Below are 576,716 nucleotides of genomic sequence, written 5' to 3' on the forward strand. Positions count from 1 at the left end.
TCACGTACCATATACAACAGACAGTCTGGCCCACGGAGAGTTAAGCGGAAGTCCTGATGTGGTCCCCAACCTGTACCATTTCCTTTAAAATGCTGTGGAGAGATGAAACCCTGATGTGTTGAGCTTAGTCTAGGCTCTATTTTTCCTGGCAGAGAATTCCATCGGCTTCATGCTCATGTGGAGGGCTCTGGGCTCACAGCAGGAAGGCTCACCAGGACACAGAGATGATTTAGTGGACCGTGCAAATCTCCAAACTGGAGCCCATTCCCAGAATAGAAAGAAGCACCTGGGATTCTTGGAGTACATTGTCATGGGGCCAGAAGGAGGGATGATCCTCTCCGTGGTTTAGTGAATTTTGAGATGGTATGTGTCGGGCCACGCTGACTTCTAAAAGAAAGAATTCAAAAAGCCATCGGCCAGCCAAAATGGAAAGTGGAATTGTCTAATGTTTGGGAGAAAGAATCACACTTGCAAATCTATACAATAGGAGATACAATGACACACTTGGCTTTGATCCTCGGCCGTCTTTACAGATAAATGTTTCTGGAGCCAGAGACCAGAATAAATACCACGGTGGAGAGAACTGTCTTCTGCTCTGTCTCTTCTACACAGTATAGTGTTTGAATTTGTCTGGACATGGTTAGGAATGTGCAAAGCCAATTATTCTGACTCTGAGAGGATCGTGGGCATCCTTCTTTTAGATTTCCCCAAGGAAAACAGAGGCAGAATCCAGCTACAGGGAGACTCCTGGAGATGGCCCGAGTCACAGGCATCCTTGTAGAGAGCTGACGGGGAACACAGGCCTCCTTTGGGACTCTGTAAGTGCTGGTTCCTGTGCATAAATGAGTTTAGACAAGGAAGAACCCAGCAGAGACAGAGCAGGTCTGGATGCTAACATGGAAAGAAGAAGAAAAGTGGAGAGAAGACACCTCTAAAATCCATAGTCTAGACGTGTAAACCAGCACAAGTTCAGAAGTCCCTCTTTTTTTTTTTTTTTTTTTTTGCGGTACACGGGCCTCTCACTGTTGTGGCCTTTCCCGTTGCGGAGCACAGGCTCCGGACGCGCAGGCTCAGTGGCCACGGCTCACGGGCCCAGCCGCTCCGCGGCATGTGGGATCTTCCCGGACCGCGGCACGAACCTGCGTCCCCTGCATCGGCAGGCAAACTCTCAACCACTGCGCCACCAGGGAAGCCCCAGAAGCCCCTCTTTATCCACCTTGGCAAGGTGCTGGAGGCATTTCACAGCCTGTCCTTAACCTTCCTGTCCAGCATCGATGTGTCCTGTGTTCTTCCCCAGTACAAGTCTTCCCCCTGCAATTTCCTCTCTGATACTTCCTCTCCCCAGCACAGGGAACTAAAGGTCATCTTTCAAGACTCAGCTCTCATAATTCCTAAAAGATGTCTTCCTACTCCTGCCATGGCCAGAAAGGCAGATTATGACACCCATCCATTGGATTCCTATAGCACTTGTTACATAATTCTTTTGTAGAACTTATTGCATTGTTTTTTAATTTCTTATTCATAACACAGACACACCAATGTGTTGCTTCGAAGGGGACAGCGTGTCTTTCCTGTCCATTTCATATGTTTTATTCTTGGCAATAACGCATGGCACAAAACAGGCAATCAATATTTGCCAAATTTGAACAAAATTATTTCATATGTGAAAATCCTTTAATCTCTTTTAAACAATTTTTTTCTTTTTTTTTTTTTTTTTTTTGTAAAATGAGGGTGATCTATCTACTGTAGAATTATTTGAAAAATTCATTTGGAAAAGCATGAAATGGATTAATGGCCAAAGTCCATCTCAAGTCCTTCATCTTCTGTAAGTTTTTTGCTTCCGGCTCTGATCCCTAGTGCTATCTCCTTTATCCACAGGGCAGTCGATATGATACAGAGAAACTGAGGTGTGTTGTCCTTTATTGCTCTTTAATTGTTTCGTATCCATAAATCTTATCTCCCCAGATACACTGTAGTTCAATTCAAACAACTTCAAATCAGCAAATGGTTATTGGATGACCAACGTGTGCGAGGATCTGTGCTGCTTAATACTGGCACCAGTTCTGGCTTTAACTTTACTCGTTTTAATTCTTTCAACACATATTTGTTGAGCAACCACTTACACATATGATCACTGCTCTGAGAGAGATTATATTTCCTTCTAGACCTCTGTGTGTCCAAGAAAATTACCAATATTGCATAAGGTCGAGGGCAAACTGACCAGGCTGCAGTGAGCGATCCTGGATGGAGCAGCTAAGAGGTCCCAAGCTCAGAGCAGATCCACGTGCTTGTTCACATGAGATTCAGGAAACCCTTGGCATCAGGAGTTCTCACACAGGGGATGAAACATGGTAGAAAGGGATTCTGAACAGCAGTCCAGGTCAGGAATCACAAGGTCCGTAGGTTATAGGACCCCTGCCCTAGGGTGAGGGAATAGTGTGGCCCAAATCCTACAGAACACCTAGAAGGTACTGAGGAGAGTAACTTGGTCAACACTTGGGACTTTTAGCTGAACCCTCATAGGCGCTATGAACTTCTGATGAAAATGCTGGCAACAAGCCAGCTCACACCTAAAACACCAGAACCCCAGAACTCCAGAACTTATACGTTCCAGGCTGTAAAAGAGGCCTGAGGGAGCATAGCAGCCCAGGAGTAATGACTGAGCCACTGAGCTCCAGATCTGGAGAACAGAACTCAATTCTAAATTCCTGCAGATGGTGGCCTGAGACTGTCAACCTCCCATCCTTCCATCTGCCTTCATTAAGGGTGGGATTGAGCCTGCCGGTAAAGGGCTCAGAGACCCAGTGTCAGCTGAGTAGGGGAGAGACAAAGGGGGCCAGCTGGGACTAGTAAGAGGGAAGATTGGAAGGACTCTGGACCATGAATTGAACCACCAGGTATTATAAACAGCTCCCTGTGTCACTGCACTGATCGCCCTGCGTTGAAATTGCCTTTTCACTTGTTCGTCTCCCACACTGGGCACGAAGCTGGTCTGCCCGTGAGGACAGAGCCTGGTTCTTACCTCGTTCATTATTTTATTCTTAGCACAAAACACAATGCCTGCCACAAAGTGAGTTGTCTAATAAAGGAAAGAGTGAACTCATGTCAGGCAGAGGGTCAAGTAAAGTCAGTCAAGTGAAGAAAAGTCAAAGTGCTGAAGGTGGAGATGAACTGTGGGCTAGGCGAGCAAGGGGGTCAAGCTGAGAAGCCAAGTGAGGCAATACTGAAGAGCAGTTACGTGTCTGGGCTTCGGGGTCAATCCTGGGTTTGAATTCTGGCTCTGCCTCTGCTAGTTTCTACCTTGTGAACTTGGGCATGTTGTTAAATTACTCTGAACCTCGGTTTCTACTCTGTGGAGTAGCAATTTATACTACCGGTCTCAAGTGAGGATTTAATAAAGGAGTATATTAAAAAGGTCCATTCAATGCTAGATCCTGTACTCAACAGGTGGTTGCCATTAAGACAGGAAGAAGCAAATCCTGTCGTTCCAGTAGCTAACAAACCTCACCCAGAGTTGGAGATTGGAGCCCAGAGGTGATGAATCTAGGCTCCGAGACTAAAAAATAAACAACCAGGGACTCAAATGGAGACTAAACACACAGGCCAGAGATTGAGGGATCAAGGAGCAAGATCCAGGCAAGGGATCTTGTCTCTCAGGCGTGGAGGGAGAAGAGAATGGGTGTGGCTTGGCCAAGTCCCAGCAGCTTTCCAAGGCCAGGGATCCTTCTGTGCTTTAGAGCAGAGCTGGTCACAGTGAGTGGGCAGGTAAGAGCTCATTGGAGAAGCTCAGAAGTATACTTGGCAAGAGCAGGGATGACCGAGGGTGTGAAGTCAGGCAGTTCACGACACCCAGGCATGCAGAAGGTGGTCACTAAATAGCGCTGATCATTTACTTTCATCTTTAGCACAACTGTTCCCAAGTGGGGAAATGCATAAGCCCTTGTTTTGGTTGTGAAACTCTTTCAAACTAGGCCAAGTGGGGCATCTTATTTGCAAAAGTTCTGGAGAAAATGGTGTTGTCTAAAGGATCCGCACTGTTTCATTTGTGGAATCACTGCTGTATTTTACAGCAGTGGTCCCCAACCTTTTTGGCACCAGGGACCAGTTTCATGAAAGACAATTTTTCTACAGACCGGTGGCGGGAAGGGGGGTGTTGGGGGAGGGTGGTTCAGGCAGTCATGCGAGCAACGGGGAGCAGCAGGTGAAGCTTTGCTCGTTCGCGGCTCAGCTCCTACTGTGTGGCCCGGTTCCTAACAGGCCATGTACCCATGCGGGTCTGCGGCCCAGGGGTTGGGGACCTCTGTTTTACAGAAGTTTGGCCATTTGTCATTAATCTCCATCTGACAATAGAGGAAGCACCACCTTTGCCAGCATGGAAATAAGATTTCTTGGCTGAAATGAGAGTGAAACAAATTGAGGGTTGTTAGAAGGAATCTGGCGTGTTTACCACTCTCTCTCCAGCCACCCCCTCTTACTAAAGTTAGATCATGGTTTTGCTCGCAGAGACAGTGCTCACAAAGAATTCTGAAATTCTTCAGCTTCTTCAAACTATTCCTCAAGCATGTGGCCTTTGGGGGTTGGTTGGGGTCATTTATTTTCTGCATAATGAATCTAGTTCTGAGCATAAGAGCAACAGGCATCACACAGAATGCAAAGTTTTCTTGTAAAAAAACATCAGTTGCAATAAAAGGAATCTGGAGCCAGCCTGGCAGGCTGGAAGCTGTTACAAAATGAAGTCAGAGCTTCAGCTTGTGTCTACATGACACCAGACTTTCAATGAAAAAGTGAGAAACTCAAGCAGTCATCTAGATGTTTGGTCTGCGTGATGCCAAACATCCTGGTGCTTTTGACTATCCAGATGTTTGGAATCAGGCAGACCAACCTCCACAATCTGGACACATCTAGGTGTTCGCTTTCTTGTAGACACGGCCTTGGACTACTGGGAAAATAAAGCCCCAAACTTGGGCATCATTTATTCTGCCTGTTAGTAAGAATTGTGAATGTCATAAGACCTCCGTGAGAATAAGGCAATTCAGTTTAAAAAGGGAAAAGGGCTTGAGTCAAACACATCGTTTTAATAGGGCTTTGCCAGAGAAATCGATGCAACGAAAAGGAAAACACAACAAGGCCCACTGCAGTTCAAGTGACTCTGCAGGCTATTTCCAGTCAGTGGACCTCGTTACATGACCATACCTCCAATCCTTGGGAAGCGGCCGCAGGGAGCTAAGCTCTGAAGCAAGTCAATGTTTGAGTTTAGTCTTGTATTGATATCAGGCATTACTTATCAAACCGGACCCTCTGCTTCCCAAAAGTGAACCTGAACTTCTAGACTGACTTCAGAACTTCTTCTTTGTTCGCACGACCAGCCTGGTCATGCTGAAGTTATTTAACTTTCAAGTTGACCTATGTCAAGGAGACAGAACTGGCTCCTAAGGAGACAGAGAGAGTCAACTGGGCTTTGCCAGGACACGCTCCATTCTTTTTTCTAGCAGCCACTCTACTTCATCCTACTCCTCTTGACTCTGGCTTATTGGTCTATGCCTAACTCTCCTCTCCCTCTTTTCCCAATAATCCTGAGAATTGAGAAATGCAGAAAAAAATGATGAAGGGGGCGGGGGTGCGGATTTAGGGCAGGGAGAGGAAGGAAGGAAGGGAAGAGAGAAAGAGAGAGAGAGAGAGGGAGAGAAAGAGAGAAAGAGAGATCCAGAGGTCCCGAGGACAGCATGTACAGGGGAGTTTAAAAACAACAACATAAAAGGAACAGTAAGAGCAACCTAATAAAAGGATGAAACATAGTCATGCGACAGAGAAGAGGATCTGAGTATCTGCACTTTTTCTTATTTATAACCGTGTCAGAAAAGCAGTGTGCAGAACCTCAAGCGGGGTTTCCTCTCACTCCCGATTTTGCTAGTGTATTCCACTAGGAAGAAAGTGACCGTTTTGATTGTCTTCTATAGGCTTGAAATATACAATTCATCATTGTCTCATGCATCCTATGATTGTGAGTTAGTCGCTATTACTCATTGTTATGTGGGGGAATTCCTCTCCTACCCACATCTGGACTTTTGCTGTAACAGCCAAGGCTGGAAGCAGAGCCTGTCTGACCCTTTATCTTTTCTACATGCGATGCATCCTGTTCTCTTTTAGGATGGCTCCTTGGCTATTGTTCTACTGTCGCTGTCGCTTGTTACTAGTTGGTGGAATCGGTTTTTAAATTTTATTGTGACTATGGAAATGGCAATGGTTGTACTCAACCCAAATTAGTTCATCAATACCATCATTGTTAAGTCAATCAGGAGATTAGCAATTGCTAATATACACACAATTGGGCCTCCGTAAAAGAGACAGACATCTGTTTTCCTTGGCAGCAGCCCTGTTTCCAGGCCCTTACTTGATACCATGTGCATGCCTAACTCCTGTTCACAACAATAGCTTTTATCCTTGGGGTTTGGTAGTATACTTAACTGATGCCTTTATCTTTTCATGAGAGATGCCAGCTCACATCAAAAAAAAAATAAAATAAAAGAAAGAAAATGAAAACACACTACAAAGGCTTGGCTTTATATCTGGTGGAAATAGAGAACCTCAAAGCTGGACTCAGTATTAGAGAAAAATAAAGATTGCTTTCATCCACATTGCTGAAAAATTTGCCTGTATCCTCTAATTTGTCCTGCCGTCATTGAGAATTCAATGAGTATTCTGATCTGAATATTAGAATTTGACTTTTGCCTTTGAGAAACACAAGTGTCAATCAAAGTAGAACCGAGGAGGGGCAAGTTGTTTGTTTCCTGGATGGGAGCCAGTGATACCAGACAGTGTGGTGGGACCGTTTCACCTTGCGCTAGCAGGGTGACTAGGAGGCAGCTGGAAATATGCATTTTTATAAACTCTTGAATAAATGATCAGGTTGATCGGTTGTTCTGTTGTAGTGTTCTGCAAACTGGGACACCTGTATATTGGGGAAAGAATACTGTCATGTCCTACTCCCTAGAGAAAAATCCAATTCTTTAGTAGCTAAATAATTCTGCTGTGCTCCGAGGAGTGCCTAGGTTTCTTATACAAGAGAAATTGATACATTAAAGCTATGATTATGTATTCATCACCTCAAGGAGCAGTTATTGTGTAGGAAAGCAGCATGCTGTTGACAGGAAAAACTCCAGACTGAAAATTGGATGATCAGGGTTCTGGTTTAGTTCTGTTAGGAAGATAGGCATGCAAAACATTTAAATGAAATTAAAAAACAATATACAATTAAGTACCTTAATGGATATTTGGTAAGATAAAATCTATATAAAGGGAAATAATACTTTACATTTCCAGGACGTAAGAGTTAAGAAACGCTTTTTTTTTTTTTTTTTTTTTGCGGTACGTGGGCCTCTCACTGTTGTGGCCTCTCCCGTTGCGGAGCACAGGCTCCGGACGCGCAGGCCCAGCGGCCATGGCTCACGGGCCCAGGCGCTCCGTGGCATGTGGGATCTTCCCGGACTGGGGCACGAATCCGTGTCCCCTGCATCGGCAGGCGGACTCTCAACCACTGCGCCACCAGGGAAGCCCAAGAAACGCTTTTTGAAGGCTGTCATCTTAATTATTTTCATTATTATTCATTATAAGTATGGATACTTAATCTCAAAACCCTAACCCAGGTATTTTTCTTATATGAACACAAAGACAAGCATCAAGACTTAGGTTTTGGGACAAAACTCTAATTCGAAAAGATATATGCACCCGTTTGTTCATAGCAGCACTACTTACAATAGCCAAGACATGGAAGCAAGCTAAGTGTCCATCAACAGATGAATGGATAAATAAGAGATGGTACATATATACAATGGAATACTACTCAGCTATAAAGACAATGGTATAATGCCATTTGCAGCAACATGGATGGACCCAAAGATTATCATACTGGGCTTCCCTGGTGGCACAGTGGTTGAGAGTCTGCCTGCTGATGCAGGGGACACGGGTTCGTGCCCTGGTTTGGGAGGATCCCACATGCCACGGAGCGGCTGGGCCTGTGAGTCATGGCCACGGAGCCTGCGTGTCTGGAGCCTGTGCTCCACAACGGGAGAGGCCACAACAGTGAGAGGCCCGCATACAGCCAAAAAAAAAAAATTAAAAAATAAAAAGATTATCATACTAAGTGAAGCCAGAAAGAGAAAGACAAATACCATATATCACTTTTATGTGGAATCTAAAATATGATACAAATGAACTTATTTACAAAACAGAAACAGACTCACAGACATAGAAAACAAACTTAAGGTTACCAGAGGGGAAAGGGGTAAATTAGGAGTTCTGGATAATAATATCTTAAGATAATTTGCTTTTTCACTGCATATTATGTTTTTAAGATTTGTCCATGTTGATACTTGTATATATGTAGCTCACTAATCTTAATGGATGTATATGAATGTACTACGATTTATTTATCCGTTCTGTTCATACACACTTGGGTTACTTCAAATTTTGTTATGAGAAGCAATGCTCCCATGAATATTCTTGAGCAAACCTCTGTGCATATGTGCATAGAGTTCCCTTAGGTTCAGAATTTCTGGATTATACAATATGTGCGTTTTTACTTTCCTAGATTTTTTCTAATCATTCTCCAAAGATGCTGTACTGATGTATGTACCTACCAGAAGTATAGGAGAACTTCGGTGTAGCCACATCCTTGACAATGCTTGGTATGGCTGGTGCACATTTGAAGGAAGTATTATCACTCCTTCTACACTCAAAACAACTTAAATATTATCACGAATAAATGCACAGTTGCTGCATTGTTGAAAATAATGTACCACCAATGCCACAGAAGGATGTCCAATGCCTACAAGCCTTCCCACTGGGGTTACCAACAGCCGGAGACCCTGTCTCTTCCTGAGATTTTTCAGCGTATTCATCCGAGTCGTAATCAAGTTTTAAAACTAGAAAACATTTTAGAAATCATTCTTTCCAGCAGCATCATTTAAACATAAAGCGTGATGCCCAAAGTCACACAACTCTGATAATGATCATAGTATTACAATTTATTTAGAACCGACTTTGTGCCAGGTACCATTCTGGGTGTTTCACAAATATTCTTAATCCTCATGACAATACCCAGATGGTATCACAAAGAGTTTACTCTCCAAAACACAATTATTCTCACGTGGCAAATGAGAGCAGGACACCATGCTATTTAATCTGAGTGGAACAAAATTGTACCAGACGTAGTCTGGGATGAAATCCGGGAGGGAAGGTAATACCACAGTATAAACTAGCATGTGAGAAGACCTGGGTGAAGGTTCAGACTAAGGTAGACCACTGGGAAAGGACCTTTATCCAACCAGGATCATTTAGTAAAGCATCCTGAAGGCACTGGTATGGGAATGGGGCTTTGGAGGACAGGTAGACCTTGGATGGGCACCATCTCACCTTCGATGTGCTGACTGCGTATTGCCCACTTAATGACCATGGGCAGTGAGTGGAATCAGAGAGTCCATGACCATACCCTGCCATCGAAGTGGGGCTCGTCTGGGGGTCAGGAGGAGGACAAATCAGACTGAAGGGGCCAAGGGGAAGGTCAGTCTGACAGTGCAGAAGATCTGGAGGGCTACGCAGCTAACAACCGGGAAAAATCCAGCAAAACTACTTCTTGAGAAAACGGCAACAAAGCCTCCGTGGTCCGGCCCCTGCTGAGCACCTTTTTTACCACTTTCCTTTCCTTTGTTCTGCTCTGTTGGCCTCTGTTCTGTTTCTGGAGCACACTAGTCTGGTGTCCCCTGTAGGATCTTTCATCTGCAGTCTTCTCTGCTTGGAACATGTTCCCCAGGTTCACGCACAGCTGACTCCTCATCATTCAAGTCTCGCCTGAACTGCTTTCCCTGCACATCCCATCTAGGCCGGCCTCCAGCCTCCCCTTCCTCCAACTCAGCCCATGTTTTCTTAAATTAATTAATTAACTTATTTATTTATTTATCTATCGTCTTTCTTGCTCTCTGAAATTACCTTGCTTCTTTATTTAACCGCTTGCCCCAATGAGAGAGCAAGCACCATGAGGACAGCAAATTGTCATTCTTGTTATGTGTTGTGTGGTCAGCACGTAGAAGAGCTTCAGTAAATATTTAATGATTTGGACAAATAAACCACAGTATTCTAGTTTCCAAAGAGGCAGGTAGGCTATTAGGAAGTGTAAAGTCTTTGGGGAAGTTGGGTCTCACAGGGGTGGGATTTAGGGGCAGGATTATATTAAGGCGACAGTGAGTTAGATGTGATGTAGGAGGTTAACAAGAGGAGCTTGGAAAACAATAATGTGGCATAAATTCAGGTGCCAAGACTGAGGACTAAGGTGGGTATTGGAATCAAAGCAGAAACTGAGGAGAGTGAACAGATTAAATGACCACAAAGAGACTTTCTACCACAGTCCAAGTGTCAAGCTAGAGCTCTTTATTTTTTTTTTAATTTATTTATGGCTGTGTTGGGTCTTTGTTGCTGCGCGCCGGCTTTGGCTACTCTTCATTGCGGTGCGCGGGCTTCCGCAGTTGTGGCACACAGGCTCAGTAGTTGTGGTTCGGAGGCTCTGGAGCGCAGGCTCAGTAGTTGTGGCACACGGGCTCAGTTGCTCCGCGGCATGTGGGATCTTCCCGGACCAGGGCTCAAACCCATATCCCCTGCATTGGCAGGCGGATTCTTAACCGCTGCACCATCAGGGAAGTCCCAAGCTAGAGCTCCTTAAATCCAGCCTACGTCAGGTCAGGGGTTAAGGGATGTGTATCCTGTGATCTCACTCACTGGCAGAGGCAGAGAACTGAGTGCCTGCTGAAAGCAGAAATATTGGCGAGGGGCAGAATGAAGATGGATATTTCAAGCAGAAGGGACCACAAGAGCAAGGCGGAGAGGTGGTGCGTCTCTAGTTTAGAGCAGTGCCTGGCACAGCACAGAGTACAAAAAACTCTTGTCGAAGGAATTGATTCCCAACTTTCATCTAGTGGCTATATTGAAGGCAGGGAGCCTGAACATGGGAAAACTGGTTGGAAATTTGTTCCAAAATCTGGTTTTAGAAGTCTGATTCATTGCAGTAGGGATGGGTAAGGACAGATATGGCAAAGAGAATCAACAGGACTTGATGACGAATTGATCGTGTACTTTGTTGTGGGCCGGGGGGCGAGGGGGGGTGTCGAGGCAGCAGACCGTGTAGGAAAGAGGGAAATAAAACTTGCCCTGAGCTTCAGAGTCTGAGCCACAAGGTTACACCATTACAGAGAGAGAAAAGTCCAACTGAAGAGTTCATTTAGGGCGGGGCTGGAAAGTTCAGCGTAGATATTTGAGGTGCCTGAAGGCCTGCATTTAACAGTGATGTTTAGAAGGTGGTTGAAATAAGGTTGGAGCTCTGTAGAGCCTGGAATAAAGATATACATGTGCATGTAAGCTACTTCAATCATTTTCAGAAAGAGTTAGATTGGGAATAAAACTAAATAGAATTGGGAATGTGAGCTGTGTAGCAAGAACATAGCAGGACCCAACTCATCTGGCCTCATTATTCAGCAGCAGAATATTATCAGGATTCATCTCAAACTAAACATGCTGGGCTTCTTTGGACCCAATATCAATTCCTATTCACCCTCAATCCCTAACATCCTTTAATCTAGGCAATTTACTTTTCTTAGGAGGCAATACTGCTAGGTAGTTAAGGGTATGGCCATGACGCAAGACTGCCCAGTTTCAAATTCTGACTTGGCCACTCACTACCATGTGGCTTGAGGCAGGTTACTTAACCTCTCTGTTTCTTTATCTGTAAGGTAGGAATAAAAGTAGTGCCTATGCCCATAATATTGTTGTGAATATCAAATGAACTAACTCACGCATGTAATGCATGTTGCCTAGAACCTGGTACACAGTAAATGCTCAGTAAGGATACCTGAAGTTTTGTATTGAGGACTGGAACATGGGCTCTTATTTTCATTTATGATCAGAGCTTGCTTAGCCTGGGTATCTCTTAATCCCTGGAAAATTGTAGAGTATTTTTCACGAAATAGAAAAAAAAACAAACAGAAAAACCCTATCAATGTTCATTCTACCAGAGGAGGCTACCTCTTTAGACTGAGATTCAAAAATACAACATTTAGGCACGTTGCCACCCTCTCAAGTCCTCTGTCTCACCACGACTTAGCAATTCAGGTGCACTAAATTCTCACAATTGAAACAGCCCTGGGAGATTTCAGTGCTATTGTTTTGGAGACTTCCTTTCATCCTGCTTTGAATTTGTCCCAGTTCCAGTTTTAGACAATAAATCATAAGGCTTTTAAAAGGGAATTCCATTCAATATTGAGAAAAGGGAAAATGAATCCCTGAACTGTGTGTCAATTACCAGTCCCTGACTCGGGCGAAGTCTGAACTCTTCAGCTTGGTAAATTCAACTGTGGAGTGTTGTTGCTGTTTGTTGTTGTTGTTGGCTTATTTGTCTGTTTAGTTTGTTATTTAAAACAAGAAGGTTTGTTTGAAATGAGGCCGTCTTTCTCTTTTGTCCTTATTTGTTGGACCGTCACAAGCGATGAGGCTGTGGAATTTATGTGAATTGCTATTCTTCACTACCTTTACAGAACGAACCCCGACAATAGTAACTTTTACAAGGATAATCTACCAGCAAACATCAGTAGGCCAGACATACTGGCAGTCCCTAGTCAATCTGTAACTGAAAATTAAAAGTGTAGCAGGAAGCCCTAATAATGAAACTCTCAGGGTTATAGAGCTGATGAAGCAGAAAACAAAAAGTACGTGATAACTGCTAAGAAGTGCAACCTTGGCAGTTGTCGCGTCTTTGAGGATTTTCTTCAAGTGTGGGCAGATCTTCATCTATTTTTGAATTCCCTTTAGCCATCCAAAACAACTCTTGGCTCTGGGTTATTTTCCATCTTCTTCCAAGATAACACCTCCTAGCTATCATCAACGGAGCTATTCCAACCAGCATTTTTGCTCAGTAGTCTTTCCCAAGGTAATAGAGTTCAGGTTATCATATCTCAGTGTCACGTGGAAACTAAATCACACTCCAAGGAGAGATAACAAGGCTGCCCAAGGGGGGGTGGGCGTGGTGGGTGTGGACTCTGTCCCAGCCAAGGTCCCTTTCTCTCCAGGGGGTGCTAAATGTGTTAAGCTTAAGTGCTGAGAAGAGGTAGCAGAGCTGCATGGGGTGAGGTTGGGCAAAGGAAGTATGGAAGGGAGTTCTGCCATTGACTCAAAGCATGCCTGAGTCTATCTGGGACCCACAACCAGAAACTGGGTGATTTCATCTTGTTCTGTCAGTGGATCATAAAGTGGCCTTGAGTGGTCACACCTTCCCTAAGTGTCCCAGCTTTCTCTCCTCTGAAATAGAGACCTTCACGTGATCTGCCATGTGTGGAGTGGGGGGATTGCCAGGAAGGCCGAATCTCCATGTTGGACACAACCAAGACTGTTTGTCACTTTTGGGCCGTGGGTCTAAGGACCCCGCTGCCCACCTCCCATGGTCACAGACCCCAAGACTCGGCATTTGGCCCCAAGCAGGCTCTGGCTTCAGAGTCCAAAAGCCACATGCAGACTGAGCCAGGACCTATGGGGCATATGCTCCCTAGATCTGCTAACTTCCTCTGTGTTGCCCTCACCTCACCTCACACTGACTGCTGCCCATGTTCCCAGAGACCCTGCTGGTCTCTTAGTCACCAAAACTACCCAGAGACCACCGCTTCAAGCAACCATTCCCTCTAAGCCCCCTTTGGGAGTCTAGAAAGCAGCAGACTTGTCTACAGCACCTCCCTAAAGGCCAAGGAGAACCCAGCTGATGATTCAGGGAAGACTCTCAATTTACTAGAGACGTTCCAGGGACCAAGCACAAAATGACTCGTAAAAGCACAGGAAGCCATTTACGTACAAGAATCCGCTCTCACCCACTCGTCCACCATGTACACATTTGAAGTCACGCAAGCATGGCAATTATTTTTTAAAAATTTGTTTCTAGGGCTTCCCTGGTGGCGCAGTGGTTGAGAGTCCGCCTGCCAATGCAGGGGACACGGGTTCGTGCCCCGGTCCAGGAAGATCCCACATGCCGCGGAGTGGCTGGGCCCGTGAGCCATGGCCGCTGAGCCTGCGCGTCCGGAGCCTGTGCTCCGCAACGGGAGAGGCCACAACAGCAAGAGGCCCGCGTACCGCAAAAAAAAAAAATTTGTTTCTAGGATTGGAAACTGCTATATTTTTATTCAATGTACAGAGCTTTGTAGTTATTGAATTAAGAATATGGTATGTAAGAAGACAGAAATCAAGGCCTAGAAAATGCCTTTGCAGCCTCTCCATTGCCAGCTCCCAGAGAAAGGCAAGCACACCTTTTGCCTGAGAGAAAAACTCATTTAGTAACAGGCTAGAACGGTGATGCAGTCTCCCAGGACTCGGACTGCTCTCAACTGCTCAGGCCTCTGACAGTCATAAGGCAAACCAGTATGTGAACTTGCTACATGGAAATCCATCCCACCTTCAGCACCCCCAGTGCCTGGGACACTGGGGCTGTCACGGAGCTCACTCGTGTTTCCTCTCTACGGGAGTCTAGGTTCGCCCTGGAGACAAGCCCAAAAGAACCACTGGGTCAGCCTCCAAGCACTGCCAGCTGGACCCCTAAGGGTCCCTTCAGATGAGCCAATTGACCTTGTTTGCTACAACTAGAGAAATCTGAAAGTCTTCCAGAATATTTACTGTATTCATACATGTAGGGAAAACCCTCTCAAGGAAGCTGCCTACCTCTGGTCTTCTCTTGACATAAAGACCTGGAATTAAGAACATTGTATGAAACGTATTTTAGAAAATACTGATATCTGCAGTACCTACATACGCAATACACAATGTATCATCTTCTCCTTCACACTCAGGGAGTTGAAGACATTAACTATGTATAGCTTTTTCTGTGTCAGTTGAACCCCAATCAAGTGGTTTAAAAAGTAATACAATAAAATAAAATGTAACGTATTCTACCATCTAATTTACATTTTTGTTCATGTGATTTAAATGATTTTTAGGTTTTCTATTAATGTTCTAAATCTGTTCTTTTTCCTTCCCATCACACGTGTTTGTGTATGGGGTTTCCCCCCTTAGAAGCTATATTTCACATTGGACATCACGTCATTACTCATTTTATATCTTTCTCTATACTCTAGTGAGGCTATCATGTGATTCTAGAACATGTGCTTCACTTAACTTGTCAGCTGATCGTTGCACAAGTACCTGTTGTAGAAGATAATCCAAAGCAGGATTTGGTCCTTCAGATCATCAAAAGGTTAAACCTCAGTTTCTTTTGTGACGGTTATGCCTACAGTACTCTCTCTGAAACCAATAGGGGAAAAAAGAAAAATTTTATTCTTTTGATGTCCCTCATGTGCTAGTGTTCATTGAAACTCTTTTTGCGCATCAGTCAACTGAGTGCACCTTGATGCCTGTTTAGATTATAGTGAGAATGTGGCCATTTGTCCACCCTTACTTGGCAGGAGGTCATAGAAGAGTCTATTTTGGCCTTTTAAGAGGTAGGCACTCCCACAGTGACTTGAGTGAGTAAATGATTGTTATAAAGGACATTTCAGAATAACTAAATATTGTCTTGTTTCACAACTCGGCTATATTAATATATGGTTGAGAAAAGGCTCGTGATCATTCATCTGTCTGCCCTCAGCAGCAGCAACAGCAGGATTTTTGTAATAAACTGTTTCTCTGCGTGTGACTTCTACACATATATACATAGGGATACAAACAACATGTGCCTGACTTGACCCATATTTTAAACATAATCTACCCTCAGTATGACATGATTTCAGGAGCACTTCAGGATGATATTTTGCTTCAAGGACCTCCACTGATATCATAAATTCCACCATTAGGGACTCATTCCTTTACCTTAGATTTCTTCTTCTGTTATGATACAAATGATCCTGGGTTGGTGGATGTATTTAAAGCCATACCCCAAGTGCAAGTAAAGTTATCTGATTCTCGACCAAGAGTTGGGTTTGATTTCTAGGAAAGCAGAAAGGACAGATGACACTGGTTGCCCCAGGGAACCCAAGGTGAAGAGAAAGGTGTCCCAGCAGAGAGGGTAGGGTTGCTCCAAGATAGTTTTCACAATTATTCCTGGGGTCAGAATGGCGGACATGTTTCAAAACAGAGTTGACTTAACTAATAAAACTTAAAGGGGCCTTTAGCCTCAGAAACAAGAGAGAAGGAAAAAACAAATAGAAGTGTCAATAAACCAGAGAGTTACGCCTCTCTTTTAAGGAACCTGCCCCCATCCCCTCAAACAGCTTCTGTGTTTCTCTGGTTTATTCTTGTTGGTGGGTCCCCAAAAAGATCTGGTAGCCTTTTAACCTTGCAGATTGGCCAGTGACCAATGCCTACATTTCCCTTGTTAAGAAAAGGAACTAATCCCCGATTGTCAAACATTTATAAACAAAAAACTTAGAGTAACTTTTCAAAACAAACCATTGTGACAATTACAGATGATCAAGATGTTGAAAGTGAAACCAAACAGGCCAGGGAAGATAACAGGGTAGAACAGAGGCCCTTAGCCACGGGTCCTAGAAGCCTAGCCACCAAACAGAAAACATTTGTGTCCCATGCTTAGATCTGGCTGAAGTTTTGCCATCAGAATGACAAGTCTTGTCACCAGCAGGGTTGATGTGAATGAAGGTGATTTCAGTGTCTCCTTTTATAGCTTTAGGAATTGGGTAAAGTCACTTAATGTATAACACCCTGGCCTCTCAGAATCCTTTCTAAGCCTCAGTGAGAGACAGACCAGCAAGTTTTAAATGTAAAGGTTGGACAGACTCTGCTCCGTCCGGGAAAAGCCAGCTACTGTGGGCTTATTGTTGTCATGAGGACCATTCTTCTTCCGCCCTGTTTTCCTGAGACAAAGAACCCAGCTGAGAATTCAACAAAGGAGAATGCAGGGAAAGGGGAGAGAATTACCTTGAGCAAGAATAGCTTGGAAGCAGCCAAAAGTGGAAAAGGAAGTCTAATTCTGTCCTGGTCAGGGGGAAAAAAGTTTGTTGAGAAATGTAAACAAATCAGGAAATCCTGGCACTTACTCCAATTCCGATCTGGGGAAAAGCACCGGTCCTTTCCCTGAGACTGGTCTGCTGTTTGTGAATGAAATCCAGATTAAATTATTCATTGAGCCCCGCCAGGTCCGCAGTTTCCAGCTTTCTTTTTGCCTACGGGGCGGCTTAAACCTTAAAATAATAATAATAAAAAAAACATATGCATGATATTAACTACCCATATTCAAATGGAAATTCAATGCTATCATAAATCTCTCTTTTCTAATGTAAATTCCTTTCCCTAGCATGAAGCTGCAGGAAAGCCATTGTATCTGAGCAATCTAAACTTGAAAGAGAATTTTTGTTAAACCAGTTATGATAGGGGAAACATGTTTTTCACTGAGTCGAAAGATTAAAGTTGGTTGTAAAAAGGGGTGGGGGACTGAGGGAGAATTATTGGTTGCTCAGCTAATGATTAGATACAGAACTTCAAGGACAAATTAAGAGGCACAAAAGAAAGAGTCACGCAGATAAGTGAAAACAGTTCCAGTGATATTAAAGAAAAGATGCATTGTTTATCTTTATCTAATCTCCATTTCCATATTCATCTCCGTCTAAGCAGCGCCCTCCAGCCCCATTAGCTGCCCCCCAGTGAATTCCAAACTCCAAGAGGCACATCTGCAGATCAGAGTAACTCTAGGGTCTGGGGTTCCCTTTCTTGCTTACAGATCCACCCTCTCTCTTTCCTTAGTTGTGTTATGTCTGGGTGCCGCTTCTAATGAGGCTTTGACAGAGAAGAATGTGGCCGTGAGATGAAGAGAAGTAGTCTCTTTTTTTGGAAACATGTTGTGAACCCTTTGGGTGATTTCAAAAAGTTCTCACTAAATATCACACATCCCTCCTTTCAAATCGACTCCACTAGTTTGTTTTGATTTGTCACTCTTCTACCCTTCCAGCCCTCTGTCCCCTCTCATGCCCACAAACTTGATTTTTCATTTCAGGAATTATTCTTTCCCATGTAGACTTGGTCTGGGCATGCAGCAACAAAAATACATCTGTTTATTACAGAGCTATCGAGAACAAATGTAAAGGGCTTCCTTAAGCTGTGATATCAGTAGGAGCTCACAGACAAGAGACAAATTTCTCTTGGATGGAGGAGCTAGTGGTGTTGAGAAGGACACAGGCCCAGTGCGTGCCTCTTCTCCAGGCCGAGGCCCTGGCCCCCTCACTGTGTGCATTTACGTGGAAACCTCCAGAGTGGAGTGGGTTCAGGGCTTCATTCTTCAGCCCAAAAGCTTTCTCAGTTGACTCTTAGGAACACAGCACAAGGATATACAGATAAAATAGACCCCTCTGTATAAATGAAAAGTATGAACCTTGTCCTAGAAGGGCATTCATTCATGACGAAAAGCAGCACTGAAATTGGAAATAAAAATATTAACAATTTAAAGAACTTAACTCATACAGGTTTCGCACTAAGGATTTGCAGTCAATTTATAACTAATATTTAGAGCTGAAATAATACAACTTAGAATCAGCTTAATAAAAATACCAGAGCTGGCCTCTCTGGCAGCCAGTGCTTAGAGCAAAGTCACCTCCCCATAGGGACCAATTTCTCCCCTGATCTCTTATTTGATGATCAACATTCAAGGTAGACGTTTTAATGTTCTTTCCGGACTGTTCAGAAATTGACGGCACCTATAGAAATGTTCATAAAATCTGAGGCTGTGCAAGGCTTTTGGCATCCGTCTCCTGTTATCAGAACCATAAAAATTATCACCCTCTTGTCTGTGGCCAGCCTTGTCTTTCTAGATAATATTATCCAGAGAAAAACTAAGTTGCCACTGAGTGTCTGTTTCTAGTCGTGGATGTTGTCAAGTGTGTGCGTTGAGAGGATGGTGGTGTCAGATTAAGGAAGGGAAGGAGAACACACATCAAACTGTATGTGTTTGAGGACTTACAGGGGAACTTCGTTAAACTATTTCTCGGGCAACTCATTTGATCTGTCAGGAGGATGCTGTGGTATGTACATGCTTCTCTTCAGCCTGGTTCTCTGGCCTCTGTTACCCAGGAGCGGTGGTCTCCAGAGTGTAGACAGAGAAGGGAAGCAGGTGCTTCAACTCCCAGCATCTGGTTTAGAGGAACACAATGCCGAGCACACCTGCAGCCTGCATTTCAGCCAAGTCTGGCCTCCCATTGTATTCGATTGGACTTTCTGCCTTGAGCACGAAAAAAGCATTGTTTATCAGATTTGCCAAAGGATCTCCGGGGAGGTGGAGAGAGACAGGATAAACAAAGCTAAAACAAAACAAAAGTGTAAGCAAAGTGCTGGGAGACCTTGATTATATGTGACTACCCAAGGTAATCTTTCAACCTGACACAAAGTAATTAAAACAGAGAGAGAGAGAGACAGAGAGACAGAGAGACAGAGAGACAGAGAGAGAGCGAGCAAATGTGAAGTTAGCACAGACCAAGACAGTTTCCCAAAGATCTTCCCAAAGAACTGATACTGGATAATGTTGTGCAAACTCTGGTCCTTAGGCAGAGGCAGAAATCACACCACATTTATTAAGGGTCTAATTTGTGCAGGACTTTGTGCCATGGGGGTTAAAAGATGAGTGGCTACTTCCCTGTCCTAGAAAAAAAGTGACAAAGAAGATGATCTTGCTACTTATGGACCAGATGTTCCATTAATGCACTTTATAAGTTCACATTTTATAATAATTTTGCATTGGGTGAACTGGATTCCTGCAAATCATACCAAAAGCAGTAAGGTGAGTTTAGACTTCTCTAACCCAGGTAAACAAAGCAAATACAACTGATCCAACAATATACCACCTCATGATTGGTATATGGGGACAATAATAAAATTAGTGAGTGTTTTTCCAGAGACTCAGAAAATAGTTTAGAGATAACCATATAAAATGTTTTGTTAGTAAATAATTCCAAAGGAGGCCCTTAGTTTTCTTTCCTTTGTACAGAGCCCCAACTAGTGGAAAATTGGAAAATTGCACTTAAAGAGAAATTAAATGGGAGACAAGAACTGGTTTTCCTGCAGGTAAGACTCCGTAGGATCTTACAAATGCTGCTCTTTTGGGAGTGTGGAGATAAGGATAAGGTGCAAAGAGGAGAGAGAGGTGTGAAACTAGCTTAGACTTAGTTTTTTAAGAGGTAAAGGGCAAACTGGTACTGATGAAAACATGTATAATCTCAATGTTTGAAATGAGTCAATGCGCTGTATCTACAGCTAATTTGAGAAAGGAAAATATTTCTTGGGTTCAGAACTTATTCTTCTTGAAGATGTCTTTTCAAAAGGGGAAGACACTCTGTGACACAAAATTGCATACACTGGAGGAAAAAGACCTTGTTTCACAAATAAAATGAGTTACAATTGTGTCACACTAGTTCAGAACAGAACAGATAAGAATGTGTCCACGTTGGGGTGGGTGAGTGGGAAGGGAAAAGAGAGAATGGAGGCACAAAGGGAAGGAAAGGACCAGAACCTCACTACCATAAAAAAATAAAATAGCAACACCTGGAAAAGTGATGACACAGATTTTCCTAAAGGAGTTGAATCTTTGGGGTTGTTGGGTCTTTAGTTTTGTTTGTTACCTCCCCATTTCAAGGAATCTTATTTTTGTGTCGACACTTAAAGGAGTCTTGGCTCCCCTTACCAAAACGTACTAATAAAATGCTGGCAGTCCGGAAAGGTTATAAAAATGCAAGATGAATTCATCAATCAGACAAAATATAGTTTGTGTGCAACAGGGGTTCATGGACAAGATTTAAGGACTTCATGGAACTCCCTAACAAGATATGCAACTTCTGTGTGTGTGAGTGTGTGTGTGTGTGTGTGTGTTTTCTCTGGATTTTATAGCCCTTACTGATTCTCAAAGGAGTCCATAACCCAAAAGAAGAATAAGGAACATCACTGTACAGGAATCTGCACATCGACAAAAAACAGTCACATTTTAATGGATACCCCTCAGAGTGATCTCAGACTTCATAAAATCTGTTCTTAAGAGAGGCCAAGCAGAGAGATTAAAATACTCCAGTATATCACAGAACAGATGTCAGCCTTCGTGTTTTTCATGCAGTGACTCTTTGACAGAAAGTTACAAGAAGTTTCCTACTGCATTTTGCACTGGTGTGATGGCAGAGGGTAACTCCTCAAACCTCAACATGACGTGTATGCTGTCCTTGAGCAGTTTCCGAGATGCTTGACGTCTGCTAACCAGCTTCTTCAGTTTGCATTAAACAAAAAGGTTTATGCCTGAAAATCCAAAAGCAGTAGCAATCATTTTTTTCAGTAGATTAAGTAGTGGAAAGTAAGGGGGAAAAGCGTTTCACTTTAGGACTTGGAGGCTTACTCAGCACATTTGATTGTTAAAGTCAAGAAAGCAGAATTTTTACACCACTTAATGTTTGTGGTGGTTATTAAATAAACTCTCCAGTCCTTGATTTCATTTGAAAAGGGATTTGTTGAAATATGACTTATTTGAAGATCATTAAGTCTCTAGAGGTCAAGGATAACAAGAGTGATAACACCAGGGTGATGCTATCTAACTTCTTTTACGGCATCAGCTTTCCCATAGATTTTATTTAACAAATGATTTAGTTGTGAAGAAAAGTGGTTCTATTAATCTGTCTGTCCTAGCCTTCACCTCCCAACCAGACAGTTAATCACACCAGGGGAGTCTCAGGGATAACTAGAGAACACACATCATCTACAAGTAATCCTCCTGTCAGTTGGCACGTGGTTCTATTTCACTCAGATTTTCCTACTGAGCTGTTAAGTCACACCCCCTGTTTTTTCCACCTCAGGTAGACATGGCTGTGTTTCTAAAATTTATGAAAAGCAAGATGAATAGCTGACCTAAGAAATAATGCAAACCTTCCCTGAATTTATTTATTTTGGCTTTCTGTTTCTTCTGAGACTCTAAGAAACTTGCATAATTGATTTAAATTTTTGTGTCCTTATTGGAACAATTAGGCAGAGGTCTTCAGGAAAAAAGTTTCAAAAATTGAGGTTTGGTGGTTTGTTGTTTTTTTTTTTAACTCCTTTACCCCCCTTACCAGGATCACTTTAAAAGGTTATTTTAAATATTATAACCACAAACTGTTCAACCAGATGAAAATGAAAGTAGGCCACTTAGAGGTTTTTGTCTAAACTAAAGCAAAATGTCTGAAGCTAATAATTTAACCATTGGGAGTTCACTGGCTACTACAAGCAGTTACTTTGAAATTAAAAAGGAAGTATTCTCAATATTACATCTGAATTTGTAATTTTTTTCTCACAGGATATACAGAGTATAGTATTTTTCTTTTCCTTCCTCTCAGGACTAAACTGACCTTCCTGCCAGAACAGTGAAACCCCAGACTTGGACTTGAGCCAGCTGCCTTTCAGCACCAAGTCATTAAGAACTCTTGGAGGTGCTGTTTAAATGTAAATTTTCCAGCACTGCTTCATGGGACAGATAGGCAATGCTAAGGCAGTCGGGGCATGTCTGACACATCCAATTTTAAAATGGAAGAGAAGGGGGGAAGCTTGCAAAAATAGGTATATCAAAGTGAAAGTTAGTGACAATGAGGCCATTCATCTGATCTAGTGGTGTCAAAGAGTCAGATACCCATACACCTTCGTGGCTTCCTTGATAAAAGCAAATCTGCGAGTGAGTTTCAAGAAGGATGAGCAAGCCTGCAAATAAAGAAGTTTTCCATGCTTTCTCCAGAAGGCAAGCAGCCCAGAAATAAAAGGAGGGCACTTGTATTCCCTGTGTTCTAAGCATTTAGGATTTCCTCAGGTATTGTCAAGGTCCAGTGTGGAGCTTAGATAATCCAAAGAGAATTATATGCACACAGAAAACAAAAGAAAAGAAGTGGTGGGGGGCGGGGAGAGAAAGGGAAAAAGAAAAATCTATATTTCCTTTCAGTTGAGAGTCACTTTTTTTAAAAAAAATAAATTCATTTATTTATTTTTGGCTGCGTTGGGTCTTCGTTGCTGGGCGCGGGCTTTCTCTAGTCGCGGCGAGCAGAGGCTACTCTTCGTTGTGGTGCGCGGACTTCTCATTGCGGTGGCTTCTCTTGTTGCGGAGCACGGGCTCTAGGCTCGCGGGCTTTAGTAGTTGTGGCACGCGGGCTTCAGTAGTTGTGGCTCATGGGCTGTAGAGCGCAGGCTCAGTAGTTGTGATGCACGGACTTAGTTGCTCTGCGGCATGTGGGATCTTCCTGGAACAGGGCTCGAATCCGTGTCCCCTGCATTGGTAGGCGGATTCTTAACCACTGTGCCACCAGGGAAGTCCCATAGTCACCTTTTAAGCCCGACAGAGGTTGAGACATGCAGGCAAAAATAACAAGGTCCGCTCATGAGACAGGTTTTGGACATGAGCCATTGCGCTAGCGTGAAGGCCAAGGTGCACTGATACCAGCAGGCCTAGACTTCGTCAAATAACATCATCTCCCATCTATCATAACTTGTGTCAATTGAATATCCAACAGAAAATAAAGCAGAAGCAGCCAGATAATTTGCGGAGTTTACCTTCATCTCACAGAATTGCATCAACATGTACAAAAGTGTCTGAGCACATGTATGTACACAGTCAGTTCTCAGCTGACTGTAATTATGTTCCCACCGCCACTTATAACCCACATTAATTTCTAATTGATTCTGGAATGCATTTCAAATTGGTATACCTTCTGGCATGCATTAATCTCATAGTACTATTTTAGCACACTCTGTTAGAATCTGAGGGCTAAATGATAATGCCTGAAGAAATGGTCTGAGACGTTTAAGGTAGTCATGCATATTTACCAAATATATGATCAATACGAAGATGTTGAGACCATGCAAACATTTTATTGTCTTCTTTACTCTTACTTAATTCCTTTCCTAATGACGGGTTAAACTTATAGGCATTTTCAAATAGCTTTCCACTGTTATTTTTCTCATTGATTTCCACAATGATTGAATGTGCTAAGAAAAATATTCTTAATTTCTTTGTGGCGGAAGTATATACTTGGGAGTATTCCTATATCCTTTTAAAATAATTGATCACTTTTCCTACTTACAAATCAGGGTTGAGTTGGTGACAGTTTTTAAAGAAATTGCCTTTTCATGTAGTACAGTTTGTCTTAATTCATCTTTTCAATATACTTGGCCCTTGAGACTTCTTTAAAATGTATATCCGTACTTCATTAGAATTAATAAGGTAATTTGTAGCTCCTCTCTTGCAACTTGTACAAAATCTTGAAAGAATATAAAAGTTGGCTCTGAACAAGTCCCATGACCTGAGAATTCTGAGTTTTAGCTGGGCTTTTTTGTTAGTAGATATCTTTTAACAAATCAATTCCAACATACAAAGAAAATACAGAATTGGTTTAAACAGGTTATCAACAAAAGTACAAGTATAGAAGGGCAAGTTACATCTCCAAAAATGCATTCATCTTGGGCTTTGTAAGTCTCTGTGTCAAGCCCACAGCAGGCGGAAATATCAGTTATGTTTTGTTAAGGTCAAGCTTCTAGCTCCAGAATGTTGGCCACCTGTCCTGTACTCCTTATACCTAGTTTTAAAGGAATATGCCATTATTTTCTGGCCCACAGACTACATTTATTTTTTCAAATTTAAATTTTTATGATGTATTTTTTTTACAGTATCCTTGGGAAGAATACCAAAATGTTAACACAAGTATCAATAAAAAATAATATGAATCCTTTAAAGGAAAGAATGAGAGGAAAGGAAGAGAAATGATTTCACGTCTCTTGCCACATTATTGTCATCATTAAAGCAAAGTTACACTAAACGAAAAAAGAAAATAATGGTTTACATGTGTCTCTAGTCATATTTATCTCCAAAAATATGTCAAATCTCCATTTTAAATTTCATGGTATTATTTTGAAGCCATCAAAAATTGCTTCTTACTTGAGGTTTTTGGACTTGATACACTACATAGTGTAACTTGAGTAGTTATGGACATATATTTGTCTAACATAAAAATTTCAGCCATTAGTATAGTTATAATATCTCTTAATTTTCACTAAAACCTATAAAATTTGATACTTTTCTGCAACTATAGAACTAGGCTCTATGTCTATTGTGATGTGAGGGTGTGAGGGCCTCTTTTTTTTTTTTTTTTAAGATCTTATTGGCTCTATTCAATGATTCATACACCAGGCAGCATCTCTCTCTCTTTTTTTTTCTGGCCACACCACGTGGCTTACGGGATTTTGTTTCCCCCACCAGGCACTGAACCTGGGCCCTCGGCAATGAGAGCGGAGTCCTAACTGCTGGGCCACCAGGGAATTCCCAGGGATTCTTTAAAATAATTTTTTTTATTACTAAAGTCTTTCTTATACACTGAGAGTCATTTAAATATGTATTAGGCTAAAATTGGTCTGATGAAACCAGTCTCATAGTTTTTACAGGCCACATATTATGCCAGTGAATAGAGTTTCCAAAAAAGAACAGTCATTAGAAGTCTACTCCGTATTCCTTCAAATACTATTGAAAAGAAATATCTGTGGGGACTGAGCAACAGGGACTTTTCTATTCATCTATTTCTCCTCCAATTTCTGGAGACAGAAAAAAAGTTGTTATCAATACTTAATAATATCAGTCTTTCATCTGAGAGCTAGTAAACCACTGTCAAGCCCATGTACCAATATATATATTTTTTAATTCATTTCCTAGGGCTGCTATAACAAAGTACCAAAAACTAGGTGGCCTAAAACAACAGAAATGTCTACTCTTAACAGTTCTGGAAGCTGAAATAGAGGTGTCATTTGTGCCATGCTCTCTCTGACCGCTCTAAGGCAGAATCTTTCCTTGCCTCTTCTAGCTTCTGGTGTTTGCCAACAATCCTTGGCATTCCTTGTCTTGTAGATGCGTCACTCCAGTCACATGGCCATCTTCTCTCTATGTGTTTTCACATAGTCTTCCCTCCGTGCTGTCTCACATCCAAATCTCCCCTTTTCATAAGGACACAAGTCATATTGGATTAGGACCCACGCTAATGACCACATTTTAATTTGATGATCTCTGTGAAGACTCTTTCCAAATTCACATTCTGAGGTACTAGAGGTTAGGACGTTAACATCTCTCTTGTTTTGGCAGGGGTGGGGAGCACAGTTCAGCCCCTAACAACTGACATATCTTAGTTCTGACAACTAACTAGTTGGGTTTTTGGGTTTTGTCCTAGAAAGGGAGAGTTTCATCACGATACAGATAAAAATAGAATCCATTTATAAAGATTATGGTGGGAAGAAGAATCCGGAAGTTGACATTTAAAAACTATAAAATTTCCTTTAAAACGTACATTGTATTATGTTGAACTATATGAAATTACTGGAAAAACAACCACTTTTACCTATAAAAATGTCAAATTCATATGTTCCAAATTAATAAATTAGTGGAATGAAAAGAGAATAAAGAAGTATCAAAAAAGCTGGAGAACAAATAAAAGATAGGGAAGGAAGCTGTATAGGAGCTAGACATAAAGAGGAAATAAAATTTTAAGTAAAACATTTTCCTTGTTAACATTATTATTCTAATTTTTAGAATTTGTTAACATAATATATCGATCAACATCTAAAGTCATTTTTATCACAACAGAATGATGCTATCATTTGTTCTTACTCATTTGATTTTTAAGTCATGCTATATCTACTAAACTGTTTTAAATATATGAAACCGTATTTGTTTTTTAAAAAAACAGTATTGCAACAGTACTGCAGATTTGTTTGAAAGAGTCCTTGTTAGCCGCCATTGGGAGGGAGGCAAAATAAACCTTTCAATTAAGGATAAATTCAAAAGTTCAGAATTTCAGATTCTTACAAGGAAAATAAAAAATTTTTCAGGTCATATCTCTGTTGCTAAAAGCTAATCTAATATTCAGTAACAAACAATAATTACGAAAATAGATTAAAATTTTGTAGAACTTTATTCTAACATCTCACCATTTGTGTAAATATTATATGTTAATCCTCACAGGAGTGCCCATGATAGATACCGATATATTCTTACTTTTTCTCAACTTGAATTTTCCAGCAGGAATGTCTCCAGTACTTTTGTATCCAATATACCTGATAAAGAAATGGGACCTGCCTAAACAAACGTTATAATCATTTTCCCACGGAGGCTAACTATGTGTTTACATATGAATAAAGAAAAGGTTTGCAGGAACAAATAAATGGCTTTTATATTTTTAGGTATGCTAACAGTAGCAAAAGTTCCACCTCCCTGATTTCTGAGAGAGTACTAGAAAGTGTTTAAATTCAAGGACTTGGTACTCAATCAATACAAGTACCACACTTTCACAGCCATCATTAAATCACTGGCTTTGAACAATATCTAAACTTTCAGTATCATTATAATGCAATGATCGTAACAATTATTATTCCTTTAGTTGCAAGAGACAAAAACCCAACTCAAAAACACTAAAGCAAAAAAGGAAATTTAGTGCCTTATGTAACTAAACCATCCAGGAGAGACTCAAATCAGGACTCAAACTATGTCCGCAGGAACCAGTTTTTCATTTCCCACTGTCAGGTTCCTTGTCTCAGTTCTGGCTCCATTCTTTAAGTCACAAATGGCTGCAAATGACCGACAGCAGTTTCCAGGACTACATTCTTCTGGGTGTAAATCTATCTAAAGGAGCAAACATCTTTGTCCCAGCATTCCTAGCAAAACTCCAAAATTTTCTCTGATTGGTCCATCTTAGAGCATATATTCGCCCCTGAACCAATAGTCATTGGTGACTAAAGGAATAAAATTTAAATCTGGCTAATGTGCTCTACCCTTAGGACCCTACCACAGAACTGATGGAGCAGTGGATTCTACACCAAACAAACGATGTATTGCCAGAACAAATGTAGTGTGGTGAGGTAAGTTGAGACTATTGATTTCTTTGAAATAATAATCAAATGGGTTGAGATTATAGGAATCCCCATCAGAAAGAAGTCGTGTTCAAATTAGTTTGATTCTTTTGACCTAGATAATACTTTGATTTTGCTTTTGATTGTGAAGATGGTAAAAATCAGTCAAAACTGAAGTGGGCTATTTAGGGAATCCGAAAGATTATACTCGCTAACTATTTTGGAGCTGTTGTATAAACACAGTTATGTCATATCCCAGACATCATTTGAATGCGTAATCTGCACGGCCCTCCAGCACCTTTGGACTACATGGGAAGAGGATTCTAACATAGCCAGGGGCTGAGGAGGACCCATAAATGAGGCTATTGATGCAAAGCTGCATGGATTAAGTTCAACACCTTGAATTACATGGGAAATGAAGGGGAGCGGGGCGGTGCAGGAGGGCGGCTGCAGCTAAGGGAACACAGGTGTGGCACGTCCAGAGGAGCCCACATTCTTAGTCGACAGGCAGCCATGTTCTATTCAAGCAGCGTTCCCCGGGTGGTCCAACTAAGAAAGCTTCCTGTCATTAAGCTATCGCTCAGCACAAGGCAAGTGTATTGTGAATGCCAGGTTCAAAACAGTTCATTGAAAACTTCTTGGTTAAGTAATTAAAGCAGGCTGAGCTTTGGGAAATCCTCCAGGAGGGAGCTCATTTTGAGAACAGCTTTCCAATGCACATGTTTCATAAGCCAAGGGTAAGTTTAGTTCACATGAATAACACACACACACACACACACACACACACACACACACACACGCCACAAATTGTGGGATTAAAATGTAGAATTGAGGTCAGGGCTAGACCACAGCAGAATTGCGTTGGCTTAAAGAAAACTAGATATTTTGTGTCCAAAACCATCTGTTTATTGGATTGTTTTGCTTGATTCCTACTACTTGTATCTTCAGATTCAAATCTATATTAGAAAGTTTGGAGGTAAAGTTGCCTGCCTACCAGCCACACAGCTCACCTTTTTTCTTCTTTGGGTAAAAACCAAATAATAAGTTATACGTGTTTCACATGAATGAAAGGCAAGCAGAATTTTTTCGGAGGTAAAGTTGCCTGCCTACCAGCCACACAGCTCACCTTTTTTCTTCTTTGGGTAAAAACCAAATAATAAGTTATATGTGTTTCACATGAATGAAAGGCAAGCAGAATTTTTTCTGCCAGTCTGAAAAAACAAAACAAAATAAAATGAAATATAGTCATTGTTCGCAGAGATCTTAAAAAACGCAACGGACAAACATACACCATCTATCCTGCAGACTGTCTTTTGCCTCAGGCCAGGTGACCAGAAGGGATAATTTTTCAAAATCTCTTCCAATTTTATCGTTCAGTGTGTATGTCAGGTGTGCCGTTGCATGTTCTACTTTCTGCAGTTTGTAGAAACTGCCTTCGTGGTACTTGCATCAGTCTCCTGTGATTGTGCCGTAACAAAGTACCACAGATTTATCCTCTCAGAGTTCTGGAGGCCAGAAGTTCAAAATCATTTTACTAGGTTAAACTCAAGGTGTTGGAGATGTTGATACCTTCTGGAGGCTCTGAAGGATAAATCAGTTTCCTTGTCTTTTTCGGCTTCTTGGGGCCACCTCCCTCCATCTGTAAAGCACATCGCTCTTCTCCCAGCTTCCGTCCTCACATCCCCTTCTCTTCTGGCTCTGACTTGTCCTGCCTCTGATCCCTCTTAGAAGGACTGTTATGATTACAGTGGTCCCACCTGCATGACTCAGGGTTATCTCCCAAATCAAGATCCTTAACTTAATCACATCTATAAAGTTCCTTTTGGGCATATTTGTGGTCCCATTCCTCAGCCTACCATAGTACTTCTTCCGAAAATTGGGTCGATGTAATTCTGTGACATTCTTCTGTGCTTGCAAGTTTTTAAAAAGCCAACATGTGCTAAATACTGCTAGGAACTATACTATCTTCAAAATAAAGGGCATAGTTTATGCCCTTGAGGAGCTTTAATCAAGTTGGGAGACATACTCGTCAGCCAGTTAGACAAGTATTAAATAGTAAATGGAGTGATACCCAACGTTATCAAACCCCCAATATCTGTCAGGGACTATATCAGACGCTGGGATGAAAAGATGAATGAGTTATGGTCCCTACCCTGCTGGAACAGGAGACCGGAGTAGAGAGGTAACATATAGGAGAAAAGTCTGTATTTATAAAGACTATAGTTTTACACACACAAATTATCTTACAGCCTGGCATGGTCCAGAAATCTGGGCTTTTCCAATATCTTGGCAAAAATTAGTTGTGTATCCTTGGGAAGATCAGGTCACTTCTCTGATTGCTCTGAGTTTTAGCAATGTGCTGGTTTTATGAGTCTGTGAGTTTTCTGAATACCTTTCAGAATCTTAATGAAAAACTGTCATCAATCCTGGAACTGATGGAAAATACCACCCTAGAAATGAAGAAAATTTAATAAAAGGATTGAAGATTATCCCAAAAACATAATTAAAAAATAAGGGAAGGCAATGGGAATTGTTACAGATACTGGGGTAGTAAAGAAGGGGGGATTCATGAAGATTGAGCTGCTATGGAAAGCGCTGCCCGTCCGCCCAGGATAGGGCTTCCATTTTTTGGAATGACCAGCATACATCCAGTCTGGCTTTGCTTGGCTACTGCCATAACCCACAGTGTGAGACTTAATCTTTATTCATTCAGCACCCCTGATTGTTGAGATAGCGAAAGAACATAAGAACATTCAGCCTCCCAGGGCAGTCTTCCCACTCCACCAGGGCTGTTCAGTTCTATCCTGAGGAACCTCCTCTGTGGCCACCTAAAAGAAGCATTGCAGGGGAGCAAAACAGGGGTGCCACACCCCATTCTGAATTCCCTCTGAAAAAACAAAAGCCTTGCTTTTATCTGTTTTACATGTTGAGAAACTGGATACATTTTTATTTGAACAAGAAGATCAATGGTCTTCCTATGCTGTCTTCCTAATGGTTAGGAATATATCCAAGCCCCCCATGTATTAGTCATTCATTAGTTCCTTCAATGCTTATTTATTAGTCAAGCACCAGCTATGACCTAGTATTATACCTAGCATCAAGGCGAGAAAGTTAAAAAAGAAATAAGAACAAAAAAGTAAGGTCTTTGACCTCGAGAAGTTTGTGGTTCAGTTAAAGAAACATAAATTATGGGGTGGATTGATGTCACAAAAATTTTTGGCATAAATATGAATCAATACCACATAAGGGAGCGACCAGGGTGGGATACGGTGTGTCAGGGAAATTTCTTAGGGGGAAGTAGAATCTGAGCCAAGGTCTGATGAAATAGATTGCCAGAGAGACTCTTTTAAAATGAAATGTCCTTCCTTATCTGTCAGAACTTTAGGTTCTTGGTCCTTTTAAATGAAGATGTTGTCATGGCGATCTTGAGTTGTGTTTGACAAGAGTCCCCATGGAATTAGTTATGTGACCATGCAAGGCAAATTGAATTCATACCCAAGCACTTATGTGGTTTTTATTTTCTGTTCTAAATTTCTCTCCAGTTCCTTACTTTCTAAAAATACCTTGCATAGATTAAATAAAAACACTTGTCACATGGAAGCAACCTAAGTGTCCATCGACAGATGAATGGATAAAGAAGATGTGACACATATATACAATGGAATATTACTCAGCCATTAAAAGAAACGAAATTGAGTTATTTGTAGTGAGGTGGATGGATCTAGAGTCTGTCATACAGCGTGAAGTAAGTCAGAAAGAGAAAATAAAATACCGTATGCTAACACATATATATGGAATCTAAAAAAAAAAAAAATACGGTTCTGAAGAACCTAGGGGCAGGACAGGAATAAAGATGCAAACGTAGAGAATGGACTTGAGGACACGGGGAGGAGGAAGGGTAAGCTGGGACAAAGTGAGAGAGTGGCATGGACATATATACACTACCCAATGTAAAATAGATAGCTAGTGGGAAGCAGCCACATAGCACAGGGAGATCAGCTCGGTGCTTTGTGACCACCTAGAGGGGTGGGATAGGGAGGGAGGGAGGGAGACGCAAGAGGGAGGAGATATGGGGATATATGTATATGTATAACTGATTCACTTTGTTATACAGCAGAAACTAACACACCATTGTAAAGCAATTATACGCCTATAAAGATGTTAAAAAAATGATTTTCTTCTGTGTATTTGGCTGTACTGTTGATTGGTATGGAAAGGTCTATGGCTACTGTACACTGCATGTATTAGTTCTTTTATCATAAAATGTTTCTCTTGTTTAAAAATAAAAAAGAACACTTGTCATAGGGAAATACAAGCAAGAGTGTTGTTTAGAAGACTACAAGGAGAAGTTGTATTTTTATTTTATCTCTGTAATAATAGTAATTTTTTGAAAAGGTAGATATGTACTAAGTACAAAATATTTTTTTCAGATTTCCTATAACAGCACTTGGGCACAAGTTTTTTTCTTTTCCTACTGGCTCCATCGGGGTTATTTATTATTGTTGATACAGTGAAGTCTTTTTTATATATATATATATAAGTTTCAGGTATATAATATTATAATTTGACATCTGTATACACTACAAAATGATCACCCCCAAAAGTCTAGTTACCATCCATCATCATGCAATTGACCCCCTTCACCCCTCTCACCCAGCCCCTAGCCCCCTTCCCTCTGGTAACCAACAATCTTTTGTCTGTATCTATGAGTTTGTTGTTTTGATTTGTTTGTTTGTTTTGTTTTTGTTTTTCTGAATTCCACATATGGATAAAATCCTATGGTGTTTGTCTATTTCCTTCTGACTTATTTCACTTAGCATAATACCCTCAAGGTCCATCCGTTTTGTCTCATATGACAAAATTTCATTCTTTTTTATGGCTAAGTAGTATTTCATTGTGTATATGTACCACATTTCTTTATACTTTCATCCACCAATGGACACTTAGGTTGTTTCCGTAACTTGGCTATTGTAAATAATTCTGCAATGAACATACAGGTGCATATATCTTTTCAAATTAGTGTTTTTGTTTTCTTCAGATAATACCCAGAAGTGGAATAGCTAGATCATAAGGTAGTTCTATTCTTAATTTTTTGAGGAATCTCCATACTATTTTCCATTGTAGCTGCACCAATTTACAATCCCACAAGCCATGTTTGAGGGTACCCTTTTCTCCACATCCTTGCCAAAATGTATTTCTTGTACTTTTGATAATAGTCATTCTAACAGGTGTGAGGTGATAGCTCAGTGTGTTTTTGATTGCATATCCCTAATAATTAGTGATGTTGAACATCTTTTCATGTGCCTGTTGGTCATCTATAGGTCTTCTTTGGAAAAATGTCTATTCAGATGCTCTGTCCATTTTTTTAAATTTTATTTTATTTTATTTTTGCGGTAAGCTGGCCTCTCACTGTTGTGGCCTCTCCCGTTGTGGAGCACAGGCTCCGGACACGCAGGCTCAGCGGCCATGGCTCACGGGCCCAGCCACTCCGCGGCATGTGGGATCTTCCTGGACCGGGGCACGAACCCGTGTCCCCTGCATCGGCAGGCGGACTCTCAACCACTGCGCCACCAGGGAAGCCCTGTCCATTTTTTAATCAGGTTGTTTTGTTGTTGTTGAGCTGTATGAGTTCTTTATTTATTTTGGATATTAACCCCTTACCAGCCATAAGATTTGCAAATATATTCTCGCATTCAGCAAGTTGCCCTTTTTATTTTGATGATGGTTTCCTTTGCTATGCAGAAGTTTTTTGGTTTAATCTAGTCCCATTTGTTTATTTTTGCTTTTGTTTTTCTTGCCTTCATAGTCAAACCCACAAAAACATTGCTAAGACCAATGTCAGTGAGGTTATGACCTATGTTTTCTTCTGGGGATTTTATGGTTTCAGGTCTTACATTCCAGTCTTTAATCCATTTTGAGTTAATTTTTGTGTGTATGATAATGGTTTCATTCTTTTGCATGTGGCTGTACAGTTTTCCCAACACCATTTATTGAAAAGACTGTCCTTTCTCCATTGTATGTTCTTTGCACTTTTGTCATAAATTAATTGTCCATATATGTGTGTTTTTATTTCTGGGCTCTTGATTCTCTTCTATTGACCTGTTTGTTTTTCTGCCAGTATCATACCATTTTGATTACTATAACTTTGTAGTATTGTTTGAAATCAAGAAGCATGATACTTCCAGCTTTGTTCTTCTTTCTCAAGATTGTTTTGGCTGTTCAGGATCTTTTGTAGGTCTATATAGATTTTAGAATTATTTGTTCTAGTTCTGTGAAATATGCCATTGGAATTTTGATAGGAATTGCATTGAATCTGTAGATTGCTTTGGGTAGTATGAACATTTTAACAATAATTCTTCCAGTCTGTGAGCATGGTATATCTTTCCATTTATTTATGTCTTCTTCAATTTCTTTCATTAGTGTCTCATAGTTTTCAGTGTACAGGTCTTTCACCTACCTGGTTAAATTTATTCCTAATTATTTTATTCTTTTTGATGGAATTGTAAAACAGGATTGTTTTCTTAATTTCTCTTTCTGATAGTTCATTATTAGTGTACAGAAGTGCTACAGATTTCTGTATTTTGGCTTTGTATCCTGCAACTTTGCTAAATTCACTTATTAGCTCTAACAGTGTTTTTTGATGGAGTCTTTACGGTTTTCTATGTATAGTATTGGGCACAACTTTTATGTGTGTGTATGGAGTGTGGGGGTATTTTGTGTGAATACTCCTAGAATCCCTTTGAATCCCTAATTGGATTAAAACTCCATGAGGTTTGAACTAATGAAAAAGTGATGTCAGCTGCTCATTAAGCAAATTTTGTCTAAAGAAATAATATATGATCAATATGTATAAACACTTGCTTAAGAAGCAGAAATTAAACAAATTTCTAAACTTTTTTAGTACATTTTATTCTACACAAAACCCACACATTTTTTGGAAAAAGAAATTAGAAGATTAAAATTATGGTTTTGGTGTCAGGTGGAGCCGGGTAAACTTTCTGAGCCTCAGTTTCCTCATCTGTGAAAAAGAGGTAATAGTAGGTATCTCGTAAACTTCAGTGAGTATGAAGTGAAGGAATGTAAGTAAAGATTTAGGATAATTCTTGGTACATATTGTGGTAGGCACTCCTTTTTGTTGTTATTCTTTTTTTTTTTTTATTAAAGTATAGTTGATTTGCAATGTTGTGTTTAATTTCTGCTGTACAGTGAAGTGACTCAGTTATACATATATATTCTTTTTCATATTCTTTTCCATTATGGTTTATAACAGGATATTGAATATAGTTCCCTGTGCTTTATGGTAGGACCTTGTTGTTTATCCATCCTATGTATAATAGTTTGCATATGTTAATCCCAAACTCCCAGTCTTTCCTTCCCCAACCCCTCGCCCCCTTGGCAACCACAAGTCTGTTGTCTATATCTGTGAGTCTGTTTTTGTTTCATAGATATGTTCATTTGTATTTTAGATTCCACATATGAGTGATATCATATGGTATTTATCTTTCTCTTTCTGACCTGCTTCGCTTAGTATAATAACATCTAGGTCCATCCATGTTGCTGATTGGCATTATTTCATTCTTTTTAATGGCTGAGTAATATTCCATTGTATATATGTGTGTGTGTGTGTGTGTGTGTGTGTGTTCGTCTGTCAGTGGCCATCCAACACAGATTATAGTCAGCTGGAGTTTTTGTGTTGTGCCTTGTGAGCCATCAACCCCTGCTAATTTGTTCCTTGTCCTTGACAAAAACTCTTACTTTGTTCCCTTTGCCCAACCTTAAAACTTTTAAAGATATAAAACATGTTCATTACAGACAACCCAGAACATATAATTACAGAAGAAAAGAAATTAAAATGCTTAGAATCACATTCATCCAAATCGAGGCTTGCACATTGCTGAATACTGTTTCTCTTCTATTTGCAGATTTTTTCTTTTTTTAAAGTATGAATTTTGGGAAACACCTTAGTTTCCTCTTTGGTAAAGTGTAGATAGTCATACCTCTCTTACAAGTTTGTTGGAAGGAGAAAATGAGAATATATGCAAACATACCTGGCACATAGTAATTACTCAATGAATGGGAGCTATGAGCTGCTATTACATTTAACTCTTGATTCTGGAAGTAGTTTTGATGTCAAGAAACAAATAGAGGAGTAACTTAATTTTTCCCAAATGGTTAAATAATTGATTCAGTCTTTCAAAATTAAACTTTTAATTTTGAGATAACTGTAGATGCATATGCAGTTGTAATAAATAACACAGAGAGATCCCCTGTACCCCTCATCCAGTTTCCCCCAGGGGTAACATCTTGTACAAGTATAGTACAATCTCAACCAGGATACTGACATTGATACAGTGAAGATACAGAACATTTCTACGACCACAAGGATCCCTCCTGTTACCTTTTTTTGGCCACACCCACTTCCCTCTTGCTCCCATCTGCCTCCTTTTAACTCCTTGCAACCACTAGTCTGTTCTCCATTTCTATAATTCTGTCACTTCAAGAATGTTATATAAATGCAACCATATAGTATGTAAGCTTTCTGGATTGGCTTTTTTCACTTAGCCTAATTCTCTGGAGATTCAGTCAGGCCATTGCTATAACACTGTTGTAATAATTCTTTCCTTTATAGATTAATTTAGGGAGAATAGGCCCATTTAGACATCATAGTATATCCATCAATTAGTCTCTTTTTAAGTTCCATGGAAATACTTTTATTTAGTTACTGTGTATTTTTTGTTAAATTTATTTTTATGTCATGTATACAAATATATGTAGTCTGGACCTACCTAACTTAAAATTTATTGGAAATACTCTAGATGAAAAAATGCCATCTCCTCAAGTACTCCAAAGCAGTTATGTTTCCTATGCTTATAGTTTGGGGCTTGCACTGTTTTCCTGTATTAAGTTTCCATTTTGAATTTCCTGATAGGACCTGGAGTGATATAGGGGGCACTGTATCCCCGTTGGCCCACCTCCTCCTATTTTGGCTTAATTTTAATAGAAATTTAATTAAACATTCTATTTGGTAAGAAAGAGAAATGAATGAATCCTGCCGGGAAAAAAAAATTTGAAGAGCTAAACCGGAGGCATGACATATTTTGTTAACATTTCCTAAAGACACAACTCGTTTCTTACATAGGCAATGAGGGAAGGATAATTTACGTTCCGTTCTCTAAACACTGGGCTTATTATAGGTAACAATTTGTGAGATTTATCCTTTTTGTTTTTTCATTCAAATTCACCTTGAATCTTATGATGCCGAAGACATAAATTAACTCTTTGTTTCTGGCATTCTCTCACTTAACCTGGTGAAATGAGGTATCATTTATCATTTGCAATAAAATGTGTCCATTTTTAAATGTAATATTCAAAGAGTTTTGACAAAAGTATGTACCTGTGCAACTACCAGCACAACCAACATAAAGAACATTTTCATCACCCCCCAAAAGTTTCTTTGTGTCCCTTCCCAGTCAGTTTTCTCACCCAACTCACAGACTTGGGCATCTGCTAATTTGCTTTCTGTCATTATAGATCAGCTTTGTCTTTTCTAGAGCTTTATATAAATGGATTCGTACAGTATATACGTTTTTGTGTGTGGTTTCTTTAGCTGAGCATAATGTTTTTGATGTTATCCATGTTGTCAAGTATTATCAGCTCTAGAGTACCTCTCTTCATGCAAGAAATATCTGCTGAGTATCTACTGTGTGCTAGGCACTCTTCTTGACAATGGAACAACTATGAATAAAAAAAGAGACAAATCCCTACTCTCATGGAGCTTGCGTTTAGTAGAGGTGGGAAGTGAGAACTTACTACAGTACTCTACACACAGATGGTATACTTGCTATAGAGGAAGATAAAGCAGGAAATGGGTATTAGGGGATGTATGGACAACTTTAGAAAAACTTAGGAAAGCTTCACTGAACGTATGTTTCTGAGTATAGAAGGAGATGGGAGAGCAGACATCAAAATATTTAGGAGAAAAGCATTCAAGCAGAAGCAAGTACAAAAGTCCTGACACCTGCTTGGAGATTCTGAGAAACCCACAGTGTCTGAAGTGGAGTGAGAAAGGGAAGTGAGTGAGAGATGAGGTCAAAGAGGCGGGGCTGGAGGATGGGGTGCAGATTGTTAGGTCCCTGTGAGCCGTGTAAGAGCTCTGACTTGGGGTGAGGTGGAAGACGTTGGAGGCTTTGAGTGATGGAGTGACATGGTCTGACTCGGATTTTAACAGGGTCACTGTGGTAGCTGTATTAAGAAAAGATGGTAGGAAAGTAAGGAGACCAGTTAGGAAGCTGTTGCAACAATTCATCAAGAGATGATGGCCTGAGATGCAAAATATAAAATAGATAAACAACAGGTCCTACCTTATAGCACAGGGAAGTATATTCAATATCCTGTGATAAACCATAATGGAAAAGAATATGAAAAAAATACATATGTATAACTGAGTCACTTTACTGTATAGAAGAAATTATCACATTATAAATCAACTATATGTCAATAAAATTTTTTATAAAAGAGATGACTTGGACAAAGTGAGAGTGGTGGAGGAGTGACAAGTGGTCATGTTCTGAACTTTTTTTTTTTTCTGCATCTGGTCTTAGTTGCAGCCTGCAGGATCTTCATCGTGGCATGTGAGCTCTTTGTTGCGGCACGTGGGCTCTCTAGTTGTGGCATGCGGGCTTCAGAGCGCGTGGGCTCTGTAGTTTGCAGCACACAGACTCTCTAGTTGAGGCATGCAGGCTCAGTAGTTGCGGGGCACAGACTTAGTTACCCCGTGGCATGTGGGATCTTAGTTCCCTGACCAGGGATTGAACCCACATCCCCTGCATTAGAAGTTGGATTCTTAACCACTGAACCACCAGGGAAGTCCCTGAACATGCTTTAAAGGTAAAGTCAACAACGTTTGCTGATTGACTGAATGTGTTATGTGAGAGAAAGAAAAGAGTTAAGGATGACTCTAAGGTTTCTGGTCTGAGTTATTGGAAGTACCTAGTTGAGTCTAGGAAAAAAGAGAGAAATTGGTTGTGGTATGTGGGAGAAGGACAGGAGCTCACTTTAGACATGTTAGGTTTGAGATGCTTGTTGTTGAGTAAGCAGATATGAGTTTGGACTTTAGAGGAGAGATTAAAGCTTTAAAAAAAAAATCTGTATGCTGCTGTTGACCTCAAATGTATATTTCAAAACAATAGTGCGGTATCACCTCACACCAGTCAGAATGGCCATCATTAAAAAGTCTACAAATAATAAATGCTGGAGAGGGTGTGAAGAAAAGGCAACCCTCTTACACTGCTGGTGGAAATGTAAATTGGGGCAGCCACTATGGAAAACAGTATGGAGTTTCCTCAGAAAACTAAAAATAGAGTTGCCATTTGATCCTGCAATCCCACTCCTGGGCATATAAGCAGAGAAAACAATAATTTGAAAAGACACATGCACCCCAGTGTTCACGGCAGCACTATTTACAATAGCTAAGACATGGAAGCAACCTAAATGTCCATTGACAGATGGATAAAGAAGATGTGGTATAGGGAATTCCCTGGTGGTCCAGTAGTTCAGTCTACTGGACCAGGTTCAATCCCTGGTCAGGGAATTAAGATCCTAAGATGCCACAAGTTGCATGGCATGGCCAAGAAAAAAAAAAAAAGGAAGATATGGTATATAAACATACACATATATATATACACGTATACATATATACATACATATGCACATATACATACAATGAAATACTACTCAGCCATAAAAAAGAATGAAATAATGTCATTTGCAGCAACATGGATGGAACTAGAGATTATCATACTAAGTGAAGTAAGTCAGAAAGAGAAAGATAAATACCATATGATATCACTTATATGTGGAATCTAAAATATCTCACAAATGAACTTATTTACGAAACAGAAACAGACCACAAACGTAGAAAACAAACTTATGGTTACCAAAGGGGAAAGGAGGGGAATAAATGAGGGGTTTGGGATTAGCAGATACAAACTACTATATATAAAACAGATAAACAACAAGGTCCTACTGTATATATATCAATCACTTTGCTGTACACCAGAAACTAATACAATGTTGTAAATCAACTATACTTCAATTTTGAAAAATTAATAATTGCATCTAATTACAAGGGGAAATTGAGCATTAATAATGTTTAAAGATGTTTAAAAATAACAATTAGCAATCACAAAGGAGAAATTTGGCAACATTTAGAAAATGACTGAATGGAATAGACACAACATTTTTTGAAAGGTCAATTGTATAATTACTAATTAATTCTGTTCTCATTTCTACCCAGTTGAAGGAAGAGAGGCAGGCAGTCCTGAGGCCGGTCAGAGTTAACCACACTCTTCTAGGCAAAGGGTAGCCAGTGCCTGGATTTGGGTGACGGCAGTGGGGACAGGAATGAAGGGACAGAGATCGTAAAAGCTAGGAAGGAAGTGGTAAGACCTGGTGATTCATCAGCAGTAAAGAACAAGGGCAGAGAAAAGCCAAGGTGTGATGTAATAGAGAAAAACAACATTGGTTATACTCTTGGTTTTGCCACCATCCAGATATGGATCCTCAAGACAGTCATTTAACGTTCTCATGGCTTTGTTTTTCTCATCCCTACAATGAATGGGTTGCTGTAACTTCTAAGATCCCTCCCAGATCTGATATTTTGAGGCTGGGTGACCAGAATAATAACAGTGATATGAACAGAGATCCCAGGGAGGAATTTCATCCAGAAGGCTAGGATTTAGATTCTGAGGCTACCACTGTTGTGTGACCTTGAACAAATTACTTAACCCCTCTGTGCATCAGTTTCCGTTGTAAAAATGGGAATAATAATAGTGCCTAAATCACAGAGCCATCCCACATAAACCTGAGGGGAAGTGCCTGGCATATAATGTCTCAACAGAGCTGTGAAATTAATAACTGTGCCATCCATACTTAGAATTGATCACAGCTATTGCTCTTGGTCCCAGCACTGAGTGTCTCTGGACACCAAGACTTTTGTCAACAAATTTGACTTTTATTATGTCTCTAACCTAGTAATATGTTATGGAGGGAAGTATCGGGTGTTTATAGGAATATGACACGTAAGTACCTGGGACTTAGGCGGCTGAGTCATCAGACTTGAAGAGTTATAACCTTCAGATGCTACTTCCTAAAGTGAATGCTAGTTGTCACGTCCACTCTTTCTAGTCCTGCACAGTCATGTCCTAATATTTGTCATAGGTATTACCCTAAAGCAAGAGAACATAAAGATCTGAGTCACTGAGAAAAAAATAAGTGTTGATCTGACAGCTGTAACCGTCAGAAACAAACCACCCTGAGAACACCGGGTACCCATGCAGCAGACGGAGAGAGTGTGCCTGACCTTCCAGGTCTCAGGAGCGTATGAAGTAAGAACAGGGGGAGATGGCGAATTTATACATACCCGCTGATTGCCTCCCTGCCCAAGCTTACCCTCACCTGAATCTTACTATAAGGATGGCAGTTCAAATAATGTCTGTCAACTGAAAAAGAAAAAAAAAAAAGTTACAATTTGCCTAGGACTGCAGGAGGAAAATCGAGTACAAGAGGGTCAAGTTTTGGAGGAGAAGGTACCAGTGAGAAAACAGTATTGGTACATATGCCTTGATATTAAAATCATAGAAGACACCTAAATTTTTAAAATGCAGAGAAAATTTTGTTATTTTCATTTAAGATTCAATCTTCTGCATTTTGTAAAATTTGTTATTTCAGAGCCAACTTTCAATTTCAACTTACTCGAAGCTGCACACATCAGGCACTCTAAGCTGCTATCCAGAACAGGACTTAAGGGTACTTTCCAGTCTCAGGTGCGGGTAATTATCTTGAAGTTCCCTCAGCTTCACTCTAAAGACCACCAAAATTGCTAGTTTGGAAATTTATAATGTAAGGGAGAAATGGTAGTTAAATAATTCTTTCTTTGTTTCTCTTCCTAGCGGCAAAGATTATTTTTGTTTTATCTCTGTTTCTAAAATTGGTTTTATTGTTCTTAAAATTATGCACTGAATAGGCAGAGTGGTTGTATCACACTTGAGTGTCTCTCATTAAAAAGGTTCATAAATGGGGCTTCCCTGGTGGTGCGGTGGTTGAGAGTCCGCCTGCCGATGCAGGGGACACGGGTTCGTGCCCCGGTCCGGGAGGATTCCGCATGCCGCAGAGTGGCTGGGCCCGTGAGCCATGGCCACTGAGCCTGCGCGCCCGAGCCTGTGCTCTGCAACGGGAGAGGCCACAACAGTGAGAGGCCCGCGTACCGAAAAAAAAAAAAAAAAAAAAAAGGTTCATAAATGAAAAAAGTGACTCTGTGTCTTCCCGACCACCCAGAACACTAAATCCCACTGTCAGGCTCGGGAATGAAAACCCAACCGTCACAAGCATGGCCCCTGTGGACCCTGAACACTTGCTCTTAGTAACTAACACATTGAAATGTCTTATTGGCTATCTTTTTCTCTACAAATGTTAGTAGAGATGATCTGTAGCTGTGATTGTTTTCTTTCCTGCTGACAAGCAAAGCTGTCGAGAGGAGGTGAGGTGTTAGAGAGGCTGCTGATGTAGGAGCAGTTTGTTCTCGAGCTCAGCCATGTCAGTGGTGACCTCCAGCCCTTCAAGCAGTTTTTGAAGTGCTATTTCTTTTCAACATCTTTATTGGAGTATAATTGCTTTACAATGGTGTGTTAGTTTCTGCTGTATAACAAAGTGAATCAGCTCTACGTATACATATATCCCCATATCTCCTCCCTCTTGTGTCTTCTCCCTCCCACCCTCCCTATCCCACCCCTCTAGGTGGTCACATAGCACCGAGCTGATCTCCCTGTGCTATGCGGCTGCTTCCCACTAGCTATCTATTTTACATTTGGTAGTGTATATACGTCCGTGCCACTCTCTCACTTTGTCCCAGCTTCCCCTTCCCCTTCCCCATAACCTCAGGTCCATTCTCTAGGAGATCTGCATCTTTATTCCTGTCTTGCCCCTAGGTTCTTCTGACCATTTTCTTTCTTTTTTTTTTTTTAGATTCCATATATTTGTGTTAGCATGCGGTATTTGTTTTCCTTGAAGTGCTATTTCTCTGTATTAAATCTCTTTCTTCATAAAATACCTGGAGGTATTTCTATTTCCAACTCTGAACTTGGACTGATAATTAATACAATTTGTCTAGGACAGATGACCTCTAGGGATGGTCCCAATATAGCATTACAAAATGAATTTTTTTTCTGATGTATAAAAATACACAATAGAATGGGTTTTTCTGGCCGCATTACTTTTTCTAAGTTGAGTTAATTTTATTGGTGCTTCCATTATTCCTGTTTTCCTAATTATTGAAAAATCAGTGGAATAAACACAAACAGCACAGCCAGGAAGTCTTGGCTCAAGAAAATGGAATTTTTCTTTATGCTTATTTTCTTGTCTACTCAGTACTTGAAAGGAGAGGATATTATATCATCTAGACGTTACAGAATGCAACATGTTGTCACTTCTCTCTTATTATGTCAGTTTTAAGTATGAGAAAACTGGGACTCAGAAAATTTTAGTTAAAGTAAACAGCAAGTGGCCAAGCCAGGACTCAAACCTGGGATATTCTAGTTCCAGACGCCATGCTTTATCCTAGAGCCGTTTTCTATCCCATACTGCTCCCCTGTACATTACAGATCAGGCCTAAAAATTTTAAGCTGTATTATGTGTGTGTGTGTGTGTGTGTGTGTGTATAGCAAGTGACACAAAACTCATCCCTAATCATGCAGGGTCCTTAGTTTTTCAGCCATATTTCTTACTATAATTTTTTTTACAGTATCAGGATATATTTTAATCTTGATCCTTTATAATGTTTTATATATGTTTATTTATAATGCTATTATTAAGTGTAACATTATAAGTATATAATGTTTTATATATAAAACATTATTTATGCATCTGCAAGTGTGTGTGTGTGTGTGTGTGTGTGTGTGTGTATGTATATATAGCAAGTGACACAAAATTCATCCCTAATCATAAGGGTCCTTAGTTTTTCAGCCATATTTCTTACTCTAATTTTTTTTTACAGTATCAGGACATATTTTAATCTTGATCCTTTATAATGTTTTATATATGTTTATTTATAATATTATTATTAAGTGTAACATTATAAGTATATAATGTTTTATTTATGTATAAAACATTATTTATGTATCTGCAAGTGTGTGTGTGTGTGTGTGTGTGTGTGTGTTTTATTAACCTCTGTGGTTTTGTTAGATACTCACCTTCACCTTTAGAAATTGCAAGGAGGGAGGGGCATATTGGAGCTTCATATGCCAATCCTATTTTCTCTTTTTGGATGATCTATATGTAAATCTAACCCCTTTAAGCCTGCTGTTTGTAGAGGTTCGTAGTTCTCTTTATAGCTTTCTCTCCTCTTTGAGAAACTGGTTTCTTCTCTTTTATTTCTTGTCTGTCCTGCACTTGGGCATTGTTCTTTGGTATCACATGGTATCAGAAGCCTTCCTGAAATAATACAGGTAAACTTTCTCTTCCTTCAGGATATCTCAAATCTCTCAAATGGCTTCATTTTCTGTATAGTATCGTCATCCTTACTCATTTGGAGGATCTCCTGGCAGCCTTTGGTGAATTTTTTGTACTTTCCTGTTTTATTGTATTTGCAGGCTTAGTACAGGCATGACTACAACCAAAGCTGCTGGCAGCTGAGCCAAAGGTGGAGCATGAGGGGGCAGATTCTTAAATTCAGTGCACCTTAAACTTGAGACAACGTGGATGAACAACAACAAAATATTAAATCTCTTGTTCCTTTATTTCTCTTCTGCTACTTGAGAATCTTTACTCTGTAACAGGAGACCAGCCTTGGGGATTGCCCTCTATTGTTTCAACTTGCTACATGTGTTTCACAGGGCGGGAAAGGGGAGGGTGGGATGAGTTGGGAGATTGGGATTGACATATATACACTACCACGTGTGAAAGAGATAGCTAGTTGGAACCTGCCGTATAGCACAGGAAGCTCAGCTCAGTGCTCTGTGATGACCTAGATGGGCGGGAGGGGGGGTGGGGGGGAGGAGGGGGTGGGGAGGAGGACGGGGGTGGGGGGAGGAGGGGGTGGGGGGGAGGAGGGGGGGGTGGAGGGGGAGGGGGGGTGGAGGGGGAGGATGGGAGGGAGGTCCAAGAGGGAGGGGATCTACGTATGCATATACCTGATTCACTTTGTCGTACAGCAGAAACTAACACAACATTGTAAAGCAATTATATTTCCATAAATAAATTAATTAAATGGAGCATAATAAATAAATAAATAAAATTGTAAGAAAAAAATGATTAAAGAAGACAATTTAGTGTTACAAACGAAGTAGACAACCTCCTTTTCCAGAACAGCAAAATGGAGCAGAAGTCAGGAAGCACCAAGAACAAGGAAGAGAAAAATAGAAAATATCGGATTTGCTAGGGCCACATAGTTACATTTGTTTGGGGTGAGAAGGCCCAGAGGTGGGCCTTGGGGATTGGCGTTTGGGGATTGGCTGACTGGATAGGCTGTGTTTATAGTCAAGTGGAGCATTTACAGGGGCGGGAAAGCCATCTAAGTTTCGGTTTGCTGACCTGACACCCCGGTCAGGAGTAGCTCCCTCTGGGGCCTAGAAAGTTATTTCAACATATGTAATTTTTAGAAAATCATTAAATAACGTTTTAGATTATTTTTAACCAGGTGGCACTCTGTTATACAGAGCCAACTGTCTCCCACCCAGTTGGAACACGTAAAAAGGAAAATGCTGTCCAAAAATCAGTCGACAAATCAGAAGCATGCAAACCTGGGAACACCAGCAAATACGCTGGGCAACGGGACCCTGGACTAGAAACATCATGACAGGCTTGATGAGGTGATGAGGTGAGAATAATAACGATTCAGGTAAAGGCCTGCACCTGTGCAGGATAGAGCAGCTGCTGAGGTCGGAAGAGGCTAATATTTACTGAGTATCTTCTTGGTACTGCATCCTCTTCAGTGTGCTTTTCGCTTGAGTCATCTTGTAAATGATAGTTAAATCACACACTTGGAGTATGATTTTACCTACTGGGGTAAGATAATGCAAGGTAAATGACAATGGGGCTGGGTGGGAGCTGACTGTTCTATTTGCATTCACACTATGGGTGGGTGCATCATCCTTGAGTTTTATTGTACACGTTTGGAGATGCAGGATTTTGGGTTTCAGTAAGCCCTGTGCTGCTAAGGTGCTGCATATGTAGAACTATAGCATCTAGAACTGATAAGATGATAACTTCTTCTGCTGCTGAGACCACATGGGGAGTCCCGCTTCCAACTCTAAAGTGAAAGGAGGGCAAAGAGGACCACCTTCAGGAAAGAATAGAGTGAAGTCACATTCTAGGTGGGGAATAAGTTCTAAAGTCACCACACTATAAATCATGTAGATTTAAAATCAACTTTATCTTTGGAAATTCCTTAAGTAGATTTCATATTGCCAGCACCTGGGTCACAGAAAGGTCAAAAGCCATGAATGATTTCCTTTTGTTTCCCTATGTATGTTTTCTAAGGCTCCCCTTCCCGGGTTCACTGTGAATCCTGTGGGAATGGTGAGTGAAATAGGAAGAGTAGCATAAAGGGATTTCCCGCCAAAGCCTTTGTTGTTGTGGTTTGGTATAACACAGATATCACTGAATCTCTGGACGTTAAATGAGCTTTTGATGCAACTCTGCTGTTACCAGGAGAGTAAGGGAGGCTCAAAGCCATGTCATATAACTCAAGAAATTAATGGTTCTCAGTCTTAGAGCAACACACTCACAGAAGACTCCATAGCTACCTTAAAATGTTTGGAGGACTGTACAGTGAAAGAGGAATTAGAACAGAGATGAGCATTTTCAAACAACTGGTAATGGCTGTCTGGAGTTCTGTATTAAAAAGAATGTCAGGTAACATCCTAGGTCAGTGGGAAGGAATTCTGCTTGACAGTGATGTCAGTCCAACACATGAAAGAAAGCCTGTGCCCAGGTGTTACACGTGTTGGGAACAGAATGGCTCTAGTGGCATATACTGAGCATTCAAAGTGGACTTCATGTGGGGTTGGAGATGCAGTTTTCTGTCATACACTCTGAAAAGTAAAAAAAAAGTCAGTCTGTAACATAGTGTTGTAGGTCAATTCTACTTCAATAAAATTTTTTAAAAAAATTTAAGTCAGTCTGGCAAAGAGAGAAAGAGAATGAGACAGAGAAAAAGAGAGAAAAATAAGAGAGAGAGAATAGACCAATTTTTCAGAAATGAGGTAACTCACCACCCTAAAGAGCATTCTCCTTCATCCCTGATGAGTTTCCACTTCTCGTGCATTCTCTCATAAAGAAATCCATGTATCCTTCCAATAAATTTCCCTTTTTGGCTTTAGCTGGTCATCTGGGTTTCTGGCTTTTTCAACCAAACAATCCCTAAGAGACCTGTACCTCGGTGGGGGCATTTTTCAATCTCATTTACTTCAATTCAACCGATATTTATTAAATGCCTTTTATGCTTCTTATGTCCACTAATTTGGGTCCATTTATGAGCCTGGCCTGTGACTGGAATCTATGGAAGATTCAAAGGGAATAGTTGGCATAGATTATGGTGAGACATAAATAAATGAAACAAGACAGAACATAATGAGACCCCTTAGTTCTTCCCACCCAGGTCACGTGTTCTGAGTTGTCTTTGACATTCCGTCCAATCAGTGCTAGTGGGAAAGAGGTGTGGGTGGCAGTGGCTGAGACACAGCCCTTCTAATTGTCATAAGTGCAAACCTGAGGGATGAGAGGAAGTTTGACACAGGAAATCACAGCCAGCAGCGGGGCTCTCTGATGGTGACAAACACAATCCAGTGACGCTCTCTAATTAACAAGATTTTTTTTTTAATTTCTTCAGAAACTACTGCCTTAATCTCTGAAGAGAATAAGCCTCACTTAAAGTCTTGAGTTGACTCACTATCCATAATGACTGAGATACAAGTAGAGCTTTTATCCCACAGAAACCATTACCAGGACACAACTGATTAAAAAGCTAACCAAAATCTCTATCCCAAGTTAGAACCCTTACCTCTAGGAAGAGCCTCAGAGGAATAATAAACACACAAACAGTTTCTATGTGTGTTCCAACTGCAAGGTCCAAAGCAAAGGAAACCCAAACCAAGTCCAGAATTGGGAAGGAAACTCTTTTCATTGGCCAGAGCAGCCATATTTCCTCTTCTGAGTGATCTGTGCTTAAATAACAGACACCAGAACCAGTGCTACTGCTGTCCCCAAATCAAATGTCTCTGTTGCTACCCACCACTAGAGAATGGATTCTGAATGTCTCCTCATGCTTCTTGCCTCTGAACTGAAGTCTCATACAGTGTATCTGGTCAGCAGAGCCTGAGGCACATGCTTGGGCCCTACCTGCCAGAGATGGTGGAAGAATAAGCTATTGCCTTTGCTCATGGGGAGACATCAGGAAATTCCCCAAACTCAGGAAAGTTGTTCAAAGGTTCTAGTCAGGCAGAATATGCCAGTGTTCATTATATCACCCAGAGAGTTTATTCCTCAGGCCTAAAATTCAACCAGTTAATAACCTAGTTTGGTAAAAGACTGTCAACCATCCCCCAGGACCATTCACTCCCCTTCTTCTTAGTAATATAACTCTCTCCAAGTCTACCTGGGCACATGGCCACCCAGCTAAAGACTACATTTCCCAGCCTCCTTTGCAAGTATGACCATGTGACTAAATTCTCACCAATGGGATGTAAGGAAGAGATGGCATTTGCAACTCCTCCATCTTTTCCTTAAAGATGAAAGTGCTCAGTCTACACTTCCTCTTTTCTTCTTCCTTCTGGCTTAGAAATGGCAACAACCGGACAAGCTACTTTGAATCTAGATATAGAGGCATATGTTGATGTTGTCAGAACCAACCCACATGTGTGGTTCCTAGGTGAACTTGCAGGGCAGTGCTGCCTTTTCAGCCCTATTAGAACACCTTTGGACTGTTATATGGAAAAGAAATAACTTTTCTCTTATTAAGGTGATGTATTTTATGGGCTTTCTGTTACAGCAGCTTAGGCTCCACACTATCTAATATGCTTAGTCATTCAAGAGACATCACATATGCTTCTGGAACTCTTAAGATACCTGAAGTACTAGAGGTAGGCTCGTAAGCTACTGGTGTTCTGATTGCCTTAGCAAGTAATGCATAACAAACAGGAACCCTGCCATGGGCCTAAGCAAAGTTGTAAAACTCCAGGTCAGTACATGGAATATAGTAAGCACTTAATAAATGCTAGGTAGTTCTCTGACCCTTCTTTCTCAGGAATCATGGTAGCTGAGTGTCCTGAAAGAATATTATTGGCCTTACGTGGGCCTTGGGAATGTTTTAAAAAACACTCACAGAGAAAATTTACCAAATTGTTGTCACAGCTAGGTTCCAGCTTAAATTTACTCAGATAAGAATTTAAGTAGAAGCAGAGAACTAAGCTTGCATCTCTCTCTCTCTCCCTTTCTCTCCTGCCCCATATGAGTGTGTGTGTATATATATATATACATATATATATATACATATCTATGTAATGTTCAATTATATACTGTACATATTCCCCAAATATATAACTTCTTTAGGTGGAATGCTTGCAAAGATGGGGTCCTGGTTTACATTTGAATCCTTTTTGGAAAGAAATCTTTATGCGATCTTTCAATGGACCCTAGCCAAGAAAACTGCTGAGTTTTCCATCCATAGGGGAGAAAAAAACCCACCTTGCTTAGATAAAGCTAGTGGCAAAAGGAGGTTTCACAACATTACAGGGAGCACATAATGTTGCACGAATGGGGGAGTGGGGAGTTTGGAGGTTAAGGAGAGTGGGAATAGAAGGAACTAGCAAAGGACAGAAGATGTGGCTTCAAGCAATGACTGTACTGTAATTATCTGTGAATCTGTCCAGTCCCCTCATTAGGTTGAACATCCATCCATTCATTCATTAGATTAGTGATGTTTACTGAGCACCAACCATTTACCAGATACTGTAGGAAGCAATGAAGACATATCTGTGAATGAAACAAAAGAAGGTGTATAAAGAAAATTAAAGTGGGAGATTAGTTCAAGATGGCAGAGCAGAAGAACATGCGTTCACTCCCTCTTGCGAGAGCACTGGAATCACAACTAACTGCTGAACGATCATCGACAGGAAGACACTGGAACTCACCAAAAAAAGATACCCCACATCCAAAGACAGAGGAGAAGCCACGATGAGATGGTACAAGGGGCGCAATCACAGTAAAATCAAATCCCATAGCTGCTGAGTGGGTGACTCACAAACTGGAGAACAATTATACCACAGAAATCCACCCACTGGAGTAAAGGTTCTGAGCCCCACGTCAGGCTTCCCAACATGGGGGTCCGGCAACAGAGGAGGAATTCCTAGAGAATCAGACTTTGAAGGCTAGTGGGATATGATTGCAGGACTGTGACAGGACTGAGGGAAACAGAGACTCCACTCTTGGAGGGCACAAAATAGTGTGCGCACCAGGACCCAGGGGGAAGGAGCAGTGACCCCAGGGGAGACTGAACCAGACTTACCTGCTAGTGTTGGAGGGTCTCCTGCAGAGGCGGGGGGTGGCTGTGGCTCAATGTGGGGACGAGGACACTGGCAGCAGAAGTTCTGAGAAATACTCCTTGGCATGAGCCCTCTCGGAGTCTGCCATTAGCCCACCAAAGAGCCTGTAGCCTCCAGTGCTGGGTCACCTTAGGCCAAACAACCAACAGGGAGGGAACTCAGCCACACCCATCAGCAGACAAGCGAATTAAAGTTTTACTGAGCTCTGCCCACCAGGACAACACCTAGCTCTACACACCACCAGCTGCTCCCATAAGGAAACTTGCACAAGCCTCTTAGATAGCCTCATCTACCAGAGGGCAGACAGCAGAAGCAAGAAGAACTACAATCCTGCAGCCTGTGGAACGAAAAACACATTCACAGAAAGATAGACAAGATGAAAAGGCAGAGGAGTATGTAATAGGCGAAGGAACAAGATAAAATCCCAGAAAAACAATTAAATGAAGTGGAGATAGGCAACATTCCAGAAAAAGAATTCAGAATAATGATAGTGAAGATGATGCAGGACCTCGGAAAAAGAAGAGAGGCAAAGATCGAGAAGATGCAAGAAACGTTTAACAAATACCTAGAAGAATTAAAGAACAAACACCTGGAAGAATTAAAGAACAAACAAACAGAGATGAACAATACAATAACTGAAATGAAAAATACACTAGAAGGAATCAATAGCAGAATAACTGAGGCAGAAGAACGGATAAGTGACCTGTAAGACAGAATGGTGGAATTCACTACTGTGTAACAAATAAAGAAAAAAGAATGAAAAGAAATGAAGACAGCCTAAGAGACCTCTGAGACAACAATTAAACACTTAAATTGTTTAAACACTTAATTGTTTAAAACAATTAAACAATATTTGCATTATAGGGGTCCCAGAAGGAGAAGAGAGAGAGAAAGGATCCGAGGAAGTATTTGAAGAGATTATAGTTAAAAATTTCCCTAACATGGGAAAGAAAATAGCCACCCAAGTCCAGGAAGTGCAGAGAGTACCAGGCAGGATAAACCCAAGGAGAAACACACAGAGACACATAGTAATCAAACTGACAAAAATTAAAAACAAAGAAAAATTATTAAAAGCAGCAAGGGAAAAATGATAAATAACATACAAGGGAACTCCCATAAGGTTAACAGGTGATTTCTCAGCAGAAACTCTACAAGCCAGAAGGGAGTGGCATGATATACTTAAAGTGATGAAAGGGAAGAACCTACAACCAAGATTACTCTACCCTGCAAGGATCTCATTCAGATTCGACTGAGAAATCAAAAGCTTTACAGACAAGCAAAAGCTAAGAGAATTCAGCCCCACCAAACCAGCTTTACAACAAATGCTAAAGGAACTTCTCTCAGTGGGAAACACAAGAGAAGAAAATGACCTACAAAAACAAACCCAAAACATTAAAGAAGATGGTAATCGGAACATACATATCAATAATTACCTTAAATGTGAATGGATTAAATGCTCCAACCAAAAGGTACAGGCTTGCTGAATGGATACAAAAACAAGACCCATATATATGTTGTCTACCAGAGACCCACTTCAGACCTAGGGACACATACAGACTGAAAGTGAGGGAATGGAAAAAGATATTCCATGCAAATCGAAAGCAAAAGAAAGGCTGGAGTAGCAATACTCATATCAGATAAAATAGACTTTAAAATAAAGAATGTTACAAGAGACAAGGAAGGACAGTACATAAAGATCACGGGATCAATCCAAGGAAATATAGAGCAATTGTAAATATATATGCACCCAACATAGGAGCACCTCAATACATAAGGCAGATGCTAACAGCTCTAAAAGAGGAAATCCACAGTAATACAGTAATAGTTGCGGGCTTTAACACCTCACTTACACCAATAGACAGATCATCCAGACAGAAAATTAGTAAGGGAACACAAGCTTTAAATGATACATTAAACATAATGGACTTAATTGATATTTATAGAACATTCTGTTCGAAAACAGATTACACTTTCTTCTCAAGTGCACACAGAACATTCTCCAGAATAGATCATATCTTGGGTCACAAATCAAACCTCGGTAAGTTTAAGAAAATTTAAATCGTATCAAGCATCTTTCTGACCAGGATGTTATAAGATTAGAAATCAATTACAGGGAAAAAACATAAAAAACACAAACACATGGAGGCTAAACAATACGTTACTAAATAACCAAGAGATCACTGAAGAAATCAAGAGGAAATCAAAAAATACCTAGAGACAAATGACAATGAAAATACAATGATCCAAAACCTATGGGATGCAGCAAAAGCACTTCTAAGAGGGAAGTTTATAGCAGTAAAATCCTACCTCAAGAAAAAAAAATCTCAAATAAACAATCTAAAGGAACTAGAGAAAGAAGAACAAAGAAAACCCAAAGTTAGTAGAAGGAAAGAAATCATAAAGATCAGAGCAGAAATATATGAAATAGAAACAAAGAAAACAATAGCAAAGATCAATAAAACTAAAAGCTGGTTCTTTGAGAAGATAAACATAATTGATAAACCTTTAGCCAGACTCATCAAGAAAAAGAGGGAGAGGACTCAAATCAATAAAATTAGAAATGAAAAAGAAGTGACAACGGACACCGCAGAAATAGAAAGCATCATAAAAGACTACTACAAACAACTCTATGCCAATAAAATGGACAACCTAGAAGAAATGGACAAATTCTTAGAAAGGTATAAGCTTCCAAGACTGAACCAGAAAGAAATAGAAAACATGAACAGACCAATCACAAGTAATGAAATTGAAACTGTGGTTAAAAATCTTCCAACAAACAAAAGTCCAGGACCAGATGTCTTCACAGGTGAATTCTATCTAACATTTAGAGAAGAGCTAACACCCATCCTTCTCAAACTCTTCCAAAATTTGCAGAGGAAGGGACACTCCCAAACTCATTCTATGAGGCCATCATCACCCTGATACCAAAACCACACAAAGATACTACAAAAAAAGAAAATTACAGACCAATATCACTGATGAATATAGATGCAAAAATCCTCAACAAAATACTAGCAAACAGAATCCAACAACACATTAAAAGGATCATACACCATGATCAAGTGGGATTTATCCCAAGGATGCAGTGATTCTTCAATATATGCAAATCAATCAATGTGATACACCATATTAACAAATTGAAGAATAAAAACCATATGATCATCTCAATAGATGCAGAAAAAGCTTTTGACAAAATTCAATACCGTTTATGATAAAAACTCTCCAGAAAGGGAGCATAGAAGGAGCCTACCTCAACATAATAAAGGCTATATAAGACAAACCCACAGCAAACATCGTTCTCAATGGTGAAAAACTGAAAGCATTTCCTCTAAGATCCTGAACAAGACAAGGATGTCCACTCTCACCACTGTTATTCAACATAGTTTTGGAAGTCCTAGCCACGGCAATCAGAAAAGAAAAAGAAATAAAAGGAATACAAATTGGAAAAGAAGAAGTAAAGCTGTCACTGTTTGCAAATGACATGCTACTATACATAGATAATCCTGAAGATGCCACCAGAAAACTACTAGAGCTATTCAATGAATTTGGTACAGTTTCAGGATACAAAACTAATGCACAGAAATCTCTTGCATTCCTATACAACAAAAGATCAGAAAGAGAAATTAGGGAATAATTCCGTTCACCATTGCAATAAAAAGAATAAAATACCTAGGAATAAACTTACCTAAGGAGGTCAAAGACCTGTACTCAGAAAACTATAAGACACTGATGAAAGAAATCAAAGATGACACAGACAGATGGAGAGATATACCATGTTCTTGGATTAGAAGAATCAATATTGTGAAAATGACTATACTACCCAAGACAATCTACGGATTCAATGCAATCCCTATCAAACTACAAATGGCATTTTTTTACAGAACTAGAACAAAAAATCTTAAAATTTGTTTGGAGACACAAAAGACCCTGAATAGCAAAAGCAATCTTAAGGGATAAAAAACAGAGCTGGAGGAATCAGACTCCCTGACTTCAGACTATACTGCAAAGCTACAGTAATCAAGACAATATGGTACTGGCACAAAAACAGAAATATAGATCAATGGAACAGGATAGAAAGCCCAGAGATAAACCCACGTACCCATGGTCAACTAATCTATGACAAAGGAGGCAAGGATATACAATGGAGAAAAGACAGTCTCCTCAATAAGTGGTGCTGGGAAAACTGGACAGCTACAAGTAAAAGAATGAAATTAGAACACTCCCTAACACCATACACAAAAATAAACTGAAAATGGATTAAAGACCTAAATGTAAGACCAGACACTGTAAAACTCTTAGAGGAAAACATAGGAAGAATACTCTTTGACATAAATCACAGCAAAATCTATTTTGACCCACCTCCTAGAGTAATGGAAATAAAAACAAAAATAAACAAATGGGACCTAATTAAACTTAAAAGCTTTTGCACAGCAAAGGAAACTATAAGCAAGACGAAAAGACAACCCTCAGAATGGGAGAAAATATTTGCAAACGAAACAATGGACAAAGGATTAATCTCCAAAATATATAAGCAGCTCATGCAGCTCAATATTAAGAAAACAAACAACTCAATCAAAAAATGGGCAGAAGACCTAAATAGACATTTCTCCAAAGAAGACATACAGATGGCCAAGAGGCACATGAAAAGCTGCTCAACATCACTAATTACTAGAGAAATGCAAATCAAAACAACAGTGAGGTATCACCTCACACCGTTTCGAAGGGGCATCATCAGAAAATCTGCAAACAACAAATGCTGGAGAGGGTGTGGAGAAAAGGGAACCCTCTTGCACTGTCAGTGGGAATGTACATTGATACAGCCACTATGGAGAACAGTATGGAGTTTCCCTAAAAAACTAAAAGTAGAATTACCATATGACCCAGCAATCCCACTACTGGGCATATACCCAGAGAAAACCATAATTCAAAAAGACACATGGACCCCAGTGTTCACTGCAGCACTATTTACAATAGCCAGGTCATGGAAGCAACCTAAATGCCCACCGACAGACAAATGGATAAAAAGATATGGTACATATATACAATGGAATATTACTCAGCCATAAAAAGGAACGAAATTGGGTCATTGTAGAGACGTGGATAGACCTAGAGACTGTCATATAGAGTGAAGTAAGTCAGAAAGAGAAAAACAAATATTGTATATTAACGCATATATGTGGAATCTAGAAAAATGGTACAGATGAACCAGTTTGCAAGGCGGAAAGAGAGACACAGATGTAGAGAACAAATGTATTGGCACCAAGGGGGGAAAGCGGGGTGCTGGTGGTGGTGGGATGAATTGGGAGATTGGGATTGACATGTATACACTAATATGTATAAAATAAATGACTAATAAGAACCTGCTGTATAAAAAACTACAATAAAATTTTCTTTAAATGGTTGAATTCATTAAAAAGAAAAAAGAAAATTAAAACAAGGATAGGAGATGATGAGTGACAGGTGTGTTCTCAGATAGGATGATAAGGGAGGCTCTCTGAGGAGGGGATATCTGAACAGGAAACCTGAGTGAAGTGAGGAGGGAACCCTGTGGATATATATCTGGGAGTGCCAGGCAGGCGGAGCATCTAGGACTGAGGCTCCACCTGTCTGGCACTAAGCAGGGGCTTACTTGGAAAGTTTCAGGAACAGAAAGGAAGCTGGTGTGGCGGGAGTGTAGCAAGGCAGGAGGAAAGTCAGTGGAGATGTGGGCAGAGACGGGGTCGGGGACTGGATGACAATGGCCTCGTACTTTATAGTGAAGGACCCAGATTCAGTGCTCTCAGAATAGTTCCCGATCACTGAGCCCAGGGCTTGGGTCTCACTCACCCCAAGGCCCCTGTGGCACTTTCACACTGTAGACATTATGCAAAGAAACTGGTTCATAACTGCGAATAAACTACCCTGGAATAAACTCTAGACAGGCACATTAGGTATCCCCAGCCATGCAACACACCTGTGTCAGGTTTACTTAGAGATTTTGGCAATTCTCTGCACAAGTGAGCTTATCTTTCTCAATCAGCTAGTTACATTTGCTACAATAAAAGACTGATCATTCTTATTTCCACATAATTGCTGATCTTGGAACTTGGCAGGCAACCGCTCAAGATACTAAGTGCCCGAAATGTCCTGAGACCTGGAGCAGCGATGGCACATGTCTATTTTAGTAATCACTTTGGCAGACTCCTTCGAAGCATTTGTTAAATAATCTACTTCTGTGTTTTAGGAAAATTGAGTCTTGAGTCAATGACCCAGGAAATGCAAAGGAATGCTGCCGGCATGACAGATTCCACGTGTTGATAGAAACACTTTTCACTCTCAGATTCTCTAAGAAAATTATGAAATGGCATTGCTTCGCGTAGAAGTTTTCTTCAGTATATATTCATTTAGTGTTTATTTTAAAACTACATCCCCTTCTTTTTTAAGGAAGACATTTAAATTATGGGATTTTCTTTTTTCCTTTTTTTTTTCCTGAGGCAAGAATGGCCTTTGACTCCAGGTTAGATGAAGATACCCCGTACAGGACATTGAGGGCTTTGTGATGGCAACAGGAAAAGCCCAAGAAAAGAGAGAACCTTGCTGAAGGATACATGCCTGAAAGGGAAGGGTGGGCACTGCTGGGGGAGGAGGGAGGAAGGCAAAGAGCAAAGAAGATGAAGGAGACCGGGAAGTGACTATTATTTCAAGAGATGTCCTGATAAGCTTATTGCAGAGCGTGGAGCACGGTCAGTGACCTTTAACTGGACTCAGGTTACATTGGCTGTCAGTGTTCAGTCGTCACAGAAATGGTCTCATCCTTTTGAAAGAAACATACGAAGTAGAACTAGATAGGAACCACGTCTTTAGTGGCATTAGGTTTTCACCTGTTTTGTGTAACATCCGTATAGGTATTGAAAGCCACTCTACCTTCTCAACACTGACCGCTTACCAAGCCAAGTAGGGTGCTGTGGTCCCCAATCTGAGCATAACAGTGGTGGGTGCTCAAGTAGAAAGAGTGATTGTGGCAGGAGGTGGGGGAGACAGTCTGAGGGGGGAAAGAGACGGGATCTATGTGGGATGGTTTTAATTTCATTGAGACCATTTCTTGGAGGCTCTATTATCTTTAAGTAAGTTTTTATGGTAGTCTGCGTTATGTATTCTTGAATAATTCTATTTTTAAGAGTTTCTTCATTTTGTTTTCCCTTCTTCTCCAGAAGAGATGACATCTCTTATATTTTAAATCTCTTTTAAAGGATTTAATTTTATAGTGCCATTAAGACCAAAAATATGTCAATTTAGTGAGGGAAGAGATTTAATTGCTTCAGAACATGCACATTTTGAAAAATGAACATGTTTCTTTTTCTCCTTGGTCAATTTGGCAGCATGAAGTCACTTATTTGTGGCTGTTATTTGTCTCCACAATTTCCCTTAATAGTAGGTTTCACAGTCTCTATATTCATGAAGCATTTCCTTATGTCTGGACCAAATCCCTTTTTGCTCTAATTTGAGGCCAGAGAGTCTGTGGAGATGCTCACAATTGTCTATTGAATAGACAAACACTTGGAGTTTGTTTTGAAAACTTGCGTCTCTTTCGCAGGGTAAATAATCCTGATCTCACAGCCTTCCTCAATGGCAGTAGAATGCATTCGTGACAACGTGCTCATGTTTAAAATTGGTCACAGTTCTGCAATCTCAGGACTAGTGCAAGAAATGCAACACAAAATTTATTTGACAATCCTACTTGATAATCCTAGTATCCCTCTTACTGGAATGGTCCTTTAATTTACAAAATACTTTTATGAACAAGAGCTCATTTTATCTGGATCACAAATCTGTGAGATAAATACGACTTATTTTTCTCTTCTTTCCTTTTTTTCTTTACAGATGAGGTCACAGTCTCCAGCCACACTACCAATAAGTGGGAAAGCAGATTCAAGTCCGGCTCTTCTGAGACAAAGACCAGGGGCACTTCCACTCCCCAGCAGCTGCCTGCTACATGCAAAGCCCTGTGCCGAGTGTTGCAAAGGATATTAGCATGGGTACTCCACTCCCAAAGACCTGCTTATGAGGTAAGGAGAAAGGTCTTGGGGAGGAAATGGAAAGATTTGGGCTCTGATTGTTAAGTAGGGTTGGGGCAGGTGGAGACGAAAGTTAGAAACATTCCTGGTGTGAGGGGACCTGCCTATGTGAATGTACGTTGTGCAAAATCATCACATGTTAAGCCTGTATCTTCTCGTGGTAGAGGGCATCCGTCCTTGGAGGCATGATAAAGTTCCATGGTTAAGAACTAGGGCTATGAAGTTCCTGAAGTCTAGATTTAAATCCTGGATTCACCACGTACTAACTGTATCCTCCTGGGCAATTTCCTTCATCTCTTTTTGCTTCATTTTCTCATCTGTAACATGAGAGGATTAAATGTAACTATTCATGTAAACACACCATAAACGTTAGTTATTATAGCACCAAAAATGCCTTTAGTTAGAATAAAGAGTGGATGGGGGTATTCCTAACTCATATCTCAGTTTTCTATTTCCCAAGAACATGATTCAAAAGCATTCTTAGGGCTTCCCTGGTGGCGCAGTGGTTGGGAGTCCGCCTGCTGATGCAGGGGACACAGGTTCATGCCCCAGTCCGGGAAGATCCCACATGCCGCGGAGCAGCTGGGCCCGTGAGCCATGGCCACTGAGCCTGTGCGTCCGGAGCCTGTGCTCCGCAACGGGAGAGGCCACAACAGTGAGAGGCCCACGTACCGCAAAAAAAAAAAAAAAAAAAAAAGCATTCTTAGCCTTGCCACCAGTTCCTTGTGCTAAAGCACAAGATGATTCTAATTTCACTCTCGTTTTACAGGAAAGGAAACTGAGGAAACATCTGGTGGATAAACCCCTTATCCCTTCCACAAAGATAATTTTAATTTTCACTGTTGAATATTAGTGGGTTCAAGGAACCTAAACTGCCCACACACAAAAAAAAAAACAGTAGGAGAGGAAAATATATCAACTTCTTAACTGGCCTCAACTGCCATTGACTTTCCATCTTAAACTGCAAGTTTGGGGTATTTGTTGTGCATGATTTGCATTTTGTTTAAATTAGAGCGGCTGTTTCTATCAAACTCAGCTCTCACTGTGTCCCCATTCCTGAATGAGGCGTAAGGGGTATGACTGGAGTCACCACATACTCACAAGGACTTGATCTTAACCTTGAGCAGCCCCAGCAAAATGTGTTGTGTGTGAAAGCTTTCTATCAAGTGTGCTCTGGACAAAAAGAAAAATGAAATCATGATTTAGGGGCCAGTGAGGAGGGCTTTTGTTTGAGAGATGGGAGAAGTGAGTGTATCTTGCTCTGAGGTTGATCAGTGTCTCTATTTTGGGGTGGGAGAATGGAGCATCACAAATCGTCTTCATTGCGCTGAGTGAGTGGTACCTGCGTACAGGTCACTAAATAATCATGGTTCTGCTTTTCTTCCTCGAAGGACTGCTTAGTGTGGTGGGGGAAGGTCATTGGGAATTTCAGCATAGGTGTATTAGTTTTCTCTGGCTCCAGTAACAAATTACCACTAACTTAGTGGTTTGAAACGATGCAGATTTAATTATTTTGCTGTTGTATAGAGCAGAAGTCCAACATGGGTCTCATTGGGCTAAAATCAAGATGTTGACAGGGCTGCATCCCTTTCTGAAAGCTCAAGGGCAAAACGCGATTCCTTGCCTTTTCAGTGTCTAAAGGCTGCCCAAACTCCTTGGCTTTGGTCCTCTGTCTCTCTGCCCAAAACCAGCAAAAGTAGGTTTAGTTGGTCTCATACCACATCACTCTGACCTATTCTACTGCCTCTCTCTTCCATTTATAAGGACCCTTGTGATTACATTGGGCCCACCTGGATAATCTCTATTTTTAAGGTCAGTAGATTAGCAACCTTAATTTCATCTGCAAGCTTCATTTCATTTTTCCATGTAAGGTAACATATTCATAGGTTTTAGTGATTAGGACATGGACATCTTTGGGGAACCATAAACCACCTGCCTACCAGAGTAGACACTGGTGCCAAAAGACATCCTCAAAACCATTTGTTCAACAGATCCACTGAGTAGTTATGTTATAAGCCTCTCTTTTGTCCAAAAATATCTACTAAAATTGTTAAGCCTACTAGACGTGGACACCTTGGTGTCGGCACTTATCTGGAACAGCCGCTCTGCCTGCTAACTTGGAGAGAGACAAGGAAGGAAGACAAAGAGAGTCAAGGCGCTATGTCCTAAGCTCAGTTCCTGTCACCCAACCTTTTGCTCATCTTTATTACATGCACTGAGAGCCTCCCTTGCTCAAAAGGACCATCATCTCACACTCCAAGGATCACACACCAGGAGCTTCTATACAAAGTTCTGTTGAAGCTCTACCGTGCCCACCTACATCTCCTAACTTCAGCTAAAAGTGAGTCATAATAATCCCAGGTTCATCTCTTGTTGGCCTTCCATCTTTCCTAGGTATTGAACTTCATTTCCAAAATGCCCCAGGACAACAGAACTCCAACTCTGATCTGATTAAAAGTCATACATTCAGTTATATTTTTAAAGTTCAAGTCATGACTCAGTCTATCCAACTGAGTTGCGATCATCAGAAAGGAGTAGCCAAAAGAAGGTATTAGAGATATTTCAGGACAATTAAATTTAATTTTTAAATTGTACCTTAAAATATTTTTAAAGTTCTGAGAGACCGTGAATGCTTTTTCTTCATTCATTCCTCTTCTGTACCAGAGTAAGGATCGAACCCCTTACATCAAAGGAAATTATCTTGTTTTGTTTTTAAGATCTTCATTCCACTAGAGGAGGACACAGCTCCACAAATTTTCTTGTCAATATATTCTGAAGTTTAACAGTTCTCCTATCCAGAATGTATTCCTGGTCCAGACTAATTTAAATCCACTTATTCTTTTATATTCTTAGTTGAAGTGTAAAAAAATCTGGTTTTCAACTTTATACAGAAAATATTTAGATACTTAAAGACTCTTATCAATGTTCATCCTTGCTAGATTTGCCAGATCTAAAGTTGGAGAATATGGTACATATTTTGACAAGAATTATGCTAATCCTGTGCTGTCTAATCTGGACTCAGACATTGTGTGTGTAAGTGCATGTGAGTGACTCTGTGTGTGTGGGCACGTGTGTGTGTGGGCATGTGTGTGTGTGTGTGTGCACGTGTGTTCCAGCCATATGGGACATCTGGAAACCCTACCAAATTCCCTTTTTTTTCCAGATCAAATAATCTCAGTTCCATTTAATTTTTCTTCAGAAATTCAAATGTATAAACACTGAAAAGAGCCATTAAAGGAAGTAAGAACCACACTGTAGCTAAACAGCTAGGATGACATAAAGCCAAGCTTTCCTAGAAGCAGAGAATAAATAAGTGAGTTTTTTATTTATTTCTTATTAGCAGTAGAAATCTATGAAACAGAACCACATATACCAACAGATATTTGAGTGTCCAATAGATTTTCAGACCTGACATAGGCTTTGTCAACCAGACAAGTAATGTGAGTCTTGGGACCTGCACACACAGGTCTCGGGGGAGCCAAGGGAGCCCTTGATATGCAATTGACTCAGACTTTTTATTCACCCAGGGCTTCAAATGTGGCCTTTGGGTTCTTTTTCCCTAAAGGAGGTCTTTGATTTACAGAAGATGTTCATCATTCAAATTTAAGCTTCTGTCCCATTACAGGTATCCCACCTATAGTACACTTAAAATTAAGTATTTTTTATAAATCCTGTAATTATCTTATGAAAAACCAAATTATATTGTACTGCTTTTGTATGAAAAGCATTAATTTATTAACCATAAACATTTAAAGTGTACCACAATTATTTATAATCCTGTTATAAATTCAGACGTGGCCCAGGGCCTCTCTCAACCTCTGGGAGGCCCCGTACGTATAAAATCCTGTCTTGGTGTCTGGGCCTTCCAGTATGAACCCACAGGCTTCCATGTGGCACTATGCCAGTATCCTCAAAAAGCAGGGTCTGCCTTTATTGACCTGATGCTCTGATAGCCTTTGATCAGGCCATTGTACCAGAGCAGCCAAGATACAGGGCAAGATGTGGCCTTTCGGTAACCTTCCTTCTTTGTGTGAGAGTAAGACAAGTTAATTGGGCTTGACAGTACAGATGACCCTTTCAAGTCAGGTAAAATGAGACTGTTGTGCTTATCACAGGTAGATAACCATTAATATTGCTTGTACTGTCTATGGCAAGAGAAAGGGGCTTGTTTGTTTTAAATGTTTTTCAAGGAAGGCAACAAAGATTCCCCGGTGATGGGGTGGGGGGGTTGCCTGGCTCACTTCATCCAAGGAAACAATGGTGCCATTTGAAGGTTTCAAGACACATTGAAAGGTAGAGAACACACTCCCATTGATAAATCATTATTATCGATAACCCTTTCTTTGTTCTTTATTTCACATAATTGTCAAAGTTCAGACTGTGGGACCTAGTGCTCGCTTCGGAGCTCTCTTCAGAAAGCTACATCTGAAAAGGAAGCCTTCTTGGATTTGAGTAGCAATGGAATGTCCCAGGCTATCTGAGCTGATATTGCTGATACTTTATTAAGCAATTTGTTTTGCTCACCATATATCCTGGAACTCTTTTTCCCTTTGTATTAGTTTGATTCTCTTTATGAGAGACACCAATGACCGTACAAGATTTCCCCCAGAAAAGGATCATTCACTCTTCTCGTTAGCCAAGGTTTCCAGGGTTGGAAGATGGTACCATCCTCTCCGCTTCCCTGTAGAAAACCAAAAACTACAGGCTAGTCTCAGGGACTCAGAGGCCCTTTGAGGTCATGTGACTTTGGTGCTCACTATTCTATTTCACTTGTGTTGGTCCTGTTCTCCTGTCAGCAGTTCAGAATCTAATTTAGGAAGAAAGCAAGAGAGGCGGGGGGGAGGGCGGGAAGGAGATACTAGGGCTAGTCTCAGTGGAGGTTCCCAGGTGGCCTGCGGTGGGTCCTGCTCCCTGTGGACAGCCCTATAGGTAGGAGCATGATCTATGCATTGATGTCACGTGTCTTACATTAGCAAAGAGCGATTTCCAAATAACTCCAAGATTTACCGGTAAAATAAGAAAGAAATCTGAGTTTTGTTGCATAGCACTAATGGAATTTCATCGTTATAGTATTGCCAGGGCTACAGAAAAATAATTTTGTCCGTTTATTGCTCTAGACTTTGTGAATAGGTAACATTTCTTTTGGAGAACAACTTGACAAATGCATATCAAATACCAGACAATATAATATCCTATTTCTGGAAATATATCTTAAGAAAACAATCTAAGAGGAGAAAAGCATATTATTGGAAAGTATCTCTAAATAAAGAGATATGCTTAGAGCAGCATTACCTATACTACCCAAAACTGGAAAGACTTTAAATTTCTGACAAAAGAGAGAGGCTAATCAAATAATAAAATATCAATACTGTGAATATTAGGCAACTATGAAAATAATAAGTATGATGGGCAGACAGGGAACAATACTTATGAAACATAAAGTAAAAAATAATGTAAAATTCTGTATGTATGAAAGACTACAATCATGAAATAATTTTTATGTACATTGAAAGGGTCTGTAAATAAATGGAAATTACTTCTATGGGATTCTTTTTTTATCTTTCAGAATTTCTTGATAAAATAGTTCAAAGCTGATTTAATCAGCAAAATATTTTTTATCACAATAAACTTTAATATAATATTTTAATAAAATAAGATTAATTCATGTTTAGTGAGTTTCACTATTGCCAAGGGTACATTTTCTTATATCATTATAGACAAAGGGCTGTTAGGAGATTAGTTACCCTAGAATGCCATAGAAATACTTTCATCATCAAAGGTTTTTACGTGTGGTATACTCGATATACTTGAAAAGATTAAAATGTTAGATTCACCATCCTCCCTTCATGGCATGATCAGCGGAAAATATCTTTTTTCATCATCTTGAAAAAAAAAACCCAACACAGAATTACTCCATGCAGTTTCAGAAAAATAGTGAAAGTGCCTTATAGAGTTGAACAGAATCAGTTCTCACTTATTTTTTAAATCAGCTCAAGAGCCTTTAATAGTGTTCCATATTCACCAAACTAAATAAACTAATAAATATATTGTGAATAGAGCCTGATCTTATTAACAAAGCAAAACTTAGTTTCTTAAAGTTCTCTGGGTGACAGATGTGCTTGCATGAAGATGTTTATTGGCTTCCTTGTCGGTTACGGAAGTCTGCCTCTCACTCTTGGTTGGAAGCTCCTTTAAGGACAGATAATTTCCTTTCGCATCATTTATACCCCCTCCCCAGATGTGCCAGCACATCTAGCACATGATTGCTGTTCAAAAAATACTTGCTTAGGGGCTTCCCTGGTGGCGCAGTGGTTGAGTCCGCCTGCCGATGCAGGGGACACGGGTTTGTGCCCCGGTCCAGGAGGATCCCACATGCGGTGGAGCGGCTGGGCCCGTGAGCCATGGCCGCTGAGCCTGCGCGTCCGGAGCCTGTGCTCCGCAACGGGAGAGGCCACAACAGTGAGAGGCCCGCGTACCACAAAAAAAACAAAAACAAAAACAAAAACAACTTGCTTAAATAAGTAACGAATGAACAGGCCAAGCCAAATTTTAGATCTTTTTCCTCTTTTAATTGTCTGTATACTGTTTAATAAAACACCACCAGCATCTTTGATTAAAAGCCAAAAAGAATTCATCGTTTATTAATAGAGTAAATTCTACCATATGCAGAGCCAGAGACTTCTACTTTTATATTTTGTATACTTCTGGATTGTTTTAATTTTTTATTATTAAAAACATATATTACTTCTGTAACATAAAAAAATAGGATAAAATGGTAGGCTGAAAATGTTTGGTTTGAGCAAGAACATTCACACTTCAGGAATTTGTTGTTCCTGCAGGGGTGGAAACAAAAGGAAGTGTCAAGGGTGCTGAAGCACAGAAACTGTTTCACGTAAATGTTAAGATTCACATAGCTAGACCTTAGAAAAATGCTGCTGACCCAGATCTCCCCAATCCTTTGCTAAAGCAATGAAAAAGAAGCACATTTTCCTCCACCTTTAAAGTAATAGTTTAGGGACTTCCCTGGTGGCGCAGTGGTTAAGAATCCACCTGCCAATGCAGGGACACGGGTTCGAGCCCTGGTCCGGGAAGATCCCACATGCCGCGGGGCAACTAAGCCCGTGCGCCACAACTACTGAGCCTGCGCTCTAGAGCCCATGAGCCACAACCACTGAGCCCACGTGTCACAACTACTGAAGCCCACATGCCACAACTACTGGAGGTTGTGTGCCCTAGAGCCCACACATCTCAACTACTGAGCCCATGCACCACAACTACCAAAGCCCGCGTGCTCTAGGGCCCGCATGCCGCAAATACTGGGCCCGCGTGCCACAATTACTGAGCCCGCGTGCTGCAGCTACTGAAGGCTGTGCACCAAGAGCCTGTGCTCTGCAATAAGAGAGGCCACCGCAAAGAGAAGCCTGCACACTGCAACGAAGAGTAGACCCGTCTCGCTGCAACTAGAGAAAGCCCGCGCGCAGCAACGAAGACCCAACGCAGCCAAAAATAAATTAAATAAATAAAATAGTAGTTTATTATCACTAGACCTTGGGTGGGGACAGGGGCAGGGAACCATGTTGTTCTGCACTTCTTGAGAGTGAGTACAACTCCCCTCTGGAGAAGGGAGGAAAAAAATATCAAAGGACAAGTCATAGCCCTTCTCTTCCCCCCAGCAATTTTGTCCAGGGTTAGTAAGAACTTACAAGACTGTTGGCTGCCAAAATTACCTAATGGTCTCAGAACTGTGGCTCAGCACTGAGGAGATTTTACTCTAATAGTCAATTTATGGCAACTTGAGTTAAATCCCCTTACGAGTGGGCTGGGCAAAGTGATTTTCTTCCAGAGACGGGGAGAAAGAGTAACTTGATAGAGGAGACGTCTGGCGAACATTACCTCACGCAGGTGACCAAGATCAACAGCAACTATGATGAGTCTTGCTGATAGCATGTACCCTTGAGATAGTGTGATGGGACGGGCACTTTACTTCTGTGGTCCCTCTTCCCCCAAACCCTAATTCCAATATAATCATGAGGAAAACATCAGACACATCCCAACTGAGGAACATTCTATCAATATAAAATACTTCACCAGTATTCCACAAATTTGTCAAGGTCATTAAAAGCAAGGAAACTCTAAGAAACAACCAGGAGTTGCCTAGGGAGACATGGCAACTAACTGTAACGTATTACCCTGGATGGGATCTTTCCTGTAATAGAAAAAGATATTAAGTAAAGACTAAGGAAATCTGAATATAGTAAGAGTTTTAGTGAGGGTCTGTGTATTAAATAACAGTAACAAATGTACCATAGTAATATAATATGGTAACGATAGGGGAACCTGGGAGCAAAGTACATGGGCTCTCTCTGTATCATCTTTACAACTTTTCTGTAAATCTAAAACTATTCTAAAATAAAAGCTTTAATTTTAAAAAATAAATAAAGTAGGGAAAAGGGAGAAGCAATTTAATATACCAATGTTAGAAATGAAAGACTTCTTCAAGCATGAACGTTCTGATTGTCTGAGAAATGTAAGCCAGTCTTTGTGGGTTAATGTTAATCTAAAAATGTTCTTTTATGACTCACCCTTTCAATGCATTTGAATAAAACAAAAAAGAGTCATATCGGAAGGTTGGAAGAGACGTTGGAAATATTCTCACCCAAACCCTTTTATGAGTGAGCGAGTACAGGACTGAGAGGCAGAGCCAGAGGGCAAGTCCGCGAACTCCAAGCCCCCAAACTATGGAGAACCCCAACCCAACAAAATGCCAACTGAGCACAAGTAGTCTCTCTCTCAGGTGTCTAGCAGTCAGCTCGCAATCTGCCCCTGCTGTTGATCAGTTAGTTCCTAAGAAGAGACTAGGAATTGCAGTCTCGCAGGCTGAAATTTGGTATACTTGCCCAATGTTTCCCAGTAACTTAGAATTTAAAGTGATCCAGATAGTGGCATAGCTGAATATAGCACTTTAAAAATCACTGATATTTCTTGATTTGCTTTAAAGCTGCTCTGTAGCCCTGGAGTATCACAGCCGGTGTATTCAGACTTCTACTGCTCAAGGTTTGAGCAAGTTTTCAACTTATATCCAGGAACATCCCCAAGCGAGAAAGGGCTTACAGTACCTTTCAGCCATGTGTGTCCCACCTCGGTGACCCCGAAGGGATGTGAGACATGAGCTTCAGGGAAAGAACCTTCTTCTTTCTTTTCCCATTACCTCTTGGAGTGGCCGAGGATCTCTGAGGATGTAACTAAAATGCATTCATCGAGGCCATCTGTTACGATTGTGTAGACTGTCGCTTGTACAATGAGCACAGCCACACACAACTGCCCTGCTTAGGATTGACACCAAGCCAGCCGTGAATCTGAGTTGATGTTTAAAATGAGAAGAGGCCCAGGTGTTTATATTTCCTTTAGCTCTTATGATCGCTAAAGCTCTTTGCTATCTACCTTTTCCAACATGCAGGTAACACTCTGTTAGATAGTGATTGCTCTGATAAGTTTAATATTTTTTTAAAAAAATACATGCAGGAGGTTGCCTCTGATATTCCTTCATAATTTTGTATGTCCAGAAAGCTTTTTAAACCCCTCCTACTCTCCCAGACAAAGAGGCATAGACATCCCAGTGCTTAGGCAAGGTTACTAGATTTTATAGCACCTCAGCTCAAGAGTCCAGTGAGTCCATGCTAGAGACAAGTCTGATTTTCTGTGAATATGCTCACCATGCACTACATCTGAAATAGTAGAACTATTCTGCCATCCAGCAAAGATGTATTCCTCCTTACTAAGAGCCTCTCTTGGAGTTATTTTCACCTGGAAAACGGGGACAATAGTGTTGTGAAGTATTACTCTAAAATATCATGCCAACCCAAAATAATGTGGTAGACATTTCCAGTGGAGAAAACACTTCAATTTGACTGTTTCTAAACTCCAGGTCCCAAAGGAGAATAAGTAGCTGTTTGAGTTGGCTGATTCAACACAACTATTCTTTTTTTTACATTTATTTTACTGAGGTATAGATGATTTACAATGTTGTGCTAATTTCTGCTGTACGGCAAAGTGATTCAGTTGTACATATGTATACATTCTTTTTCATATTCTTTTCCATTATGGTTTATCGCAGGATATTGACTATAGTTCCCTGTGCTATACAGTAGGACCTTATTGTTTACCCATCCTACATATACTAGTTTGCATCTGCTAGTCCCAAACTCCCAATCCATCCCTCCCCCACCCCCTTCCCCTTGGCAACCACAAGTCTATTCTCTATAACACAACTATTCTAAAGTAGAATTAGTAGTCACATTGATAAGATTCACTCATAGATCGAGAAGGAGATATCACAGCATCTGCTATAATTAAATGTCCTGGGCCTGCACTTCTGAAATGCAGACAGTCAAGACATCCCAGATGAACTGGGTCAAAGGGCGACCTATTCAACTACTGTCTAACTTTTCTATTTGGTGGCACAACTGTCCAGTAACAGCTAGATAGATACAGTTTATCAGGTCCGAAAGAGAAGACCTTCTAGATAGAAGAAAAACATTCTCCTATATTGATAATATAAAGTTACCTTAGAAGAGGATTTCATTGAGACATTAACTTTTAAAGATGTTATGATATTTCTTGTGACACACTCCAGCCAAGCAGTAATTAACGTCAACTTCACCAAACAGAGAGAAATCATTTTTTGAGGAGAGTAATTTCAAAGCAAGTGTGTGATTTCCTTCCAAGGTGTATTTCGTATTTTGCCAGTTGTAAAAGGTGGGCATTATATGCAGGAAAAATGACACCTGCACATGTAAAGGGCCACAGCGTTCCCCATCCTAGAGCAGTGCGATCCAGCAGAACTTTCTGTAATGATGGAAATATTCTCTATTTGTGCTATATTGTCCAATAGCCAGATGTGGATACTGAGTACTTGAAATGTGGCTGGTGTGACTGAGGAACTAAATTTTAATTGTATTTAATTTACATTAAGTAGCCACATGTACCTAGTGCATACCTCATTGGGCAGTGCAGCTACAGACACTACGTTATATCCTCTCTGGAAGAAGTAAAAGTATTATGGAAGATGGATCAGGGTAAACAGTAGTGTTTGGAGAACACGGGGCTTTGTGCCCATCGTTTCATCATTAAATCTCTTCAGCTGTAAAATTGGAACTTATGGCTCAACAGAGAAGGATGAACTTCCATAGAAGTCTGAGTATTTTTCAGAATTTTATATGAATCATGTATTCCTAATCCTATGAATGTATGTATTTATGCCACTTGATTCCATTTCATTTAATATTGTTAAGAAAACAATGATATATGGAACTGGGTAAAATGCTATGGAAAAAACTCTTGAAAATAGGAGCTATTTCGTAGGCAGTCTCTCAAAGGAATTTATAATTTTAATAATGTGACTATTTAGATAGTATGTTACTCTGAAAATTGAAGAGAGGGTATACAAACTATAGTCTTGAGCTCTTCCTGAATTGTAGACTTGAACATTCAACTGCCCACTTGACATCTCTACTTAGGCTGAGGATGGACAAAAGAGAATTTAATGTGAACATGTAACTTCAAGTGACTTAGATAATCAGGTACCTTGATTGGGAGATTTGATTACATTATGTATGAGCAGTGTTTGAATCTTTATAAAATTCTTCGTATTAAAAAAACATATTAGTTTTAATCAGCCCTCATCATGTTGACCATCAAGATTACAGAGCACCCAATAGACAGAGGAAGACTGAAAAAAAATTGCAAGGTATAATCCTTGTTAGGATTAGGAATACCGGATTCATATAAAATTCTGAAAAATGCTCAAACTTCTGTTGAAGTACATCCTTCTCTGATGAGCCATAAGCTCCTAGTTTACAGCTGAAGAGTTTAATGGTGATACGATGGTGCAAAGCCCCATACTCTTCAAACTTCACATTTATTTTGTTATACTTAGACTAGTGTTTACCCTGATCCATCCACTTCAAGCTGTTAAAATCGGCAAAATTTTAATAAATGAAAAAGGCTTTACATTTTTAATAATTATTTGGGATTCATTTTGATGAGATCTGAGCTATGGTAAAATGTAATGACATTGTATGTTGTCATATATATTAACATTTCCAACACACCTAATACAAAAATGCCAAACTTATACAACATGCAAAAAGAAACTCTTACAGATGTTGGTCCATCCTTCTATATCTATGTTAAAAATAAAGATATAAAAGACCCATCTGAATGTTACTTTATATGGCAGTTTTAGTATCCTAAAACCTTTAGCCACGGCCACATTCAAAGTGACTGGAAGAAATTACTAAATTCAGTTGTTTACAAGACATATTCATTTCTAAAGCCCTACTTTTCCATTCATTTTACGACAAATATTGTCCATATTTTCTTTCTATCCCAGAGTCGTAAAATGTGGAGCTTTAATTTTCTCGTCATGTTGAAAATGAAAAAAAATCAAGTAAATGTTCTCTGAAATTCTGAGGCTAAGTCAAAGGCAGCTAGCTTTCTTTTCAAGTCACTAAAGATTGAATTTTTGCTGCCACCTGTTGACGATAATTGCAAATAATAAATCTCGTCTCCACAAATCACGAACTTCCGTAGTTGAAAAAGTCCTTAGAAATCCATCTCCACTACTTCATTTTATGAACAATGAAAGGGCTCAGAAGGGTTAAGTGATTTTCCCAAGGTCACTTGAACGGGGCAGACCTGAGAGTAGACTGTAGGTTTGGGCCTTGGAGGTCCGTGTTGATTTTCCTGTACCATTTTTTCTCACTTGTTGAGGTAACAGAGCACCTGAAATGCATGATCCTCTGCACGCTTCCTGAAATACTGATGTGCTTCAATCCGTTACATTAACTAGTAACATTTTTTGCCATATGGAGGAACAAGTCTATGTCTCTTTAAAATATTGTAGTAAGGGCTTCCCTGGTGGCGCAGTGGTTAAGAATCTGCCTGCCAATGCAGGGGACACGGGTTCGAGCCCTGGTCCGGGAAGATCCCACATGACGCGGTACAACTAAGCCCGTGAGCCACAACTACTGAGCCCGCGAGTGACAACTACTGAAGCCCGTGCACCTAGAGCCCGTGCTCTGCAACGAGAGAAGCCACCGCAATGAGAAGCCCGTGCGCTGCACCGAAGAGTAGCCCCTGCTCGCCGCAACTAGAGAAAGCCTGTGCACAACAACAAAGAACCAAAGCAACCAAAAGTAAATAAATAAAATAAATTAATTTAAAAATATATATATTGTAGCAAGTAGGTCCATTGGATCTGACATTCAACCCAGGATGGGCATGTCTGGATGGGGTGGTAAGGTGGACTCACCAGCTGTCTGCAGGAGTGACCGAAGGGCCTTCTGGGAAAGAGTCCTTCTTTCTGAGAGAAGAGAGCTGAGAGTCTGACCCAAGAGGACATGAGATCCTGGGTGTGTCCCAAAGTGGCTAAAGGCTCGTGTGTGAGTCTGAAAGAGAAAGAGCTGAAACAAAAGAGTCAGTAAAACCTGGAAGAGTTCTTCACACTGTGGGCGCTGGCTTCCTCGTGGAAGGAGACAGCTCCTCTGGGTCTTCAGCCCATTTCACAGGCACCATCATCTCTAGGGGAGGGGCGTGCATTCTTCAACACAGGCATCCCGTGCTCGCAGGAGCTGTCACCCTGGAGAGTCAGGGCAAGGGCAGAGGACCACATGGCCCCTGTCTGACCAGATTTATGAGCACAGAGTAAATATCCCCTGCAACTCCTATAATGAGTTGAGAGGGGAGACTTTCAAGGACTTGGAGTTCTCTTGATGACTATCGGCAGCATAGCTAGAGAGATGCTGTTTGATTTATTTTACTCTGAGCACCAGGCTAGTGCCACAGCATTGACACTTGTTCATTCAAACGTTATAAATATGAAATTGTGGGGAGTTAATTAAAAAAAACACAAAAAAACCCTAGCAGTCACAGTAACCTAATCTAAAGGAAAGGCGTTTGACCTTAAAATAAATTATTTAATCTCTCTAAGCCTTGGTTTCCTCATATGTAAAATGAGAAAGTTATTAACCAACCCTCTCTACTTGCCTGAGATGTCTGAGAAAGTGCTTTAAAGTTGTAAGACTTATTCAAATGCAAGGCAGTGTTTGTTCATTTAACCTATCCTTGCTTCTTACTGATTTGCAGTTAATTGTGACCATGTGACTTCCGTTGGCCAATAAAATATAAACTGAAGTGGCCCACCACTTCCAGACAGAAGCTTTAAAAGCCGGTGTGTATTTCACGACATTCTTGTCACCCTAACATGATGATTATGGAACAGCCATTAGGATGGAGCCTCTATCAGTCTGGATGGGGTCCATGAGTACTACGCATGAACAAAGCCCCCTACTGGTCCATACTGGACATGGCGTGTGAGCAAGAAACACACTTTTGTTGATTTAAGTCACTGAGATTTGGGGATTACTACCTCAACACTACCTGGTCTATCCTGACTGATTCCTGGGCCTATCCCGTATCTGGGATACAAATGTAAAATATAAAGAAACAGTATGAGTCAAGTGGAGGTGACTGAAGGAGGGCTTCTTGGAAGAGATGTTTTAGGGAAAGGTTTTTAAAAAAAGTCTAACAGGGCTTCCCTGGTGGCACAGTGGTTGAGAGTCCACCTGCTGATGCAGGGGACACGGGTTCGTGCCCCGGTCCGGGAAGATCCCACATGCCGCAGAGCGGCTGGGCGCATGAGCCATGGCCACTGAGCCTGCGCGTCCGGAGCCTGTGCTCCACAACGGGAGAGGCCACAACAGTGAGAGGCTGGCGTACCGCAAAAAAAAAAAAAAAAAAAAAAAAAGTCTAACAGAATAAGAGAGAAGCATTACTAATGAAAGAATTATCATGTGCATATGGCTAGCTTAATTTGAAATATGGCTAAGAATCAGATGGTCAATAATAACTATGTGATGTTTTTAGACAGTATCCAATACTAATCGCTCATACACTATAATACCTGAACTGGCTTTAAGGAAAATGAATTCTTTGCCTGCATTTCTGTGAGGCTTGTCTATTAAATGAAGAGAAAAATAAAAAGCCTGACACACAGACATCTTTTTTCTAGGTAGCACCTTTTTTACCTATCATGCCAGTGGCGGTCTCTATGAATAGGAGCACAGATACATGATCTTTAAATATCTGAATCTGGACAAAAAGGAGACACATCCAAGAGACATAAACAGATAACAACAAATTCTTCATGAACAAAATTTCCATCCCTGCTTATCTCTGCTGAATGTCAATTTTAAACTCTCAGTGGGGAAAGGTATCTCCAAATCTCTATTATACCACTTCTCTCCACACCTTCACAGTGTTATGAAAAATGACCCAGAAGACATTGCTGAGTGAAAGGATACCTTACCAGGGTGACACAAGTGAAAGAAAGAAATAACCCAACAATGAGGCCTTTGATGCGGAGCCTGAGGATTTCCTAATAGCAAATAGGACGAATCAGTGGTTATGAAAGCAGCAGCTGCAGCTCCCATTAAAACAACACACACGCCTCTTTCACTGCCTTCCTAAGAAGCCTCGAGGAGAGCAGCTCACAGCGCTCTCCAACCCAGACAGGTCGAACTTCTCTGCCCTTCCTGAGCGCAAGAGGAAGAAAGCATCCACACAAAAGAAATATTTTTGTTGGCTGTCAGTCCAGAGCATGTTGACATCCCTGTTTGTAACAATCCACTGGTCAGTCTGGGTGTGGTCGCTCCTTTTGAAAGTTGAGTCTTGAGGAAGTAGGTCAAGTGAGCCACTGTTGTCGTGCTCCCCTGAGCGTGGCTACATCCTTGCCCTCATTATGTGTGTGTTGCCTTGGAATTTGTGTCTTGCTGACCCATAGTGCCACCTACTGATTCACCAACCAGCATTTCTGGTTACTCCAAGTGACCAGCAGGGCTGGACTCTTTCCTTCAAACAGGGTGAGCTGGGCAAGCAAACGACCTGTCATGCTGAGAGTCGGAGGGGATTGATCAAAGTATGGGATGTAGTTGAGGAAAGATTGGTGGTTAGAGTTGAGATAAATAATCCAAGGGGACCAAGGTACATCTGCAGGAGGGAATTAGGAAATGAAAGAAGACAAGGACTGTGAGATGGTCAGAGGCAAGCAGACAAAGGGCTTTGAGGGAAAATGTGAGCCATAGTTCTGATTCACCGTCCACCAGCTCTTCCCCCCATCACTGTGGCAGAGACCGCCAGCTGTTCCCCACAAATCCTCTTCTTCCCAGCATGTAGCTGAGCTCCATCTTCCTGGTTCCTTGCAGTTGGTGTAGCCATGTGACTGGGCTCTGACTAATGGAATGTGAGAGGAAGTGCCGTGTACTACTGTCAGGCCTGGCCCGCCTACTCACAGTCCCCTTCTCCCTTTCTAGCTGCCTGTGGTGGTGACATTGGAAGCCATGCGTTCATAACAGCATCTCTGCAATCAGCCTGGATCTCTGCCAGGAGTAGAGCCCACCTTCTCCCTTTCCTACCTCTACCCGCTAACTTGAAACTACTCAGTCCTGTAAAGTGAGAAAGAAAGAAACTCTAAGTCGTTCGCTAAGCCACTGATTTTTTAGGACTTCTTCGTTGCTGCAGCAAAGCCTACCCTGGCTCTTATCATTTTTATTACATCCATAATATGACCTGACTCACACACTGTTATTTACTATCAATTCAGTGCAGGATTCTCCTAGTTCCCTATCAGCCATGAATATAGGAGACCTGCCTGGTTTGACCAGTTTTCTTCTCCAGCTTCATCTCTCCTTATGCCCCACATTGTCATATGTGCTCCAACCATACTGAACTCCCATGCTCCCTCACATGCATCTCTATTCCTCAGCTCTCAGCATTTCCATAGGATGCTCCCTGAAACACTCTTCCCCTACCCCTCCCACCCCACCTCCTCCCTCCTGATCTGTACCTGGTTAATTCCTACTCAATCTTCTGATTGCAACTTGGCCATTACTACCTTGGGGAACCCTTCTTGTTCCCTCCAAGACTGAGTTAGGTGCCCTCTGCATTCTCACAGCCCCCTATCCCATAGGTCCTACTGCACTCATCTCCCTTCCAGAATCTAGGCTCCATGAGAACATGAACTGTGTCATATTCATAACTGAACCTTCGGATCTTAGCATGGCGCCTGGAATGTGGTACGCACTCAATAAATATTTATTAAATGAAAAACTTACTCCTGAAGTGGCCATCAAAATCCTAATATAATAATCTGAGATAATGTTTGAGAATGAGACAATATATATGACATCTTTTTATAATTCCATTGCTTAATTCAATCCCTTGTACATGGATGTTGCCTGTACATACCTAAGTGATTATCTTCTCGGAGAGAGACTTGTATTTTTTTATTTAAGGGAAAACTGGGCAAAGTGTTGGTGCCTGACCGAATATTTGCATTTTATCCTATAAATGACTTTTATCCATTTTCCTAGTTGTACTTCCGTATGCATAAGAAGTCAAATGTTTCCTAAATGATAACTGGAAAAATTCCGGAAGGATCAGTATAACAATTGAAACAATGAAGTATATGTGAGGAATGGATGTCCCTAATAACTGACACAAATGCAAAAGAAATACTTTAGGTAAATAGAGCAACACATCAGGTCAAGTTTAGAATTGAGGCTAAGGTGTTAATCTGAAGGATAGAAGATTTTAGTCGCTTGTCAAATCCTCTAGGCCAACAAATAAAAATCTAATCAGGAACTCTTAGACTTGTGAAAGTCTGTTGAAGAGAAGCTGATTTCAATGATGGAATGCACCCACACATTCAAGTATTCTAAGAGAATGGATAGGATTTTTTTTTTTTTTTGCTTCCTATCCTTGTTAAAGTTTTGAATTATTATGGCAAATTTTGATTTTCCAGGTAAATTCTCAATAACACACTTTGTGTTTGTTCTGATCATGATGAGAGATTGCCTTATAGTAGATAATATATTTTTAATTTTTGTACACTATAGTAGATAATATATTTTTAATATTTGTATATTCTTTCTAGAGCAGATTAAAGGCAGGCCGTCCTGGGCTGTACACACAGGCTGAGTGTTCTTGGGAGTTGTAGGTGACATGCACATGTGTTTTCATGGGAATGGTCTTAACCAGAATAGATGGAAGCAATTGGTATCACTGCAAACCTCCTGGGTTTAGTACCTCAGGGAAGGGATATCTAACTCTAAGGAGCTAGGTGAAGTATTGGACAATGTACTTGAGAACTAAGAGAGGATCAGTAGCTTAGAAAGTAGTCTCAGAAGTTGGCCTTGGAAGAAAGCGTTCCCCAGAAGGATTAAGCCATTAGCCGGTGAGAAGACTTAAGGGAAGTCTCCCGAGAGCCTCATGCAACATTCGCAGAAACTGTACCATAGCATAAGCATTTCCAAGTTCTCTGTAAATTGGAAACTTCCCCAGATAAGAAGTCTAATACTTAACTGCAAGAGCTGCCCCTGCTTGAATTAAAAGCAGAGCTGCCAACTCTGAGTCAGGCCAGCAGAGGGCAGAGCAGTGAACCTTCAAACCCGGTGACCTGGGCTTAGAGTTAGGCAGATGCGAGCGTGAACTGGAGCCTGAGAGTGAATAAGGGGTAGAGGATTGCCTGTGAAATTGGGGCTGCCTTGACAACATAAAGAAACCATCAGGACTGAGCCCAGGCTTCTGAGGAGTAGACTTTAGAAGTGTACAATTACGAATTAGTCTCTACTTCACTTCAAAGAATATGGACCAGTAGGCAGTTGGCTCCTGTTTCTAACGCCAGAGACAGGAGAAAAGGACCACAGCAAACTGTGCCCCAGACACTCTTCCAGGAATCTGCAACTGGCACCCCAGGTCCTTCTGCCCCGGGGGAGATCCTGCCACTCTGCTCTCTCTTGCACACTCCCTCTTGACATAGGATAGGCAGGAGGCCTGCACGGTGGCACCTTGGACCTCAAAAAACCCCTTACTCCCCATCTACTGCCAGCCACCTGGATGTGAGGATATCCTACCTTGCCCCAAGGTGCGAAGAGTATGAAGATACTGCTTCCTTCTTTACCTACTGGATTCCAAATCATTAGGCTTCTACCTTAAAAAGAAGTTCATGTGTTATCAGAGATGAGTTTGGTTTGAGCCCCCATAGGTGGGTTGGAAAGAGAGGACAAGTGAGCTATATTTACTGTGAAAGTTTATTTTTGAGCCCAGTACCCAGTCTAAAATGTGAAAAGAGGTCCTAGGAGCAGCCAGAGTTGCTGTCCTTGGACTCGGTGGATAGAAAGTGTTGAGAGGGGACACAGGTACTCCAGTATAAACCCAGAAGCCTCCCTGGACAGAGACAAGCTCTTAAGAAGAGATGCATGCAGAAAGACGTCCTGCGGCTCTGAGCCACTGCTCCATAGCTTTCCTACTGGCAGCTTACTGAATACTGTTTATAAAAATGGAGACTTCCTGACATTACACTGGCATCAGTGTGCTTACTAGTGTTTCACCCCTGGGCTTTTACATCTTGTGGAAACACCCAGGCCCTGCTTTCTTGCTGGCCCTTAAATAAACCACATAGTGAATTCCCTGGCTACTGTGAGCAGTAATCAATCAGGCAAGACCTTCTCCAAGGCCCTCCCGCCCCTCTCTGTATCCTAACAGCTCAGACTCACACAAGCTCTGATTTCCCTGGCCCCAAACTCTGGGTCTCATGCCTTCACTTTGATGTCTGCCTTTGGATGGCTCAGATTCAGCAGACTTCAAACTCTTAACCCCATTCTTGGATCTTGATCCCATAGAGTGGCTTTGCGGTTTGTCCACCACTTGATCCTACCTGAGCGGCACCCATCGGCCCAGAGGAGGGCTCCACTCCTTCCCTGTGCTTATGTGACAATCTGGTCAGTCTCTGGTCCCCAAAGCTCACAAAGGAAACTGTGAGTTGACACCAGCTTCGTGGGCTATCTGGTGAAGAGATTCCCTCCATAATCTGACAAGTAAGTTGACAAAACAAGCCCAAAGAGTAGTCTTAGGCCACTAGTGTCTTTGATACCAGGGTTATGCCGGGAAATTCAAGATCAGTTAAACATGAATTTAAAACCATCAGTTTCCACAATGACTTCAACTGAATGGATGGAGAATAAGAAATCAATAAATACTGTCTGAGATTTACTCTTGTAGTTAAGAACACACACATACACACACACACACACACACACACACACACACAAGCACACTCCATAAAGACTATGACATCTTGATTGTTCAAACTGTAATGAATTATTTATTCAACTGCTGCCTCTGCAAAAAGTGGGTTGGGGGGAGGAGATGCAGGTCTGTTCATTTTTTCATATTACCCCCTTAACTTCAAAGGGCTCTTTTGAGAACTATCTCCAGTTTTAAAGAAATGTCTACCTGCGTTTCATCAATACCATCAGTTTTACTTCAATTTCTCTTGCTTCTGTTAAAGTCAAGCCAATATTAAGTTTTAAAATTTACTTTAAAGCAATATGTATTGTATAATCTATTGTGTGCATACACCAAAGTTTATTTATTCAATCTACTGTTAATGTTTTGTTTCTAATAGTTTGGCGCTATTAGGCTCAAATACAGCTATAAACATGATTGTACATGTATCCTGGTGCGCATGTAAACATTTCTCTAAGGAATGGAGAACGTTACTGGAATTTTAATGGAATTGCCAGTTGTAGTGTATGTGCAAGTTCAACCTTACCAGGTGAAGCCAAATTGTTTTCCAAAATGGTTTTACAAATCTGTGCTTCACCCCAGCCACCAGCCCCCTCTGACCCCCTCAAGTACATGAGCAGAGTTCCCCTTGCTCTACATCCTCTCTCACTTGATATTTTCAGAATTAATTTTTCTAATCTGTTGGATTTGTCATGGTACCTCACTGTGGTTTTAATTTGCATTTCCCCGATTACTAGTGAAGTTAAGCACCATTCTGTGTGTTAATTGGTGATTTGGATGTCTTCCTTTATGAAGAGCCTATTTAAACATTTTGTCCATTTTCTACTGACGTGATAAATGCTTTCTTGTTGATTTCTCAGAATATTTAAAATATATTCTGCATACTAGATTTTGATAGCTATGCGTGCTATAGATATGATTGTCTTTAATGTAGACTTTTCCTTTCACTCTCTTTATGGTGTATTTTGATGAATGAGGTTCTTAATTTTAACGTAATTAGAATTATCATTCTTTTCCTTTACGGTTAGCGCTTCTGTTTAAGAAATCCTTCCCCATCCTAAAACTAAGGGGATTTATTTCCCTGTTCTGTCTTAAAAAGTTTATTGCTCTTTCTTTCGTGGTAGGTCTTTAATCTACCTGAAATTTATTTTTATGTATAATATGAGCTATAAGTCCAAATTTAAAATTTCTATATTAAGACGATTGTTTTAGCATCGTTTATTATATTTCATGTTTTAGCATCATTTATTATATAAAAACCAATTGTATTCTAAGAATACAATTGGTTTTTATATATCCATTTTGTAACCTGCAGTTCCCTAAATTCTATTAATTCTAATAATTTATGCATAGATTTTAAAAAAATTATATATATATATGTAGTCATACTATATTTATAACTCATGAATGGATGTTGAATTTCAATAAATATGTTTCTATAGACTTAAAATAATCACATGACTTTTCTTATTTGTTATTCTAATGTGGCAAATTTTATTAACTGACTTTTTTGAATTTTTTGGGGGGGTGTACAGTTTAGTGGTTTTAATTTTAATTATTTATTTTTTTAATTGAAGTATAATTGACCAAAAAAATTCTATTAGTTCCAGGTGCACAATAGTGATTCTACATTTTTATGCATTGCAAAAAGATCGCCATGATAAATCTAGTTACCAACTGTCATCATACAAAGTTATTACAATATTATTAGCTATATTCCCCACACCATATATCTCATCTCCATGACTTATTTATTTTGTAACTGGAAGTTTGTACTTCTTAATCTCCCTCATCCATTTCACTATCACCAAATTCCCCTGTCCTCTGGCAACCACCTGTTTGTTCTCTGTATCTATGACTCTGTTTCTGTTTTGTTATGCTTGTTCATTGGTTTTGTTTTTTAGATTCCACATATAAGTGAAATCATATGGTATTTGTCTTATTTATTTCACTTAGCATAATAACCTCTAGGTTCATCCATGTTGTCGCAAATGGCAAGATTTTATTCTTTTTTATGAGTGAAGAATATTACATTGTATATATATGTACCACTTTTTATGTATCCATTCATCTATCAATGGACACTTAAGTTGCTTCCATCTCATGGCTATTATAAATAATGCTGCAGTGAACATAGGGGAGCATATATCTTTTCAAATTAGTGTTTTTGTTTTCTTTGGAAAAATACCCAGAAGTGAAATTGCTGGATTGTATGGTACTGATATTTTTAATTTTTTTAGGAACCTCCATACTTTTTTCTGTGGTGGCTGCACCAACTTACATTCCCGCCAACAGTGCACAAGGTTCCCCTTCTCCACAGCCTCGACGACACTTGTTATTTGTTGCCTTTGTGATACTAGTCATTCTTACAGGTGTGAGGTGGTATCTGACTGTGGTTTTGATTTGCATTTCCCTGATGATTAATAATGTTGAGCATCTTTTCATATGTCTGTTGCCAGCTGTATATCTTCTTTGGAGAAATGTCTATTCAGATCCTCTGCCCATCTTTTGAATTGGGTTGCTGCTAGTTTTGATGTTATTTTGTTTTGATGTTTTGATGTTTTTGTTTACGTTATTTGTTTCGATGTTATTTTGATGTTGAGTTATATGAATTCTTTGTATATTAACCCCTTATCAGATATATTGCTTGCAAATATCTTCTATTCAGTAGGTTGCCTCTTCATTTTGTTAGTTGTTTCCTTCACTGTGCAAAAGCTTTGTAGTTTGATGTAGTCCCATTTGTTCATTTTTGCTTTTATTTCCCTTGCCTGAGGAGACATATCCAAAAAAATATTGCTAAAACCAATGTCAAAGAACATTCTGCATCTGTTTTCTTCCAGGAGTTTTATGGTTTCTGGTTTTACATTTGAGTCTTTAATCCATTTTGAGTTGATTTTTGTGTATGGCGTTAGCAAATAGCCCAGTTCTCTTCCATTAATGTATGTGTCTGTTTTGGGGCCAGTACTATACTATTTTGATTACTGTAGCTTTGTAGTATAGTTTGAAATCTGTTCACCTATCTTTTCCTTTATATCATATAGTCTACTGTTGATTCCTTCTGGTATATTTTTAATTTCAGGTATCATATTCTTCAGCTCTTTTTGGTTCTTTTTTGTATTTTCTAGCTCTTTGTTAAACTTCTCATTGTATTCATCCATTCTTCTCCCAAGTTCATTGAGTAGCTTTATGATCACTACCTTGAACTCTTTATTGACTAGATTGCTAATCTCCACTTCACTTAGTTATTCATCTGGTTTTATCTTGTTCCTTAATTTGGAACATATTCCTCTGTCTCCTCATTTTGCCTAACTCTGAGTTTTTATTTCTGTGTATTTGGTAGGTTGGTTATGTTTCCTGATCTTGGAGAAGTGGCCTTACATAGGAGATAGGTTTCCATAGGAGCAGCACACTCTGCTCTGGCCACCAGAGCTACATGCTATAGGGGTTTCCTCTACATGGGCTGCATGGGCTCTTCTGTTGTGCTCGGGCTGACTACTGTGGGTATGCTGGAAGGTGGGACTGGCCCCTGGCCACTTGGCTGCCACGCTCTGCCTCATGCAAAGTCTGCTAGCATGCTGGTGGGCAGGGCTGAGTCCTTGGGCATTGCTTGGGGATGGGGTGGGGGGGAGCCCAGTGCTGGTGCTGACCCACTGGTGGGTGGGGCTGTGTCCCCACACAGCTGGCTGCTCAACCTGGGGCATCCCAGGACTGGTGCTGACTGGCTGGTTGGGCAGGTAATTCCCCAGTGCTAATAGGCTCTCAAAGGAGAGAAAATTCAGCATTGCTGATTAATTTTCACTGAGTATAAAATTTACATTTCTGGGGAAAAGAAAGAAAACAGTACATCAAATTTGTCAATCATTGTGTTCAATTCTTCTGTATTTTTACTGACTCTGCTTGCTCTTTAATTACTAAGAAATATTTTAAAACTCCTGTTCTGATTGTGAATTTGTTCCTGTTTATTGTTCTGTTAATATTTGCTTTATATTTTAGGGGTAGTATGAGGTTTTTATTGTATGTTCAGACCACCAGCATTGTTTAAGAATCTACATCCTCTTCTACATTTAGTACTGTCACATTTGTTATATTTTGATAATTGAATGGGTATAAAATGAGACTTCATTGTGATCATGATTTCTGTTTCTCTGATTATTAATACTGTTGTTCAGCTCTGAGTGTTTATTGACCATATGTGTTACCATTCTGTCCCTAACCTTCTGATTTGTATCAGAATTTGTATCTGATTTGTATCTTTTATCCATTTTTCTATTGTTTGTTCATTTTTCAATCCAAGAGGAAGTTATTTTTATGTGCAGCAAATATCTTTTCTCTGTTTGTGTCTTGCCTTTTCACTCTCTTCAAAGCGTCCTTTGACGTCTAGAAGTTCTTTATTTTAATGCAGTCAAATCAATCAATATGTCATTTATGGTGATCTTTTTGTATGCCATATTTAAGAAAATTTTTTCTGGCCCCAGTTAAGAAGGAAATTTCTCTGTGTTTTTGTTTAAAAGTCTTAACATTTTGCTTTTGAAATTTAGGCTTTAATCCTTTTGGAGTTTATTTTGGGGTATTTTTATTGTTTGATTTATTTTTGGAGTTTATTTCAGTATGATATGAGGTAGAAAAATAATTTTATTTTTTCCTCATAGATAAACATTTATTCTGACTCTGTTTATTAAATACAGTTGACCCTTGAACAACATAGGGGCTAGGGACACTGACCCCCATGCCATAAAAAAATCCGTGTATAACTTTTGACTCCCCCAAAAGTTTACTAATAGCCTACTGTTGACTGGAAGCCTTACCAATAACATAAACAGTCAATTAACACATATTTCGTATGTTTTATGTATTATATATACTGTATTCTTACAATAAAGTTAGCTAGAGAAAAAGAAAATGTTATTAAGAAAATCATAAGGAAGAGAAAATACCTTTACAGTACTGTAGTGTATTTATCGATACCATAAGTTTACATCATTTGTTTGCAAGATGAATAATCTGTTTGTCAGTACCTACATCAATATTGTCTTATATGACACAAAATACTGTAGATGTTATACATATTACAAACACTAGGCATCAAAAATGAAGAGATAATATGAAAAAGAAATTCATATTTATTTACAGGTTCACAATTCATGCACTGATAATGAAAAAGCTTCAATGTGATAGCCTAGTGTAAGCAGTGTGATTGCTTCACAGCAGGCTACACATTAATGATGAGTCATTATAAAATTTTTATGACATACAGTATTGCAGTCATATGAATATGAGTTAGAAACATTGTTACCTTTTTTTAAAACCACTTACCTGTGATAATAGACTGATATGCACTTTGTCCAACTATGAGAGAGGTGTACTCTACAGTAATGTGATTCTTTGAAAGCAAAGTTATAAAACGGTAAGAAAGCTAACACATGATTAATGTTTTATTAAATATTACTTACCTTATGCCTATGTAAGGATAGCCCACTATCTACATATATTTTATGCATTCATGACATACTTTTTCTTAATTTTTTTGATATTTTTAGGCTACTTGGTTCATCTGTTTTTTTTAAATTAGCACAAATCTCCAAAAACTTTTCCAATATATTTATTGAAAAATATTCACATATAAGTGGACTAGTGTAGTTCACACCCATGTTGTTCAAGGATCATCTGTGGTTCCTCCATTCTCCACTAATATACAATAGCACCAGGGTCACATATCAAAGTTCCCTGTATTTGTGCGATTGTTTGTGGCTATTCTAGCCTATTCCATTTTTCTATCCCTGTTCATATAGCATCCTATCTCAATTAATGTAGCTTTATATTAATTCTTGATAGGAAAAGCTTCCATTCCTTCCTCAAAAGTGTTTTGACAGTTCTTACACTTTTACTCTTCTGTATAAATTATAGAATCAGCTTGTCAAGTTCCACCAGAAAAAAAAGTAGAAGTATTGAGATTTTAACTACAGTTGCGTTGTATCTACAAATCAACTTGTGGACAATTGACATCTTTTCAATATTAAATATAGCAAGCCATGAACGTGGGCTATTTCTCCATTTATTTAGGTTTTCTTTCATGTCTTTTAAGAAGGTATTCTGTTTCTCTGTGGTCCGATCTTGCACATCTTTTTTCAGATTTATTTGCGGCTCCTTTATACTTTCTGTTGCTAAGTGGGTCTTTTTAAAATTAATTTTTCTATTTGTTTGTTAATGTACCTAGAAACACAGTTGACTTTAGCACATTGATCATATATCCAGCCACAGCGAGCCACTCTCTTATCTTGAATAATTTTTTGGCAGTACTTTTGTTCTCTAAGTAAACAATTATACCGTATAAAGATAATGACAGTTTTATTTTCTCTTTTCTAATCCTTCAGTGCAACGTAGAGTAGAAGTGGGTATTGCAGCATGCTTATTCTTCTTTTGAGATTATACATGGAATACTTCTAATGTTTCCATATTTTAAATGATTGTGGTTTTAGGTTTTTTGGTCTTTATTTTTGTTTTTTATAGTTACCTAAATCAGGTTAAGGCCATTCTCTTCTATTCCTACTTTTCCTTGAGATTTTATTCATGAATGAGTATGGAATTTTGTTCTCTTAACATATAGAGATGATCAAATGGTTTTTCTACTTTCTATCATATTTAATACTTGTCCTTTTCTTTCATATTTTCCATCTCTTTGTCTCTCTGTATTGCATTTAGTGTCATTTCCTCAGAGCTACCTTTCAGCTCACTAATTAACTTTCTAATTTGATATTTAATCTATCCATGACTTTATTTCACCAACTTATTTTTCATTTCTAAAATATATATTTTGTTTTTTCCAAATCCAGTTGGTCATTTTAATACTTTCTTACAACTTACTATTCAGGGGATGACATTTTTTTCTTGAAACATTTCATATCTTGGCATTCTACATTATGTATTTGATCTTTCCAATACCTAAAACCCTCAGAGAGTCTAAACATGTTGCTTGTTACTTGTTCTTACTCTTATTTATGGTTTAAAAAATGTCTAGATAGAAAAAAAATAATCACGGTAGATAATTCCAATGGAGAATTTAATACAAGTAATTTGTTATACAAGTAGGATAGGCCTGGAGGATTGAAAAAGGAAAGGTGATGTTACCTGGAGATTAATAACTGTCACAGCCACTCTTTCTCCTAAGATTGGGGGAGCAAAGGGTGAAGTGGTGTCACGCAGACCCCGTGGTGCTACACCAACCACACCGTCACTGGTTACTGCCACTTCTCCATAGGAAGCCACAGCCTGCACTCCCACGGATGCTGCAAGAGCCTGGGAGTCCACAGTGCCTTTGATATTAATGAATTTGCTGCTGACCCCTTAGGCGCTGAAGGTTCCCTACGACAGATCCAACTATGCTGCAGCTCCAGCAACCTGCAGTGACCTGCAGGTGCCTGCCATTACCAGCACCTAAGAGAAAAGAGAAAAGTAGTGTCTCTCCTCCTACCCCTTCTCATCTCTGTTTTCTTCCATTGATAGAACCTAGCCAGGAACCACCTGACGAGGGCATGTAGGAAATGCAGTTTTCAGGTTCACAGCCTCTGGCAATGCAAAGGATTTTAAAGGAATGTGAAAATGTTGCTGAATGCTAACAGACTAAAGCCAATACCGTTTCCTTGCATGATCTGTGATTGTGAGTTAAATCGTGGTTGAGTTAGTGAGTAGAAAACCTCTGGGCCTAAGTTAGCATGCTTTCCTTCAAAGATGACCCCTTTTAACAGACAATTCAGATAGTCATTTGTTCTGAGGGCAGTCTTTCTGGAGTCTGTACATGGAAACTAAATTGCACAATTCCAGAGAGTAACGTATACATAGAATGTAGTGCAAATGATGCCCCTTGCAATTCTTTATCCTGGTGACTCTATTGCTTCACACTCTCCTGTTTCTGCTCATATTTTTTTAATGGCCTGTCTGTTTGGAGGGAGTGAGCAAAGTGTCCCTGGGAGCCTGGAGGTGCATTAACAATCCTGTCTTTAGCAGAAACTATCTAGTGTACCCTATCGCCCAAACTAGAAGTCTCCATGTAGTACTTTTATAAAGACAATAAAGAGATTTTCTTTCCCCGTTCCCCCACAAATAAGGAGGGAAATGGTAAGGCTAGTACACAGTCGGGAAATCTGTCAGCTACCTTTTCATGGAACGTGAGCTATCAGCAAGACAGGGCTTCGAGAACTTAGATTGCCCTAGGGAATGAGGCAATCTCTAAACCACTTGGGTGCCAAACTCTTCCGGTTTTATAGGACCCTGAATCTCCAGAGATGCAGAGAGTAATGGGCTGAAGACCAATGTTTCCCAGTGCTAATTATATATTAGAGGCCATAATACAATGCTGCGGCATACAGTGAAATGGTTAAACTGTAAATGTCAAGGAAGACCAGCACAGTGAACTTGAATGTAGATTTAATTCTTCAGAATTAGCTAATTCAAGATGATACCTGTAAGAACTGCATGAGAGAAGCAGTAGTATATGGGAAAACAGTCTGGTTGCTACTCAGTAAGCCCAGAGAGACTCAGAGGTACTGAACTGCACTAGGAGAACCTCTAGTGCACAGGTTAGATACACTGCTTAGTGTCGATTAATGAGGAAAAACACCAGCAGGTCCATCATTGCTACCCAGAGTTGTAAAACTTCCAACAGAACTTAAAATTTTTAACGTTAATATTCTAAATGTCATATACTGAGGTGTTGTTCTGTGAACGGCTCTCTGTGTGTCCAGCTCTGGTGTTCTGCATGTGTTGTCCTGTGTTTATTGTGTCTCCATATTATCTTTTTGTGCTTACTTTTACCTTCATATCATATCTGGGATGCTGTCTCTCCGTCTTGCTTTGTCTATCTCATTTTCTTTTCCTCTCTGTTCTTTCCTAATCCCCTATCTCTACTTTTATAGCCAAGAATTTTGAACAGGCACATTTTTGTATTGCATGTTGTATTTGCTGAAAGGTATTAAGTTCTAAATTTAAAACAGATGAATAGATCATCTTTCTTTGCTTAAATGAAACAAGTTCATTTTACATGTAGGGGCCACACCTGATTTTTCTCCTAATAACAGAATAGGAAAAAAGATTTCTCTCTCCTGATTTGGAAACACACCTAACTTGGGAACCTCATTAGAAATGGTATAAATAAGTTCCATAAGCTGAAGTGGAAAAATACTCCAGATTCATTCTTGATCCACATTCTCCATCCAATTTTATCTGGATTTAATTCAGCCCTCTCCTCTCATTCTGGTATTTAATTCAGTTAGGCATTAAAGTTGAGAAGGGGAGGAGGGAGTGGAGACTTCACAGCTGTAATTCCAGACACCTCACATAACCTTTTAACCACATGGCTATATTGAGAGAAGAGTATTAGAAGGGAACAGCTACAGTTCCTAAAAAGATCAGATCTATGAATTTAGTAAGAACCACAGGCCCAGCAATGGCCTCTGAGCCAAATCTGCAGTTGTGGATGGTTTGAAAACGGGAGAAAACTACAGAGAAAGCCCTTTCAGTAGATAGACAATTACCTTCATCTGTCCACAAGGTATGGCCAGCACTCCCCCAGGGCAACTTCATTCTTAATTCCTGAGTTACTTGTGAGGCTCCTACATCTTCATTTGAGTTCTTAATTAGAACTAAAGAATCTTAGAATTCTTTGAGGGCTTCCCTGGTGGCAGCAGTGGTTGAGAGTCCGCCTGCCGATACAGGGGACACGAGTTCGTGCCCCGGTTCGGGAGGATCCCACATGCCATGGAGCAGCTGGGCCCGTGAGCCATGGCCGCTGAGCCTGCGCGTCCGGAGTCTGTGCTCCGTGATGGGAGAGGCCACAGCAGTGAGAGACCCGCGTACCGCAAAAAAAAAAAAAGAATTCTTTGAAACCACCTGATCCAGTTCTCTCCTGTTGTAGATTAAAAACAGTGATGATGTAAGGACTCATTCAAAGCCAGTGAAACAGCGGCAGGGCCAAGAAGAGAACCTCACTCTTATTCCAGGTGCTATTTCACGCTGCATGAGGCTTTGCATCTAGGAATATACACGAACTTCCATTGAGTCACACTGGAAAACGTAATATAAATCTTTGGGGGAAAGCCGTCGTAAATGACTGCACTACACCAATCAGTCAGGGTAAATAGCTACTTACCTGGAAACCAGAAGTCAAATTAAAGGATGGCTCATCGGGGCAAGCACACGAGGTATCAGGCTTTAAGTGGTGCTAGCTAACAAGACGGCACTCTTGGTGTGTATCAGAGAAATAGGCTTCCCCCGGGGCAGACGCAGCCCCTTGCTGGCGGACCTTTATGAGATGATAAAGACAGCCCTTCCTCCAGGTGAATGCAGCCCGTGTACGCAGAGTGGCAAGTGGAGGGTGAGGTGGATTTCAGTCTACACTTACCCCATTGACTAAGCATCCTTGTGCATTTACCAGAAATCAACTCTGGTTGGTGGGGAGGAATACTTTGACAAGAACTTGGAGTGGGGTTGAAATAGCCAAGCAGCAGTAAATGATCGCTAGCCTGCCTCCCTAGGAGGGTGACTCTGGTTAACTGAGTGGGTTGCAAAGTTTGAGGTCAGGCACTAGAAAAGGGGCTGCCAGCTTCCCTGGAGGTCTTTCTGTATCTCTGCTAGTGCCCATCCCCAAAAGGCCTTGTGCTGCGGGAATGAGTTCTAGGTTAGAGCATGAGTTGTCACAGTGTGAATTCTGTAATTCCCCTGCAAATGGTGTGCAGTGACGGGTGTCAAACGGCACTCTGAGGTTTATTCTGGAGGTAGCACTTCCATTTCTGAGATGGCCCAAATACTTCCCTTCTCTCCGTTTTCTATGGTCACGGTAGAGCAGGGACTTTGCAGTCAAGTGACGGATTTGAATTTGAATCTTGGCTCTGTCTTAGCTGTGTGATGACATCGGACAATTTCCTTTAAAGCTACTGAGATTTCTTTTCCTCATCTGCAAAATGTCTTTGTTAGGAGGATGAAAGCAGACAACACGTATCAAGTACATGGCAAATGTAGGTAGTGTACGATCAGCCAGGCCAGCAGGGGGCGGGATAGGGCTATCCAGTCTTCCTCTCCTTGCCACCTCACTGCAGGTGCAGACTATCTATTGCAGGCAACTCACTGCACTGCCTGGGCCACGTACAAACCTTTGGCTTTCAGGGACCAGAGGAGCTGGGCACCAGGATAACTGCCTGGAGGGAAACAGAGGATGTTACTTGAGTTGTGATTTGTCCTTTGGGTACCACAATTCCTATAATTTCTACCTCAGGTCCTGATAAAATGAAGTCCTAGGGAAGTTCCACCTATTAACAGGTGTGCGTTAGACCACAGAATGCTACTTATTTGTGAAGAGGGAGACCATCAGAGTGGTTAAGAATGAGTGTTGGCATCAGAGCAATCTGGGAATCCTGAATCTTTTTTTTTTTTCCCATTATTTGTGAAGTCCCGGGCTAAAGACAGCCCGTTTTCCTCAATTGCAAAATTGGGATATTATTAGTTCTTATCTCATAAAGTTTAAATAAGGTAATTTCCTGGCATATCAGAAGCAGTTAATAAGCATTAACTATTGTTGTTGTTGTTGTTAGGGAATCTGCTGGGACAGGTGTTCCTAGGTTGCCCTCAAAAAACAACCACAAGCGGCAGAAGCATAAGGTAATGCCTGGTGGCCCCTGGGCCAGGTGACAGGCAGGCAAGGCAGGAGGTGATGACTGGGCTGCAGAGTGCTAAGCCTCTGTGTTTGTTTGCACAAAGTTGGCATCAGTAGTGTGAGCTCTACCAGAACTGAGGACTCTCAGGTTGCCCAAGGAGGATGGGTCTGGAAACAGATGCAAAACATGATTATCAAACATCCCACCACTAACAGAAACGCTGAACTGTGGGTGAGGCGCGGAATTGGGATGGTAATAAAAATGAAACAGAAGACACAAGTTTACAATAGTTACCGTGCCCTCCTGGAATTCAGGACGTGAAGGACTTTCTGGTCACACCCATGCCCTCCTCCCAGGACTTTTAAGAAGCCAGGAGTACAAAACACATTGGGCACACACCATAGCTCTGATAACTGGGGCTATAAAGCTTCTCCCTGATGGTCCGGAAAGCAAGGCCAGAACACGTTATCACTAGCCCGAGGACGAATAAATATAACTTAAAATTTCATGGGTTTGAGGTCAAGCATCTAATACCCCCCCGCACCCCCCCCCCATAAAAGATGCTCAATAAACAAACACACTGGCAGAAGAGAGATGCCGATAAAGGAACCGGCAGGATGAAGAAAAGACCCTAGATGATTTCCAGTCCTCCCACCTTGGTCCCCTCTCAACTGGTAAATCTCAAGGGCTCATCCATTGTTTTACACCTCATCGCACCTAAATAATCCAGCTGCCCAACCACACAGCGTCCACCAGGGGGGGTTGAGAAAAGAGGTGTGTTTCCTTTATGGTCCTCACGATCCATTATTCCTTCCTTCCCAAGTCCAGGGTCACAGGCAGTGTAAATTAGGTCACCTCAAGCCCTTCGCTCTCAAGGCTGGGGAGAGGCCCGGTCTCTCCTCGCCGCCCCTACCCAGTCCGGGAACAGGAAGATGGGGGAATCAATACGCAAACCCTGCGGTTCATTCGGCTCGAGGGAGGCCCTGCGAGCGCGGCAATGGCGAAGCGGCCAGCGGGGGGACTTCGGGGAGGGCGGGAGGGGGCAGGAGGCGTGGTGGCCCCGCCGGCGTGACCGCACGTGTGCCCGGCGCGGTGGCCGGGGCCAGCGTGGTGGCCGGGGCCAGCGTGTGGGGCGTGTGGCCGGCTCCGTGGCATTGTGGGTGTGGCGGGGATGCCTGGGGCGGTGGTCCCGGCGTGGGTGCGCCACGCGCCGGGAACAGCAGTCCTTGGGCCCGGGCGGCGCGGGCGCGGCCGGCGCTCCAGCAGAGGGAGCTGTGCGCCCGGCCTGGCTCACGCACGGCGCCGCCCCCTTCCTCTTGTCGCCGCCGCTGCCGCTGGGCCCGCCCGCCGGGGAGGGGCTGCCGGCCTCGCCGACAGCTCCTTCCTGCTTCCCGCAAGTCCTCGCCGCCGCGCCGCAGGTCCGGTCGTGAGTCCCGGCTAAGAGCTGCACGCCGCCGCCGCCGCCGCCGCCGCCACCGTCGCCGCCCGGCCCGCGCCCCCGCCTCTCCCCGCGGCCCGCCCGGCCACCTCGCGATCGCTCCGGAGCCCGCGCCGCCCCCGCGCCCCCGGCCATGCTGTCCTTCCAGTACCCCGACGTGTACCGCGATGAGACCGCCGTGAGTACCCCCGCCGCCCCCTGCCCTCCCCTCCTGCCCTCCCCTCCCCCTCGGCCTTTGTTTGCAAGGCCGGGCGGGGGGCGCCGGGCTCCTCCCTAGCCGAGGGGGCCCTGGTGGCGGCCACCCTCCGCCTGCTGGCGGCGGAGTCGGTGGTCAGCCGCCGCTGGGCCGCTTCCTAAGGAGATCAGCGGGGTCAAGGGCAGACGCCCAGGTGGGAATGGGCATCTTAAGGGAGTGGGAAGACAGAACGTGTCACTGCTTTTTGACCGGAGGAGGCTCTGGCTTAAATATGGTGGTAGGAAAAAGTGTGTATGCGTGTAGGTGATGTCCAATTATAAAACAAAAGCAAACTTTTTCAACTCACAAATTAAAAATACTTAGAGTTGAAGTTCATTCATTCGATTTTAAAACGTGTATCGAGCGCTTCCCCTGCCCTTGGCCGAGCGCTGGGCGACGGGCGCTGGGGATGCAGGGCCGGGCCGAGGTAGAGTCCTGGGGAAGGTGGAGCAGGGCCCCGAGCTGTGGCAGTGTTGATCCGAGTGTTCCTAAACTAGAATAGGAGTTGGTGGGGTCGAGACGAGGTCTTCGAAGGGGAGAGGATGGCCTTTTAAAGAATGAAGTTTTGCCTAGTGCAGGGGTTAGCCACCGTTTCCTTCAGCTGTAGATGACCTCAGGGTCACTGTTGAGGTCCCCAGGGTGGAATTCTGGGCAAACACTTTGTGTGTGTGTAAAAATTAGTTTGGCATTTTAAGAACTGGAGTAAATCCAAATGTTGTGGGCATGATTCTGGTAGGAATAGCCAAATTCTTCAGATTACTTAAAATGGAATCCAAATAAAAAAGATTTTTGGAGGATGTTCTAGGTTTTTTTCTGTTTGCTTTGACCTGATTTATGCCAGAAAGTCTGTACTTTAAAGCAGTCTCATTTGGGGATAAAGGGTACTGGGGCTTTAGAGTAAAGGACGTATTGTTTTAAATTAAGATTCCCAAGTGGCACTGATGCATCCATGGTTTCTTTGACCTGTGGTCATCTGGTAACCATGTTTTCTCAGCCGGTCCAGCTGCTTGCTTATTAAATTTACTCTGACGCCCAAGAAGCTCTATCCCTGTGGTTCAGAGAGTTGTTTCCTTTGTGTCTGGGAGTAAAGTGATCCAGCCGGAATGGAAAAGAGGAGAGACCAAGTAAGAAGAACTGAGCGCTAGTTCTGGTTCTGTCACTCACTCGCTGGATGCTCTTTGGCAGATAACTTACCTGTTACAGGCCTTCTCTCCCATACATGAACTATTCGGGCCGGCTTGGCTAATCACAGAGCTTACTTGCTGCTGTAGTAAGAATATCATCATTCATTCATTCACATGATGGTCCAGCCATGCAGTGTAACGGACTTTAGTAACGGGAAGACATGAATATCTCAGTTTGGTTCTTGAGAATCTTTGAGTTTTCAGGAGAGGTTAAAATTATAAAGAACTATTATGTGGGTTTGATAAGTGCTGTTTTAGATTTGTTTTGTTTTATTTTTAAAGGCGGGGTTGCTTCTTGCTTAGTTTTTCCCTTTAAGGGTTACCAAAATCCTACAGTTCACTTATCTGTGTTTTACAGTTCTTGAAAGGGTTAAGTGAAGATTTTTTGAAGACGTCAGAAAGCTTAGGAACAATTAACTTGAAAGAGTATACCGTGGATTTTAATACTCTCCAGTTCCTTTTCATCAAAGAACTCACGGTCAACCTCAAGGCCAAGGAAATGTGGTTCTGGTCCAGCCTGGACCCTGCTCTGTGGGTCCCAGTGTATTTATCCCAGCCCTGATAGCCTGCGTGGAGTATCTTTTTCCTGTGACAGAGTCCTGATTACTAACCCTAGGCTTGACTTCTGCATTTGCTCAAATTGGGGTCCTGATTTCTAGGATGGGTTCGTTTCTCTCCAGCAGGTGCTAGAGATTGCTGTAGCTCTCTGTCTCTCTCCCTTGAGCATCTTCCAGCTACGTACGGCACAGTCTCCTGCTGAACTGTGGGGTTGGAGCATGCAACCCTTTGTGGTGGATTTCTGCTTTAGTGAGCAGAGTTTTCGAAACCTTGCCATTCCACTGTAATGCCGTTGCCCATCCCCCCCGAGAGTGTTGCCCTCAGGGAGTTCGGGCCTGCTACAGCAGTTAGAAGAATGTATAGGGTGAGTGGAGAACACAGGGGAGGATGAGATTAATTTTCATCAGTAGGAAGAGACAGTATGTGAATTGAGCCTGGAAGTTGGCCAGTTGGTTAAGGTAGAAAGGACATTTCTGGCGTGTGACTTAAAGTCATCGTTATGTAGGGCTGTACAGTCATGGAATTGCATTTGTTTTAGGATGGCAGGAAGGCCAGAATATCCGTGGGTGGATGAGCTTGGAAAGGGAAAAAAAAGAAAATGGGGCCAGGTTTGATGGGCTCTGCGTGCTGTGTGTACAAGTCTGCACTTCATCCTGAAGGCAGCAGGTGAGCTGTTGAACAATACAAGTGAAATATTGAACAGTAACAGTGTCTTATCAGGACTCTATTTTTAAAGGCTCTCGGGAAAATAAGGCATGGTTTGCAAACTTAAATCAGATGGGAGAATCAGATACTGCACAACTTGAGTTCAGGGGATGTAGCTATGAGATCACCCCATTTGTAGGGTATCATCTTGTAAAAGAAAAATGTAGGGAGTGGGCGGGATGGGGGGAGGGCACTTGGCTCCTGGGATTCTCCTGGAGAGAATCAGTTTCTTGTCCTGGTTAAAAATGTCTGCTTGATAACTAACTTCAGTCTGCTTTAGATGGCGATGGGGCTGTTTGCTCAGAGGTAAACACCGTTCAGGAGGCAGTCCAGTGTAGGATACACTGGGTTCTGAGTCAAGGTCCAGCTGTGCACCTGCCAGTTCAAAACTGGCCTGCTTCATTAGCCAAAGGTTGAGTCCACAGGCTTTGAGGTCGGCTCAAGGTGGGTCACGGTCCTCCCTCCCACTTACTAACAGTCTGACCCTTGTCAATTGCTTTAATTCTCTCCAGCTTCAGTTTCCTCATCTGGAAAAATGAGTTGGTTAATAACCTCCCAGTGAGGACCAAATCAGATAACGTGGCTATGGCGCAGTGTTTAGCTCACAGTCGATCTGTGGCCCTCCAGTCTCTGTGAATTGCATTCTGTAGTCTGGAAAGTAGGACTATCATCTCAGGGCTGCTTTAAAGCATCAGGCACGACAACATGGATATTCAGCGAATGTGCATTGCTTTGGGTCTAGCACTTGGCCACACCTTCACTTAGCCATAATACCAAGATGACTTGCAGTTCATCTTTTCCCCTTCTTTATGAAAAGTGAAGTCTTTGGATATGTCTGAGTTCTAACAGCATCATAATCGAGGAACGTTTTTTAAGCGTCCGGTCTGTCCCCTCCAAGGAGTATTTGGGGAAGAGCTGTCGGCAGCTCGTTTGGAGTCACAGCGCTGATTCTGAACTCGGTATGGCCCTGGGCGTGTTGCCATCTTGTGCCTGACATCGCTCCTAAAAATACTGGATTGGAAGATCTTTCACAACTTTAAATGTTTTTGATTCCTTATTGACAGAGAAAAGATGGTTGTTACTGTAAGCATATTTTGTAACCATTCCAAGGTGTGTAAAATGTAAGACACTTGCAGATGAGAAGAAAAGACAGAAAGCTTTTCTTCAGTGATGATAATCAGCTAAAATTTAGAGAGGCTTTTGGTAAGGATTGAAAATTGGTAATTTTAGGAAGACTCATCAGGAAGGCTTTCGTCTGATTTTGTCAGTTGCACTTGTCAGTCATTGTTTGCTGAGAACAGTTCCTGTGTTCCACCTGAACTGCCCGTTCTTCCAGGTGTGCATTTCCCCAGGTGCTCTCCTCTGGCACCAGATGAGGACAGATGCTGACCCCTTGCAGAAAGCCTGAGGTTTGAGGCTTGGGGGAGATTCTTCTCAGTTGGCCAGCAGCCACGCTGAAACTTTGACCAGCAGCAGAAACAGCAGGTTTTCCTTTTCCAGGAGAGTGTTCTCTTTCCTTCGGAAATAGCCCTTACATTTTGGTATTATAGAACAAAACAAGGAGACAGATGCAAAACTCATTGGAGGCACTGGTAGTCTTCTGGACAACCTCATATAAGAAGCCTTAGCTGGAATGTTAATGAGTTGTTGAGAGAGACTTGACTGGAAAGACGTTGTCCATGTGGTTTCATTTGATTAGATTAATCACGTGAGTATGAAATGGAGAGGTTCTGCAGTGACATTTACCTGTGGATAGTTTCTTTAGGCATCATCACCCGGGGAGTGGCGACTCCCTGTCATTCTTCTGGTCTCGGTTCGTCTCTGAGGGCAGGCCCAGGAATTTGGTTTTTCAGAAGCTCCCACGTGGTTCTGAAGATCAGCTCCTGTGAGCGCTCCTGGAAGTGTCCCCTCAGTCAGGCCCTTCTTGTGCTCGGCAATTTTATTCATTAAATATCAGGGTAGTCCCAATGCGTGAGGCCTTTGTGCCTCCTTTTCTACACAGTGAAAGAAAGCATTTCATAACAGTGCACTAAACGGAAGAAAAGCTTCAGTTTTAGAAACGTTCTTTTATGGCATGTAAGTCAGCTTTCTCAGCTGACGTCACTTAGTATCATTGCACATTAGTTAACTTGCTTTCTGGCAGTTCAGACTTAAAGGCACAGCGGATCATATTGTACATTGTAGGGAGATTTTCTAATCATCAGTCAGCTTAGCGAGAACAGGGCAGTGCACTCGTGTGCGGTGGCTCCCTCCCAAGCGTGCCCTTCCGGCATCCCCACTGCACTGTGTAATTCTGTGCTTTGCTACGACAACACGTTTTCAAGTTTCTTTAGCACAGCGGCAGGCCTTTGTTTTGTGTTGTACAGATGGAGCGGTTCCTATTCTGACCTTTCATCTTTCTTCCCTCTCTAGCTAAAACATTCTTTTCATGAAGGGTGGCTTGACACCTTTGAGAACCTGCCAGCTTTGGTTCATGTGGTAATTTGGGCAGACACGTTGCCAGTGAGCCAATTGGGCTGTTTCTGACTGCCCCTTTCCTATCTCTGTACCACATTCGGAAAGTAGTAACTTAATTGGGATTAGACACTAGTTATCTAATACCATATTTTGTCTTTTGCAGGTACAGGATTATCATGGGCATAAAATCTGTGACCCTTACGCTTGGCTTGAAGACCCAGACAGCGAGCAGACAAAGGTAAATTAGGGTTTATGATTAAAGATAAGGCGGGGAAGGGTAAGCTGTGACAAAGTGAGAGAGAGGCATGGACATATATACACTACGAAACGTAAGGTAGATAGCTAGTGGGAAGCAGCTGCATAGCACAGGGAGATCAGCTGGGTGCTTTGTGGGGTGGGATAGGGAGGGTGGGAGGGAGGGAGACGCAAGAGGGAAGAGATATGGGAACATATGTATATGTATAACTGATTCACTTTGTTATAAAGCGGAAACTAACACACCATTGTAAAGCAATTATACTCTAATAAAGATGTAAAAAATAATAATAATAAACATAAGGCGGGCTTCGTAGCTCAGACCAAACCCTAGACATCAATAACCGTGGCGTTTCCCTTCTGGTATCATCCTGTGTTGTCTGCAGTGAGAGGGTGAATAGACATGTTGGTACTGCCACTTTTCTGTGAAATGATTCATGGGAAAGAGGTGAAAGCATTTTTAGTCCCATAGAAGGTCACGTAACTGTTTTGAATAATGTTCATGGTTTATAGGGACACTAATGAACCAACTATTTGAAATGAAAATATTTGAAAGAAGGAAAACAGAATTTTACCAAAGGAAAATGAAACCCTACAGAAAAATTATGTGAAGGAAAAAATTGCCTAATACATTTTCTCCAAAGGAAAGAAAATCGTATATATTTAAGAAGTACCAGGTCCTGAAAACTGAATGCTGGTCATATAGATTACTTATTGATTTTAATGCAACAACAATAAAATTATAAGAGAACTAAATTCTAAGCATCCTCTTATATTTTATAAGGGGGTAGGGGGAGAATTTTCCACTCTGTGTAAAAATATGAGGCTTTCCTATTCTTTTGGAGAAACGTAGTATTTTGAGCTGAAGTCTCATTTCGTTAACGAAGCTTACCTTTAAGTGCCATGTCCCATGGGTATTTTCTCCTCCTTGGAGTGCCCAAGACTTGTCATTTGAGATTCATTATTTACATATACTCTATGTGGTTAAGTTTGCTTGGTTGAGGGAATAGTGTTTCTCCAGTCCACTCTGAGTTCCTTGACTCTTTTATTTATAGCCATGCTAACTTAGTATGTAAAAATATGTATACAATTTCTAATGTGCTCAGCATTCCAGAAGTTTATTTGAGCTTCTTTAGAATCCCAGAGTACATTTCCCATTAAAAAAAAAAAAAGTTAATGCATGCTGAGTAGTTCTCTAGGCCAGCTTCTAAAAGCCTATGTCTCAGCTGCTCTTATATCTTGTGGTCCCTTGCCACCGTATATACCAGTGTTCTCTGGAGAACTGAACTCAGATTTCCAAGGCAATTCAGATTTTCCAGGAAGGCATTCCCTTCTGATGTGGACCTGGCTAGTGGAATCGGAATTCTCTCCTTGCCCATCCCCCATCCCCAACCCTTTCACACTCCCTGGCCAGTGGGGTTGCAGACTCCACCACCTTCATGTCCTTAGGGAAAAGCTTCACCAGGAACGGAGTGGAGGGAAGGGCTTAGCCAGGCACGATGATACATGGAAGAGGAGAAAGCAGAGGCAGGAATCAAGTCTTCCTTCATTTCCGAAGCACTGGCCTGCCTGCTTCCCTTTCTGCCGCTCTCAGCTGTTCTTCGTGACTAGCATTTTTCTCCTCCTCTGCCCACTGCAGAAACTCTTAAAACTTCTTCCCTGTCCTTTCCCTTGAAGTAAGCACACCACCATTTTGAGATCTTCTGATGGTTTTTACTTCTATCTATACTGCCTCATTCTCACCCTTTCCTGATTCCCTTCAAGAAAGACAGAGGTCTCATGGGTGAGAATGATTGGTATCTGGGTTTTCATTTTCCTTTGGTGAAGCAGTGGGTTATAGAGGTTGATGGGTAGCCATCCCCAAGTGAGAAACAGATGGGTCACTTGAGGGGCAGGCAAAGGCTCTAGCTCCGCAGGTAGGCTAAGCGGAGCAGGGAGCAGGTGTGGGCCGCCTCCTAGCCTCCACTCTGCCACAGATGACCTTGTCCATCCAGCTTTGGGCTGAGCTGTGACAGGATTGAGCCTGGGAATGGAGAGTCACAGGCAGCTTCATAGCCTGTAATGGAGGGAAGGAGATGAACTTCCTGTGCATCGCTGGAAAACTGTCCCCAAGGACTATCTCTATGATGATTACTTTGTCTGAGGTATTGGGTACAACCTGGATTCCTTCAGCCTTTGATGGTGATTGAGTGATGCAGCTGTGTTGGAACGACCCAGCTTTTGTTTACGTGTTAATGGATGCATACTTTGCTGTTCCTTAATTGATGATGGCTGGTCCTGTGGTTGACGAGCCACTTACTAGTAGATGAAACTTTGCCAATTGGTGATCTTGCAGTCAACACTGGATAGACGCTAATGACACTGACGTATACACTGTTATTTTCGTGGTCTACACTGACTGGTTGTTTACCATGTGCAGGGCACTTCACTGGTAGCTTTGCATACCCTATCCCATTCAGTTCTCAAACTCTGACATAGGCCTTTTTATTTTTCCCATTTCACAGATGAAGAAATTGAGTTAGAGTGATTAAGTAACATGTCCAAGTTCACGTAGCTAGTAAGAGTGGAACCCAGGCAGTCCACATTAAAGAAATGATAAAAGATCAAAGACTCTGGGTGTAATAGCTTTGGAAATGCAAGCTATAGGAATATATTCATGTCTGTGCTTGCCGTGGGACTCTGTATGTCCTCCTGCAGGTACCCTCGGCTTCCCCCCACCCCCCTCCCACGCTGACCTGTTCAGACGGTGTACCTCAGGTGTCAGAGGGCTTTGCAGCTCGTGCCTTCCCCCTGCATCCTCCATACACACCTTGCCCAGTTCCCCCTAAACAACCTCGTTATTGACGCGAGCTAGTTGTCACCTGAAATCTGATGAGTGAAATTTCGGTCTCAGACTGAAAAGACAGAGTGTGTTTTTCTAACACTCAGAAGAGCAGCAGGAACATTTTCTACTCACAGTGAGAGGCACGTACACCCAGGTGTATTAGCCATACCTTGGTGTAAAGGAAAATCTTCACGTAACCTCTAAATCAAAGAAAAACTGCTTGTTACGTTTTCAATGAAAAACCAGCCCGGAAGTGAGGAACATTGATAGCTCATTTATACTAAGATCTGAAATGCTGTCGGTAAGTCTTTGATTTAATCTAGTATTTAATATAGGTTATCCAACTCTGAGAGTTCCTGGCATTTGAGGCTCTATCCTTTATAAAAGAATCTCAGAGCAGACTTGTAACTTAGAAAATTCTCAAAGACAGTGGTGGTGGGGACTTGAATCTGGGTGAATTCTTTCAAGCTCTGAAGGCCCACGTAACCCTATTTTATAGCAAATGTTCCAGTTTGTAGAAGATCCTACACAACTCAGTTGTTTCTTTGAGGTCAATTCAACCTTTGTAAAGAGGAAACAGTGTTTTCAGCACTGCCCAATGGATGATATAATGTAAGCCACGTAGATAATTCAAAGTTTTCTAGTAGCCACAGTAAGTAACAAGAAACAGATGAAATTAATTGTAATAATTTAATCTAGTATACTCAAAATATTAGCATCTCAGCATGTAATGAATATAAAATACTGTTAAGATATTTTACATTCTTTTTTTTAAAAGTAAGTTTTCAAAATCCAGTATATATTTTATACTTATAGCACATATCAATTCAGACCAGCCACGTGATCAGTTGCTTATTTGCTACATGGGGCTAGGGGCTACCATTTTGGACAGTGAAGATAGGGACCAACCTTTCTTGTGAATATAGATGTAAAGACTAAATAATGTTAGCAGGTTAAAAAAAAAAAAAGCAGAATTTGTCACAGGAATTCAAGAACAATTTAATATTATTACATTCATAGATTAAACCTATATTCTATAATTAACCTAGTTAATATTTTAAGAATTAAAATCCAAAGCTAAAAATAGAAATAACTTTAATAAGATAAATATTCAAAACAACCTAAGCGCTAGGCTGGAATATCTCTGTCACTACTATTTTTGTATGTTTGCAAAGCTTTGACCAGTGCGATAAAACATGAACTGAAATTTGTACAGGCGAAAATAAAATTATCATTAATTATAGATTCTATGATTATGTGTCTAGAAAACCTCAGGGAAACAACTGAAAACTTTTTAGAATTAATGCGTTCAAGTGACGTGAGTATGTACCAAATAAATGTAAAATCAATAGCAATGATGAGAAATCAACCCATCTGATAGCAAAAAGCAAATACCTAAGGAAGAAGAGTTTTCAGGCCTACTGGGAGAGTAATAGTGTCACTTCAGAAATAGGGAGATCTAGAAAAGGGCCAGTTTGGGGGATTATTTTTTTTATTTTATTTTTTGCAGTACGCGGGCCTCTCACTGTTGTGGCCTCTCCTGTTGCAGAGCACAGGCTCCGGACGCGCAGGCTCAGTGGCCACGGCTCACAGGCCCAGCCGCTCCGCGCCATGCGGGATCTTCCCGGACCAGGGCACGAACCCGCGTCCCCTGCATCGGCAGGCGGACTCTCAACCACTGCGCCACCGGGGAAGCTCCTGGGGCATTATTTTTAATAGTGAAAAATTGGAAATCACCATTTCCAACAATAGTTTAGTGTTTAAGTCAAATCTGGTGGATCTGCTTAACGAAATAGTACATGCCTCTGTTAAAATGTTGGGCTGTAAAGATTGCTTTCTAAGTGAAAAAGTGCTTAAGGTAGAATATGAAGTGGGAGAAGGATGCAAGATTGTAGTGCTCCCAGTGATTACAACTTTATAAAGTATGTGTGTAATTCTAGGAGCATCTGTATGGAAATACAACCTTAAACAGTAATAAGATAAAGCGAAGGCTCTGGGTTAAAAGCCCTTTAGACATCTCGTAAGTGTGATATACTCTTGAGGTGTCTGAACCATAGTGAAATCTCACTGGGGTAAATGGGACACCAGGGTAACCTTGGAAGTTTTCAGTGTGAGATGACAGAGAGGGAGGTTTGCAGTCATTAAAAAGGATTTGAAGACAGATAGGCAGGTCCCAACAGATGGTCAGTCCATACTTCCCATTCAGCAGGCTCTTCCCTGGTGGAGCAGTGGTTAAGAATCTGCCTGCCAGTGCAGGGGACACAGGTTTGAGCCCTGGTCCGGGAAGATGCCACATGCTGTGGAGCAACTAAGACCATGTGCCACAACTACTGAGCCTGCGCTCTAGAGCCCACGAGCCACAACTACTGAAGCCCACACACCTAGACCCCGTGGTCAGCAACAAAGAGAAGCCACCACAATGAGAAGCCCGCGCACCGTAACAAAGAGTAGCCCCCGCTCACTGCAACTAGAGAAAGCCCGCGCATAGCAAGGAAGAGCCACCGCAGCCAAAAATAAAAATAAATAAATCTATTTAAAAAAAAAAAAAAAGCTTGTCCTTTGCAGGTCATGGAAGGAAGTATGTAGCAGCCTTGATGCACCCCGATATTTTGACACCGAGGTAACTTGAGCCTCCAGACTACTAATAGCAAGACACCCATCCCCCACCCACTGACAGTAATGTGCATGTGATTCACTTCCTAATCTTTAACTTCCTAAGTTTCCTGTGGGACACAAACAAGTGAACCCCAAACCCCACACTCGGCCTTAGCTCTTTGCAGCCTCTTTCTTCCTCTCAGTTGGTGTCCTGGCCCCTTTGGGTGTGCCCTGTTCAGATCTCATTTCAGATACTGTCACGGGCCATCTCCTCTTTTCCTGTCAATAAGTCACTCTGCATGCCCCTCCATGCAGCTGATAGCCCTTCCTCCTTTGTCCTGTCTCCCATCAATATAAACCATTCTCTTCGTGACCAGCAGCAGCCCCATTGCCAAATCCAGTGACCTTACCATGGTCCTGCGTTCTTCACTGTGCAGATGGACCACACGTCCTGGGGAATAGTAGAGACTTGTATGTCGCCAGCAAGGGGACTGCTGTGCCCCCTCAGCTTTGCATTGCCTCTCAATCCCTTGCAGTTTACGGAAGCAGCCGTCTCGCTGCCAGGTCCCTGTGAGAGTACCGAATGCGTATTTCTTTCCCCTGGCCTCCCCGTCCGTCGTGGTGCAGTCAGTGCACGTGGCACCATCTGCGCCCCTTCCTGATAGTGAGAAAGTCTCTGCATCCCAGGGCTTGGTTTTGCAGCCCTAAAGTCCAGATAGAAGCAATGTCCTTGTAGCCTTTTGAAGAGTCTCCCCATTTTACTCCATCGTATTGTGGCTTCAGCCTCTTGGTTGAATATTCCAGAACTTGTTACTGAGTTAGTGAAGGGGAGATACAGAAAGGAAAAATTTACACCTTTCATGGGATAGCCGCTGTCATTGTAACTAGTTGTCAAGTCCGGCTTCCACAGAAGCTCTGTCCTGGGGCTTTGGTACGGGAGGTAAGCAAATGTAGAATACCAGCTGCAGATACCAAATGGCTAATTTATTTTTCCCTCTCTGAGAGCTGCCTCAGGCAAAAGGACAGTAACAACAGCTCCATCCCTTGTGGATCATGAGAGAAGAACTCTTAATAGGAACCAGCAAAAAAAAAAATTGTTTTTATGTTCAGTCCTTCTAAAAAATGACATCACCATTTGTTTCAGAGAGGATCAAAGGAATACAGAATGTAGGTCTTTTCCCCCACACCCCATTTGTCTGAGTAGTTGGGGGTCGCCCATTACACCTGCTGAGAAGGGGCTGTGAAGGTAATGAACAGAACAGTCCCTCAGTCTTACAGGTGAAGAAGCTGGAAACGTCCCCTTTCTGCCCGCACTGTTCCCTTCCTTGGCAGGAAAGATTTAAATCTCAAAGGACTTCTGATCATCTCTAGGGTATTTAAATAGCCTAGGATTTCTGTGTAGGTATTTTAATGTCACATATCCTAATATGCGGTTTTTTTCTTTGCTTGCTTGCTTTTGTTTTTGTTCTTTGAGGTTAACCCTAAAAGCAGGTAGCGTGAGGAGTTGCTGCTCTGTGCTGGTATCAGTCTGGCCTAGATCTCCCTGGGCGGTGTGCTTTCCTAAAGTGGGGCAGAGCCAGCGTGGGCAAGAACTGGTGGGGAGCTGGGTGAGCCACGATCCTTCTGTCCACTTGCATTTCCCCCTCAGGCTGTCAGGCCGCAGAGGCAACCGTGGAAGCTTGCTCCCAGGACTTCCACTAACATGAAGGGCCAGTTCAGTGTCTCTAAGCCAACAGACAGCAGATGAAGCTGACTGGGAACTGAGGAATACTGGATATAATGAACAGCATAGGAGACTTCAGGTTTTGGGTTTGGTTTATGGTGTTCTTTCGAAGACATCAGGACAAACTGTGAATATCCTCTTTTTAAGTAGTTCCTTCATCCTGTGAGTTTCCAGGCGTTTCCCATGTCACCTCTGTTGGGAGGCAGGGTGGAGAAACAGAATATTTGCCAGATGGGAATAGAAGTCATAGCCCTTGGTCTTTCATTTTCTTGGCCTTTGAGCACAGCCAGCTACCTTACCTGGGATTCCTTTTCTTCATCTATAAAATGAATATAGTCACACTCAATTCATCTTAGCTCCAAGGTTTTAATGACACCCAACTGAGAAAATGCATGTAAAAATTCATTTTCCCCACACAGCAGAGCTGTGTACAAAGATGATACATCCTGGGCACTTCTGCTTCAATGTTTTGAGATGTAGACCTTCAGCCTCTAGTCCTCTTATTGGCTTACTCAGAATGTTGAACTTTAAAGACGCCTCTGTCTTTTTATTTTCATCCACAAAATGAAGCAGGATTTTCCTTTTGAATTCTAGTTATTTAGAAAAAGATACTTAAATTCTAAGCATTGAATTCCCCACACCTCCGCCAACGGAACCGTGGCATCTAAGTGTGGCTTAGTTGTTCTAAAGGACGACGACTGAACTAGGCCAAACATTACCTTAAAGCTATTTGGTAGTGCCTCTTTTAATTGGTGTTTTCTGAACCCACTGGCAAAGCTGGCCTGTGAAACGCCCTGCCATCCATTCATTAATGTTTCATGTAAGGACCTGGATTGAGAATTACTACTGTGTTGTTCCTCCTCTAGTGGAAACAGGAAATGCTCTAGGTAAATCTGTTACCACATATCATCTCAATCTGCAAGGCGTCTCAGGTCTTAAAGGTCTCACCACCTCCTACAGAAAGGTTTAGCCTTATGTATGTTCGCAAACACACTTCTGATAAATCCGCAGTTGAAATCTGTATTTAGAGAACGACATCCTTTTGATCTGTGCATGGGGTAATTGTCAAAAGTATGATAGAATTTGCTGGTCCTGGGCCATCCTCTTTTCTAAGCAGTGCTCTCTCTTGTCTTTTTCTGTCTTCTTTCTCTTGCTTTCTGTAATGAGCTTTTTGAGGCAAGCAGTATAAATGAATTCTGGCCATGTTAGGCAAATAAGGAATTCATAGCAAGTATATGAGGCCAGCTCCTGGGATGCACTGAGGGCCAGGCTTAGAGCAGGCAGGAACCAGACAGTTGTGGGACTCCGTGGTGGGAATTTCCACTTTTCATCCAGCACTGCTGATGGCATCAGTGATTACAGTGATTTGGCCCTCTGTCGCTTGTTCAAGTGACTGCATCCCAGGAGAGGGAGTTTTGATTGGCCAAGCTCCAGATGTGTGCTCACTTCTTGGCTGTACTGTGACAATGAAAAAAGATTTGGTAAAAGCCTTAGGGACCCTCTTTGGCTTCTGTAGTGGCAGGACAGCTATGTGAGGTTAGTATCTCACTACGCAGGGTAGAGCCCTGGGGAGGAGAATGGATGCTGGCTGGCCCTAATGCCATAGGTCCACTGGTTTCATTCCCCTTCCTTCTCCATATGTGCTCATGCCCTCCCCTTCTCCCCCTGTCCTGGGTTTACCGGTGTGCCCACTGCACCAAGCATTGGGTTAAATGGGGGTGAGGAAAGGGATGTGTTGTCATGAGCAAGACAGATGTGGCCCATGCTGGCCTGGACTCACACATCAGCCTAGGAGACCAGAGATTGGAGTTGGGCAAACCACGTAACCTTTGAGCTGCTAGAGGTCAGTGCCGAAAGGAGGCTGAGCCGCATCTTGAGTAGAGGCTGGGAGTCTTGCCCCGTTTGTTCACCACCAGGGAAAGCTCCGTTTTAGAAAAGCAGACCCCAAACCATTGATGAAATTCTTAAGGTGCTTGTGTGCATTTAACATTAATATGTTCCCCGTAGGCAGCTACTCGGCCTTGGTTCCAATAATCTGCATGTCCTCTATGAGAAATGCTGATATCAGACATGGTATCTTTAGGAAAACAGTTATGAAAGAACTAACAACTAAAGAACGAAGATAACTGACTTTTCTGAGCCTCTTTCTTTTCTCTTAGGTATCTGGAATCCATTCACCAGCCCATGCTGCCATGTCCAGGGGGAAAGCATTCAGTCATAAAAATCACCTGGGCATTTGTTAAAAATAGACATGCCCAAGCTCTACTTCTGTAGCATCTGATTTGGGTAGAAATCTATTTCCCAATCACCTCACCAGGTAATTCTTAAGATCCAGAAAGCTTGGGAAAACTGCCCTAGAGAATGCTTAGACATGATTAGAGAACAATAACAACACCTTTGATTTATATAGGGCGCTTTCAAGGAGTTAAGGTTCTCATAGATGCCTCACTTGTTCGTAGCGTCTTTGTAAATTAGAGGGACAGTGTTTGCGATTCTAATTTTCTCATTGGGGGAAATCAAGGCATGTGTCACAATAAAGACCTCTGGGTCTCTCCTGTGTAACACTGGATGGCGCTCTGACAATTTGGGTCAGCTCTCTATTCAATCATGCACACCGTTCTCTGGAGCTCCAGTTCTGCCTGTGTAGAACCTCATACCCTTCTTGTTTTTATCCAGGCTGTCACTGCCTGGTTCAGGCGTGCGTTGCCACTGAGCTAGGCATTCAGTAGCTTCCTAACTTGTCTCCCTTCTTCCAGAATTTTTTTTCTACCCTGTTCTCCCCAGAAGCTGATGAGAACCCTTCGAGATCTTGGAACCTGTTTATTCATGGGAAAGCAGTAGTGTATATTCATTTAATGAATAGCTTTAGAGGTAGAAAGACAGGTTTGAATCTTAACTCCACAGTTTTATCAGAGTTGTGACATTGGTCATGCTTATTAACCTCTCTGAGCTTCAATTTTTTTAAAATTTTTTTTAAAATTTATTTTTGGCTGCATTGGGTCTTCATTGCTGTGCATGGGCTTTCCCTAGTTGCGTCGAGTGGGGGCTACTCTTCGTTGCGGTGTGTGGGCTTCTCATTGCGGTGGCCTCTCCCGTTGTGGAGCGTGGGCTCTAGGCACGCGGGCTTCAGTAGTTTTGATTCTCGGGCTCTAGAGCACAAGCTCAGTAGTTGTGGCGCACAGGCTTAGTTGCTCCGCGGCATGTGGGATCTTCCCAGACCAGGGCTATAACCCACGTCTCCTGCATTGGCAGGCGGACTCCTAACCACTGTGCCACCAGGGAAGCCCCTAAGCTTCAGTTTTCTGATTTATAATCTGGAGAAAACTACTGTGTATGGTTGTGGGTAAAATTGAGTGATAATGTTTTTGAACCATGGAGCGGAGTGGTTGACACAAGTAAGTGCTTAATAAATGCTTGCCATTGCACTTATTATTAAATAGTTTAAATAGCACAGGAACTATCTGCTTGATAATTTAATAGGCCTCATCTTTAGAGCTATTTGGGACAAATTCTTTTACTGCAATTATTTCTTGGGCTCTGTTTAGATCTCCTTTCTTTTTGGATCAATTTTAGGCATCTGTATTTCCTAGAAAATTGTCCGTGTCATTGAGATTTTAAAATTTACTAACAGGGGATTATGTGAAATAGTTCTTGTAATGACTTTACTCTCCTTGTTTGTGTCTCTATTTGTTTTTTGGGGTTTTTTTGGCTGTGCTGGGTCTTTATTGATGCGTGCAGGCTTTCTCTAGTTCCGGCGAGCAGGGCTACTCTTCGTAGCGGTGCACAGGGTTCTCATTGCGGTGGCTTCTCTTGTTGCAGAGCACGGGCTCTAGGCGCGTGGGCTTCAGTAGTTGTGGCCCGCAGGCTTGGTAGTTGTGGCTCGTGGGCTCTAGAGCGCAGGCTCAGTAGTTGTGGCGCACGGGCTTAGTTGCTCCGCGGCATGTGGGATCTTCCCGGACCAGGGATCAAACCCGTGTCCCCTGCATTGGTAGGCGGATTCTTAACCACTGCGCCACCAGGGAAGTCCCTATCTCTCTTTCTTTATTATTTCAAACTTCCAGCATCTGTAACTCCTCTCCCCTTTTTGACTGGTTTAGCCAGCGCTTCGGTTGAATGCATGGGAGTTTTTTGGTTGCTGTTTGTCTTTTTAGACAGAAATGGTTCTAGGCCTTATAAGTTGTACTCTTTAATTTTCTAGCTCATTAATTTCTTTTTATTTCGCTTTGTTACTTTAAAACTTTTTGGTTTGAACGTTTAGTTAAATTTCACTCTTTCTCATTGGTGGATCACCTTTTCCAGGCTTCCCTATCCAGCCCTTGGGCAAGCTTCTGGTGGATTCCTCCTCTCCTACCCTGCCCACGCTTGGCCAGCTGAGCGGCTCCTGGAAGAGCTGTATCAGGCAGGACTCTTGACGAGCAGCACCTGAAAGGCAGCTCGCTCTAGCTCATATAAAAAAAAAGGAGCTGAGTGGCTCACATAATTGAAGATCAGTACATGCCTTTAGGCACAGCCTGAGCCGGGACTGCACATGATATTTCTGGAAACCTGTCTCTCTTTGTCTCTTAGGTCATCTGCTTTTCTCTGATTGTTTTGTTTTCTAGCAGCCTCTCCCACGTGGTAGGGAAAGATGGGCCTTGCCCCTTCAGGCTTTACACAGTCCTGACAACCCCACATCTCATAAGATTACTTCTCCTTCCAGTGTTCACCTCAGTCCCTGAAAAAGGATTCTGGTTGCTTAGCCTGGGTTCATAGCTACTTTATTGACTGTTACATGTAGAGAAGAATGGACGAAAGACTCTGCCTATGAAAGTGAACAGGGTTTACTTATGTGAAGAATGTAGAAAGGAGTTAGCATAGTTCGAACATAGAGGTATCACTAACCTTATCTATGACATTCAGCGTAAGCTGCCGGCACCCAGAAACGATAAAATCTGATCGAGAGAGAGGGTAACCCCCAGACTTCCCGAAGTCGTAACTCATTTTCCAGGCCCAGCCTTTCTATTTGGGTACAGAGCACCTCCCCTGGGCCAGATGTACCTCATCAGTCACAGTGTGGGCGCTGTCCTGCAGCATATGGCACACCCAGGCACCAACGCCATCCCCCGAGCCTGTTCCAGGTCCACTCCTGAATCCGTCCTGTGGACTAGATCAGGTCAGCTGCCCCGATGTGTGTGGGATTCATGAAACAAAGCCCTTAGATCAGCCTCGAGCCTCATCCTGCATGGACGTCCTGCCCGGCTCTGGATCAATCCCTGGATCTCGGGGAGGGGTACTCTGATGGCTAACAGAGGTCACACCTCAGCCACTCCACCCCCAGTCTATCAGTGGGGCTTCCTAAAGATACCGAAAAGAAACAGATCTCAACTCGAAGTGTTTTTACCACATTCTAAGAACTTTAATTCTTTTTTTTTTTTAACATCTTTATTGGAGTATAGTTGCTTTACAGTGGTGTGTTAGTTTCTGCAGTATAACAAAGTGAATCAGCTATATGTATACATATATCCCCATATCTCCTCCCTCTTGCGTCTCCCTCCCACCCTCCATATCCCACCCCTCTAGGGGGTCACAAAGCACCGAGCTGATCTCCCTGTGCTATGTGGCTGCTTCCCACTAGCTATCTGTTTTACACTTGGTGGTGTATATATGCCCATGCCACTCTCTCACTTCATCCCAGCTTACCCTTCCTCCTAACCGTGTCCTCAAGTCCATTCTCTACGTCTGTGTCTTTATTCCTGTCCTGCCCCTAAATTCTTCAGAACCATTTTTTTTTTTTAGATTCTATATATATGTGTTAGCATACAGTATTTGTTTTTCTCTTTCTGACTTACTTCACTCTGTAAGACAGACTCTAGGTCCATCCACCTCACTGCAAATTACTCAATTTCATTTCATTTCATGGCTGAGTAATATTCCATTGTATACATGCGCCACATCTTCTTTATCTATTCATCTGTGGATGGACACTTAGGTTGCTTCCATGTCCTGGCTATTGTAAACAGAGCTGCAATGAACATTATGGTACATGACTCTTTGAATTATGGTTTTCTCAGGGTATATGCCCAGTAGTGGGATTGCTGGGTCATATGGTAACTCTATTTTTAGCTTTTTTAAGGAACCTCCATACTGTTCTCCATAGTGGCTGTATCAATTTACATTCCCACCAACAGTGCAAGAGGGTTCCCTTTTCTCCACACCCTCTCCAGCATTTATTTATTTATTTATTTTAGAAGATGTTGGGGGTAGGAGTTTATTAATTAATTAATTTATTTTTGGCTGTGTCGGGTCTTCGTTTCTGTGCGAGGGCTTTCTCTAGTTGTGGCAAGCGGGGGCCACTCTTCATCGTGGTGCGCGGGCCTCTCACTATCCCGGCCTTTCTTGTTGTGGAGCACAGTCTCCAGACGCTCAGGCTCCGTAGTTGTGTCTCACGGGCCTAGTTGCTTCGCGGCATGTGGGATCCTCCCAGACCAGGGCTTGAATGCGTTGCCCCTGCATTAGCAGGCAGATTCTCAACCACTGCGCCACCAGGGAAGCCCTCCAGCATTTATTGTTTGTAGATTTTTTGATGATGGCCATTCTGACTGGTGTGAGGTGATACCTCATTGTAGTTGTGATTTGCATTAAGAACTTTAATTCTTAATGTTTTAGTTTTTCTTATTTTTCAAATACTCTTGTTATAGTTTGGATTCCCTCACTGATACAAGAATTATTCAAGAGAGGATTTGTACGTGTTTGACTTCGTCCTGGTTGGATTTTTAGTTAGGTTTGGATTTGATGTGCAGATCACCTCTGTCCTTGCCAGGCTTCTGGTCAGTAGTGTGTACACCCAAGAACGGAGCCAAAAAGGGTTAGTGTTGCGACCTTGAAGGGGCGCCCTGGTGATGGTGAGATCTGAGAACAAGGCTTGAATCTAAGGTCGGAATGAGACTTTCTGTTTCCTTCCCCCTTGATTGACAGTAACTAGTCCAGTGAGGGAACAAGTTGATTTGCCTTCAGCAGGACAGGCAGAGAAGGTGGAAAGAGTCCTGGCAGGGCTTCTGGAAGGCCCCACCTGGTCTGTTACCCACATGCAGCGGGAAGCTTAGTGGGAGCCTTCCTGACCTGAGAGCAGATGGTCCCAGAGAGAAGAGAGGGACCCACTCTGGGCTTTTAATGTTCAAGGACAAGCCCCATGGGTTTTGGGCTCTCGCCTGTTGGATTTGACGTGGCTCGTCCTTGGGGTTTGTAGGGGTTTGTGGGACCAGGAAGAGAAAGGCCCCTCTCTGGGTTGAGGTAATGGCATTGTAGTTACCACCGTGACCCGAGCAAGCTTTTCTTTGTCGTCTGATGGACTGCTAATGTTTGAAAGTTCGGAGCGCACTGGAAAATAAGGGGCACTCTTCTCTCTTTTGGGTGTAGGTTCCTAAGTCTGTCCGGTACATTACCCCATTCCTCCATAGTCTCCATTTCTAAAGCTGTCTCCTGCAGCAGCTGCCTCTCATCCTCTGTTTGGCATGCCTCTGGTTTTCCATGTGACCGTCCAGCCCTCCTGGCCCTGGGTCCTCCTGCAGCCTCCGGGATGAGCTTTGCCACCTCTTGCCTTCTCATTTATGGGCATATCCCTGCACTTGGAGAGTCATCTCCGAATTCTGCTACGCTCCCAGCAGGGAGAGGGGGTCCAGGTGTGCTTCCTCCTCTGGCCTCCAGGATGCTCTCAGCCCTTCACACATGACTACGATCGGGGTTTTCTGCCAGGCCGTGCTGTGGCACCAACCACTTGCTTTAACCAGCTCATTCATATGTGCGTGTCTTTGTGTGTGTGTGTGTGTGTCTGTATATTTAAATAAATAATATATTTACACACACCTACATATAATTTGCAACAGAAACTCCTCTAAGTTTGTGGGTTGTAGATAGCACCATCCCTGGTTTCACCTGGGTGGTACCCATGATGGAGTGGGTCTCCCACCTGGAAGTCCCTCCTGGGCATTGGACTGCCTGCCTGCCCCACTCCCCAAGGCCTACACCACCCTATCCCAGCAGTAGTTTCCCCTTCATTTGTTCTCCTGTAGCTCTTATCTTATCCATGTGATTCATGTGTTCAATCCTGTGTTGCCTGTTGTGATGTTCTGTATACATATCTATTTAATGAGGAGCTGTACGCATCCTTTTTATTCCTATATGTAAAAATTGTGCTTGTAGAAGGACTTGAGATATTTTGTGGATTAAAGCATAGTACATATGAGGACAACTTGAAAAAAATTCTTTCTGAAGACAGTGAAGGTAAAGGCATCTCCAGCTCCCACACTGAGCCACCCTTTGCCAGGTAGCTTTGTTTTGTTGTTTGTTCAGATCTGCCCTCTGAACAGCGTTTAATGCGTTAATGTGTACGGTATAACATCGTTAACTTACAGGCACAGTGTTACACAGCAGAGCTCTCAGATTTAATCGTCTTGCATAACTGGGACTTTGCTTTGAAGATTTCTGATAGTCAAGGCAAAATGCAATGTGAATTGGATTTCTTAGCTTTGAGCAGCTGTTCTTAGAACAATATTTTCAGACTCATCCGTAGCTATGAACTCTAAACTATGAACTCCAAACTCCCCTTTAAAGGCTCAGCTGCTGGTGTCATTTCATGGGCTTTCAGGTTTCAGTGATTTTAATAATATCCTGGAGTGTGACCTTCGATGCTGAGACTCGTGAGGGACAAGGAGAATTTCATTCCCCTCACCCTGCTTCTTTACCATTCTGCAATTCCTCCAGTTTTTCTTTTCTTTATCCTTATACCTCTTTTCCCTTTCCCCCAAATTTGCTCTAATTTTCAGACCCAGAAGCCAGACTATCAAATCCATAAATGACCAAGAAGGCATTACTGGCGTTCTTTGGAACCCCGCATTTCACAAAGCCCCTTTACAGAAAATTTGTACCCGCCTTCATGAAAAGGACTTGCCCAAATGAGAAATATGTACACTATGACGGAACTTAGACTTTTAAGAACTTGAACACTGTTTGCATCTAGATACTGGACTGGGAAGGGTGCAGTCTTTGAATATTGCTCTAGTTAAAGTAATTGACTCACATTTGTGGGTGAGAGGTAGCAAGATTGTATATAATGTGCCTAGTTATTTAGTAGCATTCCGACGGCTGACTTAATGGTTTTCTGAACATTTTAAGTGAGAAAAGCCAGTGTGCCTGCTTTGGTGTGAGATGGGTTCTGTTGCAGCAGTTGTAACTGTAGCTGAGAAGCAAAGCAAGATAGAGAAACCGTGGGAGGGTGCAGTTCCACCTTTCCAGGGAAAATGAACTGAGGATCTATGACTCATGCACCCGCCGTGGTCCTCCAAGATCCAGGGTATGAGGCCTAGATGCAGCCTCGTACAAACACAAATCAGACGGATTAGGGAAACGAAGTCTGCAGGGCTCCCTCCTCAGAGGACCCCCAGTGGAAGGGGAAGGGGCCAGCCAAGACCCTCAGTCTGCTGGGGCCTCAGGGTGGGAGCCCTAAGCAGCTAGAATGTTCTGGCGAGGCCCTCTGGGAAACAGCCATCAAATCTAGATGTGAGCATGCGCTGTGCCCATCTTCTCTGTCCCTACTCCCATTACAGTGGTCATTCCTGCTCCTTTAGAGCCCAGCCATTCCACTTGGCCTTGTCTCCCACTGGACCGCTGCCCCGGCTTCCTAACCGGCTTCCCTATTTCTGCTTTTGCTCCCCTATAGTCTGTTTTCCACCCAGAGCAAGAGTAGTCCTTTGAAAAGTTAAAGCAGACTATGTAACTGTCTCCTCACCCAGGCATAGCTTGTTTGCATTTGGAATGAAGATTCAAACTTCACATCTGCCCACCAGGGCCCACGGGATCTAGCTCCTGCCTGGGTCTCAGTCTCTCTCACTCATCCCCAGCCTCCCTGACCTCCGTACTCTTCTCACCTGCCAAGCTCCTCCGCCCAGGGCCCGGCACCTGCAGTTTCCTTGGCCTGGAACGCTCTTCCCGTCTTTACAGAGCTGCTCCCTCTTGCCTATCAGATCTCAATTCAGAGCCTCAGAAGAGCCTCCCTGGCCATCCTGCTAGAAGTAAGGACGCCCCCATCCCAGTGTTGCCCAGGATTGGTGGTGAAAGATGGCTTTCAAATTTCCGTGGGGGCTTTATATTTTTGTGAAATGTAACGGAGATGTCACGGCAGCGTCCCGTTGCTGTGGCGCCCCCTCCCGGTCGCTGCGCTCGCCGTGGGCTGGCAGTAGCGGTTCAGGAGCTGCGCGTCTCGTGGATGCTACTTCCAGTAGGAGCTTCGCCCCACGGCTACCCTGCGTGCGTCCTTAGGACTGACTGTTCCCTGCAGCCCTCTGGCTTGTGTCTTGTCTCCCCCGGTAGAACGTTCGCTCCACAATGGCAGGGATCTTGTCTTGGACTTCTCACCCCTCCACCTACCATGCCAGGATCGGTACTGACGCACACTAGGTTCACATTAAATCCTTGTCGACACTCCAGCACCCTGATGAGGCTGCCTGCCTTCTCCCCAGTGGGTCTGCTTTGTCTCCACATCCAGTATCAGGCAAGGAGTCGGCCTCGGTCACTGTTACAGTGACTGGAAGAACATGATTCCGCTTCAGCAGTATCGCTCCCTCGCTGTGTGGTGCTGGCCAAGTGCCTTCAGTACCACCTGCCTCCCTTTCCACGTCTGTAAAGGAGGCCTGGCATTTCCTTTGCCCATGAAATCAGGTGATGCTCTTGCACACGCTTAGCGATCTCCAGAACGCTGCCCCCGCGTGGCTTCGCAGCTGTGCATTGACTTTGTAACTAAAAAACAAGAGTTAATCTCCTTGTTGACACTTTTTAATGAGATAGAGTGGGGTCAGCAAACTTTTCCTGTGAAGGGCCACACAGGAAATATTGTAGATGTGAGCCACCTAGGTCACTGCTGGGTTTGCAGCCCGCCCCTCCCCCCCACCCACCTGCCCAACAGTTAAAAATATAAAAACTATTCTAAGCTTGAGTGCCGTAGGAAAGCAGGCCAGGGCGAGGTTTGCCAATCCCTCGTGATAAGCAGTTGGCGTTGTATTTCTGTGGGACTCAGTCAATGTTACTTTCTGTTTGAATGAAATAAGAAATGTGACCCATAACAGTTTCATTTCTCTTGAACCGATCCTCTTGCAAAGCTGTTATTCATCATTGTACTCATACCTCACACTCTTTCTCACTTGTTTTCAAGTGCATTGTAAACTTCGAGTTTTAGAACAGCTTTCTCTCGGCACACAATCGTGGTTCTCCAGGGCGGGGTCAGTGGTTTGTGTAGGAGAGCCCGTTTAGAGACCGTTTGGAGCTGGGGTCGGCCCTTAGATCTGGATGAACTCTGATATTAACGCACTTTTGCCTGCCGTTCCAAGTATAGCAAGTTGTTAATTTCCTGAAGTTTTCTCCTATCAAAAGGGTTTTACCTTTGTATAGACATCTGATTAAACCTTCGATTGAATTTAGAGCTGATACATTTATTCTTGTTTTATTTCTAATAGCCAGATGTGAATTATTATGAAACCAAGTTTTTATAGTATTATAACATTATAAATTTTCTAACTGCTTAGTTATAGATAGGTTACGCTTGGATACAACTGATCTGTTGTAAAAACTGCTCCTTCCCCTGCTTTTGCTGCCAGGGTCTCCTGATGGCCTGCAGGCCATCTCTTGCTCATCTTATAAACCATTATTGTTGACATACTTATTCAATGCACTTTCCAATTTTGTTTTAAATATTCTTTAGTTTCAGCATTTAGCAAAGTTCTCTGGAGTTGACAAGGGTAGAAGGTCTTAGAAAGATTGTCAAAAACAAAATTGATATGGGATTTCCCCGGCAGTGCAGTGGTTAGGAATCCGCCTACCAATGCAGGGGACACGGGTTCGAGCCCTAGTCTAGGAAGATCCCACATGCCGCGGAGCAACTGGGCCCGTGTGCCACAACTACTGAGCCTGCGCTCTAGAGCCCGTGAGCCACGACCACTGAGCCCGGGTGCCACAACTACTGAAGCCCACGCGCCTAGGGCCCGTGCTCCGCAACAAGAGAAGCCACCGCAATGAGAAGCCCGTGCACCGCAACGAAGAGTAGCCCCTGCTCGCCGCAACTAGAGAAAGCCCGTGCACAGCAACAAAGACCCAACGCGGCCAAAAACAAAAGTTGATAAAGTAGTACCTAGGTATCTCTAACTTGGTTTCTTTAACTCTGATGTTTGGGGCTCACCAGCTGCTGAGGGGCGTGGAGCCTTGCACAGGGTGAGTGTAGTGTCTTGACAGTGCGTGATCTGAGTAGCTGATACTGTGTTTGGTTAGAGCGTAGATTTGGGAACCAGCTCTGCCTCTCGCAGCCGCGTGATGTTCGGCACCTTTCTGACCTCTAAGACTCAGTCTCCCCATCCAGAAAGCTGGGCTAAAACAGAAGCTTCTGTATAGAATTATGAGTCCTAAATGAGTTAATACCTGCTGGGTGCATACTTAGTGCCGTGGAAGTATTAGTTGTTGTTATTTATTGAGGGAAAATATGCTTTCACTGATACATTTTTTAAATCCTTTTTTTCCAGGTTTCATTGAGATATGATTGATGTACAACACTGTATAAGTTTAAGGTGTTGAATATAATGATCTGACTTACGTGTATCATGAAATGATTACCAGGACAAGTTTAGTTGACATCCGTCATCTCGTACAGATATCAAAAGAAAGAAAAAAAATATTTTTTTCTTTGTGATTAGAACTCTTAGGATTTACTCTCTTTTAACAACTTTCATATATATCCTATCGCAGTGTTAATTATAGTCATGTTGTGCATTACATCCCTAGTACTTATTTATCTTATAACTGGAAGTTTGTGTCTTTTGACCACCTTCATCCAGTTCTACTCCCTTTATCCCCTGCCTCTGATAACCACAGATAGGATTTTTCTGTGAGTTTGGGGCTTTTGTTTTGTTTTATATTTTAAGAATCCACATATGAGTGAGATCATACAGTATTCGTCTTTCTCCGTTCAACTTAATGTAATGTCCTCAAGGTCCATCCATATTGTCCCAAATGGCAGAATTTCCTACTTTTTTATGACTGACTAATATTTGATTGTCTATATATATTCCACACCTTTTCTTTACTCATTCATCCATCAGTGGACACTTCGGTTGTTTCCATGTCATGACTATTGTAAATAATGCTGCTGTGAGCATGGGGGTGCAGATATCTCTTCGACGTAGTGTTTTTGTTTCCTTAGGATATATTCCCAGGAGTAAAATTGCTGAATCTTGCTGATACATATTAATGGATAACACTCCCCATGGAAAATTTTATATCTGACTTGCTTGTTCATTTAAATTTTCTCTCCAGGCTTTTGTGGAGGCCCAGAACAAGATTACTGTGCCATTTCTTGAGCAGTGTCCTATCAGAGGTTTATACAAAGAGAGAATGACTGAATTGTATGACTATCCCAAGTATAGTTGCCATTTCAAGAAAGGGAAAAGGTATGTGAAGTTGCTTTCATTTAATTTTCTTTTTACTTTTCTGATCTAATACGTTCTTAAATTTTACAGTACAAATTCGGAACAACTTATCAGTTTATAAACTTAATTCATTATAAAATCAATTCATTTCTATGCTGGAATATGAGAATAATATTTTTTGGTCTGTTGACCACTTTCTTAAAAGAAGGACCAAGAAATTTAGCAGAGATGTGCCCTAGGACGAAATCTAGATTGTAGGAAATGATTGTTGTCTCGTGGCTAGTAATTGGTGAGATAGCAGGATTCATAGACAGCAATGGAATTTGTTTGCCTCTGAAATTAATTCTCTTTAGCTTATACTACTTGAAAAGACCTTATTATATGCATTTCTTCCATCCAGGAATGGAAATGGGCCAAGATGCAGCACCCATTAATTCACCTCTCTTGTTCCTTGCCCTCTGACACCCACTTAAAACATAAGTCTCTTGTTTGCTTTTTAACTCTCTTTGGAACCACTACCACAAATTTACTTTAGAGTTTGTTAGACTTCACATACATAGGGATCAGCAAAGTATGATCTGCATGCCAAGCCCTGTCTACCCCCCGTTTTGTAAATAAAGTTTAAATGGCACACAGCCATGCGCATTGTTGGTGTGTTATTCACGGCTGCTTTTGTACAACAACTGCAGAATTGAGTAGTAGCATCAGAGTCTGTATGGTGCACAAAGCTTAATTAATTTGCAGTCTTGCCCGTTACAGAAAAGGTTTGCCCACCCCCTACCCTAGCACCCTGGCTAGGGATGGGAACCAGCACTTCATCTTAGCAAATCTGCTGTCTTCTCCATTGAAAAGAAAAAGTTACTGCTTTATTTGAATATCAGTTTTCACTTTAGGAAATAAAGCAGGCTTTATTTAGCTAATGTGTAGAATTACAATATATTATTTGAATTCTTAAAGCAATCCAGGGAACAAACTCTAGCTACAGGGAGATGGTGGGACCTTCCACTCTAGTCCCCATGTCCCTGGCACGGCCTGTTTGCAGTCGTACCTTTGTATGTTGTTTTCCTTTTTCTATTTGTTTGTATGTATTTGGTTTTTCTGCACAAATAGAACTCCATAGCTGAATAAAGACCATCTCTGTCCCCCAGGTATTTCTATTTTTACAATACAGGTTTGCAGAACCAACGAGTATTATATGTACAGGATTCCTTAGAGGGTGAAGCCAGAGTGTTCCTTGACCCCAACATACTCTCCGATGACGGCACGGTGGCGCTCCGAGGTGAGGGCTACACAGCCAGGCCCACGGGAGTCCCGGGGCCCTCGCTCGCAGCTCTGAAAGACCAGACAGAGTGTGGACCGTATTGTAGAACAGACGCACACGCAGTGTCAGGAAAGCTGATTTATGCACGGTAAATTCAGAACACATGGGTAGTCACATCTCCTTCTGATGGCATGAAGCAGGACCAGAGAGTAATTCACACTGGACCTAAATTAGCTTCTAGGGCTTCCGGGATCTTGAAGTATCATCTTCACTTTCTGTAGCTTCTCTGAGACCTGTCTGTGTTTGGAAAAAAATTAATTCTCTTCTGTAAGAAATTTAAGTTGTACAAAGAATGTTTTAACTATAAATATAAAACAGGAAAGAATATTTATGAAATCTGCTTCCTTGAGGGGAAAAAGTGATGTTTTCATATTTAGTTAATTGTTAGTGTGTTAGAATTAAAAGTATAAAACACAGTCTTGTAGAAATTAGACAACTTGGTACCTTGTCCCCAGAGGATGCAAGTTTAAAAGCTGAATAAGTATGTTTTGCTGTATGCAAAAATATGTATGCACTTGCCGTATGTCTCCTAAATAACTTCCCCCGAGATAACCTCCTCTACGGGCCATGAGATTACCCAGGTTTGTGCCATAAGCACCACTTCTAGGGTAAGGAAGTTGTCTACACTCTGGTTCTGTGGTTTAAAAATTGTACACTCTGAGAATCATCTCTGGCTAGTATTCTAGATGTTTTGAGTTAAGTTGGCTCAGCATTTCCTCCGTAGCATCTTGTCTTTTGTAGAAAAAGCACAGGTTCAGCCCTACAGAATTGAGCAGTTGGAACGCTGAAGTCCTGTAACTGATTAGGTGGGAATTAAAGAGGCCTGTGCCAGCAGATCTGTGTGAGAAGACCCTTTTATAAAGGCATTCAGTCATTTAGCACTTCCCTCCTCCTCTCCCCCAATAGGCTGTGTATGTACACGATGATCTTTAATCTCATTAGTATTGAGAGTAATCGGTATTGGAAATAAGATGCCAGCCAGCTTATTGTCAGTATTCTTCCGTGAATTTGGTCTTGGAAATGAAGATCAGTTGTGAGTGAATTTAATACACTGATTCTGTGCAGTAATACACCCTAAATAGAAGTTTATTTCATTTTAACCAGGGTCTATCTTGCAACTCATCCAGAGGACTTCATTATAACAGGGTCTCACCTCTCACTCTGATAATTCATTCCAGTAACATTTTTATGTAATGCTTGTCATGTACGGACCCTGATGGATGGCAAGGTAAATTAGACATGGGACTTGGTCTCAGTCTTTGAGTTTTCTGAAAATGATATTATAGGGAAGTCACAGTATAGGTAGACATTCAGATTCTTTTGATAGTATGTGATTTTTTTAAACATATATTTCAAGTCCAAGTGTTTTATTTACATTTTTCCTGAAAATTTTAAAATTATATATAATTTATGTAGCATAAAAAGTGAATATTTACTCCTCATCACATTCTTGACTCTTTCCTGCGTTTATATACGTTTGAGCCTGGATACTTTATAGGAATTATAAGTGATTAATAAGGAGGTTTTATGAAATTTTAACCTTATTTTTCCCTAGTAGAAGTTCCATGTAAAATAGTAGGAAACCCGTGAAAATAGTTGTGTTTCTTAGGATAATTTTTAACCCCCAGTGAAGTTTAACAGGCATCGTAAGAGGAAATCCCTAGTGTCAGTGTCTGGTACCAAACACTACACATTCCTTAGAATCATAAAGCTAATAGAAACACATAAATATGTGTCAAGAAGCATTCCACAGTGGTTAGAACATTCTGTCTGTGGTGGCCCCAAAGAATGGGGGACAGTGCATTAGTCCATCAGTGGTGTTGCTTTCCTTATCTTTTCACGGTCACTTTCGGAATGTGCACTGCATGAGTCTTCATTGCAAACCCTCAGGCTTCATTTACCTGGGCTTTTAGTGGTCAGATGGTGTGGACATTAATCCTGGAGCGCCAGCAATGCTCAGAAAACGAGGTTGTAGAGAGGGATTTCAAGTAGTTTGGAGTCCATTCCAAAAATTACGTAACGGCTCCAGTTTAGTTCTGTTACATTCAGTCATTACTCTAAAAGCAGTGTCCTTACTCCTTTCCCCCCTCCTTCCAAGTATAAACCCAGATGAACTCTGCTTTTAAGTGAACTGCTTATTGAATTATAGAAAATTTTTAAATGGAAGCATCTTAGTGGTCATATAATCTATTACTTCATTTTACAGATGAAGAAACTAAGGCCTGGAAAGGTTAAGAAACTTGTCCAAGGTCATAAGGCAAATTCCTGGGAGACCTGGGTGAGCCCTCAGAATTCCTCACAACCAGTTGCCTGCTCCTCCTGTTGCCACATTCTGCTTCCATGTGTGACAGAGAGCTTTGTCAGACAGCACAGTGGGCAGCGGGCAAGGCTGGGAGTGGTGTCCCCATGTTCACCATTTGACAATTTCTCATGTGTCCCTTAGGCTATGCATTCAGTGAAGATGGTGAATATTTTGCCTATGGTCTGAGTGCCAGTGGCTCAGATTGGGTGACGATCAAGTTCATGAAAGTCGATGGTGCCAAAGAGCTTCCAGATGTGCTCGAAAGAGTCAAGTTCAGCTGTATGGCCTGGACCCACGATGGGAAGGGAATGTTCTACAACGCATACCCACAACAGGATGGGAAAAGTGATGGTAGGTTGAGACTTCGGATGCAGCACCTTTTTCATGAAATGAAGTGTGACTTCACATGACTTAAAGAAAGAAGCTAAACCCCACATAGAGGTTGCTTGGTCTAGAATCATGTTTCCTGGAAGGACGTTTTATCTGTTAGCATAGTTGTGTAACAGTTCCTGCCAAAACTTTGTGGTTCAGAATAACGACCATTCATTTGCACTGTGAGTCTTCAGGTTGGCCAGGCAGTTCTTCTGGGCTTAGCTGAATTCTATCATGTATGTGAGATGAGCTGCTGGTCAGTTGACTGATCTTAGCGTGACGTTTTCACATGTCTGGGGCGTCACTTCTGCTCCATGTGGTCTCTCATTCTCTAGCCGGCCAGTCCAGGCCTGTTCACATGGCAGCTCAGCAGAATTCCAAGGGGGAGAGCTGAAAGGCACGACCTCTTTGATGCCTGGGCTTGCTATTGGAACATCACTTCACTGCATTCTTTGGGCCAAAGCAAGTCACAGGACCAACTGCTATTCAAGGGGTTGGGAGAGAGATACAGGGAACTGTGAAAAATTGGGGCCATTTTTATTGCTGTCCGTTCTTCACATATGCATTCTTTCTCCCAAGGGGATCATGGAGAAGATGGATTTTTTTTTTTTTAACAAAACCAACTTATTTAATGATGTTGAGTGATGATAAAATTTTGCAGGAATCACATCTCTTTCTCTGCTCAGAAGTTACAGGTCACCTGTCGGTCACACTTGTCTTGACGCTTTTGTCCTCATTAACTACCAGGACACAACTTTGTTCTCTGCTTCAATTGCACAAAGATCCTATTGTGTGCAAGTGGTCCCTCTTTCTTCCTTCACCTCTCACCTTCCCAGGCAGGAAGGGCCCTGTAGCTTGTACCTTGCTGGTACAAGCTGTCGACATCATCTTCTTTACGCTACTCCATATTTCCATGTGGTGTACAGCATTTTCATGTTGTCTTCGTTGATCTTTACAGGTGGGCTGCCATCCCTTTGCTGGAGTTTTGGAGCTGGGGTGCAGAGTCTCAGTTACTTGTTGCAGGGCCTAGAGCTGGCAGGAAGCACGGCTAGTCCAGTGCTTTCTCCTGCACATGCTGTCCCCTTATCATGAATTGCTGTATCTTTGTCATCTTTAGATAGTCTTTTTTTCTCTTTTCCCCCCAGTTGAATTGGGAATAAGGCTCTAATACTTTTCATCTCTTTCAGCTGCATTTATCAATAGCTTTTGCTGCCTTGGATTAGATTACTGTAGTACCTTTTTCTTAGTTCACCAATGAGCTACAAGAGGAGCTAAGAGTAGGCTTTTTATTCAAGGATGTTGGCTAAAGAAAGACCTCTGTGCTCTGTACACTGAATTAGCTGCCTGTATGAAGAGTGCTGCTGAGTTAGAAAGTGTTGGCTGTTTCCAAGTTCTAGGAGACCAAAAAAGTATATAACTGGCCATTTCTTGTTAGAGAACAGTGTTATTAAGTTAACTTGTGAAAAACATGGAAATTATTATTTAGCCTTAATTTCCATTGGCAGAAATAGTAATAATTAGTAATGGTGGTTGATTTAAGAGAGCCAGCATCTTCTCCCAGCTGTAATTTTGCTGTCCTTTTGTTCGGAAGACCTCAGCAGCCTTTCAGGTTGTGTGGTGGAAGACTTACGAATGAGGCTAAGCAATTCTGGCTATGTGCTGTTAGCAGTGTTCCTGGAAAACCCATGGAAAATCACCAAGTTAAGCTTTTTTTTTTTTAATGTTATGGTATTATCTTCCTTTTTTTCTTCATTGTCCTGAAGAAAATCAGCCTCCAAAATCAGCAAATATATGTGGTTATTTCCAGGGTGATACCCAACTGATACTTAACTCTCTTTTTTTTTTTTAATAGATTTAATCTTTTAGAGCAGTTTCAGGTTCACAGCAAAACTGAGCATAAGGTACCAAGATTTCCCATATACCCTCTGCCCCTCACACATGCATGGCCTGCCCCATTATCAGCAACCCCATCAGAGGGTACAGTAGATGAGCCTGCACGGACACATCATAATCACCCCAAATCCACAGTTTACATTAGAGTTCACTCGTGGTGGCGTACATTCCATGGGTTTGGGCAAACACATAATGATATATATCTACCATTGTAGTATCATAGAGTGTTTTCACTGCCTTAATAATCCTGTGCTCCACCTATACATCCTTCCCTCTCCTGCCAGCCCCTGGCAACCACTGACCTTTTTTACTGTCTCTATAGCTTTGCCTTTTCCAGAATGTCATGTAGTTGGAATCATACAGTGTATAGCCTTTCAGATTGGCTTCTTTCACTTAGTGATGTGCATTTAAGCTTTTTCCATGTGTTTTTATGGCTTGATAAAAACACTAAAAAGCATTATTTCAGCATTAAATAATATTCCGTTGCCTAGATGTACTATCGTTTGTTTATCCATTCACCTCTGAAGGACATCTTGGTTGCTTCCAAGTTTTGGCAATTATGAATCAAGCTGCTGTTAACATCCGTTGTACAGGTTTTTGTGTGGATGTCAGTTTTCAACTCATTTGGGTAAATACTACCAAGGAGCACAGTTCCTATATCATAACGGTATGTTTAGTTTTGTAAGAACCTGCCAAACTGTCTTCCAAAGTGGCTGTACCATTTGCATTCCCGCCAGCAATGAGTGAGAGTTCCTGTTGTTCCACATCTTGGCCAGCATTTGGTGTTTTGAGTGTTCTGGGTTTCGGCCATTCTAATAAGTGTGTAGTGGTATCTCATTGTTTTAATTTGCAGTTCCTTGATGACATATGCTGAGGGACATCTTTTCACATGCTTATTTTCCATTCGTATTTCTTCTTCGGTGAGGTTAAGATCTGTTAAGGTCTCTGGCCCATGTTTTTAATTGGGTTCTTCATTTTCTTATTGTTGAGTTTTAAAAGTTCTTTGTATATTTTGGGTAACAGTCCTTTATCAGATATTTGCTTGTCTTTTCATTCTCTTGACAGTGTCTTTTCGTGGAGCCGAAGGGTTTAATTGTAATGAAGTTTGGCTTATCCGTTATTTCTTTCATGGGTTATGCTTTCGGTGTTGTATCTAAAAAGTCATCACCAAATCCAAGGTCATCTAGATTTTCTCCTGTGTTATCTTCTAGGAGTTTTATAATTGCATTTACATTTTTAGGTCTGTGATCCATTTTGGGTTAATTTTTGTGAAGTGTATAAGGTCTGTGTCTTGATTCATTTTTTGCATGGGGTTGCCCAGTTGTTCCAGAACCATTTGTTGAAAAGACTGTCTTTTCTACATCGTATTGCCTTTGTTCCTTTATCAAAGATCAGTTGACTGTATTTATGTGGGTCTGTTTCTGGGCTCTCTACTCTGTTCCCTTGATCCATTTGTCTATTTTGCTAATACCACACTGTCTTGATTATTTATAATAAATCTTGAAGTCAGGTAGTATCAGTTGTCCACTTTTGTTTTCTTCCTTCAGTATTGTGTTGGCTCTTCTGGGTTTTTTGCTTCTCCACATAAACTTTAGGATCAGTTTGTCCATATCCACAAAATAACTTGCTGGGATTTTGATTGGGATTGCATTGCATCTGTAGACTAAGTTGAAAAGAACTGTCATCCTGACAATATTGAGTATTTCTGTCCGTAATATATTGAGTATATCTTTCCATTTATTTAGTTATTCTTTGATTTCTTTCATCAGTTTTGTAGTTCTCCTATAGACCTTATACATATTTTATTAGATTTATACCTAAGTATTTCATTTTGGGGGCTGCTAACGTAAATGGTACTGTGTTTTTAACTTCAAATTCCACTTGTTCATTGTTAGTATGTAGGAAAGTGATTAACTTTTGTATATTAACCTTGTATCCTACAGTCCCGCAACCAGATACTTAGATTTTTAAATATTTCTAGCATTGTACAGTATGGGAGGGATAGATTTTCTTAAAATTGTCAGCTGCATTTCAGTGTACGTTTTTAATTCCTTTAGGCACAGAAACATCCACCAATCTCCACCAAAAGCTCTGCTACCATGTACTGGGGACTGATCAGTCAGAAGATATTTTGTGTGCTGAGTTTCCTGATGAGCCTAAGTGGATGGGTGGAGCTGAGGTACCGTTCTACCGTGAGATTTTACCCACAAACACCATCTCTCTTGGATTGTGTACATAAATATTCTTATGTGGTGATCTTTACAGATGGTGGAAGTCCTTTGAGTGAACATTCTTTTGTTAGAAATATTAGTACTCAAATGGACTCTTAATAATGAAGGTGAAAAATCTTTTAACTGTCATCTCAACATAAAAATCTTAATACTAAAAGTAATACATGCTTATGGTAAAATGGTAAAAGTACAAAATAACGTAAAGTAAAACATGAACATTTCAAAACTTGGAATCCTGATTCTCAGAGGTGAGGAGAGTTTCCTTCCAAAACTTTTCTTTGTATACACAGGTGAGAATGTAGGGGGAGAGAGAGTGTGTGTTTTTCTTTTTTACACAACTGTGCTCTTCATGCCTCTTGTTCTCTTGTTTTTACATTAAAATATGTACCCTTTGGATATTTATGCATCTCATAGGTGGTTCATACATTCCTTAGGGGTCTTGATAATAACCGACCTCTGTTGAAGTGATGTCTTTGTAGTTACTGTCCCAGATTTTATTCTGTATCTTGCGAATCGCCTGTGAAATAACTTAGAGGTGCTTAGAGAAAGAATTGGACTCTTGTTAGCTCATTTCTGGGTACTAAGATGTATATATATATATATATATATATATATTTTTTTTTTTTTAAGAAAGAAAAGCATTCTGAATGTTTTCATGTAGGTGGGGTATCATCCCATTTTAGTGGGAATGAGGAATCCACTAGAAACTTTGAAGCCCATTGAGCCTCTTACCCCTTCTCGGGGATACAATTAGAACTTTGGTAAGAAAGGGGTATTTTAGATTTGAACTTCTGTGCATGGGTCTGATTCAGTGGGGGATAGAATATGAATCCACGGTTTTTTAGTCCACGTGCGTTACTATACCTTATTCCACATTGTCCCCGTATTTATTTTGATTCTCTAGAACCACAGTTGGCAGCCTACTGCCCTCAGCCAAAGTCTGGCCAGCTGCCTGCTTTTGTAGATTGGGTTTTGCTGGAGCACAGCCACGCCCATTTGTTTACTTGTCTGTGGCCGCTTTCAAGTTGCCAGAGCAGACTTGACTAGTTGCCACAGAAGGAGGCCCTGAAAGCTGAAAATATTTACTTTCTGGCCCTTAATAGAAGAGGTTTGCCAGACTTTAATGCAGTATGTTAAAAGTGAATTTATAAGACTTGCATATTATTGCCTGTTTGAAACTGTGCCCTTTTTGCATACTTCTTCCCCACCCTACAAGCGTTTCTTGTGTAGTTACTGTTGTCAGTTTTCTCACATTTGTTTTTAATGGCTTTTCTGACTTTATTTGTAGATTGTTTCTACTAAGTTTTCTTCTTAGTCCAACTTCTCATACCCAAGGCTTCTGCATTCTGCAGAGAGGAGGTATTTATTTATAAAATAATACACATTTTTACCTTCATCTGAGTGGAGCAATTAGGGAGGTAAATATGCTACCAAAAACATCTTGTAATGTTGGGTCATGTGTTTCTTTTCACCTTTTTGCGGGGAGAGATGTTGATGGGGAAACATTACCGCAGACCTGTTTTAATCAAGGTAAAATTATATGGTCGATAAAATGAAATACAACTGAAAGTGAGTGCCGGAATAACTGATGTACTTTAGCACATTAGTCCAGAAGAAAACAAGCTTCGCAGTAGAGTACACATGCAGCTAGTTGCTCACATCTCTTTATTAGCGTTTGCTTGAAACAGCTAGTTTTTTTTTTTCTTTTTACTTCTTAAAATCATGGTAAAATATAGCTAACATAAAACTTATCCCTTTAATCGTCAACATAAAGTTTATGAGTTTAATCATTTGTAGAGTTCAGTGGCATTAAGTACGTTCACATTATTGTACGAGCATCACCCCCATCTGTCTCCAGAACTTTTTTCATCTTGAGAAACTGAAGCTCTGAACCCATTAAGTGATAACTCTGCATCCCCTCTTCCACCCAGTCCCTGGTAACCACATTCTACTTTCTGTCTCTATGTATTTGACTGTTCTAGGTACCTCATGTAAATGTCATTATATAGTATTTGTCCTTTTGTGACTATTTCACTTAGCATAACATCTTCAAGGTTTATTTCCATGTTGTACCATGTGTCAGAATTCCCTTCCTTTTAAAAATTGAATAATATTCCATTGTGTGCATATACATTTAGTTTATCCAGTCATCCGTCAATGGACACTTGGGGTGTTTCCACAGCATTATTGTGAATAATGCTGCTATAAGCCGCCAGTTTTTTTAAATACAGTGGAAACATACCTTATATGCATTTAAAATATATGTATATTCTGGGCTTCCCTGGTGGCGCAGTGGTTGAGAGTCCGCCTGCCGATGCAGGGGACACCGGTTCGTGCCCCGGTCCGGGAAGATTCCACGTGCCGCGGAGCGGCTGGGCCTGTGAGCCATGGCCGCTGAGCCTGCGTGTCTGGAGCCTGTGCTCCGCAACGGAAGAGGCCCCAACAGTGAGAGGCCTGCGTACCGCAAAAAAAAAAAAAAAAAAAAAAATATATATATATATATATATATATATATGTATGTATGTATATTCAATTCTGCTACTAGGCAACTGAAAAGAAAAGCAAATTTAAATAGTTTGGATGATCCTTTTACCATTCACTCAGTAGATATTCACTCTGTGTGACTTGTCTAATATCTTTACCATAACCGTGGTAGGGCGGTGATCATTCTATTGCATGGACAAAGTAAAGTACCTGTGAGGGTGACTAACTTGCAGGTCCATGGCTGGAACTGCCTGCTGGGTATGTTAGACCCACAGCCTGTATCTTGTTAACCTCCAGCATTCTGCCTCCCTTGTCAAAAGGTAAGAAGTTGTGCGAAAACAGCAGGAATGACCGTTTAAAGAATGGCAGTAAATGAAGAGATGGCATCTGTATTGCACAGAAGCAATAAATGAAGTTGTTAAAAAAAAAAAAGCTAATGGGATGTGTACAGTGAGTCCTAAGGAACTTTATACTAGATCAGGGCCCTGATGAGCAAATTATGCAGAGGAAGTCTGTAAGCAAACCAGTAGGCTTAGTAGACACAAACTGGGTATAGGTTTCATTAAGCTGTATTCCAGCTGCTTAGGGGGTCTTGTTAGACATCACCCTTCCAGTGGCCAGGGTTAGTTGGGCAGGTTCTGTTGAGAGGACCTTCTTGCTATGTGGAAGAGCAACTTTGTCACTTAAACACGGGTGCTATATTTCTGAGCCTTCAGAAGCCTCAGGTATGCCCTGAAATTGATTCGGTTCCAAGTCAGAAAAATCAAGGTCATGCCAAAAGTCGTGATGTACGAGTTTCTTGTACCTGTCAAGGAAGTGTGATAAAGCCCATGGGGTCCAAGAAGCTGGTGGGCTGTCAGCTGGCTGGAGCAGAAGCACCCATGCCTGGTGTACGAATGAGCGCTCAGAGCATTCACTGGAAGTGAAGCAGACGGTTTCCTAACAGGCTTTATTTAGTGACCCACACCTTAGAGAAAAGCAGTAGTCCTGATCATAACCGCACAGCAAGTGCACGTGCTGCAGTTGTTGCTTTTATTTTTCAAGTGGTGGCTTTTAGGATCGTCATTTTGAATCTGGTATTTCGTGAATACACTCACTCAGCAGTGTCTCTGAATGGAGGGCCAGCACCATCGTGATGGGGGCGTACTGGAGCACGAATCAGGAGATTTTAATTCTAGTCCTGTCTGTGTGACCTTGGGCAAGTCACATCTCTCCAAGTCTGTTTACCTAAGTTTCCTTCAGCGCCTTTTTCAGTCTGTGGATGGAGGATTTATCACAGCATCTCATAGGCCCTGGAGGGTTGGGCTTTGTGGGTGTGGCTGAGTGAGTGGATGTCTCTGAATTTCTTTGGTGCGCTGCCCTCCTCCTCTCTTTTGGCTGCTGCAGTCCAGGTTCACCGAGGACTTCTCTTTATATCCTAGATGCTGTCTCCTCGTGACTCCTCTCCTTCCTTCACAGATACCTCCCCTGCCTTCCTTCATGGACAGGTCCTTCTTGCCTTGAGCCGCCCGTCAAGTTACTATCACGAAGCAGCTTTAGTTTCCCCACTGTGGCCTAGGACAGCATCCACCCAGCAGAACCCATAGCTTTCTGGACACTTTAGAGTGTTTGAACTGTTACTAAAGGTCCATTGCAGCTCAAAACAAAATATCAACTCTCCAATTTACTTCTTCCCTCTCCCCAGCTCAGGTTTCGTGAGCACGTGGGGGACTAGCAGGTGGGGTAGGTAATGTTTGTTCCCTAGACTTGGACATGAGTAGTCATAGTGGCTTTGTTCATGATAGCCCCAAACTGGACACACCCCAAGTATCCATTAACAAGTGCATGAGTGAATAAACTGTGGTACATCCCTATGATGGAATACTAGTCAGCAATAAAAAGGAATGAACTATTTTTTTTAAGTTTATTTTATTGAAGTATAGTTGATTTACAATGTTGTGTTAGTTTTCTGGTGTACAGCAAAAATGATTCAGTTATATGTACATATATAACAGTTTGCATATGCTAATCCCAAACTCCCAATCCATTCCTCCCCTACCCTCCCTTCCCCTTGGCAGCCACAAGTCTGTTCTCTAGGTCTATAATCTGGTTTTGTTTTGTAGAAAATTTCATTTGTGTCATGTTTTAGATTCCACATATAAGTGATATCATATGGTATTTGTCTTTCTCTTTTTGACTTCACTTAGTAGGATAATCACTAGGTCCATCCGTGTAGCTGCAAATGGCATTATTTCATTCTTTGTTATGGTTGAATAATATTACATTGTGTATATACACCACATCTTTATCCATTCATCTGTCAGACATTTAGGTTGCTTCCATGTCTTGGCTATTGTAAATAGTGCTGCTACGAACATTGGAGTGCATGTATCTTTTCAAATTCTAGTTTTGTCTGACTATATGGCCAGGAGTGTGATTGCTGGATCATAAGGCAATTCTGTTTTTAGTTTTTCTGGGGAACTTTGATGCTGTTTTCCATAGTGGCTGCACCACTATGGGAATGAACTCTTGATACACTGAACAAGAGGGATGAATCTCAGAGTAATTATGCTCTGTGAAAGAAGCTAGAAAAGAAAGAGTACACAGTATTTGATTCCATTTATGTAACACTCTAGAAAATGCAAAGTAGTCTATAATGGCACGGAGCAGATCAGTGGTTGCTTGAGAATTGGGGGATGGGAACAGGAAGGAGGGAATATAAAGGGGCAGGAGGCAACCGACGGATGGTCAGACTGAAACGTCAGAATTTAAGTTTTACGGGGCGGGGGCAGGGGAGTGGCCATTCTGAGCAGTGACAAGATTGCCTGTTCCCTCCCCTCAGCCATTCATCGTGTTTTAGTTTCTACAGTGGCCGTGCAGGGGGAGGAGTTGGAGAAGGGGAACAGGGTTTTTGCTCATCCGGAGCTGTTTGTCCACATGTCTCCTGGCAGCTTGCGGTCATGAGGGGTTTCTAGGTACCAGCTCTTTGTGATCCTTTTGCAGTGAGATCCCCTCGATTCTGGGAACCTGTGTACTTTGTCGTTCCCTCGTGTGGACAGTAAACTCTCTGGCTGACCTTTTGCATCGTCCTCCCTTCCGCTCACAGCTTCTGCTCCCAGCAGGATTCCCCTGAGGTTCATGCCTCTCTGGCACCCCCTTTTCCATCCTTTTTCAGCAGGCTCCTTTCCAGATGACTGGAGTCCAGCTACCTTCCTGGTGCCTCTTGTTCCAGGGGAAGCCACGTCCATGGGTCGCTCCATCCTGGACGTGCAGGCAGTGTTCACCACTGCCCTCCTCACCTGCCAGCCCAGGGCCTCCTGCCCTTGGTCCCTCCTGCACCTCCAGCTGCTGTGCCCCTGGGGGTAACATGAAACACATACCTGGCATCTGGCTTGGAGGCACAGTGATGTCACTTATTATGTAAGATAGACTGTGACGTTTCAGATGGAGGGCAGGATTGTGGGAGGATAGAAATAATCATGTTTTAGAAGGTTCTTTTGGACAAAAAAAGTCTATTTTAAAGTGACTTGTAGGGCTTCCCTGGTTGGCGCAGTGGTTGAGAGTCCGCCTGCCGATGCAGGGGACACGGGTGACTTGTAGAGCATTTGGAGGGAAAAAAAACCCCACAAAGCAAGCATGTTGAGGCACTTTTCCCAGCAGAGGGTGCTCTAGAGTGTAGATTCTGAAAATGTATCAAGTCCCTTGAGAAAGGATTAAGAAGAAAATGCCCAGCCTCTTTGTGATTATCTAGCTGAATCCTGCATTGAGAACCTAATTTTATTGTACAAAGGTAATCTTGATCTTAATAGGTATCACATATCCCCATAAGCCATCTTTACATGTTCACTGTGTTCCCTAGTAATTAAAATATGTATGTACAGCTGACCCTTGAACAATGCAGGGGTTAGGGGTGCCTATAACTTACATCCCTTTATATATGCGGTTCCTCCGTATCCACTATTCCACATCCACAGGTTCAAGCAACTCTGGACCTGTAGCATTTCCTACTGAAAAAAATCTGTGTGTAAGTGGACCCAAGTTGTTCTAGGGTCAACTGTGTTTGTGTACACATTTATGTATATTACATATATATATATATGAACTTGTACACATGTATGTATATTTCATATGTATTAACGTTACCTAATGCTTGACTCGTGGTGGGCACTCAGAATGTAAATATCTGTACTCCCCCTTCCCCTGCTGAGGTTCACACACACAAAGACCCTGTAGACAGATGCTGGTGCGCCCAGCGTTGCCTTACAGAGCATACGTAGTAAAGTCAGATGTTCCTCAGGAAACTCTGCCTCACCTGCCCCTTTCTTGTTGGATGGTTTCTGCTTGAGCAGTACTGTTCAGCAGCCCTCTTCCTGGTCAGCACAGTTCATGCGTTTACTCCCCAAATACCTGGAAGCCCTTATTACCTTGGGTCCACCACTGTGCTGGGGCCAGGTGGTACTCAGGAGAAGAGATGGGCAGGCTCTGGCCCTGATGGAAGATGTTTTGGCTGTAGTAAACTATTTTATATGAAATTTTTTTTTTTTTTTTTTGCAGTACGCGGGCCTCTCACTGTTGTGGCCTCTCCCGTTGCGGAGCACAGGCTCAGGGCACGAACCCGGGTCCCCTGCATCAGCAGGCGGACTCTCAAGCACTGCGCCACCAGGGAAGCCCTATATAAACGTTTTAAAGTCATACATAGAGGCTTGGGGGCCCATGACAGAATTCCCACCACGTTCAGTTTGTGTTTCATTCTAAAGACACCGTTGTCCTCTTGACCTTAACTTCGGTACTTGAACCTGAGGCTGCCAGCATGTGTTCTGATTGGTGACCCTTCACTGTGCTGTCCCAGGGGGTCCTGCACTTTCACTGGCTCCTGGAGGCTGATTCCTTCTGTTCATCACAGGAGTGGCAGTCCTTATATCAGTCCCAGGGGGACTCCTCCCTGGACTGTGTGTGTCCAAGACTCACGGCCCACGTCCTCTCTTTCACCAGCACTGCATGAAGTGAGGATCTCCGTCAGGCTGATGGGCACGCAGGGACATCTCAGAGACTGGTGGGGAAGGCAGAGAGTCAGGAAGCCGAACTAAAGACCTGGATGTGAGCAAGGCTGCGGGTAGCGCTGCTCTGAATTCATAAAACAGCTCCTGATAGGAGAGGGTTGGTTTTGTGGTAGAAGTTGGATTTGCTGGTCAGTCACTTTTCTCAGCTACCCCTCTTAACTGCTCAGTGGGGGAAAAAAGAAAACAAACAGTCGATTCTGAAATAACCGAGCTTATGTGCCAGAGAAACAATGAGGTACATGAGAAACAAGAGTGGCTATAGCATGTCGAGACCTCCGTTACTACTTTTACTTTGAATGGGTTTTCTTTTCCTAGAATTTTCTGGTATATCTGTTTCTGGCATACCAAGCAACACATCATAGAGTACTGGGGTTGATGTCCTTTCTCTCGCACTGCTGTAGTAGCGCGCAGTGTTGGGAAAGCTGATTTAAGGACTACCTATTAGAAACGTTTATGTCAGCGCACGTCGTATTGCTTAGACTATCCCGTGCTTCTGCTGCTGACACTGTCTCCTGTTTTTATTACAAATCCATAATGAGCCCCATAAGTGAAAAGCCATCACTGTAGGTGATTAGTTTGACATTTAAAAGTTTTCCTAGATTATGTTTTGGAAACATACTTAGTAAAGAGATGTTGTCATGATTCACAACTATTATGAAAGGAATCCACAAGAGTCTGTGAGATAAAACTGATAAGAGTTTCCTGCTCTGAGAGGAAAATGATTAACTCTCAAAGCTATTAAAATCCATTTTCACACCTTTTGTTAATTTCCCAGGCAACTTTAAGTCTCACTGCTTTTTAGTATACTATTTTATACACACAATGAATTATTTTGTCATAATATATAAAAGAAAGTAGTTTCCTCGATTTGAAGAAGTGCATGTACTTTCAAATTACGAAGAGACTTTATCCACCCTCTTCTTGTTGGATTCTAAGTGGAAAAAAATATATATATTAAAGAATTTCATGTTCGTGAAGCTTTGGTTGTTAACACAAGACCATGTAACCATGGAGTCTAGTAGCTCTAGCATAAAACAGCTTAGGAGCTTTTCTTTTGAAAAGGATAAGTTTGATGAAAGTCCACGTAGTCTATGTGTATGTAAATATTAGTTATGGGTCGCAGCGTTTTGAAAGACAACTTTTTAGATAGTTAAATGGTTGAGAATTTAAAACTTTAATAAAGTGATCTTCTGTTAATTTTCTCAATATGAGATGCATGAAGAAAAGCTAGCTTATTCAGGTCAGCTGGAAAGCCCAGCTGTTTTTACTACATAGTGTTGAGACTAAAAATAGCCAGATTCATCTACTTTAAAATTTTTATGCTAGTAATAATAAATACATTTATTGTTTAAAATAACATACAAGGGACTTCCCTGGTGGCGCAGTGGTTAAGAATCCACCTGCCAATGCAGGGGACATGGGTTCAAGCCCTGGTCCGGGAAGATCCCACATGCCGTAGGGCAACTAAGCCCGTGCGCCACAACTACTGAGCCTGCGCTCTAGAGCCCGTGAGCCACAACTACTGAGCCCATGTGCCACAACTACTGAAGCCCGTGAGCCTAGAGCCTGTGCTCCACAAGAGAAGCCACCGCAATGAGAAGCCTGCACGCTGCAATGAAGAGTAGCCCCTGCTCACCGCAACTAGAGAAAGCCCGAGTGCAGCAACAAAGACCCAACACAGCCAAAAAATAATAATCATAGTAATAAATAAATAAATTAAATTAAAAAAATAGAATAACATACAAAGATCCCATTCTCTAGAGAAATTACTGTTATCAACATATTTATTATTTATGTTCTGTCAACATAGAACATATGTTCTATTTCACACTTATTTGTCAATTCATATTTTTTTAAAAAGCCTCCAATGAGCTGATGGTGGAGCCAGTGACCTCTTGTGAACACGGTGCAGCTGGACCCAGACTCTGGTCTGAATGGATCACGGTCACACCTACATGAGGCATTAACAGAAGAAATTTCATAAAAACATTATTTGGGAGTAGATTCCCCAGAGGTTTGCTCTGGTTGCTTCTTATCTCTAAATTTCGTGTTTGATGGTTTCTGGGTTTGTGAGGGTTATATTCCTGAACGTGCTGAGTCATGTGTGTGTTGGAGCAGCACATGTGAATCTTAACAGAATAAAGTATAAAATATATACACTGTCGAAGTCGAATAGTTTGCATGATGTCTGTCAAAGGTTTCCCTGGTAAATATTACTGTCCCAGGGAGGCTTAATACCACAATACGCACAGGTAAAATTTCTCAGTCAACGAATGTGGCTTCTTTAATGAAAGTATGAAGTCTGATAACCCCATACCTTATGCCCTACCTTTTGATAACTGTAAATGCACATGGCAGCAGTTTTTGGGTGCCCCTCTTCAAAACTAGAAACCACCACTTAAAAAGGTTTCCTTCAGTTAGCGTAAAATATGCTAAGATGAGAAACCAGGTGACATGATGCCTTGCATGCCGTCACAGGTCAGGTTCCCTGGGGAGCAGCCTCCAGAAGTTCAACGGGGGCGCTTTCAAAACCTTCGCCTGTGCTGGGGAGAGAAGGCAGAAGGGGGACAAGTTGAATGAAATCATGACAAGGGCCTCAGCCGGTCCTCCAGGGAGCTCTTGAGCTGGGTTAGCCCTTCAACCTTTTCCTAACTAGGGGTGAGGGGCCTGGGCCTTTATACCTTTATGCATTAATCAGTCATTGCACGTGGGATGAACCAAAAAGAATGTGTGACCTTGGGAGGGGTGGCTCTCTTTACCGGGTAGGACAAGGCCCCAAGGTGCTCAGCTGAGAGCTGCCTGCTCCCGGTGCCCGGCAGCTGGGGGAGCGCGCGCTTCAGCAGACCCCAGCGTCCGCTACTCGCGCTGTCTTGTCAGTGAGATGTATACTTGAGAATGAGTAGCTTGAGTGTGTGTTAGACATAGCCCTCTGAACCAGATACCTAAGCCAGCATAGCAGCTATAAGAATGGAAAGAGTCAAGCAATCACTTTTAGAGGAATTCTGCTTCCCTTTTAAAAATCAGTTAGGGACCATCCATTCCCAAGAGCCTTCTCAAATGAATTTTTTAAATTTAGTTATTTATTTTGGCTGTGCAGGACAGCACGCAGGATCCTAGTCCCCCAACCAGGGATCCAACCCACGCCCCCTGCAGTGGAAGCGCGGAGTGTGAACCTCTGAACCGCCAGGGAAGAGCCTTTTCAGATCTCACTCTTCCTCCCAACTCGCTTCCCTGTTAGATGCTCCTCTCTGGCACTCGCGTCAATTCTTTGTATTTCTCACTATGAGTGTTTACAGTATAACTTCGTGTGTGTGTCTGAGTGTCTAACTCTCCCACCTCAGCATAAGGTCTTGAATGCTCTGTCCTGTTGATCTGTGTGTTCCAGAACCTGGTTCAGCTGCAGCAGATTCTCAGTAAATGTTGGTCGAATAAACAGCCTCAGCTCTGACTCCCCCAGATAGTGGATGGCTGTGTTTGGTGGCACATGTTAAATTGTGTCTCTGGTAAAGGAGATGGAAAGCTGGCTGGCGGCAGATTCTCCTGTTTAACACCAGCCACCTTTTGTGACAGTTTTATCTCCAACTTCATCTACCCCAGGAGCAAGGGAGGATGACTTTTGGCTTTGTTTTTTTATCTGGTTATGGATAATGAATAGCTAAGTACCAGCAGATTTCCAAATGTTATGTAGCCTGTCTGTGAATACCACATTCTTTGTACATTGGAATTTTTTCTCTTTCCAGATACTTTTATCAATGCAGATGTTATTCCTGTCTCCCTTAATTAACATTTTCTAAAGATATTTAAGCAGTATTCTAAATGTAATTCAGCAAATGGCTTCACACAATTAGATTGTCAAAGTAATTTGTGTCTAAAGGGAAATACTTTTTAAAAAAATTGTCAGTAGGAAGAATGGTAAAGAGTTTTAACTTTCATCCTGTTGGTATTGTTTGAAATGCAATCAATGGACTTAAATCAGCAAATGTCAATATTTTATTTACAGTAGTTCTTAGAATTTTGTTTTTGTTAATTAACATTTATTTACATAAAAGGGAGATTCCATGAAATAAAATCATTTTGACTTAAGGAAGATTTGTTTAATATAGACATAAAGTAAAAGGAAGCTGTGATTTAAGAATTACAAATTTCATAATTGGTCAGTCTAGCATTATTGCAACCCTGTTGTGAAAAGTCAGTGCTTTTGAATGAGATTAATTGCTTCTAGAGAACACGGTTTTTCTAGCCTATGTCTTATTGTTTAAAGAAAAACAGTGTTTTGTGAACTGGAATTTATACTGTTCATGAGGCCTGAAGGGACCCTTGGCTCTCCTGCTTTTCTGTCTTCCTTTTATCTGGATTTCAGGAAAGTCACTTTCTTCTGTTGAGATTTAAGTCTCCTCATCATCAACATTATTTTTGTCTTCCCCTCCCAGTGATTCCCAAAATTCATTTCTTAAATTGTCTTGAAATAGTCTGAATGTGAGGCCGTGGTTGAATATACATTGTTACTGATTAAATTTTAGTGGACAAAGGTGTATTTCTCAACTATATATTTTAGGGCAACGGTGACTTATAAATGATTTTGGAATTTGAGACCTTGAGCATTTGAAGTTCAGAGTTGTTTGCCGTTCAGCAGATTTGTCCAGTGGCTATGGAATATCTCTGGGTTGTGATGAAGAGCGTTACAGAGAAGAAGACTGACTTAATTGGCATCCCAACAGCAAGTCCCTTGGGACTTCCTGCCTTAGATTAAATATAAACTGCTGCAACCATTTGGTGCAGGCAGAAATACTGAGAAAAACTCATTAGATGTGCTTGAGACAGCTGTCATCGAAGGTTTGGTGTGGTTCTTGCAGTGTTTTACTGCCCTATCATTCTGTTGGCTGAATCACTGCAACTGAATTAGCCATCATTTATGATTGATGTAGCATGACTCTAAGCACTAAGCTATAAAGAGTCTGTCTTTATTTAAAGGACAAAAGAACAAAAGTATGAAGTATTATTAATGAGGCTGCTTTCCATTACATTTAATAAAGTTATAATTGTGAGTTTGCTAATGATATTCTTAGAATAGGATGGTTTAAAAATGAGGTGGAACTGAATTTCTAGACACTGGTTTATTAGCTATGTATATGAACAGCTTAAGGAAAATGTATAAAAGACTAGAAATAGAGTATATAACTCCCAGTGCAGTCAATGAAGGGAAAAAGTTTATAAAGAAATTTATATTAATACAGTGTAAAGAGAAAAGGAGAAGGGAAAAGCAAGGTGACTAGAATGTTCAAAATTAAGATGTGGAAGCAGTAACGATTAATAAAGACGAAATATGGATTCTTAGACTGAATTTTTAAACTCCGTCAAGCCAGATGTTCATTTTTAAGAAACCCACTTAAAATGTAATGATAGGTAATTTTCGGAAATACATTGAGAATGAGAATGGAGAAAATAATACATGGAAATCATAAATGTATATGCAGTTTCTCCAAAACCATTTGACACTCTTTGAAAAGACTAGAAGAAGCCTGGAAAGAGATGAAGAGAATGCACCTGAGTAGTTCAGTGTCATGTGTAGTTTGTGACCAGAACTCATACAGCAAAATATTCATTTTTTGGAAAGGAGACAACTTCAGAACTCAGAAAAAATGTCACCAAGAAAGAACAGCCAGGGCTTCCCTGGTGGCGCAGTGGTTGAGAGTCCGCCTGCCGATGCAGGGGACACGGGTTCGTGCCCCGGTCCGGGAAGATCCCACATGCCGCGGAGCGGCTGGGCCCGTGAGCCATGGCCGCTGAGCCTGCGCGTCCGGAGCCTGTGCTCCGCAGCGGGAGAGGCCACAACAGTGAGAGGCCCGCGTACTGCCAAAAAAAAAAAAAAGAACAGCCAAATTAAACGGGACTTTTCTAGAATCTTTTATAAAACTGTACTTAGTTGGAATCCCACTTCTATTTCACAAATACAAATTACCTCTGTGCTTTAAAATAATTGTTCTGAGAAAGAGATGTTTCACATCCAGTGTGCTGCCAAGTTCTTAAACATATTGGATGTTGTAGACACACACAGCTATTGTGACGAATTTACCAATGCAGAGAGCCCGATTGACAGCTGGTTTACCAAAACAAATCTGCTGATAGAAAGTGGATGGGCATTTCTGAAGAGCTGAAATCTAATTCCTCCAAGCCTAAAAGCTTGATGCTGCTAGTAAGTAAAACCCTAAAAATAGCCTACTATGTAATATGACAAAAGAAACTATATCGTTGTTATGTTTTTTATTAATCATAAATATTATATTTTAATTAGTTTTATATTACATTCTTAATTCTTACATCTCTGTATTTTAAACACACATAATACTATACCCTAAAATTGTAATTATCCAATAAAGAATTAAAAATGAGTTAAACAAATAAAAGTATAACGACAAGTTTTTGCTTCTGGCCATGATGTGTAACTGATACTGGACTAACCCTCCTGCCGTAAACAGCTAGAAAACTATCCAAAGGAGACAGAGCGTCCGTTTGCAGATATTGGTCTGCAGATGTCATACGACTGTGATGCGTGAAAGCGATGTCATATGATTGCCCCAGCTTTCTGCCTGGAGGAATTTTCTGAACTCTGGCACAAGGAGGAGCCCCCAGAATATTACAGTCTCACTGAACTAAGGCTCCAGAGATTGGAATTCAGGAAGACTGAAGCCACTGGAATTTGCAGGCACAGTGCCCGAAGGGGGAACCACCCCCTAAGGGTCCCAGAAATCTTCTTGGCATTCCCCTGCATCTTAGGCTGACTATTGAGCGGTGCATGCATAGGATGAGGCTCCATGATTCAAGCTGAGAACAACCAGCAGCGACTGGCAAGCTGTTAACTACCAGAGGTTTAACAAGTCTGGGAGACCTTCACATTCTAACCGTTAAAGTAGAAAGGCCTTGTGAACACCCAGGGTATTCAGCAGAGACCCCAGAAGGGCCACCCATGCCTTTGCAGGAGCGCCGTAGACCTTCCCCAGCAAAGTTTGAAAATAAATCTTAGATGGACCATGCTGATCCACCAAATTAACTGCCTCAAAACAGTTTAAAGAAAGACCAAAAAAAAAAAAAAAAAAGCAAACCCAAAAGTCCTCAATATGTAAAGAAGCAGGAAAATGTGACTTATAACCAGGAGAAAAACTAGTCAATAAAACAGATCTAGAAATTACAGGTAGTACAATTAGCAGACATAGACTTTTTGAAAGCAATTATAAAAATAATTTTTAAAGGATTTTAGGAAATGTTAACGAATTATAAATGAACAAAGAAATAGGAAACATAAAAATAACCAAATATTCTTCTGGAGGTGAAAAATAAACTATCTGAATCGAAAAATTCTCTGCATGTGTTTAATAGCAGTTTAGGTACTATAAAAGAAAAGACCTGAATTTGAAGACAGCAAGTTGAAACTAAGCCACAGAAAAAAACTGAAACAAAAACGAACACAGTCTCACCGAACTGTAGAACAATACTAAGTGATCTAACTTTATGTATTTGAAGTCCTAGGGTAGGCCTGAGGGGACACACAAATCATACGAGGAGAAAAACAGCCAAAAATGTTATGAATTCGGTAAAACAGACAAACCTACAGATTCAAGAAGCTCAACAAATCTGAAAGAGGCTACTACAGCAAAGCCCATTGTAATCAATTCATAGAAGACCAAAGATAATAAGAAAAATTTAAAAGCAGCCAGGTAGGAAAACACATTACATTGTACATAGGGAGAAAAACATGAATGACTTCTCATCTGAAACAATGCAAGTCAGAAGACAGTGGAAAGACACCTTTTTTTTTTTTTAAGTTTTTATTGGAGTGTGGTTGCTTTACAGTGTTGTATTGGCCTCCACTGCGCAACAAAATGTATCAGCCATACACATACAGATATCCCCTCCCTTTTGGACTCCCTCCCATTTAGGTAGAGTTCCCTGTGCTATACAGCATGTTCCCATCAGTTGGCAAGACACCTTCTTATGAAGCCTTCCTTGACTGCCATATTTAAAACTGCAGTCCCTCCCCACACATCCTGCCTCCCTTACCCAGACCTGTTCATGTTCTGTACGGCATTTAGCATTTTATAATAGACTACGTTACTCCACATTTATGGACATGTCTCCTCCACTAGGGTGTAACTTTTCCCCCTTGATTTATTCACTGATTTATCTTTAGCATCTAGGAAAATGTCTTGCACATATTAGCTGCTTAGCAGCTATTTATCGAATGAATAAATGAAGGAATAGCAGTTGTTGGTAAGTGCATTCGTCAGGGTTCTCCAGAGAAACAGAACCAATGGAATATATGTATATATAATATATATATAGAGAGAGAGAAACTTGTTTAAAGGAATTGGCTAACATGATTGTAGGGGCTTGACACTTCCAAAATCTACAGGGTAGGCTGTCAGGCTGGAAACCCAGGGAGGAGTTTCAGCTTGAGTCCAAGGGCCATCTGCTGGCAGAATTTCTTCTGGCCAGAGGAGGTCCGTCATTTTCTATGAAGGCCTTCAACTGATTGGTTGAGATTGACGCAAATTATGAAGAGTAGTCAGCTTTACTCAAAGTCCACCAATTTAAACGTTAACCTCGTCCAAAAAAAACACCTTTGCAGAAACATCTAGAATAAACCAAATATATAGGTCCTGTGGCCTAGCCAAGATGACACATAAAATTCACCTTCAGAGTAGGATGTGGAAAACAGGACAGATACGTGAGTGTAAGTCAATACAACCAGTTAGGAAACTAATTTGGCAACATCTAATAAAGTTGAGTATGTGCATATCATACCGCTGAGCAGTTTTACTTGTAGTTATGTACCCCAGGAAACATGTATATGAGGCCACGATAAACATGTTCAGAAATTTTTTAAAGTATTGCTTATAATAAGGACAAAAACCACAAAGGAAGAAAATGGAAATAATCTAATTATGTGGTAGGAAAATGGATCAATTAGTTGTGATGTATTCCTAGACTGGAATATTTTACAGCAGTTAAAATAAGTGACGCAAATATACATGTATCAACGTGGATTAATTTTTTAAATTATATTGAATGAAAAAAGTTGCAAAAGGATGTATATAGTCTGATACTACTTCTATCAATTTTGACAACTCAAAACCGTAATGTATTATTTGTTGCATTCGTTTTTTCTCAAGATTCTTTTTGCTACCTAAGGTTCTCCTGTTTAATATTTTAAAAGAAATCCACTGAAGCACAGGTCTTTTATCTCTGCCGCCTTGTGATATATAGGGGACTAAAGATACGCATCAAAAGTTGTTTAGTTGTTCAGTAGAAACTTGCTCATGTGACCAGTATGAACCACAAATGAACGTTTGTGCATCTGCGCCATTTTGCTAATTCTTGCTCATTTAGAACAGCTTTTAAAATGGGTAACCTGTGACAAAATTTCAAATTCAGGGACATTTATATTCAAAATGACAGATTGCGTGTATTTTTCAGTTAAAGAATAGACTTTATTTTTTTAACTTTAAAAAAATTTAAGTGTAACTGACATAGAATATTGTGTTAGTTTCAGGTGTACAACATAGCGATCCAACAGATACGTTACAAACGATCACCGTGACAAGTCCAGTAGCCGTCTGTCACCATACAGAATTATTACAGTATTATTGACTATAAAGAATAGACTTTAAATAAAAGTCACACTGAGTCATGACATTCAGTTATATATAAATATTTTCAACTTAACTATTTCACTGTGTTTTGTTAAAATAAACTGTGATTCACAGTGAAATAAGTTAAAAAATTGATGTTCACCTTTTCTTCTGATAACTTTCTTATCCAGTCCAACTGTTTGGGGTAAAGATACTGCATTTGCAGTGAACCTTTATTTTTTACTCAATATTTACCAGTGTTCTCACAAAAAAATATATTCTAATCAGCCCCGTGTGCTGTTTTTGTTTCCTTCATAGTTATCTGACGACGGTCGCTACGTCTTGTTGTCGATAAGGGAGGGGTGTGATCCCGTAAACCGACTCTGGTATTGTGACCTCCAGCGGGAACCCAGTGGCATCACCGGTAAGCTGTCTTTCAAACACGGATGATTACTCCAGGAAGCTCCATTAAAAAGCCATTATGTTGGTCTTCTAATTGATTTCCCAAGAAACCTTCTTCCATTTAACCACGTCATCTCAGTTCATATGGTTTTTTCTTTCGATATTATTCCTTAAAATGAAAAGAAATTGAACGAAGCTCTTCATTGGCTTTAGCATTTTCTCTGTAGATTGAGGCTAACCATATATTTTGCATGCTTATGAGTGTGAAAGTTTCCTGTCCACATTGCACATAAAGAGCGTTTGGGGGAAACTGACCCTTTGGTCTGTAAAGCATTATCACTGTCTAGATGTAATGGTGCAAACTGTCACAGGAAAGAGGACACCAGTGACAATTTATTGGGTTAAAAGATGATCACAGGACAACTGCTCAGTACTGAACACACGTACAATGTCAGCCTGATTTTGCTTCCTGAAACCCTATGTATCAAGATAGTAAGCATAGGACCAGCCAGTTACAAGTTCTAGACGTGGCTCATCTTAAATGTTGTTTTCTTCCAACATTTATTATCATACTAGCACCATCATCAAGCATTAAAGCTTTTCAGCTGCACTATTTACTATGCTGAAAATTCTCAGACCCCAAAACTCTCTCAGGGATACACTAACACTCAGACAAGGATACAATTACCCCATGGTCTGCTTAATGTAAAATAAATATATTTTAGAGCTAGTTGACACAAATTTTCAAAATATACAATATTGAGCACATTTCTAATTGTTGATTAGATTACCTCATTATTAGTATCTAATGTATATTACATTATGATCAAAAAATATATACCTTTTTTTTTTTTTTTTTTGTGGTACGCGGGCCTCTCACTGTTGTGGCCTCTCCCGTTGCGGAGCACGGACTCCGGACGTGCAGGCTCAGCAGCCATGGCTCACAGGCCCAGCCGCTCCGCGGCATGTGGGATCCTCCCGGACCGGGGCACGAACCCGTGTCCCCTGCGTTGGTAGGCGGACTCTCAACCACTGTGCCACCAGGGAAGCCCTACCTTTTTTTTATTATTGATTGGACACTGCATCATTTTTAAACTTCTCTGAGCAAGGTCTGTATCCTAACATTCTTAGCTGTTACAGAGCACGATTCACACATACAGCAGGATGAAGGCATCTCTCTTCTAATATTAAATATATATCCATTGAATAAAGCTATATATTTTTTTTCTGTTTGGAAAAAAAGAAAAAGATACACCCATTCTGATCTCAAGAAAATTGGATCCACCGCATCAGTTTTCACATTCTCTGAGAGGAACACACCACCGCCTGAGAATCGCTTACTTGAGTTGCAAGTCTAGGTCTGCATAGAGCTGAGCATGGAAGGTCAAATCTGAAAAAGCGAACAGCAGTTACTGTGCTGCTGTCCTGCCCAGTGTTCCTCTGTGGATCTGGGATGGTGGAAGGGACTTGGCCTTTCTCCAGTTTATTAAAAATTTCAGTTACAGTGTTCTTCCTCCAGAGAGTGCCGCTTTCATTTTGTCTTTATTACTTCATTATATCTTTAAATTATTAGGTAAGCTAGTTTTTAAAAGGTGCACAAATTGTCTTCTCTGCAGCTGGAGGAAATTAAACAGTTTCATCCACGTATTCATATACTGAACTGCTATTGCTCCGTCCACTTTAATAATAGATGGTATTACTTTGAATGAGACTTAGCAAGTGCTGGCGCCTCTGTTTTCTCCCTCACCTCTTGGTCCTTACCTTTTTTTTTTTCACTACCTCTCCCCCCCACCACTTTTTCAGCACTCGTGAGGAATTAGAGAAGAGGGTGTGATACCCAGAGATTGGGATTCCAGAAGGAAGGCAGTACAGAGGTGCACCGGTGCACTAGAGGTGCATGAGAGAAAAACAGGGAAGCATCTAAGAAGTGCTAGTGGCCGGGGAGGAGTCCAGATGGTGGGATAAGAGGACGCAGAATCCGCCGCTCCTCACAAGTACATCAAGAAACCCACTGGCTGTGATGCATTCAGATTGGAAGGCATTATTTACCACATAAGCCAAGTCCTGGCCTCCCTTCCCGACTTGGTCTTTCCTTAGCTTATGTGACCATTGTCTTCTCTGTTTCTTAGATGGTTTTGTGTAGCTTAGATGAAGAGCCCAGCACAGAGTAAGCACTCAGTAAACATTAGCAGTTATTCTTGTCCAAATTGTTCTCCTTTTCTCTCTTTCTTTAAAAATTCTTACAGAGGAACTTTAAGATTATTTTGCCATGATCTGAACAAAATCCAGCTATGTTTGACTAGAGCTATGTGTAAATCTATGAATTTATTTGGGACTGTATCTCTGAGTTGCATAGGAACTACATCTTTCTCACTAAAGGTATTTCTGGGTGTTTTACGTTTGTGAAATATTGATGGTTTGTGAAAGTATCTTCAAGGTTTAACCAGAGAAGCAGAACCTGTAGGATATATATATTAAGAGATTTATTGCAAGGAATTGGCTTACATGATTATGGGGCTGGCTAAGTAAGTCTGAAACCAGTAGGTCAGGCCATCAGGAAGGGCAGGCTGCCGTCCACAAGTGGAATTTCTTCTTATTCATGGAAGCCTCAACTCTGCTGGAAGGCTCAGGCCTACCTAGATTATCTAGGATACTCTCCTTTAGTTAAAGTCAACTGATTATGGTCTTTAATCATACCCATAAAATACCTTCACGGTAACACCTAGATTAAAGTTTGATCGATTAACTCAGGACATCAGCCTAGACAAGTTGAAGTAACAAAAAGACCATCCCAGTGAGCTCGTGGAAAACCACATGGAAGACAATAGAGCAAATAAGTCTTATGATACTAACCTGATGTCATTTTATAAGAAGGTTACTAAACTGACCAGTATGTGGAGTTCATTGTGTCATTCAGAAAAATACATAATATACTGTTGACAAGAAAGCAGAATTTAAGTGAGTAAGCTAGGTGAATTTAAGCTGTCGAGTTGCACACAAATGGGTTAGGATCAGTTTGGAGAGTGTTCCCAGTGATAGCTGCTAAATTCTGGGTGTAATGCTGGGCCTGTAATCTTTTTTAAATTATTGCTTTATTAGTATTAAACTCGTGGGTAACATAAACCTCAGAGGAGCTCTTCTTTTGAATGGTGGTCATGGGATTCTGAAAGCTCTCAACAGTTGCAATGACTGACCAGTACTAGAAAGATGAACTGGAAATCAGTTTCCATCCATGGGTTCAAAAGTCAATTGTGTAGGGCAAGATTAGAGAGATCTTGGGTCTTTTTGTTTTTTTAATTGATTGCTGCTTCATTATGAGTTAATAATATGATTATAACCGATTAAAAAAACAAGTACTGTGTGTGAGTTTAACTGTTGAAGACACTAAGTATATTTGGTTTATAACGGGAGACATAGCAGATGGATATCATAATCATTAAATTTTTTTAAATAGCTCTTATTAATTACAGTTGAGTACCTTGAGACAGTAACCTTAAGGCTTTCAAATCAGATGTGAACTTTAATCTCAGCTCTACCTCTAAATAATTGGTGACCTTGGGAAAGTTATCCTTTTCTCTTAATATTTCCACAACTACAAATGAGGCAGTGATACCTACTTCATGAGGAATTGTGAGGAATAATGAAAATGCATAGAAAAGGGCCTAGCAGGGTTCCTGGCATACGGTGGGCTCTCAAGCATGCCTTCTTTATCCTTTTGTTTTTTGACTGAAAGGGGAATATTTGGAATCACTACACAGTGGTTTTAGGTAGTGGATTAAAATAGATTGAAGATGCCCTAAAAATAATTTATCTTCAGTATCGAAGCTGCTCCAAACACAGATCTTGATTTTGACTTGTTTTCTGTAAAACCGGATTCATAATCAGAAAAGAGGCCTTACATCAAAGAACACAGGAAGAGGTGTGCCTCTCGTGGGAGATGTGTTTAATTTTGCAGGTTGATAACTGAGAATTCCAGGGAGCATATGCCCAGTTGGTGACTGTGACTGCCACCTAGGATCTTTTTCTTGCTGTTTCCTTACTGCTCCCCCATTTTTGTTTCCCTGTTTAAACTAAGGAGAAGAATAATTAACATTTAAGTTAAATGCTAAATACGCTAGTTAACTGAAATAGTAGGTGAGTTAAACCTGAATAGCTGGTGACTGAAAACTAAATCCAGTGTTACAAAATCGTTAATGTTATATTGCTGAAATTGATATCCCTTTTGATAACCTCAGGTCTTTCTGTTATAATTTTAATCATTTTTACCTTAAAGTCAGGGAGATTTATCAGTATTTTACTGTACATTAATTTTTTATTTGTTAGGGGACCACTAAATTGCCTGTCTGGAGAACTAAATAATTTCACTTAAGCTCTTTTATAACATTTCCATCATCTTTGTCTCCCAGGAAACCTTTCTGCCTGTGTGCAGTTTAAAATAAGAAGCGCAAAAAAGTGGCCAATGGCTACTTAATATCATAGAAAAAGATAAAAGGAAAACAAAACTACATAAATACAGAATGGAAAAAAATCTTAGAATGTTGAGAATTAAAAGTGTTCTCTCTGATTATGATTTACATTCATCATGTCAATTTGATTTTCTGTTCAAGGACTGACCTTCTTACTACGTGCTGCTCTGTGAGCTTAATCTCTCTCCTGTTACCCTTTGCCTCTCTTCGGAGAACCTCATTTCTGCCATTTACATTTGCAGTATTTTTACTTAGTAGTAATACGAACACATTTCTTGCAAACAATGGGCCGTAGCCTTTCCACAGGAACTGCAGTTCCTGTAGCTGCTCCTGTCCTTACCTGTCTGAACAGGTAACTCCCCTGACTCACTTCACTCGCCACTGTATGGAAATGGCACTAGGCCCATCATCTGGGCATTAGAAATCTGCATAATTTTCCACGTGTTCAAAACGGCTAAGCAGGCCCCCTCCAAAGAATATGACACCCTCTTTTGCGCTGGCTGCCAGAGACGTGTTCCAAGTCACTATCGGCTTTCTCTGGGAGAAGAGGGACTTCTGCCCTAGAAGTTACCATGCTTCCTCATGCTTTTGGTTGATACTTTTCCCTCTGTAGTTGGCCCTTCTTCCCCTTTCCCCTATTCTGATTTCTTTTTCTCTCCATATAAAAACACCGTGTGAGTATTTTTGAGCTGCATGAGATCAGGGATCTTGTCTGTCTTGCTCTTCTCGGAGTCCCCAGCACCTAGAACAGTGCCTGATGACAGCAAAGATTCTCTCCTTGACCAGACTTTAGTCAGGCTCCTCTGAGCCTCTTCTCAATTAGGTCTCAGCCTTAGTTCCTTGCCCCCCACCCTCCTTGCTTGGCCTACATAGCCCAGTTGTTGTGAGAATCCTGCTAAGTCAGTTTAAAGACAGTCCCTTACCCCTGATATCTGATCAAATTCCTCATTCCCCTGTCCATTCCCCACATGCTTGACCTGCCTTCAACAAGAATCCCCCTACCCTGATATCTTCTCTTAGTAAATTTTGATCACCAATCCCCTCATTCTGCCCATTGGCTATAAATCTCCAGCCGTCTTTTCTGTATTTGAGTTCAGCCTGACGTCTGTCCCTAATTGCAGTAGTCTTGACACCTATCACAATAGTCCTGAATAAAGTCTTCTTTACCTTTTTACAAGTGTCAGAGTAACTTTTCTTTAACACAGACTCATAGTAAGTGGGCACCAGCTCGTCTCCAGCCACTTCCCTCACCCCTTGAGGATCCCGTGCTCAGGTGTCCCTGCTTGAGAAGCCGTCCTCCATCTGTAACTGTTCATTTACTTGTATTTTGGATCTTTACCCTTCTGGCCTCCATGCTGTTTTAAATTAAACTTTTGTCCTTTATTTAACCCTGAGAACAATCAAAAAGTACAGACCACGTTTCTCCAGTCCTGTGTATTACATGAGCAGAAGATTTCTGCTTCTCTTATTTAAAATTGAAAGTAAAAAGGTATCAAGGTATCACTTAGGACACCGGGGAGGCATGACATTTTATTAGTTCTGCAATGGAAAAGACAGCTGTGTCTTGACTCCTGTGATTCTTAATGGGATTCATGCATGCAGATTAGTTGAAATTAATCATCCTGAACCTTGCAAGAAAATGATTTTGTCTGGATTTTCTTAGTTATATTTTCTGTACCTTTCTAAATCAAGACTATTTCTTTTGAGAGAGATATATATATATATATACACACATATATACACACACACACACACACACACATACATACACACTTTGTTTCCTAAATTTCTTATAAATATTTTGAATACATAGAGTTATTTCATGTAGACTAAATTTAGAATAAATTTTCACGTATTTTTTACGTTACAGTTAAAGACAACTCAGAGTTGTCTGTTTTCACTCCAATATGTGGGCTTCTAAAATTTTTAATGGAAACTTAATTTAGGGACTTCCTGGCGGTCCAGTGGTTAACACTCCATACTTCTAATGCAGGGGGCGTGGGTCAAGGAACTGAGATCCCACATGCTACACAGCGCAGCCCAAAAATATATATATATTAAATAAATAAATACTTTGAGGAAGAGCTACAATTTAAAAGTTTCTGAATTCCAAATCAATGCACCTAATAAAGTTTCATTTTAAAAAAATGAAAAGAAATAAAAGTTAATTTTATACCCTAAAAATATAAAAGATGGTTTTCAGCGCTTACACATATTTAACTTAGTGTATTAATTTCTAACTATTCTTATTGGAAAAGTGGAAGACACTACTAACTTCTTTTAAATTTGGTTACTTCTGTTGTCTTTACATTATCAAGAAGTGTATGTAAGGTTCAGTCTGAAATGTAGGATTGTGTGAACGTTATATTTAGTCATGAAGCAGACATTAATTGGTGCCCACTTTGTGCCAGGCGCTGTGTTGGGTGATGGCAGTGATGACAGCCCATCCCCGCCGGGTGTGTGCTCCCCGTCGGCTGGACAGAGGCCATGAGACGGCCAGTGCACAGCATCAGGTCTTATCAGTTGTGCTGTCGTCAAGCATACATGCCCAGGCTCAGAGTTAGGACCTCTCTGGAGTTTGGAAACTCTAGACTCACTTCTCTCTGTTGTCTGTCTTTTTTTTAAATTATTTATTTATTTATTTATTTGGCTGCATCAGGTCTTAGTTGAGGCACATGGGATTTTCATTGCGGCATGCGGGATCTTTTGTTTCAGCACACGGGCTTCTCTCTAGTTGTGGCACACAGGCTCAGTAGTTGCGGCGCGCAGGTTCAGTTGCCCCGCAGCATGTGGGATCTTAGTTCCCTGACCAGGGATTGAACCTGCCTCCCCTGCACTGGTAGGCGGATTCTTAACCACTGGACCACCGTGAAAGTCCCTCTGTTGTCTCTTTTGTTCGTTCTCTTTTCTTTTGGGTTCTTTCATTTTTCTGTAGAAGGTCAGATACTTTATTCTCTATTTTATAGGATAGTCAGCAGTAAGAGACACTGACCATTTGGCCCTATTCTGAATTAACGTACAACTATATCAGGGGTTTTTAAATAGAATCCGTAGGAAGTAATTGTTAGGTGCAAAGAACTATAAATGTCTAAAATCCTTGTTGTTGGTAATTTAACACCCTTCTTTTTCAGTGTAGCTATCCTTAAAATGGACCTGAAATGGTCTTTGCTCACGTCACAGCATTTATGAAGGGTTTAGGGGGAAAAGATGGGTGATGCTGACATACTGATTTTTGTAAGGAAATAGCAGTATATCCTATACCTCACCCAGACTTTCACTAACCTGTCTCTCAGCTTTTTCCTTTTTTGCTGAAAGTTTGATCATTTTCAGCACTCACCATGTGTTCATTTTAATGCTTTCATGTCTTTAAAGAAAACTGGCTTTCTCCTGCATGAGAAATCAATCTACCCTACGTGCTAACATAGAACTACAAAAGGAAGCTCAGTGTTTATCAGACACTTAAATTGTTCACTCAGCCATCTCTGGCATTACGAGGCAGATGACCTCTTGTTTCTAGGTAGCTGGGACAATTTTGACTCCCATGTTCATGCCTGGTGGGGCTGGACATCTTTTGGAGATGGAGAGGAAAGGAGGAGATAAACATTCCAGAAGCTTGAAACAGATGAGTTGTCTAAAGTTTAGCAAAGTCATCAGGGTGTTAAAAGTCAGACCAACAGGGGAGGAGGGCTTCTGTGAAAGGCAGGGAATTATTAGAAAATAAGTCTGTGTTTCAGAGAGGGAATGCCAACAACCCAAAAGAATTGGAACGTCGAAAGACAGTATAAAAATAAGCAAAAAACATGAATTTTGAAGTAAAATATGAAGTACTAGTGATAAAAGTAATAATTTTACTAATTTTTAAGTTAGTGATTATAAAGGCCTTTTCTAGGAAAATGGCTATGTGCCCTGAGAGATGGAAACTAGATTTTATTAGTTCGCCGTTAGCAAACAGTGCTGTTCAGAAGCCACGTTCAGCTTATTTTTGTCACTTGAAGAATGCTGGGGTTATTTGGGATGGTAGTAAGTATTGTTTATTTAGCATTTCCTGTGTGCCAGGTCCTGAGCTATGCGTGTCGATATTTCACTGTCTTCTTAACAACCTCTGAGGAGCACATGTTGTTATCCCAAGGAAACTGAGGCTGGTGAGGCCAATTAGCTTTCCTGATGCCATTGTAAGATTCAGACCCAGGTCGGTTGAATTCCACGCCCATGCTCTAACCGTCACCATGTGGCAGTTGTGACAGAATGGAGGCATCAGGCCAGAGAGGGCAGCAGACTTCTGCTCTCCTCAGCCCTAGAGCATGAGCTGTGCATGTCTGCATCAGTTACTGTTGTTAGAGGCCAGACCCGCTGTTTTGTCAAATGTAAGCGCACTTTTTAGCTCCTATCACAAGAGAGCTTACAAAACGTTTTCTAGGCGATGTAGTTAATACCATTGATTTTCAAAGAAAGCAATCCAAGTCATGACTTCGCTCTATGGAAAGTTTTAGATTACTTATTTTAAGCTCACCTTCACTCAGTAAACAAATCATTCCCCCACCAAGAAGCAGGTTTATAAAAAGTAATTTTAGGGCTTCCCTGGTGGCGCAGTGGTTGAGAGTCCTGCCAATGCAGGGGACATGAGTTCGTGCCCCGGTCTGGGAAGATCCCACATGCCGTGGAGCGGCTGGGTCCGTGAGCCATGGCCACTGAGCCTGCGCGTCTGGAGCCTGTGCTCCTCAACAGGAGAGGCCACAACAGTGAGAGGCCCGCGTACCGCAAAAAAAAAAAAGTAAGTTTAACTTGAATGTGGAGAAGTTTGGGAATCGAATTCTGTTGGCTTCAGAGGGAAGAATACCACTTCCAGACAAAAAGACCTCAGAAAAAGTGGGCAAAAAGTGAGATGGTTGGAGAGTCTAGCCACATCTCTTTTTTTTAAGTACCTTTCCTATTTCCCATTAAATCAACAGTGTTTTAACGTGTGAATAGCAAAACTGAATGAGCCCCATTGTTCAACTGGAATACCTTTTCTCTTAAATTATCTTGTGGCCAAAGCCTGAGGAGCAAAGGTTTCCGGAGAGCCAAAGGATTTCATGAGTCCTCATTTTAAATATGCTGCCCTGTGAGCCTGTACTTCGAACAGCTTTTCAGATTTTAATGGATTTGTAAAAATCCAGCCACATTCCTAAGTCTGCATGAATATATGACTTGTGTGTATTTATGACTAATGTTAATGCTTCAGAAATTGGTGGCAGTTAATGGCCACAAACTTTTTTATTGTTTTGGTGCTCTTTGGAGCTGGGTTATTTAAAACAAGTGCACCACATCTTGAGGTTCACCTGACTATACAGAGGTACTGAAGGAAATTTCTGCTGTGTTTTGCCTTTGGTGGATGTTTCCGTGACTTTTTTGCAGGCAGGGGGAGGTAGGGTCATAATAAATACCACTGCAATGGCTGAAAGACCTTTTCGGCAGAAACCGTAAGATGGTTACTTTGAGAAATAAAGGTTTCACATCAGAAGATGTTTTATTGTCAGGGGAACACTTAAAGAATCTGACATTTCCCTGAACCAAGACTCTGTGTCTACAAATGTCACAGTCCAGAAAATTGTGTTTCATCATTCTTATTATAAACAAATGTAGCTTTCTGACTATCTGCACATTTTGCATTACCAACTAATTTTTTAGCTTATTCTTATAAGGAATAGTCTTTGGGTTTCTTTTCCTTTTAAAGTATTGTTTTATGTAAACTAAGATGCCGTTTTCTTTGCATGGATCACCTGCTTTTGAGGTTAGCAGTTTGTCACTGGACAAGAAAATGTTTGGCTCAGATGCAGAACTTAATTGTTTATGGAAATTAATTGTAAGGATTTCTGTTGTAGGAGTGTAGCAGACGATACACTCTGAATAATCTCCCAGTTGAAACAACTGAAATGTTGTAAAGAGTTAATAAAGCATCTTACTAAGTATATTGCTAATTGGCACAAAGGACGAGAAATCATAAAGACAAAATGAAAGCAGGAGTCCTGGGATATAAGCTGGATTGTCCCAGAATGTTTCTGCTGGGCCTTGAGGCTGAGCTTCCCTTTGGTGGTGGTGTGAGGATTATTGAGAAATAAACCCGCCAGTGTTGGAGCCAGGGAGGAGGGGAGAGGCAGGGTATAGTAAGAAAACCTGCCTTGGAGGTTTGTCTCTACCTTGGAGGCAGGATGTGAATTCTCCTAAAACATGAGAAGGGCTGACCTTCACGTGGGTGCAAGTTGAATTGATTGTCTCGATGAGGTCCAAAAATCCTCATGCCAAGAATTTAAAGTGCTCCCAGGTTGGTTGCCTCCCAAGAGGCAAACAGAAGCCATATACACATCTTGTCTGAAATAGTGTCCCTTCAACGCAGGCCTTCAAGAATTCTCACAGTGTTCCAAGGGAAGTCAGTTCACAATCAGAAATCACAGAGCAGATGAAGAAATTCACCAGCATGAGAAGTAGAGCCAGCAGAGTCACACCAGAGTGGAATTATCAGATTTCTACTGTAAAATAAGTGTGTAAATACACTTTTTAAAATAGTGATGCTGCTTTTTAAAAAAAATAAATGAGAAGCTTGGAAACATAAGCAAGAAACAAGATATTGTCAATAATGACCAAACCTATTTGGAAGAGGATGAAGTAGAACTTCTAAAAATAGAAAAATGATTAACATTAAAAATTAAGTTATTAGATTAAAGAAGAGATTAGACATAGCTGAAGAGAGAACTAGTGAAATGAATATTAAAATAAATTACATAGAATGCAGCCCACCAAGAGGTGGAAAGCATATGAGTGGTTAAGAGACACAGAGAAGAGCAAATTGGGGCCCTCCAGTCTGCAGAAGACAACTGGCCAAAGATGTCAAAACGAAAATGATGTAGCTGTCTTAATATCCAAGTAGACTTCAAAGCAAAATGCATTACTAGAGATAAAACTCTATAATCATAAAAGGTTCAATTCAGTTTTATTTAGATATAATAATTCTAACTGTATATATCTAAGAGCATGATTTCAAAATACAGAGAGTAAAAGTTAACAGAAATACAAATAATAATGGACAAATCTACAATCATAGAGAAACATTTTAACAGACCTTTTCTTTGACTGATAGAAAAAATGGCCCTCTAAATCAGTAAATATATAGATTTGAACAAAAGATTAACAAATTACTTAGTAGACATTCTTAGCATATCACAGGGAAGGTCTGCAAAATACACGTTCTTTTTGGTCACATACAGGAACATTTTAAAATCATTTAAGAAAAAAAAAGATAGGCCACAAAGCTTTTCTCAACAGATTTAAAAAGATTGAAATCATACAGAGTATGTTCTTTGTATACAGTAAGATTTAACCAGAAGTCAGTAACGATAACCAGAGGATGAATAATCTCACAAACATAATGTGAGGTCAGATATCAAGAACAGAAAGAAATCAGACACAAAAGAATAATGTGGTATGGTTTCATTCTATTAGAAGTTCAAAAATGAGGCAAAATTAGACTGTAGTGTTTGTGGCTGCATGTTAAGGCAGAAAACGAACAAAGAAAAATAAGAAAATGATTATCATAAAAGGGTGATAATTTCCTTCAGGAGGGAGGGGGCTTGTTCAGAGCATCACAGCACAAGAAGTTCCTTCTTGTTCTGTCATCAAAAATGTATCAACTGTCCTTAAGTGCTTATTCTTTAGATGAACTTCAGAATGATGTTGTCAGATTCCCTAAAAAGCTCATTTGGATTTTGGAATTGGAATTGTGTTAAATTTGTAGATTTCTTCTGGAATTATTTGCACCTTTGAAATACTGAGTCTTCCTATCTAGGGATATGGTATGTGTTTCCAGTTATCCAGGTTTTGTTTGTTGTTGTTGTTTAAGATTCCTTAGAAAAATTTTAGAGCTTTTCTCATAGAGTCCACATTTCTTGTTAAGCACATTCTTAAGTATTCATTAATTTTACTGCTAATATAAATGAGGTCCCCTGTCCCCACCATGTTTTCCAACTGCTATTGCTAACGTGGAAAAGCTGTAGATTTTTTTTAACTGCCTATCTTATTATTAGTTTTAATTCCAGCCGTTTATTTTAAAATAATATTTGTTGAGGTTTTTGTTGTAGGGTAGGTATTAGTCACTTTATAATTGTCACATTTACTTGCTGTTTCTCGTCTACAGTTGAGAAAATGAGGCTCAGCAAGGTATAAAGAGATTGTTCAAGGTCACACAGCTAAATTGTCATTGGAGCTGGGGTTTCCATTCAGTTATATCTAACTGAAAAACTCTCTACCATGGGATTATATTTTCCCTGATTAATTTAATTCAACAACAAATTATATAAAGATATTATGTTATAGAAATGAATGAGACAATGAACGTAAACTCGCCAGGAATATAAATGAACGATCTAAATTAATGTAGCAATTTCATTGTGAAATCGAAGGTAGGAGATTAATTGGAGAATAGCTGAGATCCGGCATTGCCTTTGAGCAGTTTAGAAGTCATAGAGCTTTTTCGTTTATAAGATTTTTGAGATGTCCTCTAAACATTTATGTCTGATACATTATGAACCAGATGTCTTCCCAGTGGATTTTTTTTTTTTTAATATTAACAGTGACATTTAGTGAGCCGTTTAAATGATGATGATGGGGGACACATTTAAGATCTCTCTGTAGTGTTGACCTTCTCCAGACTAGTTCTTAGAACAGAAGGACTGGAAAGTGTTCGTCCTTGCATTCAACACCAATTTTATTTTGCACCTTTGAAGGTGCCACTCTGTCTGGGTGCTGAGTATTAAATAGTGAATAAAAAAGTCAAATTATAGACAAGCAAATTAGGTACAGTTGACCCTTGAACCACGTGGAGGTTACAGTTGGCCCCCTGGATACATGGTCCCTCTGCGTCCATGGATTCAACCAACTGCAGATCAGGTAGTACTGCAGTATTTACTATTGAAAATAACCCCCTATAAGGGAACCCACGCAATTCAAACCCATGTTGTTCAAGGCTCAGGTGTACATATCTTGAGAGAAGTGCTGTGAAGAAATGATCTGGGTGCAGGTGAGAGGTACCTAGCCATTTGAGAGTGGGGTAGGCAAGGGAAACAGCTTGTGACAAGGCCCTGAAGTGAAGCATGTCTTAAGGAACCTAACAAAGGCCACTGTTGCCAGAGGACAGGGAGTGAGGCAACAGTTGGAACATCTGAGGTTAGCCAAGTGGGCAAGGACTGTAACATGCAGGACCATGGAGACCGAAAGAAGGAATTTGGATTTGATTCAAAGAGCAGTGGGGAAATTTCTAGGAAGGGTACCAACAGGGACCAGCTTAGGATATTAAGACATGGTGGTGGCTGCTACCGAGAAGAACAAGAGTGGCAGTGGGCAGAGCATGTGGGAAGCTGATGCCGCACACCAGGGTTTCCCAGCCACGTACTGACATCTGGGGCTAGCTGGCTCTTTGTCCAAGGGGTATCCTGTGCCTTGAAACAGCATCTCCGGCCTCTTCCCACTAGATGCTCGTAGCAGCCCTCCTCTCACTTGCCAAGTTGTAACAATCAAAAGGTCTGCAGACATTTCCAGAAGTCCGCGGGTGGGGGTGAGATCATCCCCAATTGTGAGCCACTGCTCATAACCAGAGGGAAATAAAGACTTGGGGTGGAGTGATGGCAGTAGAGGTAGAAAGACGTGCTTGGATTTGAGACCCTCTCAGGTAGAAGGGGATGTGCCGGATTATGTGGGGTAATGGGCTGAGAGAATTCTCCACTCTCCTTCATTGCCAGGTTTGCGTTATTTGGAAACCTTAAAATTTACCCACATCCGCCCTTGCTCTTTCTCATGCCTTAGGTCTTCCAAATATTGTGTCTGCTTTGTGTTCTATAGACAGAAAAGATCCATCCCCCGCCCCCCACATACAAACCACACCATTTCAAACCCTGGAGAGGTGACAGAGGTGCTTGGTCTCTCACCAGGAATCCTGAAGTGGGTGAAGCTGATCGACAACTTCGAAGGGGAATATGACTATGTAACCAACGAGGGCACGGTGTTCACGTTCAAGACAAATCGTCATTCTCCCAACTACCGCCTGATCAACATTGACTTCACAGATCCCGAGGAGTCCAGGTGGAAGGTGCTTGTTCCCGAGCACGAGAAAGACGTCTTGGGTAAGAGTACGTGCCGATTGGAAGTTGTGCTTTTGTTTCTGGTTAGAACGTCAGGAAGTTGGTGCATCTCTCATTCTCCGGTGACCGGTTACAAGGTGAAGAACCTTCAACCTCTAATTGTGAAATGTCTCAGTAGCGCAACTAGGTGTTTACCGTGTGACATCTTTGTAGTTAGTACAATACTGTGTGGGGTCTTCAAAAAGAATCCAGACCTTCAAAGGTAGTGCTTTTCTTTTATTAGAAAAAAAAGTATCGGCTGTCTTTGTGTAGTTATTGTCTGATAATCACTAATGTTTAGTTTTTTTTAAATCAGTTGGATTCAGAATCCTTAGCTTTTAGCTTCTGAATAAGCTTTGGCTGTTCATAGGACACCTATTGTAGATCTTAGGGTGGATTTACAGTCCTCTTACTGGAAAAGAGAAGAGACTCTTGTCAGAGTTAATTGAAATACATTGCACTTGATGCTGTGCGCACTGCGCTACAGTAACCTCTTGAGAGCCTCAGTTCTTTATCTGTCATGTTTCAGAGTTCCTTTAAGTTCCCATTACTGATTTTCTCAGTGATTTTTCCAAAAATAATATACTGCTTTATAAGTTACTTCTTGCCTGAAAGCTGGATTTAAAATGAGACTCTCTAATTTTGTTACACTTTTTGACACAAAAGGAGAGTCGAGTACGTTCAAGCCAGTGAAGAGTTTGCTTGTGGAGGTGAACTTCTGCTGATGGGTTGAATGGGGATAAAATCTAGGGCCATCCCCAAATGGGAAGGTATAAGGTGTATATAATCAGGAAAATAATTCCTTTTGAGAGCTGCAGAGTGGCCCGTTGTCACATAAAGCAGTCCTGGCATGGGTTTTTCAGTGAATTAAGGCACAAGTATTGGAGTCAGATCCAGGTGCACATCCTGGAAAAGTAAGGACGTCTTCCGCACTGGCTCAAGGCAGTGTGCTCTACGCCTGCAGATATTTCAGCCTGGCCTTGCTTAGCGGGTAGAGCGGAAGGTGGTCAGCTGATTACAGCTGAGTCTCTGAGCGCTTCCCAAGGGCGCTCCCGCCGGGCCCTTGCTTGGGCAGTTCCCTTGGCCCTGGAGGAAGCGCTGCTCTGGGTGTTTGCCTGGGATCCCCTTCACCCCTGGGCTTCTGGCTCATCCCTCCGCCTGCTTCTGTAAAGAGGTCTGCAACACCTCAGGCAGTTCTGTCAGACAGGACCCAAGGCAGCCCCACCCATGCTCTTTCCTACACAACCCCCATTTGCAGCCCCAGGGCAGCAGCCCATCCCGGGCTCCTCCACAGTCCACAGTCCATACGTGCTTCTCAGCTTTGGATTAGGCACCGGTGCTCTGTCTCTCTCAGGCTGGGGTTTTCCCCAGCGGGGCGGGGGACTTACAGCATGACAGGGGCTCTTTCCAAGGAAATCGCTTCACCCTGTGTCCTCAAAACCTTCCATTCCGTCTCTGACCCTCGTATATTTGGTTGAGGGACCCACGAATCCTAGAACAGGTTTTCTGCCTTTTCCATGAACACCTTCATGCGACTTTGGTAACCTGATGACTTCTGTCCAAACTGAGACAGAATGTCCCCCCCAAGGGAGCCAGCATTTAGTGAGTGCTTCCTAAGTGCCACAGGAGGGGCCCTCAGGCCTTGGGGGGTCCAAGGGAGACTTGGTGGGCATGTCTTCCTGAAGAGTGAGTGCCCTCGGTGTTTTTCAGGTTCGAGTCAGGTTGGAACAGCGATTCTCACGTAGGGAAGCATCAGAGATACAAATATTTCCCAAGGCGTGTGAATTTTCTGCCTTTTAAAGCCCCCCTAAGGCAGTTTTAACTGTACCTTAAGGTGACATCCCATCTCACTTGCAGATCTAATGAAATGCAAATCAAGGTTATATTTTTATAACCTTTCCTCTAAAAGGTTATAAGTTCTTTAGACTGGAAAGGGGAAACCTTCCATATTCACAGAACTCATCAATTCAAAGAGAAGCACAGTTGAATTTGCAGTGTGTCATTAGCACAGAACGCCCTATTGAGAATAAAAACTAGAGATGAGTCATAAAGTACAGCTGTAAAGTCAGAGCTTTTATTAACGACAGTCTACAAATCACCTTGTCCTTTTCTTATTCACTTCGTCTGTTTTAGAATTCTGATGTACTCGTAGTTAACACAGATTGATTATTTTTGGACAGAAATAATTTACTTCAGTTTTTTTCCCCTTACTTTCCTTAAAACATTAAAGCCACATGACATATATTGCTTGATTGAAGCACTTAAAAAGTCGTATTGGATGAGCAAATTACTTTCAGGTGTAAGAGTTCTTCCTTCTATCCTGACTTGAGGAAAAGTTTGTGGTAGTAATCTAAACCACCCGCCGAGACTGAGGCCCCTGGGGATCCTCAGAGCTCCCTCTGGCCTGTGTCTTGTTGATCATTCATAACGTTATATGCGTGAACTACTAGTTTCTTGGGTTTAAAAATAAGCAGTGTCAAGAGCCCCTTGCCCTGCATCCCACCATGAGACCCAAGAAAGGCTTTTCTTTTCCACGCACTAGAGCTGTTCCCTGCAGCCCTGTCCTTGCTTCCATTTACTAAAGCATCTCTCCCTCTGGATGGCCTGTCCTTAGCGCTGGCCCATCTCATCCGGAGCACGCCGGATTGTGCTTGGTGCCTGCCCCACCCCTGCTTTCTCCTTTCCTCCTCTGCTCACTCACCTCCGCTCTCCCAGCTCCATCTCGGACGGTACCATCACTGAAGCTGCAGCCCTGGACACCGAGGGGCCTCCTGTCTCTGCCTCACTTTCCTGTCCCCACACTTGCCACGTCCTGGTGAGTCTTCCTGGGAGATGCCTTCTGTTTCTTTGCCCCCTCCTCCAGACTTTATCCCCAGCTTGATAAGGTGTTCTGCCCGGCTTCTTACAGTTGTGTGTTCGGGTCTCCCCTCCACCCTCTGTGCACCTCTGTTGTTCTCTGGTCAGTCGTCGGATGCATACATCTGATGCCATCTTTATGTGTGTCACCCTTCTCTCCAACAGTAGCTCCTCAGTAACGGCTGAGTCAGAAAGGCCTAAACTCGCCCCTACCTGGCTCACCCAGTCCCCCATCAAACCACCACTACTGCCCCCGCCCGCCCCCGAATGGAGCAGTGGTTTTCTTCTTCTTTTTTTTTTTTTTGCGGTGTGTGGGCCTCTCACTGCTGTGGCCTCTCCCGTTGCGGAGCACAGGCTCGGCGGCCATGGCTCACAGGCCCAGCCACAGAGTGGAATCTTCCCCTATCGGGGCACGAACCCGTGTCCCCTGCATCAGCAGGCGGACTCCCAACCACTGCGCCACCAGGGAAGCCCGGTTTTCTTCTTGAAAATGGATCTCTACCTCGTTCTTTCTCCCAGTCTCCTTCCCTCGCTCCCTTCCTTCCTGCTGTTGGTTCATTCATGTTCCTTTTCTCTCTCCTCATCCCCAGCTCTGGCCTTCATTCCTTGAGTCATGTTTTCCCACCTTCTCGGCCCCCAGAGAGTTGTCCTGTTCCCGACACCACCAGGCCCCCCGCCTTCACACCCCTGCCCTCCAGACATAATTCAGCATTTGCTCAAGGGCTCTCTCTTATTTGGGGTCCCAACCAACCACTCACTCACCCTTGTTTACAAGTTACTACTTGTATTTTTACGCGATTGTGTCTCAAGGACAGAAATGACCTCATCTTCTTGCTGGTCCGTCCAGCACCCTGTAGGGTATCTGGCACATACATTTACATTTAATACAGTTTGTTGAATAAAGGATCCTGACAGATGTGGATCGTGATTCGGGCTTTGTTGTTTTCCTTCTTATACCTCCTGTAGCGTGATATTGGACACAAAATAGGTAAGCAGGGTTATTTGTATTACACACGTTATCTAGATCATCAAAAACTCCTGGCCCCAGGTGGAGAATATCTTGTTACCTCTGGAGATGACAGTGGCAGTGATTTATTAAAGGGATACGCTGAAAACATGATGCATGATTAACACCAATTATAAAATCACTTGCAAGTCTCACTGCCGCAGAGCACAGTGTTGATTGAACTCAAGAACTATTGTTCGGTGACATGAGTATGTTTTGGGCTAATTTTCAAAACCACATTATGCTTTATCTGTTGTTATCTTTTCAGAGTGGGTAGCTTGCGTCAGGTCCAACTTTTTGGTGTTATGCTACCTCCATAACGTGAAGAACACTCTGCAGCTTCACGACCTAGCCACCGGTGCTCTCCTCAAGACCTTCCCGCTTGAGGTCGGCAGCGTCGTGGGGTACAGCGGTCAGAAGAAGGACACCGAAATCTTCTATCAGTTTACTTCCTTTTTATCTCCAGGTGAGAGTCTTTCCACCAATGTTGTCCAATTTAAAAATCAGACTCACGTTTGGGTTTCTTTTGAGAAATCGAAATACAATGCTGTGTTATTGAAAATCACATACGCTGTATTACAGCCAGAAGTACTTAGTGGGAATATAACAGTAAAACAGACGCTCAGAACAAAGGGAAACACGAACACCTAAAACTGCACTCTCATTCATCTTATATCCTGAGTCTCTCTTCCAGGGACAGGACCATCTGTTGTTCTAGGTTGATGTGAAAAATCAGCATGAACAAGTATAACCTTAGAGTCAGCCTTTGGTCTACAAAACACACACAGTGCAAATAACTAAAAGTGTTATATAAAAATCTGTAGTCACATCTGACATTAATAAATTGTTTTAAAACTGAGAATAAATTCTGCTCTTGTTAAACTGGATTAAAATATAATTGTGAAAGTTTAGTCTTACATCATATGGGGGGGCGGAATTTGTTACTTGGTTCTAGTAGAAAAGGAAACACTTGTAAATTGCAATTTTACGGTATCAGTTAATTTTCCCCAAACTAAACATAGCTTTCTGTATAACTTGTTTTTTTTTTAAGTTGGTCACACTCATTTTGCTTGTTTCGGTTTTTTCCCGTTTCTCCACTTGGCTGCAATGTTTCTGTTACAGCCGAAGCCATAACACATACCCTGATTTATCCCAGGAGCCTGGCTCAGTTGGCAGTGTACCGTTGACTGGGTAGACCCTATCCTGAAAGCAGTCTGGCTGAAAAGATGTCTGCACTTTCCTTGTTTGTTTTTTGAGCTCCTTCATCGTCCTTTTTGTCCTGCCCAGTTTTGTTGCAATAGTTTGGTCCTCAGCAGACGTAGGGGAGAGCGCAGCAGGTGCAGAAGTGGCCTTGTCCTCCTCCTGGGGTTTGGCAGGTGACAGTGATGCCTGATACACTTTTTTTTTTTCGTGCCTCTGAGTCACAGAGCAGGCAGTCTTTAAGGAATCTTATCGTCATGACAGGTTGCCGTCAGGGTTATTAAAACCAAAAGAATGGTGCTCTGTACGTAGGGCTGATGGTACCTCTGGAACACCTAGCAAGCTTTACTTGCCCATGTGCCTTTCAGAGGATCTCAAAGAGATGTGGAAACCACGCCCAGAGCCAGGAGTCTGGAACTGACAGGTCAAGAACCTCACATCAGGGTGTCTCGAGCCTCACCCCTCCTCCCCTGGGGCTTGGGGGACAGTGGCAGCAAGTGGACAGGAACCAAGAGAAGTAGCTTTCCTCCAGAGAGCCATTCTCAACCACTGCCGTGCGATCCACACTTTATTTCCTCAACTTACACTGGTTCCAGAAATTTGACTTTGGAAAACCTCATAGCCTTGAAACAGTGACAATGGATAAAGGGCAATGAGGAGAACAGAGCAGCGCTGACTCACCTGCTCGTCATAAAAGCCAGAGTCCCCAGAGGCCTGTAAACCACCTTCAGTGACCCCATGTGGCCATTTATTTCAGGAACAAGTTCATCATTACCCAGGGCTGAAAGGGCTCACTGTCCCAGCATAAAATGATGAGTTCTGTACCAAGCAGTGAAATCCTATCCGTGACCGTGGCCGTGCGGTTTGGAAAGAGGAGTGTGTTGTCAGTGCTGTATGGACAGGACGCTCCTGAGCAAGCTTTAATTTGGTGCTGCCGTTCTTTGTTCTTCTCCTTTGTCTTTTCTTACTCGTTTTGCCTCCTGCTTTTTCTTTTCTCTCCTTCATGTAATTTGATATCTAAAACCGGAGAACGGGGCTTCCAGACTCAGGCCTTCTTATCCAAATGTAAAGATGGCCATCAGACAATTAAACTAGATTCCTCGAAAGCAGGAATGGCAGTGTGTACATATACACTCCCACATACATGCATGTCCGCTCAAAGGCTGTCTGGCGCTGGTCTCTGAAGATTGGCTGTCCACTACTGCAGTAAACAGCAGAGACACTAAATTATAAATAAAGCCCTGGGGCCAAAAACACCTGCAGTGCCAGCTGCTGTGGACACGTGGTACGTCTGGCAGGTGAACACCAGCTGACCGTTTCCCATGGAGGTACATAGTGGAGACACGTCTTGAGCCAAGCCATTTGTACCTTGAGTCGCACTTGGAAGAACAGAGGCAGCCAGGGCGGTTTGGAGCACGATACACTTATTCCCTGTGGCTCAAACCACTTAGTGGTCGAGCCGACTGATTCTGTACTCATGGAACCTTGAGCGTTGTCTAAGGCTCACTCCAGACTTGCGTGTGTTGTAATAATCCAGTATAGGCGTCCCAGTTGCATGGCTCTGAGAGACAGGGAGAAGAAATCAAAGAACCTTTCCCAGGCTCTTTGGGAAAGGCATAAAAATGTTTCAAGACTTTATTTTTTTAGAGCAGTTTTAGGTCCACAGCAAACCTGAAGGGCTGGTACAGAGATTTCCTATGCACTCTCTGCCCCACACACGCACTACCTTTGCCGTCATCAGCATCCCTGCTACAGGGTACATCCCCTGTGACAACTGATGAACCTGCATGGACACACATCCTAGTTGCCTGAAATCCGTGACTTACCTTAGGAGTCACTCTTGGTGCTGTACATTCTAAGTTTGGAGAAATGTATGACGACGTGTATCCATCATTATGATACCATGCAGAGTGTTTTCAGTGCCCTTAAAAGCCTCTGTGCTCAGCCCTTTTCATCCCTTCCCCCCGCCAAGCCCCTAACAACCACTGACCTTTTCACTATCTCCATAGCTTTGCCTTTTCCAGAATGTCATGTAGTGGACTCATAGATTACGTAGCCTTTTCAGGTTGGCTCCTTCACTTAGTAATATGAGTTTAAGGTTGTTCCGTGGCTTGATGGCTTATTTCTTTCTAGCACTGAGTAATATTCCATTGCTTGGATGTCCCACAGTTTATTTACACATTCACCTACTGAAGGACATCTTGGTTGCTCCCAGCTTTTGGCAATCATTAATAGAGCTGCTGTAAACATCTGTGTACAGGTTCTTGTGTGGACATGTTTTCGACTCCATTGGGTAAATGACCAAGGAGTGCAAACAATTTTTGAGAGACTTGTTTTAGTTTGTGGGGGTTTTTTCTTTTAATAACCTTAAAACCCAACCTATAATCGGATGAAACAGTATCTACATGGGTCATCTTCACAAATTCCTTTTGCCTTCTTTTTGCACATCCGATTTTCCAGATTCCTCTGATGATTCTTTAGCAACCTCTAGGGTTGCCCCTTCCTCCTAACTCCCATTTCTTTCACCTCCTTACATTTATTCAGATTATATATAGCAGGAATATTCGAGCTGATCGTCCCTGCCTCTTTCCTATTGCTAGAATAGCCTTGTTAAAACACTGTTTCATCAGGAGACCCATGTCAAGTGCAGACACCTCGTGTGGTCTTAAGGGAATTCCATAATTCAGTTCTCTTTTGCCCTTAAACTTTGAAATTATTCCCCAGAGATCACCTGACCAGTCCTCTCTGATTCATGACTCTAGGATGGTTTCTCCAGTCCCTTCCCCGCTCCTTGTACTTAAGCAAACCAATTCAGACAGGACACAAAGCATCATTAGACTACAGGAATTCATGTTACAGAGTGAATATGCAGTGGGCTAACCTGGACTGACCCCGATGGATCTATAAACAGAAAGTATCCATCAAATATATTAAGTACCAGTACCTTTAGGTTTAACCCAGCCTCCCCCAAGGTGCCGCTTCTGCCCCAAACAGAAGAATTAAAGTCAGGCACTCGGCACCCTTTCTCCCAACAGTAGCCAGCCCGTGTCCTATACTTATTTCATTCTGCTATTGGAGGGTTTGATGTCTCAATTATTCTAGATAAACAGGCATTTAGAGTGTGTTTCCTACTCACTGTCTTTCACTGGGGTCACTGCCCCAGTAACTGGCCAGAGCTGGGAATCCTGGCCCCAGGGTCCTTCGTCGTTCACCGTAGTACAGGTAACAGTGATGCCGGGGTGAGTCCGATGCTCAAATGGCACATGCTTGTTCTGCAGTCTCTTGTCGTCGTCGTTGTTTGGTCTAGAGTTTTTTCCAAGGATTCAGATGCTTTTTGTGTTTGGATGAAGTGGGGCAGGTACTAATGAAGAAGCTCTTCAAAAATTAACATACATGTGAAGATAGCAATTTGCCCTCGAGATTACATTTATCTGGGCAAGTACAGTATTCAGTGTATCTGGTAATTTAGAATGTATGCCCAGAGTGTAGTCTGGAAGTATTTTATATATAAAGTCATATTCCAACAAACATCCAACTATAACTTAAACTAAGAAAGCCAGGACTTCGGTCATGTTACACATCTCCCCACTGTCAGTGTTAATCATATTCCCTATTATAAACCTTAAAATAATTTGTAAGCATGAGAAGTGAGATAACATTCATAGGGATTAGCAGTCCTGCTGTTAAGGAATCTGAATGTATTACTCTTTGCCAGTGGGGGGGCAGAGTGCTGTTTCTCAGCTGTTAGTGAAGTTCATACGTACACAGAGGAGTTGAAAAGAAAGCAAGCTGCCATTTTAACACATGATCAATCAATTTGAATGTGCCCTGTGGGAGTACCGCTTAGTTTCTGGTTTTCCAGCAAGTATTAGGATCTCTAAATTGATTTTTCATATACTTGACAGCATATGTTTAAAGTATTCTGTGGGAGGGCTGTTTCCACACCAGCCACTCCAGATGACTAATTCTGTTTCATAAACTATAGCAATGTTGTTGTTTTCAAACAGTAACGATTCGTCTTAGTTATTGTTTCTTTGGTTTAGTTCTTGAATGTTAGAGTGTAGTAGCGTTAAATTAAGGAAATGGAATTTTCATTAGTGGTTAAAATAAGCTAAAATGTTGTGGTGTGTGTTCATCAATCTGTGTTGTGCACAATTACTGGGATAATCAAAATTTTAAAGGCAACTCCAAAAGGCTACCCTAAAAGGCTATCTTTGGTCCTTGACTGCTCTCCACATGTGTGTCCACAGATGGGTGGGTAGCAGGTAACAGGCGCCCCAGAGTTCCCATCAAGAGACCCCTGAATGGCTGTTGACTTTAGGCAAGTCATTTGAGTTTTCCATCTTAATCACTTCTCAGGTAAAACGGCCCTACATGAAGTTTCCCATCTTCTTTGACCTGTTCTCCTAAGTGACCTGGCGTGGGGAAGACCTATTAAGTTTCTGCAGTTAGGTTTAACTATTCTCATGGTCACAGAATGCATTAGAATCTTCTAAAATGAATACCCAGGTAACTGTTGTAAAATGGAAGGCCGAACACGATGGTGATGATGAAGTGTGAACTGGTGATGATGAAGTCAGGCACTCCACACGCCTGACCATTGTGGGCTCTCTTGCTACAGTGACCTTACACGGCACTGCTGACTGTGCTTTGTGATCTTTGCCCCCCTTGTATCTAGTGAGTTTGTGGACTGAACTTAAGACTTCCACTTCCTTCTAGGTATCATTTATCACTGTGATCTGACCAAAGAGGAACTGGAGCCCAGAATCTTCCGAGAGGTGACTGTGAAAGGAATCGATGCTTCCGATTACCAGACAGTTCAGGTATGGAGCATTTGATCCTGACAATGTGAGTCAGAAAAATCTGACTTTCGGGCCCTGCACACCCCACTTTGTCAGGAGCTGTGGAGGTAATCCACAACAATACGGGCAACAGATATTGGGGGAACTCCTGCTGTTTCTGGGCATTGAGCCAGGCGTGGTCCCTGTCCTCCTAGAGTTTAAAGGTTCTGCTCCCGGCACTGCTACTCTTGACATGAAGCCAGAGCCCCTTGTCTGGGTGCTCAAGGCAACACAGTTTGTCTGCTTGCTTGAAAGTGGGTTGTTTTCTGGCTCAGGTCTCGTGGTGTCATAAATAACAACATAGATCTGCTCTACATAAAATACTCAAGCGCTAGGAGCCAGCCTTTTCAGTCTGAAATTCGTCTGTATGTCTGGCTGGCACAGGGTGAGCGCGCCATAAAATATTAGAACGGATGAATTAACTGCTTAATTGTCATGGTACCACCAGTTCAGTCTCTGGTCACCATCTTTTCAGGTTAAGAATCTCCATTTTTGTTTTCTTAGCGCCCCGACTGTACTGAGTTTCTCAGAAACGGAATCACTTACTAATGGATGATGCAGGATGACTCTGTTCCTTTGCAGTGAGAGGTCACCTGTCAGGCACCAGGTGTTTATCAGGGCTCTCCCACCAGGGGGCTGGACCACAGAGACCACAGATTAAGAATCAGACTGTTGTTTGTGAAGGAAAGTTAGAAAACAGAGCACTGATGCCCCCGAGGATGTTTCTGTGAAACTAGGGCATCATTTTACCTCAGTGAATTGCCCTTCACCTGTCTAGGAGTAGTCTAGATAATGGGCTAGATGTAGTTCAAAAATAAATAAAACCTTTTTTTTATGAATTATGCTTTTTATTTATTTATTTTTGTTTATTTTTTTTAACATCCATATTGGAGTATAATGGCTTTTCAATGGTGTGTTAGTTTCTGCTTTATAACATAGTGAATCAGCTATACATATACATATATCCCCATACCTCCTCCCTCTTGCATCTCCCTCCCACCCTGCCTATCCCACCCCTCTAGGTGGTCACAAAGCACCAAGCTGATCTCCCTGTGTTGTGCGGCTGCTTCCCACTAGCTATCTATTTTACATTTGGTAGTATATATAAGTCCGTGCCACTCTCTTACTTCATCCCAGCTTACCCTTCCCCCTCCCCTTGTCCTCAAGTTCATTCTCTACGTCTGCGTCTTTATTCCTGTCCTGCCCCGAGGTTCTTCGTAACCTTTTTTTTTTTCTTAGATTCCGTATATATGCATTAGCACACGGTGTTTGTTTTTCTCTTTCTGACTTACTTCACTCTGTATGACATCCACCTCACTACAAATAACTCAGTTTTGTTTCTTTTTACGGCTGAGTAATATTCCATTGTATATCTGTGCCACATCTTCTTTATCCATTCATCTGTCGATGGACACCTAGGTTGCTTCCATGTCCTGGCTATTGTAAATAGAGCTGCAGTGAACATTGTGGTACATGACTCTTTTTGAATTATGGTTTTCTCAGGGTATATGCCCAGTAGTGGGATTGCTGGGTTGTATGGTAGTTCTATTTTCAGTTTATTAATGAGCCTCCATAGTGGCTGTATCAATTTACGTTCCCACCAACAGTGCAAGAGGGTTCCCTTTTCTCCACACCCTCTCCAGCATTTATTGTTTGTAGATTTTTTGATGATGGCCATTCTGACTGGTGTCAGGTGATACCTCACTGTAGTTTTGATTTGCATTTCTGTAATGATAAGTGATGTTGAGCATTCTTTCATGTGTTTGTTCTCAATCTGTATATCTTCTTTGGAGAAATGTCTATTTAGGTCTTCTGCCCATTTTTGGATTGGGCTGTTTGTTTTTTTGATGAGCTGCATGAGCTGCTTGTAAATTTTGGAGATTAATCCTTTGTCAGTTGCTTCATTTGCAAATATTTTCTCCCATTCTGAGGGTTGTCTTTTTGTCTTGTTTATGGTTTCCTTTGCTGTACAAAAGCTTTGAAGTTTCATTAGGTCCCATTTGTTTCTTTTTGTTTTTATTTCCATTTCTCTAGGAGGTGGGTCAAAAAGGATCTTGCTGTGATTGATGTCATAGAGTGTTCTGCCTATGTTTTCCTCTAAGAGTTTGATAGTGTCTGGCTTTACATTTAGATCTTTAATCCATTTTGAGTTTATTTTTTTGTATGGTGTTAGGGAGTGTTCTAATTTCATTCTTTTACAAGTAGCTGTCCAGTTTTCCCAGCACCACTTATTGAAGAGGCTGTCCTTTCTCCACTGTACATTCCTGCCTCCTTTGTCAAAGATAAGGTGACCATATGTGCGTGGGTTTATCTCTGGGCTTTCTATCCTGTTCCGTTGATCTATATTTCTGTTTTTGTGCCAGTACCATACTCTCTTGATTACTGTAGCTTTCTAGTATAGTCTGAAGTCAGGGAGCCTGATTCCTCCAGCTCCGTTTTTCTTTTTAAGATTGCTTTGGCTATTCGGGGTCTTTTGTATTTCCATACAAATTGTGAAATTTTTTGTTCTAGTTCTGTGAAAAATGCCAGTGGTAGTTTGATAGGGATTGCATTGAATCTGTAGACTGCTTTGGGTACTATAGTCATTTTCACAATGTTGATTCTTCCAATCCAAGAACATGGTAATCCAGTCCAATCCATCTGTTTGTATCATCTTTATTTTCTTTCATCAGTGTCTTATAGTTTTCTGCATACACATCTTTTGTCTCCTTAGGTAGGTTTATTCCTAGGTATTTTATTCTTTTTCTCGCACTGGTAAATGGGAGGGTTTCCTTAGTTTCTCTTTCAGATTTTTCATCATTATTATATAGGAATGCAAGAGATTTCTGTGCATTAATTTTGTATCCTGGTACTTTACCAAATTCATTGATTAGCTCTAGTAGTTTTCTGGTAGCATCTTTAGGACTCTCTATGTGTAGTATCATGTCATCTGCAAACAGTGACAGCTTTACTTCTTCTTTTCTGATTTGGATTCTTTTTATTTCTTTTTCTTCTCTGATTGCTGTGGCTAAAACTTCCAAAACTTTGTTGAATAATGATGCCGAGAGTGGGTAACCGTGTCTTGTTCCTGATCTTAGTGGAAATGGTTTCAGAGTTTCACCATTGAGAACGATGTTGTCTGTGGGTTTGTCTTCTATGGCCTTTATTATGTTGAGGAAAGTTCCCTCTATGCCTACTTTCTGGAGGGTTTTTATCATAAATGGGTGTTGAATTTTGTCGAAAGCTTTTTCTACATCTATTGAGATGATCATATGGATTTTCTCCTTGAATTTGTTAATATGGTGTATCACATTGATTGATTTGCGTATATTGAAGAATCCTTGCATTCCTGGGATAAATCCTACTTGGTCATGGTGCATGGTCCTTTTAATGTGTTGTTGGATTCTGTTTCCTAGTATTTTGTTGATGATTTTTGCATCTATGTTCATCAGTGATAATGGCCTGTAGTTTTCTTTCTTTGTGACATCTTTGTCTGGTTTTGGTATCAGGGTGGTGGTGGCCTCGTACAATTAGTTTAGGAGTGTTCCTCCCTCTGCTATATTTTGGAAGAGTTTGAGAAGGGTAGGTGTTAGCTCTTCTCTAAATGTTTGATAGAATTCACCTGAGAATCCATCTGGTCCTGGGCTTTTGTTTGTTGGAAGATTTTTAATCACAGTCTCAATATCACTGCTTGTGATTGGTTTGTTTATATTTTCTATTTCTTCCTGGTTCAGTGTCAGAAGACTGTGCTTTTCTAAGAATTTGTCCATTTCTATCAGGTTGTCTGTTTTATTGGCATAGAGTTGCTTGTAGTAATCTCTCATGATCCTTTGTATTTCTGTAGTATCAGTTGTTACTTCTCCTTTTTCATTTCTAATTCTATTGATTTGCATCTTCTCCCTTTTTTTCTTTATGAGTCTGGCTAATGGTTTATCAATTTTGATTATTTTCTCAAAGAACCAGCTTTTAGTTTTATTGAACTTTGCTATTGTTTCCTTCATTTCTTTTTCATTTATTTCTGATCTGATCTTTATGATTTCTTTCCTTCTGCTAACTTTGGGGTGTTTTTTTTTTCTTCTTTCTCTAATTGCTTTAGGTGTAAGTTCTGGTTGTTTATTTGAGATATTTCTTGTTTCTTGCGGTAGGATTGTATTGCTATAAACTTCCCTCTTAGAACTGCTCTTGCTGCATCCCATAGGTTTTGGGTCATCGTGTTTTCATTGTCATTTATTTCTAGGTATTTTTTGATTTCCTCTTTGATTTCTTCAGTGATCTCTTGGTTATTAAGTAGTGTATTGTTTAGCCTCCATGTGTTTGTATTTCTTACAGATTTTTTACTGTAATTGATATCTAGTCTCATCGTGTTGTGGTCAGAAAAGATACTTGATGTGATTTCAGTTTTCTTAAATTTACCAAGGCTTGATTTGTGACCCAAGATATGATCTATCCTGGAGAATGTTCCATGAGCACTTGAGAAAAAAGTGTATTCTGTTGTTTTTGGATGGAATGTCCTATAAATATCAATTAAGTCCATCTTTTTTAATGTGTCATTTAAAGCTTGTGTTTCCTTATTTATTTTCATTTTGGATGATCTGTCCATTGGTGAAAGTGGGGTGTTAAAGTCCCCTACTATGAATGTGTTACTGTCAGTTTCCCTTTTTATGGCTGTTAGCATTTGCCTTATGTATTGAGGTGCTCCTATGCTGGGTGCATAAATATTTACAGTTGTTATATCTTCTTCTTGGATTGATCCTTTGATCATTATGTAGTGTCCTTCTTTGTCTCTTGTAATAGTCTTTATTTTAAAGTCTATTTTGTGTGATATGAGAATTGCTACTTCAGCTTTCTTTTGATTTCCATTTGCATGGAATATATTTTTCCATCCCCTCACTTTCAGTCTGTTGGTGTCCCTAGGTCTGAAGTGCGTCTCTTGTAGGTAGCATACATACGGGTCTTGTTTTTGTATCCATTTAGCTAGTCTATGTCTTTTGGTTGGAGCATTTAGTCCATTTACATTTAAGGTAATTTTCGATATGTATGTTCCTATTACCATTTTCTTAATTGTTTTGGGTTTGTTATTGTAGGTCTTTTCCTTCTCTTGTGTTTTCTGCCTAGAGAAGTTCCTTTAGCATTTGTTGTAAAGCTGGTTGGTGGTGCTGAATCCTCTTAGCTTTTGCTTGTCTGTAAAGCTTTTAACTTCTCCGTCAAATCTGAATGAGATCCTTGCCACGTAGAGTAATCTTGGTTGTAGGTTCTGCCCTTTCATCACTTTAAATATGTCCTGCCACAATGTGTCCTGCCACTCCCTTCTGGCTTGCACAGTTTCTGCTGAAAGATCAGCTGTTAACCTTATGGGGATTCCCTTGTATGTTATTTGTTATTTTTCCCTTGTTGCTTTTAATATTTTTTCTTTGTATTTAAATTTTGATAGTTTGATTAGTATGTGTCTTGGCGTGTTTCTCCTTGGATTTATCCTGTATGGGACTCTGAGCTTCCTGGACTTGATTGATTATTTCCTTTCCCATGTTAGGGAAGTTTTCAACTAGAATCTCTTCAAATATGTTCTCAGTCCTTTTCTTTTTCTTTTCTTCTTCTGGGACCCCTATAATTCGAATGTTGGTGCATTTAATGTTGTCCCGGAAGTCTCTGCAACTGTCCTCAATTCTTTTCATTCTTTTTTCTGTATTCTGCTCTGCAGTAGTTATTTCCACTATTTTATCTTCTAGGTCACTTATCCGTTCTTCTGCCTCAGTTATTGTGCTCTTGGTTACTTCTAGAGAATTTTTAATTTCATTTATTGTGTTGTTCCTCATTGTTTGTTTGTTTTTTAGTTCTTCTAGGTCCTTGTTAAACGTTTCTTATATTTTCTCCATTCTATTTCCAAGATTTTGGATCATCTTTACTATCATTACTCTGAATTCTTTTTCAGGTAGACTGCCTATTTCCTCTTCATTTGTTTGGTCTGCTGGGTTTTTACCTTGCTCCTTCATCTGCTGTGTGTTTCTCTGTCTTCTCCTTTTGCTTAACTTACTGTGTTTGGGGTCTCCTTTTTGCAGGCTGCAGGTTCGTAGTTCCCGTTGTTTTTGGTGTCTGCCCCCAGTGGCTAAGGTTGGTTCAGTGGGTTGTGTAGGCTTCCTGATGGAGGGGACTGGTGCCTGTGTTCTGGTGGATGAGGCTGGATTTCGTCTTTCTGGTGGGCAGGACCGTGTCCCATGGTATGTTTTGGGGTGTCTGTGACCTTATTATGATTTTAGGCAGCCTCTCTGCTAATGGGTGGCGTTGTGTTCCTGTCTTGGTAGTTGTTGGGCATAGGGTGTCCAGCACTATAGCTTGCTGGTCATTGAGTGGAGCTGGGTCTTAGGGTTGAAATGGTGACCCCTAGGAGAGCTTTCGCTGTTTGATATTACGTGGAGCCAGGAGGTCTCTGGTGGACCAATGTCCTGAACTCGGCTCTCCCACCTCAGAGGCTCAGGCCTGAGACTCAGCCAGAGCACCAAGACCCTGGCAGCCACACAGCTCAGAAGAAAAGGGAGAAAAAAGGAAGGAAGGAAGATAGAAAAAAATAAAATAAAATAATGTTATTAAAATAAACAATAAAAAGTAATTATTAAAAATAAAAAAGTTTTAAAGTAATAAAAAAAGAAAGAAAGAAGAGAGGAACCAAACCAAAAAACAAATCCACCAATGATAACAAGCGCTGAAAACTGTACTAAAAAAAAAAAAAGAACAGAACCCTAGGACAAATGGTAAAAGCCAAGCTCTACAGACAAAATCACACACAGAAGCATATACATATGCACTCACAAAACGAGAAAAGGGAAAAATATATATATATCATTGCTCCCAATATCCACCTTCTCAGTTTGGGATGACTCGTTGTCTATTCAGGTATTCCACACATGCAGGTACATCAAGTTGATTATGGAGATTTAGTCCGCTGCTCCTGAGGCTGCTGGGAGAAAGTTCCCTTTCTCTTCTTTGTTCTCACAGCTCCTGGGGTTCAGCTTTGGATTGACCCCGCCTCTGCATGTAGGTCGCCTGAGGGCGTCTGTTCTTCGCTCAGACAGGACAGGGTTAAAGGAGCAGCTGAGTCGGGGGCTCTGGCTCACTCAGGCCGGGGGGAGGGAGGGGCACAGAGTGCGGGGCGAGCGTGCGGCGGCAGAGGCCAGCATGACATTGCAACAGCCTAAGGCGCGCCCTGCGTTCTCCGGGGGAAGTTGTCCCTGGATCACGGGACCCTGGCAGTGGTGGGCTGCACAGGCTCCCGGGAGGGGAGGTGTGGATAGTGACCTGCGCTTGCACACAGGCTTCTTGGTGGCTGCAGTAGCAGCCTTAGCATCTCATGCCCGTCTCTGGGTCCACACTGATAGCTGCAGCTCACGCCGGTCTCTGGAGTTTGTTTAGGCGGTGCTCTGAATCCCCTCTCCTCGCGCACCCCAAAACAATGATCTCTTGCCTCTTAGGCAGATCCAGGCTTTTTCCAGGTAAATAAAACTTTGTTTACAAAACCAATGGCGGACTGGATCTGGCCGCGGGCTGCAGTTTGCCAGCCCCTCTTCTATATCAGAGGTGAACATACTGGCCTCCGGTTTTATTGGAGAGCAGCCACACCTGGTTGTTCACACAGTGTCTGTGGCTGCCTTAGTGCTTTAACTGTGCAGCAGAGACTGCCTGGCCCACAAAGGCTAAAGCTCTTAGTATTGGGCCCTCTAAGACAAAGTCTTCTGATCCTTAGTCTGTAGAAATAGTATTTATAAAATCAGAGTGTTCTCAGTAGACATACAGGGCCTTTGTCTTGAAGCTCTGTCAGGCCTGAAATCTACATGTGCTTCTTGGGTGACATTGGGTGAATCATTTAACTTTCCTGCCACAGTTTTTTCAGCTGTAAAACAGAGTTAGTGCGTATTTTGCAGCATTCCTGCAGGATTCTGTGAGATGATATATACAGGCATACCTTGTTTTATTGTGCTTCGCTTTATTGCACTTTGCAGGTACTGTATTTTTTTTACAGATTGAAGGTTTGTGGCAACCGTGTGCCGAGCAAATCTGTGTTGGTGCCATTTTTCCGACAGCGTTTGTCCACTTCATGTCTCTGTTGTATTTTGGTAATTCTTGCAAAATTTCAAACTTTTTCATTTTTATTATTATATTTGTTGTGATCTGTGATCAGTGATCTTTGATGTTACTATTGCAAAAAAGATTATGACTCACTGAAGGCTCAGGTGATGGTAGGCATTTTCCAGCAATAAAGTGTTCTTTAAGATATGTACATTGTTGGGCTTCCCTGGTGGTGCAGTGGTTGAGAGTCTGCCTGCCGATGCAGGGGACACGGGTTCGTGCCCCTGTCCGGGAAGATCCCACATGCTGCGGAGCGGCTATGCCCATGAGCCATGGCCGCTGAGCCTGCGCATCCGGAGCCTGTGCTCCACAACGGGAGAGGCCACAACAGTGAGAGGCCCGCCTACCGCAAAAAAAAAAAAAGATACGTACATTGTTTTTTAGACTTCATGCTATTGCACACTGAATAGACTACAGTATAGCGCAAATGTAACTTTTCTTTGCACTGGGAAACCAGAAAATTCATGTGACTGGCTTTTTTCTGATACTTGGTTTATTGTGGTGGTCTGGAACTGAACCTGCAGTACCTCCAAGGTATGCCCATATTAAGTGTCTGGCACATAGCATATAATCAGTGTTAGAAATAAATTCAGCAGACTTTTAGTTTTCCACAGCTATTTTGGCTTCTTTCATTTTCAGGGTGAGCCATTGCCTGTAGAGGTATCTTTTAGGGGCAGTAGCCCGTCTGGTGCTTATATGGTTCGTTAATTCACCATAGTCCTGCATTAGACTTTTAAAATCACTTGTAGGCTGTCATTCTTTGCTGTTTTCCGTTTTCTCCATGTATAAAAAATATGTCCCTATCAACTGTAACATTTGACCTTCTCGGGAACTACTTCTAGTCCCTGCCTGGGCATCCTCAGGCGCACGCGCGCGTGTGTGTGTGATGCCACTGCCTCTCCCATCAGTAATGCAAAGGACGCCCAGGCAGCAACCAGTGACTGTCCCTGCCTCCTGCCCTCAAAGGTACAGCCTTGGCTGCCCTAGGATTGGGCAGAGTTGCCCATGAGAGACACCCCCCATCCCACCCCCCGTCTTCTTCTCATCTCTACTGTGCAGCCCCTCTGTTGTATATTTTCAAAAAACATTATTCTCATTTTTTTCTGCTTCCCACAATTCCTGCCAAAGTGAGTAATTACCTTTGGAGTTTGGGGCAGGGAGGGGGACCTGTAATCATGACAGCTTCCAGCGAGGCAGCCTCTTCTAGGGAAGTGACCTTTATTTCTCAGTGAGGATGGTGGAGTTGTTTTTCCTATCAGGTAGCTGTTTTTTTTCTGTTCTTCACAGAGGATACACCAAGAAACTACTTACAACCTAATATGTATTGTTTTCATTTATAAATGAAAAGATAAAACTTTACAGTTGAGCACGTGCTTGTATGGAGTAGAAATCCCTCAGCCGTGCGCATAGCAGCCTGAAATTTCCAGATTAAACTGGGGAGGAAGCGTGCTTGGGTGACGCCAATTGCTATGCCGTTGGAAAACTCACTGAACTCCTGTGTCTGGCTCTCCACTTCTCTGACGTTGAGCTACTGAAATGCTTGCAACCTTTTATTTGTACTGCTGCAATAGGAGGAAAAAAAGATTAAAAGATTCATGGTAAATATTTAAGGAGGTAGTAACTGAGTAACTGGACAGAACGCATTGGTTTTACAGATCTTAAGGAGGTATGCCTGGGGCAGAGCATAGCCTCTCTATTATAATGGCAATAGAAGATTTTAATCGGTTGATTATATACATCACACACATTGCACTGAGTTATTTAAATAGAATTCTTTCTTTGTGTAAAGGTGCCTTTGGAATGTACCGTGATGTCACAACACCATCGACTTAAAATCCACTTTGCAGTGTTTAGCTCAGGTGTGCACAGCAGAGTTTTGACAGGAAATGTGAGCGTGACAGATGTGCGCACAATTCGATCAGGCTGTCAGTGGTGTTGCCAACAATGACCAAACGGTAAAAGCAGACCCTAGAGAGGAATCTGTGCGTGAATGGAAAAAATTCCTTATAGTATGTAATAGAAACCACAGCATTTTGGGGGGAAGAAAAAGATACTCTTTGTTTTCAGTTCCTTCAGGGTAATGATGCTTTTGATTTCGCTTGACTCTGGTGTTTATATTTATTCTGTAAGTGATTTTAAAATAAAATCCCCTGGGCTAGTCGTCATTCCTTCTTACATTCTGTGAGGCACATTATCGTTTTGAAGCAAATACTGTAGCACAGCTTACCCTGCATGGTTAGACAGTACAGTTAATGGTGGTCACAGCCATGCACATCTACCTGGTGGTATAGCTGGTCAGGTGGACCAAGCTAAGGAGAGAAAAAGAGGAGGCTCAAAGAAACACATGGCTGAATAAGCCACAGAGGGCTGTTCTTTCATTTAGGACCCAGAGCATCTTGAATGGTGGTGGGATAGGGGGTGGGAGTGTTCTAGATTGCTGAGGGACACAGAACAGAGCTACTGTCTATGTAATCTTTATCCAATCCTGACTACAGCTGTGGGTAGAAAATTGATCTGTATCGGAAATACAGTTCTGAAAATCTGATCCTGGAAAAACTGTTTCTCTTCCGATCTGGGGTACACATAAGAATTTAGTTTTGGATAGGTTTATCAAATCTGCAATTGACTGATCGTTTTTCTCCTTTTATTGTGAATGACATGACCACGTAATATTGGTTAGAACATCTGTGCCCGTGTCTTTAAAAAGAAGTTGAAATACTGAGCATTAGAAATTACATTAATAACACAGGTTTGGCGATGAGTGATTTACCTGAAAAATCTGTCTACATTTATAATCAGTAATACGTTTCATTTTAAACAGAAGCAAAGGAATAGAGAAATGTAGTCTGTCAACAAATATTTATGATGTGACATGCAATGCCAGGTGGTACTGTTTGAAGACAGAGGAGTTCCAGACAGAGGCACTGTCCCTGGGAAATTTATAGTCGGTCTGGAAAGTTGAGACACAGAGATCTGAAAGGTCAGACACCCCCAAGGATGTTATCCCAGTGATCAAGGGAAAGGTGAAAGCTTCCATCAGCAAGGCCGTGTCCTGGTCAGGGTCGTGGAGGGAGTCTTCCCAGGAGAGGTGGAAACTGGGCAGGGCTTTGAGGGATGGCTGCTTCCGTAATTCCCAGGTCCTTACTGGGACTCCTGAAGAATTTTACCACAACCCTTCATTCAGAGACTGCCTCTGCCTTTTTGTAGCAGGATTTTCATAATTTCACAGGAAGTTCGAGAAGAAAGGAATCATGCCCTCAACATCCTATGCAGGTAGGGTTGCCTTGGGCAGCTGTCTTTTGCGGACGGAATAGTGTTTGCACTGTGGTTGAACGTGGCATGACAAAGGATATAGTGTAGCAGAAATGCAGTTTTTGGTTTCTCATTGTCTCATTTTTGTTCAGCCAGCTGAGAGATTGGATTTTCTCCTCCCAAAGTGAAAGACAAAATTTATAGACCTGAAAAAGAACAGTGTACTCTGAATCAACTCCCTTAACAACAGTTTCCACATTTTATAAACGAATACATTAGAAGGAAGATTCAGTTTTATGGGGCGATAGCAAACCTAAGGCAATAGAGTATAGAAATAGTAAGAATTATAAGCATTTAACACAGATTTTAGTATCTTGATTCCTGTCCTCTTGAACTGAGGAATGTTACCTTCTGAGGTTTACCTGCAGTAACGCATGTGAGACATCAAGAACATCCCAAAGGCAGTTTGCATTGTAGCCGACCAGAAATGCTAAAATTAGATGATTGTTTGGGTTTACCAAGATGCCTTGGCATAGACAGAGTGGCATTTTCTTTCTTTAGATTTTTTTCTCACCTTGGCGATATCTAATTTGTAGTTGCTAGCATACGGGTTTTGCCATTCAGAGAACATGTTCTCAGAACATTAATTAGTGTTTTAATACTCATTAACTTCTGTGCTGAGTGCATGGCATATGCAATTTTTGACTCATCCACATCCTTTGTGAGCTGACTGTTGAACTAACGATACTGTTTTCCTGTAGCGCTGTATTCTCACAGTTAGGAATAGGTCAGAAATCTTCAGAAAATGTTAGTGAAGAGTGAATGGGGGAATGTTTTCAAAAAGAACGTTTTGAGAGGATACAGTGCTTACATATGATTGGGAAATGGCCTTAAACTGAATCAGTTGTTCTTGACGATTTGTTCTTGACGATTTGTGCCTAAGCTTTCATGGTATTTTTTATAGTACGCTTCGCAGTGACATATTCTTGCATAAGCAGATTCCTGCCTTTCTTTAGGATTCTCTTTGTCGCCCAGCCATTCTAGATTGACAGCACAATACTCATATTCAGAGGGCATATGTTTGTACCTGTTTCCTCTTTAGATAGCAACTGTGTTAAAATAATTTGACTGTAAAAGATGATAAGAGGGCTTCCCTGGTGGCGCAGTGGTTGAGAGTCCGCCTGCCGATGCAGGGGACATGGGTTCGTGCCCCAGTCCGGGAAGATCCCACATGCCGTGGAGCGGCTGGGCCCGTGAGCCATGGCCGCTGAGCCTGCGCGTCCGGAGCCTGTGCTCTGCAACGGGAGAGGCCACAACAGTGAGAGGCCGACGTACTGCAAAAAAAAAAAAAAGATGATAAGAAAGAGTCTTGGTTTTCTTGCTATCTTATAACATAGAAATAGGTTATGGGGCCCAAGTGCGTGGTTGGTGCAGTTTCCATACCATAAAGAAATCCTCTTCCATGTTTTGAAAAAGGACATTGCTTTGCAGCAACCTGAGCATATGTAACCCACTTAGAGTAAAAATCACAAGGTTGCCTTGAGAATTGAGCAACCAAGTCCCCGGAACGATAGGCCTGGGGAGATTCCTTGAGTCTCCTGCGGGCTTCCTTGTTGCAAGGTGGAAAACAGCTTGAGGCATTTAAATAGTGCTCACTTAAGTATATTCAGTTTTTGTTTAAATTTTTCCAAGAGTCATGGCTGTTGAAATCCATAAAAGCTGCGGGTTGCTGAGCTTTGCTGATACTGAGGTCAGTAGATTTCAGATTACTCACAGCTAACAAGTAGCTCCAGCTCCTTGATAGAAAACTATCCTGGGAAAAAGAAAGTTCTGTTTCATTATCCTATAAAAACAAAGTAGAAAGTCACTTCCCTCTTATTAGTACTGAATCAGTAGTGTAGTTGCATCTATGAATAGTATGTGCTAATGGTGCTTATCTTTTGCCATTTTAATAATTATTTCTGGTTTTAGAAATGAGTCTGAATCTCAAGGTGTGTTATTCAGATTAGATTAGATTTCTCCTGTGAGCAACAGAAGAAAAAGTCAAAAATAACCATGGCTTAAAGGAAAGAGATGTTTCTTTTTCCCTGTCACATAAAAGAAGTGCAAGGGACATCAGTCCAGGAACAACTTGGTGTCTAAGGGGTAAGGAATCCAAGCTCCTTCTCTCTTGCTGCTTTATCCGTACATGGCTTCCATTCCCACCATCACTTCATGGTCCTAGAAGGCTGCAGGGGTTCCAGGCATTTTATATCCACTTTGCAGCCAGCATGAAGGCAGCAATAGGGAAGAAGAGGGAAGGGCAGGTGTTTGCCCTGTTTGCCAGAGGTGACATGTATTATGTCTGCTTTCACCTTACTGGCAAAAACGTACTCATGTGGCCACGCTTGGCAGAAGGAGGTTTAGAGATGTAGTGCTGATGCCATGCGCTCAGCACAGAAGTTAATGGGTATCAAAACACGAATTAATGTTCTGAGAACATGTTCTCTGAATGTCAAAACCTGTATACTAGCAACTACAAATTAGATGTAGTTTTATTCCCAGAAAAAATGTACCAGCTAAAAATTAGAGCCTTATTATCAAGGAAATGGGAATGGATGTTGGCGGACAGCTAGCAATCGGCCACAGAAAGCAAAACAGGCCTTCAGCAAAAACTTGGTGGGGACCCTGAAACCAAGGAATCCAGACGCCACCTGGTGGCCAGGTTTCTAAATCTCGGTTTCCCACTGGAAAAACTAAGACTCCAGAAGAGTTGAATTTTCAAATATTATCATTGTGAACAGTAGAAGCCACACACTACAAAGACGGAGCACCCTTTAAAGAGGCTCTCCTGTCCCAAGAAGAAAGGCATTTAGTATTTCCTCTAGGACATGAGTATTCGCTCTTCCCGAACGCTTGTCCTGACTTTAGCAGAAGTGATGCAAGAGTATATGAGACTATTTGAGCATTAAAATCAAGGTGAACTGAGGGGCTACCTCTGGCATGATGAGGAGGCCAGGTAAGCAGTGTCCAGATGGCTGTCCAGGTGTTTTGTTCTGTGCTAGCGTCATCTTCCTGCCTGGGGTAGCAACTCCCAGCCACACCCCCTGCCCTGTCCCTGCAGAGGATGTGGACACAGGCCATCCTCAAGAGCCTGCTCCTTGGAATGGAAGCATGGCACGAATCAGCCTTTGGGCAGGTGTCAGGTCCCGAATTTCATAGCCGCCTCTTGCTTTGTTCCAGATGGTATGTTTTTCCACTATTGGTTTGGGGCTCTGGACAAATTGCACATACATTAGGGTTCATCTGTTTGAACCCTCTCATTTTAAAGATGAGGAAACTAAGACTCAGTCTGCTCAGTGTTTTAACAAAGGTCACACCACCAATAATTGTCAGAGCCAAGACTAGAATACAGAGCTCCAGAGCTGTGCTAATCCTGTGCGTTTTGTTATGAGGACAAGTTATTTGCTCTCTCTGTACTCGGTTGGGATTTGGTTTTCGTTTTTGTTTTTTCCACCTTTAAAATAAACAAATTAGCCTAAAAGCCTCTAAATCCCTACGCTTCCTTACCTCTAAAAGTATGTTTCTACATCATGTAAAGATCTAGTGAGTACTTTGTAGAATTTTATGGGACCTATTAAATAATAAAAAATACTCTCTGTGTGAAAGGAGAGGCAAGAAGGGCCCATAAGTTCATTTTTTAATGACTTATAAATACTGTTATGATTTATTTAAATATTCACTTCCAGTCTCCTTGTTGCATTTTAATGGAGGTCCTCATTGCATTATCCATTTATTTATGTCATATATATTATACACATAAACATTTATACATTTATGTTTTAATGTATTAAAATATACAGAGGGGCTTTAAGTCTTAAATGTCAGTCACCACGTGGCAACTTGAAACTCCATTTAAAGTATGTTCAGAAGTAAAAAACTTAAGTATTTATGTTTTTGCTTTTGTCATCTTTGCTGGACTTCCCCCAAGGTATTATTGGGGGAAGGTTGGCAGTAATGCTAATTCTGGCACTCGGTTGCCTCTGATTCAAAATCAGAAGAATATTCACAGATTTATTTTGGAAACTCTAGCCTGAGATGTTTGCTTCTTATGCAGTGAGCCTGGAAAGCAACTTCAATGGCCGGAGCAGGAGACCTTCTCTATGGCTTTTCCTTAGAGAGGGGCATCTGTTCCAGTGTCTGTCTGCAGATTTCTGCCTTCTCCATTGGTGAAGTTAGACAAAGAATTAATAGAATTGGGAGGGTGTCTAGAAATCTGATAATTGTTCAGATTTCCTCTGCCTTGAGAAAGCTCAGCAGGAGAGAGTTGGGGCTTATCTTTTCTGTAACAATATCATTCCTAGCCCCAGGGTACATTTTATGTAGGTTGCCAGCTAGACAAGTGTTCTCTGGCTTCCTGCTCTGCTCGACCTTTAGGGCAAAAGGAGAGAAGAGACCATAGTGTGGGCTCTTTACTTGCCACACAGTTTCCTCCCTGCCTTCTGCCTTTGCCTGGAGCTGCACGGATGGTCAGTGGATGATGGCAGGAATACCAAGCCCTGTGGGTAGTCCGTTACCTCCCTGGAGGAAAAGCCATTTCTGGCCTATCACTGGTCTGTGAAGAAGGGAGGAAATTCTTTCCCTAAGTATAATCCTTTGATGTGGATTAGGTGTGCCCTGACATGGGTTTAGCAAAGCCGACTTGATCCTCCTCTGTGCACTCCCAGTGCTGACTCAATGTACGGAGTAGATTAGAAATGTAACAATGATAAACGTGATGGTACAGTATCGCGAAGTGGAAGGCATCGCGAGGGTATTAAGCAGGGACACACGCAGGCTCCTGATCACTGTCAGTGTCAAGTGTGAGCTCCTCTACCAACTCTTGGTGCCATGCTTCATCCACCCCACAGAGGTACTGCCCCACCGCCCTGAGTCCCCACCCCAAACACTGCACACCACCCAGGCTCAGCTCCTAAACGGCCCTTGACCACCATGCCCAGACTCGCCTCTGCCTGGCTGTCCTTCCTCTGTGCTCCGTGCTGGCACTGCTCGTCTTCTTTACTTTGTTCTCTGAAACGCCGCACGTCTTTCAGAGATGCGCCGCACGTCTGCCGAGATGCCTCTTCTTGTTCCTGCCCTTGGGAACGCAGTCAAAAGCAAAACACAGGGAGAGGGGATATTCAGCTGGTGCTTGAAAACATAGCAAGGGTGTGTACACATAATATGCCAGCCTCCATGCCAGGGTTCTCTGCATTATCTCATTGCTTTAGAGAAGAGCCATCCCTGGAGAGCTATACTCTTGTGATCTCAGCTTTCTGGATGGGGAGCCTGTGGTGTAGGGAAGTTAGATGAGTCGCCCCAAGTCACACCGTGGCATAAGCGGTGCGTAAGCCACATCTCTGATTGTGCAGTGCGCTTGAGCATCTGAGCAGCTGTGCCCACCTCCCTGATCAGGCTGCCACAACTCAGCAGTCAAGTGCCCTGAGGTCGGTAGTTCTAGGTCTCCGTGTAGAAATCAACATAAGACATTGTGGTTTTATTAAGACTGTAGAGAAAGCTTCACCATTGACCTTGGTTAATGTCCCAAAAGAAAGAACTGTAAGTCATCTCCTCAGGCTGTATTGATAAATGCAGCCCAGATTCTTGTGCATTTAAAGTCATCTGCTAGTCAAGTCTGCTAAGTAATGGATGACGCCTTGTGTCCTCCTTGCCTCCAGCTGCCTTCGTTTGTATACATATGTATATAAACATAAATATTAATATGCATACAGACATGTTTTTAACAGAATATACTCTTTGATCCCAGTTAAGGTAGTGGGTAATTCTGAAACTGAATCTCAAACAGAAAACCGTCGAGGGTGCAAGTAAAAATCATTATATAAAAATCATTTTATGCTGCCTACATCTGGACCCTCCTCTTCTCTGTGTTTTGCAAAGGATATGTCTAGTTCAACTCTAAAATTTAATGTGAATATAGCTAATGTAAATATTTGGAAGAGATTAGAGAAAAGTATAAATGCTCTAAACTGTGGCTGGTGTGTTTGAGAATGTGCAGGTCTGGCTGTGTCGGAAGCACTGACTTCGATACGTTGCTCAGAATCTTCAGAGATAGGAAGGACAGGCGAGTGTTACGGGGCGTTGCCAGAGCTGCCTCCACTCACCCATCTAGACTTTGACACCTTGTTCAAGTTCATTTACGACTGCCAGCTGGTCCCCTTCTCCTCCTCACCTTGCATCAGAAATTCCTGGTCTGCATTGATTGGTGGAGGTGGGATGGGGAAGAACCACTGCATTTATGCAGTCCCTGTACGTATTAAAAATGTACTTTGTGCCAAGCGTTGGGCTAAACACTGGGAACGTAGCAGTGACCTAGAGAGACGTGGTCTTTGCTCTTATGAGGAATATGGGCAAAAGCAAGTGAACAGAAAATAAATGTGAACATTGCAAGTTGGAACAAGGGCTGTGAAGAAAACAATGACTGTTGCTGGGAATGACAGAGGGGCCCAGTGTGAATTGGCCCAGTCGTCAACAAAAGTTCCCTTGAGATTTCATTTAAGTGGAAACTTAAAAGCTAAGAGGGAACGAACCACGTGAAAATGAGGGAAGAAGAGCCCAGCATGTTAGAGCAAAGGCCCCGAGTATAAAGTGCTTGGCTTCAGAGAGGATCGGAGAGAAGACTGGGAAATGGTGAGTGGAGGAGAATGGAGGCTGGGTGGGGGGGATGGCAGGGTTTTGTGGCCATGTTAGGAGTTTGTTTGGGATCCCAAGTGTGGTGGGAGTCCCTACAGGGTCTTTACTGGAAAGTGACATGTTCTGATTTAAGAAAACCATCGTCTGTTTTGTGGAGAATAGATTTAAAGGGCAGGTATGGACGTGGAGAGAGCTGATATACATCTGTAACAACAGACCAGGTAAGAGATAGGGTGGCCTGGACTAAAGTGTAGCCTTTGGACGTGGGGAAAAGTGTGTTTGGAATACACCTGGGAGGTAGAGTAAGCAGGATAGGGTAAGGGATTGAACGTGCAGGGGACAGGGGAAGGGACACATCAAGGATGACTCTGAGATTTTGAATCTGAGTAGCTGGTATCGTGTATCAAGTTGTCAGCACGTATCAAGTTGTCAGCAGTGGGTTGGGGAGGATGGGTTTGAGAGGAAAAATGTTTTGGACCTGTCAAGTTTGTGGTGCCTGTTACATTTTCATCCAGGCAATGATGTCAAGTATGGAGTTAGACATTTGGGTCTTACGGTCTAAGGGTTGGAGTGATAAATGTGGGCATCTTCAGCATTAGTGTGCTGTTTAAATCCAGGGGCAGGAACAGAGTCACGTGGAGGAACACGTAAGAGTGGAGAAGGCTCGAGGCTGAGCTCTGAGGAACCCCACATCTAGGGGTTAGTTGGAAGAGGAAGAGCCAGCAAAGAGCTGGGGAAGAAGCAGCCAGAGAGATGCAAGGAAAACCAGCAAACCGCAGGCCGGGTAGACCAGGAAGCCAAGAACAGTGTATGAAAAGGAGGGAGTGGCAGATGACACTCAGTGTGTTTGGTTGGTCAATAAGAAAGAAAGAGGAGTTCTTGGATTTGACAAGGTGGGGTCATTGATGATCTTGACAAGGACACTTGCAGTGAGCAGTGGGGGCAGAGTGGTTGCTGAACAGGGTATACTGAGAAAGAGGAGGGAGGGTGTAGATGGGGTTCATATATAGACGGTTCCCGGCTTACGAAGGTTTGACTTGTGATGGTTCAACTATATGATGATGTGAAAGAGATACAGATTCTGTAAAAACTGTACTTCGAATTTTGAATTTTGAGCTTTTCTTGGGGCTAGCAACATGCAGTAAGATACTTTCTCGTGATGCTGGGCAGCGGCATTGAGCCTCAGCTCCCAGGCAGCCGTGTGATCAAGGGGGTAAACGACTGATACACTTAACAACCATTCTCTTCCCAGACAACCATTCTGTTTTCCACTTTCAGTACAGTAGTCAATAAATTACATGAGTTATTCAATACTTAATTATAAAATAGGCTTTGTGTTGGACGATTTTGCCCAAGCGTAGGCTGATGTAAGTGCTCTGAGCACATTTAAGGTAGGTCAGGCTAAGCTACGATGTTCGGTGGGTTAGGTGTATTAAATGCATTTCGACTTAGATATTTTCAACTTATGATGGGTTTATCAGGATGTAGCCCCCTTGTAAGTTGAAAAAGACTTAAGTATTGTTTCCTTATGGGTGGGTGTTATTGAGGGATTGGGGGATTAGCTTTGCTCTCATATTATTTTGTATTGCCTTATTTTCCTAATTGCAACAATCTTCTATTAATGCTGTAATCTGAAAGGCTTACATTTTCATTGTTTAAAAAGTTTTTTTAGAAATTTTTTTAGAAAAAATAATCCCCCCTAGGTTAACTGAACATCTCTGACTTTTAACAGCTGTGGTTTATACTTCACCCTCTCCTCCTCCTTCTCCAGACTACTTTTCAAATTTGTCATTTTCTTCCTGTAGAATAACTTGTATAGCTGTGCTAAAAAAGCAAATCAATCCAAAAAAATAGGTTTTAATTTTATAAGACATTTACAAATGGAGCCTTCCATAGCTTTCATGGCCGTGAGTTCAGGGAGAAGGTCTGAGAGAAGAGGAAATGGAGAACCATGTGTATACAGGCTTTTGAGAAGTCCAGTGGCATGTTACTAAGGTGGGAGAAACCAGATTGTTTTGGTGTGTCGATGGGTTGGTTCCAGAAGGAAAGGAACCACATAGGAGCCGAGTTCTCGAGAAGGTGAGGGGATCTCAAGCCCTAGTGGAGGGACTGGCCTTCAGATAAGGAGGGACGTCTCCTCCACTCCACCTGGAGGGAAGGAAGAGAATGTGTGTGTGAGAGCGCCTGGGGGCCTCAGAGTGGCATCTCCAAGTACTGGCTCCCCACTTTCCTTCTGTGAAACTCCCTAGGCCCTGAATTCTCTGTCTTCTCACCTTTTTTTTTTTTTCCCCAAACAATTTTTGAGTTTCAACTCAAAATCAAAAAGTAGTTTGGAAAAAAAAAAAAAAAAGGTCATGAAGAACCTAGGGGCAAGACGGGAATAAAGACACAGACCTACTAGAGAATGGACTTAAGGATATGGGGAGGGGGAAGGGTAACCTGGGATGAAGTGAGAGAGTGGCATGGACATATATACACCACCAAATGTAAAATAGATAGCTAGTGGGAAGCAGCCGCGTAGCACAGGGAGATCAGCTCTGTGCTTTGTGACCACCTAGAAGGGAGGGATATGGAGGGTGGGAGGGAGGGAGACGCAAGAGGGAAGAGATATGGGAACATATGTATATGTATAGCTGATTCACTTTGTTATAAAGCAGAAACTAACACACCATTGTAAAGCAGTTATACTCCAATAAAAACGTTAAAAAAAAACGTAGTTTTGAAATTTTGAAATACATACATTTTGTTATGTACTCAGTTTAGGAGTGGGAAGACTCAAGTATCGAGTGTTAGGATTTTCTACTCACTATGAATGGGTTCCTTCCTAATTGCTCTTTTCTATCAGTCAGGATAGGCTAGGCCATTGCAGTTAACAGGCACCTCTAAAATCTCAGGAAAGCTTGTATTTCATGCTGTCTGTGGGCCGTCATCCTGGGCTCCCTCCAGGCCCTGCCCAAGGAGCCTCTCCACCCAAGCATGGCCTGTCCCTGTGCTGCAGAGGGAAAGTGTATCACACACTTGCTGTGATGAATTCCTTTTCTGTACAAGTGTCACCTCCCAACCCAGCCACACATCGTTGGCCAACACCATGTCCTGGGGACAGACCAGCCTTGGAGTGGGCAGCCCTCCGTGTGCCGGGAGGAGAGAGAACAGCGCTGGGGGGCTCGCCCTGCAGACGACCGCACATCCCTCCCCAGAGAGGGCCTCCGTGGAGTGTAGGGTTGCCTCTGCACCCAGCCTCATCCTTTGACCACAGCATCTAAAATTCTGTCACTACAAATCCATTCTGTTAGTTTTAAGCTTTCATTTTTCCAAGTATTTTCTTCAGAAATACAAACCGCTCTGGAAAACCTAGTGAATAGTCAACGTTTCTTTTTTCTCCAAGGACCTTTATTATTTTCTCTGGCGGACTCGAAGCTGTAGGAGAGTTTGTATCCTGAACGCAGTGTTTTTAAAGTAATGTTTATTTTCCTACTTTACTTAATAAATAACGCATAGAACTGCCGATCAGCTGCACAGCCCGAGTTGCTGATAACTGCAGTCTGATCTGTGCAGCCTCGTCTTACAGGTCTGCTTCCCATTGGGCTTCTCCAAATTCTGCCCATAGCTCTCGGACCTCCATTACTCCTCTGTGGACCCATCTGGATCCAGGAGCTGGGATTGGGTCCACGGTTCTCGGATGCCACGGGTCTGCGAGAGGAGGGCAGGATGATGCTAGAGGCAGGGAAGCAGACCGAGGGCTTGCAGCCACTCGTGACCCCCTCAGCTGCATCGCAGCCTAGCCGGCCGCTGGCCTGTCCGCATTCTCCTTAATTTTTCCATCCGTCCGCTCCAGCCCCTCCTTGCCCCCTGCTTTTTGTCTTACCCCTCAGGCCTCCTCCCTCTCTCCCCAACCCCTCTGAGAGCTGGATCCCCTCCATGGCTGCTCTGTCCTCCACGGCCACAGGGCTGAGTGAGTGAGTCTGAGAGGGTGAGTCTCTGGGAGATGAAACTGGCACGCTCTGCTCGACTGCCCCTAATGTGGCACTCTTTCATCAATGGGAGAATACACGTGTGATCTAGCCAGAGTCTTGCCTCGGGGTGATGTTGGTGAGTTACAGTCCTCTGTACCCCACAGTATTGAGGGTTTGGGGTGATGTCAGCTTGGGTGAACGATTGATGTTGTTATTGATACAGTGGCGGGCAGGCTCCTGGCTGGGGTCAGTGTGGGCAGGCAGGGCAGCCAGTTCTGAGATGGGTGGTCAAAAGGCAGTGACTATTTGCCGTTGTTTCATAGGCTAGTGTGGCTTCTTATTAAATAGCACATCCCTTATTTGACCAGCCTTGAGAAATGCCCACGGACCCGCACGGTCTGGCCCCTGCCCTCTGCCGCTCGTCCACTCAGCTGCAGAGTGGCCGCCCCACTTTGTTTGCATGTACGCACTCACACTCCCCGCCCCCCAGCACCCCCTCCTCTCCCCACTCTGCCTGGAATGTCTGCCGCCCCCCTGGCCCACCCCTTCACTCACTCTCACTGCACGGATGAGAGACCCTGTCCCTCTCCGTCCTGTGTGAGAGAGCAGCCCTCTGCATCCCAGTCCCACATCCAGCTTTATTGCTTGCCCACTGCACTTATCCCTAGCTGACATCATCTTCTCATCTGTTTATGTGTTCATTCCTCTTCCCTTTAGAGAGTGGTCTTGCCCACCGCTATGTCCCCAGAGCCCAGAGTAGATGCATATAAATACTTAGCAAATGAATGAGAGAGGCCACAATAGATGAAGCATGTTACATTGTCTAGTTATCATGGCCAGAAACCTATACAAATGGAACATTTCCTTTCTGTAAAATTTCTGTGTCAGACCATCTCCCTCTGCTCTGATAATTGGTTCTGTCCATTCAAAACCAACAAATAATGTCAGAAAATGAATGTTTACCACCATTTGAACTGCTGTGAAATTTTCTGCGTGATCTAATCTTTAAGACTATTTTGGGTCGTAGTCTGACAAAAGGAGGAAATAGCACTACTTCTCCCTTTCAGAGCATCAAAGTAACTTTTTCTTTATATTTTCCTTGCACACATTTATTGTTGTTGTTACCTGCTTACAAATGTTTGCAAATCTTTTAGACAAGTTGAGCAATAAAAAAAGGAGTTCCACTAACATGTAAATTCAATTGACCCATTCATTCCTTGTTGTGTGTTAGGAGAGTCTGTGACATAACTTTGGATTGTTTTTATTACTTTTCCCAGATTTTGGAAATCTCACTTGTTTTCTAAAGCAGCCTCTTATTTCATGCATTCAGTTTCCCTTTCCTTCTTCACTTTTCAACATCTTTATTGATTTGTGTATATGGTTTTTATAAGGTCTTTCCACACTGTGTTAGTCTATGTGAGGCCCCAGAAGACCCTGTGCCTAAGAGAGAAGCCAAAGGATGCCTAAGACAGTTTTACTAATTAATAGTGATTTAAATAAAATGGAATTTTCAAGTGAGGAATTCCAGTGAATATCTAGGAATGACTGGGTGAAAAGACTGCTTAAGTAAATAAAAATAATTGTTTCACAAACATTTATTAAGCAACTACCTTGTATCTGGCAGTGCTGGGAATATAAGGGAGGATAGAGTTTACTAGGGAAATGGGGATATAATCAAAGATTTTTAGCAGTTTGCTTTCAGTTGATCACAGGTCTTATGGGACCCCAGAGGAAGAGGAGCATCTAAGACTGTTGCTGGGAAGAAGGGCTTCCTGGAAAGGAGCTCTGGGCAGACGGGGAAGGGCGCTGGAGGGAGGAGAGCTCCTATACAGCAGGGGTGTCCTCAGCACCACAGCTGGAGCCTAGTGGCAAGAGATGGGCCTGGAAAGGGAGACGGGTCCAAACCCTAAGGGTCTGGTGTGCACCCAGACGGGGTGAGGTTTTTATCCTGTGTACAGTGGGGGGCCCTTGAAAGCACCTGTGCCAGATATACATGGGGCATCTGCCCGGTGCTCAGAGAATTAGGGTCAGGGGTCAGGCAGAGTCCTGAGGAGTGGCAGGGGTGGTGGTGAACGAACCCATGGGCACAGCTTGAGCACCTCAGTGGTGTGCATAGAAGGGGCAAGAGGAACAAAGCCTCAAGGGAGCTTCAAGGTTTAAGGGACAGGAGGGTTGAAGAGGTGGGGAAGAGGAACCAGGAAAGCTTGCAGCAGCGGGGGAGTAGTTCCAAGGACTTGGAACCTCTTGTTCCAAGAAATTCCATGGTCTTGCAGGGAAGTCACAGTGGCTGTGGGTTGGGCAGTGTTGGGATTGCCCGTGAGCATTTGGTGGTGAGAGCAGCCAGCCAAAGCCTGGCAGCAGTGGACTGAAAAGGCTGTGAGTGGAGCCTGTGAGCCTGGCCGCTTTAATGGAGTGAGGTGGGGGGTCTCCTTACAGTCCTGGGCTTTGTGTGTTAATTCCTAGGCAGTAGAGGTATCACACAAAACTCGCTAAATAAAACCTTTGGAACTCAGCATGCTGGCTTTGTAGCCAGCTTTTCTGCACACACAGCCCTGATGCTTCATAAGCGTCAGATGTTCTCCGTCCACCATCCTGAATGCCATCTATCATCACTACAGCACAATGTTCTTTTCTAGATCTTCCAGGAACATGATTCGATTATTCATCTTAAGCTTTCATTTTTCTTAGACTTTGATCTTCACTGCCTTAACGCTGCCTTGATTACAGGTGATAATAAAAAGGTGTGTGTGTGTGTAATCCAAAGTATATTATTTCCACATTTTAAAACATTTTTAAATGAATAGACAAGATCGTCCGTCCATGATAGTGCTGGGGTAGACAAGGTAGTGGGAGGCATTTCGTAGCCATCAAAAAAATATATATATGGTTTCATTGATGAGATTTTTGCTGTTATTCTACTGCACAAATATAAAACATTCACACAGCCAAGCTTAGAACAGAAAGCAAAGAAGAATCACGGTAGGATTTCTGAACTTTGTGATTTGTCTTCATTCCCCCCCCACCACCGCCGTTCTCTTTTCCGCCCCCCGGTGAGTTGCCTCCCAATGGCTGTTTGTGATGCTCCTCTAAGCCTCTGTTCTGTCCCTTCTAACGGACCGTCTCTTTGCAGCTTGCCCTCGCCAGCACGAGTCTACTTCTGGCCCCACGCGTCCCAGTGGGGGAGTGAAATGCACTGTGTGCTCATGAGCTTCCCAATGATTGTTTTTTAAGCAACATGAAATCATCTATGGTGGGTTTCTTGTTTTGCCTCTTACTCACCTGAGGGGTCTATTTTGATGGTTTGCATTTGTATTGTCTGAGAGACTCTAGGTAGAAGTAGATCAGAGGGTAATAGCAGCATTGGATGTGTCCAGCAGAAACCCACATGAATGTCTTTGTGCCTGTGAATTTTACTTGCAAATTCACCTTTTCGGTATTCCAGTCATTCATTTTTCTACAACAAAATTATTTTGTGTGCATTTGCTTCTCGCAGTGTTTTGCTGCATCTCAGTTTCCCCTTGGAGGTACAAATGAAAAGTGGTACTTGGACAGTTGTGCCAGCTTCCTGGTTCGGGGGCTTTTGCCAATGCTGTCCTTGATTCGGGGCCCCCCTTGACTTTGTGCAGGTTATTCCATCCCCCACCCCACGGGTGCAAACTGCTTGATTGCAGGAACACCGCTCCCCTTTCTCCTCTTTTAACATCTGTCTCTCTTTAATAGTTCACACTCTTAAGAATGCATAACGGCCAGCCACAAATGGTTAAGCTGCAAAGTTCTCTTCTGTTCTGTTACTGAACAGTCTGGCTAGAGTTTGTCTTTTCAACATTGGTTATTTTATTTTTCTAGTGCAATAAAATAAATAAGTGGTCTGATGTAGGTGTGAGTTAATGAGGGTTTGAAATGGATTTCAAGCATTCTTTTTTTTTTTTTTTTTTGCGGTACGCGGGCCTCTCACTGCTGTGGCCTCTCGCGCTGCGGAGCACAGGCTCCGGACGCACAGGCCCAGCGACCATGGCTCAGGGGCCTAGCCGCTCCGCGGCACGTGGGATCCTCCTGGCCTAGGGCACGAACCCATGTCCCCTGCATCAGCAGGCGGACTCTCAACCACTGCGCCACCAGGGAAGCCCTTCAAGCATTCTTATTGGGTGTTTATGATGCAGTTGCAATCTCATGAGTCAATTACCAGAACCAAACAGTGCAAGAGCCATAAAGCTCATCCACCGTGGCACTGCTAAATTAATAGATTAACAGCTACACACAGGAAAATGGCAGATGTTAAATATCTTTCATTAGTAATAAGTTGGAAGTTTGGGATCCCTTATCCATGCTTATACAGCCTCTTAAGTACCTCAACCAGAGTTAATTTATATTTTTTTACTTTTCAGCTTACAAGCACTGTGATGCCAGACTCTAGATTGCTGTGTTTGTATGGATTTTTTAAAAATTTTTATTCAATTTATTTAAACTAAAAACAAAAAACAGTTCACCCATTTCTCCTACCCCCCACCTCTGGCAACCACCACTCTGTCCTCTGAATCTATGAGCTTAGTTTTTGTTTTTGTTTCGTTTTCTTAGATTCCGCATATAAGAGAGAGCATATGGTATGTGCCTTTCTCTGTCTGACTTAATTTCACTCGGCATAATGCCCTCCAGGTCCATCCACGTTGTGGCAAATGGCAGGATCCATTCCTTTTTATGGCTGAGTAATATGCCTGTGTGTGTGTGTGTGTGTGTGTGTGTGTGTGTGTGTGTGTATCTCACAATTTTTTTGATCCATTTATCTATTGATGGACACTTAGTTGTTTCCATATCTTGGCTATTTTAAATAATGCTGCAATAAACATAGGGGTACATATATCTTTTTAAATTAGTGTTTTCACTTTCTTCAGATAAATACCCAGAAGTGGAATTGCTAGATCATGTGGTAGTTCTATTTTTGATATCTTTTGAGGAACCTCCATCACCATTTTCCATAGTGGCTGCACCAATTTACACTCCCCCCAACAGTGCACAAGAGTTCCCTTTTCTCCACATTCTTGCCAACACTTGTTACTTCACGTCTTTTTGATAATAGCCATTTTAACAGGTAAAGTGATATCTCATTGTTTTTTGTTTTATAAATTTATTTATTTATTTTTGGGTGTGTTGGGTCTTCGTTTCTGTGCGAGGGCTTTCTCTAGTTGCGGCGAGCGGGGGCTACTCTTCATCGCAGTGCGCGGGCCTCTCACTGCTGCGGCCTCTCTTGTTGCGGAGCACAGGCTCCAGACGCGCAGGCTCAGTAGTTGTGGCTCACGGGCCTAGTTGCTCTGCGGCATGTGGGATCTTCCCAGACCAGGGCTCGAACCCGTGTCCCCTGCATTGGCAGGCAGATTCTCAACCACTGTGCCACCAGGGAAGCCCTGTCTCATTGTTTTGATTTTCATTTCCCTGGTGATTAACGGTGTTGAGCATCTTTTCATGTGCCTGTTGGCCATCTGTATGTCTTCTCTGAAAAAATATCTATCCAGATCTTTTGCCCATTTTTTAATTGGATTATTTGGTCTTTGCTATTGAGTTGTATGAGTTCTTTATATATTTTGGAGAGTAGCCCCTTACCAGATGCATGATTTGCGATTATTTTCCCCCATTCAGTAGGTTGCCTTTTCACTTTATTGAAGGTTTCCTTTGCTCTGCAGAAGTTTTTTGGTTTGATGTAGTCCCACTTATTTATTTTTGCTTTTGTTCCTTTTGCTCTTGGTGTCAGATTCAAAAAATCATCAAGACCCATGTCAAGAAACTTACCATCTATGTTTTCTTCTAGGAGTCTTATGGTTTCAGGTGTTATGGTCAAGTCTTTAATCTATTTTGAGTTAATTCTGGTGTATAGTGTAAGACAGTGGTCCATTTTCATTTTTCTGCATGTGGCTGTCCAGTTTTCCCAACACCATTTATTGAAGAGACTGTCCTTTCCCTATTGTATATTCTTGGTTCCTTTGTTGTAAATTAGTTGACCATATGAGCATGAGTTTATTTCCGGGTTCCCTATCCTCTTACACTGATCTGTGTGTCTGTTTTCGTGCCAGTACCATAGTGTTTTGATTACTCTTGGTTTCTAATATAGTTTGAAATCTGGACACATGATTGCCTCCAGCTTTGTTCTTTCACAAGGTTGCTTTGGCTGTTCCGGGTCTTTTGTGGATCCATACAAATTTTAGGATTTTTTTTTTCTATTTCTGTGAAAAATACCATTGCAATTTTGATAAGGATTGCATTGAATCTCTATATTGCTTTGGGAAATATGGATATTTTAACAATATTAATTTTTCCAATCCATGAGCATGGGATGTCTTTCCATTTACTTGTGTCTTCTTCAGTTTCTTTCATTAATGTCCTGTAGTTTTCAATATATAGGTCTTTCATCTCCTTGGTTAAATTTATTCCTATGTCTTGTATTCTTTTTGATGCAATTATAAATGGGACTATTCTAATTTCTCTTTCTCATAGTTCATTATTAGCATAAAGAAATGCAACAGATTTTTGCATACTGATTTTGTATCCTGCCACTTTACTGAACTTGTGGATTAGTTCTAACAATGTTTTGGTGGAGTCTTTAGGGTTTATATATATATGATATCGTGTCTTCTGCAAATAGTGACAGTTTTACTTCTTCCTTTCCAGTATGGATACTTACTCCTTTTTCTTGTCTAATTGCTCAGGCTAGGACTTGCAATACTGTGGTGAGTAATTAGTGGCAAGAGAGGATATCCTTGTCTTGTTCCTGACCTTAGAGAAGGGCTTTCAGCTTTTCCCCATTGAGTATGTTGTTAGCTCTAGGCTTATCGTATATAGCCTTTATTATGTTGAGGTATGTTCCCTCTATACCTGCTTTGTTGAGAGTTTTTATCATAAATACGTGTTGAATTTTGTCAAGTGCTTTTTCTGCATAAGATTTTTAACCCTTCATTTTGTTAATGTGGTATATCGCATTGACTGATTTGTGGGTGTTGAACCATCCTTGCACCCCTAGAATAAATTCCAATTCAATATATTGTTGGATTTGGTTTGGTAATATTTTGTTGAGGATTTCTTTTAATTAACTACCACTTAAAACACTTTTTCTTATGTTTGATTGAAGCATGGGGTCCAGTTTGAGCATTCACTTCCGCATTTGTCCAGCATTCATTTTCTAAGTGCCTACTGTCCTCTGGGCACTGTATTAGGTATAGATGTAAATTGATGCACGGCCCCAAGAGGGAGATGCATGATGGTGCAATAGTTGTGCCATTGAGGGTTCAAGAGGAGCCCCTGGGGGAAGGGCCAGAGGATTTGCTGATCCCTTGTTTACAGGGGCTAACAGCATGGAGTCTGGAGTCAGACAGCCCAGGTTCAAATCCTGACTCTATCACTTATGAGATATATGTTTTGGACTAGTTACTTTTCTGTGTCAAAGTGACTTCCCTAAAAAATGGCAGTATTCATGGTATAAAGTGTGAATTAAAATGAGGGAATATTTATAACGCTCTTAGAGTAGTGTTTGGTACATGGGAAAAACTATGTAAGTGTTTTAAACAAATCAAGTAAAAGAAATACTGTACATTGTGACCAAAGTAAGGACTAAGGAAAACTCTATTGTGAAAAATATAGAAACTAAGTGGCAGGCATTTTAATATTTGTTTTTAAATGTATGGAAACTTTAGTCGATAGTTAACTTATATAGGAATTTACTATTACTAGGTTCTGTCTCCAGAGCCTTGGATAACTTTTGTTCCCTGTATTTTCAGTTATTTTGACTTTTTCAGGTAGAGAAGAACTTTGTAACAATTAGGGAAGTTCCCAAATGAAATGACCTGCCATTTGTCTTGTTGTAAATTTCTTTCTCATTACTAGAAATATCCAAGCAAAGGTTGAACCTGCCTGAGATGTAGCTCTGGGGATGCCTGCATTGGGTAGGAGTAGATGGGGGTCAAACAAGTGAATTCCTAAGAGCCGATGATTTGTTTCTTTTCAGTCATACTTTAGTCTGTTCAGGCATGTGACATTGGGAGCCAGGGTCTGGAGATGTGAAATGGCAGTTTCACTGGAGAAGATGGTTGGGAAGGATTCACAGATGTTGAAGGCGGAGAGTAGAGTCTCAATTGCTGGTCTCAAACGTGGACTTCATTTTGTGGAAAATGGGGAGGCATTGCAGTTTTCAGTAGGGGAATGACCTAGATTAAAAGGAAGATGTTTTTTTGATTGCAGGGAGATTAATCTGGTAACAAGTATCCAAAGATTGGAAGCAAGAGTCCTGTTAGGAGACAAGGCCACCATGTGGATAGGCAGGGCTAGATAAGATGACATGTGAGAGGCATCCAAGATGACTTTGAGCCTCAGGAACTGAGGCTGGCTGGTGTATAGGAATTTGTGGGATTGGAAAGAGAGTGTTTAATATGTAATTGTAACTCATTTATTCAGTCAACAAATAAATTCATAAACAAATGTTACTGAATGCACACAGTGCAGGGCTCATAGTGACCTGAGGTTGGACTCATCATGCTGTTTTCCTGAAGAACAAAACAGACACACGTGCATTCCACATGCAGCCTAAAAGCCCACTGTGGTGAGCCTCATCAGGGGGCAATGTATGCATTCTTAGAGAGCACCTCAGAAACAATGCCTGTTAAGAAACAGAAACTGCTTTCTCTGAACCTCTGCATATAGTAAGTAGGTCCTTCACTTTTATGAAAATGTCTGATTGTGTGTTTGCCTTGACCACAAGGAAATCGGGGCAGTGGAACTGACGGTGGCTTTTATGTTTCACAATCAAGTCATATTTATTCATCATAGCCCCTTATGTCTTTCTACCTTAAAATACGTGAATACCTCTAAACTCTAAAAACTCATCAAGTGCCATGTTCCACTTGTGTCTGTACCACTGGCTTTCTTTCCTCACGTTCAGAACCTTCCACTTTCTATTTCACTTCTTGCTGCACAGTTTGAGACCGGGAATAGGTTTATTATTCCAAAGAACAGATGGCTGAGCCTTTGAGAGCCGGTGCATTTCTGCAGAGACTATGCATATAGCACTTAGCACATCGTTGGTGCTCAAGAAATGTCCCAAAAATTAAAACAGATTTTTTAAATAGACCGACTTCGCTGTCGTTGAGGTGCCCCACAGGAGTTTTTTAAATCTCCAGTGTTACAAAAATGTCCAGCCATCCTGCGGAAAGCAGACTAAAACAATCTGAAATAAACACTTCCCTTTATATTTTCTGCCCAAAGGTGACCCTTAAACTCTCCCCCACTCCTCCAAAGTTAAAAGTCTAGAAGAGAGATAGGGTCACAACCTTCCTTGTATCTGAAACAGGCTAGTATTTTTAACGTAAGCACAGCTCAGAAACGTGCAGCGCCTCCCGAAGTTCTTCGTATACTTGTTTTACGAGCTAATGGGGGCACGGAGGTTGCCTTCTGCCCAGTTCTCTGGGTGATGGAATGTCCCGTTCCCTGTTTGCATTGAGCACGGAATTTCTGAGCAGCTCTGCTCCTCGTCACATGTGTCTGCCATCCTTAGCACAGGCCACACAAGGGGCTCTGTCAAGTCTGATGGGAAGGGAAGCTCAGCGCCCTTTATGAACATTCTCCTTTCAACCCGTCAGGCTCTAAAATTAGGCAGGAGTCGCCCTCACCAGACATTCCTCTCTGCAAAGGGCTTGCCCTTTACCATTTTCCTTCACCTTGCGTGGACGAGCACATCCCATTACCCGTGATAACGAGAGTCCTGGCGTTTGCCTCAGAGAGCACCAAGTCTGAATCAGATTAACTGTGGGGCTGAAGATTGTTTGGGGAACTTAAATGGTCTCACATGTTCAAATGTGTTAGCAAAATTGATTTTATTACTAAATGTATTATTATCTCCAGAAAAGTAATCATTTCAGCAGAGAGAGCTGATCTTTTCATAACTGATGTCATTCTCTTGAAGAACAGTAACGTTCCCTTGGTTTATGTTCACTTGCTCCTCTTTTTCCTTTAAAGGAAGATGTTTTTATTTCATCTGTATGAAGCCAGATTCACATGACAGCTGGACATGCATACAGATATACATGCATATCCGGAGAAAGATCACTTGACATTTGGTGATGCCTCGGCACAGTCATGCGGACAGTAGGGATGGTCATTTCTGACATTTTGGACTTATATAAAGTATAAACCTTTTCTCTCTTTTCCTCAAGAGTTTTTTAATTTAAAGGATGCAGGTCAGGGATCGGTGAGCTCTTATCTGTCAGTCATTTCATTAGAATACTGGTTTTAAATGTGCAAAATTAGAAGCTGCTTTAAACTGATTACTTATCAAGTTGGGGTTAGTTTTTCTTATGATACTCTCAAGCATTTTGTGTTTCATTTCTGAAGTGAATTGTGCCTTTTAAGAATACTATTGAAACTGAATTTTTTTAGTAGAATGGCATGGCAGGATATAGTGGGATTTTTATTATTCTTTTAATAATCTGTCCTCAAGGTGGTAACACTGATGACTGTTTAGAGAAGGATCATCTTTCTAAGCAGACCCATTCTGCTTTAAGAAACAATGATAAGTAATAACTCCTGTATCTGGAATGTGGCTTTTGACATGCTTGAATGAGTCTCCTTTTCAAGAGGGTAATGAAAACAAAAAAGCAAAGAAAGGGTACTTGTCCCCTGGATTCCCTAGAGGCCAGTGATCATTGTCTTGGGGGTGGGGGTGGGGAGAATATATTAAATTTATGTCAAAGTTTCTAACGTTTGCAAAATTTTGCATAATTACACCCAGGAAAGATGCTTACAAGGAAGTAATAGCTTGAAGTGAATTACTTTCTAATAGGGTAGAAAAAACGCTGGACCAGGGGCTTGGTGTTAATTTTACGTAAGCTAGCAGTGTTACCTGGCAGTTATCTTTATGGATCTTGGGTTTCTCGTTTCTAAAATGAGAGGGTGACCAGCTAGGTGAGGTCCCAGAGTGACATTCTCTCCTTGTATCTGAAACATTTATTGATTGATTGATTTTTATTTTTTGTGCATTGGGTCTTCGTTGCTGCGCGCGGGCTTTCTCTAGTTGCGGTGAGCGGGGGCTACTCTTTTGCGGTTCGCGGGCTTCTCATTGCGGTGGCTTGTCTTCTTGCAGAGCACTGTCTCTAGGTGCGTGGGCTTCAGTATTTGTGGCATGTGGGCTCTGTAGTCGTGGCTCGCGGGCTCTAGAGCACAGGCTCAGTAGTTGCGGCGCACAGGCTTAGTTGCTCCACGGCGTGTAGGTTCTTCCCAGACCAGGACTCGAACCCATGTCCCCTGCATTGGCAGGCAGATTCTTAACCACTGGGCCACCAGGGAAATCCCTGAAACATTTTAAATACCCAGAATTTGGGATGATCATCTTGATTCCCCAGGGCTGAGAAAGAGCTGACACCAGCTTTCTTTCCCAGGTGGAACAGCCTCACAACTACTTGAAAATACCCATCTCTGTCCTCTATCGAGGTACAGCGTGGGCTTCCCAGAGGGTGTGCTTCCTTATCGCCTTGTTGTGCTGAATGTTCTTGGTTTTAAATGTGGACTAACTTTGTTATGCTGCTGTGAGTCTACAAAATGAAGTACGTAAGTTTTAAAGGGGAGGAACACGGAATTAAGGCAGGAAACATTCTAAAGTCAGTGTGTGATCAGTCTCTGGTTGGCTTACTAATGTCTAGAACTAACTGTGGCTTTGAATCGCCGTCATGATGTTTATTTTTCATCTGTGGTGTCCCTGATGAAGGTTGCATATCAAAACGCGATAAAATAGTCCCTCTCATGTGGTCTCACGGGTGCTTCCAAAGACACTGTCTTAAATTCTTCGGTGGTGCTTGTGTCGGTGAAGGTGGACAGGCGTGCCAGGGGAAAGACCCGGTGCTGACCCTGGTGTCACAGGCTCCTGGTTGGACTGGACCTATCGCACGGACCGTTTGCTCTGCTGCTGACAGGAATGGGGTAGACGGGGCCCGTCAGCCTCACATGATGAGCTGTTGGACCTAGATGACGGACAGACTTTTTCTGTTACTCAAGTGGGTGCCTGTTGGATCCCATGGGAGCACTTTGTTGTCCTGTCCGTTAAGGGTCCCATAAAGGCTTTGGCATCCCATCAAAGGTCTGTGCCCACAGTGGACACTCAAAATGAACGGATGTGTATTGTCAGCTCGCTCTCAATTGGTTACAATTATGAGGGCGAAAAGTCTTTTTGCTTTTTAGCTTGAACCTGGGTGGTGGTGTAGCAATAAACTATTGAAAACAGCCCATGGGTTCAAGCTTCAGCAGTCGCCTCCTCATCAAGCAGTAACGGCTTGTGTATCATATAAATAGATAAAATATATTATGGTTGTTGTGTGTTACTAATGATAGTTCGAGGCGCCACTGCTCCTACCACCGCTTCACTTTAGCCAGTGAGAGGAGTCAGGGAGACCAGGTGGGTTTGAGGCTAGTGTGGCAGGGAGTCCTGAGCAGGGTCACCAGCACACATGCGCGAGGAGAGGCCTGAGAATTGAAGTGGCCGAGTGATGCCTGGGCGTGGGGTCCTTGGCATAAGATGTGATTCTGAGAGTTGGCAGTTGGGTGGCTGAGGAGAGAGTGAAGTAAGGGACCACTGCTACTACCCAAAATGAGAGAGCCCCAAAGAGGAGCCTGTACAGGTACACCTAGAGCACGTTGGCTTGCAGATGTAGACGGGCCACCCACCGTGTGACATCACAGCCCTCACAGTGGAGCAACCTGAGGGGCTTTCTAACCAGCCCCTCAACAGGGACCTGCAAATGTGGGCGTGAAGGTCCTTAGCACGGAGTAGTTTATTGGAACTCTCTGAGATGGCAGATGGGGTATTTGCAGAGAGAAAAGAGAAGACCAAGTATAGAAAACTGCAAAACAGTAGCATTTGGCAGCAGGAAGAAGAGCTAGTAATGGATCAATTAGGAAGGTTGAAAGAGAATTAGAGAAATACTGCACCCAGGAAGCCAAAGAAGCAGCTGCAAGATAGGGATCGAAACAGATGAGGCCTGGGAAGAAACCAATTCAAAAACGGCATTTCTGAAAAATGGGAAAAAGAATTATTCTTTAGTAAATGGTGTATAATAGGTGGCTATTTGGGGAAAAGTAGTTAGATACCAGATCATATGTAAAAAGAAACTTCATTTGGATAACCATAAATGTAAAAATTCAAAATGAAAATATAGACAAATATTTTTACACCTTGGGGTGAGGGAGTCCTATCTGTATATGTGCTATGTAAATATATTCAAGATACCACAAAGAAAGTTTAAAAACAGGCTACAGACTGGGAGGAAATACAAACAAAATATGTGACAGAAAGAAAGGTAAATGTCCTTAATGTAAGAAGAGTTTCTGTTAACTAATCAGAAAGGTAAAACACACTGAAAGCGTGGGCACACTTTGTTTTCTGAGGAAGAGATATAAAATGACCAATTAACAGATGAAAATCTTTGCTAATCTAAAAACTGAGCCTTAAAACTGATGAGATGGTAATGTTTGCCTTTTACACTAGCAAAAATTAAAATCCATCTTAACACCCACTGCTAATAAGAAATTGACACTTAGGTAATATTGTCATTAGGAGCTTAAGTTGATACACCATTTTTAGAGTATTAGAATCTATTGAATTTTTTTTTATTAGAGTATAGTTGATTTACAATGTTACATTACTTTCTGCTGTATAGCACAGTGAATCAGTTATACATATATCCACTCTTTTTTAGATTTTCCCATATGTCATTACATAGTATTGAGTAGTTCCCTGTGCTATACAGTAGGTCCTTATTCGTTATCTATTCTGTATATAGTAGTGTGCATATGTCATTCCCATTCTCCCAATTTATCCCTCCTCCCTGTTTCCCCCCATAACCATAAGATTGTTTTCTACATCTGTAACTCTATTTTTATTTATAAATAAGTTCATTTGTACCATTTTTTTAGATTTCACATATAAGCAATATCATATATTTGTCCTTCTCTGTCTGCTTTCACTCAGTGTGACAATCTCTTGGTCCATCCGTGTTGCTGCAGATGGCATTATTTCATTCGTTTTTATGGCTGAGTAATATTTCATTGTATATATGTGGCACATCTTCTTTATCCATTCCTCTGTCGATGGGCACTTAAGTTGCTTCCACGTCCTAGCTATTGTAAATAGTGTTGCAGTGAACTTTGGGGTGCATGTATCTTTTCGAATTATGGTTTTCTCCAGATATATGCCCAGGAGTGGGATTACTGGGTCATATGGTAGCTCTGTTTTTAGTTTTTTAAGGAACCTCCGTACTGTTCTCCATGATGGTTGTACCAATTTACATTCCTACCAATGAGGTGGATAACCTCATTGTAGTTCTGATTTGCATTTCTCTAATAATTAGTGATGTTGAGCATCTTTTCATGTGCTTTTTGGCCATCTGTACAGTATGGACCATCCATGTGGGTCTTACTCTGTCTTGCCTGCCACAGACCGCTTCCTGCACTCTCCTCCGAATCCCAGAAGCTCCCTCTCTGTCCCAGCTGATCCCCCTGCCACCGGTGAGGGGGCTTCCCTGAGTGCAGGAACCTTTCCTCTCCTATAGCTCCCCCCCGCCAGGGGTGCAGGTCACGTCTCGTTTCCTTTTTTTTTCTTTCTTTCATCCTACCCAGTTGTGTGGGGATTTTTCTTGTCCTTTTAGGTGTCTGAGGTCCTCTGCTAGTGTTCAGCAGGTGCTCTGTGAGAATCGTTTCATTTGTAGATGTGTTCTTGATGTACTTGTGGGGAGAGGTCAACTCCACATCCTCCTATTCTGACATCTTGGCTCTAACTCCTGTGTTGAATTTTTAAATGCACATACACTTTGATTTAGCAATCATGTCTAAGAACACATCCTATAGAAATTATAGCATGAGTATATAAGATTTGTGTAAAAGGGATTTATTCTATCAATCAGTGTTGATAACAGAAAAAGAGTAGTCTGAATAGCCTTTGGTGAGCAAATGGTTAAATAAGTTTGTGTACTTTCATACGATGAAGTACGAGGCAGCCACTTTGTTAAATGAGGTAAATCTGGGTATCTTTACCTGGAAGGAATTCCACATTAGGTAGCTGAGTGGGGAGAAGCCGACTAAGTTTTATCCCAATATTGGCCTGATTCTGTATATTGCCTTTTAATAATAACCTGTGTATGTGAATACGTGTAAACAGATGTGTCTCTATAAGCATGCAGAAAAGTTCGGAAGGATCTACACCACCAGGGTAGAGGTAGGGGTGGAGGGGCAAAGACAAGAAAATTCATCACTGCCCTTCGAAAGGGCAGTGGTGAGGATAGGACTGAACGAGGCAGGCGAGTGTGAGCTGTGGGTGTAGGTTACTGTGGATATGTTTGATCGGGAAGGAAGCAGGAGGGACAGGCATGGCGGTACAAAAGATTTGGGGCGTTGTTGTTGTTATGTAGGATAGGAGAAATTTGAGTCTGTTTGTACGCCAAGGAAAGGGAGACAATACAAAAAGAAAAAGTTGTGGTAATCAGAAGAGTGTGGTAGTAGTGGACTTAGTAAGAAATGAATGATCCTCCTTTCTATGGGGTTCAGAGGGTGAGTGAAGTTGGCAGAAGGTTTTTCCAGAACTCCAAGCAGATGGCCCCCATGAAGATAGGAAAGGCCAGATACAAAAGAGTAGGGGATGCACATGGGTGGTGTTGGGAATGGAAGAAAATGGGAAACAATGGGAACAGCTGGGAGATGTGCTAAATCTGCAGGTTTGGTCATCCACATCCTACTTGTGGGACCAGAATTTCTGGGAATGAAGCCTAGGAAACTGCACTGTTAACATGTTTATCACAGATGCTTAGGCCCAACCCATAAGGTTCAAGAACCACTAGTGTAGATTATGAAGTGGAGCTTTTCGGTTGGGCCAGGTTTGGGAAGCAAGTGGAAACAAGGAGTGTGCTGCCTTTTCTTCCTTACCAGGCAAATCTAGAAAGAAACTTACCCACAAAGCCTCTCTGAAGAAGAGGCTTCAAGAGGAAATCAGTGTCAGTAAAGTCAAAGGAATGGAAAGAGCATAATGGGAACTAGCTGGGCTATTTTTAATGTCTGTTTCCAAACTGTCCACATGGATTCCTTCCATAGTTATCAAAAGACCCAGGAGTCAGTCTGCCTGTCTGTTGCGGGCAGGTTAAGGTTTATTGCCATCAATTGCCACTCGATCAATGGAAATGGCGTAAACACTGCTCTGTGCGTATGTATGGAGATTTGATAAAGATTTATACACGTATATATGTTAAGTGTGTATGTTTATTTCAAGTCTGAAATGGCCTTCTTTTAAGGAGTTGTCCTGAAGGTGATTCTATTGTAGTCATGCTCACAGTGCCCTTTCACTTCTGGACAGCGTTCACGGTGTTGTTATTTTAACATCTCAACTACACCAGCTTAAAACTTGGGTATATTTTTGCAGCTATGGGCATAAGGGGGCCTTTGTGCTTTTGACTGTATTCCACAAGGATGCCTCTCTGTCCTGGAGCCAGATGGGAGCATTGCAGACGGAGGTGCAGGCACTGGAAATCCCACAGGTGGTAGCAAGCAAAGCAGTGCCAGAGGAGGAAGCCACGTTGCCCCGAAGCAAGAAGACAGAGCACTTTGCAAACAGGAGGCTCTGAGGGTCAGCTTAGTAGGGACAGAAGTGCACCAGTCCAGCTGACCGGGTGAAGAGTAGGACGCAGAAGGGGAGATGCCTGAGGAGGGCTCAGCCGGGCTGGGGAGGGATTAGGTGCCGGGGCTGGGATTTGAGGATAGGTGGGAAGTCGGGAGGTAGCCGGGGGGGAACGCTATTTTTTAAGCAGATGATTCAGTTAGGGTAGAATCATGTGAGACAGTTTGCTCCCCTGCCCACCCGCCCCCACGCTGTCTCCTCTGTGGTTAGAACGCGCCTACCTGAGGGCCTGGGTTTTAGCTCATTAGCCCCAGCCGTCGCCTGTACCTCTTACTCTGCATTTGCTTGTACTGCCCGCACAGTTACTCTCTATTAGTGGCTCCTAACCGCCGCTAAATAACTTTAACTAAAACCCTGTCTCCTCTGATAACTTTGAACTCTGCCATGTATTCTCCATAATTCCTAAACAGTCAACTTTACATATATCTCAGTATTTCTCTCCAAAGTCAGAAGCAAATGCTTGTTATATTGTTCCTTGGCAGGTTTCAAAAAACGACCAGACTCGCAGGCATTAATGGTGGCCACGTAGTGCCTTTCTCCAAATCTGCCTCCCGTCCCTCCCTCTCCCCTGCCCGCCCCCCACTGTTTATTCCCAAGGACTTTGTGGACACTTTCCACGATAGAACTGCTACCTTAGAAAGCTTTGGATAGAATATGGCTCCGAGTCACACTGCCTGTAGAGGTTTATGTACCTGACTGTGACGTGTGAGGTCAGCAAGACGTTTCTAAGCTGGGGCACTTTCCAGGTGTCATTGGGATAAAGATACCATGTTTGACCAGAGAAAGCTATTTACAGATGGTCTGTCTGGAAGAAGCCATTCTCAGCTTTGGATGACTTGGTGCTTATTCTGTGGCTTACCGTTTGAATAACATTTCATGTTCTCTTTCTAATCCTTTTTCTCTTATTCCTTTTATCCAAAAAGTCATGAATCTAGAAATGTTAACTGAACTTACCAGATTCAGGAAGGTTTGATGAGCCTTAATTATCAATCCTGGAGAAAGTGTCTTTGTTTAATCAGAAACAATAGGATTTCTATGTTGCTTCTTATCTACTCTCTAAAGCTAACATACGTTTTGTTGTTGCTAATATTTAATTAATAGTTGAACCTAGGAAAATGAAGAGGGGTTGAGTGTCTTAACATTTAGAGAGGAAGTTGAATATGAAATGTCTTTCCTAGAAAAACAGTCTTCCTAGATTGGCTTGTTTGGCAGAAGAGCCAAATCTGAGTTTCCGCTGCCGGGAGGGGTGCTCGGGAGCAGAGAACTGAATGCCTGTTCTCTTATATGGGCCTCGTGGAGACCCTAAGAGGTGGGCACGGTGGCCACATTTTAGGGATAAAGAACTAAAGCTGAGGGGCTTCCTTGGTGGCGCAGTGGTTGAGAGTCCGCCTGCCGATGCAGGGGACGCGGGTTCGTGCCCCGGTCCGGGAAGATACCACATGCCGTGGAGCAGCTGGGCCCATGAGCCATGGCCGCTGGGCCTGCGCGTCCAGAGCCTGTGCTCCCCAACGGGACAGGCCACAACAGTGAGAGGCCCGTGTACCGCAAAAAAAAAAACTAAAGCTGAGTGAGGACAGACTTGGCAGGGGTCACCTAGCTTTTGAGAGTGGAAGAAGAATTCAAAGTCAAGTCTCCCTGTATTCACTACTCCACACTGTCTCCATAAAAACGGAAATATGCTTCACCATCAACTAGCCCCTTCATGGTACTGGATTTTCACTGTGCTACTCAACAGCTTGAAGAATTTACTACCTGTCTGTTTTTCCCATGTAAAAGCATGCAAGTGTTTACTCAGGAATGCTAAATCTAGCTGTTCTGCTTTCTTTTGTTCTAGATTTTCTACCCTAGCAAGGATGGTACAAAGATTCCAATGTTCATCGTGCATAAAAAGGGCATAAAATTGGATGCCTCTCATCCCGCTTTCCTATACGGCTACGGCGGCTTCAACATATCTATCACACCTAACTACAGGTAAGCGTGGCACCTCGGAACTTCAGCATGCATCTGACCTTCTCCAGACAGTGAGGAGAAACCAGAGACTGCCTCTGCACCAGAGCCCCATCCCCTTGGTCCCCAGAGGGGAACCTGGATGAAAACAACACTGATTCCTGAGCAGCTCTTACTTTTGTTCATTTGTGCAACGAGTATTCGTTAAACCTGCTCTGTGTTGGGAAGTGAGACGAGTAAGGAAGTGTCCTTACACCATTTTCTTCCCTGAACCAGTGGATATGCTGGTAGTTTCAGTAGAGACCCTCCGAGGTATAGGAAAAATGTTGAAGAGAGGACCACATGGGTGTATGGTCTGTACCTGCCTCAAACTCTCCTTTCCTCTGATCTTCAACATCCAGGAAATTAGCAGCCAGACCATCTTGAGCCTCAGGTTGCAGAAGCCCACAGTTTCCCCAGTTACTAAAAGGAAGAGTGGATAAATTTCAGAAATAGTTCTCAAAGCAAAATTAATTTTAGTTAACAGCAAACAGAAAAATAACCTCACTCAGTACTGTTAGGGTCAGAGTGGAACGAGAAGGAAGAAACATAAAATCCAAACTTTCTAAAGAAGCTCTGTGCTATAGTTTCTTCTGTTTATTTCTAGAAAACATTCTCTGGCCCTGGGCACGCGTTCTTATTTTCTGGTCAGTGTGCCTGATCTCCTCTACCTCTCTCACACCTAGTTTCAACGTCTAAATTTCTGTAAAACTGGAAAATCTGTTTAAAATTCATATTTCAGAAGGAGCCTTCTTTTTTCCAACTTGAACAATTTGGAGAGAGATACTGGGAGGGATGGTAGCAGGGGCTTTTACCGGGTGTGTAACAAGCACAGCACCATTCATACCAGGGCTGTGTCACGTGGGTGGCAGTATTTTGGTTGCCAAGACAGTTGTTTAAAATGAGGTATACTGCATGCTCCTGAAAAATGTATGAGCTTTGCAGTTAATCACTAGTCAGAAGTTATAACATTCCATTTAAACCGAGCAATGTAAAAAGTACTGGGCTTCCACGTAGATGACAGCACGTGCGGAGCATCTTCAGGGCTGTGTGTGCGGGTGCGGGTGCAGGTGTGGTGGAGGAGGACAGCGGCCCTCACTGGGCACAGGTAGTGGCAGGTTAACTGTTTTTACCATTTCTCAGTGTGTCCAGGCTCATCTTTGTGAGACACATGGGTGGTGTCCTTGCAGTGGCCAACATCAGAGGAGGTGGGGAGTACGGAGAGACGTGGCATAAAGGTGAGGTATTTTCTCTGCAGAAACGCAAATATGGCATAGCCCAAGCCGAGGGGATTAGGGGCAGAAAAGGATGCTTCCAAACACATTGCAGACACCATTCCCCCTTTCAATTGAAACAGCTCAGTCTTTTCAGTTTATTTTCCTTTGCAGTCTATTTTAACGAAGGACACCTTTTTCAGACGCATCTCCTACATACCATAATCAGTTTTTTTTGTTTTGTTTTTTTTAGCAATGTATAGGGTACATTTTTATCTATCACTGTCAGAAGTGAGTCTGGGGAATACTTTTGGTATTTATTGTGTCTCCTTCTCCTGTTAGCCTGGCTTTTTACTGTTTAGCATTATTGGCTATCTCAAAACAGACTGCAAAAACAGGCCATTTTCTCTTAAAAGAAAAGAGCACTCTACGATAGAGCTTTCCTATTCCCAGTTCGGGCATCTTTTGCTTGTTTTCTCTGATCTTCCCAACGTTGCTAAGAAATAGCATCCTCCTAGTGTTGCTGCTGGGACTCTGATAAAACCTGCACGTGCTAGATAAACACAAGAACACAGTCAGTTTTCTTTTCTGGTTTTAACGGTTCAGTCCCTGTTCTCTGGCCTCCTGAAGCATGTATTCTAGTTGATTGAGGAAACTGCTCCTATATTCAACTTTATTCCCCAGATTATCATTCTTTAAAAAAAAAATTATGGCAATCTTTACTTTTAAAGCCCCATCTCTTCCTTTTCTCTCTATACGGAGCACACCCCGTCTCCCAGGCTTTTGTGTATCTGGAATGCATAGACTAACCAATAACTTGAAGAAGATGTTCTTCCCTTACCTTATTCCTGTGTTTGTGGGAGGAGGGTGTGGGAAGCCCCTTCACTCCCGCTGGCTCCCTGCTTCTCCCCTCTCAACATCAGGCGTCCTGTGTAAGACAGTCTGCAGGCACAAGGGCGGCCCCCAGGGCTCAGGCTTGGCCAGGAGCACGTGGCAAGGAGGCTCTTCTGCAGCAGGAGCATCTGAGACCACCCTTTGGATCCGTACACCCACTTGTTCTTCTCTACCTCCTAAGGCCAAGGCTCTGGTTTTCTGCATCGATCAGATCAGCAAAGATGAGGGTAGATCTGCTTTTTTCATAAGCACCTGTTAGATGTCAGGAGGCAGGAAAGGCCCAAGCCTAAATCCTCGGTCTTCAGCATGCACCCCAAGGACTGATGTCAGAGCAAGAGTGAGTGTCCCTAATGAACACATGGGCCCCCAGCCTGCCAGCCGTCGTCGGGCCAGCTGCTGCCAGGTGTCATCCTTGAAGGCTTTATTGATTGTCACTGTATTTGAAACAGCATAGAATTCATTGTATAGTTTTGACTTGGACCTGATATTAGAGTTTAATTACACTAAAATCATAGCGATATCTTACTGTGATAGTAAGAGATAACTAAGAAAGGAGGAATAAAAGTAAAATCTCTACACACCTTATGTTGGATGTGCATCCCAAATCCACATGCTAAGTGTGAACCCCTCGACTCACTCAATTTCCTGGTTAAAAATGTTTAATGAACACACTTAAACACCCACCTGCACGGACTCCTGACCCAGTGGCCGTCTCCTCAAAGAACCCAAGTTCTTTGCCATAGAATTCCTCTGGTCCTCAGGTGTCCACCATGCTCTGGTAGGGAAGAGTGCCCTTGGTCTTGGTCAACTCTTTCATCTCTGTATTAATTATAACCAAGTTATTATCCAGAAGTCTTGGGGGGTGGGGGAGTTTGCAGCTTGACTGAAGCTAAAAGTTGATTACCTCTGTTTAGACTGATCATAAACTTTCTCCTAATTTAGGCAGTGAAAGGGCCTGAAATGGAACTTTTCTAGTTAGACCCTAGCATACTGAACCTCGATAAATCTAGATTTCATTTTGTTAATTGAGTTTAAAATTTAATGCTCTTCAAAATATTATTATTCCTGGAAACTAAGTAATCCTAGCCATCTTAATTCACCAATACTTTCTTATTAAAATCTTAATAACATTTGTTTTGATATGAAAAAATTTCTTCTGAAAAAATTTCTTCAGTAGCGCTGCTTCATCTTTAATTGAATTTCTGCAAAAATGGTTAATCTCAAATAGCTAATTAGATCTATGTCTGCTTTTTGTTCATTTCATTGGCAGTTATTTCAGACATCCGTTCCTTTGCGGGGCATGACTTTGACTTTTGGCCTTTACTTTTGGATATTACAAGGCCTTACAAATGTTCCTCTCTTTAAGTGGTTTCTTTGTTTGGCTCTACACTGGAATGGCTTCTAGATGAGAAAGCCCAGATTCTCTGAGGAGATGCTTGAGATCCTCTTCATTCAAGCATAGAGAAACTAATGGGCTGCTCTGTGCAGCACCACGTCCCCACCTAATTCCTACCTAAGTTCCTTAAGTACCCGTGGGCAAAGTCAGAGAGCTTCCTTCTCGTAATCACGTCCCCACCTCAGACTCCGGCAGAGAGGAGGGGTGAGAAGTGCACCTCTCTGCACAGAGCACTTTCTTTATTTTTAAATTTATTTATTTTATATTTTATTTTTGGCTGCGTTGAGTCTTCGTTGCTGTGCACAGGCTTTTCTCTAGTTCTGGCGAGCAGGGGCTACTCTTCGTTGTGGTGCGCGGGCTGCTCATTGCAGTGGCTTCTCTCGTTGCGGAGCGCAGGCTTCAGTAGTTGTGGCGCACGGGCTTAGTTGCTCCGTGGCATGTGGGATCTTCCTGGGCCAGGGATTGAACCCGTGTCCCCTGAACTGGCAGGCAGATTCTTAACCACTGCACCACCAGGGAAGTCCGCGCAGAGCACTTTCATCTTCCCAGGGAGGGGGCAGCGCACTCGTCCCCATTGTCGCATGCTGTGTGGAACTCGAGGACTGGACTCTGCTCTGGGTCTTGTGTCAGTTTTGAGTCCAGCTCCTCCCAAGACACAGGTTCTTTTCGTTGACATGCTTTCACATTTTCATTCTCATGGTTGTCTGACGTCATAACAGATCATCTCTTCCCTTTGGGGCATTTGCCTTTTAAGTTCTAAGAGGTTTTAGAAAAATACAAAGGCACCATATGGATTAGCAGTTGTGGTACTGATGATGGATTTCCACAATGCATAACAAACTTTAAATGGAGGCATTTTTCTAAATGTAGTGGTAGTCCATTGTTTAAGTTGATCAGTAGTTGAAACTATGCCCTATCATCATTTGAATTCCCCTTAGGTTAAAATGTGATTTTTTTTTTCTGTTTTGTTAATTAACTATCTTTCACTTTGGCACATTGTAGGTGGTATCTTGGCCAACAAACAAAACTGCTTTGACGACTTCCAGTGTGCTGCTGAATATCTTATCAAGGAAGGTTACACGTCTCCCAAGAGGCTGACTATTAATGGAGGTTCAAATGGGGGCCTCTTAGTAGGTGAGAACTGGGTTTCTTATTCATTGTACTTTACTAGTTAACTCTTGGAGTTTTCAGGTACTCTGATTTACTTTGGCTCATGGATGGGAGCAGTGGTACAGAAAAAGCAAAACCCATTTGTATTTGGGCATCTAATTAATGACATTTGAAGACACAACTACTGACTCAACTCATCATAGCCTGAAAAGCCCTTCCTCCTCCCTGTTCTGAGCTCTATCGGACTGGACCGCAATTCTTACCCTTCCCTCTCCCGCTCCCCACAGACTGGACCCACAGGTCTCTAGGGTTCAGTCAGCACATGCCTGAGCCTAATAACACACCTCTGACTGTGTTACCCAGAACTTGTAAGCTGTGATCACCACTAAACATTTGTTGAATACCTATGCCATGGGATGCTAGATGCTGTGGGTTCAGAGAAATAAGTCATGAAGGACAATGAGGTACACGCAAAGATGGATCCACAGCTTCATAGTCATGAAATAGTTCACAGCAATGTTCACCCTTGCTGAGCACCTTGCCAGGCTCAGTGCTGAGCCCTTGACATGCACATGGCCTGGGAGATGGGGACAGGTATTATCCCCATTTTACAGAGGAGGACGCTGGGGCACTGAAGAGGTTGAGTAGCTAGTGTGATGGTGGTGCTGGGGTTGACGCTTAGCACCGTGGCTTTAGATTCTGCTCTTTTAATCTCTATGTGGCACTGCCTCTAAGTGGATTTTCCTAATTTTTGGTAGTTAATGAATTTTTACTTTTCTTTTCATCTCTCAACAGTACTTAACATTGTAATGAACATTTATAGTGGTCCTGAACTTTGCTTGCTGGGTCCTACATCCAGTGTCATTAGGATACGAGGGGCCGTTGTACAAATGGAGAAGAGCACAGATAGACTCACCCTAAAAAGCACATGTGACCATTTTTAGCTTTCCGTCCACTGTTGTCTGTCAGGGGATCTTGTCACATTCACTCCGTTTCCTTGTCTTTGAAATTTACTGACTTGTGTCAAAACCTGAATTCCTGTCCTTATTACTTCTTTACCCCAATGGAATACAGTCTTGGAAAAAACATTTTCCCAGGGAGGTAAAATATATATATGTCCAAATAATTTGTTTAAATTTGGAAAGGGTAGAGATGTGGCCGAGATGGCAAAGTAGGAAAACCCCTGAGCTCACCTCCTTCCACGGGCACACCCAAATTACAACTATTTACAGAACAACTATGTATGAGAACAACCTGAAGACTAATAGAAAAGATTTTCCACAACCAAAGATATAAAGAAGGAACCACAATGAGATGGGTAAGGAGGGGCAGATGCACAGTATAGTCAAGACCCACAACCTCGGGCAGGCAAACCACAAATGGGAGGATAATCACAATTGCTGAGTTCCTTCCCAAGGAGAGAGGGGTTTGAGACCCACATCAGGCTCCCCAGTCCAGAGGTCCTACACCAGGAAAATGAGCCCCTAGAACATCTGGCTCTGAAGGCCAGTGGGGCTTACTTTGATGAGAGCCAGAGGGCTGTGGGAAATAGAGACTCCACTCTCAAAGGGTGCACACAAAATCTCACATGCTCTGAGTCCTGGCACAGAGGCAGTCATTTGAAAGGAGCCTGGTCAGATTCCTTTGCTAACCTTGAAGAGCCTCTCAGAGGGGCAGGAGGCAACTGGGACTCCTACTGGGGACACAGGTGCTGGTGGCAGACATTTTGGGGAACTCGTTCTACCACAGGGACACTGGTGCTGACAAGCACCATTCTGGATCCTCTCTCTGGCTATTAGCGCTGCACCACCAGCAGACTGGCACCAGCTCTGGTCATGCAGAGATCAGACCTTGCCTATCAGCATGCCCAGAATAGTTGGCCCTGCCCCAACAGAAGGGCCCGTGCAGCCTACATAGGAGGCACCCCTAGAGCATGTAACTGGTCACCAGAGGGAGGTCTGCTGCTGGGCCCTACAGGATATCACCTATATTAAGGATACTTATCCAAGCTCAGAAAACATAACCAACCTACCTAATACACAGAAATAAACACAGAGAATTAGGCAAAATTAGAAGACAGAACTATGTTCTTAAACGAAGGAGCAAGCTAAAACCCCAGGAAAAGAACTAAGCAAAGTGGAGATAAGTAATCTTATCCAATAAAGAGTTCAGGTAATGATTACAAAGATGCTCAACAAACTCAGGAGAAGAATGGATGAAGACAATGAGACATTTAACAGAAAGTTGTTAGAAAATATAAAGAAGAGCCGAAAAGAGGTGAAGAATACAGTAACTGAAATAAGAAATATACTAGTAGGAATCAACAATAGATTAGATGATACAGAGGAATGGATCAGAGACCTGGAAAACAGAATAATGAAAATCATCCAAGCTGAACAGAAAAAACCATTCTAAAAAATGAGAATAGCTTAAGAGACCTCTGAGACAACATCAGGCAAACTAACATTCACATTTTAGGGGACCAAGAAGAACAGAGAGAGGGGCAGAGAACTTATCTGAATAAATAGCTGAAAACTTCCCGAACCTGGGAAAGGAAACAAACATCTAGGTTGAGGAAACACAGAGAGTCCCAAATAAGATGAACCCAAAGAGGTCCACACCCAGACACAGAGACTCTTAAAAGGAGCAAGAGAAAAGCAACTAGTTACTTATAAGGGAACTTCCCTGGCTCTAGAAGAAATGTTAAAAGGCCTTCTCTAAGTGGAAAAAAAAAGACCACAACTAGAAATATGAAAATTATGAAAGGAAAAAAAACTCATTAGTAAAGGTAAACATCAAGATAGTAGATCAGCTACTTACAAAGTCAGTAAGAAGTTTAAAAGACAAAGTAGTAAAATCATCTATATTCACAATAGTAGTTAAGTTGGTACACAAAACAAAAAGTTTTAAAATATGACATCAAAACATTAAATATGGCAGGGGGGATATAAATGCAATATTATTAGAAAGTATTCAAAGTTAAGAGATCATCAACTTAATCACAGAGATATAGAGGTGGTTACGTATGAGCCTCCTGATAACCAAAACCAAAAATCAATAGTAGATACACAAGCAAAAAAGAGAAAGTAATCCAAACATAACACTAAATATAGTCATTACATCACAAGGGAAGAGAGCAAAAAAGAAGGAACAAAAAAGAACTACAAAAACTACCAGAAAAGTTTTTTAAATGGCAGTAAGTACATACCTATCAACAATTAATTTAAACGTAAATGGACCAAACGGTCCAATCAAAAGATAGAATGGCTGAATGGATAATAAAATAAGACCCAACTATATGCTGCCTGCAAGAGACTCACTTCAGATCCAAAGACAGACACAGACTGAACGTAAGGGGATGGAAAAAGGTATTCTATGCAAATGGAAACAAAAAGGAAGCTGGGGTAGCAATACTCAGACAAAATAGATTTAGACAAAGTTTGTAACAAAACACAAGAGCATTACATGTGATAAAGGGGTCAATACAAGAAGAGGATATAACATTCATAAATATTTATGCACCCAGGAGAAAAGGGAACCCTCCTACACTGTTGGTAGGAATATAAATTGTACAACCACCATGGAGATCAGTATGGAGGTTCCTTAAAAAACTAAAATAGAACTATGATATGATCCAGCAATTACACTCCTGGGCATATGTCTGGAGAGAACCATAATTCGAAGAGATACATGCACCCCAGTGTTCACTGTGGCACTACTTACAATAGCCAAAACACAGAAGCAACCTAGTTGTCCATCGACAGAGGAATGGATAAAGACAACATGGTACATATATACAATGGAATATTACTCATCCATAAAAAATGAAATAATGCCATTTGCAGCAACATGGATGGACCTACAGATTGTCAAACAGTGCAGTAAGTCAGACAAATATCAATATGATATCGCTCATATGTGGAACCCCCAAAAAACGATACAAATGAACTTGTTTACAAAACAGAAGCAGATTCACAGATCTCAGAATCAAACTTATGGTTACCAGAGGGGAAAGGTGTGTGGTGGGGGGGATAAATTAGAAGTTTGGGATTAACAAATACACACTACTATATATAAAATAGATAATCAACAAGGACCTAATGTATAGCATAGGAAACTCTACTCATATTCTGTAATAACCTATATGGGAAAAGAATCTGAAAAAGAATGGATATATGTATATGTATAAATGAATCACTTTGCTGTACACCTGAGACACTGTAAATCAACTATAATAAAATTAAAATTTGAAAGATATTTATGCACCCAACATAGGAGCACCTAAATGTACACGGCAAATATTGACAAACATAAGGGAGAAGTCGAGAGTAAAACAGTAACAGGGAACTTTAATACTCTACTTACATCAGTGGATAGATATTCCAGACAGAAAATCATTAAGTAAATATTGGCTTTAAATGACACATTAGATCAGATGGACTTTAAGAACATTCCACCCAAAAGCAGCAGAATACACATCCTTTTCAAGTGCACATGGAACATTCTCCAGGATAGATCATGCTAAGCCACAAAACACGACTGACTAAATTTAAGAAGATTAAAGTCACATCAAGCATCTTTTCTAACCACAACAGTATAAGATGATTTAGACACTAACTACAAGAAGAAAACTGCAAAAAACAAACACATGGAGGCTAAACAATATGCTACTAAACAACGGGGGAGGGGGGTCACTGTTAAATCAAAGAGGAAACTTAAAAATACCTGGAGACAAATGAAAATGGAAACAGTGATCCAAAATCAATGGGATGCAGCCAAAGGAGTTCTAAGATGGAATTTTATAGCATTATAAGCCTGCCTCAGGAAACAAGAAAAGTCTCAATCTAACCTAACACCTAAAGTAATTAAAATAATAAAGATCAGAGCAATAATAGAGTCTAAAAAACAGAAAAGATCGATAAAACTAAGAGCTGGTTGTTTGAGAAGATAAAAAGCTAAACCTTTTACCAGACTCATCAAGAAAAACAGAGAGGGCTTCCCTGGTGGCGCAGTGGTTGAGAGTCCGCCTGCTGATGCAGGGGACACGGGTTCATGCCCTGGTCTGGGAAGATCCCACATGCCGTGGAGCGGCTGGGCCCGTGAGCCATGGCCGCTGAGCCTGCGTGTCCGGACCCTGTGCTCCGCAACGGGAGAGGCCACAACAGTGAGAGGCCCACGTACCGCAAAAAAAAAAAAAAGAAAGAAAAGAAAAACAGAGAGAGGGCCCAAAGAAAATCACAAATGAAAAAGAAGTTACATCAAACACCACAAAAATGCAAAGGATCATACGAGATTACTATGACTAATTATACACAATAAAGTGGACAATCTACAGGAAATGGATAAATTCCTAGAAACTTACAATCTCCCAAGACTGAATCAGGCAGAAATAGAAAGTATGAACAGACCAATTACCAGTAATGAAGTTGAATCAGTAATATAAAAAAAAAAAAAAAAAAAAACTCCCAGCAAATGAAAAGTCCATGACCAGATGGCTTCACAGGTGAATTCTACAGAACATTTAGAGAAGAGCTAACACATATCTTCTCAAACTCTTCTGAAAAACTGAAGAGAAAAGAGCACATCTGAACTCACTTTACAAGGCCAGCAGCATCACCCTGATACAAAAACCAGACAAAGACATCACAAAAAGAGGAAATTATAGGCCATTATCCCTGGTGAACACAGATGTGAAAATCTTCAAAGTATTAGCAAACCAAATTCAACAACACATTAAAAGGATCATACACTACGATCAAGTAGGATTTATCCCAGGGATATAAGGATGGTTCAATATCTGTAAATCAATCAGTGTGATAAGCCACATTAACAAATTGAAGAATAAAAACCATATGGTCATCTCAATAGATGTGGAAAAAGCTTTTGACAAAATTCAACATCCATTTGTGATTAAAAACTCCTAGCAAAGTGGGTATAGAGGGACATACCTCAACATAATAAAGGCCACGTATGACAAGCCCACCACTAACATCATACTCAACAGTGAAAAGCCAAAAGCATTTCCTCTAAGGTGAGGAACAAGACAAGGATGCTCACTCTCACCACTTCTATTAACATTGTATTGGGAGTCTTAGCCCCAGCAATCGGACAAGAAAAAGAAATAAAAGGAATTCAAACTGGAAACGAAGTAAAACTGCCACTGTTTGCAGATGACATACTATGTATAGAAAATCCTAAAGATGCCACCAAAGAACTAATAAATGAATTCAGTAAAGTTGCAGGATACAAAATTAATATACAGAAATCTGGATTTCTGTACCTTAAACTATCAGAAGGAGAAATTAAGAAAACAATCCCATTTAAAATTGCATCAAAAAGAATAAAATACCTAGGAATAAATCTCACCAAGGAGGTGGAAGACCTGTACACTGGAAACTGTAAGACACTGATGAAATTGAAGATGACACAAATTAAAAGATGTGCCATGCTCATGGATTTGAAGAATTAATATTGTTAAAATCACCCTACTACCCAAGGCAATGCACAAGATTCAGTGCAGTCCCTATCAAAATACCAATAGCATTTTTCACAGAACTAGAACAAATAATTCTAAAATTTATTTGGAAACACAAAAGACCCCAAATAGCCAAAACGGTCTTGAGAAAGAAGAACAAAGCTGGAGGTATCATGCTCATTGATTTCAAACTATACTACAAACTCTAGTAAGCAAAATAGTATGGTACTGGCACAAAAACAGACATATAGATCAATGCAACAGAATAGACAACCCAAAAATAAACCACACATATATGGTCAGTCTAAAACAGAGGAAGGAAGAATATACAATGGGGAAAAGACAGCCTCTTCAGTAAATGGTGTTGGGAAACCTGGACAACTCCATGCAAGAGAGTCAAACTGTACTGCTTTCTCACATCATATGTGAAAATAAACTCAAAAAAATATTTAAATGTAAGAACTGAAACCATAAAACTCTAAGAAAACACAGTACACTCTTTGACATTGGTCTTCACAAACTTCTTTTGGGTATGTCTCCTCAGGCAAGGGAAACAAAAGCAAAAAACAAATGGGACTATAACAACCTAAAAAGCTTTTGCACAGTGAAGAAAACTCAACAAAATGAAAAGACAACCTACTGAATGTGAGAAGGTATTTGCAAACAATCTATCTGATAAGAGGTTAATGTCCAAAATATCCAAAGAACCCATACAACTCAACATCAAAAACAAACTCAATTAAAAAATGAGGGCTTCCCTGGTGGCGCAGTGGTTGAGAGTCCGCCTGCCGATGCAGGGGACGTGGGTTCGTGCCCCGGTCCGGGAAGATCCCACATGCCGTGGAGTGGCTGGCCCGTGAGCCATGGCCGCTGAGCCTGCATGTCCGGAGCCTGTGCTCCGCAACAGGAGAGGCCACAGCAGTGAGAGGCCCGCGTACCGCAAAAAAAAAAAAATCAGAGCTATAATGTACAGATAACATAGGGAATATAGTCAATAATATTTAATAATTTTGTGTGATGACAGATTGTAAATAGACTTACCATGGTGATCACTTTGTGATGTATAAAAATACCGAATCACCGATTTACACCTGAGACTAATATGTTTTAAGTCAGGTATACTTCAATTTAAAAAAAGAAGAAAGAAAGAAATGGAGGGACTAACCTGGCGGTCCAGTGGTTAGGAATCTGCACTTCCACTGCCAGGGGCCTGGGTTCCATCCCTGCTCTGGTCAGGGAACTAAGATCCCACAAGTCGTGTGGCTTGTGGAAAGAAATCGAGAAAGGAGATGGAGAATATTCTTACGTACCGAATAACTACAAATTTGATTCGTTCACTCGCCAAATATTTATAGAGCACAAAGAAGTGCTTGGGCATTTTTCCAGATACTGGGCATATGTCAGCAAACGAAAGAGACAACAGCTCTGCCTTCGTGGAGCTTTTGTTCCAGTCAGAGGAGGCAGACGATATGCCCAAGGCCAGCAATGGGCCCCAGAGGCCCATGTCTGTGGCTGGGCACAGAGAGCAGGGGAAAGAGATGGGAGAGGTTAGGGGTGGGGGGAGGCCAGAGCAGGCAGGACCTCGTGGCCCATGCAGAGAGCGTGGTTTACTCTGTGAAATGAGAAGCTTTTGGGGGAGTTTTGAGCAGAGGAGTGTCATGATTTGACATGTTTTTTTTAAATCGGGATCATGCATTGATCCCGTTACTGTGTTAGGGTAGACAGAAGGGGAGGCAAGGGCAGAAAAGCAGGAGCCCAGGTAGGTGGCTTCTGTCCCAGGGAGAGAATATGGTGGCTTGGACCTGGGTGTGGCGATGGAAGTAGTGAGAAGTGGTCTGATTCTGGGCATATTTTGAATTTGAGCCAACTGAATTTGCATATGAATTAAATATGAAGTGTTAAAAAAAGAACTAAGGGTGAATCTAAAATTTTTAATGGGAAAGGACATTGAAAATACCATCTGATTTTAGTAGTGGGAGAATTGTGTTGTAACTTACTGGTTCATCCAATAAAACTCCATTTTATTTTTGGAGTTTTATATTCAGGAATTCATTTATGCCTTTTAACAAACTAGGTCCTTTAAGGGACCTTCAGAGATGGAGTTCCTCCATCAGGATGCTGAGATGCTTATTAAAAAGAACAGTTTCCAGATTCCTGCGCCTCCCACCTCTGAGTGGGAGAAAAGGATCTGCAGGGGTAGGACTCAGGTTTCAGTATCATGAATCAGCACTGAAATCAGAACTGGGGTGGGAACAGTTTTTTGTCAGAGGCAGCAAAAGTTCACATCCCTTGACTAACTCCTAGTTGTGCCAGCTTTGATCTTACTTCCTCCCAAAGCCTCCCCAACCTCCGTACTCTGGCCTACGCCCTACTTCCATAGCACCCGTATTTTCTCAACAGTAGTGATTGCCACACTATAATTGCCTGTTCACTTCTTTATCTTTCCCACTAAATTATTCACTGACATATCCCCAGGCGTAGTGCCAGGCACATGGCAGGTGTTCAATAAACATTTATTGAATTTTCCAAAAAATAAGTTTTTAAGTGTACAGAGAAGAGTATTCTTACAACAGGACAAGGAGGTGTGTCAGCATCGGTTAGAGCTCTGAGCAGGGTTTTAGGCGCTATTCTGCTTTGGGCTGTATGAGCCGTTACTGCTCACAACATTTCTGATGCCAAATGTGGGAAGGGGGGCATACCACGCCAGCCAATTCTCCAACTCTCCATACACCACCTGGGTGTCTTACACGTCAGTTCAGTTCTGACACTACCCAGAGTTAGCACAGACCCAGAAGGGTGAGGGCTCAGTCCCATAGGACTGCCGCCACTGCAGACACCAATCACAAGTTCTGGACCTCCCATACTTCTGACTCACAGCTATAAATCGGGGGTTCCCATGTCCCCCTCCCCTTTCCTTACGTTTACCAGTTTGTTATAAGGGATAGAACTCGGCAACAGTCAGATGGAAGAGATGTATAGGATAAGGTATGGGCGGCGCACGCAGAGCCTCCACACTCCCTGTTAGCGCACCACCATCCCAGCACCTCCCTGTGTTCACCACCCTAGGAGCTCCAGATTTCATTGTTTGGTGGATTTTATGGAAGTTCTATTATGCAGGCAAGATTGATTAAATCAGTAGCCGTTCATCACTAACTTGATCTCCACCCCCTCTCCTCTGCCCAGAGGTCAGGGGTGGGACCAGAAGATCCAATCCTGTAATCACATGGTTGGTTCCTTGGGCAGCCACCCCCCATCCTGAAGCTATCTGGGGACCCACCAAGACCCGTCTCATTAGCATGGACTCAGAGACGGTTGAAAGGGGTCAGTTATGAATCATGAGAGACACTCCTCTCACCCTGTCACACAGGAAATTCCAAGAGTTTTAGGAGCTCTGTTCTAGGAACTGGGGACAAAGAGTAAACAGGTATTTCTTATTGTGTCACGATATCACAGGCTAGTTTTCAGATCCTGAACAAGTTCGTTAACCTCCTGCATCACCTGTGAAAGCAGCTGGGGATGGGAGGAGGGGACACAGGTTTTACAGAAAGCCCTAGAGGTTTTCATATAATGTTCCTCCATTGAGATTCACTTTGAGGAGTAAATCTCTACTACTGATGACAATACGCACCCCTCCGATATATTGGAAGGAGGGGGAAAAGCTTGTGGGCTGTTGGGCAAGTGATTTCTGATGGTTTCTTTCTGTGCTCTTGGAAAAAAGACAACCAGGGTTCTGAAAGCATTTAAGTGTTGTTTTGTTCTGTTTTGATTTTGCTTATTACATAGATGTTTAATGATGGACCACCTCCCTTTTCTATCTTGATTTTTAGCTGCATGTGCAAATCAGCGTCCTGACCTCTTTGGTTGTGTTATTGCCCAAGTTGGAGTAATGGACATGCTGAAGTTCCATAAATACACTATTGGTCACGCCTGGACCACTGATTATGGGTGCTCAGACAACAAACAACACTTTGAATGGCTCATCAAGTAAGGTTTTAATTCATATGACATATTTGTGTTGCTAACAATTTGATACCAGAATACTGAACATAGTCAAAAGGATAAACGTTTGACTCCATGCCCTTCAATATCTCATATTTGCATGTAATTTACTGCAAAAGTAGGGCAAGTGGTGGGAATACCTGTCTTCCTGGTTTTGATCTGGTCTTTAACAAAAACAACAAACTACAAAGATGTGATGGGCAAAATTTTAAAGGTGGTCCTCCAGGATTCCTGTCCCCTGGTTCTTCAGTCAACCACTAATCTAGGTACTTCCGTGAAGGGACTTTGCGGATTAAATTAAGGTTACTAATCAGCTGACCAGGATAAGGAGATTATCCTGGATTATCGAGTGGGCCCAATCTAATGACAAACCTTAAAGGCAGAGCATTTTCTCTGGTGGGAGTTGGGGATGCAGCAGAAAGGGAGATGAGAGAGATTGGACGCATGAGGAGGACTAGAGCCACCATTGCTGGCTTTGAAACTGAAGGAAGGGGGGCTGTTCGACCTGAGATCAACCCCAACCAACAGCCATCAAAGAAACAAGGACCTCAGTCCTACAGCCACAGGGAACTGAATGCATTCTGCCAACAGCTGGAATGAGTCTGGAAGTAGATATTTTTCTAGAACTTCTTGCTAAGTGCCCAGCTAGCCAACACTTTGATTTCAGCCTTGAGAGAGCCAGAGAACCCAGTTGAGCCAAGCTAGACTTCTGACTTATAGAACTGTGAGATAAGAAATCCATGTTGTTTTTAAAAGCTGCTAAATTTGTGGTAATTTGTTAATGCAGCAATTAAAAAATAATTTTTTTAAAAAAGGTCATTATAACGTACATATATATGGGATTTCTTTTTCTAAATTAAGAAATAAAGGGCTTCCCTGGTGGCACAGTGGTTGAGAGTCCGCCTGCCGATGCAGGGGACACAGGTTCGTGCCCCGGTCCGGGAAGATCCCACGTGCCACGGAGCGGCTGGGCCCGTGGGCCGTGGCCGCTGAGCCTGCGCGTTCGGAGCCTGTGCTCCGCCAAAAAAAAAAAAAAGAAATAAGGAAATGAAGAGGAATATATGCAAGAACAGTTAAACTTTTTTTGTGCTCTCAGTATAACCACATACATTTGAAACTACAAGTTGCATTACTGAAATATTCGTATCCCTCAACACTTTGGCGATAACAGTGAGAAAATGGCAAACATTTAGATTCTCCAGACTGCAAGCTACGTTCTTTTTTGGCTCCTCACTCTCTTTACTTCCCACATGTAGGGGTTTTTGGATTTTTACCAGCAGTATTTAGGAATTACTCTTGGAATAGCACCAGCAGCCTCTGTCCCCTCTCCCCAGTCTCCTCAGTCAGTTATAAATTTTGATACAGTAATTTCTCGAGTCAGGTTTTTTTCCTTCATTTGATGTGCTTTGTATGGTTAGCTCCACTTAGAAATTCCGCTAAAATGACTTGAATTTTTTTAATTGAATACTTTTAAACTACTCAATTCTGTTCTGTAGGAGGGGGAAAGTTTAGCTTTTAAAATACACAGGTAGCCTCACTGACACATCCTGGTGAAAGCTGAATATTTGAAGAAGCCATAGTTCCAATTAACTTTAAGAAAATATGCACTTAGCGGGGGATAAGTCCCATTTAAACTCAGTTGAAAATACTGAGTTAATTGTATAATGAAGGCAACAAAATATTTGCTGGAACCTGATACTTCTGAAATTAATTTGAAAGCAAAAAAAGTTCTAAATATTTTTTCTCTCAAGATGTCTGTGATATTCCTATTTCAGACTTTATAATTTTTTAACCTAGCACCCACAGAGCTGTATTTTCCTCTTACTTGCTACTCCCAATGAACAGAGAGCTCAATCCAATATATTGAAGGGGGTCCCCCATGCCCCCCAAAATTTAAATTTCCAAGTTTGTGAATGGCTGGGAAAAATAAAGCCTAACAGACTTTTTTTCTACAGAACTTCTCAGTCTTGAATGTATAAATGTGGCACGTGAATCTTGAGGTGGGGAGAGGCATTATTAGTAGGCAGAGTTTCCAGACATGTTTTCCCATAGAACTAACCCTTATCTGGAGGACTGGGGTTGATCCAGAAATACTCTGCAATGAGAGCAGAAAACAGACCCATTGGTACCCCCATCTTATCTATTAGGAAACTAAACCCCAGAAGGTTTTAGTCTTAGCTTGGTTATCTGAGTAGAAATTTTACTATTTTTGCCTATTTACCCTCCAAAATAAAACTCTACTAAAACAGTTTAATTCATTAATACTGAACACTTTGGAAAACATGACACCCATATGGACTAAAATGTAAAGAAAAAGTATCCAGAGATGTCTTTCACTTAACTATTATCAATCGCTGTTTAATTTGATTGTACTTATGTTCTTAAAAAACCTTTTTGTTAACTGGAAACTGATCTTGTGCTTCAGAAGGTGTCTCCTCCACTAACTTTCTCACCATTGGCCAAAGGCAGTTTCTTTCTGCTGGACTGTGAGCCAGCAGGGGGTCAGCGGCTTAGGTTCCCTGGTTTCAGACAGGAAGCTAGGCCCAGAGGGGACCCGTGGTCTTCCTAAGACTGCCAAGCTGAGCTCAGAATAAAGGTTTTATAGATACTAAACAGGTAAAAAGCTGCTGTACACTGGATTTCAAGTTCTTCAACAAAAGAAAGGCTTGCACCCATTCTATTCACAATCAGTGATTTAAAAGAACAATCAGGGCTTCCCTGGTGGTGCAGTGGTTGAGAGTCCGCCTGCCGATTCAGGGGACACGGGTTCGTGCCCCGGTCCGGGAAGATCCCACATGCCGCAGAGCAGCTGGGCCCGTGAGCCATGGCCGCTGAGCCTGCGCGTCCGGAGCCTGTGCGCCGCAGTGGGAGAGGCCACAGCAGTGAGAGGCCCGCGTACCGCAAAAAAAAAAAAAAAAAAAAAAAAAGAAGCTACAAGGATATATTGTACAGCACAGGGAATATAGCCAATATTTTATAATAACTTTAAATGGAGTATAATCTATAAAAATATTGAATCACCTGAAACTAATATTGTAAATCAACTATACCTCAATTAAAATCTTTTCATGTAAAATATAAACAAAGGGACAGTCAGTCCACTTTGTAGCTGCGAAAAAGTTAGTCTGAAGAATATGAAAATATTCACCTCAAGACAGTCAGTATGTACATACTTTGGTTTGTTTCAACAGCCCTGTTTCTTTCTTACACAGGCTTCCAAAGTGGGAGCGAAGTAAACGACACAGCTCCCCAGCTTCCAATAGCCCTGGCCAGTCGCAGCCTAAACGGTGAGGTGATGTAACTTAGTCTGCAGTGGTCACCCATGGACCACTTGGCTGCAGTCCTCACTGCTGGTGACGGTAGGCAGGTAGACGACGCAAGTCACTATGCCCACTGGTCCCCGTGATTATCCTAGTGGACACACAACTCTCATTTTGATATCCGGCCTCATGAAAGTGCCTTTGCCTTTCAGATATTCTCCACTGCACAACGTGAGGCTACCAGAGGCAGACGACATTCAGTACCCATCCATGCTTCTCCTCACTGCGGACCATGACGACCGCGTGGTCCCGCTTCATTCCCTGAAATTCATTGCCACCCTTCAGTACCTGGTGGGCCGCAGTCGGAAGCAGAACAATCCCCTGCTTATCCACGTGGACACCAAGGCGGGCCACGGGGCTGGGAAGCCCACGGCCAAAGTAATAGAAGAAGTGTCAGACATGTTTGCATTCATAGCGCGCTGCCTGAACATCGACTGGATTCAGTAAATGGCATTTCCCACTGCCTCTGACCGCTGCGGAAAACCTCAAGGGCTCTCACACCATTAAAACCGAGAAACCACTGGGCGTAATGCCTCCCCACACGAACACTGTTCCTGCACTCGCGGACTGCAGCTGAACAGAACTGCCGTGGGAATTTTATCTTTTCTAGGCTTCTCCTTTTTAGCAGGCCCTTGGCGTTTCTTTTTCCACCCTGTGCAGGCACATATTTTAAAAGGAACAAAAGGCATGTTCGGATAAATAGCTAATGGCAGCCAACACATTGTGAATTTTAGATTGCTGAATTCAGAGTCATGGTCAGGCATACTTCATATAGAGCACCTCAGTGAAATTTGCTTCTATAACTATAACCAATACACCTTTACATAAATGTGAGACTTGTTCTCCTGAAAAAGACTTCTTTGCCACAATAATAAATGTTATTTAAGAATGAGAGGCTTTATTTCCGGTTCCTTTGTGTTGAGGAGCAACCCCAGAAGCGCAGTCATTCTGCACTGCGTCCTGTCATTTGTCTGCGGGAATAAGCAATGAAGTCATAGACTGTAAGCGCTGCACGGAGGCGGAGCGCGTCCATCTAGCTCCCTTGTTTATGGTGAGGAAGCTATTGGGGTGGCTTACTGTCTTACGTATTAACCACGCAGCCAGCTGATCGTATCGTCAGGGGCTCTTTTGGTTTGGATGCCTCCTAAAAATCAGTGGACCCGAAGCTTCAGATTACTCACCTATTTGTCTGTCTGTCAATTTGGTTACAAAGTAATTGTGGAAAATAGAGTACCTGGGATTCTAAAACTAAGAGACCACATGAGTGAACTCTCCAAATTTATCTTACAATTAGAAATTTCAGCATTTGCCAAGCAGTTCTTCCCCCCATAGACCACTTCCTGGAAATAAAAATAGTCATACTTTAAAAAGTGTGTCTCCCCAGCCTGAAATCTTTAAGAGGAAAATATATCATTCCTCAAACTTGTCCATAAGAAAAAAAAAAATTAAGGCATTTGGTTTAACATTGCATGAAATACTATTCCTTTGGGTATCAGTTTGGGAGGTGGTGATCTAATTTATGAGAAAAAAGCAGCTGCTTCTTTGTCTTGCTTCAGGAGATATCACAAAAATTACTATTTTGTATAAAGTATTTTAACCTTAAAAAATTAGTTTAAGGGCTTCCCTGGTGGCACAGCGGTCAGGGAAGATCCCACATGCCGCAGAGTGGCTGGGCCCGTGAGCCATGGCCGCTGAGCCTGCGCGTCTGGAGCCTGTGCTCTGCGACGGGAGAGGCCACAACGGTGACAGGCCCACATACCAAAGGAAAAAAAAAAAAAATTAAAAGATTACTTCATTAATCTAATAGCTTGTTCTTTCCCAGGTAAGTGCTATTTTCCAAATCATACATGTTTGTGCTTCTCTTGAGATCTCTACCTCTCAAATTGTGGTCTAAAGTTAGACACACTATTTTCTGTCCAGCTTATCACTACATACAAGCTCAGTTGAAAGGTAGATACATGGTTTGGCTCTTCTCTTCTACAGTTATGTTTTCTCTCACTGTTTAAATAAGCACTGTATATAATGCAGCTGTCATGGAACATAGGATTCATTATGAGCCCCTCCACCCAATCCCTGGAGAAAAAGTATGCCACTAGCTAGCAGTGCATGCGGGGGTTGACATCATCACCATCTACCTGGAGAGATGCTAACACTAGCTAACTGCCATGTAACTGCTGACCAGCATGACAGGAAGGAAAAAAATGTATTTGTATAGATAAGGCAAAGGCAGCCTTTATCCTAGACCAGCTGGGTCATTTGAGGTGCAGACAGCCGAGTTGTACCCATTCAGTCCAGAGCATTTGCAAGTTTGCACAGAATCCGGCTACACTTTCCCACTGAGGTTTTCTGCTTAGCAGCAGAAAGTGGAAGTATAGTGTGTAGAGTCTCAGCTTCAAGAGAAATCAGGACCAGGTTCAAATCCCAACTGTCAATTAGTAACTGGTGATTATGGGGAATAAACAAGCTAATATACTTACACGCGCCTAGCATATAATTGGACTCCAATTGGGAGTTTTCTTTCCCAAGCTAATTTTCATATCGAGATTTTAGCTGGACAACTGAGCGCACAGACTGAAGGTAGCTTTTTTACACCTTAAACATTGGATGACTTAGAGGTTGGGCTCCTCCCCAGATCTCAGAGTGTCTTTCTTACTAGATGCCACCCTCCTCTGTATCCTGTGCTCTGCCCCTGTGCTCTGTCTTACGTTGCTCTCTGGTGTTCTGAGGAAAAAAGCTGCATGTGGTGGCCAGGTGGTCTAACTGCCTTGTCACAGGGCCTTGCAAACACGCCACAGAGCATTTGCTACCTTAGTAAGATAAAGTCACATTTATGATGTTTAATATGTACACACCTGGAATATTGTAAAACTTTGCAGTTAGTCATGTTTCCTAATACTCCCACTAAAGCTTAGGCAGTTACACCCAAATGGTGCTGCCAGTATGGAAGGTTACATTTCAGCTAAGAAAGTCTGTCACTAAATTCTCCATATTTATCAGATAATTTTACCAGCCTCAGGGATTTCCCTGGGCAGACTGCCTAGCCAGTACCCAGAAGGCTTACAGAGTCTCAAAGATGAGTTAAGGCCAGACTGGAAAGCTGTAAGGGGGGCTGTAAAAAAGGCGAAGGTCAGACTATAAGGGGGTAGTCAGGAAGGCCAGTGGGATGAGGGCTGAGGCCAATGAATAAGGACCATTTAGCTGTATTTTGCATCCATTCATATTCTAGGGGCTTGGGAGTGCAAAGAGAAAAAGTCCTGCCCTGATGAAGCTGAGACTCCAGGGGGAGGAAACAGGCGATAAACTATGTCCTCGGTCCCCTGTGCTCTAAGCTTTCTGTGTGTGTGGATATGTTTGTCCTCAAGCAACCTTATAAACCATGTGCTACCCTTATCCCCATTTGGCAAAGGCCCAAGTTCACCAGCCAGGAAGGAAGCAGGTAGGGCAGTTAACCCTGGCAGGACCCTGGAGACGGCACTCTTAACCCACTAGTCTAGTAAGACAAAAGAGCAAGAGGCTTCCCATTCAAGATGGCGACTAGGAAGGTCCTGAACTTACCTCCTCTCATGGACACAGCTAATTGACAGCTGCATACAGAACAATGCGCTTTGAAAGAAACCCAAAAACTAGATGAGCAACTCCTACACATGAGGTGAAAGAGAAGAAACCCACATGGAACCGGGTCGAAGAGGCTGAGACACAATCTCACGATACACCCCACCCCTGACACAGCCACCCACAGTCAGGAGGGAACCCACAACTCCGAGCTTCTCCATGAGGAGCAAAGGGTTTGGACTTCACATCTGACACCCCAGCTTTTAAGACTTGCATCTAAGAGACGAGCCTCCAAAATATTTAGCTTTGAAAGCCAACAGGGCTTGCATCCCACCAAGATATAGCAAACAAACGATTTTTTAAATTTGTTTTGTTTTTTTCTCTAGTCACACTTTTAAAGAAAAGTTTAATATATTAAAAAAATACCTCACACCAGTCAGAATGGCCATCAACAAAAAGTCTACAAATAATAAATGCTGGAGAAGGTGTGAAGAAAAGGGAACCCTCCTACACTGTTGGTGGGAATGTAAATTGGTGCAGCTACTATGGAAAACAGTATGGAGGTTCCTTAAACCAAAAATAGAGCTACCATGTGATCCTACAATCCCACTCCTGGGCATCTATCCAGAAAAGACAAAAACTCTAATTTGAAAAGAAACATGCACCCCAATGTTCATAGTAGCACTATTTACAATAGCCAAGACATGGAAGCAACCTAAATGTCTGACAGATGAATGGATAAAGATGTGTTGTGTATACACACACACCACACACACACACACACACAGGAATGTTACTAAACCATAAAGAAGAATGCCATTTGCAGCAACATGGATTGACCTAGAGATTACCATAAGCCAGACAGTGAAGTAAGCCAGACAGAGAGAAATACCACATAATATCACTTATACATGGAAACTTCGAAAGAAAAAAAGAGACAGATGAACTTATTTACAAAACAGAAAGAGATTCCCAGACATAGAAAACAAACTTACTGTTATCAAAGGGGAAGGAGGGGAGGGGAGAGAGGGATAAATTAGAAGGTTGAGATTAACATATGCACACTACTATATATAAAATAGATAAACAACAAGGACCTACTGTATAGCACAGGGAACTATACTCAATATTTTTCAATAAGCTATAAGGGCAAAGAATCTGAAAAGGAACATGTATATGTATGTATGTATAACTGAATCACTGTTCTGTACACCTGAAACTAACATGACATTGTAAATCAACTATACTTCAATTAAATAATTAAAAATTTTTTTAAAGATCTACATAGGGACTTCCCTGGTGGTCTAATGGTAAAGAATCCGCCTTCCAATTCAGGGGACACAGGTTCAATCCCTGGTCGGGGAACTAAGATCCCACATGCTGCGGGGCAACTAAGCCCTGGGGTCACAGCTACTGAGCTCTTGCGCCTCAATGAGAGAGCCCATGTGCCACAAACTACAGAGCCCACGCTCCCTGGAGCCCACACGCCACAACTAGAGAGAAAACCCGCATGCCACAGCTAGAGAGAAGCCTGCGTGCCTCAACAAAGACCCAACGCAGCCAAAAAAATAAAATTAAAAAAATAAAAAAGATCTACTTAGTAAGTTTCAAATATACAATACAGTATTATTAACTATAGTCACCATACTGTACACTACACCCCCAGAACTTATTTATAACTGGAAGTCTGTACCTTTGACCACCTTCAATTTAACCACCCAAAAAACAGTTCTTAAAAGGGCTCAAGCAGACTCATCTGGCTACCCCCCAGGGTCCAGCAGAGAGTCCTCTGCCTGAAAAGTGCCCAGTCTTTCTGTGAAAGACACCTACCTGCTCATCTTAAAGCTTTGGTCCGAGGGGCAAGATTCTAACTGAACACACATCTAGAAGCCTACGGAAACACCCTCCAAAGTCCACAGAGGCTGGTGGGGCCATATTCGCAGTCTCCCTCCACTAATATCTCCCAGAAAGACCTTGGTCACTAATATCTCCCAGAAAGACCTTGTGCACACACCTAGTGCCCTGGTTTCTGTGACACCCACTGATCACGTGGCTCTAGTGGCCAGTGGGTCCTGTAGGGCTGTAGCAAATGGACAAACAGTTCTTAACTGGCTAACCACCCCAGGGCATAGCACAGAGACAGCAGACTGAAATGCACCCCCAGACTTCCTGTGAAAGAGACCTATTAGCTTATCTTCATAGCTGTGGCCTGAGAAGCAGACTCTTAACTAAACACATCTAAGGGCTGATTATAATCCTCTCCAGAGATCACGGAGGCCAGTGGGTGTCATCCTCACACTCTCCCTCTGTCCTGCCCGACATCACCAGCATCTCCAGGAAAAGAGCTTGTGTATACGTGTGGTGCCCCAACTTTTGTGGCTGTGCTACGTCACTTGATAGCCTGAGTCTGGTGGCCAGCGAGGCCTGTTTTCTTGTGTTTATGGGACAGCTGCAAACAAAGAAACTTCTTAACTAGCTATTACCTCAGGGCTCAGTGCAAAGAGAGCAGACAGAAATGCCCATCTGCCCCTGAAAGAGCTATATTTGCACATTTGAAAAGCTGCTGCCTGAGGGCCTAGCTTCCAATTAGCCTGCACCTAGGTGCTGACTGAGATCCACCCTCTTTGGGACACCAACAGGTCTTTGCACACCCTCAACTACCAGAAGCCACTAAGAATAAAGCAGGCTGCTTGAACAATCACAAAGATTTGAGACAACCAAGAGCTAGAGCAGGGTGGAACAATAAGGTTCACCTCCTACACAAGGCTGCTTCTTTAAGACTGGGAGAGGTGACTGTTTCAGCTAATGCATAGAAAAATAACACAGACTGTCAAGGAAAATGAATAAACAAAAGGAATATGTTCCAAACAAAAGAACAAGATAAAACCTCAGAAAAACCCTTAATGAAACAGAGATAAGTGAAAATTTACCTAGTAAAGAGTTCAAAGATACAATCATAAAGATGCTCACCAAATATATACGCACCCAACATAGTATTTGCCTTATGTATTGAGGTGCTCCTAACAGCCATAAAAGGGGAAACTGAGAGTAACACAATGATAGTGGGGCACTTTAACAACCTGCTTTCACCAATGGACACATCAGACAGAAAAATCAATAAGGAAACACAGGCCTTAAATGACATATTAAGCCAGATGGACTTAATTGATATTTATAGAGCATACATTCCCAAAGCAGCAGAATACATATTCTTCTTAAGCGGACACAGAACATTCTCCAGGACAGATCAAATATTGGGTCACAAATCAAGCCTCAGTAAATTTAAGAAAACTGAAATCATATCAAGGATCTTTTCGGACCAAAACACTATGAGATTAGAAATAAATTACAGGAAAAAGAATGTAAAAAACACAAACACGTGGAGACTAAAACAATATATTACTAAACAACCAATGGATCACCAAAGAAATCAAAGAGAAAATCAAAAAATACCTAGAGACAAATGAAAATGAAACATAATGATCCAAAATCTATGGGACACAGCAAAAGCAGTTCTAGTAAGGAAGTTTATAGCAATACAATATTATCTCAGGAAACAAGAAAAATCTCAAAGAAACAAGCTAACCTTATACCTAAAGAAACTAGAGAAAGAAGAACAAACAAAACCCAAAGTTAGTGGAAGGAAAGAAATCATAACGATCAGAGTGGAAATAAATGAAATAGAGATGCAGAAAACAATAGAAAAGATAAGTGAAACGAAAAGCTGGTTCTTTGAAAAGATAAACAAAATTCACAAACCTTTATCCAGGCTCATCAAGAAAAAAAAGGGAGAGGGCTCAAATCAATAAAGTCAGAAATGAAAAAGGAGAAGTTACAACTGACACCACAGGAATAAAAAGGATCATAAGAGACTACTACAAGCAACCCTGCACAAATTCTTAGAAACGTACAACGTTCCAAGACTAAACCAGGAAGAAATAGAAAGCAAGAAGAGACCAATCACAAGTACTGAAATTGAAACTGTGATTTAAAAACTTCCAACAGGGACTTCCCTGGTGGTGCAATGGTTAACAATCCACCGGCCAATTCAGGGTACACGGGTTCAAGCCCTGGTCCAGGAAGATCCCACACGCTGCGAAGCAACTAAGCCCGTGTGCCACAGATATCTGAGCCTGCACTCTAGAGCCCATGAGCCACAACTACCGAGCCTACATGCCACGATTACTGAAGCCTGCACACCTAGAGCCCATGCTCTGCAACAAGAGAAGCCACCACAATGAGAAGCCCATGCACCTCAACAAAGAGTAGCCCCCACTCAACACAATTAGAGAAAGCCTGCGGGCAGCAATGAAGACCCAACGCAGCCAAAAATGAACAAATAAATAAAATTGATTCTTTAAAAAAAAATTGGAAAAATTTTTTAAAAATAAAAACTTCCAACAAACAAGAGTCCAGGACCAGATGGCTTCACAGGTGATATTTATCAAACATTTAGAGAAGAGCTAACACACGTCCTTCTGAAACTCTTCTAAAACACTGCAGAGGGGGGCTTCCCTGGTGGCACAGTGGTTAAGAATCCACCTGCCAATGCAGGAGACCCGTGTTTGAGCCCTGATCCGGGAAGATCCCACATGCCGCGGAGCAACTAAGCCTGTGCACCACAACTACTGAGCCTGCTCTCTAGAGCCCATGCTCTGCAACAAGAGAAGCCACCACAGTGAGAAGCCTGTGCACTGCAACAAAGAGTGGCCCGTGCTCGCCGCAACTAGAGAAAGCCTGCACGCAGCAACGAAGACCCAATGCAGCCAAAAATAAGTAAATAAATAAATTTATTTTAAAAAAAAAAACAACTGCAGAGGAAGGAACACTCCCAAACTCATTCTATGAGGCCACTATCACCCTGATACCAAAAGCAGACAAAGATACCACAAAAAAAAGAAAATTACAGGCCAATATCACTGAGGAACATAGATGCAAAAATCCTCAAAAACTACTAGCAAACCAAATCCAACAATACATTAAAAGGACCATACACCATGATCAAGTGAGATTTACCCCAGGGATGCAAGGATTTTTCAATATCCGTAAACCAATCAGTGTGATACACCACATTAGCAAATTGAAGAATAAAAACCATATGATCATCTCAATAGATGCAGGAAAAGCTTTTGGCAAAGTTCAACACCAATTTATGATAAAAACTCTCCAGAAAGTGGGAATAGAGGGAACATACCCCAACATAATAAAGGCCATATACGACAAACCCACAGCCAACATCATTCTCAATGGTGAAAAGCTGAAAGTATTTCCTCTAAAGATCAGGAACAAGACAAGGGTGTCCACTCTCACCATCTTTTTTTTTTTTTTTTTTGGCTGAGTTGGGTCTTTGTTGCTGCACGCAGACTTTCTCCAGTTGTGGCAAGCAGGGACTACTCTTTGTTGTGGTGCGCAGGCTCATTGTAGCGGTTTCTCTTGTTGCACAGCACAGGCTCTAGACATGCACGCTTCAGTAGTTGTGGTGCGGGCTCAGTAGTTGTGGCTCACGGGCGCTAGAGCACAGGTTCAGTAGTTGTGATTCATGGGCTTAGCTGCTCCATGGCATGTGGAATCTTCCTGGACCAGGGCGCAAACCCGTGTTCCCTGTATTGGCAGGTGGGTTCTTAACCACTGAGCCACCAGGGAAGTCCCATCACCACTTTCATTCAACATAGTTTTGGAAGTCCTAGCCACAGTAATCAGAGAAGAAAAAGAAATAAAAGGAATCCAAATTGGAAAGGAAGAAGTAAAACTATCACCTTTTACAGATGATATGATAGTATACATACAAAATCCTCAAGATGCTACCAGAAAACTACTAGAGCTCATCAATGAATTCAGTAAAGTTGTGATATACAAAATTAATACACAGAAAATCTTTTGCATTCCTATACCCTAAAAATGAAAGATCAGAAAGAGAAATTAAGGAAACAATCCCATTTACCATTGCATCAAAGAGAATAAAATACCTAGGAATAAACATACCTAAGGAAGCAAAAGACCTGGACTCAGAAAACTATAAGACACTGATGAAAGAAATTGAAGATGACACAAACAGATGGATAGATATACCATGTTCTTGGATCAGAATACTCAATATTGTGAAAATGACTATATTACCCAAAGCAATACATAGGTTCAATGCAATCCCTATCAAACTACCAATGGCATTTTTCACAAACTAGAACAAAAAAATTTTACCATTTATATGGGAACACAAAAGACCCCGAATAGCCAACCAATCTTGAGAAAGAAAAATGCAGCTGGAGTAATCGGGCTCCCTGACTTCACACTATATTACAAATCTACAGTAATCAAAACAGTATGGTAGTGGCACAAAAACAGAAATATAGATCAATGGAACAGGAGAGAAACTCCAGAACTAAACTCAAAAAAGGTTAAAGATCTAAATGTAAGACTGAATATTATAAAACTGTTAGAGGAAAACATAGGCGGAACACTCTCTGACATAAATAGCAGCAATATCTCTTTGGAGCCACCTCCTAATGAAAATAAAAACAAAAATAAATAAATGGGACCTAATGAAACTTAAAAGCTTTTGCACATCAAAGGAAACCATAAACAAAACGAAAAGTCAACCTACAGAATGGGAGACAATATTTGCAAATGATGCAACTGACAACGGCTTGATTTCCAAAATATACAAACAACTCATGCAATTCAATATCAAAAAACCATACAACTCAATCAAAAAATGGGCAGAAGATCTAAATAGACACTTCTCCAAAGAAGACATACAGATGGCCAAAAAGCATACGAAAATTGCTCAACATCACTAATTATCAGAAATGTAAATCAAAACTACAATGAGGTTATCACCTCACACTGGTCAGAATGGCCATCATCAAAAAGTGTACAAACAGGGAGACCTTCAAGATGGCGGAGGAGTAAGACGTGGAGATCACCTTCCTCCCCACAAATACATCAGAAATACATCTACATGTGTAACAACTCCTACAGAACACCTACTGAATGCTGACGGAAGACCTCAGACACCCCCAAAGGCAGGAAACTCCCCCACGTACCTGGGTACGGCAAAAGAAAAAAGACAAGACAGAGACAAAAAAATAGGGACAGGACCTGCACCTCTGGGAGGGAGCTGTGAAGGAGGAAAAGTTTCCACACACTAGGAAGTCCCTTCACTGGAGGAGACGGGTGGGGGGGGGGGCGGTGGCGGGGGAGAAGCTTCAGAGCCACAGAGGAGAGCACAGCAATAGGGGTGCAGAGGGCAAAGCAGACAGATTCCTGCACAGAGGATCGGTGCCGACCAGCACTCACCAGCCCGGGAGGCCTGTCTGCTCACCCACTGGGGTGGGTGGGGGTTGGGAGCTGAGGCTCAGGCTTGGGAGGTCAGAGCCCAGGGAGAGGACTGGGGTTGGCTGCGTGAACACAGCCTGAAGGGGGCTAGTGCACCACAGCTAGCCGGGAGGGAGTCGGGGAAAAAATCTGGACCTGCCTAAGAGGCAAGACAACATTGTTTCGGGGTGCATAAGAGGATTCAGAGGACTGCCTAAACAAGTTCCAGAGACAGGCGTGAGCCGCAGCTATGAGCTCAGGCCCCAGAGATGGGCATGAAACACTAAGGCTGCTGCTGCAGACCCCAAGAAGCCTGTGTGCAAGCACAGGTCACTATCCACACATCCCCTCCCGGGAGCCTGTGCAGCCCGCCACTGCCAGGGTCCCGTGATCCAGGGAAAGCTTCCCCTGGAGAACACACGGCGCGCCTCAGGCTGGTGCAACGTCACGCCGGCCTCTGCCACTGCAGGCTCACCCCGCATTCCGTACCCCTCCCGCCCCTCGGCCTGAGTGAGCCAGAGCCCCCCTAATCAGCTGCTCCTTTAACCCCATCCTGTCTGAGCGAAGAACAGACGCCCTCAGGCAACCTACACGTAGAGGTGGGGCCAATCCAAAGCTGAACCCCAGGAGCTGTGAGAACAAAGAAGAGAAAGGGAAAACCCACCCAGCAGCCTCAGGAGCAGCGGATTAAATCTCCACAATCACCTTGATGTACCCTGCATCTCTGGAATACATGAATAGACAACAAATCATCCCAAAATTGAGGCAGTGGACTTTGGGAACAACTGTAGACCTGGGGTCTGCTCTCTCCATCTAATTTGTTTCTGATCTTATGTTTATCTTAGTTTAGTATTTAGAATTTAGTATCATTGGTAGATTTCTTTATTAATTTGGTTGCTCTCTTCCTTTTTCATTTTTTTAATGTACAGATATATATTTTTTTCCTTTTTCTCATTTTTTGAGTGTGTATGTGTACGCTTCTTGTATGATTTTTGTCTGTATAGCACTGCTTTACCATTTCTCCTAGGGTTCTGTCTGTCCATTTTATGTTTGTTTTCTGTATAGTTTTTAGTGCTTTCTATTGTTGGTGGATTTGTTTTTTGATTTGGTTGCTCTCTTATTTCTTTTTCTTTTTATTACGTTTTAATCTTTTTATTTTTAATAATTTTTTTTATTTTAATAACTTTTTCTTTTTTTTTTTTTTCTCCCTTTTCTTCTGAGCCGTGTGGCTGACAGGGTCTTGGTGCTCCGGCCAGGTGTCAGGCCTGTGCCTCTGAGGTGGGAGAGCTGAGTTCAAGAAATTGGTCCACCAGAGACCTCCCGGCTCCACGTAGTATCAAACAGTGAAAGCTCTCCAAGAGATCTCCATCTCAATGCTAAGAACAAGCTCCACTCAACGACCAGCAAGTTACATGCTGGACACCCTATGCCAAACAACTAGCAAGTCAGGAACACAACCCCACCCATTAGCAGAGAGACTGCCTAAAATCATAATAAGTCCACAGACACCCCAAAACACACCACCGGACATGGTCCTGCCCACCAGAAAGACAAGATCCAGCCTCATCCTCCAGAACACAGGCACCAGTCTCCTCCACCAGGAAGCCTACACAACCCACTGAACCAACTTTAGCCACTGGGGGCAGACACCAAAAACAACAGGAATTATGAACCTGCAACCTGCGCAAAGGAGACCCCAAACACAGTAAGATAAGCAAAATGAGAAGACAGAGAAACACACAGCAGATGAAGGAGCAAGGTAAAAACCCAGCAGACCAAACAAATGAAGAGGAAATAGGCAGTCTACCTGAAAAAGAATTCAGAGTAATGACAGTAAAGATGATCCAAAATCTTGGAAATAGAACAGAGAAACTACAAGAAACGTTTAACAAGGACCTAGAAGAACTGAAGAGCAAACAAACAATGATGAACAACACAATAGATGAAATTAAAAATTCTCTAGAAGTAATCAAGAGCAGAATAACTGAGGCAGAAGAACAGACAAGTGACCTGGAAGATAAAACAGTGGAAATAATTACTAAGGAGCAGAATAAAGAAAAAAGAATGAAAAGAATTAAGGATAGTCTCAGAGACCTCTGGGACAACATTAAATGCACCAATATTCGAATTATAGGGGTCCCAGAAGAAGAAGAGAAAAAGAAAGGGACTGAGAAAATATTTGAAGAGAATATAGTTGAAAACTTCCCTAACATGGGAGAGGAAATAGTCAATCAAGTCCAGGAAGCTCAGAGTCCCATACAGGAGAAATCCAAGGAGAAACACGCCAAGACACATATTAATCAAACTATCAAAAATTAAACACAAAGAAAAAAATATTAAAAGCAGCAAGGGAAAAGCAACAAATAACATACAAGGGAATCCCCATAAGGTAAGAGCTGATCTTTCAGCAGAAACTCTGCAAGCCAGAAGGGTGTAGCAGGACATATTTAAAGGGATGAAAGGGCAGAACGTACAACCAAGATTACTCTACCCAGCAAGGATCTCATTCAGATTTGACGGAGAAATTAAAAGCTTTACAGACAAGCAAAAGCTAAGAGAAATCAGCACCACCAAAACAGCTTTACAACAAATGCTAAAGGAAATCTCTAGGCAGGATACACAAGAGAAGGAAAAGACCTATGATAACAAACCCAAAAGAATTAAGAAAATGGTAATAGGAACATACATATCAATAATTACCTTAAATGTAAATGGATTAATTGCTCCAACCAAAAGACACAGACTGGCTGAATGGATATAAAAACAAGACCCATATATATGCTGTCTACAAGAGACCCACTTCAGACCTAGGGACACATATAGACTGAAAGTGAGGGGATGGAAAAAGATATTCCATGCAAATGGAAATCAAAGAAAGCTGGAGTACCAATTCTCATATCACACAAAATAGACTTTAAAATAAAGACTATTACGAGACAAAGGACACTACCTAATGATCAAAGATGAATCCAAGAAGATACAACAATTGTAAATATTTATGCACCCAACATAGCAGCACCTCAATACATAAGGCAAATGATAACAGCCATAAAAGGGGAAATCGACAGTAACACAATCATAGTAGAGGACTTTAACACCCCACTTTCACCAATGGACAGATCATCCAAAATGAAAAAAATAAGGAAACACAAGCTTGAATGACACATTAAACAAGATGAACTTAATTGATATTTATAGGACATTCCATCCAAAAACAACAGAATACACTTTTTTCTCAAGTGCTCATGGAACATCCTCCAGGATAGATCATATCTTGAGTTACCAATCAAGCCTTGGTAAACTTAAGAAAACTGAAATTGTATCAAGTATCTTTTCCAACCACTACAATATTAGCCTAGGTATCAATTACGGAAAAAAATCTGTAAAAAATACAAACACATGGAGGCTAAACAATACACTACTAAATAACCAAGAGATCACTGAAGAAATCAAAGAGGAAATCAAAAAATACCTAGAAGCAAATGACAATGAAAACACGATGACCCAAAACCTTTGGGATGCAGCAAGAGCAGTTCTAAGAGGGAAGTTTATAGCAATACAATCCTACCTCAAGAAACAAGAAACATCTCAAATGAGCAACCTAACCTTACACCTAAAGCAATTAGAGAAAAAAGAACAAAAAACCCCAAAGTTAGCAGAAGGAAAGAAATCATCAAGACCAGATCAGAAGTAAATGAAAAAGAAATGAAGGAAACAATAGCAAAGATCAATAAAACTAAAAGCTGGTTCTTTGAAAAGATAAACAAAATTAATAAACCATTAGCCAGACTCATCAAGAAAAAAAGGGAGAAGACTCAAATCAATAGAATTAGAAATGAAAAAGGAGAAGTAACAACTGACACTGCAGAAGTACAAAGGATCATGAGAGATTACTACAAGCAATGCTATTCCAATAAAATAGACAACCTGGAGGAAATGGACACACTCTTAAAAAAGCAGTCTTCTGACACTGAACCAGGAAGAAATAGAAAATATAAACAGACCAATCACAAGCACTGAAATTGAAACTGTGATTAAAAATCTTCCAACAAACAAAAGCCCAGGACCAGATGGCTTCACAGGCGAATTCTATCAAACATTTAGAGAAGAGCTAACACCTACCCTTCTCAAACTCTTCCAAAATACAGCAGAGGGAGGAACACTCCCAAACTCATTCTACGAGGCCACCATCACCCTGATAGCAAAACCAGACAAGGATGTCACAAAGAAAGAAAACTATAGGCCAATATCACTGATGAACATAGATGCAAAAATCCTCAACAGAATACTAGCAGACAGAATCCAACAGCACATTAAAAGGATCATACACCATGACCAAGTGGGGTTTATCTCAGGAATGCAAGGATTCTTCAACATATGCAAATCAATCAATGTGATACACCATATTAAATAATTAAAGAAGAAAAACCATATAATCATCTCAAAAGATGCAGAAAAAGCTTTTGACAAAATTCAACACCTATTTACAATAAAAACCCTCCAGAAAGCAGGCATAGAGGGAAATTACCTCAACATAACAAAGGCCATATATGAGAAACCCACAGACAACATCGTTCTCAATGGTGAAACTCTGAAACCATTTCCACTCAGATCAGGAACAAGACAACGGTGTCCACTCTCACCACTATTATTCAACATCGTTTTGGAAGTTTTAGTCACAGCGATCAGAGAAGAAAAAGAAATCCAAACTGGAAAAGAAGAAGTACAGCTGTCACTGTTTGCAGATGACATAATACTATATCTAGAGAACCCAAAGATGCTACCAGAAAACTACTAGAGCTAATCAATGAATTTGGTAAAGTACCAGGATACAAAATTAATGCACAGAAATCTCTTGCATTCCTATACACTAATGATGAAAAATCTGAAAGAGAAATTAAGGAAACACTCCCATTTACCATTGCGACAAAAAGAATAAAATACCTAGGAATAAACCTACCTAAGGAGACAAAAGACCTGTATGCAGAAAACTATAAGACGCTGATGAAAGAAATTAAACATGATACAAACACATGGAGAGATATACCATGTTCTTGGATTGGAAGAATCAACACTGTGAAAATGACTATACTACCCAAAGCAATCTACACATTCAATGCCATCCCTATCAAACCACCAATGGCATTTTTCCCAGAACTAGAAAAACATTTTCACAATTTGTATGGAAACACAAAAGACCCTGAATAGCCAAAGCAATCTTGAGAAAGAAAAACGGAGCTGGACTAAGCAGGCTCCTGGTTACTACAAAGCTACAGTAATCAAGACAGTATGGTACTGGCACAAAAACAGAAATATAGATCAATGGAACAGGATAGAAAGCCCAGAGATAAACCCACACATATATGGTCACCTTATTTTTTATAAAGGAGGCAAGAATATACAATGGAGAAAAGACAGCCTCTTCAATAAATGCTGCTGGGAAAACTGGACAGCTACATGTAAAAGAATGAAATTAGAACACTCCCTAACACCATACACAAAAATAAACTCAAAATGGGTTAAAGACCTAAATGTAAGGCCAGACACTATAAAACTCTTAGTGGAAAACATAGACAGAACACCCTATGATATAAATTACAGCAAGATCCTTTTTGACCCACCTCCTAGAGAAATGGAAATAAAAACAAATAAATGGGACCTAATGAAACTTAAAAGCTTTTGCACAGCAAAGGAAACCATAAACAAGATGAAAAGACAACCCTCAGAATGGGAGAAAATATTTGCAAATGAAGCAACTGACTGGATTAATATCCAAAAGTTACAAGCAGCTCATGCAGCTCAATATCAAAAAAACAAACAACCCAATTCAAAAATGGGCAGAAGACCTAAACAGACATTTCTCCAAAGAAGATATGCAGACTGCCAACAAACACATGCAAGGATGCTCAACATCACTAATCATTAGAGAAATGCAAATCAAAACTACAATGATATATCATCTCACACCAGTCAGAATGGCCATCTTCAAAAAATCTAGAAATAATAAATGCTGGAGAGGGCATGGAGAAAAGGGAACCCTCTTGCACTGTTGGTGGGAATGTAAATTGATACAGCCACTATGGAGAACAGTATGGAGGTTCATTAATAAACTAAAAATAGAACTACCATATGACCCAGCAATCCCACTACTGGGCATATACCCTGAGAAAACCATAATTCAAAAAGAGTCATGTACCACAGTGTTCACTGCAGCTCTATTTACAATAGCCAGGACATGGAAGCAACCAGAGTGTCCATCGATAGATGAATGAATAAAGAAGGTGTGGCACATATATACAATGGAATATTATTCAGCCATAAAAAGAAATGAAATTGAGTTATTTGTAGTGAGGTGGATGGACACAGTCTGTCATGAGAGTGTAGTCAGAAAGAGAAAAACAAATACCATATGCTAACACATATATATGGAATCTAAAAAAAAAATTGTTCTGAAGAACCTGGGGGCAGGACAGGAATAAAGACGCAGACGTAGAGAATGGACTTGAGAATACTGGGAGGGGGAAGGATAAGCTGGGACGAAGTGAGGGAGTGGCATGCATATACATACACTACCAAATGTGAAATAGACAGCTAGTGGGATGCAGGTACATAGCACAGGGAGAGGAACTCGGTGCTTTGTAACCACCTAGTGAGGTGGGATAGGGAGGGTGCGAGTGAGATGCAAGAGGAAGGAGATATGGGGATATATGTATATGTATAGCTGATTCACTTTGTTATAAAGCAGAAACTCACACACCATTGTAAAGCAATTATACTCCAATAAAGATGTTAGAAAAAAAAGTCTACAAATAAACGCTGGAGAGGGTGTGGAGAAAGGGATCCCTCCTGTACTGTTGGTGGGAATGTGAACTGGTACAACCATTATGCAGAACAGTACGGAGGCTCCTTAGAAAACTAAAACTAGAACTACTGTATGGACCAGCAATCGCACTCCTGTGCATATACCCAGAAAAAAACCATAATTCAAAAAGATACATGCACCCCAATATTCATTGCAGCACTGTTTACAATAGCCAAGACATAGAAGCAACCTAAGTGTCCATCGACAGATGAATGGATAAAGAAGTGGTACATATATACAATGGAATATTACTCAGCCATAAAAAAGAATGAAATAATGCCATTTCCAACAACATGGAGATTATCATATTAAGTGCAGTAAGTCAGAGAAAGACAAACATCATATGATATCCCATCTATGTGGAATCTAAAAGAATGATACAAACAAACTTATTTACAAAACAGAAACTGATTCGCAGACTTACAAAACAAACTTATGGTTACCAAAACGGAAATGTGCAGGGTGGATAAATTAGGAGTTGGAATTAACATATACACACTGCTATATATAAAATAGATAATCAACAAGGACCTACTCAATACTCTGTAATAACTTATGTGGAAAAAGAATCTGAAAAAGAATGGATATATATATAACTGAATCACTTTGCTGTACACCTGAAACTAACACAACACTGTAAATCAAGTATACTCCAACATAAAATAATGTTTTAATTAAAATAAAGATACTAAGCAGAAAATGTATTTCAAGAATAAACTGAAGAAACAGCGGGGCAAATGAACAGGCCATGACAAAGGATGCCATTTTAGTCAAGGAGTTCAGCAAGGACTTAAGGGAATTAGCATTTGAACAAAGGCCTGAACCTGGCAGGACAGACTGGAGTAGACTAGATGGTTCAGCGCAGGTGAGGCCACCCGAGGTGCTGAGCAGGGAAAGAACAGGGTCAGATCCAACAACCACGTGGAATGCTGACTGCAGGGGGCATGAACAGAAGCAGGAGGACCATAGAAGGACAGGTGGTCTTAGCATCTTTAAGGAATTTGGGGGTTGGGGCAGCGGGAACCCACCATCACAAAAATAACTCTGACCTGCGACCTCATGGATGAACCTCAGAAACATTATGCTAAGTGAAAGAAGCCAGACATAGAAAACCACGTCCTGCATGGTTCCATTTATATGACGTGTCCAGACTAGGCAAAACTATAAAGACAGGAGAACATAGGTAAGAGGTTGCCTCTAGTTGGGAGTGGAAATGGGGCATAACTAATTGGGCATGAAGGATCTTATTGGGGTGATGAAAATGTTCTAAAACTGTATTACAGTAATGGTTGCACAACCCAGTAAACTTACAAAGATGTCATTGAATTGCACACTTGAAATGGATGAATTTCATGGTATGTGCATAATACTTGAATGAAGTTGTCAAAATAGACTGTGATAATGAAATAAAAAGGAACAAATGAGGGCTTCCCTGGTGGCTCAGTGGTTGAGAATCCGCCTGCCGATGCAGGGGACACAGGTTCGTGCCCCGGTCCGGGAAGATCCCACATGCCGCGGAGCGGCTGGGCCCGTGAGCCATGGCCGCTGAGCATGCGCGTCCGGAGCCTGTGCTCCGCAACGGGAGAGGCCGCAACAGTGAGAGGCCCGCGTAACGCAAAAAAAAAAAAAAAGGAACAAATGAACCTCTGGATGAGCACTATCAGGGATAGCCACCTGGAGGACTGCAAGGTCACGTAGGAAAGGCAGGTAATGGGAGCAATTGAAATTAAAGCTTGTTCATCAGGTTTGGCCGAGGAGGATGGAGACTGTTTTGAGCAGGGTCCTTATGGCAGAGTTCACCCCCCCAAGGCAGAGCTGTCCCTCTCCCCTCTACTGAGTCTGGTTCTGTAGATCAGACTGCTGACACCATGCCTTGCGAATCATGCCCTGAATCCACTTCCCTCAGGAACTCAGGGCCTCCTGCAGACTCACTTCTGCAGCAGCTGAAGGCAGACAGACACAAAGGCACGCAGGCTCTGTTGAATGCTGGGTGAACGCCTGAGGAAGCTATTGTTTTCTCTACGGTTCAAGAGAAAGTGTCTTGGTGGCCATTTATGGGAGTTATTAACGCCAAGCAACCCTACGAATTGTAAAACAAACCACCTACGTGGTCATATGTGATTTAGAAAGTGATTTGCATTTAGTGGGCAATGAAAAGATATTACTGTTCTCTGGTTCCGAAGTATTAAAGGGTTTGATAAGTATCAACGGCAAGAGCTTACAGTCACTTTGAAGAGGGAGTCAAACTGAGGTTAACCTGAAAGCAAGATCAGCGTCAAAACATAACCCAAAATTCTGGGGGAAATGATGGAAGTTTACACAAGTAACAGCATGTTACCTCTCCCGGGACATTCAGGTGCTAGGCCCGCAAATGGTGTTTTCCAGAGCGCTGGGTTTACCCTCCACCTCAATCCCCAGAAGTTGCACATACCTGATAACTCCAGGGACACCGGGAACTCCCCAGCTCTGCCACCGCTCTGGTTTTGCCTCAGCGTAAAATTCCGTCTAACTCCTCCGAGAGAACTGTTAAATGGGAATGTCTTGGGGCGGGAAGGTGAGTGGGAGGGGCTTCGTCAGTTGTTAACACCTGAACTTCTGAGTTGATTTTTGCTATTTCCTAGTGAACAGCAAGGCTGTGCCTGCATGTGGGTGGAAGTGGGTTTCAGGTTTACTTGGCAAGGGAGAGAATGGTCAGAATCGGTGGTAGGTTCTGGGAAGGGACGATTCCAGAAGGGAAATTAGGGAACAGATATTGCAGAGTTTGCCTACCTCTCACTCTTGCTTCTGGGTCTCAGCCCAGGAGTGCTGCTACTCAGCCTCACCTGTCATGGAGTTTATCCCCGCCCCAATCCCACGAGGCGTAGAGGCCCAGCTGAGAGCAATGATCAAGGAGGTAAAAATACAATTGATCCTTGAACAAAATAGGTTTGAAGTGCATGGGTCCACTTGTACCCAGATATTTTTTCAATAAATACTACAGTACTACAACAATCTGTTGAATCCACAGGTGTGGCACCTTGGAAACCAAGGAACAATGTATCCGGCAGGGCAACTATAAGTTATACATGGGTTTTCAACTGGGCGGATTGTCGATGCCCTTCACCCCAACGTTGGTCAAGGGTCAACTGTACAGAGGTTTTGCAGCCTGAACCGGTCCAAACTGGTGAAGGAAAATTATTAGACACACAGGAACCAGAATTAATTCACATAGATACTGGCCACCTTATATACAGTCTCAAGCACCAGTGCCTTTTATCCCAGAAGCTGTATAACTTTGAGAAAAAGTATATTTTACTAATATTTTAAAATTATTGCAAAAATAAATGTTGCCTGTAATTTTTTTCTATTTGTAATTTAGATGCACAGAAAAATTGCTAAAATGGTACAGGGAGAACCCATATGCCCTTCCTCCAGATTTTCCTAATGTTATCATCTTCCATAATCAGTACAATTATCAAAACCTGGAAACAATCACTGATTATAGTACAATTAACCAACCTACACACCCTATTTAAATTTTGTCAGTGTTTCCACTAAATGTCTTTTTTTCCGCCCCAGTCTCACATTGTATTTAGTTGTCATGTCCCCTTAGTCTCCTTCGGCCTGAGAGTGCCTCAGTTTTTCCTTGCCTTTCAATCACCTTGACACCTTGGAAAAGGACTGGCCAGTTATTTGTAGAATGTCCCTCATTTTTAGTTTGTCTGATCTTTTCTCATAGAGTGAAGTTATGCATTTTTGGCAAGAATGCCCCAGATATGATTCTGTAACTTCTCAGTGCATGATATCGGGGGTACATGGGGTGGATATGTCTTATTCCTGGTGACATTCATTTGGATGGCTTGGTTAAGGTGGTGTCTACCTGGTTTCTCCATTGTAAAGTTAACCACTTCTCCACCTTGAAGATTACCTTATAATTTAATGACAGTTATATTTTACCTAAATTAAAATACATATTTAAATGCCACCTTTCAGAAAAGTATTTGAGACAAATTATAATAAAAGATATATACAAATAAGATTCTTGCATGTCCTATCTCAAAGAATAGCTCTTTTCTGTTTCCTAAACCTGCAAGAAGTCTTGATATTACCTTCATAAATCCAGTCATCTCCAGGTTCTACCAATTCTATCTTCTAAATACGGCCTCAGCTGTGTCCGCTTCTCTCCATTCTCACCATGTTTCCTAATTTGTCTCCCTGATTCCAAGTCTTGATCCTCTCAAATTCTATCTACTCACTAACTCCAGAGTGAGCTTTCAAAAGCAAATAAGATCAGGTCACCTCCTGCTTTGGGCCTTTAGTGGCTTCCCACTGCCCTAAAGCAGAGATGATCTGAGTAGCAAAGCCTGGAATGGGTCCTCTGGATGAACTGCAGATAAAATGATCCCCTGGGTAGCTGAACAAGTTAATCTCCTAGCTGCAGATCAGAATCCAGTGGGGAGCTTGTTAAAAATACAAATCCACAGGCTCCTACCCACAGAGATTCTGACTCAGAGGAGGAACCTGGGATCTGCACTGCAACAAGCTTCCCAGGTGATCCAGATAGGGGGTCAGCTGAGGACCAAAATGATATTCGTTCTTAGGGGGAGCTACAAGAAAATTTTTCTCTAATTTCTGTAATGCTGTTGCAATCCTGCTGTAATTATTAAATGCACCTAAATTTATTTTAAATAACTCTAAATTAAAAAGTCTGCCAAATAAGAAGTTCTGGCATAGTCCAACTTCTGTCAAATTTGCACATATTACAAGGATGTTGTAATTCTTACTTGAAAAGGTGATCATTTTATTTCCTAAGACTCATTAAATTGAACTCCCTAGCGGTATAGATATAACCCTTTTGAGGTCATGATATGAAGTCTTATTGTCCTATTTTAAAGATCCCAACCACTGCTAGTGTCCAGCAAAGGCATGTCCCAAGCTTTGGTCCCCATATTTTAAAACTCTGGCTGGGCAGAGTGCCTGGCTGTGGCACCCTAGGTGCCAACAATGTGTCATGTTGGCCCCTGAGGTTTGAAAGACAAAGACGGTCAGTTCCAGTACTAAATAATGTCTTTTTAGTCATTCCAAAGATTTTCTAATTTAAATAAAAATTGAGCAATTTCAAAAACCCAAGCAAGTAATTATTTATATCAAGTTTACTCTACTTTTAAACGGATTGAGACATTCCAAAACCCTATATCAGACTTATGTAAGCCCCAGCATCATTCCCAACAGTAATCCCTAACCTCATTTTTAAGCAAAATACATATTATACCAATGGGACAAAGTCAGATTAAATATATAATGTGAGCACATATTTTATCTCATAACAAAATAAGAGGAGTGGCATTTAGTTGGACTGTTTTTATAGTCTACATGTACCTCCCTCCACTTCTGGAAGGGTTTTGCAGTTGAACTTGGTGGGGGGGAAATGCTGGCAGAGAGAGAGGAGACAGGAAGCCAAGAGATGGTCTGTATCGGCCTGTGATGGGCTGTAACCACCCAGTTCCCTAAGTTGAGTCAGAACCACACAGAATGTGCTTCCTTCCAGGCAGAGTGCTAATTCCTTCACCAACTCTTCCTTTGTTAGTTTTTTCTTGTGACAAAAGTATACATCTTTTAACGTGCAAGAAAAACTTGACGTAAACTATGACAAAAACCTTGATTAAGGAATGGAATATCTTTGGGTAATAGTTTCTCTTTTGGTTAATGAGGAAAATATAGGTACTGAGATACAGCTTCATCAGACTCTGGCCGTACGCGAAACACAGAAAAATGGAAAATGCGTGAAGTGTGATGCCTTGAAAATTCAGTACTCTGCTATGTTTAACTATCTCCTTTTGAGTTTGCAGTCTAAAATGTAAACCCAATAAGCTTCAAATGGGCAAGTCATAAAATCAACTGGGAGAATTAATCAGAAGTTTCTCCAATAGCCACTTTTATCCTGTGTGGAATTTTTCACTTGGGATGATGACAGCATTTTTATGAAAAGGTAATGGACTGAGTCATTACCACAGCACCAAACCACACTGCATTTTATTTGTTTGGAGTGTGGATCTTGGAAGAACTCTGGGTATCATTCAAAATTAAATAAGAGGAGAAACCAGAAGACATAAAACGCTTCCAAGGAGCAGAGAAAGCGATGTTGAGCACCTGCATGAACTGCGGGAGCTGAGCCCTGAGTTTAGTCCTGAGTCTGCCGGGCCCTGGATGAACTGGAGGAAATGACCCTAAACTTCAGGAGCTATGGCTTCTTCAGCCACAAAATAAAAATACTGTTTAGCTCAATATACACATGGATTCAACAGGCGAATGCCTTCCCTGACTAATGACGGTCTTCCTCTAGCTGGTCTCTCTCCAGCCTCCTCCTGGGGTCTGGGCCTCTGCGACACAGTAATGTCCCGCTCGTGCCCTCCACTGGTGACAGCTGAGGCTCAGCAGGACAACTGGGGACAGCATTCTGTCACCCACCCCCTGGCTTCAGCATGCTGGCCACTTCCCCTTACTCTGCAGCTTCTTCATCCTGACCCTAGGTTCTGTCCTCCCAGAATCTCTGAATTTCTTCAGTGGGCCACTTAGGACCTCAGGCTCCCTGCACACCTCCTGCAGGCCACGGAGAGCTGGGAGCTGCCCTGGGCCCATCCATGAAGCCAACTTCTCCTTCAGGGCTGCCCTGTGGAGGAAGTGCCAACCAGGGGATCTTGCCAGCCTCCTGGGGACCCAGATGGGTGCAGAGCACAAAGCCCTTTGTTTTGTCTTTGCTTTTGTGTCCACCTATTTACCGTGGCTCCTGGACATCAGCTCGAAGAGGGGTGGTTGGGACACATGTGTCTCACTGCCTGCTTCCTCTCCCTCTATCTTCCCCTTCCTCTTTTTTTTTTTTTTTTTTTTGCAGTACGCGGGCCTCTCACTATTGTGGCCTCTCCCGCTGCGGAGCACAGGCTCCGGACGCGCAGGCTCAGCGGCCATGGCTCACAGGCCCAGCCGCTCCGCGGCACGTGGGACCATCCCAGACCAGGGCACGAACCCATGTCCCCTGCATCGGCAGGCGGACTCCCAACCACTGCGCCACCAGGGAAGCCCTCTCCTTCCTCTTTTACTCGTGCCTCCTGCCCTATGTCACACATTGACTTCTCTCCACCCCTGCCTTTTCTTATGATCTAGTCCACAAGACGGCTCTTGGTAGGTGCTAAAGAAATTCACCACAAAGATTGCCTTTCAAAACAAATGTTATTCTGCAGACCCAGAAGTCCTGCTCCAGATGTCAAAGGCTGGATATTGAATCTTCCTCTTTGTATCCCTGCTGTGCACTCCTAATCCTCCCTCAAGGCAAACCAGATATTTCTGGTCAGAAAATGCAAATCTGCACTTTAATTTTTTTCAGAGAACATACACTTTCCTCAGAAAGCCACACCTCTCCCTGTGACAGTTTCTCTCTCCATTTCACATTTCCTTTCTCCTGATTAAACAGGGCTGAAACGCCTCCCTAAGAAGACTAGCTTAAACTGGGAACTTGGGGGAAAACACAGAGGGAAATGGGTGAGTCGAGGGTAAAGAAAGCCATGTGGCTTTTTGTTTTACACATCAACCCTTGCTCTTTGGTCATGTGTACACCCCAAGACAACTGGATCAAAGCACATAGGCTCCTTTCCTTTAAATACTATTTCAAATGATGATGCATCCCTTGCTGTAAGAACTTCAGAACAGATTTTCAAACCTCTGACAGCTGCAGGAAGGTCTTTTGCTACCCTAACAATTCATCACCACCCCTAAAAGATTCTGCACATTCTCAATCACAGTTCTAGGAAATATTTTGTGAAACGCCCTATACAGATACTTTATTCAACTCCTTCTAGGCACAAGGCTGTAGGCAATGTAGAGATGAGTAATTCAAGGGCGCATGCCAGGAATTTACAGTCTAGTGAGGGAGCAGAGAGGAGAGCTGAGCAACTACATAACTAGCTGTGAAACAATGGAAAACAAAATGCCATGGAAGTGCTAATAGTGGATCCTAAAGGATACTCCTCACATGGGACCTCATCTAGGTGACATTGAGTCATGTGCTGGAAAAAGCCCTTAAAGTCTTACAGCCAAGGCAGAAGTGGCCTCCATGAAACTGAGTTCTCCTTATGACCACTAATAAAACCACCTCGAACCAAACCATCATGGTTCAAGCCCATTGGCTTCTGATCAAGTGGAGGAGGCTAAAGGGCTAGCAAGGCCCTCAGACTCAATAGCCCTTCTCTACGCCAAGCTCTGTTAGAAGCTGGACGGTGGACAGGGGCCAGGAAGAGACGACAATGGCTAGCACTGGAATCTGCTGACGTTCTCTGTGTTATTCTATGTTGCTGACTGAGAGAGGACATGTGCTTTGGAAACGAGATAAGCGGCAGGTAAGGTTACTGTTGTGCCGTGAAACTTGAGACCACACTCCTTCTCCCCAGAATTCATCCAGATGGAAGGCAGAGAGGGGTCCCCAGAAAGCAGTGACCAAAAGACGAGCACAATGGAACCAGGAGAGCTGGCAAGAGTTAGCTGTAAAAGTAAATAAGGAGAATATTAAGCACCAAAGACCACTGACATTCGTAAATATTAGATCCAGAAATCGTTGTTGTATTTGATAAGCTTGGGGTAAATTCTTTAAAGAAGGAGATGAGGGAGTCAAGAACTAGAAAAGGCCCCTTCAGAGGGAAGCTAATAAATAAAATAGGACAAATCAAGCAAAAGATAGAATAAGCAACCCTAATATCATTGGGAAATTTTTTCTGAGTCCTTGGAAATTAAAATAGATCCACTTAAACAAATACCTAAGGGTCTCTTGTTTCACATCATGTGCCGGGAGCTGGCAATGCCCTATCACAGTGACCAGGGCACAATTCTGGGCCTGGAATGTGGCCAATGTACTTTACTCCACTGAACCATAATCTGACAGTGAGGAGTACCGTGCTTAGGAAACTGTTGTTCGGCCCAAAGTCTAGAAAAGGCACGCCAAGAGGGTTAGCCAGCCCTGTCCAGGGAAGAGGATGCTGATTCTGGGTGTTTTATGTCTCCATGCAAAAGAATACTTTGGTGTTCTGGTTTGCCATTCGGATCCTATAACCCAGAGAATGTAAAGCAAGAGTCAACAAAGCAGAATAAAAGACCATGAAAGAAAGTGGAGAAATGGAACTTCATTGAAGATGTATGCATGGGAGCTGGGCCAGTGAAAATTCTTGCCACAGACTTTAAATAGAAAGAACATGAAAAATAAAATCTGTGGCATAAAACTGAAGTAGAAAGGATAGCATCTAAATGGTGACTTTGGACATTAACTGAAGGAGGCAGAACAAAACAAACTAGGCAATTTCTTAGCGTCAAATTTCTGTGTGTTAGTTACATGTGGCTCACCGGAACACGGTATGGAGATTTGATGGATGGAAAATCGTCGCCAGCTCAGTGAAATAAGGACAGAAACTCAGAAAACATTTCTTTACCATCAGAGGAAGTGGGGAATTGTTTATACATGATTTCTTCTCGGTTTAATAAATTTGTTTAAGGCAGATGACAAGATCTGGTTGTCAAGGGTCAAACTTCCATCCCCCACCGGCCCGCACCAGACACAAAGGGATGGAGCTGGAGAGATACCATGGAAGGGGAGAAAGATATGTACAACCCAGAAAGGCATGCCCTTGAAAAGGTCACGGTAAATGGAGTAAAGTGGAGCTTCATAAAGGCCAGGGAGCTGAGGACAAATAAGAAACTCTTATCCCATGGGACAGAGAATAGATTGAGAAAATTAAGAAGTACTTGAAACAATCCTCAGGCAGTGCATGTCGCCTACTTAGACCTCAGATTCACATCTGTAAAATAGGGAAGTTAGATTAGAAAATCTTTGAGATCAGGTTCAGCCTGAAAATGTCATTACTAAATGATATTTAAGAATCAGCAGAGGGCTTCCCTGGTGGCGCAGTGGTTGAGAGTCCGCCTGCCGATGCAGGGGACACGGGCTCGTGCCCCGGTCTGGGAAGATCCCACATGCCGCGGAGCGGCTGGGCCTGTGAGCCATGGCCGCTGAGCCTGCGCGTCCGGAGCCTGTGCTCCGCAACGGGAGAGGCCACAACAGTGAGAGGCCCGCCTACTGCAAAAAAAAAAAAAAAAAAAGAATCAGCAGAAAGCAGAAAAATTAGGCCAAAGCGGAGTTATCCCATGAAATGCCTTCTATAACAAAAACCAATAAAGAAACCCCCTCTCCAAGGTAGAGTTTGAGCAAACAATGAAGCTCAAACTCCTTTTGAGTTTGATCTACGCACAAAGCCTTTTTGAAGCTGGCTCTATGGGATCGTGAGGAAGAGGCTATAGTGCAAGAAAAACTTGATGGAAGGGAAAGAAAGTGAAAAAGAAACAAAATAATTTGAGACCTTACATTTAACATGAGTTCCTTCATACTTGACATCTTTTAAATTTTCATTGGTTTTAGGGGTGGAAGAAGAAATGCAAAGTTGTCTCATAAATCAAAAAAAAGAGTTGTAAGCACAATTTTAAAGCAATTCACAAATATACAGCAGTTACTCTTTTCATTATTATATAACTAGTTCAGAGGGAATACAGGCTCTTTGAAATCCCAGCGCACCTAGCATTTCTTTGGGGACGTTGAATACATGCTACAAAAGCAGCAGTTTACAACTAAAATCACAGATGGGCTCTTAAAATAATTATACGACAAAATAATAATCTTCGAAGAATGATGGTAAAATTTAGGAGGGCCAAACAGCTCCAAATGCAAAGGAGCAAGTTGAAGGTACCAGAAGAGCTGAAATTTTTAGTGTCTTTTAGGTCATCATTATGAGTATTAGCGTAAGCATATGAATGGTTTTATCGAAGCTCTTAGAAATCCCTCATGCTTTCATCAAGATTACAGAGAGAGAAGATGCCTTTCAAAAGTGAAATAAATGGTAATAATGCGATTATCAAATGACCTACATATTAAATAGCTTTAACACTTGTTTCTTGAGAACACGTGCCAACTTTCTGGGATTTAGAGGACTTTTTTTTTTTTTCTTGCGGTACGCGGGCCTCTCACTGCTGTGGCCTCTCCCGTTGCGGAGCACAGGCTCTGGACGCACAGGCTCAGCGGCCATGGCTCACGGGCCCAGCAGCTCCGCGGCATGTGGGATCTTCCCGGACCGGGGCACAAACACATGTCCCCTGCATCGGCAGGCGGACTCTCAACCACTGCACCACCAGGGAAGCCCTAGAGGACTTATTTATCTTCCTGATGTTTCCATCCTCCTTCCTGTCATCTTTGCCAAAAATCATCAATAAGAATACGACAGGAGTTTTCCTGCATTAAGAAGGAGTCTACACGGCTGTACTCTATCTGCTGTCATGATTACAGGCAGATGCACCAAGCCAAGGAAGAGCCTAAATGTTTAATGAGCAGGAAAGTCATTCGTCAGTTGTAATGCAGACCCACTAGACGGTTTGAAAAGATCACCTCTTTTTGTTTTAAATAGATTGCTGAATATTTAATGAGAGCCACGGTAGTCAGCTCTGAGAGGGGACAAGCAAGGGTCAGGCTATGACTGCCTGCTGCTCCCTGCAATTTCAGCTCCCCTAGGGTTTATTAAAGGTGGGAAATAGAGTCAAACCAAGACCTTTTTCAGCAGCACACTTTGTAGCACTGTATACGTGGAAAGAAAAATGGGAGGTCACAGTCCTGTCCTGGTGAAGCAAGGTTAAGAATTAGGAACAGGGCTTCCCTGGTGGCGCAGTGGTTGAGAGTCCGCCTGCCGATGCAGGGGACACGGGTTCGTGTCCCGGTCCGGGAAGATCCCACATGCTGCAGAGCAACTAAGCCCGTGAGCCACAGCCGCTGAGCCTGTGGGTCTGGAGCCTGTGCTCCGCAACGGGAGAGACCACAACAGTGAGAGGCCCGCGTAATGCAAAAAAACAAAACAAAAAAAAAGAATTAGGAACAATCCTTCAGGAAAAATGAGGGGTATGCCTAGCATTTCTTTCCCTTATTTCACAAAGGTGAGAAAGAAGAATAGAGTTAGGAAAGAGAAGCAATCAAAAATCCTTGTTGGGGAATTCCCTGGCGGTCCAGCGGTTAGGACTCCACGCTTTCACTGCCTTGGCCTGGGTTCAATCCCTGGTTGGGGAAGTAAAGGACCCACAAGCCTCACAGCGCGGCCCCCCCGCAAAAAAAAATCCTTGTTGTCTAACACAACACTGTAAGTCAACTGCACTTCAATAACAAAATAAAAGAAAACTTTCCTAGTGACAGGCTTAAAAAAAATCCTTATTGTGATTATGCTGGGAAAGAGATCTTACATCCAGCTGATTCGGCATTAAGTACCCTTTACTGTCTGAACAATCCTAGTCCAAGAAAAGAGTACTTTTGTGAACAATTTGCCATAGTCAGATTCAATCTTAACTGATTTAGAATCTGTTGCAATAATATGGGTGAGAATTGATAGTAGATTGGACAAAGATGGTAGCAGAAGAAGCGGAACCAAGAGGCATTTGCTGATTGATTGGATATTGCTTTTTTAAAAAAAAGCATCAAGGGCTTCCCTGGTGGCGCAGTGGTTGAGAGTCCGCCTGCCGATGCAGGAGACACGGGTTCGTGCCCCAGTCCGGGAAGATCCCACATGCCGCGGAGCCACTGGGCCTGTGAGCCATGGCCGCTGAGCCTGCCCGTCCGGAGCCTGTGCTCCGCAACGGGAGAGGCCACAACAGTGAGAGGCCCGCGTACTGCAAAAAAAATTAAAAATTAAAAATAAAAAAAGCGTCAAGGATGACTCTAAGATTTTGGTCAGACCACTTACTGAAATGAAAAAGGAATGGAAAAAAGCATTTTTAAGAGGAAAATAAAGAGTATAGTATTAAACAACGTTAAATTTGAAATGACCTTTAGACAACCAAACCTACATGTCTACTAGACAGTTGGGTATACTGAGCTGTCTTTCTGAGTTGAGATGTGTATTTGTAGTATATGTGTAATTAAATAAAATCACTTGGGGGATATAGATAGAAGCAGAAGAGTTTTGAAGACTGAGCCCTGAGCCCTCCAACATTTAGTGGCCATGAAGTTGAAAAGAACCCTCAAAGGAGATTGAGGAGGAGACCCAGGACGTAGGAAGACAAACAAAAGAGAAGAGAACCGTGAAAGCCAAAAGTGAATAAAATCTTTCAAAGAGAGACAATTGTATCAAATGCTCCTGCTGGGTGAAAAAACATGTGAACTGAGAATTAGCCATTGGATTTGGTAACACAGAGGTCTTTGGTGACTTTGGTAAGTCCCTCTGAAGAGTGGCAGAGACAAAAGCCTGAATGGAGTGGTCTCAAGAGAGGAGCGTAAGGGGAGAATGTGAAGTATAGAGAAATATTTCAAAGAATGTTGGCGTAATGGTAAGTAAGGAAATGGAGTAGTGACTGTCCTGGGAGACAGAGTCAAGCAGATTGTTGTTGTGTTTCGTTTCGTTTTTGTTCTGTTTTGTTTAAATGGGAGATATTTGTATGTCGACAGGAATAACCCAGAAGAGAGGAAAAAATTGACAATGAGGAAAGAGACTGATGTCCTTGAGTAAGCAGAAGAGGATGGGATCCATACACAGATGAAGGGGTAGTCTTTCTACAGGAGCAAGGACAGCTCATCCACTGTAACAGATGGGAAGCAGGGGGTGGGTACACAGAGGAGCAGATTGGTAGACTTAATGGGGGTGTATTGAAGTCGTTATTTGAACTGCTTCCATTTTATAAGGTTCTTATATTTTTCAGGAAGTAGACTGTATCATGTAGAATACTTTCTGGAAAAAGCATAACATCCAACCAAAGGTGGCTTAAATAAAGGGGATCATTACAAGAAGTTCCAAGGAAGACAGTCCCAGGTTATTTTCAGTAGCTCAAGGGTGACTCCAAGGATCCAGACTCTTTCCAAATTTCCATTTGCAGTCCTCAGGGTATTGACTTGCTTCAACTTGTCTCTTCAGGATTGTAGGATGGCTGCTGAAGAGGTAACAGTATCTGACTGAAGAAGAGTGGCATGGATGAGGGATAGCAACATTGCTCCTCTCATGTCTCTTGTTTCCAGGTAGGAAACCTTTCCCATACAGCAGGATTCCCTTCAGTCCCATGGCAAGAATTCGGTCACGTGCTCATGTTCTTGATGGAAGATAGGCTGGCAGAGTAAGCATCTAGTATTTTCAACAGCTTAGTAGGAGCCAAACTCTATGACAAGTAAGATATGAAAATAAGCCTTTGGGTTGGCTATCAACAGTGCCAACCCCAAAGGTGGAGATTCTGATTAGTTTTAGACAGAATTAACAGTATAAATGAAAAATTTTAACAATAACTACTAAAAAATATAAATAAAGTGAATAACTTCCTTATTTTGGATGGAAATGAAGGACAATTTAGGAAACTGAGATTCAGAGAGGGCAAGTGACTTGTCCAAGGTCAAGCAGTTAAGACAGAGAGAGAAACTAGCACTCACTGATCTGGATGGCTGATCTAGAGCTCTTTCCAAAAAAACAGCCAGTCCTTTGATTTATTGTTCTTCGAGTGATACCCCGTGGTTTTATAACTACCATAAATGGTAGTATTTCTATGTTAGACACACGCACACACACACACACACACACACACACACACAGACCAATCTCCTGATTCACTGTCATAAGGCATTTATTTTTCAGTAGCTCTGATAAAGTTACATTGTTCTATCAGTACTCCCTCCCATCTTCATTGGACTCAAACCACTCATTCACACAGTACTCATTCACACAGGCGTAATGGGGCATTCAGTGCCCAGGCACTAGAGAAAGCTGATAGATCCATACGGATACACAGTCTATGACCTGGGTGTCAGCTCTACCAACCATCAAATTCCCAAGTCTCTCAGAGTTACCACGACCCATTTTGTTCCCTGTGCTTCTCATCTCAAGAGTCACTCTTCAAATGCCATTCATTCAATTGTGCTTCTTTTTTTTCCTTTTCTTTTTTTTATATGGTAAAATATACATAACCTAAAATTTACCATTTTAAGCATTTTTAAGTGTACAATTCAGTGTCATTAAGTATATTCACATGTTGTATAACCATTACCACTATCTCTCTCCAGAACTTTTTAATCATCCCAACAGAAACTCTGTATCCATTAAAAATAACTCCCCTTTCCCTCTGCTCCACCAGCCCCATGGTAACCACTATTCTGCTGTCTCTGAATTTGCCTATTCTAGTTACCTCATGTAAGTGGTATCATACACCATTTGTCCTTTGTGTGTCTGGTTTACTTCTTAGCATGATGTCTTCAAGTTTTATTCATGTTGTAGTATTTATCAGACTTTCATTCTTTTTATGGCTGAATAATATTCCACTGTGTGTATATACCACATTTTGTTTATTCATTCATCTGCTGATGGACACTTGGGTTGTTTCCATCTTTTTGTCATCCATCCTTTACATTGCCAAGACCGGAGGATCTGTCTTCCTTTTCTTTATTCTTAACACCCAGCCCCTATTTGTTCCTGGCTTGTTTCCCTATAAGCCTCGTTACTGACCTTCCCACCTACAAGCTACCCCTAGGCTTCTTTAATCATTCTCAATACCTCACCTTCAGACTCCTCTTTCTCACACACGATTTTGAACACTTCATCTTCCAACTCAAAAGGTAATTTCCAGTTGCTTCTCAATTCACACATCTAAGAACAACCAGTGACAACCCCCTCCCCACCGGCCCCAACTCATCTGGATTTATCTCAATCTATACTCTGGTTCATGCACACCAAACAGTTAACCAGTATTCACATATGACTTTCCCATTCTCATAAAATAGATCTTCTACCCAGTTAGAATGCCTCTGTTTCTCTCTTGCCAACAATCTTCTCAAATGTTCCTAAAACATTTCCTTGAATGTTCATAAATCATTTTCCTTAAGAGTCTGTGACAAGTCCCAGTTGTCACAAACTGTACCAACAATGCTTTTGGTCTTTGTAAGCGGGTCTGCCTATTTGTGGAAACTTGATCAATAGAGATAGATGGGGCTAACTGTAAATGATCTCATGGTTGTTGTGTGAGTAAGAACTTGGAATAAGGGTGTAGTTAATCATGTTTTTTTTTTTAATTTTATGATGTTTTGACACCTTAGGGGGCTTGCTGGCTGGGGAGAGAATGTTCCCTCCTAGGGAACATCAGCTAATTCTTAGAGATAATGAATAACTCACCTGCAAACATGCCTTTCATATACAAACCAACCAATCCCAAGTCCATATCCCCAACAACCACCTTTATCTAACTGATACACCAAGCCAAGGTTTCCCCTTCTCTAAATCAATCCAGGACCAGGTACCAGAAAACCAGAGACCAACCCAGAGCCCAGAGCCCACTGACATTATCCAAACTAGCTAATCCTAAGCTGTTTTGCCCACCCTGCCATGCCTTTCCTGTAGGAAACACAAAAAAAGCTCTGGGCCATGCTTTCTCTTCACTCTTCCTGCCTCCTGACCAGACCTGGTACTTCTCCATGTGGCCCTGCATGGCATGGCATGCCCCTCTGCCCCCTTCTCTTGGGAACTGTAAAAATTCTTCCTTCTTTCTTTTTTAAAATTTATTTATTTATTTAGGCTGCACCACGTGGCTTGTAGGATCTTAGTTCCCCAACCAGGGATAGACCCCGGGCCCAAGGCAGTGAAAGCACTGAGTCCTAACTGCTGGACCACCAGAGAATTCCCTAAAAATTCTTTTTTCAAAGGCATTACCCTCTCTGTGTTGTCACTCAGTGACCTCCATAAATTAAAAATCCTGTGGGTACAAGTGAGACAAAGGGCCAGTCAAAACCACCAATGGTATCCATACATTTTGAAGGAAGGGTCTTCTATCAACTTGTCCTACCTAAACAGAATCTAAAATCCTGCTGTGCAGAAAAGGGTTCATGGAGCAGACCTGATGATATCTTTTGAAAGGTCTGCTTACAAAGCTGGCCGTTGGCTGCTGTTGGGGAAGTTAGATTTCAGGAGGGTTCCCACCATTAACTTTATCAGTTAATAACAGTGAGTGTCTCACTGTGTCTAAACTATTTGTACAAACAATGTGGTCTATGAGGAACACATACTTTCCTTCTGGGAGTCTGGATTTGAGTATCTGCCAGGCAGAGAGTGTCCCCATTAAAAACCCTGGACACTGAGTCTCTAGTGAGCTTCCCTGGTTTGCAACATTTCCCATGTGCTGTCTCAACTCACTGCTGGGAGAATTAAGCACAGCTATTTGGCGCCACTGGAGAGGACGCTTGGAAGCTCGCACCTGGTCTCCCAGGATTTGCCTCATGCGCTTTTTCACTCTGCGGATTGTGCTTGATATCCTTTTGCTGTAGTAAATCCCAGTCGTGAGTACAACTATGGGCTGAACGCTGTGAGTCATGACAGCCATTCTTACAGTTCAGATGACATAATTTTTCCTTACTTTTCTTATCAAAGCAATTCTGGTCCACATCCATCATTCACCAAGGCTGATATATGTTGTCATTTTTGAGGTTCCTTGCTCTCCCTAGAATTATGAAAGAGCCCTGAAAGAAGCTCTCATTCTGTGGCTGCTGTGATTTCACTACTGCTTCTTGTCCTGTGGCCCAGGCACTTTTCAGTGGTGTCACTCTCAGAGGTGCTTCCTGGCGTCCACAAGATGAGATATGGACATTCCACTCCCTCCCTCCCACTCCCTGTGCCAAAGTTCAGACAACTCCAGAAAAATACAGTTTCTAGAGATTCCATCCCAGCCTCTTCTTTCTTGAAAGGAATACCCTCCCTCCCCATTTCAGACAATTAGATGAAACCCTTGCTCCTCAGAGTTTGGTCCTGAGTCCCTAATAACTGTTCATCCCTTCCAGGGGCTACGAATGCCAGAGCACAAGAGCAAAGATCTAATATCTAATAAATGGGGGTGAGAATGTGTGTGTGTGTGTGTGTGTGTGTGTGTGTGTGTGTGTGTGTGTATGTGTATACATGTGCATGTGTATGTGTTAAATAAGTAGAGAGAAGAACGGGGGATTAAAGAAAAACTGTTTCTTTACTCACAACACTCTGATACCAAATGTGTGAGTTTTCTTTTTGTTTTGTCTTACCCACACCAACCAATTCTCCAACTCTCTGGACACCAATTGGATGTCCTACAATGTAACTAAATTCTGACACCAACCGTCTGGAGTTAGCATCAGACCCTACATGTCGCGGGCTCAGTCCCACAAGAGTGCCCCTAGTTCAGATGCCACTCACCAGTCTTAGTCCTCTGGTACTTCTGACCACCTTGGCTACAAGTCAGGGGTTCCCACAGCCTCCTCCTCAGGCTCAATAATTTAATATAATGGCTCACAGAACTCAAGGGAACACTCTGCTTACTATTACTAGTTTATTATAAAGGATAGATGGATGAACAGCCAAAATAAGAGGTACACAAGGTGAGCTCCAGAGGGGCCCTGAGCCCAGGAGCCTGCATCCTTGTGAAGGTGCGTTGCGTCAACCTCTCCGCACACGGAGGTGTTCACTGAGCCGCACGCTCTCCAAACCCCATCCTTTAGGTTTTCAGTGGGAGTCTCATCACATAGGCATGATTGATTAAATCCTTGGCCGTTGGTGATTCAGTCAGTCTCTGGCTCCTCTCCCCTCCTGAGAGGTCGGGGGATGGGACTGAAAGTTCTATCTCTCTAACAGCCTGCTTGGCATCTCTGACGACCAGCTGTCACCCTCCAGGAGTCACCTCATTAGCATAAACCCTGGTGTGGTTGAAAGGGGCTTATTATAAATAACAAAAGCCACTCTTCTCACCGTATCACTCAGGAAATTCCAAGGGTTTTAGGAGCTCTGTGCCTGGGACTGAGCACAAAGACCTAATGTATATTTCTTATCATATCACAATATCAGGGGAGGGTGAGTGGGAATTAGTCTTTTATTCTTTGAATCTTCTACAACAGTATGAATAAAGCATAAAAATAGTATATCAGTAGGTTATCCTGCTACAAAAGTGGTAAGTTTGGCTTTTTTTAAGGAATATTCTGACCAAAGTCTTTTACTTATTAATACCAGTCAGCAATTTTTGTTCAGTATCATCTCTCTGCTACTAAAAGACAATTCACTATTACTCAACTTTTCTCTAATACACAATCTGCAAAGGACATCTCCAGTCTATTTTTTGTTTATAACATCCATAGACAACAACTTCCAACAACTATTTACGACTGAGCAAAGAGATTTCTAAGTGAAGCAACTGTTGGCAATAGAGGCATTAAGATGAATTCTGGAAGACTAACAATCATAGATCACAACGACAAAGGCATATAGATATATATGCCTGTTGAGAGACTGGGCAAAAGGATTCAATTCTCTCTGCATTAAATCTGAAATGCCAAGAACAGGTATCCCTGTCACCTCACCCATGATATCCAATCTTCTGGATCCATGTTCAGAAGTCCTTTGTAGGGCCACTTGATAGTACTGTACTTTATTTTTTCTTTATTTTAAAGATTTATTTATTATTTAGTTTTCTTTATTTTTTGGCTGCATCGGGCCCTAGTTGCGGCACACGGGATCTTCGTTGAGGCATGCAGGATCTTTCTTTGCTGCACGCAGGCTTCTCTCTAGTTGTGGCTTGCGGGTTTTCTCTCTCTCGTTGAGGCATGCGAGCTCAGTAGTTGGAGCACGCGGGCTTAGTTGCACCACAGCATGTGGGATCTTAGTTCCCCGACCAGGGATCGAACCTGCGTCCCCTGCATTGGAAGGTGGATTCTTAACCACTGGACCACCAGGGAAGTCCCGATAGTACTGTACTTTAATTTTCAGTCTGGGCCCAAGGTCGATCCACTTTGTGCCAAAGTTTTCTGCACAGAGAACACTGCTAAAACTTCCAGACTAGTATTAAATGCAAGATATGATCCTCCAGTAAAAGACAGCAGAGCTTCTTGAATAAATGGCTGGTTGTAGGGCATGTGAAAATACAAGATAAGCTGGGATGATTCTTTTAGTGCCAGAAAAGATGGAGTTGCTCAAAAAAAATAAATAAATAAAAGTAAAAAAGACAGGGAATGTCAAAGGGATTCAAGAGTAAACCTGACAGCTCCCAATGGACAAAGCTGGAACAATTTGAGCAATGAAAGAAATAATACAGCATTGGTTTATAATAATGTGGATTATAATCCACAAGTCCCTACTGGTATAAATAAATGATTGAAGAAATCAATGTGGGAGAAGAGACAAATCCCCCTTACAAATAATTTATGTAGATATTCCATCCTCAAGCAGGTGTTCTTTCCTCCCTGATTTAGCAGCCTGCTTCCAAAGGATAGACTAGGGCAAGGTGGGGAGAGTTACTTTACAGTGGAGCAAACACTACTTTGGCCAGATTGATCTCGGAGAGGCAGCAGTGAGTGGTGGCGTGAAGCAAGATCTTAATTCTCTGCCCAGGCATTGAACCTGGGTAGCCTGGATGAAAACCAGGAATCCTAACCACCACACCCCCTGGCTCTGGCCCCCAATGAAAAATGCATTTCTCAGGGAGGCAAGAACTGTAAAAAGAGGTACAAAGTTTATTATTAGAGACATAGCACAACAACAAGTGGGAGAGCACACAGAGAAACAGTTTGTTTAGTTACGACAGAAGCAAGGCAGAGATGCATATGGAGAGAAAGGGTGTGGGCATCCCCCCTAATGAGGAGGAGTGCAGTAAAGAAGCAGTGAAGTCCTTTATATAGGGCAGTTCTTCGGGGTCTTTGTTTACCTTTGGCCTATTATCTGGTTTCCTTTTCCACACCTGACCTGCCCTAGGGCCCTCCCCAGCATACATGCACAACTTTTTTTCCAAGATGCATTACAGCCCAGAGGCCTGTGGTATGGCCTTAGCATCCCATATTATGGGGGGGTGCCCCCCTCCTTTTTGACCCCCAAGGAACCTTTCTGCACATGTGCAGTGTTTCCCTTGCCCCAAGGATGGGAAATGTATGACCTCTTGACCTTTTAACAGGGTTTAGCCCCTCTCTGTCCCTGCCATAAATGTGTCCAGTGTCTGGTTATCTACCCTATTCCTGTTGTTGTTTCTTATATCGAAGGACAGATCTCAAAATATAGACAGGAGTCCAGTCATAAATACGTAGTCCAGAGCCTGTTTGTCTCTTGCCTCAGGAAATGTAAACAGGGGGCTGGTAATGACTGTCCAGCCTGGAGTCCATCTTCTTCTTACCCCAGGAAGTGTGAACAGGAGGCCAGTTGTAAATGTCTAGCCTGGAGCCCATCTATCTCCTGCCTCAAGGTGATCAAGGTTAACATCACCAGATATAAGTCAAGTTCATCATACACACTCCTTGATGTGATGTGATGAGAATGGCACTTTGCAGACATTACAACTACAGGCAGTGTGATATCTTGGATGGGACCCTGGACCAGAAAAAGGATAATAGTGGGAAAGCTAATGAAATCTGAATAAAGCCTTTAGTTAATAGTATTCCAGTGTTACTTTCTTAGTTTGACAAATATATTGTGGCTATATAAGACGTTAATATTAGGAGAAGCTGCTGAAGAGTATAGGAACTCTCTGTTCTACATTTGCAATTTTCCATAAATCTAAAATTGTTTTATACATATATACACACACACATATATATAGTATATATAATGTATTGGGTACTGACTCAAGCAAATAAAAATGTCTTCTACATCCTGCTGTTTTTATTTCATTTATTCTGAATTTGCTTTGCCTGGAAGCTGAAACCTGATTCCTTGAAATCGACCAGGGTGACTGGATCTGGAAGAAAGCCTTCTCCTCAACAACTAAAATAAATATTATAGAAATACTTCATCTCCGTGGGCAGAGCTTGTGATGCCCTGGGACAGCATCTGCCAAAGGTGAGCAAATAAAAGTTACAGGTCAGCGCTGAGAAGGCTATATCTCAGCCTTTTGAAATCAACAGTTTGCTTCAGTGCCATAATTCAGCATAAAAGAAACCGCAAAGGAACCAGCGGTCTTTGCCATTAAGAATTGCTAATGAATGTATTATTTGCAGCTATTAACACTTCTCAATTGTGATCTTTGGTAATTACTTCCATTCTCCAATACCACCTTCATTTTTCACTCTAATTTTTTCTAAAACTCTCTTACAACACATAGCATATTGTGAATAATTTTACCTGCAAAATCAAATTCTAAAAACTAGAGGTGGAGATCAAGATGGTGGAGTAAGAGGACACGGAGCTCTACTTCCCCCACAAACATATCAAAAACACATCTACATGTGGAACAATTCTCACTGAATACTAACTGGAAACTAGCAGAAGGACTCCTGTACAACCAAGGCTGTAAAAAAGATATACACATTATCAGGTAGGAAGGGAAGAAAAATGATGAGGTTGGGACCTGTGCCCCTGGGAGGGGACTCAGAGGAAAAGGGAGATTGCACTGGTGGACACCCATCCTCAGGTGTGAGCAGGTCAAGCCACAGACTGGGCATACCAGTCCTAGAGTCCTATGCAGAGGAGACAACCCCCCTTGGCTGCTAAGAGGACCACTGTGACAGATAGAAAGGTTGGAGAAGCCTGGACTCCTGTAACTTGCCCCCACTGCAGGATGGAGAGAGGTCCACCCCAGCAGCTGCCAGGTTTTCTGCAACCACCTCAATGTGCACCCTAGCCCAAGCTGAGCAAACACTCAAGCCCAGCTCATTCTACACCACTGCATGGCACTGGATCTGGGGCTGCAAGGACCAGGGAAAAGACTTGACCTTGGGATGCAGAAGCTGAAGGTATAACTCTCCCAGACTTCACACTATACTACAAAGCTACAGTAAATAAAACAGCATGGTACTGGCACAAAAATAGACACATACATCAATGGAACAGAATAGAGAGCTCAGAAATAAACCCATGCACTTATGGTTAATTAATCTATGACAAAGAAGGCAAGAATATACAATGGAGAAAAGACGGTCTCTTCAAGAAGTGGTACTAGGAAAACTGGACAGCTATACATAAAATAATGAGATTAGAACATTTTCTCACACCATATAAAAAACAAATCAAAATGGTTTAAAGATCTAAATGTAGACCCAAAACCATAAAACTCCTAGAAGAAAACACAGGAAGAACACTCTTTGATATAAATCATAGCAGTATTTTTTTGGATCTGTCTCCTAAGGCAAAAGAAATAAAAGGAAAAATAAACAAATGGGACCTCATTAAACTTAAAAGCTTTTGCACAGCAAAGGAAACCATTGACACAATGAGAAGACAACCTACTGAATGGGAGAAAATATTTGCAAATGACATGACCAACAAGGGGTTAATATCCAAAATATACAAACAGTTCATACTACTCAATATCAAAAAAACCCAAACAACCCAATCAAAAAAAGGCAGAAGGGCTTCCCTGGTGGCGCAGTGGTAAAGAATCCGCCTGCCAATGTAGGGGACACGGGTTTGAGCCCTGGTCCGGGAAGATCCCACATGCTGCGGAGCAACTAAGCCCATGCACCACAACTACTGAAGCCCATGTGTCTAGAGCCTGTGCTCCACAACAAGAGAAGCCACCACAATGAGAAGCCCTTGCACCGCAAGAAAGAGTAGCCCCCACTCACCACAACTAGAGAAAGTCTGTGTGCAGCAACAAAGACCCAATGCAGCCAAAAATAAATGAATAAATAAATTTATTTAAAAAAAAGACAGAAGACCTGAATAGACATTCTTCCAAAGAAGACATACAGATGGCTAACAGGCATATGAAAAGACGCTCAACATGGCCAATTATTAGAGAAATGCAAATCAAAACCACAATGAGGTATCACCTCACACTGGCTAGAATGGCTACCATCAAACAGTCTACAGGGCTTCCCTGGTGGCGCAGTGGTTGGGAGTCCGCCTGCCGATGCAGGGGATGCGGGATCGTGCCCCGGTCCAGGAGAATCCCACATGCCGCGGAGCAGCTGGGCCCGTGAGCCATGGCCGCTGAGCCTGCGCGTCCGGAGCCTGTGCTCCGCAACGGGAGAGGCCACAACAGTGAGAGGCCCGCGTATCGCAAAAAAACCCCCAAAAAACCAAAAAAAAAACCCAACAGTGTACAAATAACAAATGTTGAAGAGGATATGGAGAAAAGAGAACCCTTGTACACTGTTGGTGGGAATGTAAATTGGTGCAGCCACTATGGAAAACAGTATGGAGGTTCCTTAAAAAAACTAAAAATAGAACTATGATCCAGCAATCCCACTCCTTGGGTATATATTTGGAAAAAAAAAAAAACCCATGAATTCAAAAAGATACATGCACCCCAGTGTTCACAGCAGGACTAGTTTCAATAGCCAAGACATGGAAGCAACTCAAATGCCTATCAACAGATGAATGGATAGGGAATCCCCTGGCGGTCCAGTGATTCAGACTCTGCACTCTCATTGCTGAGGGCCTGGGGTTCAATCCCTAGTCAGGGAATTAAGATTCCACAAGCCGTGCAGCATGGCCAACAAAAACAAAAACCAAAAACAGATGAATGGATAAAGAAGACGTGGTCTACATATACAATGGAATACTAGTCATAAAAAGAATGAAATCCTGCCATTTGCGGCAACATGGATGGACCTAGAGAATATTATGCTTAGTGAAGTAAGTCAGAGAAAGACAAATACTGTATGATATTACTTATATGTGGAATCTAAAAAATAATACAAATGAATGTATATGCAAAACAGAAAGAGACTTACAGATATAGAAAACAAACTAGTGGTTACTGAAGGGGAGAGGGAAGGGGTGGGGGGCAAATTAGGGGCATGAGATTAAGAGATACAAACTACTATGTATAAAATAGATAAATAACAAGGGTATATTGTATAGCACAGGGAATTATAGCTATTGTCTTGTAATAACTTTTTTTGTTTGTTTTGTTTTGTTTGTTTTGTTTTGTTTTTGTTTTTGTTTTTGTTTTTTGCGGTATGCGGGCCTCTCACTGTTGTGGCCTCTCCCATTGTGGAGCACAGGCTCCGGACGCACAGGCTCAGTGGCCATGGCTCACAGGCCCAGCCGCTCCGCGGCATGTGGGATATTCCCGGACCGGGGCACGAACCCGTGTCCCCTGCATCGGCAGGCGGACTCTCAACCACTGCACCACCAGGGAAGCCCTGTAATAACTTTTAATGGAGTATAATCTGTAAATATACTGAATCACTATGCTATATACCTGAAACTAATGTAATATTGTAAATCAACTATACTTCAATAAAAACATTTTTAACTATTGTTTAAAAAATATTTAAGCCATTTCTTCAACTAATATCTAGTTGAACAAAATAAAATTGCTTCTTTCACTTGATAATTAAAGATTTAAACATGTTAATAATAATACCTAATTTTATACCACACATTTCAAACGCAATTTTATACACTTAAATTCATCCTTACAATAACTCTGTCAGGTAAGGCAGGGCATATACTATCAGGGTGAAAAGTTAGGCAAGTTGGTTTATGTCACAGTGGGATCTCAGTGGCAGACAGGTGGGAAACAGAAACAGGCTACAGTAAGAGGGACTGGAATTCGGAGAACTGGAATTGTTAAAAGTCAAACCCCCTAGAGGGAGAGCCACAGCACACACTGCAGAGAAGAGATGGACTGGGTCTGCTCTGGACCAGAAGACATCTCATCTGGAGATGGTGCACAACAGAAAGAGCCTCGTGGAGCCTATAGAAGCCCAGCTGATGACTAAGGTCCCCAGAAAGAGTATCCTGGCCCTAGCTATGACAAGGCTTAATCCCGGGTAGACTATTAACCAAAAGCAAGCTGAACACCTTGCCCAGGGTACTGCTGACTCTGTCCCAGATTTCCTCAGGAGCTGCACAGAACTCAGTCTTCTACTGGAGACTGCAGGACACTAGCTCAGAAGCTAAGAGAGACAGGTGGCAACAAGCATTCCCATTTTTCAAATTAAGAAGTTAAGTGATTTAACCAAGGGCGATGATGCAGCCAGCCTGCCTGGATTCAAATCCAGATTCCACCACTTTTTGGGGTGTTAACTGGGGCTGGCTATATTGTAGTAACAAGTAGACGCTCAAAGGTGTAATGATTCAGACAGAGTAAAAGCTTGTTTTTCGTCTCTGCGATACTCCAAGGAGGGTGTTCCCGATGGGTGGGAGTGATTCGGTCCCCTTCTACTTGTGGCTCTGCCAACCCCCAGTGCCTCAGCAGAGTCGTCATCCAGCAGGCAAATGGTAAAAGAGCATGGAGGGGGCACTCCTGCTTCTAAAAAGCTTTAGTCTAGAAATGGCACGCATCACTCATACTCCATCAGCCGGTACTTAGTCCAGTGGCCAATCTTCCTGCAAAGAGGCTGGGAAATGTCAGCTGGCTATGTGCCCAGAAAGAAGAAACAGATCTTGGGTGAACGGTGTCTGCTACAGTAGCTGTGTGACCGCGGGAAATTATTTAGCATCTCTGTGCCTCATTTTTCTCAACTATAAAGTGGGGATTATAATACGACCTGCTTCAAAGAGTTTTTATGAGGATTAAGTGAGTTAATACATGGAAAGCGTTGGAACAGTGCCATGTTTGCAGTCAGTACTCCACAGATGCTGGCTATCATCATCATCATCTTCGTCATCACTATTTTCATCATTATCACGATTATTTGAAAACTAGATGGCTAGGGTTTAAATATATTTTGACTCAGAATCCAGGGAGAATTCTTCCTTCTCTTCTGGACTGCTGCTACAGTCTTGAGCATGTATATAACATGATTCAATGCTCAGCTCTCCTCCTGAAATTCAAATATTGTTTCTCTAAAAAGCACAAATGAGAAAATCTGCTTACAATAATTGGAAGCAACTGTTGGGGCTAATGGAAGGACATGGTAGCCTTACTTGATTTCGAGAATAATATTTCGGGTTTTTTTTTCTCACTTTGGAATTTTTCATTTCAATGAACGGTAACAGAGAAATGTCACGCTGAGGAGAAAATTCAACTAAGGGCTCATTGTTCTCTAGGCCTGTATTTTGAGGGGAGAATATACACATTTAATTTTGTTTTTTTTCAGAGAGCAGCTCAGTATCTCTTCCCACACATTTATTAAGGCCGTTTATTAAGGACACATTAAAGCAGCCATGGAGTGCTTGCTCAATCATTTTTTGCCCTTCTAGCCTTTCGGCTAAAACAGTCAATTCTATTTCACTTGCTTGAATATTGAGATGAGTATCAGGAAGCAAAAATTTCTTTCAGTGAATAAGCCAGATACTTTTCAATCAGGTAACTAAAAATAGAAGGGCAAATATTATCACTCATGAACAGTAAGTTTTTCATTCAGTATCCTTGAGCTATTTGACCGTCTAATGTCTGCCTGCATATGAACGGGGGCTTTATTATAAATGTACTGTGGTGATGATTCACTCTGAGGCCGCCTATGCATCTTGCCAGTGGCCTCCACTCATTGATTATCGTATCTCACTCATCAGATGGGAAAGCCTGCAGCGCAGTTGATCCAGCTCAGGCAAGATTGTCTTTGCTGGTATAATGTGTGATACTGGGTTTGAAGCATCAATGTATCCTCACAAAAACAGGAAGCCTTAAACACGTAGATCTTGAAGAGGTATAATTTGGTCATCTTGTTCACTTCCAAAGTCATGAAGGTAGAAAGAGAACCTCTGTACCCAGGAAATTCCGAGAGCAGGATATCTCAAGAATGTGCCGGAGGAAAGAATGCTGTGAAGTGCTGTCTGGAAAGCGTCACGGACGCTTCCCTGAGTACACCTCACGTTACCGGGCGACCACCAGAAGCCTCTGAGAGGTGCACGAGGGGACTTTAGATAGAGGAATGTGGAGGGACTGGGAGTTGTCTGCCAACATCTGCTTCCCGCTCTCCAAAAGTAAGAACTGTGGCTGGGTACATGGCTGCCCAGCAAGGTTACGTTTCCAAGACATCCTTGCCATTAGGTGTGGCCATGTGACTAAGATTTTATCCAGGAAACATGAGCAGAAGTGCTGTGTGCCACCTCCAGGTCATCAAGGGAGCCTCCACCGTCCCCCCGCATCTCCTTTTCAGGGTAGGTTAGACCCTGACTGTGGCAGTGACTCAGCGTGGACCATGCAGACAATGATAACGCCCTAGGGTCTGGCTACTCCAGTATGGTCAGGGAACAGCAGCATTGCATCATCTAGGAACTGTTAGAAATGCAGAATCTCAGGTCCCACCCCAGACCTACTGAAATGGAATCTTCATTTTAACAAGATCCCCAGGGAATTCACATGCACATTAAAGTTTGAGGCACACTGGCCAAGAGATGGCAGAGCCATGACTTGGAAGGAACCTGGGTCCTCACTTGAGCAGAGTGATCCCACTGACCTACGACACTCACTTTGAAACTACTAGTGAGAGAGAGAAAGAAATTTTATTATTGTTATTATTATCATTACTATCGCTATTAAAGTCATGGTATTGTCGAGTGTCTTTATTACAGAAGTTTAGATTTATCCTAATACAAGTAGTGTGACACTATCCACAGGGTCTCATTTGTCAGACCCTATTTCAAACTCCCGTGGAAGTTCCTATCCCCAAATAGATCAATGTATAAACCCTGTCAGGACCCTGTGCTCTTATTAACTTAGAGATCTACCAGGTGAGAGTGCAGGACCCAAAGATAGTTCCCACTACTAACTAGAGATCCCTGTCCTTAGAGGATTCAACCACTCGAAAATCATCAGCAAAGTCAGGAACTAAGACAGAAAGAGTTCCTAATGAAAAGTCACTACGGGGTCAAGACTGGAAGTCGAGAGGAATTGCAGTCATGAAATTAGAGCTTCAGTAAGGCGCTCTGGGACCCTCCTGGCTGTCTGAGCAGCCGCCTCCCACCTACATTCCCCATACCCTCAACCTGAGCCCCTGTCCTCCCAATGCCCACTGGCCTGCTCAGAACACTGTGGTCTTTGCTCCCTCCAGCTAAGCTTGAAACTTGTTTTAAGGTCAACATCTTATCTATGAAGGAAATGACAAAACTGTATTCTGAAATGATACATCTCACACAAACTCAATCTTGTTTAATTAACTGAACAGTTCAAATGCTTAGCGTGATGTATAACCCCATTCTCAATGTGACTATTTGTATTCAACTCCAGACTCAACTCCCTCTGCTCTCTTCATTGCAGGCTTACTCCACATTCTCTTCTGTTTTTGACACACAGAACATCTTGCCATTCCATTGGGACCATTCCCTTACCCATCTCTTTGGCTTTGCATATGCTTTTTTCTATAGCCTGAATGTTCTTTTTTCCACAACCTTTCTCTATCTGGCGAAGTCATTCTTCAAGCTCAAGTTTAATGCTTCTTGCTCCTAGAAGCCTTCCCCCAACTCTGTCTTGGCTGTAGGTCTCTCCCTCTCAGTCTATGGAAGTTAGCAGCTCAGTTACTAGTTAAAACATGGTATTTTAATTAGTTATTTTCTTCTTTTAGTTTCAAATTATCTGGAAATACCTAAAGGGTTAAATCTTATATTTAAATTCACCTTTGAATTCTCAATGGCAGAGCTTAGCACATAGAAGGTAAATGGATGTTTGCTAAATAAATTAATTCTCTCTGCTCCCCCCACCCCATTCTCCCTGGTCCCATTAATACTTAACCATTATATTTAAGAGAGCTTCCTTTGTAAAATGTACATACACAGGTCCCTGGCTAGTTTCAAGCTTCCATTCTCAGGACAAGGTGCACTTTTTAAAAACCTATGAGCATTCAAAAATTTGCAACAGAAAGTACCCAAATAATGTTTGTTTGATTAACTGAATGAAAGGTTTTCCTTAACGAGTCTTTAAATAGGAGTCTGCCAAGTCACTGAAGTAAAATTTTGAATTTTCCTCTAGATTTGAAATATATATACATTTCCATTACTTGCATTTGTCAAAAATTTAGTTTTCCTGTTGAGAATCTAATTTTTCTATTTTTTGACGCTTTTTATTTAATAAAATTTTCCTAACACTTATATTTACCTTCCATATTCTGCTACTTTATCCTTAGTGTCCAGAGTGTGGCTCTGAATACTATTCCCACAAATATGAACCAGGGCTCCTTGCAGACATGGCCGATTCCAGGTCTGAGGCAGGAAATGTACAAGATACGTGGTCACACCGGAAAGCAAAGGAACTCTCAAAGACTTCCAGAAATATGTCAGTAAAAGTCAGGAAGCAACCTGAAAGGGCTTCCACTGGCCAAAGAAGGGACAGTTTGGACGTTTATAAGATATGCATTTATGTGAAATACAAATTTCAATGGATTGAAGTAAGTCAACTCAGTTTTTTAAAAATCCGTGGATTTGTAATAATATGCCCACTCTCCTAAAAAACAAAATGTACAATCCTCACTGATCACCCTTGGAGGATCTATGGAACCAAGTCACTACTCTGAAAAATGATTTGAAAAAGGCAAACTTCAAGCATTTATCCTGCCTTGTTTGTATGAAGTAGGCCTCAGAGCATACAAAATTGAAATCCTAAATATATCATCATCTAAAGCTGAGTTTTTGTTTTCATACAAAACTGAGTTCATGCACCTCCCGTATTTGCACAGCCCACCTGCCCCTGAGATTTGGCCACTTCTTCGGTGGACGTCCCTACTACTACCACTGTTGCATGCTCTCCTAACACCGCTAACTGTCTCAGCCTCCCCTGAGATAAGAGCTGGGCTCTGAGCACGGCAGCTGTCACGCCTGCTGCTGTGGAGGCAGCAGCAGCTCTGATGCCCAGGTCCAACTTGAGGGGATGGGCATAAAGAGGCTGGCTCCTCCCACTGCTTATGGACCCAGATACTGTGTTAAACATTAGTGTATGGCAACTGGCTTCCCCAAACACTGCCTGGGGCAGTCTGATAGGTCAACCTGGAAGGTTAGAGGAGTTAACGCCCCTTGAAGTGAACTTTGAACTCTGACCAGCGAGAGACAGGATTTGGGAAACCATCAGCAGATAGGTTTGCCTCCCTTTCTCTCTTATGGACTGTTCCAAGATGTAGTGCTTCACACTGCTCTCTGGCAGACGTCCTATGTGGATCAAACAACCAGTCGTGTATTTTTGTGAGGCTATGCCAGCTCTAGAACATGCCACTTTGCAGTTCTTTTTCCTGCCTCACTTCCCTTTCTCCTTCAGTTGTGCTGTCCTGGAATTGCATCTCCCAATAAAACTCCAGCATGCAAACTTTGCCTTAAGCTTTGGCTTCCAGGGAGCAAAGTTAATTCATAGGGTAACCAAATGGATGAAGAAGCAAAAAAACTGGCATTATGTAAATTAAAACATGATGAGGAAATTATAGAACTAGAATATCACCATTTCACAATCTCTTATAAAATAATGGACCCATTATTTTATACCTATCAATTGCTGACAATATCACAAGAGAGATAAGTAGATATTGTATTCTCGTTATGAAAGCAAGCGGAAAGAAGGTCTGCACTGATTTCTGTGGTGGGAGAAAGGGTCTTTCTTCTCACAAAGACTCGTGTGATAGGAGAGTTTCTATCATCTGTGCCCTTGACATCTGAGAGTCACCCCTCCTTTAACCTGACATCATAAACCTGACATAATTCAGCCCAAACAGTCTCCGATTCTACAAATACAACTTGCTCTTTTTCAACAACTCACCCTTCTTCATATCCATCCCTTGACCTTCTTTGAAAACTCAAACTGCCATCTTGAAACGTATGCAGAAGGATTGGGAAGGGAGAAGCATTACACAGATCAAACATATGTGTGCGTGGCTGGCTCAAGTCTATGCCATTGATGCCACGATGGAAAATAACTCCTCCATCGGACTTCCCTGGTGGCGTAATGGTTGAGAATCTGTCTGCCAATGTAGGGGACAGGTTCGATCCCTGGTCTAGGAAGATCCCACATGCCGCGGAGCAACTAAGCCCGTGAGCCACAACTACTGAGCCTGCGCTCTAGTGCCCGTGAGCCACAACTACTGAGCCCGCACGCTCTAGGGCCTGAGTGCCATAGCTACCGCGCCTGTGTGCTGCAACTACTGAAGTCCGCGCGCCTAGAGCCGGTGCCCTGCAACAAGAGAAGCCACCACAATGAGAAGACCGCGCACTGCAATGACGAGTAGCTCCCGCTCATTGCAACTAGAGAAAGCCTGCACGCAACAACAAAGACCCAACGCAGCCAAAAAAAAAAGAAAACTTTTCCATCAAGTTTGCCTTGAATATTCTCCAAACAGAAATTATTTTTTCCTCCCATGAGTTTCTAAAGCACTTGCTTTGTACTTTTTGCAAGTCAACGATCACTTCCATGTTCTTCAAACTTAAGTATTTATACTCACATTGACAATGGATGAGGATTTAGGCAAAACCACAGAGTAAACATAGGGCCTTTCCTAAGCTGTCAATTTTACTTAATATTTGAGAGAGTAAACACATTTTTAAAGAGTATTTTAATGGTAAATGAGAATATATATGCGCTCGAGTGCATAGCTTACTTAATTTCTTTTTCAGGTAAAATATGTAGCAGGCAGCTTTAAATTTTGATCCTCTACTTCCCTGAGTTATACTCCCTGTTTGAGCGAGGTGGAGGGGATCTAGATGAGCAGATTTAACATGTCTCTGGTTTGGTAAGGGTCTGGTGAGTATGCAGGTATCTTCATGTAATAGACCCCTCCACTGCTATTATTACATGGGGCTTGACGTTTTTTGTTTTTTTTTCATTGAAGTGTAGTTGATTTACAATGCTGTGTTAATTTCTGCTGTACAGCAAAGTTATACACACATATACTCGAGTTATCACATATATACATTCTTTTTTATATTCTTTTCCGTGGGCCTGAAGTTTTTTTTAAAGAGGTGGTTATTTTCATAGGAGATAAGAAGTCTTCTGGAAGGAAAAGATTGAGACCTCAGTCCTATTTTTTCAAGGTTCAAGATTCTGGAAACATGTACAGATGGCCTGGGATATTCCTGATGAGGACTAGGAGGCAGAGAAGGGTTACAAGTCTCCTGTAAGATGGCCCTATGAAGACAGACGGTGAGTACCAAGTGCCAGAGGGCCCTCCTTGGGATATCAGCTTGGTCCTCAGACCCCGACTGGTAACAGGTCTTGGCAAAAACAAACAAGTACACTAAAAGATATCCTGAATTCTTTTGCTTATGTCAACTTCAGACTATGGTTCTTCTAAAATTAAAAGTTTGGTGGGGAATACTGAAAATCCAAGTGAGCCCTTTGGGACTCACATATAACAAGTTCTTTCTATATTCTTGTTGCAGGAGGAGTTACCTGTGCCTATTCAATGTCTAACACATGATCAAATTAAGCCCCTTATTTAAAAAGGAAGAAGTAGACAACTATGGCAGTACTAGCAGAGATTTTTTTTTTTTTAATTTTTGTTTATTTTATTTTGGCTGCGTTGGGTTTTCGTTGCTGAGCACAGGCCTTCTCTAGTTGCGACAAGCGGGGGCTACTCTTCGTTGTGGTGCGCGGGCTTCTCATTGCGGTGGCTTCTCTTGTTGCAGAGCACCGGCTCTAGGCACGCAGGCTCGGTAGCTGCAGCACGGAGGCCCTAGAGCGTGCGGGCTCAGTAGTTGTGGCTCGCAGGCTCTAGAGCGCAGGCTCAGCAGTTGTGGCGCACGGGCTTAGTTGCTCCGCGGCATGTGGGATCTTCCCAGACCAGGGATCGAAACCGTGTTCCCTGCACTGGCAGGCGGATTCTTAACCACTGCACCACCAGGGAAGCCTGAGATTTTTTTTTTAAATTGTGTTAATTGCACTTTCTAATCCACTTACTTCCCCGTTGCCCCAAACACAACCACCACCCCTAGTTAATCTCTGTATTTAGCTGCAGAAGATAGATGATGATGAAGATAGATAGATAATGTAGATATGTGTGTATACACACACATTGTGTTCTTTTATGTTTCTCATTTAATACTAATTAAAATTTACATAACTTGAGGGCAAAACACCTCCTCCAGTGTTTCCTCTCCTAGTGCTCCAGAGTATATAAAACGGGCTTTGCAATACCATGGGTGGACACTCAAGGAAATTTATGAACTAACTGATGAAGTTACTATAGGAATGTCATCATTAGCTTTGGTCTTCCAAGAAATAAGGATTTGGTTTTATGAATGCCAATAAAAAGCTGCTTCTCTGGGTTTTATAACATTATTTCCTTCACTGACATATTCACATTCCCCAAACATAATTCTCCTGAATGAATGCTAAGAAACCCTCGGTAAAATATTTAAGAGATTACATCTTATTGCATACAATTCTCTTATGCAGGGATTCAATTTTGCTATGAGAGCTGGAAAGGATCTCAATTTATGTCAACACAGATATGTATAAAATTTAGTGTTTTTTGTGTTGACTCAGGCATCATCACAATTCAAGACATGCCTTAATTTCCTTGGAGTACAAAGGATGACGAGTAGGGAGCTAGATGTGCCCTGCTGGAGAACAAACATTCATGCCCGTATTTAACACTGTGCTTTTCAAGGAAAATTGTTGGTTTAAGTAGCGTGGTCTCTCATTGCATAGCAAGCTCTTTTCAGTCTAGTGTACTCAGAATCACATGTTTGTGCCAAAACATTTTGATTCATGAAGCACTTTGGACTTCTGCCATAATAAGGATCTGTGAATCTTACAAGGTCAGTAAAGGTTATCAGTAAAGACCCAGAGTCTACAAATCCATCCTAGCCAGCTGAGTTACAGGACTGCTATAACAAGAGCACCAGCGTTAGCAGAATTACAGCCCACAAAGAAAAATAATGACTTTCTCAATCTGAGTGCAGAAGGTGACTGGCTTGTTAACAGGAGCGAGAGAATCAGCGAGCATGGACTGTGATTCCCAAGACGTCTCAGAAATGCCAAGTTTGTTTCATACTTTATTTCTTACTATGAGATTCATAATAGAAATACTTTAATTTGGGCTTTTTCTATCCATTTTTTTCCCTTATTAGTCCTATTTTGTTAATGTAATTCTAATCCTAGCTGTAATAAGAAAAAGAACTTACATTCAATAAGTTACCATTTGTAATAATAACCAACCAATGCTGAATGGAAATCAGCATTCACCAATCTGCCCAACTCCTTTAACGCACATTTAAATATACATTTGTATACTTCATAGTGTATTAAAATTATGAAACTTATCACATCTCTCTATTGTTTCTTAGCAAGAAGAGTAAACCAATGAGAAAGTTTTGTTGGAAGGCTTTCAGGAGCATATGTTTAGGTGTGGATGCTCATATCAGGCAGATCCTAAAGAAGACATTTACTAAATAACGTGAGGAACAGTTTAATAAAATAAGGCTAATAATATTATTATCATTATTGGGCGTACTACCACACATAGTAAATGAGAGCACATTTTTAACAAATATTGCAATAATCATCGTTATATTAAATGAGTCTTGGAATTTAGATGAGAAAAGTACACAGAATAAAAGTTTTAGGGGAGATGGACTTACTATCTTTTCCAAATCAACTTTGTTAAGGTATAATTTACATAAAATAAAATGCATCCATTTTAAGTGTAAAATCTGATGCGTTTGACAAGCACATACACTCATGTGACAATCACCACAATCAAGATATAAAACATTTCCATCACCCCAAAATATTCCTCATGCCCTTTTGCATTTAGTCCCCCCTTCCCCCTGGCGCCAGGTGACCAGTAATCTGTTTTCTGCCACTATAGATTATTTTTGCATTTAGTCCCCCCTGCCCCCTGGCGCCAGGTGACCAGTAATCTGATTTCTGCCACTATAGGTTATTTTTGCATTTAGTCCCCCCTTCCCCCTGGCGCCAGGTGACCAGTAATCTGATTTCTGCCACTACAGGTTATTTTTGCATTTAGTCCCCCCTTCCCCCTGGCGCCAGGTGACCAGTAATCTGATTTCTGCCACTATAGGTTATTTTTGCATTATCTAGAATGTCATATAAGTGGCACCATACGTAGGTACAGTACCTGACTGCCTTCTCTTGCTCAGCTTAATCTTTCTGAGAGTCATCCATGTTTTTGCATGAAAAAGTAGTTCTTTTTCATTGTCAAGTTACCATCCATTGGACAAAATTTATTTGTGTGACCAGTTCCTGTTTTGACTTGTAATACAATGTAGTAATCTTAGTAGTTCCTACTCTATTAACAGTTGCTGAATTCTGATTAGATGCACCCAAGTATCATCAGTATAAAAATGTCCAGATGGTTGGATTGACCATGATTTTGGTTTGTTTTGTGTCTTGCAGGGCATTGTGTTAAAAAAAAATAGTTACAGAACTACTTTGGACCTACAGTGATGTTTTGTTCCTCCAGAAAGCACTTCTGCCAGCCCCCGAGGCTGCTAGTAGTCTATGGACTGCCATGTATAGCTGCACTTCCATGGTGTAGCCCTTTGCAGTCCCAACCCGGGGCCTGGGGGAGGGGGTCAGCAGCTTCTAATGCTGGTAGGTACTAGACTCAAATTTTTGATACTCCTTCCCACCATCTCGCTGCTGTCATAAGATCATTTTTAGTGGTTTCTTCTAGACTGAGGACAGAAGACTGAGAGTTGAAGAGGCTCCACTTTCCTCTCCAAAAATCTGGCCTAGTAAATCCTTACAATCATTTATCTCTATGATGCTTTAACATTTTTAAAAAGTTTCATCCAGATTTTATAGTTTTCTTCAGTGGAAAAATCGTTCCAATGACTTCATCTGCTCTTTCCAGCTGGAAGTGACCCTTTGCTCTTTTCGTGATAATCCTCTGCTTCCTGGATCCACAGCAGCAAACTATCCTTTACTGAAAAAGTTAAAACTAAGCTCAGAGAAAGTTGAAGCCTGATGACTACAAGGAAAAGTGAGAGCTAACGGAACGCCTGGCAGCCTGCCAGCCGTCCTGCAGTGTTCACTTTTCATTTTCACCTGGATTCCCAGGTGACTCTCACTTATATTAGAGTTTGAGAACCACTTAGCTAATTCATGTTACTTGATGGCATCTTGACAGAAGAGTGTGCCTGCATGCACGTGTGTGTGCGTGCGCGTGCGTGTGGGCACGTGCAGCTATAGTCTGATTATATGTTATGTTCAATTATTTGGAGAATCCATAATCCAAACCTGACTGGACCATAGTTGCTAAGAATCACATATGCTGCATTCAGAAATAAACTGCCTCTGCCCTCTCTTCCCTCTGCTTGGTATTTTCTCTCCCAGATCTTCATAGAGGTCTCACCTCACTTCCTCAGAGAGCCCTTTCCTGATCACCCTACCTAGAATGGCCCCTGTCACTCTATCCTCTGACCCTGCTTTACATTTCTTCATGGGAGACAATGTACATGAATTAGAGTGTGATGATTTGTTTCATACATAATACAAAAAGCATAATTGGAAGAATTAAGTTGTTAAAATGTCCATACTACCCAAAGCAATCTACAGATTCAATGCAATTCCTGTCAAAATTCCAATGGCATTTTTCACAGATATATAAACAATCCTAAAATTTGTAATGAACCACAAAAAGCTCTGAATAGTCAAAGCAATCTTGAGAAAGAAAAACAAAGCTGGAGGCATCATACTCCCTGATTTCAAACTATATTACAATGCTATAGTAATCAAAACATTACAGTATTAGCATAAAAAACAGACACATAGATGAGAAGAACAGAATAAAAAGCCCAGAAATAAACTCATGCATACATGGTCAATTAATTTATGACAAAGGAGCCAAGAATATACAATGGTGTTGGAAAACTGGACAGGCACACACAAAAGAATGAAACTGGACCACTATCTTACACTGTACACAAAAATTAAGACCTGAAACCAGAAAACATAGGCAGTAAGCTACTTGACATCAGTCTTGGCAATGATTTTTTTTGGATTTGAAACCAAAAGCAAAGATAACAAAAGCAAAAATAAACCAGTAGGACTAAATCAAGCTAAAAATTCAAAACAGAACTACTATATGATTCAGAAATTCCACTTTCGCATATTTATGTGAAGAAAATGAAAATACTAACTGGAAAAGATATACATGCCCCCATATTCACTGCAGCAGTATTTAAAATAGCCAAAACATGGAAACACCCTAAGTGTCAACTGATGGATGAATGGATAAAGAAAATATAATACATACACGCAATGGAATATTATTCAGCCATTAAAAAAGAAGGAAATCCTACCATTTGTGACAATATGGATGGACCTTGAGGGCATTATGCTAAGTGAAATAGACAAACACCAAATGATCTCCCTCATGGAGTCTGGAAAAAACAAGTTCAGAGATACAGAGAATAGATTGGTGGTTGCAAGGGGCAGCAGGGGGGAATGGTGAAATGGGTGAAGGGGGTCTAAAGGCACAACCATCTGGTTATAAAATAATAAGTCATGGGGATGTAGTGTACAGTGTTGTGACTATAGTGAATAATACTGTACTGTATATTTGACAGCTGCTAAAACGTAGATCTTAAAACGTTCTCGCCACAAGAAAAAAATGTATGGTGATGGATGTTAACTCAACTTATTGTGATTGTTTTGCAGTATATCAAATATCAAATCATTATGTTGTATGCCTGAAACTAATATAATCGTATACATCAATTATATTTTTTAAAAAGCTAAGGAAATCTGAATAAACTATATGGACTTTAGTTAATAATAATATATCAGTATTGGCTCACTAACTGTGACAAATGTACCATACTAATATAAGATGTTAACAACAGGGGAAACCAGGGGTGGGGCAAATAGGAACTCTCTGTACTGTCTTTCCAATTTTTCTGTAAATTTAAAACTACTCTAAAATTAAAAGTTTATTTAAAAAAAAAAAAGAGACAAAAAAAGTGTACCATTCTGATGAGTTAAGAAACTGGGGATTGTGACAGCCCGCCTCTGACTGGGAAGGATTCCCCTCCTTCCTTCCTGCACTGGAAAAGCCTTGGGTTTTTATTTGATCATTTGTTTTCATATTTGACTTTTAATTCTGAGTCTGTGGTCTGCTTTTCCTAGTCAGTTTCTCCATCTATAAACCCGGAATGATGATAGATGACAGTATGGAGAGACACCTTAAGCAGCAATGAAAAAGCAATCCTATGTTTGGGTATGCTAACGTGTAAAATGAGTTCTTACCAACATCCCTAAACATCTCCAACAGTGACAGGCAAATTGGCTGCCCCTAGTCTTTATGTGAAAGTCAAAATGGACCTGCCTCTGGATCCTTCTTTTAGAATGTCTCATTAAATTTACTTTAAAAAATTGCCCTACTGCACTGGCAATCTCTGAGTCTTCCAGACAATACTGGTATTTTATGCGCCAGGCTAACCAGAAACTTTTGCAGAGCCCTGTCAGGGGATCATCAGCTCATCTATGAGGCACAGAACTTTTCATCTTGGATGTTGTCAGAAAAGGTGAACGAAAAGATTCATCAAGTGACAATAAGAAAAAAAAAAAAAGTCACACTAGAACTAAGAACTCTTAAAAAAGAGACTTTGTTTTTCTGCCTTGATACAGCTTTACATGTGGATTTATCTTGCATAAAAGAGGAGACGAGCACACAATTAATCAAAGACAGAAATGAAAAGTCACGCTGTCTAGCTTTACTTCATTAGGAAATTGTTTCCAGCATTGTTTATTCTGGAACTGCTAACACATGATGAAATGAATTTGAATAACAAAGGTAAGATCTTCAGAGGACATATACCTATTTTTATACTGAGAAAGTAATTATAATAATCAGGCTATCATACCAAGGTATGAGTGTGTGTGTGTGTAATCAAGTAAACAGCAGTTATGGCAGGGTCAGAAACCTACAAATTAACCTGAGGTAATGCACTGGAAAAATACAGAGAGCTATACACATCCAAGTGCTTTGCTGTTGGAGATGTTTATGATAAAATGGCCTGAAATAGATGCAAATGTCAGGAGGAATTAACACCTTTTTCACCTAAAAGTCGGAATTTTGCTCTCCAGCATCTACACACTTTCTCTGTCTGGGAAATTGCCCTCCTGGTGAATTTTGACCACAGGTAAAGGCCACCTCCCACCATCCAAGCTGAAACTGCCAGATACCCACTGTCACAGCATCGTTTGCAGTTAACATCTCAGGCCTCAAAGGTTCGATATACCGGCTCCAGACCTTGAAACAGGGGACAGAGAGGAGCAGGACAAGCAAGGAGATTTTCTTGAACACCAGCAGCAGTGGCAGCAGCACCCAGTGCTAAGGGGCTGCAGCGACTCAGCACCAGGGATGGAGCATCCTGTCCAAGACGCAAGGTGTACAGGTCAATGTTCAGGGTGCCCGTTGCAGGGTCCTCACCGGACCAACTCTGTGGTATAATTTTGGATGGCAAACCTGTCCCCAGTTGAGAACCACTGCCATAAAAGAACATGAAGAAGCTGATGAACTAAAGGACTTTGGGGGCTGGATAGCTTAATAAAGGAAGGAGACAACCCATAATTCTTAAATTCCTAATTCAAGGGTTGGAGAGAAAACCAGGGGCTCCATCGACTTTGTCAAAAGACTCCTTTACCTGTTACAGCTGCCAGGCTATAAGAGCCAAAGGCCAATCTTAAACGTGAGCCTCGCTCTGCCACTTGCCTCCCCACCCAGCAGAGCCAGTGGTGCTCAGAGAGCTGCAAATACGGAGGCCATAGGGAACTTGTGGCAAGCTTCTCTTGAAGGACTTGCTGCCCCAGCTGCCGGGGAGGTGCCTACAGACAGCCTTCAGCTGTCAGCCCTCTTTTGGAACTGCCTCAGCTGAAGAGTGTTTGCCCAAGGTCATGTCCCCTTCCAGAGAAAGTCCACATCCAGTGACTGATAACAGAGGGGTATAGATGCCCAGCTCCCTCACCTCAAGTTTAGGACAACCCTGAAGGCCCTTCCCAGCTTTCAAACACTTTGTGGGTTCAGCCGAGGCCTTTTGCAATTGCACTGCAACCAGAGGTGAGCTGGTAAGCGGGTTCTCTGGGGGGAGGAGGGAAAGCCCTGATTTACAGTATCTGCCGATTTCCATGCAAGCTGGCTCCAGCATATCACTTTTCACAGCCTGACTTGTCTCTCAGCCCCTTTCTGCTTTTTTCCCTTCTTATCTTGGTAATCCCAAGACCATGGCCTGATCAAACTCCTGCACTCCAATTCTATGTGTCTCAGAGTCTGCTTCCAGGGGAATCCAACATGGATCAAACGGTGACACAGAGAGTGGTGGACCTCTAGATAGGAGAATAAGCTCCCACTACGGAGAGGAAAGAGTTCACTGTTCAAATCATGAAGGGCCTTGTTCATCATACAAAGTGGTTTGGAATTTACCTTATGGGCCATGGGGAGACAGTGAAGGGTTTTAAATAGGGCACTAATAGGATCTGATATATATTTTAGGAAGGTTGTTCTGGGAGCAGAACACAGAACAAACTGGAATGGCAAGAAACCATTGCAATAGTCCAGTCGGACAGTGACTGTGGGGATGAAGAGGAAATCTCTTGATAAATTGGGAGACTTTGGTGACTAATTGGAGGTGATGATGGGAAAGAGAGAAAGAGTCAAAGATTAAGTTGGGGGCTTCCATGGTGGTGCAGTGGTTGAGAGTCCGCCGGCCGATGCAGGGGACATGGGTTCGTGCCCCAGTCTGGGAAGATCCCACATGCCACGGAGCGGCTGGGCCCGTGAGCCATGGCCGCTGAGCTTGCGTGTCCGGAGCCTGTGCTCCGCAACGGGAGAGGCCCGTGTACCACAAAAAAAAAAAAAAAAGATTAAGTTGGGATTACTGCTAGTTTGGGAAACTAGTTGGATTAGTTCATGACAGAGAATGTTAGGAGGAGGATATATTTCTAACATGTTGACATTGTTATACCCACAAGGACCATCAAGGTGGAGATATTCAGAAAGGATATATTTATAGATATAATCACATCATATTACTTTACCTTGACTATTCCAAACCAAGGCTATATAAATACATACATTATAGCAGGATAAAAACAACTAGGTGAAAAATTGAGGTGAAGAGAATTAAGACAGAGGTGAGGTTAATACACAAAAAGTAAAAGGCAGACCCTAAACAACAACTACGGATAGGCCACCAGATCTGCCCTGAGCTTCCTAGTGGCAAAACAGAGAGAAACACAATTGAGCACACGTCTCATTGAGACCCTAAGTTAAAAGCAAGTCGGTGGCTTCCGAGAACCACCCATTCCTGGATACTGAGATCCAAGGGGAAACATCTTCCAGGGTTAGCCAGCAGTTGGAGATAGAGAAAGGGAGGCTTAGAAGTGAGATGGAGATGGAAACGTGGGAGTTGAGGAGTGTGGGTGGTGGTGATGATTGTAGGCACGGCAGAGTGTATAACATGAGAAGAAAAAGGACCAAAGATGGAACCCTGGGAACACTGACATTTAAGAGGAAAGTTGGAGAACCAGGGAAAGAGAAAGAGCAGAGAAAATTAAGAATCCCAGCCATGTGAAACACAGATATACTGTTTGGGAGCACTTGAAAGTTAGTTTTCTAATTTCATCATCTACTTCAATGACAACATATATACCAATATGTGCTGAAATATACCAGTAATCGCCTTCAAATGCTTGTGGGGGAAAAAGCAGCAATTTTTTATCTATCTTTTCAAAAATGCAGATAAAGGTCACTGTCAAAACATAATCCCAAATGCAAAGGAATACTAGATTATACCGATGATGTCATGGTTACTATCATACGACTAAAGTAATGTAATTGGCAGTAGTAGAATGTATATACAAGACTTTAGTAATGTTTTTTTTTTATCTTCACTCTACTTTTAAAGTAAAAATTATAATTTATGTTCACTTCAGGAATAGCTGAGTCTTCAGAAAAGATATATATTTTTGAAGAATAAGTTTCTTCCAACGTCTGGTCTTCAGAGTATAAAAGTTCAGTATTTTCTTATTTGCCTTGCAAATAAATTCCTCTCTATATCCTACCATAGCAAAAGAATCACTAGGTTTACCTATGGATTAGATGATAAATAAAACAGGTAATCTCTGCCCTGAAGAAATGTGAGACCTGCCTAAGCTCTAAGAAGGAACACTTTAGAAAATCAGTTTGAGAGGTCATTGCTGGCGCCACTGTCCTTTAGGGGTTTGGGAGGTGAAAATACCATGAAATGCAAAGAAATAATGTAAATAGAACTTATGGAGTCAAATAATTTCTGATAAATCTTCAACCAATGGAAATGTACTGGGGAGAAATACACTATTTTACATCAGATTTTATAAAGAAATAGAAATAAAAGTAGGCTGTGCAACTTGTATGAGAAAGGAATGAACATAATCAATGAATTTGGTAAAGTAGCAGGATACAAAATTAATGCACAGAAATCTCTTGCATTCCTATACACGAATGATGAAAAATCTGAAAGTCAAATTAAGAAAACACTCCCATTTACCATTGCAACAAAAAGAATAAACTACCTAGGAACAAACCTACCTAAGGAGACAAAAGACCTGATGAAAGAAATTAAAGATGATACAAATAGATGGAGAGATATACCATGTTCTTGGATTGGAAGAATCAACATTTTGAAAATGACTATACTACCCAAAGCAATCTTAGATTCAATGCCATCCCTATCAAACCACCAATGGCATTTTTCACAGAACTAGAAGAAAAAATTTCACAATTTGTATGGAAACACAAAAGACCCCGAATAGCCAAAGCAATCTTGAGAAAGAAAAACAGAGCTGGAGGAATCAGGCTCTCTGACTTCAGACTATACTAGAAAGCTACAGTAATCATGACAGTATGGCACTGGCACAAAAACAGAAATATAGACCAATGGAACAGGATAGAAAGCCCAGAGATAAACCCACGCACATACGGTCACCTTATCTTTGATAAAGGAGGCAAGAACATAGAGTGGAGAAAAGACAGCTTCTTCAATAAGTGGTGCTGGGAAAACTGGACAGGTATATGTAAACAAATGAAATTAGAACACTCCCTAACACCATACACAAAAATAAGCTCAAAATGGATTAAAGACCTAAATGTAAGGCCAGACACTATCAAACTCTTAGAGAAAAACATAGGCAGAACACTCTATGACAAAAATCACAGTAAGATCTTTTTGACTCACCCCCTAGAGAAATGGAAATAAAAGCAAAAAGAAACAAATGGGACCTAATGAAACTTCAAAGCTTTTGCACAGCAAAGGAAACCATAAACAAGATGAAAAGACAACCCTCAGAATGGGAGAAAATATTTGCAAATGAAGCAACTGACAAAGGATTAATCTCCAAAATTTACAAGCAGCTCATGCAGCTCAATATCAAAAAGAAACAAACAACCCAATCCAAAAATAGGCAGAAGACCTAAATAGACATTTCTCCAAAGAAGACATGCAGATGACCAAGAAGCACATGAAAGATTGCTCAACATCATTAATCATTAGAGAAATGCAAATCAAAACTACAATGAGATATCATCTCACACTGGTCAGAATGGCCATCATCAAAAAATCTAGAAACAATAAATGCTGGAGAGGGTGTGGAGAAAAGGGAACCCTCTTGCACTGTTGGTAGGAATGTAAATTGATACAGCCACTATGGAGAACAGTATGGAGGTTCCTTAAAAAACTAAAAATAAAACTACCATATGACCCAGCAATCCCACTACTGGGCATATACCCTGAGAAAACCATAATTCAAAAAGAGTCATGTACCATAATGTTCATTGCAGCTCTATTTACAATAGCCAGGACATGGAAGCTACGTAAGTGTCCATCAACAGATGAATGGATAAAGAAGATGTGGCACATATATACAATGGAATATTACTCAGCCATAAAAAGAAATGAAATTGAGTTATTTGTAGTGAGGTGGATTGACCTAGAGTCTGACATATAGAGTGAAGTAAGTTAGAAAGAGAAAGACAAATACCGTATGCTAACACATATATATGGAATCTAAAAAACAAACAAAATGGTCATGAAGAACCTCGGGGACGGGAATAAAGACACAGACCTACTAGAGAATGGACTTGAGGATATGGGGAGGGGGAAGGGTAAGATGGGACAAAGTGAGAGAGTGGCATGGACATATATACACTACCAAACGTAAAATAGATAGCTAGTGGGAAGCAGCCGCATAGCACAGGGAGATCATCTCAGTGCTCTGTGATGACCTAGAAGGGAGGGATAGGGAGGGTGGGAGGAAGGGAGATGCAAGAGGGAAGAGATATGGGGATATATGTATATATATAACTGATTCACTTTGTTATAAAGCAGAAACTAAACCATTGTAAAGCAATTATACTCCAATAAAGATGTTAAAAAAATTAAAACTAAAAAAAAGAAAGGAATGAACAGATGTAAAATGGGCAACCATGTGAAAAGCCCATGGAAGAGAAATGGATGATTAATACACTACAAACAGGCTGGGACAATATGATTTATCTCCATCTCAGAATGGAAAACTACAATGCAGAAAATGAGGTTAACATGAAAAATGTAGGAATCATGACAAACAACAGAATAAGGGATAATCTATGTTTAAATTTAGGGCACAAATTAAAGTGAGGAACCAAGATTCTGCTCGTAAAGAATCCACGAATCTACTGACAAGTTTTGGCAAGTAAGCTGAGCTGGAATTCTTCCTTAGAGAACTGGGAATATTTCTCTAGCTCAAGGCAAACCATAGATCTAGAATGAAATGACCCACTGCATTTCTTAGTAAGATAATGATGCTTTGCTGTTGGCAAAGAAGATTTTACAGAGAGGGCTAGGGCAGAAAATGGAAGCCACTTAGATTTTTCTTTGTGGAGGACACAGAGGAATAATTTAGGGTTCCCACAGAAATAACTGCACTCAGATGATAAGTCACTGCAGAAATTAAGAAAGACAACTAGAACCAAACTTGCTATTTGACAATATTCTAATAATATTATTAATAACCAAAAGATTACTTACCAGGTGTCAGAGTGGTAGGCATGTATTCTCTTTCTACAGTTGAAGAAACAGGCTTAGAGTAGAATGAGGACAACTGTCAAAGAAGAAGATTAATACATGGCTCAGATCTCTGATGTACTAAGAAGAGCCCTAACCATCTAAACACCTAAGAGATCTAACCATCTGTTGGGCATGGTCATAAATATTTTATCCTTTCAATAACCTAATATGTTCTCACTATATTTGAGATGAGAAAACTAAAGCTCCACAAGTAAAGTAATTTCTTTAAGGTCACGCAAAGCTGCTCAGGGGTAGAAAAGGGATTTCTGTGCTGGAGCATTTTTGTACTAGCTCACAAGAACAGATTTTTAAATTTCCAAGAATTTTGCAGGTGATCAGTAAACATAACCACTCTAAAACTGTATAGCACAGGGAACTATAGTCAATATCTTGTAATAACCTATAATGGAAAAGAATCTGAAAAAGAACATGGATATGTGTGTGTATTTATATATATGTATATATATATATGTATAAATAACTGAATCACTTTGCCGTACACCTGAAACTCACACAACATTGAAGATTAACTATACTTCAATAAAAAAAAATTTTAACGGAAAAAAAAAAGGAAAAGCTCTTCACAATTCTACAGTATAACTCAGTCTGGGAAAAGCAGTGTTTTCCTACACTTAGAAGAAAAATATCTCCATTTTTCCTATTCTCATTTCTCAAGATCAAGGTCCCCAGCTTTCCGGAAGTCATTAAACAGCTACAATGTCATTATGTTAACACTTTATTAGCACAATCTTTTTGTAAAAAATCAAGAGCAGCATCAGGTGGATATTTCATTTCTTAAATAAATTCATGGCTTTTATCTCTCATTTTGGATTTTTTGTAATGTAAAATTTTATTGATGTATATATACAGAAAATGCATACATTAAAAGTGTACATTTCAACTAATTTTCACAAAATGAGCACACCTATGTAACAAGCTTTCAAATTAAGAAATTGAACACGACTAGATCTTCAGAAGTCCTCGTGTGCCCATCCCTTTCACTAATTTTCTGTCAAAGGTAACAACCACCTTGAATTATAACTCAATAAATGCGTTTGGTCTGTTTTTGAACTTTATATAAATAGAATCATACAAATTTATATATTATTGTATTGAGCTTCTCTCATTCAACACTATATTTATGAAATTCGTATATATAGTTGCATGGGGCTGTAGTTTGTTCATTCTCATTGCTATAAAGCATTCCACAACTTATTTATCTATCCTACCACTGATAGGTATTTGCTGGTTTTTCTTCAATTTTTGACAGGAGAGATGCTGCTATGAACACTCCTATGTATCTTTTTAGCAAACATATGAGGGTCATTTCAGAATTATTCAGATTTATTGGCTGTAGTTTTGAGGACTCTGAATGGAACTTAAAAGCATATCATTTTTCTCTTTTCAGTGTGTATTTTTTTATTCGATGGTTGGTTAATACTTGTGAACATTCGCTCTACATATCCTGTTAAATTTTCCCCTAACAGTATTTCTAGTGATTGCGTCAAGAAATGTCCAAGCCTTGACCTCTTTGAACATGTTACTTACTACGTGTTACAGGAATTCAACAGTAGTCAAATAAGATGTCAGTATAGGCATCTGCTGATGGATGTATGCAGACATCATAGGTTCACATAGGTGAACCTAGGTTCACATCATAGGTTCACAACCAATGAAAAGTGATGGATAATATTTATTTTTTTAAAATCTTCTTAAATGCATTGACAAACTGGTTAGAATAGACTGTAAGGAATACTCAGGTCAAAAGCTAAAAGGGAATAGAATAGACGGACAACAAGATCCTACTGTGTAGTACAGTGAACTATATTCAATGTCCTGGGATATACCATAATGGAAAAGAATATAAAGAAGAATGTATATATACGTATAACTGACTCACTTTGCTGTATAGCAGAAATTAACACAACATTGTAAATCAACCATGCTTCAATAATTAAAAAAAAACAACAAAAGCAGAGCATGCAGGGAGGAGAGAACACTGATGCTGCTTCCATCTTGAGGGCAGGCACTGAATTGGATGAACAGGAGCTTTGATATGCACAGCCTTCTGGGGCTGCGGTAGAGGGGATAAAACCCAGGGCCTGAACAGACAGTAGAGCTAGGACCCAAAGTGTACACCCTCAATGGAAGGATGAACTAGAATAACCCCTATCTCCCAGGGGATGGCAAAGACAATTGCCAATGCATGAAAGAAGAAAAAAAAGTGTAATAAAAAATAACCCTATACTAGTCCATAAATCTCAAGTTTCAAAGGAATGGTATTAGGCAGACCACATAGCTTAGAAACCAACAACAAAATAATAACCAGAAATATCCCATGGTTGAAAATAAAGAACTATACTTCTAAATAATCAATTATTCAAAGAAGAAATTATAACAGAAGTTAAGAAATTAGAAATTTAGAACTAAACAATAATGAAAATTCTACCTATCAAAGCTTTTGGCATGCAGCTAAAACAATAATTAGAGAGATATACAGCTTTTTTTGCACAGATTAGGAGTGAAAAAAGGCTACACATTATTGAACAAAGAATTCCAATTTAAGAAATTAGGAAAAGAACAGCAAAATAAATCCAAAGAAAGATGGAGATAAGAAATAATAAAGATAAAAGCAGAAATTAAAAATCAGGAAACAAACTTACAATAGTGAAAATTAACAAAATTTGGTCCTTTGAGATGATTAATAAAATTGACAGACCTCTAATGAGACTAATAAAGGAAAAAAGAGAAGAGGTACAAATAAACAATATTAGAAATGAAAAAGTAAACATAACTACAGATACTATAGACATTATAAAAAGATATGAACAATTTTATGAGTTAATTTTAAAACTTAGATGAAATAGACAAATTCCTAGAAAATTAAAACTTACCAAAACTAACTCAAGAAGAAATGAAATATCTGAACCCTCCCAAAGAAATTGACTTAATGACTAAAAACCTTCCTACATGAGAGAGAATAATGGGTTCTCCTTTAAAGCCTCTAGGTTTTGGGGTAGTTTGTTGCACAGCAATAGATAACCACAGCAGCAACTATATTTGTTATAAAGGGCTCTAGGTAAATACTTAATGATACTAAAGAAATATTATTAATTTTAGATATGACCTTGGTATTAAGTTTAAAACAAGTCCTTATCTTTTAGAAGTACATTTTTAAGTATTTATGGATGAAATGATATGAACTCTAACTTCCTTTGAAATAATGGTGTACATAAGGATTACATGAAACAAGACTGACCATGTGTTGATAATTGATGGAGTTGGGTGGCAGGTATAGGAGTTCATCATATCTTTCTCTTAATTTTTGTGTATATTTCATAACAGAATTTTTTAAGTTCTCAGGGATGACAAATATTTTATAAATATTTTTGATGTATTCCATAGTTAATTAAAAAATTAAAAAGTGAATTCAGCATTGCCAACATAAATTTAATACAACTTCTTAGATAATTTAGATACTTCTCATATCTATCTTTTATCTTTGAAGACACTTCAAGTACTTTTTATTTTTATTTATTTTTTTATTGAAGTATAAATGACTTACAATATTATGTTAGTTTCAGGTGTATAGCATAGTGATTCAATATTTTCATGCATTACAAAATGATCACCATGATAAGTCTAGTTACCATCTGTCACCATACAAAGTTAGTACAGTATTATTGACTGTATTTCCTATGCTGTATATTATATCCCCAGGTCTTACTTATTTTATAGCTGGAAGTCTGTACCTCTCATCCTCTTCATCTATTTGCCTAACCCTCTACCCCTTTCAATCTGGAAACCACCAGCCTGTTACCTGTATCTATGAGTCTATTTATGTTTTCTGTTTGTTTGTTTTGTTTTCTTCCCCCATATATTAGTGAAATCATATGGTATTTGTTTTTCTCTTTCTGACTTATTTCACTTAGCATAATATCCTCCAGGTCTATCCATGTTGTTGCAATGGCAGGATTTCATTCTTTTTATAGCTGAGTATTATTCCATTGTATATATATACACATACATATATATATCACATCTTTATTTATTCATCTATCTATGGACACTTAGGTTTCTTTCACATCGTGGCTACTGTATATAATAAATAATGCTGCAGTGAACATTGGGGGTGCATATAACTTTTCAAATCACTGTTTTCGTTTTCTTCAGATAAATACCCAGAACTGAAACTTCAGGATCATATGGTAGTTCTATTTTTAATTTTTTGAGAAACCTCCACACTGCCTTTCATAGTGGCTGTACCAACTTATATCCCTCCAACAATGCATGAGGGTGCCCTTTTCTCCACAATCTTGCCAACATTTGTGATTTCTTTTGATAACAGCTATTCTATTAGGTGTGAGGTGATATCTCATTGTGGTTTTGATTTGCATTTTTCTGACGATTAGTGATGTTGAGCATCTTTTTCATGTGCCTGTTGGCCATCTGTATGTCTTCTTTAGAAAAATGTCTATTCAGCTCTTCTGCTCTTTTTTTTTTTTTGCGGTACGCGGGCCTCTCACTCTTGTGGCCTCTCCCATTGCGGAGCACAGGCTCTGGACGTGCAGGTTCAGCGACCATGGCTCACGGGCCCAGCCGCTCCGCGGCATGTGGGATCCTCCCGGACCGGGGCACGAACCCGTGTCCCCTGCATCGGCAGGCGGACTCTCAACCACTGCGCCACCAGGGAAGTCCTCTTCTGCCCATTTTTAAATTGGATTATTTGGGTTTTTATATTGAACTGTATGACTTCTTTATATATCTTGAATACGAAATCCTTACAGGGCATATTGTTTGCAAATATCTTCTCCCATTCAGTAGGTTGCCTTTTTGTTTTGTTGATGGTTTCCTTTGCTGTGCAAAAGCTTTTCAGTTTGATGCAGTGCCATTTGTTTATTTTTGCTTCTGTTGCTCTTGCCTAAGGAGACAGATTTTTTAAAACATTGCTAAGACCTATGTCAAAGAGCATACTGCCTATGTTTTCTTCTAGGATTTTTATGATTTCAGGTCTTACACTTAAGTCTATAATCCATTTTTAGCTTATTTTTTTATATGGTGTAGGAAAGTGGTCTAGTTTGATTCTTTTGCATGTAGTTGCCCAGTTTTCCCAACACCGTTAATTGAAGAGGCTGTCTTATCCTCCATTGTTTATTCTTACCTCCTTTGTTGTGGATTAATTGACCATATAAGCATGGGTCTATTTCTGGGCTCTCTATTCTGTTCCATTGATCTATGTGCTGTTTGTGTGGCAAGTACCATGCTGCGCTGATTACTATAGCTTTGTAGTTTAGATTGAAATAAAGGAGTATGATGCCTTCAGCTTTCCTTCTTTCTCAAGATTGCTTTGGCATCTTTTATGGTTCCACACAGATTTTAGTATTATTTACTCTAGTTCTCTGACAAATGCCACGGGTATTTTGAAAGGGATTATATTGAATCTGTAGATTGCTTTGGGTAGTATGGACATTTTAACAATATTATTTCTTCCAGTTCATGAGCATGGTATATCTTTCCATCTATTTGTGTTGTCTTCAATTTCTTTCATCAATGTCTTACAGTTTTCAGAGTACAGATCTTTCATCTCTTTGGTTAAGTTTATTACTAGGCATTTTATTCTTTTTGATGCAATTGTAAATAGGATTATTTTATTAATTTCTCTTTGTGATTGTTCATTATTAACTGCAACAAATTTCTGTATATTAATTTTGTATCCTGCAACTTTACTAAATTCATTTATTCTAATAGTTTTGTGGTTGCTGCTTTAGGGTTTTCTATATATAGCATAATGTCATCTGCAAAAGTTACAGTTTTACTTCTTTCCTTCCAATTTGGATGCATTTCATTTCTTTTTCTTGTGTAATTGTTGTGCCTAGGACTACCAATACTATGTTGAATAGAAGTGGTGAGAGTGGGCATCCTTGTCTTGTTCCTGATCCTAGAGGAAAAGATTTCAACTTTGAACCATTGAGTATGATGTTAGCTGTGAGCTTGTCATACATAGGCATACCTCAAAGATATTGTAGGTTCAGTTCCAAACCACTGCAGTAAAGCAAATATCACAATAAAGTGACTCATACAATTTTTTTGTTTCCCAGTGCTTATAAAATTTCTGTTTATACTATACTGTACTCTATTAAGTATGTAATAGCACTATGTCTGAAAAAGTGTACATACCTTAATTTTAAAATACTTTATTGCTAAAGAAGGCTAACCATCATCTGAGCCTTCAGCAAGTTACAATCTTTTTGTAAAAGTAACATCAAAGATCACTGATCACAGATTACCATAATGAATATAATAATGAAAAAGTTTGAAATATTGTGAGAATTACCAAAATGTGAAACAGAGACATGAAGTGAGCAAATGCTATTGGAAAATGGCACAGATAAACTTACTTGACACCAGGTTGCCACAAACCTTCAATTTGTGAAAAACACAATATCTCTGAAGCACAATAAAACAAGGTATGCCTGTATGGCATTTAATATGTTGAGGTATGTTTTTTCTGTATCTACTTTGTCGAGAGTTTTTACTTTAAATGGATACTGAATTTTGTCAAATGCTTTTCTGTATCTATTAAGATGACTATATGATTTTTATTTTTGGTTTATTAATGTGATGTATCCCATTTACGGACTTGAAAATGTTGAAACTTCCTTGAATTCCTGGGATAAATCCCACTTGATCATAGTGTATGATCCTTTTAATGTATTGTTGAACTGGTTTGCTAATGTTTGAGGATCTTCACATCTATGTTCATCAGTGATACTGGCTGATAATTTTCTTTTTCTTTTTTTTTTTTTTTTTGTGGTGTCCTGTCTGGTTTTGATACCAGGGTAATGTTAGCCTTGTAGAATGAGTATTCTTTCCTCTACAATTTTTGGAATAGTTTGAGAAGGATAGGTATTAACACTTCTTTAAATGTTTGGTAGAATTCACCTGTGAAGCTATCTGGTCCTGGACTTGTGCTTGTTGGGAGTTTTTTGATTATTGATTCACCATCATTATTGGTAATCGGTCTGTTCATATTTTCTATTTCTTCTTGACTCACTGTTAAGTGATTGTACATGTCTAGGAATTTATTCATTTCTTCTAGGTTGTCTTTTGGCGTATAATTGTTCATAGTAATCTCTTATGATCCTTTGTATTTACATGGTGTCAGTTGTAACTTCTCTTTCTTTTCTGATTTTATTTATTTGGGCCTTCTTTGTTTTTTTTTCCTTGATGAGTCTGGCTAAATGTTTAACAATTTTGTTTATCTTTTCAAAGAACCAGTTCTTAGTTTCGTTGATCTTTTCTATTGTTTTTCAGTCTCTATTTCTTTTATTTCTATTCTGATCTTTGTGATTTCTCTCCTTCTATTAACTTTGGGTTTCGTTTGTTCTTGTTTTTCTAGTTCCTTTAGGTGTAAGGTTAGGTTGTTTATTTGAGACTTTTCTTGTTTCCTGAGGTAGGCTTGTATCACTATAAACTTCCCTCTTTCAGCTGCTTTTGCTGCATCTCATAGATTTTGGATTGTTGTGTTTCCATTTTCACCTGTCTCCAGGTATCTTTTTATTTCCTCTTTGATTTCTTCAGTGACCCACTGGTTGTTTAGTAACATGTTGTTTAGCTTCCATGTGTTTGTGGTTTTTGCACTTTTTTCCTGGGGCAGGTGTGGGTGGGGTGCCCAGCGTGCGCTAAGCTGGAGCCACCTTGAAGGGATGGCTGGAGGTGTAGACCAAGGACCTGGGGTGCACCAGGGAAGCCTTGGTATGCCGGCTAGATGAGTGGACCACGTTCCCTTGTACACTATCAAGGTGGAGGGGGATTGCCAAAAATGGCAATCTCTGGTACCTCCTACCCTGGAGAGAGTCCCAGAAGTTCCCTGCCCATTCGGCAGATGCTCTAGGGTTTGTAAGTGGATTTCTCTCATGTATGGTCTAGATGCCCTTTAAACTGCTGGGTTTTTGGTTTTTTTTTTTTGCTCTTCCCCAGGGCACATGGGCACCTCAGTGACGTCCCTACTCCAGGTCCCATTGATATCGTGTCTCCATCTCTCCTACCTGTCTCTGTGTGGTACCTCTATTGTCAGTTGTGCAGAAGCTGTTCAATCAGCCCTCAGTTTTTCTTCAGGAGAAATTGCTCTGTATGTAGGTGTAAAATCAGTGTGTCCATGGGAGGTGAGTTCAGGGCCTTCTTATGCTGTCATCTCGGAGGAACTCTTCAAATACTTTTTTTTTTTTTGCCATACGCGGGCCTCTCACTGTTGTGGCCTCTCCCGTTGCGGAGCACAGGCTCCGGATGCGCAGGCTCAGCGGCCATGGCTCACGGGCCCAGCCGCTCTGCGGCATGTGGGATCTTCCCGGACCGGGGCACGAACCCGTGTCCCCTGCATCGGCAGGCGGACTCTCAACCACTGCACCACCAGGGAAGCCCTCAAATACTTTTTAGAATGAAATGGATAGGAAGAAAAAAATTATGTATACTGATTACTAAAACATACAGCAAATCATTTTACTGGTATGAAATATCCCAAACACCCCTCCACCCACCCCTGCAATCTTCTTGCCAAGACTGAATCCTTGAGTTCAAAACAGCCTCTTCCTAGGATACCAATACTGACAACAATTTCATGTACAATTTGCAGTCTCAATTTCCCACTAGAATGCATGTCACTCCCTTCAGAACAGGGACCTCATTATATTTACTTTGTGTGCATGATCCCAGAAGAGTACCTAGTCCATGGTTCAGACTCAACAAATTTCAGGGTTATGTATTGCATTTCACCCACTCCTACCTCTCTCACTAGCTTATGGTGAGGCTTAAAAGTGATGAAAGTAAAAGCCTTATAAATTGAATGTTTAATTGCACCAATCCTCTGTCCCAGGTAGAAAGCAGGTAGTTCTCATCTTTTGAAAGAGCCTTCTTTGAGTGGAGGAGGAGGCTCCTTCCCTGGCTCACTCCACTTCCACAAGCAAACGGAGTGTTTCTTTGTTTCTTCACTCACTAGTTGGGCCTCCCCAGCCTGGGGTGGAGAGGCTAGAGCCAAAGGAGGACAAAACCCTGGCTTGCTGCCAGTCACAGCACAGCCGTCTCTGTGGGGACATGTTACTCAGAGCATATTTTGGCATAAACTCAGTCACTTCAGTTAATTCAGAAGGGGCATGGTGTGAGCTCCTGGGAGGGAGCCACAGCATGTCCAAAGGGCACAAAATAATGAGGATTTTTCTGTGTGGTCTCACCCAATTTATCTTCTCAAGTAGCTCAAACACTAAATGGAAATACTCAATCTCCATCCTCCCTATGCCTTTGACAAGGTAAAAGGAGTTTACGAGCTTTTTTATTTTTTAATTTAAAGTTCTGCTTCTTTTGCCCTTCCATAGTCAAGACAAAACAAAATAATGGATTATTATGCTTCATGGCGGCATGAAATAATTTCAGTTAAATTTGAGATTCGTGTTTAACATTTAACATGTCAGTTTGTCATTGCAAATTGACTTCTCTGTGCAGATCAAGAAACAAAAGATGTTTTTGGAATGAATGGCAAAGGAACTGAATAACCAGCCATCATGGGTGGATTAAAAAAAGCCACAGTTGAGAGGGAGTCTACACATTCTGTTTTTTAGCTGTTTAGATGAATTTTCATGACTTTTCCTTTGTCTGGTAGATGTTTGTTTTTCTACATCGTTTAAGTAGGATTAATTCAAGGATTTTACACCTAGGACCCTCTGAAAGACAATTTTACATTTGAGTATATTTAAGTCCCTAGGTCCACCTCTTTCCTTCCTACAACTGTAATAGCTCAGCTTCTCATACCCTCCTGTTGTGACTCTGGCCAAGTTCTCCCATCCCTCCTAGAACACAAGTGTACAATTTAGTCAACCCTAGTCCATAGGAACCAATCCTTATAGCTCAGAAATGTTATTACAGCTTCCAGAAAGGACCTCTCCACCGTGGTCCCAAAGATCAATTTACTCTTTAAACTAATAAGCCCAATTCATCGGGAAATCATGTACCATATATATTTTATTACCTAGCTGTAGGAGATATTCCTAAAAGGAAATGTGTCATAGAGCTATATACATGGTGACAAGTTCTGGTGGCGGGGGGGGGGGGTTGGTTTATCTTGTTGTTGTTTTGCTCAAGAGGGAATTGGTGTTTCTTGAAAAACTGGAGGGAGGGACAGCACTCTTACCACTCCTTACCAACCACCTTTGCTCTCTGGGTCTCCTTTGTCAGCTCAGTACTGGTAGAGAATTGCTGTTCACTGTCTACACACACGGCAACCAGATCTGACCCATGTGTGTATGTGCCTTTGAGACGGAGGGGAAACAGGAGCCTCCCAAGTTCAGATCAGTTGCTTTGATTCCCATTTCCACTGTGGATTGGCTCATTTGTGCTTACTTCTCTCAATCATCCATTTTGGTTAGTGAACAGGTCACACAATGAAGAAATTCATATGGCCTGAAATGGTATGTGAATGTGTATGTGTCTAAGTTAATTAGGTAACTTAGAAATAGCATATTTGAAAAACAAACCAGCAAGAACCTGGCACTAATGTTCTGTAACTAGGTTTCCTATTGCCTTGAACAGCTATTATGATCACTGGTGGCCAAATGAATTCAAAAGCAAAACATGTACAACACTGACTAATACAATCCTTTCCCAGGTTCCGGAGAACAGCTTGTGGTGGCTCTGTTTCATCAAAGGAAGCTCTGGTCTGTTGCAAGAATGGCTTGCTCATTCTGCTGATGAATTAGTTGTATTAATGTGCCAGAAAGAAGCAGCGATATGGGGATAATTTCTATAAAACTTGATGTTTCATCCGAATGTGATTAACAGAGCCAAGAATTTTTGTCCTTGCTACTGTGAAATAACTCAGAGCCAGTGGTTGAGTTAATCACAGCTAATATTTTGTCCACATTTGAACAAAGCATCAGTTGATTTTCCTTCCTTTCTGCATAATAGTTTTTGAGAGAGACATTTTGTTTTTTCAGTTTGAAGATTTTTTAGTGAGGATAAGAGTATGGAATTACCAGATTAGAGATAAATTTTGAGATGCAGGGGATCAACAACTATGCACATTTTGTAAAAAACTGGTTATTAAATACATATTCCAGGCCAACCACTGAGGCAGAGCTGTGGAGCCCCAATCCCAAGTCAGCCACTATCCAAGAGCCAAAAACCTGATTCCTTTCTGACTTGCCCATCCTCCAGCCGTGTGGCTGACAGGGCCTTAGTGCTCCGGCCGGGTGTCAGGCCTGAGCCTCTGAGGTGGGAGAGCCAAGCTCAGGACATTGGACCATCAGAGACGTCCCAGCCACACGTAGTATCAATCGGCGAGAGCTCTCCCAGAGATCTCCATCTCAATGCTAAGACCCAGCTCCACTCAACAACCAGCAGCTCCAGTGCTGGACACCCCATGCCAAACAACTAGCAAGACAAGAACACACCACCACGCATTAGCAGAGGGGCTGCCTAAAATCATAATAAGTTCACTGACACCCCCAAAACACACCACCGGACACGGTCCTGCCCACCAGAAAGACAAGATCCAGCCTCATCCACCAGAACACAGGCACCAGTCCCCTCCACCAGGAAGCACACACAACCTACTGAACCAACTGTACCCACTGCGGGCAGACACCAAAAACAACGGGAACTGCAAACCTGCAGCTGGTGAAAAGGAGATCCCAAACACAGTAAGTTAAGCCAAATGAGAAGACAGAGAAATACGAAGCAGATGAAGGAGTAAAGTAAAAACCCACCAGACCAAACAAATGAACAGAAAATAGGCAGTCTACCTGAAAAAGAATTCAGAGTAAAGATAGTAAAGATGATCCAAAATCTTGGAAATAGAATAGAGAAAATATAAGAAATGTTTAACAAGGACCTAGAAGAACTAAAGAGCAAACAAACAATGATGAACAAGATAATAAATGAAATTAAAAACTCTCTAGAAGGAATCAATAGCAGAATAACTGAGGCAGAAGAACGGATAAGTTACCTGGAAGATAAAATAGTGGAAGTAACTACCACAGAGTAGAATAAAGAAAAAAGAATGAAAAGAATTGAGGACAATCTCAGAGGCCTCTTGGACAACATTAAAAAGACCAACATACGAATTATAGGGGTCCCAGAAGAAGAAGAAAAAAGAAAGGGACTGAGAAAATATTTGAAGAGATTATAGTTGAAAACTTCCCTAATATGGGAAAGGAAATAGTCAATCCAATCCAGGAAGCACAGAGAGTCCCATACAGGATAAATCCAAGGAGAAACACGCCAAGACACATATTAATCAAACTATCAAAGATTAAATACAAAGAAAACATATTAAAAGGAGCAAGGGAAAAACAACAAATAACACACAAGGGAATCCCCATAAGGTTAACAGCTGATCTTTCAGCAAAAACTCTGCAAGCCACAAGGGAGTGGCAGGACATACTTAAGTTGATGAAAGGGAAAAACCTGCAACCAAGATTACTCTACCCAGCAAGGATCTCATTCAGATATGATGGAGAAATTACAAACTTTACAGACAAGCAAAAGCTAAGAGAATTCAGCACCACCAAGCCAGCTTTACAACAAATGCTAAAGGAACTTCTCTAGGAAGGAAACACAAGAGAAGGAAAAGACCTGCAATAACAAACCCAAAACAATTAAGAAAATGGTAATAGGAACATACATATCAATAATTACCTTAAATGTAAATGGATTAAATGCTCCAACCAAAAGGCATAGACTGGCTGAATGGATACAAAAACAAGACCAGTATATATGTTGTCTACAAGAGACCCCCTTCAGACCTAGGGACACATAGAGACTGAAAGTGAGGGGGTGGAAAAACATATTCCATGCAAATGGAAATCAAAAGGAAGCTGAAGTAGCAATTCTCATACTAGACAAAATAGACTTTAAAATAAAGGCTATTACAAGAGACAAAGAAGGACACTACAAAATGATCAAGGGATCAATCCAAGAAGAAGATATAACAATTGTAAATATTAATGCACCCAACATAGGAGCACCTCAATACATAAGGCAAATGCTAACAGCCATAAAAGGGGAAATCGACAGTAACACAATCAGAGTAGGGGACTTTAACACCCCACTTTCACCAATGGACAGATCATCCAAAATGAAAATAAATAAGGAAACACAAGCTTTAAATGACACATGACCTAACTGATATTTATAGGACATTCCATCCAAAAACAACAGAATACACTTTCTTCACATTTGCTCATGGAACATTCTCCAGGATAGATTATATCTTAGGTCAGAATCAAGCCTTGGTAAACTGCAGAAATTGAGATCATATCAAGTATCTTTTCTGACCACAACATTATGAAACTAGATATCAATTACAGGAAAAAAACTGTAAAAAATACAAACACGTGGAGGCTAAACAATACACTATTAAATAACCAAGAGATCACTGAAGAAATCAAAGAGGGAATCAAAAAATACTTACAAAAAATTACAATGAAAACATGACGACCCAAAACCTATCGGATGCATCAAAAGCAGTTCTAAGTGGGAAGTTTATAGCAACACAATCCTACCTCAAGAAACAAGAAAAATCTCAAATAAAGAACCTAAACTTACACCTTAAGCAATTAGAAAAAGAAGAACAAAAAACCCAAAGTTAGCAGAAGGAAAGAAATCATAAAGACCAGCTCAGAAGTAAATGAAAAAGAAATGAAGGAAACAATAGTAAAGACCAATAAAACTAAAAGCTGGTTCTTTAGGAAGATAAACAATATTGATAAAACATTAGTCAGACTCATCAATAAAAAAAGGGAGAAGACTGAAATCAAAGAATTAGAAGTGAAAAAGGAGAAGTTACAACTGACACTGCAGAAATACAATGGACCATGAGAGATTACTACAATCAACTGTATGCCAATAAAACGGACTACCTGGAAGAAATGGACAAATTCTTAGAAATGCACAACCTGTCAAGACTGAATCAGGAAGAAATAGAACATATGAACAGACCAATCACAAGCACTGAAATTGAAACTGTGATTAAAATCTTCCAACAACCAAAAGCCCAGGACCAGATGGATTCACAGGTGAATTCTATCAAACATTTAGAGAAGAGCTAACACCTATCCTTCTCAAACTCTTCCAAAATATAGCAGAGGGAGGAACACTCCCAAACTCATTCTACGAGGCCACCATCACCCAGATACCAAAACCAGACAAGGATGTCACAAAGAAAGAAAACTACAGGCCAATATCACTGATGAACATAGATGCAAAAATCCTCAACAAAATACTAGCAAACAGAATCCAACAGCACATGAAACGGATCATATACCATGATCAAGTGGGGTTTATTCCAGGAATGCAAGGATTCTTCAATATACGCAAATCAATCAATGTGATACATCATGTTAACAAATTGAAGGAGAAGAACCATATGATCATCTCAATAGATGAAGAGAAAGCTTTTGACAAAATTCAACACCAATTTATGATAAAAACCCTGCAGAAAGTAGGCACAGAGGGAACTTTCCTCAACATAATAAAGGCCATATATGACAAACCCACAGCCAACATCGTCCTCAATGGTGAAAAGCTGAAAGCATTTCCACTAAGATCAGGAACAAGACAAGGTTTCCCACTCTCACCACTCTTATTCAACATAGTTTTGGAAGCTTTAGCCACAGCAATCAGAGAAGAAAAGGAAATAAAAGGAATCCAATTTGGAAAAGAAGACGTAAAGCTGTCACTGTTTGCAGATGACATGATACTATACATAGAGAATCCTAAAGATGCTACCAGAAAACTACAAGAGCTAATCAATGAATTTGGTAAAGCAGCAGGATACAAAATTAATGCACAGAAATCTCTTGCATTCCTATACACTAATGATGAAAAATCTGAAAGTGAAATCAAGAAAACACTCCCATTTACCATTGCAACAAAAAGAATAAAATATCTAGGAATAAACCTACCTAAGGAGACAAAAGACCTGTATGCAGAAAATTATAAGACACTGATGAAAGAAATTAAAGATGACACAGATAGATAGAGAGATATACATGTTCTTGGATTGGAAGAATCAACATTGTGAAAATGACTATACTACCCAAAGCAATCTACAGATTAAGTGCAATCCCTATCAAACTACCACTGGCATTTTTCACAGAACTAGAACAAAAAATTGCACAATTTGTATGGAAACACAAAAGACCCTGAATAGCCAAAGCAATCTTGAGAAAGAAAAACGGAGCTGGAGGAATCAGGCTCCCTGACTTCAGACTATACTACAAAGCTACAGTAATCACGACAATATGGTACTGGCACAAACACAGAAAGATAGATCAATGGAACAGGATAGAAAGCCCAGAGATAAACCCACGCACATCTGGTCACCTTATCTTTGATAAAGGAGGCAGGAATGTACAGTGGAGAAAGGACAGCCTCTTCAGTAAGTGGTGCTGGGAAAACTGGACAGCTACATGTAAAAGTATGAGATTAGATCACTCCCTAACACCATACACAAAAATAAGCTCAAAATGGAGTAGAGACCTAAATGTAAGGCCAGACACCATCTAACTCTTAGAGGAAAACATAGCAGAACACTCTATGACATAAATCACAGCAAGGTCCTTTTTAACCCACCTCCTAGAGAAATGGAAATAAAAACAAAAAGAAACAAATGGGACCTAATGAAACTTAAAAGCTTTTGCACAGCAAAGGAAACCATAAACAAGACCAAAAGACAACCCTCAGAATGAGAGAAAACATTTGCAAATGAAGCAACTGACAAAGGATTAATCTCCAAAATTTATAAGCAGCTCATGCAGCTTAATAACAAAAAAACAAACAACGTAATCCAAAAATGGGCAGAAGACCTAAATAGACATTTCTCCAAAGAAGATATGCAGACTGCCAACAAACACATGAAAGAATGCTCAACATCACTAATCATTAGAGAAAAGCAAATCAAAACTACAATGATATATCATCTCACACCAGTCAGAACGGCCATCATCAAAAAATCTAGAAACAATAAATGCTGGAGAGGGTGTGGCGAAAAGGGAACCCTCTTGCACTGTTGGTGGGAATGTAAATTGATACAGCCACTGTGGAGAACAGTATGGAGGTTCCTTAAAAAACTAAAAATAGAACTACCATATGACCCAGCAGTCCCACTACTGGGCATATACCCTGAGAAAACCATAATTCAAACAGAGTCCCGTACCACAATGTTCATTGCAGCTCTATTTACAATAGCCAGGAGATGGAAACAACCTACGTGTCCATCATCGGATGAATGGATAAAGAAGATGTGGCATATATATACAATGGAATATTACTTAGCCATAAAAAGAAACTAAATTGAGTTATTCGTAGTGAGGTGGATGGACCTAGAGTCTGTCATACAGAGTGAAGTAAGTCAGAAAGAGAAAGACAAATACCGTATGCTAACACGTATATATGGAATCTAAGAGAAAAAAAAATGTCATGAAGAACCTAGGGGTAAGACAGGAAGAAAGACACAGACCTACTAAAGAATGAACTTGAGGATATGGGGAGGGGGAAGGGTAAGCTGTGACAAAGTGAGAAAGTGGCATGGACATATATACAGTACCAAACGTGAAATAGATAGCTAGTGGGAAGCAGCCGCATAGCACAGGGAGAGGAACTCGGTACTTTGTGACCACCTAGAGGGGTGGGATAGGGAGGGTGGAAGGGAGGGAGATGCAGGACGGAAGAGATATGGGAACATATGTATGTGTAAAACTGATTCACTTTGTTATAAAGCAGAAACTAACACACCATTGTAAAGCAATTATATTCCAATAAAGATGTAAAAAAAAAAAAAAGGATTATACACCATGGTCAAGTGGGGTTTATCCCAGGAATGCAAGGATTCTTCAATATACGCAAATCAATCAATGTGATACACCATGTTAACAAACTGAAGGAGAAAAACCACATGATCATCTCAAAAGATGCAGAAAAAGCCTTCAAGAAAATTCAATACATATTTATGATAAAAACCCTCCAGAAAGTAGGCATAGAGGGAACTTTCCTCAACATAATAAAGGCCATATATGACAAACTCCCAGCCAACATCATTCTCAATGGTGAAACTCTGAAACAATTTCCACTAAGATCAGGAACTAGACACCACTATTATTCAACATAGTTTTGGAAGCTTTAGCGACAGCAATCAGAGAAGAAAAAGAAATAAAAGGAATCCAAATCGGAAAAGAAGAAGTACAGCTGTCACTGTTTGCAGATGACATGATACTATACATAGAGAATCCTAAAGATGCTACCAGAAAACTACTAGAGCTAATCAATGAATTTGGTAAAGCAGCAGGATACAAAATTAATGCACAGAAATCTCTTGCATTCCTATACACTAATGATGAAAAATCAGAAAGAGAAATTAAGAAAACACTCCCATTTACCACTGCAACAACAAGAATAAAATACCTAGGAATAAACCTACCTAAGGAAACAAAAGACCTGTATGTAGAAAACTATAACACACTGATGAAAGAAATTAAAGATGATACAAACAGATGGAGAGATATACCATGTTCTTGGATTGGAAGAATCAACATTGTGAAAATGACTATACTACCCAAAGCAATCTACAGATTCAATGCAATCCCTATCAAACTACCACTGGCATTTTTCACAGAACTAGAACAAAAAATTGCACAATTTGTATGGAAACACAAAAGACCCCGAATAGCCAAAGCAATCTTGAGAACGAAAAACGGAGTGGGAGGAATCAGGCTCCTGGACTTCAGACAATACTACAAAGGTACAGTAATCAAGACAGTATGGTACTGGCACAAGAACAGAAATATAGATCAATGGTATAGGATAGAAAGCCCAGAGATAAACCCACACACATATATTATCTTTGATCACCTTATTTTTGATAATGGAGGCAAGAATATACAATGGAGAAAAGACAGCCTCTTCAATAAGTGGTGCTGGGTAAAGTGGGCAGCTACATGTAAAGGAATGAAATTAGAACATTCCGTAACACCATACACAAAAATAAACTCTAAATGGATAAAAGACCTAAATATAAGGCCAGACACTATAAAACTCTTAGAGGAAAACATAGGCAGAACAACCTATGACATAAATCACAGCAAGATCCTTTTTGACCCACCTCCTAGAGAAATGGAAATAAAAACAAAAAGAAACAAATGGGACCTAATGAAACTTAAAAGCTTTTGCACAGCCTAGGAAACCATAAAAAAGACGAAAAGAAGGCCCTCAGAATGGAAGAAAATATTTGCAAATGAAACTACTCACAAAGGTTTAATCTCCAAAATATACAAGCAGCTCATGGAGCTCAAATCAAAAAAAACAAACAACCCAATTCAAAAATGGGCAGAAAAAAAAAAAATGGCCAGAAGACCAAAATAGACATTTCTCCAAAGAAGATATACAGATTGCCAACAAACACATGAAAGGATGCTCAACATCACTAATCATTAGAGAAATGCAAATGAAAACTACAATGAGGTACCACCTCACACTGGTCAGAATGGCCATCATCAAAAAATCTACTAACAATAAATGCTGGAGAGGGTGTGGTGAAAAGGGAACCCTCTTGCTCTGCAGGGGGGAATGTAAATTGATACAGCCGCTATGGAGAACAGTATGGAGGTTCCTTAAAAAACTAAAACTAGAACTATGACCGAGCAATCCCAGTATTGGGCATATACCCTGAGAAAACCATAATTCAAAAAGAGTCATGTACCATAATGTTCATTGCAGCGCTATTTACAATAGCCAGGACATGGAAGCCACCTAAGTGTCCATCGACAGATGAATGGATAAAGAAGATGTGGCACATATATACAATGGAATATTAGCCATAAAAAGAAACGAAATTGAGTTATTTGTAGTGAGGTGGATGGACCTAGAGTCTGTCATACAGAGTGAAGTAAGTTTGAAAGAGAAAAACAAATACCGTATGCTAACACATATATATGGAATCAAAAAAAAAAACTGGTTCTTAAGAACCTAGGGGCAGGACAGGAATAAAGACACAGATGTAGAGAATGGACTTGAGGACATAGAGAGAGGGAAGGGTAAGCTGGGACGAAGTGAGAGAGTGGCATGGACATATATACATTACCAAATGTAAAATAGATAGCTAGTGGGAAGCAGCGGCATAGCACAGGGAGATTAGCTCAGTGCTTTGTGACCACCTAGAGGGGTGGGATAGGGAGGGTGGGAGGGAGACGCAAGAGGGAGGAGATATTGGGATATATGTATATGTATAGCTGATTCACTTTGTTATACAGCAGAAACTAACAAAACATTGTAAAGCAATTATACTCCAATAAAGATATTAAAAAAGAATACACATTCCACAGATACTGACCTTTAAAGCTGTAGTGTAGCAAGTCAGAAGCTATAAACATAGCCTTGCCTTTATTCTTTGGGAAGCAGCAGAAAATTGTGGTAAATATGCACACGAGGGCATCAGAATGATTCAGTTTTAACACTGCCTCCATCACTCTAGGTTATAATGGGAACTGAAGCTAATTGCTGGAGACTGCTTTATACCTCAATGTCCCATCAACAATGAGGGGTAAAGATACTTACCAACCTCACTGAGAAATTGAATGACATAATTTAAGTAAAGCTCCCAGCGCAAATTAAGTATTCAACAAGTGGTAACCATACCTACTAACTGCTTAACTATTAAATCAATGTAATACTTACACTTCAAGTGATAATGAAGGTTAGGCACCAAATCAGAGAAAAATAGTAACAATTTATCTTATTTGAATTACTGTTAACTCAAAGTGTTAATACACTAACTTTCTCCGTAATTCACACTGCCTTATCCATGTATACTTAGTAGATTATAAAAAACAACAACAACAAGACAACCAGACACCACTTAGTGCATCTGAGACAGCTGACGTATAGGAAGCTTTCTGAATGTATGATGATTTGACTACGGCAAGCTGACTCAGAGGTGGCAAAACAACTCAGTGTTTGGGTATAGAACCTGATTTCTATTTTAAATATCGAAATCCTTTAGATCTCAGTTTCTTTACCAGCCAGGGTTTGAGATGGAGGGAGCAGGGAAGGCAATCACTTCCCTTCCTGCTTCTCCACTAAGTGGTGGAGCAAGCATTAAAAGAGGAATCTTTTAGACACCAAAATATGTGCATTTAAGTCCTGTACTACAACTGCTTCCCCATTAGGGATAAAGACTGGGCTGTGCCAGCAGTTCCCAGCCAGCGACACTCAAGAGAAGCAGGTGGTACAGGGGCAGAAGGTGTGGCCTCTTGGAACCCCCTGCCTGCATCTGAATCCAGCTCTGCCACGTGTGCCGTAAAACCCGCAAAAATTACTTAATCTCTCCATGCCTGAGCTTCCTTACCTAGAAAGTGAGGACGGAAACAATACTTGTCCATAAATTCATAGGAGGGTTAAATATCTAATACATGCAATTTGCTTAGAACAGTGTCTCATCTATTATATTAAAAGCAGTTGTTATCTGTTATTTATCTTGATGGACATATGGGAAACATGCTAAGGTTTGGGGTTTTTTTCTTCATTTATTTGTTATTGAATCTGTGGGATTTTGTCTCATTTGCAACAGAGTTTTTACTCTGTCCTACAAAGCTGGAGATATACCTTTTATTTCTTATGCACTGACTACTTCAAACACTGCTCATGTACGTTTTTTTCTCTTATTTCACAGGGATTTCTGGGAATTAAAGGAGATATTTCAAAATTAAGCTATCCCTTCGTGAGGACTATGAGTGTTAGGTTATCTATCTTTGGGCCAATGATTCCAAAATCACTAAGCTTTAAAAAGTGACTTGTCGGAACTGCAGTGTAAACTGCTGAGAACTATAAAATTGTAAGGTAAACGCTTACTCAAGGAAGTTGGATCTTATCATAGAGCTTGGCTTTAAAATCAGCATTTAAGGCAAACATAGTTAAAATTACTCTTGAACATCTCTTAGAGCACAGGATAGTTCTGTTTGTCAGTAAATCCACTATAGTTACTTTTTTTTTTCTCTTTTTTTTTTTTTTTTTTTTTTTTTTTTTTGCGGTACGCGGGCCTCTCCCGTTGCGGCACAGGCTCCGGACGCGCAGGCTCAGCGGCCATGGCTCATGGGCCCAGCCGCTCCATGTCATGTGGGATCCTCCCAGACCGGGGCACGAACCCGTGTCCCCTACATCGGCAGGCGGACTCTCAACCACTGCGCCACCAGGGAAGTCCCCAGTATGGTACTTTTAAAGAGTCAGATATTTTCTTTTCCCTTTCTTTAAAAAAAAAAAAAAAAAGGCTAAAAAATCTAATGATTCAGGAACATCAAAATCAGCTAGATCATCTTTTCTTTTTTAAATATTTATTTATTTAGTTAGTTGTGCCGGGTCTTAGTTGTGGCATGCGGGATCTTCGTTGCAACATGAGGGGTCTTTAGTTGCGGCATGTGGGCTCTTAGTTACAGCATGCAGGATCTAGTTCCCTGTCCAGGGAACAAACCCGGCCCCCCTGCATTGGGAGCGTGGAGTCTTAACAACTGGACCACCAGGGAAGTCCCTCAGCTAGATCATCTTATCATCTTGATTACAGCCCCAGAGGTATGGTTAATATTAAAACCTAAGAAGAACTTACAAAAATTAACATGAACGATAAGCCTCCAGATCTATAAGGCCCCTGTGGGCTCTGTTAATCTGAAAATTCAACAATGGCCTACCACACCTCATCACCAGGCTAATGGTAAAATTATCTGTCTACTTTTAGAACTGTTTAGAGTTCGTGCTTAAGCCACACTTCATTTTGATGACCTTCTGTAAAGGTCTACTAACCGTTTTAGTTCTGTAATTTTCAGTCTTCTAACTTATTAAAGATGATACTGATATAAACATTCTACTAAGCTTTATGAAAGACATAATTTTAAAAGACCAACACATCTAAACAATAAAGTTTTCACCTACAATTTCTTAACAGAATTGTGTTTAGAATGTAGTATACTATTAAAAAATAGTCAATACAAAATGCAAAGTCCTTACAGAGGAATGCACACTTCTATCCTCTTGTTTTCTCTTCACTTTAGTTGGTTTGTGTTTCTACTTTTCAGCAACATTTCCATTTTTCTCCTAACTCTGAACACTAATTCTCCCTTCTGGAACCCAGAGATAATTTGTGATTTAAAAATCCTCTAAGGAACAGAGTAATGGTTGCCAGAGGGGAAGAGGTAGGGGGAGGGTGAAATGGGTAAAGGGGGTCAGCTGTATGGTGATGAGCAAGCTGTAGAGTATGCAGAAGTAGAAATATAATGTCGTACACATGAAACTTAAATAATGTTATCTCAATAATAAATACACACTTACATACATAAATATTAAGAAAATAAATAAATAAAAATCCTTTAAGGCTACTGAATTTTAAAATGTGTTTTCTTAATTAAAATCTTAGCAAAAACAAGCCCTAACATAGGGCTTACTATTGTGAGATACTTTTACATAATATATTTTTCTCTTTGCATTGTGCCTCAATTCCAACTATTACCTATTAGGCAGAAAATGAGACATGTCCTACTCACTAATCCCATACACTAAAGCAACTATATCAAGTCACTTGAATCCCGTATTTTAAAATATGAGATGTAGGCAGAATACATTTAAAGGCTAATCTACTTTTTTCCTGAGTATATTTTCCCGGTACATATGGCTATGTACCATAGAGCCATAATAAAGGCTTTGCACCATTTGTGCCCGGAACTAACTGTGCCTGGCACATGGTGGCACTTCATAATTATCTGTTGAATGAATGGATCTGCAACCAATGAAGTGATCTGAGGAGCAGAGAGAGAAAAGGGTAACTCTGGTCTCTGCCCCCTACCATGAACCAAGCCAAGAAAACCTCAGCCCCTCCCAGGTCCCATAAATGGCAGGGTCACCCCACTCATTTGGTTCTTGGCCTCAAAGGTTGGCTGTGGCTGAGTTTTTCTGATGGAGTAGAGTGAGGCCTCTTCACAAATGCTGACTTGGATCTCAAATGCTGACCTTCATATTTTTTCTAAGAACCTCTTTTACACAAAGTAGAGAAGTAGCTGTTAGATAACAGTTAGCTCTCCATCCCATTTCCTAAGAGAGAACAACTGCTTACATGGACCAGACATTAAGATTTGTGTGCCAGTTACAACTACTCATGTGGCAACACCCTCTTTATAGGATGCACAGAAGAATATTCTCTTTGAATGGTCTTGATATTATAAAAAGAGTTTAATTGTACACTTGCATATTTGAATTGCACCTTTGATGAGTGAATATTTAAATAAATTTCTTTATTATTGGTTATTCTTCATTTGTAATCTTCCCCATTTTTATTTACTTTACAATTAATTTTTATTGAGATATAATTGACTATAAATACTTTTTTATTTGATCAGGTGGAATGGGAATATTTCATAGTCAGTTATTGCTCATTTGTTTATACATCAGTGTTTACCTTTCTTTAATCAGCTCCATAACGATATTGCCTAGATCTAACTGTAATTTTTATATCAATCAGCTTTATTTACCTTTTGAAAAATAACTGTTGTTTAGCTACATACTGAATTTCTTGAATTTAGGTCTTGTTCAGAACAAAATTTGTTTAAGAACAATGATGCTATACTTTGATGATGTAAAAATTTAGGTATTATTGTTTCCAAAACATTCAGTTCTCTATCCTAACCTAAATCTTCTGCCTTCTGCCCTATGTAATATAAGGATATATCCTGGGATGAGGACTGAAACTTTGAAAACTGTCTGGGCCTCACACAGAAGTTCATGGTCCATCTTTCGGGAAATATCTCAAGGTGGATGTTCAGAAGCAGTGAAATTCTAAACTAACCAGAGGCTCTCCTAATATCAGTGTTCGCTAAACTCATAAGAATTTTGAATGCCTCAGAGATCCCCCAATCTACTCCAAGCAGCTATTCCTGCTGTTAAACAAAGACTAAGGTCTTCTGGGTGGATAAAGGTGCAAACTTCTTCCCCAAGATGTGACCTTCACCTAAAACCTGGGAGCTCTCCAATCTCTCAAGGGACTGACTCTAAGAGCATGTTCAAATGGAGACAACCCACAAAGCTTTGGGAAAGCAGAGGAAAAAAGCCAAAAACAAACTAAAGAACAACATAGACACACCACATAGCACTTATTGCAGACAGCAACAGAGATGACAGGTTTTTCTTGGGTGCTGATGAAGATCTAGCCAAGACAGGTACTCTGCTGGACTGCACCTCAAGAGGTTTCCTAATTCCCCTGCCAAATCACCAGCCCAGGTTCTGCTGCCCTAAGGCTTGCTGGGATCCTATCCACCAAAAAACACTGGCACTTTCAGTTCTGGAAGCAGTTCTGACAGCTTTGATTCTTCCATGTGCACAGAAAAGAGAAGCTCAAAGATTTTCTATGAGAAGACTGCAGGAAGAGTAAGGAGGTAGAGTCTAGACAACTCTAAGAAGTGCTTTGACCTAAAACTGTGTAATGCGCTTTTTCTTTTTTTAACTTATTTTTACTTTTTTATTGTGATATAGTTCACATACCATAACATTTACCCTCCTAAAACGTACAGGTCAGTGGTTTTTTACCATATTCACAATGTTGAATCACCATTATCTAATTCCAGATCATTTCATTGCTCCAAAAAGGAAAGGCAAATATGTGGCCATTTGTGTTTGGCTTCTTAGCATAATGGTTTCAAGTTTCATCCATGTTATTTCATGTATCAGCACTTCATTCCTTTTTATGGCTGAACAATATTCCATTGTATGGATATACCAAATTTTGTTTACCCATTCATCAGTTGATGGACATTTGGGTTGTTTCCACTTCTTGGCTATTAGGAATGATGCTCCTGACCATTCGTTGGACTTGGTATTTAAATGGGAGAAATGTTCAGCTTCTGAGACAAAACAACAACAACAAAAACTGAAAAAGAAAAAGGACAGATGGAGAGTGAAAGCAAAAGAGTTAGGAATAAATTTAACCAAGAAAGTACAAGATTTGTACACTGAAAACTATAAAACGTTGCTGAAAGAAATTAATGAAGACCTAAATAAATGAAAAATATCCCATGTTCATATATTGGAAGACTTAACATTGTTAAGATGGCAATACTACAAAGTGATGTACAGATTCATTATAATCCCAATCAAAACCTCAATGACCTTTCTGCAGAGATGGAAACGATGCTCATAAAATTCAAATGGAATTTCAATGGAGCCCAAATAGCCAAAAATAACTTGAAAAAGGACAAAATTGGAAGACCTACACCTCCTGATTTTAACACTTACCAGAAAAGAAATTTATTAGTAATCAAAACAGTATGTGGTATTGCCATAAAGATCAACGGAATAGACTTGAGAATCCAAAAATTTACCCGTACGTCTATGGTCAACTGATTTTAACAAAGGTGCCAAGACCACTCAATGGGAAAAAATGAACTCTTCAACAAATAATGCTGGACAACTGAATGTCTATGTGCAAAAGAATGAAGTTGGGCCTCTATCTCACACTATATGCAAAAATTTACTCAAAATACATCAACAATGTAGGAGTTAAAACCATAATACTCTGGAAATAAAACATAGGGGTAAATCTTTGTAACCTTGCATTTCGCAATAGACTCTAGCAATGGCCCCAAAAGCACAAGCAGCAAAGGAAAAAATAAATTTCATCAAAATTAAAAACTTGTGCATCAAAGGACACTATCAAGAAAGTGAAAAGACAACACACAGAATGGGTGAAAATATTGGAAAATCATACATCTGATAGGAGTCATCCAGTATCCAGAATATATGAAGAGCCCTTACAACTCAACAACAAAAAGACAAACAACCCAATTTAAAAATAAGCAAAGGATGGAGCTTTCTTGGTGGTGCAGTGGTTACAAATCCGCCTGCCAATGCAGGGGATATGGGTTCGAGCCCTGGTCCAGGAAGATCCCACATGCCACGGAGCAACTAAGCCTGTGCTCCACAACTACTAAGCCTGCACTGTAGAGCCCATGAGCCACAACTACTGAAGCCCGTGAGCCTAGAGCCCGTGCTCTGCAACAAGAGAAGCCACCACAATGAGAAGCCCGTGCACCGCAACTAAAGAAAGCCCATCCTCAGCAACGAAGACCCAATGCAGCCAAAAATAAATAAATAAATAAATAAATTTTAAAAAGTATTATAATAATAAAAAACAATAAGCAAAGCACTTGTACACATTTCTCCAAAGAAGATATACAAATGTCCAACAAACACATGAAAAGGTGCTCAACATATTAGTCATTGGGAAATGCAAATCAAAACAACAAGATACCACTTTATACCTGCTAGGATAGCTACAATCAAAACCAAAAAAAAAAGACAAGAAATAGCTAGTGTCATCAGGAAGGTAGAGAAACAGGAACACTCATCCTCTGCTGGTAGGAATGTAAAATGGTACAGGTGCTATGGAAAGCAGATTGGCAGTTTCTCAAGAAGTTAAACATAGAATTACCATATGACCCAGTAATTCCTCTCCTAAGTAGAGACCCAAAAGAACTGAAAACAGATATTCAAACAAAAATTTATACACAAATATTCATCACAGCACTATTTATTCACACTAGTCAAGAGATGGAAATTACCTAAATGTTCATCAACTGGTTAATGGATAAACAAAGTGTGGCATATCCATTCAATAGAGCATTATTCAGCCATTAAAAAAGAATGAAGTACTGGTACATGCTACACCATGGATTAACCTCAAAAACATTCAAAGTAAAAGAAACCAGATATACAAGGTCACATGTTGTATGAATCATTTATATGAAATATTCAGATAGGTAAATCCATAGAGAAAAAATCAGATTAGTGGTTGTCAGGGGCTAGGAGAAGGGAGAACTGGGGAGTAACTGCTTTATGAATATGGGGTACCCATACCCATTTCTTTTGGGATTATGAAAATATTTTAGAATTTGATAGAGATGGTGGTTGCATAACACTGTCAACGTACTAAATGCCACTGAATTGTACACTTAACAATGGTTAATTTTATGTTATGGGTATTTTACCTCAATTTTTAAAAGTATGGTGGAACAATGATGTAGAAAACACTGCAACCTTTGATAATAATTTTGTAAATGTACATTTGCTGGAGGATATTTTCATGATCTTCATTAAGTAATAAATCAGATTATAAATTAAATTTTCAAAATTAAAAAATTATGAATAAAGAAACCAAAAGAGGATGAGGAAACAAAAGAGCAAAGGAAACCAAGAGAAAGAGAACAAGAGCCAGGGAAAATAAGAGAGGGAGAGAAGAGAAAAGGAGGAGAATGAAGAGGATGAGAAAAAGGAGAAAAGAAATATGAGAGCTAGAGCAAAAATGTTAAAGTGGGTGATATCAAGTGTCAGTGGGGCCTGTACAGAAAGGAGCTCTCTCCTGCACAGCTGGTAGGAGTGTGGGCTGCACAGACACTTTGGAGAACAATTAGTCAGTAGTTAATAAAATTAAAATGGGGGCCTTCCCTGGTGGCGCAGTGGTTGAGAGTCCGCCTGTCGATTCAGGGGACATGGGTTTGTGCCCCGGTCTGGGAAGATCCCACATGCCGCGGAGCGGCTAGGCCCATGAGCCATGGCTGCTGAGCGTGTGCGTCCGGAGCCTGTGCTCTGCAACGGGAGAGGCCACAACAGTGAGAGGCCCGTGTATCAAAAAAAAAAAAAAAAAAAAAAAAGGATATACGCCGTAATGTTCAGCATGTCAACTACAGGTAATAATACTGTACTGCATACTTGAAAGTTGTTAAGAGAGTAGATTTTAAAAGTTCTCATCACAAGAAAACAAAATTCTGTGACTCTGTATGGTGACAGATGTTAACTAGCCTTACTGGGGTAATCATTTCACAACACATACAAATATTAAATCATTACGTTGTACACCTGAAATTAATATAATGTATGTAAATTACACCTCAATACAAAAAATAAAAAATAAAAATAAAATGGACATACCCAGAGTTTCACTTCTGGTATTTAATCTACATTAGGGAGATCATCGTACATGTGCCAAAGGAATCATGCACTCAGCATTTGCTTATATCAGAACATCAGAAATAATCTAAATAGTTCTTTTTTTTTAAATTTATTTATTTATTTTTGGCTGCATTGGGTCTTCGTTGCTGCGCACGGGCTTTCTCTAGTTGCGGAGAGTGGGGGCTACTCTTCGTTGCAGTGCGTGGGCTTCTCATTGCGGTGGTTTCTCTTGTTATGGAGCACAGGCTCTAGAGCGCAGGCTCAGTAGTTGTGGCACATGGGCTCAGTAGTTGTGGCACACGAGCTTAGTTGCTCCGTGGCATGTGGGATCTTCCTGGACCAGGGCTCGAACCTGTGTCCCCTGTATTGGCAAGTGGATTCTTAACCACTGCGCCACCAGGGAAGCCCCAGAAATAATCTAAATAGTTAAGGGGATGAATACATTGTGATACACTAATAATATCATAATAGCATGAAGTAGTTTAAAAGAATAATTATATACATATGTATTTCATACAGATATATATATAATCATATATATCATATATATTTTATATATATATGAAAAAAGTAATGAGTTCCAAGTTAGTTTTTGGTCTAAAAAAGATAGCTGACAAATGAAGTTTGATGTCACACAATATACACTAATATATGATATTACATTAATATGTTACTGGTATAATAAAAATTTGTTAATAAAAAGAAAATGAAGGCATCTTTTCATGTACCTGTTGGCCATCTGCACTTCCTCTTTGGAAATATGTCTAGTTAGTTTTTCTGCCCCATTTTTTCATCGTGTTGTTTGATTTTTTATGTTGAGTTGAATGAGCTGTTTATATATGTTGGATATTAACCCCTTATCAGTCATATCATTTGCATATATTTTCTCCCATTCAGTACATTGTCTTTTCATTTCCTTGTTGGTTCGCTTTGCTGTGCAAAAGCTTTCAAGTAATCATCAGGGAAATGCAAATCAAAACCTCAAAGAGATATCACCTCCCACCTATCATTAAAAAGAATATAAATAACAAATGTTGGCAAGGATGTGGAGAAAAGGGAACCCTCCTACACTGTTGGTGGGAATGTAAACTGGTGCAGCCACTATGGAAAATACTATGGAGGTTTCTCAAAAAACTAGAAATAGAACTACCGTATGACCCGGCATTCCGCTCCTGGGTACGCATCCAAAAAAAACCAAAAACACTAATTCAAAAAGATACATGCACCACAATGTTCATAGCAGCATTATTTACAATTGCCAAGATATGGAAGCAACCTAAGTGTCCATCAACAGATGAATGGATAAAGAAGAAGAAATGGCATATATATACAATAGAATACTACTCACCATTAAAAAAAATGAAGTGTTGCCATTTACAGCAATGTGGATGGACTTAGAGGGCATTATGCTAAGTGAAATAAGTCAGACAGAGAAAGAAAAATACTGTATGATATCACTAAATGTGGAATCTAAAAAAATAAAACAAACTAGTGAATATAACAAAAAATAAGCAGATTCACAGATATAGAGAACAAACCAGTGGTTACCAATGGGGAGAGGGAAGGGGTGAGGGGCAATATAAGAGTAGGGTATTATGAGGTACAAACTATTAGGTACAAAATAAGCTACAAGGATATATTGTATAACACAGGGAATATAGCCAATATTTTACAATAACTATAAATGGAGTATAACCTTTAAAATTGTGAATCACTATATTGTACACCTATAACTCATGCAATATTGTACAGCAACTATACTTTTAAATAAATAATAAATAAATAAATGAAAATGAGTGATATAGAGAAATAGAACTATGGAGAATTATATAGGGGTTAAAAAATGAAAGAAACACAGAAGAAAGAAAGAAGGTAAAAAAGAAGAAAGGAAGGAAGGAAGGGGTTAGTGAGCAAGCCTGGCTGAATTCATACCTGGAAGTAGAGGCAATTAACAAGCAAGTACACTAGATTAAATGAGACCTGGTTTAGTACTTAATTGCTCCTAGATCTTTACCATAAGTATTCTTCACATTGCAGTTGCAACTTGAGTTGTACAACCTGAGTTGACTGTGTTTCTGTCCTGCCACAGAGGTTTAGTGAAGAGACTATCCCAAAGGACCTGCAGGGATGAAGGCTATGGATCTCAGATACACAATCTTTGAAGCAGAAATGCAGTTTGGGGCTTCCCTGGTGGTGCAGTGGTTGGGAGTCCGTCTGCTGATGCAGGGGACGCGGGTTCGTGCCCCAGTCTGGGAAGATCCCACATGCCGCGGAGCGGCTAAGCCCGTGAGCCATGGCTGCTGAGTCTGCGTGTCCGGAGCCTGTGCTCCGCAACGGGAGAGGCCACAACAGTGAGAGGCCCACGTACCACAAAAAAAAAAAAAAAAAAAAGAAATGCAGTTGGAAGTCCCAGAGAGCCCTCGACTTGTGGCGATCCATAGGGCACCACTTCATTAGTTTTTGTCTCATGAAGACTTTGCAGTGAAGATTAGGCAGGGACATGTATGTGAAGGAGTAAAAGAGAAAAAACAGAAGGCATCAGGACAGCAATATTTAACACAAAGTTTATCAAAGAAGGAACTACACTGTGTGTACTAATATGTTGAATACCTGAACCACACATACAAGTTGTATTAGTTACTACAAACTTAATGGCTTAAAATAACACACAATTACTACCTCACAAGGGTCAGGAGTCCAGGCATGGCTTCACTGGGTCCTCTGCTTAGGGTTTCACGAAGCCAAAATTAAGGTGTCCTCTGTTCTGCATTCTCATCTGGAGGCTTGACTGGGGAAGACCATTTCTAAGGTCACTTAGATGGTCGACAGAATTCATTTCCCTGTGCTTGTAGAACCCGAGGACCCTGGCTTCTTGCTGGCTGTTGGTGAGAGGCTGGTCCTAGAGGCCACCTACAGCCCCATGCCCCGTGGACTTCCCCAGCATGGACGCTTACTTCATCAAGCCAAAACGGACAGTCTCTAGAGAGAGTGTGCTACCAAGACCAAGCCTTTTGTAGAGTAACGTAGTTACAGGAGTGGCATCCATCACCTGTGCTGTATTTATTGTTTACAAGCAAGTCACAGGTCCCAAATGTACTCAAGGGGAGGGGATCCAACCAAGGCATGAAACCCAGGAAGCAGTGGGAATAATGAAGCCACCTTACAATCTATCACACAAGCATATCTTTGCTGCTTCTGAGTTTTTAAATTAAAAATGACCATGAATATAATCCTTAAAAACATTGTAATGTACAACACTAAATAAGAAGTAAAATCTAAACCCAGAATACATCTGATGTCAAAGCTCATGACCTTCTCACTTCCCCAGCCATATCCAGTTTAAACTGGATTTCCAACATCTCTGAGTCAATCCCTAGAATGAAGAGTAAGAGCAAAAGCCTGGAAGACAAGCGGTTTCTAGCTGCGTACGGGCTGTAGGAATATGGTTAATTTTTGGCCCTCAGTCCCAGTAACAATTAAAGGAGGTTAATTTTACCATTTATATTACTTTAACTGTTATTCTGGGGACCAAAAGAGACACTGATTACTCAGTAAATATTTTGTTCCTGGAATCACTGTCACCAACACAGTTATATAACACGAATGAGGGTGCGGAGAGAGGAGAGGAGATGGAAACCCTCGAGTAAGTTGTATTCACTGTTCCCTCACCAACCACCATAGGGTTTGACCACCAAAACCAAAGAAAACTTCACTAACTTCATAGGAGGAAAATACGCATTTGATTTTTGCCTTAAGTTGCATGCACTGGCTCATCACTGATTTGAACTTTTTTATCATCTGTATTTAATTTTTTTTCCTTCTGTGATCGTCCATGCTCTTTATACATTTGCTTTATTCAGACGTTCATTGATTTGAATCAAGATATTAAACGTTCTCTGTCCTATATACCCAAATACTCCCATCCCCTCTCAGGTAATTTCACCTCTTTTTGTTTACAGTGCGGGGCGGTGGGGTTGGGTGTGAGGTAGCGAGAGGGCAGACGTACAGCTGCTTTCCATCCCAGGAGTCAACCCCATGTCTCACTGCCTAGGATAACAGCGAATAATACAAGGTTCATTTTATAACTGTGATTGGTGTTCACTTCGGGAAACCCATCTTCGCAAACTTTGGTCCGCCGCGATCGCTAAGTTGATCAGCAGTCCGGCGACTCCCAGGAGGCTGGGGCTGCCCGGGCCCCGCGCGCCCGCGGCCGCCGCCACCCCCGCCGCCCCTGGGGCGCGCGCCTGTGCCCAGCCCCCGCCTGCACCGCCGCGCCGCTCCGGAGCCGGGCTGCGGTCACCGAGCGCCCGGGCACGGATGCGGGCGCCTGCCCGGGGTCGGCCAGGAGAGCGCGAGCCGGGCGCCGGGGGCTTCGCGCCGGCTGCCGGGGCCCGGCGCGCTCGGCTGGGAAACTTCTCCGGGCGCGAGGCCGGAGCTCAGCGCGGGGCCGGGGAAGGCCAGGTAAGGAGGGAACCGGGGCGCCTCGGCCGCCTCTCTCCCGCCGCCGTCCGCACCCTCACACCTGCCAACGCCGGGTCCGCTCGCCGGGCGAGGCCTCTGTGCTGGCCCCGCCCCCGCGTGGGGGCCGCTCGCCGCAGACCCCCGGCAGCGCCGGTGCTTCGCCGCCGGTGCTACTGTGCGCGCCGCTCCGCCGCCGGGCTCCAGCCACGCTCGAGCCAGCGGCTAGCCCCGGGTCCGCGGGGCGCCGCTCGAGCTTGGCGGTCGTGGGGGGATCGCTGCTGCGGGTCGGCGCGCGGGCCCTGGGCGCTCGGGTCGTCCTCGCATAGAGGTGAATCTTCCTCCCACCTCTGCTGTTGGTCCCACTCTTGCCCCGGGCACCTTGGAGTCCCCCCAAAAGGCCAGATTTTCGAGGGAGAAAAGCTGCTTCTGGGGGCCCTGATATCTTTAGGTTGGCCTTGGGGAAGTCGGGCAGCGGCGGGAAGTTTCCGTCTGCAAAGGGTCTGACTAGGGGCAGGGTTTCACGCTGAGTTGGGGACCGAGAAAGCTACCTCATCCAAGGTCACGCTGACCTGTTTACTCTATTTGGGGAATGCCCCTGAAAAAAAAAAGGGAAGGAAGGAAAGAAAAAGACGTTTGAAAACCACTAAATTACCTCCTCACCAAGGTCGGTTACAGAGGTATGATACATTTTGAGGGTCTGTATTTTAAGAAAAGATTAAAGGCACAGAATCAAATACAGTAATAGGACTATGGCCAAAAAAAAAAAATTGTTTTAGTCAGGAGATATTTTGCAAAAAGTTCTATATGTAAATAAATGGAAAGGTAGAATTAGAAACCCACTTTTCTACATAACCGAATTTGATTTTCTAAACTTCTAGAATGTGACAGCCTTCCTTCCTGACGTTTCACTCCAACTTTTGTGGTTCGGTATTTTCAGTTTGCAAGCTTGCACACTGCAATTGAGTTTTATGGCAGCCTTAAAAAAATTATTGCTCTCTGTTCATACTAAAGTTTGGTGGCTATTTTCTTTTCTGTTATTTTTAATACCAAGGACTGTTGCATGAACATATCCCTGGTGTGACAGTACAGGAACTTGGCATTGTTCTTTATGGCAAGAGAAAACCAAACAAGAACTACCTGAAACAAAATATAAACAAAACAAAAATTGGATCTCCTTCCACATTTGCAAAATGAAGAGGTCTGGCTGATCCCAGATGATCTTTAAGCCTCTTTCCTTCTCTGGGAGACTGGGATTGTCTTTTGAAGAGTCTGGGATACAAATATTAAGTGAAATTTAGAGTAAGATGTTATCTGTCCTAAAATTTTATACATATAAACTGGGAGACATTTGATAATTGAGTTTCTTTAATCTCATCAGTCTCTCAAAATAGCTGAATCATTGTGCATCCTGGGTTTCTAAATGGTGATATTCTATGTTATTAAATAAAAATGTGTCATGGGAAGCCCAAATCCCATGCTTCTTATCACAAGACTGACTAATAGGGTTGACACACTGGAGCATTCACGTCTGCTTATTTTGAAACAGTCCCCAGGAAAGATCAAGAATGGTTATGAAGCACTTGCTGTAGTGTGTGAGCATAACAACACATAGCGACATGACAGGCAAGAAGTTTTGAAACAGCTTTGGAAAATATCCAGGATAGATTTGCAAGCCTGCAAATTGCGATTGAAATCTTTTTTTCTAATTATGGGTGTTGGTCAGCTGGGATTATGAGCTATAGAGAATAAGTAAGAATTTACAAGAGTATATTGAGTCATTAATGTGATTTTGTTTTTTAAAGAAAAGGGGAAAATATTTCCCTCTTTTATCTAAGTAGACAAAAATGTCTTAGAGTGAAATTTACAACTGGTTATTTTATAAATTAAATAAATAACCAAAAGTTGCTGACTTAAAGTTCCTGTAACAATGCTGGATCCTCCTCCAGCCCAGAGAATTCAGGGATCAATTCATACAGACCCAAAGTGAGATCTTCTCATTTTGTGCTTTTCAGCAGAATAACCTCTAGTGACTGTCACACACACACTCTGAAATTGGCGGGGGAGGAGGGATTTATGGTCTAGAAAATGGTCTATAGCAGCTGAGTCTATAGGAGAACTTTCATCTCTCTGAGCCTCATTTTCCATTCTGAACAATGCTGATAATACTATTTGGGTTGCAGAGTTGTTGTGACTCCTAAGTGGGTCAGCATAGGCAAGAGCCAGTGTCTGGCACATAATAAGAGCACAGCTCATCTTAGTTCTCCCTGTCTTTCTGAGTGTTTGTTTATTGACTGAACAAACTGTAGGTTGAACAGTAGGTCACAATTTTTTGCTTTTGATTTCAGAAACTCCATGTGGCAAAATCTTGACAATTGTTGAATCTTGGTAATGGGTATATAGGGATTCATTATATATTATTTTCTCTGTTTTGGAATATGTTTAAAATTATTCATCAGAACAAAAATTTAAGAGTGAATCTGAACAAAACCCCACCTTATAAGATATATTTCTAATCTAGCATTTCATTTTTAATTGGAATTTTTAAAATTATTCTATATGGACAGGAAAAAAAATACAATTATACAGAGTGAATGGATGGGTGGGGAATGATACTGGAGAGCAATCCGTGGTGATCTTCAATTTTTTGTGAAAATTTTTTTTATTTTAAAAGGATCCAAAAATATCACATGATATTTGTTAATTCTGGTTGTTGGATTCATGGATTTTTATTCTCTGAAATTTTTGTATTTAAAAATTTTCAAATTAATATAAAACCACCTTTTGGTTTTGTAAGAGTATTATAAAGGAAGCAGGTACTTCTCTGGTGGGTGGTGCAGTGGTTAAGAATCCACTTGCCGGCACAGGGGACATGGGTTCAATCCCTGGTCCAGGAAGATCCCACATGCTGCAGAGCAACTAAGCCCATGCACCACAACTACTGAGCCTGCATTCTAGAGCCCGCAAGCCACAACTACTGAGCCCACGTGCTACAACTACTGAAGCCCTGTGCCCTAGAGCCTGCGTGCCAAACTACTGAAGCCCGCGCACTCTAGGGACCACGTGCCACAACTACTGAAGCCTGCACACCTACAGCCCGTGCTCTGCAACGAGAGAAGCCACCGCAATGAGAAGCCCATGCACTGCAAGGAAGAATAGGCCCTGCTGCTCGCCACAACTAGAGAAAGCCCTTGCGCAGCAATGAAGACCCAACACAGCCAAAAAAATAAATAAATAAAAAATAAAGTAAGCAAACAATTCAGATATGTGCAAAGAAAAAAGTAGTGTCCCACCATACAAGAATAACCACCCTTAAGATTAAGTGAAGATCATTCCATATGTCTTTTTTGCATTTATACAACCAGAAGGATACAGACACATTACTGTGTAATGTGGTACTCCAATGACGCATATAATGTTTGGGGGTTTATTTGTCTGTTTGCTTTTGGTGTTTGATGGAAGTTCTAAAAAACAAGTTTGTTTGCATTTTGGTTTTCAAGACTTTAGACTGTCTTTTAAAATGTAGCATTTATTTTAAAATTCAATATGCAACAACTGACTTTAAATGAGTTTTAAGTAGCTTAAGTTTTTTGCATATAAGACATACTTTTAGATTATTTTAGATCTCATAATTTGAAGCTGGGTTTTAATTATGTCAACATTTGAAATTCACTAAAATGCAAGCCCCATGAGGGCAGGAATTTATTGAATTACTGCGTATGTTAATTAGTAATATTTTCCTGGCCATTTGAAAGTTGATGATGCAGTCAATTATGCTATAATGCTTGTTTTGAAAACCAGCATCATTCCAATGCAATTGAAATATTAGGGAACAATTTGAGCATAACACAAATTTTGCACTTGCTTATACATGATTTACTCAGCCAGAAACACCAGGTGAACACAGTAAGCTGCAACCAGCTAACTGAGCCCTGTAGGAATACACAAAATGCCAACACACAGAGACCTCAACGTCTACCAGCTACCTTGGTTCACCATGTGGTATCCTGCAAGATTGTGTTTTGCTATTCTTTTGCACTTAGGAATTTTTCTACATAAAAACACACTCATTCAACATCCCAAGAATGTTTAAGCATCTTGATTCAAAAAAGAAAAATAGTGCATGCAAAAGGAAAGCTTCAATATTGAAGAGAAGCTTGAGATAATCAAATATTTTGAAAGAATCAAGAGAATATGTAGTATTTCCTGAGCAGCAGGAATAAGGGAATAATCCACATTGCAGATCATGACAGGAAATGCACAAAAAAGAAACATCTATGGCTGGAATAAGTTCAAGTACTACAAAGTCAATAACAACGAGGCTGAAAGAAATCAAAGAAATGGAAAGATCGTTCAGCACGTGGATGGAGGACCAGTGAACAATCTTTCTCACAGCCAAAGAGAAAGCTCCTGTCTATATACGAACACTTGAAATGGTCATTCCCTGCAGAAGTGCTCCTGTTAGCACCAGTAGTGGCTGGTTTGGTGGTTTCAAACATCGTTGACCCTGGTGTGTGATCCACGTGCTCATTAAGCCCGAAAAAATGACAAAGGAAAGATTATAGCCAATTAGCTAGCACACATGAACTTAATAGGTGTGTTTGCCAGGAAGGAAAATGAGAACCTGAAGTAAATAAACATAGAAAAAGTGAGTTCATTTGTTGCATGTAGGACACTTGGAGGAGAGGTAAGTGAAGGTGTCTACCTTGGATTCATATCAAGAAAAAACTGTTAATGCATTCGTGATTCCAGGTTCTCTTGCATCTTTCATCAGGAATCTTAGGTGAACTTACTGCTTGACATGATAACAGGTGATCAAAGGTGAATGGCTTCCTGCTTATGCCTTTAACCATTTCCAGGACATGGAAAGTCAGAAGAACTTGAAGCAGAGTATGGGGGTTGTTTGTTTAAAGCAATCAAATGATGAGCTTGAGAAGGAGAGGTTTACTGCTGTGTTTTCAAATTAAGAATTATAGGGCACTGCATGATTCAACATAGGACCCAACCTATCCTTCTGTTGCTCCAAAAATTGTAATTTCTTTTTTTCTCTTTTTTTGGCTGCGTTGGGTCTTCGTTGCTGCCCTCTTGTTTTCCAGATATGACTGAAGACCTGTTACCACCTGATTTTCCTAATTTAAATCTAGCAAGGATTGAGTGTCTTCTGCTCCACAGACCTATATTCCAAGTCGTCATAGAATGTAGATTATTAGATTAATGGAAAGCCTCATGTATAGTTAGTATTGGTGTATACCGTGTGTGTATTCATTTTCTATTGCTTTGTAACAAATTACCACAAACTCAGTGGCTTAAAACAACATAAATTTATTATCTCACAGTTTTTATGAGTCAGAAGTCCAGGCACAGCTAAACTGGATCCTCAGCTCAGGGCCTCACAAGCTTGCAATCCAGGTGTCAGCCACACTGCACCCCTCATTTGGAGTCCAGGGTCCTTTTCCAAGCTTTTTAGGGTGCTGGCAGAATTCAGCTCCTTGTGGTTGTAGGACTGATTATCCTGGTATCTGTTGGTTGGGTACTTCTTTCAGCTCACAGATACTGCCTGCAGTTCCTTGCCTTGTGGCCCCCATAGGCATGTCATAGCATGGTGTCTGCTTTATTCTAGGCCAGTAAGAATATGTTTGTCTAATTTCCAATCCCTCTCAAGTCCTACAGTGGAGTGTTATATAACTTAACATAATCACAGTGGTGACTACTCCAGCACCATTGGCCATATAATGTTAACTAATCAAGGGAGCATCTGTCCCATGCCATTCACAGGTTCTGCCCAGACTCAAGGGAAGGGGATTATAGGGCATGCACACAAGCAGGGCAGGAATCTTAGAATTCTCCCTACCACCGTACATGATAAAGTGAGAAAGCAAACATGGCTGAAGATAATCAAGTGTGACTTTAGCTGAGACAAGAGAATCAGAGAAGCCCTTTGTAGCCTGTGGGCATGGTATGAAAAGTCAAAGGCATACTCCAGCCTAGAAGCCTAGTGGTACATGAAGAGACTTAGGCATGATGTGCAAATAAAGGCTGGTGTGGACCTTCTGGAATCCAGAAGGCCACAATCCAATCTCCAGCAAAAAATTTATAAGATTGTCTGTCTGAGATTTACAGTGTATACCATGAGGTATCATCAGAAGATGAAATGATAAAACAAGACCATGTAATATAATTGCTTAGAAAAGTAGAATTCTCCTAAGGGAAAAGGAAAAAGTAGTGCCTTCCTTGGTAGGATAAAGAGGCCAAGAGCTGTAGTGGAGCTGGCCATCTTTTTAGGCAGAAACCAGATGGTGACACATCTATGCCTTGGATAACATCTGACTGTAGCATATGAATATTGTAGCCAATATCATTTACATTGATATCAACTCTTTGCTCTTAATCTTAGATAATTCTTCCATATTTATACATTTATATGCTATACATATGCACTGTTTGCACAGCATCATGTCAAGTCTTTTCATTTCCTCTCTCTTATTGCTTGAGAGGCTCTAGACCAACACTGTCCAAGAGAAATATAATGCAAGCCACATATGTAATTTAAAATTTTCTAGTAGCAACATTAAAAAATAAGAAGAAATGGGTGAAATTAGCTTTAATAACATGTTTTATTTAATCCAGTATTTCTAAAACATTATCATTTCAACATGTAACCAATATAAAAATTATTCACGACTTATTCCTTATCTTCGTACTAAGTCTTCGCAATCCCTTGTGCACAGCACATCTTACTTCAGACCAGCCATATTTCAGGGGCTCAACAGCCACATGTGGCTCCTGGCTCCTGCAATAGCCAGCACACCCCTAGAATTCTAAGGCCTCTGATCATGGGCATTTCATTTCAACTCTCATTTCTCTTTGTACTCAACTTTCTAGATAGTCTTGCCAGCTCCAGTCCTTACTCAGGATTGTCCTGTGTTATTACAAGACAACTGTTACATACCCCTCCATCCTGCCCCTTATCTTCTGTTGTGAACTCTGTTGCTAGACCAAGTGCATCAGGTTAACCATGACTCAAAATGAGTCCCCCTTTCCTCTGATTTCTTTCCGAGCTTCGGGAAAGAAAGGGATGAAAGGAAGATGAAAGCATCTTCATCCCTTTTCTGTTCCTCTGTCTCAGTAGAGACACATCTTCCTTTCATTTCTTCCTCATGGTCTAATATATGCTTTCCTTTCTTCTTAGTCCAACACCTAAGCCATTGATTCAGGTATTGATCACATCTCACTTGGATTTCCTGGCTTATTAACCTGCTTGTTCCAAAACTATATTCTACACACTGCTTTTCTCCCTGAGCATTGTTATCATTGCTATATAAAAAATACTTAAAATATATACCCCAACTGAGAGAATAAGCAAATTATGACACTTTAAAAAGGAAAATATATATAATGGGCAATATAATATATAGTGGAAGCCATGTAGACCGATAATAAAGGCCATAAAAACTCAGAACCTAGAAGGTGCACTTCAGCCACCATGTTAAGGAAAGGAAACCTTGAGCCCCCTTGGAGATGACTGGTGAGGAAGAAAAATGCCTCCTGACCTGAGCAAAGCATGGAAATGAAGACACACAAGAGAAAATGGGCCTTTCCAGCCCTTTAAACATAAGCATAAGGGCTTCCCTGGTGGCTCAGTGGTTAAGAATCTGCCTCCCAATGCAGGGGACACGGGTTCAAGCCCTAGTCTGGGAAGATCCCACATGCCACAGAGCAACTAAGCCCATGTGCCATGACTACTAAGCCTGCGCTCTGGAGCCCGTGCTCCGCAACAAAAGAAGCCACTGCAATGAGAAGCCTGTGCACCGCAACGAAGAGTGGCCCTTGCTCACCGCAACTAGAGAAAGCCTGTGCGCAGCAACAAAGACCCAACGCAGCCATAAATAAAATAAATTTTTAAAAAATAATAATAAGGATTAAAATTCAGACCCTTTACTCTACAGAATGTTCTGGTGTCTCTCAACCCTATCCCCCTAAAAGTTTGTAACCCTGATTGCATAACAAAATCCCTGGGAATTTTGTGAAAAAATTCCAGTGTCTGGGCCCTACCACAGTTCTTAAATAATTAAACAATCTCTAGAGTTGGGCCCCAGTCATAAACCTGGTGTTAAGATCTGCAGTCGTAATTCAGTTCTGCCCCTCAGCTCTACATGTTGACCTATGCTAGGAATAATGTTCTATTTCCTATCATGGAGAGTTGTGTTATTTTAGAGCTAAAAGGAACCGTACATTATTTGTCCAACTCTTTCATTTTATCAATGAGGAAGCAGGTCTGGGAAGCTTAAAATCACACGCTGTTTAGGGGCACAGCTAAGACTAGGACTCTTCTCTTAAGTTGTAATGCCAACTGGACAGACTAGATAGCAGAACGGTGCACGGACACCAGCACTACAGCCATGGACAGACAACTAGGGATCAGGGAACGTTATATAGAGTAACCAGCATGGGAGGACAGCCAGTGGTCAGCCAGGAATGGACACAGCTGAGGCTCTGCAAGCAAGGATAATTCAAAGATCCTTCAGGAACAAGATAAAATAATGGCTCTCAAACTGTAGTGTGCGTAAGAATCAACTGGGAGCCTGTCAGAAATGCATCTTTCTAGGGCTTCCCAGGTGGCGCAGTGGTTGAGAGTCCGCCTGCCGATGCAGGGGACGCAGGTTCGTGCCCCGGTCTGGGAAGATCCCACATGCCGCAGAGCGGCTGGGCCCGTGACCCATGGCCGCTGAGCCTGTGCGTCCGGAGCCTGTGCTCCGCGGCGGGAGAGGCCACAGCAGTGAGAGGCCCGCGTACCGCAAAAAAAAAAAAAAAAAAAAAGAAATGCATCTTTCTGGGTCCCTTCCTGGCTCAGTAGTTCTGGGGTGGGGCCAGGGAAGGAGCATTTTAACAAGCCACCGAGGTGATTCTTTTTTTTTTTTAAGATTATAAAGTTTTTTAAAATTTTTTTAACGTTTTTATTGGAGTATAATTGCTTTACAATGGTGTGAGTTTCTGCTGTATAACAAAGTGAATCAGCTATACATATACATATATCCCCATATCTCTTCCCTCTTGCGTCTCCCTCCCACCCTCCCTATCCCACCCCTCTAGGTGGACACAAAGCACCGAGCTGATCTCCCTGTGCTATGCGGCTGATTCCCACTAGCTATCTATTTTACATTTGGTAGTGTATATACGTCATGCCACTCTCTCACGTCGTCCCAGATTACCCTTCCCCTTCCCCATGTCCTCAAGTCCATTCTCTACTGGGTCTGCGTCTTTATTCCTGTCCTGCCCCTAGGTTATTCATGACCTTTTTTTTTTTTTTTTTTTAGATTCCATATATATGTGTTAGCATACAGTATTTGTTTTTCTCTTTCTGACTTACTTCACTCTGTATGTCAGACTGTAGGTCCATCCACCTCACTACAAATAACTCAATTTCTTTTCTTTTTATGGCTGAGTAATATTCCATTGTATATATATGCCACATCTTCTTTATCCATTCATCTGTCGATGGACACTTAGGTAGCTTCCATGTCCTGGCTATTGTCTCTTTTTGAATTATGGTTTTCTCAGGGTATATGCCCAGTAGTGGGATTGCTGGGTCATATGGTAATTCTATTTTTAGTTTTTTAAGGAACCTCCATAATGTTCTCCATAGTGGCTGTATCAATTTACATTCCCATCAACAGTGTATGAGAGTTCCCTTTTCTCCACACCCTCTCCAGCATTTATTTTTTGTAGATTTTTTGATGATGGCCATTCTGACCAGTGTGAGATGATATCACATTGTAGTTTTGATTTGCATTTCTCTAATGATTAGTGATGTTGAGCATCCTTTCATGTGTTTGTTGGCAATCTGTATATCTTCTGTGGAGAAATGTCTATTTAGGTCTTCTGCCCATTTTTGAATTGGGTTGTTTGTTTTTTAGATATTGAGCTGCATGAGCTGCTTGTAAATTTTGGAGATTAATCCTTTGTCAGTTGCTTCATTTGCAAATATTTTCTCCCATTCTGAGGGTTGTCTTTTCGTCTTGTTTATGGCTTCCTTTGATGTGCAAAAGCTTTTAAGTTTCATTAGCTCCCATTTATTTATTTTTGTTTTTATTTCCATTTCTCTAGGAGGTGGGTCAAAAAGGATCTTGCTGTGATTTATGTCATAGAGTGTTCTGCCTATGTTTTCCTCTAAGAGTTTGATATTGTCTGGCCTTACATTTAGGTCTTTAATCCATTTTGAATTTATTTTTGTGTATGTTGTTAGGGAGTGTTCTAATTTCATTCTTTTACATGTACCTGTCCAGTTTTCCCAGCACCACTTATTGAAGAGGCTGTATTTTCTCCATTGTATATTCTTGCCTCCTTTATCAAAGATAAGGTGACCATATGTGTGTGGGTTTATCTCTGGGTTTTCTATCCTGTTCCATTGATCTATATTTCTGTTTTTGTGCCAGTACCATACTGTCTTGATTACTGTAGCTTTGTAGTATAGTCTGAAGTCAGGGAGCCTGATTCCTCCAGCTCCGTTTGTCTTTCTCAAAATTGCTTTGGCTATTCGGGGTCTTTTGTGTTTCCATACAAATTGTGAAATTTTTTGTTCTAGTTCTGTTAAAAATGCCAATGGTAGTTTGATAGGGATTGTGTTGAATCTGTAGATTGCTTTGGGTAGTATAGTCATTTTCACAATGTTGATTCTTCCAATCCAAGAACATGGTATATCTCTCCATCTACTTGTATCATCTTTAATTTCTTTCATCAGTGTCTTATAATTTTCTGCATACAGGTCTTTTGTCTCCTTAGGTAGGTTTATTCCTAGGTATTTTATTCTTTTTGTTGTAGTGGTAAATGGGAGTGTTTTCTTAATTTCACTTTCAGATTTTTCATCATTAGTGCATAGGAATGCAAGAGATTTCTGTGCATTAATTTTGTATCCTGCTACTTTACCAAATTCATTGATTAGCTCTAGTAGTTTTCTGGTAGCATCTTTAGGATTCTCTATGTATAGTATCATGTCATCTGCAAACAGTGACAGCTGTACTTCTTCTTTTCCGATTTGGATTCCTTTTATTTCTTTTTCTTCTCTGATTGCTGTGGCTAAAACTTCCAAAACTATGTTGAATAATAGTGGTAAGAGTAGGCAACCTTGTCTTGTTCCTGATCTTAGTGGAAATGGTTTCAGTTTTTCACCATTGAAGATGATGTTGGCTGTGGCCAGGTGATTCTGATGGAAGTGATCTGGGCACACCTGCTGGGAAGCACTAAACACTAATCTAAGGAACAAGATTGTTGTTGGCTTCCAGAGACTGGCTTCTTGGCCACTGGAAAGTGAAGACTTAAGGATGGGTTAGTTCTGGGTCTATACCTGCCAGCAGTAGGTGGCCAGGACACAAGATAGGGAAGAATGATAGAGATCACTCCTACAGAAATGAGTAAATTTAGAATTTACAGTATAAGGATGGTTCGTCTTCAACTGTAATCCTCTGCGGGAAAGAAAACTTTTGAAAACTGTATTCTCCAAATGGCTCAGCTCTATAACATACAAGCAACAAATACAGCAATGGCATTTCTATGTTATTTAAAAATTTGCTAAGAATTTTTAATAAAGATTTTCTCATCTGAATCTTCCAGCACCCTTTAAAGTGGACAGAATAGGTGATATTACCTCTGCTTTACTGATGAATAAATATGTCTGAGTTCATCTACATAGCAGGGAGGAAACTGAGGCCTACATTTTCTAAATCCTGGTACTGTGGAAGCAGAATGATGCAGTTTAAACTGTGAGTTTCAGAGTCAGGCAGACCTGGATGGAATCTTAGTTCCAATATGAGTAGTGTGGTAACCTTGAACAGCTTACTTGCCTTCTCTGAGTCGTCTCATCTGTGAGATGGAGATAATAGTACTTTCCTCATGCGGTTGTGCAGGTTAAATGAGATAATTTTTCAAATATGTCTGGCACATAGTTGCTGAATAAGTGCAGCTCCTTAAAGATAAGCAGAGAGGGCTTCCCTGGTGGCGCAGTGGTTGAAAGTCTGCCTGCCGATGCAGGGGACATGGGTTCGTGCCCCGGCCCAGGAGGATCCCACGTGCCGCGGAGCGGCTGGGCCTGTGAGCCATGGCCGCTGAGCCTGCGCGTCCGGAGCCTGTGCTCCACAACGAGAAAGGCCACAGCAGTGGGAGGCCTGCATACTGCAAAAAAAAAAAAAGCAGAGAAAACTAGCTTTTTTTTTTTTTTTCAAAACAACATAAACTTATTCTCTCGTAGTTCTGGAGGCCAGAAGTCTGAAATCATGGTATTGGTAGGTGTACTCCTTCCAGAAGCTCTAAGGGAGATTCTGTTCCTTGCCTCTTCCAGTGTCTGGTGGCTGTCGGCATTCCTGGATTTATGGCTGCATCACTCCAGTCTCTGCCTCTGTGGTCACATTGCTTCCTCCTCTTCTATCCTCCTCTTCTATCTGCATCCTCTGTGTGTCTCTTATAAGAACAAGTGCCATTGGATTTGGCCCATCCAAGTAATCTAAGATGGTCTTCTCATCCGGAGATCCTTAACTTAGTTATATCTACAAAGACCTTTTTTCCAAATAAGATTACATTCACAGCTTCCAGCGATTAGGGCATGATCATATATATTTGGGGGCAAAAACTAGCTTTAAGTTCATGATTATTTCCTATATGGAACACATACCAAAGTTGGGATATGATTCCAATTAATGAGTAGAATATTCATGGAATTTTGATCTTCTTCGTTGCCTAGCAACCCAAACTAACACAATACCACATGCTACCAGAGTTGTTTTAATCAGATCAGGAATTCAACTGCTCTTAAGGAACTGAACGTTCTAAAAAGACAGAAGGATTCTCCTATGAATTTGGAGTTGTGCCAGACATCTTAAATAAGTGATGTCCCAATCCCTCAGTCAAGGTCTCCTCCACTTCTGTTCCCTTAGGTGACAGAAGATGTTAGAACATCTGTTGAATTGGATAGAGAGTGGGGATGGAAAAGGCGGAGTGGGCTTGTACCTCTATACCAGTGTGTTCAATCCACATTCACTGAGTGCCAAGGGTCAGAAGTACAAAAACATTTGTCTTTGCCCCTTAAGAATTCTGGAATCTAGAAAAGGAAGTGAGTCAATGTTGAATAATAATACAGCAGATTACTTCATGAGTGCCTTTCTATGTCTGTGTCCCTGGCAGTATTCTAAGCATTATGGATTGAGCAGTACAAGCAGATATAGCAGGTCTCAAATATCCACTGTTAGGATTATTATTTTACTGCCAAGCTGTCCTGGCAGAATATCCCACTGGTCTCCCAACACATTAAATCAGACTCACAACCTTGAAAGACACATTGCCTGCTAGAGAGGGCATGAAGCTGAGTGGAGGACTGGAACTTCCACCCTGTGACTTACTGCCTCCTTTCCCTGAAGCAAGTTACCTAACCTGTCCGATGCCCCCCCTTGCTCATCTGTAGGCTGAGTGTGGTGCCTGAGATCCTGCCTCCCTCACAGCAGTAAGTGTGATGCCGCGAGGTAACAAATGTCCACGTTCTGAACCGATAACTGCCATTTCTGAGCTGATCTTCATCAGTTTGCCACCCAGTTTAGATCACATTTCACTGAGCATCTTTGTGCCTGCCTTTACGTTTCCTTATTCCCTAGGACTCAGGGTCTTACAATGTAAAGAGCAAACCTGGAAATATTTTGTTTATTTGCCCTTTAATTTGTCTCCGTCACTTGTATCCCCATGTGTTAACTTCTTTTGCAGGGAAGACCCACTTTATTGCTTAAGAAATCCATTGTGCTCCTTTGGCATTTCAGCATTTATTTACCCAAAAACATGACTTAAGGCCTACAGGCTTTTCAAGCAGCCAGCTGGTTGATGAATCATGTGCGGCATTCGTATAGTGCTGCTGGCACATGTCAGAGGAACACTCAGGCTCATCACCTGCCCCTGTCAGTTCTTCCTCTTCTAATAAAGTACATCTGTTTTGGTGACTGAATAAAAACACACCAAGCAGAGAAAGGCTGGGTGTGGAGTAATTTAATCAGGGCAAGTCAGCACTCCCTGTTGAGTGAGACGGTGTCAAGGATAGGAAGATGGCTTGGTAGCAGCTTATTGAAACAGAAGCCGACTGGGAAGGGCCGGAAACACAGTTCCTCATATAATCATAATGGGTCACACTCCAGGAATGTAGGTGGCCCAGTATATCCCCCAAGTCAAGAGTTGAAGGGGACAAGATTCCCATAAGCTCCCTTCTGAATTGCCACAAACATTTTACGTGGCCTCTCCCTGTTAGCATCATTTTAACAATTTGTTGAGGATTATAAATTTTTCAGGAAGTTCAAACCCAAGTTCAGAGCTCTACTGGCGGTGCTTTTTAATATTGGCTTCATGGCTGTGCTTGGCATCCTAAGGAACTGATGAATTTCAAATACCCAAGTTTTAAAAGTTAAACAGCAGGGGGACTGACATTTGCAGTCTGCATTTCACAGTTGTCACTACTCATTGTATTTTTTAAAAACGTTTCTTTGTTTTGAATGTGCAGTAATATATAATTTTGTGTTTTGTTTAAAGAGGAGAAATGAAACATATTCAGCATGCCAGTCTGCCTTGAATCTCATCTCTCACAGAGAGATGTGTGGAGTGATAATTAGAGGGATGCAGACTGTGTAAAATGTATTTGAAAGCAGCATGAGTAGAAATAACAATATGGTTGTAAGTTATAGGTCTGTGTTGTTGTTTCTTTTTTTCATGATTCACCTGGTGATGTTCTTTTTTTTTTTTTTTTTTTTTTTTTTGCGGTACGCGGGCCTCTCACACTTGTGGCTTCTCCCGTTGCGGAGCACAGGCTCCGGACGCACAGGCTCAGTGGCCATGGCTCACGGGCCCAGCCACTCCGCGGCCTGTGGGATCTTCCTGGACTGGGGCACGAACCCGTGTCCCCTGCATCGGCAGGCGGACTCTCAACCACTGCGCCACCAGGGAAGCCCTGGTGATGTTCTTAATGTCATTACTTGCTGAGAAGAGAATCACTGTCCAAGATGAAAAACCAGGAACTTCAGCAGCAGCAGCTTCTTTCTTTTCATTTCTAGTTCTGTTGGTAGCAACACTATTCCTTTTTTCACTTCAGCTAAGTCATTTTCACCTCTGTTTGTGTACTTTTTTCCTACGAGACAAGATCTATGATATCTGATATTTTATTAACAGGTGTTCTGGAAAAATCCATCTCAAGATAAAAACACTAAATATAGCACACAAGTTCAAGGTTCTTGAATGTTATTTTGGTTTCAAAAAAGTCAATCTAACGAATGCCTCACACTGAAACCATTTATTGTTAAGAAACCTGGTGATAAATGATACAGCTCTGTCATCATGGTTAAATCTCTCCTGAGTCAGATCACATATTAGCATTTATACCATATGGCTGAAAGGGTAGAGAATATATGTGCAGAGGAACAAGTCGCTAACATTTTTGACCATCTGGTAAATAAATGTGTAAGTAGCAAGAATTTTACTATTATTTATTTAGTTATATGGATGCAACCTTTAACCTGAAATAGCCTCTAATACAGTGAAGGAGAACTGAATTTTTATTTCTCGAATAATTTAGATCTAATTAATTAAACATTTTCACAGTCTACTATGTGCCCTTAAAATCTGACTCCTAATTGTGTGTTTCTTATGTTTATTGATTTATTAGGGCTCCTTCCAGTGCCTGATTTAAAATATCTCTCATGGGAGACCACACGATTGGATTTAGCATACAGGCTCAAGTCCTGAAGTTCTGCTCAGCCACCAACCACTGTGTGGCCTTGGATAAATTACTTGGCCTCTCTGAGCTTCGAATTCTTCACCTATAAAGAGTGAATAACGTATTGTCAAACAGTATCTCTAAAAGGGTGGGCCATGGAAGACCATGGATCGATGCATCAAAATCATGTGGGGAGCTTGTTCAAAATACCAACACTTAGGCTCCACCGTCAGAGATTCTGACTCAGTATATCCAGAAACAGTCTATGAATCTGCTTATTTAGTCACTGTCCCAAGAGATTCTGAGGTATACCGAATTACTCTTCCAGGGAGCAGCTGATTATAGCGCTTATTAGCTTTCTTGAAAAATAGGTAGTTAGTTAATTGTAACAAATACTAAAATTTCTGTAAATAATTTATTATTATTAATAAGCCTAACTCTGAAATATGCATTTTTATATCCTAGAAATTTAACACTTTCAGTATTTGTGCTGAAAACATTTTAACTTCATAGAAAATAGGATGTCAACTTGAATAAGGAATGCTGATGACTCACTGAATACACTTCTCAATTCTCCTTGTTTAATTAGAATCCTTTCTGTTTTCTTCTCACACAGGAAACCACAAAATATTTCTGGGCTAGTTCTAAATCAGGAGCCCAGATGAACTTAAGGATGCTAGCATGGGATTCTTAGTTTTTCAAGATCCGTACACACCAAACCCTTAATCACCCCAACTCCAGTGTCCGGGCTTTCTCTGGTTTTGTGAAGACTGAGCAAAACTCTGATGATGGAAAAGCAAAGGACTTAATTACTTGCTTCGATATCATTCAACATCAACTGAGAAGTGAACCAGACGGTAGTACAGCCATGGAAAGAAATTCAAGTTTATGGAAGAACCTAATAGATGAACACCCCGTCTGCACCATCTGGAAGCAAGAGGCCGAAGGAGCCATCTATCATCTTGCCAGTATCTTATTTGTAGTAGGTTTCATGGGTGGCAGTGGATTCTTCGGGCTCCTTTACGTCTTCAGTTTGCTGGGGTTGGGTTTCCTCTGTTCTGCTATCTGGGCTTGGGTAGATGTCTGTGCAGCTGACATATTTTCCTGGAATTTTATATTGTTTGTCATCTGCTTCATGCGGTTCGTTCACATCGCCTATCAAGTTCACAGCATAACCTTTGCGCGAGAATTTCAGCTGTTGTACAGCTCCCTCTTCCAGCCTCTGGGGACCTCTTTGCCTGACTTCAGAACTATTGCTATGAGCTCAGAAGTGGTTACTTTGGAAAAGGAGCACTGTTATGCCATGCAGGGGAAAACCTCCATTGACAAACTCTCCCTGCTTGTTTCAGGAAGGTTTGTACTCTTGACGCTTGCATGTCTTTCCTCTTTATTCCTTACTAGCTTGTGTTTCTTTCTGCTGCATTTTCCATCTCAACACAGCCTAGTCCTGGGCAGCATTTAGCATGCTGAGGCATGAGAAAGCCCTTGACACATAAGTCATGGACAGAGGCATTTAGAGTACAGGGTATTATTTACTTGAAGCAGGTTATAATTTAGAGTCTTAATATTTCTTCACAGAAATCAAATGTATGAATCGGTTTGTCTGGATATGCTACTTGTTTCCAAGCTAATCATGAGAGTCAAGAGGATGATGCCAGCTTAAATTCATAGAATACTTATGTTAGCACGCAAAGTATTTTGAACAGATTCTGCTAGGGCATTCTTCTAAATAATAAAGAACACTTAAATTTTATAATGATCATTTTTTTCAGTAAATTCTAGCAATTGCCCACTTGCTAGAAGGGGACGTGCACTATATATAAAATTTGAAAACAGAAAGTTGGGAGGAAGAAATACTAATGTGATTATTCATGTTTTTTAAAAGGTTAAATATTTAGTTTACAGAGGTATTTCCAGTGGTACTTCTTTATGTTCTTCAGTGTTCTCCTGCTTAATTTAAAATCTGACTGAGTGCATTGAAACTTTTAATTGAAAGATATTATATACACAGAAATGGGCACATATCATCAATGTACAGTTTGATGAATTTTCTGATGAATCTTACCCACTGTTCCGGAATCCTAACCATGGGAGGAACAGCGGTACATAAATCTTAAAGGGGATTTTTGTCACTTATTGTAATGTATGAATTTAATATTTTGCCCTTAAAGATTTTAAAAGTCATAAAAAACATCAGAGATCGGAAATACTGTTCCGTATCCTCGTCCCCAACTTAGTGCTCTCTTTCTCCTTCCCTCATAACTGATGTCCTTTGTAGGATCAGAGTGACAGTTGATGGCGAATTTCTGCATTACATCTTCCCCTTCCAGTTCCTGGATTCTCCTGAATGGGACTCACTGAAACCCACAGAGGAAGGCATTTTTCAGGTAAAGAATAACTAGGCCACGCTGTGAACACTGCCTCTTCCTGTTTAAAAACAGGCAAACAAGGAAACAGAGCAGCAGATGACATAGGAATGATTTATATTTAGCTTTGGAATGTACTTAGTATCACGCATGTCTTCCCAGTTCCGCTTGGGTCTTGCTGATTAATGTCACTTTATAGGTCCGGCAACAAGGAGAAGATTGGGTATTACATATGACAGAAAGGAGTCTGTGATAAATATTCTTAAATTTTTCTTTGCTTAACTGAGTATATGGGAATTCAAATATAATTAATTGATATTTGACTCTAAACACTGCCACCTGTCACAGTTTAGAAAAACACCAAGAACAAAAAATCTGCCCTTATTACAAAATAAGTGACTTTTAAAATTCAAAATACTGATGAATTTCAGTTGTTTTCTAGCAACAAAATGCTAAACTTACTGTCACTACTCTGCTGCCATATCTGGTAGTTTTGAAAGATAATCCTTTCAGTAGGTTCTGTCTATTATGGTATACTTCCTCTGGTTAATACATGTAACATACATGTGTGTGTATCCATGTGTGTGTCTTTGTAATACAAATTCATATACATATGCAGAATAGGTTAATTCTATTCGGTACTGCAGAAACTGCATTAGGGTTAAATGTTTACAGTCTTCAGGATTGACTTGGAAATATTTCTCTAACACTAGCCAACTTTATTATGTTTTAATATCAAGTAACTCTCACTTCACTGAAATGCAAAATCTAGATACCCACACTTAGAAAACAGATAAACTGGAGATGGGCAAAACATTGCGATTATTCATGTTATAAATTACATAGATAGTAATAAGTTTTGTATTTTCTATTTTAACAATATATTGTGGGTTGGTAGGCTTTTTTAAAGTTAAAATCAGCACAAGAAATTCATTTAAAATTTGGGGCCAAAACCAAACCACATGGCAGGATGTTTCTTGCTTCCTCATCTCTGATTATGTGTGGTCTTATGTTCGTTTAGGTAACGCTCACAGCAGAAACTGACTGTCGATATGTGTCCTGGAGGAGAAAGAAATTGTACTTGCTCTTGGCTCAGCATCGTTACATCTCCCGCCTGTTTTCAGTTTTAATTGGCAGTGACATTGCAGATAAACTCTATGCCTTGAATGACAGGGTATACATAGGAAAAAGATACCATTACGATATCCGGTTACCCAACTTCTATCAAATGTCAAGTCCTGAAATGTCCAGATCAACCCTGACAGAACATTTTCAGAATTCCAGACGACATTGTGATAAATGACACCGAAGCCTGCAGTTTAATAATGATAAAAGACTCTCTTCATCACTCCCCGAATGAAATAGCAAAATACAGAAAATTGAGCTCACTAATATTTTTATAAATCCAACTCAGAGGCGAGATGCCACTGCCAGCTGTTTCATTCATCTCAATGTGTGCATTGTGAAGAAATTTTACAAGTTTTTTTTCTGTATTTCTCATTGGAATATATGGGGGGGGCGGTGAGTAACTGTGGGCAGTTTGTCCTTTTCTGCATCAGCACTGGGAGAATGAAATTTTGCGTTCTCAAACATGTCCTCAGACTTATTCAAATCTGCTGCCTTGCCCTACTGAGTTAGTTAGGTGTTGCTTCTCAAGAAGCAGCCAGTAAGTACTCTCAGCAGGAGAGTGGGTAGCTACTGTCCACACCAGTGTTTCCAGAATTCACTTTTTGCTACAACCTCTGATGAAAGCAACATGTGTTATTGTGGTGAGCAGCAATTACTTATTTTAAATGTGAAGTTATTTAATATGACTAGAAAGCAGAATAAATGCAAGAGGTAACAGTATGCCAATCTTGAAGACTATTTTATTGCTACAAATAATTCATCCGCTTAATCATTACAGTAATGATTACAGTACCTTACAGTAATAGTCCTAATCATTACAATAACATATTTTAAAAGAGGCATTTCATGAAAAATAAAGCTGCATACTAATTACTGAGTAAAAAGAATACTTGTGAATAAATAGTAAAAATGTAGCACAGCATCTCAATTTTCCATGTTCGGCTGAAAGGGCAAGAGGGGGTGGTTTGGCTAGACAGTGAGGGACTCCTACTGAAAGCTCCACCCACCGCAAGCACGCCGCCGCAAGCATGGGTGTCTGCCTTCCAGCCATTCCTTCAGCTTTGTAAAGAGACAGATCTGATCCCTATCTGGAAAACACTGGTTTTCTGAAGCTCACGTGCAGGCCATGTTCTTTAGTAGAAAGATAATAGTATCCTACATTTAACAAGTGTATACTGAGCACCTACTGTGGCTCCAGGTGCTGATCTGGGCACTGGGAATATTTCAGGTAACAGAAATCCTATCCCTCATAGAGCTCACATTCTGGAGGTGAGGGAGACAGATAATAAAATAAATCAGAAACACCTAGAGGTAGAAAGAGAGAGTACCATGGCGAAAGCTAAATCAGGGAAGGTGGCTAGGAAAGGGCATTGCAATTTTAATAGTGGTCAAGGAAGGCCCGAGAGAGAAAGGTAATGTTTGAGCAAAGGCCTGAAAGAAGCAAAGGAACGATCCATGCAGCTATTTGGGGAAAGAGCCATCTGGGCCAAAGGAGAGCAAATGAGGTCTTTAGGCAAAAGCAGGGGCGGCTGGGAGGCTGGCATGATTAGAGCCGAATGAGCACACGGGAGAGAGGGCAAAGAGGTAATATGGGGGCCTAGTAAGCATGACAAGAACTTTGACTTTTATTCTGAGAATGACCAGAAGCCATTGGAGAGTTTTAAATAGAAGAGTGATGTGATCTGCCCTACGTTTTAATAGAATCACGTTGGCTAGTCTGCTGAGAATAGACTGGGGGAGATGGGGACAGGCGTGGACCTGGAAGGGGAGATCAGGGTTCAGTGTGAGATGCTTATTCAACTCTGAAGTAGAGGAAATAGTTGGAGGAGTCTAGAGTTCAAGAGAAAGGTCTGGGCTGGAGATAAAGATTTGGGGGTATTTCACCTATAGGTGATATTTAAGGCGATGAGACTAGTTGAAATGGCCAAGGGAGTGAATGTAGATTCAAAAGAAAAAATGGCCCGAGGACCTTTCCTTGGGACAGTCCCTTGTTAAGAGGACAGGGAGGTGGGAAAGAGTCAGCAGAGGGTGCAAGAAAGAGCAGCTAGTGAGGTAGGAAAAAAACCACGAGTGTGCAGTCCTGGAAGCCAAGGGAAGAAAGCGTTTCAAGAAGCGAGTGATGAGCTGCTTCAAAGGTAGCCGAGAGTCAGGTGATGGGAAGTCTGAGAATAAACCATTGGGTTGAGCAGCATGGAGGTCACTGGTGAACTTGACAGGAGAGGTTTTAGTGGAGTGACTGGGGACAAAAACTCGACTGAAGGAGGTTGAGGGGAAATGTGAGGCAAGATGCTGGAAGAGCAAGTGTAAGTGTGTTTATCAAGTTTTGATGTGAAGGGAAACAGATATGGTTGGTAGCCTGAGCAGGAAGTGGGATCAAGAGAGAGGATGTTTTTGCTGGGTTTTTTTTTTTTAAGATAAGAGAAATACCAGCATATTTGTATACTGATGGGAATGATCCAGAAGGGAAGAGTGAATTGCTGGAGTGATGACCTTGAGCAGATGAGTCAAGGTCAATAGACAATCATTAATTAAGGAGAGAAGGCAGAGTATATGGGAGTGTAGTTGCTGGCAAATGAGAGATGTGACGGGAGCTTGTGAAAGTTCTCTCATAATTACTTCTATTTTCTCAGTGGCCTAGGAAGCAGAGTCAGCAAGGAGGATGGGGAAGAAGGGGTGGGGTTATGTAAAGTCCATTACTTTGTATGTTAGCATCTGCCGTAAGAGGGACAGTGTGACAAGGTCTGAATCATTAGTCTGGATGAGCTACTGAGCTATTCAAACTCAGCATGAACTAAACGAATAGTCAGGAGGTTCTTCTGTCTCGCAGCCACACATGGCCCTCATGGGCAGCACTTACGAGCAGACACAATGGCGGCTGTCTGCCTGGTGCCACTGGAGGCCTTCAGAAAGCACCCACGGGCTTCAGGCAAAAGCAGGAGCGGCTGGGAGGCTGGCAGGATTAGAGCCGAATGAGCACACGGGAGAGAGGGCAAAGAGGTAATATGGGGGCCTAATGGCTTCAGTGGCTTCACAGTGACTCTGGGAGAAATTCATTTCTTTGCATCTGTAAGACTTTGTGTGGTATGAGATATCAGAACACAGAGTACCCCAAGTAGCAGTCATACCTTAAGTTACTACCGGCTAACAACACAACAGGGTTTAATTATCAGATAGCTTTCTAACCATGAAAGTCAACTGAGAACAAAGCCAGAGAGAAATGGGATATAGACTTTCGGCTCAAATCATGTGGCAGAGGGAGGAGAAGAATATAAATACAAGTTTTCCAGAAATCGAACCATTTTTAGGATGAGGAGGAAGGAGTACAAACGTAACAGAATAAAGAGAAGCTAAGAGATGCTGTGAAACCTCTCCATCTTCGCACTTTCGTGTAGGCCTGGCACCGTCCCTCGGTATTAACAGCTCGGTTACTATCCAACACCTTGGCTGCACCCAGCTTTTCTCACTTAGCAAAATAAAAATAAAAAACCCTATAGTGACCTCTATGTCTCTACTCTGTATGTTTGCTTTGAAATGTCTACCAAACCACATTTTACTATCTCAAAATACTCTAATCAACCCAGATGGAAAGAAGAAAGCACTGATAATCCTGAAAGAGTACCCCCGAAGTGCAATATCACAGTGCATTTAAATTTAATCTCTATTAAAAATTGGGCTCAATTTAATCTTACCCTAATTGTTTCCAGCCCTAAATTCCTTTGATTCATCTATCGCTGGTAAGACAGCAATAAGATGAGGAACCAGTTGTTTCCTTGTGTTAAAAATGCTTTGCGGCTTCATATACAAAATCTGTATATGCAAAAATAAATGGAGCGCCTTGTCCACAGAGTATGAAGAATTTCAAGACCGAGACAGTAGAGCATTTACGCCAAGCGTGGGGCTCTTGTAAGCCTGGGGCTCTCTGTGACTGTATAAGTCGCAGGCCCACGCAGCTGGTGCTGGCCAAGAATGATCCCTATGACTTGAAGGAATTGGGGTGATTGCTTTGTGAAGAGCTGAGAAGTAGCCTGAGGAGGAAAGGGAGGGGCTTTGTCTTAAAATGAACCCATAAACACTCCCACCCCAGTCACCAAGGCCAGTTCCCAGAAGCTGCAGGCTCCTCTTACACACCTTTATTTCACCTGGATGTTTGGAAGCTTCCTATCCCCTCGGGGCAGGACGTGGAGGGGAGCTAGTCCTTTGAACCTGATCTGACCTTTGTGCAAATATAAAAAGGGACCAGTGTGATTCGCCCTGGACTCTGCACCCTTAGGAACTCACGGTGCTGAGATTCCTCTACTGTAAAGGATAGTACGACGCTCTCAGCATTTACAGGTCGAAGAAATTTCTCTTCCCTTCAACAGAGGAGCAGAAGCAAGTTCATTTGCTCTCTGCTCATCTGAATAAGCTCTGGATGTCATACTGTTACACTGCACAGAACCAGGACACAATTGATTTGACAGAGCAGTTACAAAGCGAAATCCCTCAACTAAGCTGGCAAGAGCCATAAGAAAAACAGACAGTACTAGGCAGAGAGTATGTACTACTATAAGAGCAATATATTATACAACATTATGTACTTGAGTCCCCTGGTTTGACCAAGGGCGTAAATATATATGTGGCATTGGACTGCACTTTCAAACTAGGTTCCACGTTCCATTATGTTGCATACGGTTATAGAGGAAATTAATCTTCAGAAATGGTATTCCCAAATTAATATTATTTTTTAGTAAAAGACTAAAAGTTTTTATACAAATTTGAGAAATCAATGGGCCTAATTCCATTATTTTTCTTCATTCTACTAAAAGTTCACACATACATAATCAATAACGAATATCAGTATCATATGCATCTATTATAATACAGGTTTAATTTGATAAAACTATGTATTATTTCAAGATCAAAAATCTTACAGTAATGAAAAGATGTGGCAAGAATGAAAATTAGTTCCTTTAGCTCTTAGTCATCTCACTATGAGTATTTCCGTCATTTTCATGCTGGATTGTACATTTGCATACAATATTAGCACAGTTTCAACATAATGAAGTTTTATTATTATGCTAAATTTGACTAGTTTTAAAACCTGCTAGCTATTCAAGATTGACAGGGAACATTTTTTCCCCCTTAGAACAGATCATTTGTGTCTTGAACTATAATTCTTCCCTTTACTCCCTTTCAATTCAAGCTTTGCTGATCTCAATAAATGTAATTAAATTTTATTTATAGGATTCCAAAAATATTTGTTTCTATGTAATTTTACAGTAGGATTTTTAGCTTCACTTGATTTAACACCAGATGTTTTATGAGTCATCTAACTTGAGATTACCACTCTTACTCAATCTAAACTTATCTCCCAAGTTATATAATTACAAAACAATATCTTACGTATATTTAATACTTTATAGTTTACAAAGCATGTGTCTACACGTGATTTCATCTTTTTGTTCCTTGGAAGAATTTCATTTTATGGATAAAGATTAGAGAGGTTGTAATCAAACTTATAAGCTTTTGCAGAGCAAAGGAAATCATAAACAAAACAAAAAGACAACCTACAGAATGGGGAAAAGTATTTTCAAATGATGTGACCGACAAGGGCGGAATTTCCAAAATATACAAACAGCTCATACAACTCAGTAACAAAAAAACAAACAACACAATCAAAAAAACAGACATTTCTCTGAAGAAGATATACAGATGGCCAATAAAAGATACATGAAAAGATACTCAACATTGCTAATTATTAGATAAATGCAAATCAAAACCACAATGAGGTATCACCTCACACTGATCAGAATGGCCATCATCAAAAAGTCTACAAATAATAAATGCTGGAGAGGGTGTGGAGAGAAGGGAACCCTCCTACACTGTTGGTGGGAATGTAAATTGGTACAGCCACTACTAAGAACAGTAGGGAGGTTCCTTAAAAAACTAAAGAGTTGCCATATGATCCAGTAATCCCACTCCTGGGTATATATCTGGAGAAAACTAATTTGAAAAGATACATGCATCCCAATGTTCATAGCAGAGCACTATTCACAATAGTCAAGACATGGAAGCAACCTAAATGTCCATCAACAGAAGAATGGATAAAGAAAATGTGGTATATACATTTATACAATGGAATATTACTCAGCCATATAAGGAATGACATAATGCCATTTGCAGCAACATAGACGGACCTAGAGATTATCATACTAAGTGAAGTAAGTCAGAAAGAAAAATACCACATTGGTATCACTTATATGTGTAATCTAAAATATGATACCAATGAACTTATTTATGAAACAGAAACAGACTCACAGACATAGAAAACAACTTATGGTTACCAGAGGGGAAGGGGGGTAAGGGAGAGATAAATTAGGAGTTTGAGATTAGCAGATACAAACTATTATATATAAATAAATAAACAACAAGATCCTACTGTATAGCACAGGTAGCTATATTCAATATCCTGTAATAAACCATAATGGAAAAGAATTTTAAAAGTAGGCTCAAAAAGATTAGAGAGGTTGGATCACAGTGAATGGTGACACTCAACTCAAGCCAGTTCCTCCAAATCAGTGTCCTTGTGTTTTTCATGCTATATTGACCATGGTGCTACCAAGTGACTCTAAGAGAAGTAAAATGCCCCCAGTCTGAACTGAAAGAAAACTCAAAGTCAAAATGCTAGTTGTACATTTGCTGGGTTTGTCAGTGGGGGAACATCTTCCAAACACGAACATTTCTTCTTCCAAATCATCAGCAACTACCTTGAGCTCAAATGTGCTTTACAAGTGAAACGTGCAATTAAATGTAAGTCTATTAAAATGGCTATAAGTTTATATAATAAGAAAGCATGGCCAAGCTTCTTTGATGCAGTTTAAATAAATTCTTTAAATTCTGGATCTGTCCAATTTCATTTGAGATATTTTCATATCTCCAGAAATCTTATCTCAGGCCACCTCCCCCACTTACATTCTAGGTGAACTAATTCAGTGCTCCTTGTAGTGCTATTTCTCTCTTTTCTTTTTTTTTTTTAACGTCTTTATTGGAGTATAATTGCTTTACAACAAAGTGAATCAGCTATATGTATACATATATCCCCATATCGCCTCCATCTTACGTCTCCCTCCCACCCTCCCTATCCCACCCCTCTAGGTGGTCACAAAGCACTGAGCTGATCTCCCTGTGCTATGCAGCTGCTTCCCACTAGCTATCTATTTTACGTTTGGTTGTGTATATATGTCCACGCCACTCTCTCACTTTGTCCCAGCTTACCCTTACCCCTCCCCGTATCTTCAAGTCCATTCTATACGTCTGTGTCTTTATTCCTGTCCTGGCCTGAGGTTCTTCAGAACATTTTTTTTTTTTATTTTAGACTCCATATATATGTGTTAGCATACGGTATTTGTTTTTCTCTTCCTAACTTACTTCACTCTGTATGACAGACTCTAGGTCCATCAACCTCACTACAAATAACTCAATTTCATTTCTTTTTATGGCTGAGTAATATTCCATTGTATATAGGTACCACATCTTCTTTATCCATTCATCTGTCGATGGACACTTAGGTTGCTTCCATGTCCTGGCTATTGTAAATAGAGCTGCAATGAACATTGTGGTACAAGACTCTTTTTGAATTATGGTTTTCTCAGGGTATATATCCAGTAGTGGGATTGCTGGGTCATATGGTAGTCCCATTTTTAGTTTTTTAAGGAACCTCCATACTGTTCTCCATAGTGGAGAACACTATGGAGAACACAGTGTATCAATTTACATTCCCACCAACAGTGCAAGAGGGTTCCCTTTTCTCCACACCCTCTCCAGCATTTATTGTTTGTAGATTTTTTGATGATGGCCATTCTGACTGGTGTGAAGTGATACATCATTGTAGTTTTGATTTGCATTTCTCTAATGATAAGTGATGTTGAGCATCCTTTCATGTGTTTGTTGGCAATCTGTATATCTTCTTTGGAGAAATATCTATTTAGCTTTTCTGCCCATTTTGGATTGGGTTGTTTTTTTGATATTCAACTGCATGAGCTGCTTGTAAGTTTTGGAGATTAATCCTTTGTCAGTTGCTTCATTTGCAAATATTTTCTCCCATTCTGAGGGTTGTCATTTCATTTTGTTTATGTTTTCCTTTGCTGTGCAAAAGTTTTAAGTTTCATTAGGTCCCATTTGTTTATTTTTGTTGTTATTTCCATTTCTCTAGGAGGTGGGTCAAAAAGGATCATGCTGTGATTTATGTCATAGAGTGTTCTGTCTATGTTTTCTTATAAGAGTTTTATAGTGTCTGCCTTACATTTAGGTCTTTAAACCATTTTGAGTTTATTTTTGTGTATGTTGTTAGGGAGTGTTCTAATTTCATTCTTTTACATGTAGCTGTTCAGTTTTCCCAGCACCAACTATTGAAGAGACTGTCTTTTCTCCATTGTATATTCTTGCCTCCTTTATCAAAAATAAGGTGACCATATGTGCGTGGGTTTATCTCTGGGCTTTCTATCCTGTTCCATTGATCTATATTTCTGTTTTTGTGCCAGTACCATACTGTCTTGATTACTGTAGCTTTGTAGTATAGTCTGAAGTCCAGGAGCCTGATTCCTCTAGCTCCATTTTTCTTTCTCAAAATTGCTTTGGCTCTTCGGGGTCTTTTGTGTTTCCATACAAATTGTGAAATTTTTTCTTCTAGTTCTGTGAAAAATGCCATTGGTGGTTTGATAGGGATGGCATTGAATCTATAGATTGCTTTGGGTAGTATAGTCATTTTCAAAATGTTGATTCTTCCAATCCAAGAACATGGTATATCTCTCCATCTATTTGTATCATCTTTAATTTCTTTCATCAGTGTCTTATAGTTTTCTGCATACAGGTCTTTTGTCTCCTTAGGTAGGTTTATTCCTAGGTATTTTATTCTTTTTGTTGCAGTGGTAAATGGGAGTGTTTCCTTAATTTCACTTTCAGATTTTTCATCATTAGTGTATAGGAGTGCAAGAGATTTCTGTGCATTAATTTTGTATCCTGCTACTTTACCAAATTCGTTTCTGCTAGCATCTTTAGGACTCTCTATGTATAGTATCATGTCATCTGCAAAAAGTGACAGCTTTACTTCTTCTTTTCTGATTTGGATTCCTTTTATTTCTTTTTCTTCTCTGACTGCTGTGGCTAAAACTTCTTAAACTATGTTGAATAATAGTGGTAAGACTGGACAACCTTGTGTTGCTCCTGATCTTAGAGAAAATGGTTTCAGTTTTTCACCATGGAGAATGATGTTGGCTGTGGGTTTGTCATATATGGCCTTTATTATGTTGAGGTAAGTTCCCTCTGTGCCTACTTTCTGCAGGGTTTTTATCATAAATTGGTGTTGAATTTTGTCAAAAGCTTTTTCTGCATCTATTGAGATGATCATATGGTTTCTCCTTCAATTTGTTTATATGGTGTATCACATTGATTGATTTGCATATATTGAAAAATCCTTACATTGCTGGGATAAACCCCACTTGATCATGGTGTATGATCCTTTTAATGTGCTGTTGGATTCTGTTTGCTAGTATTTTCTTAAGGATTTTTGCATCTATGTTCATCAGAGATATTGGCCTGCAGTTTTTTTTCTTTGTGACATCTTTGTCTGGTTTTGGTATCAAGGTGATGGTGGCCTTGCAGAATGAGTTTGGGAGTGTTCCTCCCTCTGCTGTATTTTGGAAGAGTTTGAGAAGGATAGGTGTTATCTCTTCTCTAAATGTTTGACAGAATTTGCCTGTGAAGCCATCTGGTCCTGGGCTTCTGTTTGTTGAAAGATTTTTAATCACAGTCTCAATTTCAGTGCTTGTGATTGGTCTGTTTATATTTTCTATTTATTCCTGGTTCAGTTTTGGAAGGTTGTGCTTTTCTAAGAATTTGGCCATTTCTTCTAGGTTGTCCATTTTATTGGCATAGAGTTGCTTGTAGTAATCTCTCATGATCCCTTGTATTTCTCCAGTGTCAGTTGTTACTTCTCTTTCATTTCTAATTCTATTGATTTGAGTCTTCTCCCTTTTTTTCTTGATGAGTCTGGCTAATGATTTATCAATTTTGTTTATCTTCTCAAAGAACCAGCTTTTAGTTTTATTGATCTTTGCTGTTGTTTCCTTCATTTCTTTTTCATTTATTTCTGATCTGGTCTTTATGATTTCTTTCCTTCTGCTAACTTTGGGAGTTTTTTGTTCTTTTTCTCTAATTGCTTTAGCTGTAAGTTTAGGTTGTTTATTTGAGATTCTTCTTGTTTCTTGAGGTAGGATTGTATTGCTATAAACTTCCCTCTTAGAACTGCTCTTGCTGCCTCCCATAGGTTTTGGGTCGTCGTATTTTCATTGTCATTTGTTTCTAGGTATTTTTTGATTTCCTCTTTGATTTCTTCAGTGATCTCTTGGTTATTTAGTAGTGTATTGTTTAACCTCCATGTGTTTGTATTTTTTACAGTTTTTTTCCTGTAATTGATATCTAGTCTCATAGTGTTGTGGCTGGAAAAGATACTTGGTACGATTTGTCTTTCTGGTGGGTGGGACAGCATCCGATGGTGTGTTTTGGGGTGTCTGTGACCTTATTATGATTTTAGGCAGTCTCTCCGCTAATGAGTGGGGTTTTGTTCCTGTCTTGCTAGTTGTTTGGCATAGTGTGTCCAGCACTGTAGCTTGCTGGTTGTTAAGTGGAGCTGGGTCTTAGCATTGAGATGGAGATCTCTGGGAGAGCTTTCGCCTTTTGATATTACGTGGAGCCAGGAGGTCTCTGGTGGACGAATGTCTTGAACTCGGCTCTCCCACCTCAGAGGCACAGGCCTGACACCCGGCGAGAACACCAAGACCCTGTCAGCCACATGCCTCAGAAGAAAAGGGAGGAAGGAACAGAGGAAGGAAGGAAGGAAGGAAAGTTATTAAAATAAAAAAATTATTAAAAATAAAAAAGTAAAAAAGAAAGAAAGAAGAGAGCAACCAAACCAAGAAACAAATCCACCAATGATAGCAAGCACTAAAAACTATACAAAAAACAAACAAACAAACAAATAAAGGAGAGACAGAACCCTAGGACAAATGGTAAAAGCAAAGCTATACAGACTAAATCACATAAAGAATCATACACATACACACTCACAAAAAGAGAAAAAGGAAATATATATATATCTGTATACAAAAAAAAAAGGAAGAGAGCAACCAAATCAGTAAATAAATCTACCAATGATAATAAACTCTAAATAGTAATCTAAGATAAACATAAAACCAGAAACAAATTAGATGCAGAAAGCAGACCCCAAGTCTACAGTTGCTCCCAAAGTCCACTGCCTTGATTTTGGGATGATTCATTGTCTATTCATGTATTCCACAGATGCAGAGTACATCAGGTTGATTATGGAGATTTACTCCGCTGCTCCTGAGGCTGCTGGGAGAGATTTTCCTTTCTCCTCTTTGTTCGCACAGCTCCTGGGGTTCGGCTTTGGACTTGGCCCCGCCTCTGCGTCTAGGTCACCTGAGGGCGTCTGTTCTTCGCTCAGACAGGACGGGGTTAAAGGAGCAGTTGATTAGAGGGCTCTGGCTCACTCAGGCTGGGGGGAGGGAAGGGTACGGAATGCAGGGCAAGCCTGCGGCAGCAGAGACCAGTGTGAGATTGCAACAGCCTAAGGCGTGTTTTCTCCCGGGTAAGTTGTCCCTGGATCACAGGACCCTGGCAGTGGCGGGCTGCACAGGCTCCCGGGAGGGCAGGTGTGGATAGTGACCTGTGCTTGCACACAGGTTTCTTGCTGGCTGCAGCAGCAGCCTTAGCGTCTCATGCCCGTCTCTGGGCTCTGCGCTGATAGCCGCGGCTCGCACCCATCTCTGGAGCTCATTAAGGCGGTGCTCTGAATCCCCTCTCCTCGCGCACCCCGAAACAATGGTCTCTTGACTCTTAGGCAGGTCCAGACTTTTTCTGGGCTCCCTCTGGCTAGCTGTGGCGCACTAGCCTCCTTCAGGCTGTGTTCACGCAGTCACCCCCAGTCCTCTCCCTGGGATCCGCCCTCCGAAGCCTGAGCCTCAGCTCCCAGCCCCCACCTGTCCTGGCGGGTGAGCAGACAAGCCTCTTGGCCTGGTGAGTGCTGGTCGGCACTGATCCTCTGTGGAGGAATCTCTCCGCTTTGCCCTCTACACTGCTGTTGCTGCGCTATTCTCAGTGGCTCTGAAGCTTCCCCCCTGCCTCCCCCCGTCTCCGCTAGTGAAGGGGCTTCCTAGTGTGTGGAAACTTTTCCTCCTTCACATCTCCCTCCTACTGGTACAGGTCCCATCCCTATTCTTTTGTCTCTGTTTTTTCTTTTCTCTTTTGCCCTACCCAGGTACGTGGGGAGTTTCTTGTCTTTTGGGAGGTCTGAGGTCCTCTGCCAGCATTCAGTAGGTGTTTTGTAGGAGCTCTTCCACGTGTAGATGTATTTCTGGTGTATTTGTGGGGAGGAAGGTGATCTCCATGTCTTACTCCTCCGCCATCTTGAAGGTCTCTCCCTCTCTCTTTTCTAAGATGGGATAAAATGTTATGTACAATGAAACTTTGTAAACTGAAGCTTTTTCACATAGTAACTGGTAAGGTTTCCAAGATAGAGAAGGTATTTTTTGATGTGAGGTAACTGGCGGTTTCTGAAGAACAGGGAATATATCTGAAGTGGGATATAACTTGGTTCATCTGAGATAAAAGTTTAGCCAATGCACAAGCACAATGTCTATTTTTCTGAGAAAAAGAATTCTGTTTTTAAACTCCCCTACTAGTCTACATCTTGCTTACCATTTGGGAACCAGTGCCTGGCATATGACAGCTGCTTTGTAAATATTTGTTGAGTAGAAGGAAAGTAATTGCACCTGTTCTTGAATCCATATCTGAGTTTCAACACTGAATCCCCCTCCCAATTTGACTTCAGTGATGCAATGCCATTGGCAGTTTTATCATGAAATAAAATGTAAGACATGTAAATAAAATGTAAGACATGTAATAATGTCATTTTTTCTTTACGTCATTTTATTTTCTGCATGATACAGAGCTGTTATTATTTTAAATGACTTTCAAAGCCGTTTTTCTTCCCGATATTGTTGAAGCGAGTTAAACAGCACTTGTTCAGAATGCACAGTGATTAGTTTTCAGGTTCCAAGATCATTCTTTGGGTTGAAAACCTGCAAGCTGACTTAGCTTAGAGAATTTTGTGCTGGTAACATGCAACAGATTACTGTGTTCCCTCTAAGTAATTCCATTTAAAATGATAAATTAGGGACTTCCCTGGTGGTCCAGTGGGTAGGACTCCGCATTCCCAATGCAGGGGGCCCGGGTTAGATCCCTCGTTGGGGAACTGGATCCCGCATGCATGTCACAACTAAGAGTTCACATGCTCGCACGCCACACCTAAGAAATCTGCATGCCGCAACTAAAAAGATCCCACAAAATACGAGGTCCTGCATGCCGCAACTAAGACCCGGCGCAGCCAAACTAAATTAAAACAAACAAACAAAAACCCTTAAAAAATAAAATAAAGTGATAAATTAACCAATATAACTGGTCCTTGTATTTCACCTTTCTCAAAACTTTATAGTTTGGGAGCTCCAGTGACCTCACCTAATGCCAGTCTCCATACTTTTATTATAATTATATTTTTCTGTGAAAAAATCACTCCTGGTCTAGTGATTTGTATATAGCTAGTGCTCGTTATTTTTTTTGAAAAAGAAATGAATAAAATGTATAGCAGGTGCAAATTGAGGAGACACTGATCAGACACATGCGAAACACACCTTTCCTTTAACCTGTCAGTTGCTCTCACCCCCTCTTCCCAGGGATGGCAGAATAATACACTTGATCCTACCACTTAAAAGTAATTTCTTCCCGTTTTAAACAGTCATGTAAAATGAACCCATTAGTCTTTCTGTGTTTCTCTCCTTGCTCTGGGAGGTGCAGGACAAATTTACAAGGCCTCACGGCAGAGCAGGAGAGGTGTTTCAGCCTCTCTCTGTCCTGTGAGTCCTCCTTGGAGTGACTGAATGTTGTTTGGCCACTTGGTCTCTGGGCATCTGGGACAGTGGCCCCCCGTGTCCTGCAGTTGCCTGTGGCATTGAGGTCTCTGCACTCTTCCCCCACTGCTGCTTCCTGACCCCAGGCATTTGCCACCATTCAGACCACTCAGTATTTCTAAATGAATGAATGAGCATCTCAGGGTTAACATCACCTCTTCTCTCTCCTTCCAAACCTATCTTTTCCACCTTGTTCCTGTTCCATCATAAATCACCTAGATGGTAAGTGGGGGGAGAGGAAGGTGGTGGTGGGGAGTATGAGGGTGGGGAGGGGAGAGGAAGGTCACTATTATAGTGGAGAGGTCACCATAATTCTAATAAAGTGACTTTTAGTCTAGTAGAATATTATCATTTTGTTATTATTTATTCCTTCTATTAGAAAGATAATATGACCATATCATAAACAAGTTGGAACAGAAAAAAGAAGACAGTAATTTCACTATGCTAACCCAATTTCTATTAATATGTTGGTGGTATATATTTCTTCTTTTATATCCACCATTCATAATAATTTAAGTTGTAAAACACCATTTTTAAAATATTTAATATTTCTTCTATCAGAGGACAATACTTAAAAGCAAATGCAAGTATTCCATCAACTAATATTTACTGAGTCCCAAATATATGTGCATCACGTGTTAGGTACCATGGAGACACGAAAGTTAAATCAGACACACTTCCTACCCACCATAAACTTACAACCTAGAAGGAGAAGTAAGGCTTTTACATAACTATTTGAAAGGTAGCAAGTAATAAAGCTGTAATAGAGATAGAGACAAACTGCTTTGGGGAATCCACTTCTGTAATATCCCTTTAAAACACGTGGGAATCACATGCCAACATGTTAACCCATTAATTATGTAAGTAATAAATGCCAAGGCATTTTAATGATTTCATCATATGGCATCTTATAATGGCCATTAATAGTAATATTTTCTACTAGATTTTTTCCTACTCAACATCAATTTTCTAGGTATTAGAAATTTTATTTATTCATTAAATAGTCATATGACATCATCTGCAAGATTTCCTGACTCACGCTGGAATGCTCTGTTGCTTTTAGATGCCATTTTCTGAGTTTATATTCATTACACTTTTCTTTGGATAATTTAACGTGTAGTTGATGTAAAAAATATTAAGAAATCCCTAAGTTGTAGTACACAGTAAAACTGCATACGAATAGTTTTGTATATGGCATATAAACCAAAATGGTGTTCTGTGGGAAAATGCGCTAACCAAGGTAGTTCTATTCCTCCCAAATGCTAAAGCGACTCAATGACTGTAAAATCTATATCTTTTCAAATCATGACCTTTTTTTCTCCTATGAAAGTGTGTGAGGGTCTCTGCAGTTTCCAAACCAAACATCATTGTCATCATTTTATGTGGTCCTAAATTTTACCAAATATGTTTGATCTTGGACTAAAGAAATATGTCATCTTGTTTATCACTTTTTATGCCAAATGATAAAGCTGCTGGTATGGAGCCCATAAATATTTTATTAGGTTTTATATATGCATTAAGCTAGCAAGGTGTCTTATTTTCATGAATTTATTACAATAATTTAAGTAGTCGTAATAATGAAAATTTGCATGTAAATAATTCTTTTCTCCTGGGAACTCTGAGTGCTTTTGCACATCAATTAATGCCAGATGGCAGCACCATTATTCCCAACTTTATTTTATTTTTCCATCTTTATAATGCATTGCTTCGGGTTTTTGTTTCTAGCCAATGTCAATTACTGGGCTGGCTATTGTTGGCCTCCAAAACCAGCCTTTTTTGAGGATTAATTACATAACAGAATGATACTTCCCAGTAGAAACTCTATGATGGAAAGTTTTGCTTTCATCAGATACAGATTAAAAGTCATTCCCCTGGCTTCACTTTCAATAAAAATCTTGTCTATACATTCAGACCACATGTTATTAAGAATTGCCAAAAGTTATTTTTCTATCATTAACAACTTCTCCTTTCTAATCACTAAATTAATTATTCATATAAAGGAGTTACTTATACACTAAAAAAACCCAGTACCTTTAAAAGCGTCATCCTCAGGCTTGTAGCATTTCTCTTCTCTAGAAGTAGAGGTGCTTAACGTGGGATTCATAAGACAGGCTTCAAGGGTCTGTGAATTTCTAGAAATTCCCAAAAGGGAAAGAACAAAACACAAGAGAAGTCTTTACAGTGGTTGGTGCCAAACTTTTGAACCTGCTCTTCCTGGGGGATCTGCCTGGGCCTGGGATCCATTTTTGTTTTAAGAATCCAACCGGGGCCCAGCCTTGACACTTCTTTGGGAAATGATTGTGAATTGGAGCTACTTCTCTGATCCTCTTTTCACACTTTTTTAAAAAAATCATGATTCTGTTATACTTAGTTACTTATAATAAATTCCTTCTTTTGGAAATTACTTTCTGAAAGATTAGGAAATCCTATTAAATGCTTCATATATGGCCTTTGTTACTTTAATATTTAAAACAAATAATTCACAAATGCAACTCTTCTGTTTTAGAAGCAAAGTTACGTAAGGAAGAATAAACAGAGGGAGTATCAGGGTTCTAGTTTCTGACTATAGTGACTGTGTGCACATTTCTGTCAATTCCCAGACAGTGAATTACTGTAACTTAGTTCTGTCAAGTGCCCAGTTTCTAGAATCTATACTATTACATATTTTATGAATTTGTTTTTGAAGCCAATATCTCATTTCTGGCTACTCCAGGGAAATCCCAAACCACTGGATATTTCAGCATGAGCCAAAGTCTTGCAATCTACAAATTTTGTTTGAAATCTCTGTCTTATGTATGCTATGTTCTAGCTATTTAAAACAGGCAAATACATAGAAGATGAAACTACATCTTTACTTCATGTGTTCATAGAATACTTCAACTATTTCATCAGATTAGGGAATTTTGATGATGGGAATTCTAATAATTTTTACTGATTGTGTACCATGTGCAGAGCACTATAAGGAGGGTAAAAAGATGTACAATTAAGCTACCGAAAGCCGGATGCCAGACATTTTTTTTTTTTTTTTTTTGCAGTACACGGGCCTCTCACTGTTGTGGCCTTTCCCGTTGTGGAGCATAGGCTCCGGACGCGCAGGCTCAGCGGCCATGGCTCACGGGCCCAGCCGCTCCGCGGCATGTGGGATCTTCCCGGACTGGGGCACGAACCCGTGTCCCCTGCATCGGCAGGCGGACTCTCAACTACTGCGCCACCAGGGAAGCCCGATGCCAGACATTTTTTAAAACATAGTTTCTAAAGGTCAAAATAATCCGTTCAACTAAGAATTATTTTCACAGTTTTACAGACAAGCACTCGAGGCTCTGAAAAGTTTAATCAATGATTTGAATTCACCCAGTTTATTAAAGGTAAAACCACGGTTCAAATCCAGCTGATGATTCCAAATCCCCGACTCTTTCGACTACCTTTATAATTCACTGTCTTCTTAAAGTACTGGGTCACTTTTTTTGTTAGGTTTTGTTAGTTAGGTTTTGTTTCTTTTAAGGGATGAACCTTTTGGGTAAAAGCTCATTGTTCAGTGAATCAAATATAATCCAACTTTTTAGGGAGCTCCTCCCTGAATTTAGTATTAGAAATATTTAGACATTGTTTTAACCATTTTTTAGACTGTGGGCCTTTGGGATGCAACAACAATAATATGAAAGATTATACCCCTTTGCTTTATTTCCTGTTTTTAATTTAGCCAAGATATAAAACACCTGTTCAATGCATAACCCGTTCTTTTGAACAAATTAACCAAGTCAGTCTAAAAAACAAATAATACAGCTATTAGAAAGGTTAAGATAAAAAAAAAAAAAACCTGATTATACCAAATGCTAGCAAGAATGCAGAGGAGCAGGGATTCTCACTCATTGCTGGTGGGAACGGAAAATGGTCCAGCCACTTCGGAAGACAGTTCGGCAGTCTCTTACAAAGATAACACAGCTTTACCATACAATCTAGCAATTGCACTCCCGGGTATTTATTTACCCAAATGAGTTGAAAACATGTCCACACAAAAACCTGCCCACAAAGGTTTATAGCAGCTTTATTAATAATTGTCAAAACTAGAAGAAACCAAGATGTTCGGGAAATGGTGAATGGATAAACACACTGTGGTACAATACATTCATACTATGGAACACTATTCAGTGATTAAAAAATGAGCTATCAAGACACAAAAAGACACAGAGAAACCTTAAATGCAAATCGCTTAGTGAAAGAAGCCAGTCTGAAAGGTCAGTATTCTATATGATGCTAACTATATGACATTCTGGAAAAGGCAAAACTATGGAGACAGTAAGAAAAAAAATTCAGTGGTTACCAGAGGTTAGGGAAGTGAGGGAGGAGAGGGATGAATCAGAGCACAGGGGATTTGGGGGCAGTGAAACTATTAGCTATGATACTGTAATGGTGGGTACATGCCATTACTTAAAACAAAAACAAAACTGTTTCCTCTACTCTTCATACACCAAATGTGTGTGGGGTTTTCCCACACCAACCAATTCTCCAACTCCCCAGACACCAAATGGGTGTCCCACAACTCAATTCTGATACTAACTACCCAGAGTTAGTGTAGACCTCGCAGGTTAAGGTCTCAGTGACAGAAGACCGCCCCCCCCACTTCTAATGCCAATCATAAGTAATGGGCTCCCAAGTTCACCCTTCAGTCCACCTTGCCTATAAATCAGGGTTCCCACAACTCTGTCCTCCGCTTTGATAACCTGCTATAACAACTTACAGAACTCAGGGAAACACGTTTACCAGTGTATTATAAAGGTTATAATAAAGGATACATATGAACAGCCAGATGAAGAGGTACCTAGGGCAAGGTCCAGAAGCTTCCTAGGTGCAGAAGCTTCCGTCCCTGTGGAGTTGGGATGTGCCACCCTCCGAGCACGTGGATATATTCGCCAACCTGGAGGCTTTCCAAACCCCTTAGCTTACGGATTTTTTGAGAGGCCTCATCTCATCGGCATGGTTGATTATTAACTCAAACTCCAGCCTCTTTCCCCTCCCCAGAGAATGGAGGGTTGGGGATGAAAGCTCCAAGCTTCTAGTCGTGGCTTGGTCTTTCTGGTGACCAGACCCCATCCTGAAGCTATCCAGGAGCCCACACAGGGTTATCTTCTTAGAACAAAACACACTCCTATCACCCAGGAATTTCTAAGGGATTTAGGAAGCTCGGTGTAAGACTCCGTTATCGCCCCCATCACTCAGGAAATTATGAAGATTTTAAGAGCCCTGTGTCAGGAATTGGGGATCAAAGACTAAATATTAGAACAAAAGATGCTCCTCGCACCCCAGTCACTCAAGAAATTGCTACAAGGGTTTTAGGAACTCTGGGTCAGGAACGGAAGAAGAGACCAAGAATTATATTTATTATGTCACAAGTGGACACATGACAAATATATTTGGCAAAACCCATAGGACTGTACAACACAAAGATGAACCCTCATGTAGACCCTTGTTAATAATAACGTAACAATATGGGTTCTTCAATTGTATCACACTAATGCAAGACGTTGATAATTGGGGAAACTGTAAGCAGGGGAGAAAGAGGCTCTATAGGAGCTTTCTCTACTATCTGCTCAGTCATCTGTGAACGTAAAACTGCTCTAACAAAACCAAAACCAAGCCTATTAATTCTTTTAAAAAAGGAAAAGAAATTTAAAAACAGTCAATGAGGCTCGTTGTCAAACTGGTCAATGAAAAAGTTAATGTAACATTTAACGAGATAAGCTTAGGTACAGAAAGAATCTAATCAAATCATTGTATAAGAGTTGATCACAACTGCCTGCCATGAGACCATACCAGAAGCACCTATGGCCTCTGTGCAGTTCGGAGTAACATTTGAAAGAAAGTCTACACTGATGTAAACCATGGGCAGACAGAGATAAGGAAGGTAATGCGACATACTTATTATTATTATTTTTTTTGGCGGTACGCGGGCCTCTCACTGTTGTGGCCTCTCCCGTTGCGGAGCACAGGCTCCGGACATGGCTCAGCGGCCATGGCTCACGTGCCCAGCCGCTCTGTGGCATGTGGGATCTTCCCGGACCAGGGCACAAACCCGTGTCCCCTGCATTGGCAGGCGGACTCTCAACTACTGCGCCACCAGGGAAGCCCCAGTAATGCGACATACTTTTAAAAACAGTGACTCCCTCAGGTCATGTTTTATTTTCACAAGCTTGTTCTATATGAACTTTGAAATCTTATCAAGGTTTTGTCCAAATGATAAAAGCAGACTACGACGCCCATAGCGAAATAAAGGTAGAAATAATTGTTTATGTCAATCTAAGCTGTACTAGCTAGAGTTTTTGCAGAGGGGACAGGCTGCCCTGTGTTCTGTTATTTATGCCTCATACCCTTTTCATTCTACACTTCTATGCAAGTTACCTCCTTGCATCACATTCATTTTCAAATAGTGCTGAGTCTTTCAATCTGATCTTTCCGTGCCCAGCAGGAGGAGACCAGGGAGCCTAGGGCACTCCCAAACCCAAGTTTCTGTGTCTAGAATTCTTATTTTGAATTTTATAGAGCTGATATTCATATATCAATGATAAGAAATTCAAACATAAAATTATGCTTTTAATCCTTAGACGGGTTATAGTGAGGGGGCACGGATTTAGTTCAGTCTCCTCTTTCTGTGGAACACAAACTCCGAGCAAACAGACTATCCAAGGCCAGCACTCAAGTCTTATGATATCGAATCTAGTATTCTTTTCATAAAAGTATGCAATCTTGATATGATCTAAACGCCTTACAGGCATATCTGATCCTGTTAGGTAAGGAGTATGTCCAGTAACAGCTGACTCCGTAACTGGAGTCTGGTATCCCAATCTGCAAAAGCCAGAACCTGGGCTCTATTATTTTAGTAAACATGTGTTTAAATTTTTATAAAAGTAACATATAATCATCATAGAAAATTTCACAGAAAAAGATGCAGGAGGAGGCGTAGAAGTTGGAAGATGAAGAGGGAGAGAGGAGAAATGGGAGAGAAGAAAGGAGGGAGAGAGAGAGGGAGGGGAAGAAAGAGGAAAAAAAGAAAAATCGGGCTTCCCTGGTGGTGCCGTGGTTGAGAGTCCGCCTGCCGATGCAGGGGACACGGGTTCGAGCCCCGGTCCGGGAAGATCCCACATGCCGCGGAGCGGCTGGGCCTGTGAGCCATGGCCACTGAGCCTGCGCGTCCGGAGCGGCCACAACAGTGAGAGGCCCGCATACCACGCAAAAAAAAAAAAAGAAAGAAAAATCACTTACAACTTCAGCACTCTGAAGTAAGGAATGTAAGCATTATACTGCTTAACATCACCGATGGTTTGTAATGTTCTCCACATTCTTGTAACCTGCCTTTTTCTACTTAACATCTTTTAACCGGAGGCAGTGTAGGCAGTGACAGAAGGTGGCAGAAACTGTACAGGTAGTGGACGGGAGCGTAAGCTGTAGAGCTAGACTGTCTGGTTCACATCCTGGCTCAGATTCTCGCTAGCTGTGTGACCCTGAGCAGGCTACTCGACCTTGCTGTTACCTCAGTTTCCCATCTACAAAATGGAGATAATAATAGTAACTACTTCTATCATGAGGATTCAATGGCTTAATATATTTAACCACTTATAACAGTGCCTGGCACAAAGTACACTCTATATCAAAGGGCAGTAAATTTTTTCAGTAAAGAACCAGATAGTAAATATTTTAGCCTCTGCAGGATCATATAGTTTCTATCACAACTCCGCAATGCTGCCTTCATGGAGACTGAATTTGAATTTCACATAATTTTCACGTCATGAAACATAATCTTCTTTTGATGATTTCAACCATTTAAAAAATGTAAAAACCGCTTTAGCTCATGAGCTGTGCAAAAATCAGTAGTAGGCTGGGCCTCTGGGCCAGAGTTTGCTGACCTCTGTTCTGTATAATTAGCAGACATTATTATGTCTCTAATACCTTTCTATAAATTATTTTTAATGGCTGCTTAGAACAAGATTATTTGGATGTCCTATAATTTACTTAGTCCCCTATGATTACAAATTATTTCCAGTGTTCATTACTACAAGCCATTCTCCAAAAAATATCCATGCAAAATCTTTGTGCACATTTACTATTAAACCTACGCCTTAAAATGTATGTAGTGGCAGCTAGCAAAATGTCTGGCAGAGCATCTAAAAAGAAACAGACTCTGAAAAAGTGGCCTTGAAAATAAATCTTGGATAGATATAGCAAATTTCAAACATGTTAGAGAAGGAGCTCTACAAGTAGAATATATATTCATACACACATAGAACTTACTTGGTACCACTCTAAGCCTTCTAGGTATATTAAACCATTTAGTCCGCAAAACAATCCTATGAGAAACAGGTGCAATCATCATCACCATCATCACCCCCAAGGTACAAAAGAGGAAACTGAGGCACAGAAAAGCTAAGTAACTTCCCCAAGGTCACACAGCTGGCTGGTGGCAGAGGCAGGATTCAAACCTGGTCTGTGCAGCACTATGGCCCATATTCCTGAAGAAGATGCTGCACTGCTTCTGCAACAGGAGAGGCCTGGCGAGTGTGCACACTTTATAAAGTCCTCACTTTATAAAGTACCTGTGGTCTTTGGCTCATGTTTGACACGCATGAACGACCTCACACTCTAATAACTGGCACAAATTTTATCCGTCAATGGGACACTTCGGTGGAAACGGTGAATGCCCACCTAACCTTCCTCTTTTGTCCTCCAACTCCTTCCCCATACCAACTCTTCATTAAATTGCCCTACATTTCTCACCCAAAAGAGTTGTGCTCTATAAACAGTAAAGACTGACTGGGGCGTACTTTCATATCTCGTTTTTCAAGTCAGGGTCCCAAATCTGCCAAATTCACGTGGCAACCTCCGGGTGGGGCTTCGCCTAGAGTGGAGGGCCAGGGACGGCCACGGGAATGCAAATTTCGGATAAGTACCTTCTTCCATGGAAACAAAACCGCGGCTCGTGTCGAAGGTCTCTCCCGCATGGCCCCCGCAGCAGCAGGGCGGGCTTGCTCTGGCCCCTCGCCGGGTCCCCGAGAGCGCAGTCTCGCGTCGGTGTGGACCAAACCGCCAGCCTCCGCCGCCAGGCTCAGACGCCGAGTTGCGCTCTCTCCCGGTCCTTCCGGCTTGTGCTGAGATGCGGGCGACTGTCCCAGAAAGGAGTTATGCGAGTGGGTCGTTCGACTTTGTGGGGAAATGATTCTAGTTTTCATTTCTCCTTCTGATTTCTCTCCCTCCTGGGACCCGACTGCTCGAGTTATCCCCATAAGGCTGAGCAGCCAACGCCGCTGGCCCCAAGTTGTTGCCCGTCTCCCACTCGTGCCCAAACTAGGACAGAACCGAGAAGTAGAGAGGAAACCCAGGAAAGAAAGAAGCGGGTGCTTCAAACGGGACCACGCTTGTGCAGACGCGGCGGCGGACTTGGAGCAGCGGGGCGGGGAGTCCTGGCCGAGGCCCGGGACTCCGCCCGCCGGGGGGCGCCGGGACGCTGGGCGCGTGCGCTGTGCGGCCCCAGCCCCGGCCGCAGCTGCCGTGATGCCTATTTTAGTCAAAGCCGCTGCGGACGCGGGGACCCGGCACCGGCCGAGCAGCCTCCCGACTCGCCGATCGGCCGAGGCTTTCGCGTCGGGCTCCCGTCGAGCCTTCGCGTCCGTGTCCCCTGCGCCCCGCCGCTGCCACCCCAAACTTTGGCCAGCACCGCCCGGGCTCCGCGCCAGGGACGAGCCAGGTAAGGAGCGGGAGGCGCAGCGGCCGCGGGCTCCCACAACGCGCCCGGCTATTTGCAGCCTCGAGCTCCCGCGGCTAAATCGGGAAGCGAAAGTTAGATCCCTTCTCAACTGGGAGCAACTTTGCCCTCCCGGGCGGCGGCTGCCTGTTCTCGGTTCCCCGGCCGCCGGGAACCCCGCCCTCTCCTCGCTGGCTGCGCCCTCGCGGGGTTCCCTGTCCTTGGAAGCCGCCCTTCACCCTGGGTCTGGGCGTCGCGGTCACACAGACCCTCGGATGTCAACTGCCGCCACTCGGGTCTGGCAGCGCCAGCGTCCTTGGGCGCTTGGGCCCCATCGGGTGCTGGTTCCCGCGCTCTGCTGCCCGCAAGCTCTAGGTGAGCTCGGCTTCTCCCCTCCCCGAGAGGTTCACAGGGCTCCGGGCCCGCGAACCCACTACGGCTCCTCCTCGCCCCCTGTAGGGCCTCCGGGTCCCACGCGGAGGCAACGCGCAGCCGGGCTCACCGGGTCGCGCGCTCTGGCCTGGCGCTGCGAATGCGAGGTGGGTCAGGGCGCTCACTGCACACCCGTCGTGGCCCGAGAGCCTCGGATCAAGACCAGTTGACACAGACCTTCCCTCTTTAAGGAGCGAGGTGAGCTGGGCGCCTGGGGAGAGCAGATGGCTGGGGAAACCGAGATCTACCCGCGTCCTCGTTTCCGAGGCTTTGGGAAACGTGTTGTTGGCCAGATAAGTCTCAGAAACTGCTGGCTTTGGAGCAAGAATAAGTACGAAAAGACTCTTAGCAACATAGTGCCCTTGTCATTCCGAAGATAAACGAAGGTTCAGTTAGAATCACGGAATGAATTGCGCTAGTCTATGAGCACGACTTTTGCTCACTGCTGTTATCTTCTTCGTTTGCGTAGTTTGGTGACGGATTAATGTTAGTTTCACCATTTAGCTATTTAGCCCTGCACACACCTACCTGAAAAGCAATAGATAAACAGGCCTTAACTAGAACAGGTAATTTAAGAAATCAGGCTCCGAGGAAAAAGAAAATTTCTCTTGATTTAGTCAAAATTAACCTGAACGTTTACCAATTTACCAGTCTAACCTTCCTCGTTAGACTCATTCATTCTCTGTATAAGGATAGTTCAGTGCAAGCCACATAAATCTATTAAGTAGTGGTCAAAGGAAGCTGAAACCTTTGGCAAGCAAGAGGTTTCCGTATTTATTGGCAAGATCCGATCCATATTTATTGGCAGTAGGTTACTGGCATTTCAAAATAGACATATAAATAAGTATACCTAGATAAATAATAGACATATAAACATACAAATAAAATAAATTATGTATAATATATAATGTTAATTACTCTACAATATATATTGAATATAGAAAATTAAATAAATATATGGACTATACATATATTTTTAACAAGGTGTGGTGCATCAAAATATGTTGTAGGATTATCTCACCTTTTAAAAATTCTTTTCACCGTGTCCTTGGTTCTTGGGTTAGTAGATCATAGTTTTCCTATCATTTCTCTTGACCAGAAATTGGTACTTTTAGTGCCAGTTGGAGAAATTTTAAAAGCCTGAAATTGAATTACAGTGAATTAGTTGGCAGTACAGGTGTCATCAGGTGGATGTGAGGGGGAATATGTATTACTTAACTGACTATATAAATATCTATTAGAGCCACAGACTATTAAAACTTGAAGGGGTTTCAAAGACCATCTAGTCCAGTTGTCTCAATTCCCAGGAAGAAGCCAACCCAAGGAGCAGAAGTGACTTTCCCTGGCTTATGTGGCTCCCTGGGGCTTGTAGTATAGAACATGACCCTCCCAGCCTCAGGCAGGCTTGGCACTCCCCTATCTTTCCTACTGAGGTTTGGGGAGACAGAAAAGTAATTTCTAAAAATGTCTGTCATTTTTGTGTACCTTCCATATGGCTTTCACCTCTGGCATTCTCTACAGAGAAAAGGCCTTGGATATACTTAGGTGAATATGACTTTGTCCCTGTCTCGTAGAGAACACAGGTTAGTTAGGGGAACAAATGGGACAATGGGAATGAAAACACATTCTGAAGTGCAGTAGAAATGGCAGTTATTTTTAGCTTATGTAATACTAATGCATAAGCTGATACTGACATCATGAGTGATAGAGGACATTTAATATCATTTTCCCTCTGAAAAACTTATGAGATTAATTCTGATTTGGTTCTTGAAAGCAAACTTTGTATAAATTGAGTTATTAAAATAATGATTCCTCCCCCCATCCTAATAGGTTTGTATTTTTATTGAGCCAAACATTTGGAAGGTAGAGGACTAAGAGGTACAACCTATTATGTATGAAATAAGCTACAAGTATATATTGTACAACACAGGGAATACAGCCAATATTTTATAATAACTATAAATGGAGTGTAACCTTTAAAAATTGTGAATCACCATATCATACACCTGTAACTTGTATAATATTGTACATCACCTGTACTTCAATAAAATAAAATTTGGAAAGTAGCTGAAGTTCCATGATTTCTTTCCTTTTTGCAGCAAATCAATATCTAAGTCAACTATTTCTCATATGTATGAACTGTTCTAGAATTATGGGAAGGGATCTTTAATTGACTTGATCATTTCATTCACAGTTTGTAAATTTAGGCATGTTTAGGTTTCTATCATCTTAAGAGATGTGGAATTCTTTCACATTTATTTATTAACATCCTTTCAAAATGCCCAACCTGATACCAATTGATTCTACCACCTAAAACCTTCATTTTAGTGTGATGGATGAAAAGAAAAAAAATGGAAAAATATGGCTTATTGTGTGACCTTATTTGGAAAGAAAATCATATTTCTAAATTAAATTTAAACATATTTTGGGTCCCCATTGGGAATTCTTTGCCCGAAACAGAACAATTCACATATTCTGTAAATCTACATAGTTTTTGCCAGGGACCAATTTGTATAATTAACAATAGAAAGAGTTTTTTAAGTACCAGAGAGGACAGGTCATATAGTAAGGAAATAGTGCCCTTTTGTGTTAAGGTTTATGTAAGCATGTGTAAAATGTATATTCTTTGAAATGTATTTGCTACAGATTCTAATATTAAATAGTCAAATGTATACTCATGACCCATCTTCCATATAAGGAACCTGGAAGTTTACTATTTTTCAACTTGTGAGATGCAACCAACTAGAATTTTTATGGGAAAGTAAATCTTTAGACAGTTAAAGGAGTAAATGTTAACACTCTCTCTGTACATATAAATGATTATAGTAATATATTTATTATGTCATATATGATACTTTAGAATGTATATATGTATGCTCTAGTGATTTAACAAGAGTATGAAATTAAAGCCTTCCAAATATCCTAAGCCTTCAAATAGTGAATAGTAAGGTGTTAATTTTTTGAAGGTATTAAAAAAATCGTTTTTTCTCGTTATTTTTCCTGTGTTTGGATTCAGTGTCACTAGTGCGAGTATGATAGAAAGCTATACTAAATAACTGTAGTAGCTATGGTTTATGAACATTGGTGATTGTCTTTTAGACTAGTTAATTCCCTCATTTCTCTCTCCCCCTCCAAGTATGTTTAGATAAAAACATATAGATATATGGAGTGATATATATATATATATGTATATATAAGAGAATAGTTGTGCACTATGCTAAGTATTTTATATATTTCATTTCCTCATAAAGTCAATGAAGTATTATCATCATTTAACAGATAAGGAAATAGATACATTTAATATGTGACAGAGCTGGGATTTGAACCTAGGTCTGTCTAATTCATAACCACCAGAGAAGTCTATTTACCAACATTTAGTTCTCAGAAATAATTTTAGTATAACACCCATAGGGGTGATAAGATACAGCTGTCATTTTTTGATTGTCCTTTTTGTTTATTTGTTTTTATAGGAATTTTCAAGATGAATTATACCAAGTCCAGCCCATTGGCAGAATCAACTGCAATAGGTTTTACACCTGAGTTAGAAACTATCCTACCTGTGCCTTCCAATGAGACCACTTGTGAAAACTGGAAAGAGATACATCATCTAGTTTTTCATGTAGCAAATATTTTTTTTGCAATCGGGTTGGTTATTCCAACTACTCTTCACCTTCATATGATACTTCTTAGGGGGATGTTAACTATAGGTAAGAAACCTAACTGAGATTTTATGTAACTTTTCTATAACTTGCATCAGATGGACTTTGTATTGGGGGTTTCAGAGGATTTACATACTTGTTAACTGCGTAACTGGGTCAATAAACTTTCTATACCTCAGTTTCCCCACGTGTCAAATAAGGGTAAAAATACCACCTCCTGGGGTTGTAAGAATTCGGTGAGTGTGATATCTGACTTACAGTAGTGCCTGGCACATCGTAAGTACTCTATAGTTTTAACTATCATTATTTGAATAGGCATTTACTTGCTGCAGCAAGTAAAGCAACACAGGGAACAAAAACAGTTACCCAGACAAAATAGTTCAAGTAAAATTTGGGGGGTGGTGTGCTCTGTTAACCCTGATGAAGCACGTTAAATTAATCCACATCAAAATACTAAAATAATCGAATTTACTATTTTAGCCAGTGATCCTTGACAGATTACTCTCTGTGTGATTATGTCCCTGGTGATTCATTTATTCAGGTGCATTTTTGAGCACCTGTAATATGTCAGACAGAAATTGACAAATGCAGTCCCCATCCTTGAGAAAGACACTCTTTTGGGGGCTGGAGAGAAACAGATGGGCGGTCACATAGGACAGATCAGATGCTGTGATGCAGGTGTGCACCCAGTGCCAGGGAGAAATGGACAGCATGATGGGCTCAGCAGAAAGGCAGACCAGGGTCCACTGAAGAGACAACTTTGGAGCTGGTTTTGGGAGGATGAGAAGGATTTCTCTGAGTGTGAGTGTGTATGGTATCCAGGGAAAAGGCACAGAGGAGAGGGAGATTCAGCATGTTGAGGGAGAATGAAGAGTAGCTCATTGTGCCTGAAATATATGACAAATGACAAGGAAGGGTCAAAGAAGGTGGTAGAAGGGTAGCTAGAAGGTAGCTTGTAGGACTTCTGTGGCTGTTACCTCTGAGTCAGGTAGGGATTACAGCAGGAGGAGCAGAGTACTGAGTGAAAAAATAAAACCACACCCTGTAAAAAGCAAAAGCTAATTATGACTTTTAAGACAGAGTTTTGGAGGTGGAACAGACCAAGGGAGATCACCTAGTCCAACACTTGATAAACAAAGAAACTGAGGCCTTGGAGAAGTTAAATGACTCATCCAAAATTAAGACTAGGAAAAAGTGGTCAAACCAGGACTATAATTCAGGTCCTCCAGCTTCCCAGTCAGTCCTTCCATTATGTTACCCTGTCTCCTTTAAGTAATAAGATTTTACATGTCTTCAATACTTGCTACGCAATATTACCTAAAGAACCTTAAAATTTTTATATTTTGGGCTATTATTCAGGTGCCCCAAATCATTCTGATGAAATTTTAAAATTGCAAAAGAATAACTTTTTTAAATGGGAGATTTAGTTTTTATGTGCATATGTGCTGTTGATATATTTGTGTTGATAATTGATATTGATAATTTTATTTTCAATTTAAACTATATATTGATTTTCCCATCATAAAACTGATCAAAAGAAACTGCAAATTTGCACAAACCTCTTAGAAAACAGTTCTTTAGTGTCGTCAAAACCTATAAAGTTATTCCCTTGGCTCACTGTCAGGTGATCCACCGTAACTAAGCAAGCAGTCACAAGAACAGATACATTTTTATGTATAAAGCTGTTTTTGCTACTTGTCAAAAATTACAGCCAAAACATTTCACCTGTCTACCAGGAGGGAGATAGTTAAATAAATTATGGTTTAATTAATTACAGTCATTAAAAACTATGTATACGAAGAGTTTTAATGAAATGGGAAAATCACTGCAATAAGTAAAAGAATAGGTTTTAAATTGTGAATTCCTTAGGTTTGCCATCAGGTAAAAATACAAAAAGACTGTGAGGAAGTATTAAATAGCAATAGTGGTTGTCTTTAAGTAGCAGAATTATGAAGTTGTTTTTCCTCCTTTAAAAAATGGTTTTTATACTTTACAAGTTCTCTGCAACAAAGTGTGTTTTGGTTTTGTTTGTTTTGGTAATCAAACAAAAACCAAAATGTAACTTAATGTGATATTTGTCTTAGGTATTTCTAAGATGTGTTTGGTTTATTTTATACATGGAGGATGACAAATGTATTAAGCTACATGCTGAAGCTACTCTAGACACCTAACATGCCCACTTCATTATTCAACAGGATGTACCCTTTACATCGTCTGGGCCACTCTCTACCGATGTGCCTTGGATATCATGATCTGGAACTCGGTGTTCCTGGGGATCAACATTTTGCATCTTTCATATCTTTTGTACAAGAAAAGACCGGTAATTACTAACAATTAATTAATAAAGAAGAGACTTTAAAGCTGTTGCTTTTCAAGTACTTTGTTCAGACCTTAGAATGAGCATCTAACATCTTTAGGCCCTTTAATATCATTTTTCTGAAGATGAGACTTTCTATGAAAGTCTTTCTAAGACTTTCACTTTCTTTCTGAAAGTGAAATATTTGAGCACCACGAAATTTGTTCTACCAACGAGTTTTTAAAACGTCTTTAATCATTAGGGCAATTTAGACATGAGAGAACATGACAGTATTCTCTCTTTTTAGTCATCTAACTTCATTATTTATTTTGCCTATTGATATTCAAATGTCACTCTGGAAAATCTTTGCCTTGTTATAAAATTAAGTGCTCAGAGACAACTTCCATGAACTTGCTAATGATTTACAAATAGCTTATGCTATTTTTTCATGCTATTTTTTAAAATGTAATAGCTGTTTTTTTTCTTATATCCAAAATACTCATTTAAGGAAATCACCATTTTTGGTGAGTTGTTATGAAAACACTAGTCTTTAACTTTTTCTTTTCCACTCCTTGTTGTATTTCCTTGGTCATACCAAGAACAAACAGATGTAAACAGAATAGGAAAATAGCATGGCTCCTAGAAATCACTCCACAGCTGTTTGTTGACTGTCCAAAGCACATACATATATTCAGTAAAGTAGAAGATAACATGCTTGCTCTAGTCTTATGTTCAAGGCCAGACATGCACATAGAAAACTATTAGAAAACAAGATAATTCATAGGAAATTATAATTTTGATGATACAGGTGATATATGTAATAGGCATTCCACTAGACTGTCATCTCCTCAAACATTGTAACCCAGTCTGTTTTGCGTACTGTATTAGTCAGTTTTCACTACATTATGCTGTGTAACAAACAATCTGATAGTCTCAGTGCCTTATAACAGCAACAGGTTTTTTTCCTTACCAACCTAATATATGGACTTTGGCAGCTGTGATTCTATTCCATGTGTCTTCTTCATTTCAGGGTCTCTGCTGAAGCAGCAGGTTCTATTTGGACATGCATTCTCATGGCAGAGAGAAAAATATAAGGGAACAAAAGAAACACCCAATGTTTCTTTAAACTTCTGCTCCCATTTCACTGGCCAAAGCAAATGACATGACCAAGCCTGATGATGTGGGGGTAGGATAGGATAAGAGGATATATGATCCTCTGACGGGGGTGGAAGCAGCAAATAGTTGGAAACAATAATATCATCTACCACAATTACTGTTGTATTCCCGGTTCCTGCCAAGCATGGTTAGCACTTAATTGATGCTCAAGAAAACACTTGATAAGTGGATGCTTTCAAAGAGAAGAATTAAGAGGGCTTCATGAAGGAATTGGGACTTGAGCTAAGACTTGCAGGATGAGCAGATTATGAATATGAGTCAGTTTTTCAGTTCGCATGTTCATTGCTGTGCCACATTGGCTAGTGTGCATGCCAGAAGTGAGACAGATTTGTGAATTATTTTAAACACTCATTATGAGAGCTGTGGAGTGGAGAAGGTAGATGATAATAATGATAAGGATTTCAGCTTCTGAATATCAGAACTTACTAGAACCCCAAGTTCTGAGCATAAGATTCAGAAGTTGCTGATGTGATGGTAGCACCAGGTAAGTAAATCACTTAGCATCTGTGCTTTTGTTTCTTCTCTGACAATAAGCCCACCTTTTTGAAAAATATAAATGCTAGTACTTCGTTCAAATGAAACAGCAGGACAAGTGAGAGCACTGCAAAGGCTGCAGTGACATCTGAGCAGCCCTGGTCATTTGCATCTGTAAGCTTCATGGTGTGGCCACCGTAGATTTCATTGAGACGGACGATCATTTGAACCCCAGAGTTCATTCACATGCTGTACAGATTTCCCAGACTAATGCTGGGTGCAAAGATGGGGCTTGACCCGGGGCTTGAATAGTCTGACAGCAGAGGTGATTGAGCCATTTTGCTTTCCCTCCCTCTAGCATCCAGCCTTACTGGCCAGTGGGTTCTCTATTCTACCGAGATTATGGTAGCTCAGGATGAGACTACTACCTGGAAACTTTTTTACTCTTCACTTTGCTACAGAATAAATGAGAAGCAGCAGTTGCAGCTGTGGATGTTTGCTTTCCTATATTAACTCATTAGATAATAATTATATATAGAAAAAGTGTTTAATGTATGTATCCTCATAAATTTGTTTCCAAGTTGATTCCTAATTTACGTACTTATTTTCTTGCTGTAATATTTCAAAGTTAGTGTAATTTCCTTCTGTGAAACAAAAGTATTCTAAAAATGAAAAGGTTTTATGTTGTTTATAGGAAATGCTAAGATTGGCAAGGTGAATGTTGTGACAGCATTCGAAACCTCCACGGTTGCTTGGTAGCACATAGAAAGAGATGTACTCAATGGTGCAGATCTTCACCATATGCTCACAGGGTTCCGTTTAACTGCAAAAGTGCCCTTTCGGCGTCTAAATTTACATCACCACTTACTCTTCTGTGTCAGATTCCATTGACCAACACTCAGAAGGGTGATGGCATCCATTGCAGATTTGTTTATTCTCAAAATCCCTATTTAGACCACAGAAGCCAATGTTTTGGTGTTGCTGTGTTAGTGTGGCATCTGCTCACTGCTGCCTTTCAGGTAAAAATCGAAAAGGAACTCAAAAGCATCTACCATCGATTGTTTGAACCACTCCGTGTGTCTCCAGATTTGTTCAAAAGATTAACTGGACAGTTTTGCATGATCCAAACATTGAAAAAGGGCGAGACCTATGCTGCAGAGGATATAACCTCAGTTGACGACCGTCTGAGTATTCTCCTGAAGGGAAGGTAAGTGCTCTGTGGAAATCGAAATGCTTCGTTTGCCTGGAATCCTCTTCTGGCTTCTGGGTAGGAAAAATGAATGAAAGGAAATGTTGCTGACCAATGAAGGAAGTGATCACAGAGCTGGTTGGTGGTGAATTTTCATCAGACAACTGCATTTTAGAATATTACAGAGCAACATGGTAAAATTATGTAGAATTTATTGCTGTGAATCTTGTTGATGTCAGGGTTTTCATTTGTGAAGTTTTCAACTTTTTTGGAAGCTTTATTTAAATTTAATGAGGCAGAATTGTAATAGGTTTAAATTGGGCGTTAAAATTTAAGGAGCTTATGCGTGTCTCAGAGGTGACTTGCTTAATTTTTTGAACATCACAGAAATACAACTTCTAGGAATATCAGTCTCCTTGGGAGACAGCCAGTGTCTGTTCCCTCTCAAAAGTGTCCCAGTTTGAGTAATTAATTATATGGTCACTCCAGCTATAACAGCAATGATAACCATTGGAAGGCACATGCCTTCTTCAATACGGACACTTTTTTTCCCTTGTTGTTGGTGAAATTTACTTTGAAATTAATGCCTCAGGAAGGGCTTTTTAATTATGTCAGTCACCTGGGGGGGAGTCTTTAAAATTTTACAAAATACAAACCCATAAGATTATGGAGATTTTAAGGCTTGTCACATTATGTGTGGATTATTATGCATTTATTAACACTAATTTCTGTTATCAGAATGAAGGTCTCCTATCGAGGACACTTTCTGCATAATATTTACCCCTGTGCCTTTATAGATTCTCCTGAATTTAGATCAACCCAGATGCACAAAGGTGAAAAATTCCAGGTATGTTTTGGCATGATTTTTAAGAAGATTGAAACTAGTTCATGTCTCATTCAAAATCCAAAGGATATGGATGGGAAAGTGGCCGTGATTTACTGAAAGAAGAGATTACCATACGGAACATACAGTGTGACCCCATTTTTGTAAACCTTAAAGTAGTGTGTATGTGTACACAGGAAGAGGTCTAGAAAGATCTATCCTGATTTAGCCATTGTGTTAACACTGTTATTTCTGGGTTGTGAGTTTGATTGCTTTTTTGTGTTCTTCCTTTTTGCTTATTTGAATTTTTATGATTTCTCCATAGAGAACATCTAATGCTCTTGTTATGAGAAAAAAGGAAAATGTCAATTATAGATAATCAGTGTTCTTAAAACATGTAATTGGTTACTTTTATTGGGGAAAAACAGAAAACTGACTTTGCCCTAGAGAACCTACTTTGTTAATCCTTATGAAAAAAAACTGTAACCACTTTACTCTTTTAAATTTAATGAATATGTTTAAGGGCAAAGAATGAAGTTCTTCACAATTACAATAATTTGAACATGACTACTTAGCCTGATTCTTTGTTGTATCTTAAAAAAAGTGCTCCATTATGTGACACTTCGTTCTGATTCTTTCTGCGAGTGTCCAGCTCTCCTTTTTTATTCCCCTCATTATTGTTAGGAGAGTAACCAAGAAAATGGGTGAGAGTTTCCTTTAGTCTCAGTCACTAGATAAACAGAAGTAAGGAAATATCCTGAGAACAGGTTTTCTTATGAGCCGGAGGGTAAATGTATTTAGGTAGGAAATGGAATAGAAGGGGATGCTATCACCTGAGGGAGGAGAAAATCAGTGTTTCTTGATGACAGAATCTTATCTTTGAGTCTTATTCTGAAATGCCACACAATTTGGGATGCCACATGGAGATAAAAGGGCACATTCACAGACACTACTTAAGTTTATTTACAATGGTGTCAGGCCTGCCCTGCTCCTACCCTGCCTGAGTAACTGGCCTGAGTAACCACATACCTGGTTAAAGTTATGTGCATTTACTAGAAGGTCTCATATAAATTTGCCACCTGGGTGCAGTGCTGGCTGCAAGCTCACTGAGCTTAAGACAGAGGAGTAAGCAGCTGCTGTGCCCTGTCTCCCCTCATTTACACTTTCCCTTGCGTTTTCAAGGGTCAGCTCTGCACTGAGGTTTATTCTTATAGTATCTTTAATCACCACCATCTACAGACTGGCACAGGGCCACTTCTTTTCTCTCTCCCTCTTTCCTCTGACCACCTTACAATTTCTTCTTCCAAAGCCCAACATTTATCTGCTGCACCCATTTCTCTCTTTATAGTAGCAAGTGGTTTTACACAATAGCTCAGTTTCATATAATCCTGAAGAGACTGGCATTTGGGGAAAAGGTGGGAACTGAACCTCCTCTGTTTCCAGAAGCACATAGCCCCTGGGATATAACATGTACTGTCTTTTCCACCGGACTTCAAATTATGTTATAGTTATAATTAAATTAACAACAAGAAAGGCATTTCTGCCACTGGTCACAGTTCTTTTTCTTCTTGGGGACTAGGGATTGGGATTCGGTAGTTGAGAAATGTTCCTCATGTTTCTAAAAACATGACCAAACTCGAGGTACCTTAGCTGAGTGAAGGCTATTTATTCAGTCTTTCCGAAGACTAGGCAGCTTTTCTCGGCATAGAGTCTGGTGTGGCATTTCCTGATGGGTCAATGGGTAAATCCTACCCTGGCAGCATCGAGACTGTCTCCTGTACAGCTGGAGCAGATTCCCATCAGAGTAAGCCCTCGGGAAAGATTCTGTTTTGATTATTTACCAAATGTTCCTACTGGCAGATACTCAACAGTAAAAATAGCTGTTGCACATCTGTGTAGGAATATATTGCCTCTTCCTGAAGCGAGTTCGCAGTGAAAACTGGCAGGTGCTCCCAGGACCAACTTTTCGCTATCTGTGCCAGTGGCATTTACACCTGAGAGTCAGTGGCCAGACGTCTCCGTCCACATGCCTTTTTACCTGCTAATCTCATTTTTCTCTAACTCTGAACAGTTACAAGTGTTCTGACAAGGAGCCGCTTCCTTTGCATTTTTCTTTCTTTAAATTCATTCTTTGGTAGGGGTGCTACTGAATTCTACCGTAGGGTGAAAGGAGGAAAGGAAGCAAGTGGACTCGATGACTGTCCCTTGAGATTACACAGTGAATGTTGTTCAGGAATGTGCGGTAATTATGATGACCGGCAGAGTGACAGAGCTGAGACGACGACTCTAAACTTCCAGCTGCCCCCTAGGTGCTGTGTTAGTACTTACAGACCCAAGCTGCTGCTTAGAACTGTTGGAGAATCTTGAGTATCATTATCACAAAAGGTAGTTTTTTGTGTTTGGTTTCTTCTTTGTACAGTTTCATATCCAGCGAGCTTTGCCACTTCCATTTTTCTTTTGGATTTTACCTCCCGCTGTTGCCTTCCCATAGTCAATAGCACATCCTGTGCTGTGAAGCTTGAAAATCAAACCTTTATTGACTTTAAAGGAAGAAGAATGTCTTGGAGGCAGATGTCCAAGCTCTGGTGAAATAAATGAACACTGAGTTATAACTGGCTTTTAAATAAAACCTTATCTTAGTGTTAAGTAAATCTTTGGGTTAAGTTGCAAAGCAATTTAATCTGCCAGTCTTGACTCTGCTGTGTTTTAGTGCAGATGAAAACTCAGTAAGAATTAGCTGAATAGACCACCTCCAGGACATTTTTATGTTCCTGGTGTGTGAAACTTTGTGCAGTACACAAATAAAATAATAAATTCTCCCCTGAGGACAGTCAGTCAGTCACAGTGTCAGACTGCCATTCCCATTCCAGGACATTCAGCAATTCCCTCCGACGCTCTTTTTCTTGATAAGGTCTTTTCATTATGTAAGGGCGTAGAATTGGTTTGGGACTAATCCAGCGCCTTGAGGTAATCACAGCAAACCCGGTTACAAACGCTTAGTCTAATTCCCTACCTGAGAGAAATTCTTTTGTGTCTTCCATTACCGTGTTTGCTTTTATTTCTTCTGTGAAATTCTTCACAAGAACTCAAGCATGGCACTGCTGAGGTACCCTAATAACCTGAAGCAAATGTATTTCATGGAAGCTTTAAAAATTCCTAGATTGCATCATAAAAATTCTTCATTAAATATATGTTTCACTTGACTGTTGTAACAGGAAGTCATTAAGTAAGTCTATTTGACAGTAATGAAGCATTAGCTATCCACTGAAATGACCTCAGTCGATATGCTAACTACCTGCTTCCAGCTAAATGCCTGCTCTTAGGGACTTGTAAGACTCATACATACTGTAGGTATAGCTTACTATTTGAATATTGTTACTACATTTAAATTGAATACTAATTTTAACAGGTTTAAAATCGTTTTCCACCATCAATAAGAAATGGTTGCCTAGTCGCATGTAAATCAATGAAGTCAGAACACACCCTCTGACCATACACAAAAATAAACTCAAAATGGCTTATAGACTTAAACATGAGACATGCCACCATAAGACTCTTAGAAGAAATCATAGGCAAAACATTCTCTGACATAAATTGTATCAATGTTTTCTTAGGTCAGTCTCCCAAGGCAATAGAAATAAAAATAAAAACCAACAAATGGCACCTAATCAAACTTACAAGCTTTGGCACAGCAAAGGAAACCATAAACAGACTGAAAAGACAACCTACGGAATGGGAGAAAATATTTGCAAACGATGCGACCGACAAGGGCTTAATTTCCAAAATATACAAACAGCTCATACAACTCAACAACAACAAAAAACCCAATCGAAAAATGGGCAGAAAAAATGGGCAGAAGACTGTGGGAAACAGTATGGAGGTTCCTTAGAAAACTAAAAATAGAATTACCATATGATCCAGCAGTCCCACTCCTGGGCATATATCCAGACAAAACTATAATTCAAAAAGATACATGCACCCCAATGTTCATTGCAGCACTATTCACAATAGCCAAGACATGGAAACAACCTAAATGTCCATCAACAGATGAATGGATAAAGAAGATGTGGTACATATATACAATGGAATACTACTCAGTCATAAAAAATAATGAAATAACGCCATTTCCAGCAACATGAATGAAACTAGAGATTATCACACTAAGTGAAGGAAGTCAGAAAGAGAAAGACAAATACCATATATCACTTATATGCAGAATCTAAAATATGACACAAATGAACCTATCTATGAAACAGAAACAGACTCACAGACATAGAGAACAGACTTGTGGTTGCCAAGCAGGAGGGGGTTGGGGGAGGGATGGAGTGGGAGGCTGGGGTGAGTAGATGTAAGCTATTATATATAGAATGGATAAGCAGCAAGGTTCTACTGTAGAGCACAGAGAACTATATTCAGTATCCTATGATAAACAATAAAGGAAAAGAATATTAAAAAAGAATATATATGTATAACTGAATCACTTTGCTGTACAGCAGAAGTTAACATTGTAAATCAACTATACTTCAATAAAATAAGTGGCTTCCTACTGTATATAAAGTAGATAAACAACAAGGACCTACTATATAGCACAAGGAACTGTATTCAGTATGTTGTAATAACCCATTATGGAAAAGAATCTGAAAAAGGATATATATATATATATATATATATATATATATATACGTATAAATGAATCCCTTTGCTGTATACCTGAAACACTGTAAATCAACTATATTTCAATTTTTTTTTTTTCTTTTTTTGCGGTACGCGGGCCTCTCACTGTTGTGGCCTCTCCCGTTGTGGAGCACAGGCTCCGGACGCGGCTCAGTGGCCATGGCTCACGCGCCCAGCCGCTCCGCGGCATGTAGGATCTTCCCGGACTGGGGCACGAACCCGTGTCCCCTGCATTGGCAGGCGGACTCTCAACCACTGCGCCACCAGGGAAGCCCTACTATACTTCAATTTTTAAAAGACATTTTAAAAAATATAGGAAATGGTGGCTAAGCAAATTATAGCATCATTTTGAAAGTATTATTGCCTCAGGGCAACTTGAGGTTATTAAAATGGTTGAAGAAAAGTTAAATGCATATACATCACCTAAGTGCAACGACGACTTCTTTTCTTGGATGATTTCCAACTCCTCTTTTAACTTCTTCCCCCACTGTTCATGAACTGTATCTTCCAAAGGCATGGATGACATCTGCGCAAAATGAAGGGACCTCAACATTCCTAACCCTTTCTTCAACGCTTGGGTGCCGGACTGGGCCACTGTGTGTGCCCGGTGCTCACTTTCTCTAATTACTCCTCTAGAATGTTACTTGGTTGCCTTCTGTTTGCGTGCCCATCTCCTACTATCTCTGGGAACTCCTCGGGACTGGTTATATGGCTCTCGACCTTATACTTGACTTTATACTTCTTTAAATCTTTTTTTTCCCCTTGGTCACATGTCTTTACTTATTATCAGCTTCCTCCACTAGAATGTAGGCTTCAGGACATCGTGTTCAGCTGTTCTTTGTATGCAGGATTCTTGATGGTGAGTCAGCCTTGTGGTCACTTCACCAAATGCCTTTCTCTGTGACTGTCTTGATGAATCTAGGACACGTTGGGTAGGGTTTGGCCTGGTGGAAAAACATGCCTGGGCTGGAAGTCAGCAGTGCTCACTCCACCATTCATTAACATGTGTACCTGCCTAAGTTTTGTGGTGCTTCTCATTTGTTTTTTTATAACTTTATAAATTTATTTATTTACTTATTTATGGCCGCGTTGGGTCTTCGTTGCTACACGCGGGCTTTCTCTGGTTGCGGCGAGCATGGGCTACTCTTTGTTGCAGTGCGCGGGCTTCTCATTGCGGTGGCTTCTTTCTCTTGTTGCGGAGCACAGGCTCTAGGCGCCCGGACTTCAGTAGTTGTGGCCCGCAGGCTTGGTAGTTGCGGCTTGTGGGCTCTAGAGCGCAGGCTCAGTAGTTGTGGCGCACGGGCTTAGCTGCTCCGCGGCATGTGAGATCTTCCCGGACCAGAGATCGAACCCGTGTCCCCTGCATCAGCAGGCAGATCCTTAGCCTCTGCGCCAGCAAAGAAGCCCCCTGGTGCTTCTCATTTGGCATCTGGAAAATGAGGAAGAATCTTATCCGTCTTACCTCAAAGGCAATTTTAAGGACCTGCTTACATGATAGATGTAAAAGCACTTTAAATGTTAAAGTACAATACATACTTAAAGTGAGTGGCATTATGTGTACCTGTCACTTCCTACTCATTCTCTACCATTTTCCCCTGTTCTGTATTTGTCAAAACACTTACTGCCACCTGAGATTGTCACATTTCTTTATTCATCATCGGCTTCCTCCACTGGAATGTAAGCATCACAGGGCAAGGATCTTGGCTTTTTTGTTCACAATGGTAACCTCGGTGCCTTGAACCGTGTCTGGCATAAAGTACGAGCCTAACAATGTACGTTGAAAGAATAAATGAAATTTAGTGTTTTACGGAGCCATAGAGCTGCTGATGCATTTCTTAAATCCCAATGTGTTTGGTTTGGGGGATTTATTGTTTAATGTATTTAATATTATTTAATAGAATAAATAAGTGCAGCTTTATTTTTCTAGGAACACTGACCCACGTTTTGTAGCCAAACCCTCTCATTTACTAAAGGTCAGATTTCAACCACTGACATAAGGAGAGAAGCTGGGTTTTCTGTTTTCTCTCCTAGTAGACATAAATACCTCCTTGTCATCTGAAATATGTTTAATTTTTTTACTAACAAAGGGTAAAGAGCTCCTCTGGAAATCTTTGCTCTGAGCCCAGATATGACTTCATGTCAATTTAGAAACCTTTATTAACCTCCCACTTGGACAAGCATTGGGTTTAATGTTGAAGATGTAAAAATGGTTTTTGCCTTCAACAGTATTTGTGTTCATATGTTAATTTCTTCATCAGTAAACCTGCACTGAGCACCACTCAGTGTTGGAAGCCAGGCATTCAGTATGAAGATGCACAGTCCCTGCCCTCAGGGTGCTCAGGAGAGAGAGTGGACCACGGATGAGCTTGAGTTCAGTGATAGGAGTGCCACGTGAAGCTGACAGAAGGACCTGCATGGGAGGAAGGGTGTCCTGACCCTGAACTTGGAGTGAGGGCGTGGCCCCTTGCTCTGGAGAGAGGATGTATTTAAGGAATACTTAAATTCTGTGTAGTGCAATTACAATGCTTTCCCATTTTCCTATATAATAACACTTAAGGAAAAGGTATGGTTTCCCAGTTCTGAGCTAACTGGGGGATCTCTGTGTGTGTCCCCAGTGGGCTACCCTTGGTAGGTCACACTCAAGAAATACCTATGACAGAAGGACCCAGAGAAGGACCCTTACTAGCCATATTTATCAGTAACCATCTGGGCCCTAAAACCAATTCACGTGAGTCTGCTTTCTCATTCTCTAGTATAATTATCTGGATATAAAGAAATATTTCGCCATAAATTGTACATCCAACTGAGACATCAGTCTAGCACACTCCGTAGCAGTGCTATTGACACGGTGGCCATTCTTCTATCACCAGACCTCACAAAACAGAACAACAAAACTTGAAGACTTTGCTTTCATTTAGTCTACAGATTGCTTGGTTTTAAATGTAATGTTATACTTAGTTATAGAAGCGAGTGTGTATGGATCTTATTTTAACTAATATGACACAGCATTGCTATGATAATATCCACTAAATTATTCTACTCTTCCCTCCCCCCAGGTTACTAACATCATAATTCATACACATTTTTCTCTCTGTTTCTTTGGCAGGTCACCATTATTGCAGATGATAACTGTAGATTTTTATGCTGGTCAAGAGAAAGATTAACTTACTTTCTGGAATCAGAGCCTTTCCTATATGAAATATTTAGGTATCTTATAGGAAAAGACATTACAAATAAGCTCTACTCATTGAATGATCCCACCTTAAATGATAAAGTAAGTGTTTTTCTGAGTCTGTTTTGTTAAATACATATGCATAGTTAGGTATGTCTCCTTTTATGCAATATATATTTTCCTGAATCTTCATTAATTAGTCATATGTTAAGTGAAGTGGGGATGCTTGTAATTTAGAGACCCTTCAGGGAATCATTTCTCAAGCGTGAGGAGATATTATGCAATTATTATATTTTCCACGACCTGGTGAGGTGTCTGTGAATGTCAGGGACCTCCATTTGTGGTGATGAGGTGCTAACCTCTTCATAAAGAGTCTTTCAAGCAATCTAAGGAAGATGATAAATGAATGGAAGAACTAGGCAGTGGTATAGGCCATGGAAGGCGGGGCAGGGGGAAGTTGCAGACTGATAAATGCTGATCAGCCCCAGCAAGCAGGAGGTTGGCTTTTTAACCCTGTGTTTTCCAGTCTTGCACATTCTACTGGTCAGGTACCCTCCCAGAACGCCCATAAGTGACGAGAGGTATGGGATGGAAGCCTGCGTCCATTCGGTTAGGAATTTCAGAGCTGTCTAGATCTCCAACGATTTGCAGTTTGATCTCCACTTCCCCACATTTGCTTAGAAGGAAATTAAAATGATTACAGAAGAGAACTTGCAAACCTTGTTTCCGTGATAAGTACTGTTCTCCAGGGACTATGAGTATGGGTGTGTGCGCTCTTCGAGTCATCTTGGTGAAGGCGGTTATCAAATTAGGTTGGTGCTTATTATTTTTCAGATTCATAAATAGGCTATTGAGTATATTACATTTTTCCTAATGTATTTGTAGTAATAGCTTATAATAAAAATTAGAGCTACCATTTATTGGGCACTGACTGTGTACCAGATAGTCTTCTATTTCAAGGAAAAGTAAATGTTACTTACAGGGAATAGATGATCTAAGTCTCATGGCACTCAGAAATCTTACAACTTTGCTTTATAGACGGTCCAGAAGTTGGACCACCAGCTCAGCCTTTGCACACAGCTGTCCATGCTGGAAATGAGGAACAGTATAGTCAGCTCCAGTGAAGATGAAGACGGCTTACACCAGTTTCTTCGGGGCACCTCCAGTGTTTCCTCTCTTCGTAAGTTATCCCCACACTGGGATTCTGATGGATATTGCTAGAAAAGAACAAATGGCAACTTTGATCAGAAAAGTAACTTTTCAAGTAGCAAGTGTTTGGCAACCTATAGGTAACAATAAAAGTAATCAAAACTTTTCTAGCTTTTTTTTTTTTGGATTGCACATCAGTTAAAATCCAACTCTAGAATGCTTATTTCCATTTCAGAACCTGTCCACTTGTTTTGCCATATGCTTTTCTCAAACACTGGTTCAGTAGAATAGTATGAACGAGTCCATATGGTTTGCTGGGTATCCAAGCCTTGTTGTTTTCATGATTTTAGTGGAAGCGTGGGCCCAGCATCGTGTTTAAAATGGTAGGAAGCAACAGCTGGAGGTTGTACTGCCAGCTGTTATCTCAGTGTCACCACCAGAAGTTAACAGGTGAGTGGGTAATGGAATTTTCCTGAAGATGAAGAAAGCCACTCAACACCCCTGTGAGTCTCCTCATTCATACCAAGAGGCAAGTTTTCCAAGATTCCACTATAGTTTAGATCGTTTTAAAACATTTTAAATAATACGAATGGCACAGATGTTGAAGATTCAATGCTTAACATTAATGCTTAAAATTATTTTAAGAATTATTCCAAGAAAGGTAGTCTAAGACTGTGGAACAAATTCACGGGAAAGAGCAGACAGGCAGACAGATGCTCTCACTGCATAAGCTAAAAATTATTCATCTTTACAATTGTGTGTTAATCCAAGGTAACTTTTAAGAAATTCCAGATACGCATTCCACAACCCTAAGCGTTTATGTCAATGATCTCGTAACTTTGGACGCTTTAGCTAAATCGGATTAAGGATTTTAAGTATCGCATAGTCAGGAGAGGCTGGAATCGACAAGGCCATGTCAACGTAAGCTTCCAAGCAAAGTCTAGGCATAGAAACGCATTGTGGGCCTAAAAGAGATTTCAGGAACAACGCAAATGAGAACGTGGAAATGGCTATATTTTATTACAAAGTAGCTTTTAGAAAGTACAGCTGAGGTTGACCAAACTCTGAATCTACTAGCATGTCAGATGTGTTATTTGCCTTGTTGAAACAGTTTGATGGTCGGTAAGCATTTTCAAATGGACCCATCCTAATTACATGTACAGTGATTTCTAAGAAAGGCCAGCAGAAAGGGAATTACAGTGAGATATTGTATGTGAATTATTTTTCCTGTAGAATATCTTTTTTTGTAGTTTTTTTTTTTTTTTTTTAGTCCCACAGTCTTGCTTAGGAAGCCCTGAGAATGGGCAGTTTATACTATGGCCATTCGTTTTCTTAAAATCAGTTTTGTTTTTCTGTAATATTTTCTTGTATAATCTAAATCTTTTGGACATTTTAACATTTTAGAAAAAGAAAAAAAGCTTCTCTAGAGTATGTTGTTTAAACAGAATTGGAACATGTTTTCAAGATTAATGTTTGCACTGTACTTGCCTTCAGAAACCTTTATTTCCAGGTGTTCTGTGGATGGATCACACACGTGCATACAGACCTGGGTTCTTGCTCTAATAATTCTTAGCTGTGTCCCTTGGAGTAAGCCGTATGACCTTTCTAATCTGACATGAGCTGTCATATCTCAGCACAGGCCTGGATCTGGTCACAACTCCTGGTCTGTTTCCTTCCCTCTCCCCTATAGTGAATCGTGAGTTTAATCCAAAAGTCCATTCCCCACATGGGTAATTGAAGCTTCCGTGTCTGTGAAGAAGTGGGCAGCCCTTGGGGGCAGGGGGGGCAACTTTACTTCTCAGTTCCCTTGTCCAGTTGTACTTACTTTGCTGTACTGAAAATGTGTACAACTTGCTTATGTTGTTTATTTAATTATTTTAGCCTCAGGTTTATTATACAAGATCTTACATATTGATGCAAATGCATAGAGCCACATATGTGTGCATACTTTTGAGTGTGTGTGTGTGTGTGTGTGTGTGTGTGTGTGTGAGAACCGCACAGCAAATTCATGTTCATACCTGCTTCCTTTTTTTTTTTTTTTTTTTGCGGTACGCAGGCCTCTCACTGTTGTGGCCTCTCCCGTTGCAGAGCACAGGCTCCGGACGGGCAGGCTCAGTGGCCATGGCTCACGGGCCCAGCCGCTCCGCGGCATGTGGGATCTTCCCGGACCGGGGCACGAACCCGCGTCCCCTGCATCGGCAGGCAGACCCCCAACCACTGCGCCACCAGGGAAGCCCCGTACGTGCTTCCTTTTGACCAGTCTTCATTCTGGGCATCACTCCTGCAGTTTAATGAAAGACATTATTATTTGAGCACAGCACTGATATTAATTATGAATTATCTAATTCACCCTATCGCGTGACTCATTAAAAACTGGTTAGTTCTTGTTTCTCTTAGATTTTATCCTGGAAATACTGAAGGCTGTTTTCGTTTTTCTCTTGCCAGATCCATCAATATGCCGTCGACTTTTCCAAATTACAAATTACCTTCCTTGTAAAACAGAGAATACAAAACCAATCTCTCAGGACTGTTAGGCTGACATAACGAAATTTAGCACACTTTGAGCATGCAGTAGGCCTCAGTCAATGTTAGGTCCCTACAACAAGTGCCTAAGCTCTTACTAGTCTGGAATTTTGATGGGCACATGGGGGCAGCTGGGGCAGCTGCTCTCAGCAACAGTATCAGCTTCATGAATGCTAGTGGAGAGAAGGAACAAACATTTATTGACAATAGCAGGTGTTATTTTTTTCGGGTATTCTCTATACATGATCACATTTAATCTTCACTGCAGTCTACACAGAGGAGAGGTATCTTAGCTTTCACTAGATGCTGCAGTGCCAACAGACGGTTCCCCGCATCTCTGGCTGCAATGCTTTCTTCCTCCTTCACCTGCACACTGGATGCTGCTCCAGCGTGTATCCTCCACACTCTGGAACACCAAAGGAGCAGCCGCTGTTTGGGTGAGCTGCCACTCGTGGCCTAGGGAGGACAGTGGTGGCAGAATCACCCCACGGCTCTTAAAACTCCCGTTTTGAGGTAGCACTTGCCACTTTCACTCATGTCCCCTGGACCAGAGAAGTCACTTGGCCGGAACCACCATGAATGGGTGGCTCTTTAATCCTCCTTCAGGGGCTACACAGGAAGGGAGGGAAAGCAGGCATGTTGACAATAACACAATCTACCGTGATGAGTATCATTTCACTTAACCGAGAGGAAATTGGGAATATGAGATGTGTACTCACTGTTCCAGATCCTCAGGGGGAAGTGCTGGCAGACAGACACATCCTGTGTGATTCCTCAGTCCATGATTTTAGACCATATCGCCTCTGTGGTTTAAAAAGAAAAGGAAAAAAAATGCATGAAATGTTTGACCGGTGCTTTATCATTTACAGGTCACTTTCACACCCATTCTTGCATTTGAACCTGATGACTCTGCCAGCTGGGCACAGCGGCCGCTATTACTCACCTCTTTGCAGACGAGTCCACTACACTTAGGGAGAAGGTAGTGTTTGCAAAAGGTCATTTCTTTCCCCTCCATCCCACTTCCTTCAAGAAACCTACCATCCCCCGAATCCTTCATTAGGACCAAGCAGTGAAACAGATAGGTTTTCTTAGGCCAGTTAATTTCCATTTCAAAGAAAATTTTGGCCTTAATCGTTGTATGGAGGTTCTATGCAGGGACATTTAAAATTATCCAATAATATTCTCCAGTCAGTTAGCTTTGGGTTAGCTTTCACATTGCCTCATATATATACTTACAGAACGATGAGCAATGCTGCTCTGTAAAAATTAAATTTATTTTATATATTTTCCTAACCAAAAAACTTTGACATTATTCATTCTAGTCATTAACTCAAACATAGAAGTAGATTTAAATATTAAAATCCATTTCAATATTTCTCATAATTATTTTTTAAATCAATATCAGGATGTACCCATTCATGGTGTTTCCGGCCAAGTGACTTCTCTGGTCCAGGGGACATGAGTGAAAGTGGCAAGTGCTACCTCAAAACAGGAGCTTTAAGAGCCGTGGGCTGAAAAGTCTCGGAATCTCTAGGCTCCCCTTTCCATCTCTTTCTGTCTGTGTTTCAGCTTTTTGTTTTCTTTTGTTTGTCCTATAGAGCAGAGATGCTTAAACGTATCTATGCATATGCGTAACTTGGAGATCTCATGAAAGGCTTTGGTGCAGCAGATGGGGGTGGGGCCTGGAAGTCCATGTGCTTATTAACAGGCGCCCACGTGATGCTGATGTGGCTGGTCCCTGAACTATGCCTTGAGTAGTGAGGCTGTAGAATTCCCTGCCTTCTGGAATTGGGCTGATTGCATTCCCCTGGTTGTGATTAAGATGTTTCTTGTATTTCTTGAGGCTCACATAGATTCTGGTGAAGACTCTACTTTTTTTTTTTTTTTTTTTTTAACGATATGCGGGCCTCTCACTGTTGTGGCCTCTCCCACCGCGGAGCACAGGCTCCGGACGCGCAGGCTCAGCGGCCATGGCTCACGGGCCCAGCCGCTCCGCGGCATGTGGAATCCTCCCAGACCGGGCCACGAACCCGCGTCCCCTGCATCGGCAGGCGGACTCTCAACCACTGCACCACCAGGGAAGCCCCAGGATCTCTACTCTTTACCAGGGTCTGGATTCCACTTCAAACGATCATTTAAAGGCAAGAAAGTAAAATAATGAAATAGTCTGAGAAAAACTTTCCTGTTTATTCACTAGCACATAATCCAATTAATTGAACTCTTTTTCGCTTTCCTATTGCTTCATTTACTTGAGTTCCATGTTTAGAAGTGTGATTGTGAGATAGGATGTCCAGGACGTGTGAGAAGGATTTAATGCCCTCAGATGGATATAAGCTTTCTTCTTTCTGCTCCTGGACCAACGTGCTCATCAGGGTGCCTTGTCATCTCCTTGTCTTTCCTTCCTTACAAGGTTTGGCTCCCTACGTGTGATGTATAAAACACACACACACAGAGATGGACTGTACTTGGCAGTTCCATCATGATAAGTGGTGCTGAGCACAGGCATTGTCATGGCAACAGGTGGACACACTGTGTTTCCTTGAAAGTTGAGAACTTTATTTTAGTTAATTGGGGTTAAATGAACCTATTGTTTGGTTTGTTTGTTTTTTGAAAATCCTGAGTCAGTGTAGGTGATCCTGTCAGAACTCATCTTTGAAAGATTTTGCTAGTTTAAACTGTGTATTTTTTCAGAAATTATAATTAAAATTTATGATTTCTTAAATAGACTATGGAATAGAGATATTTATTACCGACAAAAAACCTTTACAAGTATTTTTTGTTATTAATGTCAAGATGGTGCTGTGGACAGTCTACTAATTTCATATGACCTAGATGCACAGGTCTGCTCTAAGCTGAGTGAGTTTGCATCTGGTTCGTATTCTTGGCTGCAAAGACTAGGCAGCATATCTGACGTAATGGGTTCCCTCACCTCTCTTATCTATTTTTTTTTTAACCTGGAAAGATACAAAAAGCCAATACAACCTTCTTGTTTCATGAAATAGTCTGTTCAACCCAATTTGTATTTTGTTCCCCCTGTGAACAACTGTAGGCTTATAAACAACAAGCTTTACATAAAATTATAGGGAAAGAGAGAGACAGGGATGTGATTAGGCAGCAGGTACCCAGAGGAAGAGCCCCTGAACCGTTCTCAGACCCACCAAGAGGGCTAGTGAAAAGCAGTGCTCCTACTGTGTAGTTGAGTAGAGTGCAGCTTGGGGAGGTTAAATAACCTGGTTAGGGCCACTGTGCCAACCCTGAAACAAAGAAGTGGTGAATTGGTTACAACAGCGGTCCCCAACCTTTTTGGCACCAGGGACCGGTTTCCTGGAACACAATTTTTCTGGGGGTGGGCATGCAGGCGGGGTGCGGGGATGATTCAGGTGGTAATGCGAATGATGGGGAGCGATGGGGAGCGGCAGATAAAGCTTTGCTCGCTCACCTGCCACTCACCTCCCGATGTGCGGCCCGGTTCCTAACAGGCTGCGAACTGATATTGGTCTGGGGCCCAGGGTTTGCGGACCCCTGGGTTACAAGGTCTTGCCTTGCTTTGGCCCTTACGAATAACCATACGTGAGTGTAAACTTGTTTGGGGATATTCAACCCCTACTGCAGCCACTGACACGTGCTGACCACTGTCATACATGTTCTCATTTAATCGTCACAACCCCCCAGTGAGGCAAGTGTTACGTTTCCCCCGTTTCAGGTTGAGGAGTATGACGTTCATCTCCTCTGGGTCCTTGGAGCACAGCCCCTCCTGGCTGGGGGACCGTCTCCAAGGCCCACACTCTCACCAACCCTTTAAATGGCCTCTATCCTCATCCAGCATTTTCTCATCTGTAAAATGACTGTAAAAGGAGTTTACTGGTTATCTATTTTTAGTCTTTTAAACAAAAATTTTTCTTAATTATCAAGTTAATATACACACATAGATATCAGGTAGTAAAAAAAATATCTCAGTGAAAAGAACTGACCCCCTCCAACCTAACTGCTCCCTAAGAGCAATCACATTGGAACAATTTCTGTCCAAAATGATGAATAATGTGCTGTTATTTGATTTATCCTCTTAACCTTTATCTTCTAACCTAACTTAGCTCGCTTTTAACTTCCCTTCCCCCTTCTGCTCAGTATGATATTACTAGTTTTTATTCCTTTATTGTTTACCTTTGTAACATTAAATCATACACTTAAACCTCCATTTCTTTTTTCTCTTTGAAACATTGTTTAAAGGTGAGGACATTAGCACCTCTACCCTTAGCATCCCTACCCTTACTTACTCTTTCCCCCTGCTACCTTCAAACTGTTGTCTCTTCTTTAACTTTCAAACAATCAAGGTTGATAACATATACATTTCTGTTCCCTCTTCTGTTTTCAAATTGTTTTTAATGTGGTAAAATACACACACTATGCAAATTACCCTCTTATCCATTTTTAAATTATGGTTCAGAGGTATTAAATACGTCTGTTCTCTTTGCAGTTAGGTCTTCCTTGCTTTGTCTGTGGGTTGTTTTGTAAAGTTTAAAACAAGTAAATAGTGTTGACATTATGGTTTATTCAGAACCCAATAGTGGGCTATGACTACCCCTTTCTTTAGGTTCCAGTGTCATGATTCCTGATCTCTTCAAAGCAGACCGTTTCTAATACGTTCAAATGGATTCTCCTTTTGTCAAACACAAACATAACACTACAGTTTACTTCATGCTTTGCCTCTCCTTTTTCTCCCCTGAAGTTTTTTGTCGCTTTGCTCTTAGGGCTGTCTTAGTCACCAGATCCCCCGTATCTTAAAGCTGCTTTTTCTTTCGGGTGAATCCATTTCATTTCTCCTTAAACTCTGACTAGTTATTTCACCTTTGAGCCATGCCTTTCATACTGCTTTCTGTTTTTACGGGCATCTCCAGTGGCCTCTCTTTTTCCTTATCCTTGCCTTTTTGGTCTCACATCCCCGCTCTCTCAGGCCATCAATTCCGTGTCCCCTTTTTCTCAGACCTTCCTCACAGAGCTTCCCACCCTCGTACCTCACCCCGGACTGGTGATTCTCTGGGTCTGTTGCACAGCTGCCATCCCGGAACCGCCTTCCCTATTCCCCGGAGTTTATCCACCAGCTCTGCAGCCCTAAAGCTTTCTCTGTGGGGCAGAAAAGGGCTGCAGGACTCTCGCTGTTCCGTGGCTACTCACACCTGTTGCCATGCAGCTCAGGGCCCCGACCGCCCATCTCAGGAGTCGGGAACTGATCTGAGAACCTCCCATAGGAGCCACTAACCTCCTCTTCCTCCCCGTAATTGCGATAATCTGTATACTTCCTTGCTTGAGTCCCTCAATGCTGGTGCTGGGTCCCTCCAAGGGAAATTAGGTACAAAGGCCAAACCTACCCTTCTTCAGAAAGCTTCAGTCCAAATTCAGTTTCTACAATTTAAAACAATCTTATGACCTCAATGAAAAGAACCTCTTTTTAATTTAAAAAAGTTTTATGATGTAAGTAGGTAAAGGCAGGAAAGGGGATGATAATCCTTTCTAGCAAAGAAGCCATTAAATTTTTCCCCTTGGGAGGGAGGGAGACACAAGAGGGAAGACATATGGGAACATATGTATATGTATACCTGATTCACTTTGTTATAAAGCAGAAACTAACACACCATTGTAAAGCAATTATACTCCAATAAAGATGTTAAAAAAAACAAAAACAAATGACATTTCCCAGCCTAAAAAAAAAAAAAATTTTTTTCCCCATCCCCATTCATCAAAAAATGTATAATCTAATTAAAATTCTAATCCCCTGTAAGGTTTTTAATTACTTGCTAAAGCAGTTGGCCAGATGGTTCAACATAATAAAAATAGGAACACTTTGAAAGGAATGAAGTAAATGTCATCAAAGTTAACAGAAAAAAGGGGGAAAAATCTTACCACATTATATCGGATAGTTTACAAAAGCGTCACTCCTTGTTAAAAAGTGTATTTCTGAAGCAGAGCGAGAAGTCATTCGACAAACTTCATATCATGGTCCTGTACTTACTTGAAGATCAAACTTGAGGTCGCTTATTCATTCTCTGGAACACATGTGACCTTCACTCTGGATTTAAGAACAATACGTCTGTTTACTTCTTCCTGTGAGGAGAGGCCCTCAGGCCCTCATGCAATCATCAGCACCTGAAACAGAAATAAGCTTAATAAGGATAGGGCTCTATCAAAGGGAATTTCTCTTACCTAACTTTTTACCACTCGGATAGCAGAGTTTCCATGGATTCTTATGTAAGGTCGCCATGGTCTGTGTAGAAAAAGGCTTCCTGGGATTCTGTAACTCGGGACTTTAGGAAGACAGGAAAAGGCCTGGCAGGGCAGCCTGAGCCCATCCTCCGTGGAGGCCCCTGGCTGGTTTGCACCTCCAGGCAATGACCCTCAAGGACGCACAGTGGGTCTTAATCACCAGCTCCTTTTCTTCTCAACTAGGATCCAGCACGAGCCACTGCCTGAACAGGTCTGCTGAGAAGAGACTCTTTTCCCAGATCCAAAGCCCCCCGTGGGTGTCCCCAGTGTTGTCACCCCCTGTGGTCTGGCGTGTGTGGAGGTGTCCACTGTTTGGTTCAGGGCTCTTACCTCTAAGTCTGTCTTCTGCATTTGCTCAGAGCCCGTGTTTCTGAGTTTTGAGTTTTCCTCTTACCCTCAGGAGGGCTGCCTGGTGTTCCCGTTCTCTTTCCCACCTGAACACACCGAACGTGGTACACAGCTCAGAGTAAATTCTGCTCCGCTGGCTGTGCCTTTTCCAGGCCTTGCTATCTGTGGAAGGGATGTGTACGTCTTCTTGGCAGGATGGTTTTTGGGTTTTTTTGTTTTTGTCACATGGTATAATATGAAACATCCCCCAAGCAAAAGTAACTCGATGGAACGTTTAACAATTTCACACCTGATAAGTCTGGACTGAAGTTCAGTCTAAGACATTTGTTTTACATCCTTTTAGAATAAACTGTGTTAATTGGCAGCCCGAGCCAATTGGAAGGTGTTGATAGCTGACAGCCCCAAGTAATGCTAATTATCTCTTCTTGATTATAATAAACACCAAAGGATATAGTTAACCACTTCTGTCTCCCAACTCTGAAAGCGGTTTTAATAGAAAAAGGATAAAAATCAGTTTTCTGGAAAATTTGTGGATACGGAATGATTTGTCCCTCTAGAATTTGGGATAAATGAAAAGTAAAGCATTATACAGAGGTCATGAACCTCACAGTAACGTCCTCGAGGGGCAAAAGTGACTTGAAAAAGCATTTGGCTAAAGATAAGCTCAATTTCTTCCTCTGTTCTCTCCTCATGTTCTCCTACTTAGGGATGGTATTGGGCCTTCTGGGCCAAGTTCTGAGGATGCATCAATGCCTAAGATTAATGAAGAACTGGGCAAACTTGTAGAAAGAATTTACTAATGTTCAACTTGTGAAATGTAAGACAGTCCCCTTAAAGCAGAATTCTTTTTTCGTTGTTGTTCATACTCCAAATTGGGTTTGGATTTATTAGCGGACAAAGAAATGATTTCTGGAAGCACAGTGATGACCTCTGAGTCTTTCCACTTGAACCAGCAGGTGTCCTGTGGAGGGCGGAGAACACCGGGTGTTCACCAGGGTGAGTGAGCTCCTTATCTGGGAAGTCTGCCTTTCTCCTGGCCGTGACGGTGGCCAGTTCCCGGGTTGGGCCAGGTGAACCTCATACTTGGCCCTTAGTGGTGCAGAAGCCAGGCTCCCTGAGGTTGAGACAGAGAGTGGACTCTCTCTGCGACTCTGATTCCTGTCGAGGGGTCAGGCAGCTGGCTGGCTCTGGCGGCTTCCGGCGGCTACAAGTCAGACAGTGTCCCCATCACCTTCCAGTACATCTGCCGATGGAGAAAGAGCAACAGGCACTGTGGTGGGAACTGGGGTGTTGGGGGGCTGGTGGGCCCTAACGCAGGCACAAAGGCTGAAAGGGCATCTCTCTTCTCTGTGTGGAAAGAGCACAAGGGCTGAGTCTCGCCGGGCCATCGGGGCCTCCTGGTTTACCCTGGCCAAATACGTTTCCGAGTGGGTCCCGCCCTGGTGGGAAAGGCGTTCATCTACAGCATCTCCCCAGCTCTATTTCCTTTACAGGTGTCCTGGTTGTCCTTGCTTTATTTAGCCTCTGAGTATAAATTAGAAATAATGACATGGATACGGTGAGAATGAATTGCTCCCAAAAGTACAATGTAGTTCCTGAGACGTAAAATGCTACAGGGGCAGAGACTATGTTTGATTCGTTTTTATTTCCCCAACATTTAACCCAGCCTCTCAGCCTTGTAGTCACTTGGGGATTCTCTTTGCTGATTGGATGGAAACTTTGTAGCAGGTGACGATACTGACAGACTTCACTGATGCTGACTTGAGGGGACGGTCCTCCTGCCTGTGCTATAAGCACTGTCGAATCATCAGTGGTACGAAAGCGATGTCCCTCAGGGGACGTGATAAAGAATACAGCGCTAACAGTCACCTTTCATAGTGAGGTTTCACCGTAACCCGAGACCTGCATGCGCTTGAGGGCCACGGGTGGCACCCCACTGCCAGGGCAGGGACCTGACCCATCAGAGATCCAGTTTGACGGCCACGTGATGTTCCCAAGTCCTCAGGATCGGCTTCTGAAGGCCCCGTGCAGAGTTTCGGAGGAGAGATTTTTCTCATGGACTCAGTAATTATCAAGGACCTGGCTACGTGTGGGTGCTTCAGAGAGGCTGCAGGAGAGAAGAGGCAGTGATGACTGCCCTCAAAATGCTTGTTCTCCAGTAAGGGAGAGATGCAAGTATTTGTTGTCCGGTGGAGAACAGAATCTCCCCACAGAAGGAATTAGGGAAGATTACAAAGGAAGGAGGTGGGGCTTGAACCGCACTTTGAGGAGTGGATAGGAATTTGGTGGGTAGAGGGGAGAATGGAGAAACCAGTCGGAGGGAGAGAAAAGCAAGGAGAGAAAAGGAAAAGGATGGGCTGGATTTGGGGAGCAGTGAGTTTGCTAGAGCTTGGACCAGAAGGGAAGGAGGCCCCTGGATGTCACCCCAGGACTGTGGATGACTCTTGCTTGACTATCTTTTACCGTTACATCATAAGCACTACAGCTCTTCCCTTCCCAGGTAAATAGAGTGGGGACAGAATAAATTCTTTCACAATATCAGTGAAAAAAAAATGTTGCCTGCTATATCAGTAGACAAAAGATGTTACAGCCACCCTGACGGTGAGCCCTGGAGCTCAGGAGAGAAACAGGATGCCCGCCATCTAGCAGTCTGCCGCTGCCACCACCCCCTGACCGTGCACCCTGAGGGGACTCAGGATGCGAAAGCACAGGATCCTGGCCCCAGAGAGCTGAGGTACATAGCAAAGGAATGATTTCAGTGAGCCCAGACTCCTGCCTCTTTCCATACCCAGAAAAACGCTAACTTCCTTAACTTGCGATGTCTTGTTTCCTTTAATTAACAGTAATCTTTTGATGCTCTGACTCCCTGGTCTTTGTTGCCAAAACTCCTACATATCCTGGCTTCTCCCTTCCCTCTTTGGAGCCATCTCCCAGAGCGATCTATCTGAGAGGCTGTGTCCCGGCCTTAAGTCCTCAGTTTTGTCCGCCAAATAAAACATAATCCTCAACGTTAAGGGTGTGCATTTTTTTTTCAGTCAACAACAGAGAAGCTGAAAGTTCTCACAAACTTTCTCTAGGTCATTTCCAGTGGGATTGGGTCCTCTCTCAATGGAAAAAGGCAGTGATTGGTGAAGTAGTTAAGGGGGCAGATAACATTTTGGCCCCGATGTAGACAGCACCCTCACATTACCACAGAACATCACCCCTGGTTTGATAGATGGGCTTAAAAACTACAAACCAATTTCCCCCACTTCCCCAGCCCAAATGCATTGGGCATGTTTGTGTTATGTGTGTCGTACACTTAGGTCTGAATGCTCTACGTAACGGATTGGGCATAATGCTCTTAGACATGCCATCTTGCTTGTTCTGAGGGCTTTGTCTGTCTGCAAATACTCAGCCTAAGTTAATATTTCATGACACCCAATCATAACTTGAGGCTAGAAATATGATGGAAGCCATGGCTATTGTTTTTTCTTAAAAAAAAAACAAAAAACAATTTTGCTGCACTCTTAAATGAGAAACACAAACCCCTATTTGAGCACAAGTCCCATTTCCTTTATGTGCTGTTCCTATGAGTGACGATGAATTTTAACAAGTTTCCTAATGATTTAGGCCATTGCTCTCCTAAGGCCTTATTATTAACTCGTTTTACTGACTTACATTTACAAAGGGATTATAACATCCTAGGCACAGATGTAAGAACTTAACAAGTGTTGAGTCATGTAATCCTCTTAACCACCATGTGAAGTAGATGGTATTATTATGATTTCTATTTTACAGATAGAGAAATTGAGGCACAGAGAGGTGAAGTAACCTGCCCAAGGTCTCACAGATAGGTCACGTTGCCATTTGAGTAGACGTGCGAATCTGAGGTTATGTTTGGTGTGTCTGCTGTCACCTGTGTAAAAAGGGATAAAAAGAACGTGTCTGAGAGATTCTCCCTTGCTGTGCTCAGAGGCAGAATTGTGTTCTTGGACTATTTTAATCGAGGGTGATTTTCTACCGTTTACGTCAGTAGTTGTGTCTCTCTGGAAACTCAGTATTTTAATTGACTGTAAATGTTGGAAAGTGAACAATTTCCATGTATATACAACAAACACACTAGCTCTGCCGAAGTCCAGCCCTGCGTAATTATGATCTTTTCATGTTGGAAGATGTGGCTGTGGATCAGGGCATCTCCCCAGATGTGTGGCAATGACTGTAGAGTTAATAATTAAATGACAGTTATTGTCCGTAACTTATTGCTTCCTCCCACCCCCCAAAAAAACCTCAACCATAAAAAAGAATGAAATGTTGCCATTTGCAACAACATGGGTGGACTTGCAAGGTATTATGCTGTGTGAAATAAGTCAGATAAAGACAAATACTGTGTGAGATCACTTATGTGTGGAATCTAAAAAATACGACAAACTAGTGAATATAACAAAAAAAAAAAACAGACTTATAGAGAACTAGTGGTTACCAATGGGGAGAGGGAAGGGAGAGGAACAAGATAGGGATGGGGGTCAGGGCAAGAGGCACAAACTGTATAAATAAGCTACAAGTATATATTGTACAGCACAGGAATATAGCTAATATTTTATAATAACTAAGTGGAATATACCCTTTAAACATTGTGAATCACTATATTGTACACCTGTAACTTACATAATACTGTACCTCAACTATACTTCGATAAAATTAACAAAAAGTTTTTTTAATGTTTATGTAATGATGTTATGTGAATCTTTAACTGGAAAACAGTGATAAATGTCATATATGCCAAAGAGACTTCTTAAGTTAAAATAAGTTATATGTAAACGAATCATTTCTTGCTAAATACGATATTAATGTCCTCTCCTAACAATGGCCACGTTGATTCCGAAGCTGTCCATGGAAGGAACACACAGAGCCTCCCCCCAAGATGTGTACATATCAGGCCCCCAAAAGTCCATTTCCCAGGTATCTTTATCCTGATCTCAAAATTCTATCAGTAAAGTAAGCAATGCAGTATACTTTTCATCCAAATGAATAAAGGTGAAATGAAAAATATATATATCTTGAAAAAAATGACAGTGACGTTTCCTACGTGCCCAGCACCGTGCCAAGCACATTCCATTATTTTGTTTAATCCTCCCAACAACCCCATGCGGCAGGTCCTGTGAACATCTCCTTTCCACAGACAGGGAAACAGGCCTAGAGAGGTTTAGTAATGGAGGACAGGTCGCACAGCCAGGAAGCGGCACAGCAAGGATCTGAACCCTGGAAGTGTTTCCTTGAGCCTCTGGTCCTGACCACTGTTCCCTGCCTCCCACACTCCAATCCGTGCGTGGAGCACACGGCCGGCCCCCACCCCTCCTCCTCGCTGAACGCTCGCAGGGTTGCTGCACCCTCTGGTCTGCAGCTGACTCTGGCCAGGGATTAACAGCTGATCTTGATAAATTTCTTGTAGCCTTTCTGCTTTGTGTCTTCATAGAATCCTGCTACTGTCCTTTGCTGTACAGCAAGTATTTGAAGAGGCAGATTTCACCCATTGTTCCTCCATCATCAGCCTCACCCCCAGCCTGAGTTCAGCGTTTGCTGGTTGATTGATTGCTAACTGACCCCGCCCTGCTGGAGGGCAGAGCAAGAATCCGGCACAGGCATGGGTAGGGCCAAGGGAGACCCTGACAAAGTGGAGCCTGACACGGAACGTGGGAACAGTATGGAGGAGAGTTTGCTGTAATATTAGGCACCTTGAGAAGCCCATGTACCCGTTTATAATATCTTTTACTCTTACTGTTAGATAATGGTTTTTTCTGCATCAAGCATGGTGTCCATTACAGTAGATGCTCAATTAGCATTTGGTGAATGCATGAATGAATGAGGGATGGACAGAACGTGTGAGTTATTGTTTGGTTTCTTATCCGCTGCAATTTGGGATTTATTTCATCCACCCGGCTCTTCCCTCCCATGCCTGGATTCTCCTTCTCACCACCTTCTCTCTCTCCCTCTCCCCCTGTCAGTCCAGGGAGTGACTGGACAGGTGGTGGCAAGAAATGTTCTTTTAGGGCTTCTCTGATGGCGCAGTGGTTGAGAGTCCGCCTGCCGATGCAGGGGACACGGGTTCGTGCCCCGGTCTGGGAAGATCCCACATGCCGCAGAGCGGCTGGGCCCATGAGCCATGGCCACCCGCAACGGGAGAGGCCACAGCAGTGAGAGGCCCGCGTACCGTAAAAAAAAAAAAAAAAAAGAATGTTCTTTTAGGTGGTGTTCCAGGATGGTGTTAGGTTCTATGATTTTGGAGTAGAACCATTCTTCAGGGAAATTAGGACTTAAACCAGCCTTCAAGGGACTCGAATCACCACGTATGATGTTACTGTAGGAGTGTGCATTCTGAGTTCTAAGCAGACCTTGGGGCAACCCATTGGGAGCTTCATATGTTTGAGAAGCTCATACCGTCCAGGCATCTGCAGTGGCATCCCCTCCACAAGAATGGCTTCTTGACTTTCATGCCTTGCATTTGGTGCATAAGACATTTGGTCCACACCAAGATCCTTGATATTTGGTCGTATTTGGTCCTGTCCAGAATGTCCATGGAGACATTTGGTCCATGCCAAAAGGCCCTTGATATTTGGTCTTATCCAAAATGATTTGGCATGCACAGCAATCAGAGAAGAAAAAGAAATAAAAGGGATCCAAATTGGAAAAAAAGAAGTAAAACTGTCACTGTTTGCAGATGACATGACACTATACATAGAAAATCCTAAAGATGCTACCAGAAAACTACTAGAGCTCATCAATGAATTCGGTAAAGTTGCAGGATACAAAATGAATATACAGAGGGACTTCCCCGGTGGCACAGTGCTTAAGAATCCACCTGCCAATGCAGGGGACTCAGGTTCAATCCCTGATCCGGGAAGATCCCACATGCCATGGAGCAACTAAGCCCATGCGCCACAACTACTGAGCCTGCGTGCTGCAACTACTGAAGCCCACGCACCTAGAGCCCGTGCTCCACGACAAGAGAAGCCACCGCAATGAGAAGCCCATGCACCACAATGAAGAGTAGCCCCTCCTCGCCGCAACTAAAGAAAGCCCACATGCAGCAATGAAGACCCAATGCAGCCAAAAAAACAATAATAAAATATTTTTAAAATGTTTTAAAAACAACAAAATTAATACACAGAAATCTGTTGCATGTCTATACACTAACAAAGAAAGATCAGAAAGAGAAATTAAGAAAACTCCCATGGGGCTTCCCTGGTGGCACAGTGGTTAAGAATCTGCCTGCCAATGCAGGGGACACAGGTTCGAGCCTTGGTCCGGGAAGATCCCACATGCCGCGGAGCAACTAAGCCCGTGTGCCACAACTACTGAGCCTGTGCTCTATAGCCTGTGAGTCATAACTACTGAAGCCCACGAGCCACATCTACTGAAGCCCACGCACCTAGAGCCCGTGCTCTGCAACAAGAGAAGCCACTGCAATGAGAAGCCCGCACACTACAACGAAGAGTAGCCCCCACTCACCGCAACTACAGAAATCCTGCGTGCAGAAACGAAGACCCAACACAGCCAAAAATAATAAATAAAATAAATAAATTTATTTTTTTAAAAAAGAAAGAAAACTCCCATATACCATTGCATCAAAAAGAATGAAATACCTAGGAATAAACTTACCTAAGGAGGCAAAAGACCTGTACTTTGAAAACTATAAGACACTGATGAAAGAAATCAAAGATGACACAAACAGATGGAAAGATACACCGTGTTCTTGGACTGGAAGAATCAATATGGTTAAATGACTATTCTCCCCAAGGCAATCTACAGATTCAATGCAATCTCTATCAAAGTACCAATGGCATTTTTCACAGAACTAGAACAAAATATTTTAAAATTTGTATGGAAACACAAAAGACCTCAAATAGCCAAAGTAATCTTGAGAAAGAAAAACGGAGCTGGAGGAATCAGGCTCCCTGACTTCAGGCTATACTATTACAAGGCTATGGTAAACAGAACAGTATGGTAGTGGCACAAAAACAGAAATATAGATCAATGGAACAGGATAGAAATCCCAGCAATAAACCATGCACCTATGGTCAATTAACCTATGACAAAGGAGGCAAGACTATACAATGGAGAAAAGACAGTCTCTTCAATAATTGGTGCTGGGAAAACTGGACAGCTACATGTAAAAGAATGGAATTCGAACCTTCTCTAACACCATGCACAAAGATAAACTCAAAATGGATTAAAGACCTAAATGTAAGACCAGATACTATAAAACTCCTAGAGGAGAACACAGGTTGGACACACTTTGACATAAATCACAGCAATATATTTTTGGATCAGTCACCTAGAGTAATAGAAATAATAACAAAAATAAACAAATGGGACCTAATTAAATTTAAAAGCTTTTGCACAGCAAATGAAACCATAAAAAAACCCAGAAGCCAACCTACAGAATGAAAGAAAATATTTGCAAATGGCACAACCAACAAGGGATTAATCCCCAAAATATACAAACAGCTCATGCAGCTCAATAAAAAGAAAAAAAAAATCCAATCAAAAAATGGGCAGGGCTTCCCTGGTGGCGTAGTGGTTGAGAGTCCACCTGGCGATGCAGGGGACACGGGTTCATGCCCCGGTCTGGGAAGATCCCACATGCCGTGGAGCAGCTGGGTCCGTGAGCGTCCGGAGCCTGTGCTCCGCAACGGGAGAGGCCACAACAGTGACAGGCCCACGTACCGCAAAAAAAAAAAAGAAAAAAAATGGGCAGAAGATTTACATAGACACTTCTCCAAAGAAGATATACAGATGGCCAAAAGCCATATGACAAGATGCTCAATGTTGCTAATTATTACGGAAATGCAAATCAAAACTAGGAGGTATCATCTCACACCAGTCAGAATGGCCATCATCAAAAAGCCTACAAATAATAAATACTGGAGAGGGTGTGGAGAAAAGGGAACCCTCCTACACTGTTGGTGGGAATGTAAATTGTTGCAGCCAGTATGGAAAACAGTATGGAGGTTCCTTAAACTAAAAATAGAGCTACCGTATGATTCTGCAATCCCACTCCCAGGCGTATATCCAGAGAAAACCATAGTTCAAAAATGTACATGCACCCCAATGTTCACTGCAGCACTATTTACAGTAGCCAAGACATGGAAGCCACCTAAATGTCCATCAACAGAGGAGTGAATAAAGAAGATGTGATACATATATACAATAGAATATTAGCCACAAAAATGAAATAACGCCATTTGCAGGAACATGGAGGGACCTAGAGATTATCATACTAAGTGAAGTAAGCCAGAAAAGCACAAATATCATGTGATATCACATATGTGGAATCTAAAAAACTAATACAAACGAACTTATTTACAAAACAGAAACAGACTCACAGACTTTGAAAACAAACTTATGGTTACCAGAGGGGAAAGGTGTGTGTGGGGGGGGATAAATTAGGAGTTTGGGATTAACATACACACTGCTATATATAAAACAGATAATCAACAAGGTCCTCCTGTAGAGCACAGGGAACGCTACTCAATATTCTGTAATAACCTCTCTGGGAAAAGAATCTGAAAAAGAGTGGATATACATATATGTATAACTGAGTCACTTTGCTGTACACCTGAAACTAATACAACATTGTAAATCAACTGTATTCCAATATAAAATAAAAATTAAGTTAAAAAAAATACAGTATTTACGGAAACTGCATTCCTGGTGCCAGCTATAGGTGCCCAGAGAGTTTTATCTTCCAGTTGGAGTTTGCCATTGATCTATCAGGCCAGCATCAGGGAAGGCTGTCCGTTAAGTGGTTCTTCTTTCTGTGTCTCTGACAGATGTGTCACCCCTACACCAGCGAGCCTCTGCGAAGATGAACCCAATAGAGGAAGGGGCGGAAAACGATGACGAGGTCTTTGAACCCGTGTCCTCGAATACTCTTCAAGTTCGTCGCTGGCCTTGATCCCAAGAGAGGATTCACGTTACCAAGAGGGAAACTGTCTGGAAGAGATCCTGAAAAATACCAGCACTTTTTCACAGCTTTTCAATTGTTCTGCTTTAATATTGATACTCCCAGCCTGGGAGAGTCTGAGGGCAGGAAAGGGAGGGAGATTCAAAACATGGGAAGGTTATCTTCTCTTTTTACTGGTCAGCTTTCTGTTCCACTGAGCCTTCTGACTAAACTGAGTGCTATTTTTGAGAGATATATTTTCACAGTGTTTTCTAGATATGTTATCATTTAACTTAAAAAAATCTTAGCGCTTTGTCATTGCAAATGCCTTCACTTATCTTTCCGAGCTGTTCCTTTTCGTCAGAGACAGTTTTTTCTCTGCCGTGGCAATGGGGCTGTCCGTTTGATGGTTGTAACAAACAATGTAAGTTCGAAATTGAGGCTGAGGTAACATTAAAAAGCAGGGAATCTCAGGCTTCGCTCAGTTGATTTTTTGGCCGGAAAATTTTAAAGCAAGGTGTGATGCGATTCACGTATATTTTTCTCTCAGGCCAGACACGTCATTCTACTAGACTGCCTTCCTTTTATGGGCCTTGTGTGGATAGCTTGATAATGAACAAAGCTCGTCAGACTTTGCTCACGTTACCCTTATATTATGCTGTTTGGAAGTTGGGCTGAGCCCTAAAGCTGGAAATGTTAACAGTGGAAGAGGTTCTGAGCCTGGGGTCGGCCTTTGGCTAAACCAGCCCAGCTTGCCCCACACTCTGCTGTGGGAAGCACTTCCTTGGGGTGGGAGGACCGGAGAGTCAAGTGGCCAAACAAGTGTCGCAGAATGACGAGGCTGACGGAGCCGCTGCACTCTTCATCTGCTATTCCGACATGCAGATGGTTCCTCCAGGTCCACAGATGTCTCCTTACTGTGTGTGCCAGGGACCAGGTACCAGAGATGCAAACAAGGACACAGCTGTGTGCGGGCAGACGGTCCACCACAAGCTCTGCCATGATCGCCCGGCCTAGATAGTGCTGTGAGGGCCTGCATTCCAGACATGGTGGTATTTGGGAAATTCGAAGTCTGCTTAAATCATCCAGCGGGTCAGTGTGACTGTGGCCCTCCACCGGGCCACCTAGTTGGGGGAAGCCCCCTGATGGGCTGTGCTCCATCATGCCCCACTACCTTTATTTTGTGTCACCCACTGGAACCAACTCTGAGTCAGTCCCATTACGTTAAACAGCTAAGAAAAGTTCCAAGTGAAATTAGTTTCAGGTGAGCTGAGCCAAAAGCATCTTTTGCCAAGAGGTGATTTCTGTGAGAGGAGATATAAAAATAAGCTACTCCAGGGTCACCTCATTTTCCTAAACTCATTTTTGAAAGCCAGTTATTTTAGTAATTTCACTTGAGTCAAATTTACATGCTTGGTCACTCACTGAGAAAACTTCCACAGACTGGGTATCCAGCTCCTAACATAGTCATCAAATGCTGGCCTATTAGCCTCACAGTAGAAAGGCTGATTTCACTTTCCCACTCTAGTGGTCTCTTCTGTTTGCTAAATTAGAAATTTATTTGGGGAAATGAAACAAAGGTGAATGACTTTGCCTTGGCTTTAAGACTATAAAGATATAATAGGTTGAACTCTTTCTTTCAATGCCCGAATCAAGTATATAAGGTGATGGTGTTAATACTGCTTTCCTTTAACTATTGGAGGGAAGCTATGTAGGCCATTGAGTTTACACATGCATAAGACCTAATTTACAAAATCACTCTATAGAGTAATTAGATATTACATCCTTCTCTGAGTAGAAAGTAATTTTAGATGCTGCTAAAGCCATGTTTTTAATGTTATGTGAATCCACAGAACCTTGAGATTTTCTTACCCTGACCCATCTTCAGGTTTGTCTCACTTTGTCAACCACAGACAACAGAGGGTGTTATCTCTAATGATCAGCCTGGATGTGTTTGGAGGTTATTTTCTATAGTGCTGGGAACAAACATGTTTTAAAGCACACTGCTAAAATTAGGTGATATGAAATCATTTACTGGTTTTATTAAAACATGTGCACATCAGTGCCATTGATAAGGAAGATTATAATTTCAAGATTAGGAATCTTGGGCTTACCTGGTGGCACAGTGGTTGAGAGTCCGCCTGCCGATGCAGGGGAGATGGGTTCGTGCCCCGGTCCGGGAAGATCCCACATGCCGCGGAGCGGCTGGGCCCGTGAGCCATGGCCGCTGAGCCTGCGCGTCCGGAGCCTGTGCTCCGCAACGGGAGAGGCCACAGCAGTGAGAGGCCCGTGTACCGCAAAAAAAAAAAAAAAAAAAGATTAGGAATCTTCAAAGAGCCATTTAGCTTGAATGGGAAACACGAAACTATTTTTAAATACATCCCTCTAAGGACAACAGTTAGTCTCAGAGAAAAGGAGCTGAAGACATTGAGTAGTCTTCCCACTAGACTTGACAGCAAAGAAGCAGATAAGAAAACATAAAAGATCTCCTATGGATAATTTTTATAAATTTATGTATACAAATGAACAAGTGTATCTTTGTATAACGCATAGATAAAAAACATGTTTGCTGCCAATGAGATGCTTCCTGTGTTCTTTGGCCTTCACTTAGCTGTGTGACCAAGGTCCAGAAAATGGTCTGCAAAAATTATTCTGTATATTACCCCAAATCTACTACGTTTAAGTGTAACATCAAGTCCGTTGTATGAAGCTGGACTGTAACGTTTATACCAGAATGTATGTCAGTTATGATATTTTGCAAGCCCTCATAAATATTATATTTATAAATTAATAGCACAAACCCTATGATGTTTCTAGATCTTAAATTAGTAATAATGGGTGCTACATAATTATTTTTCACTTACCATCCTTAGCTTCCTGGGGTCTTTTCCGTTTCTCCCTATGGTCCATTTAACTTTAATGCTGTGCCCACTGGGAGAAGCCACCTTCTTCGTGTCTGGTTCTCCTTCCATATGCCTGAAGCTTTTCTGATTCTGTAACTTGGAGCTGCTGATTCCTGCCTCCCAGGTCCTGTCATGGCCCCAAAGGCAGAGTCACTTGGATGCTGGAGAAAATATTTAGGGAAAGTTGTGTAACCTACATACTCTGCCCTGTCTCCAGTGTACCCAGGTGATGGCCTTGCCCGCCAGTGAAGATTTCATGCTAGTGCATGGTGGCTCCTGGCCGAGCACTTGGGAAGGCTGGTCAGTCCCAACCCTTGGGGCTTGGTGCAGACCCTGAGGTACAGCTCCAAGGATTCACTGTTATTATTATTTTTAAAATCCATTTTCTTGGTCATTTCTTTTTTTTTTTTTTTTTTTTTGCGGTACGCGGGCCTCTCACTGCTGTGGCCTCTCCCGTTGCGGAGCACAGGCTCCGGACGCGCAGGCTCAGCGGCCATGGCACACGGGCCCAGCCGGTCCGCGGCATGTGGGATCTTCCCGGACCGGGGCATGAACCCGCGTCCCCTGCATCGGCAGGCGGACTCAACCACTGCGCCACCAGGGAAGCCCTTCTTGGTCATTTCTAAAGCTGCTCTGCAGAAACCGTTGACGCCGTTTCCCCTCCCTTCCCTCTTTCCAACCCTGGTTTTCCAACCTCTTTTTCTAATTATCCCCAACTAGAGTGATTAGAAATTCCCACCCACTCAATTCAAATTCCCAAGGATGTGAAGGGATAGGACACTGTGCAGGGAACTCGAGGTTGCCATGCACTCGGGACACATCTTCTCACTTATGGTAGCCATGCTCTGATCATCACAGGACCCCAAGTACCTTGCATGTAACAACATATTGTAAGGGAAATTTAAGAAACCCACTTAAAGTACTATTCACAGATTTTACCGATATTCTTGCAATCTAGTTTTAAAGTACACAAGGATTTTTGTGAATGGTTTTTACAGACACATTATTCATAGGGATCGCATTCTTTCTGCTTTTAGGTGCCATTTACACTGATACCATTTTACTTTATAATAAATTTACATTTCAACTGAATGGAGCCTTACAGTTTAAAATATCTTCATATATTGTCATTTGATCAAATAAATTTCTTACTTGGAATATGTGCGTATTTTTAATTTCATGTCTCTTACATGTAGCTGATTTGCCCTGACGCCATGCCCAAAGGTTCAAGAACCTTCAGAGGTTATGGGAATTTCTCTGGTTTAGGTAATCTGAGCAGACCTGCAGAGGGCATGCTCTTGAGTTAGTTCCACTTAGTTTCAAAAGCCTGCCATCTTGCTGCCTTTGGCCGTGAAAAGAAAGGCCCACGAGGCAGTGGGCAGTGTTGCCTGGATGGAGCGATTGAGAGGCCTCCAGAGTTACACTGTGAGGATAGATTTCAACTTTTTAATACACTGCATCTGAACATTCTCTTCTAGTTTTATGAGATTCGACAACACAAGGGGTCACATAGAGGAGCCAGAACCCCTCCCCTGGATCTATTCTATTCACGGAGAAACGCTTCTCTCCTCCCATCACCCGTGCTCGGTGTTGGAAAGGGAACTGGGCAGCCCATCTCTTGGCCCTTGATAGTAGGTCCTTGGCACCTAATAAACTTGCCCTGATCAGCCCCAAGACTAGAACCAACTAGAAGAGGCATCTTACATGACGAGCAAAGTAATTAATTCTTTCTCAATGAGCCACGTCACCAATATGTAAAAAATGTTCTGCTAAGGTGTACGTGTGATGAATACGAATGAACACACTACATCAATATTTCCCCGCAGCAACACGGTTGGACCTAGAGATTATCACACTAAGTGAAGTGAGTCAGACAGAGAAAGACAAAGGTATGATATGCCTTGTATGTGGAGTCTCAAATATGACACAAATGAACTTACTTACAAAACAGAAACAGACTCACAGACAGAAAACACACTTATGGTTAGCAAAAGGGAAAGGGGACGGGGGAGGGATAAATTAGGAGTTTGGGATTAGCAGATACACACTACTATATATAAAACAGATGAACAACAAGGTCCTACATTAAAAAAGAAAAATTCCTTGCTGTATACTAGGGGCAGACATATCCCCACTGACCGTCAAGCTCTCCCAGCCTCCTTCATTACCTGTCCTGAGAGAATTCACGGCTTCCTGGCATTTGCCTGGCCCAGCTGCCCGGTACAGGCAGGACTCCACATCGCGGGACCAGCCCCGGGCCCGCTCCTGGGGACGAAGCCTTGTGGCTGGGGATTTCACCCTCTGACTTCTTGCATGACAGACCAGCAGAAGCAAACGTGGTTTGAACGAAGCTAAACTACCTCACAGCTGAGTAAATGAGGTCCCACAACCAAATCCCAGATCACAGAGGAAGGGAGCCTTCAGAGGAAAATGATTAGCGCCATTTACCTCTTGATATTTATCTGCAAATGATGAAAACTTGAGAGCTGCTCCCATTCGCTGGTGGTTACGTATAATTAGGCTATTTGTGCAGACACGGACTGAGGTGAAACCTGGAGTCCCCTGCAGAGAGCTCAGACCAGGGGCCGAGCCTCAGGCCATAGCCTCCCATGGGGGCCGTGATGCCCGGAAAACAGAACGAACTCATTTCTCTTTAAAGGGTTTCTGTTACATGGAGGCCTGGCTAACCTTTTTCATTGTGCTTCCCACTATTTTTATTGTTCTCATCTGACCTCTTTTAACTCTTCTCCTTATTAGTATTGATACATTTTGCTATAAGAATAATTACAATATAATGTGATGAGTAATAATAGCTGTCTCTTGAGTGCCTACTATTTACAAAAGACTGTTATAGGCATTTAAAATACATGAGTTAGGGGACTTCCCTGGTAGTCCAGTGGTTAAGACTGCACTTCCAAGGCAGGTGGGGTGGGTTCTAATCCCTGGTTGGGGAACTAAGATCCCAGCCAAAAAAAAAAAAGAAAAAGTGAGAGAATACACGATTTAGTATTTTCACAAAAATCCTAGGTGGTGGTTAAGACAATCGAACGGAAGCTCAAAAAGAATGATTTTGCCAAAACAAACCAGCTAGTAGAAGCGGGGGGGATTTCATCCCAGATCTCTCAGCCTGCGGACCTGCTCACTCTGCTGCTTTTTCCAATCCTCTTAGATAGGAAGCCTGCATCCTCCAGTACAAATCTGGTTCTCAGCTTCTCACCTTAGGTTATCAAGGAGTTTCCATGCTGAAATAAAAAAATATAATGCTTTAAATTGTTTGAGCAACAAAAAATTTGTACTTTTTAGGGAGAGGCATTTTTAGAAAAAAAAGCTAAAATTTCTATTGACCTTTATTTAAATAATCTATCAGTTCATGTGAAAGGGTGGGGTCCTAGTTACACTTTGCCCCAAACGGGTTTTTATCTCTTGTCCACCTTGATCTCCCTCTTAGCTCAAAGCACCGACCTGAAAAAGGAGGCCAAGTCTTTATCCTTGGACATGACTTTGAGGTCAGATCTACCTTGTTCTGAACACCAGCTCTGAGCATGTGATCTTTGGCAAGTAGTTACACCCTTTTAAGCTGCTGTGTCCTTGTGTGTATGCTAGAACCTTCCCAAACATGTAGTTGGCATGAAGTACATATTCATTCTCATCCCCTTTTCTCTTTTTCCTTTGGTTGCCACGTTGAATCCTTAAGGCTTCTGGAATCTTAGCAACCACAGTCCTTGTAAAGAGACAGAGGGTTGGTACCAGCAGGACCTGAGGGGCAGGCCGGGCAGGGGTCCGTCACCAAGATCCCTCCCGCTCACGGCAGAAATGTCTGCAGGCCCGGGGTCCAGGCTGCAGTCTCTCTGGACCTGTCGGACTGAAGCGGAGAGGCGCCCATCCTGTCTCCCACATGTGACCCCAGGAAGCATTAGGCAGGGAAAGGAGGCTGCAGGCCCCTCTCAGGGGAGGTGGCTATGGGTGTAAAACGCCAGCATTAGGCTAAATGAGGCTCTCCAGGAGGTAAAAAGAACATCTTCATCTGTGGTTGTTTTGAACCAATATCCTTGTTGATCTCCCACGGGGACCACGTGAGAGCGAAGAGCAGGTGGGATGGACATGGCTGGAGCACGTGATGAGTACGTTTTGACAATAGAAGGACGGAGAGAAGTTTATCTAGACCCCAGAGTAAGGGGGAGGGGTAGCTCTCAATCACTCAGGAGACATGTATTCCGGTCACAGTTTGATTGTTATAGAATGCTAGGACCCTGGGCAGCTCACATCTCCTGATGGGGCCTCAGTTCTGTCTGTAAAAGGAGGTCCGACCAGGTGAGGGATCTTCCAGTTCTGGTGCCCGTAATTGGCCAGTGTGCTTAAGCCCTGACATGGCGTCTCCTTGCTTCACGTGAGCCTCGTGGTCCAAGTGAGTCAGGCCTTTTTTTTTTTTTTTTTTTGCTTGAGGATGATTGAGGGGGGGTTAGGCAAAGTCTCAGCTGCTGTCTTCCTATCCAGGGCGCTCCCGTCCTTGGACTGTCCTTCGCGAATGCCGCGTCGGTTTGAAGTTGTGATAGCATTATCATGAGCGACACCCACGTCTTTCATCATCAAGCAATGTTTCCTTGTGTTATCATTTAAAGGTTTCTCCAGAGTTGTCCTTAACGCAGTCAGCTTGCTGACAACCCCCTTCTAGCCCTTCCAGAATGGTGTGGATTGAGGTTTCCTTTGGAGGGAACAGAATTGTAGAGTTTTAGAGCAAATAGAGTATGTAAATTTCAGCTAGCACAGAAGTTCTCAAACTTGAGCAGCATCAGAATCACCTGCAGGCTCCTTAAAAACCCAGCCCGTTGGGTCTTCCCTGGTGGTTGAGAGTCCGCCTGCCGATGCAGGGTACGCGAGTTCGTGCCCCGGTCCGAGAAGATCCCACATGCCGCGGAGCGGCTGGGCCTGTGAGCCGTGGCCGCTGAGCCTGCGCGTCCGGAGCCTGTGCTCCGCAACAAGAGAGGTCGCGATAGTGAGAGGCCCGCGCACCGCGATGAAGAGTGGACCCCGCTTGCCACAACTAGAGAAAGCCCTCGTACAGAAACGAAGACCCAACACAGCAAAAATAAATAAATTAATTAACTCCTACCCCCCAACATCGTAAAAAAAAAAAAAGTAAAAAAAAACACCCAGCCCTCTGGGCCCCACCCCAGCGTTTGATTCAGTACAGTTGGGGTAGAGCCCAAAAGCTGCACTTCTAGTAAGTTCCCAGATAATGTTGCTGCTGCTATTAACGGGACCACACTTTGAAGTCCCCTTAACTAGTCCAACCCCCTTATTAGCAGATGAGGAGGGTATGTCTGGGAAAGTTTAACCCAAGCATACTCATTCATAGTCCGATGGTTTTCAGTTAAAAAAGCAACTTTTGGGCTTCCCTGGTGGCGCAGTGGTTGGCTGTCCGCCTGCCGATGCAGGGGACACGGGTTCATGCCCTGGTGCGGGAGGATCCCGTGTGCCACAGAGCGGCTGGGCCCGTGAGCCATGGCCGCTGAGCCTGCGCGTCTGGAGCCTGTGTGTCTGGAGCCTGCGCTCCGCAACGGGAGGGGCCGCAGCGGTGAGAGGCCCGCGTACCGCAAAAAAAAAAAAAAAAAGCAACTTTTTTGTGTGTGTGGTTTTTTGTTGGTTTTGGTTTTGTTTTGGCTCTAGGCCAATAGTTCCCAAACTTTTAATAAAAGTCACTTAGGGAACCAGTTAAAATCTGGCTCTAGTAACTCACACACCTAGAACGGTGAGTCTTAACTCTGGCTGCGCATCGGAGTCACAGATTCTGAAGTAATTTATCTGGGCATCAGGGTTCTTAAAAGCTTCCCAGATGATTCCAATGGGTAGTAAATTTGAGAAGCACTGAGCTGGAGGAAGGTCAGAAACCTTCACTAGTCTAGGCATCCCAGGTGATTTGGCTGTAGCTGCAGGCTGGTCTGGACTTTGCAGGCGAAGACTTTTCTTGGTCTTGCTTCCTGCTTTAGGAAACAAAAAACGACAATAGTGTTAGTTTGGGATTTGAAGAGTGACTAGCAGAAGCAGGCGATAGAGCTGGAAATGGTTAGACCAAAGCAAACGTAGGCAGTCTTGGTGTGAGATTTTTTTCTGTGAATACCAATATTTATTTTTGGAACATTTCCTCTTTTTTATTAAGATATAATTAACCTATAACATTATATTGATTTCAAATGTACAACATAATGGTTTGATATTTGTATACATTATGAAATGATCATCAAAATATGTCAGGTTAACATCCATCACCACACAGTTACATATTTTTTTTTTCTTGTGAGAGAACTTTTAAGATCTACTCTCTTAGCAACTTTCAAATGTGTAAAACAGTATCATTAACTAGAGACACCATGCCGTCCATTACATCCCCAGGGCTTACTTATTTTGTAACTGCAAGTTTGTACCTTTTGACCACTGTTGGTGTGTGATTGTGATCCTTTCAACTCCCTTACTCACTTTCTTTGGCTCCCTGTAGCTTCCTGGGCAGAGTCAGAAAGAAGCTTACTGCCTGGTTTTGGTGTTTGGGAGAAAAGAATACTTAGAATCAGAATTCTGAAGTGTCTTTTCTAGCTCCAAGCCTGGTTGTGTGACCTGAGCAGTTAATGTCATCTCCCTGAGCCCAGTTGTATATTCCTTTGTAATATAGGTATAGTAATACCTGCCATCTTTCCCTTAGAAGGGCTCCGTGAGGACCAAATGTCAAAGCCCTTGTAAACTATAAAACACTAGAAAAGTGAAAGCTATTATTATACTAACCAGTGACACTTAAATGGAAGCTTAAGGTGAAAGAAATATCTCTTCACTAAATTATACCTGGGAATTCTCTTGGAACTTGTATCTAATTAGTCCTCGCTTCTAGGTGCACATGTTCAGATCCCAAATCTAGAACACCTGGGTGTGATAGCGTGAGTATTTTAAGAAGATTCTTAGATAACAGGAGCGTAGACAGACTTATTAAGATGTCTAAGTGAGAAGAACGCCACCAAAGTTTTACGTAATAAAATGCCAAACAAAAATTTTAAAAGTCTTGTATTATAGCTTAAAAGGTAGATGAGAATTTATGGGGTAGTGATGCAATATGAGCATTTAATGCTATATAGGTGTTTATATTTTTGAAGTTTCTTATTACAAGAAAACCTAGAAATACTCGGATAAAATACTTTGAGACTATCAATATCCCTTCAGCATCATGAACTTCACATTGACAGCCTCTTATGTCTTCTGCATAAGAGCCTATAAAGCCATTACTTATAATTACACATTTTTCTAGGGAGAAATTTTCCTAGATAAGTTTGTCATTCATATTTAGAAATTCAAATATGTGGTAGCTATGAGGTGATGTAAAATTGTGAGCGAAGAGTGCCCTCTGGTGGTATCATGCATAACTGAAATGTATCACACTTGGTCTTTAATCACAGATTAAACTACAGTTCTACAGTTTCTTAAAAGTCAGACGTTCACCTTAACCATAAAGAATTTTTACACCTCCAGAGGCCCAGTGTACAATGGACTATATTAGAACATGATTTTTAATTGTGTTATATTATTTAGGTTATCTTTTACAGAAGCCCTAAAGAAAATTCTAGTTGGGACAGTGTTCCATTAAGAAATACTTTTTAGGAACTTCCCTGGTGGTCCAGTGCATAAGACTCTGCGCTCCCAATGCAGGGGGTCCGGGTTCGATCCCTGGTCGGGGAAGTAGATCCTGTATGCATCCTGCAACTAAGAGTCCTCATGCCGCAACTATGACCCGGTGCAGTCTAATAATTTTTTTTTTTTTTAAAAAGAAATACTTTTTAATTAAAAAGCAGCACTGTAGGTTAACATGGCACCTCCAAATGGAATGTCTTAAATAATCTGACCTTGGCCCAGAGGTTTTTTTTATTGCCTATTTGTTTTGGTTTGGTTTTGAGTGGGGTTAGGGATTGCGTTGGAACATTTAGACACTGTGCTGGGGTTTGGATGGGACTTGCTGAATCTTCTCTGGCAGGTTTTGGGAATAACCAGCTGGGATGATCCAGTGTGATCCTAGGTAAAGACAGAATATTGGGCCAAATGACATTCTAGTGTCTGTCTCTTCCAACCACTTTGTTCTATGTTAAATTTTCCCTGGCAATCTGATGTGTCTCCCCATTAATGCTGTGCAGTATTAACAAATAAAACAAAAATACAAACCCAAGGAAATAGAGTGAGCTCTGGCACATCTCCAGAATGTTTCTACAACAGCTGCTCACACTTCAGCCCCTCCTTTGTATTCTTCAAACTTTTCTACCATGAGAAAGTTTATTATGGTCATAATTAGATTTTATTATTATTGTTTTGAATGGATTGCTCTGGATGAGTGACAGAAGCAGTTTAACACAGGACTGGCAAACTAATATCTGGACTAGCTAATGAAAATTATTCATACAGAATTAATTTCATGAAGAAATGAGAGAATTTGAAGAGTCGATGTGGAGATAACTGTAATGGCTTGAATATGTGACATGACGATCTAAATTAAATTAGTGATTATAAATAGAAATTGAAATATCTGACAGAAATATCTGAGGCCACACTCCTAGAGGAAACTGTGGAAAACAGTAAGAAAGGACCACATGTCAATAATACATGTATTTGAACTAAGTCAAATGTAAATATCGTTTGAGTCTTAAGTTTGAAATTGTCTTTCTCTATACTCAGATTTTGCAGTATTGCTGCTGCCATAACATTTAGGTGTCAGTCCAGTTTTCCTGACAAAAGAGTAAAATGAACCATGTCATTTGAGTGTAAGCAAAAATCCCAAGGTCAGAGTTGGTACTTTAAAGAATTTTTACAAACTGGAACAGGCAGATAGCTCCAGATGCTAGGCAGCTCAGAAATTAACTAGAAATTGAGGTCCTTGACCTTGAGAAAAACAATTCACACCTTCAAGAAACTTTGATTAATTTTAGAAACAAAGTATATATACATATGTCCTAAAGTCAGGAAACTTTTTAAGTGGAAATACTGGGCTAAGAAACATGCCTGATATGCAGACTCAGAAACATTTATCACTTTCCAGGATACCTAAGACCACTTCAGAAAGTGTGTGTGTTTGTGTGTGTGTGTGTATGTGTGTGTGTGTGAGAGAGAGAAAGAGAGAATGAGAAAGAGAGAAAGGATTAGAAAGAGTAATATATGATGATTTCTACATTGAAGATGACAGAAATTATATTTGGATTTTATTTTTTAAAATCTATACATAATGTATTGAAAAAAGACCAGAAGAAAATTAATAATGAATGTTAATGGTTATTTATAGGTGATGGGACTATGTACCATTTAAATTTTCTTTCAAGGTTCTCCATATTCTCTACAGTAAAGTACAGCACTACTTTGACAACAAAAAGCTACTCTTTTAAATAGCAATTATCAATGAAAGTAAACATGGTTGAAATGTTTACGTAATAAGCTTCTCATGAGCATTCACGATTGAGCCCTTCACGTCACCCACTCACTGCTGCACAAGAAAGTGACTATACTTCACACTACTGAACTGTACACTTTAAAACTGGCTAACATGGTAAATGATGTTATATGTTGTTGTTGTTGTTTCTCATAGTAGACCACAAGGAAAAAAAAAGTGAATCATCCAGGTATAGAGCAGAAATGAAAATCGGTGTAATTGTGGGACTGGCCAATTTATAGAACTCAGCGGTTTTATCAAGTTGGTTGCATAGAATACACAGTTTAGATATTTGGTACTGGTGCCACCTGGCCTTGATTGTTCTTTTCAAATACTTGAAAATTCTTAGGGAAAAAATTGTAGGAAAATTCTAAACTGGTTTCTCCAAAAGGGTTTGAACACTTTTGTTTCACAGTTTAGATATTTGGTACTGGTGCCACCTGGCCTTGATTGTTCTTTTCAAATACTTGAAAATTCTTAGGGAAAAAATTGTAGGAAAATTCTAAACTGGTTTCTCCAAAAGGGTTTGGACACTTTTGTTTCGGGCTGCTCTTCCTGACCCCAAGAAGTATGTGTCCTGATGCACAAGCTTGCACAGTCCGTGCTGGCTGACGCAGAACGATTCCTAGTGACGACAGGACACACCTTTCCTTCTTCATTCAGACGGAATTTATTCACCATCTGTACTGTAATAAGTAAGTTTTATATTTATAATCACTGCTATCTGAGGATATGTTAAAACTATTTAATTTATGCTCATATTGGTAATAAATACTGCCCAAGTAGCCTTTTACCCATTCATTTAATTTAGCCATCACACAAATCACGAAAAATCTCCAAAACTCATCATAAATGCCAACGTTATATGTTTTATTTTTAATCAAGTAATTTCTTTAAACCTCAAAATATCCATAATTGACAGAATAAGACATTAGGCATGAGATGAGAATATAAAATCCATGGTCTGCAGAAAGGCAAACAGTACTTTTAGTCCATCAGGATGACTGTACATGAGTGAAATGCCATTCCGACCATCTAACTCCTTTTTCGTCCTTTAAAAACATACAGTTCAAGTGTTTTTTTATTTTCACTTGTAAACAACGTGAGCCAAAATGGACAATGAGGTCATCTAAATACTACACAGGATAATTTTAAAGCACTAGATAAAACACCATATTAAAGACATATAGAAATCAGTGTTCACTTTGGTCTCTATTATGGTTAAAGTTGTTAATACCAAGAAGCAACACACACTAATTAAAGCCAGCTGGTGGTGGGTGCCAGTGGTTGGTAGCTGTAATTCAGGAGGTAGTCAACACCATCATTTTCAAGCTGGTAACTCTCACACACGTGAAGCCACAGATGTATTAAATGTCCTAATAGTTTCTCACAGTACAGCACTTTACCATAACTTTGCAGCTTTGCTCCAAGTAGACAATTTAACAACGATTCAGAGGTCAACCTCTCACTCTAACTGAACAACTATGACACAGATCACACAACCACCACATCTGAAAGAGGCTGCTGACAGCAATGTAAGACAGAATTCGATGCTTTTAACAAGTTGTTCTTCCCTAAAACAAACAAACCTCATTAAGACAGCTGGAAAATTAAAGTCCGTGCAGCTGCACTTGTACATACTTCCCCAAATTTTATAACCAAAGGGGAAATACACATATATATTTTATGATAAACATTTCTTAGAGAAAACAGATAAATTAATTTAAATTAACTTTTTAAGACTTAATGAGATCTCCCATGTCCTGTATAATTCATCTTACAGTGAATGTTACAAAGTCTATTAACACTTATGGGCTTCTATTCACAAACTAAATACAACTAGCAGTAACTTGGGGCCACATTGGTGCAAAATAAAACTGGGCCAGAACATGAAAAAAATACCGGCAATAAAAACACCCTATATTTATTTGTAGATGGACCAATGCTAATAACATGATGTTTCTTGATCTTTTCCCCTACATTGCACGCCAAACTTCCAAGTTATAAGCAGGTAAAAATCTTTCTAAATCTTTCAGCTGTAAAAATACATCCAAAGGCTTCTAGTAAAGACTAGAAATGCAAGCATAAAACTGTTGCTACTATAATCTGCCACGTAGCAATGAATAGCTCACAGGGCTAAGAGACCGGTAGTGCATCTTTCTAAGGAATTACATTTGTGTTGACATGGGGGGGTGAGGTCAAGGGGCAACTAATTCACTGACCTCCTGCCCGACCCATTAGCAACTCCTGTAAACTGATGCTTCACACAGACCCTACCCCTCAGTAGCTAGAAATGGCATTGCACGTCCACTCTATGTTCACTCCTTGGCACCCAGTGCTAGTTAATTATGTGCCTGGGCAATAATGCTGCAAGACACTTGGCCTCAGGGCGGCACAGACACAAACGAAGGAGATTGGCATCTTTCTTTGACAAGTTTTGCCCAGCACAAAAACACTCACACAACCAACCTCTCTTCCCAACCTCTTCCTGCAACCGACTGACCTCTGGGCAAAGTAGCTATTTCCAAGATTGCTTGTGTGTTCTGTTTTGCTTCAGTGGAAGAGTCCCTATAAGTCTTTAAACAACATACATGATAACTTGAAGGAAATGCTCGGAGACTTTGCTAACTAGATGAGATGCTTCATGATTCACAAGTGTTTGTCAGAAACGTGCAGTTGTGAACTGCTATCTATACTATAGATAACAAGGTCTGTACCAGAGCATTTTCAGCCATTGTAAGGCTGGAGCAGCATAGAGGTGTGCTGTGCATCAACTATGAGGTAGCCTTTTGCTGTAAACAGAATAATATTTCACCCATGTAAATGGACACTGTGCTTACGTCAGTGATATTCACATATGCAAGGAGTTGAGGGAGTCTCCTTTAGAGTACTTTTCACATGAAATAAAAATAGGAGAACCGATATCTGATATTCAGAAATTTTGATCTATGTCAAACTCAGAGGTAGTTATTACTAACATCAGTACATAATACTTACGTACAGGTCTAAGTTATTTGGTTTGTTTTGAGTAAGCAGGACTGTAGACTATTCTGTAAAGAAACAAAAATATTATATGGTATGTTCCCTGAGCAAAGTTCTTTGTCCTGAGTGTGTTATGTAATAGTGATAATATTCTTATATAAAAAATAAACCCCAACTTTTAATCATAAGATAGGTTTGGTATGTGCTTAGTTCAGTCTGGTGAGATGCTGAAAAATGATTTCAAGTTGCACCCATAAGGTCCATAGTTATAACATGTTTCTTTCTGTGTGTCTTTTTTAAAACCATGAACTCAGCTCTGAACTTTTTATATGTAAACAGGGAAGGTCCAATTCTCAAGTCCATAATTTCCTATTTCTAATAAGGTCAAGGAACTTTGGTTTGAATTTTCAAAGTGACTTATGTTTTGCATTTTTACTGTTAACCTGCTTATTATACCTGCTAAAAATTAAGCAATGCCACTTTGATTTGTCTACATAATTTAAATAAGCTTACGATCCTCACATAAGGCAAGGAAGTACTTCTCTATAGCTATTTATCACATTCAATATCGTCAAAGGTAAGCTTTGCATCACAGCACACTGATATTTCAGTATGTCCCATGGAGATTCTCACAAACACTGTCAACTCAAGCTGAGTTGGGAAGGGCTGGCGGCCCAGCCCGAGGCTCGCTCTCCTTCTGCGTGGCTTGCTTGCTGAAACGGCAGCAACTGTACAACAAGCCTCCCTCGGCAGGACACGTCGGGGAGGGAGCAGAAACTGTTCAGCAGAACGTGTCTCATTTGAATCTTGCTATTTTCTGGTTTTGATTATCTGAGCTTACACCAACAGGCTCATACACAACTATATTTATTGCCAAGGTTAAGCATTACCACTAATTGGTACCTTCTTGGAAATGTTTCCAAAATTGATCCGTAACATCTAGAACCAGGATGACACCAGAATGAATGTTTTTCATGACTGAGACCTGAAGGGACCAATACGATGACTGGCCCCCAGCCAGTTTACTACTGTAACTGAGGACCAACCTGAGAAGCACCTCTGTCCCCATCACTGAATGTCCATCCTGAATCTCCCACATAGGTCCCTTCAGGAGCAGTCATGAGGGAATTCCCCTAAGATGAACTGTATTGTATAAAATACTCCTAGCTCTCTGGTAGGAGAGGTCTGGGAACCTCCTACCCCAGGCTCATCACTCTAGTCGCCCGCCATCAAACACGGAGCCTTTTAATATTATTCAAGGTCATACGTAATTGGGCAATTGTGAGCATCCACTTAAATGTTCATTCTCAACCCTGGCATTTTACTCACATCTGTGCTGTTTTGTCTGTTTGTTTCAGAAATAAGTTAGGTAACTCTCCAGGGGGAATAAAAACAGCCACCAAAAACATACACCAAACAACTGGAGTTTTCCTCCAAGGTCTTCAGTAGTAAACAAGGAGGCCTCCACTCAAAGCGACGGTTAGAAGGACTGACTTGGTCAAGGGAAGCTGCTGTTGCCACAGTCCCTCAAAAACCTCACAACAGGTAAAAGATTATAACGAGTATCAAAATACCATTGAAAACAATCAAGTCACTACCTTTATACATTGCCCTCCCCTTCATTTCTCTGAATAGGCAACTAATTTACAATCAAAACGTATGAATTAAAAACACTGAAATATCGGCACAGAAATTACACATTCATTGTCTTTTCTGGAGTCATGTATCCCAGATTCAAAAAAGCTTATGGCAGTCAGAGGCATATGGAGTTAAGGTACTGCCTTCAAAGGGGGTGGGGTGGGGGACATACTCTACAGATATCAAGAAAAAGAGGCAATCCCAAATTCGGGAGAACTGATGTCTTAAAAACCTTTAGTACCATAGGATTGGCAGCGCTGAGATCTGAAGTATCCTTTGGTTCACATAAAAGGTAACAGTCGTGTTTTGTTTTGTTTTGTTTTTTCCTAATGTAATATAAAGGGAATGGTATTTCAAGAAAAACTCCAAGGGTTATTTTCAAAACCATCTAAAATGCTTTACCTGGGTTTTCAGTTCTTGGGGATGTCCAATTCTGCGAGGGAGGCTGTGTGCTGACATCTCTATACACACATATATAAAGACAAACCCTCTTTATATATATGTCTACATTCTATAGAAAATCCTCCTACACACACACACAGGCTCAGGCTCTCTCCCTCTCACACATGCACATACAGATACACAGAGCATCTCATCCTCTGAGTCACATGACACATGACACCCTGCTCAAAGGTAATTTGCTTAGAGTGATTTGCCTGTTTAAAAAAATTCACAGTTCCTCAACAGTAGTTAAAAATCCCAGGTCAGCTGCTGTTTGTGAAATACTGTTCCCCTGTATTTGCATGAGGTAGACTTCCCAACCGGGGAGAGAAAACGATAACGTTAAGAAAAAGGGTTATGTCTTTTTCCGTTTTTGAACGGAAGGCCCCTTTTTGCTTTGATCTTCTGGTGCTGCAGATGACTTTGTGGAGGAAGCTTCTGCAGGTGACGTGCCTGGCCACTCAGAGACCTCGGACCTCGCCTCCTGAGGAAACGGTGGTGACGCATAGCCGTGCCCACCCCCCACCTCTCGAGGGAACGCGGTGCACGGCTGGGGCTCTGCTTCCTGTCTTCCCTGAGAACCGGCGGGCAGCTGCACCACAGTTTTGTGAGGGCAGTTCGCCACCATGTGCGTGATGCTCTGACAGCAATGGCACTTCTTTGGCTGAGGAGGTAGACTACATTCCTTAGCATGATGATCAAGGCCACCACAGTTGTAGCATCTGCGACAAGAAAAACGAAAAGATCTTGAGAAGGAGCATGTCTCACAAAATAGGTCAGAAGTCGAAAATATACTAAAACACGCAGACTGTCCAAGAGATCAGCTTATTTTAATATGCCTTCTTAACAACAAACGTGTTGTATTAAACACAAAAGTCAATGAAACACGAGAGTCCGAAAGCATGAAAGACTAATCACTTCCATATGTAAATGACTGCTTTAGATTTGACAGGTTATTGTAAAGGAAATTTAGTCCACTAGAGGGCAGCCACGTTCAACAAAAAAACAACCAGCTAGCGTGGAAAAGGCAGTTAAAAAACACAGCTGTTGACTAAAATGCAACACCAACTCAACCAGCAACTGGGAAAATTATAGACCGAATTAAATATTATGAGTTTAACATTTCTTTGGGTGTTAATTATTTGCCTGTGGAAACCTGTTGAACTGGAAGAATTCTTTCCCATCGCACAAATTAGTGCAGTGAAATTTGATAAATAAGTCAGTCAGACATCTATGGTGAATGGTATTTGGGGAATTACCAAGTAATATTAGAACAAGATAGAAAGTGTCTGAATCAGAAGAATGCTGTAAAAGAAATCTTCTTAGATCAGATTAATATAGATTAATCTAAGCTTCTTAGATACTTAGATCAGATTAATAAAGGTTGATGCTAGTTCAGGGGTGGGAAAAACTTTCTTTTCTTTCCGTAAGAAGTTAGTTTTCCTTCAGGGTAAATTCTTCTAAGTTGAAATAAATATAAATCCATCTTTAATTAATACCTGAATGCACACTGGGGGCACAGCTTGTACTATATGTTTGAAATTCTGACAGCTTCCAAAAGCTGAGGAATTATTTGGAAGCTACATTGCTCAATTTCAGTCACATTTTCTTTCTTCTAAAATTTTATATTAAAAACAATAAAACACCATCAACTGGAGAGAATAAAATTTTATATTTATGAAGGTTTTTAACCTACTTGTTGAGTACAAAATTTGCTTACTGATTTGTCTCCAAATGAAACGTTTTAAGGGCTTTCTATTTTAAATTTATTTTCCAAATACATTTATGACTCCATAATTCTCATTATGAAATTTACACAATAGGTCACGTTTTTAAAAAATGATAGCAAAATAGGCGGTAACTGTGAGAATCAGCTTAAGATCATAATGACAAAATAATTATAATTAATTAGATTTGTGTGTGTGTGTGTGTGTGTGTGTGTGTGTGTGAGACTAGCAAGCTTAATAACTCATATTACCATATACTTCTAAGACAAACTACTATTAACCTACTGGGAAGTATATGTAGGATACTTATGGTTATGTATTTTTATCTTCTAAGTTATAGAGTGAATTTTTTTTTAATTGGCAAAAACTAGGATAACTAACAGCCTGCTTCTCCAGTTATCAATATTACCTTGCAAATTTTAGAATAATGGATTCACAAGATGGGCTTTTATTCTTTGCAGTAATTAACAAGTATTTATGTCAGGAAAAAAGAAAGCATCATATTTTCAAAAGTTAATGGGAAAAACTAAGAAATCACTTTTTATGATTAAATTATTTATTGTGTAATTACATACCTTAATAAGTTAATGAAACTATTACAATGCAGATTCAATGTTTTTTTAGCCACGTGTTCTAAGAGATAATTCAAAATTAAAGAAAAATTACTGACTAATGCTTGAAATTCAGGTCCCCAAAATACACTCAAAAATGGCCTCTTTGGGCTTCCCTGGTGGCACAGTGGTTGAGAGTCCGCCTGCCGATGCAGGGGACACGGGTTCGTGCCCCGGTCCGGGAAGATCCCACATGCCACGGAGCGGCTGGGCCCGTGAGCCATGGCCGCTGAGCCTGCGCGTCCGGAGCCTGTGCTCCGCAACGGGAGAGGCCACAACAGTGAGAGGCCTGCGTACCGCAAAAAAAAAAAAAAAAAAAAAAAGGCATCTTTGAGAAATATAAGCATATTACTTATAATAATGTTTTTCCACATAGTTCTCTTTTATAATGGAAAAGTGAATTCTTAAACTAAATTTGCCCATCTATAAAACAGCTTCTTTTGAATTAAATTCACTTCCTTGAGGATAACATCCACTCAGAAGCTCATTTTTCAAGACAGAGGAAACAGGTTAAAGGATTGAGTAATAGAGCCGCTCTCCCACCGACACATCAATTTCATCAGTCACTGTGGTATGTGCACTGCTACCCAATTCAGGGAACCATTTGCCCACTCATTTACCAAGGGGCTGATGTCAGAATTCCATTTTTTCAAATGGGGTCTTCCATCATATTCTGTATGTGTATTTACCATTACATCTGGGTTTTAAAAGTTACTTTTAAGGATACTACGGAATTTTGGCTTCCTTGCATTTTGATCTGCATAGTTAATTCACTCCCTTAGCTTTTCAGATTCATGCTATCATCAGGCCAGACTGCCTTCCACACTGAAAAGATTTGCATTCAGTATATTTGTGCTTTGCCTTAAAGGGGAGGAATGATATGTATTCTTCTCTTCTATTTAAACATTCAATGCCAATCACGCTTACTAGAAGTGCAGGTCACACCCCATTATGAAACTCCTTCCTTCCCAAGGGACCGACAGGAAAATGGAACAGCTCACAAATAATATCACACCACATTCTCCATACAAAGCTCTGGACGGTACTAGGCTCCTCTGTACACTCTCCACACCTCTCCAAATCAGCTTGCTTTTGTTAATTTGCATGAATTTTATGTTGTGACACGAGCATTAAAACAGGTCCCAGAAGTGATCAAATAGAATGAGAGGTGACACTACATAAAGAGAGAAAGTCAACTTTGCTTGTCTAAAAGTGTAACAGAAAAAAAATATAACGTAGGCGCTTCTAAGTATTTTAAAGTGTTAACTTAATAAGAATATATATGGAAACTTAGATCCATATTCTGGGGGGTTAGAGGGAGGCATTAAGGATAAGGATACAGTGATCTATAAACTTCTGAAGAGGAAGGGAATGCTGAAAGAACAGTAAGTAAAACAGTATCAGTGAGAGAGAACAGAGTGGGAAAAGTGCTAAAATCCCTGGAAAAGAGAGATGAGAGAAAGGATCAGTAAAGTTTCAAATGGGAGGCCAGAGGGGTAAAGAAAAGTCACAGATAGGAAAGAGTTTCAGAAACTAATCTGGAGAAACGATAACCAACTCTTTGAAGAGATTATCGTTGTTAACTCCGATACAGTCCAACTAAAATCCAGAAGTGATACTAATGACATTCAACAAGGCTACAGTTTTCGATTTTACTCTGTCTGAACACTTGTTATCTAATTCAATTGTGTGTCATTCAGCCCAAGACCTGGGAGTGCTGGATCCCAGTCTGAACGTGGGAGGTAGGAGGATGGGCAGAAATGCCATCACAGACCCCAAGAGAGCAGGACAGCAAAGGATCCAGAGTGGCAGAAGCAATATGCTCACCCTGTACCTCCTGAGGGTAAGAGAGACAGATTCTTAGGCCAACCTTCCAGAAGCCCTCATTTTATTCTGAAAGCTTCCAAACAATCTAAATTCACAACTGGGTATATAGCTTATTCACTCCATAGGATCTGCCCCAAAATACCAAGAGGAGAGTTGGAAAATGCTGATGAACCACAGAGCTAGAGACAGTTAACAGTGCACACATTTTCTGACCTCTACCAAAGCAACCTATTCTTTATGCACATTTGTTTCTTTTATTATTCTTATATCCAAACACCTAAGACTATAAGCCAACTAAACAATAAAAACATTTTAATCATGTTAACTTTTATATATTTTTCCTAAGTACAATGGTAAAAACATTGAGTTTTCAAAAATATTGGTTAGTAGTGAATTATGTTTATTAAAAAGGGTTCTTATGGAACAAATACATATTTAACACCAGAGAAATTTTTTTAACACCAGAAAATCTTTCATGTGTATCTTTCGAAATACAAAAGCCAGTATCCCCCCTCAATTACCTTAACTCATGCTAAAAATAAAATAATCTATCCACAGCAGGGCTGAACACACTGTTAACAGAATTAAAATGATAATAATAGGAATAATACTGAGGTTCAATTTATTAAGAGTTTACCATATTCCAGACATTGTGCAAAAGGTTTTTTATTTTATTTTATTTTATTTTTATTTTTTGGCTGCGTTGGGTCTTTGTTGTGGCACGTGGGATCTTCGTTGAGATGTGCGGGTTTTCTCTCTCTTGTTGAGGCACGCGAGCTCTGGAGTTGTGGTGCGCGGGCTTAGTTGCCCCATGGCATGTGGGATCTTAGCTCCCTGACCCAGGGATCGTCCGCTGCATTGGAAGGAGGGTTCTTTAGCACTGGACCACCAGGGAAGTCCCTAAAGGTTTTTAATATGTAATATAAAATTGACTCCTCCCCCAAATCCTATGAAGTAGGTACTAAATATCAACGTTGTGTTGATGAGAAAATTAAGACTCGAGAGTATACAGAGAAGGACATTTGAATTGAAAATAATAAATTTCACTTGCATTTTCATTATATAAAAACATTATACCCAACGATACTGATGTAAATTTTATTATGTAAAAGTCTAAAAACATATAAGCGTCCTGAATTTAAAATGCCAACAAACACACAGATTTGAAGTAGATTTTTCTTGAGACTTGGGTTACTATTCTCTCACTATGGTGTGCGGAAGTGAGCTTCTCTCTTTGAGCTGCTCCATCTAAAGGCTGTAGCTACTAGTCCAGGTCAGACTTTTCACTGCCAAAGCCCAGTTATTTCCCCCTACCCCTCTTGTACTTTCTATGTGGAAAGTTTTTAATCTAAAAAAAAACAAAAATCAGTAAATAATTTTTCCATTTTCCTTAATCATATGTTTAAGACCGTAAATTGGAACTTCAGGTTGATATGCTATAATCAGAGCTATCAAACTGACTCAATGAAATTCCAGCCAAAATAAAGAAAATAAATTCCAGTCATTGTGGTTATTAGCCCATGAAGCCACACTGTGATGTGAACAATTTATTGAGGCCTTGAAATAAATACTGCAGTGAGGGGCTTCCCTGGTGGCGCAGTGGTTGAGAGTCCGCCTGACGATTCAGGGGATACAGGTTCGTGCCCCCGCCCGGGAAGATCCCACATGCCGCAGAGCGGCTAGGCCCGTGAGCCATGGCCGCTGAGCCTGCGCGTCCGGAGCCTGTACTCCGCAACGGGAGAGGCCACAACAGTGAGAGGCCTGCGTACCGCAAAAAAAAATAAATTAAATAAATACTGCAGTGAGATTCTATTGGCTGGAGCAAATGTAAATTGCTCTTGGAGGGAAATTTGACAGCACATTTCAAAATATTAATATGCATATTCTCTGAGCCAGCAACTCTAACGCTAGGAATTTGCCCTACAGGAATATTCATTGATAAGCATAATGATTTGGGTACTAAAATATTAACTACAGTATTGTCCATATTGGCAAAAAATAGAAAAATTAAATGGTAATAATACCACCAACAATAATAAATACTTATAGTCAAAACCAGGTAGTCTGGCTACAGAGTTTTTGCTCTTTACCATTGAGCTACAAATATGTGAAAAGGAAAAAGGAAATTAAAGCCCACATATACTGAGAAACACTCTACAGATATTGAAAGGAATGAAGTAAAAGAATATTTTTTTAAATGAGGTAGATCTGGGGCTTCCCTGGTGGTGCAGCGGTTGAGAGTCCGCCTGCCGATGCAGGGGACACGGGTTCGTGCCCCGGTCCGGGAAGATCCCACATGCCGCGGAGCAGCTAGGCCCGTGAGCCATGGCCGCTGAGCCGGCGTGTCCGGAGCCTGTGCTGCGCAACGGGAGAGGTCCCACCAGTGAGAGGTCCGCGTACCGCAAAAAAAAAAAAAAAGGTAGATCTATATGTATTGACATGGAAAGATCTCCAAGCCAAATTAAGTGATAAAAGCAAACCACAGAATAATAAACAAAAGATGGTGTAATCTCATTTAAAAACACTATATATAAGTAAATATGCATTTTTAAATGCATGGAAAACCACTGGAAGGATAAACAGTACATTAACAGTGGTTACATATGGAGAGAATACAGGTAAAGGTGAAGGTGAACTTACATTTTTACTCCATAAATTCTTGTATAGTTTCTTTTTTAAATAACCAGAAAATTTATAGTTTACGTAATTGAAAAAGGAAAAAGAGCAATTATAAAGCTGCATTTCCATTTTATAATTTGACCTTCATTATTATTGCCAGTCATCTAACAGTTAACCTGTACATCAGCGATTCTAGAATCACCTTGGAAGCTTTTTAAAAAATACTTATGCCTGGGCCCTACTCCAGACCATTAAATCAGGATCTTTGAGGGCAGACCCCCCAGGCATCAGTACTTCTTAAAAAGCTTCCCAGATGATAGTGAGCAGCTACTTGAGAACCACAGCTGTCTACAGACCTGAGTTTACCGCCGACAACCTTGACCAAGAGAGAGCGCTTTGTAATCCCAACCACAAGGAATGTGGTTCAAAACAGAACACTGAATAGTCCCCAAACACTGTTTCAACAGTTCACCGGTGCCTTGAAAGGAAGGAGGAAGGAAAGAAGGAAGAAGGAAGGAAGGAAGGAAGGAAGGAAGGAAGGAAGGAAGGAAGGAAGGAAGGAAGGAAAGGAGGGAGGGAGGGAGGAAAAAGGTGTGTGTAGATCTTGTTTCTTTACTGAAAACTAAAAATGATTCCCTGAAACTTCTAGCTGTAAGCACAAAAGCCCACAACTTTTTACCATCACTGATTCCTGCTTATTTTGGAAGGAAAACATTGCAAAAATCTACTGAGTTTAGCTTCACAAGTAGCTTCTCTGTTTCTGAGGTTATTACTCAGTTCTTAGTTCATCAATCAAGGATGGGTTCAATGGGGATGCACCCATGTCATCAAAACGGGTGATAATTTACAGCTCTTGAATCAACTGCTCCATTCTCTAAACTTCACCATCATTACCAATTAACATTTATTGATTTCCCATAATAACTCTTTTAATTCTCCATCTTCTGTTGCCTCCATCTACAGTAATTCTCAAAACCATATAAACTTATTTCCTACAGAGATACTCCTGCAAACATTTCTAATGGCCAAATTTTTCTGGCTATTACATACAAATGAATATAAACATAATAAAAAGATCTCTGCTTTTTATAAAATCTGTTAGCCATGGAATTTTTAAAACCTCTAATATTTAAACTACATTTCACCTAAAATAGCACCATTAATAAAGTTACTACTGCCCACTCTGTTTTTTAAACTAAGAGAAAAATAAAAGTGCATAATGGATGGTTTAAAATCTGCTTATTAGTTAGACCACCCTAAGGATTGGTTTTCAAAATTATTTTTAAAAAGCAAAATTTAGTCAGTATAACTGCCATTCAGTTCTTTCCGGTGAATAACTGCTAGATGTTTGGATGGCTCTCTATGGCCTAGTGTTAGTCATAGTAAGCAAGGGTCAGTCTGATGTGGATGGAACTAATGTGAACTCAGAACTCGAAGCTGCTGGCAGAGGAAATGAAGACTCTGTGCCTCCTCCAAACCTCGGTGCTCAGACCATTTACTAAACTGATGTGGGGTTTGCACTGAGTTCAAAGGGTATTTTTTACTTACCAACTACTAACTTCTTTTATCATCCGGTTCTATGACGTGCTATTACCTAGATACCTTGCCTATCAGTGGGGACTCAACTGCTTATAATACCCATGCAATCATTTTCATAAACTCAAATGAAAAACAGAAAAAAAAAAACCACTTAAGAATATCTACAATGAGTACAACTTTGTACTAGATACTAATAAAATGTATGTGCATAGTTGGCTGGACGGTAATATATACATACATATGTGTATATATATGTATATAAAATCTTGTTTGATGTCTTTGCCTGACTGCTTTTTGGATTGTCTTATGTTTATTAGTTTTTGGACACTCTCTCTGATTAATGCCATGGTCTGTCGTCTGTATCATAACACCAGCTAAAAATGCCCCACAGTATCTTGACAACCAGCTAAAATATAGTAATAGTTCTATTCACAAACCTTTCATCATCTTATAAAAACAAGAAGATAAGATGGAAAAATGTGGGGGACAGATGTGATGAATGGTGGTGCAGGGTCAAGAGAAGTAGGGATGGAACATATAACAGTTTTTAAAGAGTAGAGGACATGAAAGGGAGAGAAATCACTGGAGGAACTGGGGAAAAGGGAGCCTTTTTCATGTAAGGGCCCTTCCACCACACGGAAGGCATCAGGCATTTTTGTATTTCATTCCATTATGTTTAAAAATAGAGTCAGAAAGTAAATTGGGAGGTGCCAGGGGCCTGGGAGTCGGGGGTGGGGAGGGGAATGGGGAGTTAGTCTTTAAAAGGGATAAGAGTTTCAGTTTAGGAAGGTGAAACATTTGGGAGATGGATAATGGTGAGAGTTGCACAACAATGTGAATGTACTTAGTGCCACTGAACTGTATAGTTAAATATGGTTAGAAAAATATGTTTCATATTATGTAACTTTTACCACAATAAAAAAACATTAAAAAAAATTACTTGTAGGTTATTCAGCAATTCCACGGAACAATAATCGTTTGTTGAGAATTTGCTACTTTGCACCACAACTTGAGAAGGAGTATAATAATGAATTCTAGGTCATAAATTAAATCTGTATTTGAAATAGAAATGTTATCTCTCTTTTAGGTGACAAACGACATCCCACACAGGTAATCCCTTCTGGCTAATGGAAAAGTTGAAAAAACAAGGAGAAAAATGGACTCAAATACAGATAACTTAATGCTTTCCAATTTCTTGGGAGTAAAAGCAGTTTGTTATAAAATAGGACCCAATCTTACATGCAGTGGGCACTCTGCCAGCATGGCTTGCATGATTCCAACACAGTTAGGGAGGAGTGTCCAGGTCAGGACAACACACACACACACACACACAAAAGCCACATGTATTTTTGAAATGGCAGTGTTACAACTATCCAAACTGCTGGTTTCTTGCTGGAACCAAGGTCAATGCATCTACCATATTTGATCTTATTGACCTTTAAGGTATAGTGTTTTTAGAAGGTTAGTGCAGGTATTAAATATGAAGGAAAGGGCTTCCCTGGTGGCGCAGCGGTTGAGAGTCCACCTGCCGATGCAGGGGACATGCGTTCGTGCCCCGGTCCTGGAAGATCCCACATGCCGCGGAGTGGCTGGGCCCGTGAGCCATGGCCGCTGAGCCTCTGCATCCGGAGCCTGTGCTCCGCAATGGGAGAGGCCACAACAGTGAGAGGCCCGCGTACCGCAAAAATAAATAAATAAATAAATAAATAAAAATTAAAAAAAATATATATATATACACGAAGGAAAGACATTCAAAATTTAACTTATCTTGAGATGGTTTAAATTAGGTATTTACTTAGATGGAAGAATCAGATTATAATAATCTGATTACAGCAATCTGGAAATGTTGGTTCATTTATCTATCACAGCAGCCTTGCTTGAAAACATAAAACCCCAGGGCTGCTTGGTTTCCACCACACCATTTCACATTCACCAGTGTCACAGGTGTGACATCTGCTGTAAATAAGCACTGGTTTGGCCTGAAGAAGGACAATTCCACTACTGCTCTTGTGTCAACTTTTATATATGTTTTTTCTTGCTCATCACATGATTTCTTTTAGGCTCTGGCTCAGGAAAACAGCCTTATTTTTATGGTTGACATTATTTCACAAATCATTCTAAAGTGATCTTTCTCCTTATGTTGTACGTTGAATTTTTTCATTATTAAACATTTGGTCAGAGGCACAAGAAATTTTAAAAGACAAATTTCATTATGATTACTTGATAGGTGAAACAGTAATTTGTAATCTAGAGAAGTAGATGTAAACATCAAAACAATATATGAGAAAATTTAAACACATAGTAAAAATACTTAAGGGTTAAAAAACCTTAGGTATTCAAATGAGGACTGCACAATTAAAAAGTGACTCGCTCACGTTTTGTTACACACACCTCCTCCATTAAAGCATAGAAGGAAGAGACAGCATGAGAAATTTCAAAGGAAAGAATGATGTATAGAGGTCAAGAATCAATTTTAGTGGCATGACTGATGAACTGCACAGAGGAAGGTTAGATAACAGTTCCAGATTTATGCTGGTTATTTGCAAGCTGGAAGCAAAAAGAGGGCTGGATTAAAAGATGCAATCCTGGGGCTTCCCTGGTGGCGCAGTGGTTAAGAATCTGCCTCCCAATGCAGGGGACATGGGTTAGAGCCCTGGTCCGGTAAGCCCATGCACCACAACTACTGAGCCTATGCTCTAGAGCCCGTGAGCCACAACTACTGAGCCCTCGTGCCACAACTACTGAAGCTCGCACTCCTAGAGCCCGTGCTCTGCAACAAGAGAAGCCACCACGATGAGAAGCCCGTGCACCGCAACGAAGAGAAGCCCCCACTCGCTGCAACTAGAGAAAGCCCGTGCGCGGCAACAAAGACCCAATGCAGCCAAAAATAAATAAATTAAATAAATTAAAAAAAAAAAAAGATACAATCCTAGTTTTAGCCAAATGAGTTATTGTTGTTGTTGTTATTTAGCCAAATTGGTTATTTAAAGCTTTGATGTTACCATGGCTTAATTACCTCTGATGCCAGTAATAATGCTGGTAGCATTTGAGTTTCTATGAAGAGAGTGTTAAAACAACTCCCTATTGTTGTATTAGTGAATTAATATTTTTACTATTAACACTGAATTGTTGCTATATTCCTGAATTAAGAAGAACTATGCGTAAACTTTCCACTTTGACAATGTTTATATGAGTAGCATTAAAATATATTTATAGGGGACCTGTCGTCCTAGAGCACGTTGCTTGGTGTGATCTACCCAAAACGTACCCTCAGGATTAATTCATGTGCAAGATGCAAAAGAAGACTGTGCCAAACCACCTCTATCTCTACAGCTACTCAGGAATCAGAAGGAGTTAAAACTATTCTGCTGAAATCACCAAGGAAAGACTTCTAACAATCGATAAATTTGATCTCCCATTCCAGCACCAGCTACTGCTGAGGAAAATGATGAAGTACAGATGAGATGTAAATGACCTCTGTTCACTTCCCCCTCTAGCCCAATTGGTCTTCCTGTGACTGGCTATATATTGCTCTTTGCCAAGAATCAGCAGTTCTTAAATTGTTTACCATGTACAGACATAGGTAGGCAAGTGAAAGCTGAACAAGGAAAATTGCTACTATGTTCAGATAACCTCTATAAACTGTGATATTATCTCCTCTCTGTGTAGGTCTCATCTTGAAAATTAAAGCCATGTCAGGTATTCTTGGCCTCATGGCTACTTCTTTTTTTTCCCTCCTTACTGGTTGCAGTCGCCCTTCACATCATCCCAGCTTTTCATATGACTAAAGATTGATGGTCAAGCTGCTAAGGCATCCTTGCAGATCTTTCCTCTCATCACTGATTCCTTAAGGAATTTTGTTTCCCTACTTGAGCATTTTAAGGCTGTGACTCTGTGAACACACAGCCACTAGTATAAAAAGAGACAGCTGTGGAGCTGAGGATGGAGGTAAAAACTGAAGGTAGGTATGAGAAGAGCAGATAGGTCCTTGGACGGAGCCAAGCCATGTCCAAATACTCTTAATAAGTGCAAACCATTGGGACTAGATTCTACACATTAACAAATTTATGTGTGCATTTCTATAAGCCAAACTATGGCTTGCCTTGAATACACTTCCTTTAGCATTTGTACAATGGAGATTTCATCTCCTTTGGTCATCCTTTAAATTTGGCTGGGAAAGTTTACATGAAGAATTTGGTTTTCTCTCAGTGGGACAAAAGAAACAAAGAAACTAAAGAATTTTTCTGTGTTTCTCTAACAAAAAAAAATATTTTTTTTTTTTTTTGGCTGTGCTGCGCGGCTTGCAGGCTCTCAGTTCCCCAGCCAGGGATTGAACACAGGCCAGAGCAGTGAAAGCCCAGAATCCTAACCACTAGGCCACCAAGGAACTCCCTAACAAAAAAATTCTTGACAAATATCCTGGTAGGTGTGGTGAAAGGAGGTAACCTTCTTTGGATGATACTTGATCTTGAAACTCTAAAAATGTATGTATTTCAGAAAACAAAGAAACATTGAAAAATATGAGAGCTACAAGTGGCAAAGTGTTATTTATCACACTTGAGTGTGACGTTCTCTTTATATGTTTTATGTTTATAATTTAATTGAATACAACATATGTGTAAGGAAAAAGTTGTGCTTCCCTGGAAAACTGTGCATTGCCTAGACCTAGCAGTCACAATTATGGATTATCTGATTCTGACTGTATGGGCGTTATCTTACAGCTCTTTAAATCGCCGATAATTGCAAAGTTATTCTTGCCCGTAGAGTAGCAAATTCTGCCCTGTCAGGTTCAATTTACTTCCCTTTCCCATGTGGAAAAAAGCTAGTGTTGCTTCCATTTGCATAATTTCAATATTCCTCAACTACAAATGTGTCTGTTCTTTGGATTCTCCTTTGAAAAGGTTGTAACATCTGCTTGTTTCCCTCATTTGAGTTAAATAAAATCTTTAACACTTGCTCATTTTATATCTGTATGAGAGTCATGATGTTACCTTTTTTGAAAACTGTCCTATAATTCTCATATAATAAATCTATCCCAGAGAAGCCACTGCATGAGATGCAGAGATCATTATGACATTATGATGACTTTGTTCTTTAAGCATATAACATCTAGAAAAGAGATCAGATAAATGCACAACTGACTTTAATTCTCAGGGTTATTGGACCCAATTTACGTTTTTGTGTTTCTTCTCAGTGATCTTATTTTTCCTATACCTTGAAACACTTTGTTCTTTCATAATCCTGGGAATTACACCCAACTATGCTAAGGAGCTGAAAATAGTATGAAAATTTAATTTTTTCCACAGAAGACATACAAATGGCCAAGAGATACATGAAAAGGTGCTAATCACTAATCATCAGGGAAATGTAAATCAAAACCACAATGAGATATCACCTTACACCTATTAGAATGGCTGTCATCAAAAAGACAAGGGAGGGCTTCCCTGGTGGTGCAGTGGTTGGGAGTCCACCGGCCGATGCAGGGGACACGGGTTCGTGCCCCGGTATGGGAGGATCCCACATGGCGTGGAGCGGCTGGGCCCGTGAGCCATGGCCGCTGAGCCTGCGCGTCCAGAGCCTGTGCTCCGCAGCGGGAGAGGCCACAGCAGTGAGAGGCCCGCGTACCGGAAAAAAAAAAAAAAAAAAAGACAAGGGATAACAAGTATTGATGAGGACATGAAGAAAAGAGAACCCTCGTGCACTACTGGTGGGAATATACATTGGTGCAGCCACTGTGGAAAACAGTACGGAGAGTCTTCAAAAAATTAAAAATAGAAGTACCATAGGATCCAGCAATTCCACTTTTGGGTATAGACCCAAGGGAAACGAAATCCTTATCTTGAAAAGATATCTGCACCCCCATGTTCACTGTAACATTATTTAAAATAGCCAAGACGTAGAAACAACCTAAGTGTTCATCGATGGATGAATGGATAAAGAAAATGTGGCATTTTTATATACACAATGGAATATTATTCAGCCTTATGAAGGAATGGAATCCTGCCATTTGCAACAACATGGATGAACCTCAGAGGCATTATACTGAGTGTAATAAGTCAGACACTGAAAGACAAATACCTATATGTTGAATCTAAAAAAAGTATCAACCTCATAGAAAGAATAGAAAAGTGGTTGCCAGGGGTTGGAGGGTGGGAGAAATAGGGAGAGGTTGGTAAAAGTATACAAACTCTCAAGCTGTAAGATGAATAAGGTCTGAGGATCTAATGTATAACATGGTGACTTCAGATGATAATACTGTACTGTTTAATTGAAATTTGCCAAGAGAGTAGAACTTAAATGTTCTTACAAAAAAAAAAGATAAAGATGTGAGGCGATGGACGTGTTAATTAAGTAGATGGGAGGAATTCTTTTGCAGTGTATACGTATATCAAGTCATCACAATGTACACTTTAAAAATCTTACAATTTTACCTGCTGACTATATTTCAATAAAGCTGGGGTGGGGAGGGGGCTTAGAATATTTCTCTTACAGAACTTCAGGCCACCTTAATGCTTTTTCTCTTCTCTCATATTTTATATAACTTTCCTACTTCCCAATTCACTATGCTGGAAACTCATTGAAACAAAGGTCAGGAAACTTCAGCACTTGTTTTTAGCTCTACTACTAACTAACTCTCCAACTCACTTTGCAAGATGGTGCTAAGACTTGAATTTTCTTGATTGTCTCCCAATTTAAACTGTCTGTGATCTTGGCATCTCTCTACCCTCACAACTCACAACTCAGCCTGATTTTATAACTTTATCTGAGAAATATTTGCCAGCCCCATAGTGGGCAATGGGAGGTAGAAGAGACCCAAATTTATCTAGAGCTGGGGTTGGAAAGGTGGATGGTGGGGAGGGACAAAAGTATGAGGAGGACAAGTCTTCTCATAAAAGCATTATTGAAACGAGTTGGTCCAAGCTGGGAGGAGAGGCACCTGAGACCAAAAGCAACTCAGAGAAAGAAAAAACAAGGGTGGGGGGGGGGGCCGATTTTAAATACCTAGATGCAATAGTCTAGATCTTCTCTAATTTTATAACCCTAAGTATCAGTTATGCTACATGTTCATTTGGAATTGAGATTATATAAATCATTACTCAATTGCCCCATGCAATCCTGGTGTTCAAAAACTGTTTGCAGAGAACTTAACCTGCTTAACATTATTTTGATCTGCCTCCAGAGAAATCTATTAATTATACAATTAAATAATTTTCTGAAACTGGCAAATAACCATATTGAATTTAAGGCTTTCACAGGAAAAAAAAAGAAAATTTAAAGATGATGTGATCATCTAGAGGGATGATAAAATAGTGAAATAAATCATCACTATTTCATCATCCTTGTTATTGCATTGCCCAAAGTTTCATCTGATCTTTCCAGAAGGTATAAAAGACATCAGGAGGGCTTCCCTGGTGGCGCAGTGGTTGGGAGTCCGCCTGCCGATGCAGGGGACACGGGTTCGTGCCCCCGGTCCGGGAGGATCCCACATGCCGCGGAGCGGCTGGGCCTGTGAGCCACGGCCGCTGGGCCTGCGCGTCTGGAGCCTGTGCTCCGCAATGGGAGAGGCCACAGCAGTGAGAGGCCCGCGTACCGCAAAAAAAAAAAAAAAAAAAAAAAAAAAAAAGACATCAGGAGACAGGACTTCTGTTGTCTTTTTCTTTTTAACTCTTCATTGAACACAGTTGAGAATTCAGAAATTTTCATTTTCTGTCCATAACAGCAAAGAGAAGAAAATGATAGAAGATATTTCACAATTGTTAGATGAAAAAGAACACAAATACAAAAAGACAGACAGTAATACTCCAGACTCTAATGATGATGATAAAATTAATCATATAAGCTAAATCTCAGATTATGAGTCTTCACATAATATATCCTAGAAATGTATTTTATCAAACTCAAGAATCAATGAGTGAACAATATATTTCTATGGACAAAAAGGAAATCTGTTATTCAGTTAGTCCTTCAAGGAGAATGTCATCATGCAGTATTTTTTTTGACAAGATATGTTTACTAAAAAGGACATGTAACAGGATGCTTTCACCTTTTATCAAGCTTGTGCTAGGGAATTTACTTGATATGATTCATAAGTAGATAAATGCTGAAGGCACTGACTGAAAGGAGATAAACAGCACAGAAATGAAAAAGCTCACTGAATTGATCATTCTAATCAATATCTAAAATGAAAATATTTTGTTGCTGCTGACGAGGAAAATGACCACCCTCTCTTCAACAAAATTACGAGCCATAAAAGTTTTCAAAGCACTGTATTTTGATGATAGAAGTGCAAGAAAAACCAGAGGTAATAAAAAGCCGGACTCTTAGAAATATATTTGAAATCTAGATCATTATTTATAAGATGGCTATGTTCCTGGCTCAGCTATGAGCAATTACTTTCATTCAAAGGATATTGCCAATTTTGGATGTGTATATCTTTTTTTTTTTAACAAGGGTTTTTATTTTTGCCAGTCTGACAGGTGAAAAAGAATACTTTTTTTTGGATGTGTATATCTTCACACCAGAAAAATATGGAATAAAATTTGAGTTTGTTACATTTAAATTCTTATTAATTTCTAATCCAGTTGTTTTTCACAACATCCTTTTATTTTTATATCTGTAAACTACCTGTAAAATGATGTTTAAAATATGTTTTACAAGAGTCCACTAAACTCAGGTAGTAACTGGTGATGACTATTCTTCCTGGTATATTGGCAGCTAATAAAACATAAGAGTTTGACAAATGGTGTAAGAGAAAGAAAGTGTTAACATCTTTTCAAGAGAAGACACGGTCACAATTACTGGGAGCAATAAGAATGGTTTTGTAAAGGAGTTGACCTGGCTACAACAAGCTAGTTAAAGGCTATTTAAAATGAGTAAGATTCGTTTAGATAGAAGAGAAAACATGCCATTTGAATATATGGCATGAATAAGAAAACAGAAGTGGAAAACTGGAGGATATGTCTAGGAAGGCAATTAATTGGCTAGCTTGCAGAAGCAAATGGAGGTTATCCCTGGTGGCACAGTGGTAGTGGTTAAGAGTCCGCCTGGCAGTGTAGGGGACACAGGTTCAAGCCCTGGTCCAGGAGGATCCCACATGCCACAGAGCAACTGAGCCAGTGCGCCAGAGCCCATGAGCCACAACTACTGAGTCCATGTGCTACAACTACTGAGGCCCGCATGCCTAGAGCCCGTGCTCCACAACAACAGAAGCCACCGCAATGAGAAGCCCATGCACCGCAGCGAAGAGTAGCCCCCGCTCGCTGCAACTAGAGAAAGCCCACATGCAGCAATGAAGACCCAATGCAGCCAAAAACAAATAAATAAACTTATTTTAAAAAAAGCAAATGGAAACCAAGATTACTAAGTAGAATATTAAATATATTTTATAGTTTAATATTTTTTAAATCTTTCATCTTAGAGTTGAAAAAATTGCGTTTCAAAGCTGACACATGCATTGCTCATGACCACAAACCTAATAATGGATAGCCCAGGATTTCACCTTATAACTCCAGTGATGCACGATAAATCACTTAATCTCTCTGGGCTTCCTCATCCATAAGTAAGTTTCACCATTCAGGAATCCTTTTTAAAGATGATAATGATTCTCACTTCCTTCACATGGTTGCTGTTTGTCTCAAGTGAAATAAATATTTTAAAATGCTTTGCAAACTACAAAGCTCTTTATAAAGGGTAGGTACAATTTCTTTCCCTACCGCTAATCTTAGATATTATATTCCTGAAGCATTTCCGCTCCACTGGTGGTGAGATAATTAATGGTAGAAGAATTGAAGTTCTCATGAATTACAGTGGGAGAAAACAAAAATAAATAACAGGAAAAGCTTAAAATATCTTTCCAAGAATAGTAAAAAGAACAGACTAAATAGCCTAATAATGATATATTGCTTATCTTATGAATGTTCTATAATTAATTTGCATTTACCATCCCTTGTCCACTGGGATTTTCTTTACCATCTCCTACTCTGCATTTTGATGAGTAAACTAATTTGCTTTGTCGCAGATGCCAAGCATTTTTTCTTATATGTAGGTAACTGTTGAAATGTCCAGTATTTTTCTGATTTATAACTTGGAGTCCCTAAAAATCAAATCTAGAGTAACTTTGTTTTAATAAATTCTATCAGAAAATTTTGTAGATGAAGAAAATTATAAAGACACTAATCTGTATATAATACAGCTTTATGTATGGGAAATTTGCTCACTATTCCTATATTCTAGAAACTACTCTTTCATCTAGCTCTTAGGACACTCTTTATATTGCTTTTCTTTCTACCTTTCTGACATTATTTTCCTATCTTATTCTCAGTATCTTCCTGGATTCACCAAAATCTAAACATAAGCTTATCTATCATCTCTCCTTTGAAAAACTCATCCATTTCCTTAACAAACTATTTTATTTATGCTGATCACTCACAAATTATTCCCACTTTGATGTTTTTCCGTAATCTCAAACTCAATTCATCCCTTCAAGGCCATTTTGACCCCTTGTTTCCAGATGTCTTCCAATACTGATTAATTTTCCTGTAAGTTCCATCATTCATCATTGCGTTCGTAGTGTCCACTGTTATATTACTTGGATGCCTCAAAGAAAAGGAGAAGTACTACGAAAATCTTCACTATTTTTTTTGTCTTTTAAGAGCAAAATGGAAAAATAAACCTTACTCTTGGGTCAACTTTCCTAAACCTATAAACAGTTTTCTCAGTATCTTGTCCACTTGGGGATAGTTTCCTGGTCTCTGTCTTGATGCCATGCCAAAGACAGGCCATTCTTATACTCCAGGTACATCTATCAACCCACTTGGTCCACTCAATTACCAACCAGTGATGACCATGTTAGTATTATCTTAGATAATACAAATGAAACAAAAATTTATTAAATTAGTCACCATGTATTACTTTTTAATAGTGTAATAAAAAATAAAAACAGTGAAAAGGAAAATTACTATGAGCTGCTGGAACCTGAAGGTGGAAAAGAGAGAATTTAGTACCAGAAGGGCATCATCATGAAAGTGGGTGAGGTACAGAGTGACCAATGTCAAAAAGAAATAAAGGCATGCCTTCCCACCTACTATACTTTTTTTTTTTTTTTGCGGTACGCAGGCCTCTCACTGTTGTGGCCTCTCCCGTTGCAGAGCAACACGCTCTGGACGCGCAGGCTCAGCGGCCGTGGCTCACGGGCGCAGCCGCTCTGAGGCATGTGGGATCTTCCCGGACCGGGGCACGAACCCGTGTCCCCTGCATCGGCAGGCGGACTCTCAACCACTGCACCACCAGGGAAGCCCCTACCATACTTTTTGTACTGACATTACTGTCCTGTATTCTAGACAATATTGAAGATTAACAGGCACCCACTAGGCCATCATACAACCCTATGGCAACAGCCTCATCTCCTGGGCAAAAACTACCAAATTCAGCTCAATTTCCCTTTATCTAGTCATCTTTTGACAAGTCCTTCGGACTTTTGACTAAGCTTCAGTATTCACTATATAAGGAGTTTTCAAAGACGTTGTAATGGGAGAACTAAAAGTTAACTGTATGTTGATGTGCACCCTTGGAGATACTGCTAGTCTGAAACTTGAGGAGATGCTAAGGTTGAAGTCACAGATTTGGGAGATATCACTGAAAGGACAGGTAGTAGTTAAAGCCATGGGACAAAGGTCAACCAGCAAAATGTGAAAAGTGAGAAGAGACCTGCAGACAAAGTTTTCAGAAATACTTCTCTTTAATAATTTTCAGGTGGAAGAACCAGTGAGGTGTCTAAGAAGGAACAGTCAGGCGGGTAGTAGTGTCGACTGAAACAACATTGCACAACCGAAAAGTTGAGAGTTATGTGCAATTGTTTTCAGTCAACAGAAGGAGGGCAAAAAAGAGGGGTTTCCCCAGTTTCCTCAGATATTGGGTTGATTAGATTCAAACTGTAAAAGAAAATACAGTTTTGTAGTGGAGAAAGTGGCTAATAAGATGAGGTATTAAAATAGGCTGATGGATTTAGCAAGCAAGTGGTAGTAAGAAGCCTCAGATAGAACATACAATGAATACAAAAGGATTAAGGAGCTAAAATTGAACTGCAGTGCCAGTATCAGACTTTAACTTCCTCAGAGTTAAACATGCATATCTTAGGAAAAAGGAGTACCTCAGAGAGCAGAGAATAAGCCCCTTCCAAAGTGTATAATATACATTTTTTTTAAATCACCAGAGACAAATAGAAAAACAAAGAAGACACGAACAGGAAATTCACAAAAAGAGAAAGAAAAATGACACAAGTATTTTTTAAATACTCACACTAGCAAAAAATAAAAAAAATTTTGAGTCAACCATACAAAAAAAAAAAATTATATTGCCTTCAAAGTAGCATATAAAAATACTCTGACCATACCACTGAAAATGACTAAAAATAGTGGACAAAATATTTTTAAAACATCTTTTGAAATGCATTACTGATCAGGCAAGGAAGTTAGGAATGCTTAGAAGTCAAAAAGGAAGTGAAAGCAGGAAACCAGGGTAGTAAGTGGAGCATTGAAACAGACCCTCACCCTGGAGGCATCCACATAACACTGCCAACCTTAAGCTTTGACCTTGTAACGGGGACGATGAAGCAGAAGGGGCAGGAAACAAAGTCTAGGATCTGCCCAGAAGTTGGGGGTGTCATAGGAGATCCTGCCCCATAGAGCCAGAACCCCCCGCAAACTGTACTCACAATGTAAAGATAAATGAAAAACAAATTTGCCCTGAAGAAGAGTATGGCATGGAAACTTTCCCACCCCCAGAATGGTGCTGGGAGGAAGAGAAAACAAGTCTCCCCTGAGAAGTGATAACCATAACCCAGACTGCAGCTCACGTGGAGATGTGGCATAAGCTGAGCATTTCTCATAAAATGGTTCCCAGTTGGTACAAATGTCTCCAGGCAAATACAAAAAAAAATCCCTGGAAAAAAATGTATTTTTCAAGCCAGGAGTCAAAGAATTCCTACAGGTAAAAGTCCAAGAAATATGACTGGTTAAAAAAAATCATAGGGCTTCCCTGGTGGCACAGTGGTTGAGAGTCTGCCTGCCGATGCAGGGGACGCTGGTTCGTGCCCTGGTCCGGGAGGATCCCACATGCCGCGGAGCGGCTGGGCCCGTGAGCCATGGCCGCTGAGCCTGCGCGTCCGGAACCTGTGCTCCGAAACGGGAGAGGCCACAACAGTGAGAGGCCCACGTACCGCAAAAAAGAAAAGAAAAGAAAATCATAAAAAACAAAAGAAAAATAGGGTAGCATGAACTACAGCCAGTAGAATCAGAACCAAAGACCTCAGATATTGGGTTGATTAGATTCAAATTGTAAAATAAATACATTTTGATATGTTTAAGGCAATGGTTCTTAACATTATCAGGCCCATGTCTACTTTGTACAATAAATATTTTTGTAATGCCCCTATTCTTATCATGACAGAAATTTAAAATAATCTAATCTGCATATACACATTATATATGCATACATATATATATATATCCCTTAAGTATAAAATATAGGAGAAAAAGTAATAGTAAAATAATGCATATTTCAATAAAAAATGCAGTAACAAAACCACACTAGAAGACATAATGAAATTGTCAGTGCTTGGTACTTGTCTCTGATAAATAAATCTGGACTTAAGAGAAGCCATTCCATACAAGCACAGGAAAATAAAAAGAAGAGGTACGGGGAATACTAGAATAAAAATTAGTGTGAATATATATATACAACGACAAAGGGAATGACCTTAATTGAAGTAGCATAACATGTCAAGGCAAATTTAACAACAATCAATATATAAAATATGAGAAAATACAACACTCTTCAAGTGAGCTAGACCTTATTTATAAGTGCAGTACCCAATTCCCCATGTTGTAACATGGTAGACAATAGTGATGAAGTCCAGCAGAAAACTTACCATGTATCTTTTAACTGTACCTCATGCTGAGACATAAGTTCAGGGTCAAGTATATAAAAAGACCTTGGAAACCATACCCTTTAATAGGTGACACGGAATAGCTGATGGATTGGAAAACAAAACAATAATACAAGAGCTTACAGAAAAATTGTTTCTGAAGACAGTATTTCAGTAGGTCTGAAAAGCAAACTGCAAACTCAAAATAAATACTTTCTACATGCAATTTTTAAATCTCTATGTTACAGACAAATTAAGAATACATAGGTTCCGTAGGCTTCTGACCATGACAGACTCACTGTTACTAGACTTCTTCTTCAGTAAGCAACTAAACAACTGGAAAAGATATGTGAGGTAACTGTTTACAGGCACTGGATGGGACAATGGGCAGTGAAAAACTGATGCTTTATGGAAGGAAAACATTCAAAATAAGCACCATGTGTGATCTGGCTTCCTGAGTAGACTTTGGGACTAAGGGTCAAAGAGAAAGAACCCAGGCACAGCACAGTGATGTTAATGAGCAGAAGAATGAAAGATTTGAGCTAAAGGTTTATGAAGCAGTTGAAATTATGGAACAGACTACTGGATAGAAGAAATGTGTGCAAAAGAGAACCCTCTACCCCCATATACAGAATGAGACTTGCTAAAGCACAGCAGAAAGAGGGTACTGTTGTTTGGTGCAGAGATAACCAGATACCAGATACCCAAGGTCACAAAGTGCTGGAAGATATAGGAGTTCTACCCAGACAGGGTGGTAAGACCACAATGGATTCTTAACCCAGCACCTTGGGTATTCAGCTGAGATCCCAGTAACTCATACCTTAGGAATAAGGACCGTACCCCAGAGGAAAGGCTGCATCCTAGGACTAAACACAAAACCAAAATAGATCTATACTGAATAAAAACAGGGCTGGCAGAATAAAAAACTAACAGTAATTCAATTGCCTACCAGAATAAAACTCAACACCTGTAAAAAAAAAGATGAAAACCTAGATTCCCTACAACTATTAGCAGCAACATTCTGCACACACACAAAAAATTACTAGACATATAAAGAAGCAGGAAAAAAGCAGACAAGATAAAAGACCTTGAAAAGACCCAAAAGTTGGAAATAAAAGACCTCAGAACAGCTATGTTAAATACGTTCAACAACGAAAAGGAAAAGAGGACTTGCTGAATTTAAAAAAATGGGGAATCGTGGCAGGGAAAAAAAGAAAACAAACAAAATAATCCAACTGGAAATTCTAGAACTGAAAGCTATATCTAAAACGAAAAGTTCACTAACTGGAAATTGCAGAAAAACGTCAGTGAACTTAAAGATGGACTACAAAAGAAATAATATGAACTGATTTCAGATACAATAAAGGACTGAAAAATACAAACAGAGTGTCTGTGACATGTGGGATAATACAAAGTAGTGTGTTATGTGTGTAATTAGTCCCAGAAAAAAAGGAGAGAATGGAGCAGAAAGAAAAAAAAAACTTGAAGAAATAATGGCTAAAAATTTCCTAAATTTTATGAAAAACATCTTGGATCAACAGATCAAAAATGCTCAGAGAATACCAAACATGATAAATGCAAAGAAAACACACCTTGGCACATGAATGATAATTACTACTGAAAACCCAAATAAAGGAGCAAGGGGAGCAAAGGGATACATTTCACACCATGGAACAAAGAAATGAATTACATTTAGTGTCTTCTAAGAACTAATGGAGGCCAGATAACAAACATCATCAAAGTAGTAAAAGAAAAAATACTTTTAATTGATTATTCTGAATCTATTAAAATATCCTTCATAAATGAGGATATAATAAAGATACCTGAGAGAACTTGTGGCCAGCAGACTTCCACAAGAAGAAATGCTAAAAAAAAAAGGAAAAAAATTTCTTCAGGCTCAAGGGAAATGCTACCACACGAAAACTTCAATCTACACAAAGAAATGAAAAGAACTGGAAATTGGCAATGTGTACATAAACATAAAATGCTATTTATTTTCTACTCTTATTTACTTCTAAGATAAATATCAATCTAAAGCAAAAGCAATTACACTGACTTGTGGAATTTACAAGTTATGTCAAAGTAAATATATGACACAATAAATAGCACAAAGGATGACACAGGGGTGAATGAAATTATCCTTTTGTAAGTGCTTACATTTTACAGCACATGAAACAATATTAAGCAGAAAGAAAACAGGGAATGAATAGAAAGAAAAGTGAGAAAAATAGCAAACAAATAGCTAAGTTGTAGACTTATAGCTAACTATGTTAATAAGTAAATACAAATAGTCTCAATTCTCCAATTAAAAAGCAGAGATTGTCGGGTTTGATAAAAACCAGGTTTTTAAAATCAGTTTTTGATTTAACAAATCTGGTCTGTTTCCCTGGAGATCTCTGACTATTACACCTTCTATCTGTTAAAGAAATTGAATTTGTAATAAAAAAAATTTCCACAAAGAAAGCTCCAAGTCCAGATGGTTTTACTAGTGAATTCTATGTTAAATAAATTATACAATATTACAATATAGTTTTCATTATAAGGAGGGAAATTGCTTATAAGATCTAAATAATCCTAATACCAAAACCTGACAAATACATTATAAGAAAATAAAATTATATACCCATATCCTTCATGAACACACAAATCATTAGCTAAATATTAGCAAAAAGAGTCCAGCAATATATAAAAAAGATTATGTATCATGAGCAACTGGAGTTTATCCCAGAAATACACATCTATTGGTACTATCATTGAAAAGTCAATTAATTGACTTAAAAGTCATATTAATAAAGGAGATAAAAACACCTGATCAGTACATTCACAGAAAAGCATTTGAGAAAATACAACATTCATTCATGAATAAAAATTTTCAGAAATTAGAAACAGGAGAAAACTTCCTCAACCTGACAAAGGACTATCACAAAATAATTAATACCGAAATACTGAACACTTTCCTCCAAAGAATGAGGATGTCCATCACTTCTAATTAAAATTTTACTCAAGTACCTAGCCAGTGCATAAGGAGAAAAAAACCCACAAAAACAAAACAAAAAAAGGAAAGAAATAAAGTCATAAGGATGGAAAAGGAGTTATCTTCATTTGCAGACAACATGATTATTAACACATAAAATCCTAAGGAGTCTACAAAAGATAACAGAATTAATAGACAAATGCAGTACTCAAGAAATCAATTGTATTATTATATACCAGCAGCAAACAGTAAACAAAATTTAAGGAAATTATATATAAGAGCATCCAAACACATAAAATACTCAAGACTAAATTCAACAAAAGATATGGAAGGCTTTTAATACTAAAAACTGAAAAACGTTACTGAGAGAAATAAAAGAAAACTTAAATAAATGGTTATGTATCGGGTTAATGAATCCAAAGACTCAAAATAAGATGTAAATTCTCGCCAAACTAATCTATAGATTAAATGCAATCCCAATCAAATTTCCAGTTTACAAGCTCATTTGCAATTTCTATAAAAATGCAAAGGACCTTGAATACCCAAGGCAATTTTGAAAAAGATTAACAAGGTTGGAGGACGGATACTACCTTATTTCAAGAGTTACTGTAAAGATACAGTGGGTTTCTTCAATCTCGGCACAATGACATTAGGCCAGATAATTCTTGTGGGGGCTGTCCTATGTACCGAAAGATTTTTTTTATCAGTATCCCTAGCATCTAACAACTAGATGCCAGTAGCAACCCCGCTCCTCAATTGTAACAACCGAAGATGTCTCCAGGCATTGCCAAATGTCCCCTCGGGGCAAAATCAACCCCAACTATCATACAATAAACTAGATAGGGTGGTACTGGCATTAGGATGGACAGCTAGGTTAATACAAGAGAATCCATAAACATGCTACCTTTAGGCAGCCAGTTGATTTTCAACAAAAATTAAAGTTGAAATTAAATCAATGAAACAACGAAAGTCTTTATCAAAAAGGTAAGGCACTAGTAAGCCGCATAGCACATGGAGATCAGCTCGGTGCTTTGTGACCACCTAGAGGGCTGGGATAGGGAGGGTGGGAGGGAGATGCAAGAGGGAGGAGACATAGGGATATATGCATACGTATAGCTGATTCACTTTGTTATACAGCAGAAACTAAGACAACAATGTAAAGCAATTATACTCCAATAAAGATGTTAATAAAAAAAGACATTAGTAAAATGTAGATAGGACAATGTTTGTGTCCTCTGAGACTGTCTCATACACTGAAATTATCTAACATTCCTACACAACCGTAATTACCCCTTCCCACTATTGACTAAAGTGGAGGAAATGATCAAAATACCCTTTCCCATCACTGACTACCATTTGTAGGGAAAATAACCAAAATCTCCTCCACAAATTTCCAAACACCTTCTGTGTGATAGGACCATGCTCACTGAGAACCATTAATCTAAAGAAGTAACAAGGGATTGAAACTATGGTCAGGAGCAAAAGACAAGCAGATTTGAAAAAATAAACAGAACACTCAGAAAATTTTTTAAAAAAGAGTAATTGGAACTAAAAATTCAATGGATGTCTTAAAAAGTAGATCAGAAATAGCTGAAGAGAACATTAAGAACTTCTGCTTCCAGCAATGTGACCAACCAATTCTCAAAAAAATGCATGGAAAAAACACACATTTGCATGCATTGCTGGGCTTGCAGAAAGCTGGGCTTGCAGAAAATAAAGGTATGAGCCTCCCCAAATAACACTAAAGGTAAAGTTAGAGCAAGGAGCAGTAAGCTATAAGCAAACAGGAAAGGCAGGGCTTCCCTGAGGATGGATAATAATATTAGTGCTGTAACAGGTGACTAGACTGAGTCACAGGGCCAGCAGCATCTTAAGTCTCTTCCACACCGAGGGATTTTTGAAATTAGTTATAATGATGAAGGCTATGGAAACCCATAGTTCCAGTCAGAAGCAAACACAGTTACTTCTAGAGGAAAGTTTTCTCAATTTAAGCCTGTACTATTTCCATAGATATAATAAAACATGTATGACCTCATAATCAAAGATAATGAGACACCAATAAATAAACCACCATGAGGTAAGGGTCAGCAGAAACAACAAACTACCAAGTTAGACTTCTAAGAACTTTATCGGAATTGTCAAAAACAGCCTATAGAATAGTTAGAGACAGTGTTTTTAAAGAAATAGAGAGAAAAAGATGAAGTTACAAAAATGAACAACCAACAAGAGACTAGAAAAAATAACCAGGCATATATGAAAATAACAAACTCAACAGGACTATTAGGTATCGAATAAATACTGCTGACATCTCAAACTCAGTGGAATTATTAAACAGCACTTAGACACAGATAAAGGTTAGACTAATAAACTAGAAAGTAAATATCAAGAAATTACATGGAACACAGCATAGAAAGATAAGATAAAAATGTAAAAGAGGGACTTTCCTGGTGGTGCAGTGGTTTAGAATCTGCCTGCCAATGCAGGGGACATGGGTTCAATCCCTGGTCCGGGAAGATCCCACGTGCCGCGGAGCAACTAAGCCTGTGAGCCACAACTACTGCGCTCTAGAGCCTGCAATCCACAACTACTGAGCCCATGCATCGCAACTACTGAAGCCCACACGCTCTAGGGCCTGTGTGCCACAACTACTGAGCCCGCAAGCTGCAACTATTGAGGCCCGCGCACCTAGAGCCCGCGCTCCGCAACAAGAGAAGCCACTGCAATGAGAAGCCCACGCACTGCAACGAAGAGTAGCCCCCATTCACCACAAATAGAGAAAACCCGTGCGTAGCCATGAAGACCCAACACAGACAAAAATAACAAAAATTTTAAAAAAATTTTAAAAAAGAAAGGAGAAAGGAGAACAACAACAGAAAGGAAAAAAGAAAAGAAAAAAAATAGGAAAAAATCCAGTCTGAAAAGATAGCACAAAACCTGTAATAAAAATATATCAATAATGGCATTAAATGTGTACAGACTAAATGTACCAGTTTAAATACAGACTGTCAGATTAGATTTAAAAATATAAAAATCAGATATATGTTGTCTATAAAGGACATATAAAACAAAATAATACGAATAGCTTGAAAAAAAAGAGAGGAAAGAAACTATATTAGATCTTATGTAGCCCCCCACACAAATTCATATGCTGAAGTCCTAATCATCAATGTACTTGGGGAGAGAGCCTTTAAAGAGGTGATCAAGGTTAAATGAAGACTTCAGGGTGAGGCCTTAATCCAAAATGACTAGTGTACCCTTATAAGAAGAGGAAGAGACACCAGGGATATGTGTGCATCCAGGTGAGGACAAAGTGAGAAGGCACCATCTGCAAACCAAGGAGAGAGGCCTCGGGAGAAACCAAACCTGTCAACACATTGATCTTGGACTTTTAGCCTCTAGAACTGTGAGATATAAATTGTTGTTTAAGCCACCTAGTCTGTGGTATTTGGTTATGGCAACCTTAGCAGACTAGAACGTCAGACAAATATTAACCAAAAGAAAGCTGGTTTTATTAATATATATATACATATATATATATATATATATTTTTTGGCTGTATGTGGGCCTCTCACTGTTGTGGCCTCTCCCGTTGCGGAGCACAGGCTCCGGACGCGCAGGCTCAGCAGCCATGGTTCACAGGCCCAGCCGCTCCGCAGCATGTGGGATCTTCCCGGACCGGGGCACGAACCTGTGTCCCCTGCATCGGCAGGCAGAATCTCAACCACTGCACCACCAGGGAAGTCCTGGTTTTATTAATATTAACAGAAAAAATATACTTTGAGGCAAAAATATATTCCTAGGAATAGAAAAGGATGCTACATGATGAAAAATAATTGAATTTATAATTTAAATATTTATATATATACATACAAAAATGAACAGATCTAGAAGGAGAAACTGACAAATTCACCACTTTAGATACTGATTATGCAAACCAGCTGAAGAGGACATTTTACAATTATTTGGAGGAGATTTGAATATGTTATGGGTTTTAGATAAGATGAAAATGTATAACAATAGAAAAGAGATTACTGGCTAAAAACTTACCAGGTTATGAAAGAGCCATATATTTAGGCAAATATTGATACATACATATGTAGAAAAACACACAAACACACATACACACACAGAGACATTGGGAATATTTACCAACGACTAATTCTATACCACACAGGTGCTTGAAGCTAGATATACAATGATAAGTAAGGAAGATCAGGTCCTATCCTCATGGATTTTATATGTCAAAGCAACTCAGATTGTAGGTCTCATGGGCTTCCACTCTTTCTATGACACACACTTCTTTGAAACTTTAAAAAAGTCCTTTGAGACAACAAAGCTAGAACTCGACATTCCTTAGTAATTCAATTACAACTAGGTGTTCCCTGGTTGTCTATTTCTTTTATTCATTAAAACGGGCATTTTTTTCTTCTTTTAAAAATTATTATTGACATACAACATTACAGTAGTTTCAGGTGTGTAGCATGATTCAATATTTTACATATTGTGAAATGATCACCCCAATAAGTCTAGTTAACATCCATCACACAGTTTACAAACATTTGTTGTCCTGTGATGAGAACTTTTAACATTTACCCTCTTAGCAACTTCCCAATATAAGTGCATTTTTTTTTCTTTTAGGTATAGCTACTTAACTTAGAGAGTCCTACACACCTTTTAAATCATTTGTAAAACAGTCTTACGTTTTATACCATGTACTGAATCTCCTAAGGAAACAAAAGTGGCTAAATCAACATTTCTCTGATATTTTGGTGATCTATGACTGACTTAAGAAAAAAATGTTAACAAAGTTAATGAGGCCTATAATTGACCTGATAATATAAAACATTACAAATCCATTTAGTATTAATTAAAATTACTATAAAAATGCCATTTCAGAAAATAGAGAGAAAACAGTACATGAAAGAAAGAATAGCTAAGCTTCAGATTTTTTAAAAAGTAGTATTAGATAGCAAGCACATCGTATATTGATCATTTGGAGAGGCATGTGGTCAAGTTTACAGTTCCAAGTTCTGGCCAGGTATTGCTCAGCATCCCACCAACTGGACTTTGAAAAGCAGCCTGGCCATGCACTATGAGACATCAGACTTCCTTCCTGAGCCAAAAAAAGAGTGATTTTCTTCTTTTTAGCATGGCTCAAGTGTTTGCAGACATGATAGCTTTTTAATTTTTTAAGAAAATATAATTTAAAATGAGTAAAGGGTCACCCAGAATTTAATTAAACAGGCATACCTATATAAAATATACCTAGAAGAGACAATGCCTTCAAGTACTATAATTTTCAGTCTGTGATGGGATTATTTATCTGCTTTTTCTATTTTTAACAGTTTAACTGCTAGACTATTCATAATACATATACCTACAGCATTATTTTTCCTTCTATCTTTAACAACACCTTTCTAATATATCATAGATCCAAATTTTACTTATTACACAACTGTAGATATTAAACATCAGAGGTAAATTATTTTTAATAAATATGAAGATATTAAACTATTGCTATTAAAGTAATATCCAATGACTATATTAATTCAATTCTTAGAGCATGAAAAAATAGATCAAAGTATATGAAGTGATAGTTTACAGTTATGATTAGATTTATGGCTTTACTATAGAAATTTAAATTTCTATTTATATCAATAGTATTGTTCCTCAGATTTATCAACTGTAAGGATTCCTGTACCTCAGGAATTTCATGAATAAAATAACTTGAATTCCTATCAAAATATCAGTGGGATTCTCTTGGTAGTGACAAAGACTTGACAAAGTGATATTAAAGTTTATCCAGAATTGACATGTACACACTGCTATATTTAAAAAGGATAACCAACAAGGACCCATTTTATAGCACAGGGAACTCTGCTCAATGTTATGTGGCAGCCTGGATGGGAGAATGGATACATGTATATGTATGGCAGAGTCACTTTGTTGTGCACCTGAAACTATCACAACATTGTTAATCGGCTATGCTCCAATATAAAATAAAAAGTTAAAAAAATAAATAAAGTTCATCCAGGAGCTACAAGAATATTTTAGACCAGTAATAAAGGGAGATTTGCTTTCTAGGTACTAAAAGGTATTACAAATACAGAGAAATAAAGACACTTGGTGGAAGAAAAATCAAGACAAACAATACAAAATTGGAGTCCTGAAACACACATCTTAGAAATAACATATAGAAAAAATCATTATGTAACAAAAGAGGCTTCAAGTTAATGGAAAGAGTTCAGACAAGAGATACTGAGTATGGGGAAATTTAGAATAAAGCTTTATTTTATGTAAAGGTATAAATTAAATTTTAGATGGAGTTAAGAGTTAAAAGAAATAAACCATAAACCAGAAAACATATAGATCACTATTTATCTGATCTATAAGAAACAAAGGCAGAAACAAAATGCAAGAACTCACCAAATGAAAGAGCAATGAAATTGGATATGCCAAAGATGATCTCAGATGAGGCAAAATTATTATTTGTAGGTGAAAATATTTCATACCTTGAAAACCATAAATACATTGAAAAATTATTAAAATCAATAAAAAAGAAGTTAATAAGGTGGCTGGTTACAAAAATGTTACACAGAATCAATTCCATTTAGAAAAAAAGATTATAAAAATAAAAGAAGGAAAAAAATGTCAATTTGCATAGTACAGAAACACATACACACACAATGATAATAAACCCCAGGACAGATTGTAGACATGTGTTTAGATTACTTAACTCTTCTTTTACGTTAACAAAGTATAGTTTTCATTTTCACTATTTAGGTCCTGCATATCTCTTATTAAACTTTATTCCTAAGTGTTTTCATTTTTTGTTCCTTTGGTAAATTAAATATATTCTTCAGTGAGCAGAGGAAGATAACAGAGTTTCTCTCCTCTGTCCTCCATCCTCCTATCTCCCTTAGCAAAAGGGTCATGGTTTGCTAATTTGTTTACTGACAGCTCAGAAGAGCAGAAACTATACCTTCCACAGCTCAGAGATTTGCCTCTGCTCAAAAAATGCTAAAAGCCAGCTCTATACTCTTGTTTAGGGAAGAAAAAACATGACTGGAGAAATAAACAGCAGGGAAAAAACACAGGGACAATGTAATCTGATGAAGAAAGATGCACCTTTAGAAAATGCTCCCACTGAAATTCTCTGAAGAAAATTTTAACCTAAACCAGTTAGTTTAGAACAGAGAAAAAAAGGCTGTCTTGAATTGAAAACATGATTTGAAATTTTAAAATTAAATAGGAAGAACAGTGAAAGGAGAGAGTCACACCTGAGAACTCAATATGCTGGAAGTTCAAGAGGAACAATCTTACAACAAAAAGTAAGACAGATGGAAATGCTAAGAAAAAAAATAAGAAGAAACTTTAAAGACCAATTTTGGAACTAACAGTTGAATAAGAGGGGTTCTAAAAGGAGAAAAGGAGACAACTAAAGAAATATGTAAACAAATTACAGAAGAAAATTTCTAAACACATGAAAAAATGAATATTTAGTACAGGTGACCCTGTTTTTGTACGAAGACTTTCTCAAGTGAAGGAAGTAGCATGTTTTACATTATGGCACAAGTTCCTAGTGTTGTTGACGAACGGAAACAGTTTGCAGAATGGCTACTTCGAATAGCACTGTTTTACAGATAATAGTTGTTTTTGCCTAACTCATCTAACATCTCTTTTCATAATAGCACCTTGGTTTGCTTTTGGAGAGTCCTCCTTTCCCTACTTTAAATCCTTGTGGTTTAGATGGGGCTCACCTCACTCCTCAGCTCAAGGGGTGGGCAAATGACTGCTGTCTAGCAAACCAGAGCGCCGCATTACAGGTTAGAGCAATCCTGGGCTTTTGCCAGAATTGCTGATATTTCTATCCCTCTTGGCATGTGGATTGAGCACTCAAATCCAGATATCTCTGAAACTACTCTAATTCCTGGAATTATAAATTATGCAAGTCAATACATTTCTTTTTTTCCTCCTGAAGCCAGTGGTTCTCAAATTTCAGAGCACATCAAAATTACCTAGAGGGTTTGTTTTAAAAAATAATAATAATAACAGAACAAAACAAAAGACAGATTGCTGAGGTCCATATCCTGGTGGGTAAGTCTCGATGAGGCCTGAGAATCTGCATTTCTAACAAGAGTGCATGTGATGCTGATGCTGGTCCAGGGACCACCACTGTGAATGATTGCCTTAAGCCATTATGAGTTGGTTCATATTACTTACACCTGAAAGATTAGTGACCAATGTATCTCCAAACAGATGAAAAAAAATGAAATAACCCTTGAAGCAAAGTGAAAATTAAAATTTTAAATTATCCAGAAAATAATGAAAATAATAAATTCATACCAAAACCTATGCAACACAATGAAGCTTTTCTTAAAGGAATATTTATTGTCTGGAATCCTTATTTTTAATAAAAATAAAGACTAAAACTAAGTATTCAACTTCAGAAAGTAGAAAAAATAAACAAAATTAATAAAACAAAATTAACAAAAGTTGAAGACTTTTTACTGTAAGACCTGAAATAAAGAAACAGAGAAAACCATCAAAAGCAGCAGAAAATATAGATAAGACAAAAGCTAATTATTTAGAAACATAAATCCACAAGAAGCCTAAATAGGAAGAAACAGACAAAATAAAAATGTAAAGTGCTAGAGATTATTAAAATCCAACTGCACAATGGGAGAGACTAAAAGAATCTTATTGCCACTTTATGGCAATGTATCAGAAAATATAAAGGAGGTAAATAATTCCCCAGCAAAATATACCAAATTCGACCAATCAGAAGTAGAAAAACCGAATAGATAAGACTCTGAGAACATAATTTTTTAAACTACAAAAGGCAAAGAAAGGGCTTAGATGTTTTGTAGCTCAGCTCTATCACTTTTTTTTTTTTTTTTTTTTAGCGGTACGCGGGCCTCTCACCGTTGTGGCCTCTCCCATTGTGGAGCACAGGCTCCAGACGCGCAGGCTCAGCGGCCATGGCTCACGGGCCCAGCCGCTCCGCGGCATGTGGGATCTTCCCGGACCGGGGCACGAACCCGTGTCCCCTGCATCGGCAGGCGGACTCTCAACCACTGCGCCACCAGGGAAGTCCTCTATCACCTTTTAAGCTGTGGGCTCCAAATCATTTTGATCACACACACTTATCAGTAAAATATTTTTGAATGTCCATCCCAATATATGTATATTTGTTTGTATTTATAAAGTAGATGCATACTTTATAAAGTAAATGTATACATTATTAAACAAAAAATAAATATAAACACAAGTCATGATATTTTTTCCATGTATGAATAAAATGAATCTATTATCTTGTCTATCTATTGGAGATAGATTTTCCACTTTGGAGACTAGTACTTTAATTCTTATGTATATTAAATTACCCCACAACATAGAAATAGAAAACTACCCCAACATTAAATAAAATAGCCTTAGTAATAAAACATGATGAGGAAAACACATTAAAAAGTCCAAGTTCATGAAGACCAATAAATATTATGAAACTGAATATATCAGCATATCATGACTAAGAAGGGTTTTTCCCACAGGAATATAAGAATTATTCAACTTCATAGAATCTATAGATGTAATTCATTGTATCAATAACTTGAAGTCAAAAATTACATAATTATGTCAATAGATGCTGAAAATTTTTTTGATATAATCTGACAGGTATTCATAATAAAAAGAGAAGGGAAGCAATTAAACATGATTATTAACTGAAAATAACATTTAAATTTGAAATATTACAGCCATTTTCATTAAATCAGAAGATAGGATGCCTGCTGTCACCAGCATTTTCAACACTGTTTAGGAAATTCTAGTCTATTCCATAAGAAAAGAAAATTAAATAATAGGTATGACTATTGGAGAAGACACAAAACTATTGCCCAAACCCATAGTTTTTCTCTACAATAGCAATGGCCAGTTAAAAGGAAAAAAAAATTATTCACAATAGCATCAAAAATACCTAAGAATAATCATCACAAGAAATCTATATAAGTAACTTATTAAAGGTCACAGGGACTTCCCTGGTGGTCCAGTGGTTAAGAATCCGCCTTCCAATGCAGGGGACATGGGTTCGACCCCTGATCCGAGAAGATCCCGCATCCCGCGAGTCAACTAAACCCATGCACCACAGCTACTGAGCCCACACTCCAGAGCCTGCGAGCCACAACTACTGAAGCCTGTGCACTCTAGAGCCTGCATGCTGCAACTACTGAAGCCTGCGCACTCTGGGGCCCGCGTGCTGCAACTACCGAGCCTGTGTGCTGCAACTACTGAAGCCCACACACCTAGAACCCGTGCTCCGCAAAAGAGAAGCCACCGCAATGAGAAGCCCGTGCACAGCAAGAGTAGCCCCCGCTCGCCGCAACGAGAGAAAAAAGCCCACGCACAGCAATGAAGACCCAGCACAGGCAAAAAATAAATAAGTAAAAATAAAGGACACAAAAATAACTTGAAAAAAATGGGTCAACATGACCTATATGCTCCTCCAATCCCATTCTCTTCTCTGATCTCAGAGTAGCATTACGATGAACTCATCGTTCATCATGTTTCATATTTTTACCATAAATATAAGTATTCACAGACAATGCATAATATTACTTGGTGGTTTAAAAAAATTAATAAAGATGAATAATATTGCATCGATCATTCTGCCGCTTGCTTTATTAATTAACATTATAGCGGGATTTTTAAAAAAGTAATCCAGACTGATAACGGTAGCTGTAGTCTGTTCATTTTAACTCAATTTCATTTTGAGAATATACTATAATTTAATCATCCTCTTGGTAACAGACATTTAGGTTGTTTCTGAGTTGTTTTTTTCTATTACAAGCAATGCTGCAATAAATATTTTTTTGCACAATTCTTTGTGTACATGTGACCGTAACCCACAGAGAAAACATTTTGCGTCACAATTCAGTACTCACACACACAAAAACACCCAGCATAACCCAAAAGTATATGAAACAATAGTTACTCTTACTACATGCACTTCACTCTGATGACTTTTATTGTTCTATTTCATTAAAAAATAGCACTAATACTTTCCATAATCTACCAAATTAATATCAAAAGGCACTAGTGGGTCCCAGCCCACATTCTGAAAAACACTGCTCTGGTAAATCCACCTAGAAGTGGAATCAAAGCATATGAAAAATTTTGATTCCACCAGGTATTGCCACATTGCTCTCTCAAGTGGATTCATTGATTATGAGTCCCATCAGGACTGTGTGACATTCTTCACACTACTTAGTATGGTCAGACCTTAAAATTTCTGCTACTTCTACGGGAGTGAAATTATATCTCATTTAAATCAGTATCTGTTTATTTGTTTATTGAATATTAATTTTTTTCTTTTATAAATTACTATTTGCTCATTTTTCTGTTCAGCTTTTACTTCCTTTTGATTTGTAGTCCTTTATATATTATGGATATTAATTCCTTATCAACTACATGCATTGCAAATATCTTTTCCCACTCTATATTGTATCAGATTTCTAACTTTGTTTATACTGTTGGTGCTGGACTATTTTATGTCAGTTAGTTTATGCCTGGTAACTATGTTTCCCAGAGTCTTTTTTCTGGATGGTTCTGGGTTACAGTCAGCCAAAAGAGAAACTCATATACGACAAGACATGGAAAGCAAAAACAAAGCAGAAGCCATTATCATGGTCAGCCACGGTAGCACACACAGATCTGCCCAGCACGTCCTGGCTTGTCCTCTCTGGTGCTGTGCCCACCTTGTCTTCCCAATGTTGGTCCCACTGACCAGCAGCCTGACACCATCCCTTGTCTGCAAATACAGAGAGGTTGTCACAACACAGAGGTAGCAGTTTCCATAGCTCTCCCCAGGGGCTCCCTCTCCCCAGTTCCTCTGCAATACCAGATATGCTTGGCTTTTTGGATTTCCCTGCATGCTTTGTCTATCTAGTCCAGGGCTTCTGAAGACTGGTTAGTGAATATTTCTCTCATGTACTGTATGTACTGACCCTTCCCTTGCCCAGCAACTCTCACATTTGTGTAAGTTCTTTTTTAAAAAAAATTAATTATTTTTAAATTTATTTTTATTTTTGGCTACGTTGGGTCTTCGTTGCTGCACGTGGGCTTTCTCTAGCTGTGGTGAGTGGGGACTAGTCTACGTTGCAGTGCGTGGGCTTCTCATTACAGTGGCTTCTCTTGTTGCGGAGCACGGGCTCTAGGCGCGCAGGCTTCAGTAGTTGTGGCTTGCAGGCTCTAGAGCACAGGCTCAGTAGTTGTGGCGCACGAGCTTACTTGCTCTGTGGCATGTGGGAGCTTCCCTGACCAGGGCTCAAACCCGTGTCCCCTGCATTGGCAGGCGGATTCTTAACCACTGCGCCACCAGGGGAAGTCCCTTGTGTAAGTTGTGAATCTTCAATTTTCATAACACTTAAAGTGGCTCTATCTTCCTGACTGAAACCTTTGCCAGGTAGAAATTTTAAATTCTGAAGTAGTCAATTTAATTTAACTGCTTATAGTTTGTATTTTTCGTGTCTTGTTTAAAAAAAAAAAATCCTTCCCAAACTTAAGAGCTGTAAAGTTTTGCTTTACACCTTTAGATCTTTAGATGTGTTATGAAGTGGCTCTATCTTCCTGACTGAAACCTTTGCCAGGTAGAAATTTTAAATTCTGAAGTAGTCAATTTAATTTAACTGCTTATAGTTTGTATTTTTCGTGTCTTGTTTAAAAAAAAAAAATCCTTCCCAAACTTAAGAGCTGTAAAGTTTTGCTTTACACCTTTAGATCTTTAGATGTGTTATGAGGTCGGGGTCCTATAGTCAGGGGTTCTCTATAGTCAGATATACTCACAGGACCATTTATAATCTTTGCATTATTTTCCAAGATCTGAAAGGCACCTCTGCCATATATTAAGATTTGTATATATTCTCATTACTAATGGTCTATTCACTGGGCCATCACCTCACTTATTTACATATACTTACATAGCTGTATAATAAATATAGATATCTGGTAGGGAGAGCCTTGAAACTTCAATTTTCATCTACAGAATTGTGAGGTTATTATTGGTCTTATTAACTTCCAAGTCAATTTAAAATCAACCTTGTTGGAATTCTGAATGAAATTACATTGAATCTGTAGATTAATTTATAGGAAATTATGCTCTTTAAAATATTGAGTCTTGCCATTTATTAACAAAATATCTTTCTCCATTTATTTAGGTTTGCTTTTATATATCTCAATATGTTTATCATTTCTCCATAAATATCTTTCATAGTTTTGTTAGATTTATTCCTAGGTATAGTATATTACAGTTTATGTTCCAATTGTGAAACAAACCCTTTTTATTTTATTTTTAATTTTTTAAATGTTTTTAAGAATTAAATTGTGCCATGACACCTAATGATTGCACTTTTTTCTTTTTTTTGGCTGCATCGGGTCTTCTTTGCTGCATGGGCTTTCTCTAGTTGTGGCGAGTGGGGGTTATTCTTCATTGCAGTGCACGGGCTTCTCATTGCAGTGGTTTCTCTTGTTGCAGAGCATAGGCTCTAGGCATGTGGGCTTCAGTAGTTGTAGCATGCGGGCTCAGTAGTTGTGGCTCATGAGCTCTAGAGCGCAGGCTCAGTACTCGTGGCGCACAGGCTTAGTTGCTCCACGACATGTGGGATCTTCCCAGACCAGGGCCCGAACCCATGTCTCCTGCATTGGCAGGTGGATTCTTAACCACTGTGCCACCAGGGAAGTCTCAGCAAATCCTTTTTAAAATACCAGTTTCTAATTGTGAATTCCTAGGATGTAGAACTGTCCTTACACTCCAGATATTCATTTGTTCTTAGCTTGACTTTTGTGTATTGAATTTATAACTAGCAATCTTGTTAAATTTTTTTTATTTCAATTATTCCAATAATTTATCTATGGATAACCATGGATATAAAATCATATTGATGTGAATAACAAAGCATTTGCTTTCTTCTTTTCCAATCCTCAGATCTTTTGTTTAGTTTTCTTCTCTTATTGCATTGGTAGCACCTCCAGTAGTATCAATAACAAACCCAAGAAGGGACTCTAGACTCTATTAAAACTGAGAGGACTAAAAGCAACTGCTTAAATCAGAGAACAGAATCTCAAGTCAGCCAAGTAGGAAAAAGAAAGAATTGACTTAATAGCAGTTCCATACAATGATACTATAAAAAAAAAAAAAAAATCACTGTCCCCAGAGGCTTTTATTTGTGACAGTATAGAAGTGAGGAAGCAGGCTAAGTATAAAGAGCCCTGGTTCAAATTTAGCACAGGCAACTGAGCTCCTCTAACCATGATCATATACCTGCTTTCCCAGTTAATGAAGATATCTATGAAATTCAGTTGTCCTTAGTACAAGAGTCTTGAAAAACTGAGTTTAAAAAATAATTACAGGGCTTCCCTGGTGGTGCAGTGGTTGAGAGTCCGCCTGCCGATGCAGGGGACATGGGTTCGTGCCCCGGTCTGGGAGGATCCCACATGCCGTGGAGCGGCTGGTCCCGTGAGCCATGGCCGCTGAGCCTGCGTGTCCAGGGCCTGTGCTCCGCAGCAGGAGAGGCCAAAACAGTGAGAGGCCAGGGTACCGCAAAAAAAAAAAAAAAAAAACAATTACGAAAACTATAGATAATATTAACTCTCTATCCCAAAAGGAAAGGAAACATTTAACTTTGATCCTCATTAGCCCATATATTTAAAATAATCATACAACAGACAAGACTTAAAGAAAAATTTTAAACTTAAAGAAAAGTTTTAGAGGCCAAAATTCTTGACTTCTTGCTTGACTTGTTCTAGATTTCCCTTTAAGAGAACATTTTCCCCTTTACAAAAACATTTTCTAAATTTAATATTTGTTCTCTGCTTATATCCGAAGTATCTATACTTTACAAGTAGTTCTTCATGATATGAAAATGCATATGTTAAAATTTTTACTTTAGATGGTAATTTATTATGAATCTGATTTTACAGAAGTGGAAACTGTCTTACTAAATTACTACTTCTTATCGATAAGTGCAAGCATATTAAAATCTATTTATTAAAATTTGGGGATCTTATCTACACCAACAAAAAGAACCATCTCTTTATCATATGAGAATAATTCAAGTTGTAGCTCTTAATATGTTTATTTTAACCAAATTTCAAAAAACAAAAATTCCAGTGTAAATTTAGAAGGAGCTTTGCAAAAGGCTCTTCAAGTTCATAAGAACTGAATTTGACTTGTACTTCCTTATTAATGGAGAATAAAGAAAGGTTAGCTGAAGGCTGCTAACAAGTTTGTAATTCTCTGAAAATGCCACTTGGGCTTGGGACACAGGACTAGTATTTCAGTGGAGGAATTTGGCAGTATAAAGTATAGACATTTTCTGTTGATTAGTCTTCATCTTAATCAGCCCTTATTGTTCAAACAGGAACAGACTGGATCTCCTAGCAGATATAAGCATGAGGATTTATGTTTTTTAAAGTTTAAAAGTAACACTCTGAACAATGTTGTATGTTCATTAAAAATATACATACTTAATATTAAAGGCTAAATTAATTTCTTTTTTTGAAAGGATCTCCAAGTTTAAAAGTATTAGCCATTTTTCATAATCCCTTTTATTAAAATCATACAATAAATAATCTTATTTTCACCAAGACCAGTCTAAAGTAAGGAAGCTATGTAAAGTTACTTCTTAAACCCACAATTTCTACTTGTTATATTATAAGTTGCTTCTGGACCATTTCTTTTCTATAGGCATTATTTTACTATTTATTTTGCTTAGAATAAAACGGCAATCAGAGAACCTAAAACTGTGATTATTTGCCCCTTGGCTTCTGACCATTCTCATCAGGCAACTTGGGAGACCTATGCAGCGCCAAATGAAGTTCTGCCCACACAATGTCTTGTGGTGGGTGATGAGAATGGCACATTGTCTGCCTAGTCCGAACAGAGGTCACAGCAGGGAGAGCATCTGCTAAGATAATGTGAATGAAGGAAACAACTATAATTGCCTCATTAAGAGATCTCTGGCCAAATAATCACAAGAAGAAAGAAAACCACCCTTAAATTCGGTATATAATAAGGAAAATTTGGGGTAGAATTTAAAAATGCAGAATTCGGGAGACTTGGGCATTCCACTGGTTTTGCTAATTTTCTTAGTCACTGTATGAATGAATGGAAACGTGGATGCAACAGTTCAGTTATTCAACTCCAGCCCTTGCCAGTCATTAGTAAGAAGCAGAAGATGCAGATTCACAGCTGTCCAGGATACAAACAAATGTAAAATATAGGGTGGTGGGGAATTGCTTACAAGGGACCAAAACTTAGGAACTAAGATTTAAAGTCTATTTTGAAATTACAATGAAGAGCATACAGTCTAAGAATGGGAGGGAAAAAAGGAAAGGGAAAAAAGGAAATTGTCTCTGCTTAACCAATTTACTTTCTTCTGTTTTCTATCTCTATGTTTTAAAAATAGATTTTTCTTATGTCAATGGTATATAATTACAACTAAATCCTCAGTCACTTTAAATTATATATAATTGAATATATATTTCATTCAACTGCTGATAAAATTATTTCACAGTAAAAGCTAAGGTAAATATTTTCCCAATTTCGATTTAAATTAAGCATCTAAGCTGAATGAAAAACTAAAATGTATTGAAACTGTGACAAATTATTTTTGCATTTCCTGATATTTTGAGATTAAGCTTTATTAATTTGTATTACACAGTTAACATTGTATAAATAGAATCTTGTAGTGAATTATGATTATTAAATTTTTCTGATTCCAACAAACACAGTAAAATTAGCTTGTTACAACCACAAGCCAGGTTTAAAATAAGCAAACTATTTGATGACTTTGATGTTTTGCACCCAAAATGTGCTGGCTAATTTTTCCATTCCATTTACCATTCCGGTCTTTAAACTGCCTTAATCTCCTGCCCTCAGATGTTGACCTTGTAAGAATAGGGGTCATAGGTCAGAATAGACAGACCTCAAAGGATCTGGACTATCAATTCATGCCTGAGAGATTTCTCTTCCACAATAGGAACCTACTAAACAGCAAATTCCTAAATCTAATCACACAAGTATCAGGGTGAAACAGTTATTTATTGGAATTCGTTGATTTACATTTTTCAAACATCTCCCGCACCTAAAGAGCATTTTTCTTTTTCTTTTGGGAGCAGGTTCTGGGACATAATAAATATGAAAATAAAATCATTGAAAGAATTTTTAATATAAAACAGATATCCTTAATAAAATGGCACCATAAACCTGAGTACAGCTTTATTGTTTCCAGGAATGCTATGTGGATTTCAAAAATATAGAACTAGAATTCCTAACTATAAAGTACCTGGGAAACTTCAAATTATACCACAGAGATAAGATTATACTGCCACAGAGGTGGATGGGGAGGGAGTGGAGGAGGGTTACTACTAGTTAGTTTTGAGCTCACTTGCTCTAAAGGTGAATGAGGGCATTAAATAAGTATTTTTTCTTTTTAATAAACAGGTGAAAATATACGATCCTTCAGTGAGGACAGACAAAAGCAAAATTCTTATGGCTTCCAAATCTTCTTGCAAATTAAAAAATTTGAAACCACAAAACTAGGACCCTGTAAAAATAACTCTTCTGTCATACATCTTTAATTTTTTTTAAAAAGGCAAGTTAGCTCTTCTGAGCTGAGAATAATTTAGACATATATAATGAGTTTCTATTTACATTCACTTTGGTCTTTCTGGCCATAAATGGTAAATATTAACATAATGTACCATTCTAACACCATTTTAACATTGGACTATAAGGAATGTCAAATTTCATAATCAGTTTTTAAGTCTAAATGAAGAGCATCTTAAAAATGATAAATTAACAAGTCTTTCTAACATGAACAAATGAATTTCCTATACTTCCATGCCAAAAGCAGTAATACGGAACATCATAACAATTAACCTTCTTTCTAAACAAAATACACTAAAAGTTCAACTCATGTAGAAAATCAAGAAGCTTACTCATGTGCTAATGCAGTGATGCAAATGTATTATTGTCTGAAATGGAATGAAAGCAATAGAACGTTGGTGTTATTTTAAAAATCTCAAGTCAACATTGTTGAAAGGGAACTTGCATTATTATGAATAGCACTTCTTGCACAGTGCGGTTGGGTCAAAAGATGTGGAAGGTTGAGAACAAAGAAGACAGTCACTATGCTAGAAAAAAATTACAATAAAAAAGGAAGTTAAAAAAACCATAAATAAAAAAACACAAAATTATATGTATATACCCAATATATTTATACCTATCATGCATATATGCATTTCAAATATTTTTTTAAATTACACATATTTTTATTCTTTAATTATTAAGGATTAAAATAATTTAATCTACATAGAAACATTTCCAGACCATTTGTTTCAGTCCACATAATTTTTACTAATATAACACATATGTTAATACAAACTGAAATTTTATTATATAAAATATTTATTTCTATATTACAGGTTGACATAATTATTTCATATAAATAAGACAGTGACAAATAAATAAAATCCTCATTCTACTATCTTCCCCCACAATTTCATTCTGTTAGAAGTTACTTCTTTTTCCTCATAGTAAATTGTAGTTCTTTAAAGAATAAAATGATACCAAAATATATGCCAGTTTTTCAGAATAAGAATAAAGTTTTAAAATCTTTTATTAACAACAACCTTCATGTTAGTATAAAGAGAGCTTTTATAAGGTCACTAAATCTCTTTACTCTTCTGATAATGAACATAAGAAAAAGTAAACAGCAAATATAAATCAAAAATTATTTCATTTAAAAATTTAAGAAAATATTTTAAACATAAGAGAATTTAAAAGTTAATATTTACTGCTATTATGTAGCTGGACGCTAGTAACAGCATACTAAATTCAGCAGAATTAAGACAATAAAAAAATAAACCCACTTTCTTTTGCAAATAGTTTACTTAAAATTAAGATAGAATCTTTAAAATTATTTTTTATTTCTTGCCACAGAAACATAAATCTTCTCAAAAATATGATTCTACATATATATGTATATATATATAGAACAAATAAGTTCTCTTGAGTGACAAAACCAAATTTGAATTTGTTAAAATAAACATTTTAGAGCTTTAATTTTTAAACCTGAAATGACAGAAATTAAACTTTCTAATTTAAAAACATTTCAAGAGAAAAGATATAGTTTTCAACAGATGGTGTTTGAACAATTCATATTATTCACAGGCGAAAAATGAGCCTAGACCTCAACCTCACACCTCACACAGGGGAAAAAAACTCTGTGATTAATCAAATTTGGAGTTAATCAAAGATTTTTTAAACATGACAAAAAATAAAAGATTGATAAACGTCTTTATCAAAATTTAAAACTTTTGCTCTGTGGGAGATACTTAAGAGACTGGAACAATAAACCACAAACTCAGAAAAAATATTTGCAAATCATAAATCTAAGGACTTGTATCCACAATTTATATAAAGAGCTCTCAAAATGCAACAATAAGAAAACAATCCAGTTTTCTGGATTTTACAATAATAACTAATAGTAAGATAGAAACATTATAATATGCTATAATAAAAGTTATATGAATATCTCTCTCTCAAAACATCTTATTGTATAAATTTAATGCCTTTCCCATTTTAACTATGCACTTATCATGCACTGTGGCCATGACTTTTGCAGCTTGGGATGCAACAGCAAGAATATCACAAATTTCTTTTTCCTTCTTCACAATTTCACAGATAGAAGATTCCTTCATATCATATCTTAGCAACCTTAGCACATGATTTTTTTTTTCCTGATTAAGTCAAGACCTTTCTTCTTTTCACTAAGAAGAAGCACTTCACGGCTGCTCTTTGGCATATCCAAATTGCCAGCAACACTACTCCTGTGCTTTGGAGCCATTATTAAGTAAAAAAAGGGTTATTTGAACACACACACTGCGATATCATGATAGTCAAACTGATATCCAAGAGGCTGCTAACTGACTAATGGACAGTGTGTGCTGGACAAAGGGATGATCCAGGTCTGGATGGAACAAAGCAAATGGTGCAAGATTTCATCACACTACTCAGAACACTGCACAGTTTAAAACTTACCAATTGTTTATTTCTGGAATTTTCCATTTAATATTTTTGACAGCTGATGACCATGGATAACTGAAATCCCAGAAAGCAAAATTGTGGATAAGGGGGGAATACTATATTGATACACTCAAAAATTTGGATGAATTTCAAAGCCATTATGTTGAGTAAAAAGAGCTAATTTCAAAAGGTTACAAATGAACTAAGCCCAAATTAGGAGAAGGAAAAAAATAAAGACCACAGTGGAAATAAATGAAATAGAGACTAAAAAGACAATAGAAAAGATATATGAAACTAAGAACTGATATTTTGAAAAGATATACAAAATAGACAAAGCTTGAGCTAAACTTCAGGGAGAGAGAGATAGAGGAAAAGAGAGAGAACCCAAATAAATAAAATTGGAAATGAAAGAGAAGACATTACACCTGATACAACAGAAATACAAAGGATTATAAAAGACTACCATGAGCAATTATAAACCAACAAATTGAATAAACTAAAAGAAATGGATAAATTTCAAGAAACATGCAATCTACCAAGCCTAGAACATGAAGAAATAGAAAATCTGAGCATACGAATTACTAGTAAGGAGACTGAATCAGTAATCAAAAACATCTCAAAAACAAAAAAGTCCATGACCACGTGGCTGCATTGGTGAATTCTACTAAATATTTAAAGAAGAATTAATATCAATCCTTAAACTCTTCGCAAAAATAGAGGAGGAGGGAACACTTCCAAACTCATCTTATGAGACCAGCATTACCCTGTTACCAAAACCAGACATGAATACTATGAGAAAAGAAAATGACAGGTCAATATCCTGGATGAACATAGATGCAAAATCCTCAACAAACTATTAGAAAACCAAAATTCAACAACAGATTAAAAGGGTCCTACATCACTATCAAGTGGGATTTATTCCAGAAATACAATGATGATTCAACATCTGCAAATCAATCAATGTGATATATATATACCACGTTAACAAAATGAAGGATAAAAACCATGATTATCTCAGTAGATGCAGAAAAAGCATTTGACAAAATTCAACATCTATTCAGGGTAAGAACTTTCAATAAAGTAGGTATAGAGAATGTACCTCAACATAATAAGGGCCATATATGACACAGCTAACATCATACTATGGCAAGAAGCCGAAAGCTTTCCTCTAAGTAAGATCAGAAACAACACAAAAACACCCATTCTTGCCACTTGATTCACATAGTACCAGAAGTCCTAGACAGAGCAGTTACATAAGAAAAAGAAAGAAAAGCATTCCAAATTGGAAAGAAAAAATAAAATTGTCTCTACTTGCAGATAACATGGTATTGTACATAGAAACCTCCAAAGACTACACCAAAACACTGTTAGAACTAAAAAATGAATTAAATAAATTTACAGGATAAAAACTCAATATACAAAAATCAGTTAATTTTTATATACTAACAACTAGCTATCAAAAAGGAAAATTAAGAAAACAATCCCATTTATAATTGCATGAAAAAGAGTGAAAATCCCTAGGAATAAATGTAACCAAAGAGGTGAAATATCTATACACTAAAAATTACATGACACTGATGAAAGAAAATGAATATTTTTTTTAAAAATTGAATAAAACACAAATAAATGGAAAGATTTCTGTGCTCATGGATTAAAAGAATTAATACTATTAAAAAGTCCATATCACCTAAAGTGATCTACAGATTCAATGCAATCCTTACTAAAGTTACAATGGACTTTTGCACAGAAATAGTACAAACAACCCTAAAATTTGTATGTAACCACAAAAGACCCAGAATAGCCAAAACAATCTTGAGAAAGTACAAAAATCTGGAGGTGTCACACTCTCTGATCTCTAACTGTACTTTGTAACTGCACTACAAAGCAATAGTACTCAAGCAGTACTCAAGCATTTGGCATAAAAACAGAAACATAGATTATGGAACAAAACAGAGAGCTAAGAAATAAACTCACACATATGTGGTCAATTAATTTACAACAAAGGAACCACAAATATACAATGCAGAAAGGATAGTCTCTTCAATAAATGGTGTTGGGAAAACTGGAGAGCCACGTGCAAAGGACTGAAACTGCACTACTACCTTACACCATACAGGAAAACCAATTCAAAACATTGAAAACTTGAACATAAGACCTGAAATATAAAACTCCTAGTAGAAAATATAAGCCTTAAGCTCTTTGACAACGGTCTTGGCAATTATTTGACACCAAAAGCAAAGGCAACAAAAGCAAAAACAAAAGCAAAAAACAAATGGAACTGTATCAAACTAAAAAGCTTCTGCACAGCAAAGGAAACAATTAACAAAAAAGGCAACCTATAGAATGGGAGAAAATATTTGCAAATTATCTATCTGATAAGGGGTTAATATCCAAAGAATATAAAGGATTCATACCAGCGAAAAGCAAACAAGCAATCCAATTTAAAAATGGGCAGAGGCCATTTACAATCACATCAAAAAGAATAAAGTACCTAAGCATAAATCTAACTAAGGAGGTAAAAGATCTGTAATCAGAAAACTATAAGACACTGATGAAAGAAACTGAAGAGGACACAAACAAATAGAAAGATATACCACGTTCATGGATTGGAAGGATTAGTATTGTTAAAATGACCATAGTACCCAAGACAATCTACAGATTCAATGCAATCTCTATCAAAATGCCAATGGCATTTTTCACAGAACTAGAACAAATAATTTTAAAATCTGTATGGAAACACAAAAGACCCTGAATAACCAAAACAATCTTGAGAAAGAAGAACTGAACTAGAGGAATCATGCTCCCTGACTTCAGACTATACTACAAACCTACCATCAAAAGAGCATGGTACTGGCACAAAAACAGACACCTAGATCAATGGAACAGGAGAGAAAGTCCAGAAATAAACCCACACACGGTCCATCAATCTATGACAAAGGAGGCAAAAATACACAATGGGGGCAAGACAGTCTCTTCAGTAACAGGTGCTGGGAAAACTGGACAGCAACATGTAAAACAATGAAATTAGAACATTTTCTCACATCATATACAAAAATAAACTCAAAATGCATTAAAGACCTAAATGTAAGACTAGAAGCCATAAAACTCCTAGAAGAAAACACAGGGAGAACACCCTTTGACATTAACTCTAGCAATATTTTTTTGGATCTGTCTCCTAAGGAAACAAAAGCAAAAATAAACAAATGGGACCTAATTAAACTTAAAAGCTTTTGCACAACAAAGGATACCATTGACAAATGAAAAGACAACCTACTGAATGGGAGAAAATATGTGCAAATGATACGATTGAGAAGGTGTCAATATCCAAAATATATAAATAGCTCATACAACTCAATATCAAAACAAACAAACCAAACAATCCCATTAAAAATGAGCAAAATACCTGACTAGACATTTTTCCAAAGAAGACATACAGACTCACCATTGCTAATCATCAGAGATATGCAAATCAAAACCACCATGAGATGTTACCTCATACCTTTGTGGAAACTGTTCAAAGTTTTAAAATATATTACAGATGTATATAGCATTTGTATATAGTATTTTACTTAGAGTAATGCCATCAAGGTCCAACCATGTTGCCACAAATGGCAAGATTCCATTCTTTTTTATGGCTGAGTAATAGTCCATTGTGTGTGTGTGTGTGTGTGTGTGTATGTGCACGCGCGCATATATTTCACAAGCTGAAAAAGATACTTCCTATATATTTGAGACAAAAGATTACCATGATAAATATACAAAGAGAATGTGAGATAACAGGAAATATATATTGGTCTTTGCCCCTGGTTCCTGGCACAGAGCTCCTAAAACCCTTGTAATTTCCTAAGTGACAAGAACACTAGAAGCACCTCTTTTTCTAATATCAGTCTTTGACCTCTGTTCCTGACACAGGGTTCCTGAAACCCTTGCAATTTCCTGGGTGATAGGAGGGTCTGCTGTTCTAATGAGGTGACACTGGGTGGGCTCCTGGATGGCTCCTGAGTGAGGGCTGATCACTGGAAAGACCAAGCTATGATTAGAAGCTTGGAATTTTCAGCCCCACTCCCAGTTTTCTTGAGAAGGAAAAGGGGTTGAAAATCAAGTCTATGTGATGAAGCCTCTGTAAAATCCCCAAAGTACAAAATGCAGAGGGCTTCCAGGTTGGCAAACATATCCACATTGGGAGGGTGAAGCACTCCAGCCCGCTGGGAACAGAAGCTCCTATGCTCGGGACCCTCAAGACCTCACTCTATGTATCTGTTTATCTGGCTGTCATCTGTATCCTTTATCTGCTGTTATCATAACCTTGATAAACTGGTAAATCTAAGCATTTCCCTGAGTTCTGTGAGCTGCTCTAGCAAATTAAACAAACCTGAGGAGAGGGTCGTGGAAACCTCTGATTTGTAGCCAACTCAGACAGAAGTTGCGGGTAACCTGGGTTACTTGCAACTGGCATCTGAAATGTGGTGGGACAGCCTTGTGGGACTGAGCCCTTAACCTATGGGACCCAACATTATCTCCAGGTAGACAGTGCCAGAATTGAGTTAAATTGTAGGACACCCAGCTGGCATTGTGGAGAATTGCTTGGTGTGGGGAAAAACATCCACAAATTTGGTGACCAGAAGTGAAGCAGTCTGTGTAAAAGTAATGGAGACACACAGGAGAGAAACATAATATGGAAGAATTGAGTTCTTCCCAGCATAGGAAAGAGGAAAACTGAGATTTTTTTTCTAAAGAGAGAAGTTAGAAATCAACAATAGCAAATGAACATCTCAGTGGAAAATAAGCAAAGGACAAGAAACATGCAATTCACAGAAGAAAAAAATAAAAATGAAAATTAACATATAAAAATATATTTAACCTTAGTCAAAGGATGCAAAGAAAATAAGTAAGCTGCATTTCTTAACCTATGTAATTGGAAAAGATTTAAAAGATGACATTATTCAATAAGCAGTCTCAATTTTAAAGGGGTTGTACATTGGCCCTAACCATTTCTGAAGAGCAGTTTGGAAATAGATATCAAAATTTTTAAAGTGCATAGTTTTTGATCCAGATTTTTTCAGTACTAGGTATTTATCCCTTATGATACAATCAGACAATTTAAAAAAATGTACATATAAGGATTCTTACTATGGTGCTGATAAATTTAAAATACTGGAAATAGCCTAAATTTAACAATTAAATTAATTTAACATAGCCTTATTTTAAATTTTGGTACATTCACACAGTGGGAATTTATGCAGGTGCTGAAGACTAACATGGAATGTTCCACCATACACTTCTAAGTGAAAAAAAATGCAAGTTTCAAAAATACTGCATATATATTATGATTCCCACCTGTAGTTAACATTTCCAGTGATTTTTTCATATTTGAATTTTCTGTAGTGAGTTATCTTTTCAAAACAGACAAAATAATAAACGTATTTTCATTTGAAAAAACAGGTGAGATGTTAAGATGTACAGAGGGGCACCTCTGTCTGTTGGGACCTTCAACTTCCCATTTGTGGTCTCTGAACAGGCTGGTGGAAATAATGGTTGGGAGACTGTCTAGTGTGCAATACTGAAGGCTCAGTTAAGTATATTCTGCAGAGAGTTCAAGTTGCAAGATAGCCTATATTTCTGATAAATTCGATTCAAATACTCAGTGGTTGCATTTTATTTTATTGTGGCTAGATTTAATAACATAATAAAAATATAAATTAAAATTTTAGAAATCTTTTCTAAATACAATAAACTCACAGGCTAACAAGGTAAAATGATTACCTGTCTCCCTTTGGTTTTCTTTTTTGTAGTGTCTTCCCTTTGGGTCTTCTTTCACTTCCTAAGCAGGGGCTCCCACCAGGTCCTGTTACCCGTATTGATTCAAGGCCTTTGGAAGATTTTTTAAATGTGAACTCCACTGGTTCTCCTTCTTTTAGGCTTCTAAATCCTTCCATGAATAATTTGCTCTGAGAAGAACAGGGGAGGGAGGGAGAGAGAAAGAGAGATCATGATTATTAATGCTTTATAAATTATCTCTGTGATTTTAAGATTAACACAGCAAGATATCCCCAGTTATTCATTGCTAAGTATAAAATCTTTTTTTTTAAAGTTCAGTGAAAGGCATACCATTTAAAAGTTTCCTGTTGTAATGCTGGCAGTGGGAGAATAAACTAATACCGTTTTTAAAGGAATTTGGCAATACTTACAAAAATTTTAATGTGTATATTTTTTGACCCAGCAATTCCACTGCAAGGACTCTCCTATAGACATACTCACACAAAGGTCCCTCCACCCCCATCACACACAAAAACCTATATCAAAATTCACTACGGCACTGCTGCCTGGTAGAAAAATTACAGCTACCCTAAGGTCCATCAATGGGAAACTGATGAAATAAATGATAGTAGAGGTATATAATGTAACACTATTGAGCCATTAAAAGATCTATATGTATTAATGTGGGGAAGATAAACATGTAATACTGATGAGTAAAAAAAGTAAGGGTAAAGAACAGTGTGTCTACCATAACACCATCTATGTAGAGAAGTGTTTAAAAGATACATGTTTACTTATGTAGCAATGGGGTCTGGAACAATCGACAGCAAATCATGAACAGTCATTTTTCTCTAGTCCTTTTTTGGGAAAGTGGGGAAGCTTCTGGATACACACATTATTGTGTTGTTTGAGCTTTTTTGTAATTTGAAAGATACTTAGTTTTTACCAAAAAAAAAAAAAAAGTTTCCTGATTGGAAAAGTGTAACTTTGGTTACAAATAATTGGCTCTTTCGATCTAACTCTTCATCAAAGTCAATGTGCCAATTCAAACTATATTAAAATAAGTAAATCATTCTAATTTTATTTATTTATTCAAATCCCCTTGTGTACATCTTACAGATCTAATTTTGAGTACGATGTAGTTCTTTAAGACTTTTCTGAATTTGGGGTCAAAAGGAAGCAAATCTGAATATAGTAGGTAGGAGACCCTGGTTCAAGTCCAGTTCTTTAAGAAAACAGGCATGCAACTTTGAATGAGTCATTTCTCTCTTTTCTGTTTAATCTGTAAAATTAAGGAATTTGAGTTTCCCCTCATGTGTTCAGAGGAACAATGGTCCTGAAAAAGATTCCATGAAAAAACGATCTGGTGGTCAAATAAGTTTGTGAATTGCTACACCTAGTTTCTTCTTAGTTGGATCATATTAGCATATTAAAGTCTCTGAGATTTCATACCCTCCCCAACCTCCACTGAAATAAAAATCTTGTTTAACTGTGTTTAACTCAGGAATTTCCCGACCTAATTGATCCCAGAGACCTTTCTTTATAACTACAGATGACTAACATACTTAGGGAAATGCTGGACCAGAAAAATCTCCACCCTTCCCAAGTCCATGACTCTAAAGGTAGGTAAATAATTACATGGAAAAGATAAAAACAACACTTCAAATTTCAATGCAAAAGGAGACTCTTCATTATGAAAGTAATACGGCACATGAAAACAGGGGTTTCAACCAGTTTCTAGTTCAGGTCGTCTGACACTGAGAAAGCCTGCACGGGGAAGTGTAATTTGGCAGCACCTTTTCTGCTCCCTGATGCTGTGTAGGAATTAGAGAAAAAAAAAATCACAACTGCCTACATGCTGTAAAAATTTTTTTTAATTATTGTTTTTAAAGCTTTATATAATATTTCCAAATCTTCTATTTTTTTCTCCTAAGCTCTCTCCTCACTAATTATAAACAGTCCTTTGCTTTCATTTCCTTTCTGACTCCCTACTCTAAAAAGTGCAGATTATCAAATCAGATGAAGTGGCGCATAGGGTCAACTACTGCAATTAAGAGAAGGGAGGGATAGCAGTTTTAATTAGAGCTATCATATGTTCATGCTTTGTTTCTATAATCAAAATTCTGTCACTTATTTCCTCATAGTTCCTAGTGTACTGGCACACTTGATTTCATTTTCCATTATTACAATTTTTGATAGGTATCATTTGTAAGTGAACTGCATTTCTGAATCTAAAGTAAAATCCTGCTCTCTGGCTATTCTTCACGATATTCTGAAAGAATACTTTTTCCCCCATTCTGTCATATACTCCCCTCCTTCCCCAAATGAGTACATAAGGCAATTTAGATTCACAGTAATTGACAATAATAATAATAATATCCGTAAGAAACTATAATGGTTTTGCAAGAAAAGGACAAGAATCCACAGAGAATATTCTATCTTTGCTATTACACCAAAATTGCTGCTACATAAGTGGGAAAGATTTGTTAAAGGTGGGGACTTAGCTTATTTTATTTCTTCACAAAAATCAACTTCTCCCCTTGCCTTGGCAATTTTTATTAAAGGTGCCCCCATTTTTCCAGTCATACTGGTTCCAATCCTTAGTTTTACCCAACCATTTACTGAATCAGGTGCATTTTTACTTTCATCGGCCCCAACCATTTCATTGGATTGCCACTGCCCTACTTCTGGTCCTAACTATTTCCTACCTGGATGAGTGTAATAGTTTCTTCATTGCTATTTCAGCATCAACTCTCCTCCCTACTCCTTAGCATCTTCCACACCTGCATATCTTCTCTGAATAAATCTTAGCCTGTTGGTCTCCTGTCTCAAAAATCTACAATACTTCCCTTAAATTGTAGGTAAGACCACTCATAATGTTACCTCTAGGTATATTTTCCACTTCCTTTCCCATTACTCTAATAAAGCTGGCTGACTCGTACTTCCCTAAGCACATTTCACGTTTTCTCATCTCTGTACTCCAACTTAGGCTGGTGGGGATGCATTATTCTCTTAGTCATAGCTGTCTATCAAAATCTTACTCAAGATTCAAGGCATAATTCATAGGATCCTTTTTGCAATCATCCTCAATTGCCCAAGTTGGAAATTCCCTCCTCTTTCACTTAATTGATTCTTGTATATAGTTTTTATAATACACTGCTGCGTAATGCAGATATCTGTGTATGCCTTACTTTTATTTGCTCTTTTGGATTTTTCTTCTCCTGAAGGTCAGGGACTGTGATATATATCTTAGTATTTCCCAAAGGACTTAGCCTAATGCCTGCAAACAACTATCATTCAATAAGTACGTAAAAGAATCATAGATTTAGCATCAGTAAGATCATTAATCATTATTTAGTCCAACTCTCACTTGAAAAAAAAAGGTGGACTGAACTCTAAGGGGTTAAGCTCATGTCAAGTCAAATTTCCCAGCTCCTACTTCTGCTACATAAAATAACTTCTACTTTTAGTGTCAAGGTGACACTGTGCATGATACCTTTGGAATAAAATGCTGATAGGATTATAATGGTTCATGGTAATAACGTTATTCTCTGACTCCATTCAGAAGTTAATATGGATCTATTTTTCTTGTTCTTCCTTCTTCCAATATTCTCTAATCACCCTCATTGCTATGCCTCACAATTCATGACGCCCTGCCTATGAGAACCAAGAATGCAGATTTATGTAGATTTTTGCCCAATCTACGTGTAAGACTTTCATAAGGCGCGACATTTGGTGTTTGGGCTTACATTGTCATCTGCAACATTTGTTTGGACAAAATAGATTTTGTTTCTACAATTTATCTTCTACAGGAAAGAATCGCAATTACTGAATGAATAAATGAACAAAGGAATGACCAAATGATTGTAGAAGCATTTAGAAGCTGCTGACTTGCCTGCTAAGATATCAGGCACTTACAAAGGGGACAGGCCAACTTTGAATGTGCACATATTGAGTTAACTCATCTAACACCTTTAATTTGTGTTCCTCTTCCTCCAACCAAATAAGGCTCCCCTTTCTCCCACTTCCCTTTATTCCAAAATTTAAAATTCATTTTGGAAAAAATTTATTTCAGAATTATAAAAATACTGACTCTCAATTTCCTTGCTATATTCCTTTTCCTCCTCCCAATCATTTTTTTTTTTTTTTTTTTTGCGGTACACGGGCCTCTCACTGCTGTGGCCTCTCCCGTTGCGGAGCACAGGCTCCGGACGCGCAGGCTCAGCGGCCATGGCTCACGGGCCCAGCCGCTCCGCGGCATGTGGGATCCTCCCTGACCAGGGCACGAACCTGCGTCCCCTGCATCGGCAGGCGGACTCTCAACCACTGCACCACCAGGGAAGCCCCCCCAATCATTTCTTTTATTTATTTTTATTTATTTTGGCTGCACCACGCAGCATGTGGGATCTTAGTTCCCCACCCAGGGATCGAACCTGCGCTCCCTGCAGAGGGAACTCAGAGTCTTAACCACTGGACTGCCAGGGAAGTCCCACCTCCCAATCATTTTTAAATGACTTTCAAAGAATGACAGGAACATGGAGTCAAACGACAGTGGTCCAAATACTAAACTTTATTTGCCAAGTATTCTACCCAAGGTTCCCATTAGTGATGAGATTACTTATCTCTTTTGGCACGTCTTTTTTTCTCTCCAACTCGATTAGAAAACCAATAAAGTGTTGCTACAGTTTTATACTTGATTCTCCTTAGAAGTAAGAGTATATTTTCTTCTCTAGGAAACATAAGCTGACTTCCAATTTAAGATGGCAGGCTGAATAAACATGTCTCATGTTCCTCTTTAAAAGGCATCAAAACTACAATAAAATAATAAAAAGAAATAAATTCACAATAAGGAAGAGAATAAGGGGGATGCCATCAAGAGAAAGCAGACTTCAAGAAATTTCTGGAAGTTAGAAAGACTGATGACTGGTCAACTGAGTTGAAGGAGCCATACCCTAGGAAAGCTAATAAAAGGAGCCGCAGAAGTAGGAACCAGCATTCCTAGCAGAACTCAGAGAGACTGTGCTGAGACACTACATGTACAACGAAAACAGAAGGATTAATGGAAAGTTTGTATAGGGACTAGATGCCCGTTTCATTTTCCCACCCCTATTACCACCTACACATGTGAAAACAGGCAAACAATACCCCAATGCAAATAATGTGAGGCCCTTCTCTTAAGAGACTGAAGGAAGTATCTAGACAACTTGTGAAAAATTGGATCCTACACACAAACCTCTATTCATTCCGACAATTAGGAAGCCACAGGTGCAAGAGCTGTCTCCCTACCCACTCAACCTTAAATCATTCCTATCCCTCATTCTTACCCCTCATTCATATACCTGAAGGGTCAACCAAGAATCACAAAACACGCAGCATAATGAAGAAAAGCCAAGATAAATGAGGGAACAAAAGAAATTTTATCCACCACCTAATTAATATCTCTACAGATATTTGAGACAATATCAATAAAACAAGAACAAAAACAATCAGAGAATTTTAACAATACTCTCAGACAATTAAAAAAAAATTGAGTTGGAAATAAAAGTTTAGAAAATCTCTCGGCACATAGGATAAATGGATCCCCTCAAATGAAATATACCCAAACCTTGGATTAGAGGTCCTGGGAAAGAAAATACAGAAGATGGAGGAGACAAATTATTAGTATTAAATGAATAGTATGAGAAAATTTCCCAGAGCTAAAGGGAATGCCAAGGAGAGGCCTATACTGGGTGAAGCATATTTTATGGAATACATATTATGGAAGCTTTTACACATGAGGTACATTTCTCCTTGCATGAAGAGAGAGTGTGATTTCAATGGAGAGTGAAAACAGTAATCCAAACTGAGCTAATGGCTTAACCTTATGCTTGTACAGCAGGATACTTAGCAGATATCTGGGGAAGGGAAAAAGCTTACTTTAAGTATATTAGTGTGAAGAGGGTGACCATAAATGAGGCTGGAAAATGCAAGTTAGAGCCAGAAAATGGAAATTATTTATTGATATCTTAAGCATTTTATTCTGTATAAAATAAACACCTACTGATACGTTTTGCTTTCATAAGTTGCAAGATCAAATCTGTGTTTTAAAAAAATACCACCTTTTTGGCAATACCATGGATGCCTGGAGACATGAGGATTGTATGTCTGTTACAGGGGATGCCTGTTACAAGGTAACTGTCATAGTCTTAGCAAGAGATGGTTACAAACAAACTAAAAATGAAAGGAGGAACTGGTTTTGCAAAATACATTCTGAGCCATACATATCACCTGCTATAAATTATTACTTGCCCCACGGAAAAATTTATTGGTAAATGGATAGTGATGTTGTACAAACATCTTTGCAAGACTGCTCCAAGTGCTTCATCACAGAAATGATTATCTAACACTGTCGGCTGGAAGACAACAACACTAAAAATCAAAATCTGGAATTTTTTTTAACCACCACTCCTTGAACAGGCCAATTAATACCTCTTTTTATTTTTTTAACATCTTTATAGGAGTATAATTGCTTTACAATGGTGTGTTAGTTTCTGCTTTATAACAAAGTGAATCAGCTATACATATACATATATCCCCCATATCCCTTCCCTCTTGCGTCTCCCTCCCACCCTCCCTATCACACCCCTCTAGGTGGTCACAAAGCACCAAGCTCATCTCCCTGTGCTACGCGGCTGCTTCCCACTAGCTATCTATTTTACATTTGGTAGTGTCCATGCCACTCTCCCACTTCGTTCCAGCTTACCCTTCCCCCTCCCCATGTCCTCAAGTCCATTCTCTACGTCTGTGTCTTTATTCCTATCCTACCCCTAGATTCTTCAGAACCTTTATCTTTTTTAGATTCCATATATATGTGTTAGCATATGGTATTTGTTTTTCTCTTTCTGACTTACTTCATTCTGTATGACAGACTCTAGGTCCATCCACCTCACTACAAATAACTCAATTTTGTTTCTTTTTATGGCTGAGTAATATTTCATTGTATACATGTGCCACATTTTCTTTATCCATTCATCTGTCGATGGACACTTAGGTTGCTTCCATGTCCTGGCAATTGTAAATAGTGCTGCAATGAACACTGTGGTACATGTCTCTCTTTGAATTATGGTTTTCTCAGGGTATATGCCCAGTATTGGGTCTATGGTAGTTCTATTTTTAGTTTTTTAAGGGACCTCCATATTGTTCTCCATAGTGGCTGTATCAATTTACATTCCCACCAACGGTGCAAAAGGATTCCCTTTTCTCCACACTTATTGTTTGTAGATTTTTTGATGATGGCCATTCTGACTGGTGTGATGTGATATACCTCATTGTAGTTTTGATTTGCGTTTCTCTAATGGTTAGTGATGTTGAGAATCCTTTAATGTGTTTGTTGGCAATCTGTATATCTTCTTTGGAGAAATGTCTATTTAGGTCTTCTGCCCATTTTTGGATTGGGTTGTTTGTTTTTTTGATATTGAGCTGCACGAGCTGTTTGTATATTTTGGAGATTAATCCTTTGTTGCTTCGTTTGCAAATATTTTCTCCCATTCTGAGGGTTGTCATTTTGTCTTGTTTATGGTTTCCTTTGCTATGCAAAAGTTTTTAAGTTTCATTAGGTCCCATTTGTTTATTTTTGTTTGATACCTTCTTGATAGTTGACTTACTCTAATGATAACAATAGACTTAAGTGATTCACTTCATTGTTAGGCAGAATAATAAGAATATAATTAAAATTAAGTTGTAGAAGAATTTCAGTCCAATAAAGCTGGGTGATACAGATATGTTAGAAAAAAAAATTCTGGAATATCAGGTAATATTAGGAGGCTAAAGAGCTGAAAATTCAAATATATTCTGCTTTTCAATATTTTAATATATTTTTCTGAGAAAGAGTATTTTTTTCTAAGGTATCAGTGGAAAGATATACAATGAGTGAAGGGCAGTTAATTAGTACACAATATGCAGCAGACATATTACATAATATACATGAATAATGGTTAAGACTCTTAAGGACTATATGCTTTTTTTAAAAAAATAAACTTGTTTGTTTGTTTATTTATTTATGGCTGCGTTGGGTCTTCGCTGCTGCACACAGGCTTTCTCTAGTTGTAGCGAGCAGGGGCTACTCTGCGTTGCAGTGCGCGGGCTTCTCATTGCGGTGGCTTCTCTTGTTGCGGAGCATGGGCTCTAGGCATGCGGGCTTCAATAGTTGTGGCACGCAGGCTCAGTAGTTGTGGCTCGTGGGCTCTAGAGCGCAGGCTCAGTAATTGTGGCACACAGGCTTAGTTGCTCGACAGCATGTGGGATCTTCCCGGACCAGGGCTCGAACCCGTGTCCCCTGCATTGACAAGTGGATTCTTAACCAATACGCCACCAGGGAAGTCCCCAAGGACTATATGCTTTTGATCTACATTTCAAGATACCCCAGGAATCATTAAGCCTGAGGTATGTATAAGAACACAACAAAAATATCACTGGACTAAGTATTAGGAGGTCTGGGACTTTAGTCTTGGCTCCAACAACTAATGTGTTACACAACGATAGACAAATTGCTTACAGTTGGGTGGGTCTCCTTCTTTTCTTTCTGTTATAGAACACAAGTCTCTATCCTTTCTTAAAATACGTATTTTTAATTCTATGACTTCACTCTGTCTATGTAGACAGAGATCGAAATGAACGAGTAACTATTTTTTAGTCAATGCTAAAATTTCCCTTTACGCGTTCTCGAGATTTTAGTCCTTACTTAACTCAAATCCCTTAAGAAAACAGAAGCTAAAAGAAATATGGTGGCCTGGTAGAAGTCAATGTTTACTGAGCTTTATGTAAATAGATAAAATCCAGTTTAGCCCCAGTCAAATTACTAAATTTCACATAAATAGGATTAAAAATAATGATATTTTTATACTTTTCTTGATATTGAAGTAAATCCTAACTAAGTCCCTTCATCTGGCCTGTACTTCAAAACTGAGAAGGGTACACTAAAACTGGCAAAACTGCTGGAATGGTATTTAAAGTGACATAATGGAAAGCAGGCAGGGATTAAAGTTGGATTTCAATACTGGTTTGAATCCTAATCCTACTACTTACAACCTCAAACTGCATGACCAGAGACATGTTAAAAAACCCTGTGCTCCAGTTTCCTTATCTATCTACTGGGGATAATAATATCTTCAAGGAATAAAAAATGTCTACTACAGTTATTGCTAGATTCTAAATAATTAATATAAAATGCCTAGAACAGTGCTTAGCAGACTGAGTAGCAGCTCAATAAATGGTTTATACTATTTTTGTAAGTATCCAGGTCTGCCTATGGGAGAGAGGTAAGAGAAAACAAACAGGTTCAAGAACCTATTAAAAACAGGCACTGTCTGCACTACAGTAAAACAGCATGGTACTGGCACAGAAACAGACATATGGATCAATGGAACAGAATAGAGAACCCAGAAATAAACCCACATACCTATGGTCAATTAATCTTCGACAAAGGAGGCAAGAATATACAATGGAGAAAAGACAGTCTCTTCAGCAACTGGTGTTGGGAGAGCTGGACAGCCAACGTAAATCAATGAAGTTAGAACGCACCCTCACACCATACACAAAAATAAACTCAAAATGGCTTAAAGGCTTAAATATAAGACACGACACCATAAAACTCCTAGAAGAGGACGTGGGCAAAACATTCTCTGACATAAATCATACCAATGTTTTCTTAGGTCAGTCTCCCAAGGCAATAAAAATAAAAGCAAAAATAAACAAATGGGATCTAATCAAACTTATTAGCTTTTGCACAGCAAAGGAAACCATAAACAAAATGAAAAGACAATCTACAGACTGGGAAAAAATATTCACAAACAATGCAACCATCAAGGGCTTAAATTTCCAAAATATACGAATAGCTCATACAACTCTATAACAAAAAAACAAACAACCCAATCAAAAAATGGGCAGAAGACCTAAAGAGACGTTTCTCCAAAGAAGATATACAGATGGCCAATAGGCACATGAAAAGATACTCAACATTACTAATTATTAGAGAAGTGCAAATCAAAACTACAATGAGGTATCACCTCGCAGCAGTCAGAATGGCCATCATTAAAATGTCTACAAATAATAAACACTGGAGAGGGTGTGAAGAAAAAGGGACCCTCCTACACTGTTGGTGGGAATGTAAATTGGTGTAGCCACTATGGAAAACAGTATGGAGGTTCCTTAAAAAACTAAAAATAGGGGCTTTCCTGGTGGTGCAATGGTTGAGAGTCCGCCTGCCGATGCAGGGGACACGGGTTCGTGCCCCGGTCCAGGAAGATCCCACATGTCACGGAGCGGGCTGGGCCCGTGAGCCATGGCCGCTGAGCCTGCACGTCCGGAGCCTGTGCTCCGCAACGGGAGAGGCCACAACAGTGAGAGGCCTGCGTACCGAAAAAAAAAAAAAAACTAAACTAAAAATAGAGTTGCCATATGACCCAGCAATCCCACTCTTGGGTGTATATCTGGAGAAAACTTTAATTCGAAAAGATATATGCACCTGCTATGTTCATAGCAGCACTATTTATAATAGCCAAGACATGGAAGCAATCTAAATGAATGGATAAATAAGATGTGGTATATATATGGAATACTGCTCAACCATAAAAAAGAATGAAATAATGCCATTTGCAGCAACATGGATGGACCTAGAGATTAAGAGATTATCATACTAAGTGAAGTATGTCAGACAAAGATAAATACCATATATCACTTATATGTGCAATCTAAAATATGACACAAATGAACCTATCTATGAAACAGAAACAGACTCACAGACATAGAAAACAAACTGACGGTTACCAAAGGGAAAAGGGGTTCAGGGAGGGATAAATTAGGAGTTTGGGATTAGCAGATACAAATTGCTATATATAAAATAGATAAACAACAAGGTCCTACTGTACAGCACAGGGAACTATATTCAACATCCTATAATAAACCATAATGGGAAAAAAACCCACAGGCACTGTCTGAATGCTTTCATTTGATCCAACCTACCCTTACCCCTGACACCCACTTGGCAAATGTCTGCACATTGCTGAGTTTCAGTTTAAACACGATCTCATCTTCAAACTCTTCCGTGACATTCTTGAGCAAATATAGGTAATTCTTTTTAATTATACATGGTATACTTCACCATTATAACACCTACCATACTGTAATTTTTCATTTACATCCCCACACCTAAAACCATCCCTGAAACACAGCGGGTGCTCAGTATATATTCAAGGCAGAGGAAGAGAATCAGGGTGGTGGGGAGCAAAGGAAAGAGGTGGGGAGGAAGGACAAAGTAGTGTGACTTTGTCTCTTCGATGAGGACACTGAGAGGTCAAATCTGATTAATGGTAGAGCCAGGACTCAAAGCCAGATCATTTGACACCAAAAGCCCTTGTATACCATGATGCCTAGTGTAACATTCTCCAGAATATTTCAATTGTCCCTCAACACCAAGGTCTCAACATTAGGTTTAGAATCCTGAAGCTGCAGGCCTCTGGCAGACCTCCCTACCCAACTCATGCTCACCTTTTACCCCTTAATTGTTCTGCTTAACTCTTATTAAAAATTTTCTGTAAAACTTCTTAGCTGATACATTGAATTGTAAGTATTCGACCCTTTTATTGTTGGACATCTTATTTTTATTGCGTTCCTTTGAAAATTAGAAGTACTTAATACATGATGGCTAAATTAAAAAAAATTTAAATATCACAATTGAATCTAACGTTCAATGATATTCATATTTCATCAAACTGAAAGAATTCTACATTTCTTTTATATATTAGTAATTATTATATTATATATTATAGTACATATTTAGATTAAGTATATATTATATATTTAGATATAATTATATATACATATAAAAAAACACTTCTAAGGGCTTCCCTGGTGGCGTAGTGGTTGAGAGTCCGCCTGCCGATGCAGGGGACACGGGTTCGTGCCCCGGTCCAGGAGGATCCCACATGCCGTGGAGCGGCTGGGCCTGTGATTTATGGCCACTGGGCCTGCGTGTCCGGAGTCTGTGCTCCGCAGCGGGAGAGGCCACAGCAGTGACAGGCCCCAAAAAAATCCACTTCTTAACAAATGGTGCTGGACCAACTGGACATTCACATGCCAAAAAAAAAAATTCTACACAGTCCTATACCTTTCACAAAAATTAATTCAACATGAATCATAGACTTAAATTTAAAACACAAAACTATAAAACTCCCAGAAGACACCACAGAAGAAAACCTAATGACCTTAGGAATGATGAAGACTTTTCAAATACAACACCAAAGGCATGACCCATGAAAAAATAACTGATAACCTGGACTTCATTAAAATTAAATACTTCTGCTCTGCAGAAGACAATGTCAAGAATATGAGAAGATAAGTCATTGACTGAGAAAAATATGTGCAAAAGGCACATCTGATAAAGGACTGTTATTCAAATATACAAAGAACACTTAAAACTCAACAATAAGAAAATGAACAACCTGATTAAAAAATGGGCCAACGGGGCTTCCCTAGTGGCGCAGTGGTTGAGAGTCCGCCTGCCGATGCAGGGGACGCGGGTTCGTGCCCCGGTCCGGGAGGATCCCACGTGCCACGGAGCGGCTGGGCCCGTGAGCCATGGCCGCTGAGCCTGTGCTCCGCAATGGGGGAGGCCGCAGTGGTGGGAGGCCCGCGTACCGCAAAAAAAAAAAAAAAAAAAAGGGCCAACGATCTAAACAAACATCTCACTAAAAGAAGATACAACGATGGCAAATAAACATATGAAAAGATGCTCCATATCATATGTCATCAGGAAAATGTAAATTAAAATGAAATATGATTATACACCTATTAAAATGGTCAAAATCTGGAACATTGATAACACCAAATGCTGCCAAGGATATTTAGCAACAGGAACTCATTCATTGCTGGTGGGAATGCAAAACTGTGTAATCACTTTGGGAGACAGTTTTGGCAATTACTTAACAATACTAAACATACTCCTACCATACAATCCAGCAATTGCATGTCACTCCTTGGTATTTACTCAGAGAAGTTGAAAACTTATGTCCACAGAAAAACCTGCATACTGATGTTTAGAGTGGCTTTACTCATAACTGTCAAAACTTGGAAGCAACCAAGATGTCCTTCAGTAGGTGAATGGATAAATAAACTGAGGTACATCTGGACAACAGAATGTTATTCATCACTGAAAAGAAATGGGCTATCAAGCCATGAAAAGACATGGAGGAACCTTAAACGCATATTATTAAGTGAAAGAAACCAATCTGAAGAGGCTACATACTGTCTGATTCCAATTACATAACATTGCAGAAAAGGTAAAACTATGAAAACAGTGAAAAGATCAGTGTTTTCCAGGGGTCTGGGGAAGGGCGGCCGATGAATAGGTAGAACACAGAGGATTTTTAGAGCAGTGAAAATACTCTGTATGATACTATAACAATGATACATATCCTTATTCATTTGACCAAACCCACAGAACATGTAACACCAAGAGCGACTCCTAAGGTAAATTATGGACTTTGGGTGATTATGATGTATCACTGTAGGTTCAACAACTGTAACAAACGTACCACTCTGGCAGGAAACGTTGATAATGGGTGAGGCTATGCATGTGTAGGAGCACTGCGTATATGGAAAATTTCTGTACTTTTATCTCAGTTTTGCTGTGAACCTAAAACTGCTTTAAAAAAATAAAGCAGTCTTAAAGGGCATAACTTAAGATGTTATGGATATAAAAATGATTTTTTTAAAAACATATTGCTGATTTTACTCAAAGTGTGGTAGGATATTAAGTCTATTACTGAAAGTTTAAGGATGTACACTGTAAACCAAGACAAGTATTTCTCAACCTGTTTTTCATCATCCCCTCATAAGGAGACTTTTTTCTTACTTGCCTCCCCCATGGAACTTTAATAACACTGATATACTGAATATTTACTTATGTACTGTGGCTCTTTACAGGGCCACAAATTACTATAATATCTAGGATGGTTTTTGCCCTTACCCCTAAAAATAATTTTCACATTCTTATGATAACCTCTTTGAGAAGGCAAGCCTTAGGGCAACCCCTAAAAATAATACAAAAAGGTATAATTAAAAAGCCAACAGATGATTTAAAATGGAACTTTAAAAATATCATACTAAGACAGAAGAAGGCAGAAATGGAAGAAAATAGGTACCAAAAAAACAAAACCAGTGGGATAAACAAAAAACAGCAAAGTGGTAGATCTAAATCAAAGCATATAAATAAATACGTGTTAGTTCTCCAACTAAAACACAAACATTGATAGAACGGATGAAAAGGCAAGATCTGACTATGTGCTATTTACAAAAGAATCACCTTAATACAAAGACACTTGAAAAAAACTACAGGATGGAAAAGACATAACATGAAAACAATAAGCAATAAGAAGGCTACAGCTTTGTTAATAATAATAAAAGTGACTTTAAGACAGAGTACTACCAGAAATAAAGAAGGGCATTTCAAAATGAAATAAAATACAGCAATCAAAAATCTTAAAACATAGGCTTTAAGATTCTTACTTGTCAGATATATACAGAGCCCTGAAATGCATAAATCAAACACTGACAGAATTAGAGAAACAGACAAAATCCAATCATAGTTGGAGGTTTTTTAATATGCTACTCCCAGCAGTTGATAAAACTAGGAAAAAAAAATCACTCAGGACAAAACGAAAATCTTAAAACACACAATTAACCACTTTGCCCTAATAGACATAGATATAGGTATGGATATACAGCTATAAATAGATATAGATCTCACGCACACATATATAAACTACACCCATCAACTGCAAGATACAATTCTTTGCAACTCCACATGGCCCATTCACCAAAATAGTCCATAAGGAGGGCCATAAAAAAACAGTCTCAATACATTTTAGATGATCTTACAGAGTATAGTCTCAGGTCAAAACAGAATTAAAATAGAAAACAATACTGATTAAGAAATAGAAAGGTAAATAAATGTAAATATTTGCAAGTAAACAAGATCCTTTTGATTAACTTGATAGATTAAAGAAATCACAAAAAATTTGAAAAATGTTTTATATGAATGATAATGAAAAATATAACATATCAAAATTTGTGGAATGTGGTTAAAACCAACCATAAAGAAAAACCTACAGATGTGTAAATGCTTATATTAGAAATAAAAGAGAGGTCGCAAATCAGTGTCATAGGGTTTCACCTTAAGAAGTGAGAAGAATAAAGAAAATCCAAAGTTAGTAAATGGAAAAAATAATAAGAGCATAATTCAATAAAATAGGGAAAAATAGAAAAAACTAAGAAACCCAAAAGTCAGGGCTTTCAACAAAACTGATAAGCCCCTAGGTAGACTAATAAGAAAAATAAGAACACAAATTATCCAAAGCAGGAACCAAAGAGGGTCTAGCAATCTTACATGGAAAGGCTAATAAAGGAATATTATGAACATTGCCAATAAAATTGATGACCTAGGAGAAATGGACAATTCTTTGAAAAACAGGACTTAACAATCAAAAGAGAAAATAATAACTGAAAATAAAATTCTGCAAAAACTCTCAACAAACTAGGAACAGAAGGAAACATCCCAATCTACTAAATGACAAGTATGGAAAAGCTAAAGCCAGGGACTTCCCTGGCAGTCCAGTAGTTAAGACTCTGTGCTGCCAGTGCCAGGGGCGTGGGTTTGATCCCTGGTTGGGGAACTAAGATCCCGCTATGCCATATGGCACAGCCAAAAAATAAAAATAAATAAAGTGAGCATTAGTTTAAAAGAAAAAACAAAACAAACCAAAAAAACCTAAAGCTAAATCAAACTTAATAATGAAGTATTAAACACTTTCCTCCTCAGATTGGGAATAAGCAAGGATGCTCATTCTCATCGTCTCTATTCAACATTGTGCTGGAGGTTCTAGCCATTGCAGTTAGGGGGTGGGGGATGGGAGGCAGAAATATATATTGGTCTTCATCCCAGTTTCTGACACAGAGCTCATAAAACCCTTGGAATTTCCTTAAGGTGTCTTTTGTTATATTGATAAGGTGACTTTGGTATAGCATCATAGGAGGGAGGCTGGTTGCCAGGGAAACCAACCTTGTGATTAGAGGGTTGGAACTTTCACTCCCCACCCCTCTCATCAACCTCTGGGGATGGCAGAAGGGCTAGAGGGTTGAGTTCAATTGCCAACGGCCAATGGTTTAATCAGTCATGCCTTTGTATTGAGCCTCCATAAAACCCAAAAGGTTGGGTTCTGACAGTTTCTGGTTTGGTGAACATGTGGAGGTGCTAGAAGAGTGGTATGCCTAAAGAAGGCAGGGAAGATCTGTCCCTCTTCCCACATACCTTGCCCTATGAGTCTCTTCTATCTACTTGTTCCTTAGTGATATCCTTTTATATTAAAACAGTAATTTAGTAAGTAAAATATTTCTCTGAGCTCTGTGAGCTGCTCTAGCAAATCAAGCAAAACTGGGGGGTGGGGGTGGGGTGGTCATAGGAGCATCTAATCTTTTTTTTTAATTTATTTTTGTTTGCTTTGGGTCTTTGTTGCTGTGTGCGGGCTTTCTCTAGCTGCGGCAAGTGGGGGCTACTCTTTGTTGCAGTGCACAGGCTTCTCATTGCAGTGGCTTCTCTTGTTGCGGAGCACGGGATCTTGGCATGCAGGCTTCAGTAGTTGTGGTCGTGGGCTCTAGAGCGCAGACTCAGTAGTTGTAGCGCATAGGCTTAGTTGCTCCACAGCATGTGGGATCTTCCTGGACTAGGGCTCGAACCCGTGTCCCCTGCACTGGCAGGCGAATTCTTAACCACTGCACCACCAGGGAAGTCCAGGAGCCTCTAATCTAACAGCCATTCAGTCAGAAGCACAGGTGACAAGGTGGAACTGGCATCTGAAGGAGGGGTGCAGTCTTGTGGGACTGAGCCTTTAACCTGCCTTTTACCTGGGATATAATGCTATCTCCAGGTAGACAGTGTCAAAATTGAGTTGAATGTAGTACACCTAGCTGGTGTCACAGAATTGCTTGGTGGTATGCTCAAAAAAATCCACAGATTTGAACTGGAGTCAGAATCTTATGGAAGAGTTAAAACTCTCATAAATTGTTGGTAGGAGTATAAAATGGCAGATCTACTTTGGAAACAGTTCTGCAATTTCTAATAGACTTAAATATATACCTGTCATATGGCCCAGTATTTCACTCTTAGGTGTTTACCCAAGAGAAATGAAAACAGATGTCCACCCAAAGACTTGTATGCAAATCTTTACAAGACTTTGGATAACAGGTTTATCCATAACAGCTAAAACCCAGGAACAGGGTAGATATCCTTCAGTAAAAGAACAAGTAAATAAATTGTGCTATGTACATATAACAGAACAATACTGAGAAATAAAAAGGAATGAATTACTGGTATATATATCACAATACCTGTCAAGAACTGTAAAGGGTCTTTTATCTTACCTCAAATGCAAGCTAAAAAATGAGCCTGCTAAAATTTCAAAGATGCTGGTAGAAGGCACAGTACTACAGATTCTGAAACAAAGGACAATTTACTATTCAGAGCAACAGTAGTAACCAGAGTATCAGCTTCTTTATGCTGGTTCTACAAGCCCCAATACCCACAGGGTGATGTGAAGCAGGTCAAATAAAACTTATACACAGTGGGTTGCATTATAAGAGAGGAACACTGACCTTAGGGAACCTGAATTTTTATAATGGGCAGTAAGCATTGCCCTTTACACTGGAAGGAAACACTGTCTCTATGTTCCAAAGCTGTTTGCTATATAAATATCCTTGAAAATATAGCCTAGAACAAAGGAAGGTCAGTGCCTCATGCATAAAACACGCAGCAATCTGGGAGACCCAGGGAAAATTGTCTCCCAACAGTACTGAGTGAAAGCAGCTCTATACAAAAAAGTACAAAATTGACTAGGAAGGACATAAGGTATCCTTCTGGAGTAATGATAATGTTCAGTGTTTTAAGAGTGGCTAAGGCAGGTTACAAAAGTGTAGTCATTTGTCAAAGTCATTGAACGGTGCACTCACAGTTCATGCATTTCACTGTATATCAATTTTACCTCAAAAAAGATACTGGGGCTTCCCTGGTGGCGCAGTGGTTGAGAATCTGCCTGCTAATGCAGGGAACATGGGTTCGAGCCCTGGTCTGGGAGGATCCCACATGCCGCGGAGCAACTAGGCCCGTGAGCCACAACTACTGAGCCTGCGCGTCTGGAGCCTGTGCTCCACAACAAGAGAGGCCGCGATAGTGAGAGGCCCGCGCACCGCGATGAAGAGTGGCCCCCGCTTGCCACAACTAGAGAAAGCCCTTGCACAGAAACGAAGACCCAACACAGCAAAAATTAATTAATTAATAAACTCCTACCCCCAACATCTTCAAAAAAAAAAAAGATACTGAACTCTAGTTAAATGACATGCATGCTGAAGGATTTAGGGGGGAGTGCACTGATGTCTGCAACTTCTTTTGAAATGCATTAAAAAGACAGATTAATGGATCTACATTAACAGATATAGAGTTAGGTGAACAAACAAGTACAGGAAAATGTTAACTATACAATCTAGATGTTGCATATAATGGTTTACTGTTAAAATTATTTCAATTTCTTTATGTTTCAAATTTTTCATTTAAAAATATTATAAAAAATACACCTTTGATAAAGAGATACTTTGAGTGAGAGATATATTGCCATACTTAAAAAAAAATTAAGTGTTAAGTTGAAATTAAAGTTATCATTATTAGGGCTTCCCTGGTGGCGCAGTGGTTGAGAGTCCGCCTGCCGATGCAGGGGACACGGGTTCGTGCCCGAGTCCGGGAGGATCCCACATGCCGCGGAGTGGCTGGGCCCGTAAGCCTGCGCGTCTGGAGCCTGTGCCCCGCAAGGGGAGAGGCCACAACAGTGAGAGGCTCGCGCACCACACACACACACACACACACAAAAAGTTATCATTATTATATTTATAAAGTATTTAATAAGACCAGATTGTATATGGCACTATATTGGACATTACCAACAAATTTTAGAAAATTAAATATTCTAGTGACTTAAACAATCTGACATTTTATATTATTTATATAATTGGAAAAGGGGAGAAGGTGGATGGTGGGGAGAAAGAGCTAGAGATGAATAAGAAATAATGAATACAAACATGAATGGAACTGAGAAAAAATGAATATAAGAACTTTGGAATGAATTTGGAGAATTATTTTCAGACTCTACATTCTGGGCTGGTGGGCTGCTGCCTGAATTTGAAAGGCAGCAGAAAGGTGATTTAGACAACAGCACAGGAGAGCAAAGATCTTGAACCTAAAGAGAACAACTGATAGAGGGATCCTGCTCTCCATTTTAGCATATTTTCTGAGAGGAATTACACTTGATCCTTTCCTGCAAGGCAGTTTCTGCCCTCTGCATGGAGCTAATTTGGCTCTAAGAACAACAGTATGCTATTCACCCTATATTACAATGATCATTGATGGGGATGATGGGTAACAGAGATGAATCAATGAGAAGGGCATCCACTTTCCCTTTAGAGCTAAGGAAAAAATGAGGAACTTCTCAAGCTGCAGAGATGATGACAAAAACTCCAAACTTACCTTTTTTGGGTTTATCCAATGGAGAAAAAAATCAGTAACTCAGCTTTCCACAACTCCCCTCGCTCACACCCATCTGAGGCCCTTTGAAAGAATAACTCTTATACCTTGCTACTTAAAAAACTCTGGAGTTCAGAGAAATGCTTCAGTGATTCTACAATAATTGATCTGAATTCCTATTTTTAAATATGCTTTTAAGTACCTTAACATCTATAACATACAACAATCATATTAGACACAAAATTAAGTCAGTAGAATGCCTAACATGTTACTCGGCACCACCAGGTTTACACTTTTTTTTTTTTGGTTCAGATTTCAGAAGTTTCAACTGGTATTTTTCAGTGCATATATTAAAACTTGCGCTTTTAATTTAAAATACTACAGCCCTCCATTGCTCTTTCATTAAAGCTTCTGGCTTGTTCAAGGCCACTCACAAAAAAATCAAACAAGTGCAGTTACTACTAGAGCACATGTGATATACACAAATGTGGCAAGACCCAGGCATACAATATAACTGTCAGCTGTTTATTAACAAGTGAACACATAAAATGCTTTGTTATAATATCTTAAGAGTTCCACTTTAGCTGAATATCAATGTGTGTGTAATGTGAAAATAACTACTTTTAAGCTAAAAAGAATTCTCTATTTCTTGCCTAAAAGTAGGACATTTAAAAATAAATGTGTTGAAAAAGAATATATACATAATATATCTGAATCACTCTGCTGTACACCTGAAACTAACATAACACTGTAAATCAACTACACTTGAATAAAAAATGATAATTAAAAAAATGTGTAGAGTCTTTAGACTCAAGGCAAAACAAGTTCCATTATGCTAATAACAAATTGTTCTACTGCTTCCACTATGTGAAGAGTGCCCAAAACTTTCATATAAAATCATCACTCAAAGGCAAGCAAATACTATAACATTACTTGGTGCTGGGGTACTCCTTTTTGAAAATAAAACTTGTTTATACATGTATTTCAAATAATGAAATTGAGCAAAGTGTTTGTATGGTCATTGTCAAGATACAATGTCATTTTCAAATACAGAATGAAAATAAAGCTATTAATTTATTTTTAGAGTAAAATGAACAACTTAGTGGTTTGGAAAACAAAATTATATCATTTAAAAAAACTACTAAATTGAATATTTGGGGAAAACAGTCATGGACAGAGAAAAAGCTTACTGACTTAGCAATGTGGTGTCACAATGTCACTGGGCTTACAAAGATAACATCAGCAAAAAAATTAAAACAAAGTTTGAAATAATGCGTAAAATAAAATAAATGCGAGTGAAATTTTATCTGGCTGAAGGGTATTAAGATATTTGAGGTATTTTTTATATGACAACATACAGTAACTTATAATTTTTAAGAAGATATATTTTAAAATATACATGTTTATTTTCAACTAAGAAAGACCATTTAAGTTAACTGAGGAATCGTGGTTGTTTAAAAATTTAAAACCTCCCCATTGGACATTTATAATTCAAGAATCAAAGCAGTTGCTAAATATTGCCAGTGATTCAAGACAGAAGCAAAAATGTCCTACAATTCTGTCAAGCTTCTGAATCTGTTTCTTTTTTGAAAGAAATAAACTGCTACTGAGGAAAATAGCTCCCATCTTTGACAGAATATTAGTGGTTTTATTTTTACTACATTTATTGAACACAGTAATTTTCAAGAAGTTGTCAGGGGTGAGTGGCAGTTCTTAACTCATATACCCATAGACTTTGAAGCTGGAAAAGAACTTAGACATCTCACTCTTGAAAGATACATCTATTGCAAAATCCATTAAAATAGCAAGAGCATAAAGAAATTACAGAATATGCGTAAGTGGAGTACGATTGTGGTAGCTATTACAGCTGTTACAAACATTCTGGTTGCTCACTCCCTCAGGGCAAATGGTAGGCTTGCACTTCACCACTTTTTTTTTTTTTTGTGGTACGCGGGCCTCTCACTGCTGTGGCCTCTCCCGTTGCGGAGCACAGGCTCCAGACACACAGGCCCAGCGGCCATGGCTCACGGGCTCAGGCGCTCCGCGGCATGTGGGGTCCTCCCGGACCAGGGCACGAACCCGTGTCCCCTGCATCGGCAGGCGGACTCCCAACCTCTGCGCCACCATGGGAAGCCCTTCACCACTTTTTAAATTAGGCATGGCCATGTGACCTGCTTTGGTCAGTGAAATGTGAGTAGAAGTGGCTTACATACCTCTGGGTAGAAGTTATAAGAGCTAGTGCCCAATCTGCTGTTAATACCTATAACTGCCTCAGCAATCAGAGAAGGAAGTTTCATGATAGAGTCTCCATTAGCCTGAGTCCTAAAGTGAGGAGCATGAGTACAGGGTCCTGTAGATCACAGTGTACATGTGAGAGAGATAAAACTTTAATTGTGTATACCACTGAAAATTTGAGGTTGTGTGTTACCAAAACATAATTTAGACTCTCCTGCATGGTACAGAAAAAGGAATCTAGAAGTGAGTTGTGGCCATACCCAAAACCTAAAATATCTGCCATTATCTTATGGGCTGGCAAGCGGGAGACTAAATTATACTAGAAGGCAATCCATGCTATGTGGTGTCAAAGCATTTAGTAAAATTGTCCCGTAACAAAACATCTTGGTCACTCTTAAGAATGGAGAGCCAAGAATCGCCTTTCTTTCAACATGGGAAAAGGAGCCAACATAAGCAAACAGAAAAAAAAAAAAAGAGAGTCTGGAGTAAATAGGACAAGTACGGAGAACAAAGCTTAAAAAATTGCAATTAGGGCTTCCCTGATGACGCAGTGGTTGAGAGTCCGCCTGCCGATGCAGGGGACACGGGTTCGTGCCCCGGTCCGGGAAGATCCCACATGCCGCGGAGTGGCTGAGCCCGTGAGCCATGGCCTCTGAGCCTGCGCGTCCGGAGCCTGTGCTCCGCAGCGGGAGAGGCCACAGCAGTGAGAGGCCCGTGTACCGCAAAAAAAAAAAAATTGCAATTAACATCCTCAGATAGATAAAAGATTATATTGCATAAATGAAACAAGTCAGGGTTCTCCTGAAAACAAGAAAGAGCTCTTGGAAATTGAATATATGATTAGAGACACTGAAAATTCAACAGAAGTGTCAGAAAATTGATTAAATACTCCAAAAGGGCACAAAGACAAAAATGATGAACAACAAGAGTGAAAAGTTTAAAATACAGCATTCTCCCATAGGAGTTACAAAAAGAAAAAACAAGGAGGCAAGGACTTTGAGAATAGTTCTAATAACAGAAAGACATGAGTTTTCATACTGAAAGGATCAAGTCATGTAAAAAATTAATTTAAAAACCTGGCACATCACTGTGAAACCTCAGAACAACCCAGGTTGGTGGGAGAGGCGTGACTTAAAAGCTTCTAGGGAGAAAGAAAAGCAAGGTGGAGTCTTATAAAAAGGAGTGAGAATCAGAATGGCATCTGACTTTTCAACAGCAAAAACAGACACTAGAAGATGAGAGAAGAATATTTTCAAATGTGAGGGGAAAATATTTCCATATAAATTCTATACCTAGCCAAACTAACAGACACATGGAGTCTTGAAAACGTACTTCCTTAGTACTCTTTCTTAGGAAGAAGTTTATGGATGTGTTCCATCCAAACATGGAATAAAAATCAAGAAAGATGAAGACATGAGATCCAGAAATAGTTAAGAGGCAAAAAAGTTCCCAGAATGAGAGTTAAAAAAAGCATGGGACAAGAGCTATTCAGTAGGCCTGAACAGAATAACAGGGTTTAGACTGGAGCAAGAGTGTGGTAAACTCCAGGAGGGATGCTCCAAGAAAGAAGAAATGAAACTGGCAGACGATCTGAGATATTTGAAGCTATGGAGTAGCTTTCCAGTTCTGTTGAATACTTTGGAGACATAGTAATGATACATATATAATAAATTAAGAAAAAAGCAATTATTAACTCTAAAAATTGTTTTTAAAATGGGAAAAATCACAGTACACTGTGATTCCTCTGTTAACAACTTTTATGTTGCTACAATAAATACTAAATATTTCTTTAATCAAAAATAGTGCTATACCAAATGTAAAATAGCTGGCTAGTGGGAAGCTGCTGCATAGCACAGGGAGATCAGCTCGATGCTTTGTGACAACCTAGAGGGGTGGGATAGGGACGGTGGGAGGGAAGCTCAAGAGGGAGGGGAGAAAAAAAATTGTCCTAAACTTTTTTTTTTTTTTTAAGAATGGGGGACGTAAAGGTAATCATATTCTGCAGTAGGAAGTCTATAGATAGTATCTAAGGAGCAAAAGAAACAGCAGTATGAAACAGGGCAGTAAATTCCAGAAGAAACAGCTGGACAATTTTATTTTGGTTTCCTCTATAAAAAAGGAAGTGGGGTGGGGAGGAATGGAGCACAGGATTGCTTTTCCTTTTTTCCTTCTAAGCCTTATAGAACTACTTGATTTTTTTAAACAATTACTTTGATAAAATTAATTTTTAAAAAAAAATCAGTGAAAGAAAGAGGGAGAAAGAGAGATTGAAACTCAACATCTCCATTGCCTCCTCATCCATTTATTCCTCAGGCCTTGGTAAAGTGACCTCTGCCCTAAACTCCACAAAAATTCTCTCACCGTGGGGCTTCCCTGGTGTCACAGTGGTTAAGAATCCACCTGTCAATGCAGAGGACACGGGTTTGAGCCCTGGTCCAGGAAGCTCCCACATGCCGCGGAGCAACTAAGCCCGTATGCCACAACTACTGAGCCTGCACTCTAGAGCCCGCGAGCCACAACTACTGAGCCCATGTGCCACAAGTACTGAAGCCCACACACCTAGAGCCTGTGCTCCGCAACAAGAGAAGGCACCTTAATGAGAGGCCTGCGCACTGCAACTAAGACTAGCCCCCGCTTGCTGCAACTAAAAAGAAACCCTGTGCGCAGCAACGAAGACCCAATGCATCCAAAAATAAATAAATAAATAAACAGATTTATTTAAAAAAAAAAAAAAGGCTCTCACTGTGAATCCAGTGGACTCTTCAATCTTTAATCTTTATCTTGTCAGCTTTACAGCTTTTGACATTAATCACTCCCTCACTGCCCTTAGTATCCAGGATCCTAAGGACTAATTTTCTTCCTTATGCCTCTGGTCACTCCCCCTCATTGACACCCATAAGCCCATCTTCCTTGACTTCTAAATTATCGTTGTTCCCTGGAACTCCACCTTGGTCTTCTACTCACTGTATGTGCTTCCCCTGGGATAGTTTCTATATTCCCTTAATTTCAACTACTACTTACATAATAACTCCCATTATAGTATTCCCAGCACAGACTGCTCTACTTAGCTCTATCCAGTCTCATATATCCAACTGCTTACTACATATAGGTACATGACTCTCCTTTATTATGTCTAAAACTTAACTAAGGCATATCCTCCACGAATAGTAACAGCAAACACATATAATGCTTGCCTGTCAGGAACTATTCTAAGCATTTTAACACATTAATGTATCTGTAAGTGAATCTGATGAAGGAAATTAAGGCAGGGCCACAAAGCTAATAAATGGCAAAGCTAGGATTTCAGATGTAAAATCCAAGGTCTGGCTCTGAGGTATAGCCTCTGAGACACACACTACATTAACTCACCAGTCACGTCACTGTTTTCCTTACCCAATGAAAAGTGACCATCATCCAACTAGTTGCTTGACACAGAGACCTCCATCTCCCTTAACCACATCAACCGTCACCACGTTCAATGATTTTAGTCAGCATCTGTTTGCTTTCTCCCATCTTCCTAATACAAGTCTTCATCATATCTCACTTTAACTGGATTAACAGCTTCCTACTGGTCTCTTTGCTTTTAACCCAGTCTCCACGTTGCTTCTAGAGTGAACATCCTGAGGCACAGGTATGCGCCTTCTCTACCCAGACCTTCACGCTACCCTGCTCATATACCCAGGCTTAAAACTTTCAGTGTGGGCTTCCCTGGTGGCGCAGTGGTTGAGAGTTCACCTGCCGATGCAGGGGACATGGGTTCATGCCCCGGTCCGGGAAGATCCCACATGCCGCGAAGCGCCCGGGCCCGTGAGCCATGGCCGCTGAGGCTGTGCATCCAGAGCCTGTGCTCTGCAACGGGAGAGGCCACAACAGTGAGAGGCCCGCGTACCGCAAAAAAAAAAAAAAAAAAAAAACTTTCAGTGTATCCCCACAGTGTTCAGCATGAAGTTCAAACTTCTTAGTCCTTTAATTTCTAGCCTCTGCTTAAATTCCTAGGCTTAACTCTTATCATACTCTTCTATTCCTTCTCAGTGCTTTACCTGTTTACCTCTCATACCGGTGTCCATGCTCACGCCACTCTGCCCGGAATACCTTCTACTACTCTCTTCTCTACCTTGGCCTGGTCTCAGGTAGACAACCTTCCTTTCTGTTTCTATAAATACCTGGTACACCATCTATAACAGACTTTTCCATCTATTATTGTAGTAATGTGTCTTTCCCTCTGAATTGACTGTAAGCCCCAAGAGATATCACTTCATTTCATTCATCCAACAGGAAATGGAGACAGGTTACGTAACTTGCTCAAGGTCACACAGCTAGTGATCAGGGGAAATGCTGTCTAAATCCAAAACCACGCTGCATGCGTCCAAAGCTAAAGAAGGTTTTTAGGCAGAAGGAGTGAACACAATGAAAGCAATAGTATTTTCGGATAAGCTGCTATAATTTAAGACCAACAGTCCTTCTCATATTCCTGAGCAGTGGTTTAGTGATTTCTATAGCTAACTACGCTATCTTAAAATGATAGTGAATAAGGGCAGGGTTCTCTTGGCAGTTTTCATCAACACCTTCTCTTTATCTTTGTATTACTTCTCCTATTCAAAAGAGGAGGTCTTTCATAAAAGTTATATCTGAGGGAACAAAGGGCCCAGAATTAAATATTGTAACAAAAGAGATGTTAAACAATATTTTATTTAAACCTACAATTTAGAGATAAAGAAATTAAATCCCAAATTAAGTTTGGAAAATGAAATGACCGAAGTCTTATAACTAGTGGCAAAGCTGGGACAAGATCACATTTACTTTCTTCGAAGTTAGTGTTCTTTTTCACTAACTACATAATGCTGTTTCCCACAAGCCTAACTTTATAGTATATTACAGCTTAACACAGTAATCTCCATTACTGATTAACTTGAATGAAACTCCCCTCATAGTAAAGTTAGCTAACTCACAAATCCACTGTGTCATTGTAATATACCATCAAGGTACAAGAACGTCTGCCCAACTTGAAAAAACACCATGGTTTCTCATCAATAAACCTATGCTTTAAAAGCTATGGATAAGGCAAAATCAACGACTGCCTCAAAAGATATATCCTCTAGAGGAGTGCTGACCAAAAGAATTTTATGCAATGACAGAAATGCTCTATATTTGAGCTGTCCAAGATGGTAGCTGCCAACTAGCCACATGTGGGTAGTGAGCACTTAAAATACTGTTAGTGCAACTGGGGAACCAACTATTTTATAATTTTTATTAATTTAAATTTAAATAGCCACTCGGGCTAGTGACTGCCATCTTGAACAGTGTGGTTTTAGAGTTATGTCAGAGACCTGAGAGGTATTTTGCAAAGGAGGCTTGAAAATAGATCACTATACAGTTCTGGGGGGGTTTTGTTTGTTTTTGTTTGTTTTGTTTTTGTTTTTGGCTGTACCGCGAGACTTGTGGGAATCTTAGTTCCTTGACCAGGGATTGAACCCTGGCCCTCGGCAGTGAGCACTGAGTCCTAACCACTGGACTGCCAGAGAATTCCCTAGATCACTATACTGTTCAGTCCTATTAATGTAGAAGAGTTAACATAGGTAATGACCATGAGATCCATTATTTTGAAATTTTTTTATTAACTGCATGACCACCTTCATTTTCCAATCTATGTATCAGAGAGCAGGATATTATGTGTCATGGGAGAAAATCTTTATGGCTGGTGCAAGGCTGGGCAAAAAAAGTGAACAAAACCTCCTCCCCTAAAAAAATCAGAGGATCTCTTCAAGTGCCCAGCCTGCTCCAATGATCACAGAAGGGTCACAAAGCCCCAGGGGATCTTCCCAGGCATGAAACAAGTTCCACAACTCTGCTCTAATTCTTTCACTGGATAAATCACTGGGTACATGTAAGGCAATGTCCCAGCTATGCCACATTGCAATTTCTACATTACTACAAATTACTCCAAATAATCAGACAGAAAAGAAAAAGATGTAATTTTACGCAAGGGCTTCATTAATTTATGACTGTGCTATGTATTTTATCCTTCCTCCCCTTTCTCTATTGTTTAAATACTTGCTAGAAAAAAATTAACTTCCAGCTAGTAATTTTTTTTTTTTAATATCCAGAAAATCTTGGAGCAGGGCTTGTATATCCCTTTTACTCATAGGAATATAATATTTCTTTAATTAGCTTATCATCTTTCAGTAATATTGTTTCAATTTCCATGATACCTTCACTAGCATGTTTATCCAATATTTATATTCTCCTGTCTTCTCTATCCAACTGTTCTGAATACTTCATTGCCCTAGTTAATAATTCTTCCTTTCTCTTATACATGTCCCATTTTCCCTTAGAATCTTGACAATTTTTTTTTTCTGACACTTATCAAACCTAAACAACATTTTGGAAATGAACTATCTCCTCTTGGAAAAAAGCATATTCATAGAAATGACTGGTGTCTAAATGTACTCAGACCTCTCCCAGATTTTTTACCTAGCTCTGTGAAGGCCCACAGGATCACAGATAAGAGAGTATGTGGATGGCTCAAGACAATCAGTTACTACCATAAATAAGTCAAGCATAAATCATGCTGACAGTGCGAAGTCTGGACCAGGAAATAATACCAAAAGAAATGCCATCTTCAAGTATAAAAAACTGTGATTTGTGTATGTTCCAAGGGCAAAATGATTTATATATGTTCCAGAGGCAAAGCATGTAGACACTGTACATTTCCATATAAGTGTGGTGCTCAGCTTACGTTAAAGCAAACATAGTAACTCAGGGCCAAGGCTACCAAAGATAGGCTTCTAAAGTGTTTCCATAAGAATGGGTATCTGTGGGCTTCCCTGGTGGTGCAGTGGTTAAGAATCCGCCTGCCAATGCAGGGGACGCAGCTTCGAGCTCTGGTCTGGGAAGATCCCACATGCCGTGGAGCAACTAAGCCCGTGTGCCACAGCTACTGAGCCTGCGCTCTAGAGCCCGTGAGCCACAACTACTGAGCCTGCATACAACTACTGTAGCCCACGCACCTAGAGCCCATGCTCCGCCACAAGAGAAGCCACCACAATGAGAAAGCCTGCACACCACAACCAAGAGTAGCCCCCGCTCGCTACAACTAGAGAAAGCCCGCATGCAGCAATGAAGTCCCAACGTGGCCAAAAATAAACAAATTAATTAAATAAATAAATTTATTTTTAAAAAAAGAAAAAAAGAATGGGCATTGCATCAACTTAGAAGATCCTCTTGTTTCCTTTCTGCATAAGATGGTGGCAATTAATGAAGCAAGAGCAGCAGCAGGTCAAAGGCTTCTAACAGGATGAAATAAAAAACTGAAAATCTAAATAAAATGTAAAATATATACAAACATGTCAACATATTTATATGTTTCACATCTACCATCTGTGAACTATGCCTGAAATTTAAGGCAATTAGTAATATGAACTGGGATTCAAGGAATTGGAATTCTTTGAAAACAAGAGGAGATATATCCAGGTAGTCTGAATGTGACCTTGGTCATATTACTTAAGCAATCTGTATATAATAATAGTACCTAAATTGGGTTGTTATAAGAATTAGATGAGTTAATATACGTCAACCACTTAGAACAGTACCTGGCATGTAGTAAATTCTATGGTTGATTGTTATTGTTCTACGATAAAGAAGCATTTTCTATTTTTTTAAATTTAATAAATATTTTTAATCCAAGTTCTGCTTATTTTCTTTACATATTCTTTAAACTTAAGCCATTTTACCAATTAAAAATAGTAGTACAAGAGAAATTCAGTTACAACATACCTCTATTATATAAATAAAGTTCTTGTGAATAGTTAGCCAATAACGCCAAAACTAGTTCGGACCACATATGCATTAAAAGGGAACTTTGTATGTACATTTGACAACATTTTAAAAGTATTTGTAAGTTATCACTATTGCCTTTTTTTCTTATCACAAATAGTACCTGTTAATTTTACAGTTATAAAACATTTAATTAAAATATAAAATTAATTTTATAAAATTATAAAATATAAAACCTACAGATAAGAAAAACAGAGTAAAAATCACCTGAAATTCCATCATACCACTGTTACCATTTTTTCAATCACTTTATTACCATTAAACTTCCAGTTTTTCATATGCACAGGCAGATGGAGATCTTTTTTCAAACACTGAGATCGTATTATAACCCAATGTTTTATACTCTACTATCTTTCATTTAGCACAGTAACATGAGCAACTTTCCACTGCACTGAACCTCTTAAAACTGCAAGTACACTTTCCTACCCTTTCTCCAGGCAGACTCTTATTTGAAACTTCTGTATAAAAAACAAATAGACTACCATATGATCCAGAGATTCCACTTTTGGGTATGTCTAAAGAAAACAAAAACACTAATTCATAAAGATATATGCACTCCTATATACACTGCAGCATTATTTGTAATAGCCAAGATACGGAAGCAACCTAAGTGTCCTTCATCAGATGAATAAAGAAAATGTGGTATACACACACACACAGACACACACACACAATGGAATATTACTCAGCCCTAATAAAGTGTGATATCTTTCCATCTGTGACAACATAGATAGACCCAGAGAGTATTATGCTAAGTGAGGCAAGTCAGACACTTGAAAGACAAATACAGTACCATCTCACTTACATGTGGAATCTAAAAAACAAAACAAACAAAGATAACAAAACAGAAACAGACTCACAGATACAGAGAACAAACTGATGGTTGCCAGAGAGGAGAGAGGAGAGGTGATGAGTGAAATAGGTCAGGGAGATTGAGGTATATACTTCCAGTTATAAAGTAAACAAGCCATGGGGATGTAATGTACAGCAAAGGGGATATAGTGAGCAATATTGTAGTAACTCTGGGGACAGATGGTTACTAGACTTGTGGTGATTATTTTGTAGTGTATAAAAATATCGAATCACTATGTTGTACATCTGAAACAAATATAATATTGTAAGTCAATTACACTTTAATAAAAACAAAACCAAAACCAAATAGAGACAAAGCTGCTTGGCTGAAGCAGAATTAAGTTGTGTTCAGCCTCCCCCATTTCCAGGGTCCTCAAACTTCCTCCGAAGAAATCAAGGGCATTTCTGAATAAAGGTTAACAATTTAAGTTTGAAAACATCATTTTAAAAAACTGGCTACACAATATTACATTTTGTGGATGTTCATAATTTAACTAATTACCTAATGATGAACATTTAGTTGCTTCCTTTTATAAAAAGTGCTATGAGGGACTTCCCTGAAGGTCCAGTGGTTAAGACTCCGCGCTTCCACTGCAGGGGGCGCGGGATGGATCACTGGTCGGGGAACTAAGATCCTGCATGCCACACAGACAAAAAAGAAAAAAAAAAGTGCTATGATAAAAATGTTTGTGTACGTCCATCCTTACTTACAGGCTTTTGACATGTATTGCCAAATTATACTCTAGAAATTTGTATCAGTATATATCTCTGCCAGAGGTATATGAGACTGACCATTTCTCTGCAACTTTACTAATATCAGGTATGATCATTAAAATAAATAACTTTGCCAAACTTTAATCCATTAAATGCTGTCTTAAACTTACATTACTTTCATTTCTATTTATACTTCTACGAATTTGTGTTCCTGTCCTTTGCCCATTTTCTACGAGGATGCTTGTATTTTCTTACTAAGTCACAAGACTTCTTTATACTGCAAAGATAGTAACCTTTTGCCTCTGCACTGCAAATAATTTTCTTATTTTGCAATCTGCGTTTTAATTTCCTAACAATTTTCTACAAGCTTTTAAAATCTAATTAAAAATTTAAATACAGTTAACATGAAAAAGATCCATGGTCAAGCATAATATTAAAAAAATCTGGTTTACCCTATCCTTCAGATATATACATATTAGTTTATACGTAATTTACTCACTTTACTTGAATGTACAACTCCAATGTGTAACTAAACTGTAGTTTATGAAATTAAAATATATTTGGAATAAAAGATTTCACTCATTAAACAGCCGTCATTACTTTTATAAACAATAGGTCATCCAAATATAAAACTGACTTTAAGTGTCAATGTCAGTGAATGATTAGTGATATTGGATCCTAAGAGGAAATGAACGAGCAAGAAGAAATTAAATTTTTATACATGCAGCTGTAACATGACACAGCTGGCACATATGGAGAGAAAAAAGCAGCTAAATATAAATGGCAAAGGTCAAAAAAGTTTTAAGTCACAAATAACTACTTGGTTATTATTGTCTATATTTTAACAATAAATTAAACTATTATACTAAGAGTAAAATTAGATGAAGTAAATCATCTAATCCTAAACTATTTTAGGGTATATTCATTGCTAAGTATGTTTCCTGCTAAAGTTTAACATTGAAAAATCTAAATAAAATGATAAATAATTTTACATCCTTCTTTTTTGAACTTTATGTTTTATGAATGAAATAAATGTAGTCTCAGGACTTGAATTATACAATAAATTGTACTGCAATGAACTTCAACCATTTCTAAATTTTTTCCTTATGAATTTTTACATGAAATACTTCTTAAAATTATGAGCCACGAATTAGGCACGTTAACTTTAACATTCTGTTATAATATGGTTTTATTTGTATTACATTTTTGTATCTAAACCTATTCTATATATGATTAAAACAAATTGGGTGGATAACAAAAGTACTTATGTTTTACAGTATAAAAACATTTAAAGCTGAACAATCAGACTTCTCCAATAATGGAACCTTTCTCTCCTCAGTTTATTACTGTGTATAAATAAGACAGTTTTTTCGAAGGCATCTAAAGAAGACAACCTTATCAAAAAGGCACCAGGGAATAAATTAAGGATGAAAGGCTAGTGCTGCTTCCGATGAATACCACCAACGCTAATGGGGACGCTAGGCATCGAAACCCGGAAGTGTGAGCCTTCATTAATGCTCTTAGACTACTTTTTATGGGATGTGAATCCAGCCACACGCAGATTACAAATTCTGAGTTCGGTATAAGTATGAACTTCCTACCACTAGCAAACTCTACCACCGTCATTATTTTGTACCGCTGTCACCAAATGTCAAATCTTTCAGCCTAAAAACACATTATTATTTTAATAATCAGGCATAACTTGCAACTTTCAGGATATCTTATAGAAACAGCATTGGTGGGTATTATATACTTTTGTTGATACTCTATTATCCAAGAAAGAAACTATGTATATAGGTGTAGTTCAATTTTGTCACTGTCAAGGGTTCAGAATTTTTTATTCTTCTCTTCCTTTACTCTATTTATCAGTAATAGAGGCTCGTTAATTCCTCCTCCAAAATGTTTGCCAATTCCTTTATATCACTGCTTTTACTGTCTTTCCCTTTCTGAAAAAACTGATAGCCTCACATACAACTATTGGAATGATCTTCTTCAAACAAGGTAAAGACACAGAATAAAGTGTACAATGGTACACTGAGCAAAAACGTTTTAAACCTCAGAATATAAAATTATAACTATAACAATGTAAGGAAGTATATGGACAAGTATTTTTAAGAAAAATAGCTATTTTAAGTTATAGGCAAGGTGAAATTTTCATTAAAATCATTTTTAGGTAGTTAATAGTTAATAATTTTAAAAACAGTAGTATCATTCACAAACATTCATTTCATCATACCGTAACCTGGTTTAGGAATCTACCTGAACTATATTCTAAGTTGATCATTTAAAACCATTCACCAATGGCCTCTCCTTACCGTCCCACTCTACCTAACCTCCCTTACTTACTATCCTCCTTGTCCTCCAACTACAAACTTAACTAGAGTAATTCCTAACAACACCCAACATTTATCTTTGCCACCACGCCCTTGCTAAATTCTCCTCTTCCCTTATCACCGTTATAGACTGAGAAAGACAAAAGCAGCCCCTGACAGCTGGGGGCTGGCCTGTCACTCTTGAGTCAGGCGCTGTGATGCTGGCTTGGCACTCAGAGCTACACCAGTGTGTGCATAGCAAAACACTTTATTCTCAACACAAACGATTTCAGACAAGGCCACTCTGTGATTTTACCTGAACAGAAACAAAAACAAGAAACAAAAATACTGTCCAAACCCCAAAATGGTCAAACACTCCCCTTTTCTGGATAATGTGTCTGCTTCCTTACCAATTCCAGTCATAGCCCCGCTGTGTTCTTCCTGCCTTCTAGAGAAGTACTATTAAGATACCCAACCACAGAATGATTGCTTTCTTCTCACAGCATCCATTCCAGAGCAAACCCCAGTTTCCTTGACCCTTTTCCCAAATCACCTAACATAAACCCAAATCCTGTAAGTCTTTTCTAACACCCTCCTTAACTGAGATGCTCCAAGGTTCCACATGATGTGCCATGTCCCTTGCTGCCTCAAGTTCATATATACAATTTTTTGTTGCTGTTGTTCAAGTGTGTTCCTGATGGCATTTACATATATATAATTATATAATGTTTTGAATCTTGTTCAAATCACCTATTAACTAAAAGTGCCTATTATCTGAAACCAAACTACTTTTAGTTTCAGTATATACTTTTACAGTTCATATTACATTTTATGCATTTACTTATACATTAAGTAAATGTGCTTCCACCACAAGCAAATAGACGTTTGTTCCTTAATTCCATAAAAAACAGATAAGCTCCTTGTGGATCCAAACATTTATATCTTTATTTCACTACAAAGAAGGAACACACAGATATGTCATTAATCCCTTTTATTTATTGGTACATCCCCAAATTCTGTTCCTGGATCCTTTTCTTGCCAGTCACATTTTCTTCTTGTGTGATGCTATCCACCTCATGTTCACTACCACCTGAATCTGATGACTTCTAAAGTGATAACTATAATCCAGCCTTCTAAGATCCACATGGATCTATCCAACTGGATGGTTACAAGGCTCTCACACTCACATATCTAAAACAGAACTCAGTATCTGGGCCCCCAAACCTGTGTCTGTCCCATTCACTCACCCAAGTGAGAAATCTAGACTTTCCTCTACAACTCACAGTTTACCAAATCTTGAGTATTTTTAATGTTTTTCTTAACATCTCTCATCTTCCTGTTTATACCCAGTATTACTACCTTAGTTAAGGTCCTTACCACCCTCCCCCTTAAACTATAGTTCTCTTACCTCCCTCAAATTCATCTTCAATATAATATTGTACAAAACCATCCAGACTGAAAACCTGCTCAAATTAGTTCCTTGCTTAAAATCCTTCAATGGCTCCCCAGTGTCATTAAGTTGAAGGCCAAACCTCCCACCTCTTCAACTGACTCTCTTGTACTGTCCCCTCAACCTTAAGCCATATTCAACTATATGAAATGTCCTAAAAATGCTAGGCGTTGGGTATAATGCTCCCACTGCTGAGAATCACTTCCCTAGATGTCTGACTGACAAATACTCTCCTCTTACAAGACTCAGCTTAACAATCACCGCAGATAAAATATGTTTTAACACCCTGACAAATCAAGCATATATTCCCCTTTTGAATTCCATTGTAATTCCTGACAGCATCTACATCACTTTAATGCACTTCTGTATATACAGCTTTTTCTCCTATTCTGAACTGCAAGCTCCTTGAAGGCAGAGCCATGACCTGAGTTAATGCAGCTTTGTATCCTGAGCATTTAACACCATGCCCGACACAAAACAGAACTACATAAATAAGTTAAATAATTGATTTGCTAATTTACAGCAAAAGAAATCATTTTTCCATGAATCGTAAGAGTAAGGCTATCACCACAAAGAATTTTCCTGGTGCTACACCATTTCACATAGTTCTGTATCCTGATTGTGATGGTGGTTACACGAAGCCACACATGTGATAAGATTTCATAGAGCTTTACACACATTGTACCAATGCCAATATTTTGAAATTGTTTTAATGTTTTGATATTGTACCATAGTTATGTAAAATGTAACCACTTGGGGAGACTGGGTGAAGAGTAAACAGGACCTCTCTATACTATTAAAAATTTTTAATTCATAGGAAAAAATAAAGTAAGGCTAAAAGTTAAAGGATGTTCTATCAAGGACTGGTGTACCTTACTGACACCTTTAGAGATAAATAACTTCTTTGCAAAATGCTAAAAGAAAAAGAAACATTACAAGACGATCAGTTTACGACTTTTTCGAATTGCTGCTTGTACTGATGCTCACAAGAAATAAACAAGATTTAAGATCCTACCTTTTAAATCCTGAAATGAACAAATTAAACACTGGCTACTTATTCAATAAAAATAATCTTAATAATGCTAATTAATATAAACACATAGGGACTTCCCTGGTGGTCCAGTGGTAAAGAATCTGCCTTGCAATGCAGGGGACATGGGTTTCATCCCTGGGGTCAGGGAACTAAGGTCCCACATGCTGCGGGGCAACTAAGCCCACGTGCCACAATTATCAAGCTCGCACACCTCAACTAGAGAACCCATGTGCCACAAACTACAGAGCCCATGCACTCTGGAACCCGCACGCCACAACTACAGAGCCCACATGCCCTGGAGCCTGCACACCACAACTAAAGAGAGAGAGTCCGCAGGCCACAACTAGAGAGAAGCCCACGTCACAACGAAAGATCCCGCATGCCTCAACTAAGATCCAGCGTGCTGCAACTGAGACCCGACGCAGCCAACAATAAAATAAATATTAAATAATAAATAAATCTTTAAAAAAATTAAAAAATAAACACATAAAATCAGGGACATAAATGTGAAAGAAAATATTTTAAAGGTTTAAAAACAAAATGAAGGAAAACAACTTTATAATCTCAGAGTAGAAATTGATATAGGAAAACAACTTTATAATCTCAGAGTAGAAATTGATATAACCACAATTTAGCATTTAGAAAACAAGTTAGCATTTCTTAATCAAGTTGAAAATACACATACCTTATGACTCAAATATTTTTTTCTAGATATAGTCTAGAAAAATTCTTGCATATGTGTACCTGAAGACTTGTAAGAGAATGTTCAGTACGTATCGTTTATAATGGCAAAAAATTTAAAAATCAAATTGACTAATAATAATAGAATATGGTACATTCATATAAGAGAATACTATACAATATAATTATGGATATATGAATATCCATATATGAATATGGATGAACTACAGCTATATATAATAAGTCTTTAAATATTAAGCACAAAAATCAATTTTAAAAGTTTTTAAAAAGCCATTAATAAACGCCTTAATCAATTTCTAATTTTCTTCCAATCCCAAAGAAATATAAATGGGAAAACTATGGTATGACTACCTTTATTAGACAGGTAAAAATTTTTTCAATTAGAAGTTAACCTGACAACTAGTAAACAATTATTTTCAATAAAATAAAAATGAAGAATCTAAGTCAGCACTGTCCAACACAATTTTCTGTGATGATGGAAAGGTCCTATATTTGTACTGTGCAACACAACAGCTACTAGTCATATGCAGCTACTGAGCACTTGAAATGTGGCTATTGCAACAGAGAAACTAAATTTCAAATGTTAACTGAAGTTAAATTTAAAGAGCTGTATTTTATAAGTGATAATTATATTGAACAGCATAGCCCTAAATATTTCCTTCATAGAAACATAACCTAGAAGAATAATTATGCAATGCAAAATCTAAAATACGTAGTTTGGGACTTCCCTGGTGGCGCAGTGGTTAAGAATCCTCCTGCCAATGCAGGGAACACGGGTTTGAGCCCTGGTCCAGAAAGATCCCACATGCCACGGAGTAATTAAGCCCGTGCACAACTACTGAGCCTGCGCTCTCGAGCCCGCGAGCCACAACTACTGAGCCCTCATGCCACAACTACTGAAGCCTGCGCACCTAGAGCCGTGCTCTGCAACAAGAGAAGCCACCACAATGAGAAGCCTGCATGCCGCAACTAGAGAGAGCCCGCGTGCAGCAATGAAGACCCAATGCAGCCAAAAATAAATTAAATAAATAAATAAATAAATAAAATAAAATACCTAGTTTTAGGGACTTCCCTGGTGGTCCAGTGGGTAAGACTCCACGCTCCCAAGGCAGGGGGCCCGGGTTCAATCCCTGGTTGGGGAACTAGATCCCACATGCCACAGCTAAGAAGTCCACATGCCACAATGAAGGTCCCAAAGATCCTGCATGCCGCAACTAAGACCCGGCTCAGCCAAAATAAATAAATATTTAAAAAATAGTAATAAAAAATAAAATACCTAACTTTGGCATCTTTAACTTGATTTTCTTTAATAGTAAGTCTATATGTATATATTTTAAATTTATTTATTTTTTATTTTTGGCTGCGTTGGGTCTTCGTTGCTGCGCGTGGGCTTTCTTTAGTTGCGGCAAGTGGGGGCTACTCTTCGTTGCAGTGCATGGGTTTCTCACTGCGGGGGCTTCTCTTGTTGCAGAGCATGGGCTCTAGGCGTGCGGGCTTCAGTAGTTGTGGCGCACGGGCTTGGTTGCTCCACGGCATGTGGGACCTTCCTGGACCAGGGCTCGAACCCGTGTCCCCTGCATTGTGAAGAGGATTCTTAACCACAGTACCACCAGGGAAGCCCGTAAGTCTGTATTAATTTATAACGTCCTTTGCTTTTCAACTCTCACCACTAAATCAAACCTCAGGTGTTGGATGGAAAGATGCTTTCGTTATAAAAAAGACATTTTACATATTTCTCTAGGTCCTTTCACATCTAAAATCTCCACTGAAACTATTTAACTACTGAAACCATACAATTAAATTAAATTTCCATTCTCCCACCAAAAATATAATAGGAAAGGCTCTGTTGTCACAGATGAGAATACTAGCTCTGGCACTTACTAATTCTATGACATCAGTCAAGTTTATTTAACCTGAGCTTCAATCTTCTCATTTTAAAATGAAATAATATCTAACCCAGATGAATACCAAGATTAAATAAAATGAAACAAATTTGCATTACACAGTGTCTGACCCTTATTAGAAACTTCCTAATTGTGATTTGCCTTTCCCACTTCCTCCGCTGCTCCTTCCCCCTGAATAGAGGGCTTTTGCTCTCTCCAAAATAATCAAACCATGTTATTTTCCTCTCCTTTTTGAGTAGAAAGGCATTTTCCTCTTTTTTTCATTTTTTTCTATTGAGAGATTTGTTTTCTGAATAACTTAGTAAAAACATAATATTAAACTCTATGGCATCAGAAAAGTATTCCATGCTATAGATTACACTAAGTTTTAATACACAGCAGCTTACAATACTAAAAAAAAAACTGTCAAAATAAATGTATATGTCAAAAGTCACAACAGACATGTAACACAGCTGTTACATGAACTCAGCAATGTTTTATAGATCACCAGAGTGTAAATGCTGGGAGTAGCTAAGAAAGAAAGGTGTACAACCTCTTCGTAATCATGATTAAGAAAAAATAAGGAACAATCAAAATTTATCTTTTTAAAATCCATTTATTTTCTTCAATTTTTTTCTGTGCATATCAGTTAATAGGCCTAGAATTGTATTTAATAAATTTAGTTTTATAGCACTTAACACCTCATAATGAACATATTCTAAGTCATTAGTTATTCTTTAAATTATTTTTTGATGGCTAATATATTATTTTATTCAGAGCTGAGCAAAGTGTTTGGCACATAGTAGGTATTCAATAAATACTGGATGAATGAATAGGTCCAAGTCTTTCCACTGTAGGGACATACCATAATTCAACCATAAGCTGATTTTTTTACATTTTTCTTCATGTCGATATTTGCGTTATCAATAATGCAATAAATTTTGCCATAAGCCTTTGGTTAACTATTTCCTTATAAGCCAGGTTTTTCAATAAAGAATAATCTTTATTTACTATGAGTTTCAACCTTTTTCCCTCTACCTTGGTGAAACTCCCTCTTCTTGAGTAGGCATATTAGCTGGACTATCTGTTCAGGCACAAGGCTCTATATTTTATACAACTGTATTAGATACTTCATTTTTACATAATGTTTAAATACCTTTGAACTGATTTTCTAAATCAACATTTAGATAATGTTCAAAGTAAGTTGTCTCTTTTATTAATATATTTTAAGTAAATAATTACTACTTAGACTTAAGAATTAAATACAGTACAATCTTGTCTTCACTATTTTACTTCACTATTTTTAAATGTTAATAACTTCGCTTCATTATTTTAAGATACTAATTCAAGAGATTAAATTTTATGTATACTAAAAATTAATTTCTATTCTGAAGGAAACAGCTATGAAGTTCAGATATAATTTTTAAAGTTTTATCACTATATGGAAAGTTTTAACATAGCCATCATTATGTTTAAATGAGATATGATGTATTTAGTATTTGTGGCAGACAGAATTCTGTCACTCCCAATTATCCCTAACCCTCAAATAATTCTCTCCTTTGTGAAGATGATGGGATATCACTCTTGTGATTATGTTACACAGATATAATTACAGTTACTAACCAGTTGACTTTGAGTTAATCAAAAGAGAGATTATGGGGTGTGTTTGGGGCTCTATATAATCACATGAGTTTTTAAAAAGCAGAAAATTTTCTCTGGCTGGTAACAAAAGGGGAAGTCAGAGAGACTGGAAGCAGGCAAGACCCACCACTGCTGACATGGAGATGTTGGGTCCACCAGGCAAGGATGTAAATATGGCTTATAGGAGCTGACAGTGGTACCTGGCTCATAGCCAATGAGAAAATGGACACTTCAGTTCTATAAGCACAAGGAGCTAATTTGTACCAGCAATACAAATAGAAAGAGAGCCCTGAGCTACAGATGAGAACAAGTTGGCTGACACCTTGGTTTCAGCCTTGTGATATTCTGAGCACCCAGCAACAGAGAACCGGCCACACTGCACCAGACTTCCGACCTATAGACTGTGAACTGATAAATGGGTATTGTTTTAAAGCCACTAAGTTTGTGGTAATAGAAAGCTAATTCAGTATTGAAGTGGGAGGAAGGAAAAGAGGGGGAAGAGAAGTGTAAAAAAATGTATACCTCATAAACTGCAGGAAGTAGTGCACAAAGTAGTGCTCAAGGACTATCCTACAACTCAAAAATAACAACCCTAGCATAATAATAGCTCTTAACAGAGCATCTACCTACCAATGCAATGGGCAAGGTTAAAAAAAATAAAAGCCTACACAAAATTGTAAGTCTTTGGGGTTTGTTTTCTACATTCTTTCTTATCTGTGAGTGTCTCTCCTCATCCATTCAGATTATGAAATTCTTAAGACTAACAGTAACTCCTAACCCTACCAAAACAGAAAAGTATCTGAGTGATCCCTGGTATGTATTCACTACACTTAAATAAAAATTAGCTTCATCTGAATGCTACTAAACTATCCAGGACAGTGGTTCCCATACAGCTGTGTGGGAACTCAGACGATATTTTAAATACTTCATTGCAGAAATGTAGAACATAAGAACAATGTCGATGCTTGCAAGTTGTCTTTCTTAGGGCTTTTCCTTTATTCAGAGATGGTATCCCTCCCACGAACTTACAGTAATTACAAATGTCCTTACATGGCAAAATAAAAAACAGCAATGCAGCAGTGTGCTGGAGCTGGCTTGTACCAGCTGAAGACACCTCATTGTTAAATTTGTATGAATCCCATGAGATGGTTGTTAAATACAGCCACTATTGAATATTAAAGTATAAAGATAAAATTAAATGAATTGTATGGAAAAATGGTAAAAAAATTACTAAAAAGTTGTTACTCCCTAATTATTTTACTATTACCTACATTGTGAGGTTATTTACATCTTTTGAATTTGTACAGTGGAACTACTACATAATGGTGTGTCACTGTGCCTTCCAACTCCACATCACTGACATTACATTGATAGCTTGAAATTGGTCATGATGTTCATACCATGGAAACTGGCAAGTACTACAAATCATGGCATGATGTATTGTTTTGCTGATTGTCTAGACACTTAGGAAAGTGATGAAGAAAATGCTAACAATACAGATTAAATATAACAGTGATTCATGTCTATAGCTGTTACATTGTGAACAGCACAAAAGCTGAGGAAGTATTTTACAATATTCAAAAACTGTTATCCAAGTCATCAAAAACAATCACAATAAAGTTCTGACATACATCATTTTTGTCTTACTTTTGTGCTAACTCATTAGTATAAAAATCACTTAATATTCGTGTAAGAACTACACTTGTTCATCAATTGCAAGCAGAGTTTGGCTACAGATACAAGAGTTCAGGAAAAAAAATCAAGGAAGGTATTCTGTGAGAATCAACTGGCCACATGGAATTTATAATAAAGAGTATTATACACGTATTATTATTTGTAAATTGTATTCTACATCCTTTATATCAGTAAAACTTATAAGACACACTCAATGTTTTTTGGAAAGCCAGTTATTAAACATTTACCAAATCACGCTATTTTTTTTTTTTTTAATGTTTACTGGTCCAGGGACTTCCCTGGTGGTACAGTGGTTAAGAACCCGCCTTCCAATGCAGGGGATGTGGGTTTGATCCCTGGTTGGGGAATTAAGATCCCACATGCCACAGGGCAACTAAACCCACATGCCAAAGGGCAACTAATCCACGCACCGCAGCTAGAGAGAAGCCTGCAACGAAGAGTCCGAATGTAGCAATGAAGACCCAGTACAGCCAAAATAAAAAAAAAAATGTTTACTGGTCCACAAATTACCAAAATTACAATCTCTGATACAGAAACAGCATTTGTATTTTTTAATCACTTTTTTCTCTAGTTGTAGAATAAAAGGTTTAGTCCTCAGTAGGAAGAATTTTTGGCAGTTGTAAGTGGTGAGACATTTTCAAGTGGAGAGCAGGGTAGAAGTGGTGATAATCTAGTAACAGTGCTGGTGCAGTCTGAAGATCAGCGCTGGTAAGTAAACTGTTCATTACTGGACCATGACAAGTATACAAACTAAGAAAAGCATTTGTACAATGGTATTTGGTCTGCAAGAGATCAGAAATTTAAAAAAAAAAAAAAAAAAAAGCCTGGTATCACTACTCTAGGATACCAAAGTTTGCCAGGAGAGTACACCTGATATAGTCCTGTTGAATAACTGGGGTAGCTGCCTTCAAGCAAACTCTGCTGCTACTCAAAAAAAGGGAGCCAACCATAAAAAAGAATGAAATTTTGCCATTTGCAACAACATGGATGGACTTGGAGGGCACTATGCTAAGTGAAATAAGTCAAATCAGAGAAAGACAAATACCGTGTGATATCACATATATGTGGATTTGAAAAAAATAACACAAACTAGTGAATATAACAAAAAGGAAACAGACTCACAGATAGAACAAACCAGTGGTTACCAATGGGGAGAGGGAAGCGGGAGGGCCAAGATAGGGAAGGAGATTAAGAGGTACAAACTATATATATATATATATATATATATATATATATATAAAATATATATATATTTTATATATGTATATAAAATAAATAAGCTACAAGGATATTTTATATAACACAAGGAATACAGCCAATATTTTATAATAACTATAAATGGACTACAACCTTTAAAAATTATGAATCACTATGTTGTACACTTGTAACATATAATATTGTACATCAACTACAGCTCAATTTGTTTTTTGTTTTTTGTTTTTTTTTTTTGCGGTACGCGGGCCTCTCACTGTTGTGGCCTCTCCCGTCGCGGAGCACAGGCTCCGGACGCGCAGGCTCAGCGGCCATGGCTCACGGGCCCAGCCGCTCCGCGGCATGTGGGATCTTCCCGGACCGGGGCACGAACGCCTGTCCCCTGCTTCGGCAGGCGGACTCTCAACCACTGCGCCACCAGGGAAGCCCTCAATTTTAAAAAAGTAAAGAAAAAAAAAAAGGGGGAAGCCAGGTGCCCCAGGCCAGAGACCATTCCCAGAAGCTGCTAGTGAAAGACAAATGTGTACCACTTGTTTCTTTTTATTCCACTTTCCCCGGCCAAATTTCAGCTTTCTTATACCATCACCATCAATAACATTTACCAATCTTGAGCTATCTTCACTCTCCTTTAAATGCCCAGATGCACGGCTAATGTTTTATAAATACCTGATCTTAGTTCATCTATTAGGCTATTTTTATATGATGTACCACCCCCCTTCTCCCAGCTTTTCTGGATGTCTTGAATATTATTTATATCTCCGGTTTTGTAAAATAAAAATATATCATTAAAAATGTTTAGAAGATGTTTAAAAGACTTTTAACTTCTTTCAACTTAAGGATAAATTATGAGCTAAAGAGTAAAGATATTAATATTGATACACAGTATTATTACACAATAATAATATATGATAATTAACTAATATTAATTAATTCTTGACCATAACCCAAGAATTTCTCTGAGCTTGTTCCCATGGAACTATGTCCCATGAGATGATTCTTTAAAAAACAAAAAAAAAAGAGGTACCAATGTGCCAGTATTCAACAAGTATGTAAAAATACCACATTCTACATCTTTATCTTGGAGGCTGATAGCGTACTTTAGCATAATAAGGCATTGAAAAGTCATATATTAACTTTGTGTAACGAAGAATTTCCCAAACTTACTGAATAAGGACTTTTTTTCCCTTCCAGGGAACACTTCCTAAAACACCATAAAACTACTTGTTTGCAAAACATGCTTTGGAGCATTAGCCATAGTTCAATCTCACCACTGAGCCTGAGGCCATTCAAATTAACTCCTTCCTATGACAGTCCTATCTATAGCTAATATCACTATGTGCAAACACCTTTATATAATGTCTAAGGAATAGTCCAAATACATTTTGGTCATTCTGTAAAATTTTTTCATCAGATCTTATAACCTTATTATCAGGCTAACTAGCTGCTCAAACTTGTCCATGACCTAAAGACAAATTCTTGTAACTCTGTATCTAAGTATGATAGTACTTGACATGTTTAAAGAAATATCCCTATAAAAAAAAAAATATAGTAACTCTCCCTGGTTTTTCTAGATCTCATTGCATTAGTTTCTATGACAGCATCATTTCCTTTTAAGTGCTTTAGAATTGTTTTGCCTTGGTTTTCCTAGGAAAGTCAACAAGAGTTAGGAAAGAAATACACTCATTTTCATTTGCAGTCATCCCCTTCTGAATAGGAAGCAGCATTATAAATTAAATTGTGCAAGTACTAGAATTAGCTGTAATCGTGGAGGATATACAAATTAAACGAAATTGGCTCTTCACCCTCCAGTTTAAATGAAGTAACTGAAACCCAAGAATTAAAAGTTTATAATAAAAAGGTAAAGTGATAGGAACAGAAGAAGAGCAGATGCAAGCTAGGCAGCAATGGGCAAATGATTGAAATTTCAAGCTAGTTTTCTTTTGTTAAAAGCAGCTTCTCCAGTAAAGAAAAATTGATTAATCAGAGAAACTGACAAGGATCACAGGAACCTGTTCAATTTCTCTTAGCAGCCAGCTCCATGTGTTAAAGACTTTGAAGCAGAAAGACACTGATTATCAATTTCCTACAGAAGCTCTTTACACCAGGAAGAGGGAGTGGGGGTGGAAGTTGACCAAGAGGAGAAACACACACACAGACACACACAAAGTGGTGAGAGGGGCAAAATGAGTGAAAGATTTTAAAATAGAAGTGTTTTAGAACAGATGGGAAAATAATAGCACAAAGAAAGCAAAGGCTAAGGTGAATTTATAATGTGGAAGAATATGTCCTGCATCCTTTGTGATGCTTTATTTTTGCTAGCTAAAATACGATGTTCCAGAACCTACTGGAGCATCCAACCTCAATTCTGATAAGCATTAGCTTAAGAATGGGCCAAACATCCAGGAGACAAGAGAAAATTTATAGCATGATATACACAGCAGAAACTGATAGCAGTTTAAATATATGGTAGGAATAAAATTAATAACACAGGATTAGGGTGGGCTGTTCCTGGTGGCTGTGTTGAGAAAATGAGTAGGGTGGCCAATAATTTAAGTGGGCATGATATGAAAAGGTTAATTCAGTTTGAGTATAGAGGGGGAATCTCAGTGTTTAAAGAAGATTCATGGGTGACAACTAATAAATATGTGGATAAGCAGATAATGAATGAACCACTGTTGAGAAAGGAACATTTAAAGAAGGTATAATAAAGGCTGTTTCCTTTCATATTAAATGAAAATTGTTCCTTTAATATAGGTTTTTATTATAGGTATTTAATGCCTATAATGCCAGACAGACCTGCAGTATATTTGCCACTTAAAATTAGGTCAGCATATAATCTTCTGAAAGTAAAAAAGGAATATATATCTTTGTGTATCTCTGAAACCAATTTGGGGATTTCAAGTCAAGAGGGGCTCCTGGGAACTCCATATGTCATACAAAATTTTCAAACTCAAAAAAAGGACTGTTTTTACCTTTTAATATCTGCATCATTTTCCCTGCCCAGAATGCTTTTTTACTCCTTGCTCTGTAGCCAAACATCTTCCTTTCTAAAAGAAATAAAAACTCACCTTCTCTCAACTGCAAATAACACTGACGGTTACTTAATATGCTTTGGTTATATATACAGATTCATCAGAACTTGTACAAACTGATAAATTTTAATAATTATTTCATGGCATTTTATTAAATTTAAGAAACTAAATTACAATTTTAAATAATATATTTTAGAAGTGAAGGTCATCTCTAAATATAGTTAGCAGAATTGAATTCCATTATCACCTAGGAGAAAAAAATACTAACTTGCCTATAAAACTGAAAACTAGCCAAAGATTAAATAATGACCTTCTAAATTTTTATACAAAATAAATACAACATACCAATCTTTCTATAGTTAGCATGTGAAAATAAAGACATAGTAACATGATTCTGTTGTTTTTTTCCTGAATTTTTCCAGATGATAAAATTTTCCAATTTATAATTTATCTTCCTATTATAATTTGATTAGTATTAAACTTCTTTAATTTATAATTGGCAATGATTTGACAAAGGGAATTGAGAGCTATTTTCCCCATTTGCAAAGACAAATGTTAGGCAAACAGCATAAAAAACAAATGATTTGGGCTTCCCTGGTGGCGCAGTGGTTGAGAGTCCGCCTGCCGATGCAGGGGACACGGGTTCGTGCCCCGGTCCGGGAAGATCCCACATGCTGCGGAGCAGCTGGGCCCGTGAGCCATGGCCGCTGAGCCTGTGCGTCCGGAGCCTCTGCTCCGCAACGAGAGAGGCCACAACAGTGAGAGGCCCGTGCACCGCAAAACAAAACAAAACAAAACAAAAAAACCAAATGATTCAAAAATAGCATTTGTGGACTTCCCTGGTGGCACAGTAGTTAGGAAACCGCCTGCCAATGCAGGGGACATGGGTTCAATCCCTGGTCCGGGAAGATCCCACATGCCGCGGAGCAACAAAGCCCATGCGCCACAACTACTGAGCCTGCGCCCTAGAGCCCGCGAGCCACAACCACTGAAGCCCATGTGCCACAACTACTGAGCCCACATGCCACAACTACTTAAGCCCATGCACCTAGAGCCCGTGCTCCGCAACAAGAGAAGCCACTGCAATGAGAAGCCCGCGCACCACAACGAAAAGTAGCCCCCGCTCACCGCTCACCGTAGAGCAAGCCCATGTGCAGCAACAAAGACCCAACGCAGCCAAAACTAAATTAATTAATTAATTAATTAATTTTTTAAAGATACTGTATTCTACATTGAGTATTGTTAGTCTATGTTCCTATTTTTTCACAGTGAAGACAGAAGATAAAAAAAGAGATAGAGGAATGGGAATGCATGAAAAAGGAATTTTCATTTGTCTTCTTCTGCTCATTGCTATATCTCACATATTAGGTGTTTAATAATTATTTGTTGAATGAATTGATGGAGCTAAGTCCTGATGAAGACTGCCTACCACCATGATCCCCTCTGGAAAGTGATCTACCTGCAGAAGCTCACCCCTGGAAGAAAGACCTCGGCATCAAATCATATCATATGCCTGTCTTTAATTCCAAAGCTGCTTTATCTGATTTGCCTAAATTTCAGGTCTGTGTTCTTTTAGGTAAGGACCCTAGGCAGCTAATCAAGACTGGGCTCTGATCATTAAGATCTCAAGTACAGATGATAGGAAGTTGTGCGACATTTTGAGATTATAAAAACGGCAACAGCAACAATTACTGGTTGGACATGAGGGCTAAAGAAGACTCATGAGTCAGAAATGACACTAACTTTTCATATCCAAGTAAACCAATTTGATGAAAAGTTTGAGATGGGGATGGGTGAGAGAGGCACGTCCTCCAGACTGAAAATCAGTATATATGAAAGGAATTGTCACTGGTGGAAGTTCTACCCAAGGAAAGAAAATAAAGTTCAAGCCTTCTGGACTTAAATAGAGAATTAGACACAAAGGTCCTTCCCCTCCAATAAACTGCAGACATTTTAGACTTAGCAAACTGTGGTAATAAATATAGCACAGAAGCCACCATCTTTTCTGCTAAGAAAAAAGGGCGGGGACAGAAGCCCCAAAGCATCCTGGGCCCACAAAAGCAGAATGCGTAACTTGATGCATAATGAACATGTGAGAGTGATATTCAAAGGGAACTGAATATAAGTTGAACACTAGGTTTTCTTAAAGAAGAGTTTACATACACTTTCTTGGATAACATTCATATCTTTTTATGCAATGGAAGATAGGAGAAAATGTTCCTAATATATTATACTTTTTTTGAATGTTCAAGAAATGGTTTTGAGTATGAATTATGAAAAGCATGCTCCCATATACTGCATGAAATACAAAATTTGGTAAGACAATTCAAGAGTTTACAATTTAGTCAGAGACACAAGACAACAAAAAATGTAAAAGAAGACAATCTATGACAAACGGAGTTTTGGAGTTTATAAGAAGTAAGCAAGCAATTCTAGCTAGAAGGATAAGGAAAGGCCTCAGGGAAAGAAGGATCTAAATTTGGGGCTGGATTCTGAAAGATGGCAGTGATTTCCAAAAGTGACTGTAGGAAGGAAATTAAGGGAAAGACAGTATTATCTATGCAAAGGGGAAGAGGCAAAGAAGTGTAGGGTACATTGTGACTTGACAAAGCAAACAACTTAAATAAGTATGAGAGGAAAGACAGAAAAGTAGATTCAATCAGGTCATGAAGAGGTAGGATGCTTGGCTAAAACGTCTAAATTCTATTTGAAAACAAATAGCCAATGAAGCTTTGGGGAGAGGGAGTACTTTAAAGAAATTCATAAATAGCAATGTTTAGGGTGAGGACCAAGGATAAACCTGCCTGATCTCAAGCTGGCCCAGCCCTGGCTTGAGTGTCTTCTTCCAGCACTGGTCTGCCATGCCCCTTACCTGCTGCTTCCACCCAGCAAGCACCTGGCACCCTACCTACACACTGGCCTTTAGAGGCTCTTTCACCTCTCCTCATCTCTGCACAAGTATAACATGAAATGCCCTCTCGGGCTGCCAAGTTCCCAGGTATTTCCAAGGCCAATCTCAAATGGTCTCTTCTTTTATAAAGCCTTCCTCACTACTAAAAACATGGGCAACTCCTGCCTTATTGCTCTTATGCTAGCACTTATCACTCTGTGGTAACTGCTGGTCACATACACAACACACACAACACACACACACACACACACACACACACACTCTAACTGCAAGCTTCTTAAAGACAGGGACTGGACATTACTGATCTTTGTAATCCTAACACATTGTAAAGCTAATGTTCATTTTCCCTCCTGCCTCTGTACATTCCCCCTTTCTCTGCTGGAATATTCTTTTCCTTGTTCTTTGACTACTCATTTTTCAACACCCATCACAAATTTACTGCCCCAAAGAAGCCTTCCTGATCCTGAAACTAGGTCAGAACCGTCACGGTTATATACTTACAGCACCATGTACCTTTTCTTCATGGCACTCATCATGGTTTTTATTTTACTTTCATTTATGTGATCTGATTGTCTGTCTCCCCTACTGTTCTTTAAACTCCGTGAAGTCAGAATCAGAATCCCTGTCTGCTTTTGGCTCATAATTGAATCTCAATCACTTAGCATAAGTTACGCATATTAATATAAAATTAAAACAGCTAAAAATGTGGCTGGAACCCAGAGATTCAAGAGCACTGCTCTGGAGTCATACTGCTGGCTCAACTGTGTGAAATTAGGCAATTCACCATTCTAAGATCATTTCTTTCATCTTAAAAATGAGACAACAATAGTAACTATCTTTCAGAGCTGTGAAAATTTAATGGATGTAAAATGCTTAGCACAGCACTTGGCACATGCAAACACTCTATAAAACTTACATGATACTATTATCATCATTCTGTTATTGATGTCCTGATCACTATCATTGCTACAGTATTGATTGGCTATGGCTGAAGGGTTCTCTTGTGTTGGCAGAACAGAAGCCTTGTTACAGGGGAGGCATACCAGTGTCTTTGGATGATCCGGAGTTAGGATCAATGATGGCAAACTGGGGTCTATCCCCCGGGAATGGTAGTAGTGGGAATTTAGCATTAGCAAGAGGCTAAAACAAAACAAATATAAACGTTTGTTGATCTGGAAAGGGGGTAGACTAATAGAAAGGAATATATGATTACATTCTAACTTTCTTTTTCAAGTATTCTATCAAAAGATTGCTTATACTTATCATTTTTATATTACTTTAAATATGTCTGCAATTATGTCGTATTTTTGTGTTTGTCCTTTTAATAAATAACATTCAAAAAACTCAAAATATCTTTGGTTTATTCCATAAAACGTAAGTATTACACAATATTCATTTTTATTATCTTTCAGACATAAACTATAACTTCTAAAATCCTCTTTAAGCTAATTGTGAGATTCCATGACCATTCTGCTTAAGTTTTTCAAACTAGGGTCAGTAAGTATGAGAAACTTAAACCAACACATGTGGAGCTAAGTAAAGGGATTGCCCTTTAAGATGAAGAAATGCTAGCGCAAATATCTACAGCACAAAGAAACTTGGGCCCTTCAGCAATCTTACACTACAGTTTATAGTGTTTACCACACTGAATCTGCATTTCCTTACTCATCCTGAAACAAACAAAAGAAGGAATTTATGAACAATCTAAGGAAGTAAATAATTAAAACATTTCTAGATCTATCAATATCAATTTATTTTCATTGTTAGCCAATTTTATGAGTTAGTTTGTGGTTTAAAAAGCCTTCTAGGCAAAAATATGCTAGACACACAAACATTATCTTTAGATGACAAATGATATTGAGTAAAACATTTCATATAAACTTTCTTTGGAAATTTAGGAAAATATTTCAAATAATCAGTAAGTGTTTAGAAATGTTAAAATTACCTAACCATCCATGGCTTTTTTTTTCAGAACTCACACTCCTCTTCAAAGTTAGGAAAATTACTGGCAACAGCCTTTAGAAACAGTATAAAAGATTTAGCCAAAGCTAAGTAAAGAGAGAAAAGTGGTGAAGGACTGAATTTGACTTTGTTAATGCCTAAAACGGACAAAGTAGACTTCTTTTTTCTTAACACCACAATATCCAGCTGTACCAAAAATGCATTCGAAATTAAAGTTTGATAAACTCTGTTATTAACCTCTTCTCAACTACACTCTTCTCCAAGGGATGATACTTCTGCTAAAGACAGACACTTTCTGCTGAGTGACTGCTTTTTTCTGGTATCTCTAGAGCTAGGGCCCCAGGCTTCCTTCCCGAAGGGGAGTGGGGGAGGGGAAAAGGGGGAGGCGGACACTAAAGAGAGAGACCACTTAAGGCCGTAATAATTCCCGATGGCAGATCAAATGATGTTAGGGCAGGAATCATTTGGGGACAATATAATGCTTTAATAATTGGGGTAATTTATTTTTTCAATTTACAGCTAAAAATGGGAACATATACATATGTATCAAAATAATGAATTCTATTCCATAAAATCGTACTCTGAAAACATTGTCCCATGTCTTACAAGATTTTCCAAAAATCATTTGAATTTTGTAAATTCGAATAATTGAATACATGTTGAACACTGAATCTCATAGGAAATTCTGGATTACCTTTAGGAATATTAATGATTTAACAGTGACCAGATACTTTTAAAAGTAAAGGCAGAGAGTAAGGAAAAGTGGTCAATAACTAACAACTTCCCAAACATTACTTATTAAGATTTCTTATATTAGAATATCTTTAAAAAAATACCCAACCCTAAACTAAAGAGCATGTACTGAAACAAATGTCCATATTTACTTGGTCCTTCAGATATTTCAACAATTTGAAAAATTATTTCCCATTTTTTATAAAGTTTATTTTAGGGGAAAGAAAATTTAGAAATCAAATCATTCACTATCATTTATTTATAGTAACCCTCATGAAAACAAGTAGCAATATCCCAAGTGGTATTACTCCCCACAAATGAACTTTGTACTTCTGACTAAACATGAAGACACTTAAAGCCATGTAAATTCACTTAACTACTCTTCACACAAGTTAAAGAAAACTTTGCAGGAGAAAAACAGTTATAAAGGGAAAAGCACCCAACTTTTCACTTTCTAATATCATATTTTGTTAGAAAAAAAAAAGCATGCGGTACACAAAAAATCTGGTAGTAATTTTTTAAAATTAGACTTTGTTTCTTAATCTTTTTATTTTAAACTCAGAGTGACACTAAGATACTAAATGGATTATTTCAACAAAAAATGTTGGTACTAATTCAAATACTTAATAATAGATTGCTGGTGTTTTATGAATACCTTGCTATCCAAATGTTAAATGAAGAAGTATCACATATTTGAAAGATTTAGTATCCTAAACCTTTCCTCAAAGCAAAATTTTAGTGGCAATTTAAACATTAAATAAAATATCAATAAATATTTGAAAGTTAATTAATGAAATATACTGAAGTTCAAATACTCAGTTGTAAAGCCCATGCAAAATAAATCACTTACTATACACTTTAATGTCAATGAAAACATGAAAACATGACAAGCACACTGCAGACTTCAAACCAGATCCTGGTTATTGAAAAACTGATAACCCAGTGTTATTAAACTTAAGTAGCTTTTCTGTATATCTCAACAGATTTTTCATATTAAAAAATCTGAACTAACCAAGTTATCTTGGATAACAGCAAAATCATTGGATTAAATATCATTGACTTTCAAGATGTATAAGACTATTGAAAATGTAAGAAACAATGCTTTTTATGTAAGAATTTATTTTACTGAAACACAACATTTTAAATAAAAATGCATACAGGATTTTAAAACACAGTAGGATTTCTCCTTAGAAGTCTTTTAAAAGTACTGACTTGCAGGGAAATATCATGTGTCAAAGAACATTGTATTTTAAAAATCATTGACAGGATACTTCTTTTAGAAGTACTGTTTTTCAATATATTTTATTTATTATTTGGGGACAGCTCTACTGTTACTAAAACAGAATTTAAATGTTTGGGAAAACAGCTTAAGAACAAATTTAAATAATTTTAAAGATTAAATATTTAATAGTAAATTATAACATCATGACTAAATCCCCAAATTGGGACTAAGCATCAACGTAAATATTCTAGGAGCTGGATAGCATTTTCTCCTAACAGCTAGCTACACCACTTACTATTATAGAGAGGTGAGAGAGAAGAGGAGCAAAAAGAAATACATCCAGTTAGTTCCTTCTTATATGTACATGCAGTTCTGTAACACATTTTTTTCCTATCAGCAAATTTTCCTGACTAAAATCATCCCAAACACCACTGCTACTTTCTTTACACTGTGAGTTCTGAGAAATAAGCTACAGTTAAAAAAACTCAAATGATACTACAAGATAACTGAGAGAATAACGTATACACTAAGAAACTACCATGATATAGATAAGATCAGTTTTATTTTAAAAATCTATTTGGTAACCTTTTTTTGGCTTCCTAAAAAACTGCATGGATGTAATATAAGGTATAGTTGTTCAAAACAAATATTTTAATGCATAAAACACATGAATTAAATAAGAGGCACATTTCAATAAATATTTCATATAAACATAACATTTGCTATGTTATGCATTTTGAGATTCACTTCAACCCTATCTGTAACTAACTAAAAAGGAAGTCACATGACTTACACAATGAAAAAGAAAGAACAGTTTTCTTTCCCTTCCTTTCTACAGGAAGAAACAAAAGCTTGGTATTAGCAATCCAAGGCCAACGGGTGGGGCCTGCAAGCCAAAAGGCTGTAATGGATTGAGGTTAATCTTAATGGACGCCCACTTTAACCTTATGGAAGCATCAAAAATGTGAAAACTGCAACCAGCGCTTGCATAAAATAACAAATATTTAATGTAAATTAGGTTTTACAACTAGAAAATTCTACAGGGACATAATTCAGCTTATAAACAACGGTGCTGTTTTTGTTGGGGTAAAATCACCTAACTGTGATTCCCTGCACAGATACACACACCATCCCCCCACTGGCACACAGATACTTCACAAGCTTCTTGAATAAATAGGAGTATCCAATGTCCAGGGTGATGGGTGGTCCTGAGGTCCTGAACCAGAGCTGTATACTTTTAAGGGATGCTGAGATAAGAACAAAGTGTTTTGTGTTTGTTTAAACCTGGGTCTATATTTAAAGTCTTTACACCATTATTGATACAGTTCATAAACTTGTGCTATAGTTGATTCAGGAAAATTTTAAGTGTCAGCATAAATGCTAGAAATTAAGCACATCAAAACAAAATACTTTGGGGCTTTTATAGATTGAATTCAAATTAATAAATTCAGTTTACTTAAAAGTAATCACTACATTTCAAAGGTGTTAAGTCTCAACCTGAGACAGAATATCATCTCACCAAACTTTCACTACCAACAGGATGCTTTTCTAATATCTAATGAAATAGCATTATTTAAACAAAATTACATACATCAAATAACCTGCAGTGGCATGAAAAACTTCAAAAATAGTGAAATTAACCCATGTGAAGTCACAATCAAGCATCAACTATTATGCCCATTTTTATTCTCCAGGCTTTATTATAAGTCTAATATAAAGAGATTTTTTGCAGAGCAGAAAGGCAGGATTTACAAGTGGCCCAAGGAAAAGATAAGCAATGAATAGTTCTGACCCCGGCTTCTCTGGCTTGATCAAGTGGGTCTGCAACCTGAGCCAAAGGGCGCAAATTCCTCCCCATTCAAAATTCTTCAATGGCAAGGGGGAGGAAACAGTGAAAGGGGCAAACATGCAAATCCAACTGTCCTTAGATTTAGTATTCAACTAAAAATTTTAATTAGAGAGCTAAAAAAAAAAATGAGGTCAAGACTGTAATTAAATTTCTGACTCATAGTTTAACCAATCCTGAAAAGATAAGTTTTTTGTTTTTTGTTAAAACTGAAAAAAAATCATTCATTTATCCTTTTAAATGTATGGCTTACATTGAACTGTGTTAGGTGCGTGTCTCTCGTATCATTTAATCTATTTAAAGGAGTTGCTGAAAAGTGGAATTAGTTTCCAAGCACCAGTGTTTCCATATTGTAAGCAAAATGATGTATTATTAAAATTCTGGCTGGGAAAAAAGTTGATAGAATTCATTCATTCCAAGCTTTACAACACATCAATGATCTATTAAGTATTTAAAGTGATAGATATAACCTGTGTTGTCAGACTTCTGTTACAAACTGAATTAAGGATAAAGATAATTCATTTGAATGAAAACACGTTAAGATAAAAGGATTTAGGAACTACTGCATCTAGGAACTTTGTAGCTACTAACTGTAAAGACCTAGGGAATTGCTTACAAAGCTTAACAAATGGTCATGAACAAATCATGGCCAAATTAAAATTAATTTGAAATTTACATAGAGTATTTATATAACATAGAACAATAAAACTGAAAAGAAAAATTTCGAGTTATTAGTAAATTAAACTTACAAGATTTTGAAATAGAAGCTAACTTCAAGGAACAAAAATAATAAATTTCAGTGAGGTTTGATTTTAAAAAGTGTTTTATAACAAAAAGTTAGAGCAGCTGGTAAAAAATAAGCATACTACTAATAGCACAATAAAATATGATTCTCAGCAATGGTAAAGACAGTTTAGTTTCTATGCATGAAATCTGAAACTATATAAGACTGATGAGAAATCATTGTATTTAGTTCAAAAGTTTAAAAACTAACATTTATTTTTTCATCATAATTATCCCCAAATTATGGGTAGAGAGAGAAGCATAATTAAACTTTGTAAAAAGAAAGTGAGTAGTACATGGGGAAAATGAGCCTTTGCTTCATACCTTGTATGAAAAGAATGAGAATTGGAAAAATCTTATTAAAAAGTTTGCCAAAAGGAAGTAAACAGGAAGAATATATAGCAATCTGGAGAGCAGAACTCTCAAATCTATCATCAAACAATGCTTTACACTTAGTATGTGATCAACTAAAAAAATAGTTGAATAGATAAATTATTGAACCAGAAGTTTTTCTAGAGTTACCACTTTCTTAAAAGTTAATACTTTTATACAGCAATAAGCCTTCTTGCTGATTTAAACCTCTAAGAATGTTTACACAAAAACTCAGTTGAGACAGAAATTCATTAAATTTCTGACAAGAAATAAGAATATCAATAAGCCTAATTATGCCCTTTAGGTAAGCAGTGAGTTTATGTTGTATGAAAAAGTACCATTAGGGTAAATGAAATTAAGTTTGAAGATTAGTGAAATGTATGCTAATTAATCTCACTTTCACAAGCACAGAAACTACTGGTGAAAAGGTCATTGTCGAGCAGAAATAACTAAAGAGAAACAAACAAAAACATGAAAATAAGTGGATTGTATTTCATAAAGGATAATGGGTTGTAGCTTATATCTAAATAGACAAAGTTAAAAGAAACAGGTCAGTTAACCAGTTAATATGACATATCAATATCATATAGGACAACTGTGCCTCTCTTCTTCAAGGGTGACTACAAATGGGCACAAGGGAACTTTTTTGGGCTGATGAAATGTTCTGTATGATGACTGTGGTGGTAGTTACACAATTTGTGAAAACTCATCTCACTGTATACTTAAATTTGGTGAACTTTATTCTATATAAATTATACTTCAATTAAGTTGACAAGGCAAAAAAAATAAATGACATGAGCTTACTATCTTTTAAAAAACCTGACAAAGGTTTATAATGGTGAAGGTATTAATAAAAATATAGTGCTTGAAATGAAGATTAAAACTAAACCTGGATCATTAGAATTCTTAAATTATTTTCATGTATGATACCTCAGTTGACCCTTACCCCACTCCTCAAAAATAGGGACGGCAAGATATTATTGCCACATTTTACACATGAGAATACTGAAGCTCCTTGGAAGCAACTAGCCATAAGTAAGAAACCCACCCAAGTGGCACAGCCAAACCCAAACCTTCATTTCTGATATTTTCTCTCTCACTCTACCACATGATATCTCCTTTGTAATAATAATTATGTACAAACATCGCTGAGTCCTTACTATCTGCCAAGCTCTGCGTTAAATGCTTTACATGTCTAATAACATTTAATTCTCATAATAACCCTATACAAAGTGGATACTTTTTTGTCCCTTCCCTTGTAAGATGCTGAAACACTGACAAGGTAACTTACTTCCCCTAGAGACATATAATAAACTGGGATTTGAACACTGATCTATTTGACCAGATTCTATACCACTGTATCATATCTCACAAGTATTAAGTAATTATTAATAGAGCAATAGGTATTAAATTATCACAGCAGGTCTATTTAAGACAATATTTCATATTTTTCCCTTAGCCTATACTGAAGAATACAAACTGAATACGTATACCTGAATACATAGGTAAAAATCTCACGATGAAACAAACTATTAAAACAAAAACATTTGCATCACAAAATTATGTCCAAGTCTCAGTTTATATCCTGATGTGTTAAACAATAGTAAACAATACTCTATACCATAAAATTGTAATAAAAAGCCTTATAGTTCACTGTAATTAAAATTAAGCTATTAATATTGTGCAATACATTTTGCCTAATTTTAAAGAGAGCACATAAAAGATACCAATTTCATTTTCAACCACAAATACATACCACTGATAAAAACTTATCCCTGATTTTGTTGTGGCAAAAAGACTAGTTTACATTTTAGTTTATTTATTCAACACATACCTGCTAGGCAGTTTATATAATGGTATCTCTACTCTTCACAACACCTGAAAAGTGAGGTATTATTCCAATTTGCAGCTGATTACAGAAAGAAACATAAGACTAAAGCTATCAATTATCTATAAATCTTATTTGAGACAGCATTTCTAAACTGTCAGATATTTAGATATGGGAAGGGGGGCAATCATCAGATAATCTTCTAATTTGTTGCTAGACAGAAGATAAAATTAATCCTGATGTATCAAAATGCAACATAACAAACATTTTTATTACTCAATTAATAGAATACTCTTTTAAAAGATCATTTCTCAATGTACCCCACTGACCTACAATGTATTTTTTGATATATTACTGTTATCAATTTTTTTGATATTAGAAAATGTTACCACATTATTTTAGATAAGAATATAAATCATTTAAGTTCCTCATGGGCTGTATATGTTACAATGCCATAACCTCAGTAACTACATATCGAACAAGCTGAAGTTCCAGTGAGAAATTCAGTGAGGAATATCTCAATATTTAGTTCCAAATCAAGTCTACAAAATATCATATTTAAAGTAATAAATTTCCAGTTGAATCAGAAATATCCTTACTTTACTTGTTTAGGTTATACTTGGTTTAGAAATAAAAATACAGTACACCATATTTTTAACTAGTAACTTTTAATCCCAATACCAATAAAACTTTTCAGTTAAGGTATACAAAACTATCTGCAATAGTTAGGTAATTTCTGAACAGGATGATGAATTCAACCAAACCCTTATTAGGGTTCCTTGCTGTCCAAAAGCAACAAAATTTACCTCGAAGGACTTCCATGTTGAGTCCAGGTAACAAAACAAGTTTTTAACTTCTTATGAAACCCAAGAACTCTGAGATGAGTTAAAGACAGGTTAAAGATATTATGCTAAATACTCATAAGTGGCTTGTCACATATTTGTTTAAAAAACAGTTCTTGAATTTAACACCTTCATTTGCTGTGAATGGTCTTTTTAAAAAAGGAGAATCAAAAATAAGAGGAAAATATTTGAGTTACATCAATACTCTTTAAAATGAGGAGTGAAGACGATGTCTTAATTATGTACCCAATTCACATTTCATGTTTGAACTGAACAAGGATATCTTTTTAGAAGTATTCAGAAAAGTTCCTGAAAATGGATCAGTATTTGAAAACCAGAAGGAATGTATCCAATATCTTTTAAGAAAATTAAAGTCTTATACAGTTTTTATTTAAATGCCTTTAGATGTGATTTTATGATTAAATAGCTTCAAAGCATTTCATTTGGGATTCTTCCAAACTGGTCATGTGGGCAATTCATCTTGAAAATTTGGTAGCTTTAGGAACCATTTTCAAAATATTAAAATGCAGAACTCACTAACAAATGAGGTATAACTGTTTATTATCACATTTTTAAACTTCCAAGATTTCTCTATCTAAATATGTTGGGGTTTTTTTTTTTGATATTGACATTTTCAACAGCCCCAAGAAAAAAAATAACCATATCTATTCTGAGTGTGAAAAATGTTTTCACTCTAAACTATGACAAAAGTAATATGGCTAATAAATTGGTAGTTAAATATTATGAAAAGCCCTTAAACATGAGCATATTGGAGTAAATCAGTTTTCATAATTGTGTAGCTAATTAATGTTAAAAACTGAGACATGAACTCCATGCTACATCAATTGAACGGTGTATAACACTTCAATTTTCATGTATTTAAATATCAGTCATCTCCAAATGTTTTCATATCCTATACTATTAATAAAAATGCTTTAAACTTATCTCTTATCTCTTCTATTTCCATTACTCTTCTGAAATGTTTTCTGAGCAAAGTAATAAAAAGAACATAAAATATATAAAATCTTTGTAATATAGACATTTGTATTCTCATAAAGATCAAACCATAAATCAGAAATAAAGAGCAAAAGAAGAAAACATCAATACCTGAAAGGTAATTGAAGACTTAAAAACCAAATTAAATATTTAAGCCAACTGAGTAATAATAGCTAAATTGCAATCATTTTGAAATTACTCTTTCTCTTTGAAAAAGAATTCTTACATAAACTGTGAAACAAATGAAACACATTTATGTTAAAAATTCTTTGTGGAACTTCCCTGGTGGTTAAGAATCCGCATGCCAATGCAGAGGACACAGGTTCGAGCCCTGGTCTGGGGAGATCCCACATGCCGCGGAGCAACTAAGCCCGTGCTCCACAACTACTGAGTCTGCGCTCTAGCGCCCACGAGCCACAACTACTGAGCCCACATGCCACAACTAAGGAAGCCCGCGTGCCTAGAGCCCGTGCTCCGCAACAAGAGAAGCCACTGCAATGAGAAGCCTGTGCACCACAACGAAGAGTAGCCCCCTTTCGCGGCAACTAGATAAAGCCCACGTGCAGCAACGAAGACCCAACGCGGCCAAAAATAAAAATTAAAAAATTTATTTTTTAAAAATTCTTTGTATCCTATTTGATGGCAAACAATCCCAAATATATAACCCAACAAGAAAATATTATTATGCAAATGAGCTGTAGAGAGAGTAATAAGGAGAATGGATTCCAACCCTCCTCTGGACAAAATAAAGTTCAAATGATCACTTTTATCTTATTGGTTGAGATAATGACTTTAAAAATAGATGTCAAAATCTATGTAAAGAAAAACTTACATAATATCAACAGGTAGTTATTGAGTAATATTGACCTTCTCCATAAATGATCTAGTATTTAATTACCATGTGATTCATTTAAAGTATCATCACATATATAAGTACTATTAAAAGATTATATTTCAGAAAGTTGCCAGAGACCTTTCCAGGTAATTTAGACATGTTACCCCACAATCTAACGGTGGAGGCAAATTTTTAAAAACTTAGTAACAATAAACTGATAGGGGTATTAATTATTAGCACTTACAAAATAATTGTATTCTAATTGGTGAAATCAACTGAGTTAAGAACCTAGACTTAAAATCTGAATTAATCATCTACACTCTTACTACTCAGTGTTTTGCACTGGATGCTTAAGTAAGAAATTCCTACAAATTTATCCTACTTACAAACTAAATCATCACCAAATATTTTAAATACTGAAAATTTTAAGGAACACCTCAAAAACAGTGGACTGTGACAAAATTCACAACTATAATATCTATACATTTTTGTTAAGTTTCTAAAAATACTGAATGCTATCAGGGTTTCAGTATTAACGTATCCGAATACGTCTATTCATTACAAACCCATAAAAATACAATCATTTAAATCACCAGTTAACATTAGAAAATCCAATGAAGACAGTCATTTTAAACCAATGGTCACATACCATCCTCAAATGGCAGAGTCTCACTACATTTATCAACAAGTCTGAAGAAAGAGAGAGGACAGCACCTAAGTCTTGGGCATGTTTTTGAGAAGTTGGTGGCATTACAGAAACCAAAAGAAAGTTTGATTGTATTTTTGCCAACAAATTGTAAATAGAATTACGTAACCATAAATGTATAGCTCTATTTTAAGAACACACTCATATATTCTCTTCATTTCATAGCAACGGATTGTTTTTGATGTGCAGTTCTTTGCAATCAATATTTGTAAGGAGAAAAAAATATCTGGGTGCCTTGGCATGAATTTTTAAATATTATTTTAAAGAAACTAAAATCATTTCTTTTTTTACTTCCCCAAATATATACTATTAAAAACATGTTTTAGAATATTTTTTTAAAAATCCAATGACACATGTACTTCTAAACAGTCAAAAAAACCCGCCACTACTTCATATGTTTAAAATAATAATTAGATGTCGCTCTAGTTGAACATATAAAATTCCTAATTATCTATGATGCCTATTCTTTCATAACTAAATAGTATACACACATAATGGGGAAAAATCTAATTTATAATTATACATAAAATCTAGTATGCTTTCAAAAATGCTCATACGGTAAAAATGGCAGCTAAAAAAATAATTTTTAAAATGTCTTAAAAACTTCTATAAAATGGTCCTGAATTGCAACCTGATTGTGTAAGTGATGCTGCACACATTATTTATGACCATCAAATTGTTACTTGTAGCTGCTTTGCTAAAATCAGTGGGATCCTGCCTTCTTCAAAACAATTATTCATATGATTTATATGCAATTTATATAAGCTTCAATATAAGACAGAAATCCCTTTACCTAGGCATCAAAGTTAAGAAGCAAAAAAAAAAAACAAAGAAAAACAAAACAAAAAACCCAGCAACAACAACAACAAAGCAACTGATTCTAAATAGTCTTCCCTAGGAAAAAACTGAGATATATTTCAAACAGCAAATACTTTAACCATCAAAAACTGCCCTAAAATGTCACTTTCTAATTTTAAATTTAAAGATTATTACTGCCCTATTTTTTTACATCACAAAAATGCTAATACGTGAGTTTTACTGACTTTTTACATACTTCTTCCTAAAAATGTATCCAGATATATTCTTATGAAAAATACAAATACATATTTTTTGAGAGAATTTTTTATCACACACATCGTTTTAATACTGTTCTATTAGTAAATACATGATGTGTAACAGAAAATTTAAAGTAAGTCTAATATGAATAATCAATGTTTGTACTCTAAAACTATTCACTATGTATATAAAAAAACTTTTGCAGCAATATAGCATTTCTTAATTCAGTGGATATGGGAATGTTTATCAACATACAACCATTAAATAGCTTAAAATTGGATGTCTCATTGTTCTAAACATTAATATCAGTTAATAAAATGTCTAACTATTTGAATACATTAAAAGGTAAACATAGAAAACCAAATTATAACAAGGCGTGATCAGACAAAGAAGAAAAGGGCTATTTTTTTTCATTCATCTATAAAACAAATTTATGAGATTGTAAAGAACATTTTAACAACCTAAAGAAGGTTCAAAGCAGGGAAAGCAGAGGCCTGAGAGAAAATGGATTTGTCAATGATTTCAGTCATTCAGTCTAGGGAGGAGAAAAGCAGAAAATGTGGCTTCATTTTGCCATATAAAGTAGGAGGCATAAAATCCAGTAGCCTGTCTGTGGAGTTCTATTTATGTATTTAAACCCTGTTTCAATTCACAGATTATGCTGATCCTTCCACATGTAAACAGCCAATAATGATAGCCAGGCCTTTAGGAAAGGAAAACACACACCACACAGCAAGGTCAGGAAGCTACCAAGCACACAGGACAACAGATCAAAACAGAATGGTTTCATATGTTTCTATTGTTTATATACTTAATTTGAAGATGATATTCCTTAGGGGGGAAAGGAGGTTGTAAATTATTACTAAGAACATGCAACATACTATCAAAACAGAAAATTTTTATGCAAATATACTAAATATTTATTTCCTGCATGTATCTATGTCAGTCAACCTGTAGGACTGATATGCATTCATTCGATTATTTTTAACTTAGATGTCAAGCTAAAATAAACCTCTTTAGTCCTAAATCCCTTTACTCCTAAGAATTCATTACAGATAATTTGTATTTCTCTAACTTCTTTCGATGAAATAATCAAGCTTGCAAACTGTAAATACCTTTTTTTTTTTCCCTTACTATTAAGAGATTAAGCACAACAGAGGAGTGAAAGGGGGAGAGGTATTAATTTCCTTGTTTCTGGGTAAAATTTCTTAAATAAGAAGCAATGACATTCTATTTGGTATTGAAGCATCTTAAAAAATTACAACACAATATAAGCAACAGTGGAAATTTACCCCAAGTAGCCCACTAGCACATTTTAAACATACAAACTAGAGCCGCCTCTGGCCACATGTTTTTTTGAGTTCAGTCTCTTAAAGAGACAGTATCCTTGGACCTATGCCCTACACGGAGCACATTTCTAAAATGTTTGATTACCAACAATCCGCTCTTGCATTTCTTCAAATCCATACTAGGCCAACAATGTTCTACTCTATTTTACTGTGAAATCAAATTATTTTAATTTGAATCTACAAAAGACTACCGGACAGACAGATATAAAATAATTGGGGAAGCTACTGTGATTAGAGCTGTCTAAAATAAGGGGACCTACAGATTTCTTATAACAGCAAATTGGCTTAAAAAAAACAAAACTTAATATGATCACTGTTTCCTCATTCATTTCCCACTCATTCCCCAGGCACAGGCCACATAATGTATCGTAACCGATAACACCAGAAGCTACACTACGGCAATTTCGTTGTCGAAAGAAGAGGGGAACTTGCTTAATCAAGTCAACCACCACCCAGAAGTGAAATTTCAGAGATTTCATTTTCTGTTTAGGAAAAGACACCCAGGAAGGTGCCCATGCACACACCCTAATAACTGTATTCACTCGTGACTGTAAGGAAGATTTTGAAGGGCACATTATTGTAAGCCCACTGACAAAACTACCGGTCAGCTCCTCCACTTGAAAAAGGTGAAGACGAGGAGAAAAAACCAAAACCAAAACCAAACCAAAACAAAACACAAAAACAGTTTGGCTTACTTGGTGTACAAATACATCGACTGGAATATCCAAGGGGCTTCCCTCTCGGTTTATCATGGAGATGAATCCAAATCCCATTCGCACGTTGAACCACTTACAGTGGCCAGTTCCGTGCAAAACCTGGGATTCCTCCTCTGCCTGCTCCGGCAGCTTCCCGGGCTCTTCTCCACCACCTTTGCTTGCCCCGCCTGAGTAGAACAGGACAAAAAAGTCAGTTAGTCAGTATTGCCATACAGTTCAGTGAAAGGAAAAAAAAAAACTGCTTGGGAGTGGGGGTGGAGGGGAGAGGAAATGAAAGAAAAAAAAAGCTATTAAATGGTTGATTCCTTCTTTTATTCGGCAGAAAATATTTTAAATTAAAGGCTTAAAAGGGAAAGTGGGGGAGGGAGGAAGCCACACTGTTCTATCGATCACAACTTCCACGTTTCTGTACATACGTGTACGTTTTCATTTAACTCTGTTTCTCGGCCACATATTACAGTACAGCATGCGATTATTTTACTTGCATGTTGCTGATTTAACACTGATCCCATTTACAAAGAGAAATTTTCAGCGAAACTAATTCTCTCCGGCGTGCCCGAGGAGGAAAGAGAAATCGTGAAGATGGTTAGAACTAGTTAATGCACATGCGGCAGCAGTGAATCCAGGGTTATTTGCAATGTGCATTCCCCTCCCCCCCAATAACTTTCAATTAAAGTTGGGGTGGAATGGGGGAGGGGGCAGGTGTATAAAAGTTTTCTTGGGCTCACTAACTGAAACTGCGCTTAATCACACTCAAACAATTCAAACAATAGCCCCCTGAAAGCTTTTCAAGTTGTGAATCAGTGTGGGCGGTACAAAACATTTTTGGAGATCTATAACAATAGGTTGCAGAAAGCCCCACTGCGCGATGGGGGGTGGGGGGTACTGCTCAGTATTGGGGTAAAAGGGGAAGGGGGGACGGGCAAAGAAGGGTGGGAGAGGGAGAGGGCGGGAGAAAGGAAGAGAGAAAATCACAGTAAAACAATAGAAAAGAAAATTAACCTTCGGCCATGTTGCCCCACGGGCCCTCTGCTCCAAACTCGTGAGATGAAAACTTTCCCTTTGCAACGGAGTGATCTTCTGCATCAATCTAACATCTTGATTTTGTGCGATCACAAATTTAGCTCGCATGGTCTAATGTGCTTTCCCTCTTTTGATTTTTTTCTCTCCTCTCTCCAGTTTCTGGCCCCCTGAGCACACGTGACTTTGTCAATTACATGCTTTCTTGCTACTAATTTCACCTCGGATCCTTAAGGGGCTGGCAAGAGGAAGAGATAACCAATCGCCATTTCATCTATGCTGACATCAAAATAATTTATGAATGAACACGAAAAACTCAAACATGTTATCTTAAAGACAATTGGGGACGCTTCTTTACGATAAATCAGAATGCCGATTTCGTGCTTTTACTTAAACACAATGGAGGGTCCTTGTGAATCGTCGATTTAGAAAAACGGCAGTCATATATGTGCACACGCGTGCCTTACACACAAGCCTGTCTAAATAATCTCATTTAAGGGGAAAAAAGCCATTTAAATAAAGCAACCGACGTTACGCTTTTTTCCCCCTAAGAATTCAGATGCTCCGTTAACAGTAAACCTGCTTGGGATGCAAATTTCATATTTAATTCCATTCTTAGAGGAAAATATGTAATTTACAAAAGATCTAATTGAACCTAATTACACACCCATGAAACTTTAGATAATGGTAACCTACACCTACAATAAGAGAAATGCACACAATTACCTGACTGTGACCTGAAATTTGTTTCAAATTTAAAATAAAATGCTACCGGAAAAATCGCTATCACCTTCTTGTAGTCAAATTGTGTTTAGGTTTACCATTTCGGAACATTTTGGAGGGGGCTGGTAAGGAATTGTACTTCACAGGTTTCTCCGCCATCTCTTTCCGGGGGAGGAGATGTGATTAATGACTTCCTAAATAACAGCCCAGTTTTCCAGCCTAACATAGAGTGAACCTCAATCAGTGGCGATTGTTCCCCAAGAGCAAGGCGACGTAGGGCAAGGAGGGGGAGGGGAGCGCCAGGCAGGGGAGGTGAAGAGGAGCCGCCAGCACAGGCGGCTGCGGAGCCAGAGAAAGAGGTGGGGGAGAAACAGCGGGCGCGGGCGGGGGGAGGGGGTGAAAAAGGGAGGCAAGTGGGAGAAAAAAAGGTAAATTTATATCTTATTGACCGGACCCTGACATTTTAAAAGTCCACTACCAGGGGACAGAAGAGTTGAATAAACGAAAACTTAATAACGGGTTAGGCTCCTACCGTCCCTTCCCCGGCCAGCCCCCTGTTTCAAACTGCTTACCCTTTACCTTTAAAATTGGTTCAAACGATTGTTGATTACTAGATGCTGACACCAATACTGCCTCCCTTATCGACCACTACAGTAAATGTTATAGATCAACTAGAAATGCTGGATTTCCTTTAGAATATAAAATAAAACCCGTCTTTGAAACATTAAAACGCACCACTACTCTTCCCCCACCCCACCCCCATTTTCTTAAACAAGCAGTTTACCGAGAAACTGTACAGATACCACTTCCCTTCGGCAAAGCTACGGAGCTTACCCTCCCCCACTATACCCGCAACCCCCCTCCCCGTCTCTCCAAACACACTCCTAACTCTAACATTGTTTCACACAAACTAAAACGTAGGGATTTTGACCGAATCTAAAAGCTTTTGAAAATTCACATAATGCACCTATTTACACCTCCTCCCCATACTAAACAATGAAATATAAATTTATACTAATTAGCTCAGATCTGAAGTAAATTGATGTATATAAATAAATGTTATTTTCAGCTGTTTGTGGTAAAAGGCTTCAATCGAGACTGATTAACTTGAAAAGATTTTTCGTCTGTTTATTTCTTTTGTTGTTCCTCAAGAAAGGAGGCAAAGCTTTCTCATTTTATTTACTTTGTGTGTGTGGGGGGGGGATAACCATGTGCCAGCTGGTAGGGAGGAAAGAAAAAGTGTAAAAATGTAAATGATTCTGCAAGAGTCCCAAAAGCTGAAGCTCTCAAAAAAATTATTTACTAACAAAACACTCACTAGGCATTACTTTAATAGTAGAAATCAACTGATTACACTGATCTATAATGAAATAACTTTAACGATGGTATTCCAGGTTAAATATTTTGAATAACAGGAAATAGAGAAACTAATTTGAATAAGTTGTTTTTTTAATATTTTAAATGAAAGAACTACTTTTAAAAATCAACATCTGGTAACAGAAGTAATGTGAAAAGTACTCATGCAAATTGAGGAAATGCCATTATTTATGTAAAATTATCATAAAATTAACAGGCAGTATAATTTAGTTTTGTCACTGACACACATTCATGATAAACAATGTTTTATCTGTAAGCTTGTTTTTAATTAAAAAATAGTCCAATCATCATAAAATCAGAAATATGTAGGTGGGTTCTGAATCCTTGTTTGTTAAATTTGATGAAATTCAAACCTACAAATACATAGATGAAAAGTGTGAAATGCCATAAGTGAACCACATTGGATGGTATGGTTATGAGATTCAGTTTTGCCTGATTGGGGGCCTCCAGTATTAGTGGAATTAAGGTAGGGTTCACTGGACTGGTCACTGGTGTCAGAGGTTATCGACTCATTCATTTCCTGAGAGGGACATCGGCCTTTCAAGTCGTGTAGAAAGCTTTTTCCAACTGGGGACTTTGAGAAATCCTCTAACATTCATTCACAAAGAATTTAAGGCAAATGCATTTTACATACCTGGTTGGGGCGGGGGGGATTGGAGTGGGGTCGGTAAAAGAAAGGCGGAGAGAAGGGAAGAGGAAGGGTAGAGGGAGGAGAAGCAGGGAAGGGAATTGGGAGGGAGGGAAGAGAAGGAAGGAGACAGTGACAGAAAATATCAGTCCCCATTTCAGGGATATGGCACTGTCTTTTAAATAGACTCATCTTTTCCTGCTCCCCCCTCAGTCTTTTGAGCCTAAGATCCTTTTATGAAACTAACCATCATCTTTTTAAGCTCATAGAGTTCTTCTTTCACCTAAAATGGTCCCATGAATCTCCTAGAACGCTTTCCAATTTGTCACCTTCCTGAAGTCTTCTGGTTTTAATTTTTTTCTCATTTCCTACTTGTTTTTAGTGCCAGAAAGACCTGTGCTTGACTCAAAACGCATGTTTTATACTTGTGGAAGCCAAATGTTTCAGTGGCTTGATTTATCATACTTCTTGCAAAATGTCTTTAAAATGAGTTCAAGTAGCTACAAAGAATCCTCAATGCACTGGGGGTAAAAAAAAAAATCAAGGAAATAACCTATCATACGCCCGTTGGTTATCACAATCTAAGATTTCTACATTTAAAAAACGTACATATTTTCTTTTTCTTTCTTTCTTTCTTTTTTTTTTTTTAAAGAATTCCGACAGTACAATGCAAGGAGCCGAAAGAGGTGCCAGAGCCCACCGTCGTTGTTTTCAACTATAAGCAATGAGTGACTTCTATTACAGCTGAAACAATGCTTCGGTTCTTCTTAAAACTAGGAGGAGGGGCTGCGGCACTGCGACGAGCGGCTCCACCCGTGCTCTGCGTCCCGGCCGACAAGGCCGGGGTCTGCAGCCCCGCGCTGCCCTCGCAGCCGCGGATCTTCACGCGCAGCTCGCGCCCCCAGGGTCGCCGAGACCCCCAGGTCAGCGGATCTGCCCCTTCCCTCCACCGCCCGCCCCTGCCACTTCCTCTCCCCGTTCTCTCTCTAGTCACCTTTCCCTTTAGTCACCACATCACCACCTCCTCTCGAGAAGTCAAGCCGTTCCAAAGGCGGCTGAGGATTTCTCACTAATTAGGGGACATTCACATTTGTCATTTCGTCCCGACAAGAGGAACACCAAACAAAAGAAACCTTTGCCTTCACCAGGATGGAGGCAACGCTTGACGCACCCTACTACCTTCCCTGCGTTTCCAGACATGTACCATGTACAATCTGATTCCTTCATCTGGGAGATGTCAGTCTCCGCAAACCAAAAAGTGAAGTCAAGTGGGGGAGGGGTCATGAGAACCCGAGAGAATGACCACTCCACCCCCTACTCCCCCACCAGGCCATGCCTAAAATGGAGCTGTCTTCACACAGACCCCTGGCGCCGTCCTTTCGGGAAGCCACGAAAACGTCGCCGTGCGCCTTTGGAGGATCAGGAAAAGCTGTCGGCGGGGAAGGGGGTGGGGGGCGGCCGGGGGCGATTTTAGGGAACCCGTTGTCTGGCCGCGGCTTGAGGTTTCCCGCCCAAAGGCTGCGGACCCGCACGTCGGGCAAACTGTTGCCGATCCCTCCCACTGCGTTTCAGTAAACTACTTTACCCGCAAATAACTTTCTTGAAATTCTTGCAACACGGAGTCAGCTGAAAGGAGTACTGGACTGGGTGCGTTGGTCTTATAGCACAGGCACTTTAGAATATGGGGGCTATTTGTTTTCGTTTCCGAAGAGCAAAATTCCGTTCTCACTTAATTTCCTTATCTGAGAGCAAAATGCTCTGGCTTAACACAATTGTTCCAATTTGGTAATTTTTACACAGCTGTAAAAATCTCTTAAATATTTTCCTTAAATAGGTTAACATATTTCCCCAGGTATAATTAAATAAAATTATGGAAATACGGGAAACGATTAAAATAAATTTTAAGCGTGCCAGATAAAATTGCCTTTATATTTCAAAAAACAAGCATTTGCAAATGTTTCCTTCTTTTTTTGGTCCTTTACGTTTCAGCCAAGTATGTAGAGCAACAAAATTAATTCAGAAAAGGGGCATTATTTTAACACCATCATTTTGTAGAAAGTTTACTATTTTTTAACTGGAATAGGAAAAATCATATTCTATTAACATACTTCTTCAATTAAAAGGAAAAGTAAAAATTTTATTATTACTCCTCCCAAATATTTTCTGAATTGTGCACAACAAATACTTTCCTAAATGATTTTAATTAAGACAGCAATAGGTTAGAGAAATCATTTAGCAATAAGCATTACATTACTTTGCCCAGAATAGCACAAAATGAAGGTTCTTCATGTTTTATTTGAAAAATGAGTCCAGATTTTTCACCTGTACTACTTGAACAGGTATGCCTCATAATTTACAGACCTTTTTGCAATAAATATTCTGAGTCTGCAGAAATGACACTAAATAATGTAAACATAACAATTTTTCCCTCTCAAAGCAATGAATGAAAATTTACCCTTTAAAACTTAATCTCATCAAAACAAATAACTGGAATAAGAGTGTGGACTGTGGCGCAGTGGTTGAGAGTCCGCCTGCCGATGCAGGGGACAGGGGTTCGTGCCCCGGTCCGGGAAGATCCCACGTGCCGCGGAGCAGCTGGGCCCGTGAACCATGGCCGCTGAGCTTGCGCGTCCGGAGCCTCTGCTCCGCAACGGGAGAGGCCACAACAGTGAGAGGCCCGCGTACCGCAAAAAAAAAAAGAAGAGTATGGACGGCTTCCTAGGTATTTCTTTTAATATTTTCACTTTAGGTTAATTTTGGGGAAGAGGACAGGTAGGTGGAAAATAGGAAGGGAAAAAATAGTACAGGAGTAAAAGATGAGGCAAATGAGAAGAAATCTTCAGGCTTTAAAGATGCCTGTGCAGGAAGCAAATCTGTGGAGAAAAAGCACCCAGCTAGAAACCGGAGGCCAGAGTTCTGGTCCCATTTAATAACCTTGTGTGTGACCTTGGATCATTAAGCTTCTCTGGGCCTCAGTTTCCTCACCTGCAAAGTGAGGACACTGGAGCAGTTGATGCTCAAATCTTTGGCTTAAATGCAATCTCTGGCAATAACCTTTCTTTTGGTGAAAGTGCAACCTCTCCCTGGCCAACGCTTTTTAATCACAAGGAAACACAGACATGAAACTTTATTGCAGTCACTTAACACACTGGTGTTAACATTACTTCCCAGCAGAAGAGAAAAGGGCCTCTGGACTGCCTCCAATTTGCCCCCAGAGGGAAACCACAATCAATAGTAAGGTGAAAAGAGCTGGTAAATTAAAATATTGTAGCAACTTTTCGGAATCTTCTTTTTCATGGTACTCTTTAGAGCATCATCTCTATGTCAAAGGATTCACTCCAGAAAAAAGTAAAGTGCTTGTCAAAAGGCAATGCCTATCAGTGGTTTCCTCATTAAACCTTTTGATTCCTACTGCTTTCCTCTTGCTACCTACAATCCTGTATTTGATAAGCTTAATAATAGAATAACAGCATTTCACTTGTACTTATAAATGCTCATAAACTCTGTCATCTCATAGCTCTTAAGAGTTTTGAAAGCAGTATTAGTCAAGAGTTTAGTCAAGAGTAGACCCAAGGCATTAACTGTATGAGAGCAGAAGCCAGAGTAATACATTAAAATACTAATACAAATAAAACTGTTACTGAAAATAGTATTGTCAGTTTTCAGTTAGTTTCAGTAATACAAGAGAATATTTCTCCATTAAAAGCCTAGGTTTACAGTACACCTAAATAAATGAAAGGATATACATATATATATATAGATATTTTAAGTGTAGGTTTAAGATGTTAAAAGTTCACATGACTCATTTTTGTAGTATAGTGAGGAACAAATTTGATACATGCTCATGAAAAGCAAAATAAATGGAGCTTTCCTAGATTAGGAAAATTCTCTAATTCCCTGAAAAACATGGCTAATATATTGTGCTATTTATGTTATGGTAAATTTTTTGAAAACAGGAGCAAGTCTCTAGCTTTAAATTAATTCAGCATATACTTGTGAGTGCCTATTTTGCTACGGGCTTTACAAAAATGAACAAGCCACAAATACTTTTCATTCAGCTCCATTAACATTTAAATATTATCTGTTTTGCCTGAGATACAGAAAAGGGAATCACAAAATCCAATATTGCTAAAATCAGGAGGAAAAGGAGTTAATTAGAAGATTTCATCCATGCAATTCTGGTGGGAGTATCAGTTTATAGATGAAGTGATCTGGAGTACAGTAGGTACAAGATGAGTACCATACCCATCTTGCCAAAGTGGAGAATGCCTGAGGGCTGTCATGTTTTCTCATATGCCTCCAATGATCTTTTTAAATAAATATTAGTTAAGTAAAAATTTAATTAAAAAAAAAGACTAACCTGGGGCTGATGAAACCTGGTTGAATGACCTCATTGTCTTCTGAAGAACCTAAAATCAGAGAGCTCAAGTCAGTACTACATTAATTGCTCATTTAATTGCCTCTTCTTCAGCTTAATAGCTCATTAGAAAGCAATAAAATGCTTAGGTTTTGACTCTGTGAAGTGACCTGTAAACTTTTTTTTACAATTTAAGACTCACCTAGCAAAATTAGATAACCAATTGGCATAAACTTGCCTTTCATTCCAATTAAAGGATGGTAGTTTAAAAAACATTCTAAACAAGACCACTAAGATGTAGTCAAAGATCCAGATTTCAGGAACAATGCAGTTTTAAATTTTTTTAATATTTAATTTTACACTGTAATTCAAGAATCCCATTCTCTTTTTTAACCACAGTTAAAAATGAACTTAACCTATGATACTCTGTTCCTTGATGGACTAATTTGATTATTCAGATATCTTTTAGAAGATAAATCATGAGACTCTAATTGTGATACTATACCCCTGATACTGGGTCTATTACATTCAAATACTTTTTGAGAAAAAAATTACTTTAAGAGGTAATACATTTAATCATTGAGTATATTTAATTAAAGATATCTAATATGCATTAACCCAGATTTTATAAGCAAAATCAGTTCTCCTTAAAAAAATATGAGCAAGTACTAATGTTTCTAATATATCCACTGGCAGATGTCACAACACAATAAAACTTGCAATAAAGAGGTCACCCAGTAATGAAGTATAGAGGTTGGAAGAAAAATTCCTGATGACCACTGAATTATCATTTTTATCCTCGGGTCCGAGTTATTAAAGCTTGGAAAACAGATTGGTTTGAACATGCATACACTCACCTGCCACCACCCAGGGCTGTCTTTCCTTCCTTAACTAAGTTTTTACACACTGTATCTACTATATCAACTCACAAAAAAATAAATCATTATGTGTAAATTCTCTAAGTTGTGACCTAATTTTCTTCTCAAAACGAAATGGAGGCTTTTCCAAATGCAGAGTTCTACTGAATGTTGACCCAAGATTCTTCTTACAAAGGATGACAATCTCACTGAGTAAGATTTGAAAAGAATAGAGGAAGAATGTGAACAAAAGGCACGTGAACCTCTGTGCATTAAGTCCTTTAGTTATCCTGTGTTTACAACCAAAAGACAGATGATATTGACAGCCCCTCGTTTGTAGAGACGTGGATGGACCTAGAGACTGTCATACAGAGTGAAGTAAGTCAGAAAGAGAAAAACAAATATCATATATTAACACATAGATGTGGAATCTAGAAAAATGGTACAGATGAACAGGTTTACAAGGCAGAAATAGAGGCACAGACATAGAGAACAAACATATGGACACCAAGGGGGGATAGCCGGGGTGGGGGTGGGGGTGGGGGGGATGAACTGGGCGATTGGGATTGACATGTATACACTAATATGTATAAAATAGATAACTAACAAGAACCTCCTGTATAAAAATTAAAAAAAAAGATGACAGTCCCTAATGTTAACAAAATTCATTATTAAAACTTACTAGTTTTCCTTTACATTGAGCGTATATTAAATTTTATTTTGCACATTTGGTTTAGTGAGGGGGTATTTAAATACTATAAATAAATTTCAGCAAAACCTAGCTCATGTTTTTCTAATAGCCCACAGCCCAGACTTGATCTTCTCTGCTTATATATTTGCAAAAAAGTTCAAAATGACATATTCTAAAGATGTGAAACACAGAAAGTGTTTGCAAACATTTTTTTCAAATAAGTCAGATGATAAGTTATTATAAATGTGAAATCTAATAAAGTGAAAGTCAAATGGTGTAAAAATTAGCTAAATAACACTATTTAATTTTAAGAGCTCAAACTATGAGCTTTCTGGGTTTAAAGAAAGCAGGACAATTTGAATGATAAAAATGTTCAGATTTTTCATTATCCAAACTTACACATGATGTTTTTGGTTATTGATAGTTTTAATATTATCAAACTTTTCAAACGAAAAGTAAGGTGGAATTATTTCACAGATATCAATATATTTCACTGATGTTAAATAATGATTTTAAAATTTTCACAAACAAAAGAGTTGGAAGAGAAAATAGAAGTTTAAATATAGATATTAATATCCATCCATATGAACAACTATGATAGGGATTTGATAGGTTAATGTTATATAAAATATTCACAATATTAAATGTTCATATTCTGACTATAGGTGACTTTTTTGAAAAGAAATAACAATAAAGAATGAAAATAATTCTTTAAATGCACGAAATACTCCCAAAACAGCTATTTATAATTTTATACACAGGTATCTCTATTTAATATTATAATGCACTTCTTTGCCCCTTCACTAGGATAATCCCTAATCATCATTTAAATCTCCACTTAGATCTCTTTTTCTTATTGTTCCATACTGAGTACAATGCCTCTACCATTTAGCACCGTACTGTAATTGACTGTAATAGCCCATGATGTTCTCTCTCCTAACTTGACTCTATGTTCTATGAGTGGGAGGAATAGAGTACATTTAGCTCATCACTGTAATCCTAGCTTTCTTTAGTGTTCAATACATATTTTTTAATGAATCAAAGACTTAATGAATTTCTGAACCTGGGCTGACTATCTCTAGGATGCCTTTTATGAATTAAATAGACTATAAACAAATTTTTTCTTAAAAATCTTTTCACCAAGAGAATGTGATAGGGAATTAATCAGTTGACTATTGCAAACATAAAATATGTACAAATAAAGTGACTTCAATGATTTTATTTTAAATATACTATAGACTTACTATTATAAAATTGCCTAACTTAACACCATTCATTACAAACACTCCAAGATTTCATATTTGTTCCTAGTAAAATATGTAACAATATTCTTCTCAAGTACATTGCATATTGTTGTTAATCCACTATTGTAACTATTCAATGTAAAGGAAAATGCTTACTACTATGCATTATACACTATAATTTATTTAAAAATTGCCAAGATGCTAAGCCCAGAAAACTGAGTAGTAATAAAATAAAATACTGCTATATAACATATTACTGAGAACTTTATTTAAATTCAATTGACATCATATTAGCCTTTACTTCTAATATTAATAAAAAACAATAGTTACTTTAGGTTGGCAAAAAATGATTTAGCAATCAAGAATATTCACCATAATAAAGTAAAAGTATTTCATTATTTATTCTCATCACTACAACTTCTCAACATTTAAAAAAAAGGTTAAATTTTTGTTTCTATATTTTCTAAAACAATGTAAGGGTAAAAGCACATTATAGTTTATTAAATATTCACTTCATGGTTTATAACAAAAATTATAGCCTATTTACAATGTGTCTCAGCCATCACTGAACTAAATCATTCTTTGGAAAGCAAAGTAGGCAATAATGTGACTTTCCTTTCTTCGAAGAATAGTTGGGGGGAAAGTTTTTAAATGACTACTTAAAATCATATAGCAAACATACTATAAACCCCAGAGTAAAACCTAAAGCACAGTATTTATTTACATTTACTATAACTTAAATATAACACATACACATATGAAATAAAACATTAGATGTGGAGGTTCAACATTGAAGTGAATGTGTGTGCTTTATGAAAATGTTTTCTTACATCGTCCTCTAAAGGAATGTTTAATACGTAGTAAAATGTTTCACTGTAATTATTTTTTTGCCGATTAGTCAATAAACTAAATTCAAATGCTGTCTAAGCAAAATCAGGGTAAATTATTGTGTAATTTAACTCAACATCCTACTGTAACTTTGGATAAAACTGAAAATGCTGTACCTTCAATTATATACAGATACAGAAAATTTAAAGAAAATACTTAAAACTAAAGTTAAGACAAATATTTACATGTGACTTTATGTAACTGAAAATTCATAGGTATAGATAGGAGTGCTAAAACAAGAAACCTCACATTTACTGAACTATTTTGAACATTATCTTTAGAGAATGGAAAAAAATTTATACTACTTTATGAAAAACATTTCAAAATTATATTTTTTATATTTATGAATCAAAAGTTATTATTTGTAACATATTAAAATACAGTTAACCTTAAATTAAAGGCTAGTATTTGTCATACTGCTATTGAATCACAGAGATGAATTTAACTTTAACCATTTTACAAATTGAAATTTTACTGATTTCACCTAAGATATGGGCAGCTCTAGCATTCTCTTCAACTGCTGTAGCAAAACATAATTTATTCTAGAAAATAAAAAATTTCAAAGTAATAATTTAAGTCAACTAGCATATTGTCAAAATTGTTTAAAGGTGCCAACTATGACACAAATACTAATTGGTAAACACAATTCTATAGCTTAAATGTGAATGTTGTAAAACAACTGAGCCATGGCACAGTTGGTTTTGCTAATGCAAACAGTTTGTATTTTCTACCATATCAAACAACAGTTTCATATAATAAAGCTCATAACTGAGTCATTGTTGAGGTCATATTGAATAGAAGAAAAAAATAGTGGTTTTAGATTAAAAAGAGTCAAAATAATGGCAAAAGTCGTGTCGTAAAGAAGCTAATCACATGTATTTTGAAGGCCCACCATAACTTTAAGATAAAAACTTTAAGGTAGCTTCTTGATATGATAAACAAAAATGATTCTAAGTAAACCTGAATAGTTCTAAATAAGTACAATGTTAATAAGAAAATTATATTTGATAGACATTTTAAGTTTTGATATACATTAATGGTTAAAAATTTATATCACAAGAGATTAACAACTAAATGAGAACTTTTCATGCATTTGAAATAGCTTCAATAAACATTTTAGAAAGATCAAGAGATGTTTTAGAGGCTGCTCACTTTTACATCACTGCCAGTGATATAATGGTGTAATAAATGTAATATTTTTTAAAAATCAGGATATCAACTAGCAAAGGAGATTACACCAAGAAACTAAAGCAAAAAAGACAAAACATAATTTACACATATTTTCTAAAATTTTAAATCTACAAAAAAGTAAAGCCTGTTTTTAACCTATACAGTATAGAATATTTTAGTTGAAATGTTTTTGTAGTGGCTGAAAGAAATGTTACATAAAAGAACTGTTTGCAAAATATAAAAGTAGCATTTTGGCTCTTGCATTCCCAAATAAGAAATACTGATTTGAAAATATCTAAAAAATTTAAAATATGTTTTTCCACCAATAGAACTGGTCATTCAATACTAAGTCCTTTTTCCTATATAATTAACCTTTTGTTCAGCCATGAAAAAACTAGGAACTGATTGCTTGAAAATGAGCTGCATGCCCTTTGTCCTGGTTTGTCACCTTTGACCCTTAATTTGATGATCCTGCATGTCAACCCATTCTATTTTTAGGAAAATCATGTCATAGTTCTATGCCTAAAATAGTGCTTTTTACTGAAATATTAAATATGTTACAACATTCCTTTTCAGGTAATTTCTACAATGGTTTCATACCAGTGTTCATTTCACACAATGTAGAACACAGTAACATTGTTAGGAGTGACAGCCTGGTGTTTATTCTGGTTCAAACAACAGAAAATTTCCCCAAAGTGCTAAGTCAAGATTATTATAATTTCAAAATTTATATTTTTCTCTTTATTTAAAAAGTGCTTGTATTATTGTTTCTCAGTATAACTTGTTTCATGAGTGATGTAATTTTATTACTTTTGATAACCACATGTTTTGATGTTGGTTTTGATAGTGCCACTTAGACAGTGATATAAACCTGAATCAAAATATCAAGTTCATACTCAAGCTTACAGCGGTGTCCCCTAAAATTGTACAGTTTTTGAGAGAACTCATTGGTCACTTAACTTGGTTTTAAATTCTTGTCTTCATTTGCAAGGGGCAGCTTTCCAAGAAAGAGAAAACCTCTAGCATTGATCCCATTGATTTTACTGACACTACTTAAAATCAATGTTATATTAATATACTTCAGAGATAAAATTTCTCTATCACAATTTTTGGTTGATTTCAATACATCTGGGTAAAAAGAAGATATTAAAAAGTACATATGAAATATATGTATACATTTCCTACAATGATGATGCTACTTGAACATCTACACAATTTCTGTGTACAGTTTTCAGTCAGATTTAGCAGTGGCCAACATGGCTGTCTTGGTTCAGCACTATGGTCAGCGACTTCATAGAGAGTCATTGTGTCAGAGAAATCCAACACAGTGTACATGTACATACTGGGTAAGTTTCTCAAACCGATGTGATTCTATACTTCATATATTCCTAGATATGTTCATATAAATCAGTCTTAAGTTTTGTAATGTAAAGAATTTCCATTGTTATGCTTGGCAAACTACAAATTCTTTACCATGTGGTTCATCAAAAACCATACGTATTTATAATGCAAACACAGTCCTTTTAAAAAGCAAGAGAATCAAGTACAGGCTCTAAAGCATTTAAACATAAAAACTTACGGGTATTTATGGGCTACAGAATTTTAAAAGACAGTAATATTCTACTAAAAATTACCAAATAAGAAAACTCTTTAGCTGACCAAAATTTTGTATAGTCCCTTTCATAATCAATAGCTTTAATTACTTCTGAACTGATATATCTCTGAATCTCCATTTTCCTTTTTTTTCAATCAATTCCACTATGCATTAACATAAATGTTAACAGATCATTTCCTGACCTGAGCTTTCTAATACAATCCCTAAATTTGGTAGTTTTGAATAGCACTTCAATTATTTTAAAGAAACATCAATTCTATACCTGAAGACTGTTATGAAGACTGTTACCTGAAAACATGCATATATGTTTTATTTAACAACTTATTTCTCTCTTAATTATGATTTGTAAATTATGATAGCAGTGTGTTACAAATACAAAAAAAAATTATTGTGCATGATCAGATACCAAACATTATCAAACTATTAGACAGGTAACATCTATTTAATCTTCTCTTTGTTCAGAGTAAACAGGAAAAAAACCCTTAAATCCACTATATTTATTAAAATTCTAGTGTTTTCTTTTTAAATTTACATGTACAACACACTTTAAAATAAGTCATTCTGAAGATTAACTTTGAGTACTACCATATTAATCTGCTTCACTTACAAAGAGGTAGAGTTAACTGCATTTTCCCCCATAATACAGTCAATTTTTAATTTAAATCGTGATTAATTTCACAACAAATTTTTCATTGTTTCTGAAAGAAATCTGGCACAGACATGTAATATGACACTCTACAATTTGACAAGGATTAATGAGGCTTGATCGTTGAATCATTTGCTTCCAGATCTATTGAGAAAGCTCCTATAAACAGTTCTAATAACCAATATGCGCTACAAATTGATTCATATCCTTAAATTCTTTTTGACATTTTATTATCAAGCAACGATTAGCTGATCCTATTTGTAAAATGGAAGAGTCAAATAAAGCATTTTATTCATTTGTAGTACCTTCCCCTCCCCAGCAAGTACTAGAAAGAGGCCTATGTCAGTTTAATTCCTAAAGCTCTTTAGGAAATTTGGGCACCTGGATTGTCCTATTTCATACATTCAGAGATAAAGAATATGGGAAGCAAGAACTGTCCCCTAAATGAACACGGGTCTGTTAATTATTAGTCTAAATGCAGTACTATTACAGATTGTGTTGTTAATTTATAATATGACTCCTCTATTACATCTGTGCAAACTCATAACAGAAAAAAAATCCATGGCATAAATTTCATAACAATTAAATTTATATTTTGTAAACCACATAAACTGCCATAAATTCCCAATAATTCAATTTAAAATTTTGTAGTTTTCCCGCAGTCCTTATAAAAATTGTTTCGCAACTTACTGTTGGACTTAAAATTTTGCTTTACCAACAGATGCATTTTAAAAAGCGTTACTGCATTATCACCTAACTAAATATGGTAATAATCTGCACAAAAAATGAAACATGAGGATTTTTTTGATCCGAGTAAATATAATTTTAAGTCATACTTTTCTAAGGATGCTGTTAAATGTTTTAAAATTCATTCTAATACCAGTTGTCATGTGTAATTTTAACTTCCACAATATTTTGACCAAGAAATTCAAAACTACAATAAAACACGAGCATATTTTCCCCTCATTTAACAACTGTAGGTGTAAAGTTGTTACACGGTGAAGAATTTAGTTCTATGAGCAGTAATAATACCTGATAACCTTAATATCCTGTGGATGAAAACAAATCCACAGAGGGAACAGAAAGGAACTCAAGGAAACACAGGAACCTAAGATTTCAGTCTGTTACATGAAACAATTCAAAATGGCGGACTATTACTTACATTTAAGAAATTTCCGCAATGAAGACACTAAATACATACTGTAAGATGTTACTCGAAAACACTCAGTATTTATCAACGTGCAGTTTAAAAAAAAAAAAAAGTTTTTGGAGTACAAATCCTCGTAAGGCGCCCGCATCCAGTGTTCCAGTCAATAGTCAGTTACTGCTCCTGCGAATGTATTGATTCTTCTTTGGTTGTTTTCTTTTCAAAAGCAACCTAAGTCCAAGTGCGTTTTTCTCTCTCTGTTCTCCTCAAATCCTTAATTCTAATTCATGAATTTACATTACCAATCCCGACGCAAAAAGGATCCCCGACGCCTGCGGCTACAAAGCAGCTCCACTGCGGAGTGCGCGAAGGGCAGGAGCGGACGCCCCCTGGCGGCGCAGACCCTCGGGCCCGAAGCGCCCACCCCGGCCACGCGGACCGGCTGCCGGGCCACCCAGCCCGCGCTGCACCATTGCCCCCGAGTCGCCCGCGCCCCCTCCCCACCCGGCCCGCCAGTTCCTGCTGCTGGGCGGCGACGGCCGCGGCGAGACCCGTCGGCCGTGCTAGCTACGCCGCGCCTGCACAGAGCGCCGACCCAGCGGCGCGGAGCGAGGAGAGAAAGGTGTGAACCCGGAAGTACATCGTCCGCCCGCATCTCGGTGGGAACACTGGGGCAATAAATCAGGGCCGGCGAAGGCAGGACACCGCTCTGGCTCCCAAACGGCAACTTGCTGCGAGACCTGTCACTTCCCCACCTGGCCCCGTCCTTCCCCCCTCCCTGGCGCTCACGCCTCCTCCTTTCTTCCTGCTCCGCCGCACAGAGCTCCACTCGACGTTGCTCACGTGCCAGACCCGGGGCCGCGAGCGGCGTCCGCACCCGCGCGCACACCCGGCCACACTCGCACTCGCCGGGCCGCGGGGCGCGCTGCTTACCTCTGGGGCCTCATGGTCGCGTCGCTCGCCCGGGTAGGGCGGGGGAGAGGGTGTGAGTACGTGTGTGGCGTTTAGTCCAGGGGGACGGGGCGGAGGAAGGGGCCTGGAGTCTGTCACTTCCTGAGGGAGCGCGGCGGCCGGAGTCCCGGGATGCGCGCGGCGGGGCCGGGAGGGTTAGCACATTGTGAGCCGGCGAGGGGACGCGGCGCGGAGGGGCCGGAGAGCGAGGGCGGTGCTCGGCTGCCGGAGTGGAAGCCGCTGTTGCCGCCGCTCCGCCGCCACAGCCGGGCGGGGAGGAGGGGGCTGGACCGGGGGGGGGGAAGCCGCGGAGCGCGGCGGCGGCGGCGACACCAGGCTGTTCGACTCGAGCCCTGCGTCAGGCGGCGGCACGCGCACACCTGCCCGTCGCCGCTCCCGGCCTCACCATTGGCTGCCCGCTCCGAGCGCGCGAGATTGAACTTTCCATTCATTCTTGGGCCGGGCGGGCGCGGGCGGCGGCAGCGGAGCTTTCCCCGCGGGCTCGCGGGGACGCGCGCCGCCCGCCCCGACCCGAAGGCGCGTCCCCGCGCGGGCTGTGAGCGCGCACGGTCGCCGCCGCCGCCGCCGCCGCCGCCGGCTCTTCTCTTGGCGGCTGCGAGCTTAGGGGCCTGTCACTCGGTCCCGCCGCGCGCTGCACTGGTTCCTGGAGGAGCCTCAGATGGCGATCCCTGGGCCGCGCCTGGAGAGAGGCAGAAGCGAAACTGTAAGAAGGTACCAAATCGTATCCTCAGCCCCGCTGTCTGCTCCTTAACCAACAAACGCTGTGGAGGTACTAGGAGATAGTGAACTCCTAATTGTGCAGTTCAAAGCAATAATGAGTAACGTATCTCAGAATCCAGTGAGCATCGTAGATAATGTCAGAAGTTTGAGGAACCTACTATCAGCTCAGTTCTACATTGTATTTCCTAAACAGTAAAATACTCAACCTCAAATTGAATACAGACATTATCTCACAAAATGCCAAAGGATCTGTGGCCAAACATACTGTGTACTATGTGTTTACCTAACTGTGGTATTTTGGTATATCTTCCCAAAATATCACTGCCTTCTCCCCTATTATTTTCTACCGCGACTTCATAGTTCTTTCTTGTCAAAGTTTCTCTTTATTTTCTCAGAACCAAATGCGTGGTCCTGATCAGTCATTGTCTGACCAACTGCAAAACTGAACACAGCCTTGTGATCTGTGAATGGGTCTGATCAAATATAGATTATTTGGTGGAACTGATTCAAAGGATTAAATATTACAGCAATCTAAAAACCAGATGTGTGTATATAATTTCCGTAAATTAAAAGTGGAAAAGTTTGAACATGACTAATAAAGGCCAGTTAGCTGGATAACCTGTGACTAAAAGGGAAGCCTCCAAACCATTCCTGTGTAATGATGATCATTTTTTTCCCTTCCAATTCCTGGATTAGGATTAGGAAACCAGTTCATCTGTCAGGGATAACCACAGTCTAGAAAAAACACTTCTGGCCTGGGGATAAGTGCAGACAAAGTGATCAAAAGCAAAATACCATTTGACTCCCCAAGAATTTTCCAGGTCGGCCACCTTTGATACATTTACTAAAAGGCTGCCCAATTTCCCACTGAACATGTGTAGAACAGAACGTGACTGACTTTAAAGTTGCCTTTACACTGGCAAGTTCATAAAGTAAATACTTCACATTACTTATTGAGTAGTACTGAGGATTCTTTTGGATACAATTCTTAGTTTTAACCATTGTATCAATCTATTGCAATAGATTTAATACAATACTACATACTTTATGATTTCAAAAATAATTTAGTGGAAAAGGATGCAGACATTGATCACTAGAAATAAAAACAGAAATTAATTATATATCACCATCTGAAATATGATATGATTGACTTAAAAGCATTATAGTAATTTTTTATTTATGAGTAGAGCTTACAAATGATACACTTACAGAATGAACTGGGTTGTTCTTGTTGTCTTTTTTTTTTTTTTTGCAATACTCTGTCTTTTAGGTGCTTTGTAAGACTTTAAGTATATTTATGTAATACCTGTTCAAAGTCCTGAGAAGAATTGTAATCAGAAAACAAAATTTAAAACATTAAAACATAACCTAGACTTAGTATTCCAAATAATCACGAGGTCATATTTCTTTTTGATTTCAAAAAGAAACTAATTATCACCGTGGCATCATGGTGCTGTTACAAAAATGAAAAATGGGACATTGTAATATTTAATGTTTTATTTCATATCAGGTTCCAGGAAGGGGAGATAATGAACTTTGATAGACTAAGCACTTACTAAAGAATATCTTAGCGTGATTAGAAGTGGATGAAAAGCCGCAAGAGAACATTAAAGGCAAATGAATTTATCATTTGGGTGTGGCTCTTGACAATTACTTACTAAAAATGCATCTTTCTACCTGGGGCTGTGGCGGTAATTTGCTTTACTTTAAAAATTATATCTGATAATTACTCCCTGAGAGCACAGGATTTATCTTACTCTTCTTAATATCCTCAATGCCTACAACAGTGCCTGACACATAGTGGATATAAAAGAAATGTCATTTTTTAATTAGTGTATGAGAATGCACCCTGAATACATTTTCAAGCAACTAATTAACAAGACATTTAAAAAATATAGAATGTGGTGTATTATATCTCACCCTCCCCTTTTTTTGATGACTATAGTATATGAAAGTAAGTCCCAGAGATCATGTCATTTTACTTATGAATTACAAGTATTGAGTGTTATGATATTGAAAAACTAGACTCTTTATATCTTTATTTTCCTGCTCTAAAACAATTTTTAAACTAGAGTTTAAGAAAAAGGAAAGATTAGATTTTTAAAAAAATGAATAAAGAAAGGTTAGTGTTCTATTTGTTTGCTGGAGCCCACCCAAAAAACTTCATCTTAACTTGATCATCTGCAAAGACCCTATTTCCAAATAAAGTCACATTCACAGGTACTGGGGGTTAGCACTTCAACATTTTTTGGAAGGGGCACAATTCAACCCATAAGTTATCATTGTTAGAACTAGATGATTTTGCTTCTTCACTGAAAAATGAATATCTTTCTGCAGGGAACTGACTAGATCCACATAGGGTTTTTTCCCCCTGTTTATTATGGTAAAAGAAATAACTCCAGTCACAAACGCTTATTTTAGACTTCTATATGCCTATCACAAATATAATTTGTCATCTTTTCAAAATTAAAGCTTATAAAGCAAGCGCTATCACCCAAATTATAAGGTATCTATTGAACTGTCTCTCACATATAGAGGAGAAAAATGAAAATGGGCAGAAAGTTTAACATTCATAAAAGTTATGACAAACTTGCACTTGCCTATACAACTGGCAAAAATCCTAGTTTGACAGCACTGTTGGCAAGATTGTGGGTAAACCACTACCTTCATACACTGCTGTGGGAGTGCAGGAGAGGCACGACATTTAGAGAGGGCATTTTGGTGATATCTATTAAAATTATAAATATACTCTGTGACCTAACAGTCCCTCTTCTGGAAAATTATCCTACAGATATATAAGTGCACACATAACGAATTATGTGTGTACCTGGTTTGAACATTTTTATCATAGCAAAAGAATGGAAATAACCTGTATCCATTGACAGAGGCTGAGTAAATAAAAAGCAATGGTACATTGATACAATGGATGGAAAATCTCTCTGTGTACTTATATGGAAAGGACTCTAGGATACATAGTTAAATATAAAAAGCTGCATGCCAGACACTTTTGTGTGAGAAAGGGAGGAGATAATATGAGTATACTGCTTATATTTGTCATTATTTGCATATAGAAATGCTAGAAAGATACTTGGGAAATGAAACATGTGCCTATGGGGGACAGATAGATCAGAATGGATGGAATAGAGGTGGGAGCAAGACTTAAATATATGCCTGTTATATAGTTTTGATATTTGAACCATGTAAGTGTATTACTTATTTGAAAAAATTTTAGTAAAAGCAATAAAGTATGATGAGGTGTTAATGCTAATTCTATGAAACACACTCTTTAAAACCCTTCTGTTTTTTGAAAACTCAATTGTTTAAAAAAAAAAAATCTCCAAAAAATGAGAGAGAGTGGATCAATGAAGCAAATATGACAAAACCTTAACTGTTGAATCTTGGTATAGGTATGTGGTAGTTCATCGTAGTAGTCTCTCTAATTTTATGTATTTGAACATCTTCATATTTCCAGTGTTCTCTCAAACATTAGAATTTATAAAACCTCATGAATTATGTAAAAATTGGATAAATTTTTTAAAAGTTAGAGAAATCAGATGTCACTTAAAAATTGTTAATGCCTTAAATGCTTGGCTTTAGAGGAGTCTACCTAATTCAGGGCTTTAAGGCAGTTGGCTAGAAATAACCAGTAAAGCGTCCTTTGAATGGGTCATCTGGTAATGTAAGCCAACCAGGAGAAAAGGAATGCTTGGCAGAAAGATTATTTATTACTGTTGGCCACAGCCTTGCCAATAGTATGTATCATAGTCATAGAAAGAATTATAGACGCCAACTTTTTAAAATCAAACTTCCTCGTCTAGATCCAACTTCTAAAAAAATCATTATTGTTCATTTAAAAATTTTCATTTTAATTGTATTTTAAATTATTAGAGCCATGGTGTAAAAATGTGTATGTTTTACCTCATCAGTGAACACACATCTCCTCCAATATATGTATATTTATTTATTTATTTATAGATTGTATGCATATACTTGTGTATTAAGACCATTACACTTTCCCTTCCTGCTCACCTTATCCCAGCATATGTAATTAAGTGTTTACATTATTGACTATGGTTAAGAATGTTTACATGATTAAGATTATGTAACATAATCTCATATAAGTGATGTGTTATTCTTACCCCATACTGCATTTTTATTTCCTTGGGTTAATAATTGACTTTGTTTGCATGGGTTTTTATGTACTTATTACTAATTAAACCCAAAACTCTATATTCAGACCAAAAAAAATACATTATGTACACTGTAAAACATGTACAAAGTAGAAATTTAAGATAATGAGATAAAAATCAAATTGTAATTATGTATTTCCCATTTCTCATTGGATTGTCTTCTGTGCTTATTCCACTTGGAAACCACTGGATTGGAGCATCCAGGGTGGATGCCAGTGCACAGTCCTCATCCTGCCCTGCTATTGCTTAAGGGCACAATGAAAACAGAAAAGTACAGATTAATAGGAAATTTATCCCCATTTCCTTACTTCTGGAAAACTAAGATCCAAGATTTAATGATGGTGCATCAGTAGCATCATTTTCATATGTTACAATGTAATAATAATTTAGCCCCACGACCCACAAGGACAGGTGTGTTTGCTTGCTTTTATTCTTTGGAGTAGGTACACAATAAACAGTTGTAAAATAGATTCAATAGATGAATACTTGCACTAGTTTCATCCAATTCTCCTAAGCCTTTGAGACAGGAAAGGATTTATTACCACTAGCCAAAAGAGGGTCAAAAATTCAGGGTCGTGCAATATTTAAAAAGGCAACTACATTTTTACTTCATACAGTAAAACATAAGAGTTTGAAAAGCTTTGGCTCATTAAAAATTGATCTTGAAGCAGAAGCCAGAGTAAACAAAAACCTCTAAAAGGATTAAGAATCTAAGTACAAAGATCAAATCAAGGATGTGGCACCCATAAATCTTTTCATTGGGATGAGGTGTTTCACGAAAAAGGGGCTAAAGTGTGGGTCTTTCAAACCATCTATCATTAGAGAAAGAGAGAGAGATGGGAGAACTAATTCAAATCAGAGTAAACTATGGATGTTGTTCATGGCACATTGAGCCAGTAACTGGCTTGTTATCATATAGAAAAGAAGCCTATATTTTGCTAGAGTTATGCTGCCAAAGGCATTACCAACCTTGTCTAAAATTGTGTGAAATTGTTCTAGACTTTCAACTACAATTTTTTTTTAAGGATTAAATAAATGAGGTGTTCTTTTTTCTAAACTTATGTCTTTACTTCTTAACTTATTAATTAATTTAGAAGTCTCTACTAAAGAGGAAAAGGATACTGGAGATATAAAAGATGGATCCCTCTTGAAAGCAAAAAGAAAGCATAAGAAAAAACATAAAGAGAGGCATAAAATGGGAGAAGAGGTGGTACCATTACGAGTACTATCAAAGTAAGTCAACGGTACAAATTATATTCTTGGCATTTGACACACTCCATCAACTACTCTTAAGCTCCTGAGAATCTGGGCAGGCATAGGGTTGAGAAACATGTACAGCCCCCAAGAAAGGGATATTCTTCAACAATCACTTCAAATGTAGCCAAAGAGGTAGTAGAAAAGGAAGAATCTTCTGGGAGTGTTGAGATTGGTAGGGAAGGGGAGCAGAGGCCATGGAGAGCAACACAAACAAGCAAGTTCCTTTTAAGGAACAAAATCAGTACCTAATCAAGGAAGATTTCCCTACATCCGGGTTGGGGGCCTCACAACATCCACCCAGCAGGGTTCCCAGATTGCTTTAGACCAGTGACTACTGTGTGTCTTTCATTCTTCTTCCTTTCAGAATAAGAGTGTTGACTGCAGAGCCAGTTCTGCCATTGTGTATTGGGTGTGTTCCAGAAATGAAAGGCTGATATCTTATCTCTTCAGTTCATATATTCTGAAATAAAGGGGATTCCCACATGGACCCAATTGGGAACCATTGTGAATCACTCAAAGATCTAGTATTTTGAGCTCCATGCCATAACCGAATGGCACTTTGGGATTGTCTCCCTTGGGAAAGAGGTTACTGATTCTGTGTCTGTGAAGAAGAGACATAAGGTTTTGTGGTGGTAAGAAGGGTGGCCTGTAGAAGATACTTCTGTTGCTCCCCCACATCCATAGCTTCTCTTCTGGTCACTTTCAGGGGGGCAGAGCCACGTGACTAGTTCTAGCCAATGGGTTAGAGGTGGAAATGACACATCTCTATGTGGTTTTCTTTTTTTTTTTTTAACTAGAAGTGCCCCTCAGGGTTGTAGGTACTGATAGCCATGAAGATGTCTCTACTGACTTTTAGGTCAAGTTTTAGATTCTAGATTCTCCTCCAACAAAAATTCACAGAGGGGTCAAAGATTGTCCATAAGAATAGATCTACTGAGAAAATAAACACATTAGGTTTATTTTGTTGCGACATATTTTGAGATGTCAAAGAAGGAAAAGGAAGGGTGCATCAAAACTTTGCAGATTTGGGACTTCACTGGTGGCGCAGCGGTTAAGAATCTGCCTGCCAATGCGGGGGACACGGGTTCGAGCCCTGGGCCGGGAAGATCCCACGTGCTGCGGAGCAACTAAGCCCGTGCGCCACAACTACTGAGCCCACGTGCCACAACTACTGAAGTCTGCGTGCCTAGAGCCCGTGCTCCACAACAAGAGAAGCCACCACAATGAGAAGCCCGTGCACTGCAACAAAGAGTAGCCCCCGTTTGCAGTAACTAGAGAAAACCCGTGTGCAGCAACGAAGACCCAACACAGCCAAAAAAAATTTTTTTAATTAAATTAATTTTTAAAAAACTTTGCAGATTTGCATACAGTTTGTCTTGTTATTTAGCTTTAGCGTAGATTATATTAAACACTTGACTTTGTAAATCGCTATAGAGTTGATGCACGAAGGGTTCCCAGTTGATCCGCCCGGGTCATTCCATCCAGTAGTCTTCCCATAGTAGGTGAAATTGCTGTGCTTTCAGCCCCACAGATCAAGCTAGAAAGATGGTGCTAAAGTACAAATTGTATTTGCTATTTAAGATAAGCACGAACAAGTTAGCTCAAATTATGGGACAGAATTAAAATATTGTGATAGCCATCTTGATTTCCATTTATTAGAAACACAGTATAATGGAGGTTAACCTGGGGCAGGTGGTAAACTAATGTTAAGCAGTTAGTAAAGCTATTCAGAAGTAAATCTAGCTGAAAACCAGAATGTATTTATTGTGATCTGATTGAGTAGGGAGAAATTACATTGTAATTCACCACATTTCCTTTTTTCTATAGTGGAAAATAATCTCTAAAATTGAAAAGAAGGGGAGCAGTTGAAGAATTAACATGTGTTGAATCCTAAGTGCCAGGCCCTGTTCTAAGTATTTATGTACATTATCTTATTTATATCTCATAATAAACCTATGAAATAGACATATTTGTTTCCCTTTACAGAGGAAGATTCTAAGGCTACTCACTTCATGTTTTCAAAGGGTGTTCCACAGATCACCTACACCAAAATCACCTAGCACTTAACAGAAGTTTAAATTCCTGGACCTCAAATCAATTCCCCTGAATCATAATTTCTGGGACACTTTCAAGAGAACGAACGAACTAAATTATACAGAAGGCATAAAAAATATGAAAGCTTTTTTGGTGGGTGGGTATTAAAGTCATCTGTTAATCTATCTCTGTTCATGACGAAGTTCCTTAGTGACCAGTATCTGTATCTATAATTTCATTTCTGTGTTATAAATGGTCAATTACTAATTTTTTAATCTGCAAATAAAGTGCCTAATAAAGAGGTAAGAGATCAGCATTCTAGATTTCAGTGTCTGCCTAGTCTCTTCCTCAATTGACTGTCAGGAATAGCATCAAAAGCAACTGTTAGTGCCATTCTTATCACTGGTAGTTATTTTAAAAATATATCCTTCTTTTCTATATATTTTGCTTTCCTTATTTCAGTCTCTCTTTAATACTTTCTTATTGTACAGGAATTTTTCTTCTTCCTTTACTGTGCCTTGGGTTTGTCACTAGTTTCTGCTGACTTGATGAGGCATTAAATAATACTCCATTCTCCTTTCCCAGTTCTGAACCAACTAAGATATATACAGAGAAGCAAGACAGATGGAGATTACAACAAAAAAGCTAGATTGAAAACTAGCCAATCAAGCTTCCTAATACTTCTCACCGTCTAGACCTTGGAATGACCCACTTACCTGGAATCACTGCTTCAAATGTCAAGCCCAGAGAGTGGGAACAGAGACAAGCAGTAGCCTCCAGCCATGTTTCTAGAAGACAGTTTTAAGTTGGGTATGGTTATTAGTACATTTGTATTGAGACATATTTAGAATATATATGAGTATATATTGTCACCATGTAGCAGAGAGTTCTGCTTTTTGTGGGTTTTTTTGCTGCCATGTAGCAGAGGTTTCTGGTTGGAAGAGTGTGACACAGTCTGTGGCAATGGTGACATTAGGGGTGGCAATAGCAACCATGAAACAGGGTCAATCAGCTTCAAGTGAAGCCTTCTAAAATGGTATACAGAGAGGAATAAGACTGTCCTGCACTCACAGAATTTATAATTTAGTAAATAAAGGATATGGGAACAACTTATTTTAGTAACAGAAATCAGAAGAGTGACAATAGCCAACATTTATCACGTGCTTACTATATTCCAGGTGATCATAACACTCAATCCTTACCAGAGAATCAACCTTTGTAGGTACTAAAACAATTCTTTCTTTATAAACGGATAAACTGAGACTTGGGGTTGGGGGAGGAGTGGGTATTAAATAGTTTGCTCATGGACACAGGAATAGTAGGTCCTTAAGCTAAGATTTAAACTCAGGAAAAATAATGCAAAGTATTATGAATACAAAAACCAGTAGATCAGATCGGAAGAGAGACTTAACTGGGAAGATGCGTGTGTGGTTACTTTTCTCAACAGACCAGCCCCTTGCCTAGAACAGTGTAGCTCCTGTTGAAATTTTTGTGTGTGAATAACCATGATGAGCTTACCATGAGTTTGGGGGAAGGAAGTGGCAGGAGTCATATTTTGTGATTTGTGATTTGAGTCCGTGTTTTCCTCTCTTAGGCTCTTGGTTTGAAGAGAGAGACAGGAAGGAGAAGGGTTTAGCAGGCAAGCTTCAGAACAGACGGAAGCTAAATCTGACAGTGAGAGAAGTGCCAAGAAATCAGGTCCCAGAGATTATGGTGGATTCAGACAGATAGGTAGGGCAATTAGAATATGCAAGTAATTAGCCAGAGCTAATTAGTTAACAAGGGACTTCCAGCCTAAGCATTGACAACACAAAGTTGCAAAGCAGTTGAAACAGCTAAAGTAAGGCTTTAGATGTTGAAACTGTTCCCAAAGTAAAACATACCAACTGAAGCAGCGAACACAGTTGTGAACAGGTCCAAAATACCAGAAGTGGGATATTTCTATTTTTCTTAAAGGTAGCAGAGAAAACTAAAGATCAAGGAGTCATAGATATAAGTTAAGATTTACTCTGAAAGGAATGTGACTTGTATCTAAAAAGATGTTTCTTTAATATCACTTTCTGTATATTTTTTACTTTGTATAATGAGTAGCTAACTAATTTATAGTATTTGCTTAATAAAAGTTTATATATTTACATTAAACATTTACTTCTCCATTTTGCAGAGCTAACTTCTGGAGCTTAAAGGAGTGTCATAGATTCCAGCTAGGAGACTGTGCTTCTGAATCCTGGTAGGGCAGCCCGACACTCTCTTATATGAGGAACCATAAGAAATGTCTGATGGATGGGAGATGGAAGGATGCAGAAGGTGACGTTGGTTATTAATCTATCCAGTGTGAACCTCAAAGCAGGTTACAGAATTTCCTTTTTTGCTTAGGGGCCCCAGATCCCTGGGAGAAAGCTTTGCATCTAACAGCTAGGTCCTTGTGAAAATGAAATTAGGACAAAGGACAGATGAAATCCCCCCAACCACTGTAGAGGATGGGGGTTGGAATTAATGTGTCAGACAGGGAAACAATTCACCACATAGCAAAAGAGAGTTTCTTCTGGATCATCAGGAAGAGGATATTCTTTTCAGTCTATTTTTTTTTTCTGTCATTCAGGTTCAGTGAATTTTATTTATCTGTCCTCAAGTTCACTGCTTCAATCCTGTCATCACTCTACAAGTGAGCCCATCCAGTGATTCATTTATTTTGGTTATTGTGCTTTTCAGTTTTCTATTTTCCATTTGTTTTTTTTTTCCTTAACTTACATTTCTTTGTTGCAATTTTCTGTCTTTTCATTTGTTTCAAGGGAAATCATAATGGCTTGTTGAAGCATTTTTATGGTGGCTCTCTACAATCCATGTCAGATAATTCCAACATCTGATACATCTTAGTGTTGGTGTTGTTTCATTTTGCTTTTCTCATTTAGTTGTGATTTTTCCTGGCTCTTAGTATTAGAGGCGATTTTCTGTTGTATCCTGGATATTTGGGCTGTTGTGTTCAGAAATTCGAGGTCCTGTTTAAATCTTTTATTTTAGCAGGCAGTCACTCTGCTCAGGTTTAGCATGCAGGACCTGGTGTATTTGTAGCCTGTGGTTTCAATGACAATTTAATATTCAGAGCCTTTGCTGTACTATTTTGGTCTGCTTCTCTCCTCTGGTGCCACTAGGGTTTCCACTGATCCTTGCTGTTGCCACCTGTGGGGCTGAGAGACACCTCCCCAGTGCAAGCCACCTGGCTTCTAGGTGGGAAAAGGAAGTCTTCAGCCCATGGGGATGATAAGTTGTTCCCCTGGGCCACTTGTTTTCAGAGGAGCTTCCACTCTGTCCCCCTTGCCAGTGTCACTTGGCCTGTCTGGTGTTGTTGGCAGGACTCTTGTTTGATCCAGGGGAGGAATGAGTCTACCTGGGCCACCTCCTGCCACTAGGTTGGGATTTGGAAGACATGGAGTATGAGTTACCTCTTAGTGCTGGGTGGGGAGGATCATAAGATACCCAGCCACTGTGTCGTTTCTCCAGCCTTGGGTCCCTAGTCTATGGTTGCCTCTTTTGTCATTTCCAGGGTTTATAGTGGTTCTTGGTTAGAAAAGTCTATACCATTTTGTCTGGATCAAAAGCCCACCAGAAAGTCTACTTTAAAAGTCGGTGTTGGGGCTTCCCTGGTGGCGCAGTGGTTGAGAGTCCGCCTGCCGATGCAGGGGACGTGGGTTCGTGCCCCGGTCTGGGAGGATCCTGCATGCCGCGGAGCGGCTGGGCCCGTGAGCCGTGGCCGCTGGGCCTGCGCGTCCGGAGCCTGTGCTCCGCGGCGGGAGAGACCACAACAGTGAGAGGCCCGGATAACGTAAATAAATAAATAAATGAATAAATAAATAAATGAATAAATAAATAAATAAATAAATAAATAAATAAATGAATGAATGAATGAATGAATGCATGCTTGTGTTGTCATTTAAATATTCTCTAGCCAGGGCTTCCCTGGTGGCGCAGTGGTTGAGAGTCCGCCTGCTGATGCAGGGGACACGGTTCGTGCCCCGGTCCGGGAGTATCCCACATGCCGCGGAGCGGCTGGGCCCGTGAGCCATGGCTGCTGAGCAGGCGCGTCCGGAGCCTGTGCTCCGCAACGGGAGAGGCCACAACAGTGAGAGGCCCGCATACCGCCAAAAAAAATAAAAATAAAAAAATATTCTCTAGTCAATCCTTGAGGGACTTAGAACATTCATTGAACAAATATTATTGAGTACTTACTATGTGCCAGGAAGTGCCCTGGAGGTATGGAAATGAACAAGATAGATTTGGTACCTTCCCTCATAGAGGGGACTGTTCAGTAGAGTGAGGAATTATTTCATAGTAAAAGTTATAGTTGGAGGCCAAAAGGGTATCATTTGTTTATTTTTTTAAATAAATATTTTATTTTTTGGCTGTGTTGGGTCTTCGTTGCTGTGCACGGGCTTTCTCTAGTTGCGGCGAGCGGGGGCTACTCTTCGTTGTGGTGCGCAGGCTTATTGCGGTGGCTTCTCTTGTTGCGGAGCACGGGCTCTAGGCGCATGGGCTTCAGTAGTTGTGGCATGCGGGCTTAGTTGCTCTGTGGCATGTGGGATTTTCCCAGATCAGGGCTCAAACCCGTGTCCCCTGCATTGGCAGGAGGATTTTTAACCACTGTGCCACCAGGGAAGTCCAAAAGGGTATCCTTTAGAAAGAACATTTATCACCTCTCTGTCTTCCACTGTGGGGTCAATACAACAAAGACCACATTATGGCTGGAGATGCAAAGTGTGCCAACTTCAGGATGATAGTGAAAATGGTAGCCCAGAAAGCATTGCCAAGGACCAGAATCCTGCAATGTTTGCCAAAGAACATGAGCTACATGGACTAGTCAGAGGAATGGACTTGGGAATCCCAGTCCTGATAGTAGGTAGAGGCTCAAGCCAATTCTCATCACCTCCCAGAACCACATTGGGCAGAGATGTAGAGGATGGTATGGTTATTCCAAGGGTTGTTTGGACAATAATAGGAAACATGAACAGGAGGGCTGTGTTTCAACTAGTAAGACTAATAAGAAACAGAATTGGGACTCAAATATTATCTATGATATTGATTCATAAAACAGTGTTTTTATCTAACAACTCGCTTTGCTATGGTGATGCTCCTATCTTCACAATAAAGCTGTGGGGCAGTTAGCCATAAAATAAACAGTTGATTCAGAGTGGTGTGGAGATGCTCAAATTCTTTAGACTCTCAGATTTCTGCAGGGTTCCCTAAGGGCTTGAAATACAGGCATCCCTACTTAGCTGAACTGGTGACTTGGAAGGGGTTTTTAATAATAATTAGTGCATTATGAGAGAATTGTCTGGTTCAAGTTATAATATCTGTGTGTGTGAGAGAGCATGTGTAATGTAATCACCATCTCATAGAAACACCTGGGAGGTTGTTTCAAGGGCTTGTGATTGATGCCTATGGTCTACTAAACTGGAATAGTTTTCATGATAATTGGGAAAATCAGTTAGAGCACATCTATAAATGCGAAAGCAGTTCCAGCATCCTCAAATATTTGAACATTTCTTAAGTCAGTTAATTCAAAAGAGGCTCTAGACCCCGTTTTCTTCAATATTTTCTTCAGATTGATATTTAGATTATATTGAATACAATTTTCGTTGCATTTCAAGAAGATTAGTGCCCTTTCTCAGCCTATGTACTTGTTCTAATGTACTTATCTTCATTTGGAAAAATTTTTATTATTGGTGCTTCTTTAATCATTATTCTATCCATTTTTCTGCAAAGTATTTTCTTATTATTTACATATAACCATTCTACATGTAAATTTCTAGTACTAAAATTTTATCTGCTGCAATATTAAAGCTGATTAATTTTCTAAACTCTAATCTTAAAGTTATTGAAATGAAACAAGTTTATTGAAAAATTAGAACAGGATAGAGTACATAATATACCAAGTAGAATCCTCAGAGTAACAGTTTGGTATATACTTTTCCATGGCATCAACAAAGCATTCCTTTACTTGAGATTATTTGTAGTATTATCAGAAGTAAGTCAAGATAAGGTGCCCACTGTACACCCATTTAAAAAAATTTTTGGCCATGCTGTGTGGCTTGCAGGATCTTAGTTCCCTGACCAGGGATCGAACCTGCACCCTCAGCAGTGAAAACATGGAGTCCTAACCACTGGACCATCAGGGCATTCCCTGTACACCCCTTTTGAAGATGCAAGACTAAAAGCATGGGAGGCAGCAAGAAAAGCAGAGACTAAGCCGCCTGGAGCCCCCTGCAGATGGTCGGTTGTAATAGAACCTGTGGCCCCTAGCTTCCATTTTAAAAATTCTCTAACCTGGCTTCTTAATCAGGGCGAGAGAGCTCTGAAGGGTAAGATAGAGGGGAGTCGATATTAGAAACCAAATTTGCTCAGAGGAACGAAAATGATTAGATGGAAAAGAATAAGTTGACTATCTCAAAAAAACAAAAAAAGAAAGAAAGAAAAAATCATGGAGTATCACACTAACCTGATTTTTTTAATCAAATTCTTTGGGGTTTCTGTTTTTTGTTTGTTTGTTTTATTGAAATATAGTTGATTTACAATGTCCTGTTAGTTTCAGATGTACAGCACAGTGATTCAGTTATACATATTTATGTACATATATATATATGTATGTATTCTTTTTCAGATTCTTTTCCCTTATAGGTTATTACAAAATATTGAGTTTAGTTCCCTGTGCTGTAGAGTAGGTCCTTGTTGGCTATCTATTTTATATGTAGTAGTATGTATATTTAAATCAAATTCTTTGACCAACACCCGAGGACATTCCATTGAGTAAGAACGCTAAAATACTTTTCATAGTTTGGCGTAACTGGGCAATGGTAGAGTTTTTAACATAAAGCCCTAACACTGTGGCTTCCTTCAGCCCATGGGCTTTTAACCACCCACCCACCCACTCTTAGGCAACCAAGGGACTGATTATAGGATAAAAAGCATCAAAATGAAACCCCCACCTCATATTCTAAAATAATGATTCAAAGAGTCCCCAAATGAATAAGGAAAGGCATTAAGATGATTCCACCACACTATTTTTTGGCAAATAGCAAGAGACACTCCCATGAAACCTGTACAGAAATGCTAGAAGAAAAACAGAATGGACTAGAGGATGTAAATGATAAAGAGTACACTTCAGAAGAACAAAATTTTACATAATTTCTTTGAGTCTCAAGGAGATTAAAGAAAATAAGGACTCTACAAAACAAGAAAAGAATGTCAAATAACCCTAATTCTATCTCTAAACCTTCATATAATCTTTGATAAAACAAGTAAACAAAAATAGTTTAAGAATTTTTTTCTTCATCTTTAAAATGTAAATGAAAATATATAATCAAGTTATGTAGGAAAGAACTGTCGATACACATTGAACCCACTTAAACACAGAATTAAATTCAAATAACTCTGGTAATTATAGTTAGAAAGTGGAATATAAATCTTATAATCACTGAAAGAAAATTTTAGTGTATTATAATGATTTAACTAATAGTCTGGGACAAAATTCTCAGAGCATGCAAACAAAAATGTGAGGCTGGGGAAAATGGAAAGCAATATTAGAGGCTTATTTTACTTCTCTGTCATAAGGCACGCTCAATAGAAATGTTAATTCTGTGGTGTGATTTTTACCTTGTTTTTATTTTTAAATAAGAAAAAAAAATTTCATATTCTTAAAACTAAGTTCAGGTGGTGGAAGAGACAGGGGCTATTTAATTAGCCTCACGTGTTATGGAACCTTACTTATGGAAGAGATCTCTGAGACTACCTATGAAAATATATCTAATGACCTAACAAATTCTATTGTTTCACTGCAGACTCTGAGCAAAATGATGCCAGTCAGCTGAGCCAACTGTGTACATTCCTCACTCAACCCCAGACAGCTTAATAATAGTTCATTAAGCAGCTAATTAGACTTGCAGTACTTCCAGCCACAGGCTCACAGACCCCGCCCAGTCGGCACACCTTTGCCATGCTCCTTTCTCCTGGCGCATCTCGCTTTGTTTTCCTGCTCAGAAGTGGCCCAAGAGGGATTTTTATGTTCCAGGAAAAACAAGCAAACAATTTTTGTATTTTAAGCAGCCTGTCAGTGCACTGATCTTGATTTGTTTTGTTGACTATGCTTCAAAAGAGATGCACAAGGGAACTTAGTGATTCTATGGCCTAAATCTGAAAGGAAAGACTGAAAATAGTTGTTGGGCAGGTGCCAAGAAGCAACACAGGCAGCACGTGTGCAGGACCATAGCTAGTGTGGTTCTTTTGTGAAGAACATCTTGGTCTCATGACCTGAAGGAACTCCCAAATACTTAGATTCAAAGTCCAGTTATTTGGTTCTTGAGATGATAGGGTACTGCTTGTAGAGAATCCTTGGACATAGAATTTTGTCCTGGTCCTGATTTGGCAAAGTGCCAGTTGGTGAACCTCCAGGGCTTGCAAAACGGTCATTTAAAGTTAGATTTTTTTTCTTGTTTTAAGAATTGTCACCATAATTGAGTTTATTATTTTCTAAATATATTATTTTATATATTTCAAGCAAACCTTTCATATGTTTTCCAATTATCTTTTCTCATAAATCATAACCTTAAAGAAAAAATGAAACTGACATCAGAACCATTGGCAGGATTTCAGTTCATAAGTGCTGACATCTAGTGGTTGTTGCAATTCTCTGATAAAGTGATAAAGTATTATCCAGGGAGTCTTTTCTGCAGCTTCTATCAGAATAAGTGATTTTAAAAGTACTTACTTCAAAATGTAGTTAATTTTATTTATCCTTATAAAACTCTATGCATTTCAAATAGTTTGGTTAAGAAAAATCAGTCTGAAACCTTGAGATTAAACAAACTTTTTTCCCCCTGCAAGTATGTCCTTCACAGGTGTGGTGCTTTCCCATCATAACATCCTGCTCTATGCAGTGATTTTCAGGAAGGGCATGGAGGAGAGGTGGAAAGTCCTAGGTTACAGGTAAGGAGTTTCCTACACCTCTTGAAACTTACTAGTTTTAACTTTGTTTTTAGTGTCTGCTTATAAATGTGGATAGCATTGATGGATGGTCATGATGCTTAAATTCATTAGAATTTCCTGGAAGCTTAGATCTGGTATTATTTTGGTGATCAAAACTACCTCTTAGAATGAAAACACACTTATTAGGCATGTGCCCAGACTAGCCCTAGGAATGCAACATGAATTATTGTGAAACTTAATGTTGAGAAATCCTAAGATCAGGAAAACAAATGTGTCATGAAATAACTGCAATTTAGTATGAGAGGCAGAACTTTTGACTGTGGTAAAGATTGAAAAGCACAAAGGAGGAAATTGGAGAGATGAAGAAAAAACTTCACATAGAAGTGATCTCTAAACCAGGTTTTGAAGATTATTTGTGAATTATCTAGGTGACAAAAAAGAGGAATTCTAAACAGGCATTATTCATTAGCCATTCCATAAATATTTGTTGAGCACCTACCATATGGTAGGTGCTGCATGGGGTACAACATGTGCAAAGGCTGGAGATATAAATGGTATTTTAGAGTATGCTATTGCCAAAGCAGAAAATAGCAGAAATTAGGGGAGCAGTAGGAAATGAAGGTGTGTAGTGGGGAAAAACAAATCTGAGTTCAAATCCCATATCCACCACACTTACTTAGTCTATAGATTTAAGCAAGTAACATGAGCTCACTAAATATCAGTTCTCCCATCTGTACAGTGCAAGAAAGACTGTTTCATAGGTTATTGGGAAAGTTAAATGAGTTAATAGATGTGAAAGTTCCTGGCACTGAATAAGGACTAAAATGTTAGTTATTGTATCTATCATCTTTTGCTGTGTAATAAATAACCATGAACATATTTTTGGCCTGCAATAACTAGCATTTATTTTCATGCTCATAGGTCTGCAGTTCAACTGCTAATCAGCTGATCTAAGCAGGGGTTGGCTGGGAAGCTCTGCTTCAGGTTGTGGGTCCAGCCCACATATCTCATTCTAGTCTCAGGCCGCAGGGACCAAGGGTATCACAGTATGTTCTTAGAGTGTTGGCAGAAGAACAAGCCCAACCATGCAAGCTCCTTTTAAGCCCCTGTTCATGTCACATTCCTAACATACCATTGGTCAAAGCAATCACATGGGCAAGTTGAAAGTCAAAGGGTGGGAAATCACCCTGTGCCTCCATGGAGCCATGACAAGGATGTGGATGTATAATATTACCAAAGGGAATAAGATTTGGCAGTGATTTATTTTGTTATATTTCTTTTATTGCAAAGGCCTTGTATATTATCCTAAGGAGTTTGGACTTCATCCTGCAGGCAATGGGAAAACACCTGATCAAACCTGTGACTTTAGAACAGGTTCTCCTGATGCCATGGAGAGTAGAATTGAAGAGAAACATGACTAAAAGCAGAAATACCAGTTGCAATAATTTTTATTCTTTTAAAAAAATTTTTATTTTATTTATTTTTATACAGCATGTTCTTATTAGTTACCCATTTTATACATATTAGTGTATACATGTCAATCCCAATCTCCCAATTCATCCCCCCCACACTTTCCCCCCTTGGTGTCCATACGTTTGTTCTCTACATCTGCATCTCAATTTCTGCCTTGCAAACTGCTTCATCTGTACCATTTTTCTAGATTCCACATATATTTGTTAATAAACGATATTTGTTTTTCTCTTTCTGACTTATTTCACTCTGTATGACTGTCTCTAGGTCCATCCACATCTCTACAAATGACCCAATTTCGTTCCTTTTTATGGCTGAGTAATATTTCATTGTATATATGTACCACATCTTCTTTATCCATTCGTCTGTCACTGGGCATTTAGGTTGCTTTCATGACCTGGCTATTGCAAATAGTGCTGCAATGAACATTGGTGTGCATATGTCTTTTTGAATTATGGTTTTCTCTGGGTATATGCCCAAGAGTGGGATTGCTGGGTCATGTGGTAGCTATATTTTTAGATTTTTAAGGAACCTCCATACAGGTCTCCATAGTGGCTGTATCAATTTACATTCCCACCAACAGTGCAAGAGGGTTCCCTTTTCTTTTTTTTTTTTTTTTTTTTTTTGCGGTACACAAGCATGTGGGATCTTCCTGGACCGGGGCACGAACCCGTGTCCCCTGCATCGGCAGGCAGACTCTCAATCGTTGCGCCGCCAGGGAAGCCCGAGGGTTCCCTTTTCTCCACACCCACTCCATCATTTGTTGTTTGTACATTTTCTGATCATGGCCATTCTGACCACTGTGAGGTGATACCTCACTGAAGTTTTGATTTGCATTTCTCTAATGATTACTGATGTTGAGCATTTTTTCATGTGTTTGTTGGCAATCTGTATGTCTTCTTTGGAGAAATGTGTATTTAGGTCAATTGCCCATTTTTTAATTGGGTTGTTTGTTTTTTTGATATTGAGCTACATGAGCTGTTTTTGTATTTTGGAGATTAATCCTTTGTCCATTGCTTCATTTGCAAATATTTTCTCCCATTCTGAGGGTTGTCTTTTCATCCTGTTTATGGTTTCCTTTGCTGTGCAAAAGCTTTTAAGTTTCATTAGGTCCCATTTGTTTATTTTTGTTTTTATTCTCATTACTCTAGGAGGTGGGTCAAAAAAGATCTTGATGTGATTTATGTCAAAGAGTGTTCTGCCTGTGTTTTCCTCTAAGAGTCTTATAGTGTTTGGCCTTACATTTAGGTCTTTAATCCATTTTGAGTTTATTTTTCTGTATGGTGTTAGGGAGTGTTCTAATTTCATTCTTTCACATGTAGCTGTCCAGTTTTCCCAGCACCACTTATTGAAGAGGCTGTCTTTGCTCCATTGTATATTCTGACCTCTTTTGACATTGATTAGGTGACCATAGGTGCGTGGGTTTATCTCTGGGCTTTCTATCCTGTTCCACTGATCTATATTTCTGTTTTTGTGCCAGTACCATACAGTCTTGTTTACTGTAGCCCTGTAGTATAATCTGAAGCCAGGGAGTCTGATTCCTCCAGCTCCGTTTTTTTTTTTTTTTTCTCAAGATTGCTTTTGCTATTCAAGGTCTTTTGTGTTTCCATACAAACTGTAACATTTTTTGTTCTAGTTCTGTGAAAAATGCCATTGGTATTTTGATAGGGACTGCATTGAATCTGTAGATTGCTTTGGGTAGTATAGTCATTTTCACAATATTGATTCTTCTAATCCAAGAACATAGTATATCTCTCCATCTGTTTGTGTCCTCTTTGATTTCTTTCATCAGTATTTTATAATTTTCTGTGTACAGGTCTTTTGCCTCCTTAGGTAGGTTTATTCCTAGATATTTTATTCTTTTTGTTGCAATGGTAAATAGGAGTGTTTCCTTAATTTCTCTTTCTGATCTTTCATTGTTAGTGTATAGGAATGCAAGAGATTTCTGTGTATTAATTTTGTATCCTGCAACTTTGCTAAATTCATTGATAAGCTCTAGTAGTTTTCTGGTGGCCTCTGTAGGAATTTCTATATATAGTATCATGACATCTGCAAACAGTGACAGTTTTACTTCTTCTTTTCCAATTTGGCTAGGACTTCCAAAACTATGTTGAATAATAGTGGCTAGAGTGGGCATCCTTCCCTTATTCCTGATTTTAGAGGAAATGCTTTCAGTTTTTCTCCATTGAGAGTAATGTTTGCTGTGCATCCATCATATATGGCCTTTATTATGTTGAGTTAGTTTCCCTTTATGCCCACTTTCTGTAGAGTTTTTATCATAAATGGGTGTTGAATTTTGTCAAAAGTTTTTTCTGCATCTATTGAGATGACCGTATGGTTTTTACTCTTCAATTTGTTAATATGGTGTATCACATTGATTGATTTGCATATATTGAAGAATCCTTGCATCCCTGGGATAAATCCCACTTGATCATGGTGTATGATCCTTTTAATGAGTTGTTGGATTCTGTTTGCTAGTATTTTGTTGAGGATCAATATTGATCTGTAATTTTCTTTTTTTGTAGTATCTGGTTTCTTTTTGTCTGGTTTTGGTATCAGGGTGATGGTGGCCTCGTAGAATGAGTTTGAGAGTGTTCCTTCCTTTGCAATTTTTTGGAAGAGTTTGAGAAAGATGGGTATTAGCTCTTCTCTAATGAAACCATCTGGTCCTGGACTTAGTTTGTTGGAAGATTTTTAATCACAGTTTCAATTTCAGTGCTTGTGATTGGTCTGTTCATATTTTCTATTTCTTCCTGGTTCAGTCTTGGAAGGTTGTGCTTTTCTAAGAATTTGTCCATTTCTTCCAGGTTGTCCATTTTATTGGCATAGAGTTGCTTGTAGTAGTCTCTTATGATGCTTTGTATTTCTGTGGTGTCCGTTGTAACTTCTCCTTTTTCATTTCTAATTTTATTGATTTGAGCACTCTCCTTCTTTTTCTTCATTGCGGTGCGTGGGCTTCTCATTGTGGTGGCTTCTCTTGTGAAGCATGGGCTCTAGGTGCGTGGGCTTCAGCAGCTGTGGCACGCAGGCTCAGTAGTTGTGGCTTGCAGGTTTAGTTGCTCTGTGGCATGTGGGATCTTCCTGGACCAGGGATCGAACCCATGTCCCCTGCATTGGCAGGCGGATTCTTGACCACTGCACCACCAGGGAAGCCCTGCAATAACTTCTTAATCTATAGATGACAAAGGCCTGAGCTAGAAATGTGCCTTGGCCTGCATAGAGGCAAGAGACTCCACTGAACAAAGAGAAGAGAGTAATAGGGTAAGTTAAATCCTGAGGCTGAATCCTAAAGAATTTATTAATTTTATTTTATTTGCTTCATTTTTTAATTAGAATTTTTTAAATTATTGAATAAATCTGACTAGAACAGTTCTTTAGGCCATGGAATTTAGACTTGATAACTAGAAGTAATCTTAAATTGAATAAGATAATCTCTTTGTCAGATGGATGTAGAAAGTGAGGCTCAGAGGCAGCTTATACTGATTTGTGAAAGCCAATTGCTAAATTTTCAGGAACTTTGTGAGCTGATTTACACAATCCTTATTAAAAATTAAATTGTATAAACTTATAATGAAATAAATTATACTAAAAATAAAGGTAATTATACTGCCTCCAGCCAAGATGGAGTAACAGGAAATGACCTGACTTGTCCACCTGAAAAAGAAAATTTTCAACTTAGACAAAAATATATGAAACAACAGTTTTCTAGATAGTGGACATCTGGTAACAAAAGACAGCGATCCCTGAGAGATGAGAAACAAACAAAAAGAAGCCTGCAAGTGGCCCCAGCTTACTGCCTTGAGAAAGGTTCCAGGCAATGGAGCAA

General features: G+C 40.1%; 4 protein-coding genes and 1 long non-coding RNA gene across 11 annotated transcripts; 3 read left to right on the forward strand and 2 right to left on the reverse strand.

Annotated features, from left to right (window-relative positions):
- The first annotated feature begins 91,769 nt into the window (after window positions 1-91,769).
- On the forward strand, window positions 91,770-227,856 carry PREP (prolyl endopeptidase). Its single transcript, XM_067702459.1, has 15 exons — window positions 91,770-91,934; window positions 97,059-97,133; window positions 117,622-117,755; window positions 118,883-119,013; window positions 121,499-121,708; window positions 125,680-125,801; window positions 143,321-143,426; window positions 157,827-158,018; window positions 162,146-162,343; window positions 167,797-167,900; window positions 208,405-208,541; window positions 209,700-209,794; window positions 213,063-213,194; window positions 223,473-223,629; window positions 227,117-227,856. The coding sequence occupies exons 1-15, from the start codon at window positions 91,890-91,892 to the stop codon at window positions 227,409-227,411; spliced, it is 2,133 nt and encodes a 710-aa protein (XP_067558560.1). The 5' UTR covers window positions 91,770-91,889; the 3' UTR covers window positions 227,412-227,856.
- Window positions 211,229-365,730, reverse strand: LOC137204696 (uncharacterized). Of its 2 annotated transcripts, XR_010933792.1 has the most exons (4): window positions 365,206-365,730; window positions 358,298-358,398; window positions 290,511-290,583; window positions 211,229-211,483 (listed from the first exon to the last, which is right to left on the reverse strand). It is a non-coding gene; the product is annotated as an uncharacterized lncRNA (long non-coding RNA). The 2 variants fall into 2 exon arrangements; XR_010933791.1 differs by lacking the exons at window positions 211,229-211,483; window positions 290,511-290,583 and adding an exon at window positions 349,379-354,732.
- On the forward strand, window positions 322,777-342,965 carry POPDC3 (popeye domain containing 3). Of its 2 annotated transcripts, none has more exons than XM_067702464.1 (4): window positions 322,777-323,027; window positions 339,368-340,104; window positions 341,030-341,138; window positions 342,139-342,965. In XM_067702464.1, the coding sequence occupies exons 2-4, from the start codon at window positions 339,620-339,622 to the stop codon at window positions 342,418-342,420; spliced, it is 876 nt and encodes a 291-aa protein (XP_067558565.1). In that variant the 5' UTR covers window positions 322,777-323,027; window positions 339,368-339,619; the 3' UTR covers window positions 342,421-342,965. The 2 variants fall into 2 exon arrangements, with proteins under 2 accessions (XP_067558565.1, XP_067558566.1); XM_067702465.1 differs by lacking the exon at window positions 322,777-323,027 and adding an exon at window positions 338,900-339,057.
- Window positions 365,731-365,794: 64 nt separating the features above from the next.
- BVES (blood vessel epicardial substance) lies at window positions 365,795-408,155 on the forward strand. 4 transcript variants are annotated; one of them, XM_067702463.1, is made up of 10 exons: window positions 365,861-365,999; window positions 366,456-366,626; window positions 369,899-370,135; window positions 372,283-372,407; window positions 375,053-375,240; window positions 375,961-376,069; window positions 381,510-381,578; window positions 383,826-383,993; window positions 384,930-385,071; window positions 403,982-408,155. In XM_067702463.1, the coding sequence occupies exons 3-10, from the start codon at window positions 369,910-369,912 to the stop codon at window positions 404,104-404,106; spliced, it is 1,152 nt and encodes a 383-aa protein (XP_067558564.1). In that variant the 5' UTR covers window positions 365,861-365,999; window positions 366,456-366,626; window positions 369,899-369,909; the 3' UTR covers window positions 404,107-408,155. The 4 variants fall into 4 exon arrangements, with proteins under 4 accessions (XP_067558561.1, XP_067558562.1, XP_067558564.1 ...); XM_067702460.1 differs by lacking the exon at window positions 366,456-366,626 and having other exon boundaries at window positions 365,795-365,999; XM_067702462.1 differs by lacking the exons at window positions 365,861-365,999; window positions 366,456-366,626 and adding an exon at window positions 366,080-366,371.
- Window positions 408,156-421,858: 13,703 nt separating this feature from the next.
- On the reverse strand, window positions 421,859-545,061 carry LIN28B (lin-28 homolog B). Of its 2 annotated transcripts, none has more exons than XM_067702953.1 (4): window positions 545,017-545,061; window positions 536,888-537,075; window positions 472,568-472,752; window positions 421,859-422,225 (listed from the first exon to the last, which is right to left on the reverse strand). In XM_067702953.1, the coding sequence occupies exons 1-4, from the start codon at window positions 545,048-545,050 to the stop codon at window positions 421,859-421,861; spliced, it is 774 nt and encodes a 257-aa protein (XP_067559054.1). In that variant the 5' UTR covers window positions 545,051-545,061. The 2 variants fall into 2 exon arrangements, with proteins under 2 accessions (XP_067559054.1, XP_067559055.1); XM_067702954.1 differs by lacking the exon at window positions 545,017-545,061 and adding an exon at window positions 537,911-537,920.
- Window positions 545,062-576,716: the final 31,655 nt, after the last annotated feature.

This window comes from Pseudorca crassidens, chromosome 13 (genome assembly GCF_039906515.1).
Source record: "Pseudorca crassidens isolate mPseCra1 chromosome 13, mPseCra1.hap1, whole genome shotgun sequence".
Taxonomy (NCBI): Eukaryota; Metazoa; Chordata; class Mammalia; order Artiodactyla; family Delphinidae; genus Pseudorca; species Pseudorca crassidens.

Coding starts and splice junctions, on each gene's coding strand:
- PREP (XM_067702459.1), top strand. CDS start 91,890: ATGCTGTCCTTCCAGTACCCCGACGTGTACCGCGATGAGACCGCC. Junction 125,802..143,320: donor AGTGGATGGGTGGAGCTGAG/GTACCGTTCTAC, acceptor TTTCCTTCATAG/TTATCTGACGACGGTCGCTA. Junction 209,795..213,062: donor CGGAGAGACGTGGCATAAAG/GTGAGGTATTTT, acceptor GGCACATTGTAG/GTGGTATCTTGGCCAACAAA.
- POPDC3 (XM_067702464.1), top strand. CDS start 339,620: ATGGAAAGAAATTCAAGTTTATGGAAGAACCTAATAGATGAACACCCC. Junction 340,105..341,029: donor TCCCTGCTTGTTTCAGGAAG/GTTTGTACTCTT, acceptor TGTCCTTTGTAG/GATCAGAGTGACAGTTGATG. Junction 341,139..342,138: donor CAGAGGAAGGCATTTTTCAG/GTAAAGAATAAC, acceptor ATGTTCGTTTAG/GTAACGCTCACAGCAGAAAC.
- BVES (XM_067702460.1), top strand. CDS start 365,807: ATGCCTATTTTAGTCAAAGCCGCTGCGGACGCGGGGACCCGGCACCGG. Junction 366,000..369,898: donor CCGCGCCAGGGACGAGCCAG/GTAAGGAGCGGG, acceptor TTGTTTTTATAG/GAATTTTCAAGATGAATTAT. Junction 383,994..384,929: donor ATCCCACCTTAAATGATAAA/GTAAGTGTTTTT, acceptor TTTGCTTTATAG/ACGGTCCAGAAGTTGGACCA.
- LIN28B (XM_067702953.1), bottom strand. CDS start 545,050: ATGAGGTCATTCAACCAGGTTTCATCAGCCCCAG. Junction 472,753..536,887: donor TCGATGTATTTGTACACCAA/GTAAGCCAAACT, acceptor TGTTCTTCTCAG/AGCAAATTATTCATGGAAGG. Junction 422,226..472,567: donor AGAAAACCAAAGGGAGACAG/GTAATCATTTTA, acceptor TTCTTGTCGCAG/ATGCTACAACTGTGGTGGCC.